The sequence below is a fragment of the Canis aureus genome, chromosome 22 (assembly GCF_053574225.1).
Source record: "Canis aureus isolate CA01 chromosome 22, VMU_Caureus_v.1.0, whole genome shotgun sequence".
Classification (NCBI taxonomy): domain Eukaryota; kingdom Metazoa; phylum Chordata; class Mammalia; order Carnivora; family Canidae; genus Canis; species Canis aureus.
The window spans coordinates 50,342,028-50,897,139 of NC_135632.1; the positions used below are offsets into that span (position 1 = coordinate 50,342,028).

Sequence of the window (555,112 nt, forward strand, 5' to 3'; positions counted from 1 at the left end):
GAGAAGAGAAAAAAGGGGAGTACAGAATGTTTATTAAAAGTAATAATGAATAAAAACTTCCCAAATCTGTGGAGGGAAATAGCCAGATTCATGAAGTCCAAATGACCTCCAAAATATTGACTCTAAAGAGGTATATACCAAGACACATTATACTTAAGTTATCAGAAGTCAAAGGCAAAGATAGTATAGTACACAGGGAGTTCCCAAAACTATTGGCTGGGAAAATGAGAATGCCTTATTATTATGAGTTTTTACAACCAGAGAAGTTCAAAGATTGAAGTTTTAGAAGTTTGTGCAGTGACTGGGTGGAGCCTGGCACACAGAGCTATGCTCCTGTGGAGGGTGGCAAAGGCCCAGAAGCAGACAGCATGCTCTTGAGGACCCCCTGGGTCAAACGGAGAAAAATAGTTCCCCTTCTTGGAGTGCATTTGGGAGAGGTGGTACTGTGTCTCAGAGGACAAAAGAGTTGGCAGTGCCATTGTGCTGCCCTGTTCATTAGCATAGGGGCAGAGACAACTGCTGAGGGCAGCAAACCTGGATGCGGGCTTTTGCTGTGTTTTACTCTAAACACCAAGTGCCTGTGCATTCATGCAACTACCTTTCTGGGACAAACCAGCCCTAGCCCCAGGATGGTGAGACCCTCCCTTAGAGGATCTGTGTGGGTCCATGCCACACCAGGTCCCTAAAATTTTGAAACTCAGCTAAGGTGCTTGAGATAAAGCACAGGTACACTACACTGTGCTGCCTGGTGGGCAGATGGCTTAGACTAACAGGGTGAGAGCCGTGATCTAAGGGATGCCTGGAACACATGGAAGGAGATTGTTTGCTCTTCTATGAAGGCTTCCTGGAGAACAGTGTAAGGAAACTCCCCTCAATGGGGATGAGAGAGTGGGTTAGCACTATGTTAATGCTCTCTGTCCATCAGCATGGTCAGACGTAAGTGTGCAGCACAGCCACCCACAGCAGAGGCTTGAGCAACTTACACCAAGCCCTGTCCCCCTGTGCCCGGCACATACTTTTTTTACTAGGGCAAGTGTGCCTGAGAGCCAAATCAGCAGCAGGCCTCTCCCCGAGAAGACCACCAGAGTGCCCCCTCCAACAACCCTCATGTGCACCAAGTCATAGACCATAGACTTCAGCAAAGTTTCAGCTCTAGTGGAAATAGCATCAGGTCTGTTTTAACAAGCAGGCCAGAGCATACCTACTTAAAACTTGCCACACTCTGGACAAGGATCAAACACCCGCCACTGCAGGCAAGGAGAAACTCTGCAGAGGACTAGCCTGAGGGAAAGACTAGCCAAAACACAGCAGAGTGCACACAGCATATGCAAGAAATACTTTCTGAAGAGATAGGCACTGGACAGTATATGACCACTTCTTAATAAAGCCATTACTCTCAGCAGCAGGAAACATAACGGGCTTTCCTAACACAGAGAAGAAGACAGAGACCTAGAAAATGCCAAGACAAAGGAATTCATCCCAAAGAAAGAACAAGAAAAGGTCACAGCCAGTGATCTAATTGAAACAGATATAAGTAATATGCTTGATCCAGAATATAAAACAACAATCATAAGGATATTAGCTGGGCCTGAGAAAAGCATAGAAGATACCAGGGAGTCCCTTACCACAGAGATAAAAGACCTAAAAACTAATCAGGCTGAAATAAGAAATGTTATAACCAAGATGTGAAACTGACTGGATATAATGACCACAAAATGGAAGAAGCAGAGAAATGAATAAATGATATAGAAGATAAACTTATGGAAAATAGTGAAGCTAAAAAGAAGAGGGAAAGAAAACTATTGGATCATGAATGTAGACTTAGAGAATTCAGCAAATACATGAAGTGTAATAACATTTATATCATAGAAGGCCTGAAAGAAGAAGAATGAGAAAAGGGGACAGAAGGTTTATTTGAGAAATTACAGCTGAAAATTTCCCTAATCTGGAGAGGGAAACAGACATCCAAATCCAGGGGGCACAGAGAACTCCCATCAAATTCAACATAAGCAGGACAGCACCAAGACATATTGTGGTAAAATTTGCAAAATACAGAGATAAGGAAAAAAATCCTAAAAACAGCAAGGGAAGAGAAATTTCTAACTTACAAGAGAAGACAAATAAGGTTAGCAGCAGACATCCACAAAAACTTGGCAGACCAGAAGACAGTGGCATGATTTATTCAACATGCTGAATGGGAAAAATATGCAGCCAAGAATATTTTATCCGTCAAGGCTGCCATTCAGAATAGAAGGAGATATTAAGAGTTTCCCAAACAAAGAAAAATTAAAGGAGTTCATGGGGGATCCCTGGGTGGCGCAGCGGTTTAGCGCCTGCCTTTGGCCCAGGGCGCGATCCTGGAGACTCAGGATCGAATCCCACATCGGGCTCCCGGTGCATGGAGCCTGCTTCTCCCTCTGCCTGTGTCTCTGCCTCTCTCGCTCTCTCTCTCTCTCTCTCTGTGACTACCATAAATAAATAAAAATTAAAAAAAAAAAAAGGAGTTCATGACCACTAAATCAGCCCTGCAAGAAATAATAAAGGGGATTCTTTAAGTGGGAAAGAAAGACCAAAAGCAGCAAAGACTAGAAAGGAACAGAATAAATCTCCAGAAACACCAACTTTACAATGAATACAATGGAATTAAATCCATATCTATCAATAATCCTTCTGACTGTAATGGACTAAATGCTCCAATCAAGACATAGGATATCAGAATGTCTGATAAAAACAAGATCTATCTCTATACTGCCTATAAGAGACTCATTTCAGACCTAAAGATACCTACAGATTGAAAGTGAGGGGATGGAGAACCATCTATTATGCTAATGGATGTGAAAGAAAGCCAGAGTAGCCATAGTTTTATCAAACAAACTAGATTATAAACCAGAGACTGTAACAAGAGATGAAGAAGGGCACTATGTCATAATTAAGGGGTCTATCCAACAAGAAGATCTAACAATTGTAAATACTTATGCCACAAACTTGGGAGTACCTAAATATATAAATCAATAACAAACATAAAGAAACTCATTGATAATTATACAATAATATTAGGGGATTTTCACATGCCACTTACAGCAATGGACAGGTCATCTAAACAAACAAACTAAATCAACAAAGAAACAATGGCTTTGAATGACACACTAGACCAGATGGACTTAACAGATATATTCAGAACATTTCATCCTGAAGCTGAAGAATATACATTTTTTTTTAGTACAGATGGAACATTCTCCAGAATAGATCATATACTGGGTCACAAATCATCCCTCAGCAAGTACAGAAAGATTGAGATCAGACATACCATCCATATTTTCAGAACACAATGCTATCAAACTTGAAGTCAACTACAAGAAAAATTTTGGAAAGACCACAAATACATGGAAATTAAAGAACATCTAACTAAATAATGAATGGGCTAACCAGGAAATTAAAGAAGAAATTTAAAAAGTACACAGAAGCAAATTAAAATGAAAACAGGACAGTCCAAAACCTTTGGGATGCAGCAAAAGCTGTCCTGAGAGGGAAATATATTGCAAAACAGGCCTACCACAAAAAAGCAAGAAAATCCCAAATACACACCTAAACTTACCCCTAAAGGATCAGAAAAGGAATAGCAAATAAAGCCTAAAGCCAGCAGAAGAAGGGAAATAATAAAGATAAGAGCAAAAATAAATGATTTAGAAACCAAAAAAACTAAGTAAGAACAGATCAATGAAATCAGGAGCAGGTTCTTTGAAAGAATTAATAAATTGGTAACGCCCTAGCCAGACTTATCAAGAAGAAAAGAAAAAGGACCCAAATAAATAAATCATGAGTGAAAGAAGAGAGATAACAATGAATACCACAGAAATACAAGCAATTATAAGAGAATATTATGAAAAATTATGTGCCAAACAAAGTGTGCAGTCTGGAAGAAATTATATCCTGGGAAGATATAATCTACCAAAACTGAAACAAGAAGAAATAGAAAATTTGGACAGATATATAACCAGCAAAGAAATTGAATCAGTAATCAAAAATCTCCCAACAAACAAAAATATTGGGCCAGATGGCTTCCGAGGGGAATTCTATCAGAAATTTAAAGAAGAATTAATACCTATTCTCAAACCATTCAAAAAAAAAAAAAATAGAAATGGAAGGAAAATTTCCAAACTCCTTCTATGAGGCCCATATTACCTTGATTCCAAAACCAAACAAAGACCCCTAAAAAAAAATTACAGGCCAATATCCCTAAAGAACATGGATGCAAAAATTCTCAACAAGATACTAGCACACTGAATCCAGTAGTACTTTAAAAGAATCATTCACCACAATGAAGTGCGACTTATTCCTGGATTGCAGGAGTGGTTCAACATCCACAAATCTAACAACATGATATACCATATTAATAAAAGAAAAGATAAGAACCATATAATCCTCTCAACAGATGCAGAAAAAGCATTTGAAAAAGTACAGCATCCATGATAAAAACCCTCAACAAAGTAGAGATAGAGGGAACATTTTATCATAAAGGAAGGCCACATATGAAAGACCCACAGCTCATGTCATTCTCAATGGGGAAAAACTGGGAGCTTTTTCTCTATGGTCAGGAACAAGACAAGGATATCCACTTTCACCCCTGTTGTTCAACATAGTACTCAGCAATAAGACAACAAAAAGAAATAAAAGGCATCCAAGTCAGCAAGTAAGAAGTTGAACTTTCACTATTCACAGATGGAATGACACTCTACGTAGAAAAACCAAAAGACTCCACCATTGCCTGAACTGATGCATGAATTTAGCAAAGTTGCAGGATATAAAAGCAACATGTAGAAATCTGTTGCATTTCTATACACTAGTAATGAAGGAGCAGAAAGAGAAATCAAAGAATTGATCCTATTTACAATTGCACCAAAACCCATAAGATACCTAGGAATAAACCTAACCAAAAGGGCAAAAGATCTGTACTCTGAAAACTATAGAACATTTATGAAAGAAATTGAAGAGGACACAAAGAAATGGAAAAACATTCTGTGCTCATGGGTTGGAAGAACCACTATTGTTAAAATGTCTATACTAAAAATGAAAAGAACAAACAAACAAAAGAAAATGTCTATACTATATTACTATAAAGTAATCTACACATTTAATGCAACCCCGATCAAAATACCACCAGCATTTTCCACAGAGGTAGAATGAAGAATCCTACAATTTGCATGGAACCACCAAAGACCCCGACTAGGCAAAGCAATCTGAAAAAGAAAGGAAAAACTGGAGGTCTCATGATTCTGGACCTCAAGCTATATTACCTAGCTATAATCATCAAGACAGTATGGTACTGACACAAAGAAAGACATAGATCAATGGAACAGAACAGAGAACCCATAAATGGACACTCAACTATATGGTCAACTAATCTTTGACAAAGCAGGAAAGAATATTCAATAGAAAAAAGACAGTCTCTTCGACAAATGGTGTTGGGAAAATTGGACAACCACATACAGAATGAAACTGGACTACTTTCCTATACCATACACAAAAATAAACTTTTATAATAGATGAAAGACCTAAATGTGAGATAGGAAACCATAAAAATCTTAGAGGAAAACACAGGCAGCAACCTCTTTGACATCAGCTGCAGCAACTTCTTGCTAGACATGTCTCCCAAGGCAAGAGAAACAAAAGCAAAAATGAATTATTGGGACTTCATCAGAATAAAAATCTTTTGCACAGCAAAGGAAATAGTCAACAAAACTAAAAGGCAACCAATGGAATGGGAGAAGACATTTGCAAATGACATATCTGATAAGAGATTAGTATCCAAAATCTATTATGAACCTATCAAACTCAACACAAAAAAAACCCAAATAATCCAGCAAAATAAAGGGCTGAAGACATGAATAAACAGTTTTCCAAAACAGACATCCAGATGGCTAAAAGACACATTAAAAGATGCTCAACATCACTCACATCAGGGAAATACAAATCAAAAGTATGATGAGATACCACCTCACACCTGTCAGATTGGCTAAAATCAACAACACAGTGAACAACGATGTTGGTGGGGATACTGAGAGAACTGTCTTACACTGTTGGTGGAATGCAAACTTGTGCAGCCACTCTGGAAAACACTATGTACATTCCTCAAAAAGTTAAAAACAGAACTATCCTATGATCCAGCAATTGCAATACTAGTTATTTATCCAAAGGATACTGATTTGAAGAGGCACATGCACCCCAACGTTTATAGCAACATAATCAAAATCACCTAATTATGGAAAGAGTCCAATGTCTATCAGTTGATGAATAGATAAAGAAGATTGATGAATATAAATAGTCCAATTATCAATTGATTAATGGATAAAGAAGATGGATAAAGAATATATATATATGATGACATATGATATTAAGAATATATGATGCTATCTAAAGAATATATATATATATATATGATAGAATATTCCTCAGGCATCAAAAAAATATAATCTTACCATTTGCAAGGACATGGATAAAACTAGAGTATATTATGCTAAGCAAAATAAGTCAGTCAGAGAAAGACAAAAACTATATGATTTCACTCATGTGGAATTTAAGAAAAGAAAGCAGGTGAACATAAGGGAAGAGAAAAAAAGAGAGGGAAGCAAACCATAAGAGACTCTTAATGGTAGGGTAGAAACTCAGGATTGATGGGGAGGAGGTGGGTAGGAGTTGGCCTAAATGGGTAATGAATATTAAGGAGGTGACTTGTGATGAGCACTGGGTGTCACATGTTATTAATGAATCACTAAATTCTACTCCTGAAACCAATATTCCACTATTTGTTAATTAGCTAGAAATTAAAAACTTGAAACAAAAAGAAATTAAAAACAAAAAATAAAAATGAAGGAGAGATAAAGACTTTCTCAGATTAATAAAACTGAAAGAATTCATCACTAGACAAACTGAAATAAAAGAATGCTAAACAGCAACATGAAATCTTATGAAAGTATAAACTTTGCTGGTAAAGATAAATATATACAAAAATAGAGTAATGTGATAATGATGGTGTATGAGTCACTTTTAATCTTAGTACGAATGTTAAAAGACAAAAGCCATAAGAATAACTATAACCACAAAAATTTGTAAATGGATATACAATGTAAAAATAAGTAAATTTTGATATAAATAAAATAAAGAAGGGGCTAATAAAAGTGTAGTTTTAATGTAGTTGAATTTAAGTTGTTACCTAGATAGATTTGTATAATAAGAAATTTTATTCAATCCTCATGGTAATTACAAAGGAAAACCCTAGGGGTATTAAAAACATATAAAAGAATCAAAGTATGTCATTAAAAAAAAAAGCCAAACACATGTCAAATCACAAAGACAGCAAGAATGGAAGAGAGGAACAATGGATTACAAACTAGAAAAAAATGAACAAAATGACAAATGACAATATAAGTCTTTACCTATAAGTAATTACTTTAAATGTAAATGGATTAAACTCACCAATCAAAAGAGATAGAGTGGCTGAATGGATAAAACACAAAATCCAACTATATGCTATTTATATAGATTTGCTTTAGATTTAAGGACATACATAGACCAAAAGTGAAGTGATGGAAAGACATTCTGTGCAAATGATAATCAAAAGAGAGCAAGAGTGTCTATATTTATATCAGATAGAAAATGACTTTACATCAAAACCTGTCATAAGAGACAAGGAAGTTCATTACATAATGATACAAGGATAAATTTTATAGTATTATATAACGATTATAAGTATGTATGCACCCAACAACAGAGCACTTTAAATATATAAAGCAAATATTGACAGAACTGAAGGAAAGATTAGACAACAATATAACAGTATTAGGAAACTCCAATTTCCCACTTTCAATAATGGATAGGTCATCCAGACAAAATCAATAAGGAAACAGCCAACCTGAACAAAATATATTCTGAAGAACCTAACATCCATATACAGAACAGTTTTTCCAAAAGCAGCAGGATATACATTCTTTTCAAATGCACACAGAACATTCTTCAGGATAGGTCACATGGTAGGTCATAAAACAAGTCTTAACAAATTTAAGAAAACTGAAATAATTCTAAGTACTGTTTCTGAGCACAATGGAATAAAACTAGAAATCAATAACAGAAAACAGAAAAGTCATATTTGAATGGAAATTAAACACACTATTGAACAAAGAGGAAATCAAAAGGGAATTTTAAAAACATCTCAGACAAATGAAATGAGAACACAACATACCCAAACCTATAGGATACCGCAAAAGCAGCACAAAGATGGAAAATTTATAGAAATAAATGCTTACATTAAAAAAGAAGAAAGATTTAAAAAAATAGAAGATCTCAAACAACCCAACTTTGTTTCAATGAACTAGATAAAGAACAAATTAAGCCCAAAGTTAGCAGAAGGAAGAAAATAACAAAGGTTAAAACAAAAATAAATGTAATAGAGAATAGAAAAAAAATCAACAAAGCTAAGAATTGGTTTTTGAAAAGATAAACATAATTGACAAACTCTTAGCTAGACTAAGAAAAAAGACCCACATAATTAAAGTCAGAAGTTAAAGAGGAGATGTTGCAACTCACCCACAAAAATAAAAAAGATTATAAAGGACTATTATGAACAAGTATATGGCAATGAATTGGACAATATCGAAGAAATGTATAAATTCCTAGAAACATACAGCCTATCATGATGGTATCTAGAAGAAATAGAAAGCCTGAAGAGACCAATAATAAATAAAGAGATTGAATCAGTAATCAAAAATTTCCCAAAAAGAAAAGGCCAGGACAAGATCATTTCACAGGTTGACTCTACCAAACATTTAAGGAGAATTACCAATCTTAAAAATTCTTCCAAAAATAAAAAAGGAACACTTCCAAACTCATTTTATGAGGACAGCATCACCTTGATATCAAGGTCAGTTAAAGACACCACAAGAAAAGAAAACTACAGGCCAATATCCCAGATAAAAAAAGAAGCAAAAATCCTCAAGAGAATATTAGCAAACCAAATTAAACAGTGCATTGAAATGATCATACATGATCAAGTGGATTTGTCCCCGGGATACAAGGATAATGCAACATATACAAATCAGTCAATGTGATACACCATACTACCAGCACGGAGAATAAAAGTCATATGATTATCTCAATAAATGCCTAAAAAGCATTTGACAAAATTCAACACCTTCTCATGATGAAAACTCTCAACAAATTAGGTAGAGAAGGACATACTTCAACATGATAAAGGCCATATATGAAAAGTCCACAGCAAATACCATATCTAATGGTGAAAAACTGAAAGGTTTCCCTCTCAGATCTGGAACAAGGCAAAGATCTTACCACTTTCACTTACCAGAGTACTGAAAGTCCTAGCCAGAGATATTAGGGAAAAGAAAAGAAAAGAAAAGAAAAGAAAAGAAAAGAAAAGAAAAGAAAAGAAAAGAAAAGAAAAGAAAAGAAAAGAAAAGAAAAGAAAAGGTATCCAGATCAGAAGGGAAGAAGTAAAATTATGTCTGTTTGCAGATGGCATGATCTCAAACATAGAAATCCCTAAAGATTTCCTCTTCCCCCAAAAAACTGTTAGAACTAATAAACACATTTAGTCAAGTTTCACAATACAAAATCAGCATGCAAAAATGGGTTGCATTTCTACACTAAAAACAAACTATTCAAAATGAAAAATTTAAAAATTATCCCACTTACAATAGTATAAAATACTTAGCAATAGACTTAACTAGGTAGTTAAAGATTTTTACATGGAAAATTTAAAAATACTGCTGTAAGAAATTGAAGCAGACACAAATAAATGGAAAGGTATCACATGTTCAGGATTGGAAGAATTTATATTGTTAAAATGGCCATACTACCCAAAGCAACTATAGATTCAATGCAATCTCTATCAAAATTCTAATGCTATTCTTTATAGAAAAGAAAAAAAAGTCCTAAAGTCAGTAAGGAACCACAAAAAAATCCTGACTAGCCAAAGAAATTTGAGCAAGAAGAACAAAGCCAGAGACATCAAATTTCCTGACTTCAAAATATATTACAAATTTACAATAATCAAACTAGTATGGTACTGACATAAAAACAGATGTACAGACCAATAGAACAGAACAAAGAGACAAGAAATAAGCCAAACATATATGGTTAACTGATGTTTGACAAAGGTGCCAAGAATAAACAATGGAGGAAGAATAGTCTCTTCAATAAATGGTGTTAGGAAAACTGGATATTCAAATGCAAAGAATGATATTGGACCGTTTTCTTACACCATACACTAAATTTAACTCAAAAAGGATTACAAATTTGGAGTGCCAGGTGGAGAAATTGGTTAAACATCCAATTCTTGATTTTGGCTCAGGTCATGATGTCCAGGTCCTGGGATCAAGCCCTGTGCCTCCTGTGTCTGGCTCCACATTCAGTGGGGGGGGGGGGGGGTCCACTTGTCCCTCTCCCTTTGCCCCTCTCCTTCAACCTGTGCTTTCTCTCTCTCTCAAATGAATAAAATTCTTTTTCAAAAAAGGATTAAAAATTTAAACACAAGGTCAGAAACCATTAAAGTCCTAAAAGAAAAGATAGGAGGTAAGTTTCTTGACACTGGTGTTGGCAATGATTTCTTGGATGTGGTAAAAAGAAAAAAAAGCAAAAACAGACAAACTAAAGATCTGCACAATAAAGGAAACAATCAACAAAATGAAAGGCCACTGCAGAATGGGAGATATATGTGGAAAATATATTTATGCAAAGGGTTAATATCCAAAATATGTAAGGAACTTCTACACTAAATAGCAAAACAGCAGCAACAACAACTAACCCTGTTAAATATGGGCACAGGAACCGAACAGACATTCTCAAAAGAAGACATATAAATGGGGAACAGGAACATGAAAAGGTGCTTAACATCATTAATCATCAGGGAAATGCAAATCAAGTTTGCAAAAAAGATCATCTCACAAATGTTAGGATAGCTATTCTTATTAAAAAGAAAAAAAGAGATAAGAAGCATTGACCAGGATGTGGAGAAAACGGAACCCTTGTGCACTATTCATGGGAATGTAAACTGGAGCAGCCACTGTGGAAAACAGTACAGTGGGGTATTAAAAAACCCTAAAAATAGAACTACCGCATTGAACCAAACATCCCACTTTTGGGTATATACCCAAAGGAACTGAAATCAGGGTCTTGAAGAGTTACCTACAATCCTATATTCATTGCAGCATTTTTCAAAATACCTACATACTGAAGCAACTTAAATGTCCACAGATGGATGAGTTGATAAAAATATGAGGTATATACACATGTGTATGTAAATATATATATATAATTTATAGTATATATGGTATACATATGTATATGTATGTATGTAGATTATATTTGTGTGTATACATAGACAGATGAATATTTGTGTGGAATATATTCCATTACACACATAATGGAATATTATTCAGCCTTAAAGAAGAAAACTCTGGTATTTGTGACAACATGGATGAACCTGAAGACCATTATGCTGAATGAAATAAGCCAGACACAGAATGACAAATACAACTTGACACCACTTACTGAGTCAAACTCATAGACATGGAGAGTATAATGGTAGTTGTTAAGGTCTGGAGGGAGAAGGAAACAGGGAAATATTAGTCAAAGGGTATGAAGTCTCACTTCTGCAAGATGGATAAGTCCTGGAGACCTACCCTATAGCATATCACCTGTAGTTAACAATACTGCATTTTATACTTAAAATTGTGCCAAGAGGGTCAATCTTATGTTGTGTTTTCATTGTACATAATAAAAACAATAGAGTAGGAGGAAACTTTTGGAGGTGATGGATGTATTTACGGCACAGCTTGTGATGATAGTTTCACAAATGTATACTTATCTCCAACTTATTAAGTTGTGTACATTAAATACGTACTGTGTCTTATATATCAATCATACCTCAATAAGGGGCTTTTAAAAAAGAGCTCTCAAAGCTAAAAGTAAAATTCGAAACAACAACCTCTAATTAGAAAATAGGCAAAATATGTAAAGAAACATTTCATTAAAAGGTTATAAAGATGGCAAATCAGCATATGGAAAGATGTTCAGTATCATTAGCTATCACGGAAATACAAATTAAAACCACAATAATATATTGCTGCACCTATCAAAATCACTAAAATAAAAAGCAGTGACAATACCAAATGCTGTGGAGGAGAGAAGCTGGATGTAAAATTGCACAAGCACTCTGGGACAGAGTATGGCAGATAACTAAAAACGTGCTTACCACATGACTCTGCAATTGCCCTCTTAGGCACTTATTCCAGAGAAATGAAGAGTTACATTTACACAAAAACTTGCACACAAATGTTCATGGCAGCTTTATTTGTAACAGCCAAAATCTGAAGACAGCCCAAATGTCCTTCCACAGTGAATGGTGAAACAAACTGTATACACTTGTGGAACCTTCATAGCATGGCATAGTATCCAGCAATAAAAGGAATAAACTATTGATACACCTAAGGACATGGATGAATTTCAAAGGAATTTTGCTGAGTGAATAAAGCCAGTTCAGGGGTGCCTGGGTGGCTCAGTGGGTTTAGGGACTGACTTCAGCTCAGATCACCATCTTAAAGTCCTGGGATTGAGTCCCAGGTAGGGCTCCTAGCTCGGCCAGGAGTCTGCTCTCCCCCTCCCTCTGCTTCTACCCCTCCTCCTACTCTTGCTCTCTCTCTCTCAAATAAATGAACTCTTAAAAAAAATAAAATAAAGCTAATCTAAGGAGACTACATTACTTTATAATTCCATTCATATAATGTTCTTGAAATGACAAAATTATAGCAAAACAAGTTAATGGCTTGTCAGCTTGTCCCTTCCCTCCAAGCATGGTGGTTTATAAAAGGCAACAGGAGGAATTGTGTGGTAATGGAGCAGTTCTGTATCTTGAGGGTGGTGGTGAATACCTACACATTTGATGAAATTCTATGGAACTAAATATATGTGCATAGAGGTAAAGCTGGGGAAATCTAAATAATATTGATGGGTCAAGGCCAATACCCTGGTTGTGATATTGTGCTGTAGTTTTGGGAACTGTTACCATGAATGGAAAACTGGGTAAAGGGTGGACAAGATCTCTGTGCACTGTTTCTGAACAGCTGCACGTGAGTCATCTTAACATACTTTAATATTATATTAAACGTGCGTTCCTGCTGCAGCATCCACTATTAGGGTTCTTTATTTTTATATTAAAAATGTACAGTCCTTTTAAAATGCATTGTCCAAGGCCAGAAAGCTATTTCGTAAATTTTAAGAAAGCACCTAGCTCGCAAGCGACACTCCCGCACCTTGCTGTCAGCTCGGTGGTGTGCGCAGCATGGGGTTGGAATCGGGAGCTCCGGAGGGAGACCCGGCCGTGGCCTCGCGGTATTCAGGTGTGCGTGCGCGTCTGTGTGTGTAGGTGGGCGCTGGTACGAACGTGAGAAAGAACGGAGAGGGGGAGCTGCTGTTACTGTCAAGGAAGGTGGCCGGCTGCTGAAGGTTTCCGAAGGGTGCTGGCGCCTCGGGAACGCCCTCCCGCTGCATCCCGGGGAGGCGGTGGGCGGCGGCCCAACAGCCGGGGCGCAGGGACCGAACCCCCGTCCGCAGGGAAAGGTGAGCGCGGGACGGCGGCGGGGGGCGCGGTCTCGGAAGCGGCCGCAGGCTGGCGGAGCAGCCCGGCCCGGACGCTGCAGCGGACACGCCGAGGAGACTCGGACGCCAGGAGCTCGGCGTAGAGGCCGGGGAGGGCGGGGCCGCCCGGAAATCCCGGCGGCGCAGGCCGGGGGCGCGCACACGAGGGGCACGTGGGTGTGGGTGTGGGTGTGGGTGTGGGTGTGGGGGAGCCGCCGCCGCAGAGGAGCGGCGGGCGGGGAGGCTGCAGCGCCCCCGCGGCCCCCGCGGCCCCCGCAGGCGGGGAGAGCACCGGGCCCTGCGCCTGGAGGCGCTCTCCGCGCGGGTCTCCTCCCGCCGCCGGGGCGGGGCGCCCCCCACCCCCACCCCCACCCCCACCCCCACCGCCCCGGCTCCGGTGCGGGAAACCCCGCGGCTTTGTCCAGGGATGGCCGAGGGTGAGGGCGGAGGGCCCAGGGGCTTCCAAAGCCGGCGCGGGGCAAAGACACGGATAGACAGAGACCGGCGGGCGCGCCGCGGGCTTCGAGGGAGCCGCGTCCGCAGCCGAGCTCCGGAGGCTGGCGCCGGGGGCCGGCGGGACCGGCGGCTCCACGTGGGCGGGCCCGAGCCGCGGGCCTCGGTGCGGTCGCAGGCGGCCGTCGTGTGCGCTGCCTTCCCCCGCGCGCCCACGCGGGCCCACGGAGCCGGCCCTCCCCCGCCGCGGGCGCGGTTGGCGCCGGGAGCGCGCGGCGCGGAGGGGGCGGCCCCGCGGGGAGGGTGGGGTGGCGCGCGGCTGAGGCGGGGCTGGGCGCGGGGGCGGGGGGAGCCGCGAGGTCCTGGCGCCCCGCGCGGAGGAGGCGCGGGGGGCGGCGAGGTCCCCGCCGCTGGCCGCACTGCGGTCCTCGCCCGCGTCAGTGTCCTCGGGCTGAAAGGGAAGGGAGGACCATTTAAAGGGACCGGGCGCGCAGAGACTTTTGCTGGCTCCAACCCGTGCGAGGGCTGTGGCCGCGGGGCCGTGGGAGTTGCAGGGCGAGGGCAGGTGTCATAATGCGGGAAGGCGACCGCGAGCGCAGGCGCCTCCGCCGGGCTGACCTCCCGGGAGCGCAGCGGGAGAGCGGGCGATCCTTTGAACTGGGCATTTCCCACAGTGGTCCTAAACCCAGCATTCACCCCTTCCCAAATCCTACCCCCAACACCTCCAAATTCCTAGTAGTCTAAGTCGGTTCTACCAGCTTCATGTTATGTTAAAAAAAAAAAAAAAAAGACAAGATTTTCGCTTTGTTCACCTCTCCGTCCCCAAGTCCCCCGTGAGGCAGCTTTTCACAGTCCGAAGACGTGGTAACTCCAAACCCACATCAAGTTGCTCTGCGCCCGGCTTTCGCTCCGCAAACCCGGACGGTGCCACCGGGGGACGCTGAAGGCGAAGTCGCGGCGGCCGCCGGCGCCCTTGACGCCGCCGCCGAGCGCAGTGCAGACAAGCTCGCGTGGCTCCCGAGGCGGGCGGCTCGGCCCTGCACCGACACTTGCTGTGCGCGTCTGTCTCCCGGTCGGGCAGCGTTCATTTCCTCAACAGAGCTGACCCGGTAGACGATGGACTCGGAATCCCGAGAACCCTCTCGCCCGCGGGCAGCGTCCTCCTCCGGACACCCTGCACTCGGCTGCGGCCGGCGCCGCTGCTCCTGCCCCCCGCCGTGCTCCTGCCCCCCCTCCCCCCCCCGGGCTCGGTCCGCAGCTCCCCACTGCCTACTTCCCAGCAGCCCAGAGGGGGCTTTTCCGAGTTTCCTGTCTCAAGGCAGCAGCTACGCGGTGGCCATCCCCCTTTTCTGGTTGTCAAGGGCAGAGCCCATGAAAGTTCCAGGCACCTGTGCACTCACCTTCCCCCCAAACCCACCGTTTGGGGCGACCTCTCGGGGTGGTGTGTGTGTGTGTGAGAGAGAGAGAGAGAGAGAGAGAGAGAGACGCATGTGCCACATAGTAATTCCCGGAAGACAAAGCATTGGTCTGTACAAAGATGGTCCAGAGTTCAAGTTAAAAAAAAAGAAAAAGAAATCTCCTCGAGGCTCTGAGAAAGTGCTTGTCGCCTGCCTCTGCTTCTGTGGCATCTGCATGGCGGAGAAGGGATTTTAACTCTGAATCTCCTCCAGATCCGCTTGGCAGTTACCTCCTCTGGCAGTGCCGCATCAAGGGGCCCCGCCGCCACCCCGGACTACAGCCCCCCGGTCCCCAGTCCTTGCTGGGGGAGGCGACTGGGGTGCGTGCAGGGGCGGGAGGGGGAGACTATTTTTAATTGTGAAAATTCTGAGCTCTGTGTGCTGGTATTCTCTTGTCACAATCAACCCCTATTTTTAAAGCGGCGGCATCATCAAGATTAACACCTGGAAATGGAAAACTTAACCACCTTCCTATTAAAGAGGTGCTGTTTTTATAACCGAGCATTTTTCTTTCCGATGGATTTAACACTTTATTGATAAGACTTCCTCAACCTTTGCGGCTGGAGGAATTGGAGGCGGGGACTTAGGGAGAACACGTTTCTTTTTACATCTGATGTTTCTCTCCACCCCCCCACCCCCACCCCCACCCCCACCCCCACCCCCACCCCCAGTTTACATTGGTCAGATTCTCAGCTTCCTCAGAGGTTCCCTATGCAGCGTTTGTGCCAGAAGCTTTGTGGCTAGACCCCCTTTTCGGGTAAACCTGCTCGGTGCTTGTCCCGCGCCCAGCGAAACCTAGTACCTATGGGTCAGGGGCCCCTGACTTCCATACTGAGTCACAGTCTAGTCGGAAAGGCTCTCGGGGGCGGCAGCCGTGTGGCCCAGCTGATGGAGTGGGGGACGGGCCGGGGCACCCAGGGACCCGTCTTCCTCCCCGAGGTCCCCTTGGCTCAGCACAGTTCCGCGGCGACCTCACTCGCGTCCTCGCCCAAACCGAGTACAAAAGTACCTTGCACAAAAGTTTGAGAGAATCTAGTGTAGAAACAGAGTTTTCCTTTCAATTTGGTTATAATAAATAGTCATCTAAGTGTATCCACATAGCCACCCAAGTGGAGAGCAGATGCCCAGATTCGCGGTCCCCACGTGTTGCTGGAGCTGGAGCTGGCGCAGACGCGTCCGCGGGCACAGTGGCGAACGTGACACCGCATTTTCTCCGAATTCCTGCCTTCCGGGGTGGTGCAGGGCCCCGGGGGTGGGGGAAGAGGCTGCGGAATCCGTCCGTACTGCAGGACCACAGCTCGGGGACGGGGGTCTCGTACGGCTCCGCTCTCCCACGTGAGGGAAGCAGTGCTCGCTACGGTTGGTTCATAGCCGGGCTTTCCACGACCAGAGGAACGTCCCTGCCCGCACCACTAGCTTAATAGTTTTTATTTGACCTTTGTCGTCAGTAACACGCTCCCGGAGACGGGGAACAGGACGCGCACCCCGAGGGCTGCCTCTCCCTCCTCCACCCGGCGGCGTGCTTCCAGGGGAGGGTCGGAACCTTGCAGCTCCCGAGGCGCCCCCCCGTCCCCCGGGATCCCGGAGCCGTCAGACCTCCCCGGGCGTGGTCCGGGCCCTCCAGGGCCTCGGAATTGGGCGGGGTCTGCAATGCTTCGCTTTGGGTTCCCTCTGGCACAAGGTGCCGGTGTGCAGAGAGAAAAACCGAACCGAACCGAACCAAACCAAACCCAGAAACACACTCCTGAAGTGCCACTGGCATTTGTGGCGGCGGTGGTCTACACCGAGTGCCCGCGCCCGGAGCCGTGGGGGAGGGAACCGCGGCCGAGCGCAGGCAGGGCAGGGGGACCGCGAAGGCCCGCGCGCTCTCCGGGTTCAGCGGTCGGGAGCGCCCAGAGACCGGGCTGAAGGGGCTGGAGGCTCTCCCGCACCCCGCCAGCTCCCCCGCCCTCCCTGTGTCCCCCGGCTTTTCCAGCAGGAAGATGGGGTGCCCAGCGGGGGTGGGGCGCTCGGGGCCGCGGGGCCGGGCTGTCACGTGCCCCCTTCCCCCGCCACTGCTGCGGGAGTTCCAATCAGAGCGCGCCAGGGGGCTCCTCCTGGGCAGGAACCACCCGGCTCGGCGGCGCAGGGTGGGCCGCCGTCACCTGACCGCCCGCCCCCGCCCCCCGCGAGTAAGGGGCGGTGGTAGCGTCTGCTCGGTTACAAATGGCCCCTCCCGCCCCGCTCGCCCGCTCGCTCGAGCTCGGCGCGGACCCGCCCGGGCGCGCTCCTCCCGCGGCTCCCGGCGTCCCGCCGCCCAGCCCGGAGCCGGCCCGCGGGCCCCGCCACCCTGGAGGGCGCCGCCGGCGGAGGTCGCTGCGGGGGGCTAGACCCCGGCGGCGCGCCGCTCTCCCCCCGCAGGTGAGTGTGCAGGACGGGCGTGGGATGCTGCGGGCACGGTGCGGGGGCACTTACGGGTCCTCGGACGCAGACGCGGATCCCGGCGATGCGCAGGTTAAGTTTGCAGAGGGGGCCCGAGGTTTCTCTCCCTCTCGGCCTCCTCTTGCTGCTCCAGCGGGCTGGGGTCTCCCGGGAAAGCCTGGGTTTGGGGGAAGGGCTTTGGGAAATTCTTGTCTTGAGATACTTGACAAAGGTTGAAAAGACCTATCAGGTGGAGCGTGGAGCTGCAACTGAAGGGTTAGACAGGTGCATTCGAGTGTGCCTGTGTGTGTGTGTGTTTGAGAGAGAGAGAGAGAGAGACTGACTCTTGGCTAGAAGGATGAGCCCAAGATAGGGCGAAGTCTCTGCGGTGGGTCATTCCATCCCCAGAAGCCACTTAGATGCCAGAGAGGGAAATTGCGCTGCTCTGAGGTGGTCACTGGATAGATGATATGGCAGCAAACCATTGACTTCCTCCCACCCCACACTGGATCTCTGATATGCCCTTATAATAGCAGAAGTGCAGGTGCTTATGAAGAATGTGTGAGATTTTCAGGCACCCAGAAAATATTCCTTTTACATTTTAACTTCTTGGCAGAAATTAATATTAAAAGTGCTGAATCATGCAAAAAGATGTGAAAAATAATGTACTTTATTTTTTTGGTAAAGTTTTTCAAAGCTACTAATATCTGCCTTTCTGGATGAATGCTTTAAATTTAAGGTATAGGCACTGGGTGTTTAAAATGCACATTTTTAGACTCTGCCCTTGGCTTTATGAGTATCAGCTGCTTTTCTTTCTTTAGTGTGAGTTGCATCCATTCATTATCTCCTACCACCCCCCCCCGGGGGGGGGGAAGAAAAGAAAACCCAAGCCTTTTTTTTTTTTTTTTTTTTTGATGTGTCCATGATTGTGAATGGAGTGGAGGAAACAGTCCTCGGAAATAGAAAACATCCTCCTTTGATGAGTGCAATGATGGGCAATTTGATTTGTCATATGCCACTGAAGGGAATGTCAAGCTGATAACATGCAGACTAGAGAGAAAAAGGAACAGGAGTTGCCCATGGAGGGATAAGCCCTAATCCAATTGTGCTAGTCAGTAAAAGGGCTGAAGGAGAGTGCTTCCACATTGGGGCCTGAGTCTTTGGTGGAGGTGAACGGCTGCAGTTTTTGATGCAAGTTCTGAGGTCAGACACCAAGTAACATAAAGATAATTAAAAAAAAAAAATCAGAGTCAGGATTAGTAAAATGGGTGTGTCCAAAGACAGCTCTTGTCCATTTACTCTAGGCTGCACTGTCTGAACTGCTCAGTGGCCTGCTGACTCATAAGGGAACCAGAATGGCTTACAGGGTTGGATTTTACTTGTAGACTCTGAAAGAACTGTACCTGCTGGCCCCCCCTCAATAAAAAAACAATAATAGTAATAAAAGAAAGAGAAAGCTCCTGCAGCCATCCATAAACAGAAGTCCATTTCCTCTTCCCTTCTTTTCTTCAGGGAGGTTTTTCCCGATTCCTTGACTTGTCACCTTCATTTCAATACCTGTCATCCATGCTCATGCAGTTAACATTTAGTTTGATATAAATATTTTAATCTAAATCTTAACATGAGAAATAATGGCACTCCTAAATATGATTATTTCCAAGGTATTTGTGAAAGATACTGAAAAACGGGAATATGAACGATTAATTGAGTTTTCTTTGCAGCATAGACTCCCTTAACATTGCATGCAAGACTAGGAGCCCCACCCTGTTTCTGAGCATCTGCATGAAAGGCCAGGAAAGGATTTCAAGAATTGCAGTGGTGCAGAGAGAGGCAGTTTCTAGGCTTGGGTGTTACATTTACTTAAATGATTACTAAAATTGTGAAGGGTAGCCTTTAATCCGTAGGTGGGTCTTGAAAAGCACAGTGTTATTCTGTTTCACCTGACAGCTTGTTAAATATCCATTTAACTTTCAGGGGTTGATTTTGATAGAAAAGCGATATGAGGTGGGAGCTGCTTCCAAATTTTAAGATCCTGGAGCTAAAAGACATGATTGGAAGGACAAATGTCAAAGCATTTGGTAAAGCCAAAAAGTTATTTTTTTATTTTTTTTTGCTCTGATATTTTTAATACAATTTATTTACAAAAGTAAGTTTTTCAGAAAGAGGGAGCTCATTTTCAGGCAATAAACCTGCTTGCAGAATAGACAAACACCTGGCATCTCACAACAGACATGCATAAGTGGAGCAAGAAAGATGTGAATGAGCTTACCTTCTACTGCTTGGTCCTTCAATCAGAACCCAGTCATGTCACGTCAGATTAGGAGAAGGCAAGGCATTTCTGCAACAAGACAAGGAGATTTCAAATCTTATTTTAAATACTATGGGAAAGAAAATGTTTTGAGTTGCTCTGAAGAAAGAGACAAATCTGTATAAATTCACAAATCATCATTATTATTATAGCCATGCTTATCTGCATTGTCTATTGCAGATAGCGGGTCTGACCATGACGAAGAGAGATACCAAGACTTTTTTCTTTCCTTTTTTTAAAAACAACTCAAAAGGATGCCTACTTGATGTCACCATTCATTTTTTAAGACAAATAAATTATTTAAAAAATAGAAAATAATACTTTTCCCCTGATGGCTAGAGTGAAGTAATGTACTACTAGTGTAGAAGCAGTAACCAGTTAACAGTATTTTAACAGTTATTCCAGAACGAAGTGAGACTCTAGGTAAAAATTGTATGTTCTCTTGAGAACCAATATAGGTTCAAATCTGCTAACACTACCTCCTGTTTTTTATTTTTCCTTTTTTCTTATACTATCTCTCCTGTCTTTAAAATCCACAAACCACACCTACAAATCCTAGCACCTAGAAGGCTTTGGGGTTTCACTTGGAACACACAATCAGATAAACTGCCTATGATTGTGGGTCATTCTGAAATCAAAATAGATCTCAGCTTCAGCCTCAAGAATCAAATTGGTAGGATGCCTCCAGAGCTTTGCTTAGACACCAGTATCCTGGCATCCTGTTTTCAAAAAGGGTCTTTTCCTAAGATTTGCAGTGATTATTTTGTGGAAGTTAACTCTGCCCACTTGCACAGTTAATTGCATTGTGAGAAGGTTCCAGAACAGTATTTCCTTGAGTTCTGACAGTAAATATGTACACAGCATTGCATGAAGAGCATTCCAGAACACCCACCTCCCAGTGAAGTGAATGCGCTGGCTGAATAAACACCTGGGCTGCTTTAGCCTGCCAACAAATCTCATTTTTTACTGTAGGAGATGGTATTTCATCTAAGCTTTTGTCGGACCCTAGAGAGCTTTGCAGGATGAAGAAGAACATCTGATGTCTGACTTCCTTTAGAGTTGGCCTCCAGGAATCTACCTATTTTCCATTTGACAATGTCAGGTTACACATATTTGCAAGGAAATTGAAGAAAACTCACAATGCTAATCTTATTATAGTGAGTTGTAAGATTAGTAATATCAGTAATATCAGCAGATTTATGTATTTTAAAGTTAATTAATATATTGATATATTTCTCAGTGTGGGAGTATTGGGTTGGGTTAAGTGTTAGTAGGAAGTTGCCTTTTAAAAACCATTTGGGAACAGCCCAGGTAGCTCAGAGGTTTAGCACCGCCTTCAGCCCAGGGTGTGATCCTGGAGACCTGGGATCGAGTCCCATGTCAGGCTCCCGGCACGGAGCCTGCTTCTCCTTCTGCCTGTGTCTCTGCCTCTCTCTCTCTCTCTCTCTCTCTCTCTCTTTCTCTCTCTCTCTCTCTCTGTGTGTGTGTGTGTCTGTGTGTCTCTCATGAATAAATAAATAAAATCTTAAAAAAAAAATTAAAAACCATTTGAGGAGCACCTGCGGTGGCTCAGTTGGTTAAGCATCTGCCTTTGGTTCAGCTCATGATCTTGGGGTCCTGGAATGGAGCCCAGGGTCAGGCTTTCTGCTCAGCAGAGAGTCTGCTTCTCCCTCTCCCTCTGTGATCTCTCTCATGCTTTCTCAAATAAATAAATAAAAATCTTTTTTAAAAAAGTAAAATAAATCATTTGGAAATTGCTACTTCTTAAAAATCATGTGACATTACATACTTGCACCATATATCTCTGCAAAATTAAAGAACACACATTTTGCCACCTATGCATGCATCCTACACAAATTAGAATTGCTATTTAGGATCATTCAGTTATTTATTTTGAGTAGACTTGGGGTAGTGGGGAGCGTCTTTATTTCTTTTCTGGTGGATGTTGGGTTTTGATCCTTCTGTGTTTAATCCTTCTGTTGGGTATCTTCGTACTTACAAGCCTCAAGAAGAGGCAGTGAACAAATGCAGTAGTTTATATTATATGTAAAGTATAATTTTTGCAATGTGTCTTTTAGGTTGCTGATTTAAAAGTATTCATGCTCTAGGTTTTAGAACTAAAAATACCATGAGAAATAACTTTTGTCCCAGTGTAGCTCAGGATACATCTCTTTTGGTCAAATTTCTATAAATCTTCTTTGCTACTTATGGAATTTGGAAACTATCCAGACTGCTACTGATCTAAATATTTTCATCTTACAGGTCTTCCTTTGAAATAGTGGATGGTGACTCGGCTCTTCTGCCTGAGAGTGGTTCAAAATGTAAGTTAAACAACCCAATAATGAAATATCAGTAATTCTGGAGCTCCATGCAAAACAGTTTCTTATTTTTGTCCCTTCTGCCCAAGACATTAGCCTCGTAAGTAAGATACCACTTCCTTGGGTTGGGGGAAGGGGTGCCTAGCTTAGACCGGTTGTTCACCATGCAGCAAGGTAGCGACGTTAGTTACCACATTGCCATCACAGCCATGGAATGCCATTCTCCCCTACCCTCCCCAACCTTATAATTTTTCTGGTAATAGAATATGAATCTTTGGTGTCTGGATGATGCTTGAATTGACACTTCCCCAGATGTCACATCTTTCTGGGTGGCCCTGCCTATTCTAATCTCCCAGCTCAAGCAGACGGATTCCAGTATGGACACGCATCTAGCCTCAGGACTAGAGTTCTTTTGTGGCCAGATGAAATTCTATGGCTACTGTCAAGCTCCCTTTCCTACCATATACATTGACTCATATACACTTCTTTAGCTCTGCTGGTAAGGTCATACTATAGGAATTTGGTAAATTTCATTTATAAAACAGGAAGAGTCAAAATCTGTAGGAGGCCATTGCTGTTTCACACGGAGACACTGGATGGTGCAGGATTTTGCAGATTTCCCAGGGTCAGTCTACCTTTTCCACTTTGCGGATATCAAGTACTTCCAAGTACAGCTCTTTACAGAGGGAGCTATATGTTCTCAGAAAAGGACTCCGTGCTGGGATAGACCCTTCCCTGCTTTCTTAGAGACCTCAACATGAAATTTAAGATATTTTTTCAGGCCCTAGAAAGCTAATTTTTATTAGGAAACCCATCTGCCCTACCTTTTCTTCCCCTTGCTTTTTTGCCTTCCTGTCTCTGTCCCTTTGCCCAGAACATGGATTTCCATGTAATTCCATTCACTAAATATCTCTCCATTTTTGTTTCACTGCAGAGTTTATTGCTAGAGCTGCTAATAGACTTTTCAGCACAAATAGTATATTGATCACTTGAAATCTTGTTTGAGCTTGACTGAATATACATAATGGGGTGTCAATTGGGGAAAAAAATCTTAAATGGCAGGCGACTTATATTCATGAGAAAAAATGTCTTGGGCAGCACACGAAATATCATGTTTACTGTAGCATGACAGACTATACCGTTCTCCATCACATTCAACGGGTAGATTTTTAATAGCAGAGGCAAGGTTAGAATACCAAGATCTTGGAAGCTTTCTTTCTTTGTTTATATGGGGAAGCATTTTTGTACACTCTATAGAGTATAAACATCTTCTAGAACCACAGCCAGCAAGAAAGATCTTTTCTACCTGAGGAATTCAGAAATTGCAAACAAATCTGTTTAAGTTGGTGTATATTTAAAATCAGCAACTGATTTATGCAGTCCATATTTTTTAAGTTTTTACCATGTGTGTATCAGTGCATACACTCACTGTATGCAAATATCATTTTCAATGTGTATATGGGAGAGCACAGTATATTTAGAGAAAAGCCTGCTTTACATAAATTATTCTTAAGAACAACCAAGCAGAGAAGTTACCCGTGCGTTAGGAAAACTAAATCTTTTTTTTCCCTTTAAAATTTTCCAGTGAATAATGATAAGTAAAGAAATCTCAATTTTATTGTTTTATGTGCAATTCACTAAAATCTATTTCATGATAGAGCAGTGATTATGATGGTATGTAGTTCCGAGAAAGTGATATTTTTGGTTACTTTCTGTAGTTGACATAGAGCTAACTTCCTGACTGCTTGCTGTCTGGGTGGAATCTGGCCACAGAGGGAACGCGGAGTTTTGTAGCAGCTGTAATCCTGCTTTATCCCAGGATAGTGGGATCCATTATACTCTTCCACTGGCTGGGGTGAACCTAGCTTCCATCAGGAGTTCTTTGTCTCCTATAAGTGAATAAAGTCAATGGGCTCTTTGCTTATCGGGTTTTAATTATTGGGTGGTTTTTTTTTTTAATTTTTTTTTTTTTATGGCAAAAATCAAATCACTCTCTACACAAATGTCTCTTCCAGTCCTGAGCAGTTTTCAAGAATTTTAAAAGTGTGCTGTGACAGAGTTTTTAAAAAAAATCTCAGGTCATATCAGATAACCAGAAGAATCTACTACTTATCACAAAAAATGGGTGAAACAGGACAAGTGAGGCTATCAAAGCATAAAAGACATGACATCAGGCCCTGATCATGTCTACTCTTCCGTAGTGTTTCAAGAACTTTTGCTTGGTCTTATCTATTTCATTAAAGTGCTTTTGATTTATTTTTTAAGGTTTCCAGTTAGCAGTTAAGACAATGCAAATTTTGCTGAGAAAATGGGGTTATCTGAGACCTAGCCAGTTGCAGAGGCTTAATAGTATGTGAATATAGGAGACCTATGCATTTTAGTTCTATTTTTTTAGAAGTAAAATCTTTTATCTATATATTCCCTTATGTATATACTAGTTTTGTAACGATTCGGAACTATTTGTCATACGTGTTTTTTTGCACAAAAAGAGGCAATCAAATTTGATAGTTTAAGCTTGGGGAATTATGCATTGAGATTTTAGCAAAATTGAGGTTATATGAGAACCTTAAACTCGGGAATTAACTATTTGCATAAACTTCATTACTTTTAACCTACAGAGAAATGTATGTCTGCAAATGTCAAAACTGGGACTTATTGGATGTCACCAAATTAAATCCTGGGGAGAAGAAAACTGGAAAGAAAACATTTCCCAGAGAAATTTGAGTCTGAAAACTGCATTTACAGGCCTTGCTGTTGTCTTAAGTTTGGACAGTTTTACAAATTTATTTTAATTAAATGAAGGGAGAAAAATTAATAGGACCTAAGGTAGAAGTTCTATGAACTATTTTCTGGTGAAGAGACACTAAAGATTATATGTTGGTAATATAATACTCAGTTTGGTGATATAAATATCTAGTTTCAATAGATTGCTTTCTAACCAGTCCTTAACATCCTACAGTGAGAATATTTAAAGGCAGAACAAATGTAAGCACATATAGATCTCTTCAGTAGAATTAAAAATAACTTCAGTATACTCACCTGGTTCTCAGTAAAGCTTTTGAATTGTTTCAAATCTTTATTTACTATAAATTTCCAAAACACAGTCACATTTGCAGCTGTTTTGCAGAAATGGACATTATGATTTCTGAGGTTTAATATTTTATATATGCTAAATGGAAATTTGGAAGTAGCTTTAACTCCTGTATTTTTTTTTTTTTCTTGTAACTGCTATATTTTCAGAAACCGGAGTCTAAGCTCTTTTCCCTTTGATGCAGCATAAAGTTACATTCATTTAATAGAAGAACAGCAGTGGGACTATTTTTTCTTCCAACAATGATTTCAGTAATAGGTAATGGATTAAGGGTAATAATATGCTTTTTAAAAATTGATTTTTTTCACTTTAATAAAAACACATTCAGGCAAAATAAAGAAAAATTACCATGTACTAATTCAGTTATCGGTGAAATAGTTTGACATATACTACTTTTAGTAGATCTAGCTTCACATTTAATAAAAAGTTTATTTTCAGGTGTAACTGCTCATGCCAACAGAAAATCAACAGGCAGTTTGCTTAGGGCATGTACCTTCCAAGCTCTATGTAAGTTAGTGTCACTAAAAGAAACTCTGTGACACAGAGCAAACCTTTATTAAACTCCCATGTGCCTCTTAAGAATTCGTATTCTTAAGGGGATTAGCTGGGGTCACAGTCAGCCAATGACTTTTTGTGCTTATTGATATATTAATAATATATGTACATTGTATGAATTTATAACATATGCATATTGTTATATTTATTAATAGTTAAGTGCTTATGCCATTTCAAGGAGCCTAAACCATTCCAGTTTAATTCAAACCTAATACTGAGAAATAGGCATAAGCAAATGTCCTAACATTAAAGGAAATAGACTTGACGATTTCCAAGCTTAGTTTTTGTTTGAAATACAACGTGGTGAGAGAAATCATCTATTGATAGGCAGACCCACCATGGTCATATAGAAGTTTGGTGAAAATACTATGTGGTAGACTTTTTGGTTTGTTCTGGTTTTGGAGAGCGTCTGTGTGTGTGTTGGGGATAGGAGCTTTAAGTCTCATTTTTAAAAATAAAAAAATCAAGTGAAACCAGTTAGCCTATTTTCAGGTTAAATCTCTTCATCTTGCTGCACTTTGTTCCGCTGGTGACCATGCTTTGCTCACACAGACAACTGTGAACATGCAGATCCATTGTCCGATGGACTTGACTTTGTCTCAGCCAAGCAGAGGGCATACCCCAGTCTGTGAATTATGTACCTACATCAAGAATTTGAAAACCCAGTGTCCTAGCAGTGTTATTCTCCAGCAAGGTAACCATACCCTTTCAGAATCTTCATTTTGTTGCTGTGCTCTTCCGTAAATCCCTGCAAACACCCAGATCTTCCCATAAGTTCTTCGAGATCATTTTTCTCCCTTGTTAAAATAAAAGCTAACATTCAAGGTAAAACTTTAAAATATGAAACCTGTGATAGACCCATATTGTTAAGCTCTAAAAGTGATTTGGGGGAGCATGAATTTTCAGCCTAGACAAAGTTCTAACTCAGGCCTTCATGAACACCCTTTAGGAGATGTGTCTTAGCCAAGTGTTTGCAGAACTGGGGTGCTGGTTATAGCAGGCAGACAAACATTTTCTAGGCAAGGACTTAAATTGAAAAATTTAGATAAAAGCTAAAACAGCACAAGGTGAACATTTAGAGAGATAACAATTTCTGCTGTTTCTTTGGATATGTTAGTAAATGTAGGAAAACTGGCCAGATTCCAGGTTTTCTTCTTCTTTTTTTTTTTTTCTTGTGTAGTAGTCTAGGGATGCTGCTAGTGGTGGCCACGATGACTAAACAATCTTAGTTTTCCTAGATCCAAACATGAGGCTGACCAGGTTTCTCCTAGAGCCTACATCTTGAGCAGCATTGTCCAGTGACACCTAGCTCTGCAATGACAGAAATGCTCTGTATCTGCGCTGTCCAATATAGCACCGCTAGCCACGTGCAGCAGCCGAGCACTTGAAATGTAGCTAGTGTGACTGAAAAACTGAATTTCTGAAATCTTATTTAATTTTAACTAAGAGTTTAAAAAGCCACATGAAGCTGGTGACTATGTGCGAGATGGCATTGCCTCAAAGCATCAGGGAAGTGAGTCAGGCTTGCCATGAAGTCCCCTTCATGGATAACGTGAGCTAAAGAAAGGCAGCACACGCTACAGAAACCAGAGATGGGTCGGCACCAACCATGGTGTTCTCTGCATGGTGGGCCCTGCAACTCATGGTGGCTCCTGGTGCATTCTTGTTTTTACAGTTTTAAATAGAACCAAATGCTTTCAATCAGGACACAGTGTATGATATTGTCATTGCTCTCTCTCTCTCTTTAAATTTTAATGTGGTAGGAACACTTAGAATGAGGCCTACCCTCTTAAAAGATTTTTAAGTATACAATCTAGTCTTGTTATCTATAGGCATAATGTTGTACAGCACATCTATAGAATGTATTCGTCTTGCATAACTGAAATTTTATACCCGTTGATTAGCAACTCTCCATACCCCCTCCCCCAGCCCCTGGCAACCACCATTCTATTCTTTGCTTCCATGAGTTTGACTATTGTTGCTGCTCCGAGACTCAGTCCCCAACTGGGCACTTAGCTTCAGTTGTCAGAACCTACCCAGATCCTGGCTCATTTGTTTGGGTTTGGGTGTCCACCTGAGGGGCTCTCAGGGAGAATTCTGGCTTTGAAAGAAGGGGCTTAGGGACAAAAGTCTGGATTTGCCCTTTCACAAGGTCCTTCTGTCACTTCTTTGTGGTCACTCTACCCTGCTGCACATGGTTAGGGCTTCACCATCTGACTGACATGTGGACTCCTGGGTCTGAAGAACTTACCTCAAGTGTGCTTAAAAAGGAAGCTTAGACCCCTTCCATCAAGGTAGGACTGACTGAGAAATGAGGACAACTCGTTGATCCCACAGGCACAGGCCTCTTACTGAAACCAGCTAAAGCTTCCGCCATCAATGTAGAGGGTGTTCTGACTGAATTGACTGACATTTTCAGAGTCTGTTCCAGGATGTAAGAGTCACTGGGCTAGTAGAGTTTTTCTTGATGGAGCTTGGGGTCTTCAACTCCCACCATCCTAAGACTTTACCAATAGATATGTGGGGGATGAGAGAGGGGTAAAGGCTGCTTTGCAGTTGTGACCATTCCCTTTGTGTCTGCCCAGGGTGACTCTGTGCAGCCCAGTACCACGGGAAGCTTTTATGGGGAGAGACAGACACCAGGGTGGGGGCAGGTGGGTAAGGCAGCAATGTCCTCAGAAGTTCACAGCCTAGAGCTCATCATCTCCCCCTTGGTCAAAGATCTTCCAAACTGGCCCTACCTCACAATCACCTAGGAGATTGTTTACAAAAATACTGAATTAGAACATTTCTTTCAGTTCTCTCAATTCTGTCTTCGTGGTTAGGGGATTTTCAAAACCTGCTTATGCCAGGCCCCGACTCAGACTGAATCAGAATCTCTTGGGGTGGGGTTTGGACGCTGCATCTGCGACAGCCTGCATCTGGCTACGTCAATAGGAGTTTGCTCTGGGAGGCCGCCACCCCATTTCCCCACTTAGCTTGTGCACACTTGTTGGGTACCTGCTGTGAGTCAGGCCCTCCTAGGCCAGTGTCCTTGGCCTCATCCTCTTGGCTGCCTCTTGGCAGCCTCCTCACTTCTGCTCTGCCGAATGAGCCCTGGGGCTATGTCTAGGCAATGACTGCTCTAGACAGTCTTCTAGCACCTGTGGGACGTGTCCTTGGGTGTAGGTGAAGTGGTGTGCCCTTCCCACCCTGCTCTCCAGGAATTTGGGGTCGTGTATAATCTCAGCAGCTCCTCCTCCCAGGGTCCAGTGTGGTCCCTGAGCCCTGCCACCTCCACTGCCATGGTCCCTTGCAGTGTTCTGTCTCTCCAGCCACTCTGATGCTGACGTCATTCAGGCCTATCTCCTGCCCAGGCTGAGTTAAAGGGCTCCTTGGATTGCTCTTCCCTCCAGTCATCCTTCCAGGCTTGGGGACAGGCCGGTTGTGTCTCCATCATCTGCCCAGCCCTGCCTTCACTGCCCCCTGTCCTTCTGGGCCACTGACAGGGCTTCTGTACCCGGCAGCCCCTGTACATCATCTGCTCTTCTGCCCTCCCCTCTGTGTTTGCTGATCTGATGACCCTCAAGGCCTGCTTCACTGGGTGCCCGCAAGCTTCTCTTGATGCCTGTGGCTAAACTGCTCATTCCTAAGATCGCCACCCCGCATCTTCTCCCACCTCTCTAGTCCTTAGCTCTGTTTCCTCATCTGCCCTGGCTCATATTTGAGTGCCCCCAGGGCCTGCTTCCACCCTGTAGCTCCATCCTGTAGGCAGGAGCCACAGCCCGTCACTACCTGTCCCTCAGCTCCCAGGACAAGGCCTTTGCAAGGGCTCTCTCTGTATCACACACCCCTACTGAGGTGCCTGTGACATTTTTAGTGCCCTTGACTGGATGCTCTTGGCAGTGACCCAGGCTTTTGCTTTTCCCCTGACTGTGGATGTGCTGGGCGTTCATCTTAGGCCTCCTAGCCTGCAGCCTCTGCTCTTCTCACTGCTTCCACCCAACATGCTGCACACACACGCACACATGTGTGCACACATGCACACAGATGCACATGTGCGCTGTTTTCCCCCTGGTGAACTGTGTTCCTTCCTGCCAGTCCCTCATCCTTCCCTCCCTCCCCATCAAGCTGCTCACCCATACTTGCCTTCTCCGAGCAGCCTCCTAGCACTTTGCTGATACTTTTGGAAATTCTTCCACGTCCTTCTTCTTTGAAAGAACAAGAATGTTGAGGCATAGCTGGCAAGTCTTTGTAGCGTGGGGTGGAAGTAACCCCCTGCTCTTGCCCTCTCTCACTGTGTGCCCCAGTCCCCAGCTTTGTTGACCTGCCAGAACAAGTTGTGAAGTATGGTTCAGCATGCACAGCAGCTCTGTTTTGTGCAACTCCTGGCTATACCTAGTAAGCCCCTTTCTGGGGCTGCTGCTTTGGGGGTAGCCTCAAGGGGCACTGAGCCTTCCTTTCCTGGAGATCCCTCAGAGACTGTGGGGACAGCCAGGCCCCTCCTCTGGACAAGTGCATGTTGATGAAGGATGCTGGCTCTGCACCCATTCCCATAGGGAGAAGGGCACATCAAGGAAGAGAGAAATTGTGAGAGGGAGCTGGTCCAGGGCACAGAGGACCTTGCCCATGGGTGTTGGTGGTGGGGAGGTTGAAGAAGCTTCCAGAACCCAGTCTTAGTGGAGGAGGAAGAAGGTATGAGACCCTGAGGGACTCTCTGTGGACCTGTGAGGAGGCAGACGGGCTGAGGGAGCAAGACTGGCTGGAGGAACTGCACTTGTGGAGGGTATGTTAGCGTGGGGTAGGAGGAGAAGAGGGAGGGGCAGAGGTAAGTACCTGCCTTGCCTGCCTAGACTGATCAGTTGGGGGTATTGCAAATGCCTAGGAGGGCCACCGGCCGCCATCTGCTTTCCTCATTCCAACGCTGTCGTGAATTTTCCCATCTTAGTGCTGCCACACTGCTGCTAGGCAGGTTGAACTGGGGCATGTCCACCCTGGGCTGTGTCATCGTCCTATCATCCCATGCCTGAGCCATGCTGCCCAGCATGTGGAGAGCCTTTACTGCAGTGACCATAGTCAGGTGGGAGGGCTGATGTGGGCACTGTCTCCACCTGCTGTAGATAGTAGCTGACCTACCAATAACCTCATGTGGAAGAGAACTAATCCTAGAGGAGAAATGGCCGCAAAGCCCCAGTGGACTGTGGCCCTGAAGATGGCATTACATTCCAAACTTGTCCCTCAGCTAAGAGGCCCTTTGGCAACTTCTGGGGAAAAGCCTGGTCAGTCTCCTGTGCCCTTCTTAGGTCTTCCTGCCGCAGCCCCACCTAGTGCCAGAAGCCGGCCGGGCTCTGGACTGTGGCATGCCTCATATAAAAGCCCCATCCCTTGGCCACCCCAGAGCTCCACAGCCTGAAATGTGTGGATGGCTCTGGGTGGTCCCCTCCATGAGCACCTCCCACCAGCACCTCTCCTCTGCTGTCCATCTCTGGCTGACAATTAAACCAATGATAAAGTACAAATCACAACAAGCCTACACAGAAAAGTCCTTCTAGGCACAAGAATGGCTCAATTCTCCAGATTAGCACCATTTATATCTTTATTTATAGGCGTTACTGTACTTGAGAATGATCAAACAGCATTGCTTCAAGAAGGTTGTTTGGTCATTGGATTTAAAGTACACAGAGAGGGTTCATTGTCCACAGTCCGAGCTGTAGCCCAGGCCAACAGCAGAGATTTGATCAGAGTTTGCTGAGTAGGTGGCAGAGTGCATGCTGACACAGAGTCAAGGGTCGCATTGGCAGAGCCTTTGTCATGGGGTCTGTGAGCTAGGGGAGGAGGGAATGTAGGCCTGTGACAGGCCCTCTGCAGAATGACACAGCAGCTTGTGTGGGCGGGGGGGGGGGGGGGGGGGGGGGGGGGGGGGAGCTGTTCTCTCGGACTCCCACAAATTGAGAGACGCTTGGGTTCATCAATAATTTAAAGTTACAGGGCAGCCTGGGTGGCTCAATGGTTTAGCGCCGCCTTCAGCTCAGGGCCTGATCCTGGAGACCCGGGATCCAGTCCCACGTCAGACTCCCTGCATGGAGCCTACTTCTCCCTCTGCCTGTGTCTCTGCTTCTCTCTCTCTCTTTGTGTCTCAAATAAATAAATAAATAAATAAATAAACAAACAAACAAATAAATAAATAAAATCTTTAAATAATAATAATAATTTAAAGTTACAGTATTGGGAACTAATCTCGTGTGGAAAGGACGATGGTTATTTCTAACTCCCAATTGTCGGCACCAATGCGCCACTAACTAGTAAGGATGTCCCCACAGACTCCTCTACCCTCCTCTCACAGATAGGTTGACCCGAAGCAGTTGTCTTGACAGAAGCTGAGCGCACATTTGGAGATGGTCTGGAGTGCTTGAGGAAGACTTCCCTGGTTCCATCACCACCTGTCCTCCCAGTGTGATGCCTCTTCTTTGTCTCCCAGCACCCACTATGCCTCGAGGGGCTGGGGAGAGTCAGGATCATATGCTTCAATTGGCTCAAGCTCTGAGGGCATCAGTTGAATTGGGGATACCCAGGCGTGTGCTCTTTCTCCCCCAAGTTTGGACCTGAATTCGCTGCCTGGGCCCAAGCAGCAGGACCTACGGCCTAAGGAAGTTGCCTCCTCACCCTCATGACGTATTATTACCGCTGTTGTTAACTATCAGTCTGTAGTGTTTCCTCAGCACTTGATGTGGATATTTTCATTTTATTTTCACAACCACCCGAGTAGTAGGTACTGTGATCACCAATTTGCAAGTGAAGACATTGGCTTAGAGAGGGTAGGCTAGTGGCTCTAGATCTTCTAGATCACGCAACTAGAAGAGGTAGAGGCCAGCCACGTCTTGTCCTTCCCCTTCAAGGCCCAGACACCGAGTTCCCTCAGGCAAGGCTTTTAGACCAGCTCACCACCTACCCCAGGAATCGAGAGCCTGGCAAAACAAAAAAAGAAGGAACAAACCAGAAGCTCCAATGTGCCTCAGGGGCCTCATTTCCCAGCCTCCTCTTCCCAGCCAGGCCTCAAGCCTCTGCAGTCCATCCATGTGATTCCCCAGGACCCACTTTCCCTCGCCTCCATGCATACCATCCTCAACTTTGTTTTCTTAGAGTTTTATTCCTATTAGAAGAAAAGTTTTCTTCATACTGATTTATGTCTGCCTCTGGAGATCATTGGTTGAAGTGTTCCAAAGACTTCAGAACTACTTTTTGTTTCACCATTAGATTTCTGTCTCTGCAAGGTACCTGACCATATGCTATCCATTCTGGATGTTGGCTTCAGTGGAGTGTCTACTCTGAAATTTTTCTTATTCCAGATACCAATGAAACATTCTGTCTCATGGCAATCTAAACCTCAGTTGGAGAAATGCTAAGAGAAGGGGGAATGGGTTCATGCTCAGTGACACATGGTACCTATCATTCCTGATTCCCCCATCTACCCACATTAGCAGGAAGAGAAACCAAGGCAGATGCAACCAACTTCAGGGGCAGAGGGAGAAAGCAGGATGAGAAACCCTCAACACAGGGCCAGGCACCCAAGTTCATGAGAGTGACCAAGCACTGGCTTGGATTCAGACGGCCTGGGTTCATATTCTGGCCATTCTGGCCATTCCAGCATTCAACTGCTGGTTGCCTTTGACCAAGTTCCTTAATCTCTCTGTGTATCAGTTTCTAAATATGTATGATAACAGCCCTCCCTCCAAGCGTGGTTATTAGGACCAATGAGTGTGTGTGTGTGTGTGTAAGCACCCAGAGAAAGTGCCTCGCACATAATAGTGCTTCGTGTTAGCAATAAGAAGAGACTCATGCCCACAAATGACTATGCAGAATGATGGCTGTGGATATTGTCACCCACAAAAACCAGTAATAATTCCTGTTTTCTATGGGCAGAAATGGTTGACAGCTCTAGGGAGGTACCCACTTAAAATCAGAAGAGGCCCTGCTGGCCACATTACAGGATTCAGGGAGATTATGTGATTTATTGTTTGTTTAATTTATTTAGGCCATGCTGAGTTCCACACAGTGTCTGAGCTATATCCCGTCTGCTTTCTCTCCATGTGCTGTTGCTTCTTGGTGACTAGACTGTATTGTCATCTGGAGTACCCTCATCTCCCTCGTGCCCACATGTCCCCACCCCAGAGTCATCACCCAAGCAAAGGCCACCATCACCACCTTTGAGCCCATACCCTTGGCCTCTATCTGACCCACTTACATCTGCTCTACCCATCTCCAGCCTCTGCTCTCCTCTTCCCCCCTCTACCCCTTGTCCCTGGCCATACAGCATCCACGGTGGTCTTTAGAAACACAAATCTGAAAAAAAAAAAAAAAAAAGAAAAAAAAGAAAAGAAACACAAATCTGATCACTTTATGCTTCTCATTCCCCTCTCTCTGCCATGGGCTGTAGCTTCTTCTATGTTTCTTCATAATACTCTGCAGTTTCACTTTGTACTTGGTGGGGTCTGCTTTGTTCCTTTGGCCCACATTAGCTGGTAAGGGCCACAAGCACAGGACTGTGTCTGTATTGGTCACCTCTGTACCCCAGCACCAATGGCCTCATGGTCATTGCTTGGGGGCAGAAAGAGAGAGAAAGAAGTCTGAGAGCAGCTAAAGATAGAAATGTCTGGAAGTCTACCTGCTAAGAAGCTAGGAGGACCCATTGGAGGTCACTGGGCTGGTACAGACGAGGTGGGGAGAAGAAAGCCCCAGCACCCCACCCACCTGCCATCTCTGCCTCTGAGAGCCAGGCAGGGCTTTCAGGTCTAGGAAGTGCACATGCTCATGGGGGGCTGGGAAAACAGGTCCTTCTCTCACCAGGATAAAGGTGGCTAGCTCTTGGGGAATGCAATACTGGGTGGGTTAGAGAGGAGTGGTAAAGATTTGTTGAGTACCTTTGGTGCCGTCTTTCTCACACATCATCTCAGTTCAGCTCCACCAAAACTTTTTGGGCTTAGTCATGTGGTTCCCAGGTACCTGATTAGAAAACGGAGATTCAGAGAAGCTCCATGCCGGCCTCTCCTCTTCACTCTTGGTCTCAGAGCCAATCCTGAACTAAACAAATCTACCACAAAGCAGCAAGGGCTCAAGCTCTCACAGTGAGGAACGTTCAGATATGATGATGGTCTGTTAAGCAAGGTGGACAGTTTTTATTTTTTATTTTTTATTTTTTTGGTGGACAGTTTTTACCTGAAGAATCTGGCAACTGTCTGAACCTGTCCAGGAAAGTGTTGCTTAGCTTCAGCACTGTGTAACTGGCTTGACTCCCCTCATCTGGAGCTCTTGAGGTCTGATGATAAGGTCAGGTGTTGGCATTCTCCAGATGAAGCACTGACCGGCCAGGAAAACAAGTAACAGTGGAGGTGGGTGGGAAAGCAGGACCAAATCTCCCCCTCTGGGTATGGCTCTGCCTGCGTCTCTGTCAGCAGCTGAGGGTTGTGAGATGAGAGCTTCACAGAGCTGTCACAGATGACAGACAATAAATGTGTAAAATAGGCTTTGGTAACCAAGCCATGATAGAAAGATCGTGTGATGGTGGTAGGAGGCGAGTTATAGGCAAAGGAGAAAGATCAAAGGACTCCGAATACAACACTTAGTGGTGGTTCCTGACCTTTTTCTCGGCAGAGGACACAGTCACACCCTCATGGCTCCACTCTTGCTCATGAGCAGGCCCCACTTCTAGATGCTGGTGTTGGTCAGACAGACCCAAGCTCCTGCTCTCCACACAGATGGACTCCTAGGGAGTAGACAGCATCACACAGAGTCCCCTTAATCTGCTCTTATGTAAAAGAGTCTTCAGCTATAGCACCCCTCATGTTGACAGTGCTAGCCCAAGCAAGGAATGGTGGTAGCCTTTAGGGTGAGGGTAGGTAGAGATCAGGTTTAAAAGATGTTGAGAAATAACAAGAGGGCACAGCCTTGCCTTCCGAAAGGAGCCACAAGGCAATCCCATCCCCTTATTAGCTAAACATTCAGAGATCCAGATTCCCAAGGGAGAATACCCTGAAATCAGTAGGCACACTCCTGGCCCGGGACTTAGCTTCCCATGTCACCTCATTCCTGTCCCTTTCCCTCTTCTACAAAAGGGCAGTGCCATTGCATGCTGTAGTACTGCACATGTCAGGTTTGTATAAATGCAAACTAGATTCAGGTCTACAGTATTTTCCTTTCAAACACTGATACTTTAATGGCTTAAGCCACACTGACCCTGTAACTTTATCCGGTAATGTTGGTTTTTAAACTGTCTTGTGATCCACATGAGTAATTCACTTGTGGTCCAGGTGGACCACCTCTATGGAAAGAGGATGATTGCACACAGCCAATAATGTTTTGTGCCAAGGCCAGGAAAGTAGACCATGGAAAACTAGACCAGGAGGAGAGCACAGGGCACTGGTGGTTAAGAGGAGCTGTCCCAAGTGGCTGTCCACACTTCCCTAGGGATGCCCCCAGTGATAGGCAGTCACAGGCCTCCCCCAATAGTATCAACTGCCCTGGCTCTTAATTCTGACATAACTTAGCCATAAAGCAAAGCAGCTGGCTCTTCTGTGGGCTGGGGTGGTCCTACTTTAGTCCATTTGTTTTAGGGGTATGGACCAGTGCTCCAATAACTTGACACCTGAAAGTATTGGGTTAAAAATACAAAGGGGAACTCAGGCTCAGAGACCATTAATAGGCCCCAAAAGGAAAATGGAGCTTGTTTTGTAATCAGGTGAACAAAACAGTGATTTCAGTCTGAGTTGAGCCCAATGCAGTTAAGACAAAAAAGCTCAAAGTTTAAACAGCTGTAAATCCTATGAGCACTGGAAGTGTCCTCAACATCCTAAGAGGGTTTTTTGTCTTTGTTTTTGTTTTTAAAGAACTCTAATCACTACAATAAACATTTTTATACGGAAGATAAAAAAATTTTAAATTGAACACTGTAGTCTATAGTCTGTGATGGCTGTAAGAATAAGGAGTTTATTTCCATTTAGAATTGCAGGGAAATTGCTTGACATTCCAGTAAAAATAAATTTAAAAAAAATTTTTTTTCAATACCAGAGAGAAAATTGTTTATAATCAATATGTGTTCTCCAAATGAAAAATAATTTAATATAAATTCCTCTTTTTTTCTTCTAAAATGATTTGTTAACATGAGATGTGATGAAGTTTTTCTCTCTTTGCTCCTGTTTTAAATGGCTTTAGAAGATAGTTGGGCAGTGGCTTTTTTCTACTGGAAAGGAGTGCCCCATTGTCTCCCTCTTGTTGAATTTATACCTTGTTCAAAACTCTATTATTTCTTCTATTGATACTTCATTCTGTGGAATACTTGAGGTGCTTCTATGGTGTCTCAGAAGAAGCTCAAGATAGACTTAACAAACCCAAACTAGTTCCTTTCTAAATAATGAATGTATTGGGTCCCTTCTTTTAAATGAGATGCTACAATATGGATGCAAGTGTTTCATTACAGAAATGGGATGAATGTATTACAAATACTTTCAGTAAAAAGAAGTACGTTGGCCCTTGAACAGCATAGGCTTAAATGACGCATGTCTCCTTTTAAAATAAATTTATGGGTAAATGTTTTGGAGATTTACAACAGTTTGAGGAAAACAGATGAACTGCATAACAGGAATACTGAAAAAATTAGAAAAAGGCATTATTGTAAAAATACAGTATGTAGTGCATGTAAAATACAAAATACGTGTTAATAAGACTGTTTATGTTATTGGTAAGACTTCCAGTCAACAGTAGACTGTTAGTAGTCAAATTCTGGGGGAGTAAAGAGTTATGTGGGATTTTGGACTGCACGGGAGTCATGCTCTTAACCCTCACATCGTTCCAAGGTCAGCTCTGGTTTGGTTAGTATTGAACACAGGAATAAAATTCCACTGCTTCTCAAGCTCAAGTTAGAATGTCAGTTGCCCCCCAAAAGAGTGATTTTTGCAAAGAGAAATCTGTTTTTAAAAATCAGCAAGCTAATGGACCACAGCAGATTTTGAATTCCAGTCCTGACCAGGAAGCAGGAAAAAGAATCCTCAAATGTACTATTAAGAGATGGCTGTGTATGTAGAGAATACAAGTGGATTTTAATGTTAGAATAAACACAGCATAAATTTGAAATGCCAATCAGAACACGTGCATTGTCTCCCCTAAGCTGTCCTACGTTGTTGGATGAACCCTGTCATTGCGCCTTCCGAAGGGTGTAGGTAAATGAGTAGTGGTAATGTGTGTGCCAGGCCCACACGTTCATGTTCACGACAGCTCCTCGCTGGCAGCCATGTTCGTCTGTGAGTGGTGAAAAATAAAGGAAATCTGAAGGTGATTCGTCCCATCGTGGGCCTGATAAATTAAAAATTTGTGTGTGTATGACAAGAGTTGTATAGTCCTAGGAAAGCGAAGAAGAAAGTGAAAACCATTAAAATTAAATGTTGCTTCTAACAAAGCTTTTAGAAATAGACAAATATAAATGATATTGATTGATTTAAATTGATTTTTTTCTTCTTTTTATCTTTTATTCTGGAGAGTCAAGGGAGAGTGACCCAAAGCTTTGGAGGAGCGCGTGAGCTGACAGAGTGCTAGTGGCTTTCTGTTTTTATAAGAGCCTGAGCAAATTAGGACATAAATGTTGCCTGAACATTTTCTGTTTTCAGACCTGCAAGAGAAAACAGCACCCGTAAGTGGGAACAATGCCGCAATCTGCTTTGTCTGCATATAGGGACTTTGAATGGACGCTCCAGCTATAAAATACTAAACAATCTCAGCATGCCCCCTTTCCTCATCTCACAAAATTAATTTTAGGAACAGTGTCTTCTAGGGGCTCAATCTTTGTGCATTTCAGCACCACAGATATGCTCTTTGTACCTAATTTTCTTAAACTGACCAATACTTTCATGGGAAGAAATGAGGAAGATGGTGTGTGCTGGGTATTTATTTTGTGACACTGCCCACAAGGGCGCACTGGCCTGTAGGCTGGATGCCAGCCACCAGCCCATCACTTCTCAGTGAAAAGAACCTTTCAGCTCGGTTACCTCCTAGAGAGAGCTGATTTTCCAGCAGTCAGGCTTGATCTGGGTAAATAATTAGAGAGCTAGAGAGCGAACACATCACCCTAGTGCTGTCTGTGATTCTGCTAATATAGCCAGACCCTGTGATTCCATCACTGCAACAATCTTATGGCTGCTTTTCTCTAAAGCTGCACAGAGAGAGAGAGAGAAGGAGGGAGGGAGGGAGGGAGGGGAGGGAGGGATAGAGGGAGGGAGGGAGGAAAGGCAACAAAGCCAGTTGCTTGCGTTTGTCTTAAAAGAATTAATGACATTTCTCATTCTTTCCGCGGAACCAAGAAAACAGCTGCAGCTCTTTATCTGCTCATAAGAAGGTAACGCTCAGTGTGCCTTCGTCTCCCCAGCACCCTCACCTACCAGGATATGCATGCCCAGTTCAATTACTTCAGCACATTGATTTATTTTTAAAAATGGTATTGCCCCTAGTTTACTGGAATTTGCAGGGCTCTGGGTTGTGCCGGAGGATCACATTTCTCATAAAGCAGACCCTGAAGTGGTTAATAGCTTGTCGTTGAACTTTTGCAGCTGCTCATTAAAAGCCAACTTAACAAAAGAAACACTGGCTGTTGTAAAGCACAGTGTGGCTCTCAACAAATATCCAGTACCCTGAAACTTTGTCACATTTTGTCCTGTCCTTCTAGAGTTAGGAATTGGAAAGATGATAATAAGGTCGTAATGAAATTCCCAATTTTTCTCTGTGACTTCAGTTGCAACATCTATAATTATTGTACTGTTAATTCTTGTTCATGGAGAATCGTGGTAAGGCCAGTCTGATTTATTGAAAAATAGTAATTGTACTAATGGAGTTTTTATTACTTTTGGGAAGATAAATAGTTATGAATGAATTCTAAGAAATAGAAAAAGGTAACTTAATTAAAATAGTTAAAATTCACAACAGTTATGTATAATGTGCTGTGTTAACTACAGAGTTTCCTTAAACAATTTCTGGACCAAGAACTGGAAGACACAGTGAAGAAACAGGCTGTTAGATGACACCCCCCCCCCCAACACATACACAGTGTGGAAGATCCTGAATATCAAGGAAGTTGGAAGTCAGCTATTCCCCCACTCAGGGCTCACCTCCACAGATTTATTTATTGCAAATTTCACAATTACTGAGTTCTTAATAGAGTTGAACTACATAATTTTCCAGCAAACGCTGGCTGAATTGTGACATTCAGTCACCAACATGTCAGGCCTTGCTGGCATGTGACAAACTAAGATGGTCTGGCCTATCTAAAGGGTTAAGTACCAGCCAAAGGACCTACTTTGTTTCTCTTCTGCCAGAATGCATTCAGACTAAATCTCCAGACCCAAGGTTTTAATTTATTTTTTAAAGTTTTCCACCCATTTAAATAAACCAGTTTGTCTTGGAGTTCAGAGCATCAATAGTTGACTACTATTAACCATGGTATCTCTTAATAGATTAGAGTAAGCTCTCCCTCCCTTCCTTCCACCCCAAACCTAAGGCGGCTTTGAGGGCTTGCTCCCTGGCAAGACTGAGGGAGGTTTTTGGGACTGGACCCCAGCAGGGTCAGTGTGTCGGGTGTTTTCTGGCCTTGCATGAGGGGGATCAGGAATGTCCTTTGGAGAATCTTGGGACATGATGGTCCCTCCTTCATGGGGGAAGTGTCAGGACTTTGGCATTTTAGGGTGTCATGAAAGAATCTTCTGGGGGAAAACAACGTGTAGGACCCCTCTCAGTAATGCTCTTTGCAGGTTGCCGCCTTCAAAGCAGAGCCAGACTCGGGCCCTGCCCCGGTGAAGTCTTTGTCTGCCTGCGCAGGATCTCCCAGCTCCGGATTGATTTTTGGCCTCTGCCGCATCAAGTTGGGGGCTGGCGCGGAGTGTGGGGGCGGCTGGGGGCGGAGTGTGAACTCGCATCCACTGCACCAGGGAGCCCAGTGCCGCTCCACGATTTTTTTTAACTTGGAATTTCCATTTGACAAAAAGGCAAGAGGCTTCTCCTGGATGTAGCGGAACCATTAACATCTATTAATAAGGCGGCCGGGGTAAGTAGCGGCGCGGCAGTGCGCGGGCGGGCTGCGCGGTCCCGCGGTCCCGGGCTGGGCTGGGCTGGGCTGGGCCGGGCGCCCCCCCCCCCCCCCCCCCCCCCCCCCCGCCCCGGCCGGCCGCGGCCCGTGCACCACGCACCCTGCGCTGCGGTCTGCGCCCGCCCGCCCGCCAGCCCCAGCCCCAGCCCCAGCCCCGGCCCCGGCCCCCGCTCCAGGTGCCCGGCCCTCCGCACGCTCGCCCCCGACCCTGACTGCTCCTGCCCGGTACCGCGTGTCGTTTCTCACGGGCACTGCCTGCCGCCTTCCCGGAACCGTCCTTTCAGATTTCGTGATCCTGCCCCGGCACAGCAGCTCTCCTAGGAGGTGGTGCTTATGCATATTCATTTTGTCTAGTAACTGGCTGCCCGTCTTGCCATTGCAGGCTGATTTATTGATTTATGTATAAAGTGTGTTTTATTTTAGTAATTAGGCAGTCCTCAGTTCATGGAGCCGTCTGCACTTCCCAGGCATGTTCACTGCGAGGATTGAGAGACAAAGGTTGTCGCGGCACCGCCCCCCCCCCCCCTACATTTCCTACCTAGTGACCACAGACTTCGTTGTTTTATGGAAAGCTAGTTAGGAATGGCTTTTTCTCCCCCGGAGGCATCAGTGGATTAAATATTAGTGTTTACAAAGAAAGGACACAGTTATCTTGGCAAGCCCAGCATTTGACAAGTAACTCCTGGGGGGTGTCATGCAGCTTGGACTGGGTGGCATGTTTCAGTTTGAGAATGATTGTAGGATTGATGTTACTTCTGTGAAACCGTCACTGGCACATACATTCCTATCAAGGCACATGAAAATAAATGTTGCCTTTCATTACAAAGATGGTGCAGTGAAAAGGGAGACCTCACTTCAACTGTGTTTTCTAGTATCCTTGTTTTATTCTCAACTTTGACTTTCATCTTTCTATGTTCCCACCCCTTGATTCACCCGTCGTCCATCCACGTCCCCATTGTTAAAAAAAAAAATTGTCTGCCCAGGCATGCTTATATTTTTCAGGAACTCTATTATGCCTATAAACTTGACCTGGATTGTGTTACTAATTTGGTAGGTTATCCTGTCATGCAGGAAATCACAGCCTATGAGTCGATATGTCCATATGAACCCCTCAGCCAAATTAGCTAAATTGTTTTTAAAGGATATTTTTAGGCCAGTGAACACTTAGTAAAAATGTCTTTACAGATCTTGATAGACCTATTTTTAGATTCAGTACTTTAAAAACCTGTTCAACCCAACCAGTTCTCAGTTCTAATCAATGTAAAATGTGCTTCTAACAAAAGATGTTTATTTTGTTAATGATTAAGTCATTATACATTTCCTTTATGGAAATAGCTGATCTAATGGCGATAGAAATTTCACCACCTAAACTATTACTCTGATTTTAAACTCAAGAAAAAAGTACGCATTTCTTATATGGGACGAGGAAGGAGCCATGTAAGCATGAATAACTAAAGTACAGTTACATTTGTTTGGGTTTATATTTTTTGTGAACTTGTATATTCTATCTGGCATGCCTCTTTTCCTTTTTAAAAGTGATTTAAAAAATAAATAAAAATAAAAGTGATCTAAATTTTCAATATACTGCCAATTTATATTGTATGTAAGGTAGATGAACATGTTACATGTATGTATGTATATGATTTAACCCACGGGTAGAAACGACAGCCACTAGTGTGGGAATAAAGAAGCGTCTGCCTCTATGAGAAAGAGCAAGAGAGAAAACCATCCTAGATCAATAACTCATAAGTAACTAGCACAGAAAGGGGCCCGAAGCTTTTCTTTTGCTTCGATTCTTAAATAAGCCTTTTTCTGGTGGCATCATATTCATATTGGAGTGGTTAAGCAAAAAGAAGAAAACAGGACATTTACCAGGCAATATGTTGTTTTTATTTTATATATTTACTACAAACATTTTTGAAATGCCCTTATCGTCTACTGAAAGGTAATCATAGGATTGATATTCTCAAGATGGCATGAGAAATAGATGTTTAAGAGTAACAGCAGATATGAGTTGGGATGTGATTAAGCTTGTGGGAAAGAATCTGGCATATAGACATGCAGTGTGTTTGGTGTGTCTTTGTGCCTGTTTTATAGGAGGCACATTAGCATTGTCTGTGAACCACAGCACTACGTACACACAGAATGAATGTAGGGACTTAACACAGCAATAATACATTTAGTGCGGTAAGCAGTACATAGATCTTTCTAAAGTCTCGGGTATAGCAGAAACTTACCACAGCGGACGTAATGATGGAAAGAATTACAGTGAGCAGGGCTGATTCCCCCTGAGCAAAGAGATATTATGCCTTGAAATGTGGTTGTTTGAGTAAGCAGACGGTACAACTCCCCCTACCCTCTTTAGTGGCACTGTCTCTGCGTGGCCTTTTGTTTATTGTAGGTGGAGTTGGCACTAAATCCCTGGGGAGGCTTATGGTATATATATATATATATATATATATATATATATATATATATATATATATATATATATATAGTCTTTTACTGATGGTCTGAATTCTATTGCACTCGTACAAACACACAGTTATTAGAAAGCAACCAATGTGAACATGTGCTTGTGCAGGCTTCTTTAAATCTATTTAAAAGAGTATAAGGGAATTTTTAAAAACTCTACCCCAGATCATTGCCCTACAGATTACTACTTGTGCATTTTTTTTTTAACCTAGAAAGCAACCTTTTCTCTACTGGAGACTCTTGATCATTAAAAAAAGGAGGGGGGGGGGTGTTTGTTAGGCTTCTGTTCTAAGAAAGAATAGCAACTGTGGACTGTTTTCAGTATCAGAAAAATTGGGGAGAAATATCCTATTTGGTTCAAGGATTCACAAAAAAATATGTATTTTCTTCATTTTGATAAATAAGTGAAAGGGAACAGTTTAATGTAAAAGCCTATACCAAGGCAACATGATATGGTATCATGGTCTTTTGTGGCTGAATCCAGAAGCAAGGGGAAAGTCATTTCCACTTTGCAGATGTTATCGATCATCCCTTGTTTATCAAGGCTGGTGTTGAGAATGAAATTACTGGGAAGTATTAGAGACTATTTGTATAGATGTTTACTGATGCAGAAATGTATTCTGAGGGATCCCTGGGTGGCTCAGCAGTTTAGCGCCTGCCATTGGCCCAGGGCGTGATCCTGGAGTTTCGGGATTGAGTCCTGAGTCGGGCTCCCTGCAGGGAGCCTGCTTCTCCCTCTGCCTGTGTCTCTGCCTCTCTCTCTCTCTCTCTCTCTCTCTGTGTGTGTCTCTCATGAATAAATAAGTAAAATCTTTTTTAAAAAAAAATGTATTCTGAGTGCAACTCAGAGTAGGATGGAGTTCTTTGAGTGGCTGTGGGCATAGGTCTGTAGCAGTCTAGGGGCTGAGGGCATTCCAGTTACCCCACTAGGATGTCTTAAATTACCCTGAGAAATTAGGTAGCATCCAAAACCCCACTCATACTGGCCTACCTTGGTAGCCTTTGACTTCTGGCCACCTTTTAGGCAAAACTGTTTCTAGGCTCACTTTAATACTGTCTGTCATTTGGGGATCAGGATATTTTCCCCACCCAAAAAACTGCATCTTCTGTGTACTTGAAAAAGAGTTGATTTTGGTGTAGTTTTACAGAACTCAGTTCCAGGGAGATAGTAAAATACCTTAGTGGTTTCATCTTTATGTAATTAACATATTTTAAGCTCTTTATTTCAGGTCAGTGGCCTATTTTTCTACTTTAGATGATTGACCAGCATTAACATATCCAACATATCCTAGAAAAAGTAAATTAGGAATGACTGAGCAGCCCCAGCGGCCCTCCATAACTAGTTTGTAATAGATTCAAAGAGAAAAGCTCTTGCCCTTTCTTCAAACTTTATCCCAAATACAGTGCTCCACTGGCTGATAATCAATAATGATTCATGTGGGGTTTGACTTCCAATGAAATTTTGTTGTCTTTTGCCCCACAGGATTTCTCTGTAACAGTCTCCAGGTGGCCTAGGTGCTAAACAGGCACTTCCCCTTTGCTTCAAGGATTAACAACATGAAAATCAAAGTGTACAATAGCATCAAGGTATTGTTTAATTATTAGATAACTTATAGTTTTTGAAATTAAAGATGGTAATATTAGTCTCATAAAATATCTAAAAGTGCAGGGCAGATACTGGATATGGAATTGAATATGGAAGATGAATTTTTGTGCTGCACTCACATTTTTTTTTTTTTTTTTTTGCACTCACATTTTTAAAAGCATAACCTTCACACCACTGTGGAACTGAGTGTCATATGCGCCTAAGAAAAATGTGGATGGGTAGAAAAATAGGAATGTGTGCTTATCTGCTCCGAGTGCTAATCCAGGCTTGGTGACTCACCAATCAATGTTGTGCTTAACCACAAAATGCTTAAGACAGGAACCTGTCAGGGTGCAGATGGAGGCTTGTCACTGCATGGAACCTATAATGCTGATCAAACGTTGTGGCACCTCTTACACAGACCCCTCTCTCCCCTCTGAAGAATTTCCCTTCTACTAAGGAGGTGAGTGGCAATAGAAGAAACAGGAGCAAGAGAGCAAAGCAGTCCCAGAGGTCCTCCTTTCACTGCATGGGTCTGTGATAAAGCAGATTAAGTGTATGTAGTCGGGGGCACTGGCGGGGAGTTGGCTGTATGTTAGCAGAGTGTGTGTAACCTAGCACCCAGGAGGACGGTGGAAGGGAAGCTCTGAGAAGTCCTTTCCTGTGTGCTGTGTGGGCTGCAGAGACACGGTGAGACCCCATTGCTCTGCTTCCACCAGCAGCCACCTGAGAGGCTCCTCCTTGTTCAGCAGCAGTCTCCTGGAATATGCTCCGGTGGTTGCAGGCACCACAGCCTTATTAAAGCATTGTTCTTGTTCCCAGTGACCATCTAATAGGGCAGGGAATCAGGTTGAACCACAGGAATTCGGCTATTTCTGACCTACAAAAACAGCAGTTCCTCATTCCCTATTTCTAATCTTGCTCTACTTCTCACAGCAACCAGATCACGTAATTCCCCTGACTAAAAATGTTCCACTGGCTTCTCAGTGCACTCAAGAAAATCCAGGCTCTTCACCTTGGCCTCCTCCCAGTTCCTTCAGGACCTGGCCCCTGCCTGCCTCTCCCCGTTTCCCTGCTCTCCTGCAGCTCACTCTGGTTCTCCTGAGCTGGCCTCCCTGCTGCTCCAGAGCTCACCTCAAGGTTTTTGCATTTGTCCCTCGAATCCTATGTCTGGCTCCTTCTTGTAATTCATGTCTCAACTCCAATGTAACCTCAGATGGGCCATTCCTGGTGCTTCTGTCTGAAGGAGCTCTTCCTCCTGACTCCATTAGCTCGTTTTATTTTCTTCTGAGTACTTTATCCTTATCTGATATTTCCACTTTTACTTCTCAATTGCCCTCTCCTTCACAACAGTGGAAGAGGAAGCAAGCACCTTGCCTGTCTTGTTCTCTGCTGTGGCCTCATTGCCTGGTGCATAGCAGGTGCTTGGCGGGGATTTGTTTAGTGAACGTATTGGACGCCTTGTGCACCGCTGGGACTCCTCTCAGCTTGTAGCCACTGCAGAGCCTGATTACAAGCAGTGTGGGGCAGCTTTCTATAGGTACCACCAGGGGTGCTCTGCCCAGAGCTGTCTGCCTCCGCTTCCACCCTCTGCTGGCCATCACCCTCATAGTGCCTCCTCCAGGGGTGGAGCACCTGTGGTGGTACCACGGCCAGCCAACCCAGCATGGCAGCCCCTACTTCCTTGATGACCTCCTCCATCTCATCTGCCTGTCCCCACTCCTGCTAAACTATCTGCCTGCACTCAGCCTAATAAAGGTGCAGTATGTTTTATGATCTTGTTCTAAAAAATAATAATAACCCAGTAAGTTTCTATACTACCCAGTTGATTTGGTAATAGCTAATGGTTAATGAGGATGTACAGTTTTAAGTCTAAACATTTAATCCTCCCAGGAGCCCTAGGAGGTATTCTCCCCACTGAATCGATGAGGAAATGGAGGTACAGTGACATTGATTCAGTGGCTCAAGGTCACATGCCATCAGCTGCAGGGCTAAGAGCCACATCCTGGACTGGCTCTCTCAGCCTCTCCCTTATGACCACCATCTCCTGGCTTTTGACTCAGGCCTTTGTCAATAGCCGCAGACCTTCCTTCCGAGTCCCTCTATCCCTGTTGTTCCTCTCTGTGAATTCTTCTCCCAAAGTGGCCTGGGTGCCCAAGGTCACTAGGAGACCATGATCAGGTGTTAGCAGTTCATTTGCCTGGTTGACCACAGGTGTGAACTTGTGCAGGGGTGAGCAGGAGCCCACCCCAAACCGGCCCTAGCATTTACACCTGCTCTGTGGGCTTGCTTCTGTCCTGGGGATTCCACATCTGTGGTTCAGTGCATGGTAGCTGGACCTCCTGTACCTCTTCCACCCCCCATCCAGCCCTTGGAGTTGGCCCAACACCACTATGCCTCTCCAACCCTATTTCTTCTTTACCACAGTGCCCACCTGCCAGGTTATTCTAAGGATTAAATGAATGGCATCTATAAAGTGCTGAGAATACCCAACTCCCAGTAAGCACTATAAAAACTACAATAGAGGTTGTTGGGAGATAAGGATGGGACCTGAGGAGAGGCAAATCCTGGGGAGGGCCCACCTTCTCTGCTGTACATTGGAACAGAGGAGAACACAGTTTTGTCTTCTTTTTGCCTCTATCAAGTCAGAGAAGATGGGCGCACAGGAAGGAGTGAGACCAAGAGTGCTGTGGACACGTGTCCTTTTGTCCTGGGTATCTAGAACCCTGGACATGAGCCCACTTACTGTACATCGGCAGAACAGGTTGTCTTGAGGGTGGGGAGAAGCATGGACGGAGAAGCTGTCTGTCATGAGGCCCGCTTGGGTGGCCAGGGCATCATTTCACGTCCCTAAAGGCAGAGTCTCAGAAGCAGTTCCAGGGCACATTCTTTAGCTACCCAGAGGAAGGGAAGAGGTAGGTTGGGGTCAGATTCATCATCTCCAAGACACTGGATTCTTCTGCAGGGACTGCCACCCACCACCTCCCCTGTCTGTGAAGGTATGAATATCAGTGCACTTACCTGTCTCCTTCCCAGTGCATGTGGGTGCAGTTGGAATGTTTCCTGCACACTTCCTAATCAGAAGTGACACAGTCTTAGAGGTTGCTTTTGTTTAAAGATTTTATTTGAGTTAGAGAGCATGAGAGAGAGAGAGAGAGAAAGAGAGAGAGATAAGCAGACTCCTCACTGAGCAGGAAGCCTGATGTGGAGCTCAATTCCAGAACCCTGGGATCATAACCTGAGCTGAAGGCAGGTACTTAATCAACTAAGCCACCTAGGTGCCCCAGTATTAGACTTTTTTTTTTAATTTTTATTTATTTATGATAGAGAGAGAGAGAGATGCAGAGACACAGGCAGAGGGAGAAACAGGCTCCATGCACCGGGAGCCTGATGTGGGATTCGATCCCGGGTCTCCAGGATCGCGCCCTGGGCCAAAGACAGGCGCTAAACCGCTGCGCCACCCAGGGATCCCAGTATTAGACTTTTTAATTGGTTTTTAGCTGAGGGTGTTGCCCACCCAGGGACATATTAGGAACCAGAGGGTACACGTTAACTTTGAGAAATGTTTAAGTGGCTACTCTTACCCTAGGCCCTCTGAGTAGTAGGCGAGCAACCTAGAGGCCAGTGGTCATGATGGATTGGCACACCTCATACTTCCTGTTTCAGCATTCATGTATGGGGACTGGCAGGGTTGTTCAGTGCAGAAGACTCTCAACTTAATAGTGCTTTTCCTGTCCACACAAGGCCCACATGCATCTGAGCAAAGAACATTTCAGGTACAGCTTTAAATTGTAGGTCATTGCTGGTATTTACAAATCCAAAGAATAAAACATCAGGCAAAACAGCTGATACCGAAAAGAAATAATCTTTTCTGGCCAGGAAGACCCTTCCTATGGAAAAGGTAGAACCCTTGAATCAGCAAGGGATCAAAACACTTTGGTATCTCTTATTACTTGGTATTTCTGATGCAAAACAGAGTCACACTCTGAGAAGCTAGTCTTCCAGTGTTGATCTTTAACTCTGTTGGAACGTACCAGGGTCTTATTGACCGTAAGTGGCGAGAACAGTCATTTTTGCTCTTCTAGGTATACCACCATGCCCAGAAAAGAGATAACAGATAATGTAAGATAACATTCTGTTTTGCCATTGTGGCCTCCTTAAATCCTATGGATCTGAATAGCCCATTTCATAGAGGAATTTGTTGACTCTTTTATGAGGGTTTTTTTTTTTTTAATGCACAATACCATCTTTAAGTTCTTGCTCATGAGTATGTTATTCTCTCGCTTATTGGCACATCCAGTCATGTTTTTCAAAGTCAAGCTTTCTTTTAATTGACGTATAGTTGACACATGATGTCAAAGGCAAGTCTTCATCTTCCTCTTTCTTCTGCTCAAGTGTGTATGTCCTTTACAGTCCTGTGTTTCTGCCGACAACACAGGGCAAGGTGATCAACATCATCAAAGGAAAAGTCTGCACGTAGTCTAAAGGCCTTTGCAGATCAGACCAACTCCTTATCTTTTCTGGACTTAGTACCTCCAGTTTGTGATTCCATCCTCCATCTTACTTGAGGAAATGTCCCTCTGTTTTCACATCCCACAAGAGAATTCTGTTAAACGTTTTAATATTTTGCTTTGCTTTTTGAACCATATTTTCATGTTTCTAAAAATGTGTGAGGAGGAACAGGAATGTGGAGAGGTGAAACCATTACCTGGTCATCAACAATAACAACACATAAGTGCAAATATATGGAACTGTCACCACCATACATAATTTATTCAGATGCTTTCTTCAGTGTTTCCTGTTCACTTTCAACAGAAGGAGGTGGATTGGCCCTGTGAACTGTTGAGAGGCACTTTGCATGTCAAACGGCTGATTTCCTTGCCCTTCTTTTGGTTGACTCTTTATCCATGCATAGTACTGTTCTAAAATCCATCACTTGCTCTCGTTATGATTTTAAAATTCATACTGATATCAGTTTAATGCAAATGGAATACCTTACACATTTGCATTACAATGGGAAGATATGAAGTAGGCTGGCTTGGGTTGCCTCTTATAGACTCCATGAATATACCTGCTGGCTTGGTTCCCAGGATGGTGGTTTAAATCTAGCCTGCCCAAGTAAGTTACCAGATGAGAGTAGTTTATGGCCAATCAAGGGACAGAGCACTGCGAGGCAGGGGGGAGGGACACAAGGGGAGGTAATCAGGTGGGGCTGCCAGCATTGTGATCACCCAGGGATCTAGTGGCTCCTAAGTGAAGGTGATTATTGAAAACAATCACTTGGGGATGATTAAAAAAATAATTCCCAGGAAACCCCCTCCCCAAACCTGAGTTCTGATCCAGTAGGTCTGAAGCTGAGGCTTGGGATGCTGTCGTTTGAACAACCACTCTGGTATCTGTGATGAGCAGCTTAGCTTGGGCACTTCTCTTAGCTTTGGTTTCTATATCCCTAAAAGAGGATAATATCTGTTTCACAGAGTTGTTGGCAGGAACTGAAAGAATGTGTGGAAAGGGCCCTGGGAACTGTGAAATGAGACAGACGAGGACCTACTGAGTTAGTGGGTTTATCTCCCAGCCTCCTCCTAAAGGAGTTTCTGCTCTCTGCTCCAGATTGAGGTTGGCCCTGCCCGCAGGTCTCGGGATTCAGAAAAGTACTGTGTTCCAGGTAGGAGCCTATCTTCAGTCTTCATCTTCCCACATCCAGATGCTGAGAAAAGCTGTCTAGTACCTTAACTCTTTCTTCCCTATACTGAGCACCCATTGTTCTAGGTGCTTGGAATACACCTGAGACCGGGTTTCCCATCTTTCTTCATCTGGACGTGTAGGAACACACTGTGGTTTGCTCCACTGAGAAAGTAGTGTCTATGTGAGTTCTCCCACTTTTCAGATAACCCTCAAGATGGTATTGGTCAGAAATGTCTACAGTTACTCCTGTAAACACTTCCTAAGAGATAACTGGTAGCTCTGAGCCCATCTATTCCAGCCAGTAGCAAGGATGGGTCTTTCGTGGTCATGTCATGTAGCACTGGCCTCTGCTGGCTTTCATACAGCTGCAAGAGATGCTCCTGTCCTGTGCTGCCCATAACTGAGCCCAGAGGTGGAGATTTCCCCATACCTTCCTTGTCCAGAGTGCCCAGAAAACTTCAAGACCAACAGCAGTCCCTAGAAAAAAATCCCAAATTATCTTCACTTCCTAGAGTTAATTAGGATAAGGTAACAATTCTGTTTTGTTTGTTAGCTAGAATAGGAGAACAAGGACTTTGAACTAAAGATAAGGTTTTTTTAAAAAAAATTTTTAAAGATTTTTTTATTGGAGAGAGAGTGAGGGGGGGAGAGAGATTGAGAGAGAGAGAGAGAGATTGAGAAAGCATGAGCGAAGGAGGGATGGAAGGAGAAGCCGACTTCCCTCAGAGCAGGGAGCCCAACGTGGGACCTGATCCCAGGATTCTGGGATCATGACCTGAGCTGAAGGCAGAAACTTAATAGACTGAGCCACCCAGGTGCCCCTTAAAGATATGTTTTAATGAAGTCACTTGTCAGCCATTGTGGAAGATAATCTGGTTCCAGCTCTCACATGCCATTATTATTAAATACACTGATATATAGTAGTAGTCAATATAGTAGTCAATGGAAAAAAATGTATGCCAGACTCCTTTTAGGAGTTATCTCATTTAGTTTGTTGGAAGAAGTTATGGAAATAAGTGTTGAAGGAGCTGAAACATAGAGGCTAAGTAGCTTGCCTGAGGTAGTACAGCTTGTGGATGATAGATTTGGGATTTTAACCTGAGTGTATATGACCACTAGGCTGTTCTACCTCCCCCAAGATTGATGGCCGAGCTTTGTATAAAGCAGATTCACCCTGAGATCCCTTGAATGAGGAATATAATTACTGAAATAACAAAAAGAGTTTGTTGAAATACAGTCAGTAGTTCTTAGTTTCTTGAAAGTATTAAGCCCTAAGGCATCTATCATGTAAAGAATTAACTATTCTGTGGCATATCTAGGAGGATACCAGTTATGAACTATCTTTGGGAGACTTGGGAAAACAGTCTCTTCAAAGCTCTCCATTACCTTTAAAAGGAAGACCAGAGTCCCCTACGCTGCTCTTAGGGCCTTGCACCATTGGGCCCCTGCCCACTTTATTTCATTTCCTTTAAATGCACCATGCTTTCTCCCAGCTTGGAGCTGAAATCCTCCTTTCTCTGTTTTCATTTATCAGATCACAACTTAAAAGACACTTCTTTTCTTCTTTTGTTCTTCCAACTTCATTAAGATATATTATTGACATATGACATATGTAAGTTTATGATGTACAATGTGATGATTCCATACACATATATAATTTTTTTAATTTATTTATGATAGTCACAGAGAGAGAGAGAGAGAGAGAGAGGCAGAGACACAGGCAGAGGGAGAGGGAGAAGCAGGCTCCATGCACTGGGAGCCCGATGTGGGATTCGATCCCGGGTCTCCAGGATCGAGCCCTGGGCCAAAGGCAGGCGCCAAACCACTGCGCCACCCAGGGATCCCCATACACATATATATTGTGAAAAAAATTATCAGTGTTTTAAGTTAACACCTCCATTCCTTCACAAAATCGATGTGGTGATAATATTTAAGATCTACTGTCTTAACAACTTTCAAGTACATAATACAGTATTTTTAATTATAGTCACCACACTGTACATTAGATTCCCCAGAACTTATCCAGCATCTAACTGGAAGTTTGTACCCTTGACCAACATTTCCCCTTTTCCCCGTCACCCCCATCCCTGGCAACCAGCATCCTATTCTCTGTTTCTATGAGTTCAGCTTTTTTATTTTCCACGTGTAAGTGAGAACATAAACTGTTTGTCTTTTTTTTTTGTCTGACATATTTTGCTTACCATCGTCCCCTCAAGTCTCTCCGTGTTGTCACAAATGCCGAGATTTCCTTCCTTTTTATGGCTGGATAATATTCCACTATGTATATATACCACATCTTCTCTATCCATTCATCCATCAGTGGACATGTAGATTGTTTCCATATCTTGGCAATTGTGCATAGTACCACAATGAAATGGAGGTACAGATATCTCTTTGAGTTGGTGATTTCATTACCGGTGGGATTGCTGGATCTTATGGTAGCTCTGTTTTTTATTTTTTGAGGAACTTCCATACTGGTTATACCAGTTTATATTCCCACCAACGGTATACAGGTGTTCCCTTTTCTTTACATCCTTATGAATACTTGCTCTTATCTTTTTGGTAGTTAAAAAAAGAAAGGCACTTCCTCAAGGGAGCCTTCTTTGTATGATTATTTTAAAAAGTCCAGTGAGAGAGTAAAAGTTCCATGAAGGTCAAGATGTTGTCTCTTCACTCTTGGATCCCCATCACCCTGACCATGCTTGGCACACATGAATGTGCACCACATGCACAATATGGAATGGATGGATGCGTGGATGCATGCATGCATGGGTAGGTAGATGGATGGACAGATAGAAGGAAGGAGAAGAAAGATGGGTAAAAGTGTGGAAGGAAGAGTAAACACAGTTAGGAGCCCTAACAAGATTCAAATGTCTCTTATGTGATTTATCAATAATCCCCAAATAAGGGACCAGGGAGGCTGGACCGTGTATTTCATTTTGTGTTTCCCATCAAAGCTTTTGCCATTCTGGCACTGAACTCGTTAACTTTCTTGCCAGGTCCAGTCCTCCTGGCTTCTCTATCTCTGTTAATGGTACAACTAGTCATCAGGCTATCCAAGTCATAACTCTTGGCATTTTTGCCCAAGGCCCATCCATTCTGTTTCCCTTCTCTAGCATCTCCCACTCAAGCCATGCCCAGCCCTGCCCGGGGTCAGCCTGTCATCTCATCCCTCATCTCTTGCCTGGTCTTACCTGCAGCCTCAGATCTGATGATCTTCACCCTATGTTGTGTCCTTCCAATGTAATTCTCAGAGGTGGGGGAGGGGGAAACCTGGTTTTTGAGAATTATAAATGACCCAGGGGGGTTTAGTTTGAAGTAGAATTTTTAATATTGCCTTTTTATATGTGGAAATGGGAGAAGAACATAGAGGAGGTGGCAAGACAAATTTTGGCTTATGCGCTTGTGCAACATATGCCCAAGGACACCTCCCCAACTCCACTGGGGTGTATGGGGGTAGAAGGGACATTTCAGAATCTTTCAGGGGGGTGGAGTGTGAATTTATTTTTTGTTACTCAAAGGGGTATGAATGAAAAATGGCTGAACAATGCCACATTAATGATTCTCTGTTGCCCCTGCAAGGGTTTGTCACTCCCAGGAGAAGGAAAATCTGTGTGGCACAGCCCTCATACCTCTAGACCAGCGTACTTTGGTGGCACCCCAGGAGCCAGCTAGTACCATTGGGCATGCACCTTGGAGGCCCATTCTCCAGTTGTCAGCAAAGCCAAAATACTGCCCTCCAGTGTTCCAGGGCATGGCAGCCTAGCTCTGCAGCATGGTGCTCCTAGCTGAAGTCAGTGGGCCCCTACTCTGTCTTTGTTGTCAAATTTCCCTCCACTCGAAGACCTTCAGCCTCTCCAGAATGCTTACCCCTCTTAAAGAGGATTTCATTGAAGATGGGGTTTGTCAGGGGTGGGAAGGATTTTGCTGAGATAAATCTGCTGGCCTTCCCATCTCTAACCTTTGGACCAAGATCCTCTTCATTATCCGTAACTTCTTTCCCTGGGTGTCACCAAGCCTTGCAGCTCTTCATCATGGGGTGTCTAGTGTCGTGGGTCACTTCTGTTCCACATCCCTGTCTTCCCCACCTCAAATCTCATGTCCTTATAGACAGGAATCCTGGCAGATCCAACTTTCTTTGTGTCCTTAGCACCCAGCACAATGAGTGGTACACTAAGTAACGACCAGGTGGGTAGACAAACGGACAGATGGATAGATGGCGAATGGATGGATGATGGCTAGATGGGTGGATGGATGGATAGACAGATGAACAGAAGGATGGTGGATAGATGGAAGTGTGCCTGGATTTCATAAGATGAACAAATGAAAACATTTGTAGTTTTTTGAAAGACAGGGGCCCAGTATAGTCCCATCCTGAAGAACTCCTCATGAATATAAACTTAACTACCACAGTCCAGATTGTTAGTTATGGGAAGATCAAAAGCCTTTGGCTGAAACTCATATTCTGTTATCTGTGCAGCTGCTTCCTGGGAAATCTCACACAGCTGGCCCTTTCTACCTGGTGCCCCTTTGTCACCCCATCCATGGACTTTCATGGTGCCCCTCTTATCTTTTGCCAAATTGTTCTCACTTTCCCACCCTTATCTTGAGATCCCTGCCCTTGTTCTTGGGCAGGTATGGAGTCTGCTGCGGGCTGATCTGGTGCCTGAGTGCAGGCAGGGCCAGCATGGCCTTGGCGGTGCCCTCTGAAGAGAGCTGGTGGACACTGGGCAGCTGCAGGCTGCGGGTAAGCCTTGTCCCCCAGGCCTAGGGGGCTTGGGGGCTCTGTGGTGCCTTCCTGGTGGCAGCTGTGGTTCTAATCTCAACCCACTCTCACCTAAAACTGCTCTGCCCTCCGTAATTAAACAGTGCTTCTCCGTGGCTGTGTCCCTATGGCACAGCTGCTGGGTTAAGAGGAAATTCTCTTTCTGGCCTTTTTAATGTTATCCCTTCCAGAACATTAGACATTTTGAGATAAAGACCAAAAATCAAAGATGATATTCTGTTTCAGATCTTTTTAAAAAAAAAAAAAAAAAAAGATGTGAGTGTAAAATCCCACACAGTAAAAATACTCATTGCTGCAGCAATTTAATATTCTCTTTCTTTGATGATAAACTCCAATTTCTCATTTAAATTCAGAAATCTAGGGCGATCCTCACATCTCAGATAACTCACTGTTTTACAAAATGGTGTTATGATAATAGTGATAATGACAATAGAGCAACAGTAAGATGATCCCTGAACTAGTCCTTAGCTGTATGTCACCGAAAAATAATTGTTTACGAGCAAGGTCTTTCTTACTGAGAAACTTCTCTTGTCTCTCTAGGATCAAAATTCTCAAATAATTCAGAAGGCTTTTGTCTCTTTCACTGTTGTTCCTCATTTCCCAGAGTGCTTAAGTGATCCCTTGGATTTTTAGCCAATGATTTCTATAGTCTTAAAACTCAGTTCCCAGATTCTCTGTCTTGGGGTTGGGCAAAGGCTCTATTTTCTCTGGTGATGAGAGGCAAGATGTTTTTCTGTTCTACAACAACCCACATGCCTGTTTGGGGGTGTTAGTACCTTAGCATATGCCTTATTTCCGTAATTTCATCCTGTCTTATAAGTACTATGTGGCATGCACTTATTTCTTACTATGTTTTTTTTTCTCTGACTCTAGAAATAATATATGTTCATTTGAGACAATTTAGAAAATACAGGAAAGTATAAAGAAAACATTAACGCCACCCACAGTCATACCCCCAGGGATAACAACTGATTAGACCATCTTCTGATTCCTCTCGTCTTTCTCTGTGCAGATATGAGCCATAAATTGGAACTCTGCTCTACACACAGTTTCATATCCTGTTCTCTCCCCACCTTTCATTTTCTTTTGAGCATGTTCTCCTGGCATTAAACATTCTCTGAAAACATAATTTTAATAGACAATTATCTACCACGTGGAAGTACCTGAATGTATTCGCTGTTCACCTACTGCTGAATGTTCATATTGTTTCTCTTTTTTTGCTAGAATGAATAGTGTTTCTGGAGATGTCATTGTTAATAAACCTTCACTGGTGTCTCTGGCCCTGGGCTTCTGTAACTTTTTAAACTGAGGTATATCATACATAAAATAAAACAGACTGTTAGCATACATTTTTACATTTGTAAACACCTGTGTGTTATGCCACCTTTAAAGGCTCCTTTTTATATTTCTCTCAAAATTGTTTGCTGTGGGTTGTTTCAAGTCTTCAAACACCAGCAGTTACCATGGACTTTTTTTTTTTTTTTAAGATTTTATTTATTCATTCATGAGAGACACAGAGAGAGAGAGAGAGAGAGAGAGAGAGAGAGAGACAGAGGCAGAGACATAGGCAGAAGGAGAAGCAGGCTCCATGCAGGGAGCCTGACGTGGGACTCGACCCCGGGACTCCAGGATCACGCCCTGGGCTGAAGGCAGGGGATAAACCACTGAGCCACCCAGGGATCTCCACCATGGACTTTTCTTGTAGAATTTTATATAATGCTGTTGGGCACCCCGTGGTAGAGAGGCTGCTATTTTGACTTTCGAGTTGAAGAAATGGAGTCTCCACTCGCTAAGTAGATGCCCTAGTCATACAGTGAGTAAGGGTGGAGATAGACTCGGATCCCTGGCTCACTGGCACCCAGAGCTTTAGCTCTACGTGATGTTCTCTCCCCGATAATTAAAAGTAAAAGCTACCAACAGTCCTTGATAGAATAGGAAACCATTAGGTTTTGTTTTTTCCCTTTCAAACAGGCTGCACTGACTCACCTGCTCATAGCTTGCATTTAAAATCAGTAGAGAACTGTCATTGCTACTTTCTCATTTGGGTAGTATTTTGCTCACCGGTATTGCTCAGGACTAGAAAGCAGTATCGGCTGTCATTGAGTTACAAGTCACCCACTCATGCCCCTCCCACAGACTCAGGCTTTCCCCATTTATGTTCCCAAGGAAAGGAGCAGTTCTGAGGATGGCAGCTTTTGAAAACCAGTTAACAAGTTGTCTCTGGTCAGCAAAGCATGTAGAGAGGAGCCCTTAGTTAAGGTGCACAATTTAGATTTGGGACATGAGAGAAACTTCAGGCTGTCTGGTCCAGCCTTCCCAGTTTACAAAGGTGACACTGAGCCCAGCATCATCAGCCTGGGGAGACAGCCTATTGGGGGTAGGCCTAAGACACTACCTAGGACATCTGCCTCAAGCACAGGGTGTGTCTCATCAAGTCAGTGGATGGCCTGGAGCTGAGCTACTACTTCCTCTGGAGGATGCAGTCAGATTGCAGGCAGTCAGGTTGGACACCGCCCAAGTGCATCCCACCTTAGAGAAATCCAACACAATGGAGAAAATTGTCTTTCCCAAGTTCCTCAGTGTATGTGGTTAAAAGGAATGCCAGGATAAGCTACTTGGGTAAGATGGGTGAGGACCCCCCAACTCCCCCAGAGAGCAAGCTGCCACCCAAAGTGTGTGAGCCCAGTTAATGCCAGGGCTCTGGTTCGCTGTGTGGGGTGTGGAGGTTTGGGGCCAGACCTGCATGGGGATGGGAGCATCTACACCTAGTAGTTCAGGCACAGTAGCTGGGTGAGTTGCCTTTACCTTTCAGGCCTCATGAGCAGAATGGGAATGATAAAAGTACTGGCATCCAAGGTCGATAAGCAGGCAAATGTGAAATGCTTAGAACAGCACTTGATGTGATGGAAACACTGCCAGGACAAGGATTGCTGCCACTCCTGCTGGTACTGCTGATGAAGTGGAAGGTGTGGACTCCCTGCCCCTTGGCACCCTGGAAGACACTGTGATCTCTGGCACCACTACCCTCTGCACAGTTCCCTTGGGGCAATAGGAATCCTTGCCTGGAAGAAATGCTGGAGAGTATTTAAACAAGTGGCAAATTATCAACTTGTCCATGGCCCCTCCTTAGTCTACCCCTTGGATGTTTAGACACCCCTTCCTATGTCTCTTAATAGACCAGGTCCCTCAGCCCAGCCCAGGGCCCCATGTGTCTCCAGGAAGATGTCGTTTTCTTAAGGTTCATTTTGGGGAAGTAGACCTTGGGGGTTAAGAGGCTGGTCACCAAACCCCTTGTGCCTCTCAGCTAATTCCTGTCTTTTTGGGGGGGCTTATGGGAAAACAATAACACCACCTCAGAGAGGTTAAGAACTACATAAGTGAGTGGATGCAAAGCATTTACACTGGTGCCCAACCCACTATCAATATCAATAGTTATCATCTATTGCATATTATTTTCCTCTTCCTGTTTCAAACCCGTAATTCTTCTATATTCCATTTATTCCTTCTTTCTTTCTCTCTGACATTTTCCACAGTATTAGACTTCTATGCCCATGTTCTTGACAGAAGACTTCAGCTGTGTTGTTCTGTGAATGTTGTACTGATTTCTTTTAGAGATAAGCTCTTTTGTGTGTGTGGTCTTCTATGACACTCTACATTTTCTAGTATAGGCCTTTAACCCTTGGTTTAAATATTGGAGTATCTCAGGCAGACTCTGCTCCTGGAAGGCCGGGACAGTCAGATCCCCAGTGCTTAGCCAAGATTCTGGCGCAGAGCATGTGCTGACAAATTTTTGCTGAGTCACTGATTTTCCTTACAAAGAAGCCATAGAGAAGGTCGTTGGTGGCTGATGTATGGCCTCAGGTAATCCACGGAGACATCTGTTGGCAGCATCATATTCTTAGTCAAAGCAGCCACCCCTGCCATCTTTTTCCTGTTTTGCCTTACTTCCAAAGTTCTTGTCTTAGAACAACTGGCTTTCTGTTGGGGCAGATAATATTCTTTTATTTTGTTCTTCCATCCCCTCTGTTCCTCTGCTGTAAAAGCAAGAAGAGAAGTTGCCAGGAGCAAAGCACTCCATTGAGGACATCTGTTTTCTGTTTCCTGTCTGGGGCTCGGAGGTTTAGTGAGCATAGGTTCTGATGTGCAAGTGTCATTTTCAGACAAAATCAAGTAAAGGCATTTTCCCCGGGGTCTCTCTTGTAAAAATGTACAGTGAGAGTTTTTCTAAACTTTTTCTCTTTGTGTAAGTAATATTTGCCATAAAAATCTCTGGCTCTGCTGAAGACTTTAAGGTAATTTACATGAAGAGGAAGTATACACACACACACACATATATATACTCCCCTCTTCATATATATATATATATATATATAGTTATTTTTCAGGGGACATAATTTTTTAAATCAACTCTTCTCCCCGCATCTCCACCATTCACACTAAGGTGGTCAATATTAATAGCCAGTGAGTTTCACATACGTATAACATAAGTGTGAAGTGGTCATTATTTTGTACAAGTATAATCATAGTCTGTGTGCTTCTCTGCATTTCACTTTTGTCACTTAAGAAACTGGGCCAATCCCTACAGTCAGTTGTTGGAGTTAGCCCTAATTCATCCAGGATGAAGCAGGATGGCAGCAGGATGGATGTACCACTGTGCAACCACATAACTAAAATGAATCCAGCAACTTGTTAGTGAAGAATACATCAATACAAGGAAATGCAAGGATGACTTTACATCTGAAAATCTATTAGTAGAATTGATCATAATCACAGATTAAAGGAGAAAACGTGTTCAGTCGTTGCAATACATGCATGAGTAGTTCTTGATAAAAATTTTATTTTCATTCCCAAATTTTAAATGTGTTTGACCACTATGGGTCAAGGGCAGATTAAGAGCACCTACCAAACCTACAGTAAACACTCAGCTTTACTGGCCAATTGTTACATGCGGAGATGCCGCAGAAATGCCTCATTCCACCACTTTAACATTTTACTGGCAGTCCTGAGGGGTATAATGATTGAAAAGAGAAGAAATTTATCATTTTCTGAACCTCATATTGTAATCTGCATAGAAAATTCAAAAGAATCTATATGATCAGAACTGTTTGGTGAAGGGGCACCTGGGTGGTTCAGTGGTTGAGTGCCTTTGGCTCAAGTTGTGAACCCAAGGTCCCAGTATTGAGTCCTGCATCCAACTCCCTCACAGGGAGCCTTCATCTCCCTCTGCCTGTGTTTCTGCCTCTCTCTGAGTCTCTCTCATGAATAAATAAATCAAATCTTTTTTTTTAAAAAAAGACCACTGTTCAGTGAATCCAGAAAGTTTGCTGGATAAGAAGTTTGCAACTTCTAAGAAGGAGGTGAAATTTAAGAGATTCTGTTAACTATAGGAAACTCAGAAATAATTCTTGTAACAGCAGCATGAGGTGTATATGGAAGTAATTTTAAAGCCTTATTATTGAAGGACAAGAGAATACATGGAGACATAAGCCAGTAGTTTCCCCAAATTAATATATTAGTTCAATACAATTTCAATAAGAGCTTCAATAAAAATTTCCACAAAATTTAATGAGCTGATCCTAAAATTCATGTGGAGGAGTAAAGGTCCAAGAAAACCCAAGATAAGAAAGGATATAACCTTCACCATGAGAGAAATTTTTCATAAAGACATAGTTATTAAAATAATGTGGTATTTGCAGAGATGTAATATTTGGGTTCTCTAGTCCGTTTGGTCTAAGTGTTTATCGGAGTTATACTTCACAAGTGGTGTTATTAATCAGTGGAAGAAGGGAGCCAAGTCAATATACTGTGCTAGCATGACTGATTTTTTCATACAAGGAAATATAAACTTAGATAGCTTTCTCACATCTCACACAAAAATAAATTCCAGATGGTTCTAAGACCTAAATGTGAAAGACAAAGTTTTTAAATGTTTAGAAGAAAAACAAGCAAATATCTTTATGACCTCAGGAAGGGGAGGATTTCTTTTCTTTTTTTTTTTTTTCCAGTTTCCTCAATAATGACTGAGAACCAACTCTAGTAAAATGTATTGAAGTATTATCCTTAAAGGCATGAACCCATGAGCCTTGAAAGCTGAATGAATCTTAAAGTCAACCTCATTCCACATTCTTTTTTTTAATTGAGATCTAATTGATGTACCACATTATATTAGTTTTGGGTGTACAATTTAAGGATTTAGCATGTGTTGTATATATTGTGAAATGATTGCCACAGTAAGTCTAACATCAGCCATCATACCTAGTTACACACTTTCTTTTTCTTATGAGAAGGACCTTTAAGATCTACTTTCTCATCAGCTTTCAAATATGCAGTACAGTATTATTAACTGTAGTCACCATGCTGTACAGTATATCCACATGATTTATTTATTTTACTATTAGAAATTTGTACCTTTTGGCACCCATTTCTCCCAACCCCCACTCCTGCCTCTGGCAACAACCAGTCTGTCCTCTGTATCTATGAATTCAATTTTTTTTTGTTTTTGTTTTTTTAGATTCTACATACAAAAGAAATCATACAATATTTGTCTCTCTCTTCCTGACTTATTTCACTTAGCATAATGTTCTCAATACCATACGTGTTGTATATGTAAATGTATAGACCACTTTTTTAAAAAATCTACTCATCTGTCATGGACGCCTAGGTTGTTTCTATGTCTTGGCTATTGTAAATAATGTTGCAGTGAACATGGGAGTGCAGAAATTTTTTTCAGGTTAGTGTTTTCACTCTCTTAAGGTAAACACCCAAAAGTGGAATCACTAGACCATACAGTAGTTACGTTTTTAATTTTTTGAGGAACCGCCATACTGTTTTCCATAGTGGTTGCACCAACAATGCACAAGAGTTCTCTTTTTCCACAATCTCACCAACACTTGTTATTTCTATAATAATCCATCCAACAGTTGTGAGATGATCTCTAATTGTGGTTTCGATTTGCATTTTGCTGATGAATAGTGATGTTGAGTACCTTTTCATGTACCTGTTGGGCATCTGTATGTCTTTTTTGGAAAAATATCTGTTTAGATCCTCCACCTATTTTTAACTGAAACTTTTGTTTCTCTTTGTTTTTTGTTTTTATTTTTTATTTTTTATTTTTTTGCTATTGAATTGAGTTCTTTATGTTTATTGGATATTAATCCTTTATAAGTATTGGATATTAATCCTTTGTAAGATATATGATTAGCAGTTATTTTTTCCTGTTTTGTAGGTTGTCTTTTCCTTTTGTTGATGTTTTCCTTTGTGCATAAGCTTTTTAGTTTGAGGTACTCCCACTTATTTGTCTTTACTTTTGTTGCCTTTGCTTTTGATGATCCAAAATAATCATTGCCATACCAATATTAAAGAATGTACTGCCTATATTTTCTTCTAGGAGTTTTATGACTTCAGGTCTTATTCAAATCTCTGATCTTAAACACTCTCCTTTCTTGGCTCCTTTTGTTGTAAATTAATTGACCTTATATCCTTGGGTTTATTTCTAGATTCTCTATTTTGTTTCATTGATCTACATTTCTGTTGTTATGGCAATACTGCATTGTGTTATTTACTATAGTTTTGTAATGTAGCTTGAAATCAGCACATGTCCAGTTTTCCTGTGGTTTCTCAAGATTACTTCATATCTTTTTTGGTTACATGAAATTTTAGGACTGTTTGCTCCACTTCTGTGAAAAATGTTGGTGGAATTTTTTTTTTTTTTCATCATGATAAGTGTACTGTTTAATCCCATCATCTATTTCACCCAGCTCCCTTCCCAACTCCCATCTGGTAATCACCAGTTTGTTCTCTATAGTTAAGAGTTTGTTCTTGTTCTTGGTTTGTCTCCCTCTATTTTTCTTACTTTTGCTCATTTATTTTTTAAATTCCGCATAAGAGCAAGGTCATATGGTATTTGTCTTCCTTGGACTTACTTCCCTTAGCTTAATACTCTCTAGCTCCATCCATGTTGTTGGAAATGACAAGATTTCATTCCTCTTTATGGATGAATAATATTCCATAATATATATATAATAATACATATATTATATATATATATTCCCATCTTCTTGTTAAAGAAGATCCCATCTTCTTCCCATCTTCCTTTGTGCATAAGCTTTCCCATCTTCTTGTTCCATTCATCAGTTGATGTTCATGTGTGGTGCTTTCATATCTTGGCTATTATAAATGATGCTGCTATAAACATAGGGGTGCATGTATCCCTTTGAATTAGTGTTTTTGCATTTGGGGGGTAAATACCCAGTAGTGCAATTGCTGGACTGTAGGGTAGTTCTATTTTTAAGTTTTTGAGTACCTCCATACTGTTTTTTTCAGTGGCTACACCAGTTTGCATTCCCACCAATAGTACAAGAAGGTTCCTTTTTCTCCACATCTTTGCCAACCTTTATTGTTTCTAGCGTTTTTGATTTTAAACTTCTAACAGTGAGGCACTATCTCATTGTAGTTTTGATTTGCATTTCCCTGATGAGTAATGTTGAGCATCTTTTCATGTGTCTGTTGGCCACCTGCATGTCTTCTTTGGAGAAATGTCTTCATGTCTTCTCATTTTTAAATTGGATTTTTTTTCGGTGTTGAATTCTATAAGTTACCTGTATATTTTGGATACTAACCCTTTATTAGTTATGTTATTTGCTAATACCTTCTCCCATTCGGTAGGTTGCCTTTTAGTTTTGTTGATTGTTTCCTTCACTGTGCAGAAGATTTATACTAATGTAGTCCCAATAGCTTATTTGATGTGATATATCACGTTGATTATTTTGTGAATATTGAACAACCCTTGCATCCTGGGAATAAATCCCACTTGATTGTGTATATGATTTTTCAAATGTATTCTTGGATTTGGTTTGCTAAGGATTTATGCATCTATATTCCTGAGAGATATTGGCCTGTAGTAGTTGTTGTTGTTTCTTCTTCTTCTTCTCCTCCTCCTCCTCCTTCTTCTTCTTTTCTTTTCTTTTCTTTTCTTTTCTTTTTTCTTTCTTTCTTTCTTTCTTTTTTCTTTTCTTTTCTTTTCTTTTCTTTTCTTTTCTTTTCTTTCTTTCTTTCTTTCTTTCTTTCTTTCTTTCTTTCTTTCTTTCTTTCTTTCTTTCTTCTTTCTTCTTCTTCCTTTATCTGATTTGGGAATCAGTGATATTGGCCTCATAGAATGAATTTGGAAATTTTCCTTTCTCTTCAATTTTTTGGAATAGTTTGAGAAGAACAAGTATTAACTCTTCTTTAAATGTTTGGTAGAATTTGCCAGTGAAGCTGTCTGGTCCTGGGCTTCTGTATTTGGGAACCACTGGAACTTTGATAGGAATTGCTTGAATCTTTAGATTGCTTTGGGTAGTATGGACATTTCCACAATATTAAGTCTCCCAGTCCGTGAGCACAGAATACCTTTCCATTTATTTGCCTTACTCTATTTCTTTCATGAATGTCTTACAGTTTTCAGTGCAGGTCTTTCACCTCCTTGGTTAAACTTACTCTTTTTGATGCATTTGTAAATGAAATTGTTTTCTTAATTTGTATCTCTGCTGGTTCATTATTAATGTATAGGAAGGCAAGAGTGTTTTGCATATTGGGCTTGTAACCTACAACTTTAATAAATTTGTTTATTCTAACAGTTTTTTGGTGAAATTCTAGGCTTTTTTATATATATAATGTCATAACTGTCATCTGCAAATAGTGACAGCTTTACTTCTTTTCCAGTTTGGATGCCTTTTGTTTATTCTTGCCTAATTGCTCTGGCTAGGACTTCCAATACCATGTTGAATAGAAGTGGTGAGAGTGGAAATCCTTGTCTCATTTCTGATCTTAGGGGAAAAGCTTTCAGCTTTTCACCATCGAGTATGATGTTAGCTATGATCTTGTCATATATGGCCTTTATTATGTTGAAGGGAAGGATTTCTTTTTTTTTTTTAGTTACATTTTTTTAAATAATAAACTTATTTTTTATTGGTGTTCAAGTTGCCAACATACAGAATAACACCCAGTGCTCATCCCGTCAAGTGCCCCCCTCAGTGCCCGTCACCCATTCACCCCCACCCCCTGCCCTCCTCCCCTTTCACCACCCCTAGTTCGTTTCCCAGAGTTAGGAGTCTTTATGTTCTGTCTCCCTTTCTGATATTTCCTACCCATTTCTTCTCTCTTCCTGAAGGGGGGAAGGATTTCTTAAGACACAAAAAAACAATAAAAGGAAAAATTTATAAATTTTGGAACATAAAAATTCAAGCTTATGAATGACAATAGAAACCGTTTTTTAAATGTGGATGAATAAGACCCTCACCAGGAGATGTTTGAAACATGTAAACAAAGAACTAATTCAGACTACCTAGAGATTTACTAGCATTCAATGAGAAAACCACAAACAAGCATTAGAGAGATGGTCAAAGTATAGTGGAGAAGAAGCTGTTTGCAGAAGGGGAAAGTTGATAGTTCATAAATATATGGAAAGATGCTCAATTAATAATGAGGGAAATGCACATTAAAACCTCAAAAGGCAACCATTCCACAGCCAGCAGATTAGTTCAAGTGTTGAAGTCTGACAAAAATGAGCCAGGTAGGAGAGGAAGCATTGAAGAAGAACTTGTCATACTGCATGGTGGGATTATAAATGCAGACAACAACTAGTAAATTTCAAGATCCAGCCTCTCCCCAGCAACTGTACTTTGTTGGTCTATCCTAGTGACCTCCTCCATGTGCTCTAGGAGATGCAGACCTATGACAGAATGGAAAACAAGTTAAACACCCATCTGTGGGAGATGAAAAAGTACTTTTTTGGTACACATAGTCAGTGCAGTTCTAAGTGGCAGCAAAAATGACAAGGATCAACGTGGATAAAACTCAAAGGTATATTGGTGACCAGACTCATTAAATTGTATATATAGTGATGCCATTTATGAAACTATTGGCATATATATATATACATATATATACACACACTCATGTATCTATATCAGATGGACTATACAAAAAATATATACATATGTATATATAAAATGGATAATAGAGGTAAAATATAGGTAAAAAAATGGCTGATATTGACCAATTCATATAGTCCTTTCTAATACACATATAATATAAAATATTAAAAGGTGAAAAGAAAGACACTTGCCAACTCCAAGATAGTGATTGTTTTTGGGGAGGGTGAAAGAGTTACTGAGTTAGGAAAACCTACAAAAGAGCTTCAGATGTGTCTATAAAGTTTGTTTTAACATGCAGAACATGCATAGGGCATAATGTGAACATTTGTGAAACCTGAGTTATGGGTACTTAGATATTTTCTACCTTCTTCTCTGTACCTTTCTCTGTGTTTAAAGTACTTCACAAATTAGAAAGAAAACCTTTCCTTGGCAAGAAAGGTCAGTGGCAGATGTGGTTCTAGTAGGCCCTGGTCCTCATCTGTGTTTGTGCTTTATTCCTAGACTGAAAGCAATGATGGCTGCTGTCATCTGTGGCCTGGCCACTGCATTCAACAACAGCCAGAGGAAGAGCGAGACTTCTGCTGTCTCTCCTTAGAGTGAGGAACCATCTTTCTCAGAAGCCCCTGGGAACTTCTGCTTCAGTCTCATTGGTCTAGAACAGGTCACATGTCTAGTCTTGAACCAAACCTTGAAGCCAGGAAAAGGCCAGCAGTTAATTGGCTTATTAGGCCTGTATCCCTGAGCCAATCATGGGCAAGGGAGGTGAGATCACTCTTAGACATACTAAGTCTTTGAAAGAAGCTGTGGGTGAAGATCAGGTGAGTTATACCAGGGCAAAGGTGGGTACCTGAGGAAACTTAGCCTTCCGTTACAAAGAGGAAGGGGAAATAATGCAAAGTAGAAAACCAACCCAATAGTGTCTACCATAGAAAAGATTGCCAGGGGTAAGATTTAAGTATGAGGGAATGTGCCCTTTAAGTTGTAATCTATGTTGTCAGATTGCTTTCTAAAAAGATTGAATTAATTTACATTTCCACTGGTGATGTTGAGCCTGACCCCTCAGCAGTGGGATTTCTCACCTTTCAGATTGATAAAAATTAAGAAGTGATAAGTGATAGCTAATTGTTGCTGTGATTGCGGTTCCCTGACAACTCCTCAGGTTGGGCATCTTCCCTTTGTGTATTGGCCATTTGAACGTGCTCTTCTATGAACCGTCTATTCATACTGCTTGCCAAAATAAGAGTTCTTGTCATCAAGCTTTTAGACTGCATAAGATTCGAATATGTTTTAAAAACATTTTCTGGGCTCAGAGGAGAAAAGAAGTGATATACATTTCTAGAAGCAGCTTGATGGGTTGGTAATAGGAATTACACAACAAGCAGGATACCCAAGACTCTTGTCCCCATTACTCTACCCCAGTTGTGTGTTTGTGGTGCCACATTAGGGACAGTGAGGCCCAGAGAAGGAGGCAATGTAATTTGTATATAAAATGCAAGAGTTGCATGGTTGTTTATGAGGAGCTTCCCAGTTATAGTACTTTGTGCTGCTCTTATGGACAGAGTTGGAGAAGGTTGGTCTGCCTTTGACTCTCCAGAGGTCCCAAGTCTCCACCCCTACCCTGTGCTGCCCCTCACCAGACAAGACGATCTCTGGGGCTAGAGTCTACCTCTCTGGGCAGATCAGGATCTTCAGTTCCCCTTCCTGGATTCCTCAGCTGGGAGACAGAGCCTTTGCTCTTTCACCCTTCCCTCGCTGCTCTGAGTTGCTCCATATGGGACACAGGTGTGAGCATCCAGTTCTGGAGATCGATCAGACTTTATTTCTTTCCAAAGCAGCCCTATAAAAGCAAAGCCTGACCTCAGCGCCAGTGTTTGCTGTATAACAGCTAGGCACCAGTTACACATATCATAAGCAGGTGAGGTGAAGAAGGCCAGAAGATGTCAAACAGGAAGGAGTTAAGAGCTTGTTCTCAGTCATGGGTCTCTCTGCTCATTCAGACCAAAATTGTTTACCTACAGATCACCTTTTACCAGTGAACGCAGACATGGCAGCATCAATGACAGTGTTAGTGATCCAAGCCATATAGTTACAAGTCTGCCTCAGGACTTCAGTGTGGGGGAGGGTGGCCCCAAGATGCATGCAACGAAGAGGGGCTGGGCTATGTGTCCTTCCTGCCTGCCTCCAGTACCGGAGTGTTCCTCTGGTGAGCAAAGAATGGGGTGCAGTGATCTTCTGGCCTTGCCAAGGTGGCTTCTCAGCCACGTATAGAGGCACCACACTGCATTCCACAAATGCCACTACCATCTCTCATTCAGTGATACCAATGTGAGCTTTGCCACCAAGGCAACCAGGGTTAGTTGTTTTTTTTTTTTTAACTTTTAATCCCCATCACTCCCCAGATTTTGAATTTGAAAGAGTTGTCCCATGGCATTCAGAACTTGTTTAGAGGAAATAGAAAACCATGCAGATTCTCAGCATTTCTTACCAACTATTTTAGGGACAGATCTGAATGCAGTGTTGTACCAAGGTATCTTTTCTTTTTTTTTTTTTTTTTTAATTATTTATTTATTTATGATAGAGAGAGAGAGAGGCAGAGACATAGGCAGAGGGAGAAGCAGGCTCCATGCACCAGGACCCCGACGTGGGATTTGATCCCGGGTCTCCAGGATCGCGCCCTGGGCCAAAGGCAGGCGCTAAACCGCTGCGCCACCCAGGGATCCCCTGTCTTAACTTTTCTTAATGTCCTAATTGACATCAGATTTTTATAAAAATTTCAAAAGCCTCTGATATTATTATTCTGACAGCTGACTGTATTTATAGATTTCCAAGCAGAAAAAGAATCACTAAAGCTTTTCTAATTTAATCATCTTCTAGAAAGCCATCTGAAAAAAAAAATAGGGAAGTGCTTCATTCTCAGAGGTTCCCTGGACCTCAGCCAGCTATGCCCAGGTCCCCAGTCAGAGCTGCTATGAACTTCACTGTGGGAAGGGACTTTCAGCTCAGGGAAAAGTAAGTTCCTGCTGTGACCAGCCAGGTGCAGTTGGTTGAGGCCACTCTGCTCATCTAGTTGGGGGTTTCCAGGGTGTGCCTGGCAGGTCCCCAGTGCATGTGCACAGGGTGAATGGTAGGAGGGTCTGGAGCTCCTGTGCTGGGGGCAGGAAATTAACATCAGCCATGACCACTTTCTTCTCTCAGTTGTCCAAACTTGAGATCTCCTAAGTGGTGTACCACCAGAGAACCCACTGTGGTGTGGGAAAAAATGCACATTAGACTAGAAAAGTTTATCCTCTTGCATTTGAAAATGGACCTAATATGTTAGTATAGTGATGTATACACCTAATTTGTAAATAAATATGCATATAACAGCAGGCAGAACCATAATTTGTCTTTCACTAATGGGGTCCTGTGCTCAGAAAAGTTTGGAGGCTACTGTGTTAGATGATTGCCATTAATCTAGAACAGAGAGAGTCAATTTTCAGTTGAATAGATGAAAATGCTAACAGACTTCAAACTAAGCGTCAATTGTGTAGATCAAGTCTGATAATTTTCCTCACAGCATCATATGGTATGTTGGTGTGCACTTAATAGCATTGGGTTATTTCCTGCAGAAACCTTAAAGTGTGAGATGTCGTATTTTACATACATTGTTAGCCTCTGTATGTGCATAACAGAATGAAGAGCTTTCTAAAGGGCCTACAGCACAGTCAATGCTGTCATTCTGTATGATAGAAAAACTGCAGAAGTGGATGGTAGAGGGGACCACTACTGATATTTTGCTGTATATTTTAGCATCTTTTCTCTAAATATTTGCATTTTTGGTTAACCAAAGTATGATTATGTTGAACAGTGTTTCATAACCCCAATTTTTTCATGTAATATGTATTTTTTCTTGTCAAAAGGTGAGAATAAAAAAAAAGGTGAGAATAGATCACAGAGACAGGGTCATGATCATGAAGGTCATTTGTGTCAATTTGGCTTCTTGGTTCTAAGATTCAGACCTTGGAAGATCTATCCTTGTTGCTTACACTTTCTTTGTAAATCCAAGAACTCATCAAGGGCTTTCCAGTGAGAAGTACATCTCCATGCACACCATGATTCAGGTAGAGTGGGGAGTGCCTTCTCTTCTCAGCACTGAACATACGTTTGAGAACCATATTGCAGTGAGAAGCCTTTGGAAGATGCATAGACTTGACCTAAACCTGGAATTCCTCCCAGCAAGGTGGGACCTGAGACTCCCCTGTCTGAGCAGTAACCAGCTGCTCCAAGCAGCTGCCTCCTTTGCCCCATTCTCGGTTCTCCATCATAAGATTTCCCACTTGGGATGCCTGGGTGGCTCAGCGGTTGAGCATCTGCCTTCGGCCCAGGGCATGATCCTGGAGTCCCGGGATCGAGTCCCACATCAGGCTTCCTGTGTGGAGCCTGCTTCTCCCTCTGCCTGTGTCTCTGCCTTTCTCTCTCTCTCTCTCTCTGTGTCTCTCATGAATAAATAAATAAAATCTTTAAAAAAAAAAAAAAAAAGATTTCCCACTGCTTCTGAGAAAATCTTGTCCCTCTCCCCACCCGAAACATGGGCATTAGGTAATAGTGACACATGAAATATACTTCAAGGGGTGTCCTTAGATTCCAACAAAACTAACAGCCACCCAATCTCAGGCAGGGGAGCAAAGCACAAAGGTACTTAGTAATTGCCATCACCCTAGACAGGATGAGATGATTAATGGGTCCTCACTGAGGCCAGTGGCCCAGACAAAGCAGGCTGACACCTATAAGCAGTTCCCTGGTAGTTGCCTAAAGTCACTACCTTCTCCCATTCCAGCAGCTCATCTGAATGCAAGGGATGTGATTATATGGATAGACCTGACAATGCTATTTTTAAAAGCAGATCTTATTCTTAAATTTTTAACGTTTGATTAACTCTTAGTTTTGAGTTACTGCACAGGACAGTACCAGGCCTCAGACATTTGCCTATGGTCGTCCCTTCCAGGTCACCAGGCCCTGCTTCTGATTATCTTGAAGCAGCAAGACCTCCCCCTCCACAGGGAGGGCACAGAAATTCAGGAACCTCCTTGGATTTATGTAACCCAGTCAGGGTCCCAAAATGTCTTTGGCATCCTTTCCTTTCCTTTTCTTTTCTTTTCTTTTCTTTTCTTTTCTTTTCTTTTCTTTTCTTTTCTTTCTTTTTTCTTTTTTTCTTTTCTTCTTTTCTTTTCTTTTCTCTTTTCTCTTTTCTTGTCTTTTCTTTTCTTTCCTCCCTCCTATCCTCTCTCCTCTCCTTCCTTCCTTCCTTCCTTCCTTCCTTCCTTCCTTCCTTCCTTCCTTCCTTTCCTTCCTTTCTTTCCTTCCTTTCTTTCATGAGAGACATAGAGAGGCAGAGACACAGCAGAGAGAGAAGCAGGCTCCATGCAGGGAGCCCGATGTAGGACACAATCCCACATGTCCCTGGCATCCACATTTCTTGTACACCATTAAGTTAATGGCACAAGCGTGTTTGTAGAAGGCCCTTGATTCCTATCCCTCTGTTAAACATCATGTTCCCAGGATGAAGGGGCAGGAGGGTTTTCTGCAATCCTCAGAGTGGTCTCTGGGTTCTACCTTTATGAACCAGCAGAGTCTGGAGGTCTGGTGATGGAGGTCAAGCAGGTGATCCATCCAATACAGAAGCAGTTTGACAGCCTGTGTGACTTCCTTTGTTATCTTGGGAATGAAGTTTGACAGGAAGGTTCTGGCTTCCAGATAATTCATGTCCTCTCTAGAGGCCTGCCCTCCATTGCTAGTCAGTTCAGAGCAACCCTGAGGTCTTTGGTGAATGGTCATTTCAGCTCTTTGTAAATACTTTTGAATTGGGACATTTCTCTGTGAACAGCCCAGATAAACAAAGGGCCCAGTGTATTGGGTTTTGTTGGTATTTCGACCAAGTTAGTTGAGCCAGCCTTCTTCATACCAGTCCATTCTTGGAATTCTAAACATGACTGTGGTAGACATCTGAATGCTATCTTTAAGCACAAAGCTCTTATAATCCATTTCCTTAGTAATGTCCCTAGGCTTGTTGTCTGAAAACTATAGATGAGGAAATGCTATCTGCGTTTGGAAGAGGGGATTTCCTTGTTATAGCTGGGGGGAGGGTACTGGGGACTGCAGTCAGTGTTAGAAGGTATGAAGTTGCATGTGACTAATTAATAATGTCTCCCACGGACAGCGGCAGAGAGTGATAACCAGCTGGCAAACTGTCACCCCAGAGCTACCCAGCAGCCTGAGATCCCTCCCTGCCAACACTTAAAGCCAGCCGCTGGGGGTTTTACTACACCTGTGTAAGGGGTCTTATTTGTGAAGGACTTACCTGGGATCACCAGGAGTCAGCCTCCAAACTCTGAGCTTTGTCTGACCAGAGCATTTCTTCTCACCTACATGGAAAGTGACTGTTCCACTGTGGAGTCTGTTCATCTGTTTTTAAGGTCTTTCCAGCAGTGCAAGGACTCTGGTTCTGCAGAGTATCTTCCAGATACAGATGTGAATTGATTGTTTTTCTATAGGCAGGACTGTCTAGTTTGATCAGGGCTTCCTCCACAAACCTCTCTATCAGATATAACAACAACTAATACAGCTTAAACCCCATAGCACCAAACGCCAGAAGACTGTCTGGGTTTGGTGCTTATACTAGAACATGATGGCATATAAATACTGACTGGGGCTTAGCAGTGTTAAACAGAGATCTTCTGGTAATCAAGTTTATTAATAAGAAGATTTCATTTGGGGATAAAATTTCATTTATGATTTTGGCCCACTCATGCCTTTGCATTAAAATTTTGAAAAAACACTAGAGTAAATAAGTACAGATTTTTATTTTCTTTGCTGTGGATATTCTTATATATCATTGTATAAAAGCCCTTTTGGCTCATGGCAGAAAGATTTTTCCTACTTTTAAAGGAATTTTATCTACAGACTCATTAGATACCATTTTGCAGTCTTCACATTTCAAGAGCGATTTAACGCTCAAGTGTCAGAATGCTTAATCCAATTTCAAAAATCAACTTTAGTTCCGTTGACATCAACATGTTAAACTGCTGAGATGCACGTGTGACAGCGTGAGGGCAGATGAAAGGGTGCCACACGGCGTATACTGTAACCCCTACTAGGTGGAGACCCAGGAGTGTGGAGGAGAAAGCCATTTGGTGGAGACATCGGCACCCTCTGGGTGTCTTTGTATCTCTGTGATGTCCACGCTGCCACCTGCAGATTGGCAGTTAGTCACCTTATGATGCTGCAGAATAGTCCATAGAATAGTCCATCTGAAGGAGAAAGCCAGAGTGTGTTCCCTTGTTTCTGGGTCATGCTCAGTGTGTGCACAGCTCTCCCAACTCAGGGTGAATTATGCAAGGACAATGGGAGCAAAGATTCCCACTGTTCATTGGTGCAGCATGATGCCAGGGGCTCGGCTGACAGACACTGGTGAGCTGCAGGCCTGACACCACTATCTGTCTGCTGTCCCTCTCTGCTGGCCTCTCCGGGGCTGAGCCCAGTGCCTTGCACCTGGTGGGACCTCAATACATCCTTGTTGACTTGAAATGGGTCCTTCATGGCTGATCCTTATGTCCTTCCCCCTGGGGCTGGGCCCATCACAAAGGGCTTTCCATGGAGCCGTTGCCACTGCTCTGAATCAGTCCTTAGCATGTCCTCAGTCTCAGAACATCGATGAGGCTGCTCACCCCGCCCCTTGCTGGTCAGCACATCTGCACTGTCACTGGCACAAAGGACAGAGCCAGGCAGGGGGCAGGGGCCTGGCTGAGTCTCATATAACTGACCCCAACAAACCCCCACTGTCCGTGTGGCGCTGCTGGCACCCCAAGCTTAAGGTTGCTTTCGTATATATCCTTCCACAAGCCTCTGTACCGTATGCTGTATGAAATCAGATTTAGAATCACAGGGCATCTTAGAGACTTGCCTGGATCTTACTTTATAGGGAAGCAAACAGAAGCATGATTCTAAATGAGATTAGATTCTTTTAAAGGGTAAAGAGGTGATTTCTGAATTTCAGGGGAACCACACAGACGTAGCCTGGTGTCCTCAGTAACACGCTCCCTCGGGAACTGTTTATTGGGCTCTTCCTTGCACTGGGGCTTCAGGAGGAAGAGGGGCAGCCTTTGGGTTCTGGGGAGATGCCAGACTGCATGCAGGAAACTGCGTGTGTCGGGTCAGAAGAGTCCTCGTGGGTGAAGACAGCAGGAGAGGCAGAAGCAGGAGAGAAGCCCACACAGGAAAATGGTACACCCTCCCCTCACCCTGGACTCAGCTCTGAGCTCCCCTGATAGGAATTCTGGGGGCTCATTTGTCACCAGATTCCTTTTTTTAAAAAAAGATTTTATTTATTTATTATTCATGATAGAAAGAGAGAGACAGAGACGCAAGCGAGTGAGAAGCAGGCTCCATGCCGGGAGCCTGACGCAGGACTCGATCCCGGGACTCCAGGATCGCGCCCTGGGCCAAAGGCAGGCGCTAAACCGCTGAGCCACCCAGGGATCCCCGTCACCGGATTCCTAATCTCCCAGGGACAGCAGAGGAAACGGTGACCACAGAACACCCACAGACAGAGAAATTGGAGATCTCTGTTTATCCAAATGAGCTTTATCTGTGATGAAGTACTCATGGGCCAAGACGTTTGTATTTGTGGCTCGGGAGGCCTGGGGTCCAGGGAGTGCTCCCTGTATTGGGTGGCGTCCACACAGTTGCCCTTCCTCCTGCTCACCCCTCGAGCCACCATTCACGTGTCCAGAGCAGTGTCTGCTGGGCCAGAAAGCATATTGTCCCTGCCCAGAGGTCCTGAGACCACAGGAGAAGCGGCTCTGCCCAGCGTCAGCCTAGGGGAAACCCACACCACATTTCCTCTCACACTGGCCCCCTGGCCTGCCTGAGCAGCTTCCCCAGGGGTGAGGCTCTGGGGTGTATTTAGACATTTTGCAGACCCATCCTGGGCCTGGTACTGATTCTCTGCCCTGACTCCCACCTGCCAAGGCTCCCTGCCTATCCCCAGCTCATCTCCTTGGAGGGCCAGGACTACCGGCCTCCCTAGCACTGGGGTTGCTGCCACCACGTGGCCCAGGGGTACAGGGATCTCCTTCCACTCAGGCACCATTCCCCGAGCCCAGTAGAAGTTCACCTGCCACATTTAAACCTAGCCCAGCAGTCAGCAACGTGTAATAGAGAAAAGGAGAAGTGCCCACCAGAAAGGCCTGTCTTTCCGCAAGCATCCCCACTGAGCACTTCTCCCAGCCCCTGTGCTCCCGAGAGGTGGAGGATGTGTCTGCCTTCCCCCCACCTGCATCTGCAGAGATGACTGGCCTCTGGAGACGCAAGCCTCCCTGCCCCAAGGGCCCACTCTCCCTGCACTTCATTTTTGGCGTCCCATTCTGGCAGTAAGAAGTTACAGTCCCCTCCAAGGAACACCCCGCTAACTCTACCAGGCTGGCCTCGTCCTCTTGCCCTGCCCAGGACAGTGCTGCCAACACTCTGCCTATTGCTATGCTAAGGACCTTGTAGCACAATGATGCTCCCACCGACCTCATCGACTGTCACATCCTCCGCTGCTCAGGATGACTTGGCTCTCAGGCAGCCAGCAAATTCCCCCAGTCCAGTTCGTTTGGTCTAGGAGAGCAATAGATGTGCTGCCAGGAGTCCAGGCCTCCTGGGAGGAGCCTCAGCCAGTGCAGGCCTTGGTTCACTTTCCTTCCAGGGGCCCTTCCCAGGGTTCACAGCTCAGAACAACTGTCTGAACAAGAAGACACACCTTTAGGACACAAAACAGAAACACAACTCCACTTACAATACGGATCTTAAGTCAACTACAGCCAGCTGTGGTGATAGGCTATTATCTTAATTACATAGATGCAAATACTCCTGATTCCCGTAGCTTTTCTTTAGACTTTTTCATTATGACCTTGTTCTAGAGCTGGGCTTGGGACTCTTCCTCATCACATCCTTCTTAGAGGACTTGTCAGAATATTTTCATTCAACTTAATCAGTATTTTTATGTGAGCAAAAGCATACAAAGCTGGTAAGTCATGGTTAAGGGAAGCACCCTGCAGCCCTGGGGAGGGTAGCCCCCCAGAACTCTGTCTCCAGCTCCCAGGTTCCTCCCTCAGTGTGGAAACAGAGCCCACAGCCCTTCCAATTGCAGAGCCCTTCCCCCTCAGGCTCCACTGGGCCTGTTCAGGTCTTGGAGGGACTTACTGCTCTCTCCATCTAGCTTTTCCCCATTTGATTTCAAAAAACTAGTAATCAAAACCTCTTTCTCCAGATGCCAAAGAAGCCTCAGACCTTCTGCTTTCCAGCTTTCTCCTGTGAGAGGGGAATAGGAAACCCACCCCTCTCGTGCTTTTGTGATCTTTCAGCTGGCAAGACAAAGTGGCCGTGTTTGTGTTTTAGCCTGGTCTGCTACATGGGTCTCATCTGCTCCATGGGATCATGAGCCTCCCGAGGGCAAGGACAAGATCTTATTTTCTTTCCTTCATATTAACTGAACACACCTCCTAACAGGCCTCACTTCATCATTGACAGCTTCTGTGTCTGCATCCCTCTCATGCGCAGGAACCTTCAGGTGTGTCCCTGTAAGAACCATTCCCAATTGCTTGTTGAGTCCTCCCACCCCTCCGGAGAAAGGCAGACAGTTGGAGCAGGCAGGGGGTGACCTCAGAAATAGTGATGGCCCAAGGGTCCAGTGGGAGCCATGTCGCTCCCCCAAACCCTAGTACATAAAGCAGATCCTCTGTGCTGAGGATCAAACTTGAGGTGGTGTTCTCTAAGGAGAATTTTAAGAACAAATTGGAATATTTGTAAGTGGAAGAAAATGACCCAGTGTTCCTCACTGTAACCTCTAGTTCCCTACTGTTAGGGGTGCAGGCAGGTGTGTGATGATGTAGTGAAATCCACTTGGAGGAGGGTCCTAGGCACCAGGCAGGAGCAAAGAGCAACCATAAAGAAAGTCAACTGGATTATCAGACAAAGTTCTGTTTAAATAGATTGAGGCAGAATGCACACACACAAATCAGCACAGGAAAGAAGGGGTTTAAAAATAAAAATGAAAAACTTTTTAATAAACTAGAGAAATAACCCTGTAATCTGTTTGTTTTTGTTTTGGTTTTTTAATTTTTAGTAAAGTGTTGCTTTTAAAAATCTGGACCTAACACAAAGAAGGCAAATAGAGCTTTCTCTACACTTGACTACTGCCAATTGATTGGGCTTGGTATCTAAGATGAAATCTGAGACCTAATCACCATTCAACAAGAGTCCCATAAGTGATTATTAATGTCTGCCAAGGGCACACAAAGGAGGTCTGGTTTGGGTGTTGTGGATTTGCCACCTTCCCTGACCAGTCCTTTCCAAATCCTCTTATCAACTGCCTTCAACCCCCCCAACTGGAGAAGATTTTCGTTAATGTAAAAAAAGGACAGCATAGCTGATCCTACCAAAGCTACAGTAAAGTGATGGTCATTCATTCAATTGTTTCTTGTTCATTGAAAAAGGTATTGCATATACAAAGGCATCAGGCAGATATGTTGGAGAATACTAGAAAGAATCACTCATTTGCTGCTTCAGATACCTAACTTTCTAATCCCAGAGATAGACTACGAGACATAATTGGTGAGAATGCAAGTCGTCCCTAATTATAATACCAGACAAAATAAAACAAGCAGGGCCTGAGATTCTCTGTGTTGGAGATAACTTGTTCAGTGCCTCATGAGCACTCTGAGTGTTGTTTCCTTTTGCATTTTGTTTTGTAAGCGGTGAGACTTCTTCAAAAACCACAAAAGTAACTGTTTTGGTGAAGGAGGAATGTAGACAAAAGTCCTTGATGGGTCACCAAGTTAAGTCTGTAGACCTTTGGCGAAGGCTTCCAGTAGACCCAGAGAATATGGGGCTGTTCTTTCCTGAAACTGCAGGATTGTTCTGAGATACCAGTGCTCTGTAAACTATAACTTTGGGGGAAGAATCTCAGCACCCTGTGCTGTTCGTTTCTTGCCTGAACACAGATCGTATTTAGCTAATTGCAGTAACCTAAGACAGAACACCGTGTGGTTGTGTGGTTGTGTGGTTGATGAGATGGGTTCAGGTTTCCATGAAAAGTATGTGTTTATGTGAGAGGGCAGCCCTGGTGGCTCAGCGGTTTAGCACCGCCTTCAGCCCAGGGTGTGGTCCTAGAGACCCTGGATCGAGCCCCATGTCGGGCTCCCTGCATGGAGCCTGCTTCTCCCTCTGCCTGTGTCTCTGCCTCTCTCTCCCTCTGTGTCCCTCATGAATAAATAAATTAAAAATCTTAAAAAAAAAAATACGTGTTTATGTGAGAAAACCAAGTCCCTTTATGAAGTGAAATTGTGATCTTTCCTCACTTTTCCTCCCTTGCCCTCTGTGGAAAAGAAGATAAGCAGAATGAGTCAGGCCAAAGCTCAGCCATGCCAGGAAGAGCATGTTTGGAATATTTCTTGTATTTTTCCCCTTTTGAAGTGCAGTTTGTAATGTAAGGTAAATAGGCTGGTCATTTTATTTTGTCTCATCACCTAATGCATGGCCATGAGGTTCCTTTAAGAAGGTGTGTGCCTTAGGGCACACCCTGGGGGTTCCTAGGTGTCGTGGCAGGTAGGGGGCCAGCCTAGGGCAGCCAGCCAGAACCCCTGCAGGATACCTCCCGGAGCCGAGGCTTTAAGATGGAGGAGTGAGTTGGCCATCTGGATGTCTTTGGAAAAATGTCTATACAGGTCGTCTGCCCATTTCTTAATTGGATTATTTTTTGTGTGTTGAGTTGTATAAGCAAGCTCTTTATTTATTTTGGATACTAACCCTTTATTGGATATGTCATTTGCAAATCTTTTCCCATTCGGTGAGTTGCCTTTTTCTTTCATGATGGCTCCCTTTGCTGTACAGAATCATTTTATTTTGGTGTAGTACCAATAGTTTAATCTTGCTTTTGTTTTCTTTGCCTCAGGAGATCTAGAAAAATGATTCTGTGGCCTGAAACTAATGTAACACTGTATGTTCATTATACTTGAATTAAAAAAATAAATTTTGAAAAAAAATATTAAAAAAATTTTAATAAAATAAAATGGAGGAGTGAGGACCATCTGTGAGGGGTAGCAAGGGTGAAAGTTTTGTGGCTGAAGTGATGGAACAGACGGCGAACACGCCTGCTTCCCTAGCCCCTTCCTGCTGGGAATCCAGTGCTAGTAATAGCATCAGCACATTAATCTAAAAATAAGGCTGGGAAAGTGCTTGATACTTCCTGCAGACAGACCCTGTTCCCCTCATCCTCCTTGCTTTCTCCAAGGCAGAACAGCACGGCAGCTCTTCTTGCTGAAGCTGACCAGAGCACGGCCCTGCTGGACTTCCCAGCTGTCCTTCCACCTGCGGTGGCGAAATGTCAGCCTTTGGAGTCAGGGTGATGCTGCGTCGCTTGTCCGGGCTGGATGGCAGCTTCTCCCTTAGCCCTTACCTGACCTGCACATCGGTGCTGAGGTGTGCAGGGCCCTGGGAAGAGGCCAGTGCCTGCTCCTGGGGGCCCAGAAACAGGAAGACACAGCCCTGCATCAAGATGCAGCTCCTGCCCTGTTTCCACCCCTCCCCACCACCCTAATCTGTGGTACCCTGGATTCCAGCTACCTACCCTTGACCTCTTGCTTGGCAGACACATCTTTGTGCCTCCTTCATGTGAGCCCGTCTCGTGAATTCTGTCTTCAGTGTTCTCTGCTCTGGCCATTCCCTTCTACTTGCTCTCACCCTAGTCGTCCCCTGACCACCCCCAGCCAGCCCCCCACACTAGAGCCAGTCACCTCCCCACAGGAAGCACCGATGACAGTCTTCTCCGAGGGGGTTCCCGGGGGACGGGGAGGCTGCCGGCCCCTCCACACTGTGCCAACAGCTCCCTTCCCAGCCTCAGGCCTGTGTGGGCCTCCGATGGTGCCCAGCTACCCTTCACCACAGCCCACGCCCTGCCTGTGCCCCCACTGCCCTGCAGACTGCCCCCCTGCCAGCTTCTCCTCTGCGTTCCACAGCATTTGCTGGGCCCCGCTCACATTTGGGTCACCTGCTTCTGCAGCATCATACACTTTATCTGTCTGCCTGTTTCCCGGAGCCATCAGCTACTTGGGGGGCAGTGCCATTCCTTCTTCCCTGGCTGTTTGTGGCATGGAGTTGAATCCCTTTTTAGGGGTTGGAGCCCCACCTTTGTGGGAAGATGGATGACTTCACGGAGTATTTGAACTGGGACGTGAAGATTTAGGAAACAACCTTACGTCAGCAGCCGTTAACGGAAAGGTAGAGAAAAGAGTGCTGTTGACTGTTACACTTCGTTTCCCTTACCATTCTGTCCCTTTAACTTTGCCATCTCGGAAGAGTGCCTGTTGCCATCCCTCCCACCTCCTGCCTGTGGTCCTGTTCATCCCTGAGCCTGGGCTGGGGTGGCCCGCAGTGGCAACTCCAGCTTGCCTACTGCCCCGGCCTGATTTCTCCGCACACCACCCCAGCAGGACACAGGTCCGGGTCCGAGGGGCTGCTCTCCCTTCCAGCAGAAGCCCCTCATCCACTTAGAGCTATAGTGAACGGGGAGCTCAGAAGTCAGAGGCAGGCCATTCATTCCCAGAGAAGTACTTTAAGGCAGGCAGGTATGTTGTTGTGTTTGTTTCTAAGCGAGACAAATGTGCTTTTCAAAAGACTGTGTGTGTGTGCTCACACCCCTGAGTCTGCTTGAACATCTAACACCTACCAGCTCCCTGACAGGAACATTTGTGGCAGATAAAAGGCATTAAGAAGTCCTGAGAGTGAAACTGGATGAGTCACGGAGAGAGCGAGCTTGCCAGCCTTTGAGAGCAGCGGGTTGCAAAGCTCCCCTCCCGGTTCCTCATTTGCTCACACCTCGTGCGAAGCAGGGACTCGTGGGTGGGTGTTATCATCCCCTTCCCTCAGCCCCACGGCTTCCCATGCGCCTCTGAGCACAGGCAGGATGCCCAGCCCACTGCATGCCCCGCTGGGCTCCTCTCAGTCCTGAAGGGTCTGTTTGCCAGGGGGGCTGCAGGATCCAGCCTGGGGCTGCTTTTGCCCCAGACACAGAGACCCGAGTCAAGTGACTGCCGCCACTTTGTGCATCATGGCAGCACAGGGAAGCAGCGGGAGGATATGGCCCTGCCTGGCAAGGCTGGAGAGATTAAAAAAGTGCCTGGAAAATGGCCGAGAACATTTGCAACTGAAGATGACAGGGAAAGGGGGCTTACAGTGCCAGCCTGCAGGCAGCACCGATGATCATTATTGGACACATGCAGCCCTGTCTGGTCCCTGGGGCCAGGCAGCACCCCATCCTGCCACACCTCCCTCATTGTCAGTGTTGGATGTCTCCCTGCACCTGGGAGAGTGATGAGGGGACTCCTGTGCAGTCCTTTGTGGAACCAGGGGTCACAGGGGGCATCACGGTGGCAAAAGCAAAGGTATTTTGCAGGGCTTGCCGCTTTTTGAGGTCTTTCAGTAATGCTTAGAGCTGATTTAGGAAATATGGGATTTGGCAGTGAGATTGGAATGAAAAGGGGGAATGTCAGCTGTGGGAGGGGAGAGTGCTTAGACATTGGGTGGAGGTATGTTGGAGGGTAATGAAAACGAGTGACTTGACGGGGACCCTGGGGGTGGAGCATCTGGAAAGAGTTCTTGGAACCCCCAAGAGGTACCTGGGGGAGCTGCTGTCCAGGCCTATTGTCTGTGCCTCCGTGTCTTTTTAGAACCCATGGCCAGTTCTTCGAGGGCCTAACCTGGAAAGGGATTCTGAGCCAAAGGCTTGCCTTTCCCCAGAGGCTGATGAGAACCCGTGATCACAGACACGCCTGTGGCCATCAGTAGCTCTGGGAAGATGGCGCTGGCTTGAGTAGGACAGAAACTTCCAGACCTTCCACTCAGCATACCCCACTTCTGTTACTGAAGCCATAGTCATTGAGCTAAGATGCTAGGACCTGCTGGTGCCTTAATAAGAAGCTGTTTTTGAGGTGCCAGGTGCAACCATGCTCCACATGCTATTTTGTATCCTGAGGTCAAGCTCATCTAGAGAAGCAACTGATGCCTTTGGGCGGGGTTGAGGAAATTTCGTCATGGGGAAATGGTTGACCTCCTGTGGTTACGGGAACTCCAGGGCTCTAAGCCATCCTGGCAGGAATCAGTCTGTGGCTTAGAAATTCATTCAAATATGGTTAAGCAGGTCCCTTCACCCTCTGAGTCACAACATGACCATCTAAAGAACTGTGCAAATAAAAATGTGTTTTCATTTTCACTTATGCAGAGGTGGGAGACGACAAATTTTCAAGCACAATTTTAATCAAACCTGGAAGAAAACTGTTGAGACTTGAACAACTAGTTGGAGCCTTGCCTCTGTCTTTTTGTTTCTGCATAGGTCTATTCCTCTATAATTACTGGACTCACTAGCAGAATGCAGTGCGTTCAGTCAGGGCCTGCCGGGCCCATTGTGTGCTAGGCCGTAATAGCCCCACTGGAAACTCAGAAATGGAGCTTGTTTTATTAGAAAACTTGAAGGACAGTATCAAAAAGGAAAAGGAAAAAAAGCAAAGAAACTAGCCACAAATCGGCCTCATCAAACAGCCAATCAGTGTATCCAGCAGCATAGAAACAGTGCATTCTCGTAGCCAGCTGGCAACAGAGGGAAGGCAAGCGCTCTCCTCCACCTTGCTCATTTGACAGGAGCCTCAGGAGCTGCATTCATCATTTTGGCTTTAAACAAGGGATGTCGTTTGTGGAATAGGTTTTCTTTTTTAACCACTTTTTTCAGCGTGGTTGAATTTACCCAGGAAGTTAATTGCCTCCTCCTTTTACATTGACCATGAGAGGGTTTCATGTCTGAGAAAAGTGACATTTGGGTTTAGGTTTTCTAATTTAGAAACACAAAGGAAGGTGACAGAGTGTGTGAGAACGTAGTTCACACTTCGGGGGGAAAGTGCTCAGGTTAAATTCTACCCTCCTGGAAGTGGCACACATGTGCCAATTGAAGGAGGTGAGTGCACACCCACTGGAGGTGGAGGTCTGCGCTCACCCAGAATCTCGACTTCCCCAGCAGTAACAAGCAACACCAGCAAGACTTTGCTGTAGTTTCATAGGATGCTGCTTTAGCAAAGCGGGACACCTTCCCCAAGAAACACTTGTAAAAATGCCAGCCTTTTGGAGGAAGGTCATTGTGAAATGAATTACTAGAAAGAAAAGAAAGAATACCAAAAACTGGTGGCCTGGGGGCTGGGGAGCTGACACTTACCTGAACCAATTATCCCCTATTTGACATTTTGGGAAGGATGGCTGGTTTTGTGAGGTGAAGGGGCTGGTTCCTACTAGATCCCGCTCACCCAGGCCAGGACAAGGACTGCTAACTGCTTCTGGAACACATTTTGGTGACGTTTTGGGGAGCCTTATCTCTCAGTGGGAAGAATCTGAGTTCTTGAAAGCCAAACTTAAGATGCAGCATTTTGGAATGATAATGATGGAGGGGCTAAGGGCAAAATGCAGCTGTCCTCTTCTCCTCCTCTGGGGAATATGTGATGTCTTAGTCTCCTCCAAGAAGGATAAAAGCAAAGGCGAGGGCGAGACTTTCCCAGCTGTGTGGGGGCATGTGGAACCCACATATGATGCAGGGGCTAATGTAACAACCAGAACCAAACCAGACTTGGAAACGATTGGTCATCTTCTCCACATCAGGATCCAGGTTTTGTACGCTTGAAATAAAAATTAGAATAGTAAGAAATTAATCCTATTTGGGAGAATTTTAATTATTTTTTTTAAAAAGTGCTTTCTTTACCCTCCTCTTTGGAAGGCACCTCAAACAGGTATTTAGTTTGACACTGACCTAGATTCTAGTTTATCTTCTAACCGTTAAAACAGGAATATAGATATAGTCATCTGATTTTTGAAAGTTAAATTCACTGATGTAAACTTTTTTCTTTTGTATTGTCATCATCATCACTGCCAGCATCCATTGCCCACTGATGGTGGCGTAGGAAGCAACATTGAAAATGAGTATTGCTCTCCATACCCAGACCTACTATCTCTACCCGCTGGTTCCGTCCACTTCAGCACTCTGGGTGGCCCTTGTTTGTTTCTCTTTCAGATTGCTGGTTCCTGCCCAGTAACTCCCACGCTGGCTCTCAGGTTGCTTGTTGGCCCAAACAGGCTGAGTGCATCTCTGAAAACTGATGGTGTGTTAAGAACTGCCAAGGGGCTCTGCCGTGCCTGGGGCCATATCCTCACAGTCCCCGTCTCAGCGGGCTGCCACCTGGATGGTGGCACCTGAGCGCTGCTCATGGAGTCCTGTCTGTCTGGACAAAACAAGCCCAGAGGACTGAGGCGGGGCAGGTGTGTGGAGGAGGCAGTAAGAGGATGGGAAGGAACAGAGGAAGGACACCAGGAAATGTGAGCCGTGAGGACACACAGGACATGAATTTTGGAATTGTAGAAAACAGGAATCAATCAGCCAAGAAAATGGTTGATAGGATGCTGACAAGCAGGAATGCTTTTAGAAGCCTGTTTTCCCAAACCCGAGCCGAGAGGAAGGAGAGGTAGGGCTACCAGACAAGGGCTACCAGAGGTCAGGAGAGGTTGGCGGACACACACAAGGCAGTCCCTGTCATCTGTTCTAGGAGGCAGCAGAGCTGATGGCTCCGAGGGGGCTCAGCCAGGCCCCCATATGGCACTGGCAGCCCGTCTTGTGAGGGCTTACCCTGCACCTCGCCTTGGGCCCCCGACATGAGGGCGCCACGGCTGCCAGGGGCCCACTGGAAGGGACAGCTGCCTCAGGGCCGCAGGGGGCAGAGTGGGGGCCGCCAGCAGCCTCCAGGCCCAGGGGAGCAGGGAGCTGCCGCGGAAGCCCTGTGCTGACCCCACAGACCCCGCCGTCATGCTTGTCGAGAACTGGAAGACTCGCTGCAGAAGCTCAGGATTTAGAAAATCAGAAGTGAGGAAGAGCCCATCGCTCCTGAATGACATAGTCTGCTTTAAAGAAACAAATGTCAGCATTTTAGCGTGTCCCAGGCATATCAGACCTTCCCTCACCAAGAGACAGCCGATGGAAGTGAGAGGAATCATGGAACTGGTTTTGTTCTAGCACCTCTTGGGCCCTGACTGTTCAGCCCCCGCTGCCTCGGGCTGCAGTTGCCCCTGGCGTCTGAGCATCCGACTTGGCTCAAGGGGGCCCGGGCGTGGCCCCTCAGGCAAGCCACTAGTTTCTCTGGCAGTCCCTTCCTCTCACTCTAAAATAGAAGGGCTGCCCAGGGCCATTGGGTGGCTCAGTGGTTGAGCGTCTGCCTTCAGCTCAGGTCATGGTCCCGGGATCCTGGGATCAAGTCCCACATCGGGCTCCCCTCTGCCTGTGTCTCTGCCCCTCTCTCTGAGTCTCTCATGAATAAAATAAAATAGGGGTTGTCAAATCCCCGGTAGCAGTAGGATAAAGTGAATGCACCGTGAAACACGGGAGGCCCTTGCCAATGCATGGGGACTCCAGGAATCAGTGCAGCCTGGGGGTGCAGCTCAAAGGAGCCCAGCCAGTGTGAGCCACTGTTGTCAGTCCTGCCACACCCCCATGGTGACAAGAGGGGCCACATATCCAGCACTGGCTCATGCTTCTCATTAGTTATCCTACCCCAGCTTTACAGTGCTGTCAGAAATCTGAAGGCATGTTTTCATGGCTGCCACCAAAGAGAAAGAATGAAGGGTGGGGTAGAAGGAGGAATAAAAAAGAAAGATGGGTGGATAGGTGGATGGATGGCAGGGAGGAAAATGTGTCCACAGTCCAACTTCTAGCTTGGCCTTTGCTCCTCCCATAGCAGTATAAAGAATCAGTAAGACATTGTTACTTTTTTTTTCTTAATTCAACAAAAACTTGTTGAGCACCTGCTACTACATCCCGGTCCATGCTCTTACCCTTCAGGGGCTTGCTGCTGAAAAGGGACAGTGAGAATAGTCCATTGGTCACTTGAATGCTCAGCACGAGTGGTAAGGGCCCCACACAGGGGGCATGTGAAGGACACTGGCCCTCCTGAGGAAGGTTCCAGGGCCTGCCCTTCAAGGATGGGGAGAGCTGATGGTACGGAGAGCTCTCCATTGAAATGCTGCCCTTCCCTTGTGAGAAACTGCAAATGGTTCCTCTGGTTTGGTTGGTTTCCTTTGAAGTGGAGAGGGGGACCTGTGGAAAATAGAGAATATTGGGGTCATACTGTGAGCAGCCCTAAATATCAGAGAAGGTTGGGATCTTACTGTGAACAGCCCTAAATATCAACCTAAGAAACTTGGACCTTTTTTCAAAATGTTGAATGTGAAGTAATTGTATCCATATTTTGGAATATTATGCCATGGTTAGCATATGTACCAATGTGAATTAAATTCCAAAACCTGTCATTGAATGGAAAATGTGAGGTGTGGAAAAATATGTCCTGTGTGATGACACCAGTAGAAGGATACTACACAGAACGATTCTGTGTGTTTGTGCTCTCTGAGGGTCAGAGAGAGCCCACACCAGACTTGAGGCAAAAGGAAGGAAGGAAGGAGGAAAGAAAGAAATTAGGGTTTGAGGCTATGCAGAGTGTCGAAGGCAGCTTTTTTGATAATCTTTTAGTTTTAACAAGGAACATGTTATCTTGCCATTAAAATATAATTTTAAAATTCAAAAGGTAACAGAGCCATTGGCTTATTTCCTACTTCTTAAATTTTCAGTTAGAGTTTGCACACTCTGAGAATTGGGAAGATATTCTCTAAAAGCAAACAAAATCTAGGGGTTAAAAAAATAAAGCCTCCATCCCCCCCAAGCTTCAAGGACACCTTCATCACAGATTTGTGCAGTGTCACTTGTTTGGGTCCTCAGTGATCAGTTTCAGGTGGTAAAGGATGCGCTTGACCCACACTGACCTAGCAGAAGCATTCCCTTTCCTGCCCGTGACTGGATCCCACCCCATGGCTGTGGCTGGCTCCAGGCAGCAGTGGTGAGTATGTTTTTCTCTTTCCTGGCACCAGGATCATTTTCTTGGAGAGTCTCTGTGGACGTTGGCAAATAGTTTTGGCCTTCCTCCAAGAGATTGGGTTTATACCAGTCTAAATGAGGCAGGCATTTAATCAGTCACCCAGGGAACATGCTCGAGGCCCTCTGGTGTCTTCTTTATAATTAATTTTTAACATTTGTTTTCAGTATAAAATTTGGGCCTTTATCCTCTTTGAAATAAAAACATAGCATGTATATTAGACCGTATTGGCACTAAACTTCACACACCATTCTTTTATTCCCTTCCAACTATTAACTCCTATTAAGCAAGACAGAGAGATAATAAGATCCCCCTGCACTCCCCTGACTCGCTGGCGTGCGCAGTGTCTCATCCTCTGTAATTGCCTTCGGTGGCCAAGCTCTTTCCTATCATTAGTGTACATCAGAGGCTACTTGTCAGAGACCCGGCCGCCTTCCAACTGCCCCTCTGCCACGTGCCCCCTCTGCGCCTGGCCTCCCCCTGCCCCAAGCGCTCTGGGAGGCCCTGCTGACTGAAGCTCTTGTTAACAAGACACAGCGGGTATTTCTGGATTTTTAACCCTGGGATTTAAACTTGAACTGGTGTAGATTATTTCCTGTTTGTTTGTTCGACCTGCTGTTATCTCTCAAGAGCCCAGGCCTGAGCCAAGGAGACCAGAAACATCACAGTGGTTCATGAGGCTCGGTGTGGACAGACATTCCCAGACATTGAGTTTGAGTACAGATTCCAAGGTGTCTCCCCAGATGTGCTCAATCAAAAAAAAAGCTGAATGACTATTTGCAGGCTACTCGAGTGATGGGTTTTCACTTTCTTTCAGAGACATTTCAACACAAAAGTGATTTTGACTCTCAGGGTGCTGGGCCATCAGGTCTGCCTTATACCCTGTGTGCAAGTGCAAGTTAGGAACAGGGACCCTTTTTTCTGGACAGCTACAAGCCACAGAGGAGACAAGGATTGGACTTCAGCCCTGTTTGCCTCCTTGGCTAGGCGTCTTTTGCAGTTAACAACGTATACATTCACACACGACAACCCTCCTTCCTGTGTGCTCTGATAAAGAAAACAGCTAGCCTTAAGAACCTACACATGTAAGCATAAGACCAGAAGTTTTTTTCTTATGTAGTTCTTATCTAGAACCCTGACAGCAACTCTTAAGGTTTTATGTTGAGGGAGCAGAGGGTCAGAAAAGTTCATTTCCCTAAGGTCACAACAGTCAGGAAGAAGCTGAACCAGATTAAAATCCAAGTCAGGCACTGAGATGGTGAGCAGTTGCATGGATAGGAAATTATTTAGAGTCAGTGTTCTCCAACAAGACCATAGGTAATTCCTTGTCCTCCGTCCCTCGGAGAATCCTATTAACTCAGGACCCCAGGAAAGGTCCCCCAGGCCAGGAGTTAGCTGCCTCTCTTCGCCATGGGAGTGAGCAGAAACCTCAGGCCTCCAAATGATGAATGAGGACGTGTTTATGAAGTACCAGGAGACCTGAGCCAAAGGCATGTGATGTGGTAAAGCATTAACGATCGCATGTTTATTATTAGCAAAAGTGTCACTTTTTGCAGCCAACCACCGTGATTAAAAGTCTGGTTTTTCTTTTCATTATGTGTAGGAATGAGAGCAAAGGTCTGAAATGCAGAAGGGATCACGAAATTGGGAGTCCGTGATGACCGGTTACTAAAGTTGTCCTGTCCTCTCAATTAGCGGCTCAGCTGTTAGTCTTCTGGAACAGCTGGTGGCCCCGAGCAGAGCGCTGACTGGGCCCTGGGAGTGCACTCCTGCCCAGTGCCGGTCTCCTCGCTCCTGTGCCAAAGGTGCAGCTATATCATGGAGTGCCCCGGCCTCAGGACTTCAACAGTTCTGTGTTGCCCACCTCTGCAGGGCCACTGGGCTTCTGCTGGCCCAAGGTCGGCTTGGTGACGCCTCTGTGCTTCAGGTGGTGGCCACTGGTGGCTGCACTCTTCACACCGCCAACCAGTAACACAGTAGTCAGTCTGTTCAGGGTGATGGCGGAGGGGCGATGGAGCAAGTAAAAATGCATCAGGTCCCTGGTGATCTGGCCAAACTGAGTTATGCAGCCAACCCGAAGTCAAGGGGCAGGCTCCCCTCCCCTCCTTAGTGGGAAGAATTGCAAATCCGTGTGGCAAACAAAGGGGAAGGAGGGTCAGAATCTGGCTCAGTAGTGCCCGCACCACAGCCCCACACTCCCTGGAGGCTCATTTAGTGGAACCTTCTTTCTGTGTCCTTCCTTCCTTATAAGCAGGAGGAAACCCTAAACCCCAAACCCCACCCCACCCCCAAATCCACCATCCTCATAACCATGCTCTTGCACAGCACAGAAGCCACCCAGCAGGCCACTCACAATTTCAGAGAAAAACTGTCCCACATCAGATATTTTTCATTTGATTCTCAAAAGCTCTTCAAAGGGATATTTTTTTCTAGACGTGTCTCCCTTCACAGTGAGACCACAGCCTCAGTTTTCCTTACTTTCTCTGATAGATACTGAGACATCCAGATCATCCTCCTCACAATGACAGTAGCTCATTGGTGTCCCTTCCTCATCATGGTGGCTTTGATTCTCTTCAAAGTGAGATGGAGGGTGGGGATCCCCTGCTACTCTCATAACCCCTTTGTTAACTCTGGGAAGCGGCCCTGGTTTCACCCTCCTGCAACATACCCGTAATCCCCCTTGCTACCAGGTGGTACAACGAGCAACCTGGTCTCCAGCCTTGCCTCAAGTGGTGACACCATCCCAGGCTGAAAGGTAGTTTGAGAGGTCAGCTCATCTGTTGGCCTCTAAAACTGGTTGAGCAAAAAAATAAAAATTAAAAATAAAAAAAATAAAAATAAAAATAAATAAAACTGGTTGAGCATTAGAATCAGCTGGGGAAGTGGAGCTCCTATCTCAGATTCCTGGTGGGCTTGGATGACTAAGGGCAGAGCTGGTGGGAAGGCTCCTTTGGGAACTATTGGCCAGGAATCACAGACATAGATTTTAGACTCATTTCTCACTCTGAGTTCCTTCCCCAAGTTACTCATTCACTCTGGACCCGTGTCTTCATCTGAAAATGAGATGGTTGAATTAGGTTATCTGGAATCTTGCCATGCAAACTGTGTTCCATGGGGGCTTGTTATAAACAGAATTTGAGACTCCACCCCCCAGACCTGCAGGTAATTCACGTACACATTAAATTTTGAGAAGGAACTAGGGCAAAGCCGAAGCAGGACCTTCACTTACCCCAAAAAGCTGGAAAAGCTAGTTCAATCTGCTCTTCCTTTCCTAGAGAGGGGAGCTCTTTGTAGCTTGGAAGTTCTCTCTTGGTGATGATCAATGCTGTCTTGAGGGATGGGCTGATGCATGCAAAATGAAACTTCCTTCTCTCTTATGCAGGTTTTCTCAGGTTTTTTCCACTGTGTTGCTAAAATTTCTCAAGTAGACTCTAGAGCTCTCCCAGAGTGGTCTTGTTTGTGGATAGCAGCCTGATTGGTGATCTTTGTTGGGGGACAGAGAGGCTGGTGTGTCCCATCACATCACCATTTTCTGTAGATTTTATTAAGGTAGCTTCTAGAAGCCTCTAATTTAGTCCCTTTAAAACGATTCTTATTCTACTGTACCTTCTCTGTTATTCTCCCCCAGTTCCTTTTGTGAAGCCTGTCTTGAAGATGGTTCTGGTCCCTGGTCCTGCCATAGTCAATATGGCAGCTCACTCATAGTGCTGTGTTCTAGGTTCTCTCTTGCCAAGGACCAAGGGCCAGGAAAATTGAAGAAACATATAAACCATGAAAAGTCCAGAAGAGAACTGTAGTTAAAATTCTGTGCAAGGCTCATACAAGTCTGGGTCACTAGACTTGTCGGGATCACAAAATAAATTTAATGTTACCAGAGCAGAGAGGAGCAGAAATCAAGTTCAAGAACCAAGAGCAAGGAGAATAGAAGCATGCAGGAAATCTGCTTTCTGTTACTGCCTGTCAAAAATATAGGCTGATGCATGCCTAGGAAAAGAGATTATAAATTTCCCTGGCCCCTTTCCTTTGCTATCTTGAAGGGGAATTTGTGGTGGACTTAGGGCTGTATTGATTGGCAATTTATTTGTGAGTTGTTTTCTGAAAGGGGGACTTTGCTTCTCGGTTCTCTGCAATTTACCACAGTTAACTGTCAGTTTGGGGAAAATTCCCTTTACCCTAAGCCAAGCCTCCATACCCCACTCCACCCCACCATACCTTCTGCAAAGGGTATGACCGTTTAAATGGCAGGCAGGAGGCTTGCCTAAAGGTACTAAACAGAAGATATATTTTCCTGTTCCCTCCTGGAGCCTGTTGACAATCCCCTGCCTCTTCAGGGTAGCATATTGGCAATTCTGTATTTTCCAACATTATTCTGTGAGGAAGCGTGGGCAGTTCATAAATAAAAACCAAAAGACCCTCTTTTATTCATGTTTCAAGGTCTAATCCAGGAGCCAAGGACCCTGCAGAACTCTGAGACACTGGATTGGGGGCACTTCCCCATCTTGAGACCAAAGTGACATGGTCATAGTAGAAAACAAGCCAAGTATTGACTCTATCCATGAACCATTTTAATAAGCAGTTGGTTGAACAGATGCTGAGTAGGCTAAGCTCTTGGTATTGAGGTTTACATGAGACAGTGCAGTCCCCATTCAACAGGCAAGGAGACATGTGAAGCAATAAATGGCTCAAGGTCTCAGGCCCAGCAAGAAGGCAAGGGTCTAAATCTAGGCTTTCTGCCTCTCCAGCTCATACCCAAAGCCTGTCTCCACAGTTCTGACCAGGAAGTGTCTCTTCCTCATCACACCATTGCCTTGCTTAGTTTTTTGTAGAACTGTAAGTGATTCTTACTTTGTATTTGAGATTCAGCCATACGTCGCCTCTCCTGAGAAGCCTTCCCTGGCTCCCAGGTGCCCCACACCACTCCTGGCAGAGTCTGTGTAACCAGTGCTGTTATCATAGTGTCTTGAAGCAAGCTCTTCAGGTCTGTTTTTCTCATTAGACTCCGAGAGCCTTGAGTCGTTCCCAGCACAGTGCTAGGCACGAATGTCCCTGTCTTTACCACCATAGGGATGTGCAGACTCTGTGTTAAAACAACCCAGATGGAAAGCGTGTGTGTCTGCATGTCTGCATGCAAAAATGTCTCTGCGTACATGCCGTATTCTGTTGAGATCGTCGCACCTTGGAGTATCTGTACCACAGCAGAGCAGACGGGGCTAAGGTGGTTTCAGTGACTCCTGGGAGCAGGATGGCAAAGCCTCATGAGAGGCTGCCCTCTGCAGTAGGGGAAACCTCTGTCACAACTCAGAGCCCTCACCACCCTGATTAACATTTCATAAGACATCGTGGTTTGTTTCTCTCCATCAAAACCCTGACTTTAGCTATTATTCATGCAAAACTGCTCTGCACAAGGGTCAGCAGAGCTTGGCATGTTCAGAAAGGTGAATTGATACTTGTTTTTCCTTGTGGATTCCCTGTGACAGTGAGACAACTGCTCTGAGGCTCAGAAAGGGTGACAGCTGATGTAGTGATTATGGGAAATGTAAAGATCACCCTCGTTTGTGCTTCTGGGGAGTTGATGTGGCACAGTGGTTAAGAGTGTGGGAGCTGGGGCGCCTGCGTGGCTTGGCCGGTTGAGCATCTGCCTTCAGCTCAGGTCATGATCCTGGGGTCCTGGGATGGAGCCCCACATCAGGCTCCCTGCTGCTCCCTCTCCCTTTCCCTGCTCATGTTTGTTTGTTCTCTCTCTCTCTCTCTTTCTCTCACTCTCTCAAATAAATAGAATCTTTTAAAAAATAAATGTGGGTGCTGGGGCCTGCTATCCTGGCTTGCTGCTTGATAGCCTGGTGACTTTGGGTGAATTGAGGCAGGGAAGTTCCATTGTTTCCTCATTCCGTGACATGCAGATGATAATACCTTCCTCAAAGGGCTGCCGCAAGATTGAAAAGTTAATGGACACAAGGCACTTGAAATAGTTGCAGACAGCGCTCACTGTTGGGGCTTGGCTAGCCTGGACGCACCCAGAGGGCAGCCCCTCCCTGGCTCAGGGCTCTCTGTGTTGCCACAGACCCCAGTGCCACAGGTCAGGGAGAGGGGAACAATCAGTCTCTACTTGTTGAACATACAGGTATTACTCCCAGCCTTGGTGGGCAGATCAGAACACGCTCTGAGCAGAGGAAGAAGAAGTTGGCCTAGTGGAATTGGAGAGCTCCATTTTATAATCAGCAGCTCTTTCTTAACACTTCAGAGCCCTGCATCCACAGCAGGTCCAATCCAGCTGAGGACTTCCAACTGCATTGCTGAAAAGCAGTCATCCTCTGGTCACCTGGCACTGAATCAGGGTGGAGGGTAAGATGACCTGTGACCTCATTAACCACATGAAGTCCACTTAGATGACACAGTGACAGCAGATGGTGTGGAGGATGCCTGCTCCAGTAACGTCTCACACTCTGGCTCTCACCTTTCTGATGTTACCAGAGCCGTGTGGCTAAGTTATGAAATCTTCTACAATTTGCAGGAAAGGGTCATTTTGGCAGAACAAGTGTCACGACAGAAAAGAGATGGGAAGGCAGCCGGGAGGCTCTGGTGACTCCAAGAAACACTTGGTGCTCTGCTCCCATGGTAGGGGAGGCGGGTGCCCATGTGGCCTGGGTATTTAGTCCGAATGCATAACTCTTCAAGGTGTGCCTCTACCCTGGCTGCCTAAGCATGATGAGACATGATACACCCTTGCATTTGCACTGAGGGGCTGACTGAGCCACCAAAAGTAGGCAGGTGTTATGTCTGTAGGAGTGAGATTTGCATGGGACCTGACTGTCCCTGAGGTCTCTGCCTGGGACATTAGCCTTGGAATAGTTGTGGCATCACCATGTATGGGGAGATACTACTTGGTACAGTGGGCAGGGGAGGCCGCCACAATCCAGATGGGTGACTTGGCCTGTTTTAGCAGGAGCATATAGCTGCCATCGTAAGCCTGGAGCAGTCAGAAAAGATCCTCCTCATTCATTTTCCAAGAGTCTTTCCAGGACAATTTAGGGCAGGATCCCCCAGCTGATCTACCCATCTTCCCTGGGTACCCCTGGACTACAGGTGGGGACCATTGCCCCTGTGAGTGAATAATGGGCTTCTCAGTCAGCAGAGTACACATTATGTGCCTGTCTGCTCCTCCTCCATCAATGCCTCTGTGCAGGGGTGAGCTTGGTGTGGGCATTAATTTGGATTCCTCCAGAAGCCCGCACTGAGAGGATTCAGGTGCAAATAATGTATCTGGAAGGTGAGCCCAGGCAACAATAGTTAGGCCAGAGGGGAAGGCAGGATAGCAGGCATTCATTCAAAAGTTCGTGACTACAGCCACCGAGGGGTGAAGGAGCTCAGTGAAACATTCACCCACCACCTCTCATGGTTACTGGTTGAGGGCTGCTCCTGGGCTGTTAATGTACCAGCACTTCTAGCCTTCCCTCTGTAGCTTCAGGCAGAGAGAATCCAAGCTTGGAGCAAGAAACCTTGGGTGGCACCAACTGGTACCCAGGAATATGGGCGGGGCATCAGCACCCATGCTACAGTTGTCTAGAGAAGGGGTGCTTGGCTTTGTCTTTTCAGGCAGACCAAAACTATAATTGTACTTTTACAGGAAGGAAGACCAAAAGGTAGAAGCAACCCAACTGTCCGTGGACAGATGGAAGGATGGGCAGACAAGCAAAATGTGGTCTATCCACACAATGGATTATTATTCAGCCTTAAAAAAGGTAGGACATTCTGACACATGCTACAATATGTATGAACTTTGAGGATACTATGCTAAGTGAATAAGCCAATGACAGAAAGACAAATACTGTATGGTTCCTCTTCTATTCAATTCATAGAGTAGCCAAAATCATAGAAATCATATGGTGGTTGCCAGGGGTACTAGAAGGAGGAGTTAGTATTTATACTTTGGGGAGATGAAAATGTTCTGGGGATAGATGGTGGTGCTGGTTGCCCAGCAATATGAATGTCCTTAATGCCACAGAACTATGCGCTTAAAAATGATTAGTAAATTTTATGTATATTTTACTACAATAAAAAATAAAGAAGGAAAACCAAGCACCAACACCTGAGTAACTTCTCCAAGACCACTCAGTGGTTAGCTGTCTCCAGTGAGGCCAGTGGAGAGTAGGAGACGCATCTGTTGCTACTGCAGGCACAGGGGACCTCACTCAGCCTGTCACCTCCATACCACCTGAGGACTCCACAGCAAGGATGGAACAAGCCTCTCTGAGTATTATAGCCCAGATTAATTTGAGACAAGAATGACACTTTTTGGGCTATTAGGGAGTAACTCCTTGGGATGACTGGCATCCCTGAATCCCACGCTGTTACAGTTTCATCTTGCAGAAAGTGAAACTGACATTTTGATGACCTACTGTGCTCAGGAGGCAGAGGGCATCAGACCAGACTTGCTGCCTGTTAGTTTATGTCTTAGGGGCAGGAGGGAGAGCGAACAGATATTAAGTGACATTAGGCACAAAGCCGAAGGATGGGTTAACGAAGCTGCCAGGGGGAGGGGGCTGCGCAGAAGCTGGGGGAAGGGCAAGGTATCCTGATGGGCAGCAGGGACAGCAGGCAGGGACGGCCTTGGGGAACTGGAAGGTCGAGGTGGTAGAGAATGACATGATCAGCTTTGTTTCATTCTCTTGCTGCTGTGGGAAGAATGGATTAGACAGGGTGAGGGTCAGGAGCTGCGGTTTGTACCTGAGTAGGGGTGGGGTCAGCAGTCACACGAGGGTCTCACATGAGGGTCAGGATGCAGAAACATCTCAGCACCTTTGGGGAAAAACATCTGTAAGTCATAACCTAAATTAAAATAGAATTCTGTGATATATTTAATCAGTTGTAATGAGAACAGACATACATAGAAGACAGAAACCAGAAATTGGAAACCTCATTTTAGGTGGCTTGGAGCACAACCATGATTAAAGTGATTGTCCCTGCACTTTCACTGCTTCACAGGGCACTCGGAGAACCCAAAACAGCCTCTACCATCTTTTCAGATATCCCTTGCCATAAAATGGAGGGTTGTACTCTGTTTTTCCAGCACCTTCTGTTCGCATCGCATTTTGCTAGATGCTGAGACATCAAGATACACAAAATAAGTAGTCACATCTCCAGAGTGCTTCAGGTCTGGTTGGAGCAGTTAGGCAGGTGCAGCTGAAGAGTTAAACATGTGTCTTTTGTAGCAGATCAAGGCAGCCAGAAGTAGGACGTGATTAATTGTTTAATGATAAATGGGACAGAAAATAAGGGACTGTAGGAAATGAGAGAAAAGGAGAGCCCCTTAGGGTTTCCTGAGCCAGATCTGAACTAGAATGATGCCTGGGGTTGGAACTGATCCTCAACATGAGAGCAGCATGAATAAGAGCAAGGGGTAGAAAGGGCGTGGTGTCTGAGTGGCAGTGTGCATCGCACTGGAGCTCTGCTAGAGGATTCATTTCCACAGGTGAGAGTAGGCTGCAGGGTGTCCTCAGGTGGAGAGGTGGTGAGACACCAGATTGTATGCAGGGGCACGGGGCCTGTGCAGTCTGGGAGGCCATCCCTCATCCCTCACTCTGGAAGTGAAAGCAGGATAGAAGCCTGGATGGAGGGGGCAGTGGTGATGTCCTTGGAAGAGGGTGGGGGAGCAAATTTGGAGAGTGAAAGGAGTTACTGTAGACATGCTGAACATGAGGTGTTTGGGGAACTATCAGACGTAGTGCAAAGAGGCTGAAGGTGAAAGAAACCACCCTTGGGTTTATTTTTCATAAGGCTGTGGGGATGTTCAGGAATGTGAGGTATACGGGATAGTAGAGCCATGTGTCAGTGGCCAGGGGTGAGGAGGAGACAGATGGCCACTCAGGTTGGGTCATTTGAGGAGAGTTTGACTAAGAGGCAGAGTACAGAAATATGGGCAGGGGGTGGGGAGACACGGAGAGGTGCAGTCTAGGGACTGGGAGCTGTGGCAGCCAGCCTACGGGGGACTGGAGGAGGGTTGTAACCTGAGAGGCCACATGGAGAGGGACTAGCCAAAGGTGAACCCAGGGACAGCCGCATCCCAGCCTCACTTGCCTCTCCCCACCAGAGAGATGGGTACCATTGCCAAAGTGTCTGCTGAAGGCCAACCTCCCCCACTGCAGGGTGAGGGAGACAAGAAATGATGCAGACACCACAACAGACTGACGGAGATGGTGCAGGGAGGTGGGCGCTGGGCAGCCTGAGTGGTGACAGGTGGCTGTGCTTATGCAGGGGAGGGCATGGAAGATTATGCGGAGGAACCCGATGGGAAGGGGCAGGTTTGAGTCCAATAACCAGGCATAGGTATACATCTCTGGTCAGTCCTCCCTCCAGAAAAAGCATAATAGTAAAAAAGAAAAAATATTTTAGTAATCCATGAAAACTGAGTAATGATGATGATGATTACAGAGTGAACACCCACCAATTGATGAGCCTTTGTATCCTATGATTTGTTTTTACAAAACTAGCAGAAACCAGAATTTCCAAATTCTACTTCCCCTTAATTTTTGTCCTCAGAAAATCTGACCTACATGGTGCTTGAGAATAATATTCTCGAACTAGTAGCCTGGTAAGAATCAGCCCTTCCCCTTCCTTTTCAATTCACCAGAATCGACATGTTAGCAAAATCTGCTTGAGAGCAGGTTTCTTCAGCTTGTTCAGCACAGGCTCCCCATCCAGTAGGTCCAGGGTGGGCCCGAGGGTCTGCATTCCCACCAGCTCCCCAGCCAGGTGCTGGCGGTCTCTGGAGCCACTGGGCACAGCCAGGCCATGGAAGGCCTCTTCTAATGACCTGAGTGGGGATTCAGGGGAAGAAGCAGCAGTTAGGTGATCACAAGTATAAGAACTGGGTGAGAAACATCTATACAAACCCCCCTCCCCTTCCCAAAAAAAAAAAGGAAAGAAAGAAAAAGGAAATGCAGCTCAAAGCAGTGAGATCACTTGCTCCTCTTAGTGCATCACTCTCTGAATATGTCTTCAGATGTTCTCTGCTGGTAGACAGAGTGTGCTGTTCAAAAACAGATGCTTCTGGACACAAAACCTGTCATGCACATTTTAAGTTAACTTAGTAATCAGTGTGCCACAGATTAGCCCTGGGCTTGCTGATCTTCCTGAGATGGTTCTCCTATGCTCCTATGCTATGGTATGCTAGAGGTGTTTCACCACCACTCCCCTCTTCCTGCCCCCCTGTGCTCCCTAAAAGTGGGCTCCCTCAACTTCTTGGGGTGATTTGAGTCATAGATGAAGGCAGATAGTTCACAAGCCCCTTTAAAGGCCCCCTTAACCTTGCTGTCTGCAAGGCTGGCCTCCCTGTCACTCTGGCTGTCCTGGTACATGTCAGAAAGGCAGTCCCCCAGTGTCTTTTTCACTCATTGCCTGAAGAGGGCTGTCAGAGTTCTTCTGGATCTGAAAAGCACAGACTGTTTGAGGAGGGGGACTTCTCAGACCCCCACTTAGGCCTCTCCCTGGCTAAGAGTGAGCCAAGCAGTGTCCTGGCTTCTCCACCTCCAAAGGTTCTCAGCTGGGACCTGCCTTTCCCTTGTTACCTGTTATGTACCTGTAATCTTTGGGTGGTGAGCTGAGACCTAGGGATGTAGTTGTCATGAGACAGTTTACTCTGAAAATTAAGGTCACTGAGGTGGAAAAACCCAATCAACCTACTCCAGCCCCACCCCATTCCACTGCCTCTTCTTGAACTGGATTTTTCAGAAGCAGAGTGAGGCATTTATCAGCATACACGGTCTGAATATCCCTGGTTCTAGTCATCTTCTTTTCTTTTTCTGGATTGTTTTCTCTCCACTCAAGCTCACCAAGCAGTACAGTTTCATCCATAATCCCTGGCTCACTATGGAGACTTGATTCACTCCTTATGAGATGACAGGCTCACCTCAGAGAGGTCCAAATGTATCTATCCGCAGCGCATTCCAGTGAGAATGAGCATTACTGAGCACATACTGTATTCCAAGGACTGGACCAGACTACATGCGGCAGCTCACTGCCATGCTGGATGCCTGTGAAGTGGGGGGTTGGTCAATTCCCACTTCAGAAAGGAGACTGGCACATATACAGATCAGTTACTCTTGATGAGGGGCACTCAGATGAAAATGGTGGTGTCAGACCCATCCAGCTAAGCACCTAATTCCTAACTGTGCCATCTAGTGTGAGCACCAGCTCAAGCTGTTTCCACCCTAACCAGAACTGCTCAGGAGCAGTTCAGAGGACCCCAATTCAAGCCGTCCCTACATTAAAACACTACAGACTAACAATGTCAGTGTGCCAGTGTAGGACGAGGTACTGTGTGCCCTCCCCTGTGTGCTTCACAACACCCAGATCCAGGATTTGGGTCAAGGCATTTTCCTTCAATGACAAGTGCCACCTCTGGCATTTTCAGGCATGCTGAGGGATTCTGGGTTATGCAATCCTTCCCCAGTGCCCTCAGCAACAGAGTAGGTCCTCATGATGGTTGACCCCCATCATGGGGAATCAAAACTGGTCTCAAAACTCTCAAAACCAAAGGCTGAATAGCCAAAGAGCTGCCCCTAATAATGTGTGATTGAGATGTCTTCAGGCCGGATCAGGCTCCGAGCGCACATCGCATCCCAGGTGGTTTGGTTTTGGAACTAGAGGTGCCTTTGGACCTACACACCCTTGTCTGAGTGGCACAGACCCCCAAGGGGGTGTCTCTCCCTGCTGGCTGGCTGTGTGAATGTGCAGAGCCCCTTGAGGCAGAGGGAGACAAGGCATAGCAAATTAAAACAATTGAAGTCACATCACTTGTGCCTCTTTGAGGCAAGCCATAAATACATAAATACTTGAACCTGCTATTCTGACTCCAGTTAATATGTTTTAACCACAGTCTGTGGGCTCTGGAAAGCAGCTGTGAGGAGCAGGGCGATAAATTGGATCGTAAAAGCACAGGATAGAAAAATGATTGCAGCATTTTTACAATTACCTGGTTTGCCTCTGTCTATAGAGGAAAGAGTGCTTTCTCTTTGTACTTCTGTGGTAAAAATGTATCCAGCCTAAGTCTGTTTCATTATTATATCCTCATAGTCCAGCGTGTATTGATTGCTCACCACTCACCAAGACTCACACCTGCCCTGCCCACAGGCTCTCTTGGCACTTCTGCTTTTCAGAGGAGTGGCCTGTGGGCACCGAGGCCAAGTGTTTCCCAAGCCAAAGGGCCGGTCCCCAGGGACTCAGGCCTGCCACCCAAGTGCCCATCTCCAGAGCCTGCTCCTCGCAAAGGTGCAAGTTTTACTTACCCGCTACCTTATGACAAGGGGAAGGGAAATAGGTCAATTTTCTTTTTTCAGACTGCATGTTCTTTTCACTTCTGAGGGATTGGAACCATCTCTGGGCCTCTGCAACTCTGACCAGAGTGGCCAGGTCACCTCAGTGTCCAAGCATTTTGCTGTTTCTCTGTCTCCCTGCATATTCTCAAGAATCTCACAAAAGTGAACTTAGATCCATTGTACCAAGTACAAGCTGCTTTCTATTTTTTGCTCTCCTACTTAAATTTTCAAAGAATCTAAAATAGCAGTTGCCATTTTTTACCATGTTCTCTTCTGAAATATTTAATTCTTCCTCAGGCGGTTTAACATCGCATTGCCCAAGGATTAACTTCCATTTTTGAAGAGAGTCTATTAGCTGAGAGAGAGGCAGAAAATGCATTTCAGCGAGTGGCAGGGACAGAGGCTGGGAGTGTGCACAGAGGAGCAGGGAGGCCAGGGCTTTGCCTTTATGAAGCTGCTTGCCCATCAGCAGAGCCCAGACCAGCTCCCTCTATTAAACACTTACTGATTTTTAAAAAGCAAAGTTTCCCTGCAAAGACCAATTTTAAGGGGATTAATGCTCAATGAATAATGTATCACAGAAAGAACTACAACAGAAATACTTAATTGGAAGAGGTAAAACCAACTGTGGTGAAGTGCAACAAGTCATCTTCCAGACGCAAAGCAAGTTGTGAAGGGCTCTATGTGTCTCAAACTGATCAAACGTGAGGGCTGCTCCCAAATCACCCACCAGCCAGAATGGGGATGGCTAGGATCTCTGGCTGCCACCAATTCTCGAGTTGTCTGTTTTTTTAATGACCCCCAGAGAAGACAGGAGGGAGAAAAGTGTGAGAGATTTCTGCCTCTGTATCTAAGGTCCTTGTCAACAGTTTAATTCTCCCTCTTAGGTAATAAGTCAGGTGGAGCCAATCTCAGGTGACTCCTGAGCTTGTGCCTGTGTCTCTCCCTGACCTTCATCTGCTCCTCTTGGGCGAGGCCTGAAAAGTTTGAAGGTTATCTGCACCCAGAGGCAGCCTTTTCCAGCAGCCACAGTGGAGAGCTGTGATGCTTTTACCACCTTCTTCCACATCTCGTCCCTTTCTGCCCTCTTCATTTAGTTTTCAAGGTGTGTAGCTTTTGGCTTCTTTAACCAAAAGTGTCTGAATTCCCTCACCATGTGGTGATAGGAGGGAAGAAAGATTTCCTCCCTTCATCCAAATTTACTTGGTTTTGAAAAGAAAGGTGTCTAAGCTGTGATATTGGAGATGTTCTCTCCAGGCCACCATGGGAAAATGTAATTCTTGGCCAATTAACTATAAAGGCTGATTTCCCCAAATCCAGATTGGGTAGTGATAAGTTGCTAATACTTATCAACTATAATTTTCTTTCTTTTTTTCTTGATAAAGAACATGAACGGGGCCATCAAAAAATCACAAAGAGACCAAAAGGCTCCCATTTTTGGCACAGTTGGCCCCCTTAAGACACAGAGAAAAGCTCCTGGTCCCTCTTCCTCAGGCCTGCTGAGATAGAACCGAGAGGCACAAGAGGACCCTGAACCCCTGGGGCGCAGCAGGTGCGCAGGGTGCCCCACAGTACTGCATGGCACGTCTCAGTCGTCCCAGGAAAGCTGACCCTCGAGCTCCCGTGGCCTCACATCCCTGCAGTCACCGGGCACAGGAGGAAAGGTGTGTGAACAGCCCTGGAGCCACAGGATCTCAAGCTCAGGGAGAGCTCACACCTCACTGCCAGTTAGAATTACATGGTGGGGGAGCTTTTAGAGCCCCTCTTCTCCAATGAGCCCCACATCAGTTAAATTGTGTCTCTGGGGGAGAGACACCGACATTGGTGCTTTTCCCTAAACAGTGCACAAGAATCCGTTGTGCAGTCAAGTTTGAGAAGCACCAATCTCAGAGAACTTCCCAAGACAGCTTTGGGGAAGGTTTCATTCAGAATGATACCTGCCCCCATCCTAGTCCCCACTTATTTAGTAGACTCTCCAGGTTTTCCATACTTTTCCCATTGATTTTTTTTTTGACACGTTTCGTTTTGCAGCTGCATTTCCCCTCCACAGCTGATATGATCTTTGATAGTCTTGTTTCTTGCCAAGAAAATGGCTTAAAGCTTTAAGCACTGTATGACCTTACACCCTTCCAACTTCATAAATCTGCTGGCTTTTAAGGATGCCTTTGGGACCAGAAGATTCCTTTATTCTAGAATTCTCCCAGCAGAATTTCTTTAGAAAGTTAGTTCAGCTCTTCAGGTCTTAATTAATATATGCCAATGTTTTAAATTTACATTTAAGGAGAACATGTGTAGAGTTGAGGAATTATGTGAAGCAGGAAGAACGAAGTGAAATAGCCATCATTGCAAATAGGCATTCTTTTTATAAAACTATAACAAATAGTGTGTTTATTTCTCCACCAGTATGCCTTCCAGAACACATAAAAGTATGGTATAATGGGAGGCAGAAATCTCTGGTCTAAATTCTGACTCATCTACTGTCTAAACATGAAATGTTAGGTATAATATTTCATTTCTTGAGAATTTTTTAATGCTGCCTACCTCACAGGGCTATTACATGCTTTTAAAGAGATCTAGGTGGAGGTACCCTGAGAAGGCCAAAGCACTATATGATATAATGTAAGACTAAAGTGTTATTAAGGTTTCACTATCTGCTGTGGACTTTTTGTACATGGGTATGATGGCTGCACTAAAATAGGCACATTCAAGCCATGATCTAGCAAAAGATCAGAAGTTTAAAGAGAAGTTAATAATAAAATGGATAACTTTGCAGTGCTTCTTCCCTGTGATGGCATCGCCTGCAGAGGGCAATTAATTGGTTGAAACACCACTGTTGTTCATGATGATGTTTTAAACATGTCTTGCACTGTGCTTCATGACAGAAAGGGAATAGAAGTTGGGAAAAGGATTCTTAAATAGGTAGGAATTACTGACATAATATAATTTTTATAAGTTATTTTAAGAACTGAAGAATTGTGAAAGCCCCTTGGACTTATTTCCTACATAACATGCATTTTCCATCCTGTGGTTGATCAGCAGGTCTGTGCAGAGACAACCTGGGGAGTGTGTGGCACAACTGTGCAGTGGTCGCCAGCTTACTTACTCACTGTCATCGGGTATTTATGCTACGAGCCTCCTCCACTCGCTGTCTTCCAGTACAGTAGAATCAAGACACAGGCGGATTCCCTTATCTACATGTATATTTGCTCTTTTCTCATGACTAAGCACGTATTACAGTTTTTAAAAATCATTAAGATGAGGAAAATCCTCCTTTGGAATGATGGAGAGGGAAATGAATGAAAATTTTCACCCTTTACTCTGTATTTCTGCAGTATTCATAAGATCTCCCTTTTGTCACCACCTCCCAACTTTGTCTCTTCCCATCTTGTCGCATCTCTGGAAGTAACTACCATTTACCATGTGGTGTTTATGTTTCCAGATGTTCACCATTTATAATCATGGTCCTTAGAAAACAGAAATGGGACTCTATTACAGAAGTATTCATCTAGCTGCCAAATGTTAATTGAGCACCTACTATGGGTAAGTCACTTTTTCGGTGCTAAGGATAAAACACCCAGGAATCAGTAAGGTCCCTGGTCTCAGATAGTTTGTATTCTAACCTTTAGTAACTTAAAAAAAAAAAAAAAAAAAAAAACTTTTTATTTAGGAATAATTATAAACTAACTGAGAGCTGCAAAGATAATACAGAGAGGTCCTGTGCATCCTTTCCTCAGTCTCCCTCCTGTGGTTGCATCTTGCATAACCATAGTACATTATCAAGAGCAGCCATACAAAATCACATATAGTGGATTTGTGTAACCATCACCAGTCAAGATCAGGAGCTATGTGTCACCCCAAGGATCTCCGTACTCTTCCTCTGTAGTCACACACACCCCAGGTCCCCTTAACCATCTTTAACCCCTGGCAACTACTAGTCTGTTCTCCACCTCTGTAATTTTGTCACTTTGAGAATGTTATATAAATGGTATCATTCATTATGTGAACTTTCTAACTGCTTTTTTACTCAGTATAATGCCCTTGAGATCCATCCACATTGTTGCTTCAAAAGCTTGTTCCTTTTTATTGCTGAGTAGTATTCCATGGGATAGATGTGCCACAGTTTGTTTCACCATGTGCTTTTAGAGGGATATTTTGGTTGTTTCCAGTTGAGGCTATTACAAGGAAGATTGCTATAACAATTTATGTGCAGGTTTTTGCGTGAACATAATTTTTAATAATTTTTCTGGGACAGATGCCTGGGAGTACAATTGCTAAGCTGTATAGCAAATATGTGTTTATTTTTTGAAGAAACTGCCAGACTGTGTTCCAGAGTGGCTGCACCATTTGTACATTCTCATAGGCAATGTATGAAAGATTTCTCCACATCCTCTCTAGCATTTTGTGCTGTCACTATTCCTATTTTATCTGCACTAATAGGGTGATATCTTGTCATGGTCTCAATGTGAATTTCCCCAATGAATAGTTACGTTGAACATTTTTTCATGTGCTTATTTGCTCTCCATGTATCTTCTTCAGTGAAATGTCTGTTCATTCTTTTTGCCCATTTTTTTTACCTGGATTGCTTGTTGTTTTAATATTGAGCTTAGAGAGTTCCTTGTATAGTCTGGATAATAATCCTTTGTAGGATGTGTGGCTTCCAAGTATTTTCTCCCAGCCTGTATAATAGAAGGATTTTATTTTGTTAAAGTGCAATTATTAACTTGTTTTCTTTTATGGTGTCATGCCACATCTAAGGATTCTTTGCCTAGCCCCACATCTCAAAGGTTTTCTCTTAGGTTTTTTTCCTAAGTTTTATGGCTTTACGTTTTGTAATTAGGCCCATCATCCATTTTGAGTTAATTTTTGTACAAGGTATGAGGTTTAAGTTAAGGCTTATTTTGGTTTTGTCTATTGGTGTCCAATAACTCCAGCACCATTTGCTGAAAAGGCCGTCCTTCCTCCACTGATTAACTGTTGCACCTTTGTCAAAAATCAGCTGGGCAATAATATGGAATTAGTTGAGTTCTCTATTCTTTCCAATGATCTGTTCCTCCACCAGTACCACACAGTGTTGGATTACTGTGGCTATACCAAATCTTGAAACAGGTAGATTGATTTTTCTCATTTGATTCATTTTGAGAATTGTTTTGGCTATTTTAATACCTTTGCCTTTACAGAAGAATTTTAGAATAACTTTGTCTATACCTACAAAATTCAGGGATTTTTTTTAAAGAATTGCATTAAACTAGTATATACTTGGGCAGAATTGACATCTTCACTGTGTTGAGTTTTCAAATCCATGAACACAAGTATGTCTCTTATTTATTTAGATCTTTGATTTCTTTTATTAGCATTTTGTGCTTTTCAGCATCCAAGTTCTGTACAAGTTTTATTAGATTTTCAAGTAGTTGTAAATGGTATTGTATTTTAAATTTAGCATTCACTAATGTTCGTTGCTAGCATACCAACAAATACAATTGATTTTTGAATGTTTGTTTATCTAATATTCAGTGACCTTGCTGAGCTTTCTTACAGGTTTTAGTTGTTTGTTCATTTTTGTTTCTGTTTTTAGATTTGTTGGGATTTTCTATGCAATCTCATGATATCTAGAAATAGAGGCAGTTTTATTTCTTCCTTTTTGTTCTTTAAAAATTTTTTTTCTTGCCTTATTTCTCTGGCTAGAACTTCCAGCACTGTGTTGAACAGGAGTGGTTAAAGCAGCCATCCTTGCCTTTCCCATTTTATGGGGGAAAGCATTCAGTCTTTCACCATGAAGTATATTATCTGTATAATAGTTTATAGATGCTTTTCATCAAGTTAAGGAAGTTCCCTTATTTTTCTGAGTGTTTATATCATGATGGGTATTGAAGGTTGTCAGAGACTTTTTATGCATTGATATGGTCATGTAATTTTCTTCTTTAGCCTGTTAATATGGTGAATTACATTGACTGATAATTGAATATTTACCAGCTAGACCCCTAGAATAAACCCCACTTGGTCATGGTGTGTAATTCCTTTTATGTATTGCTGAGTTCTGTTTGCTAATATTTGTTAAGGAGTTTTGCATCTATTTTTATGAAGGATGATATTTTCTAGTTTTCTTTCTTATACTCTCCCTGCCTGGTTTTGTTATTAGGATAATGTTGGCTTCATAAGATAAATTAAGAAATGTTTCCTCCTCTTCTGCTTGCTGGAAGAGAAAGTATACAATTGGTATTAATTCTTGTTTAGCAGACTTCTTCTAAGAAGTTGCGTGGGCCAGGAAATTCCTTTTTTGATAAATTTAAAATTACAAATTCAATTTACTTAATATTTATAGGACTATATAAATTGTCTCTTTCATATTGGGTGAGTTTGTGGTAGTAGGTGTTTCTTGAGGAATTGGTCCATTTTGTCTGAGTTGTCATATTTATGTGTATATAGTTATTTGTAGTAATACCTTATTATCCCTTTGAAGTTTTCAGATTATATAGTAATATTCTCTGTTTTAATTCATGATACTGGTAATTTGTGGTTTTTTTGTTTTTGTTTTTGTTTTTTTTGCTTTGTCGGCCTTCCTAAGAGACTTATCCGTTTTCCTGCTGTGTTTATTTTTTTTCCTGCTGTTTTTAAAGAACCAGATTTTTGTTTCTTACTTCTTTTATTTTTCTGTTTTCAATTTCACTGGTTTCTCTTATTTATTATAGCCTTTCTTCTGCTTGTTTTGCGTTTATTTTGTCCCTCTCAATTCTTGGGGTAGAAGCTTAGGTGATTATTATTTAGGACTTCTCCTTTCTAAAATAAGCATTTTAGTGCTATAAATTTCCCTCCTGGCACTGCATTAGCTGTTTTTTCTTTTTTAAGATTTTATTTATTTATTCATGAGAGACAGAGAGAGAGAGAGGCAGAGACACAAGCAGAAAGAGAAGCACGCTCCGTGCAGAGAGCCCGATGTGGGACTTGATCCTGGGACTCCACAGGACCATGCCCTGGGCCAAAGGCAGATGCTCAACCGCTGAGCCATCCAGGGATCCCCATGTTTTTTTCATCTTAATTCAGTACAGCATGTTTTATTTCCCTTGAGACTTCCTCTTTCAACCATGTATCACTCGGGAGCCTTTTGTTTAGTTACAGGTGTTTAGAGTTATCCTTCTGTTATTTATATCTGGTTTCCTCTGTGTGTGTGTGTGTGTGCGCGCGCGCGTGTGTGTGTGCATGTGTTGTATGGTTTGGCTCTGCGTATTGTTTTTCCTTGAATATGTTCCACAGACATTTGAAAATAGTGTATATTCTGCTATTGTCGGGTAGAGTGTACTATAAATGTTGATTCAGACCTGTTGGGGGATGATGCTGAGGTCCCTCTCTCCTTGCTGCTTTTCTGCCTGTTTTCTCTATCAACTTTTGAGTAAGAGATGTTTAAGTCTCCAACTATAATTATGGATTTCTCTGTTTCTCCTTTTAGTTCTATCAGTTTTTGATTCTCATATTCGCAGCTCTATTGTTTGGTATATACCCATTCAGGATTTGCTGTGTTTTCTTGATATATTGACTCTCCTATCATTATGTAATATCCATCTCTGTCTCTGGTAATTTTCTTTGCTAAGAAGCTTACTTCATCTGATATCAATATAGTCATTCCCACTAGCTTTTGATTGTATGATATATCTTTTTCTATCCTTGTACTTTTAATCTATCTGTATTATTATATTTGAAGTGAATTTCCTATAGACAGTATATAGCTGGGTCATGCTTCTTTATTTACTCAGCCAACTTATTTTAATTGGTATATTTAATTTAAGTATTGGTATGCCAGGGCTTAACTTAGCCATTTTATTTTTCTTTTCTGTTTGCACTCTCTCTCTTTTTCATTTCCCTGTTTTCTTTTTCCTGTCTACCTCTGGGTTACATAAACATTTCTTAGAATTCCATTTTTTTAATCTGTATGTTTTTGAAGTGTTTGTCTAGATATTACAGGTATGCATGTGTGTATGTGTGTACATGTAAGCATGTATCATTTATCATGGTCTGTTGGTATCAGTATTGCACCAGCTTGATGCATAAAAAACCTTACTTTTGCAACCTTTTCTCCTTCCCTGTCTTAAATATTTCCTCTACCAAACTTACAACTACATCATACAGTGTTAGAATTTTGTTTCAACCATTAAACATAATTTAGAAAATTCAAGAACTCCAGAGGGGCTATATATTGTATTAACTTGGTCATCTTTCTTCTCTCTGCTTTTCATATCTGTATCTTTATGATGTGGAGGTATAGAACAGATAAAAAGATATTTTTTTTAATTAAGGCACCTTACCAATTTTAGTAGTTTTAGCCATTTTTAAGCTGATGATTTTGGATTTTGGATGACAACAGCCATGTACTTTGAAAAGAACTATATTTGCTCTTCCTTCCTGATATTTATGCCTCACTTTATTTTCACATCACTGCCTTGCCCAAGGTGTAATATGGAGTAGCAATGATGATGATGTGCAAGCATCCCTCTCTTGCTTCTAATTGTTTAGTGTTAATAGATGGTTTTGTAGGCTTCTGTTTATATCCTTTATCAATATTTTCTCTGAACTTAGCTTATTAAGAATTTTTATTAGGAATGGATATGCAATTTTATTAAATGCCTTTACTGAGTTTATCAAGACAATCATGTGTTTTTTCTCCTCTGATATATTAACAAGTTGAAGTATAATGATAGATTTTTCTAGCATTGAGTCCACCTTGCATTGGTCAGAACACTCCTCCTGGTTATGGTGTATTATTCTTTTAAGAAACTACTAATTTTGATTTGTTATTATATTTAGAATTTCTGCTTATGTGTGCATTAATAAAATTGTACTTCTAATCCCTGCCGTACACCAAACTGATGATCTCTTTTATATGGCATATATGTTCTCCACACTGCCATGGACCACTCCGTATGGTCACTCTATCAGATTTCCTAGTAAATATTAAATTTCGTACTATTAAATATCTTGGCTTTAATAGGCATTTTTAGTTATTGAACTCTGATCTGCACTTTGCTATTTTAGCATCATCTTACCCATCTTTCAGTATTTAGGTTATACTAACTTTATAGGATAAATTGAGAATCATTACATATTTTCTATGTTCTATAGAAATCTAGCACAGGAATTAGTATGTACTTTAAGTTTTAAAGGTTGTTAAAAGTTAAAAAAAAAAAAGTAGCAAAAACATCTGGGCCTGGGACCTGGTTGCTAGGAGTTAGAGGTGGAGGCTTTGACTACATTTTCCATTTTTCTTTTCCAGTAGTTACTAGTCTTTTCAGATTTTTTGCCTTTTGTTGAGTCATTCTAATAGTTTATATGTTCCTAGAAAATTATTTCTACTTTCAATTTTGTTTCAAAATGTTTTCAAATTTATTGGAATTCATGTATACTCTAATAATTTTGAAATAAAATCTGTGTCTATAGTTATATCCCCTATTATTCCTAATTTTGTTCTGCTTACCTTTTTTTATCAGACTTATCTCTCTTCTTTGGTCTTTAAACATCTTTCGGTTTTTTTTTTTAATTTTTATTTATTTATGATAGTCATACAGAGAGAAAGAGAGAGAGAGAGAGAGGCAGAGGGAGAAGCAGGCTCCATGCACCGGGAGCCCGATGTGGGATTCGATCCCGGGTCTCCAGGATCCCACCCTGGGCCAAAGGCAGGCGCCAAACCGCTGCGCCACCCAGGGATCCCCATCTTTTGGTTTTAATAATAAACCTGACTTGCTTGTTTTCTATTTCATCAGTTCTTGTTTTTGTCTTTATTGATTCTCTGTATTCTTTGTTTAGCTCTTTTAAAAAAAAAATTACTGAGATGATTATTTGATGCATTTTCAATCTTTGATTTCCAAATGCATTTTAAACTTGGAGTCCCTCTTTGATGCACCTTGTAGATTTTGAGCTGAGTGCTCTCATTATGATTCATTGCTATAGGCTAATTTCAGCTTTGATTTTCTTTTATAAATTACTCTTTGGTCAGAGTTCCAAGAGACCTGTAGTATTTATCTTTTAAAGGTTTTATTGAGATTTTATTTGTGGTCAGATACTTGGTCAGATTTTTTAAGTGTTCCCTGGAAATTTAAACATGTATTCTGTTGGTTGAGAACGGAGTTTAATATGAAATTCATTAGTTTGATGATTGTGTATTCAAATCGTCTATACCCTTACCTATATTTTTGTCTACTCAACCTGTTAATTTTTGAGAAAGAGGTGTGAAAGTTTCCCACTATGACCATGAATTTAATAGTTTCTAGCTTGCATTTCTAACACTTACTACATAGATCCGTGCTGTGTTGTTCAGTAAAAAAGGTTTATGACTATTATAATCCTCTGGTTTGTATCCTTAATGCATATAAAATATTCCTTGCTTTTGGCCTTGTATTCTATTTTTGTCTGATATTAATACAGAATTTTTTGCTTTTTTATTATTAAAGAATAATTGACACACAATGTTGTATTAGTTGGAGATGTACAACATACTGATTCAGTAATTCTATACATTACTCAGTGCTCACCATGAGTAGTGTAGTCACGATCTATCACCACACAACATAATTGCATTATATATTGACTATATTCCCTATGTCATACTTTTCATCCCTGTGACTTATAACAGGAAGCTTGTACTTCTTAATTCCTTCACCTGTGTCACCTGCTCCCACATCATCCTCGCCTCTGGCAGTCACCAGTGTGCACTTTGTTATTTGGTTGTTTGTTTTGTCTTTTTGGATTCCACATATGAGTGAAGCCATATGGTATTTGCTTTTCTCTGTCTGACTTATTTCAGTTAGCATAGTACTTTGTGGGTCCACCCGTGTTGTCACAAATGGAAAGATCCCCTTTTTTCTGGCTTAATAACGTTCCATTATAAATACACACATGCACGCAAACACACACACACACACCACATCTTTATCCATTACCTATCAGTGGACACCTAGGTGCTTCCATATCTTGGCTATTGTAAATAATGCTGCAGTAAACATAGAGGTGCATATATCTGTTCGAATTAGCGTTTTCATTTTCTTTGGGTAAATACTACGTAGTAGAATTACTGGATCAAAAAAAAAAAAAAGAATTACTGGATCATATGGTAGTTCTATTTTTAACTTTTTGAAGAACCTCCATCTTGTTTTCCAGAGTGGCTGCACCAGTTTACATCCCCACCATAAAGGTTCCCTTTTCTCTACATCTTCGCCAACACTTGTCTTTTCTTGTCTTTTTGATAGTAGCCATTCTGACAAGTGTGAAGTGATAGCTCATTGTGGTTTTGGTTTGCATTTCTTCTTGCTTTCTTTCTGGTAACATTTACTACGTTTATCTCCATTCTCTTTTGTGCCTTTCAAGATATTTTTTAACTAACATACAGCTCAGTTCTATATATTTCCCATCTGAAAGTTTATCTTTTAAAAGAATTAAACTGCTCATATTTATTATAATTATCTATACATTTAGGCTCATTCCTGTCATTTATTTTCATTGTGTACTTCACATGCTTCTCGTCATTTCTCTCCCTATCTCCTTTTTCTTTATTGTTTTTTTCTTTTAAGATTTTATTTATTTATTCATGAGAGACATGAGAGAGAGAGAGAGAGAGGCAGAGACACAGGCAGAGGGAGAAGCAGGCTCCATGCCTGGAGCCCGACGTGGGACTCAATCCCAGGTCTCCAGGATCATGCCCTGGGCTGAAGGCGGCGCTAAACCGCTGAGCCCCCCTCCCCCGCCCCGGGCTGCCCCATTTTCTTTATTGTTATAACATTTTCTTTTTTCCCTTTTGTGCTTTGAAAGTTCTAAATCCTATTCTTGTTGGGTGTTTAAAGCAGAGCATTTAATTCTCATCATTGACAGGGAAATATAATTTTAATCTGAATTTGTAACCTCCTCTCCTCACAGGACAAAATCTGTAGCACATTTTTACCTCTGTTTAACTTCCAAGGACTCTCTCTTGCTCTCTGATAGCCCTGTTTTCACAGTACCCTAGTCTTGTGTCATCATTGCAATGTCTCTGGTAGCCAGAGCGCGTGCGTGTGTGTGTGTGTGTGTGTGTGTGTGTGTGTGTGTTTCTCTGTACATTCCATTCTCTGCATTGGAGTCCAGTTCAGGTTATTTTCATCTTTCTCTGTTTCCTCAAAGGTCGCATAATTCTTACTTGTCTGCTCACATTTTAAATGCAGAAATATGTGGATTGGTGTTTCCTCAGCAATCATATGCATGGTTTCTACTGTAGATCTCTCCTCTGAAGGAAAAGATGGCTAAGAAGCACATGTCCATTAATGGTGTGACAATATATTTACCTTCGGGGTGCCTGGGGAAGAAGGCAGCCAGGCCAGCTGGGGACCCACATGGGGGCCACACCGAGAAGTTTTGCCCTGAGATGGAACAGCTTCCCATAGCCCACATCTGGGCAGAGTTGTGTTTCTCTTTTCCCCTCCTTTCCCACAGCTCTTGGCTGTTGAGATACCTGTGCTGTCCTCTGGCTAATGTTCCAGACTCAGTAGCCAAGAAAACAGCTCCTCACCCCATCTTAGACCAACTTCCAGCAGTCTTTCGGAGGCATTCCCATAGCAAACCATATCCAGCCTTCTACATACAGGGGTAAGATTGGTCTGAGTATGTGGAGACTATCTTGTAAATAATTTCCCTCATAAGTGCTCCCAACAGTCTGCCCTCTCTCCAAACTCAGATTTTTTCCAGCTTGTCATTGGGAAGACTCTCTTGTCTTTCTGTTTTTTTAAGATGTCATTTATTTATTTGACAGAGCGAGTGAGCAAAAGCAGGGAGAGGTGCAGAGGAAGAAGCAGGCTCCCCACTGAGCAGGAAGCTAGACATGAGGCTCTATCCCAGGACCCTGAGCCAAAGGCAGACACTTAACTGACTGGACGACCTGGGCACCCCTGGGAAGATTCTCTTACCTCTGCCAAGCCTACTGCTACATTTGTTTTGGGTAGCAGCTTTCACTATTTTCATTTTTTCTATTGACCTGCCCCACCTATCAATATATCTGGGGCACTGACGGTGCCCTTTGAGTGCTATTAAGGATTTATTTTCCTTCTTGGTGGTGGGAAGACCTAAGTGCTTGGTCTGCCATTGTGAACCACAAGTTTAAAGACAGTTTAGCATGCCACAAACCGGTAGCTTTTGAAGTGAGGAAAACAAATAACCAAAATACTTTAATATAAATAATTCCAAAAGAGACATCCCCTTTCCCTGTATGTGAAAGTCAAATAAACAAAATATAAGAGTATGAACAGTGTTTGCAACAAGAATGAAGTAGTAGTAAACCCTACTGCCCAGCAGAGATTGGGTGTTGGGCTGTGTTTGTATTGGCAGCATTGGTCATGTACACTAGCTGCCTCTATTAAAATGTAACTATTAGCAAATGAAATTAAATACTTCAGTTGCCTAGTAACTAATCCAATCTGAATATGAAGCAAAAATAGAATAGATAAATTTAGAACTTTTAGGCCACGTGCCAAGCAAAATATTCTTGCTTGTATCCTTTTGATCATCTGCCATTTGAATGGAAGGAAGAATATTTTAGTGTCAAATAAGCCACATTTTTGTTGGCCTTGCTTGCTAAAAATGAGTACCCTTTAATGACTAAACATGTATGAGAGATGAGGCTTCCCAAGGACCTCTAGCCACACTGGCTAAGGAGGGGCCGGGGCAGAAAGAAGCTCTGATCAACTACTAGGAATTTATTTGTTCTGACTTAGATGAAAAGCCAAAGGGCATGATGTGATTTAAGCCACATTATACTATTAGAAGAAAAGTATAAACCATCTGTTTTACCCATTTCCATAAAAAAACAAAAATTTCATTTTTCCTCCCAAAGCAGCTTTTGAGCAAGACACAGCAAATTAAGAAACAATTTAAGCTTATGTTGTACATGAAGTAATTATTGGGATCATATAATGGTGGAACTTAAAGACATACGATGACAGATAAATTGACACTGAATAAGATGTCAGTTCCTTTAAATACGACTTTTTACTGCCTCTTCAAAAAAACAAAAACGAAAAAACATCACAAGTGAAAATAAATAAATAAAAATGTCTTCTTTCCAAAATAATTTAAAATTTAAAGCAGAGTTGTAAGAATGGTTCAATGAAGTCCTCTGTACTCTGAACCCAGACTGATTGCTTTACCACTTCTCTCCCCCTTCTTCTCTCCCATATATACATATATGCTTGCATACGTTCTCCCAAACCATTTGAGAGTTAGTTTATCTTTAAATATTTTAATTTGTGGGCAGCCCCAGTGGCACAGTGGTTTGGTGCCGCCTGCGGCCCGGGGCATGATCCTGGAGACCCGGATCGAGTACCACGTCAGGCTCCCTGCGTGGAGCCCGCTTCTCCCTCTGCCTGAAAACATAACCAAATACAGTTCTCCAATTCAGGAGATTTAACATTGTGTCAATACAACTATTGTATTGATACAGGGTCATAGTCCATACTCAAATTGTGCCATCTGCCTCAGTGATACGATACCCTTGAAGTAGTGTCTCTCCCCTCCATCCAGGATCCAGTCCAGTAGTCCTTGTTGTGTCTGGCTGTTACATCTCTTTGATCTTCTGTATTCTGAAAGAGTTCCTCAGTCTGGTTGTCTTCCCTGGCATTGGCAGTTTTAAGAGAACAGAGAAGATTCCCCATTTGAGGTTTTGTCATGATTAAAATGAAGACACATTTTTCAATCAATAATTGCAATCTTCTTTTAGTAATCTAAGTCCTTAAGGCGATTGTCCAGTAGCTAATGGCTAGCAGACCTCACGGCCTTGGCTGCCCAGACAGCACATGCCAAGGGCTCTGGCCTCCGCTATCTCGTGTCACTGCTCAACACACAGTAGGCATTTGCTAACAGTATCCAGGGTCTCATTCCAAAATAGGAAGTAGCCATTTCAGCTGAAACCTATATTTTCCCTCCCCTTTATAAGTGTTTCAGAGATATAAAAACAAAAGGCCACATACATTCGTGAAAAACATTGAGGCTATCCCAAATGTTCTTCCGTTGCTGGTAGTTAGCAAGTTACATTTTAAACAGAAAGGGTGGCTGAAAAATTAAAGATCTGAGAATTAGGAGTGAACATCCCTGGTAGTGTGAAGAAATTTGTAAACAAGGTTAAAAGAAACGTCCCCCTTCAGGCCCCGTTGAATTCAGCATGTTGGCTGCCCGCCTTCAGGTCGACACTTGCGCACTCAGGTTGTTGCTGGTAGGTTAGGTCAGGAAAAAAGGCCTTTGTGGGAACTGTGGCACATGTGTGTCAGAGTTTATGTCTACACACGGATGGATCTGGAAGAAGAGACAGTCAAAGCACTGCTTCTCGTCCTTGGAACCAAAGAGGTTTGTGTCTGTCTTCCACAGCTGCCCCATGTCTGCTGCCATGGTCCATTTTCACCCAGGCCCACAGACACATTATAAATTCTGAACAGGATCATACAGTTGTTCTCAGCCTCTTTCTGTGAGCTCTTTGCTTAGTGCCTGACTTCCCTCCTTTCTGCCTCTCCTTTCTTCTTTTCCTCTCCTTCCTGTCTTTCTATAGTTATTTCCGGTCTTAAAAAATAAAGACCTGGGACACCATCATGGCAGTTGTCTCTAGGCTGTAATGCCAGGTTCTTGGGGTTTCTAACCATGAACCTTGGTGCATCCTTCTGATTTTATAACTCTTAGCCCCACTTCTGAGCTTAGGTTCTCACCTGTTCTTTTTCAGCTTTAATGAGAATCTCCTAAACTGCTTCCTCACACCTACTCTGTGCAAAGCCAGGAATACTACAGAGGTGAAGGGGAGATTGGGCAGCTCTGTAGATTGTTGCTTCCCATTCACTCATTTATTCAACATCAAGTCTTGAGTATCTATTATCTGTCAGGCACTGTTCTTGGAGCTAGACACATAGAGGTGAACAGCTCAGACCTGAGTCCCTACTCACAGAGCTTGTGTCCAGTGAAGAGCCATGCATCATCTTAGTAAATAAAGCCAGGAGAACATCATTACAGCTGGTGACAAGTGCTGTAATGCTCATCAAACAGGCTAATGTGAAAGAGTGTGGGAAATGGTTAGGGCACTCACCCAGCTCCTCCTGTGGAATGTCCTCTCTGACTGTGGGTTGTACCCTAGTGCTTGTCTGCCCAGACTGCCTTCCTACTCCATCTTTTCCCTTGGGCTAGATCCAAGATGAGTATGTGGGGAGATGCCAGCAGGGCCCCAAGAGCTCCTGGCTGATGATCTATAGGAGATGCTAAGTCATTTGGAGTTTCTAGGAAACAAAACAGAGTTGTGTACATCTTACACAGAACTAGGTCAAGGAACTGAGAAAGAGTTCATTTGATAATCTGACCAATTATTTCCTGAAAAAAAAATTTATTTTAGTTTGTTCAAGGGGAAGCTAATAGGGCATTATTATTTGTTTAACCTAATTTTTATATGGAAAAGAATCAGAACTACATACAACAAATTTAGAATAGGTATTTGTCTTGCTTATGCTTTCTAGCCATGATGTGACTGTACCTCGGAGTTCATTCAAATGATGTTCTGCAATTCTTAGCAAGTAATTACCATTCAGTTCACAGCTGCCCCGAAAATTGGGCCATATTGCAAGTCTCTCTTATAGTATTTATCTTGCAAATCAAAAGGTTACAGACTGAAATTACAACTGGAAACCAGGTAGGTGATATTTTTTTCAGATCTTGTGAAAAAGGTCATGCCTTTGGGCTACTAAGGTGTGAATTTTTAAAGTAGGGTAGCCTGTATCGGCAATGAGGAGCAGGAAGAGCTGCATCTGTTCAAGGCTTGATTGGTAATAAGCCTCCAGGCCAGCTTGATGGGTTCTTCTCCTCTGGTGTCAGCCTGAGATGGTCATGTCACAAATGTAGCTGTGAGCGGTGCTGGGGTGTGTATTAAGGAAAAACACATGAACCATTCCTCACATACGTTCTGTGCAAAGCCAGGGGTATTTCAGAGAGCAAGCGGAGAGTGAGCAGCTCAGTGGAACAAAGATGTCACTTCCCATTCATTCATTCACCCTTTCATTCAACAAGCATGTCTTGGGTATCTGTGCTTCCATCAAGCTTGACCTCAGCCACTCATTTGGTAATTTGTTTGGGGGGGGGGGGGCGCAGCGGGGAGGTGAGAAAGCAAGGCCTGTCTAATGCTCGTGATGAGACCAAACAATCAGAGCCAGCCGGGCCACCAACCCACATGCTTTCACCAAAGGTGGAGGCGTCCCCATTCCCCCCAGCATGAACCTCAGGATTTCTGTGGCCTTGCCCTCTCATAAGAGCTGTGGCTAGAAGCCCCTGGACTTTCAGTTTTAAGTTTATTTCCCCTCAGGGAAACAGCAGCTGAAGATACAAGGGGGGATGTGAAGTGCTCTCCTTTCCTTTCCTCTGCTCTCAACTCCTGATTCCAAAGTCCTGGAAATGCCAGAGGCCAATAGAAGGGCTGAAATGAACACCAGCCAAGGTGGGAGACAACAGAGGCCTCCCTAGAAAGCCTGTGGTCCACCTAACCCTCACCAGGGTCAGCAAAGCCAAGCCAGATGGTCAGGCGTGGAAACAAAGTTCATCAAGAAGCAGAACTCTGAAATTGCCCAGGGTGCAAGCTGAGTCACAGGAGCACACAACAGAATACACAGATAGGGCTTCTCTGCCCTGCCTACACTCAGCCCACTTTGCAGCATCAGGTTTCTCAGCAAAGCCAAGTGTCCCTCTGGTTCCCTGCTGACCTGGATCTGCCTCCAAACCTCCATCTCCTAGGTCTGCGCCTATTTGTTTCTCCTCCTCCTGGACCCCAGTGCCTCACCTGGGCCAGCCGCAGCACAGAGAATATGGACCACTCACGTTGTGCCTCACCCCAAAGCAGCCTCCTAGCTAATCCAGAGAGAGACCAAAAACCAAAAAAAAAAAAAAAAAGAAGAAGAAGAAGAAATAAACAATCTTCCATCTCCGAGAGCTTTATTTTTATTTTTTTGATGCAATGTGTAAGTCTCCTGAAAGATTAAAGTGTTAACCTGAGGCTCCAAAGCAAATGGACCGTGGTCTGGCCACGGCAGGCACTGTGCATGCACTGTTGTGGCACTGGGACCACAGAACCTGGCAGGGAGAATCATTGTCCCTTGGTAATTATGCGCATCCATTAGCACAGCATCCTTTCTTTGTCAGAAGCATTTGGTGACAGCCTCCCTCCAGAGCAGCACACAGCTCACATGGTCTGCAGTTAGATAGACCTCCCCAAGGGAGATGCTGCCGACAATGCGACAGTGCCGTATTAAAGGCAAGGTTGCCTGGGTTTTGGTGGTGGTGGCGGGTTTTTTTGTTATTAATCTCAGACAGCAGCGCAGAGTGTTTATTATAATTTTATAGACACTGCTAACAAAAGCTTCACTCACAAAGGAAAATTAAACGTTAAGGTTTCACAGATGGTGGGGCTGTGGTGGGGGCTGGCAAGCTGCACAAGGTTGGGAAGGACAGGGGAAGTGTCATTTCCCTTCCTTTAGGAAAGAAAAATATGGGTATGCCATAAACATAGCTTCATTCCCCAGCCAGCAATGCTTACACTTAATATGTTTTGTCAGGCAAATCTTCAATACAGATTAAAATGAAATGCCAAGTAATTTCCACCTCTTGGTCGCTTGTGTCTGTGAACAATGAAGAGTGTTTTGATGAACGTCAGTTAATGGCACTTGTACGCTTATAGATTTAGTCACAGCAGCAAGCACTAAGAATTGGGGGATGGGGTAGGGGCTATCTGGGTGTGGAGAGAAGGGACAGGGAAGATCGTTCCATAATCCCTTTCTGACTACTTTGGTTCATGACAACCCAAATTGAAAGTGAACCAAAAACAAAATCAGGCCAAGATAAGGTGACCCTTTGTTGTTAATGAGGCTCAAAGCATCAAAGATGATTTCCAAGAGCTGAGTCTGCTCAGAGGAGTTCTGTGCATTTAGGATGTTTTGTCAGGCGGATTCTATTTCTGTGGGAAGAAAGGGGGCAGCTCCTATCTTCCCCACAAATCTTAACAGTTGCACCTGAGTCTGTCCCCTTCCTCCTTGGTTACATCTTGACAGAAACCAGACACTGCAAAACCCACAGGCTGAGTCATATTTACCTCCTTTCCCCACATGTTACTGCCCTTGCAACTTTGCATCCTGAATCCCCCAGTGTGGGGTGAACTTGAAGAGCAAGAGGAAAACAAGTGCCAGCAAAATCCTGTCACCCAAGGATTTAAATAAAACCTCACCTTCCTCCTGACTGGCATATGCAGCGGGCTTATTTCTCTCATCCTGTTCTTCAGCTGGATTGGGAGGATTTGGTTTTCACTTACCCCCTTATTGTTCAGAATACGAGCTTTAGCTGGAGGTTGCTGACTAATTTTACGGTTGTGTAGGTAACTGTTAGCACTTCGGTCAGTCCTGCATTCTTTTTGAAGGAAGTCTCTGTGTTCCAAGTCTAGTAGGTTAAATTGGTTTTCCCTTCAAGAGAAAAGGCTAGCAAAGGCCAGCTGATTAACTTGACTTTGGTGCTTACATGTTCTGTGTTCATTCTTTGAATCACTGGTGACCAAATCTGGTAGTGTCCAACCCAGTCTTTTTAGAATTGGAAAGGAACTCTCGAAGGAATGCTTGGGACATATGGAAACACTCTCTTCCTGAGACCTGAATGCATCCCAAGGGCCAGGAGAGTAAAAACATGTGTTCGGCTCCACTGTTCTCACCGGGAGCTGATAGCATTTACACCCCGTACTCAACTGGATCAGTCCCCACTGCAATCCTCCGAGGGTCCACCATCCCGTTTTACTCTGAGGAGGCTGAGCCCACATGGCTTCCCCCGACCCCAGAGAGAGGGGTCGGGCCTCTGGGTCTGTCTGACCCCAGGTCCCAGCTCTCCCACCAAAGCCTCATTTTTAAAAAAATTTTCCACTATAACTCAGAATTCAGCTTACTTGCTTAAAAAAAAAAAAAAAAAAAAAAAAGTTGAGAAAAGAAGTAGCTCTCATTTGTTTATGTATTGGTGCTGAATTGTTTTAAAAGTTTTAACCTTGTTTCCTTTGGGTCGATGTCAAGCACGGTGTCCGCAAGCTGACTGTTAGACGGAGGATTGTTTTGCCTGTAGGAAATCTGTGCCTTCCCAAGTGCAGCATCAGTGTTTACATTCTTAGATAATCCAAAAGGCCCATTTTACTGCCAATTCCAGGCTTTCCAAAACTCCAGTTTAAGGAGGTGTGTCTAAAGCACGAATAAATGGAATGGCTTGAGTTGGTCTCCCTTCTGCATCCAGAGAATTTGGGAAACAGCGGAGAGTAGGTATACTGCCAACCTTCGAGAAGAGGAAAGACCACACCTCCTGACAACACCAGGGGGCTGGAGGACTGTGGCCAGGACCCAGGTTCTCCCCCATGACTGACCCGGAGTCCCTTCCTCCTTCCCTCCCTCCCCTCTGAGCTCCAGAGCATGCATTGTTTTCTCCTCATTTGGGGAGTGAAAACAATACTCTCTTGTCACTGGGGGCACATATAGAGGTGGGGGGAGCACAGGGGTGAGGCCATGTCTCCATTTCATCACACATAACGTGGGGGCAATGTTATATCTCCCTCTCTGGGAGCCTTGGAGAGGTGTGGAGGGCACCTGGACCACCCAGCACACTTGGGAATTCCAGAAGCTGCCACCTTGTCCCACACATCACTGTCCCTTCTCGGCAAACCTAAAATCCGTCTGTCTTTGATAACCGTTCAAGATCTTTTGACATTTGGAGGGAATAGAGAGAGAGGAATGTCTCGTGCTGGGAGGTAAATACTGGGGCCCAGCCTGCAAAGACTGTTTGAGAGGCAATTCTGAACAGCAATGCCATCAGGTCAGAGAACTCCAGGGCATTGCCTCAGGCTCATGCCTCTGGAACCCTTTCATGATCAGAAGGACTCTTTAATTTCAAAATCAAAATCTCTGGCAAGGGCAGCCCAGGTGGCTCAGTGGTTTAGCACCGCCTTCAGCCAGGGCGTGATCCTGGAGACCCAGGATCGAGTCCCATGTCAGGCTCTCTGCATGGAGCCTGCTTCTCCCTCTAACCTGTATCTCTGCCTCTCTCTTTCTGTGTCTCTCATGAATAAATAAATAAAATCTTAAAAAAAAACAAAAATGATCTCTGGCAAAACACCAAAATAGAACTGAGCACCTCAGTCAGCAAATTTTGCTTCCTAAGGAACTGTCTCCACAAGTGGAAACACTGATGGTAACTAGGAGCAGAAAGAGTTGGGGCCCAGGAGCCCTGCCTCCACCAAGGCCTGACCCCCATGGGGTGGCCAGAGTAACGTCTGGTCCCCAGGGCAGTGTAACAGGGTGAGCCCAGGAGGGACATTCCTCCAAAAGGATTGCAAGGTTTTGCTAAATTATACTGGTGAAAGCCTGAGAAATGTTCAGGAATGGATTCTAAGGGTGTTTGACTAAGGAAGATGGAATAGAGAGATTCTGAATTCATGTGTTAGCTCAAGCAGTTGGAAGTGGCTCTAAAGATTGCTTTGCTGATTGGCTATAAGTTAAACTCAGTGGTTCTACATTCAGTAGCAAGGTTCTAGAACTTTCCTGGGATAATGCAGAAGGAAGGACGCAAAAGCCTAGGATGGCTGGGAGGTTGGAGTAGGTTTATCACCTGCAGTCTGCACACCTACTTCCTCACCGTCCCCAGAGAGGGCTCAGAGGATGCTCTGCTAAGGCTCTGAGAAATGTAGTGAGGTGGCACCAACTGCCTTGACGAGCTCTGTGGTGGTCGGGCTCTGTAGGCTGGGCAGGCTGGTGGGGATGATGGGGTCACCGTGTGGCAGAAGCCAATGATAGAACTTAGTCTCCAGAGACAAGGTTGTAGTTACCAAATGGGCATCAAAATGTTTTCTCAATATTGCTAGCCAGCTCTCCTACTGACAATTGTATGTTTCCTTTTTCCATTATTTTTCTGTGATTTCATTATATAAACACCTGAACACTCTGTAGCCCACGTTGGCTGTGAATCATCTGAGTCCCTCTACTTTGATCCTTTTTTTCTTCCTAATATTTGATATTGGAGGAAAACACTTCCAAGAACATAATAGGTTCTACCAACATGTTACGCTTTGGCATAAAGAACTCTGAGCATTATTTAGAAGGAATGTTCCAAAGTGTGTACCACTCCTCAGGGATCCCCAACACAGAGCTTTTTAAGACCTCCCCAATGTGACATTTGGGTTATTTCTGTAACGAGCTGCCGGTGACAATGATGATGATGGTGGTGATGGTGGTGGTGGCTGTGAGTATTTACTGAGCCTGTGGATTATCTCTTTTATTCCCTCTGACAGCCTAGGAGGAAAAGTGTTGTTATAGTCCTTATTTTACAGATAAAGAAACTGTCAGCTCATCATTGGCAGTCTGTCTCACTGACCTTTACCCTTTACCTTTCCACCCCAGGTACCAGGCTCTGTGGGAGTCTTCTCTGAACTCCAGCCACACAGCCCTCTACTTGATGAGTACTAGGTGGTCAGACCCTCAGAAGCAACCACAAAAGGTGGGCAGTGTTTTACAGTTAAATGTGCTGAAGCATCAGCCCCGGGAAGGTGGATTTCATAAATGGCAAAGCCTCACGTGGACATGTTGTCTAGTTCAATTATGATAATGCAATCCCCTGTTCTACATGATGCAGATGAGGCTTGAGATAGAGGAGTCAGTGCCTCAGGGTCATTCAGGGGTAAGTGATGGTAAGTCTCATTTTCTGACTACAGAGCTTCCCCAGAAGAAGCAAGGTCATAATCTCAGACACCTCCAGAAGCCGCCCATGGTCCTATCAACAAATCGTTCAAACTGGAGGAGGCAATAGAAGTGGTGTTTGGAAATGTCTCCCCATGCCCTTCTGGCAGTCAACCTGCTCCCCTGAGCTTCCCACCAGTTCAGTGTGAGTCAGTGTTGTGGATAAGCTGCCTCACTCTTCATTACCATTTCCTTGCAGACTGGTCTGAAGCCATTGTGGAGTAAAGGAAATAAAAAGCATTAACTATGAAGCAAAATTTGCTCCAAAGGAAAGTTAAAAATGTTTACAAAGTACATCTAGCCCCTCACAAATTTTTATAAAGATTAAATTGGCTGCTCTCAGAAAAGTTTACTGTGAGACCCACTGCCTTGGTTTTCCCCATCTACAAAATGGGAACAACACCGTGATCTTTTTTGGTGCCTCTTGAGGACAAGGGGGATGGAAGTCAGGTCTATCTTCGGCTGAGAAGACAAGCTTTGCAGAGAGTCTTCTCCTTATAGCCCTTTCTCTTCAGCTTCCTTTGAAAGCCCTGCCCACTTCTCCTGAGCCCGCAGATCTGCAGCTGTTGCCTGAGAGTGAGAGGACAAAGCAATAACATCAGCTAGGTGGTGTGCTTGCTGCTTTGTCTAAAGAGCACTGTATCGCCAGCCAGCCTGGGTTTTGTTTTCTTTCTAAGAATGAAGAATGGAAGGAGGATGGAAGGAACAGAACTCCTGGACCCTGAAACAGGAAACTCTTCATCCTCTTGCCATCTGTGCTTAAAAGACCCATGAAAGCATGTCTGTAGAAGCATTGCGTGAAACGAGAGCTAAGAGGTACTTACAGGTTCTGTGACGTCAGCTGTGCCTTATCGGTATGTCTTTAAAAAATACACAAGTGCAGGAGAGAATTCCCCAGCAATCATGCCCACCACCCATCCCAAGTTTTTTCAGCCCAGACTTAAAACAGCAGGTCAGTGATTAGGTGGGCTTCCTTTGGTGAAGAGAAAGCACGCCCCCATGACATTCAGCTGAGTTCCAAGGTTGCTTTGGCTGAGTCTGATGTTGAGTGACTAGAAGAGTGACCAGTTTCTGGAATTTTTTGTAGAATGAAGGAGGCTGGACATCCTGTGTTGTGTCCAGAAAATGGATGGAGAAGCTCAGTGTGGTACCTGCCGGTCAGTAGGGCTTTGTGCCTTATGACGAGGTATTCTGAGTTGGTTGCAGCCTGGCTATGGACAAAGACACACATTGTCTGATTTTGAGGCTCCCATATTAGCAGTAAGGAAACTGAGGCATGGGGTGAATGGAAGCATGTGGACATATTCTAAGGCTGTTGAATGCAGGAGCCACATCTTCATATCCGTGCTGATGTCCACCTTCCACCACATTGACATTCATATGGGGAAGGGGTCCTTGGTCTTTCTATGTCCTAGATGGACCTCTTCTCATAATATCATCTTTAAATACTTATGTTAAGATACCTAGGATCCTAAAAGTGCTTTATCTGAAGTGTCAGGGATATTTGTCTAAGTATTACTTATTCCATTTCATCCGTAAGTTACTACACATAGAATTTTTTTAAACAGTGTTACCAAGGAAGGTGCATGGACCCCCTGAATTCTCCCCTCTGCCTTGGTCCATCCCACCTTCCTGTTCCTCTGAATAACTCCCTACCCCAAGCATGTGAGCCCATTCATTTGCAGGAAAGCTGCTCCTGCCCCCAGGACTCAGAGGCATTTTTTGAAGTGTGCTGCAAATGGCCAGAGTCCCAGAGGAATTCACTAGCTCCAGTTGATCTTGGGCTTGTTTAGGAGCTAACAGAGGTGGGTCCTTGAGCTCCTCCAATAATGACATTCTGCAAAAGTCATGTCAATGGTTTGCCTAGGTCTAGAGTCTGGGGAGCGCACCTTCCAGGAGACAACTACTCCCAGCCACCAGAAACTGTCAGAAAGATTTAGACTTGTGATTTGTCCTTCACTTTTGCTAGTGATCTCTAAATAATGGCTGAGTAATCTCCTAACAGACTGTGAACATGACATTGCAGCGAGCCATCGCAGGTGGGTGAGCACAGGTGTGAGTGTGTGCACCAGTATTTCCCCCAACTCAGGGCTGTGAGTGCAGGAGGGGTGGTGACTCATTCTCAGAAGCCTGTTCCCATTATCTTTTCTGGAGTGTTTTGTGCTGTTGTAGAGGTAGTTCATTCTGTTCAACAGAACCTCCCCTTGCTCCTGTGTTAAATCACATTTCATTAAAAGATTTTTTTTTTTCAAGTTGCTGCATTTTGTAAGAGATCATTTCTTGGGCGAAGTCCTGGAAAGAAGAGAATGCAAACCTGGTGTGATAGAGGCCAGGAATTGTGAGAGGGAACAGGACTTCCCTGTACAAAAAAAAATAGATCTGTGCTGAGAACCAGAACTGCCCAGCAAGGCTTTTGAAGTCACAATGCCAGTCAAGGTCTTCAAACAACAACTTCTGTTCTTCCCTAAGAGGAGCTGCTTGATCAAGCTTCTCCAATGTATGTTTTGTCTGCAATGGAAGTGCCAGGGGTCAAGATAGGAGGGGCACACAGGAGCAGAGAGCAGCCCACCTGACTGGGGTGGAGGGGCTTGCTCTCAGCACAGCCACCTCCATCTGGGCTGGGGATGCTCAGGCGAGTTGGGAGGGCCTCTCCCCAGTCCTAAGCAGGCAGCAGGAGAGGAGAGGAGAGGAGCGGAGAACAGAGGAAAGGAGAAAGAGGAGAGGAGAGGACAGCAACCCCGTGGCTGCCTCAGCTCCAGTCGTTGGGCGATGGGGCTTTGTGTTGGAGAGAAAATGGAGACAGGACTGGCTTGTTCATTTATTAATAGGCGTTTGTCACACACCAGGTTAGGAAATAATCCCCCTATTGTCATTATGTCTTAATCCTCCGGTTGTCAATATGTCTTCCAGGGCTTGCAGAGGAGGGAGGTGCTTTTTCAAAAGAAATCTCTTTTCAGAGATAAATGCAGATGAGCTTCTCTTTATACAATGGGGCATGGCCCTAAAATAAAATGTGTCTCAAACATGATACTTAAGATATGGAAGAAACTTCCTTTTCAGTAGCGTTGTAGATCTGTTGAAGAAGTCACTCCTTAGGAGGTTTTTGTATCAATAGAGGTTTCTGTATGTTGGGTTTCTTTAAAGCAAGGTTTTTCTGTATTTTGCTTGGATCCTAAAATAGTAATAAACAGCATCATTTAGGAAAGCCAAGGAGCTGACAGCCCTTTTGGAAGCTCTTAGTACCTCAACTAAGTCTAATCCACCTCTGATAAATGCATGTGGGACTTCCGCCTCCCTGGATCATTCCCTCCCACACCCACTGAGATGACCCTAGTTTTTGAAAACTGCAACAGCTTTTGAGCAGTTTCGAACTCAGTGAAGAATTACAAAAGCAGAGTCTCAGGAGCAAAGTAAAAACAGGCCTCTTTCAATCATATGATTATCAGTTAAATCTTTCAGAGTAGAGAAACCTAAGCACTTTCTATCCCTCTGACTGCATGTGAATGCTGAGTATATCCCTAGAACAACCAAAGGGACAGGATGTAGCCAACTTTCATTTAGCTGAAAACAGGAAAACACACACACACACACACACACACACACACACACAACTAACTAAGGCACCACATTCACTGTAGAAAAGAAGAAATCCATGATGCTAGGTAGCATTCATGGCAAAAATGAATTTTCTGGCGGTGAATCAACCACTAAAAAAAGCTTCCTGGAGCACATGGCACAGAGCAGCTTCTCAAACATGTCATGTGCTTATTATTTTGCTCCCAGCCTTTATTCCCCACACCACCCCAAGGCTGCATTCAGATACAGCAATTCAGTGCAAGGAGGAGCTTCTCTGTGAGATTAATCACCAGCAGGGGCCACGAGTGTCTGGCTGGGATGTGTGATTGATCCTGCCAGAGGATATGCAATGGGAAGCTAAAGCTGCCTTTTATTCAGTAAGCAAGGTTCAGAGACGTTTGCATTCTGCTAGGTAAGCACGACTCTCTCAAGACCCAAGTTAGATGGACTGCCCACTCAGCAGGAATTCTTGCCAAGGTAACACACAGTTGTGCCTCAGTGGACATGCCTGAGCCATGGAGGCCAGAGATTCAGAACTCATTTTGCAAATAGCATGATTCCATCATGTTTTAATTACATGAAGTGTAACAAACCCATTCTATTCAAGAGACTGGCAGGTGAAAAATGGATTAAGATCCCTGCTGTAGACTTGAGGTATATAGGATTTTTCTAATCGCTGGAGGGTGCTAGATGCTGGAATTTCCTAATTTTTGCAGAAAAAAAGAGTCTTGGGGTTTTGTAGACATTTTTGTCACATTCTCCTTTCTCCACACCCCTTAAAACTTAAGTGTAGGATTTATGAACAACCAAAATGAAAAGGAAAATACTGCATTTGGTATCACTGTAACTGGGAACAAATAAATGCTAAAGAGAGTTAGTAATTCAGGAGGTCTATCTGGATTCAGATGCCAGCAAAAGAAATGTTATCATGCCACCAATGTGTTTTGTAGCCTTGAGGCCTGGAGAGCCAGTAGGTCTGGGCTCAAAGCATGGCTGTGTGGCGACTTTCTAGCTACAACTCTGGGTAAGTTAGTTGTAATTTCCAAGTTTCCATTTTATTTTATTTTAATTATTTAGTACTTTTATTTCTCCATTTTCTTAAGGTGGGAAATGGATAAAACAGTACTATCTCACCTCATTCAGAATTCAACCAGATAATGTGAAGCATCAAGTCTGGAAATAATAAGTACATAGACCTCCACTAATGATTGGGATTAATTTATCAGAAGACCTAGCAAGATCTGGAAGAAATAGGTGGTAGTTGCTTCCCAGGTTGCCAAGGGAGGCATATAGCTCTTCCCAGGAGCAAAATACCCTCCTTGAATCAAGAGCAAAATCCTGTCTTGAAATATTAGTACCAAGCAGGTTTAATACTCTGCCCTCAAGGTTATCCTACAAGTGTCTAAATGCTCACATCAGAATGCACATTCAGCTCTGCCCACACATAGGGGCCATCTGAAACCTACGCATGTACACCATCACTCAGAAACCGCTCTTTCCTATATACAGGATGGTCTGTACATATATAACTACTTTTTCCCTGCTCACTATGATATACACATCCTTTTGTCATTTTAAATTACTGCATAGTTATTTAACCAGTAAATTCTGGACATTTAGATTATTTCTCCTTTCCTTTTGCTATCAGTAACTGCAGTTAACATACTTAAACAAACTTCTTGGCATATTTCTTTCTTAGAATCCTATGAAAGGAAGTGTCAAGCCGGTTATACTGGTTTTAAGGACTTTTGTTTCATTTTGCTAAATTATTTTCAAGAAAGAGGACAGTTAACACTCTATAAACAGTAAGTGAAAGTGCCAGTCTCCTCATATGCACACTGACTGGACTTAGTAAATGTTTGATCTTCCAATAGCATTTTGAACACCCTGGAGCAGTTGAATTTGGATCATTAGAGAAGGCAAAACACCTGAGGGGGGGGGGAACCACCTGAGGAAATTCATGTATTTTCCTGTAATGGCCTTAAACTAAATAGGGGAATTCTTTTTTTTTTTTGCTCTCTCTCCCTTCCTCCCTTATTTCCTACTTGCCTGCCTGCCTTTTCTTTTGAATCATAGCTGCATTGACATATTTTTCATAAAGCTCAGTAAGAAATTCAAACAGCGCTACTTAGAATAACAGCCTGGTGCTATCTTAGAAAGTTAAACAGTCACAAGTCTATGAACTAAGCATACAGGTTGGAAAGACACTTGCATAAGAGCTTGAGAGTACCCAAGAATGCACACAACAGCCCTAATCACCAAGCTAAGAAACTGACCTAGCTGTACATCCTCAGGAAAATTGATGAGGAAACTGTGCCATATTCCCACAGTGGACTGTCATGTGGCAGGGAAATGGGTGAACCACCACTAAATGCAACCACATGGATGAATCTCGGAAACAACTCTGAGTGAAAATAGCAAGTTGCAGAAGATTAAGTCCAGTATGATACAATTTGTATCAAGCTCAAAAGCAAACCAACTTAAATAACATACTGCTTTAGGGGGGTACATACATATGTGATAAAAACATTTTTTCATCAGATAAAAAACTAAAGAAAACCCACCTAGCGGTCTCAGACTAAAGATCGAAGCGAACTCTGCAAAAGGTACTCTAGGGGTCCTTTGGGGTAAGAGATAAGCCAGGCTGGTCTATCACTTAACAGCAGTGAGTAGGGCTCCATGCCCTGAGCTCCTGTTGAGCAGCATGCCAGCTGCCTCCTCCAGCTTTTGCACATAACCCTCAATCACCCTGTAGTGTAGAATCAAGTCCCCCATTTCTTTTTCTTTTTCTTTTTCTTTTTTTTTAAGATTTTTATTTATTCATGAGAGACAGAGAGAGAGAGAGGCAGAGACACAGGCAGAGGGAGAAGCAGGCTCCATGCAGGGAACCTGATGTGGGACTTGATCCTAGGACCCCGGGATCACGCCCTGGGCCAAAGGTAGGCACTAAACTGCAGAGCCACCCAGGGATCCCCCAAGTCTCCCATTTCTAACATCAGGTCTGTAGGAGTCTAAGAGGTTGAGTACCTTGTCCAAGATCAGGAGGTGGCAGACCCAGGACTCGGTTCCCATGAATCTCAGCACAGATACTTGTTTTCTACCCTGGAATGCCTCTTCTCACCCACCAGAGCTACCAGGGACAACACAGAGGCCCGTGGTAGAGATGCTAGAAATGTCTCCTTATACCCAGATTTCTGTAATTAGCAGGTGACAGAGTGGAGTATATGTCTGAAGACCTTAAAAGACATGCCCGTGGGGAATTGTACCACAGACTTTGCATCTGGACTACAGTAAGCTGTAAATGATCGTGAGTTTTGACAAATTCTACAATCTATGCTAAGATTAATTTGTCTCTACCCAGTGCCTGCCTCATTCAGAGTGATTAACATGTATTAACTCACTGAATCTTCACAGCAATGCCATGCATTGGGTGCTGTGGCTATGCCCTTCTTACAGATGAGGAAACTGAGTCCAGAGAGGTAAAGCAATGTGCCTTAGATGTTACAGAGGTAGAAAACAGTCCTAGGATTTGAACCTGGGCAAATCATAAGGCCCATGTTCCTAACTCCTCTGGGTCATGGACAGGAGGTACTTTCCCCCTTGTCAGGTGCATACCAGATAAAGGTGCTTACAGGAAGGGGTACACCTCTTCCAATAATTCACATTAATGATCCCACAAAGCCGTAAGGAGGTTGGCATCAAAAATAGTGGGTGATATATGTTCACTCCATTCTGCCATCTTCAGGCCTCTGAGAGCCTAGGAGAAAGACATGCTTAGCAGATTTTGGAAAGAGTCTGGAGGCCTGCTGAGAGTCTTGACATTCTTGTCTGAATGACATTGGCAGTGGCAGCTGTCCAAACACTGTGGTTGACTTTTAAGCCATTTAATTGAAACCATATTTAAAATACAAAAAAAAAAAAAAAAAAAGAGGAAGAGGAAGGAGTAGATGCCAGAATAGGAGAAAGATCTTGGCAAAAAACTTCCTATGCACTTTTTTTCCACCATTGGATTGACCAGACAGGGCCACAAAGCTGATACAACAGGATTAGCAAAATTGCATTGTTGGACATAGGCACAGCATGACACGTGCTACAGCAAAGGCATTTGGCAGGATTAACCTGCCAAGGATAAAGATGTAGCAGACAAGGGACTGAATTAATAGACTGGCATGACGGAAGCGGGGAAATCTATTTGCATGCAATATTAACTGTGCTAATAAACTCTGGGCTGTGCTCGGTAGGCCAAGCCATCCTCCTTGAACCAGGAGTTTTTATTTTGAAGCCCACCTGGAAGGCATCAGCCAAGATGCACTAAAGAAAGCAGCATTCACAGCTTGCATTTGAGTTTATTTTTGCCATTATCCTAGAGTAGACATCCTGTCTTACATGCCTGAAACAGTTATTTGTGACTACTGGCTGTGCAGGGTGATTGTGGTACCTCGGAGTTTTGATGCCAAGGGGTCCTCCATCTAGAGGGTTATTGTCTATGAAAAAGCAAGGAAGAAATGTAAGTACAAAAACACTCTAGAAAACACCTCCTTGGAGTGGATTCTTTTGCCTGATTTGTGTATTCTGATTCTCTTGAACATCAGGATGGGAGCAAGGTGAACAAACGAGACCGTCGATGACACAAATTTTAGGAGGTGCTCACCATCCTGCCCCTGCGAGTGGAGTCAGCATCTGAGAGCAAGTGACTCACAACCCTCACCCAGGCCTTGCCCTGCTGAAAGCACACATAGAAACAACATAAGCTACACCTGTTCAAAACATGGGTGCACTTAAATCCACTGACCAGAGACACCAATGCACCACTGGGTTTAGGGAGGTGCAAAGGGAGGGGGCCACCCGACACAACAAGATTGTGTTGTCCACCAGGTTACTGCTATGAGAGGGTGGAGACCTCTGCTCCTCGAGGGGCAGGTGCAGGCGTCATCCATAAGCTCCAGTGTGTCACTGGTGGGGGCTGCTTGAGGATGTTAACTCCCTGACATCCTGCTGACACACTCCGGCTCTCCTTCCTGATCCAAGTAGCCCCCAGGCCTACCACATCCTGTATGTGGGAATGGTGATGCTGGACACCAACCGTGTCTGCCACATGCAAGATTTAATTTGCTTCTGAAGATGCTGGAGCTGTATCCAATTCCTCCTGCTCTGAGGCTTATTAGGAATGTCAGTTTTTCAGAGAGTCCTAGATTTAAACCTGGTTTATCAGATTGGAGTCCCTGGGATGGGGAGTGGATTCCTGAGCTTCAGTTCCAAACCAGCTGAAGCAGGATCTAGAGCGGGAGTGGAACCCTGAGCCAGCCAGACTGGGGCTGGTGTCTGTGGTGACCCTTGTTCAACATGTTGGGGCGGGGGGGTGGCTGATGAGGAAACACCATGCATTTCTGTCACTGCCATCTTTTTCCAGAAGTAGCAGGCAGGAAAACAGTTGACTTGAGACCTCTGATGTTATAAAGCTTAGATAAGTGCCATGTACTTGGGATTGCCAAGGCAAGTAAGTGGTCATCATGTTCCTAAAAACAAAACAAAACCGAATTAGTGGCCTTGACCCCACCAAGTGTGTAGTGAAGGAATGACACCAGCAAGGCCAGAGTAGAGAATCATGCGGTAAAAGGCTTGGGTTAAAATCGGTGCAGAAGTTTAGAACACCAGAAATCTTACATTCTCTTAAAATGCCCCTGTGTGGTTCAGGTCCTCAGGAGGGCAGAAGCAGCTAAGAAGGCCCCACAGTGGGAGAGGACAGGGTACTCCACAGGGATGAACAATACAGGAGCCCCCAGCCCTGGGGCAGGTGGGGGCTCTAGCCAAGCCCAAGGCCACCAGCCAGGTCAAACACCCTGTTATAGGGAGAGGGCTAGCTTCTTGAGCTCACAGAAGGCTCCATCCACAGGAAAGGCCCAATCATTGACATTGCAGAGGACATTAATGGTCTAGACCTGTGTTCCAAGATCCAAAAGAAAGGGCATGCAGCCAAGTCCACAGGGAGAGGTGGTGATGGTGGACAGTATAGGGAGCTGAGCCCCCAGGACCTGTGGGATCTCACAAGGAATTTGGATTGCATTCTGGGTGTGATGGGAAGGGAATAAGGGCCTAACATAGCAGAGTGACATGCTCTGATTTTATGTTTTAAAAGGATCACTCAAGCTGCAGAGTAAAGAATGACTCACAAAGGGACAAACTGGGTGTGTATTGTGTTATCCTGATATGAGGGTGAGAGTCTCCTGGGGGTGCAGGGTGGCCATGGAGATGAAGAATGTACTTCAATGCCAGTGACCCAATGGCAAGCTTAGAACTGAGCAGAAGAGACGTCATGGACACTGTATAACAAGTGCCTTGAAGGAAGAGTACCAGATGCCTGGAGAGCATGTCATGGAGGAGTCCGATCTGGTCTGGGCGATGGGAGTCAGTCCAGGAAGTGACTTTGGTGCTCGCTTCGGCAGCACATATACTAAAAAAAAAAAACAGGAAGTGACTTTGGAGTGGAAGTCTGAAGGAGGAGTTGGTACTAAACTATGCAAAGTGGGGAGGGAGGATTTCAGGTGAAGAGGCTTATGCAAAGGCCCTGTGGCAGGAAAGAGAAGTTAGAAGAGTACAGAGAGGAAGAGGACTGTGAAGAATAAGGAGAAAAAGAGGGCCAGGCTGCCCTTGCACAGTGCCAACTGCTTCCAAGCATTTGAGGTTAAACCATGGTCACTTGTGGCTTTTGAGACAATCATTTCTTCATTTCTCTTTGACACTCTGAGCACTGATAGGTTCTAGATAGAACCAAGAAGAGGTAGCCGTAGATAGCTCTATCCATGGCCCCAGCTTCTCACTTATTCCCAAGTCCCCTTTTGGCCCTCGGTTATAGGAGTGGGACAGTGTGAGTCCCTAGGTATGGTGTTGTGGCTTCATAGGAGTCTGTACAGGTGTCACTTGGCACCACTACAGCCTTCCCATGTGCATGGTGTTAGCCAAAATGCATTAACTTTGCTAAAGGCTCTGGCCACTCAACAGTAGCAGTTAATAGTCCCCCCTTGCTTTTTTTTTTTTTTTTTTTTTTTTTTTTACAAGGAGCTAAGCTCACTTTCTAGGACTTGCTCATTCTCAGAGTAGGTGATTGTTAGTCCACAAGACAATCTACCAGACAGTCCAGCACCAACGGAAAGAAAAATTTCGAGGTCTCTCCCTACCCAAAGCTCAGAAAGCTAGCCACATAACTCAGCACCAGTACTTACTGAATACACACATGTATCAAGCATTTGCTGTAGGCAGGGTTTTCTAATCTTACTACACTGTTCTGCAGATATTAGAACTGAGGTCTAGAGAGTTCTACAACAGGCCCTAGGAACACAGGAAGAGACAGGGTCAACCTGGGGCCCAACATAGGCAACACACATGTTGTAGACACCTCAGGTTAGCAGCGCTGTGGACCACAGAGGCCTCAGTATAGACATTATGGCCTGATGTCCCAGCAGGATTCTTTGATTGTAGGCATAAAAATCCAATTGTTTCTGAACTCAAAAGCAATGGTGATTTACATGGCACAGCTATGGTTGATCAGTTACTCAAACTTTCTGCCTCCCCCAATTCTGGCAAGAACTTTGGTGGAACTTCTGTGTCACATCCAGTGCTAGGAACCTGCCAACTTGGTGTCCTTAAAATAAAGCAGGTTCTAAGATGGATGGCAGAAAGTGGAAAATATTTCTCTTGATTGGGTAGCTAAGAGCTACACGGCCAGGCAGGAGCCACTTTTAGCCAAAGAAGCTATTCATTTAAGTATTTATCGACACCTGGAAGTGGGGATTCAACTTCAAATGCTATTTTCATGTCAGTTTATGTTACAGAATTTCATAATGGTGATAAAACATAAGCAAATACTGAAATGAGAACTGCTAAGTTCTCATATATCTCACATCTCTCACATATCTCTCATATATCTCACATATCTGCCAGCTGAATCTGAGTGCTGGATCAGGTCACCTGCTGATGGAAAGGCAGAGCATGGTGATGACTCGTTTTCACACTGACCCCCTGATTTCCTTTCAGGCATCCTCGGCTTCTGTTGGTTTGCATGACAGCCCCAGATCCTCAGTGATGGCCCTGATTTTGTGCTTTGGATGTGTTTCCACCCTCTGGAGGATGAGTCCAGAAATACTCTCCATCCCCTGGAGGATTCCACTCGGACTCTGGCTGTCCTCAGTAGGTGTGGGAACCTCTCCGTGCAGCCTTCAGGGTCTGAGGACAGATGGAAAGAGAGGAGGTGGGGGGGGGGGTTCTTGGCAGTTACTCCTCAGAACATGAAGTGAGAATGGTCTCTGGTTTCTGTGTGTGGCAATGGAGTGATGGGAGTCCCCACATCTCTGCCATGTAAATTTCAGTGAAGAAAAAACTTTTTCTTAGAAAGATTTGGTTACCATTGCACCTCCCAGGGCAGAGATGTGCAAGCTGGGGCGGGGGGGGGGGTATGTTTCCCTTTGAGGATTTGTTGAAGGCAGTAGAGCCCCTTCCCAGAAAGGCACCAGTACACAGATAGGTTTGTGTCGCGGGGCCTGGGCTCCTTGGAGCTACTAATACCACCCATGAGTCTGGAGGATGGCAAGGCTGGCAAAGGACACGACAAACAAGAAAAGTGTGGGATAAAGATAGGGAGATGACATGTCGATTCTGCTTGCATTCCGTTCTAACCCACAGCTGTCTCTGTCCCCCCTCCACAGGCCAGCAGCAGCAAGGTGGTGACCGCATGCCTGCCAGCCACCCAAGACCTCCAGGCATGGTGTGGTGGGGCAGCTGGTGTTGTGAATCAGGCCGTTGCCAATCAGAGAACGGCTACTTCACAACACCAGGGTCACACCCCATCACAGGCACCGGCTGCCGTCAAGGCTGTGCAGCGGCTCATCTCAGGGACACAGCCATGCCCTCTGGAAGCCCAGCATGCATGCAGCTGTGGCTCCTCCTGCACAAACAGCTCTACTCATAAAAGAAAAACCACTCCTGGCTATGGCCTTCCCACTGTGAAACGGAGCTTTCACCCCTGTAAGGGTTAAGTGCCACTAAACTGAGTGTTTCCTCCCAGATGCCAGAAACCCAAAGGGTGGACTTGGGTCTTGGTTTTGATATGTGGCGGTGGTAGCTTTGGAAAGGGCAAGGTGGCAGGAAGGGAAGCCCTAGTTACAGGTGGTGGCCTCAGGGGACACCCCTGGAGAGATGGAGGCCTTTGGTAGCCACACAGACAGGGGACAGGTTCCCTGGAGAGTAAAGGCCTTTCTTTGAGTGTGAGAGTGCCACAGCTCTCCGGGAGGCCTGTGTCCCAGCGTGGCTGGATGAGAGCCAACAAAGGGACCCTCCCTAGAGGGTTGACTTCTCTGGCAGGCCCATCCTGGTAATATGTCACCTGTGCTGACAGGTGGGCTTTCTTCTACAGGACCTCACAGCCAGGGGCCCGGCAGCATTGAAATCTAACAAAGGTCCCCAGAGCTCATGCCTGACTTAAATCTTACACAGGACACCATCGTATTTCAGAGCCAAGCAGGGAGTTGAGAGATGGAGTGGCTGTGCCGGCCAGTGTCCTTTCTGAGGCTCTAAGGAAAAGAAAGAGGCCTACCTCTGGCTGTCTGTGGGGCACAGAGAGCACCCAGAGCCACTCTGATTAGCCAGGCTCTGTGTCACCTCCATGCTGTGCCACTGTCCCATAGGAAGCAGCGGGACGGAGGAAGACAGCCTGGTGGAAACGCACCGAGCAAGGTTGCACAGAGCCTGAGAGAAGCAGAACAGCCCTGGGTCCCTGTCCCCTTGGGGTTCCGGGAGGGGAGTCTGCCGCCCCTCACCCACCCCAAACCACGGCATGTCTGACGTTTGTACCAAGTTATGCCTGGGACAGGTATCTTAGAGTTGAGAGTCCTAGTTTCTCGGAAGTTCCTGCTGCCTTTTCCTGGAAACACCTGCGCCGCCCGCCTCGGAGAATCCATGCCCTCAGCAGCGCCCTGACCACAGCACGGTGAAGCCAGTGCGGCTTGCGTGGCCCCCAGGGCGGCCGGGGGCAGAGGGGGGATCCGGCCGCACAGCACACCCCGGTGCAGCGGTCTCAGCCCGGGGCGGGCGAGGCTGGGGCCTTCCGCAGCGCCCGCAGGTGCAGGCCCTCGTGCGGCTCCGCGGCCTGCACGCCCCCGGCCCTCGCCATCCTCCCCGTGCTGTCCAGCCGGTTCCCGAGCCCAGGCTCCCCACCCCGGAGGCCCGGTGAGGTGCCCGGTGAGGTGCCCGGCGCAGTGAGCGCTGCAAGCTGGACTCTGCCTTCCCATTTAGCCACTGCGCATCCAGCCACAGGCCTCTCCCTGAGGGTGCGTCTGCCCCTGGCCGTTTCTAGGCTCCCTGAGGGCAGGGGCGTTCAGCTGCATTCACTGTGCGCCTTCCAGCCCAGCTCCACGTCCGGCCTTGGGTAGAAGCTCAGTATGTCGTTCAAGACACGAAAGAGGACAGCCCGGACTGTGAGGGCCTTTCAGGGTCACGCTCTAGTCCTCTTGCCCATTGGAGCCCCAGGTTTATTTTCCTTTCAGTGACATGATAATAAGAGCGGGCACTTACAGCATGCAGACGGTAGGCCAGGCACTGCTCTGGGCACATGGTATCCATTTAGCCACTTATAGCCTCGGTTTCCCCATAATGGGCAGGTCACGTGACCATCTTATCAGCTAAGTACTGAGGTTGCGCCATCCACACTGTTGTTACTCAAACCCAGGTAGCCTGGCCCCAGGGTCCCCGCCGTGAGCCGCTGCTGCACACCCCGAGGAGCTAAAGTGCAGGGGACAAGGCTGGCATGGGAGGCCCCCGGGGCTTGCTCCCAGGAACCCAACAAAGCCTCCTCCATTCTCGGAAGCTTCCACTCTGGTTTCCTTAGCCAGATAGACCAGGCACTATTCTGTTTGTGCCTTCCTGAAAGGTTAGTTTCTAACCTTGTTAAAAGCACTTCATAGGGAAACCTGATTAAAAAACCTAATAAAATAAAAAATGGGGTCAAGTCCAGAGAGAGAGAACTGTTTAAGAAGCAGAGGAAGCTCTACTTAATTTTGTTGTTAAGCCAGTGAAGTCATCCGGAGGTTTGCACAGTTCCCGTCAGAGGTGGGAGGTTGCAAAGGCAAGTGTGTGCACTCAGAGAACCACGTGCTTTTGAGAGCGAGCCCCGGAGGCACAACCCTGGGCCTCTCTGCACAGTGCTTAGCCCCAGGCAATGCCCCATGCCTGGGCCACCCTCCTCTGCCCACAGAATGATTTCCAAAATGCATCCTGCCTCACTGAGAAGGGCCTGCCCTCATTCAGGACACCCCAGACCCTCCACTTAGGTAGACTTGATGTCACCTGAGCAGAAAGAAATTCAAGTGTCTACCCCCCACCCTCTTCTGAAACCCTGGCTTAGCGATCTGTACCACACACCTAATCTTGGGGATCCTGCATTTGCAGCTACCACATTTCCAAGTACAAGATTCTCTCAAGGGGTCCCACTGCAGACAACCGAAAGCCTTGGTGGTGCATGGAGCTTATCGAAGACATACTTTTCCACCCACCATCTTATCTTTCAAGCTGGTCACCATCTGCTGACCCTTGGTCAGTGCTTTTGGGGGAAGCTAGGTTTACAAAGGACTTTTGTTGAGTAAATACTTAACAAGAAAAGCAGTGGTTCTAAGTGTGAGCAGCATCAGCTCTGCCTGGGAACTTGACATGCCTGGATGGAGCCTCCAATCCAGACTGAGTACTTCCACTCGGGGAGAGCAATAATCTTGATCTTCATGGTGCTGGGGGCCAGGGCTGTGATCTCCTTCTGCATCCTGTCAGCAATGCCATACAGAGAGTCACCCTCCAGCCCTGCTGAATCAGAAACTCCGGACTGAGGCCTGGCAGTCTGTGTGTGAACCAGCCCTCCAGGCATTCTGAAGTGCCCCAAATTTGAGGACGATTAAAGTAGAGTGAAAGATGGGGGAAAAACCCCTCTCGGTGCCATGTGATAAAAGGGCACAATAAGGGAATGCCCGTGCCTGCGGTCAGCAACAGTGTGAGGAATAGGGGATCTACTATATGTTGAATAATAACGTTTTTAAACTCACTTGATTTTTAAAAATCAAGTAAAATCCTCAGGTGTTTACTTTTTTTTTTGTTTATTTTTAAAAATCAAGTAAATCCTCAGGTGTTCTGAACTATGGAAACCTGACCCTTCCCTTCTTCACCTGAATAAACATGCCCAGAACATTTTTTTCTCACAACAAGGACGTTGGAAGGTGTATTATTTTCCACCAATCTACAGACTTCAGTTTTGCTTTGTTTTGTTTTTCACAATTACTGAAAATGTATTGAATTCTTAACACAGTATCTGGCATATTTTAAAGGCTTTATATTTCTTTAACCTGCACTCACGACCACCCATTTTAAGAAGTGAAACTAGAAGCAAGAGAGGTTAAGTGGCCTGTCCCGCCATCCCCACCCCCACCCCCCAGGAGGGTAGAGCCACGGACATGCTCAAGCAGAGCAAGGGCGCAGACTGGAGCCCCATGGTGTCCTCAGGCCTGCGCTGAGACCTGCTTTTGATTTGCTACCTGGATACAGAACAACTGGGGACCAGGAAAGCTAGTGGTGTCAGGTCAGAGCACCCTGAGTCTGAGCACGTGAGAGCTATTTATGATTGGCAGCTTACTTGGGGAAATCTTGACTCTAAATGCCATAAAGACAAAACATACCAGGCAGTCATGGAAGGTAAATTATTTTACCTTGAGGTGGGTTTTTTTTGGTTGGTTGGTTTGCTTTTGGTTTTTGTAGATGTTTTTGATGAGTAGATTCTCTTGTTTTGTTTTGCTGTTGGTTCTCACTAGGCCCCGTGGATGGGCTTTTACGTTTTCCTTGTGCAACCACAGCCAAAGACACTTCCAGCTCCATGCATCAGTCTCTCGGTAGGTCCGACCCCAGAGAAGAGGCTTAAAAAAAGGTAATTTGAGGGTTTCTGTTCATTGTGTAACAAGATAAAAGTTTCCACATACTACAGTGAGATGGTCTGTAGGAAAGCTGTGCACAGACCCTTTGCTGGAATTGAAGAGTCCACAGGCCTCCCAAACAGAGTCGAAGTGGAACATTTTAACCATCACAGCTCCATTTTTTTTAGTTGGAAAAGTGGAGGTTCAGGAAAGTCAGGTAACCAGCATTAGGCTATACAGCCTCACCCTCTCTTTCCAGAACCATGATGGCCAGAGCTTTCTGCTCCAGAACAAACACAGTGACCCAGCTCCCCAGCTGGTGTTGACTGCCTGCAGGCACTGGCTGTGTCATCTCATTTAGGTACAGGACAGCTTTGGGAAGGGAAGCAGTGCTGTCAATCCCATTCTTCCGGTGAGGAACAGTCTCAGAAGAGTGAAGAAATTTGCTCAAGGTCTCCCAGCTGGTGAATGGACTGTCAGACTGTCGGACTTCTTCCGACCCTGCTGATGGGCTTCATCCTTCTCCTTCCTGGGCAGCTCTCCCCCTGCCCCACCAACAGACCGCACCTTACCCTGGGACTGCTTGCTTTCAGAATGTTCCAGCTGGGGGCACCCAGGTGGCTCAGTTGGTTAAGCCGCTGCCTTTGGTTCAGGTCCTGATCCCAGGGTCCTGGGATCCATCCCCACATTGGGACCCTTGCTCAACAGGGAGCCTGCTTCTCCCTCTCCTCCCGCCCCTGCCGCTATGCACACACACGTGTACTCTATCAAATAAATAAAATCTTTTTTAAAAATGTTCCAGCTGACAGCTTAAAACACTGGAGCTTGGGGAGAGAAAGCACTGCCCTCCTGTAGCGAACCTCCTGTATGCAGATTTTCTCAGGCCTCACTCAAGTGGACAAGAGTGTGTGTGTGTAATTGGCTTTTTGACTGTGAAACTCACCTTCTCTTCTGTCTTTGCCTGTACCGTCTCTTTCTGTGCATTGCCTGCAGGAATACCCTTCAGTGTTTTAGAGGCACAAAACAAATAACAAAAAACAAAACATTGTTCCAGCACCAAACCATTCGAAATCAAAAGTATTATAGATTTATAGGATAGGATGTGAAAGTTCCTTATAATCCTATCCCCAGAGAAAACCACTTAGTTTTTAATGGTTTTTTGTTTCGTTTGTTTGTTTTTTATAATGATTACCAAAGCCATACCCTTTTAACAATACATCAAAATGAATTAAAGGTAAATACAGGGCAGCCCGGGTGGCTCAGCGGTTTGGCCCCTGCCTTCAGCGCAGGGTGTGATCCTGGAAACCCAGGATCGAGTCCCACATCGGGCTCCCTGGGTGGAGCCTGCTTCTCCCTCTGCCTGTGTCTCTGCCTCTGTGTGTGTGTGTCTCTCTCATGAATAAATAAAGAAAATATTTTTAAATAAATAAATAAATAAATAAAATAAATAATAAATGTAAATACATGCTTCATTGCTCAGTCATCCTTGGCAGGCACAGGACCACATCCATGTGTACAGCTTGCCACATGAGTTACCAGGTCTCCCCACCATTGAGCCCTTGATTTTTGACCCAGAGTAAATAGAATAGGCAAGGGCTGACTTGTAGTGGTTTTGAAACACTCAGTCTTGAGGTTCTGACCTTCACTGCCCAGGGTCCCCTGGGATCCGCCACCACCCCCACAACCTCACTCCACCTTCCTGCTAGTCCTCAGACTCCCTGCCCCTAAGGCCTTCTCACCCACCTTTCCCTGCAGAGACTTCTTTCCTCCAGGTGTCAGGTTGACTCCCTTCCTCCCCTGAGGGCCACCCTGAACTTTCCTTTGAATGTGTGCCACTGGCCACAGCACAACCCTTCCCTCCCATCTCCCTACCTTGCTCCGCCTTGTCTCCAAGGCGTATGTATCACCTTTAGACTCTGATATAATTCACCTGTGATCTGGTCTCCTCCCACTAGATGTAACCCCCTGAAGGCAGGGATTATTGTCAGCTCTGTTCATTGATAACAGCTCCAGCGCGGTGCAGGATACACGCTAGGTGTTCAGCGCATGTCTGTCGGATGAGCAAATGTGGGACCCATCTTTGCCAAGGCCGAGGAGTAACAGCCCTTCTCCTGCTGGCCCCCAGCTTCTCCATCCCAGCCCCTCCCATAAATGGCTCCCTCTCCGCTGCATTCACATGGCATTTAAGCTCTGGGAAGCTCAAGTTTCCAGTGCCCTCATTTTATTGATAAGGATGATAAAGCCCACAGGAGAGGGTTCTTGACAAAGGCAAGAATGACTTTCGTGGGGCATTGTGACCAGAGGCTGTCATAGACAAGCCCAGGAATTTTGGATGCATCTTGCCAAGTTTAAGGACACAGAATACAGCTTCCCTGAGCTCCAGACTAGGTCAAGTTCCCCCATTACTCACATGGCACCCTGTACTTTAAAACCCTTTACACTCTTAAAGAACTGGTTTTGCAGTATCCTTTCTCCACCAAGCAGCAAGCTTCAGAAGTGGAGAAGTAAGGCTCCCCAAGACCTGACGATACCCGGCACATAGTAGGTGTTTTGACGGACTCTGTCTCCTGTAGTGCCTTGCTCTGTTCTGGCACACAGGGATACTTGACACTTTCCCCATTCTGCAAAAGACATTCAGTGCCTATTCCCAGAGCCACAAAACAAATTCAGAGACGACTGCCAAATGGATGGTACTACCAGCTTGGGAAGAGAGTGACCTGGTAAAGATGCTCCTATTTCTCTCCATGGAGTGGTAGGAGTGACCTAGGACCTAGAGGACAGACCTAAACTGTGACTTGCAGCCAAAAGCATTCATAATTTGTCTAACCAGAACTGTTCTATCAGAATTATCACCCATAACAAGAAGCCTGGAGGTAGGGAGTCCAGGACTGATGCTGTGATTTAAGGATGCCATCGAAAACCCAGGCTTCACCTTTCTGTTTTACCACCTTGTGGTCACAAGAAGGCTGCTACTGTTCAAGGCATCACCTCCACATTCCTCGAAGAAAAAAGGAGAGGCAGAATGGCCAGAAATATCCCTCTATTTATCAGGACACATAGCTTTCCCAGAAACCTCCACACAGCCACCTCCCACTTACATCTCACTGGCTAGAACTCCATCACATGGCCACCTGGAGCCCCTAGAAAGGTGAGGATTCACCTACTGAGAGCGGACAAGATGCAGCAGTGAGGGAGGAGTGGGTCTAAGAGCTGTAGAGTTAGCCAATAGCATCTGCCAAAACTATGAAAGTTATTTTTTATAGAACTGCTTTCTTACTACAAAAGCAATGTGTTCCAGTTGGTTGCATCTTTTTGACATGGATAAAACCATACTATAGGTTGCTTTATAATGACCTTTTCACTTGAAATGGTGAAAAATCTTTCCAAATTATTAAATAGTCTTTACAGAATCACATTTTATGTCTCTGTGTTCCATTGAATTAGAGACCATGGTTTATGCAGCCCCTTCATGTTGGGCCTTTCGAGGTTTATAAGGGTACAGTGTGACAAACCAACACCGGTGACTCTCCTCGTAGCTAAACTTTGCTCAGCATGCCCCTTTCTCAGAATGTATCATAAGGGAATAACCTTGGACATGCACAGTATTGAGAGCTTCAAGATGGCCTACCAAATAGCCTTCCTGGATGGATTATTCCAATGTACCATCCCCCCAGCAGATACCAGTGCCCTTTTCTCCCCCAGTTTTTCACCAACACTGACAAAAAGACTGGGGAAACAGAGACAGTAGCCTGACCCATTCCCCTCTTTCTTCAGATGAGGGGACAGAGGCAGCACTTGCACGAGAGTCTCAGCTCAGCCAGCCCTGGAGCCCGAGCTTCCACACTGCGTTGGGCCACATCCTGGAGCACCCTTGGGGTAGAGAGAAGCACCAGGATGTGGGAGTCTGAGGGGCCTCGGGAGGCAGGAGGAGGTGCCAAGCATTCTCAAGAAGAGAGGGCCAAGCCTGAAGGCCTTGAGGGCACAATGCCTAGAAGGTCATGGGTATTGGGAGTTCTGGGTCAGGGAGTCACCCTGGCAAGACAGATTTGCTTCTGACTCAGCACTGCAGTGCCACTCAAGCTGCAGGACCATAAATTGTTCACTTCCTTGTCTCTGGGACCAGTAAGATGGGGAAGTACGGCTCAGATCCAGGTCCTCTTGCTAGCTGTTCATGCCTTGGTATGAACTGAATTGTCTCCCTGAAAGTTTATATGTTAAAGTCCTAACCTCCGGTATCTTAGAATGGGATGATATTTGGAGATAGGTCCTTTAAGGAGGTAATTACAGTGAAATGAGGTCATAAGGGTGGAGCCTTGATCTGATATGACTAGTCTCCTTACAAGAAGAGGAAGAGATACTGGATCTCTCCCTCCCTGAGTATGCACTAGAAGAAAGGTGATGTGAGGACACAGCAAAAAGCTGGCCCCCTATAAGCCAAGTAGAAGGGCCCCAGAAGAAACCAAACATATCATCCCCTTGATCTTGGCCTTCCAGGCTACAGAACTGCAAGAAATACAATTGTGTGGTCTAAGGCCCCCAGTGTGTGCCACTTGGCTGTGGCAGCCCGAGCCTACTAATGTGCTGCTCCCACAGGTGTGGGGATTGATGCTGTTTCTCTGGCGTTCTGAGCCACAGGTATCAGATACCCTGCAACCGGAGGCTGATTGTTTCCAAGCCTTGAATACTTGGTGTGGCAGATGCTGTGGACACCCACACATTATCCAGGTGGACTCTGGTTCCCTGGCCATAATCAGCAGTTCCCGGCCTGCATTCCTTCTCAAGTTCTGTACCTGAGGCTCTTTCTGGTGTCCCCAGAGCCTGCTCAGCCTCTATGCAGGCCACATCTGCCAGCACATGGCAGGGAGCCAGCACCCCGGGGCTGTCTTCCACCAATGAGGAATAGAAGTCAAAATGGTCCCTGTATTCTGCATAGTTCCTCTGCATAGTCCCCAGCAGGTTCAAGCACATGTAGACTGGCTCACTGATGCCCCTTTACTGGCTCATACTCCTCCTCTCTGTAACACCGCCTGTCAGCTCCTGCTTCCTGGGATCTCCTCTCAAAGAAACTGCTCATCTCAGCATCTGCCTTTGAGGGGACTCAAACTAGGCACATAAGATAAACAACTGTGTTTTGAACCCAAGACAGACTTAGGTGCATATATATATATATGTGTGTGTGTGTGTGTGTGTGTGTATACACACACACACACACACACACACACACCAAATAGAATGTATTCTTTGGGGACAATGAGCAGTCCCTGAAGCTGCAGAGCCCGAGTCCTTATCACAGGGATGACAGCAGCTGAAGCAATGGCCACCCCCCCTCAGAACATGGAACCAGGAGTGTTCAAGCCACACGGACCTGGTCAGATCCCAGTTCTGTCTGCCTCTCCCTAGCAGGGCCATCTCAGGGTAGATAACTGGCTAGGTCTCCATGTCATCAACTGTGGGACTAGAAATATCACCAGCCTCACAGACTGGTGAGAGGCCCGAGGAAGATCAGGTGAGAAAAGCACCTGGCCCACAGTGGGCACTCAGCAGAAGGCAGCCGGCTTTTCTTTTTGAGGCAGCTGTGGAGATGTACTCCTCAGCTCTGGCTTCCAGAAAGAACTTGCTGCTCTGTGGCAAGGAGTAGAGTGGGTCGACAGCACGTTTAGCTGTGCCTGAGTCTCTGAGCAGACTTCCGCTCAGGCAGCCCCCAGCCTATGACTGAGCACAGCAGAGTCCTAAGGCCAGCCCCTTACTTGCAACATGGACCTTCTTTGAGGGGAAGTCTTTGCTCAGGAGCCCCCCACTAGACCAGCTGAGACTCCATCAGACACACATGGCAGCTGGAAGTTCTGCTGCCCAATTCTACTTCCTCCCCTTTGTACCCTTCACTGGCATTGTCTCTCCATTCCCCACCCACACCCCCAAAACCTCTCTTATTCCTACTTCCCTCTCAGGTGAATCCTCCCAAAAGATGGTGCTAAGGCATCTTTCCCTTCCTGTCTTATTTCTGAATTTACACAAAATAGCAACAGAGACACATTTTCACAGGGTTCCATCTGAGGGTCTCAAGTCTTTTAACCCAGTGGGATCCCTCCAAAAAAATTAGGATCACTCAGGCTCTTCCATTGAAAGCCATAGAAACAACCTTAGTTAATAGGAAAAAGAACAAGAATTTATTGAAATGCTATGGAATACTCAGTTATTTAAGGAAAAGCTATAAAGAACCATGCTCCAAAAGGATGGGGACCCAACAGCTCACAATCTCCTAGAATTATGAGCTTTTTTTTTTTTCAGGACACTATTATTGATATCAATAGCTCCAGTCAAATTTTAGTTCTTATAACATCCTACTTAGAGTACAAACTCCAGGGGTTTGTAATTGGTGCAGGAGGTGATGGGGTACCTTGCAAAGCAACTATTTTTTTACTGATGGACAGAACCACTGACACTGCATCCAAAGTAAGATCAAGGTGTCACTAGGGTCTGCCAGATGGCTGTCAGTTTTGATAGAACCAAATAGAAGAAGCAATGCCCATCCTGTCCCAAATCATGCCAAGAGCTCAAAAGCAATGCGTTGCTAATATATCTCTACCTGTTCACTCCTGCCCAACCACTATCCATTCCTTCCCTAAGTGTTTTGAGGTTCTTGGTTTCATATTATTGCACCTAATCTTAACATTTTCATCTCCCCAAAGTATCAGATAAGCAGTCAAGTAGGTGTTATTTCAAAAGAAATATTTTGGTTGCCTCCAAAAGAAAAATGTGGAGGCCGAGAAAATTAAGACCATTCCACCTTAAGTTCAGCGTTAGCACAAGTACAGCCATCCCAGGCCCCTGTGAATAAGAGCTGAAATTTACAGTACTTCAGTTACAGGAAAAAAAAAAAAACCAGCTTACAGCTTAACGTCCTAGAAAGCCCCATATTAGAATGAGAACAGAGCCCAGCCAGTGGCAGGAAGCCCCATATCAGAATGAGAACAGAGCTCAATGCCCTTGAAAGCCCCATATCAGAATGTAAACAGAACTTGAGGAATTCCTCCACCCCTTCTGAAAATCCCCTAGACCAGCCCATAAAAATCCAGCTGAATCCAAGTCCCTGCTCCACTGTGTCGGGTGTACTTGGACCCAAGCTCGAGCTTGCAAATAAACCCTCGTGCGCTTGAATCAGTGTCTGCTCCTTGGTGGTTTCAGCTCCTTGGTGGTTTCTTGGATTCGCAATCTTGGGCACAAAACAAAAAACATCCTTTCCCCATGCAATTCTTTCCTCCACTCTCCATTCTGATGAAAGACATTCTTGGTAGCACCAACTGCATCCTCTCTGGAATTTTGGCAACCTTTCAAAGGTCTCAAGATTTATTAAGATCTTTAAAGGCTATTTCACATTGTTCTAACTTTTCAGATTAAGCTCCTTATCCCAACCCTAGAACACTTTTGAGAGCTCAGGAAATCCATTAACGTGCAAGAGCCTGACAGCTGGGCCAGGAGACCCACAGCAGGAGATGTGGCACCCTAGGGATTCATATCCTCTAGGTAGGGATTCACCTTCAAACACTCAAGGCTGCTGCCTGCCAACACCTGTGATTCTCAGCCTAAGGACTTGTGGGGTTTTGCTTGTTTTTGTTCTGAATGTTTAGAGGTCAAGCGGAGAATGTTAATGTCCCTGGGAGGAGCACTCACCCAAGGACAGAGGAGGCTTTGCTAGACAAATCCACCATCCTCCTTGCCCCTTGGGAGGGTAACACAGTCTCCAAAGTTCCTCAGGGTACAACCCTTTGTAGCAGTCATTTCTGAACCCACACCTTTCCCAGCTGCTTCTCCTTCCCTACCTCACTTCCCCATTCTACTGATGATTCCATGGATCACCAAGTTACTTGCACATAAATCCTTGTCTCAGTGTGGTTCCCCTAGAAGTACACCTCAAGACAAAGCCCATCTTTGCATCTGTTAGTTTCTTTCCAGAAAGACTTGGAGAACAGCAGCACCCCTCCGCTGCTGGCAGAGGTGTGGGAAGGAAGCACCAGGCAGAGCCCCGGGCCAGCTGGGGAAATCCAAGTGGGAAGGCTGCAGCTTTCTCCCCTCAACCACCAGGAGACCCGCCTCTGTGTACCGAGCTGCAGTTCTGCCCCTGGGCCTGGGGGAACCAGGAGGCTGCTTCTGGGAATAGAAGGGATGCAGATGCCAACAGCCTTTCACTGCCTATAGGCGTATTTCACACTGACAGACTACCGGGGGTGTAGAACTATTTTTATTTAAAACACTGGTTGCCATGGTAACGTCCACATGACCCAATACTTATTCTAAGTCACACAGAAAATACCCTTGGGAAGGGAGAGAGAGAAACCCTGTGAGAATGCAGTGCAGCTAGCGGCAGCTCCTGGGAAAGAAGGCCACCCCAGCTCATGGTCTGAGCTCCTGCTCCTACACCTGCCCGAGTCCTCCAGGACTTTCACTTTGCAGTCAATGAAGAGGTTTAAAGGTGTGTGAGGAGTGCCACGATCTACCAACCTGCTATAGCTCCTCCTGGAAGGTCAGAAGTTTCCTCTGGAGTGACCTATTTCACCTCAAGATGGGTGCTCAGAATGGGCCCGGGGCACAGGGTGGGGATGCCGGCCCGGGGACCGATGCCCAGCCCCATTCAGCTTTCCAGAGTCTGCTTGGGCTGCAGGGAGGTCACAGGGCCACACACAGGCCCTGTGGCAGAAGAATGGGGGCTGGGAAGGCAGGGCCCACTGTGCCGCCTGGAGAGTACCTCCAAGGAGAAAAGGAAACCATGGGAAAGGAGTTGGCTTTTAAGAGCCAGAGGAAGAGCTCATACTACAGCAGCCTCCACCTGCATGCCTCCCTGACCCCGGTGCATTTCAGCTTCTGCACATCTTTAGAGGTTTCTTTACCTACCGGTTAGCATAAATCCCAGATTGGCAATGTTAACATCTGAGACCCTCAGAGACATGGAGGACCCAGGTGTCCTGGCCGGACCTGCTAGGGATTGGTCAGAGGCCGTGCAGCTATTGGTGGTTCAGTGTAGTAATTAGCATAATTCATAACTGTTCACATGAGTATGAGGGGGTGGATGTGGGCCATCCTTGAGTGCCAACTGGACAAAGGACACCAGGCCTTTCCCTTCCCCCGGCAATTCAATAGTGATTACAATAATAACAACAGCTCACACTGATTGAACACTCAATATATGAGAATGCCTGGCTCATGTGACCTGCGAGGCACCACTGTACCATACACATGATAAACTCCAGTTTCCCATCACTGAGCTTAAGTAACTGTCCAAGCAGCTGCTATGCCATGAAGCTTCAACCTGAACCCAGATCTGTGTGACTCCTCAGTAAGTGCTTTTTTATCCACATAATGCTGTGAAAGTAACCATGTAGGACTGCCTTGCCCAGGAAGATGGAGGCAGAAGAGCAGATGGAAGTATACGTGGAAGCAGGGAGGAGCCAGCTCTGCCTTGTGGATGATGATAGAGCTGGAGGGTGATAGGTGCTGGCCACGTGTCTGTAGTTTCAGTTCTTTGTCCACTTTTGTTATGATCTCTTCACTGCCCAGGCCTGGTTTGGCTGCCGTAACAACCCCTCCACACTGTCAGTGGTCTACCATTTCTGTTTTGAGACCCAGAGGAGGGAGGAGTGGCCCAGGAGGTACAGTTGAAAAGGTACTGCTGTATTTTGAGGCATGTGAGACATTTGTCCTAGATCAAAAGTGTGGGGATGCTGAAGTTAATTCCCTTCTAGGCTCCAGCTCTGTGGGGCAGACACAAGCTATTGTGGGATGGCCCCTGCTAGTGGGTGCTGCCACCAGGAATGCCACAGAGGTGCAAGGTTTAGGACCAGAGCAGGCCCATGGCTTCCTTAAAGTCTCTGTTTTCTCACCTTTTAAATGGAAGTATGGCTGATGCTGTAAGTATCCCACTCATAGCCATGTGGCATCCTCAGGAGGCTGCGTAGGGATGATTTCACAAAGTCCAGCGCAGTGTCCTCCAGCCACAACAGTGAACTCAACTGAACACGTGGGATGGGCCGCAAGCACCCAAGAGTTAAGTCTTCAAAAGCAGTGAAGATGGGGCTGGCAGAGATTCCTTCAAAGGGTCCCCATAGGGCTAGAGCCCTAGGTGCCGACTATGTAACCTGCACATTCACGTCCACCATGTCCATTGTCCTCCCTTCTCTGTCTCACTTCCCCACACTATCATCATGCTTCCTGGGATTACCTCCTAAGTAAAACACCTGAGTCTTTGTTTCTGTATCTGCTTTGGAGAGAACCTGATGTAAGACACAACTTCAAATGGTCCAGGGAGTATTGAATGAGGATGCATGCCAAGTTCCAAGTAAGGGAATACTTTAATGACATCTAATATCTTTTTACATATAATACATATCTGGGAATGGAGTGGTGTTTGGCTATGGGTTTAGTTTTGTACATTTTGTGGCTTGTACATTCCCTAAACTAGAAAGCCCCTAATCTGGGATTCAGTTTGGCTATGGTGATCATCCACCAAATTCTTAATCCTCACATGGATCACTAAGATTCTATCTTCTATATTAGTTTTTCTAATAAAATTCCCCTAAAACCCAAAGAAGTTGCATGGAGTAGATAAGGCATCAAACAAAACCTGCAGTTGGCGATCTCGTCTGTCACCCTGCAGGCTCATGGTGTCTTCTTGCTGCCCAAAGAGAAACCTGCCCACATACATGAGAGCCACTATGCTTCCTCAATCTAACCTGCCTCAGCTACCAAAACTAAAGCTGCACCATGAACAAACCTGTACTGTTGTTCTTTATTGCAGCAGGCACCTCAGATTGAGGAGCAGAGTGGGCATACCCCTGGCTGTACAGTGGAAAGCTGGAAATGGGTCGTTCCTTCCCCTCACACTTGCACCAGGCTTCAAGTTTCTTTTGAATACTCTGCTTTCAGCTGCAACTTTCATATGCTTTTTTAATTCTACTCCATAATGTATCCATATCTTAGAAAAATAGAATTGAGGCCACACCCCTGCCAACATGTTGAATAGGAGTCACATTTCCTGACCTCCAATATAAAACCCCTTGATTTTATTTAAGCTGTTGGCTTTTGTGTCCTCTAATTCCACAGGCTGCTTTGTGTTTTCAGAAAAGAAAAAAAAAAAAGAAGAAATCAGAACACATGTGACAGGATATTTGAATCAGAAAATTAAAAAGAGGTTTTCTCGTCCACCCACAGCACCCTCTCCTATTTAGAGCAGTAAGCCTCAAACTTTCCTTTAGATGAGAGCCACGGGGAAGGGAGGAGCTTTTTAAATGCAGCTCCTTAGTCCCACTCCAGGAGGCTGATTTTAGGCTTTGAGATTCTTTTTTAAGCTGGGACGCTGGTCATTCCAATAAAGGTCATATTTGGACTCTCACTTTGTTCCTTTAAATCATAGTTTCTCAAAGAGAGGTTTCCCTAGGACACCCCTCTGCCTACCTCTGCCCTAAGCTCCCAGAGACATTCAGAGGATCAGAGAATGCTGCCTCTTTGCCTGTCAAAGGCAAAAAAACAGCTTGAAAATCTGATGCTTCACAAAGAATGATGTACCTCAAGGATTAAAGCCCTCAAATGAACCATACTGCATAAATTTGATTTTTTAAATCCATGATTATTTATAAATATTCTAGGACTATGAGCTACCCATCATGCACAGTCCCTAAAGATGAAATTTATTACATCAAATAGTAACGGAAAAAAAACACACAAGCTGCCCCTTGGAGATGTTTGGCATGGATATGTCCTGCAGAGAGAAGTCCTTTGGAGTTTCTTGACATCAGAAGGGGAACATCTCCACCTCCATCCAATATTCTTGGTTAATTCTGTTCAGAAATATTCCACCTGCACATTTCTTAGGCTTCTTGTTTCACACACAATTGTCTCCATTTGGATCAAAACTCAGGGAAATAAAAAATATACATACCAGCATCAAAATAGCTAATAATGAAAGAAATTTAATCTATTCATTCCCTACAGGCACCTAAGCAAAAGCTTGCTCCTTTGCAGTAGATCTCAGGAGAGACTTTAGGGAACAAGAACTTATGCTTGTTTTCGACTATGTTGCAGATTTAACTAACAGAAAGGGAAGGAAATTAGGAAGCCCTGAAATTCCAGTTAGAAAGAGATCTCCAATACATTTCTGTCGTCATCAACCAACTCTGTCACAGATATGGAGGGAGCTATAAATCCACACATAGACATGGGGGATAACTTCTCTTTAGACATAGGTCCAGTCCACTTCCAGGAAGGAGTCATTCTTATAATTAGAAGATTTGAATACAGTACTTTAAGTTTTCCACTATGTCTCCATCAGTTTCCGTGAGATATGTGTCCAGGAATACTGCATCACTGTTTCCAGTGGCTAGGAGAATGAAGAAGTAGGACATGGAAGTGTTCTTTATCTAGCTTGTTTACCCCTGGAGGCCACCAGAGCTTAATGCCACCCCCAAATATACTCAGAGCTGGTGTAGAACGAACACTTGAAAGAATTGGAGTTATTTGTACTTGAAGCCTACTCCCAGGGTCTGTTAATTCCCTGGAGCCTCTGGTGAGTCCATGGTTAGGAAAATGTCTTCTGCCACCAGACTAAGTCCTCAGGTGACAAAATGTAGATGCTGGAAGCTGGAAGTCTGATGGCAGGGTGGTAAGAGCAGGGGGACCTGGACACTAACAGAAAGAGTTACAGGATTCTTAGGCTAATAGAATTATTTGCCTCTTCACTATTTTATCAAAGACTGCTTTCTATTGGCAGTAAGACCAAGGGAAGGAAGGAAGGGGATGAAGGGGGAAAAATCCACACTTGTCACCATATTTCTAATGTAGCATTTCTCAAGTGTAGGAAGTGGAAGAATGATCTCCAGGGGGAAGACAACTGGTATGGAAACATTGTGATATAATATCACATGGAGCTAGAGCATACTGCTTTTTTAGAATATGAGTATAGAAAGAAAAACTTAGGGAAATGTGTTTGCCATACACAGAAAACAAAGCAGTGATTCCCAAGTTGATAACTCTTAAGTAACAAAGTCTTGGGACAGGTGGCAGATTCTGAGAAGTTTGGTGGTTAATAAATAGTTTGGAGTTTTAAAAGGTTGGAAAACACTGCCAGTGTGAGTAAGGCCAAGAGGCTAACCACTATGTGGCCAGAGACCTGGGAATAAATGAGAGCTTCCTGTGATTAAAAAGAGAGAGAGAGAGACTTTACAATAGAATGTGTTGAGCAACCCAGCCTCTCTTATGAAAAATCTGGCACCATCTGAGTTTTACCCTGAAAGGAATTTTAATCCTGTACCCTGGAGTGTCACCCTATTTTAGGGTGCTCTCACTCTGATCCCCAAGAAGTACTGACCACCAAGAGCACTCAGCTTTTCAGATGTATTCTGAGCTCCTCAAGAAGCAAACTCTGAGGCAAGGTCTGTTTGAGAATAGTTTATTTGTAGAGTGCTAAGAAGCAGGAGTGAAGTAGTAGGAAACAGAAATTGGCAATAAAGAGTGCATTAATGAGGAGGTTACTACTGTGGATGGGTGGTTTCAGTCCTACTTGGGACCTTCTGGGGAACCATATGGAATCTGCCTTCTGTGAAAAGCTGCACAATTGTTCCTAAGTCCCTGTCCTCCAGAGGCATTAGCCCCCTTGCACTTTTGGGTGACTGCAAGTAGAGTTCCATGGACCTCGTCAGGTTTGGAGAAAGCTCAAGAGCAAAAAAGCCAAAATAAATAAAAGCTATGGGGACCATTCATAGTGTACATAGATATCTGCTCAGATATCTTTCAGTTCATCTGATGCAAGGCATCTCCTACTATTGCACCCTCATATCTGCCACAAGACTCACCCCAAGGCCATGCTTCCATCTAACAGAATTACAGCAGAAGCACTGGAACTAAGTCATTCCTATCCAGTGCAGGACTCCTCTAAAGGGCAATCTCTGCACATGGATTCCCCATTGCCTTGGCCAAGATTGTCTCAGAGTTATACTGAGGTCTGAGGAACTCCCTGCCTACTTTTGCTTCCTCCCCTTTATGCTTCACAGAAGTTTCCCCTTATAAATCTTTTGTTCATCTAATTCAGCTTTGGGATCAGCCTCTGGGAGTACCTGAAGTGACACAAAGCTTTCAGAACACTATTAGTTTGGCGGGAGCTGTCCACCACCGTGGTGCTGAAATCAGAAGTAGGCCAAGGAGATGTAATACAGAAACAAAATATATCTGTGTTTTCCCTTCCTAGTTGTGCACCATTAAATGGTGCAACATATTCCCTTGGTTCTCCTCAGCCTGAGGGAAGTAGCTGGTACTTTCAAAAGACTTCTTTATGGGACGCCTGGGTGGCTCAGCAGTTGAGCGTCTACCTTCCACTCAGGGTGTGATCTGGTCCAGGGATCAAGTCCTGCATCAGGCTTCCTGCAAGGAGTCTGCTTCTCCCTCTCTCTCTCTCTGCTGTGTCTCTAATGAGTAAATAAATAAATAAATAAAATCTTAACAAACAAAAAAACAAAAGACTTCTTTAAATGCCATGAAGTATAAAATGAAATTTCCACAAGACCACATAAAGTAGTTTCCACTGCTGTTCCTAGGAACGTGAATGCTGCTGAAATCTGGAGTCACTCTCAGATGTTCACAGCTCCAAGCCAGAAGTAGAGTGGCTTCTGCCTTTTCTGAATTCCAGATTCTTACAAATGTCTTACATCAGCAAAGCATGACAGGAACCCAGTTGGCAAGATTAATTAGAAATGAAGCTCCATATTCTCAAGCTTCAAAGTGCAACCTGGAAAGGAGAGCACTGGGGAATGTGAATTAAGTTGAAGTCCCATAGATGATTCCTGGGATAGAAGGCAACCTTTTATTCTCATCAGATGGGACAGTCTCATGAGGGATCAGGAGTCTGCAAAGAGATGGTGAAGTAGAAAGGAGAGAGCACTAAGTTTGAATTCTGGCAACAAAGCTTAAGTCTCACCCCTGCTAGAGACCAGCTGTGTGACCTTGGGCAAGTAATATAATCTCCCTGAGTCCCAGCAACCTAATTTGTAAAGGAGAGGTGGGGCTGAACCAGAGATTCTCAAACAGTGTTCCAAGGAACCCTAGATTACTGAGAAGTTTGAAAGGAGAGAGGAAGCCAAGACCACCTGAGCCACAGTAACCTCACCTTTATCTGAGTCAAATTCTAGTGTTTTCCAGGATTTTCTCTGAAACTTAAAATAAAAATTTGAAAAACTTATACCCAGATGATCTTTAAGGCATTTTCTATCCTTATCTTTTTTTTAAGATTTTATTTATTATTTATGATTTATTTATTTATGATTTTATTTATTTATGATTTTATTTATTATTTATGTGAGGCCCTGCACAGGGAGCCCAATGTGGGACTCAATCCTGGAACTCCAGGATCATGTCCTGGGTCGAAGGCAGGCGCTAAACCACTGAGCCACCCAAGGATCCCCTATCCTTATCTTTCAAAAGTCTATGGGACTTGAACAAAATATGGTGCCTGCCTCACAGAAGTATATGAACTTTGGAAGCTACCTAACATCTCTGACTCACTCTTCTCATTGTAAAATAATGACATCATCACTAAATAAATCCCTGTAATGATATTTTCAGGTGATTTTCACACATACCAATGCCACATTCATCCCTTTAAGGGACTTGCTATCAGTATCTCCATTTTATATTTGAGGAAGCTGAGGCTCAGAGAGCTTGAGTAACAAATCCCATTATTCAGCAAGCAAATATCCCAATATCCATCAGGCTCCAACATCTATGTTTTCTCAACTCTACCGTCTATCTGTTTTGGAGTGGTATGAGGAAGAAATAAAATTATAAATGCCATGATGTTTTAAAAATCATGATATAAGCATAAAGAACTACTATTCTGTGGATAAGAAAAATAAGATCCATCTATATACTGCTTAGAAGAGACTCATTTTAGATGTAAGGACACACACAGACTGAAAGTTAAGGGATGGGAAAAAATACTCCATGAAAATGGAAATGAAAAGAAGGCTGAAGTGGCTATACTTATTTTAGACAAAATGGAGTTTATTTTTTTTTTTAATTTTTTTTTAACTTTTTTTTATTTATTTATGATAGTCACAGAGAGAGAGAGAGAGAGAGAGGCAGAGACACAGGCAGAGGGAGAAGCAGGCTCCATGCACTGGGAGCCTGATGTGGGATTCGATCCCGGGTCTCCAGGATCACGCCCTGGGCCAAAGGCAGACGCCAAACCGCTGCGCCACCCAGGGATCCCCAAAATGGAGTTTAAGACAAAGACTGTAATAAGAGACAAAGAAGGACATTATAAAATGATAAAAGGGTCAATCCATCAAGACATAAAATTTGTAAATATTTATGCACCCAACTTAGGAGCACCTAAATATATAAAGCAAATATTAATAGAACTAAAGGGAGAGATAGCATTACAATAATAGTAGGGGACTTTAATACCCCACTTACATCAATGGATAGATTATTCAGAGAGAAAATCAATAAGGAAATATTAGCCTTAAATGACACATTAGACAAGATGGACTTAACAGATATATACAGAACATCCCAATTAAAAAACAATAGAACACATATTCTTCTCAAGTGTACATAAAACATTCTCTAAGATAGACCATATGTTAGGCCATAAAACAGCTCAATAAATTTAAGAAGATTGGAATCCTATCAAACATCTTTCATCTTTTCATCTTTCTTGTAATTAGAAATCAATTACAAGAAGAAAATTGAAAAATTCACAAATATGTGAAGATTAAACAATATCCCTGTAAGCAACTAATAGATCAAAGAAATCAAAAGAGAAATTAAAAAAATATCTTGAGACAAATGAAAATGGAAACACAATATAACATAACTCATGGTATACAGCAAAAGAAGTTCTTTTTTTAAGATTTTATTTATTTATTCATGAGAGACACAGAGAGAGAGGCAGAGACATAGGCAGAGGGAGAAGCAGGCTCCCATGGGGAGCCCCACACAGGACTCAATCCCAGGACCCTGGGATCATGACCTGAGTTCAAGGCAAACGCTTAACCACTGAGCTACCCAGTGCCCCAGCAAAAGAAGTTCTATGAGGGAAGTTCATAGTGATAAATACTTACCTCAAGAAACAAAGTCTCAAATAAACAATCTAACTTTATATCTTAAGGAACTAGAAGAAGAAGAAAAAACAAAGCTCAAAGTTAGTAGAAGGAAAGAAAAAAGATCAGATTGGAAATAAATGAAATAGAGATTAAAAAGAAAATAGGAAATATTAATGAAACTAAGAGCTGGTTCTTTGAAAAAATAAATAAAATTGAAAAAAAATTTTGCTAGACTAACCAAGAAAAAGGAAAGAAGAGTCAAATAAATAAAAATCATCAATGAAAGAAGAGACATTATAACTGATAGCATAAAAATGCAAAGGATCAGAAGAGGCTACTACAAAAAAATTATGTGCCAAAATTTGATAATCTAGAAGTAGACAAATTCCTAAAACTAATATTCCCAGACTGAATCAGGAAGAAATACCAAAATGAACAGATGGATTACTAGTAGTAAGGAGATTGACTCAAAACTCAAAAATCTCCAAACAATCAAAAATTTAGGTCCAGACGGCTTCACTGGAGAATTCTACCAAACATGTAAAGAATTAGTACCAAACATTTTCAAAGTCTCCCAAAAAATAGTAGAGGAGGGAACACTTCCAAACTCACTTTATGAGGCCAGCATTATCTTGATACCAAAACAAACAGGTATACCTATACCACAAGAAACCTATAAGTTAATATTCTTAATGAATATTCTTAATGAACATAGATGCAAAAATCCTCAGCCAAATATTAGGAAAATGAATTTAACAATACATTAAAAGGATCATAAATCATGATCCTGTGATATTATTCCATGCAAGGATGCAAAGATGGTTCAACACTTGTAACTCAATCAATGTGATACACATTAATAAAATGACAGATAAAAATCGTGTGATCATCTTATTAAATGCAAAAAAAGCATTTGACAAAACTCAACATCCATTTATGACAAAAACTCTCAACAAAGTGCTTACAGAGAGAATGTTCTTCAGCATGATAACAGTCACTATGACAAACCCACAGCTAACAACATATCTACTGGTGAAAAGCTAAAAGCTTTATTTCTAAGGTCAGGAATAAGACGAAGATGCCCACTCTTGCCACTTTTATTCAACATAGTATTGGAAGTTTTATCCAGAGCAATTAGGCAAGAAGAAGACAAAAAAGGCATCCAGATTAGAAAGGAAGGAGTAAAAAGGTCACCATTTGCAGATGCCATTATATTTAGAAAACCCTCAAGACTCCACCAAAAAACTGTTAGAGCTAATCAATAAATTCAGTAAAGTTGCAGGAAACAAAATCAGTAGACAAAAATTTGTTGTGTTTTCATATACTAATAATGAACTATCAGAAAGAAATATTAAGAAAACAATCCCATTTACAAATGTATCAAAAACAATCCCATTTACAAATGTATCAAAATTTATCTAAAAATAAATTTAACCAAGGAGGTAAAAGATCTGTATACTAAAAAGTATAAGACATTGATGAAAGAAAAAAAATTTTTTAAGATTTTATTTATTTATTCATGAGAAACAGAAAGAGAGAGGCAGAGACACAGGCAGAGGGAGAAGCAGGCTCCATGCAGGGAGCCTGACATAGGACTCAATGCCAGGTCTCCAGGATCACAGCCTGGGCTGAAGATGGCGCTAAATTGCTGAGCCACCCAGGCTGCCCAATGAAAGAAATTGAAGAAAACATGTATCAATAGAAAGATATTCCATGTTCATGGATTGGAACAATCAATCTTGTGAAAAGGTCTGCACTACAAAACAACCTACAGATTCAATACAGCCCTTTTCAAAATTCCAATAGCTTTGTTCAGAAATAGAATAAACAATTCTAAAACTTGAATGGAACTACAAGAGACCCTGAACAGCTAAAGCAATCTTAAGAAAGAGTAACAAAAGTCTCATGCTTACTGATTTCAAATTATACTACAAAGCTATAGTAATTAAAATAGTATGCTATTGGCATAAAAACAGACAACATAAATCAATGGAAAAGAATAGAAAGCCCAGAAATAAATCCACACACATAAGGTCAATTAATTTACAACAAAGAGGCCAAGAATATACAATGGAGAAAGGACAGTCTCTTCAATAAATGGTGTTTGGAAAACTGGACAGCCACATGCAAAAGAATGAAACTGAACTACTATCTTACACCATACACAAAAAATTAATTGAAAATGTATTAAAAACTTGAATGCAAGACCTGAAACCATAAAACTCCCAGAGAAAACATAGACGCCGTAAATTCCTTGACAAGGTCTTATCAATGACTTTTTGGGATTTGACACTAAAAGCAAAGGCAACACAAATATAGGCAACAACAAAAATAAACAAGTGGGACTACATCAAGCTAAAAAGCTTTTACACAGCAAAGGAAACCATCAACAAAATGAAAAGCAACCTACCAAATGGGATAAAATATTTGCAAGTCATATATCTAATAAGAGGTTACTATTTCAACTATATTAAGAACTCATACAATACAATAGCAAAACACACAAACATTCCAATTAAAAATGGGTGATAGATCTAAATAGACATTTTCCAAAGGAACCATTCAGATGGCCAACAGACACAAGAAAAGATCCTCAACATCACTGGTTTCCAGGAAATTACAAATAAAAATGAGATATCACCTCATACCAATCAAAATGCCTAATGTCAAAAAAAAAGAAGAAATAATAAATATTGGTGAGGACATGAAGAAAAGGAAACCTCGGTAGGAGGTGTGCAAGATGGCGGAAGAGTAGGGTCCCCAAGTCACCTGTCCCCACCAAATTACCTAGATAACCTTCAAATCATCCTGAAAATCTACGAATTTGGCCTGAGATTTAAAGAGAGACCAGCTGGAATGCTACAGTGAGAAGAGTTCACGTTTATATCAAGGTAGGAAGACGGGGAAAAAGAAATAAAGCAGCAAAAGGCCTCCAAGGGGGAGGGGCCCCGCGAGGAGTCGGGCTGAGGCCGGGGCGAGTGTCCCCAGGACAGGAGAGCCCCGTCCCGGAGGAGCAGGAGCTGCACCGACCTTCCCGGGCGGAAAGGGGCTCGCAGGGGGTTGGAGCAGGACCCCAGGAGGGCGGGGATGCCCTCGGGCTCCCCGGGACACTAACAGACACCTGCGCCCCGGGAGAGTGCGCCGAGCTCCCTAAGGGCTGCAGCGCGCACGGGGGACCCGGAGCAGCTCGGGGGGCTCGGGGGCGGCTCCCCGGAGGGGGCTGCGGGGCGGGAGCAGCTCGGGGGGCTCGGGGGCGGCTCCGCGGAGGGGGCTGCGGGGCGGGAGCAGCTCGGGGGGCTCGGGGGCGGCTCCCGGGAGGGGGCTGCGGGGCGGGAGCGCGAATCCAACAGCACAGACCGGAGGCACAGGGCGCCGGGACACAGCCCAGGAGCCGGCCTCCCCCGGGACAGGCAGAGGCCGGGAGGGCCCAGGACAGCAAGGACGCTCTTGCCCCGAGCTGAGCAGATCAGCGGCCCTGCCCTGGAGCCTCCAGGCCCTGCAGACGGAGAGCTCTGGAGCTACTGCGGGAGCTGACTCCAGGGCTCCAGAGCTGGCCCCGCTACTGCGGTTGTTCCTCCTGGGGCCTCACGGGGTAAACAACCCCCACTGAGCCCTGCACCAGGCAGGGGAAGAGCAGCTCCCCCAACTGCTAACACCTGAAAATCAGCACAACAGGCCCCTCCCCCAGAAGACCAGCTAGACGGACAAGTTCTAGGGGAAGTCAAGGGACTTAAAGTATACAGAATCAGAAGATACTCCCCCGTGTTTTTGTTGTTGTTGTTTCTTTTTGATTTCTGTTTGCTTTCCCCACCCTTTTTTCCCTTTCTTTCTTTTTCTTCTCTTTCTTTTTTGTCTTCCTTTTTTCTTTTTTCTTTTTCTCTTTTCTTTCCTTCTTTATCTCCTCTCTTTTTCTCCTTTTCCCAATACAACTTGTTTTTGGCCACTCTGCACTGAACAAAATGACTAGAAGGAAAACCTCACCTCAAAAGAAAGAATCAGAAACAGTCGTCTCTCCCAAAGAGTTACAAAATCTGGATTACAATTCAATGTCAGAGAGCCAATTCAGAAGCACTATTATACAGCTACTGCTGGCTCTAGAAAAAAGCATAAAGGACTCAAGAGACTTCATGACTGCAGAACTTAGATCTAATCAGGCAGAAATTAAAAATCAATTGAATGAGATGCAATCCAAACTAGAAGTCCTAACGATGAGGCTTAAGGAGGTGGAAGAACGAGTGAGTGACATAGAAGACAAGTTGATGGCAAAGAGGGAAACTGAGGAAAAAAGAGACAAAAGACCATGATGATAGATTAAGGGAAATAAATGACAGCCTGAGGAAGAAAAACCTACATTTAATTGGGGTTCCCGAGGGCGCCGAAAGGGCCAGAGGGCCAGAATATGTATTTGAACAAATCATAGCTGAAAACTTTCCTAATCTGGGAAGGGAAACAGGCATTCAGATCCAGGAAATAGAGAGATCCCCCCCTAAAATCAATAAAAACCGTTCAACACCTCGACATTTAATAGTGAAGCTTGCAAATTCCAAAGATAAAGAGAAGATCCTTAAAGCAGCAAGAGACAAGAAATCCCTGACTTTTATGGGGAGGAGTATTAGGGTAACAGCAGACGTCTCCACAGAGACCTGGCAGGCCAGAAAGGGCTGGCAGGATATATTCAGGGTCCTAAATGAGAAGAACATGCAACCAAGAATACTTTATCCAGCAGGGCTCTCATTCAGAATGGAAGGAGAGATAAAGAGCTTCCAAGACAGGCAGGAACTGAAAGAATATGTGACCTCCAAACCAGCTCTGCAAGAAATTTTAAGGGGGACTCTTAAAATTCCCCTTTAAGAAGAAGTCCAGTGGAACAATCCACAAAAACAAGGACTGAATAGATATCATGATGACCCTAAACTCATATCTGTCAATAGTAACTCTGAACGTGAACGGGCTTAATGACCCCATCAAAAGGCGCAGGGTTTCAGACTGGATAAAAAAGCAGGACCCATCTATTTGCTGTCTACAAGAGACTCATTTTAGACAGAAGGACACCTACAGCCTGAAAATAAAAGGTTGGAGAACCATTTACCATTCGAATGGTCCTCAAAAGAAAGCAGGGGTAGCCATCCTTATATCAGATAAACTAAAATTTACCCCGAAGACTGTAATGAGAGATGAAGAGGGACACTATATCATACTTAAAGGATCTATCCAAGAAGAGGACTTAACAATCCTCAACATATACGCCCCGAATGTGGGAGCTGCCAAATATATCAATCAATAACCAAAGTTAAGATATACTTAGATAATAATACACTTATACTTGGTGACTTCAATCTAGCACTTTCTACACTCGATAGGTCTTCTAAACACAACATCTCCAAAGAAACGAGAGCTTTAAATGATACACTGGACCAGATGGATTTCACAGATATCTACAGAACTTTACATCCAAACTCAACTGAATACACATTCTTCTCAAGTGCACATGGAACTTTCTCCAGAATAGACCACATACTGGGTCACAAATCAGGTCTGAACCGATATCTAAAGATTGGGATCATCCCCTGCATATTCTCAGACCATAATGCCTTGAAATTAGAACTAAATGACAGCAAGAAGTTTGGAAGCACTTCAAACACGTGGAGGTTAAGGACCATCCTGCTAAAAGATGAAAGGGTCAACAAGGAAATTAAGGAAGAATTAAAAAGATTCATGGAAACTAATGAGAATGAAGATACAACCGTTCAAAATCTTTGGGATGCAGCAAAAGCAGTCCTGAGGGGGAAATACATCGCAATACAAGCATCCATTCAAAAACTGGAAAGAACTCAAATACAAAAGCTAACCTTGCACCTAAAGGAGCTAGAGAAAAAACAGCAAATAGATCCTACACCCAGCAGAAGAAAAGAGTTAATAAAGATTCGAGCAGAACTCAACGAAATCAAGACCAGAAGAACTGTGGAACAGATCAACAGAACCAGGAGTTGGTTCTTTGAAAGAATTAATAAGATAGGTAAACCATTAGCCAGCCTTATTAAAAAGAAGAGAGAGAAGACTCAAATTAATAAAATCATGAATGAGAAAGGAGAGATCACTACCAACACCAAGGAAATACAAATGATTTTAAAAACATATTATGAGCAGCTATACGCCAATAAATTAGGCAATCTAGAAGAAATGGATGCATTCCTGGGAAGCCACAAACTACCAAAACTGGAACAGGAAGAAATAGAAAACCTGAACAGGCCAATAACCAGGAAGGAAATTGAAGCAGTCATCAAAAACCTCCCAAGACACAAAAGTCCAGGGCCAGATGGCTTCCCAGGGGAATTCTATCAAACGTTTAAAGAAGAAACCATACCTATTCTACTAAAGCTGTTTGGAAAGATAGAAAGAGATGGAGTACTTCCAAATTCGTTCCATGAGGCCAGCATCACCTTAATTCCAAAACCAAAGACCCCACCAAAAAGGAGAATTACAGACCAATATCCCTGATGAACATGGATGCAAAAATTCTCAACAAGATACTAGCCAATAGGATCCAACAATACATTAAGAAAATTATTCACCATGACCAAGTAGGATTTATCCCCAGGATGCAAGGCTGGTTCAACACTCATAAAACAATCAATGTGATTCATCATATCAGCAAGAGAAAAACCAAGAACCATATGATCCTCTCATTAGATGAAGAGAAAGCATTTGAAAAAATACAGCATCCATTCCTGATCAAAACTCTTCAGAGTGTAGGGATAGAGGGAACATTCCTCGACATCTTAAAAGCCATCTAGGAAAAGCCCACAGCAAATATCATTCTCAATGGGGAAGCACTGGGAGCCTTTCCCCTAAGATCAAGAACAAGACAGGGATGTCCACTCTCACCACAGCTATTCAACATAGTACTGGAAGTCCTAGCCTCAGCAATCAGACAACAAAGACATTAAAGGCATTCAAGTTGGCAAAGAAGTCAAGCTCTCCCTCTTTGCCGATGACATGATACTCTACATAGAAAACCCAAAAGCCTCCACCCCAAGATTGCTAGAACTCATACAGCAATTTGGCAGCATGGCAGGATACAAAATCAATGCCCAGAAGTCAGTGGTATTTCTATAGAAATGTTCTACTAACAATGAGACTGAAGAAAGAGAAATTAAGGAGTTAATCCCATTTACAATTGCACCCAAAAGCATAAGATACCTAGGAATAAACCTAACCAAAGAGGTAAAGGATCTGTACCCTAAAAACTATAGAACACTTCTGAAAGAAATTGAGGAAGAAACAAAGAGATGGAAAAATATTCCATGCTCATGGATTGGCACAATTAATATTGTGAAAATGTCAATGTTACCCAGGGCAATGTACACGTGTAATGCAATCCCTATCAAAATACCATGGACTTTCTTCAGAGAGTTAGAACAAATTATTTTAAGATTTGTGTGGAATCAGAAAAGACCCTGAATAGCCAGGGGAATTTTAAAAAAGAAAACCATAGCTGGGGGCATCAGAATGCCAGATTTCAGGTTGTGCTACAAAGCTGTGGTCATCAAGACAGTGTGGTCCTGGCACAAAAACAGACACAGAGATCAATAGAACAGAATAGAGAACCCAGAAGTGGACCCTCAACTTTATGGTCAACTAATATTCGATAAAGGAGGAAAGACTATCCATTGGAAGAAAGACAGTCTCTTCCATAAATGGTGCTGGGAAAATGGGACATCCACATGCAGAAGAATGAAACTAGACCACTCTCTTTCACCATACACAAAGATAAACTCAAAATGGATAAAGATCTAAATGTGAGACAAGATTCCATCAAAATCCTAGAGAAGAATACAGGCAACACCCTTTTTGAACTCGGCCATAGTAACTTCTTGCAAGATACATCCACCAAGGCAAAAGAAACAAAAGCAAAAATGAACTATTGGGACTTCATCAAGATAAGAAGCTTTTGCACAGCAAAGGATACAGTCAACAAAACTCAAAGACAACCTACAGAATGGGAGAAGATATTTGCAAATGACATATCAGATAAAGAGCTAGTTTCCAAGATCTATAAAGAACTTATGAAACTCAACACCAAAGAAACAAACAATCCAATCATGAAATGGGCAAAAGACATGAACAGAAATCTCACAGAGGAAGACATAGACATGGCCAACATGCATATGAGAAAATGCTCTGCATCACTTGCCATCAGGGAAATACAAATCAAAACCACAATGAGATACCACCTCACACCAGTGAGAATGGGGAAAATTTACAAGGCAGGAAACCACAAATGTTGGAGAGGATGCGGAGAAAAGGGAAACCTCTTACACTGTTGGTGGGAATGTGATCTGGTGCAGCCACTCTGGAAAACTGTGTGGAGGTTCCTCAAAGAGTTAAAAATAGACCTGCCCTACGACCCAGCAATTGCACTGTTGGGGATTTACCCCAAATATAGATGCAATGAAACGCCGGGACACCTGCACCCCGATGTTTCTAGCAGCAATGTCCACAATAGCCAAACTGTGGAAGGAGCCTCGGTGTCCATCGAAAGATGAATGGATAAAGATGTGGTCTATGTATACAATGGAATATTCCTCAGCCATTAGAAACGACAAATACCCACCATTTGCTTCGACGTGGATGGAACTGGAGGGTATTATGCTGAGTGAAGTAAGTCAATCGAAGAAGGACAAACATTGTATGTTCTCATTCATTTGGGGAGTATAAATAATAGTGAAAGGGAATAGAAGGGAAGGGAGAAGAAATGGGTAGGAAATATCAGAAAGGGAGACAGAACATAAAGACTCCTAACTCTGGGAAATGAACTAGGGGTGGTGGAAGGGGAGGAGGGCGGGGGGTGGGGTGACTAGGGGATGGGCACTGAGGGAGGCACTTGATGGGATGAGCACTGGGTGTTATTCTGTATGTTGGCAAATTAAACATCAATAAAAAATACATTTATTATTTAAAAAAAAAGGGGGAAACCTCTGTGCTCCATTAGTAAGAATGTAAACTGGTGCAGCCATAACGGAAAACAGTATGGAATTTCCTTAAAAATTTCAAAATAGAACTACTATATGATCCAGTGATCTCACTTCTGGGTATTTATCTGAAGGAAACAAACACATTAACTCAACAAGATATGCACCCTCATGTTCATTATATATATATATATATAATATTCATTATTATATATATTCATTATATATATTATTCAGCCATTAAAAAGATAAGGAAATCTTGCTGTATATGATAACATGGATGGCACTTTAGGGTATTATGCTAAGTAAAATAAATCAGAGAAAGACAAATACTGTATGATCCTATTTATATGTGGAATCTAAACAAAGAAAATAAGCTTATAGATACAGAGAACATATTGGTGGTTGCCAGAGATGGGTGAAATGGGTGAAATGGGTCAACAGTACAAGAAGAAAGAAAAAAAAGAAAGAAAGAATTGCTATTCTATTTTAGAGTCAGAATTACTTTTGCACAAGTGAACCTAACTCCTTTCCATAGTACAATATCATGTTAAAAGTCTCTCTGGTTTATAACTCACTTTCAACAGAATTTACAATACTTTCCCATTATACATTCTGGACTCAGTCCGTGCACCACTCCTGACAAGCTGGGCCCTGCCTCCCCCTTCCACCGTGGATCTCAGCCACTTTCTTTGTATAAGTGTCACATGTTTGTTAAGGACTAGTTTGGCTCTGGAGCTAGATGGCCTAGGTTTGAGGTGGCTTCTGCATTTACAAGTCTTATGGCCTGGCGTAAGTTACTTACCTTCTTTGCCTCAGTTTTCTCACCTGGCAAATGGGGGTGCCGTGAGCTTAACTAGCTGTTCAGTTTGAGGGAACAATCCTCCATAAAAGTGAAGGATTCTCACTTCTGACTCCAATTGCAAGCTGGAGAAGTTCCCAAAACTACCCACAGGTTCAATAATTTGCTGGTAAGACTCACAGAACTCACTGAAAGCAATTATACTCAGAGTTTATTACAGTGAAAAGATGCAGGTTAAAATTAGCCTCAGGAAGCGACTCACAGGGCTGAGTCTAGGAAGGGTCCAAATACAGAGCTTCCAGTTGTCCTCTTCCTATGGAGTCCTGGATGGCATTACCTTTTCTAGCCACACTGTAACAATACACACAGGATATTGCCAGCCAGGGAAGGTCACTGAGTGTCTACTGGTGATTGACCAAATACTGCTTAGGTGTCTAACCTTTAGTCCTCTCTTCCTCCAGAAGTCAGAACTGATAAAGCATGGCCTAAAGTCTCTATCATAAATAACGTTGTTGGAATATCTGGTGGCTGAAGCCCCCAGGCACCTATCAGGCAAGACATACCAGGGTCTAAAGATCAACCAGACCTAGGGTCAAGTTCATTCTTCAATACAGCAGTTCAATAACAGCTCTGATTTCATGGGCTCATTATGAGGAGTAAATGAGTTAACACAAGTCTACCCAATGCAAATCCAAGGTCCCAAATACTCTGAAAACTGGAATTTTCTCACAAATCAGTTAGTGGCAAAATTTACAGCGCAATTAGTGGGAATTTTCATTTTCCCACAAATATCCTGCATTTTCCTACAGAAATATCACTTGGGTGTGATTTAGGAGAGAGTGCTACAAACCCCTCCAGGGGGTACAACAGTATAATCAGCATCTACCACACATTGCCCTTCTAAAACCCAAAAGTCTACCTGGCCCCAGGGACTTGGATAAGGAGTTGTGGGGGATAAATGCAGGTACTAATAAGCTTCTAGCATATAGTAACCATTCAATAAATGACAACTATTATTATTATTTTTTAAGTTAGTGGCTTTATTTTTTTAATTTATTTTTATTTATTTTTGATAGACATAGAGAGAGAGGGAGAGGCAGCGACACAGGCAGAGGGAGAAGCAGGCTCCATGCTAGGAGTCCCACAAGGGACCCGATCCCGGGACTCCAGGATCGCGCCCTGGGCCAAAGGCAGGCGCGAAACCACTGAGCCACCCAGGGATCCCCATGACAACTATTATTATTATCTAGTAACATAAATAAAAATGTAGTAAAAGAAGAAAACACCTCTGGAAGTGATCAAGACCACTGACTGAATATTCCTCTGGCAAAATTTTACCCCAACAAATTTTCACAAGAAAATTCCAGCAGAATATACAGTAAAAATAAACTTTGTAGAATATTGCCCTTGTTAGCTTTAGTATCATAAGTATTACATATTATATATTTTTACATAATAAATACAAATTAAACATTGCCATAACAAAGTTAAGCAGGGTTTGCTGAGAATTGGGGGAACAGAGACTGTATCATGGTAGTTTTGAGGGTTTGCCACAGGCTTTCAGCCCTTTGTGTTTATTGACAAACTTAATGTATATTTAGTTCTGAACTGCCTGAAACTTGTCACCTGGTGAATTTCTTAGCACTTCCTACCAATGTTTAGACAATTCCATTTGTTGCTCCCTGAGGCTACTAATTAAGCGTTTACATTATTGTTTTTCCCTCTCTAAAAAAAAATTCTTTAAAACCGTCCTTATGCGATTGTGTCAAAGGAGTAGAGGCATGCCTGAAACCAGACCACTGGGAAAGGCAAATTAGGATAGCAATGTCACAGAAGAAAGGGAAATTCACAAGAGCCTACTCACATTACAAGCGGAGGAAAACAGAGCTATCCGGGAGCTAGCCTTTCCACTTGTTTCCACATGGTCCTTTCGGGAAGCAGTAGGAAAATGGATAGGTGGACAGAGAGACTGATCAGAAGACAACTACCTGGGGCAGCCCCAGTGGTGCAGCGGTTTGGCGCCGCTTGCAGCCCAGGGCGTGGGCCTGGAGACCCGGGATGGCCGGCGTCCGGCTCCCTGCATGGAGCCTGCCTCTCCCTCTGCCTGTGTCTCTGCCTCTCTCTCTCTCTCTCTGTCGCTCATGAATAAATAAATAAAATCTTTTAAAAAAGAAAAAAAAAAAAAAAGAAGACAACTACCTCTAATTTCCAATCCCCAAATCCAAAGAGCTCTGAAAACAGAAAGATTTATCTGTCACTTAGTTACAAACATGCCCTGGACTGATGAGGGGCTATTTTTAGTCTTTATGCTGCTCAATGTGAAATATTCATAGTTTTGGCTACAGAAATATTAATGTCTTTGATTACAGGGTACTTCCCCAGTCTCCACTGGGGGTGTTAAATAATATATGTGCTGAATTACCTTTCTAAAAATCCCCAAAATTCTGAATTTAGAAATACATCAAGGTTTTTGGATAAGGGATTACAGTCTTACAATTGCATGAAACCCCAAGGAGTAGATGTTATCTTTTATCTTAAGGATTATAAAACATATGTAGAGATGTTAAGTAACTTGCTCAAGGTCACACAATAAGCAGCAAAATATTATAAGCTTTGATAGAACAACTATGTCAGTTGCAACTTCCAATGAACAAGACTTTGAATGACACAACTAGGAAACTGATGGTTCCTGAAGGTACACTGAAAATTATGAAGAGAGCTTTTGCCACTGGCAAAGTTATGCTACTGAGATTTCAGACCAGGTCCCAGAGAGGCCTTCTATCCCCAATTTCAAGGAAACCATGCCCTCTGACTTTAAGAAAATAAATTTCTTCTCATCCCTGAAAAGTAGAGGAATTTGATAAAGAAGTTGCCTGGCAAAGAAAAAAAACTCACCAGACTGAAATCAAAACAAATCATTTTTTGCATATTAATCAGGCTTTTGATTGAAACTGTGATGGTTGCTTCGAGAGAGGAATATTAACAGTAAAGTGCTGCTAATTTAAGCACAACCAATTTAAAAAGATGTACCTAGAAATGGCCACATGGGAGAATCACTTAAGCTGCATCAACCACCCACTTCATTTGGTGGGATATGCCTGGTTTGGGAGCTCCAATGTCACGACATTTGCTCGTCCCTGAGGGGGACGTAATCCACAGATCTCTGGTTTTTAAGAATCCATCCCAATTTACTCCTTCCAAGTAAGCAAGAAAGGTCTGGAGGAAGGAGCCTGATCTTGGGCTAAAAAAACTATCGAGGAACTGCCACAAAGTTTGAGCTCCATTCCCATGATACTAGAAGGCCACCCCTTCCAAGAAGGCAGTAACATAAAATCAGCATTGGGCTCAATGGTAAACTTCATCTGTTAGAGCTCTTCCCAGATCCCCTCTCACTGGTTCTGTTTGTCCCTCTATGAGCTTCTTAATGCTTGTAGCCATAAGTCTCTTGGAAAGACTACTGGAGCTACTGGTGCAGCTTTGCCTGCAAGCACCATGCTTTCATCCTTGGGGTGACTGTAGACAAAGCCTGACTAATGCAAGAGTGTGGAAGCTTTGCTACCTTGCCTCCAGTCCAAGCAAAATTTAGGCCCCGGAGCTCCTTTGAGGGATCAAGTCAAAGCTGTGACTTTGCCTGAAATTGCCTTTCTGGACTGCTTCTCCCTCTTTCCCCACAGTCCCTTACTGATATTCTAAGAGCTTATCCTTTTAAAAAATCATCCCTTGAGTGTTATCCCACCCAAAACCATTATATCCAAGGTTTTGAGATCTCCATATAGAAAGTACATGTTACACGTTGAGGTGAATCATGAACCTCAAGTAAATCCTCTAGATTTCTGGAAAGGACCTACTTATTTAAAGATTATTTCATGGGTGAGCTCATCATTTGCCACCTGGGTCTGCATGGGGATGAGGCAAAAGAGAATAAGCTAGAACCAGAACAGAAAACATGACCCACTCAGATGCTCATCTTTCCTCTCTCCAGAGCTATGGATAACACAAAAGTATATCTGTTGTGGAGGCTTGTAGCTATCCCAAGGACTACCCTCCCTTCTCTCTCATAACCATGGAACCACAGTTATAAACTGGACAGATACCTACCCAGTCAGCTACCATTCTAGTTAGATGTGGCCATGTGGCTAGATTCAAGCCAATAGGGTGTGAACTTCAGTGATTTGCACTTCTGAGGCATGCTTCCCTTCTCCATCACCCTATGTGGACATGGTGGGAGCCATTACAGACTATTTGGATGAAGGATACACGGATGTAAGTCAATTATTTCTCAATAAAACTAGGCGCGCGCGCACGCGCACACACACACACACACACACACACACACACACACACACACACACCGTCACAGACCCCTGATAATCTCTTTCTATTACTACCAGGCTCACTAAGCACCAGAACAAGTAGATTCGATTTTAAAGGTTCTAATCATTTTGTTGGTAAATACAATTTTTTTTTTGTTCCCAGAAATAAAAATTCCCTGGCACTACCAGCTATCTATGTGCAGAGCAGGTCCAGCAGCCTATAGGTGGGTGCTAGCCATTGGAAGTGAAAACACACTGGGGGCCACATGCATAAAAATGATACTTGAATCCAAGGGAACATGAATAAAGTGCTGACAAGGCCTGCTTAAAAAGGTCCTTTCTAAAATTTTTGCCTGGAGATCCCAAGTGATTACTTGTGGCACTTATTCATGTAATCCTTTTTATAGGAAACAAGTCCGACTTTCACCTGGACATTTCTATTAGTTATGTTTTCAAGGGCCTAACATGGCATTTTTGTGGTAGCCACAATGAGAGACAGTTACATTTCATAGGTCTCTGCAAGTTCTAGAGAAAGGATAACAAATTTTAGGAGTTCCTGAGAGGGTCCTTTATTCCCCACTGATAGCTCAAAATATTCAGCAGCAGAAGGGATCCCTGGGTGGCTCAGCAGTTTAGCACCTGCCTTTGGCCCAGGGCGTGATCCTGGAGTCTCAGGATCGAGTCCCACATCAGGCTCCCTGTATGGAGCCTGCTTTTCCCTCTGCCTGTGTCTCTGCTTCTCTCTCTCTCTCTCCTCTCTCTCTGTGTGTGTCTCATGAATAAATAAATAAAGTCTTTAAAAAAATATTCAGCAGCAGAAGTCATCTGTCTGATTCCTGAATATAGAATAACAGTGACCAGATTTATTCCATACCTATTTAGGAACAATCACAGGCAGTTCATTATATAAAAAGGCACTTGACAATATGGCCTGAGATGGATACATGTAATTCAAAACAAACTAGGGCTGAATGACTGAAAGCTGTACACACACACACACACACACACACACAGAGGCACTCACACACACGCACATGCACACTCCCTCTCCTCCGTCTCTCTCTCTCTTTTAAAAAGCTCATCTAACATCATTTATACATATTAAATTGGAAAATATGATAAAGAGTGATAAGTCTTGGTGATGGTGAGTGAGGGTGCAGGAGCATAGGCACTCTTAGGTGCTGTTGATTGGGAGGCAAATTATCGCAACACTTCTGAAAGCCAATATGATTCAAAAGACTAAATATATGCATATACTTTGACCCTCAAAAGATCTGTGTTTAGGAAATTTGAGGGGTGTATAGTTCAATGAATTTTATACATATGTAGATTCAGGAAACCACCAACAATAAGCATACATTAAAAACCTCAAAAAATAAATAAAAAATAAAAACCTCTGGTGTGGGACACCTGGGGGGGCTCAGCAGTTGAGAGTCTGCCTTTGGCTCAGGTCTTGATCCCAGGGTTCTGGGATCCAGTTCCGCATTGGGCTCCCTGCAGGGAGCCTGCTTCTTCCACTGCCTGTGTTTCTTCCTCTCTCTGTGTGTCTCTCATGAATAAATAAATAAAATCTTTAAAAAATAAAAATAAAAACCTCTGGTGCTGTTCCCTTGAAGTCATTCTCTTCCTACCATAATTACTGGGAACCAGTGATTTGTTTTTCAATCCCTTCAGTTTATTTTTTCAAGAATGTCCTATAACTAGAATAATATTATGTAACCTTCTTTCACTCGATACAATGTGTTTTAGGCTCATCTAGGTTGTTGCATTATCAATAATTTGTTTCTTTTTATTGTTGGCAGTGTATTCCATTGTATACATGTACTGTAGTTTATCCATTTGCTAATTAAATGATATTTGGGGGATGCCTGGATGGCTCAGCGGTTAAGCCTCTGCCTTTGGCTCAGGGCGTGATCCTGGAGTCCCCAGATCGAGTCCCACATCGCGGGACTCCCTGCATGGAGCCTGCTTCTATCTCTCTCCGTGTCTCTGCCTCTCTCTCTCATGAATAAATAAATAAAATCTTTAAAAAAAAATAAATAAAAAATAAATGATATTTGGGTTATTTGCAGTTTTGGGCAGTTATGAATACAGCTGCTACAAATATTTGTGTACAGGTTTTTAATAAACATAGGACTTCAATTCTCTGGATAACCAGTAGTGGATTGCTGCGTTATACTGTAAATAATTGGTTAACTATTAAAGAAACTATATTTTTACAAACAGCTGAACTATTTTCAAAATTTACATTCCTACCAACAACATAAGAGTTTCAATTATTCCACATCCTTTTAACACTCAGAATTGTATTACTTGTTTTCATCTTCTGCTAGATGTATAGTGTTATCTCATCACAGTTTTAAAGTACACTTACCTAATGATTGTGTTGAATATCTTTTTGTGTGCTTATTTGCCATCTGTATATTATCACCAATGAAATGTCTGTTCATGTCTTTTGCTAATTTTTTTTAATTGTTGAGTTTGAGAGTTCTTTATATTTTGGATATAATTCCTTTGTCAGGTATATGATTTCTAAATATTTTCTACCAGTCTGTAGCTTCTGTTTCATTCTTTCAAAAGTGTTATTTGCAGACCAAATTTTTAAATTTTAGTGAGGTCCAGTATATTAGTATTTTTCCCTTACAGATTGTCTAAGAGCTCTTTATCTAAATTTAAGTCCTGAAAACTGTGTCCTATGTTTTATTATAAAAGTTTTATAGTTTAATGTTTTACATTTGGATCTTTATTATTTCAGTTAACTTTCGTATAAAGTATAAGGTGTAGATTGAGGTTTATTTTTTTTGCCTGAGGATGCTCAATTCTTCCAACACTATTGAAAAAGCTATCCTTTCCCCCATTGAATTACTTTGAGTCCTTGTAAAAAAAACAGTTGGGCATATTCAAGTGAATCTATTTTTGTAGTCTCTAACCTATGTTTATTTGATTGTTATGCCTATCTCTTCATCAATATCATACTCTCTTGGTTACTGTAAGTATTAAAATCAAGTAGTCTAGTTTTTCCAACTATATTCTTCGTTTTCAAAATTGTTTTAGCTGTTCCAATTTATCTGTTTTCCGTAAAATTTAGGATAGTTTTATCTACATTTACCAAAAAACCTTTCTGGGAATTTGACTGATACTAAATAATCACTGTACATTATTAGTATATAGAAATATGACTAGTTTTTATATATTGATCTTGTATCCTGCAAACTTGCTTACCTCACTTATTAGTTCTAGGAGATTTTTTTGATGATTCATTGAGATTTTCTACATAGAAAGTCATGTTGTCTATGAAAGGGTATCATTTTATTTCTTCCGTTGCAACTTATATTTTTTTTAGTTGTTGTTCTTTTGTTTCATTTTGTTATTTGTTTCTTTTTTCCCAATTCCATTAGCTAAGACTTCCAGTGTCATGTTGAATAGCGGTGGTGAGAAGACATCTTTGCCTTGTTCCTAGTGTTCTAATGTTAGAAGGAAATTATTCTACCTTTTACTAACAAGCATGTTAGCTGTAGATTTTTTTTTTTTGTAGGCATCCTATATCAGGCTGAGGAGATTCTCTTCTACAATTCTGCACCCACTTCTGATATGTGTGTTTTCTACACCACTAAGCAATTCTGACACCAGCTCAGCATCTTACATTTCAATTCAATTCTGACACTATCTGGAAATAGCATCACATTCCATGGGCTCAGTCCCACGAGACCACTCCCCTTCCCACTTCAGACAGCAATCACAAGACCAGGTTGTCACCTGTGCTTCTGACCTGCTGGCTACAGATTGGAAGTTGCAACAAACATCTCCTCTGATTTGACTAATTTGCTAGAGCAGCTCAGGACTCAGAGAAACATTTTACTAGATTATCAGTTTGTTATAAAAGGATCTAACTCAGGAACAGCCAGATGGAAGAGATGTGTAGGGCAGGGTATGTGGGAAGGGATGTGGAGCTTCCATGTCCTTTCCAGGCATACCACTCTCTCAGAACCCACCACATATTAACCAACTCAGAAGTTCTCTAAACCCATCCCTTTTGAGGGTTTTTGGGAAACTTCATTACATAAGCATGTTAATTAAATCATTGATGATAAAATTCAATCTCTGGCCTTTCTCCCTTCCCAGGAGGTATGTGTGTTGGAAAGTAGTGGCTGAAAGTTCCAACCATTTTTTTTAAAGATTTTTATTTGTTTGAGAGAGAGAAAGAGAGTACATATGGGGGGAAGGGCAGAGAGTGGAGGAGAAGCAGACTCCCTGCTGAGCTGGAGCCCTAGGCAGCCCCACTGTGGAGATCACTCTGAATCAAGGCGGGGATCACCAAGGGTTTCAACCCTAGGACTCTGACATCAGGATCTGAGCCGAAGTCAGGCACTTAACAGACTGAACCACTAAGGCATCCCTAAAAGTTACAACTTGCAAATCACACTGTTGATTCTCCTGGCAACCACCCCTATACTTAGGTGCTTTGTAAAAGTCATCTATTAACACAGTAAGAGACACTTTTATTGCTCTTATCACAGGAAATTCCAAGGGTTTTAGGAGCTCTGCCAGGAACAAGGACCTAATATATACATTTTATTATAAATCCCAATAATGCCTTAAATTCTTAGTTTGTTAAGAATTTTTATCAGGAATGTGATGTGGGGCCACATAGCAAATGGTCAAGAAAGAATTTTTGAGACATTTTTGATGCAAAAAATGTGCTTTTTTTTATGCAACAGGGAGAGGATCTATGGGCAGAAAGAGCTGCCCTGTGATTGTGTGGAGCAACTGATTATATACTTTTTAAGTTGGGTAGGGTAAGGATAACAGAAGTCTCTAAAGGGATTTCCATATGTTAAAGAAGACACAGAATCCTGGAGATGGTGCTATATTGTCAACCTAAGGTTGCTTTTACTCTTTAGTAAAACATCAACATTAAGGCGGCCTTGAGTTCCTTAAGGAATGTCACACTCTGCATGTCTCAGATACCTTTCACTGGGTTACAAATTGTCAGGAAATTTAATTTTATCTACATTTCTCTTCCCTTTGTTCTCATCAGAATGGCTGTTGGAATTTGTCAAATGTCTTTTCTGCATCTATTGATTTGATCATATGGGGTCTTTTTTCTTTGGACTACCAATGGTCAATTACATGGATCAATTTCTGAATATCGAATCAGCTTGCATTCCCAAACTAAACCCCACTTGGTCACGTGTATTATCCTTTTTATATATTGCCTCTTATAATTTGCTAATATTTTCTTGAGCACTTTTATATCTACTTTCATGAACAATGTTGGTATGTACTTTCATTTTTGTACTATCTCTGTTTTGGTATCAGGGTAATGCCAGACTCATAAAATGAATTGAGAAGTATTTCCTTCTCTTGGTATCAACTACTATCCCCACTTGACAGGATTACCTGGGGACTGGGATATAAGACAAAATAAATCCAGGAGGATTTCTGCCTTTCTTTTTCTTTCTCCCACCGCACCCAACCCCTCCCCACCCCCCTGTGTGTGTGTGTGTGTGTGTGTGTGTGTGTGTGTATATAAGTGTTAGCTTTCAGGGATCCCTGAGTGGCTCAGCGGTTTAGCGCCCCCTTCCGCCCAGAGCCTGATCCTGGAGTCCTGGGATAGAGTCATGTCGGGCTCCCTGCATAGAGCCTGCTTCTCCCTCTGCCTGTGTCTCTGCCTCTCTCTCTCTCTGTCTCTGATAAATAAATGAATAAAATCTTTAAAAAAAAAAAAAAGAGTTAGCTATCCAACTCTTCAAGCAAGAAAGACTAAGGGATTCTCCTGGAGCTTTTCTGTGCCACAGTGCTCACTTCTGAGTCTCTGATTACATGGAGTTTGACTACTGTAGGGGGAAAAAAAACAGTAAACTCCCTACCAAATTGGTGGTACCTTTGTATCTGGGTTCTTCCTCAGTCAGCCTCTACTATTTATTTTTCAAAGTCCTCAAATAGCTATTTCTACCACGTTTCCTAGTCACATAAGGTAGAAGTGATGGACGGGTGCTTATTCTATCTTATTCAGAAAAAGAAAAGCAAGTTTAGGAATGTATCCTAAGGAAATAATCAAGTCATGTACTGATAATTGTTGCAGTAGCCCTCCCCCCACCCCCCTTATCCACAGTTTAGCTTTCTATAGTTGCATTTACTCAGTAAACCAGGGCCAAGAAGCTGATGATGATCCTTCTTGTGATAGGTTTTCTTTCTTTCTTTTTTTAAAAGATTTTCTTTATTTATGTGTCTCATGAGAGACACACAGAGAGAGGCAGAGACACAGGCAGAGGAGAAGCAGGGGAGCCTGATGTGGGACTCTATCCCAAGACCCTGGAATCATGACCTGAGCCAAAGGTAGATGCTCAACCACTGAGCAACCTGGATGCCCCTTATGACATATTTCCAGAAAGTCAATAGTAGCCTAACATTGTATCACAATGCCCACATCATTTGCCTCATTCCATCTCATCATGTAGGCATTTTATCATCTCACATCATCACAAGAAGTAGAAGGGTGAGTACAGTGCAATAAGATATTTTGAGAGAGAGAGAAACTAGATTACATAATTATAATTACAGTATATTGTTATAATTGTTCTTTTATTATGTTGATCTCCTACTGTTCTGAATTTATAAATTAAATTTTATAATAGGTATATATGTATAGAAAAAGCATAATAAAAGTCTAGGTACTATTTGCAGTTTCAGGCATCCACTAGGAGTTTTGGGATGTATCACAAGAAGATAAGGGGGTCAGCTATATCCTTAAAGGATTTTCATCACAGCCATGTTTAAAATAATTGTATAGTCTGTGTTATTCTTTAAGCAATAAAATCTGTTTATTTTAACTTAAATCTAGCAGATTTAAGCAGGATATGTATTTTTAAAGGGATATTGAATGGCTTAAAGAATGCCAAGAAGGATAAAGAAGAATTAATACCTATTTTTCTGAAAATGTTCCAAAAAATAGAAATGGAAGGCAAACTTCCAAACTCATTCTATGAGGCCAGCATTATCTGATCCAAAACCAGACAAAGGCCCTACTAAAATGGAGAATTACAGACCAATATCCCTGATGAACATGGATGCAAAAATTCTCAACAAAATACTAGCACATCGTATCCAACAGTACACCAAAAGAATTATTCATCACGACTAAGTAGGATTTATTCCTGGGCTGCAGGGGTGGTTCAACATCTGCAAATCAATCAACATGATACACTACATTAATAAAAGAAAGGATAAGAACTATATGATCCTCTCAATAGATGTGGAAAAAGCATTTGACAAAATACAGCATCCTTTCTTGATAAAACCTCCACAGTGTAGGGATAGAGAGAATATACCTCAATATCATAAAAGCTATCTATGAAAGACCCACAGCAAATGTCATCCTCAACAGGGAAAAATTTAGAGCTTTTTCCCTAAGATCAGGAACAAGACAGGGATCTCACCACTGCTGTTCAACATAGTACTGGAAGTCCTAGCCTCAGCAATCAGACAACAAAAAGAAATAAAGGCATCCAAATCAGCAAAGAAGTCAAACTTTTGGGTAACCACGCGGGGAGCAGAAGCGGTGTCCTGCTTTCGCTTTGTTTCCTAGCTGTACTTCCTTCCCTGCTCTCCAGACTTCCTCCTGGAAGGAAGATCCGCATCCCCGAGCAGCTCGTTAAGCCTGCTTTAGGGTAGATGATTTGGAGAAACCCGGGGCTGAAGTTAACCTTTTCCCCCTTCTTTCCGCTCTACCTCGGCACCTCTCTCCATGGCAGTTCCCGAGACCCGCCCCAACCACACTATTTATATCAACAACTCAACGAGAAGATCAAGAAGGATGAGCTGAAGAAGTCCCTCTACGCCATCTTCTCCCAGTTTGGCCAGATCCTGGATATCCTGGTATCTCGAAGCTTGAAGATGAGGGGCCAGGCCTTTGTCATCTTCAAGGAAGCCAGCAGCGCCACCAATGCCCTGCCTCCATGCAGGGTTTCCCCTTCTACGACAAGCGCATGAGCATTCAGTATGCCAAGACTGACTCAGATATTATTGCCAAGATAAAGGGTACCTTCGTGGAGCGGGACCGCAAGCGGGAGAAGAGGAAGCCCAAAAGCCAGGAGACCCCAGCAGCCAAGAAGACTGTGCAGGGTGGGGCCGCCGCCCCTGTGGTGGAGGCTCTCCAGGGCCCTGTCCCGGGTATGCCCCCAATGACTCAAGCCCCCCGCATCATGCATCACATGCCAGGCCAGCCTCCCTACATGCTGCCTCCTGGCATGATCCCGCCTCCAGACCTGGCACCTAGACAAATCCCACCAGGAGCCATGCCCCCACAGCAGCTTATGCCGGGGCAGATGCCACCAGCCCAGCCTCTTTCAGAAAATCCACCAAATCACATCTTATTCCTCACCAACCTGCCCGAGGAGACCAATGAGCTCATGCCGTCCATGCTTTTCAACCAGTTCCCTGGCTTCAAGGAGGTACGACTGGTCCCCGGGCGGCACGACATTGCCTTTGTGGAGTTTGACAATGAGGTACAGGCAGGGGCCACTCGCGATGCACTGCAGGGCTTCAAGATCACCCAGAACAATGCCATGAAGATCTCTTTTGCCAAGAAGTAGCACCTTTTACCCCTGCCTGCTCCTGCCCCCTGCTCTGGGGCCACCCCTTCCCCCCTTGGCTCAGCCCCCTGAAGGTAAGTCCCCCTCAGGGGCCTTCTCAGAGCCGTGTGTGAGTGAGTGGTCCCCACACAGCATTGTACCCAGAGTCTGTCCCCAGACATTGCACCTGGCGCTGTTAGGCCGGAATTAACGTGTTTTTTTTGAGGTTTGGTTTTTCACAAAAAAAAAAAAAAAAAAGAAGAAGTCAAACTTTCACTCTTTGCAGGTGACATGATATTCTATGAAAAAAACCCAAAATACTCCACCAAAAAATTACTAGAACTAATACACAATGTCAGCAAAGTTGCAGGATTTAAAATCAACACACAAAAGCAAGTTGCATTTCTAGACACTAACAATGAAGCAGCAGAAAGAGAAATCAAAGAATTGATCCCATTTACAATTGCACCAAAAGCCATAAGATACCTAGGAATTAACCTAACCAAAGAGGTAAAAGATCTGTACTTTGAAAACTATAGAACACTTATGAAAGAAATTGAGGAAGACACAATATGGAAAATCCACACCCATGGATTAGAAGAACAAATATTGTTAAAATGTCTACACTAAAAAAAATAAAATAAAATAAAATAAAATAAAATAAAATGTCTACACTACACAAAGCATTCTACACATTCATTGCAATCCCTATCAGCATTTTTCACAGAGCTAGAACAAACAATCCTAAAATTTGTATGGAACCAGAAAAGATTCCGAATAACCAAAAGAATGTTGAGGGGGAGAATAAAGGCTGGAGGCATCACAGTTCCTGACTTCGAGCTCTATTACACTGCTGTAGCCATCAAGTCAGTGTGGTACTGGCACAAAACAGACACATACATCAATGGAACAGAAGAGAAAACCCACAAATGGGCCCTCACCTCTATGGTCAATTAATATTTGACAAAGCAGGAGAGACTATCCAGTAGAAAAAAGAATCTCTTCAACAAATGGTGCTGGGAAAATTGAACAGCCACATGTAGAAGAATGAAACTGGACCACTTTCTTACACCATACACAAAATAAATTCAAAATGGATGAAATACCTTAATGTGAGACAGGAAACCATCAAAATCCTGGAGGGGAACACAGCTTTTTGTTAGACACATTTCCAGAGGCTAGGGAAACAGAAGCAAACGAACTAGGGACTTCATCAGGACAAAAAGCATCTACACAGCAAAGGAAACAGTCAACAAAACTAAAAGGCACCTATAGAAAGGGATATTCTCAAATGACATAGCAGATTATGGGCTAGTATCTAAAATCTATAAAGAACTTAATAAATTCAGCACCTGAAAAACAAAAAATCTGGTCAAGAAGTGGGCAGAAGACATGAACAGACATTTTTCCAAAGAAGAAAGACAAATAGCTAATAGACACAAGAAAAATTATCACTTGTCATGAGGGAAATACAAATCAAAACCACAATGAGATACCACCTCACACCTGTCAGAATGGCTAAAATTAACCACTCAGGAAACAGCAGATGTTGGCAAGGTTGTAGAGAAAGGAGAACCCTCGTACTCTGTTGGTAGGAATGCAAACTTGTATAACCACTCTGGAAAACAGTATGGAGGTTTCTCAAAAAGTTAAAAACAGAACTACCCTACAATGCAGCCATTTCACTACTAGGTATTCATCCAAAGGATATAAAAATAGTGATTTGAAGGGGCACCTGCACCCCAGTGTTTATAGCAGCAATGCCCACAGTAGCCAGATTATGGAAAGAGCCTAGATGTCCATTGACAGATGAATGGATAAAGAAAATATGGCACATATATTTAATGGAATATTACTCAGCCATCAGAAAGAATGAAATCTTGCTATTTGCAATCATTTGCTAAGCAAAATAAGTGAGTCAGAGAATGACAAATAACTTATGATTTCACTCATATGTGGAACTTAAGAAACAAAACAGATGAACATAGGGGAAGGGAAGGAAAAATAAAATAAGCAGAAAACAGAGAGGGAGGCAAACCATGAGACTAGAGAACAAACTGAGTGTTGCTGGGGGGGAAATGGTTGGGAGGATAGGGTAATTGGGTGATGGGCATTAAGGAGGGCACATGATATAATGAGCACTGAGTGTTATATGCAACTGATGAATCACTAAATTCTACCCCTGAAACTAATATGTTTCACTATATATTAACTAAAATGAATTAAAATTTAAAAAAATAAAAAGAATGCCAAGGAGGATGAGAAACTAGCTTAAGAGATTGTGTAACCTCAAACAATGCCCAAATTCAAGCCACTAGTGACTACCTCACAACATCATTATCCAGCTTTGGCTACTGTGAATTACACTGGACTCTGATCACCATTAATCATACTGTAGCCATTGCTGTCCTCAGATGCCACCATCAACAAAGACAATAAGCTGTTGTTCTCTCTTGCATCCCTTGAGCCACTCATAGTGTCTCTTCTCTATAACACTTCCAGAAGGCCAGTGAAGGCTTTGTGTTTTTTAATTTATTTTTACTAACACAAGATACTAACTTTAAGCACTAAACTATGTACCAAAGGTGATAAAGGTAGAATTTTAGAGGGCAGGACACCACTGAGAACGAGTCATAGGAAAAAAGATTTTTTGTAGAGTAGGGGCAGAGCTGGGTCATGAAGTATGATATCAGAAGGAGGGTTGTACAAGTCAGCTATTGTACAGACTGAAGTGTAACTATTTTTAAACAGTATTTCCCACTAATGGACTTAGAGCCAACCAGGGAAGTTCTAATTCTGGTATTAATTTTGTTTTCTACAGTTCTATGGACATTTGTGGTTTACATCTTCATATATCTCATAGCTTTCAACCTGGCAGCGTTAAGTTGTCCCAAGTTTGCATTGCAACAACCTGGCCTCACCAGTTCCTATAAGAATTTACTCATGTCAAATATTTTGTGGTTTTGTTATACTTCATCAAGGATTTGAGGGATCATGTGAAAGGGTACCATCTTGAAATACATGGCCTTCATCCACCTTGCTGGCTATTTTCTCTCTCTGTTTCTCCTCCTCCCCCTCCTTCTCCTTTTTTCATTCATTTCCACATCCCCCTCCTCTCTCAACCACAAATATCTTCTCTTTGCTTTCACTAACCATTTTACTTTCACCCTGTCCCCTCAGGGTCTCACCTGCTTCCCAGTGGCTTAACAAAGTACTTCTTTCAAACATATCCAGTACTCTACTCAAGAGAACACCTGGTAAAGAATATTCTCTCTCAAAGCAATCCCAGTTATGTGTTTTCTTCTATTGTGAATCAGTTATTCTTACTTAAGTTTTTATTCAATAATAACTAGACATGCAATAAGCAAATGATCTGTAGATTTAACCAATTTAAAAGGGGAAGAAATGAGATGTAGCTACCTATGTACTATCCCTTGAAGAAGCTTATAAAAGTACAGCCCCAGTAGCTGGGATGCTCTGAGGAGAACCCCATTGGGGAGAACAATGGCTAAAAATAGCACTTGACCTTGGGTATCTGAAAGGAAAATGATCAGAAGTGTTGACCAAAGAGTTTAAAGTATCTTTGAAGAAAAAAGAAAAATAAAAGCACACGCACTTTTTTTTTTTTTTTTTTTTTTAAGTGCATGGAAGTCACCTTCTGCACTTTCTGGAAAGGAAAAGCTATTCAGCCAAGATGTAGGCTTTCGGGCATGACCTTCAATAGGCAAGGGGCAGCACTCCATGTACAAGAAGATGGTGGAGGCAACAGGGCAGCAAAGGAGAGTGATAGATGCCCCCCAAATACTGGAGAGATCACAAAGTAAGTTGCCAGATCAGGAGGCAGAGCTATCATGGAATCGAAACTAAAAAGGGCTGCTTTCACTCTCAGCAAAGAGATACATGTCAGATGGGCTGCAGGTTCTGGGACTGATGGCATTCATGGGGACTGAATGTTCCCACAGAGCAATGAGGGAGGAAGAATCTGATTCTAACATCTTACTACAAATGTGTTCACCAATGCCAGCACCCTAGCCACTTTGCAATGGAGATTCTTCTTAATGGGAGGAAACGAAAGAGTAAAAGAGGTTTCTTTTTGACTCTCACACTCCCCAGTTGCTGTCTTGCTCTGATCTTTCCCTTGTGTTATTCCCCTTACTCTTAACTACAAAAGAGCTCACCATGTGCTACCAACTGTGAAGAGCTCAGAAAAGAATGAGACCATCAGGATCCAGGCTGTAGAGAACCTAGTAAAATTAACAGGATAATGAAACATATGTAAAATAATAATAATAATAATAGTGCCCTTAGAAATAAGGAGGAAGACTTTGGTTCATGTAAGAAGTAGCTTTAAGCAAAGCCATGAAGAACATACAATACTGGGTAGAGCTGGGCTGGGAAAAAAGATCTTTAGTGGGTAGAGGTAAGTGTATCTGCCACGTGCTAGTTAGTTAAATTTGTAATAACAATTTATTGACTGATACTAGATGTCAGGCTCCAGGGAACCGGCTATGAACAGAGGAATCAGTTTCTTCACTGACAACTTTGTTGTCTGATGGTATGACAGGCAGAATAATGGCCTCCCAACGTGTCTACATCCTAATCCTGAGAACCTATGAATATGTTATGTGGCAAAGAAGGATTAAGGTAGTGGGTGGTTAACTGATAGACATCTTAAATAGCTGGATGATCTTCATTGTAATGACAAAGATTCCCTAAATGTGGAATAGAGAGGCAGAAGACAAAGTGTCAGTGATTGATGTGAAAGACTTGACCAGCCATTGCTGGCTTTGAAGATGGGAGAGGCCTTCAGCAAAGACCATAGGCTGCCTCTAGAATCTGGAAAAGGCAATAAAATAGAGCCTTGAGAAAGGAACACAGTCCTACTGACATATGGATTTTAGCCCAGTAGCATTCATTTTGGACTGCTGACCTCCATAGTTATAAGATAATAAGTTTGTGCTGTTTCAAGTCACTAACTTTTGGGGAACTACATGTTGCTGCCAATGCTTTTCTCTGATAAGGAGTAAGGCAGAAAGGGCTATAGAAGGTGTGTTGCAGTGAGAGATGGCAAAATGCTTTATAAGAGAGGACTGGACAATGAAGGCATCCCCTCATTTGCTCATTTTGTGAGACTTGGTGCTTTGGGAGAGATAAGGATATGACTTCCTTTGACAGCATATCCTGATTAGGGAGACACCTATATGATGCAGTTGGAAGTGGTGGGGTTCAGAGCCAATGGCCAAGAAAGAATTTGAGATGTCTTTGGTGCAAAAAGGGGGTTTTATTAAAGGATGGAGATAGAACCCATGGACAGAAAGAGCTGCACTGAGGTTGTGAGGAGAGAGATTTTCTATCCTAAGACAGGGAGGGTGATGTTAGAGCTCCAGAAAATTGAGTCTATAGGTTTCTGGAGATTACCTTTTTTCTTGTAAATCATGAAGATAGTTGCAAACTGATGAAGACTCATATCCTGTGTGACTGTGATGTCTATCAGTTAACCATTTGTTTTTCCCTTTCCTTTGTTCTAGGGCAGTCGGGAGTACCAGAGGAATGTTACACATATCCCACCTTGGGGGTAGGGGGGAGGGAGGCAGTTGCAAGGTGTTAGCTTGTGCTTTGCCCTCAGCTTGCCTTCTGCTCCCTCATCATATAGAGCACCTCTCTTACTAGGCTCTTTGACCAGGCATTATGATAAATCTCCGCAAGTCAATGGATTAATAACAGTCACAAAACAAAGCATTTTGTTTGATTGGAAAGGCTAATCAGGGGGATCCCTGGGTGGCGCAGCGGTTTGGCGCCTGCCTTTGGCCCGGGGCGCGATCCTGGAGACCCGGGATCGAATCCCACATCAGGCTCCCGGTGCATGGAGCCTGCTTCTCCCTCTGCCTGTGTCTCTGCCTCTCTCTCTCTCTGTGTGACTATCATAAATAAATAAAAATTAAAAAAAAAAAAAAAAAAAAAAGGAAAGGCTAATCAGATTCTCTCAAAGCTATGTGAGCCCAGCCACTCCTGATTCCATACCATAGCTCAAAGGCTGGAACTTCCAACTTCCCCTGTCATGCCCAAGGTTTCTTTTTTCCATACTTTTTACCAACTTCAAATGTAATAAACATGATAAATAGGTAAATCTGATTATGCTTATTTGTCCTCAACTAGAATATTAACTCCCAGTTCGAGATTCCCAAAAGCTTAGACATGTGGCCAGCATTAATAGATGTTCTAACATTTGTTAACAAATTTTGAAATAATGTAAATTACTTCTGTTAGGTTTTTTCCAAAATGAACGGCAGAGAAATAAAAACAAAAACAAACAAACAAAAAAAAAAAAAAAAAAAAAAAACCAGCAGAGCCAGGCAGTAGGTCCGAGAGTGCTTTCGGGCGAGGTTCCGTGACTGGAGAGGAAGCACCGGGCGAGGTTCCGTGACTGGAGAGGAAGCACCGGCGTTGGGGAGTGTGGGGGTTCCAGGTCCGGATCCGGGTAGGTCCCTTGCCTAATTTGGAACACCGTGTCCCTAGGTGATTGGCTGGGGGTGGGAATAGTACAGACGATGGGGGGTGGTCCCTGGCTGGAAAGTCCTGGATGGAAAATTTCAGTTTCCCGTCTAGGCTCTGATTTACTGGAGATGATGTGGTGGTCACGACTGCTTTGGAGGGAAGATCAGCCATTTTGACCCAATTTGAGATGTCCGCCATTTTGGGTACCCCTGTCTCTCAGCCAGCCCAACAACTTCCAAATTTTAAGTTCAAAGATCATGGTCCAAAGCTGGTGGGCTGAGTGTCAGTGGTGTTTGTTATTAGAGAAGCCATTTGAGTATTACTGTTTATGAAAAGAAGAGTCCTGAATTATGCAAAGCTTAAATTATGCAAGATTGTCATAAATGTCTCCTCATGTAAAATATAACCAGTTTGTAATTTATTACATATTCATGCAATAAATTAGTGTGCAATCATTAAGATTTAAAATATATTTAATGATATATGAAAAATATATGTTACAGTTATGTTACTTACAGTTTTGAGTTCAGATAATGGGACATAAAACTACACATAGAGGGGTTGGTGGATGGCTCAGTCAGTTAAGTGTCTGACTCTGGATTTCAGCTCAGGTTATAATCTTTGGGTTGTGAGATTGAGCTCCATGCTCAGTAGGAAGCTGCTTTTCTCCTCCCTTTCCTTTCACTCCTCCCCCTGCTGTCTCTCTCACACATGCTCTCTTTTTAAAGGATGTAAATAAATAAATCTTAAAACTACATATAGGGACGCCTGGGTGGCTCAGTGGTTGAGTGTCTGCCTTCTGCCCAGAGCATGATCCCGGAGTCCCGGGATCGAGTCCAACATCGGGGTCCCTGCATGGAGCCTGCTTCTCTCTCTGCCTGTGTCTCTCTGTGTCTTTCATGAATAAGTAAATAAAATCTTAAAAAAAAAAAAATAACAACCCACTACATATAGAATATGAGAAGCACATTTCTGAAATGGGAATAAAAATGAATCAGAAACACACATTAAACCAGAGTATATACCAAAACAGTTTTCTTTGCATCCTTTTGGTTTTCTGCTATTAACATGTAAAACTTGTACAATAAGAAAACACAAACCATCAATAAATTGAGAGTCCCTGGATGACAATTTTCTCTCAGAACAGAAGGCACTTTTAGGAACACCAAAGAAAGCATCATTGAACTAACCGTCCTATGGCCTCCTAGAAATCAGCCATGAAAGCAAAGAGGGGCCAGCAGCCATGGGAATGCATTAGTTTTGTCTGAGAGTATTTCTCAGCTGGATTGGGCCCTCTTCATATTAAAGTTTTGTGGTTGCCCCTGGGCCTTTCCAAAATGCCAGATATTCACCCTCACCTACCTTTCCAAATAACAACACCTAAAGCTGTAGGTAACAGAAAACCAATTTATCTGGTCTCAACTACAAGAACACTATTTCACATAAAAGAATCCAAAATGGGCAGGGCTTGGATTAGGCTTATAAAAGCCAGGTTATGGTTTCCCTTTCAATCACTCCAGTGCTTCAGTCTACCTCTAATTCTGATGCTGCAACAGCTATGGACATTTCTGGCCTCACTTGCAGGCAGATGGACAGGCAGAAGAGTTCTGCCTCTTTCTTACACATAGAGAATGAGACTATCTTTCAAGAAAGACTCTAGCTGGAGAAAGCTCGGGAGAATAGCAAAGTAAGAGGATCCTGAGCTCACCTTCTTCCATGGACACATTGAGGCAACAACTACATATAATGCAATTTACTCTGAAAACAATCTGAAGACTCCCTGAACAGATCATCCGCAGCTAAAGACATAAAGGAAAAGCTATATAAGAAGGGCAGGAGGGGCAGAAACATAATCAGAAAACAAACTCCCAGTGTGGTGACCCACAAGCAGGAGGGGTATCACAGGTGCAGAAGTCCTCCCTGAGTAGTGAAGGGATCAAGATCCACATCAGGCACCCTTAGCCCTAGAGACCTGAACCAGGAAGATAAGCCCCCATAATGTCTGCTTTTGAAAATTGGTAGCCATTAACTCGGGGAGAACCAGAGGGCTACAGGAAACCAAGTCTTCATTCCTAAAGGAGTAGCATTCTATATAACTCCAGCACTGAGGTTTGAAAAGAGCCTGGGTTGCACCTGAAGATTTACTTCAGAGTAAATCAGAGGGGCAAGGATCTGAAGGAGCTTTCTCTGGAGACAGAAGTGTTGGTAATTGCCATTTTTCTTGTTTTCCTTCAGCTTAGCTATCTGGATGCTTGTGAGAATCAGTTCTGACAATCTCTTCAATAAATGGTGCTGGGAAAATTGGACATCCACATGCAGAAGAATGAAACTGGACTATTCTCTTACATCAGACACAAAGATAAACTCAAAATGGACGAAAGATCTAACTGTGAGACAAGATTCCATCAAAATCCTAGAGAAGAACACAGGCAACACCCTTTATGAACTTGGCCACAGTAACTTCTTGCAAGATACATCCATGAAAGCAAGAGAAACAAAAGCAAAAATGAACTATTGGGACTTCATCAAGAAAAAAAGCTTTTGCACAGCAAACAGTCAACAAAAGTAAAAGACAACCTACAGAATGGGAGAAGATATTTGCCAATGACCTATCAGATAAAGGACTAGTATCCAAGATATATAAAGAACTTCTTAAACTCAACAGCAAAGAAACAAACAATCCAATCATGAAATGGGCAAAAGACATGAACAGAAATTTCATCAAAGAAGACATACACATGGCCAACAAGCACATGAGAAAATGCTCTGCATCACTTGCTATCAGGGAAATACAAATCAAAACCACAATGAGATACCACCTCACACCAGTGAGAATGGGGAAAATTAACAAGGCAGGAAACAACAAATGTTGGAGAGGCTGTGGAGAAAGGGGAACCCTCTTACACTGTTGGTGGGAATGTGAACTGGTGCAGCCACTCTGGAAAACTGTGTGGAGGTTCCTCAAAGAGTTAAAAATAGATCTGCCCTAGGACCCAGCAATAGCACTGCTGGGGATTTACCCCAAAGATACAGTTGCAATGAAACACCGGGACACCTGCACCCTGATGTTTCTAGCAGCAATGTCCACAATAGCCGAACTGTGGAAGGAGCCTCGGTGTCCATCGAAAGATGAATGGATAAAGATGTGGTTTATGTATACAATGGAATATTACTCAGCCATTAGAAATGACAAATACCCACCATTTGCTTCAACGTGGATGGAACTGGAGGGTATTATGCTGAGTGAAATAAGTCAATCGGAGAAGACCAAACATATATGGGAATATAAAAAATAGTGGATGGGAATAAAGGGGAAAGGAAAAAATTGAGTGGGAAATATCAGAAAGGGAGACAGAACATGAGAAACTCCTAACTCTGGGAAACGAACAAGGGGTGGTGGAAAGGGAGGTGGGCGGGGGGTGGGGGTGACTGGGTGATGGGCACTGAGGGGGGCATTTGATGGGATGAGCACTGGGTGTTATGCTATATGTTGGCAAATTGAACTCCAATAATAAAAAAAAAAGAACCAGTTCTGAAACTTTCCATTTACTTTACTAGTACTGCTCACCCTGCATTATTATTCCCTTGTACAGCTGCCCCACCTAACACAACTGCTCCAGAAGGTACCCCTCCAATGTAGCTTCTTCCCTGCCATGCTCAGCTGGTAGTCTCAGTTGGGACCAGTGTTCCCTCAAAGTGACTACTGCCCTGCCAAACCCAAAAGACAGCCTAGGCACTCTTATGCTCTTTTTAGAGGGATTCCTGCCCCATTGAGGTGACCGCACCACCCACCCATGCATCTGCAGCCACTACAGTGGTATATAAGCCAGCCACACCCATCAACATACTCACAGCAGTCATAGCCCAGTTACAACAGGAGGGCACATACAGCCCACACAGAAGATTAGCAATCTACCTGATAGAGTTCAAAGTAATGGTCCTGAAGATGCTCATCAGACCTGAGAGAAGTATGGCTGAATTCAGAGAAAACCTCAACAGAGAGAGAGAAAATATAAAAAGGAACCAATCAGAGCTGAAGAACACAAGAACTAAAATGAACTAGAGGGATTCAACAGCAGATTTGAAGATACAGAAGAATGGCTCAATAATCTAAAAGACAGAGCAGTGGGGGCACCTGGCTGGCTCTGTTGGAGGATGTGACTCTTGATCTCAGGTTGTGAGTTCAAGCACATTGGGTATAAAAATTACTTAAATAAAGCTTTAAAAATAAACAAATTTTTAAAAGATTGGGCAGTGGAAAGCAACAAGCAGAAAATAAAAAAATTTAAAAAAAAAAAAAAGAATTTTTTTAAAAAGCAGGCTCCATACCTAGCACTGAGCCCAACACGGGGCTTGAACACACAACCCTGTGATCAAGAACTGGCTGACATCAAAAGTCAAACATTTAACTGACTGAGCCACCCCAGGTAACCCCCCCAATATTTTTTCCTGAGAAAAAGGACCGAAGGGACTTCTGGGACAACATTGAGTACACTAGCATTCATATTTTAAGGGCTTCAGAAGGAGAAGAGAAAAAAAGAGGTACAGAAAAATTATTTGAAGAACTAATAGTTGGAAACTTTCCTAACCTGGTGAAGAAAAAGATACCCAGGTCCAGAAAGCAAAGAGAGCTCCAAAGAAGATGAGCCTAAGGAGGTCCACACCAAGACACATAATAATTAAAATATCAGGTCCCCCCAGCCAGTGGTGACTGGTAGGTATGTGTGGGTGTGGGTAGCTACCTGCGCCATGGAGGTTGCTGGCTGCAGCAGCAGTGGGAGCAGCAGCAGGGCACAAAGGATGGTGCCAAGATGCAGGGAATGCAATGAAGTGGATGAGAAGGCAAGTATCCCCAGCTTTTCCAGGAATAATACCAGGAGTTTAAGATTGTGCCTAAGGATGAGTAGGACCATGTCATGGAAGCACTTCATTATTTTCTATAATTTTATCTTCTATATCACTGATTTCTCTACTTTGTCCATCCTCATTGTCATTACATCCATTCAGTTTTGCATCTTGGTTTTAGAATTTGTATTTCAGCCTGACCAGTCTTTAGTTCTTTTATCTCTGCAGTAAGGGATTCTCTAGTGTCTGCTATGCTTTTCTGAAGACTGACTAGTATCCTTATGATTGTTGCTTTAAATTCTGGTTCAAACATATTACTTAACCTCTTCATGTTCTTTCTTTTGGGGCAAATTTCTCTGTCTTGGCATTTTGTCTAGGTCATTGTTTTGTTTTTATGGTGTGTTAGGAAAGCCTATTAAATTTCCTGCTCCTGAGAGTAATGGCCAAATGAAGAGGTCCTATACAGTCAAGAGCTGGCACTTCAGGAAGTGTATCAGAATGAGCATTCTGCTATTGTATTTTGGCTTTCAATCTGCATGGGTCTTTAGGTCTAAAATCTGTCTCTTAGGCTGCATATAGATGGCTCTTGTTTTTTAATGCATTCTTTCACCTTATGTGACTGGTTTTGAGTGTTTAGTCCATTTATATTCAAAGTAATTACTGATAGATATGTATATATTGCCATTTTATTACTTTTTTTGGTGGTTGTTTAGAGAGGTTTTCTCTGATCCTTTCTTGTGTTTCTCTCTTTCATGGTTTTTTTTTTTTTTAATTTTTTTTATTTATTTATGATAGTCACAGAGAGAGAGAGAGAGAGAGGCAGAGACACAGGCAGAGGGAGAAGCAGGCTCCATGCACTGGGAGCCCGATGTGGGATTCGATCCCGGGTCTCCAGGATAGTGCCCTAGGCCGAAGGCAGGCGCCAAACCGCTGCGCCACCTAGGGATCCCTCTTTCATGGTTTTTTAAAATTTTCTTTAGTGATATATCTGGATTTCTTTCTTTTTTTCTTTCTTTTTTTTTAATTTATTTTTTATTGGTGTTCAATTTACTAACATACAGAATAACCCCCAGTAACCGTCACCCATTCACCCCCACCCCCCGCCCTCCTCCCCTTCTACCACCCCTAGTTCGTTTCCCAGAGTTAGGAGTCTTTACGTTCTGTCTCCCTTTCTGATATTTCCCACACATTTCTTCTCCCTTCCCTTACATTCCCTTTCACTATTATTTATATTCCCCAAATGAATGAGAACATATAATGTTTGTCCTTCTCCGACTGACTTACTTCAGTCAGCTCCTTCTTTTTTTCTTTACATATTTATTAGTGGTTTTTGATATTTGGTTTGTATATAACACCTTCTGCATATAGCAGTCTATATTAAGTTGATGGTCATTGAAATTTGAACCCATTCTTTTCTCTCCTCCCCCATGTGTTAGGCATATGTTATTATATTTTATATCCTTTTTTTAATGAATTCCTTGATGAATTTTTTTACAGAATATTTATTTTTACTGCTTTTGTGTTTCCTACCCCTACACTGTCATTTTGGTCTCTCCACTCCACTCAGAGTCCCTTTTAATAGTTCTTGCAAGGCCGGCCCAGTTGTCATAAACTCCTTTGGTTTTTGTTTGTCTGAGACACTTTTTCTCTTCTTCTATTCCCAATGATAGCCTTGCTAGATAAAGTATTCTTGACTACAGATTTTTCCCCTTCAGCACCTTGAATATATTATGCCATTTTCTTCTGGCTTGCAAAATTTCTGTTGAAAAATCTTCAGGCCTTTATGGGTTTTCTTTTGTAAGTTACCAACTTCTTTTGTCCTCCTGCTTTTAAGATTTTTTATTTATCATTATATTTTGCAAGTTAATTATAATATATCTTGGTGTGGGTCTGCTTTTGTTGGGGGTTTTCTTTTTTTTATATAAATTTATTTTTTATTAGTGTTCAATTTGCCAACATATAGAATAACACCCAGTGCTCATCCAATCAAGTGCCCCCCTCAGTGCCCGTCACCCAGTCACCCCCACCCCCCACCCACCACCCCTTCTACCCCCCCTAGTTCATTTCTGTTGGAGGTTTTCTATGCCTCCTGGATATGGATATCTGTTTCTTTTCCTAGATTAAGGAAATTTTCAGCTATTATTTCTTTTTTTTTAAATTTTTATTTATTTATGATAGTCACACAGAGAGAGAGAGATTGAGAGAGAGAGAGGCAGAGACACAGGCAGAGGGAGAAGCAGGCTCCATGCACCGGGAGCCCGACGTGGGATTCGATCCCGGGTCTCCAGGATTGTGCCCTGGGCCAAAGGCAGGCGCCAAACCACTGCGCCACCCAGGAATCCCCTCAGCTATTATTTCTTAAAAAAATTTTCTGCCACCTTTTCTTTCTCTTCTTTTTCAGGATCTCCTGTAATATGTTATTACATTTGATGGGGTCATAAATCTATTCTCATTTTGAAAATTCTTTTCTCTCTTTTGTTTGGCTTGAATACTTCCCATTACTCAGTTTTCTAGGTCAATAATTTGTTCCTCTGCTTCTTCTATCCTGCTATTCATTTCATTAAGTTTATTTATCTCTGCAATGTTATTCCTTATCTCTGTGTTAAGGATCTTGCTCATGTCTTCCACTCTTTCCTCAAATCCAGTGAGTATTCTCATGATCATTGCTTTAAATTCTCTTTATGTGTATTACTTAGATGTTTGGCTGTGGCCTTGTCCTGTTTTCATTTGGGAGAAATTTCTGTCTCCTTTTGTCTGCCTCTCTGTGTCTGTTTCTGTGTGTTAAGAATGTCACCCGTGTTTTCTGCTCTTGAAAGTAGTGACTTTATGAAGAAGAGTTCCTGGAGTGTCCTGGAGTACAATGTTCCCTGTTTATCAGAACCTGGTACTTTAGGACACTGTCCTATGTGTGCTGCTTACACCCAGCTGTTGAGTTTTCACTTTTCCTTTCAGTGCAGTCATCTGAACTCCTGTTGTGGGCTGTGTTTGCTCTTTGTTAGTGGGACCCAGGAAGGCCAGCTGTGAGGGGGTGTACTCACTGAGGAATTTGGAAGTGGGACAGTGGTGTTAGTAAAATTTGTGCTGGACTGCTAATTCTATGTGATATTCCTCCAATCACTGTGGTGGTTGGGGGCTGTGTGCCAGGATTGTCAGGGACACAAGGCTGGGCAGGGCTGGACCTAGTGTGTGATGGTGGCTTAGAGTGTGTAGCCAGCTGCAGTGTAGTAGCTAGGCCCTGAGTGGTAGGTGAGCCAAGCATGGCAGTTCTGCATGGTGCATAGCAGCTATGTACCCAGTGGCTTTTAGGGATCATGTGTGGCTTTAACAAAATTTTTCCTTAGCCCAGGGCCAAGGCTATCAGGTTTGAAGCAGACTAGTCTTCAGGAGAACTCATACTAGTGTGTTAAGCAGCGAGTGTCTGTGTAGTCCCACCTCTCACAGGTGACTCTGTGTTTATGCTGGGCAACAGGGGAGGAAAATGGCACCTGTCACCTCCCTCATTTTTGGAGAAGTACCCCAACACACTCCAAAACAAGATGTCTCCCATTTGCCCATGGCTTTGTGTAAATTGCCATTTTTATGTTGCCTCTCCATGTAGGCAGCTGTCTCCCTAAAGGTGGTGAGGATAGAGCTATTACTCATCCTCCCCTCCTTACCCACTGCTGAGTCAGCAGAATTTTAAAGCTCTAGGGTGTAAGTACCATTGGTTGTATAAATTCATAGAATTCAGCCCCTCTGGTTTTTAAAGCCAAACATTATCAGCATTAGTCTTCCCCATGTGAGCTCCCTGGTACAAGGGCCCATTTCTCTACCCCCTCTAGGTGCACAGCTCTCTCCCTCCTGCAGGCAGCCTCACTCTACCTTTCTGACCTTCCTAACCTTTCAGAAGCAGCAGCTTCTCCACATTTAATGTGGAGTTTCTTCTGCCAGTCTTCAGGTTGCCCAGTTTATTGAGTTGGATATGCACAATATCCAGTTGAAAAAGTGGAATGGGGATCTCATGGTCCTCCTACTCTGCCATCTTTCCAAACTCCTCTAAATTTCCCTCTTAAAAACTGTTTTTATTGCATCTCAAGGTACTTTTTGATTTCCCCTTTAATTTCTTCATCGACTCATTGGTAGTTTAGTAGCATACTGTTTAATCTCCATGTGTTTGTGTTTTTTCCAGGTTTTTCCCTTGTAATTAATTGCTAGTTTCATACCATGGGGTTAAAAAAAAAGGCTGGATATAATTTCAGTATTCTTAAATTTACTGAGACTTATTTTGTGGCCCAATAAGTGATCTGTCCAGAAGAATGTTCCCTAGGCACTTGAAAAAAAGTGTGTATTCCGCTGTTTATGGATGGAATGTTCTATATATATCCGTTAAGTCCATCTGATCTAATATGTTGCTCAAAGCCAAGTTTCCTTACTGATTTTCCATCTGGGTGATTTATCCATTGAAATAAGTGGGGTGTTAAAGTCCTCTATTATTATATTGTTGTCAGTTTCTTTCCCTTTAGTTCTGTTAATATTTGCTTTAGACATTTAGATGCTCCAGTGTTGGATGCATAGATATTTATAATTGTTATATCTTCTCATTGGATTGATTCTTGATCATTATGTAATGCTCTTATTTGTCTCTTGTTACAGTCTTTGTTGTCTATTTTGTCTGATATAAGTATTACTACAGCAGCCTCTTATTGTTTCCATTTACGTGGAATTTCTTTTTTCCATCCCTTCACCTTCAGTCTGTATATGTCTACAAGTCTGAGTGAATCACTTTTAGATAGCATAAAGATAGGTCTTGTATTTTTCTTTATGCTGTCACCCTATGTCTCTTGATTGGAGCACTTAGTCCATTTACAAAGTAACTATTGATAGATATGTGCTTAGTGCCATTTTAATTGTTTTCAGTTGTTTTTGTAGTTATTCTCTGTTTCTTTCTGCTCTTTCTGTCTTTCCTTGTGATTTGATGACTTTTGTTAGTGTTATGCTTGGATTCCTTTCTTTTTATATTTTGTGTATCTGTTACAGGTTTTTGGTTTGTGGTTACCATAAAGTTTACAAGAGATAGAGAAAGACACTTAATTATATCATAATTAAGGGGTATATCCAACAAGAAGATCTAACAATTGTAAATATCTATGCACCCAACTTGGGACCCTCCCAAATATGCAAATCAATTAATAACAAACATAAAAAAACTCATTGATAATAATACAATAATAGTATGGGACTTTGGGGGGCCTGGGTGGCTCAGTCACTTGAGCATCTGCCTTTGGCTCAGGTCATGATCCCGGAGTCCTGGGACAGAGCCCTGCATCAGGTTCCCTGCTTAGCAGGGAGTCTGTTTCTCCCTCTCCCTCTGCTCTTTCCCCTCATTTGTGCTCTCTTACTCTATTTCTGAAATAAATGAATTAAAGCTTTAAAAAAAATAGCAGAGGACTTTAACAATCCACTTAAAGCAATGGACAGACCATCTAAACAGAAAATCAACAAGGAAAAAATGGCTTTGACACTGGACCAGATGAACCTAACAGATATATTCAGAACATTTCATCTTAAAGCAGTAGAATACACATTCTTTTCAAGGGCACATGGTACATTCTCCAGAACAGATGACATACAGGGTCACAAATCAGACCTCAACAAGTAAAAGAGATCATACCATACATATTTTCAGACCACAACACTATGAAACTTGAAGTCAACCATAAAAAGAATTTGGAAAGATCCAAATACATGGAGGTTAAAGAACATCCTACTAACAAAATGAATGGATAAACCAGGAAATTAAAGAAGAAATTAAAAAGTACACAGGGCTCAGCGGTTTGGCGCTGCCTTCAGCCCAGGGTGTGATCCCTGGAGCCCCAGGATCTAGTCCCACATCGGGCTCCCCGCGTGGAGGTTGCTTCTCCCTCTGCGCGTGTCTCTGCCTCTCTCTCTGTGTGTGTCTCTCACGAATAAATACATAAATAAATAGTACATGGAAGCAAATAAAAATGAAAACGTGACAGTCCAGAACTTTTGGGATACAGCAAAGGCAGTCCTAAGAGGAAAGTATATTGCATTACATGCCTTGTTTCTCAAGAAACAAGAAAAGTCTCAGATACACAACCTAATCTTACACCTAGAGGACCTAGAAAATGAACAGCAAATAACATCTAAAGCCAGCAAAAGAAGAGAAATAATAAAGATGAGAGCAGAAATAAACTATCGAATCAAAACAAAACAAAAACCTCCAGAACAGATCAATGATACTAAGAGCTAGTTCTTTGAAAGAATTAATAAGATCTATAAACCTCTAGCCAAAAACAAAATCACAAATGAAAGGGGAGAGATCACAACCAACACCATAGAAATATTAACAATTATAAAAAATATTATGAAAATTTATATGCCAACAAACTGGGCAGTCTGGAAGAAATGGACAAATTCCTAGAAACATACAAACTACCAAATATGAAACAGGAAGAAATAGAAAACCTGTATATAGACCAATACCAGCAAAGAAATTGAATCAGTAATCAAAAATCTCCCAACAAACAAAAGTCCAAGGCCAGATGGCTTCCCAGGGGAATTCTACTAGACATTTAATGAAGAGTTAACTCCTATTCTTCTCAAACTGTTAAAAAAAAAAAAAACAGAGGGAAAACTTCCAAACTCCTTCTATGAGGCCAGCATTACTTTGATTCTAAAACCAGAGATCCCCCTAAAAAGGAGAATTATAGGCCAACACCCTGATGAACATGCATCCAAAAATTATCAACAAGATACTAGCACATCAAATCTAATACCACATTAAAAGAATTATTCACCACAATCAAGTGGGATTTACTCCTGGGCTACAAGTGTTCAATATTCACAAATCAATCAATGTAAGATACCACATTAATAAAGGAAAGAATCAGAACCATATGATGCTCAGTAGATGCGTAAAAAAAGCATTTGACAAAATACAGCATCTATTCTTGATAAAAACCCTCAGCAAAGTAGGGATTGATGGAACATACATACCTCAACTTCATAAAAGCCATATACAAAAGACCCATAGCTAATATTTTCAATGGGGGAAAAACTGACGGCCTTTCTTCTATGATCAGGAACAAGACAGGGATGTCCAACCTCACCATTACTATTTAACATAGTACTGGTAGTCTTAGCCTTAGCAATCAAACAACAAAAAGAAATAAAAAGTATCCAAATCAGCAAAGAAGAAGTCAAACTTTCACTATTCACAGACAATATGATACTTTATGTAGAAAACCCAAAAGACTCCACAAAAAAAATTATTTGAACGAATACACAAATTCAGCAAAGTCACAGTATTTAAAATCAACATAAGAAATCTGTTGTATTTCCATACATCAATAATGTGTGGAGGCTGAGAAAAATTAAGGCCATTCCATCTCAAGTTTAGCATTAGCACAAGTACAGCCATCTTGTGCCCCTGTGAATAAGAGTTGAACTTTACAGGAAAAACTGCAGAATGCCCTCAGGACATCCCATATCAGAAAGACGACAAAGCTCAGAATTGCCCTCAGCAGAGAATCCCATATCAGATCTTAAGAAACTCACCCACCCTTTCCCCCATATTGGAATGGGAAAAAAAATCATCCACCCCTTCTGAAAATCCCCTACACCAGCCCATAAAAAACCCAGCTGTAACCCACTTCAGGGTCCAAGCGCCTGCTCTGCTGTGTGGAGTATACTTGGACCCAAGCTTGAGCTTGTAAATAAACCCTCATGTACTTGCATCGGTGTCAGCTCCTTGGTGGTTTCTTGGATTCTCAATCTTGGGCACAACAAATGAAGCAGCAGAAAAAGAAATCAAGGAATCAATCCCACCTACAATTGCTCCAAAAACCATAAGAAACCTAGGAACAGATCTAACCAAAGAGATAAAAGATCTGTACTCTGAAAACTATAGAACACTTGTGAAAGAAATAGAAGAGGACACAAGGAAATCAGAAAAAGTTCCATGCTCATGTAAGAAAAAATATTGTTTAAATGTCCATACTACTTAAAGCAATCTACACATTCAGTGCAATCCCTATCAAAATACCACCAGCATTTTTCACAGAGCTAGAATAAACAATCCTAAAATTTGTATGGAACCACAAAACCCCAAATAACCAAAGCAACCCTGAAAAAAAGCAAAGTTGGAGGCATCACAATTCCAGAATTTAAGCTACACTACCAAGCTATAGTCATCAAGACAGTGTGGTACTGATACAATAACAGATACATAGATAGATCAATGGAGGAGAAGAGAGAACCAAAAATGGCCCTAAAACTAATTTCAACAAAGTAAGAAAGAATACTCAATGGGAAAAAAAAAAAGCAGTCTCCTCAGATGGTATTGGGAAAACTGGACAGCCACATGCAGAAGAATGAAATGGACCACTTCCTTATACCATACAAAAAAATAAATTCAAAATGGTGAAAGATCTAAATGTGAGACTGGAAACCATCAACATCCTGGAGTTGAACACAGGTAGCAACCTCTTTGACATTGGCTAGCAATTTCTTACTAGTTGTCATAGGAAGCAAGGGAAACAAAAAGCAAAAATGAACTATTGGGACACCATCAAGATAAAAAGCTTCTAGATAGCAAAGGAAACAAATCTAAAAAGCAGCCTACAGGGCAGCCCTGGTGGCTCAGTGGTTTAACGCTGCCTTCAGCCTAGGGCCTGATCCTGGAGACCCGGGATCAAGTCCCACATGGGGCTCCCCGCATGGAGCCTGCTTCTCCTTCTGCCTGTGTCTCTCATGAATAAATAAATAAAATCTTTTTAAAAAAAATAAAAATAAAAATAAAAAGCAGCCTACAGAATGAGAGAGGATATTTGCAGGTGACATCTGATAAAGGGATAATATCCAGGGGCACCTGGGTAGCTCTGTTGGTTAAGTGTCTGACTCCTGATCTCAACTTAGGTCTTGATCTCAGGATTGTGAGTTCAAGTTCCCCACTGGGCTCCACACTGGGTGCAGAGCCTACTTTTAAAAAAAGGGTTAGTATCCAAAATGTATAAAGAACTTATCAAATCAACACCCAAAAAACAAATAATCCAGTTAAGAAATGGGCAGAAGACATGAATAGACATTTTCTTTTTTAAAGATTTTATTTATTTATTCATGAGAGACAGAGAGAGAGAGAGAGAGAGAGAGGCAGAGACACAGGCAGAGGGAGAAGCAGGCTCCATGCAGGGAGCCCGGTGTGGGACTCGATCCCGGGTCTCCGGGATCAGGCCCTGAGCTGAAAGCAGCACTAAACTGCTGAGCCACCTGGGCTGCCCATGAATAGATATTTTCATGAATAGCCACTTACAAGTGGCTAAGAGACACATGAAAAGATGTTCAATATCAGTCATCATCAGAGAAATACAAATCAAAACCACAATGAGATATCACCTCACACCCATCAGAATGGCTAAAATTAACAATACGGGAAACAACAGATGTGGTGAGGATGCAGAGAAAGGAGAACCCTCATACACTGTTGGTGCAAATGGAAACAGCATGGAGGTTCCTCAAAAAATTAAAAATAGAGCTACCCTACAATGCAGCCATTGCACTACTAGGTATTCATCCAAAGGATATAAAAATAAGGATTTGAAGGGGCACCTGCACCCCAGTGTTTATAGCAGCAATGTCCACAATAGCCAGATTATGGAAAGAGACTAGACATCCACTGACAGATGAATGGATAAAGAAAATATGGCATATATATATAATGGAATATTATTCAGCCATCAGAAAGAATGAAATCTTGCTATTTGCAATCATTTGCTAAGCAAAATAAGTGAGTCAGAGAAAGACAAATAACTTATGATTTCACTCATATGTGGAATTTAAGATACGATACAGATGAATATAAAGGAAGGGGGGAAAATGAGAGAGAGGAACAAACCATAAGAGACTCTAATGATAGAGAACAAACTGAGGTTTGATGGCGGGAGGTAGATGGGCAGAATGGGTAATAAGGAGGACACTTGTTATGAATAAACACTGGGTATTATATGTAGATGATGAATCACTAAATTCTACTCTTGAAACAAATATTGCACTATATGTCAACTAACTAAAATTTAAATAAAACTTCTGGGGGGAAAAAAAGAAAAGAGAACACTCCTACACTATTTATGGGAAGGTAAATTGGTACAGCCAGTATGGAAAACAGTAGGAAGGTTCCTCAAAAAATTAAAAATAGAAATACCAAATGATCCAGTAATTCCACTTCTGGGTATTTACCCAAAGAAAATGAAAAAACTAATTCAAAAAGATATATGCAACACTATATGTATTGCAGCATTATTTACAATGGCCAAGATAGGGAAGCAACTTAAGTGTACATTTATAGAAGAATGGATAAAGAAGATGTGAAACATATATATAATGGAACATTACTCAGCCATATAAAAGAATGAGATCTTTCCATTTGTGACAACACGGATGGACCTAGAGAGTATTATGGTAAGTGAAATAAGTCAGATGGAGAAAGACAAATACCACATGATCTCACTTGTATGTCCAATGTAAAAAACAAAGAGAAAAAAAGAAATAGAGTCATAAATAAAGTCATAAATACAGAGAACAAACTAGGGGTTGTCAGTGGGGAAGTGGATTGGGGGATGGGTGACATAGATGGAAGGTATTAAGAAGTACAAACTTCCAGTAATAAAATAAAGAAGTCACCAGGATAAAAAGTACAGCATTGGGAATATAGTCAATAATATTGTAATAAATTAATATGCAAAAGATGATAAGTATTTTGTAATGTATATAATTGTCAAATCATTATGTTGTGCAGCTGAAACTAATACAATGTATTGTATATCAACTGTATTTCAATTAAAAAAGAACCTTCAGCACCTATTTCTAATATTCTTTGTGTCATCCAACTTTGCCAATCCAATTACCTACAAGACAATAGTTCTCTGAATGCACCAATCAAACCCACCCCTGGGGGTCAGCGTCCTCTGAAACCGAAATGTGTGAATACCAGGAGTTATTTGGGAACACAGGAAGAGTGTGTGGTTGCCAAACTGGCAGTCAACAGCATCTGCTATGACTACTGGATTCTCCCTACCAGCCAACAGGTTTTCTCGTTCCTAACTGGAGGAAGGAAGCCACATGAGGTTTCTCTTTGGACCAGCCTGGCCTCAAAACATGAGGCCTTCCTAGAGATCCATAGAAATTCCTTCAAAACACACTTGGAAATAAGATTTACAATATGGAGGACTTGCATCTCTGTTCCATAATGTCTGGTTAACCTGCATTTCCTCCTTCTGGTAGTACTTTTTATTTAACTGAGCTAAGTTATGGATTATCAAATTTGTCAGTTGCTCAGAGGTAGACCACAGCAACATCTCCCAGGAAGTCACAACCTACATCTCTGCTTTGAAGAGCAGAAGTGCTCATACAGTTGGTTGTGGATTGCAGCAAGGCAGCATAGGATGGAGTGAAAAAAAACCATGGGTTTTTGTCAAAAAAATCTGGATTTGAATCCTGCGTTTGTTAGTTAATTACTGAGTGATTTTAGGCAAGATATTTAGCCTCTCTGAAACTACTTTCTCATCACAAAATGGAAATACTATACCCACCCAGAGGGCTGTTGGTGTGATTAAATCTTTTCTCTCTCTTTTCTTAGAGAAGTCTGTATAGGGATTAATCAGATCATATAAGTGCAACCAATGCACAGGTTCACCTTTATGTTCGTAGTTTTCAACATTTGGCTTAAATTCTCTTTGGCCTGAACCAGAATAACACAAAACAAGTTGACTGGCTTTTAGCAATTGTACTATAGAGAGTGGTGCTTCATTGCACACATAGCTGAGATCAGAAGGCAATCTGTAATTCAGAGAAGTCATGAAATGCTTGCCTGGCATTTGATTTTTCTATAGAGGAAGTCATGATGTTTTCCAATATATTTGGAGGCATTTGTGAAATTCAAAATGGTGTAAGCAGTCACTCTGAGCACTGTCAAAACTGAACATTGTTAGTGGGGTGGATAATTTATGTTAGTGCTACTTAAATTATTGCATACTAAACACAGAATTGCTACAAACCAAGTTTTCTAAAATATGTAGGATGAGAATAAATGTTTCCATCAAGAGCATTAATTTTCAGCAAAATTCTCTTTATCTCCATTGAAGTCCCAATGGGGAATTTCTAGGCGCTCACTTCGGCAGCACATATACTGAGTGGGAATTTCTAAAAGTTCCTAATGTCTTAGAGTTTATTTCTCCTTCAAGATTAAAAAAGAAAAGCACTTTAGTTGTAGTTTTCCAAGTAGGTTTGTGTACGTGAGTTTTGTTTTTTACAGTTCTTACCTGATGTCAGCTATGGCAAGTTGCCTATGGCTCTAATGACTTACACCGTGAGTAGGATGAAGGGCTTCATCAATCCTCCATTTGCGCAAACCCTGTGTTATCACAAGGAAAGGGGGTAATTCCCTCAAGTTAGCCTCCTTTCCCACACTTGTCAGCGGACGGCCGTCCAGAGCCCAGAGCCGGGTGTGTTAGTCCTCAGCCTCACTGCGCGGATCGTGGCACACTTGCCGCTGACGACAAATCAAGCTGGTTCCAAAGAGGCCAGGACAGCTGCGAAGCAACCCGCAGCCAAGGACGCAGGGTGGTGGCGGGACGGTGGCGGGAGTGTTGAGGATGGAATGATGGCTCCCAAGTTCCTGGAATGATAAGTGCCATTTTCTCCTTTTCGAAAGACAGCTTTAAAACTGTTGGGCTGGCGAGACTGGGGACCTCAAGACGCGGAGCCGAGGCCAGCAACCTCCCAATACCTCCCAATAGGCCGCCTCGCCGCCCTGCCAACTTGGCCTGCGAAGACCCGGGACCCTTGCCCCAACCGGAGCGCCGCCCTGCCCCCCCCTTCCCGCGGGAAACTCTTTACAGACCCCCTGCGGCTTGCCTGGGCGACTTCCCGGGCTCCCCCCCTCCCCGGCTCCGAGGCCCCAGGCCCGGGAGCCGCCGGGAGCATCCCCGTAAAGCACTCTCCAACCTACCGCCTGGCCCTGCTGTCTCTAATTTTCCCTGCCGCTCATTAAAAGAAAACAAAAACATCTTTAGAGTTCTGCAATTCACCTTCTGAAATGCTGGTACCATGCTCCAATCCTTCACTATGTGGTGAGCGCACAGATTTTTACTCTTTCCATCAGGTAAACAAGGACACCCCGCGCTGTGCCTGAAGAAGGGAACCGAATGCTCTCTGTGGCAATTCTCACACAGATGCAGGCACAGGAGCTTTCAGGCTTGCAGCTTATCTAACCCTGAGGCAAATGCTGGCCATATCATTCTCCTCAATTTACTTCCACTTCCTGTATCTTTTTCTTTTCACTAGTCACATAGTCATCTATTTTCAACAAAGACTATAGGACCTTTCATTTACGTTTATTGGTCATAGAAACAGCAAGGCTGAAGACAATTGGAAAGGACTAACTTTGATGGGAATCCCTTTAACTGACAAAAGAGTGGCGCAAATTTAAGTGCAGGGTGGTCATGTTTGTGCTATGTCCAATCTTGCCTTGTGTCTGTGTTTCTATGTCACTGAGAGAAATGATGAAAAATGGAGAGTAATGAGTACTCAGTGTTCCAACATCTGCTTTGGAGACCACACTCTGAAAGAAGAGTTCAGAAGCTCCAATAGCTGATAATAGCAGCTATCATTTATGGAGTGTGCTGTATATACTAAATACTGTGCATCAGTTTTCATGTATTGCATCCTTACTTTCTCCAACAGTCCTCTCTGTGAGCTGCTGTTTTCTCTACTTTAGAAGAGGGATAGGAAAGCTGTGAGGAAGAGAGGTTGAGTGCCTTGCTCAATGTTCAAGAGTAATGCCATAGGATTATATCGTGGCTTCCTATGAAGCAGTGAAGGAATATCTTGTTAGAAGATCTCCACTCAATGCATAGGCTTCCAGCAGTCCCAGCCAGACTCTGTAGGCAGCTTTCCAAGCTCATAGGCCAGGCAGCTTTCCAAGCTCATAGGCCAGATTTCTCTCTTCCAGAGCCTGAAAATCTTTACCCAAGGTCATTCATTGGCCACCAGAGCCCCTCTGTCAATGTGTTCAGCAGGTTGTGCTAGGAAATTAATGCCCAATGATTGATCAGGACAACTCTGAGGTGTGTGTTTAGAATAGGATTCTCCAGAGAAACAGAAGTAATGAGATGTGTGTGTGTGTGTGTGTGTGTGTGCATGCGTGTGTATGTGTGTGTGTGTGTGTGGAGAGAGAGAGAGAGACAGAGAGAAAGAGAGAGTTTAAGGAATTGGGTCACATGACTGTGTAGACTGGCAAGTCCAAAATTTGTAGGTTCAGCTGGCATGCTGGAGACCCAGAGAAAAGTTGATGTAATAGCCCAAATCCAAAGGAAGACTGCGGCAGAATTCCTTTCTTGTTTGGGAGAGGTTAGTCTCTTTCTACTCAGGCCCTCAACAGTAAGGAGGGAATATCTGCTTTACTCCAAGTCAGCTGATTTAAATGTTAATCATCTAAAAAATCAGACAGGGATCCCTGGGTGGCGCAGTGGTTTGGTGCCTGCCTTTGGCCCAGGGCGCGATCCTGGAGACCCGGGATCGAATCCCACATCGGGCTCCCTGCATGGAGCCTGCTTCTCCCTCTGCCTGTGTCTCTGCCTCCCTCTCTCTCTCTCTCTGTAACTATCATAAAAAAAAAAAAATTAAAAAAATAAAAAAAAATTATAAAAAATCAGACAGCCCAGGTGGCTCAGCGGTTTAGCACTGCCTTCAGCCCAGGTGTGATCCTGGAGACCCGGGATCGAGTCCCATGTCAGGCTCCCTGCATAGAGCCTGCTTCTGTCTCTGCCTCTCTGTCTCTGTCTCTCTCTCTGTGTCTCTCATGAATAAATAAATAACATCTTTTTAAAAAATAAAATATTAAAAAAAATACCTTGACAGAAACATCCTAAATAATGTTTAATCAAGTATCTGGATATGGTGGCCTAGCCAAATTAACACATAAAATCAGCCATCACAATGTTCTGCAGTATCCTCCAAGTTTCCCAGCAGAACTAAACTCCAGGTACTCACAGTGATCTCTGCCTTGAGGATGCACTGTACTGACCCGTTCCTCTCCTCTCTCACTTCTCCAGATTTCTATCTAGTGCCTCCTGGGCTCACTTCCCAAATGTACAATGTGGCTAACTCCACATCTCCCAAAGAGAAGTCTGATCGGCTGTATTGATGCTATCAAATCAGGCCCCTTGGCCATTGACTAGTGTATATTTGGACTTCCTTTGGGTCACTTTACTCAATGTCCAGATAACCAGGGTTAGAGAAGTGGGGTCAGATGGAACAGATGTGGCAAATGCTCAATTGTCCCTCAAAAGATTATGCTGAGAGTCTTCCCATCAGTAGGAGGAAGGGCAGAAAGACCCAAAACCCATGTGGACGGAAATCACTGTATAAATATTAGGCAGATTCCCTAAAGAAAGACTAGATTGGCTAGGATTCATTTTCACGGTCACATTATGAACTCGGTGAGGCAAAATAAAAAATAATTAACTTGTTTTCATCCAAAGTACTTCCTTGCATTTTCTCTTTTTGAAGAGCTGTTAACATGATATGAGAGGTATTTGAAGCTGATACAGCCTTCAGCACCCAGGAGTGATTACTTGATCTTTGTAAAGTCACAGAAATTAAACCAGACAGAGTCAAGACTAAGCCTACAGACACCTGAATTCACATTTCAAAGCAGAAATCAAAATATCCCAAACTTAGTCATTTCACAATAGATATGTGTATAAAGTAATCATATTGAACATTTTATTTTTTGCATGTCTATAAAAATTATTTTTAATTTATATTTTGTTGTTGATATATAATTACATACAATATTATATTTGTTTCAGGTGTACAACATAATGACTCAGTATTTGTATACATTGTGAAATGATCACCACAGTAATTCATTTACGTAAACTATACAGACAAAACTAAAGTGATAGAAGTTAGAAAGGGCTGAGGAGAGATAAGGGAGTTCCTGAGATATTCTTAAGTGATGGAAACATCTGTACCTTGCTTTGAGTGCTGGTTATCTGGGTCTGTACAATTTTTAAAACAGTAAACTGCACACTTAAGATGTTATATTTTAATTAAAAGAAGGATGGGTCCAATATAAATAGTTGAATCAGGAAAGAAACATCAATGGACACTGAAACAATTAAGAAAAAAGGGGCAGCCCCGGTGGCACAGTGCTTTAGCGCTGCCTGCAGCCTAGGGTGTGATCCTGGAGACCTGGTATCGAGCCCCACGTGGGGCTCCCTGCATGGAGCCTGATTCTCCCTCTGCCTGTGTCTCTGCCTCTCTCTCTCTCTCTCTCTCTGAACAAATAAATTTTTTAAATTGTTGGAGAATAGGATATTTGCTTGATTGCAAAGTATCATGCCTCAAGCAAAAACCTATCTGTTCCATGGCAGTTACCACCTTGGGATCAGGCATAGCAGCAGGACAATTGTTGTATGATTTGTGATACAGTGCAATGGGAATTAGCACCACCTACGAAATATCTTTGCCAAAATGTATGACTTGAATCTAATCAAGCCTTTATTTTTTTTTTAAATATTTTATTTATTTATGACAGATACAGAGAGAGAGAGAGAGAGAGGCAGAGACACAGGCAGAGGGAGAAGCAGGCTCCATGCACCGGGAGCCCGATGTGGGATTCGATCCCGGGTCTCCAGGATCACGCCCTGGGCCAAAGGCAGGCGCCAAACCGCTGCGCCACCCAGGGATCCCTAATCAAGCCTTTAGACTAAATTTCCAGGATACAGAAAATACAGGAAATAAAACAGTTAAGTGACGCCATGAAGAAACAATCAGAAAAATCCAGAATGTAGGATACTCTACAAGTAGCTTGGATGCAAAGTCAGTATTACTGGGGGGGGGGGGGGGGGGGGAAGGAGAGGGATGGGAGGACAGGGGGAAGAAGTAGGAAGACTATTCTAGATTAAAAGAAACTAAGCACAGATAAAAATAATGTGTCAGCCTAGCTGGCTCAGGCAGTAGAGCATGCAACTCTTGATCTTGGGATTATGAGTTCAAGCCCTATGTTGAGTGTAGAGCCTGCTCAATAAAAAATAAGATAGGGAGATTACTCTTTTAAAAAATTGGGTGCAGGGGCAGCCTGGGTGGCTCAGTGGTTTAGCGCTGCCTTCGGCCCAGGGCCTGATCCTGGGGACCCGGGATCAAGTCCCACATTGGGCTCCCTGCATGGAGCCTGCTTCTCCCTCTGCCTGTGTCTCTGCCTCTCTCTCTCTCTCTCTCTCTGTGTGTCTCTCATGAATAAATAAGTTTATTTTAATTTTAATAAAATTTTAATAAAAAATGAAATAGGGAGATTATTTTTTTAATGTAAAGCACAGACTTTAATTAAATCCTGATTTTTAAAAAAGGCTATAAAAGCTTTTTGGGGACAAATGGGAAAATTCAAATCAGGGAACTAGATATTAAATATTATAGAATGATTATTAATTTTTAAGGTGTGATAACGGATCATAATTATATAGGAGAATGTTCCCATTCATAGGAGACGAATGCTAAAGGCTAAAGCATTTAAAAGTGGGATGTCATGAACTCTATAACTTCCTTTCATGGTTGAGAAAGAAATTGTAGTCACACAAATATATGGTACAACTTAAGAAATGGCAGAATATTAACAACTGATGCAGAATATAGAGGTGTGCATGGTACTCATCATTCAAATTTTCTATATATTTAAAATGTTTCATAATAAAAACACTGGAATGTGATTTGGTTAAAAGGAGGCTAAATGCAATATGGTACCCAGATAGTTCCTGAAATAGAGCAACAACATTAGCAGAAAACCTAGTAAAATAGGAATTATATCTATCATATAGTTAATATTATTGTACCAATGCTAATGTCTTAATAAAGATACTATAGTTATATAAGATTTTAACATTAGAGAAAGCTGGATAAAGGGAACTCCTTGTGCTATCTTTGGGAATTTTCTATAGATCTAAAATTATTTCAAAAAAAGTCTTAAAAAGTGGCAACCAGTAATGTAAAACCTAGAAATTTTTATTATATTTTAATATGTATATAATCAAACAGCTTCAAGATCCAGTATCTACAACAATGACCTCCCACAAATCCCTAGTTTGGCATAAAGAGAGTCCAAACATGAAAAACATTTCCACAGGACCATGTATGAGACAGAAAGGAAACATGTTGGTACCCACAGCCTGGACATTAGTCCTGCAGGTCTAACAGCAGCCTTGATCCTTGAAGAGGGTGAAGTCACCATCTGGGCAGCTGCCACCTGTTCTCCTGGCTCAGTGGAGCTTTCCTTAGTTCAGCAAAGACTAGGGTTGAGCTGTCTGCTTGTGCAACACTGACTGAAGAACTGACAGTGGGTGCTAGGAGGTCTGGTTTCTCCCCCAAATAGTGAATGATTGGCACAGTTGGGGGCATCCCAAAGGAACATCTCTCTTGGAGGGCACTGCTAGAAGCAGGGGAGGGAAAATAGACCTTTGAGATTGACCAATCCTGTTGTGGAAGGAGAGCTCCTCCTGGTCTGTCTCCTAACAATGGGAACATGGCAGGAAGGGGGGAATGAAGACCTTAGAAGAATCACTTTCCAGAGGTTGGAAGAAGTGGAGGTGGCTTGCCCACAATGGGTGTATTCCTGCCTTGAAATGAGGAGTGATCATTGCTAGTCAAAGACTCCAGGGTCTCCAAGCCTTCTAGTTACCCTTTCCTGGTCTTCTGGTGGTCAATGAGAAGTTCAAATCACTCCTGTACAAATGCTTTCTCTCAGTCAACAGGAAGAGAAGGTACTGAATGCCAGAAGGCACAGAATAACTGATGAGGCCCAAGCCAAGCCACTCCCAAGCCAAGAAGTCCTCCACCAGATCTCATGGCTAAAGAGCAATTCAGCACATTGCTGCTGCTCCTGTTTAGAGAAAAATCTTCTGTATTCTTTAGCTAAGGCATTGTCCAGGGGAATATAAGATGCATTTTGATAGACCCATGAAGCATAATTGTGGTACAAGAAGAAAGTTTTACATTAGACTGTTCAACAAGAATGCAAAATGGGGACCCATCATCTTTAACTTTCTAGGGTGCTTGTGCAAGACTCAACTTGGCAGGGAGGTGAGCCATTTCCACCACAAAGCCATGATCCTGCCACTGATGACCTATGAGTGCTGCATATTCCCCGTGTCCTTTGTTGATAGAAACTATAACACTATCCGAAGGCCTCTCTCAATCACCTTCTTTCTGAACCACTTGATAAAAGTGCCCTGCTTTCTGAGTGTCCCTGCTGCTGGCATCACCTGAGTATATTGGTATCACTCATGGTTCTCTTCATTCACTTTTGAATAATCAGCCACATTCTGCTGTAATATGGCTGATTATTTAATGCTTAGCATGTCTTCACTCTCCTTTAAGTAGTTCTCTTTGGGAGAATAAGTTGGAAGAAAAGGTTTCTATGGCTTACTACCAAAACCTTGAGGACAAGGCATAGAATTCTCTCCTGAGCATGAAGCTGGCTCTGGGGGCTGCTCCTGAAGCTGCCTTTTGCATTGATAATCATTCTTCTCTTCCTTTTAGCTACTGAAGATCTCCCATATTGTCTTCTGAGAAGCCTGACTGATGAAGACATCCTAAGTCCTGAATGTGAACGTTGCAAACACCTCTGGGCAGGAGGTTCCAGAGGCCTTAGAGGAATATGCTGTTTCCTCGTTGAGAATCTAAAATTGCCAGGGAGGTATCTCAGTTGGCTTTTGGTAGAACCTCCAGATTTATTGAATGTCAGCTCCTGAGATCACACAGCTGGTAAGTGGCACAGTACTGATAAGCTGCGAAAATTTTATCCATGGAAGAATGACAAAGTCCATGTGTAAAGCTCAGCTGCTGAGCACTCCCCAAAAGTACTACCTATGTTGTAAGCTTTAAACTTACATATGTTGTATGTTAATAGTGTCACAATAAGGCTGGAAAAATAAATAAAAATCAGTGCAGTAAAAAAAGAAAAAAATATATATATACCATATATACCACACACACACATACATAAATACATAAATCTTGGCCAAGTAGAGCTCTAATAAAACTTGGAAAGTCTTCATTGGCTTTATCCCTCCACTGATTACATTGAAGCTTTTGTTTTTAAACATTCTGCAACTAATTGTGAGGATGTCTATATTTCAAGTAATGAGAAACAAAAGACAAGAAGTATACTGCAGCATTTCTAAAGGTAATAATGATGATTCATTGTATTTCACCAGCATTAAATATGTAGTTAAAATGGAAACCTGGTTTTCTTTCTGCTCATTGCCCACCATGTGCATTGGAAGTCCATTCTGACAACATGTGTCCCCAGGTTCTCAGTCAATGAATACTTCCCAAGTGACTGCAGCCATCTGGTGCTCTGTGAGGGCAGAAGCAAGTCCATCACATACAGTGTTAGGTCACCAATGCCCATCAACATTTGATGAATGAATTAGCAAAATGCCCACTAATGTACCAGGCTCTATGAAAAATGAAGAGGAACCCACCACACCCAACAATAAGAACTCATAGAGAAATTAATCATTCTGTCACAGAATTAATCATTCTGGATTTGTCAGTTTCTCTCTATATTTCTGCCCTTTAGCTATCTCTCCCTACCATCCCCATGTTCCTCAGTATAAGCAACTTCTAGTCTACTTTATGTATCTATAGATTTGCCTGTTCTGAACATTTCATATAAATGGAATCACATAATATGTGGTCTTTTGTGACTGTCTTCTTTCACTTATGTTTTTATGATTCATCCATACAAAGTGACATATAAGCACTTTATTCTTTGCTATGGATCAATAATATTCCAGTGAATAGATATACTATATTTTGTTTATACATTCATCTATCAATGGACATTAGGATTATTTCCACCTCTTGGCTACTATGAATAATGCTGCCATAAACATTTGTGTGCAGTTTTGTATAGATAGGTGTTTTCAGTTATCTCAGGTGGATATCTAGGAGCGGATTACTGGGTCAAATGGTAACTCTATGCCGAACATATTTTTGCTATCTAATTTTGCTTTTTCTTTTCCAAGGTATCAGTTTCTTAAACCAGTACTACCACCTACATACCTTTTTTCTGATTTGTTGAATTAAGTCTCCTAAATTCCAGTTTTTTCTTCTACTAGTTAGAAACTTATATATTCTATATTCTTTTAGTAATTTATCCTTTAACTTTTACCCTTTAATTTTAAGCTTTAAATGTTTAAGCCAGGGCAGCCCAGGTGGCTCAGCGGTTTAGCGCCACCATCAGCCCAGGGCCTGATCCTGGAGACCTGGGATCGAGTTCCACGTCGGGCTCCCTGAATGGAGCCTGCTTCCCCCTCTGCCTGTGTCTCTGCCTCTCTCTCTCTGTGTCTCTCATGAATAAATAAATAAAATCTTTAAAAAATGTTTAAGTCACAAACATTTTTTTCTAATCAGGTCCTTTTCTATATCTCTCCCTGCCAAGACTGGGCAAGAAGCATAAAGTTTTTTATACCTCTCTACTCCCCCCACCACCTGCTGCCCCACTTCCATATTGAAATCATCTGGAATTCTAATTCCAGATAATTCTTTTAAAACACTTCCTCAGGGGATCCCTGGGTGGCGCAGCGGTTTGGCGCCTGCCTTTGGCCCAGGGCGCGATCCTGGAGACCCGGAATCGAATCCCACGTCGGGCTCCCGGTGCATGGAGCCTGCTTCTCCCTCTGCCTGTGTCTCTGCCTCTCTCTCTCTCTCTCTCTCTCTCTCTCTCTCTCTGTGACTATCATAAATAAATAAAAAATTTAAAAAAAATAAATAAATAAAACACTTCCTCAATTAGTACTAATTTAGTTCTAGATTTTATTCACCATTGCATCTCGCCCCTTTCTGCTGAACTAATTTTTCTTCTTGCTGAATTATAACATCTAGTATTTTTTTCAGAGTCCACGAATGGTATGTTTTAAATCCAACCTTTGAAAAAACCTGTATATAAATCACATATTCAAATGTCCCTTCTTGATTAAACCATGCAATGGGCCCTGATTTTACTCACAGCAAAAGCCACACTTCCTAAGTGCTAGTATGACCTGGCTCCCATTCCTCTCAGGCTACATCATTGGCCACTCAGATTCTTTCATTGTGCTCTAGTAACCCTCCTCACTATTCCTCTAATATGAGCTGGCAGGCAGATGCCATCTCACGTTATGCATTTGTTCTAGCTCTTTTCTCTTTGGAATATAATATCCTTACCCCAGACAATTATTTAGCCAACTCCCTCACCTCAATTCTTTGCTCACATGTCACCTTCTCAGTGTGGTCTCCTCCATACTCATTGCCTCCTTCTAACCTAGAACACTCAGTTCCCTTTATTTCACTCTATAGCTTTTTTTTCCATAAGAAAAACAAAAACAAAAAAACTTTAACCTCCCAAGAAACAAAAGTCTAGGACCAGATGGCTTCACTATTGAATTCTACCAAACATTCAGGATTAATACCAATCCTTCTCAAATTCTTCCAAAAAATAGAAAAGGAAGGAACATTCCAAAATTATTTTATAAGGCCAGCATTACCCTGTTAGCAAAATCAAACAAGGACATCACACACAAAAAAAGAAAATTACAGGCCAATATCCCTGATGAATATAGATGCAAAAATCCTCAACAAAATATTAGTAAACTAAATTCAACAAATATTAAGGGAATTATACACCATGATTAGGTGGGATGTATTACACAGATGCAAGGTGGTTCAACATTCACAAATCATAGATACAGAGAATGGCAGTTGTCAGAGGTGGGGCATAGGTCATGTACAAAATGGGTGAAGGGAGTCAAAGGGTATAAACTTCTATTATAAAATGAATAAATCCTGAGGATATAATGTACAGTAGAGTGACTATAGCCAATAATACTATATTGCATATTTGAAAGTTGCTAATAGAGTAGATCTTAAAAGTTGACATCCCAAGGGAAAAATATTTTGTAACCATATATGGTGATGGATGTTAACTAGACTTATTGTGGTGGTAGTTGTACAATGTATACAGATATCCAATCATTATATTGTAGACCTAAAATTAATATGTTGTAGGTCAATTATACTTAAGGTTTTTAAAGGTGATTTAAAGTCTGATAAAATGTATATCTAATGCATTTGCTTTAAATAATTTAATGAATTCTTTTAGTACATATATGTTAGTAATATATTTTATTGGTATATTACTTGCCCAGTGCTAAGATTGATGTCTAATTGATGTCTAATTTATATTAAGAGCTCAGTGTATTTTCAATGAATAAAGAATGAATGAGATGTCTAGAAATTATGTATTTCTGAGTCGTAAAAAAAAAACTTTGAAAACGTTTTGTCTTGCAAGCATACTATATTGTTCAATGGTGGTTTGCTCTCAGATGGGTCCCCACTGTTCTGCCCTTTTCTATCCCAGGGATCTAGGTTTGCCAGGCTCACATTCCCCCTGGCTTCTGGGAGCTTCCGTCAATGGAAGGCTCTGGCAGAAGACTGAAGAATGGGAAGAAGAGACAGCCTCCAGTACTTCTCCTCTCTCTGCTTCCTGAGCACATCCAACAGTATCTATGTCTTCTCCGTGGCTCCATCTATCTCCACATACGCCCTTTTACTGCGGTCCAGTGCATTCCAAGCTAATCCCCCACCAATAGCCTCAACTTCTAGATTCTTGTAAAACTGCCTCTTTGTTTTGACCTTCTGGCCCTAGAAGTGGCAACAATTTTCTACTGTTTCTAACTCTGGGTAACTTAGATCCTCTTTCGTTTCCCTACTGTCCCAACACCTAGAGTAACCTTATGCACAAAATCCCTTCCATATTAAAATTCTAACATGGTTTACTTATACATTTTTTATTGAAGTATAGTTGACACACAATGTTACATTAATTTCAGGCATACACATAGTAATTCAACAACTTTACACATTATGCTATGCTCACCACAAGTATAGCTACCATCTGTCACCATAGAACACTATTGTAATCCCATTGACTACATTACTTGACTTTCATCCCCATGACTTATCATTCCATAACAAAAACCTATACCTCCCACTCCCCTTTACCCGTTTTGCCCATCTCCCCCCACCCTTTTCACTCTGGCAACCACCAGTTTGTTCTATGTGTTTATGGGTCTGTTTCTGTTTTTTGGTTTGTTTATTTATTCATTTTTTTGTTTTTTAGATTCCACATGTAAGTGAAATCACATGGTATTTGTCTTTCTCTGTTTGACTTATTTCACTTAGCATAATACCCCTTAGGTCCAACCATGTTGCCACAAATGGCAAGATCTCATTCTTTGTTACGGCTGAGTAATATTCCAGTGTGTGTGTGTGTGTGTGTGTGTGTGTGTGTGTGTGTGTGTAAAGAAGATGTGACATATATATGTGACGTATATAAAGAAGAGGTCACATCTTCTTTACCCATTCATCTATCAATGTACACTTAGGCTGCTTCCCTATGTTGGCTACTGTAAATAATGCTGAAATAAATATAGGTTGCATATATCTTTTTGAATTAGTGTTTTCATTTTCTTTGGGTAAATACCCAGTTGTACAATACTGAATTATATTATATTTCTATTTTTACTTTTTTGAGAGATTTCTATACTGTTTCCCCAGCGGTAGCACCGATCTACATTCCCACCAACAGTGTAGGAGGGTTTCCTTTTCTCCATATCCTTGCCAATACTTGTTGTTTCTTGTCTTTTTTATATTAGCAATTCTGACAGATGATATCTCCTGATGGTTTTGATTTACATTTTTATGATAATTAGTGTTTTTGAACATCTTTTTCATGTCTGTTGGCAATCTGTAGATCTTCTTTGGAAAAATGCCTATTTAGGTTCTCTGCCTATTTTTAATTGGATTATTTGGTTTTTTGGTGTTGAGTTATGTAAGTTCTTTATATATTTTTGATATTAACCCCTTATTGGATATATCATTTGCAAACATGTTCTCTTACTCAGTAAATTGTCTTTTCATTTTTTAAATGGTTTCCTTCACTGTACAAAAAATTTTTATTTTGATGTAGCCCCAACAGAACCACAAAAGACCCCATATTGCCAAAACAATCTTCAGAAAGAAGAACAAAACTGGAGGTATCATAATCTCAGACTTCAATATATACTACAAAGCTATAATAATCAAATCAGTATAGTATGGACACAAAAATGGGCACATTGATCAATAGGAAAGGATAGAGAATCCAGATACAAATTAATGCTTATATGGTCAATTAATCTACAACAATGGAGGAAAGAATATACAATGGGAAAAAGACAGTCTCTTCAATAAGTGGTGCTAGGAAAACTGGGAAGCTACACGTAAAAGAATGAAACTAGGCCATTTCTTATACTATACACAAAAATAAACTCAAAATGGATTAAAGACTTAAATATAAGACCTGAAACCATAAAACACCTAAAAGAAAACATCAGCAGTAATTTGTTGAACATCAGCCTTAATAAAATCTTTCTAGATACATCTCTTCAGACAAGGGAAATAAAAGCAAAAGTAAATTATTGGGTCTAACAGGATTTTGATACTGATTGATACCCAACTATATAATTTACTTATTTATTACATTTTAAGTTTGTATTCCCATAAGCTCCACAGAGGCAGGGATATTTGGAGTTACTTTATTTACTTGATATGTGGCAAATGCCTAGAATAGTATCTGGCACTTAGTAGGTGCTAAATAAATATTTGTTGGATAAATGTTAATTTCTGTGCTGGATGCTGGGATGTGACTCCCCAGATCCCCCTGTCAAGACTGAAGAGCTTACTGCCAGTGCTGCAGGCAGGCAGGCATATATCAGTTTTCAGGCCACTCCAGAAATGGCCCTCAGCTAGAGAGAGCTGCTTATCCCTTTCCTGGGGGCATCCTATGCCCAATAACTGACCTATATAAAAGCAGAAAGACCCAATTCCTCACTATAATGTGGGACAACTGTGAAGTCCATCTCACCTTAGAGCTCCTCTTGGGTTCAGCAGAAGCCTTTTCCAGGGCTTCACTGCAGCCCAACTTTTCTCTTTGCCTAATCCGGCCTCCTTCTCTTCCCCTAGAAGTGCTGATCCCTCATAAAACTGTATGCAAATCATCTCAGTGTCTGCTTTCTAGTGAGCCCAATCTAAAGCAATTTAGTTGGGTATAAAGCTCTAGATAAGGTTCTTTTCCTTCACTACTTCGAAGCACTAGTTCTGTTGCCTTGTTTCTAGAGATACTGACTAGTATTTTAATTCCTTCTGAATCTAGATCTTTTACAGTTGTGACAGTCAGTTGCCTTCCTCTCTTCCCTGCTGACAGAACCAGAGCATTCTGGTTTCTGAAATGGCCAGTATTCCTTGGTCTTCTTATCTAGCCTCAGGAACAAAGATGAATTACTCTTAGCCATTGCCTCCCATCCTTCTTCATATCCAGTCCCACACAGGATATGATTCTTATATGTCACCTTTTAAGTGCTTCCATATATCTTGAAAGGTGACTAGCCTGGGAGGCTCTAGATACCACAAGTTCCACGTAGGTTGCCCTAAGCACCAATGGAATCAAAGTCTCAGAACTGTCACCCACTTTCAGCACTGGCCCACTAGCTAAGACTCTGTTCCAAGTCAGTCATTTGGTCACAATAACATTCTTTGTCTTGGTCATGCTTTTGTTATGGAAGACAGGGTTGCCTTTTCTAGCCTTTCGTTATTGTTGGGTTGATAAATGATATGTGCAGATTTGCCCATCTTGTAACCATGGGGGTAACTAAAAACAAAAAGCAAATGCTCTATGGGAGGCAAAGGCAAAAAAAAGGAAATATTCTGGATATCTGATGACATTGAGCCACTGAATTAATACTGGAAACTTCCTCTCTCAGGACGTGCAAGTAAAGAATTTTCCTTGTTTTTAAAATCTTCTTTTGAGTCTGCCATTGTTTGGACTGAAAAGCATCCTATCCAGTGCAATGATTAATCTTGTTTGTTTCTAGTAATTTTTTGAATAGCACGTAAAAATAGCAAACCCCTTTTTGTCCTTTTCCTGCTGTTTCCTTCCTGAGGTTAAGAATGTACACTTCTTGTTTGAAGCTCTAGAAGCCATTTCTAGTTTTAAAAGAAAAGCCAAGCAAATGAAGACACCTCAGTCTTTAACCAGTGGCAGCAACATCCTCCCTCTGAATGAATTACAAAAGCAAACAAATCCTCAAGTCTTTAAGCTAGTACAGATGGGTCTCTGTCAAATGCAGTCAAACATAACTCCTTACTGATTCAATATCCTTTGCATATTCATCTAGCAGATTATCTATTTCTTGTCAAATTTTATGAGCTCTTTATGTATTATAAAGATTCACCCTTACCTGCACTACATTTTTTCAAGCAGTCTCTTGTCTATTAACTTTTATAGTATTTTGCCATGCAAATGATTTATATTTTCATATAAGCAGATTTTTTAAAGCTTCTGAGAGTCTCTTGGTTACTGTGGTAGTGTTAAAGATAAACCCATATATTCTTTTTTTTAATAAATTAATTTTTTATTGGTGTTTTATTGGTGTTCATGTTGGTGTTTACCAACATACAGAATAACACCCAGTGCTCATCCTGTCAAGTGTCCCCCTCAGTGCCCGTCACCCACTCACCCCCACCCCCTGCCCTCCTCCCCTTCCACCACCCCTACCTAGTTCGTTTCCCAGAGTTAGGAGTCTTTATGTTCTGTCTCCCTTTCTGATATTTCCCACACATTTCTTCTCCCTTCCCTTATATTCCCTTTCACTATTATTTATATTTGCCAAATGAATGAGAACATACACTGTTTGTCCTTCTCCGATTGACTTACTTCACTCAGCATAATACCCTCCAGTTCCAACCACATTGAAGCAAATGGAAACCCATATATTCTGACCTTGAATCAGAACCACCCAGCTAGCTAAGTGACTCCAAGATTCCTAGAAAGCCTGTGAGATGATAAATGTTTGCTGGAGTGCTGGAGTAATCTATTACACAACAATAGATAAAGGAATTCAGTTACAAACTATGTCCATTTTCCCAGATTATAACTGTACTGTCTTGCATTTTCTTGTAAGATTTTAACTTTTTAAAAATAAATATTTTAAGATCTTGACTCTGTTAGATTTGATTAATTATATGGCATAAATTAAGTTCACATACTTTTCCAGTATGAGTATAATGTATTATATAATCTATTATAAATCTCTTAATTCCTCAAAATACTACATTTTTATAGAAATCAGGATTCTTTCTAAATTCCCTCCTAGAACAGAGACATAACTTATCTATTTGCTAATCCCTAGGCCAATAGAAATCACTTGATTACAGAGACCACCGGGTGAGTCTAGAGGTTCAGTGGGGGCAGTGTGGAGGGATTGGACCATAGAGGCCAAGGGTATGTTACATGGACAGAGATGCAGATGTGAGAGAAACATAGGGAGATATCTCTGGAGGTGCCATAGGAAGCAAAGAGAGGAGGAGAAGGACCCTGTCTTTTCCTCTCCTTCCATTTTCCAATCTTCTGCCAATGACTAACTTTGGCTGGACCTCCCAGAAAGAAAGAAGGAGGAGACAAGGTAGAGTAGGAAAAGTCTAAGATTGCAATATAGTTCCAAAAAAGTTTCAACCCAGCCAACTGGGAGTCCTCAAGCAAAAACTGTTAGAGGGGTCCAACATTCCACTAGAATGCCCACCATACTTGGTCACTAGTTGTGAGTAGCCCAGGAAAGCATGATTTCAATGCAAACATGGTAAGGAATCCAGAAGAGCAGCAGCTAGAGCTGTCAGTCAACTATATTCCCCTTGGCAGGAGATCTGATCAGTGCATTTCCACAGTCACCACCTTTGGTTTTAAATTCAATATATATTTAAATTACTGAAATAGAACCACCAGTGATTTCTAACTGCAAGGCCAAAGTTATATACTTTCTGACTATATATAAACACTTGCCATTGTGCATTTTGATAAAATACTATTTTATAAGAAAATGCATGCCATATTCTACTTTCATCAACTGTCACAAAATAACTATCTTTTATACTTGAGGGAAAATCAAAATATATTTGTTATGTTCAAATTGAATGGCTATCATGTTCCAAGCAATGTTTTTAGGCCTGGGGTGGGGGTAAGAAGAGACAAAAGGGTTAAAAAAAAAAAAAGACAAATAGCCTCTGCCCATGCAGAGCTTACATTCTAGGGAACATGGCAGAATGCAAAATAAAAGAGGGTAATATAATGAAAACCCCTTATTTATAGGGTGGAGGATACCCAAAGGAAAGGAGAGAGGGGAAGACATTAGATAAAGTAACTCAGGCCTCTAAAGAGGTGACAACGGAGCCAGTACTTGAATGAAATCACTTTTGCTGTCTCAAAATGTTTCATAAATTATGTTCAATGCTTTAAGTGCTTTTGGATAGTCTTGATCAGTGATAAATAGCAGTCAATATATTCGATATTTAGAATTCTTATATTTTGAGACAAAATCAAATGGCTTCTTTTTATAATCTTTATGATTTTCTGTTAAATGACAAATTTAGAGAGACAGTTTTAGGTTATTTGCAAGCATTTATTTACAAATAAGACATTACAGATGTGGATTGTATTAATTCACAATAAAAAGAAAGCCAAATTGAAGTAATTCTCTCTTAGCACCACATGCCTAAGTAAGAGAGACATATTAACCTGCTGTATAAAGATCTCAACCAAAAAAATGCAACTTCTAGATCTAAGAAGAACATCTTGAGGAAAATTTGAGGAATTATCACTTATCTTCTGGAACATATATTTCAATGTTCGTCATGTCTTCTATGTTCCATCAAGTGTTCATTACAGCTATGAATTAAATACTATGACTAAGAAAAACAATTTGAAACATACAGTGGTTAAGGTAATTGCAATGTCCACCCTGCTCTACTTTCTACAGTAAACTTGGTTTAGATAGACAAACTCTTAAGACACAATAGGCTCCACCTAGCATCAAATTTATTTAGCTTTACTAAAGGATAGAGGACATGTTAGTATCCTGACATCCATCACATGAGAGCCCATGACTCTTAGGCACAAGCATTTTGAATGTGATGAGACTTGTGTGCTCACACGAGACAAGAGTGAGTGCAGATGGCCCTAGTTGAGGGAAGCCATGGGCTCTGAGCCCTCCTCAGCTTTATGCCAGCTGGCCATGGAGCCCCTGAAGCATGCGAATACCCCCTCATTCTTTAGGGCAGCATCTCATCCATGTCAATGACTCAGGACTAAAGAACCGATTTTGACAGTGTGTATGCACAGACTAAGCACCTGTGCATAATCCTCAACCTGATTCTATTTAATCAGTAGTATATCATCCCAACATTTCCTTAAGTTTAATATTGCAAAGAGAAAATATCAGGATTCAAATCCTCAGATATTCCTAAGCCTACAGGAAAACCACAGAACCAGTTGTTAACCTTTTCCTTCATTTACCTCCTGGTCCCCATTCAAACCTCCTGGATACATATTTTAGGCATTTTCTTATTCTTAGTACAGCAATTTCTATAATAGTGGTACAAAAAATATATATACTACAATATAGACAATCTCCAAGACTTGTATCCTCCAATGAGGATTTGCAATTCTTCAAATTCTCTTTACAAAACAAGTTAATAAGACTCTGCTCCATTTACAAGTTTTCCAATATATATTCCTTTACCAGTTGCTCCATTCCTCTCTCCTCCCTCTTCCTCCCCTGCATTGTTTGCCCTTTTCTATAGGTATTGATAGAAGCATTCAACTTCATAGTGTCTTTTGGCAAGTTTCCATGGGTAGTACATCAATTGGGGATCTTAAGTCAACTCCCCAAAACATCTATTCATCCTGGAGATGATTTTCCACATTGCCTAGATTTTCATTTAGCTCTATATGTAAAACTAAAAACCTTTTATTATACTCTGTAACTATAACAGAGATTAAAATAATGCTTAATACATCATATGTTAGTTAATATTATGGTGTCATTTTTCCAATTTTCCAAGCAAAAATACCTTTTTACAGACACTACTTATTTCCCTTAACTAAGGTGGTCACTATAGGTCACTGCTTGGTAAACTCTAGGTTCCATCTGGTCTGGGGCATGACCATGTCCCAGCTACCAGGAAGCAAGTTTTCATTATGCCAGGCTTTCAGTTTCCACTCTGCAGCACCACCCTTTGCTTTCCCAAATTCCAGGGGTATCAATGGGACATGGCCATCATATCACACAGATGGTCACCCTCTGGTCATTCTGATTCCACAAATGCTTGCTTGTATAGTTTTTATAGTCAAAGTCACGTCTGACATGGTCAAAGGCAAAGTAGATTCTGAGATACTGTGTAAATAGCAGGATGCAGCTTTTTTTATGTCCTTAAATAGAGGCCTTATTGGCTCTCAACAATACAAAGTATCAGCTTCTAGGCAAAATAAGACAATGTGTCCATCTCAGTTCAAAGATAGAATTTTTCTCAAGGCTAAAAAAGAACCAATATTATAATATAAACAAAGCAAATAAAATTAAATAAGAACTACCCAAATTAAGCCTGCTATTATTCAGGTTGCTCATCAGGGGATACTGAGTGATGTCATTTCTCTAAATCAACCAACTAGAATTCTAAAGTATAGCTTATATTCCAGCTTCATTCATTTAAATCTCATTCTCAAGGGAAAGCAAATCCAGAGGTTTCTCCCACATTTGCCGTGGTTTGGCACAACAAACAACTAAGAGCATTTTTCTCTTGCTCCAAGATGCAGCATAGGGAAATATCACTTTATCCCCCTTACCTGCATCATTATCCATTTGTGTCCTCCATTTCCATCTACCACAATTTCCCATAATGAATGGACAACATTCATTATCTGTCTCAAACAAAATAATGAACCTGGATTTCTGGATTCAGCCATAATGTCTACCCATAGGGTAGAGAGCTGGATTAGCCTTGCTATAACTTCCCCTTTTGTCCATTTTCAGGAAGAAGAAGAAGAAATCAAATTAGAAAAGCAAAGGATGAGGGAACTGGGCAGGCAACTGGGTAACATTTAGAGACAGTCCTAGTGTAGACATGAGGTGAAGCCACTAGCTTGCCTTTTTGCCTTTGGAAAAAATCACAGTTAAATTCCAAGATAATGAAATTGTATCCTGAGTGGCAAAGTCTCTCGTCTCTATAGTCTCAACCCAAGTTATTCCCAAGAACTGAACTGATTAAGCCTTGCCTTTTAGACAATCAATTGACCATCTTTAGCTGTGCTGTATATGCTGTTGGAGTTCTCCAATTTTCCCTTGTTGCTTCTTCTGAAAAGAGCATCATAATATCATCAATGTGGAAAAAAAAAAAAACAACAACTTAATTTTGATGGTTGTGAGCATATACTGGAGACCTCAGTTACTGCTGTGGGAAGATTGAATGCATACTGCATTCCTTCCATAAGAAAACAAATTGTGCCTGGCCTCCTTCCAAAAATTCATACAGAAATGTAGGCATTAATCTAATCTGTCAACCTTTAACTTGCTATACTTCCTAAACACCTTTCACTATGTCTATAGCTTGCTGAAAAGACCAAAAAGACCAACATGTGGTCTCCAGGAGCCACCTGCTTTACTCTTAGACCAAATGAGACTACTAATATGAAAGTGGAGAGATTATCAGTCCTGCTTCTTGCATTTAGTCTTCCCACAATGCAGTATTATTTAATATTCAGTTGAGAGTGTGTATGGTGGAGAAAGGAGGGACTATTATATTTGGGAACTGAATTCCACATACAAATAGCAGCATATTCTTTTTTTAAGATTTTATTTTATTATTTATTAATGAGAGACACACACAGAGAGAGAGGCAGAGACACAAGCAGAGGGAGAAGCAGGCTCTATGCAGGGAGCCCAAAGTGGGACTCGATCCCGGGTCTCCAGGATCACACCCTGGGCGGAAGGCAGCACTAAACCGCTGAGCCACCGGGGCTGCCCCCAATAGCAGCCTATTCAATACTCAGACAAGCACGTTTGATCTTCCCTGTGGTGGGTTTTCTTCTCAATCACATTGGAATGGTGTCAATAACTACAGAGGGTCTGAGATTTTACCCTACTTGCAAGCTAAAAAATTTAGTCTGCTGCAGTGTCATAGTAGAAGGTCAAAATACTTTATTACGGGATCCCTGGGTGGCGCAGCGGTTTGGCGCCTGCCTTTGGCCCAGGGCGCGATCCTGAAGACCCAGGATCGAATCCCACGTCGGGCTCCCGGTGCATGGAGCCTGCTTCTCCCTCTGCCTATGTCTCTGCCTCTCTCTCTTTCTCTCTCTGTGACTATCATAAATAAAAAAAAAAAATCATAGAAAGTTTAAAAAAAACAAAATACTTTATTACTTATGGAACAGGAAACATATGGTTCTTTTTAGCATGGTTCCCCTGGCACCAGGTAAATGTAGCACTGCAGATATCAAAGTCCCAAGATGGGAAAGGCATCATCATGATTAAGAGTAGAAAGAGTAGGGGATCCCTGGGTGGTGCAGCGGTTTGGCACCTGCCTTTGGCCCAGGGCGCGATCCTGGAGACCCGGGATCGAGTCCCACGTCGGGCTCCCGGTGCATGGAGCCTGCTTCTCCCTCTGCCTGTGTCTCTGCTTCTCTCTCTCTCTCTCTCTGTGACTATCATAAATAAATTTTAAAAATTAAAAAAAAAAAAAGAGAAGGAAGAGTACTAGGGTGCCTGGGTGGCTCAGTTGGTTGAGCATTGAATGCTTGATTTCGGTTCAGGTCATTATCTTAGGGTCATGAGATTGAGCCCTGCATCAGCTCTGGGTTCAGTGTGGACCCTGCTTGAGATTCTCTCACTCCCCCTCACCCTGCTCATGCTCTCTACCTCTCCCTCTCTACAATAAATAAATATTTAAAAATAAAATAAAATAAAAATTTTAAAAAAGAACAGGAAGAGTCAAGTGTGCCTGAAGGCTGATCATCAAAGGGAGAAGCAGAATGAAGAGATTAGCAAGGTAAGTAGGGGCCAGATTTTCAGAACCTATGGATCATGGTAAGAAGTCTTGAATTTTATTTTTATTTTTTTAAAGATTTTATTTTATTTATTCATGAGACACACACACAGAGAGAGAGAGAGAGAAAGAGAGAGAGAGAGAGAGGCAGAGACACAGGCAGAGGGAAAAGCAGGCTCCACACAGGGAGCCTGATGTGGGACTCAATCCTGGGACTTCAGGATCATGCCCTGAGCGGAAGGCAGGCACCAAACTGCTGAGCCACCCAGGGATCCCCCTAAGTCTTGAATTTTATTCTTGTAGAGAGGGACCCATGCAACTCTTCAAAGTAGGAAATGCCATAATGTGATTTATGCCTGAAGAAGATCATTCTGGTTGCAATGTGGAGAGAAGATAGAAGGTCAAGAGTGAAACGTTTAGTCCAAGTGAGAGGTAAGGATAGTTTGATTAGGAGGTGGTAGAAATATGGAAAGACATAGATTTCAGGCCATATGGGGCTCAAATCAACATGTCTTGCCAATGGATTGGTGAGGAGAGGCTCTGTGCTAGAGGTAAAGGAAGAATTAAGGATGAGTTCTATGTTTTTTGGCTTGAAGAAAAACTAAGCATACAAGAGGTGAGAAGCTAGGAAACAAGATTTGGGCAACCAGAGGGGCATCATAAGCTCTCCTTTTGAACAAAAGTGCCTTGAATACATATAAACTTTGGACTGTTAGTATGTTGGATATAAGTAAAGGAATGGAAGTAGACAATGTGGCCCAGTGAAGGAGTATAGAGAAAAGACCAGATCAATATCACAGATGTGGGTAAAGATTCAGCTACAAGTGTGGACAACATGGTGTTTATCATAACAGAACAAAACAGTAGCCCCAAATCCATCAATAGGAGAGTGATTAAACAATACTACTCCATCACTTAAAATTGTGTTCTATAATGTATTTGCTCACATAGAAGAGGTTCATATTAAAAGAGTTATGCAGCTACATATTCCATTTTTATTCAAGGACTCTCTGTAGGCAGGCATAAAAGTAAGAATAAAAGAAACAAATATACATAAAAATATTAATGATAGTCTGAATGGCTAGATTACTTTTTTTTTTTTTTACATTTCTACAGCTTCCTCAATGAACATGTATCATTTGTATAATAGGAGAACAGCTATGAAAAAATGAATTGACTTCTCAAAGCTCATCTTTCTAGGGATTTGTGTGTAGGCATTAAGCTAACCCCAGGAAATCAGAACAGTCCAATTTGTCTTATTTCTTTGCATCATTGGTGTAGCCAGCGGTTCTGAATCTTCATTGCACATTAGAATCGGCTGGGAAACTTGCATTTCTATGCCAGGGCCCTCCCCCTAGAGATTCTGACTGAAATGGTCTGGACTGGGCCCAGGCATACCTATTTGGAGGCCCAGGTGATTCTGATGGGCAGGTAGAGATGAGAACCATTGGCAAGCCCTGGCTTGGTCTCCAAATCATGGTCTGTGAAAAGTGGGAGAAGTGAGGAGGGTAGAAAAGGTAGAGAAGGAGGAATTGTGAAAGAAAGAAGACTTAGAATAAAGCATTAAAGAGAAATTAATCAGGACACAAAATGCAAGGAGGAAAAGGTTGAGAACTCCTCCCACCTTAAAATAGCTTTTATTTCACACCAGGCACTAGTTAGTTGCAAAAATCTGATCCTTGCACAGAAGCTGATAATAAGAGGCCGTTCCCAAAGCTGCTGGAGCAGGTGTTTCCTCCCAAAAGAGGGTGGGCCAGAACTGTAAATCTCATTTTGGAAGTTTCAAGCCCTGGGGATACTATTCTGTGTTGCTGCCACTCTTGCTGCCATCTGTACTGAATCTCAGCTCCCGTTTCTGGGGCAGCCCTCCATCCAACTGGCAGCCCTACCATTTGCATTCTTGCACAGTGTGTGAATGAAGGGGGAGAACCTTTGGCAAGGCAGCCCTGGGGTCTCCTTCCCTCAAAAGATTTGCCAGTGATCCTTGCCCTGCTGGCGTCTTTAATTGCTCCACTATGGGGAGCAATTGAGATTAAATGGCTGCTTGCTGGGTGGCTGTGTAATGCAGGGCCTATGCGGCCCTATTTGGAGCATTTGTTGTATCCCAGGATTGAATGAAGCAACTGCTGCTGTTGCTGAAGCTCCCGGAGTGTTCCTTGAAGCCATGTCAAAGCAGGCTCTTAATTTTGCAAAACAGCCTCCAAAGTCAAACCAGCTCTGTACTGGAGTCATTACAGATAGAAGGATGTCACAAACAGAAGCCAGAAAGCACAGAAAGAACTGGGCAGAAGGAAATTTAGGGCTATGAGCCAAGAAAATGGGTTCTCATAGAAGTTCAGGTTGCTCTGAATAGCCAGCAGGGGAGAAAAAGACCCCACACTCCTAGAAGTTCCACACTTCTCTAATAAAGCTGGGCAGCCTCTGGGGCAAAGGTCATCCCAAGAGAGTCCAGAAGTTCAGTGTTTTGGATGCTCAGGCCCAGAGTAAGGTACTACTACTGACTACTTGGACAAGTTGCCAAGCTTCCTAAAACCTCAAGTCACTAAACTTGCAAGATGGTAAAAGGAAAACATAGGAAATCAAGGTGTGTTTACATCTTCTCTTGGAAGTGTTTTCAAAGATGAGCTTTGATGGGACACCTGGGTGGCTCAGTGGTTGACTGTCTACCTCCAGCTCAGGGTGTGATCCCAGAGTCCCAGGATGGAGTCCTGCATCAGGCTCCCCACAGGAAGCCTGCTTCTCCCTCTGCCTATGTCTCTGCCTTTCTCTTTGGGTCTCTCATGAATAAAAAAAAAATTGAGCCCTGTTCAACATCATCATACAGAATGGACTGGGGACCTCATTTAGATTGATCCAATACAAATACCAAATCTCTTGGCAACCCCAGAAATTGACCAGTTCCTATCACATATTAGAGAGTAAATTAAACTTCTAGTAGAAAGGACAAGCATTTCCATTTAGGAAAGATCTCTTCAGGCAACTACTGCAAATGAATCACAAAATGTATATATCAAGGCAGACTAACCAGGGAAATTGATGCTTGATTATTATCAACTATTAGCTATACTAATTATAAACTGGCAGTTGTCTACCCCACAGAAAACTTTGCTTACTCGGGCCTTGGATCTGGGCAAAATCAGTTGACAGGGCCTATTATTTACTAAGGCTTTTCCTAATTTTTAATATTTAAATGACCTAGTTCTAACTTTATTCTGCTTACATCTAGTTCAGCCCAATGTGTTAGGCAATCATTAAATGCAGGAGAAAAACATCTCAATCAGCCTATGAGATGTGAGGGAACAACCCAAGAAACCAGAGCAACAGTCAGACAAGTTTATCAGGTGATAAGCAAGGATAAAGGGGGCAGATGCAGACAGGAGGGGCAGGTTTCATGTAGGGGGGCAACTCCTGCTCAGCACTAGCCAATTACTACTCCTTGGAAATGTGGATGTGGTGCTACCAGATATGATTTTTCAGTGTAAGCCAAAAACCCAAATTTAAGAGAAATTCCTGTTTTTAAATATCGACAACTAATTCAAATTGCAAACAAAAAGTGTCATGGGTCAAACTATATCTTTGGGACAGATTCAGCAAACAGACTGCCAATTTATGAGATCTAGATTGACACAGAGAAGGATGCAGTAAATAAGGAATGAAACCAACAGAGCTCTATAAATGAGTGAAGAGTGGTGACCCCTAAACTTGGGGTCAGGAAAGATGTCAGAAAGAAAACAAGTCTTACAACAGTGCCCAAAGAACATAATTTGGGGTTGCAGGCAAGTGTGTATACATCTGCCAGACTTCAGAACAGTCAGCAAAGGAATGAAAACAAGATGGAAAATGCAGAGCCCAGTGAACTGAAGTACAGCAAGTATGCTAGTGCAAAAAAAAAAAAAAAAAAAAAAAAAGTATGCTAGTGCAGTAGGATATTTAACCTTTCCTTTTATTTCCCATATTTTCACCTTTTAAGAATATAGGCAGCGCTGTGCTCATTGCTTCAGGGAAGAAGTCATAGCAGCTGGGACTACAGAGCTTGTTTCCAGAACTCCCTGGGTCTAGGGTACAATTCCCAAGAAAGGTGGTCACAAAATGAAGTGAATAGCCTAGAAAGAACTTTCCCTTGATTGTGGAAGTGAAATCAAACAGAGAAGCTGAGAAGTATAGTGGCAGAAGTAACCTGCTCCCTATTTGCCAGGAAGAACCATGTGGGAAGGTGCCAGAAAGAAAAGGGATGTAGTATACCCAGGCAGATGAATTTCTATATGGCTGCCCAGATAGATTCCCAGATACAGTCTGGAAGTAGCAGAGAGTCCCAGGAAAATGCATATCCCATTTTACCAACACATAAGCATGTGTTGACAAATGCTTCAAAACCAAGAAGATCCCGCCCCATACCTTGGCTACCCTGAAAAAGAATGAAGTTCACATTTCTAAGGACCCAGTAAAATGAAAGCTTAAAATAAAAGCTTTGCTTTGTTTTTCATATACCTGGGTTTGTAGACTGAGATTCAAACTGGCTCCCTCATAGGATTTAAAAGTGAAGGCGGATAGGTCAGAAGCAGTATCTGAACTTGAATCTAAGCTCCTCTGCCAATGATCAGAGGCAATTTCCAATATGGCCCCCAAAGAACCCCATGCCCTTGTGTAGTCCCCTTCTACATTATACCAGGATTGGTCTGTGTGTGACCAATAGCATACAGCAGAAGTGATTGCATACAACTTTCAGGACTAGGTTATAAAAAGACTAACTCTATCTCACTTTTGTGCCCTCTCTCTTTCTCTCTCTCTCTCTCTCTCTCTCATCACTCTCTCTGGGAGAAGTAAGCTGTCATGTTGTGAACAGCTTTAGGAGAAGCTCACATGGCAAAGAACTAAAGCCTCTGGAAAATAGCCAGTGAGGTGCTGAGGCCAATCACTGACTATGAGTAAAATGAGAAGCAGATTCTATGTCCTCACTCAAGCCTTGAGATGACTACAACATCACAAGAGAGACTGAACCAGAACACCCTAGCTACGCCACTCATGGATTCCTGACCCTTATAAATTCTGAAATAATAAATGTTTGGTGTTTTTACCTGTTAAGTAATTTGTTATACAGCAATAGGTGAACTAATACATTCTCACTTCAAAAGACACAGCAGATGTTGAACCTAATAAATAGGAATTAGATGACTGGCCAGTAGCAAAGTGCAGAAGTTTTGTCCTTTCTCTGCTAAGATGGTGTCACTAACCTTCTGCCAGAGGAGTGGATTCAGGAGAGAGACATAAATAAGGTGAGTAGTCTGGGATAGATCATAACCTTGAGTTTATTCAAAAGAGAGGATTCAGGTAGACAGTCAGGTATGGGTGCTAAGCCGTGCTAAGCATTAGAGGCACTTCTGGGTGTTACAGGACAAATCTTTACAGAAATTATGTCAGCAGAGGCAAATTTGCCATCATGGTTTACAACAGTTGAGAAACTAAGAGCTAGTTCCCAAGTATTCTGGAAACTTCAAGCCAAAGCCCCACAGGCTGGGCAACATAGTCAGTTGCATTGGGTGATTTAAGGTAAAGACTAATTTTCAAGAGCAGCAAATCTTTGCAAGTCACTTCTTCCCTCCCACTCATTTTTTTACACAGAAGGGGAACATTTGCTGTTTTTTTAGTGCCTAGAGCCTTAGCATCTGCCCCCTTGTCATTTGGGAATTGAGTATTTCAGCACTTGCTGATTTTCAAAGTAGCCACTAATCACCTATGACAAACCAGAAGCAGTTATAAACTGGTGCACTGAAGGGTTAACCCAGGGCTTCTTTATCTCTGATGTGTCTGACATTTATTTTTCATGGTCTATGAAGCTGGTGGGTGTAAACTGGGTACCCCAGAACCCAGGAGAGAGCCTGGGCTGGGAAGGCCTGGAATCCAGCTCTCTCTGGAGAGGTTTCCTGAAGTCTTTCTTCCAGTGCTAAGGCTTTGCCCACAGGTATCCTTCTGTCTTAGCAGAGCCACAAAAGGGTGCTTCCAAAATGGTGCCAGTGACTTCCCTATAGCATGCGTTAGCTCCACTGCTAACTATTCCCACTAGAAACATTTATAATCCTAAATGAATCTATTTTGGATCCTGATGTAAAATGTAAGGGACTTCTCTAAACTAGTACAGAGTTTTTTTCTCAAGGATAGTCATTCCTATCACCTCATCCTGGTGATTCTTCCCTTTAACCTTGTGACAAAGTATCCATTCACAAAGGACTGAGTTTGATTTTAAACTCTCTTATCTGGAAGCAGGGAAGAACTGAACGTAAGCTTGTGGTATCAGGGGAAGGGCAACTCATGATGAGTAGCCTCTGTCAAATGTTAAGAAAATGTTGAAGTGAATGACAGTGGTCTTCTGGGTGTTTGGATGGACCAGAGGTCACTGGGTGTTTGGATGGACTGAGCTGGGCTCTGGGTGGCCAGAGCCAAATCCTCTGTTACCTTCAGTCTCTCTTTGCAAGCAGAGCTTTTGCTTCCTAACTGTAGGAAGAAGAGGAGGTTTGGGCTGGCAAAGGAGGAGTAGAAAGAAAGCTGACCGGGGCAAGAACTAGGGGTAGTATGGAGACAGCTCTTTTCCTGGCCCCTTGGATGGCTTTGAATACCTATGGGTAGGAGCATAAAGAAGAGTGAGAATAATAGTTCATGAGAATCTTGAAGACACTCTGGAAACAGGCAGAGCTGCTTCTGGGCCTAGGGATAGAGTTGGACACAGCTGTTGGAGAAGGTCTATCTCAGCAGAGCTTAACATGCCTCTGGTCCCTCAAAGAAGGGGAATTCCTAAAACCATTCACATCCCTAACTCCATCTGCTTTCCATAGAATCCAATCTGTGATTTGTACACATTGGCCTTGTCAGAACCTTGTTCCACTCAGAATTAGAATCATTATAAAAGATTTGAGAAAAATTAATACACAGGGGCTTTTCCAGAAGGCTCTCCACAGCCAGACACATGGAAAAATGTTTTCAGGAGCCTCTTCTAGCTTCCCATTCCCAGGCCTCCTGATACTTAAAGATGTTTACATCTCCAGGACAGTGTCTAAAGATAAAATTACAAGAACCCCAATGTATAAGGGAAAATGAAACTTCTGATTAAATGAAGGAAAATGGAATCCAAAGTTTCACCAAACCTAGTTAGAAACCATGTGGTAACATTAAATGGTATCTTGGGATGTGACCAAAAGGGCCCCCTTCATTTTGTTTCCCACATGCAGGTCTGTTTTGTTTTTGTAAAACGATAGCCAATTATATGGGGCTCTATGGCTCTGTCAGGGCAAGCTGATACCTGAGGGCCCAGCTAAAATGCCACTGGGAAATGCCAGCAGGTACACAACAGGATCTATTCTGATGCTGGTGATGGCAGTAGTTTAAGTGGCTGTAAAATTTAGGGTCTGGCACAGTGGTTGTAAAAATGTCACTTGTATGTCCTTCATGACTATAAAGGCTCCAAAGCTGATTTTCATCTTTCCTGCAAACTACTTTCTTTTCTGCTTAAGTTAGCCAGAGTCAGTATTTTTTTTTCAGAGTCAGTATTTTTAAAGCAAAATCTGACTTTCAACAGCCTTCAAGAGATGGATAGACAAGGGAAGAAAGCTTACTTCAATAGGAAAAGACTCAAATGTCTCTCCAAAGAGAACCATACACTGTCTGATGCACTCTTCCCCCTGTTGGATACACTCTATTTCTGGTAGCTTAGGGTACACATTTGATGTGTTGTTCTTTCAGTTTGAACCATGACAACTGTCTCAAAGATATGGCACAGGCTCGGACCAGGTGCTCTGACAGACACAGAAGAGCCATGGTCCTAAGGGACCAGCTGAAAGGCTGAGTGTGAGCTTCTACTGCTAATTAATGAAACTTAAAGAACGATACAAAATAGCCATTTTCCCTCCACAGAAACAGACTTCTGCATAAAGTGCTTCAGATGGCACTCTGCTTCACTGCTGCTCCTAGAGGAGTAGAACTGAGACAAAACTTGCTTGCAGGTAGTTGGCTTGTCAACGCATCCCAAGGATCAGCAGTGAGGAGAAAGGAAGCATAAGATGGGGGAGGAGTGAAAGCTATCACCAGATGTGTCATCATCACTGATTGTCACCACTGTAGACCAGTGGAGATCAGCTTTCTGAGAAGGCCAGGAAAAGTTTACCCCAGAATTGTCTACCTTGGGGACAAAAGGGAAAAGCACTAATAATGGGCTATTTGTCCACTGGCCAAGGGTTACCCCATGGTGCCCTAATCCCACGCATCCAGATTACATATGCAGCTGTGTGAGGTAGACTCTCACAGCTCCAACTTGCCTGTCACCCCAAGCTTTAAGAGTAGTTTCAGGGCAGGTGTGGCCCTGCCAGCAAAAGGCGATGACACCAGGGAACCGTGTATTCTAGCTGTGCCTGGAATCAGATGCTAGCCCACAGAGATGTGAGATGTTGTGCAAAGTATCTCATTGTATCCCATCTCACTCCCAGTGGTGCTTTCTCATAGTCTGTCATGTTTTCAGAAGATTAGTACCATGTTACATATCTACTAAGAAAGATTGTTGCCCAGGTTTGGTCATTTTCAAGGGTTTTCTTTTAATATTTTATTTTTTTTAAGTACTTTCTATATCTAATGTGGGACTCAAACTCAGAACCCCTAGATTGAGAGTTACTTGCTCTACCAACTGAGCCAACCAGGTGCCCCAGTCATTTTCAATGTTATTTTTGGAAAAAGCCCCACATCATCATGGGAGCAAAACAGATCCCACAAGGTCTTGGCCTCTTTTCCTTGGGCACACTCTTTAGCTTATGCATCATTACTTTGGATTCATTACCATGGGCTGGGCACAGAGAATGGGGTTCTAAGATTTGGGTTTTGGGCTTAGGAAAAGAAATCCTAGGGACGCCTGGGTGGCTCAGTGGTTGAACATCTGCCTTGGCTGGGGGGTGATCCTAGAGTCTCGGGATCAAGTCCCACATCAAGCTTCCTGGAGTCTGCTTCTCCCTCTGCCTGTGTCTCTGCCTCTCTCTCTCTCTGTCTCTCTCTCTCTCTGTCTCTCATGAATAAATAAATAAATAAAATGTGTTTTAAAAAAGGAAAAGAAATCTATTTAGGTCTAAAGCATGAGCCTCAGGCTCCAGCCCAGCTTCTTCAGACTCTGTATAGGGTCCTGGGGAGTATATGTCACAGACTCAGCTAAAGTGACTGTTGGTCTTCCATGAACTATTGTTCCTTGAGTGTGGAGCTTCCCTGAGGACCTCCCAGGAAAAGTATTACTGAACCAAGATATGATACAGGGTCTATCACCACTTTGAAGGCAACAGAGCACCTGTCTTTACCCATGGCATTTACCTGGGCAAAGGTGTGAATGATATAATCCAGCAATAACCTGAAGCTCTTCTTTATAGGTTTCAGTTTTAGTTACCAGAACTGTTTACCTTAAGTTATTATTTCCAAATAGATTTGGAAACTAATTCCTCTTTGCCTTTTGGGGAATATCCTTTATCAAAATTGTCAGCATGTAAAGCAGAAGTAAAATAAAGCTTAGGGTTGGAATTCTGGCCATAATTATGTAACAATCTCAATACATTATCACTGGCAAAGTATCAAAGTAAATTATGAATTAAGTAAAGAGTTCAGAGTTCATTAGTTTCTTCTAAGCTTAAGTTTCTATTAATTTCATTCTTCATTCCTCTTATTACTATAGCACTAACATTTGCAGCCACTAAACACTTTTCTCAGCAAAGAATTTCTCTGTAAGTCTAAAAAACTTTTCTCAGTTAACCAATTTCTTTTTCAAACCCACTAAGTGGAAGAGAGCTCTTATAATAGTTTTTTCTACAAGGAAAGAATAGTGATCCAAACAGCATTAATGGGTGTGAAGACATTAAAGATGATAGCTATTAAAGTATAATATCTGTGTCCTATACCATTATATAGGCAAAAGCTATAAGGTGAACTGTCATTGACAAATAGGGGTGCTAACTCAGGGAAGAGACAGCCTATTTCAGTACTACAGTCAGAAACTGCCATCATGCTTGCTCTCACTTTTAGCCCAAACTCTCTCTTCCCTTCCAATTGCTCTTTTGGCCAGAGAAAGCTCTTCAAGCAGCCATACTACAACACATTGAAGCATCTTGCATCTGACTTTAGCTTTGATATAAGTGTTAGCAAACCTCCATGTTCATATCCTTGCCAGGATTTGGTATTCAACACTTAAAACCTCTGTTTATTCAGCGCTTAAAGTTTAGAGAGATTAAGATTATCCCATGTCATAATTTAAAGAACACAGACATGTTCTCTATAATAGCCCAACATATGATGTAAAAAAGTATTATGGGAAGCATACACAGGCCAGTGCAGTGGTCATGGCAATTGCCAAAGAAGAAACAATGACTGTGTATTGACATCTTGTCACAGATAGATGCCTCTCTCCTCCCCTTTTGGAGAAACGCTCCCCTACACTCTCTAGTCATATAGCTCTGGTCACTCTGCCAATCACAGGCTGAGCTGATCAGTGATTTGCCACATGTCCTTGTCCCAGCCAAATTCAGGCCAATCTAAGTCCCTCCTTGGAATTTTTCTTATTGAAGTTGTTGTGGGAATGCTTTTTTCTCTCTGATCATGTAGAATTGTGTTCATCTGCTGACTTTTATTTTAGTGGTTGCTTTATGGATTATAATATATATCCTTACCTTAGTCTATTTTGGGTTAATATCATATTATTTCACCTAAACTATCCTTACAGTCATATACTTCCATTTACTTACCTTATCCTTTGTAAGATAGCTAATATACATATACATGTATATGTGTATATATATATATATATATATATATATATATATATAGCATCCATATATATTATAAGGCTCACAATTTAGTGTATTTGTCAATATTTGTCAAAATTATTTGCTATTTAATGTTTGCATATATATGTTCTATTTCTGGTGTTCTTAATCTTCATTGAAGAGTCAGGTTTTCATCTGGTGTTATTTTCTTTCAGTGTGTAGAACATCCTTTTATTTATTTATTTTTTTGTGGAACAAATCTGCTGGTGATTAATTTTCTTAGGTATTGCTTATCAGAAAATGTTTTTATTTTGTCCTTTATTCTTGAAGGATATTTTGGCTGGATGTACAATTCTGAGTCGACAGTTTTCTTTCAGCACAAAATTCTTTTTTTATTTTTTATTTTTATTTTTTTTTAATATTTTTTAAAATTTTTATTTATTTATGATAGTCACAGAGAGAGAGAGAGGCAGAGACACAGGCAGAGGGAGAAGCAGGCTCCATGCGCCGGGAGCCCGACGTGGGATTCGATCCCGGGTCTCCAGGATCGCGCCCTGGGCCAAAGGCAGGCGCCAAACAGCTGCGCCACCCAGGGATCCCACAAAATTCTTTTTTTAAAAAAGGTTTTATTTATCTGAGAAAGAGAGCAAGCAAGAGAGAGAGAGCACAAGTGGTGGAAAGGGGCAGAAGGAGAGGGAGAAACAGACTCCCCACTGAGCAGGGAGCCTAACTCGGACCTGGATCTCAGGATTCAGAGATAATGACCTGAGCTGAAGACAGATGCTTAGCCAACTAAGCCACCCAGGTGCCCCAAAAATAAATTTCTTTAAAAAACCACACACACACACACACACACACAAAGAAGATAGGAAAGAAAGAACAAAGGAGCAAGTAAGACAAGCAGAACCCAAATAGCAAAATGGCAACCCTAAATCTAACCATAATTACACTAAATGTAAGTAGATTAAACACTCAAAATAAAAGGCAGAGATTGTCAATCTGATTGAGGAAAAAAAGACATACCTAACATGCTATCTACAATAGATATTAACTTTTTATTTAAATTCAATTTACTTAGCATACAATGTAATATTAGTTTCAGGTGTACATTATAGCGATTCATCACTTACAACACTGGATGCTCATTATAGCAAGCACACTCCTCAATCCACATCACTTATTTCACCCATCCCCCTCACCCACTTCCCCTCTGGTACTCATCAGTCTTTGATTATTTGTTTTGTTTCTTAAATTCCAGATATGAGTAGAAATCATATGGTATTTGTCTTTATTTGACTGACTTATTTAGCCTAGCAAAATACTCTCTAGCTCCATCCATGTTGTTGCAAATGAAAATATTTCATTCTTTTTTATGACTGAGTAATAGTATTCATATATGTAATACTAATATTCATTCATATATATGACATTTTCTTTATCAGTCATCTATCAATGAATACTTGGACTGTTTCCATACTTTGGCCTTTGTAGACAATGCTACTATAAACATTAGGGTGCATGTGTCCCTTTGAATTATGATTTTTGTAGATGAGATATTTTAAATACAAAGATATAGACACCTTTAAGTAAACCTATAAAAGGGAATATATGGTGCAAAAAGGAAGCATAAGAAAATTAAATTTGCCACATTAAGATTGTATGTGGTACTTTGTAAGACAAAGAATTGCCATCAATAAAGAGACATTTCAAATTATAGAAGAATAAATTCTCCAGGAAGATAAAATAGTCAAATTTTAAATGTATAGGTCAACTAACAGAACTTGCAACTACACGAAGCAAAAATGGATAGAATAAAGATGAGAAAAAAAATCTATAATTATACTTGGAGATCTAACATTTCTCTCTCAGTTACTGATAGAAAAACTAGACGTCCCCCAAAATCAGTAAGGACAGAGAGACTTGAAAAATACGTTGACCAACTTGACCTAAATGACATCTGTAGAACACTTTACCAATTGTGGAATATATATGGTACATTCATCAAGATAGATCATGTGCTGAACCAGAAATTGTCAATAAATTCAAAAGATAAAATTCATACAACATATGTTCTCTGTCTACAGTGGACTTAGAAATCAATGACAGTGAGTTATTTAGGAAAAAAATAAACTGCAAATATTTGGAAATTAAACATACTTCTAATAAGTCAAAGAAGAAATAAAAGGAAATTATAAAATATTTTGAACTGATTAATAATTAATAAAGCATATTAAAATGTGTGAGATGCAGCTGAAAGATGCTTAGAGTCTCAGAGGAAAATTGTATCTATAAATATTTATTTTAGAAAGGAAATTCTTAAATCAATAATTTAAGGTTCTGTGTTAAATAGATATGATAAAGAGCAAAGTAAACCCAAAGCAAGCCCAATATAAATAAGAGAATTGATAAAATAAAGAAAATTTGTAGCCCATAAAAGATACAAGTACAGAAAATACAAAAATGGAGCATATTAGGAATATGAGAGGTTGGTTCTAAGATTAACAAATTGATGAGCCTCTAGTTACACTAATCAAGAAAATAAAAAGAACATGAATTACCATTACTATGGATGAAAAGACATTAAAAGGATAAGCAAACATTATGAACAATTTTATGACATTAAATAATTTAGGCAAAATGAATGAAGTCCATGAAAAATAAAAATTATTAAAGCTTCAAGGAGAAGTAAGTAATCTCAATGCCTATACCTATTAAAGATACTATTATCAAAATTCTTCTCATAAGACTTTAGGCCCAGATGGTTTCATTAGCACATTCTTTCAATAATTTAAGGAAAAAACACCAGTCTTACACAAACTCTTCCAGAAAAAGGAGTAGAAAACATTTCCTAATTTATTTTATGAAGCCAGCGTTTTCTTAATACCAACACCCGACAAAGGCTATACGAGGGTACTGTAGACCAGTATCTCTCATGTACATATATATGGTACTTAGCAGAAGTATTAATAAATCAATGCATTTGAACAAATGAATTTTATGCTTGGAATTGGTTTAAGTTTTGAAAACTAATCAGTAAAATTCCCCATGTTAACATAATAAAAGGGAAAAAAAAACATGATTTCAATAGATGCAGAAAAAGCATTTAACAAAGTTCCACACGAATTTAGGATAAAAATCATTTAGTATACTAGGAGTAGAAGGAAATTTCCTCAATCTGGTAAAAGTCATCAACAAAAGACTTGCAGCAAACATCATACTCAACTGATGAAATGCTGAATACTTTCCACCTACAATCAGTGACAAAGCAAGGATATCCATGCTCACCATTTCTATTCAACTGTGTACTAGAAATTGTAGCCACTGCAACAAAGTAAGAAAAAGGAAAGCCATAAAGATTAGAGTAAGAAGTTAAACTTTTTCTATTCATAGATGACATGGTTGTTTATGTAGAAAGTTTTTAAAAATCTATGTATTGGGATGCCTGAGTGGCTCAGTGGTTGAGTATCTGCCTTCAGCTCAGGGCATGATCCCAGAGTTCTGGGATCAAGTCCCACATTGGGAGCCCTGCATGGAGCCTGCTACTCTCTCTGCCTACGTCTCTGCCTCTCTCTGTGTGTCTTTAATGAATAAATAAATAAAATCTTTTTAAAAATCTATGTATCAATTACTAGAACTAACGAGTGAATGTGTAAGGTCACAAGATACAAGGTCAACATTGGAAAAAAATTAATTTTATCTCTTATATACCAATTTAAAAACCAACCCCTTCTATAATAGCTTTCCAGCCTCCTTGGCATTTGGTATGGCCTGTCACCAAGCTCTAGTCAATGGAACATGATGAGAAGTGTTCTGCACCCCTCTTGACATGGCCCAAGAATTCCTCAATCATCAGTCCTCCCTATCCTTATCATTATCAGAAACCTTGGCAGCCTTGCCTTGGATACCATAGTTTGAAGATGACAGAGCTACAAGATAGATGCCTGGGTACCTGAAGTCCTATTTTAGAAGAGAGATGCCTGCTGTCAGGAATAAGTGTTTTGATACTTCTCATAACAAATTTATCATGTTTTATCCATTAGCTGATATGACCTTAACTGATGTAGTGGCTATCACTTGAGGATCAGATAAGGAATGAGTGGTGGGTGAATAGTCTAGAACTCCATGCTGCAGTTAAATGCCATGGTATGATATATCCATATGGCTGTGCATACTTCTAAGAATTGAGTTGACAGAGGCCATAGCAGCATTTTTCTAGATATGTCTCCTGAGGCAAGGAAAATAAAAGCAAAAATAAACTACTGATACTACACCAAAATAAAAAGCACAGTGAAGGAAACAATCAATAAGGCAACCTACTGAAAGGGAGAAGATATTTACAAATGACATATCCAATAAAGTGTTAGTGTCCAAAATTTATAAAGAACTTATACAGGGCAGCTCTGGTGGCTCAGCGGTTTAGCATCTCCAGCATGATCCTGGAGACCCGGGATCGAGTCCCGGATCGAGTCCCACATCGAGTCCCACATCGAGTCCCACATCGAGTCCCACATCGGGCCCCCTGCATGGATCCTGCTTCTTCCTCTGCCTGTGTCTCTGCCTCTCTCTCTGTGTCTCTCATGAATAAATAAAATCTTTAAAAAAAAAAAAAAAAGAACTTATACAACTCAATACCCAAAAACCAAATAATCCAATTTAAAAACGGGCAGAAGACATGAATAGACATTTCTCTAAGGAAGACATCCTGATGACCAAAAGACCCATGAAAAGATGCTCAACATCACTAATCATCAGGGAAATGTAAATCAAAACTAAAATGAGATATCTCACACCTGTCAGAATGGCAAAAATCAAAATCACAAAAAATAGCAGGTGTTGGCAAGGATATGGAGAAAAGGGAACCCTCTTGCACTACTGGGGAGACTACAAACTGGTGTGGCCACTGTGGAAAACAGAATGGTGTTTGGAAAACAGTATCCAAAAAAGTTAAAAGTAAAGGGGGTGCCTGGATAGCTCTGTCAGTTGGGAGCCAACTCTTGATTTCTACTTAGGTTGTGATCTCAGAGTTGTGGGATCAGGCCCAAATTGGGCTCTGCACTCAGTGGGAAGTCTGCTTGAGATTCCTTCTCTCCCTCTCCCCCTGTCCTTACCACAACTCCCTCCTGCTTTTTCTGGCTCTCTCTAAAATGACAAATGGATAAAAATCTTTAAAAATTTTTTAAGTTAAAAATAGAACTACCCTACAATCCAGTAATTGCACTGCTTTATATTTACCAAATATATATATATATATATATATATATATATATATATATATATAAACACTAATTCAAAAGGATATAAACATGCACCTCAATGTTTATAGTAGCTTTATCTACAATAGCCAAAGTATGGAAACAGCCCAAGTGTCCGTCAATAGATGAATGGATAAAGAAGATGTGTGTGTGTGTGTGTATTCCACTAATACATAAACAATATTATATATATACATATATATAATATATAATTCAGCCATAAAAAAGAATGGAATCTTGCCACTTGCAACAACATAGATGGAGCTAGACAAAATAAGTCAGTCAGAGAAAGACAAATACCATATGATTGCACTTGTATGTGGAATTTAAGAAATAAAGCAAACAAGCAAAGGGAAAAATTTAAAAGAGAGACAAATCAAGAGACAGACTCTTAATTACAGAGAACAAACTGATAGTTATCAGAGTGGTGGAGCTTGAGGGATGGGTGAAATAGGTGATAGGGATTAAGGAGCGCACTTGTCATGGTGAGTAATGAGTGATGATGTACAGACTGTTGAATCACTATATTGTACATCCAAAAATAATATAACACTGTATGATATATATATCATATATTGGATTTAAAATTTTTCAAAGATCCATAAAAGAATTAGAACAAAAAAAGAGTTGAGTAGACAGTACAGCTCGCGCGGAAGCACCGCGGCTGGGTGGCGGTGGTGTGCTCCAGCACCCAGAACCGGAGTATGGAGGTGCACAAAATCCTCAACAAACGTGGATTCAGTGTCCGGTCCTTTGGAACAGGAACTCATGTGAAGCTCCCAGGACCAGCACCTGACAGGCCAAATGTTTATGATTTCAAAACTACATATGATCTCCTTAGGACGGATAAAGAACTCTATACGCAGAATGGCATCTTACATATGTTGGACAAAAATAAGAGGATCAAGCCTCGGCCAGAAAGGTTCCAGAACTGCAGAGACCTGTTCGATCTGATCCTCACCTGTGAAGAGAGAGTGTACGATCAGGTGGTAGAAGATCTGAATTCCAGAGAGCAGGAGACCTGCCAGCCGGTGCATGTGATCAATGTGGACATTCAGGACAACCACGAGGAGGCCACCCTGGGGGCATTCCTCATCTGTGGGCTCTGCCAGTGTATTCAGCACACGGAGGACATGGAGAACGAGATCGACGAGCTGCTTCAGGAGTTCGAGGAGAAGAGTGGCAGAGCCTTCCTGCACTCGGTGGGCTTCTACTGAGCCGCCTGGCCTGGCGCGCCGCCCCCTCCTGAAGCGCCTTGTTGAGCTTCCTTTTGTTAATACTTTTTCCCTCCTGATATTTGTTTTTACCTTTAGGTATTCTGCCGGCCGACGGTAGCAGTACCCAATAAATTGTACATATGAAACGCAAAGCTACACATAAATGCCAGATTAAAAACAATCAAGTTTTTCTGTCCGCTTTGACTTAACGAGTGGGATGTTGATTATAAAGTTTTTTTTCTTTAACCAAAACAGTAAACAACGGTTTCTAGTACCTTTCCCCCATGCATTTGTGGCTTCATTGTGGCTCCTTCGTTCCACCCTCAAACTTGCTGTAATGTACAAATAATCTGAATAAAGCAATGGGCTTGGTCTTACTAGGAAAGAGCTTTAAAAAAAAAAAAAAGAATTGAGTAGACAGAAAGATTAGACCCATAATGTGGATCCATTTAAATAACTTGAAATACTGTCTAAACTGAAGGAATTATACACATACAAAGACATATTATTAAGTGCATTAGAAAGGCTTGAGTGGAATGCAAGTGGATTTTAGGGACAAGGAGAAAAAACATGTGACCACAAAATGATGCTGAACTCAGCAGGCACAAGGAGATAACACAAAGAGACAACAGGTTGGAAGATGGGGAGTCTAAAAGTAGATGCTATTAGGAGTCTATGTGAGATCAGCACACAAAGACAATGTTAAGGATTGTTTAGGAAGAAGTCTGGTGGCACAGTTTACAGAAATAGCAAATAATAGTATATTTAGTTTTTAAAAACCCATTTGATATTCATTGTCACATTTGCAAGACAGGATGGTATATTTTTTTCTGGCAGATGCAAAAATATCATTAAGTCATAATAGTGCTTATCTACGCATTCACTCAGGAGTTTAATAATGGCCATGTAGACTGCACTTGTCTGAATGAATCCTTATCTAATAGTGCTTATCTATGTTTCAAAGGAAAGGTTATTGGAAACAGTAATCTGATAACCCAGGGGGCTATTGATGGGAGCCTAAAAACAGGAATGTTAAAATTGAGACTATCATTTAACCAAAAGTTCTGCTATGGATCTATAAAGAACTTCAAAGACCTTGAACATATCTTGCATGCAACGATTCATATTTGGCCTTATTTCTCTTCTAGAAAAAATAGCTCAAGACTGTTAGACATTTCATCAGACACACATGAGAAGGAAAAGATCTGACTGCATAATAATCCTATTGTTTAAATTCCTATGTAAGGGAGAAGAGACATAGTTCCAGTCTGGCCATTTGGTATGTGAATTATATATGATGTTTGAAAGGGTTCTTTAGACACTCAACTCAGTCTCTGCTGAAAAGGGTGCAATAAAAATATATTTAAGGCCCTATGGAAATAGCAACAGCCATTAAAGTTGTACCCCTTAAAGAAAAAATTGTAATTGAATGACATTGCTATAGTATTCACATATAGCTTGAGAAGAGACAGCACCTAGAGATGCAAAATACATTTTGAATATTTGCCTATATTTGGGTAAGTTTCTGAAAGCTCACCAATAACAGCAGAGAGTATCAAAGTAGAATTCTATTTAAGAGGACAAAGTATAGGGAAAGGTAGAGAGTCAAAATGTTCATGTCTCATTACTGATTTCAGCAATAAAATATTTCAACACACACTTGTGGCTTCTGTGTTACTGTGGTTCTCAAAACTTCAATGCTTTAGAATCTGTGCACTATAAGAACTTTGTAAAGATGTCAAGATAAAATGCCTTTCCTTCACAGCTTTATACTATAGAGTGAAGCTTAAGATATATCCCTTGGTGGCTAGCATTCTGATAGGAAATAGCCTTTGGCACACCACCATCTAGTGGCATCCAAGAAGAACTCAAAAGCTTTTTTTTTTTTTTCCTTTAAATTCACTGGAACAGAGGAAGTGGAGTCTATCCAACCTGATAACCTCCTTTCTTTGCACTTTAAGCCCTCTGTAATTATAGAGGACGCATTCACTCAGGAGTTTAATAATGGCCATGTAGACTGCACTTGTCTGAATGAATCCTGTCACCTTCCATCATGACTTTTTTTTTTAGGGGTTGGTGAGGAGCAGAGGGAGAGAGAGAGATAATCTCAAGTGGGCTCCATGCTGGGCTGGATCTCACAACCCTGAGATCATGACCTGGGTTGAAATCAAGAGTCAGACACTTAACCTACTGAGCCACCCAGATACCCCAGTCTTTCATCATCTTGAGTGAGGATCATAGTATGTATCCCTAAATCTATTGTGAGACTAAAAAGGACTCACATGTGTAGTGTTCACAACTATGCCTGGTATAGAGTAAGCACTCAAATATCCTCACCAGTAACCAGTTAGAGTTAATGAGATTCCATGCTTAAAAATTTAACTCACCAGTCGTTAGAGTTAAATCAAGCCATCTAGGTTTGTCAGGTTGCCCTACCACCATCATTCACAAACATAGGTGGGCAGAGGCAGCAGCACTTCCACTGAGTAAGAGCAAAAAAGAAATGAAGGAAAAGCACCCTTTCCCCTCCTATTTTTAGGACATTATTCTTTCCATTACCTCCAAATAATATTAGAATTAATCAATATGCATTTCACAAACACATCTGGGAATCTGGTAAAACGTGGATTTACCTGAAAAAAAAAAATGCACACAAATCTTACATTTGGTTTTGGGCAGTTCACTGAGCTCCAAAGTTTATTCCCATCAACAGCAAGGTCAATACTACCTCATCGAGACGCTGCAGGGCTATCAGAATGATAGGAGGAGATGACTTTCCTCCAATCCCTTTTTAAGCTCCTTACTTCTAATTCCATGGAGAAGAGTTATTAGTAAACAGAGGGCTACATTTTTATGTGTCCTCATCTGTGCCCTGGGGTAAATGGGTTTGCCATTCACTCATTCACTGAGAAGAAGCTAACAGAATTTCTTTATGGCTGCAGTTGCTTTTTATTCTCAAGCTTTATTCTCTTCTTCCTCCAAACCAGGAATAAGGGTTTAGGGGCTGTTCTAATGCAATATGACAGCTGTAAGAAGAGGATGAAGGGTCTACAAAATACACTGACATTAAGAACCCAGACATCTGTCGGGTAATTTAGGATTTTAAACAATAAATAGAACAGGTGTTCAGGATTGCCAGCAGGCCTGGATAGTCATATCTTCATGAAAGCCACATCTTTTATGAGAGAAGTGCCCAAGAAGGGGTGACCTAAGTTGTTCACTGAGAACCACAGGATTTTCCTCAGCCCTATCACCAAACACTCCTGGATCATGGTAGATATTTGTTGGATCACAGTAGACATTCTCAAGTTCAAAAGTTATACAAGGTTCATTGTGATTTTAGGGATGTCAATGTAGTTTTATATAGCTGAATATTATCTGGTTTATATGGGGAGGGTATGCATAGTTGAACATTCTGTCCTTGCCAGGTCAAATATATCAGAAACCCAAGTGGACTGCAGGATAAAGCAGGAAGAAGAAAATTGGTGTTAGTGGCAATCTTTTGATTTTTTTTTTCCCTGCCTCCCTGCCCCATGAGAAGTTAACACTCTATTTTGTAATTTTGGTTGCAATTTTCCTAAATTGTATGCAAGCCAAATAGTGCCTCTGTGGACAATCATGCCACACTAAACCTAGCCACCTTTCTGATGAGCCATGGTCCCCATCTTTCTTTTTGGTCTCCCAAACATTGGAGCTATCCTTCATATATTACAGTTTCTTTTATCCTTTCTTAATGATTTTATATTCCTTTTCATCTGATCTTTCATCTTAGCAATTCATTCTTTGGCTGTATCTACTACTGTTTATCCTATATACATGCTCTTTATCGTACTTTTCTCATATTTCTTCTTGGTTCTTTGATTTCTAGCTCTTGCTTCATGCTCCTAACACCATTATTGATCATCCCTATTTTAGGTTCTTGACCTATCTGTTCCAAAGTTCTGTTTCAGAGAGTTTGTATTATTCAATTTGTGGTCTTTTATATAGTTATGGTGACTCCAGGCTATTTCCTTGAGTGTATCTGCCACCCTACCTGGTCATGAGGAAAGCTAAAAGGCAGGTTCTCTTCTTTTTCAGTGCTGGTGAGCCTGAAGAATAAACAGGAGAGGAATCCTGGGTACCACAGAGCTGCCTTTGAAATTTCTTCGAGGCAATTCTCATCTTTAAATACTATATATAATATTTAAAGATATATATTCATATTATTTATACTCTATAGTGCATATATATATTTTCCTATTACTTGGTAATTGAGTAATTAATATATTTAGTATACTAATATGTATATACTACTAAGAAAAACACTGTTCCCAGAATGATACATGAAAAGAATGTGACTCTGGAGGTTTAAACCTCTATGAGCCTTAACGTAAGCCTCTATGAGCCTACACTTCAGACAGGATTGTAAGGATTAAAGAAAATGTGTCTAGGCTAACACAATCCTGGCAGAGTAGACACTACTCTGTGTTAGCAAAGAGTTCCCTTCTACAAACTACCTCATAGTCTTCTTACTCTTGACATTCAGAATATCTTTCAGATATCAAGATAAAAAATACTAAGGAATCAATCCAATAATGAAAGTAAGGGTTGGGACTCTGTCATTAGCAGTTCTATACTACAAAAATAAATAGATGAGGAAAATCATACATCTCATACATGGTGTCTATCATTTTCATAGATGCATAATTCATAAATTTACAATTAAAAAGTGGTGAAAGCAGATTGAAGCTCTCTATGGAGGTTACATTCAAAGCTCTAGCTTTAAGGGTAACATTGACTCTTGGGAGCCAAGGCCAAAAACATGGTTGAATGCTTTCTGCCAAAAGCAATGATAATTTAATCCAAATGAAAGGAAAGACTGACTGAGCTCCTTCACTAACATAGTCTTTGGGATTGCAAAAGAGTCTTTTAGGGTTTTTGGAACCTGTGTCAGATGGAGACAAGAGAGATAGATGGAGCCACAGCTGGAGAGTGGCCAGAAGGAAATGACTACTTCTGAAAGAGGAAAGACTATATGGTGAAGTAAACCAGCCATTTGGGCCCCTGAAAGCTATATTTGTTCAGGAACCAACTGACTGTAAAAGCACATGGGTACGCACACTAAGAATTGGAAATAAAATCTGAAGAGGACTGTTCCCAGAGTCCAGGCTGGCAAACTTCTGAAGGCAAGTGTTAAGTAGATAAGCTGAACAGTTCTGTAAACCCACCATAGCTATCTGCCATAGGCAAGTGGATGAGATGTGATGGGCAATGTATTCAGTATCAGGCCAGACCCCTAATACCAATACCCTAATGGCACCCTACCATTAACGAGTTATAGAAAAATCTAATATCTGAGTTTTAATTGTAGAGTTGTAAAGGAAGAGTATTCTTGTCATTTTATGAAAGAAAAAGAGTGATAGAATAGACTAGATTATCACTAAGCCCCCTTTAGCTGAATTTCTCAGTGTCTCAAGCACTGGAACCTTAGGCATATAATAGTTTCCTTTCAATCAAGATCATGCATGGTTTACATATTTGCTGTAGAACTCATCTTAGATTAGGGTCCTCTCACAAGCATACCTGGGATTTTCTTAAGACTTTCAAATGCCAGAGAACCTGCATTCATTTTTAAATCAGCACTTTGAGTAGCTACTTCACACTAGGCATTGAGTTAACCCAATATAAGTAATGGGAATGTAGGAACTGTTCCCTATTGTCAGGGTATTTGGTCATCTGAAAGGGAAGAAGTCACAGTGAAGAAATTATTGTGGCTTAAAAACTAGTAAAAAAATTCCCTTTATTAGAAATCAAGCTCAACATTAGAAACTTTTGATCCATATCCCAAGCAGACAAGGGAAAAGCCAAGTTCTTTGGCTGCTTCATTCCATTCACTCACCTTTCCTGGGTTGGGCATAGCCATATAAGCCAATATAATACAACACTGGGGAAGAAGGACCAGGACATCTCCAGGTTCAAAATTGATGGGCTTCTCTCATTAACTTATTTATTCAGAGTAGCACGGCTTACCATGGAAGTGAATGGGAAAAAGCTGGTAAGGTCTTGATGTGTAGATGGGGCTTGTAAGGCAGGACTTAGACTAGATACAGTGCCATTTTGGTTTTGGTGATTTGGCAGGCTGTACTGGTGACCTAGGCTGGGTGGCCAAGGACAGAGGTGTTCCAGGCTAATAAACACTTAGACATTTAACAAAAACAATAGTTGGCTTAGGACCCTGCTATTCCCCTTCACTACATAAAAAACTAACTCTTCAGAGCAAAGTTTGGATGGATGGCATGACTGGAGGCTATATTCTTCAGAAGAGCAGATTAAATGCACAGAGTAGTTAATATCTATGAAGATAGGGAGACACATAGCTGACCTTCCAGCTCTCTTCCAGCTGACTTCCCCAGGAGTGGAAGTGGCTCTCTTCCACTCCTAGGGACTCAGCTTTTTCTATAAGCCCCTTTGTTCAACCTGGGCTTATCTTTCAAAGATCATAAACTTCTCATCACAGTGACCCAAGCAGTAGGTTTCAAAATAGGACTCTAGGCCTTTTGACTGGATTCCCCCACCACCCATGAAGACAGAAGCTGTTGGGCTAGAGAAATTTACAGCTTGTGACTAGATTTAATGCTCAGGGAAACATGAGAGGGAGGGGAGCTCATAAGACCACTCAGTTGCCTTGCACAAAGGATGCTTCATTTGAGCAACAGTACACTGTTTCTAACCAGCAATAAACATTTCTTATGATTACAAGGAATATGTTAGGTAAGTTCTTAAGAAAATTTGGAGAGGCAATATAAGAAACAGCATAAAGGATCATAGCAGAAGGGAGGGAAAACTGAATGGGAAGTCATCAGAGAGGGAGAAAACCCTCCCAATGAGAATTATGAGAGACTCATAACTATGGAAAATAAACTGAAGGTTGTTGGAAGGAAGGTGGGTGAGGGGATGGGGTAATTGGGTGGTGGGTATTAAGGAGGGCACATGATGTGATGAGCACTGGGTGTTAATACGCAACTGATAAATTACTGAACACTACATCTGGAACTAATGATGTACTTATATGTTGGCTTAATGAGTTTAAAGAAAAAAAAAACTTGGAGTGGCTATATTTTTGAGGGAAGTACAAAATCATTCCCCAGAGTCTAATGTGCCATTGGGGAAAAACTATTGCCCAAACAGCACTTGGAAGCATGGGTTAAGTAAGTGGTCCTCAGACCTCATTGAAAGTGGGTGATACCTTGGGAGCTTATTAAGGTACAAGTTCCTGAGTCCCACCACAAGAGATTTGGAGTCAGTGGTCTGTGACTCTTCATTTGTATCAAACACCCAGATAATAACAATGTAATTGTTCCATGATTTACACACCTGAAGGAACAAACCTTTAGTTGGGACCAAGATCCACACAGCCCAGCTGGACCTTACACTTTTAGGAATACACCTATGACTCCATAACATGGGTGGTCTGCTCCAAGATTTGTTTGGGATACCACCATACACTGAAACTGACTCCACACCTGTGTCTGTGTTATGAACAGAAGTGGCGTGGCTCCGGGACTTCTCCATAGGTCAGGGATTTGGGGTGCTGGACAGAGGAACTGGGAAGTAATGCTTGAACTTAAATAATGAGCTTCTTTGGGGTAGCTTGGGAAGGACTTAGTGCTGATTGTTGGGCAAGTGACCCTGATTTTATTGTTAGAATGACAGTAGCCTACAAAAATGGCTGATTCATACAGTGGTTGCAGGTGTCAAATTTTCCATCTTACACTGGATTCTAAGCTCATTGAAGATGAGAACTGCGTGTTACACATTTAGTGCCCCAGAAGAGCATTCCAAATAGTAGGTGTTAAAGTTAATTGCCCTAACTGCACATCCCCTAAACCTTGCCCTAATGCCTATAGACAAGTATAGTTCCTTGCACATTAAAAGGCATACCACAAGTAATTACAGATATGACTTAACACTAGAGTCTCCTAAGTCAGAGCTGCCACACAGGGCTACACAGGATGTGCACTGAAAAAAATCTATCACGTGGAAGAGGCCATCATTTACACTGCAGTCATCAAAGGTCTAAGTGTAAGAGCTACAAACACAAAACTCAGAAGAAAACACAGATGTGAATCTTCATGACCTGGGATTATATACGCCATGAAAAGCACAAAGAACAAAACAAAAAATAGAATAATTGGTCTTCATAAAAATTAAAACTTTGGTGCTTCAATAGACACCATCAGAAAGTGAAAAGACAATCCACAGAATGGGAGAAAATTTGTGTAAATCACCTATCTGATAAGAGACTTGTGTCTAGAATATGTAAAGAACTTCTATGCCTCAGTAGTAACATGACAACTCAATTTTTAAAAAATATATTATTTAATTAATTAATTAATTTAGAGAAAGCACAAGTGGGGGGAGAAGCAGAGGTAGAGGGAGAGAGAGAACCCCAAGCACAATCCACACTGAGCATGGAGCCCAACATATGGGCTTACTCCCATGATCCTGAGATCATGACCTGAGCCAAAATCAAGAGTCTGACACCAACTGACTGAGCCACTCAGGTGCTCCAAAATAACTCAGTTTTTTAAATGAGCAAAGTATTTGAACAGACATTTCTCCAAAGAAGATATGCAAATGGTCAATATGCACATGAAAAGCTCAATATGTTTAATCATTAGGGAAATGACATAAAAATCATAATGAGATATCATGTCATACTTACTAATATGGATGGAACCAGAAAGATGGATAAATCTTTATGATGATGTGGAAAAATTAGAATTTTCATACACTGCTGATGGAAATGCAAAAAGCAGTCTGGCAGGGCAGCCTGGGTGGCTCAGCAGTTTGGCGCCGCCTTCAGCCCAGGGCCTGATCCTGGAGACCCGAGATTGAGTCCCATGTCAGGCATGGGGCCTGCTTCTCCCTCTGCCTGTGTCTCTGCCTCTGTGTGTGTCTCTCATGAATAAATAAATAAAATCTTTTAAAAAAAACAGTCTGGTAGTTTCTTTAATGGTTTAATATATAGATATATACCTAAGAGAAATGTAAAAAATAATTCCACACAAAAACATGTACACAAGTATTCAAAGCATTGTTGTTTATAATAGCCAAAAAGTGGACACAACCCAATTGCCCATCAACTAATGAATAGGTAAACAAAATGTGGTATATCCATGCAATGGAATATTATTTGGCAATAAAGAGGAATAAAGTATTAATACACACTACAACATGGATGGATCTTAAAACAGGCAAAGTGAAAGAAGCCAGATACAAAAGATCACATATGATTCTATTAATATGAAATTCCCAAAATAGGCAAATTCATACAGATAAAAAGTATATTGGTGGTCACCAAGGGCTGGGATGGTTGGAAGGAAATGGGGAGTGACTGCTACTGAGAATGGAGTTTCTTTTGGGCATGTGAAATGTTCTAAAATTAATTGTGAGGATAGTTTCACATTCCTGAATGTTTTAAAAACCATTGAGTTGTATACTTTAAATGGATTAAATGTAAGGTATGTGAATTATATTTTAATAAAGCTGTTATTTCATTTAAAAAAAACATTACAATAAAACTGACAAGAAAACATCTAGAGGAACAAAGGTGTTCAATATTTTGAAAATCTTTGATAAATTTGTATAATATTAGATTTATACAATAAGAAATTCTTCTAAGTGTGTTTCATACCAGCTGAGCCACTGTGTATGGTTGGGCAAACTGTACACTCAACAATGTACTCAGCAGTTTGTAAGAACCTTGCCCAAGGTAAACTCCATCTCAGACTGTATGCTTTTCTAGCCTGGGAGGTAGAGGTGACCTGTGCCATGACTCTACATTGTATCAACACTCAAACAGTTATTCTTCATTTCCACTCATTCCTCCCCACTTCAAATGACCTAGTTCACCTATATTCCCTAACCAATTACCTTGAAATGCATAGCACATGAAAAAAGGCCAGGGTTGAGCAGAATGGATATGAAACCCCAGCCTTCTTCCAGGTTGGGTTTCAAGCATTTCCATTTACTTCCTGAGTCTGTACTGACCAACTGGGGACTCCATGTATCTCCTTCAAGGCACTGAAACCCTGGATTGTGATTCTTGCTAACAATTTATTTCTGTGACTTTATTTTAGCAAAATGATTTGGAGTTTTACCTTGAGTGCTGAAGAACTCTTAATTATTTCCTAATGGCCTAAAATGGATAACATCTTTTAACTGCTAAAGGAAATTGAACACTGACTAACTGAACAGTTTGGTACACTAATATTTTGAGAATAAAATAAGATGATACATATGAAAAAAACTTGAATGCATATAGAGAATAAATGGTCTGTAGCTAGAAATAGGAAGACACTATTTAAAGGACTTCAAGGCACGTGTCCTTAGGTTAATTATTTTGCTTCTTTGGGCCTCATTTTATCCATTAGTGAAGTGGGGAGGGAAATAGCAGTACCCTTTTTATAAGGTTGTTAGGAAGATTAAATGAATTAATATATATTAAGAACTTTAGGAAAATATCCATTTCAGGCTCTTCTATTGTTACAATGTTTGCTATTCTATTTCATAGCATATTCCAGATTTTCCTTTGATTGAATTTTTTAAAGATCTGCTCCAATGTATTGGCCAGCAGCTTGTGAGCTTCCTCTTACCTTGATCTTAATTTTTCTAAATATATGACAATTAAACAGCATAATTTATATCAACATATAACACTAAGAACTTGGTTCTGGAGCTGGACATCTTGATATTAAACCTGATTCTGTTATTTCCCTATAACCTCTTGGAGCCTCAGTTTCACCATCTGTTAAATATATAGTTGTTGTATAATAAATGAATTATTACATGCAAAGTCTTAGAACATAGTAAGCACTGCATAAGCATTTGCTATTATTAAGTTAGATTCAAAATATGAAAATATTATTGTTGGTTTTATGATCAGAATTACTTATTCTTCTGGATTGCTGCTTAAAAGAAAACCCTCAGGTACACAATCAGGTACAATCTAAGTCTATTATCTCTAGACCTCATTACTGGAGAAGAATCTTAGGGCAACCATTATGAGTTTAAAGCCCAGAATTTATATCAGTCTAAACAAATACAAAGGAAAACAACTAATAGGAACCAATCAAGGTGGTTGTTTTTTCATGCAAATTCATATTTCAGGAGCAATATAAAAGTACAATTGAAAGCAAGATTTTTAAAAATCTTCATGGTATTAGGCTGACCAGTCCTAGGAATAATTTCTGGCGTTAAAAATTAAAGACAGCAGTCCATATTAAAGCTTAAGTCAGTGTAGGAACCCCAACCTACATGAATATGATCATAAATCCTGGACTTCAGGTCTTAAAAAGAGGCAATATTCTCTTGTAAATATTGATTAACTAATTAATAATTCACGGGAAAGTCATTACACAAAACCTCTTTAGTGGCTACTGACTGCAGTGCTCCCTCCATGCGCTCAGTGCTGTTCTTTGATTGTCCTGCAAATGTGGCTTGAAATCGCTCTGGTCCTCTCACTCCCCTGGTATCCAAACCAGTAAATTCCAGACGAATTCGTTACAGCCCCTCACAGGGTCCTGCCCGCGCATTCACAAATTGCAGTACGTGCATTAAGATGTTACTTTTTTTTTTTTTTTTTTGAGATTAAACAGGCGGGTTTTTATTATCAAATGTAATAATTCTACGAAAACTCAGTGGTATTGTGGTTAAGTATTACTTCCTATCTTAAAGTCTTTCAGAGCTTTGAGCAGACAGCATCTTAAAGCATCCGGTATAAACAACTCTTTTTCTGATCTTAAGTGCCAGTTGTCACCAATCTTCACGCAAAATGTTTTTTTGTTTTTTTTGTTTGTTTGTTTGTTTTTCCCTACTGCAGTTAAAGGGCCATTCCTGGTCAAGTGAAGAGGGAACGTTTGGCTCTCCATTCAAGATGTTAATCAAAGTAATGCAAAGTAAATAAAAATAGCAGCCACATAAATCTGCAGGGCATTGCATCCAAACACTAAGGACAGCAGGAGGAACTTAAGAAACACATGTACACTTAATCAAATCCTATTTTCTTCTTTGGAGTTACTCAAGGCAGCAGTACTAGCTAGCCAGTGTCTAATATTTGCACTTTTGTAGCTAAACACATAGTGCTAAACACTGACAGCATCAATAGCCGTTCTAGAGTAGAAGTTGGCTGGGTTAGAAGTTGAAGGGTCAGAAGGAATTTGATAGAATACGCACACTGAAAGAGTTACCTCTGAAGAGTTTCTTATGATCCCCACAGAAATTATTGAACCATCTAAAAAATTCAGTGAATCACAAAACTAAATGATGAATGCTAATGTCACCCAATGATGAAGAAAATGTACATAAACATGAGCATTAATTTTGATATGCTATTATATATCCACAGCATACATATGAGAATATGGGCCTCCAAATTAAAATGCATGGGAAGATTCATTGCTTTCCTACTTAAGGGTATCTTATTAGACATAAAATAGCTATCTCTCAGAAAGGAGGCCTCCTTCCTCAAGAGCTCTCTTCTCTTAGAGGTTTATATTAAAACCAAGTGTGGAGAGGAAATCACTGGCAGATTGAACACATGCAAATTCAGATCTTTTATTTAACAAAAGATATCATAGAATCAAAAGACAAGCTACCAATGGGAGAAAATGCCAGTGATATACATAATCAGGCAGGTAGTGATATCTGTAATATAGACAGAGAATATGTAAATCCACAGGAAAAAACCCTCCATAATTGGCAAAGGATATGAATACAAATTCACAGAAGAAACAATAACTGACACCTCATAAAAATATGTTGAGCCTCAATAATGTTCAATGAAGTGCAAATTAGAAATAGAAGATGCCATTCTAGTCCATCACAAGGTAAAAAATTAAAATATCAACATATAACACTAAGAATATATTTTACATTGTAATTTCCATTTCCATTAAAATAAAAAGAATTTGAAAATCTCTTCATGACTAACTTCATTTATTCAACCAGTATTTATTGACTGTTACTAAAGCTGATCACAGGGCTAGACCATGTAGTAGTTACTATATGAATAAAAAGACATCTGCAAGTAAACTATAGTTTAGAGAGAAAGAAACCAGTATCCAAGCAACCTACTGCATATAAGACAGAGTGAAATAGGTACATGATAGATATGGAAGATCAGAGGATTCCCAGGGGGAGACATTCTCAAGAATAGCTGGCATTTGAACAGATCCGATAATGTTGAGCTGAAATAATATGGGCAGAAGAAAGAGGAAAAATAGCCAGCTACAGTTTTTTTTTTAAGTAAAATCACAGAATTAAGAAAAGCCATGAATAATTAGAACATTGAAGCTAGTGTGAACATGGTAGCCAGATTGCAGGTGGTAAGACCAGTAAATAGAAGATGATTTGATGGTTTTCAGCCTAGAATCTATAAACTCCCAACCAAATATCCTCATGTCTGTGAAGGCATTTGCTTCCAAAACTTCTTACTAAACCATGATATAAGTGGGCTTTATCCTCAGGGCAAGAATGATTCAGCCATCACCTGGGTATGTTGCCCAGGTTCTTATCACCTGGATTAAATGGACAAATTGCTAGAAAAAAATAAATTACCTTCCCAACAATAAATAGAAAACTTGAATAGTTCCATGACCACTAAAGAAATTGACTCAATGGTAAAAAAGAAAACAAAACAACCACAAACCCTGCCTCTTTCCCCACAAAAAATTCCAGATTCAGAAATGTCCAGCATTATGAAAGATATAACTATAATCTAGCCCTAACTATTCCAGAGTATAGATAAAAGAAAAAAATGCCCAAATCATCTTATGAGGCAAGAGTAACCTTGACATCAAAACTTGGCAAAAACTATATAAGAAAAAGGAGCACCTGCATGGCTCAGCTGGCTAAGCATCTGCCTTCAGCTGGGTCATGATCCTAGAGTTCAGGATTAAGCCCAGTGTTGGGCTCCCTGCTCAGTGGGGAGCCTGCTTCTCCTTCTCCTTCTCCCTGTGCCCCTCCCCCTGCCCATGCTTGCTTGCTTTCTCTCTCTGAAATAAATGAATATAATCTTTTTTTAAAAAAGAACTATGTAAGACAGAAAAAGTATAAGGCAACCTCATTCTTGAACATAAATACAAAAATCTAAAAAAAAAAAAAAAAAAAAATTCCAGGTGGGGCTCCTGGCTGGCTCAGTTGGTTAAGGGTCTGCCTTCTGATCATAATCTCCAGGTCCTGGAATCAAGCCCTGCATCAGGCTCCTTGCTCAGCAGGGAGCCTGATTCTCCCTCTCCCTTTGCCTGCCACTCCCCCTCCTGTGTTCACTCTCTCTTTCTGTCAAATAAATAAATAAACACCTTAAAAAATACAGGCAACAAAAATTAATGAATAAATGAAAATGATATTATACCATGACCAAGGTGAGTTTATTCCAGGAATGCAAGTATGTTTTAATATTTGAAAACAAATTAACTCATCACATTAACAGATTAAAGGAGAAAAATGATATGATCATTTCAACATAGAGTAAGCATTTTATAAATGACCTTGTAAAATACACAAAATTGTAAAAGCCAGGAAGATCCAAACAGGCTTAAGCAGAAGCATATGATTAGAGGATTTGTTCCATCAGATACCAATTCTTTTTATAAAACTATAGTAATGGAGAAAGTGATATTGATATAGGACTAGACAAATGAGCCATTGAGAAAAAAAATAACCTAGAAATAGAGTCTCAAATATGAAGACACTCTTTAAAATGAAAGTGCATTGCATAATACTGGGGAAAAGATTTTTTTTTTGCAATAAATGGTACTAAGACAACTGAGTATTCATATAGGAAAAATAACTTTGAAACCCATATCTCATGTGGGAGGCAAATCTAAGCTTTCAGCAAATAATGTAGAATATTGTCTGGACGTGTGAGCAGGAAAATATTTTATAAACAAAGAACAATGACTTTAGAGAAAAGCTTAATAAATTCACATTAAATTTTAAAATTTCTGTTTAACAAAAGACATCATAAAGTGAAAAGGCAAGCCAGCCATAAAACTCAAATCCAGAATATGTAAAGAACTCCTACAAATAATTAGCAATAATCGAGCCTCGGATAAACCTCATTGGCTACGATACTGCTACTGCACAAAGCTTCTTACAAATAATTAAAACTAAAATGGCTACATGTCATTATAAATTTATCCAAATCCAAGGAATATACGAAAGTAAACCGTAATGTAAACTATGCATTTGAGGTAATGCTGATGTCAGTGTAGGTTCATCAACTATAACAAATGTACCACTGTGAGGGGAGTGTTTATAATGGAGGAGACTATGCATGTGTGAGGGTAGAGGGTATATGGGAAATAGCTATACCTCCTGCTCAATGTTGCTATGGGCCTAAAACTGCTCTAAAAATAAAAATTTATTTTTAAAAAAGTTATGAGTCAAGAGAACTTTTTTAAGAACCAAAAAATTTGGATAAACACAGCACAAAAGAGGATATCCAAATAGTCAATAATTAAGGAAGAATGGTTCATAGACTAAAATCTCAATAAGTTACCATTGTAGACGCACCAGAGTAGCAAAAAGTGGAAAGTCTTAAAAAATAAAAATAAAAATAAAAAATCTTAAAAATGTAGGAAGTCTTATAATTCTAAATGTTGTTGAACATATTATGGTGGAAATTCTCATATTCTCCAGGTGTGAATGAAAACTGGAATAACCACTTTGTATGTTTACAACTATTGGAATCCAGATTTATCTAATAATGTAGAAAGAGCTATACCCTGAGCCAGCCACTTTACTCTTGGATCCTAAAGAAATTTGTTTACATATGCATCAGGATACACATAAAAGAATATTCATGGCAACATTTTTATGATAGACAAAACCCATATGCAAACCAAATGCACATCAACAATAAAAATAGGTACATTGAGATACATTAATATAATGAAATATTATGCAGCAATGAGAATGACCAAACTGGAGCAATGGATGAATATTGGCCACAAAAAACAAACAAACAAACAAACAAAAAAAAAAAAAAACAGGAGGGAAGGAGGAAGGCAAAAAAATTCATACAATATGACCCATTTAAATAAAGTTCAAAAAGAGCCAAACTCTACTAGGCCATTTAAAGAAGAGGTATATATGGGACAAAACTATAAAGGAAACAACAAATCATTGTCACAAGAAGCAAGAAAGATAGAAGTGGCCAAGCATCTCATAATCAGGCAATGTTCCCTTTATTGGTCCCTGGTGGTAGTTACACAGGTGTTTGCTTTACTATTGTGGATTAAAATATTCATCTATCAATGCTACATTTCAGAAATAAAAGCACAATTTCGTTATGTTTTTAAATGTATGTTTGGTTCTCCTTTGTGTTCTAAAGTATTTGATAAGATTTGTTTTTAGATGTTTACATGAAATAGTTTATAACAAGTAGAAATCAGTCCTTCTGCCTTTATGAGAATTTTAATATTAAACTATGAAGTACAATTCAATATTATGAATATCAACACTGAAGGGAGGAGAAGAGGGATGATGAACTCAGAATTCACTCAGCATCACATTATTAACAAGCTCTGTGCTGCCACACATTCAGCTGAACTGACTCAGCTAATAAGCAGGAAGGTGGTATAAGAGGAAGGATGGGCCAGAACCTGCTAGTCTTGAGTCAGTTAGGCATGATGGGTGGAGATGTCAAGAAAATAGTTTTTTGAGCAGGTCAAACCTGGCAGGGAGAGGGAGCACAAAGCTTGAATCCAGAAATGGAAAGACTCCTCAGCAACTGCACAGGAAAGGGCTGCAGCCTCACAAAGGGTTTTGTTATGGTGTATGAGGTGAAATACACTGGCTCTACAGAGACTCTAGCTGACAAGGCTTTTTGTGCATGGGTGGGGGGAGATTGAGTACAGAACCCACATCCCCCTTTTCTTTAGTCACTTCAATCAATGCTCACAATGCCCAGCTGCTTTCTTGAGTTGGAAAATATCTTTTTTGTTTGTTTGATGGGCTTTGCTCTTTATGAGTGAGGTATTTTGAGGCTTCTCTTATTCCCCAAAGAGTGGTCAGTGACCAAGAGAATATCAAAGAGCCTGGAAAATGGTAAAAATTTGTGACCAAAAACAAAACACAATTTTCATCTGCGTATTGGCAATATACCATGATTAAGAACTTGTTATCTCTATGCTGAATTGTCTTGACTGGAGAGCTAACACTAGTGTGAAAACTTGCCTTTCAAACATCTCTAATGATCTATGCACTAAAGTGAATCACTTCTCTGGTCTACCTTCCACCCAAATCTTCTCCCGCTACTGGTGTGCTCTTGCTCTGCTTGCATTGATTCTTCCTTTTGACTTAGGAATCCCTAGCTTTTTGCAAAGGGGCACCTGGACGGTGAAGGGTGTAGATGGGTAACATCTAGCTTACCTATCCATAAACACATCCCGTTTATACCGTTCTGTGCTTACTGCCTCCATGTAATATTCTTACTTCAACAAAGGAGGGGTCATTATCAACAGTGGTACAGGATGGGGTGAAAGGGCATTATGGAGGCTTGGGGCTCACCAGATTTTTGGAAGCAAGACCTGACACACTTATAAAAAATCTTAGCATCTAATATTGAAAATTAGATCTCTTCCCAAAAAGTATTCCTTCACAAAATCTTGTTCAAAGGAACCAAAGGCCAGAACTCTTTATTTCCTTTTTCTGAGATAGAGAAGGTCATTCTTAGGGAGGTGATGTCTGTCTTGGTTTAAAGATTTGCATGGAAAAAGAAGCAAAGGGCTACCTAAAATGCCTAAGTCTCTAAGCTGTACTGAATTGGAGGTTCACTAAGAAACTTAGCAGTTTGGGATCAGCGTTCAGGTTGACAGGTGGAAGCAATGAACCAACATTAATTCCCTTCTCCCTTAAGGAGCTAGCAGTTCCCCCAGTGACCTTTAGTCAAGTACACCAATATGGGAACAAAATCTGGCAATAAGGAAGATAGCACTTCTCAAGCTTTCTAAGAAGTTGAAGGGAGATATAACAAGTAAGCACCTCAATATTTGAATTGAATTTGTTTGAATCTCAATTCTTCATTCCTTTGGAGGTGCTAAGAGGAGACTAGGAAAAGGTAGATTATCAAGGAAAGGACAAAGAGCAAGGGCAGGATGGAGGGTTGGAATATAGAGGGTAACATTACTTTATAGGAGGAAGTGCCTGAGCTGTGTCCATGTCACAAGTTCCCAGTTGCCTGAGTCTCTGCCATTTCCCAAATTCCTACTATTCTCGAATTCGTAAGATAAAAGGGTCAATAAATAACTTCAAGATAACTGCTTGGAAGTTACAGGAGATAGGAAGAAAAGTACACACTTTATGACAACCTTGGAGTTGTCTCCCTGTTGTATCTGCTTCCCACTTGAGGGAACCCAGTAGAAGAATTGGTTAGGGAAAATGCACAGCGGGTACTCAAGGACGGTACCTGACTTATTGAAGAGGGCTTGAAAAGCAAAGACAGGTGCCCCCTGTTGGTTTCCTGCTGCACTGGCCTCTCTGGCAGTTGAGTGAGCCCATTTCCCCCCCAAACTTAGAAGTCTCTATGCCTTACTACTTGAAACCACAGGCTTGGATACATGCTGGAACAAATGGCAGAGAGTTATTGGGGATGTGACTGGCTGCAGTGCCTGGGGGAGGGGGGCGGGGAACCAGGTCACACTGCATAGGAGAAGTCTTCTACCTCCATGGGTAAGCCATGCAAAGGGGAAAAAAACTGCTAAATGATGTAGGGTTGGTTTGTACTTTCCTATAGTGATTCCAGTAGACTTTAAGGTGAATTATAGGGTGGGTAGGCAGTAGTGACTGCGGTCCAAGCCAATCTCAGGAAAAAAACCATAGACCCACACAATGTGAATGTAGCTTATCACAATGACAGTGCGGTACATAAACTCTCTCTGGATTCTGCTGAAGTGAACAAATGCTTCTAGAGTACACTTATGCCAGGCGTCTTACAGAATCTTCATTTAGGAGCACAAGGCATGCAGCAAGTGATTTATCACCCAGGTCTCTTAGATCAGCGTTCTCAAACCAGAGCTTGCATCAGGATCCCCTGCAGGGCTTGTTAAAACACAGATTGCAGGGCTCCACCCCAGAGTTTCTTATTCAGAAGATCTGCAGTAGGGCCTGAGAATTTGCACTTCTAACAAGTTTCCAGGTGAAGCTGATGTGTTGCTTAGGGATGTTTCTAGATGTTTCTTACTAGCAGAAGTACTATTCATAGGAAAGGGCAGTATTAACAGGAGACTTATGTAGGGCTGCAAGGAAATTTTATTATCTATGAAGACTGTAACATTAACATTGCCTGAAACCACTGACTTCATAGCTGTGTACCTCCCATCGTATGCCCCCATCGTGAATACACCAGATGAAGTTGGGGTTGTGACTGCCTGAAGTCAGAAGTTTTCCATTAACCTTCAGCTGGAACTGATGACCTTTTAGGTAAACAGTCGTTTGGGAAAATCAATGCAGGTACCAAAGACTCTACAGAAAGTGTTTACAAGTGTGAAGCATTGAGCTGGTGTTTGCTTTGTCTAATTGATGTGATAATGATATGAAGAAAGTATGCATATCAGCAACCCATAGCCAAATACATCTGGGGTAAATACAGGGTTTTTGTATGATTAATTGATCTCATTTCCTGAACCTGATTTCCTGTTTCCCTGCCACTTCCACCTGTAAAACCAAGTACACTTGTTGAATCTTGTCATGTCAAAAAAGCAGGGAAGCTATCAAACTACCAAAAAGTAACAGGATTATATTTCTAAGCACTTGATAAAACTCCCAAAGGCCAGAGATGAGAGAATTGACACAACAACAACAAAAAAAGACAGTGGTAATAGAAATACTCAAATACGTAAGTCATCAGTAAATCCAAGAAAAATATCACCTCTGGAGCATGATAGAGAACAAACTCTTTTTAAAAGGTAGTTAACTGCTTTTTCCATATAGGCAGAACCACTATGTAACCCCTAGCAAGTGAGGGGAAACTTCTCTGTATAGAAGCAGCTACCCAGCTAATAGATGACAGAATAGATTTAGAATGTCAGCATTTTGCACTCCACAATGAATTAAGGCATGTAGGCATTGAGCATCAGGGGCTCAGTATCAGACACCGAGGGGTGACCAGATATCATGAGCCTCCTACTGAAAAAAAACACATTGTCATTTATGAAGATATCTTGGGGGGGGGGGAAAGTATAGGATCAGGTCTCAGAAAACTCAAGAGGACAGAAAAATGACAAATTATGTTCTAAAAGTGCAATTATCAACATTTAGCTAGCTTCTGGGAAACTTTAACAAATGACTCCGTTTCTTCAAAATGCAAAAGGAAGAAGGGAGAACCCTGAAGATCAAAAGATGCCAGAACAATGGGCGGTTGGGCCGGCGCTGCGGGCCCCAGCTGAGGCCGGCGCTTCCAGAGAAGGCTGGTGGCCGACCCGCACGCCGGGGCTGTGGGGCCGCGGTTCCGGACTGAGCTTGCTGCGTCTGGCAGGCTCGCCGCGCGGTCCCCTGGAGCTGGAGGGAAAGTAGTGGCGGGGACGTCCATCAACCGCTTCGATGCAAGGAGCTGAAGTTGCCTTCCTACAAAGGCCAGTCCCCTCAACTAAGTCTCAGAAGCTAGTTTGCTGACCCGATTGCCATTGTGAGCAATCGCTTCACCCTCTGCCATTCTGCTCGACATCTTGCTATTTGCTGGACTTATTTATGGATCCGTATGACCTCTCTATCCAGCAGCTGCATTTAGTTCCACCTTCCTGTCTGCTTTTAGGAAGGAAATTTGAAGGGAAAGAAGATAGCGTGCCTAAGCTGGAACAGCTCAACAGCCTAGGTTGTATAATTAATATGAATCTAGTATTAACAAAGCAAAATTTGCTACATATGGAACTGTTATTAGAAACCTTTCAGTGGGGGATCGCCTGCCTTTGGCCCAGGGCGCAATCCTGGAGACTCGGGATCGAATCCCACGTCGGGCTCCCGGTGCATGGAGCCTGCTTCTCCCTCTCCCTCTGCCTGTGTCTCTGCCTCTCTCTCCCTCTCTCTCTCTCTCTCTCTCTCTCTCCCTCTCTCTCTCTCTCTGTGTGTGTGTGACTATCGAAAGAAAGAAAGAAAGAAAGAAAGAAAGAAAGAAAGAAAGAAAGAAAGAAAGAAAGAAAGAAAGAAAGAAACCTTTCAGTGGAACCTCTGCCTTCCAGCAGCTGCCCATTTCATTATTATCTCTCCGAAGCAGTACACGAAACAGATCTTGATGATGGCTGGTCAATGATTTGCTTGGAAAAAAACGAAACTCTACAAGACCAAGTATGCAGATTTCCTGGAAGTATCTTTGCAAGATTATGCCTTTTTAAATTATGCACCTTCTTTAGTAGCTGCTGCATGTGGGCTTCTTCAAGGATTATACTTTGTCTTTCTCCAACGTGGCCCACAAGACTGCATCGTCTTACTGCTTACTCCTGGGATTTTTTTTTAGTGCAATGCATTGAACAGCTATTGATCGCACATGATAACGATGTGAACGATGCCAACAGAGGACAGGCAGGGTCCCAGCCGGCGCAGCTGAGTGTGCTGCAGTCAGCCTCCCAGCCCACAAGGCCGGTTCACTTTCAGCAGCCCCACTATCTCCATGAGACGCACCACACCTCGCTGCAGTACCGCCATCCTGTAGCGGAACAGCCGAGCTGCCAGCAGATGGGATCTACCACACACAGCTCCTCTGACACACTACAGACGTGACCTGCTGGCTTCCAAGCCAGTGTTCAGGGCCTCAGGCATGTGCAGACCGGTGTTGGGATGTCACTGGCAATACCAGAAGTGAAGCCCTGTCCGAATGTTTCTTATAACCAGAGTTCCCAGAAAAATGAATATTACCCTTGCATTACTCCTTGCTTTGAAAAGTGATTTTATGTGAAGGTAATTCCTGACTCAGACTGTTCTGTGACTTGAAGCTCTGGGTATTTTCATGGCTTGCTTCATCTTCTTTCATGCTACTTTTGCAGTGAGGTTCTCTGAGCACCCTATTTTGAATTGCAACATCTCCAATAGCATTCCCTGGTACTCTTCCCTTACTTCCTATCCATCACCTTATCACCTATCCCTACACCTTTTTATTATCACTTTATGTACTGCCTATTTTGCTTATTCTTTGCCCACAGGAATGCAGTCCATGAAAGCAGGTAATTTTTTCTGCTCTACTCTCAGAGCCTAAAACAGTGCCTGGAATGCAGTTTGCACTTAAATATTTCAATTGTTGTTTAACTGTCTTTACACTTAGGCATGAAATGCAGAATTATTTTTCCTTTTAAATAGTTTAATTTTCCCTTGCTTGGGGTGTTTCCACTCATAGAAGAGATTGCTTCTTGAGAATAAGTATCCAACAGTAATATAATTAGAATTATTCTATTAATGTGAGATATTGCCTTTGATGTTTATCACATTTGCCTTAGCAGTGGATATTAGAAATTGTGGAATGAGTGTAGACAGAAAGGGAAAAGCCTGGAGATGTTGAGTTACACATCCAGTAATAGTGGACCAGATAGGTCAACAGAACTCTCCAAAGGAAGATAACTAGAAAAGCCATGTTAAATATAAAAATTAAGTTCCTAGAGGCATCGAAGATCTACCAACCTAGTGAAGGATTACAGAGGTCAAGTTTTACAAAAAGATATGACTCTGAGAAGGTGAGCCCAGTAATTGGAGGACTGCTAATGCAGTAGAGGTAACATCACCAGTTATATACAACCAAATTTGATTTCAGATGAATAGCAAACAGTTTTAGGGTCAGCATATCCCAAATATTATGTGGGATATACTTTTATTTAAAAAAGTATTTGTTATTTATCTAAAAGTTAAATTTACTGAATGTTCTTCAACATAAGAATGGACAAAAACCCTTCCCAAATCTCCCTTGAATATCCATGGAATGACCATAAATGTTCAATGACTGTTCTTTCTAAGGACTGATCGGTGCCAGGCCTCACACTCAGTGCTTGGAGAAGAGAGATCAGTAAGACACTCTCTGGCTCTCAAAGAGGAATTTTTCTACCTTGGGGTCTCTTGAATCTGTTACTTGATTTTTTTTTTCCAATGTTTTCCTATAACCTAGGGACTATGGAGAGAGCTCTCTAGTTAGCCTCCTCCTTCCTGCAGTCCTGCACAGCCCTTCTTGCAGATCAGCCTTCCTGAACTTCAACTTACCATCTGCTTTTCCACAGTCCCTCAAAAAAGAGAATTTCAGGTTCCTTGTATCCAACAAATGTGTACTCAGCATTTGCTCTGTGCCAGGGACTCCTTTCAGTGGTAGAGGCCCAGAAGGGCCCTGCTGGGAAAGACAATGAACAAGTATACTATGTGGCAACAATAAAAGTGCCATGAGGAGGAATCTTCTGTCTTCAAGTGGTGACAACATTGAATGTTACCTGAGTCCTGTGATCCTGGAAAACAGAAGGTTAAGAAATTCCTGGGCAGCCCTGGTGGCTTAGTGGTTTAGCACTGCCTTCAGCCCAGAGTGTGACCCTGGAGACCCGGGATCAAGTCCCACGTCAGGCTCCCTGCTTCTCCCTCTGCCTATCTCTGTGTCTCTCAAATCTCTGTGTCTCTCGTGTCTCTGTGTCTCTCATGAATAAATAAATAAAATCTTTTAAAAAATTCCTCCACATTTTATGTTCCAGGAAACTGCTTACTGCAAAGAACCACCTTTTATCATATAACTGAGATAAGACTCATAGATGCCTCTCTTATTTACCTATGACAAGGTGAGACCCAGATCCTCAAAATTCCCTTTCTTGCTTCATAAATGATTAGCTGAACTGCCTGTCCCCATTGATCAATTGGAACAGCATGCTTGTTAACCAAACTTTGGTTAATCTTCTCTCCTTCCTCCACATTCCTGAACTTTGGCCCATCCTCACCCTAAGTCAGCATGGAAACTCCTCAGGGTCAAACAGTCTCTATTCTACTTTCAATTATAATTACCCTATCATCCTACTACCCCACACCTGGTTCATTCAAGCTTTATTTTTTTCCTTCCTGTAAAATAAAAATTATTTTTGCCTTACTCTGGAGATGCTTATAGATCCCATAGCCATGGCACTCTCCTACGGCAATAGTCTCCTTCCCATCACCCTTGCCATAACCCTTTGAACAGAAGTCTCTTCTAAGTCCAGATTTCCTTTTTATTTACATTGGTCAGTGAAGATCTCTTTTTATAGCAGCATTTGAGTAGAACCCTGAAGCAAGTTGGGGAATTGAGCATATCAGTTCTAGTGGGAAGAAACATTCCAGGTAAGGGAACAACAAATGCAAAAGACACAAGGAGAGATCGTGCTTATCATGTTCAAGTGACAAGTGAGAAGGCTGGAACACCATAAGGGGGAAAGTGATAGAATGTTAGGACAAAGGGATACTGGGGACATGATTGATTATACTGGGCCTAAAACCATCAGGACCTGGATTTTATTTTATTTTTTTTCTGGATTTTATTTTAAATGGGATAGGTAGCCATTGAAGGCTCTCTGGGCAGAGGCAACTGTTTTATTTTTTAAATTTAATTTCAATTAATGAGCATATAATGTATTGTTAGTTTCAGAGGTAGAGGTCAGTGATTCATTAGTCTTATATAACAACCAGTGCTCATTATATCACATACCCTACTTGATATTGATCACCTAGTTACCCTATTTCCCCATCACCTTCCCCTCCAGCAACCCTCAGTTTGTTTCCTATGATTAAGAGTCTCTTATGGTTTATCTCCCTTTCTGATTTTGTCTTGTTTTATTTTTTCCTCTCTTCCCCTATTATCCTTTGTTTTTTTAAATTCTACTTATAAGTAGGATCATATAATTGTCTTTCTCTGATTGACTTATTTCACTTAGCACAATACCCTTTAGTTCCATCCATGTCATTGCAAATGGCAAGACTTCATTTTTCTGATGGCCAAGTAGTATTCCATATTCCAGTGTGTGTGTACATTGTGTGTGTGTGTGTGTGTGTGTGTGTATATAACCATATTTAGCCATTCATCTATCAATGGATATCTGGGCTCTTTCTATAGTTTAGCTATTGTGGACATCACTGTTATAAACATTGGGGTGCTGGTGCCCCCTTTGAATCGCTACATTTGTATATTTAGGGTAGTGCAATTGCTGGGTCATAGGGTCAAAGGGTGGCTCTATTTTAAACTTTTTGAGGAGCTTCCATACGAAGAGGCAACTTGATTTTAATGAAGCAACTTGACTCTTGTGTGGGTAAAGTTAGAAATAGGGAAATCATGTTTCTCTAATAGTTCAGGCAAGAAAGGATAGTGCTCTGACTAGGGGACAGAAGTGATGCACATGATGAGAAATGGTGGTATTTTGATTTATTTTTTATTTCTTTAAAGATTTTTATTTATTTATTTGACAAAGAGAGAGTACAAGCAGGGGGAGCAGACAGATTGAGAGGGAGAAACAGGCTCCCTGCCGAGCAAGGGCTTAATCCCAGGACCCTGGGATCATGACCTGAGCTGAAGGCAGATGCTTAATGGACTGAGTTACCCAGGTGCCCATGGATTTATTTTTAAGGTAGAGCAGAGTTTGCTGAATGGGAGTGGAAGACCAGGCCAGTGAGAGAGAGGATTCCAGGATGAATCTAAGGTTTTTGACCTAAGTAACTGGAATTATGGAGTTAAAGCTAACTGACCTGAGAAAACTATGGGAGAAAAAACTATGGAAGGATCAAGAGTTCTCTTTGGGGCATATAAATTTAAAATGTCAAGTAGATATTGTCTTAGCTTGAGCAGAGCCCAAAGCCTATGTGTAAGTAATAGTAAATAGGAGGTACAGGCCCAGCAATAAGAAAAGGGACCAGGAAGGAAGAAAGGCCAATTAAAAAGTGTGTTATTAAGGTTGCTGCTATGTGCAATGAAAACTTAAATCCTCAAAAGTACCTGAGAGAATATACAAAATGCCTCCAAAATTGTCTGTCTGAAGGGCAGGGTACAAGCACACTTATTCATTAGCTCTCCACCCCTGCTGGTTGTCGGTTTCTCCAGGTTTGCTAACAACATCTTTCAACCCTCTTGTTGCCCACGCCCAAAACAAACCCAGCTGTCTGCTCTGGAACACTGGGGGAAATCCTAGGGGCAGAAAATGAAAATTCTTGGTGAATGCTCTCTGCTAAGTGAGTCAAAGCCTGAAATAAACTATTTGTCCCAGCCACTTGGATCAGAAGCATGGGTAGAATGTGGTGCTGGAAATATAAATCAGGAAGTCATAAATGTATATAAAAACATATATAATGTCCTTTTGAGTGGGAAACTGACTAAATAGAAGGAAATTTTCTCTGTCACACTTCACTCTACCCATTGGTAAGCTTAATTCTAGTATAGTAGCCACTGTCATAATTCCCTTCTATCTAAGGTTATCCCATATTGGACAGTAAAATGAGGATTCCCTCCTCCACAAACAAGATAATAGACTGCAATAATGACCCTAATTCAAATGGAAAATTTGAGAGGCATAAATATAAGATCCCTAACAGATGTTAGAGTATGGGCACCTGCACCATAGTCATTCATAGAACAGGTATGTAGCCATATGCAGAAGCAGCAGAATAAATTTGTGCTTGCTTCAATCTCACTCAGACCAGAGTTGGTTGTCTCCTGAAGAATCCTCACTTGGAAGTACAGGAGACTAAGCAGCAAACAGAATAAACACTTAGAAATGATTCATTTACAGCACTTTTAAATTAGCTTCCTATGCCTCTCAATGGTAAAATGAAGAGTTTAGACAGTTTCTGATTCACAGATTTCCATTGTGTTCCATTTTGGACTTATTACACTGAGTAATTGAGTTCTTTTTACTCAATGACACAATCAAACGCTCTTATGATCAAACAGCGTGGAATGGGAGGAAAGAGTGATGACTCATCCTTGGTTGCTCTGGATCTGAAGCCCTCTAGCGGATAGAGAGTTAATTGAGATTCCCAAATCTGGACTTTAATCTGAAGTAAAATATTTGGTCTTTGATTTTTTTTTTTCCCCCTAGAGGTAAAAAAGGATCACTGATTAAAAAAAAAAAAAAAAACATTTAAAATATTCCAACATGTTATTCTTTGTGGATCTCAGATTGATTATGTGATATTCCTGGACAGAAGATTTATAACCTAAAACAGAATAAAAAGCTAACCCTAGAGAAAGTATTGGAAATACTTAGGAGGAAGAACAGTAACCATATTTTATGTTATTTAGACATTCATTTTAAGATAGATGGTGAAAAAAACATTTCCTGATACTGTGTCAAAACAGAAGTCTTTCCTTTCATTCTCTTTGCTCCTTCTACCCTTACCCTTAGTTACTAGGGGTGTGTGTGGGGGGGTTTCTTATCAGAAAAAAGAAATTAAGTATTTTATTTTTTATTTTTTTAAGATTTTATTCATGTATTCATGAGAGAGACACATACACACAGAGAGAGAGGCAGAGACATAGGCAAAGGGAGAAACAGGCTCCATGCAGGCAGCCCAATGTGGGACTTGATCCCAGACCCTAGGATCACAACCTGAGCCAAAGGCAGATGCACAACCACTAAGCCACCTTGGCGTCCCAGAAATTAAGTATTTTAAACAGTAGAATGTAATTCAGGAGATGGGCTGAATGAATGGAGAAAACCAACAGGGTTTCATGATTCTCAGAGATTTGTAACAACAGAAAGCCACTGCCACCCCATGAAGCAAAGAGATCTCTAGGTACCTGGTGGAAGCTGCACCACAGTGAGCCTGACAAGCAAGAGATTGGGTCTCAAAGGAAATGCAGCTAGTGTCTGATAGGCAGCCTAAGGACTAGAAAAGTATCCCTTCTCCTACAACAATGTTTTCCATTAGTCAGATCTCACCCAAAGCCAAATGACCCAGGAGAATGGAAAACACAGACTGCAGGGGCTGGCCCTGTGATTCAGAGCAGGCAGAGAAAGGGCATGGAATTGCTTTGAGTACAAACTGGCCAGGGACAGGCATGATAACAGAGTATAAGTCATACTGTCAAAGCTGATAAATATCTCAATAAGTTTGATAGTTTTCTAGATGTTTGGAGAAGTAGACCATGGATCTATAGGACTGGCTTCATGGGCACATGATCTGTGTAGTTGCACAGGCCCCACAAATTATGTAGCCAGTCCTGTACATTAATAATCTACAGCTACAGTTGTGGAATATAGAGAATGTGCCTGTGCTGTCATCTTTCCAGGATACACAAAGGATATTGGAGAAACAGTGACCCTCTAGCTGACTTTGAGGGCTGATCAGTAGTGTTGTTCAGGATCCAGGGGCAAGGGAAAAGGGTTAATAGAAAAAGGGAAGGGACCAGAAGGGACCCCCAGACTCTCACAGAGGGCCAACTCTGTGGACTGAGATGCAACCCAAAAGGTATGGTAAATATTCTGCTCCCAATCCCAAATCTTCTGAACTACCAAGTGTGTAAGATCTGCGCTAGGAAGATTGAATCCTGTTGGTAAACAACTGTGTTGGTGGCCCTTTCCAGAAATTATCAAGCTCAATAGAAGACTTATGATAATCGTGTCACAGAAGAGAGCAGAAGATCCATGAAAACTTGTATAAACATACCTAATCTCAGGTTTTCTGTGAAAGTAGTTTGGTATGACGAATTTGAAATCTGTAACAAAGATTAGAATTTTCTTATTCAGAACATTCAGTGCTTGATTTTGCAGCTACCTATGCTACTAATCTTTCTTTTATGCATTGCTCAATAGTTATGGGACACAAAAGTGTTTAAATTCCTGGGTCTATAGCTATATTTAGGATCATCTGTTTTTATTCAGACCAAATAAGCTGGGCTCCTGAATTTTTATTTTATTTTATTAAGATCTTAGTAGCAATGTTTATTTTGTAGGTAGTAAATGTGAGAATTTATATAGAGTCTCTCTTTTGATATATTGAGGTTTTTATTTAACAAATCTACTTAGGGATCCCTGGGTGGCGCAGCGGTTTGGCGCCTGCCTTTGGCCCAGGGCGCGATCCTGGAGACCCGGGATCGAATCCCACGTCGGGTTCCCGGTGCATGGAGCCTGCTTCTCCCTCTGCCTGTGTCTCTGCCTCTCTCTCTCTCTCTCTCTCTCTCTCTCTCTCTGTGACTATCATAAGTAAATAAATAAAAATTTAAAAAAAAATCTACTTAATATTTACAATCTGCTAGGTTCTAAGTGCTTTACAAACATTTGCACACAAAATTCTACCCATCTTAGGTTCTCCATTTGTTAAAGTGCCCTTTGTTAAAGGGGCTTTAACAAAAAGATTAACAAGAGAAATCAGTTTAATGAATACAGTGTACATCATGCAGGAGAAACCTCAACAAAAAGTAACTCAAAGTGATGGCTTAGAGCTCTGGCCTATGCGGTGCTATCATCAATGAACAATAAATTTGTTTAGAAGTGGCAGGACAAAGGAAAGCAAATTTAGGCTTCCTAAGGTGGCAAACTGTAGGAAGATCAAAATATGAGAAGAAACTAATAGAGTAAGATTTATAGATTCCTCTAGTGACATCTCTATGCTGATAAAAGTCTAGAGTCATCTCCAGTAAAGCAGAATTAATATCCTGCCTTTAGGCAGAAAGGGTGGAGAGGTAGAGTGGGTTATCATGTATTTGCTGCTTCCTAATTGTCATCAGCTCAAAATAATGTATATGTCAAAGAGTCCTATTTGGGGGTGACATATTTGGATTCCTTCACAAGACCCTATTATTTCATTTTGCAGATGAGAAACTGAGACAGAAGTGAATGAAAATGTAGCCTGAAATCCCTAAAATAGATTTTTCTATTCTGTAATTCTTAAACTGGTATCCCTTTGCTGGGGATTTTCATAAGCAGAAAGAGCCAGGGGGAAGTTTCTAGATCCTCTAAAAAACCTCCCCTACCTAAGTTGTATTTTATAGAACCTCCTAAGAACAGTCCTCTTAAATTGCTCATCCAAACTGCCATAGTAATCTGTGCATCACACCTACCATCCTTTAATATCCACACACATTGGGTTTAAAAAAATCACATTTCTTTTAAAACATACCTTCTGTTAGTCTTTGCATTTTTGTATCTGTCCAGGAAGAGATACACAAGAGCTTAAGGCAATGTGTTAGCAGATAGGCAGGAATATCTGACACTCCTTGCTCCCAACACACACATGCAGACAAATGCATACATATGTAAGAAGAAACGTAGCAGGGAAGCTTCCTTGAGAGGTGATTCTCACACTGAATCTTGAAGGGGAATATGCAGTTCACCAGGTAGAAAAGCATTAAAAAAAAAAATCTCCACGACTAGCATGTAGAGATGCACAGGCATGATGACACTGCATACAAAGTGCAGGATATGTGTGGTGTTAAAATATAGTTCCTCCCCAAAAAAGATAGAAGTCATAACTTTCACAGAGATGTAAAGATGAACATGTGTTAACGACTTTCTCTCATGAGACAGATTTTATAAATACCAGTTGAAATGGTAAGTCCAAAGAATAGACACATTTATAGATCAGGAATATTGAAAAGAATGTGCAAATTGAGGCAAAACTGGCTTCTTCCATTAGTGAGAGTGGAAGTCAACTGAACATCTATAAGACAGAATTTGCATGTCTACAAACAATTCTTTTGTATTGCTACCACTTATTTAAAACTTAGAGTTGTAAGATAGCTCCCAAAGAATCAGCAGATAATGCAGAAGGGTGACTCCTTCAGTTTTCCACTGAAGCACAACTTTTCCCCTACAGTGAGTGTAAGAGACAAAATTTGTTAAATATTCAGTGGCCACATCAAAAAAAGCCACAAATACCACACTGAAGAGTTTGGACTTCTTTCTGCTAGCTTTAGTTTCTGAGTAACGGAGGTTCGTGAAGGGCCAAGCTTTATGATCTCGCCAGATCGCTTTTCATGCGAGGCCAGTGGGGCAAAGCCCAGCAGCAGGTGGAAGCTTCCCCGGAATAGTGCAACTGTCACGGGCTATACCCCAAGACCTGACCTTTACCGCCCACATGCTTGTACTCACTGACCTCTGTTTCGCATTTTTCCTTAAGCTCTTCTTTCCAGCTTATCTCTTACCTCAGGCAAATGAAAGCGAAAGCTCCCCCAGAGGGATAAGAGCTGCCCAGATGATGACCTCCAGCCACACCAGTCTGAGCCTAAGCCCGGACTCCTGCTTGCGCAGACGGATCACGCAGTGACCTGCAGAATGATCGGGACAACTTTTACCTCATTGTGATACTAAGACCTCCGCCCAGCGAGGAGCTGGAGCCTCATTTACGTAACCTCTTGCGGTTGGAGGACGTGAGCCAGCGCCGCGGCCTGCTCCCCTTGGCTGCACGCTCGTGCTCGTGCCTGAGCACGCTCCCATGCCCAGGCCCACCTACGCTGACAGGGCTTCCCTAAGTATTCATCCTCCCCCTAAGTCACCCAGCCACCGCTGCCAGGAGTCACAGCTCTGGAAGCCATTCCCAGTGGTCTCCGTGTTGCTGAAAACGAAGTTTTCCTTCGTTTCCTTCGGCTCAACCCTGACTCACCAAGGAGCGAACCCCTGCGGGTTCGGTTACACAAGCACAGAGGCACGAATGCAGTCTAGAAGGCGGATGCTCTAGATAGGTCAGATTCTGAGAGGCTGAGCCAAAATCCTAGCAAAGCGGCGAGAGTGGCCAAGCCCAGAAAGCAGAACCGAGCCGCTGGACTGACTGTGGCTGAGGTGGATGAAGTGCAAAGCTGCGTGGGGTGGTTTCTGGATTCCTGGCTCAGACAGCCGGGGGGCTGGTGGCACGCCCCCTACACAGGGAGGGCGAGCCTGGCAGGAAAGGTGGGCTCCGGTTTGCACCTCGAGACTTGCGGCGTCTCTACGGTACGCGGGTAAATATGCGGAGAAGGCTGAGAGGCAGGAACCGCAGAGACGGGACGGTTAGAAACCACTGGACGTGGTTGTCCCGGCGAGCAGCAGGCTGGTGGGACCGCAGGCCACAGCAGGCCCTGCGCGGTTCCACCGAGCTGTCGCCTAAGACGGCGCCCGGGCCGCAGCCCCAACGGGCCGTCCACAGACCAGCAGCGCAGCGGCCCAGCCCCTCGCCCATTGGGCCCCGCCCAGCCGGTCCAGCCGGCGGCGGCGGCGCGGCGGCGCGGCGGCGGCGGCGGCGGCGGCGGCACGCAGACCCACTTCCGCTTCCGGCCTGGGCCAGCCGGCGGCTGCGGGCGACAGGCCGCGTGCTGTGGGGCCGAGGCCGGCTGGCGCTTGGCACCGGGCACCAGGAGCCTTCGCGCGGCGGGTGGGCTCCTGTGAGCGGGTGCGGCGGGCAGGGCAGGCTGCCCGGGGCGGATGCGGCGGCCACTGCCCTCGGGCCCCGCGGCGGCCCCCAGGCGTGAAGGCGAAGCGCGAGGTCCGAGGAAGCGAGGCCGGCGGCCGGGGCCGAGCGAAGCGGGAGGCTGCGGCCCTGAGGCTGGGGGATGCGAGGATAGCAGGCAAAAGAGGAGGATGGTGGCCCGGGCGCCCGGGAGAGAAGAGGTGGAAAGTGACAAGTCGGGTGAGCGCGGGGCCGGAAGGCTGCCGTGAGGCGGCGAGAGGAGGGCTGGGGGCTCGGCGTCCTTCGGACCCGGCAGAGCCGCGGGGCTTAGCGGCCGCCAGGGCGGCGGAGCTCCTCTTGCGGTTGGGGGGCCCGAGCAAGCGCCGCGGCCTGCTCCCCTTCGCTCCGCGCTCGTGCCTGACCTGAATTGCGAGGGCCTTTCCGCTGCACGTGGTGGACCGGGAGGGTGCCCAGGAGCTCTCTGGGAAGGTGTTCGCCCTCGGAGGAGCCCGTGGCTAGAATTACTGAGAGGGTTCCTGCTAGTACTCGTTGGGCTAGTGTTGGGGTGAGGCTGCTGCGGGTTTCTGTGTAGCTCCTTAACAGGAATTAGGTCCTTTATATAAAAACAGTTGTGTATTCTCATATAGCTATTAAGGGAAATAAAAGTGGATGGTTTCAGTTTTTTATTTTAAGTGGGACTGCTTTTTTCTTCTCAATATAAAGTCTTTTCTGGTTTTTATGTTTTTATCAGCCAAGGAAAAAAAAGTTACTGAAGCCTCAAGTGATGATCCACAGCCAGGGATTGACCTGGTAAGAAAGGAATCATTAACCAGTTCGGAATCTTTCCAAACAGTGGAGTGCAGTGAATTTCAAAGTATGGCTTTCTTGCAGTCTTTGGGTCAGGAAGGTTTGGTAGAAAGTATTAGAAGAAGAATTCGAATTAAAAATCTTAAAAGCTTAGAAAGCCCACCTCTCAAAATAACTGAAAGTAAGGCTACACAAAATATTAAGGTTGAATTCCAAGATGAACTGTGCAAGAATACTTCAAAATATTCTTGTAACAGCTTGTCACCTGGAGTGGAAAATAATTCCACTTTAAAATTACGTGATTGCAGTTGTTTCCCCCATTCCAAGGGTTGTAGTGATGAAAATAACCTTTCATATAAACCTGATGGTGGATATATGCAAGTATCAGAAAATTCCTCGAAGTTAAAGAAAGAAAACCTTAGGAGTCTTGCAGATAAGAGTGACACAAGTAGTGCTCCTCAGCTTTTACAAACTGAAGAAAACTTAATGGGAATAAATAAATTTTTGCTTGAAGAAACTGATTTATACCAAAGTAAAAGTAATGGCTTACTTTCCTGCCTTCAAAATGAAAAAAATAAATACTTAATAGAGGAGAGCAATGTTGATAGAAAACCCAGGAAAATGATGAAGGTGTCTGGAAAAGGAGATGAAATGATTATTGAGATGAACTTCTCTAATGTGTATAACAAGTCTGAGTTGGTGTTACAAGAAAACCAAACAGGTGCTGAGGGTAAAGAAACAGAGACTTTAGAAGCTAAAAAAAGTCCTTTAAAGGTTTTGAGAAAAATAAACCATAATACATTCTCCCCAATGGATCATTTAGTAAGTCTTCCAGAAACAGCAGAAAAAAAAACAAGTCCTGAACATGATGTAAATGCTATGTTTCAGAAAACCATTGAGCCACTTTTGGAAGAAGAAACAAAGACTGCTTCAGAGCCCTTAGGATTTAAACGCATGGAACCAGAGGAGTACTTTAAGTTGATGCAAAGCTCAATAGTGAAATTACCTAGTTATTGCCATCTTACTGAAAAGGGATCTTCACGGGAAGACTTGAGAAATGAAGCTGAAGAATCGAAGTTAGGCTGTCACAGAACAATACCGATGACTGGTAAAAGAACTTGGCCTTGTTTTTCATGTGCTAGAATATCTCCCCAGTGTTGGAAAAAGTCTTCCTTGTCAGATTCAAATAACTTTCTTCCTGAGTCTCAGGAAAGTTTTAGGCAAGATGATTTTTCTAAACACCAAACAAATCAAGCTCACTTAACTGATTCTAAATTATCATTACAAAGTACCATAACAGAAACAAACAGTGAATCTTCAAGTAAAGAAAAATTGGATTCTAATTGTTTGTCTTTAGTCTCTACAGTAGAACCTACTTTAATGATTATAAAGGAACCCATAATCGATGATAAAAAGATAAAGTCAGAGGAACCAAGAAGTGGGTCAGAGGTAGTTGCTAATACTACGGAAGATACTCAGCTAATTAATGTGTCTCAAAACTTAACAGGAAGTAAAAAAAAAGATAGAGGGAATTTAACAAAATTTAATTTGACAGTGGCTTCCCAGGATGGCCAGGAAGCAAATAACTCTATAGGCAAAACTATTCATCGAAAAGCATGCATTGCTAAACAAACCCTTGTGGTTCCAGACTTGGTTAAAATACTGAACACAGGACGGCTGACTAATTTTAAAATTCCGTTACTTAAGAATAAAACAGGAAAAAAAAAAATAAATGCCAGATCATCAGAGAGAGAAGCATGTAGTCCCCTAGAACTTCTTGACAACTTCTCTGGAGCAGAGGTAAGACAAAATAGGAATAAAGAAAATGTCTCTACAGTAACTTCAGGACCTCAATCTTTGAGAATACAAAATAGTGTAACTCCAGTGCAAGCTAATTCTGACTCCTGTGGCTGCAAGAATTCCTGTAGTATTTCTTCAAGCTTTTTAAAGCAAGGTGATGATAATAAACCATCCAACTACATCTCTGAACCAGGCAATATTATTTCAAATAAGGAAGCTATTTCTCTGAGAGTTGAAAGAAATACTTTTTCTTGTGATCGTGGGTATATAGAGAAAGGTCCTGCTTTCTGCTCTAATGAACAAGAATCTTTCAAATCAGTTTCCTCTGAAATAAGTGGTAGAGATATGACTAAGAACTTTTCAGAAATTAAAATGGGGTTTCCAGATATTCTTAAAGCATATGAAGATGATGTCCTCTTAATTGATGTCATTCAAGATGACCCAGATCTCTTTGGGGTCTCCAATGAAGGGGAGCTCTCATTTACTTCAGAGTTCCCTATGATAAACCAGGAACCCAGTGTTGCTGAAGAGCACCAATCAACAGACTCTAAGCACATGGAACTTCCAGAAAAAAAAGAACCAAGCGATGACTTGAGGTATGCATGTTCAAGTATGCCTTTTGGTGCAGATTATTGTTGGGGGTTTCAAAAGCACTTTCTGCTCTTACATATCGCTAATTTATTCAGTGATCATTGAAGCTCCATTATTTTTTTTAAACCCAGTTATTTACTAAATGCAGTACAGCACATTACTCCTGAGACCTGGAAATGTCATTATGCTAAAACTTAGAGTCAAAAACAATTCTGTATATCTTGGAAATTATAATGGGGCAGATTAGCTGTTCAGAACTTTATGGTTTAAGTAGCTTTTTAAATTACTAATATTGCTTTCAAAGTAAATTTATTTTCCTGTTTAATTATTACAAATATGTGGGTATACTTTTATTTCAGCCATGTTACTTATTAAGAACTATGTATTTTAACTCATTTTCTGTGGCTTCCTTCTTAGATAAAAAAAAAAAAATTCATTTTTTAAGGAACATAGAAGCCTGAGAAAAGTTGGACCTGTTTAGGACTTGAGAGTAGAATCAGAAGATAAACCAGTTTTCTTTTTTTTTTTTTTTTTTGTTAAACCAGTTTTCAAAGGAAAATAGCATTTTCTAATGGTTCTCCTTTTTAAGGTGATGGTTTTATATGATGATTTAGCCTGAGGCAATTTTAAATGGAACCATAATAACCTTCATGCTCAGGAATTTGATCTTTTCTGGTTGGTCCAAATTGTATATTATGTCATATTTTACTAAATTTTTATGATTCTTTAAGATCTAATTTATATAATATTTGAATAATAGAATGTTTTGTAAACAGACTCAAAGAAACATGAAAACATTTTCTGCTAAGATTCAGTGCTACATGACTTAAATCTCTCTGGTATTTATAAAACTCAGTTACTTTTGTGATATCGTAGTCTTCTTGATGTTCTTAGTGTTTCAGGAACTTGTAACTTATCACCAAATAGAAATAAAGAGTTTTATTATTTACTTTTAGTGATGTAAAAATGAGGTAGAATTGATAACCTGCCCACTCTGAAGACAGAAAAAATAAGATGACAGGTTGTCAACTTGTACAGGGTCACACTGCTAATAACATAATCTGGATTTGATCCTAGGCCTGTCTTGTGAATTAGTCCTTTGGGGGAAAAAATAGTGGTTCTTACTTGACCTTTATGGTTTTTATGGTTTTTTTTTAATTTTCTTGCCACCTATCAGCTATGAGACCTTTAAAGGCAAATCACTTTGCCTTATCTATAAAAAAGGGAAGATACTTGCTTCCTCTTCATGCAAGTTAAATCAAAGAATGAATTTTGGTTTTAGCATGGCACTGGGTGAGGAGTAAGGGTTCAGTAGAAGGTAGTTTTTGAAGGTGATTTTAACTCTTGTTATACCATGCCTCCTTTGAGGAATACAAATTAGAGCAAATCATGTATTCAAGAGCAACATCTGTTAGCTAAGAAGATGCTGACAATGAGCTACCATCAAAGGTAGCGAGAACTGTGGGCAGGAAGTTTGTTTTCTGTCCTTTTTTCTTTTTTCTTTTTTTTTTTTTAGTATAATGGCTGATTTTGAAAAAGTGATACATGTTCATTGCATTAAAAGTGTAAAAGTAGGAATCCTACCACCCCAAATAACAAATTAATTGCTAACAATTTGTATTCATCTGGGCATGTAGTTAAATACTGTTTCAGAAAGATTGTATCATGCCATTTTTTTTAGTAAAAACATTTACTTTTATTAACTCTTAACGTGGTAGGGGGAACTAAAGCAAAACTAAAGGGGATTGCTAAAACAATACACTCTGTATCACAAGAAATTAGTTTCTAGGGGTGCCTGGGTGGCTCAGTTGTTTAAATGTCTGCCTTTGGCTCAGGTCATGACCCCAAAGTCCTGGGATTGAGCCCCAAGTTGGGCTCACTGTTCAATGGGAAGTCTGCTTCTCCCTCTCCTGCTCCCCTGCTTGTGCTCTCTCTCTCTGTCAAATAAATAAATAAAATCTTTTTTTAAGAAAAGGAATTAGTTTTTAAATGTTTGTTAAGTTAATAAGATTATTTAAAAGTTTGAATTTTATCATGACTTTTAAAAATTGTATTCTAACTTCAGACAACAGCATTTGCTTTTCTGAGGTGAAAGATGAATGTAACAAAGTACACTTTGCTTTTTCTCCCAGTCTTGCCTCCAACTTTTTTGTTTAAAAAAAAAAAAAAAAAAGTTAAGCCTTGTGTCATTGACATTCTCTTCAATAATCTGAATTCCCAAAGACTTATTCTTAATTATGTGTTTAAATTGATTCATTCCCTACTACCAGTCCTTTTACTTTCCTCTAATATTGACTAGTTGGCTAGATTTCAGAGCATTTTTTTTTTTTCCAAAAAGAGTTCATAATTGCTCTGTTCTTTTAGATCTTGGAAACCTAAGAATGACCTAAGAAAAAATTTGGTATCAAATTTTCAGTTTATATATTTCCTCTTTACAATTATATAATTCCTACCTGCTCTCTGGCTTTGAATGTTGTGGAAAAGTCTGAAGCCAAACTAATTCTCCATCACCTCTCTCTAAACTGCTGCCACCACTTCTGCCACCACTGTTGTCATCTTCTTTCTCCTTCTCTTCTGTGCTGTCAGTTGTTTCTCCTATTTTCTATCTTGGGATTGGTAATTACATGTCAGTTTTTCCCAGTCGGGATGAACCATTTTGATTTGCAGTATCACATTTACTTAAGATAATTTTTCTGATTGTCTTTGAACTTCATTCCTCTTTATTTCAAGTGCACCAGTTATACTTTTATTGGATTTTTTCTTTCATACTGCTTCTGAAATTTTGGAAATTGAATATTTCCTCAGTAGTTAAATTTTTTCTGCAATAGAAATACCAGTTTTATAATCATGCACAATGCTACCACAAACTTAACGGGGAAGAATGGAGGTGTGGTAACCAGAGGGTCTGCTGATAGTTGTGCAAAGAGTTGTTAATGGTTCCAGAATTAAATGAAGGTTAAAATATAATTTCAGATTTATCCCTTTTGTCAACCAGTTGCTAGTTCATATACTATTTTTTTTCCTCACTCTAAGACAGTAAGAGGTTGAAGCCTGTTAGACTTGAGTTTGCATTTAACACGAACAGAAATTAAAGATGGGAGGCTTAGGCTCAGAAGCTCTGGACTGCCTTATTGTTAAAACAGGTGGACAAAGCTAAGTTGATTCAGTTGTTGGGGGAAGTGTTCTCATACCTGGTTAGGGAGATTTTGTAAGATGTTTAAGTTATGTTAGAATGTCTGTTCATTGTTCTCTACAGTGGGTGAAGCCCGTATTAAAATCCAAATAATTAGAAACATATTAGAGCTAACTAACACTTGAACTGATAAGCTTGGCAATGTATATTTTGTGAAATTGATAAAACTTTTGAATTAGCCTATAAACATGGTTGGAGATTTGAGAATGTCTGTAATAGCAAGTGGACTTAGAAAATAGGATTAACTTCCATCACAATTTTATTATATCCTAAAATTTCTGTTGAGTGATCTACAATGGATCATTGAGATTTTAAGAATCTGCCAAATATTCAAGGGAATTATTATGTAGCCACAGAGGAAAAATCAATGTATCTGAAACAAAAATATACAAACTGAAGTACTAAGAATACTAGTAGTTTAGAAAAGAGGGATGAAAAGGCATCTTAGAAAAGTCAAAATTTCTACTGATCGTTGAAATTTGGATTGATTTATATTTAACAAAAGGGAAGAAGGAAGAAGGTTTGGTGGGGGAAGAAAAATAAGAAAAGGTGGGCAGAAGATAATGGTAGATATGAATATGGTTGTGTAGGACAAATTATGAAGCATTTTCCCGACTTTCAGAGTTAGGAGCCCTTTCTGTTCTCATAGCACCTTTTGCTACCTCACTTACGGCACTGATTTTATGATAGTATAATTTACATCTCTCTTACCTGTTAAATTGTTGGACTTCCTGAGGCTAGGAAATGTCCATGTGTTATTTACCTCTACAAGCGCAGTCCCTCATACTCTGAGGGAATTAAACTTTTAATTTTAATTTCTACTATAAAAAGCTATTCCTCAGGCATCTAGATTTAAATATATATAAGTGGAGTCAGTAAATCCATTCTTTGTAAAGCAAATAGATGTTGATGAATAGTAAGGTGATGCCAGATACACCAGTAGAATTGATTCTGGTGATCAGTGAGAATCAGTTATACCACATAAAGAGCCTTGTACATTCTGGAGCTGGTAATAATAAACACAAACTTCTAACACAAACACAAAAATACCTGGGACCAAGGTCATTCAAGTGACTCACAGGTCATTCTTTCTCACCCTTGTATGTTTGGACTCTAGAGTAGGCTATCTTTCAGGATGCTTAACTTGCTCCATTCTCCTTTTCCACTGCATGTCTGAGATACTCTACAGTGTAAAATTTTACACTCAATTGTCAAAACTGATATTTAGTGTCTACCCTGTGCTAGATACGCCATTTATTTCACTTAGTTTCAACCTCAGAAGTATTTTACTATTTTAATTTTTTATAGTTGACATATAATGTTATACGTATGTTATATAAATTTCAGGTATACAGCATAGTGACTTAACATCTCCATACCTTAAGCTGTGCTTACCACAAATATAGCAACCATCTGTCACCATACAACACTATTACAGTATCACTATTTCCTATGCTGTGCCTTTTAATCCCATGATTTATTCATTCCATAGCCAGAAGCCTGTATCTTCTACTCTCTTTCACCTACTTGTCCCATTCCCCTACCCCCCCTTCCTTCTGGCAACCATCAATTTATTCTCTATAGATTTGATTCTGCTTTTTTTTTTTTTTTTAAGATTTAATTTATTTATTCATGAGAGAGAGGCACAGACACAGGCAGAGGGAGAAGCAGGCTCCATTCCATGCAGGGAGCCTGACGTGGGACTCAATCCCGGGTCCCCAGGACCACACCCCGGGCCGAAGGCAGCGCCAAACCGCTGAGCCACCCGGGCTGCCCCTGATTCTGCTTTTTGTTTATTTGTTTGTTTTTTAGATTCCACATACGAGTGAAATCATATAGTATTTGTCTTTCTCAGTCTGATTTCACTTAACATGATACCCTGTAAATCCATCCATGTTGTTGCAAATAGCATGTTCATCCTTTTTTAATGCTGTGTAATATTTGTGTGTGTGTGTGTACCACGTCTTCTTTATCCATTAATCTATCAACGAATACTTAGTTTGCTTCCGTATTTTGGCTAATGTAAATAATGCTGCAGTAAACATAGAGGTGCATATATTAGTGTTTTCATTTTCTTTCAGCACTAGCATTACTGGATCATATGGTAGTTCTATTTTTAATTTTTTGAGGAACTTCCATACTGTTTTCCACAGTGGCTGCACCAATTTGTGTTCCTACCAACAGCACACAAGCGTTCCTTTTTCTCCACATCCTTACCAACACTTGTTATTTCTTGTGTTTTTTATTTTAACCATTCTGATAGTTGTAAAGTGATCTTTCATTGTGATTTTGATTTGCATTTTTCTGATAATCAGTGATATTGAGCATCTTTTCATGTGTCCATTGGCCATCTGTGTGTCTCCTTTGGAAAAATGTTCAGTTCCTCTAAAACTAGCCATCTTTAAAATTAAATCAAAGTGTTTAACATTCCAAAGGACACAAAGCTATTAACTTAGTAAGGGCTAAGATCTGAACCCAGGGTAATATGCTCTAAAGTTTGTCTCCCCAGCCCAAAACAGACTGCTGGGAGAGTGGCATTTTGGTTATTTCTTTGGCTTTAATTCGATTATAGATTGCCAAAGAATAGTAATTTACTTTTGATCTCTTTTCTCTCCTATCTCTTCCCCTTTAAAGTGGCAGGTGTTGATGCTAGAGGGGTTCCTGGGTGGCTTCAGCCCGGGTCATTATCTCAGGGTCCTAGGATTGAGCCCCACATGGGGCTTGCTACTCAGTGGGGAGTCTGCTTCTTCTCCCCCTGCCCTCCTCTTCACTTATGTTTTCTCTCTCTCTTAAATAAATGATAAAATCCTTTTAAAAAGTAATAAAATGACAGGTGGGGCAGTATGAAGAAGTGCCATTCTGATTTTTACTTTTTTCTCTTTTGGACCACATAAACCATTGTTATTGTCTTTGCCAGAATATATGGTATTGTATGTGATGGAGTGATCGTTTGTAGTATCAGGAGACCTACTACTTCACACCATGGCATCAGGTTAGGCAACCTCTGGCCAGTGAATTATCCGGATGTGTTTCTCTGCTTTTGGCCACTAATATTTGCAGAATAATTGTAGTACTTTCAAATTAAAGCAATATACTTGCTATACCTATTTATGGTTTTGTTTTACTTGCAAGAATAACCTATGTGTATGGAGCTATACCTATTTGAGGATGTAACTTTCAGGTTAATTAGAAACTGCAAAGCACCCCTGTTCTTCTCTGTTTGAGTCACTTAATTATATTCATGCTATTACTTTAATATCTCACAATTTTTCCTTCCTCTCAATTCTCACTGCTACTGTCTTATTCATCTTTCTCTTAGAGTATTGTAATGAGCTTCTGATTAATCTTCCTGAATTCTTAGTTTATCCTCCTTCATAGTGATATTCCGAAATAGAAATTGATCTGCCAGTGACAACTACATTGCTTCAGTGGCTTTCAGCCACCTGAAGATAGTCTAAATTGCTTGGCATGTCTTTTTAAGGCTCTTTAGGGGATTACATCTACTTTCTCTTTGACAACTATGGTTTTAGGAAGGAGGAAAGGGGAGCAAAAAAGCTAATGAAAGATAAGCACAACAAGCAGTTCACTGTTTTCACAATATGTCATGTACTTGAATTCTTTTGCATATGTTTCTTTCTTTTTTTTTTTTTTTTTTTTAAGGTTTTATTTATCCGAGGGAGAGAAAGAGGACAAACAGGGCTAGGGCAGAGAGAGAGGGAGAAGCAGATTCCCCACTGAGCAGGGAGCCCAATGGAGAGCTCAATCCCAGGCCCTCAGGATCATGACCTGAGCCAAAGGTGGATGCTTAACTGACTGAGCCACCGAGGTACCCCTGCATGGGTTTCTTTATCTGGAAGTCCCTTTTTATTCAGTTATCTTTCAAACCTCCTCTGAGCTGTTATTCTAGTAATTTGTTCCAGTAGTTCCCTTGGCATATATCTCAGTATATCCTTTCTACTTGTATGTAAGGCTTCTTTATACTAGGAGTTCCTAGATAGAAGAGAGGCATCTTCATTTGGGTCTCCCTAGTGTCTGGCCAGGAAAATGTCAGGTGCTGAGTATATGGAGAGCAACTAGACATACAGAGGCTTTGTCCTCACTGAGCTTTTGATTTACCAAGAGAGGCAGATAGTTAAGCAAGTACAGTCAGATATGATTGCATGTTGCATATTGAGAAGTACAAGATATTTAAGACTTCCTGGTCAAAATGACTTTAAGATGAATATTAAAGGAATTAGCCAATTGGTGAAGAAAAGTAAATAGAATTTTTTAAAAGATTTTATTTATATATTCATGACGTGGATGGAACTGGAGGGTATTATACCGAGTGAAATAAGTCAATCGGAGAAGGACAAACATTATATGTTCTCATTTATTTGGGGAATATAAATAATAGTGAAAGCGAATAGAAGGGAAGGGAGAAGAAATGGGTAGGAAATATCAAAAAGGGAGACAGAACATAAAGACTCCTAACTCTGGGAAACGAACTAGGGGTGGTGGAAGGGGAGGAGAGTGGGGGGTGGGGGTGAATGGGTGACGGGCACTGATGGGGGCACTTGACGGGATGAGCACTGGGTGTTATTCTGTATGTTGGCAAATTGAACACCAATAAAAAATAAATGTATTATTTTTTAAAAAAGATTTTATTTATATATTCATGAAAGACACAGAGAGAGAGGCAGAGACATGGGCAGAGGGAGAAGCAGGCTCCTCACAGGGAGCCCAATGCGGGACTCAGTCTGGGAAACCCGGGATCACGCCCTGAGCCGAAGACAGATGCACAACTGCTGAGCCATCCAGGCGTCCCTAGAATTTTGTCACAGATGGAAGAAATAGCCAATATAAAAACCCACAGGGAAAGACATGTCACAACTGAGAAACAGAAATAGTGTCTGGTGGCTTAGAGTTCCTATGGCAAGAAATAAAGCTACAAAACGTGTGGAAAGCTCAGTCATTAAGGGCTTTTCAAATAGGATGACCATAGAATTTATCTTCTGAGCCGCAACTTTTGAGAATGAAAAGAGGAATTTTTAATAATATATGCCAGGACAACAGGCATAAACTGACCATCCTAGATAAACTGGAAGTCATCGTGAATTTGAACTTTATCCTAAGAGCATATGGAGATTTGCCAAAGGACATGATGATTTCAGACAGAGATGGGAGTGTATTTGAGAGAGATTTAGGACTTGAAAAATTGATTAATCTGATTGGTTAATCAGAGGTAGGAGTTAAGGATGATACCTGGTTCCTCTTATTTCAAAGAAAGGCATTACAACTCTCTGATATGAAGGAGAAGGATTGGGGATGTGTTCTGGTCATGATGTAAACATGTTGAGTTGCAGAGACCTTTGAAATACTAAAATGGAGACAAGTCTAAATAAAAGAGGAAAAGAATTAGGGGAGGAGATTTGTACATTAGGAGTCTTCTGTTTGTATTATTATCTTCTCATTCTTTAAACTGTATATTTCTGATTGTTTCTAGATCTTATGTCAGGGAGCAAATACTTCATATTTTCCAAAGACTGTAAAGAATGATGTTTATAAAATGTTTTATTTGGTTTTTCTCTTTCATGAGAAGGAAGTAATCCTGAACCAATTGGCATTTGTAGAGCTGTAGGATAGGTTTAATAAAGCTAACTTATTAAATGAAAAAAAAATGGTAGGATTATGGTGTTTATTATATTTTATTCTGTGTACATTTATGTATTTCTTTTTTTTTTTTAAATGGAATAATGTTTGGCCATTTGTTTTTGAATTGGCTCCTATGGATGTAGTTTTCATTTGTTGAGCCTATGCTGTTGGTTTTAAAAACATTTTATCTTATTTAATCCTCATAATAACCTCATAGATAGGTGATAATTCCCATTTTACAGATACGGTTAGGTTAGACTCAAAGGAATTACATAATATTGCCATAGTTGACACAGTTAAGTGGCAGAACAATATCTGAAACCAGGTTGGTCAAGCTCTGATCTTCATACCCTTGACCTTTAGACCACATGTTGTCTTCAGAGATTAAGAGATTACAAAAAAAAAAAAAAAAAAAAGATGATTCAAACTGTTCTCAAACTATCTTCCTTTTACACTGGCAGTAAAAAATATATATACACATACTTTAGAATAGAAGTTAAACATCAGCTCGTATTGGTGTAATAGTTTAAAATTGTTTTGAATGCTTGGTATATGTCATCAGGTTCTCTCTGAGTAACAGTTTGATATGGCAGCACTCCCTAACAATTGTGGTATATGTGTGTGATTAAAGAACCAAATGAGTAATCTATTTAGGTGTGCTGGATTCTGAGCTCCGTGCAGAAGACCTCTATCCTTGGAGGACTTAAGCTGATGTTCACCAGCTATTAAAGCTGGTAATATATAATGTTTAGAGAAGTAGATCTGTGTAGAATCTGTTATAATGTTCAAGCTCTGTTTGCTTTATAGTAGAAAACTTCCTATACTGGATCCTGGATTGATGAAGTCAGAGATCTGTGCTTCTTTATCAGCAGGTAAAATTTGACTTTTTTGAAATATGCAATATTGAAGTATCTTTTTGTATCTCTATTCAGGCCTAATCAAATGAATTAAATAGGAAGCTCTTCATTTTAGAGTCTGTTAACTATATGTTTTACAGTTTGTCAGTTTTCCTCAGTTTTAGTTGCTTGGTTGGCAGATAAGATTTTGAGAAATTTTCCATTTGATTAGTTAGTAAATAACTTTGTTAGGTTTTATCTACAAAAGAGATCATTGACCTTAGAAACTTTTGTGACTGTATTTTGAAATGGAAATACATGTTAAAGCTTTGTCACATTTTAAATCTGAATCTTTTTAAGAGTTTTTATAATTAACAGTTAATCGTAAGTTTAAATACCTGGATCTTTACTTCACAGGAAATATTTTCAAAGTTAATTGTATTTTGATTTTCAGGTTTTAAAAATATATTGAACATAGCTGGGCATAAGAAACATTCTTACATTTATCTTGGTATATCTCAATTTTGTCCTAGTGCCAATTCTTTTTATACTGTATAATGGAGTTACTTTGAAAGAGAAAGAGGAATAATTATATAGTTTGCTGAAAACTACTTATGTTTGTCACATTGGACTTTAAAAGAGTCTGAATTTTAACTCATTTTTAGAACAGTCTTTGAACAATTTAGTCGTTGCACTGTGTAAAGCTTCTACAGTTAAATATTATTTCTTTTCAGCAAATGAAATTAAACATGATTCCCAAGGAGAAAACATTTCCTTAGGGAAAGTTACTAATGAGACCTATGGAAGTGAAAAGCTAGGAGACTTCAGTGAAAATGTAAAAGGTTCAGACTTGGATGAAAAGGTACTAGGAAATCTTGCATTTTCTTATTTCCTAATCTAAATGGTGGTGATGCTAAAATTCATCTTAATAGTGCTGTCAGTAGTTCAGACTTGGATGAAAAGGTGCTGTGGAGAATCTTTTGCATTTTCTTATTTTTTGGTCTAAATAGTCGTAATAGAGATTCATCATAACAGCATGGTCAGGTGATAAGTGTCACTACTTTTTATTGAGTAAAAGAATCACATCATTCTGCCCATAGGATATATTGTTTGATCCTTTGTACAAGCACACTGTGAACAGGTATCCTTTGTCTGGGAAAGTGCGATGTTTAATTATGTATTTAGCCTTTTTTTTTTTTTTTTTTTTTTTTTGTATCCTGCAGTGGGTCTCAAACCTATGTAAATCTAAATTGTTAATATTTTCCTGCCTCATTAAACACAAAGTACGGAGTATCATTTGATCTTTGAAGCTTAAGAATATCTTAGTGCCCCAGGACTGTGATGTACACATCAGTTAACCACAGATATGGAAGGCATAGAAATTGGAGCTAAACCAAACTTGATGGTGGAACATACCACTGGCATATGATCTGGGGAAAAATTAGATTATCGAGTTTATTCTTGTTTCCTGCCAGAAAATGTGTGTGATTGTCTTAACCTTTTGCATAATTTAACTGACTCATATGCAACTATTTCATATTTTCTTCTTTCTCATTATTCCTCCTTATTTATCCTCACAGCTACCAATCTAGTTTTCTACTTCACCAAGAAAATTGAAGTAACTGGAAAAGAACTTCCTAATTCCCTACCAATACATTAGCCCCCTTAACCTGCATCTGCTCCCAAAATTCCACCTTCTCTTCAATTACAATAGATGATCTAGCCAAGGTTATTCCTTCCACCTGTGTGTTAAAGTCCATATCTTAAAATACTACTCCAGTAATTCTTCTTTTACTATTGGATCATTCTCATCAATATATAAACATGCTGTTTATATATTGATAAATATCTAAAACATATATATATCAAACAAAACAACAAAAGTTTCCATAGTCCTATTTTTCTTTTCAGCTGTCATCCTGTTTCTCAAAAGGCTTATCTATATCCACTATCTCTAGTTTCTTTCCTCTGGTTCTCTTGAACCCATTCCAAAGATATTTGCCTTCATTGCAACCAAAACTATCCTTAAACTCTCCAGTGACCTCCTTGTTGCTGGAGCTAATGGACATTATCTCAATCTTAATCTTACTTAACCTATCATCATTTTTTGTCACAGTGATCACACTTTCCTTGAAACCCTGACTTCCAGGGTAAACATATTGCCTGGTTTATTTTCTGCCTTTCTGTCTGCAACTTCCCAGTTGATTTTGCTGGTCTCTCCTGATCTCCCTGACCTCTGTCTATTGCAGTGACCCAGAACCTAGACCACAATGTGTTCTTTCCTATCTAGATTTGCTCCTTAGATGGTCTCATCCAACCTCATTGCATTAAATGCCATCTCTGTACTAAGACTCTCAAATTTGTAACTGCAGCCTGAACTACTTCTCTGAACTACTTACCTTTATGTCTAGTTGCCTACTGGATCCACTTAGATTTCCAATTAGACATCTCAAATTTAACTGTTCAGACTGAATTTCTGGAACATCTATATACAGCTTACCAGCTTACCTTATTTCAGTTGAGGACACATACAGAGTGAAAGCAAAGGGATGGAATGGCTGTTAACCAAAAGACGAGAAATAACATGCCAGTAAAGATGTGGAGAAAAAGGAACTTTCTTTATAGGAGTATAAATTGGTACAACTACTATGGAAGAAAAATATAACAGTTCCTTAAAATATTAAAAATAGAACTACCACACAATTTAGCATTTCAACTACCAAGTATACAAAGAAAACAAATTTTAATCAGAAAGATACATGCATCTCTGTATTCACCGCAGTATTACTTACCAGCATTACACTGAGTAAAATAAATTGGACAGAGAAAAACATACCGTATGATCTCACTTTTAAGTGGAATCAAGACAAAACCTAGAATCAAAGATACAGAAAACAGATTCATGGTTGCCAGAAAGGAGGGGGGAGGTTGTGATGGGGCAAAATCCATAAAAGGAGTCAAAAAATACAAACTTCCAGTTATAGAATAAATATATGGCATAAGGGATACAGTGATTCACTTTGTATATGACAGATGGTAATTAGACCTACTGTGATCATTTTGTAGTATATACAAATGTCAAAGCACTATGTTGTATACTTGAAACTAAGGTGATATTTGTGTGTCAGTTTTACCTCAATAAAAAATTAAATAATTTGTAAAAAATTTTTTAAAAACTGAACCTCTGTTATACATCCCCTCCTTATAACAGACCGGTTTTTCCTGTAATAATCCCTTTTTCTGTTAATGACAACTCCATCCTTTTATAATTACTCAGGTTCAAAACCTTAGATCTCCTTACTTTTTCTCTCAGTCCATATCCAGACTGTAAAGGAAGCCTGCAGGTTTTATCTCAGATAATGTCTAGAAACTCTACTTTTCATCACCCCCAATGACCACACAGGCCCAAGATAATGTAATCTCTTGCCTGAATTATTGCAATCACCTTCTAATAGGTTTGCTTCTAATTTTGTCCTCTTATAGTTTATTCTCAATGCAGCATAAGTTAGATAATGTTATTCTTCTGCTTCAGACTGTCCATTGGTTTGTAATGACATTTAGATTCAAAGCCAGACAGAGCCTTTACTACCACGTGCGGTACTCTTTCTCATCTCTTGTACTACTGTCCATATTCTTTTCACTCTCACCATCGGAGCCTCCTTGCTGTTCTTGGAACATACCAAGGCTTTCTCCCACTTCAGGGCCTTGCCCTTGCCATTATCTGCCTGTAATGTTCTTCTAAAAATAGTATAGTTCTCTTACTTCCATCACATCTTTACTCAGATTTCATGTTCTCAGAGATAACTTACCTGGCCATCCAACCTAAAACTTCAGTGTTCTCCTTTCTCCTAGCATTTCTTTTTTCTTTTATTTTTTTTTTAAGATTTTATTTATTTATTCATGAGAGAGAAAGAGAGAGAGAGAGAGAGGCAGAGACACAGGCAGAGGGAGAAGCAGGCTCCCCACAAAGAGCCCGATGCAGGACTTGATAGACCCCGGGATCACGCCCTGAGCTGAAGGCAGATGCTCAACCACTGAGCCATCCAGGTGTCCCACTCCTAGAATTTCTTAATTCCCCCTCTCACATTCACTATGATTTAACATTGTAAATATTTACTTATTTATGTTTATATCCTCTTGCTAGAGTGAAACTCCATGAAAGCAAGGATTTTTGTTCATTTTGCTTACTACTTCATCTCTAGCACCTAGAGTAGTAGCTGGTACAGAGTAGTGACACAAATAATTGTTGAATGCATACTGTTTGTGAACTCCATTTAAAAATAGTCTTTAAGTGCTAGAAGTGTCCTGTAACACAGATAATCTCACAAGGTACTTGCTTAATGGTTTGGTGATGATAACAACCAGTATGTACTGAGCCTTTGTTATATGTCAGCCAGCCACTGTTAAATATCTAGCAAAGGTTATCATGTTTTATCCACATAATATAACAAGGTGCTGTTCAGGAGTCCCCAAGGCCACCCTCAGATTTAGTGATTTGCTAGAATTTGCAGAGGTTAGCAAAGCTGTTTATACTCAAGATTATATTTTATTAGGGTGAAGAAATGCACATTAAAATCCACGAATAAAAAAAAATAATAAAATAAAATCCACGAATAAATCACTCTGTCCATGAGAAACCAGGCACAAGTTTCCAGTTGTCCTCTTCCATGTGGACTCTGCTTACTTCTCCCAGCAAAGATGCATGACAATAACAGTATTGCTAACCAAGGGAACTTACTTGAGGCCTGGTCAGAGTCTTTATTGGGGTCAGTCACATTGGTATGACTGGCTGCCTGCATGGCTGACCTTAGTCACTTGGTTTCTCCAGACCCTTCAGAGGTCAAGCTGTTGTCACAAGGCCCCCACTGTAAATCACATTGTTTTAGATCATCTGGAGTGACTGAAGGCCCCTACATGAATTGCATTGTCAGCATACACTGCCTGGTCCCAGGCCCCTAGTTAAACAAAGACGCATTTATCAGGCAGCATATTCCAAAGGCTTAAGTTACCTCCAAGGAGTAGGTCAAAGGCTAAACCTTCATTGCACACAGTATAGACAACTCTGACTTGCTGAGATAGTCCTTTGCTGGACGTGGGGTGCGTACTGTTATTTTCTTTTGTAGATAAAAGAAACCTGAGATTTGAGTCAGTTTCTTGTCCATAGTCACATAGCAGAGTTCCTTGACACTATAGGTAGGCAAAGTTTTCTTTAAAGGGCTAAATGGCAAATACCTATATGGCTCTGTGGGCTATATAGTTGTGGTTGCAATTACTCAACTCTGCCATTGTAGCAAGAAGCCATAGACCATATATAAACAAATAGTAGTTGCTATGTTCAGATAAATCTTTATTTACAAAAACAGGCAGCCTGCAGGCTGTAGCTTTCCAACCCTTGCTCTTAAGTATTAAAAAAAAGAAGAAGAAAAGAAAAGAAACAGTTTGTACTTTATTTAAAGCTGAGGAAAAGATTTAATCCATTCACTCCTGCAAGCATAGATTTAGGAGATGTCTGCCAGAATTCACTGAATTTTTAACACTGTAAATATTTTAAAGATGTAGACTATTTTTGGCATTGGCTCTTTTAAAAATAATCTGCAGAATCATTCAGTTGCTTCCTGGTATAGTAAGATTTCTTGGTTTTGCTTAAAAGAAAGGGATGATGCATTTATCTTTCTAATACCATGGTAAGCTTCAAAGTACCAACTCCTTAAAAAAATACATGACCAGGTAATAATATTTATCTTTAAGATATTTGGCCCCCAAGTTTCAGAATTAAACTTTATTCGTATCTCTCACCTTCATTTTAGTAGTTTATTTTTTTTTTTTTAGGAGTTTATTAGGTTAACTTCAGGACATATGTATGGCCTAGCACTTCCCTGCATTTATATACAGTTTTCTGTGCATTTTCAGATATACTTCATGATCTTTTATGTATCTGTTAATTTATATAATAAATATGGAATATATATATGCTCTGTTTTTCAGAGAGCTTGTTTTTATTTTGTCTTATATGTCCATTAAACCCAGAATCCATATGTAACAATTTTTAAGTTTACCATGGTAGTAGTAATTGCTTAATGAGTCTAGTTTTGAACCCCAGATAGTTAAAATGCTAGTATACTCTTCTGTTAGCTTTTAATTTTGAGATAATTGTAGATTCCCAGGAAATGGCAAAAGTAGTATACAGAGGACCCATGGACCCTTCACCTAGTTTTTCCCTGTGATTACATTTTTAAGTACAGTATCAAAACCAAGAATCTGATATTAAATGTAAGTATATATACTTCTGTGTATTTTAGTAAGTGGGCAGATTTTTGTAGCCACTACTGCAATCAAGATAAAGAATTATTCCATCACTACAATGATCTCCCTTATATTATTCCTCGGTTACACCTTTCTCCTTACCTCTGACATTCCTAACCTTAGCAACCATTAATCTGTTTCCCATCTCTGTAATTTTGAAATAGATGTAGATTTACTGGAGGTTGTCTAGAAGATTATTAATTTTATTACTATTCCAAAAGAACTAGCTTTGGTTTTATTGATTTTTTTTTTCTCTATTGCTTTGTTTCTATTTCACTGATTTCAGCTGATCATTATTTTCTCCTTTTTTTTGCTTACTTTGGATTTAATTTGCCCTTCTTAACCTCTTAAGGTTGCAACTAAGGTCATTGATTTAAAATTTATTTCCCGAGACAATTTAGTGCTATAAATTTATCCATGAATAGGGCCTTAGCAGCATCCCATATTCTTTTAACTTTGAAATGGTTATAGATTCACATGTGGTGGTAAGAAATAACAGGGAAAGATCTCGTGTACCCTTTACCAGTTTTCCCCAATGTAACATTACAAAACCATAGTACAATATCACACCAGAGTATTGACTTTTTTTTTTTTTTTTTTAGTATTGACGTTAATTTAGTCAGAGGTATAAAGCATTTCCATCACCACAAGGAACTCTCCTGTTGCCCTTATAGCCATGCCTACTTTCTTCCTGCCTACTCCTAAACTCTCCTGAACCCATGACAACCACTAATCTGTTCTCCATTTCTATAATTTTGTCATTTTAAGAAAGTTACATAAATGGAATCATTCAGTATGTAACCTCTTCAGATTTTTTTTTTTTTTACCCAGCATAATCCTCTGGATATTCATCAAGTTTGTTTCATGCATCAATAGTTGATTCATTTTTATTGCTTAGCAGTACTCCATGGGATGGGTTACCACAGTTTATCTGAAAGCTCTTTCTTCATTGAAGGACATCCACATTGTTTACAGTTTTCGGCTATTACAAATAAAGCTACTATAAACATTTGTTTACCAGTTTTTGGTGAACATAATTTTAAACTTCTCTGGGATAAATCCCCGTCTGCAGTTGCTAGCTGTATGGTAATTGCATGCTAAGGTTTTAATTTAGGTGAACTCAGATTCCTTTTCAAATCTTTGTTCAGTTCTTTTAGCCTTAGCTGGGCTGTTTGGAGTCTACCAGTTCAAAGATACAGTTCAAGGGTCAGTAAGAAATTAGGACAGAATTTATAAGCAGATTTCAGGATTTCCTTTCTTAGGCTCTCTCTTTCCCTGGATTCCCAGCCCTACTTCCCAGTTTATGACCTTGTCCTAAACTTAGCCTTCTGGTTTGTTTCCATAAGGCAAGTTTTTGGCCTTCCCAAGTAGCTCAACCAGGATCTGCCTTCAAGAATAAAGCTATGAAAGCAAAAGAGTTAGCTAGTGCTTGCTATTCCTTCTTTCCAAGTGGAGAATTCCCTCCAGGTTCTGCCAGCTTTTCATATGTTTCCAGTGGTTTCAAGCAGAGATTTTTATATTTTACCTAGTTTTTACCTACAGGAGGATTAGCCCAATAAGACATACTCTGCCATTTCTCAAAGTATATTGTATATCCTTTTTAATTTTATGTAAATGGTAGCATACCATTCTTTACCTTGCTTTTTAAACTTAGTATATAATGGAGTATTTCTTTTCAATGTATGTAATTATGCCTTATTTTTATAATTACATAATTATCTACTGCATGGATATACTCTATTCAACAAGTTCCACTATTAGTGGACATGTGGTTGTTCCCATTTTTTGCTATTTAAATATTGCTGCATTATGTATCCTTGAACATAAGGCATTTTGTGTATGTGCAGGCATTTTTAGATTCTTAGAAGTAGAATTGTCAGATTGGCCTACATAGAGATGGCTGTGATTTATACTTTCAATAACATTGGGTGAGAATGCCAGTTTTCTCCCCACACAACTAACGAACTTAGTATTAAAATTTTTGTCCCATCTGTCTATTTTTACAAGTGACTTTTAGTTTCAATTTGCTTTTCTCTTAGGAGACTAAGCATCTTTTAGTATGTTTAAAGGCCATTTTTAAATGAACTTTCTTTTTATGTGTTTTGCCCATTTTTCTTCTGAGATTTTGATCTTTTTTTACTTGTAGGAACTTTTCATATATTAAACATCCTTACGTCACTCACAGGGAAATACAAATCAAAACTACAATGAAATATCACCTCATACCTATCAGAAGGGCTGAAATTAACAACACAAGACCAACAGATGTTGGCAAGGATGCAGAGAAAAGGGAACCCTGCTACACTGTTGGTGGGAATGCAAACTGGTGCAGCCACTCTGGAGAACAGTATGGAGGGTCCCAAAAAAGTTAATAGAAACTACCCTATGATGTAGCAATTGCACTACTAGGTATTTACCCAAAGGATACAAAAATACTGGTTTGAAGGGATATGTCCACCTTGATGTTCATAGCATTATCAACAATAGCCAAATCTGGAAAGAGCCCAGATGTTCATTAACTGATGAATGGATAAACAGAATGCTGAATATATATTATATACAGAACAGAATATTATTTAGTCATTTAAAAAGAATGAAATCTTGCCATTTGCAATGACATGATGGAGCTAGAGAATATTATGCCAAGCAAAATAGGTCATATAGATAAATACTCTGATTTCACTCATATGTAGAATTTAAGAAACAAAACAGATGAACATGGGATGGGGGAAGAGAGGCAAACCATAAAACAGACTTTTAGCTATAGAGAACAAACAGGGTTGTTGGAGGAGAGATGGGCAGGGGTATGGGTTAAATTGGTGATGGGTATTAAGGAAGGCATTTGTTGTGATGAGCTCTGGATATTGTATTTAAGTGATGAATCACAAAATTCTACATCTTAAACTAATATTACACTGTATGTTAACTAACTGGAATCTTAAATAAAACTTGAAACTACAAAACACAAAAAATATATTCTTTGTCCTATGTTCCCACACTTTTTCCTATTTTTTGTCTGTTCTGACTTGATTTAGGAGTTTGGCTTTTTTTTTTTTTTTAACCTTAAAGGAGGTTTTTGGTCAAATCTACTAGTTTTCTCTTCTGATATTTGAGTTATGAGTAATAGAGAAGCCCTTTCCCATTTCAAGATTTAAAGTTTTCTCTTGTATATTTTTCTGGTGTTTTTTTTCTGTTTTTTTATTATGTTTGAATTTTTTTTTGAGATTTTATTTATTCATGAGAGACAGAGAGAAAGGTGGGGGGGGGGGGGCAGAGACACAGATATACAGGCAGAGGGAGAAGCAGACTCTATGCAGGGAGCCTGATGTGGGACTCCATCCCAGGACTTCAGGATCACACCCTGGGCCAAAGGCAGGCACTAAACCCCTGAGTCCCCCAGGGATCCCTTATGTTTGAATTTTTATCTTTCTGAATCTAAAATCTATCTTGAGAGAAAGAATGTAGAAACAATGTAACCTTTAAAAAATTTTTTTGATGGATGGCTTTTGTGTACTTTGTAGTCTAGTATAAGAAAATACCAAAAATATTTATATTCACACCTGTTGGTGTGATAATTTATGGTTTCTGCTTTTGGTATCATGCTTAAGTTTTTTCCACTCTTAAAATTATACAAATACCCACCTTTATTTTTTTTGCTATTTTTGTATATTTAAATCTTTACCTAAAAAGTATTTTAACATATGGTGAGTTGGTACCAAACTTATTTTCTACCCAGTTAACTAGCCCATTTTTCTGCTGCCATTTATTGAATCATTTCCTCACAGATTTCAAATGTTATCTTTAATATTCTCAAATTTGTGGGATCCTTGGGTGGCTCAGTGGTTTAGTGCCTGCCTTTGGCCCAGGGCATAATTCTGGAGTCCCCGATCAAGTCCCATGTCGGGCTCCCTGCATGGAGCCTGCTTCTCCCTCTGCCTGTGTCTCTACCTCTGTGTGTGTGTGTGTGTGTGTGTGTGTGTGTGTGCGTGTGTGTGTGTCTCTCATGAATAAATAAATAAAATCTTTTAAAAAAATTTCAAATTTGTATGTGTGGAACTGTTCCTTTTGTTTCATTGATTGCTCAGGTCCTTGTACTAATATCAATCATATTGTCAATTATTTGAAAAATAAAAATAGCAAGCAAAATAAAAATAAGGCTTGCTTTAAAAGACCCTAAGATGTATAATAAATTTAAAATATTTTTTTTGGCCATTCTTATATTCTCTTAAGAGTACTTTAAACTCACATGATCAGGGGCATCTGTGTGGCTCAGTAGTTGAGCATCTGCCTTCAGCTCAGGTCATGATCTTCAGGTCCTGGAGTCTTGCATTGGGCTTCCAGCAGGGAGACTGCTTCTCCCTCTGCCTATGTCTCTGCCTCTCTGTCTCTTGAATAAATAAGTAAAGTCTTAAAAAATATATAAACTCACATGATAAAGTAGTTTTTAAAATATATGCATTAATTTGGGGAGAATTAACATCTTTACCTTTAATAGTCTCGTGTAGAACATGGTATATTTTTTTTAATATTTTATGTTTCTCAGTTGATTTTTGTAATTTTCTTTGCAAGGGTTAAAAGTATATGCAGTGTGTATCATTATATCATTACACATATTACAGTAATATGTGTTATGTACTTTTAAAAAAAGAATAGTTGTTGGGGTACCTGGGTAGTTCAGTTGGTTAAGCGTCAGACTCTTGATTTTTGGCTCAGGTCATGATCTCTCAGAGGATTGTGATATCGAGATGAGTTGAGCTCTGTGGTGGGTATGGAACCTGCTTAAAATTTTCTCTCTCCTCCATCCACCCCTCCCTTTATACCTGCACATGCATACTTTGTCTCTCAAAGAAAAAAAAAGGTTAAAAGAGTACATTTTCAGTGCTCTCATCACAAGGAGAAATTTCTTTTTCTCTTGTTCTTTTTGTTGTAGCTCTATGAGAAAATAGGTGTTAGCTGCAGCTATTGTAATGATTTCACAATGTATGTAAATCCAGCCATCATGCTGTATGCATTAAACTTATACAGTAATATATATCAATTCTCAGCAAGGCTGGAAAAAATTTTTAGTAATTAAAAAATTTAATTTTTCATATAAAGTAAGAATTTAAATGGTTATCTCTGCTCATAATAGGTAATTTGGGGATTTATTTTCTTGTTCCCTGCCTGTTTTTTAAAAGTTTAATATTAGCATGTATAACTTCCTTATAATTAGGCACAATTCCAGAACACTAATGTGAAATGTTTTGAGTATAGTGATAAATGAAATACATTTAATACTTCCAATGAGAAAAATGAATTTGTTCATAAATACCACCTGAAAATAAAAGTCACTTAATGCTTTTTATCTGAATGAAAACAAATGTAACTTTAATTGTTCATAATAATTTTAAATGCCAGTTTATGTAACTATGGTGTCAAAAGCTGAGAAAATTTATGATTTCTATGAGTTTTTCTCTTAAGCAACAGTGGAATTTTTAAGTCAATATTAGTATTTCAAATACTGTAGAGTTGTTTTGTCAGTTGGCCATAAGCTAGTGGTTTAATTAACATCTAATATATCCCAGTAAACCTTATAGATATGGAATACAAAAATATTCACTTGTACTTTTAACCATAATTTTTTCACAGAGTAGATTTTCAGAAAAGGTGACTATTAAAGAAGAAAAAGAAAATATCTTTGAAGTTTACAAAAGGTTTGTACCATTTTTAATTATGTAATTTTAAAATAGTTACATAATTTGTATTTCGAGTGTGTTTTTCATTCTCTGCTCTATGTGCTTGGGCTACCATGCTGTGAGCCATACATAGAGATTATTAATCAGTGTATCAGGTATACCCAGATGTCAGGGATACTTTCAGTTAGTATAAAGCTGTGACAAAGATTTTTGAGCCATTAAAATATTTTTTGAGGAAGGAATAAGGAATAATGATAAAAGAAAAAAGAATGTGTACATGACCTTTGGGAAGGTAGAAAAGTGTCAGAAATCAGATGAATATTGCAGTTTGCAGGTATCTGACATGTTTGCAGTGATTAGTACTAAGAGTTACAGTACACTCACTTGAACATATGCCGATACCAAACTTAAAGGATACCTTGGAGATCACGATCCATCCTGCATGCCTGTTTTGCTGTTGGGGCAAGGTACACTGAGATCAGGTGACAAATGTGTTCAAGTCCTTTTGTGTTAAGGCAGTAGTTTTCAGTGTGATCCTTTATAGCAGCAGCATCAAGTGGGAACATGTTAGAAATGCAAATTACTTGGTTCCATTCCTGACCTGCTGAATCAGAAACTCTGGAGATGGGGCCCATCAGTCTGTGGTTCAGCAAGGCCACCAGCTGATCCTAATATGTGCTCAAGTTTGAGAACCACTGAATGAAGGAAAAGCCTAGGTGAGAATTAGATTGGCACAGAAATCCAGTATGATCCATGACCATTTGAAATTTTAAAAGGGAAAAAATGACAAAAGTTCCCTTTTTTTCCCTCTTATAGGCATTTTGCTTACAACGAAGTAGTGTCATTGCAGTCTGCAGAGTTTTATCATCAGTTTGGCTCTACCACAATGATCAGGAATGTGACATTGGAAAAGTCACTACATTACTCCAGGCTTTAGTCATTCAATCAAAAAGAAAATAATTTTACTAGATAATCTCTTCCATCTGTAAAATTCCATAATTCTTGTTTGTTCTATATTATTGTTCTTGTTTTGTTTTGAGGAATGTGGTGTTGATTGCATATATTAATGATGTCCCAAGTTGGAAAAAGAAGTGATAATCTCTTTCCTGTGTAATTTTTTAAAAAGATTTTATTTATTTATTTGAGAGAGAGCATGAGCAGAGGGAGGGACAGAGGGAGAAGCAGACTCCCTGCTGAGCCACCCAGGCACCCCTTGTGTAATTTTTAAGCTTTTTCAATGCTAACTAAGTTTCAGCTGTTGTAAGTGTGGCACCTTCTTTCTGTTTTTTTTTTTTTTTTTCTCCTCTCTGGCCCAGGGAACTCCAGCTGAAAAAGCTTAATAGAATTATTTTTAAGGTAAAATATTGTAGTATCTGAGTGATTTTCGCCTAAAAACTAAGTTCATTCATAACTATCAGTCAGCTTTGAGATACTTTCCACTTTCTCCTTTGCTTCTTTCTTTTTCTAAGTAAGTGAAGCTCCAGAAAACTCCTAAGTTTTTCTGAAACAGGTTATATAGGATCTCACATATTAAAATATAGTCAGAGCTGGTTAAATCTAAGCAACCAAGAACAGCACATTTTTTATACCTTCTTCCCCAAGGAAGCTCTCAGGTACCTGTATAAATTTATTAAATATGCTTGTTCTAAAGAATAATTCATAATTTATTTATTTTACTCTACTATCAATAGAATAATTGGATGATCTTTTCTGGATTAGAATGCTAGCCTAGTTCCTCCTCAGACTTTTTGTCTGGTGTGATCAAAAATACTCTGCTCTAGTTTTAACCCAACAACCTTTCTCCTACCCCTACCCTGGCCATTTAACAAGCACTGAAGAAGGCAAGAACACCTACTGAAGATACTGAAGAATCATAATATGGTAATAGTATACAGCATGGTGTATAACATATACATAGTGTGTTAGGTTGTGTTTCTACTTATTTGATTCTCATTACTTTAATGTTTCTAGAATTTTAAAATCTGATTTTGGCTTTTGTGCTCACACAGTGAAGATTCTAAAAATGCAGCGATCATGGTTGGTGAATGTCATTTGGCAGCACTGGTCCCAAAACCTCTGTGCTTATCAGTGCCACCTTTGAATCTGAGTGCTCATCAAGAAGACCTATTTCTAAAGCCCTGGATGAATGGTACTGTTATCTTAATAAAATTTTGTTGGCTTTTGATAACATAGAAACTGTATAGGAGATTTTTTTCATCAAAAACAAAAAAGTAAAAAAATATCAAAACACACTTAGAATATGTTAAAATTGGAAAGTTAGTATACCTTTACTTAGAACTTTAGATGGAATAATTTCTTAAATATCTGTGTTTGTGTGATAGCGGTAAAATATAGGATATACCTAAAATATTCATATCTTAGTTGAATATTTTAAAATTTTATAATGTATTTAGAATTTGTGTCAGGTTTTTTTGACAATCCATAATGCTTGAACAAAATAGGCTAGATTGAAGAATGAATTTAGAAGCAATAAAATTTCTTTGTGTAGCCCACACCTAATTCTTCTGTACTTTCCTATTACAGACTTTGTGCTGCCTGGTGTCTTGTGCTACAGCAGCATGCCCAGATGATTGTGTGTTTTATCTTAAAAAGCCTTAATGGTTCTTATAATGAAAATTACAGCAAAACTATGCAGCAGAAACTTGAGCTTGTTCCAAATTCACCTGATGCTACCAAGTGAAAAATGCAATTATTTAAAATAAAAAGTTTTTAAATTATTTTATCTTTAGAGAAAAACATTTCTAAATGTCCTAATTCTCATTTTGAAAGACCAACATTAAGGGATAGGATGCCTAGTGTATCAGTAGCTCAGGTGACCAAAACACAATACCATAGACTGGGTGGCCTAAATGACAGAAATTTATTTCCCACAGTTCTGGAGGCTAAGATCAAGGTTCTGGCAGGGTTCAGTTTCTGGCTCTTCCTGGTTTATGGATGGCTGCCTCCTTGCTAAGGCCTCACGTGGCCTTGCCTTGATACATGTGCATGGAGAAAGAGCAAGCTCTCTCATGTCTCTTCTTATAAAGACATTAATTCCATCTGATCAGTGTCTCACCCTTATGACCCCATTTCATTCTGTAAAAGGCCCGATCTTCAAATAAAGGGTTAGAGCTTGAACATATGAATTTGTAGGGGGTACATAGTTCATTTTGGTAATACCTAGGTTTGTCAGTTTCCTTAGAAATTTTAATTGTGTATCATATATGTGCGTTTAACATAAAGACTATTATTTAAATGCTGTGTTCAGTACTGCTATATAAAGCTTTTAAGAAAGTATCTTCAGCTTAAAATTAGTTTAAGATTTTACATTTAGGCCTAGAAATACTTAAGGAGCATTTTTTATTTCACAGGCACACACTGTAGCATCATAGTCTGTGAACAGAGTATGAGTAGTCCAAAGTAAAACTTTAAAGCAGATAGTAGTGGTAATATTTCATTGTTATGAAGGGAAGAAACTAACATAATGATGTGTGATGTCATTCTTAATCACTTCTAGATTTCAAATTTCCAGGAAAACATTCTTTCCTAAAGCTGCAGAGTCCTGAAACTTGTGAAATTTTTAAGAGGGAAAAAAATGTAGGGGTAAGTCCCCCATTAAAAAAAATAATAATCCTATAAAAGCACATATTTTGGTTGTATTTCCCTATCATTTTTTTTAAGCACTTCTGGCCATTTACAGATTTTGAATGGCAGTTGGTGGTAAAAAGCAGAAAATGAGTAGTGACTCCGAGGATATTCACAAATAATGTTAAGAAGTTGAAAGAAGGCTGGGTGGGTAGGGTGGAGAGTGAATATACAAAACAAAATATAGGATGGATAGTTCCCTGTGATGGAAGAGAAAGCTAATGATTTAATTAAAGCAGTTTATAGAGAAAGTTTGTTGTAAATATTTTTATTCCGTCATATCTTTGTTACTCAGAAAAGCTGTGGAAAATTTGGATTCTAAGTAAATGCATCTGAAATATGCATATTATAATAGAATAGCTTCTTATAAAAGCAAAAGGGGCCAGGTATATGAGAAAGGGGAGGGAATGCATAAACTTTTAAAAACATGTAACGTAAAACAGTAGTAACTGGAATATTTTACACTGAAGGAAATTGCAAAAATTCGACATCATTTAAAATTTTTGTTTTCATCATTTTAAAAATATCAATTGTTTGGAGTTTTACTTTATCAAGTCAGCAATTTGTCTTGATACTCTTTTGGGTGTATATATTTCTGGTTCCTTCAAATGCTTTCTCACTTGATTATGGTGTTTTGTAATTAACATAAAAAGAAAATATATCTAATTTTCTAGGTGTTCCAGAAGCCCCTAGGGTTGATGCTACCCCATAGATATTGCAAATTTCATTTTAATACATTACGTGGCTGTGAACGATCACAATGCAAGTTTGCTCATGTGCCTGAGCAAGGGGATGAAAAGGTAAAATATGTAATGTCTGTGAAGTAGAGATTGTTTTAATAATCATCTGTTATATGTTTAATTCAGATTTTCTTTGACTCCTGCTAGCATAGATGAGCTTTGCCTAGTTTTGTACTTTATATAAATGAAATCATACAATCTGTATTCTTATTTTTAGTTTCTTTTTGTTCAATATTTTTGAGATTCATCTATATTTTTTAGTTATAAACATTTCTTTCTCATTGCTGTATAATAAATATTCCAGTGTGCGAGTATATCAAAATTATTTTATTGATAAATATTACTTTTGATTCATTTGGGTGGTTTCTAAACCTGCCTGTCTTTTGGTGGATATATATGTGTGTGTGTATATATATATGTATGTATATACATATATATAAACACACACTTTCTGATGGGTTATACTTAAAACTGGAATTGCTGGTTCATAGGATCTGCATATGTACAACTTTAGTCAATATTGCCAAGCAGATTTCTGAAGTGGTCTGCCAAATTACACTCTCACCAGCAATGTTGAAGTGTTCTGGTTGATTCATAGCCTTACCAGCTCTTGGTATTTATCAGCCTTTTAATTTTAACCATTCTGGTGGGTGGGGAGTGATGCCTTCCCTGATGATGATTGATGAAGCTGAGCATCTTTCAAAATCATTAGATGCTTGGATACCCTCTTTTTGGAAATATCTAAGTATTTTGCCTATATTCTATGGGATTGTCTTTTTCTTTCTTTTTTTTTTTTTTTTTAAGATTTTATTTATTTATGAGAGACAGAGAGAGAAAGAGAGAGAGAGGCAGAGGGAGAAGCAGGCTCCATGCAGGGAGCCCGACGTGGGACTCGATCCCAGGACTCCAGGATCAGGCCCTGGGCTGAAGGCGGTGCTAAACCGCTGAGCTACCCAGGCTGCCCGGATTGCCTTTTTCTTATCTGTCTTAAGAATTCTTTATATTTTCTGGGTGTAAGTTCTCTGTTGGATATGTGTATGGCAGGTAACTCTTACTAGTGTACTGGTTGCCTTTTCACCCTCTTTAAAAGTGTCTTTTGGTAAACAGAATTTCTTAATTTTTATATAGCCCAGTTTTGTTGATTTTCTTAACCTTTTTTTTTTTTTTTTTTGTCCTGTTGAAGAAATAGTTGCCAAGATCTTGTTTTTTTGTTTTTTTTTTGTTTGTTTGTTTGTTTGTTTGTTTTTAAGGTCCAATGTTTTATCTTTGTATTTAGAATACTAAGCCATCATTAAGGAGGGCACATGATGTGGTAAGCACTGGGTGTTACATGCTACTGATGAATTATTGAACTCTACATCTGAAACTAATGTACTATATATTGGCTAACTGAATTTAAGTTTAAAAAAAAAAAACACTAAGCCACCTGGAATTGATTTTTTTTGTTTATTATGTGAAGAAAAGGTCAAGATAAATATTTTTTCCTGTGTGGATCCCTAGATGACCCAACACCATTTACTAAAAAAAGACCATTTTTCCCCCCACTGCACTGCAGGGTCACCATGTCACAAACCAGCTGATTCTATATGAGCGTGTCTATTTCTAGGCTCTCTATTCTAATCCATTGGTAAATGGATTTATCCTTGCATGAGTAAAGTTATTTTTTTAAATGACCTAAATAAGATTTTTTAAAAATTTCAGATACTCAAGGATTTCTTCCTTTCCCCCATTGCTTGCTAATCTAGGCTATTTCCTTGACCTTTTCTTTTTCAGAGCATCTCTAGAATAAGGTTTTTGTAGTGAGTTCAATATGCATTTCAAATCTGTGAGTTAACCTAACTTCAACTTTTTATGCCATTGCTTTAAGTTTACTTAAAAAAATAGAATAAAAAAAGGAATAAAAAAATAGAATAAACAGAAAGATAGGATAGAAATTTGTCTTTTATGAAATATAAAAAGAATATAAAAAGGTAATATGTTTTTCATTACTTGTAGGTTTGTATGGATGTGTTTAAGAAATATATAAGTATCAACGAGCTGTGTTTGCTACAACGTGCAGGTATGAGACAATGGAATGATTACTATAAATTCATGAATGTGAGTGTTTCAAACAATGTGCTATTGTATTTTATAGTTTGAAAGTAACTTCAGTACTTTAAAGTATGAAAACTGAATGCCTTAGAGTGGCTCTGCTGGTCTTAGAAAGGATTAAAAATAAGTGTGCCATTTTGGTTACTAAAAAAATTAGAATCCACCTAACACTATAGTTCTCTTACGTACTAATATTTGCATGGATGTATAGGTATAAGAAAAAATAATACTGTTAATTGGCTTAAAATCTTTCTGAAGGGATGTTTCAGAAACTGAAATCTTTCCTACTTCTTATCCTCTTAACACTTACCTCTTTGAGGCCAGTACACTTCCATACTGAATTCTGTGTAAGTCCCTAAACAGGCCAGGCTCTGTTATAATATCACAGCCACTGTACCTGCTCTCTATCTGGGATGCCTTTCTTCCATCCCTCTTCCCTATAGCAAAGACCTATTTATCTTTCAAATCTTAGTCCTAGGAAATAGCAGATTGCTGATTGCTACTTCTGATCACAGAGGTGCAAAGAGATGGGCAGCTATTATTATTCTACTTTTTCCCATTGTCTTAAGCCTCTCTTCTTCCTGCTAAAGTGACTTCCAAACAATTTAAAGAGCTAGCACTCTTTTTTTTACCTTGTCTTTCATTTTTCTTTTTCCCCATTTCGGAGCCAAGTCTTAGAGACTAGGATATTCAAAAACAACTGCATGCATATATTGGGGAAACTAAAAAGTGACTGCATGAGAAAGGCTCACTAAAGAAATGATAAGACCTTAAATTTACTTCAGACTGATCCTCCCCACAGAACATACAACAATAAAAAAACAAAAGCAGGGATCTCTGGGTGGCGCAGCGGTTTGGCGCCTGCCTTTGGCCCAGGGCGCAATCCTGGAGACCCGGGATCGAATCCCACATTGGGCTCCCGGTGCATGGAGCCTGCTTTCCCTCTGCCTGTGTCTCTGCCTCTCTCTCTCTGTGTGACTATCATAAATAAATAAAAAAATAAAAAATAAATAAAAACAAAAGCAGTAAACAGAAACAATAACAAAACAACAGGCCCTGGGGGAAGGGAGAGAATCTGAGCTCTTGCAGTTACCAGTTATTAGATTAAAATGCCCACTTTCAACAAAAAAGTCACAAGGTATACAAAGAAATAGGAAAAAGTACAGCCCACTCAAAGGAAAAAATGTATCAATAGAAACTATCCCTGTAAAAGATCTAATGGCAGATAGTTGAGATAGTGACTTCAAAACAACTGTCTTAAAGATGTTTAACATACTTACAAAGATATAGAGGAAGTAAAGAAAATGATGTATGAACAAAGTGGAAATATTAATAAAGAGAGGTTAAGAAAACTCAAAAAAAAAAACTGGAGCTGAAAAAGTACAATAACAAGTAAAAAGTTTACTACAAGGATTCAAAGGCAGATTTAAGCAGGCAAAAAATCAGCAAACTTGAAGATAAGACAATAGAAATTACTGAGTTCAAAGAAGAGAGAAAAGAAAGATTGAAGAAAAGTGAACAACAGCCTAAGGGACCTGTGGGATTCTGTTAAATAGATAAATATATACATTGTGTGAATCCCAGAAGGAGAAGAAAAAGAGGGAGGCAGAAAGAGTATGTAAACAGACTGGCTGAAAACTTCCCAAATTTGATGAAAGTCATGAATATAAATGTCCAAAAAGCTTAACAAACTCCAAGTAAGATGATGAACTCAAAGAAACTCACACCAAAACACATTATAATCAAAGTTTCAAAAGCCAAAGACAGTCTTGAAGGCAGCTGGAGAGAAGCAAATCATCACATCCAAGGGATCCTCAATAAGATTATAAGCAAATTTCTCATTAGAAACTAGAGGTCAAAAGATAGCCAATATTTTCAACATGCTTCAGGAAATTTTCTGTCGACCAGGAACCCTATATCTAGCAAAACTACCCTTCAAAAATAAAGGAGAAATTAAGACCTTTTCAGATAAGTAGAAGCTGGGAGAGTTCATTTCCCGTAGACCTGCCCTGCATGAAATGATCAAGGGAGTCCCACATGGTGAAATGAAAGAACACATAGTCACTCAAGGTCATGTGGAGAAATAATGGTCTCAATAGAGGTAGTAAATACATGGACAATAGTAAAAGTTAGTAATTATTTAAACAATAGTTTGTAACTGCTATTCTGTTTTCTTCTCTATGATTAAAGAGACTAAAACAGTTAAAGAAAAAAAAAATAAAAATAAAAAAAAAAATAAAAAAATAAATAAATAAATAAATAAAAAAAACAGTTAAAGAAAAAAATTATTAGTGTAAAAAGTAGTAGTATTGCAAATTTGATAACTACAAATCTTCTCTTCTATATAATTTAAGAGCCTCATGCATTTTAAAAAACTGTTAATGTTTGGGACACACAGTATGTAAAAATGTAATTTTATGACTTAACTGAAAAGGGTAGGGATGGAGTTTTGTAAAAAAAAAAAGCAGTTTTTGTATGTTACTGAAGTTAAGCTGGTATTAGTTCATATTAGAGTGTTACGACTTTAGGATGTTAAATGTAATCCTCATGGTAATCACAAAGAAAATAGCTATAGAATAAACACAAAAAGGAATTTAAACATTTAATTAAAAACATCAACTAAACAAAGACAATAGTAATGCAGAAAATAAAGAACAAAAAAGCTACAAGTATGCAAATAGGAAACAACAAAATACAGAAGTCCTTCCTTACTGTATGCTAACTAACAAAATTTAAATTTAAAAAGTTATATTTGTTTATATCATACTATAGTCTGTTAAGTATACAATAATTTTTTAAAAAGTGTATATACCTTAACCTTCATTGCTAAAAAACTCTAGCCATCATCCAAAGCCCTCAGTGAGTCCCAGTCACTGATCACAGATGACTACAACAGATGTAATAATGAAAAAGTTTGAAATATTTCGAGAATTACCAAAATGTGACACAGAGACATACAGTGAGCAGTACTGTTGGGAAAATGGTGCCAGTAGACTTACTTTATTTAGGGTTCCTGCAATCCTTTAATTTGTAAAAGATGCAAAATCTGCAAAGTGCAATAAAATGAAGTACAATAAAACAAGGTAGGCCTGTACCAAGGTAGGTCTTTCATAAAAGTGAAGTGGGTGGTATAAAGCATACTCTAGAAAGTGAGGGAAACCTGTATATGAAAACCTATTGCAGAAAGCATACTCAGTGGTGAAAGACCAAAACTCTTCCCCTTAAGATCAGGAACAAAGGCAAGGGTACCCATTTTCATCATTTCTGTTCAAACTAAAACTGGAAGATTTATAATCCAGAATGATCAGACGAGGCAAAGAAATAAAATGCATCCATTTCGGAAAAGAAGTAAAATTAACTCTGCACATTATCAACAATAGCCAAATTATGGAAAGAGCCCAAGATAAAGAAGATGTGGTGTGTGTATACACATACATATATATAACAGAATATTTGTTTTTAAGATTTTACTTATTTATTCATGAGAGACATAGGCAGAGGGAGAAGCAAGCTCCATGCAGGGAGCCCGACATGGGACTTGATCCTGGGTCTCCAGGATCACACCCTGAGCTGAAGGTAGCACTAAACTGCTGAGCCACCCAGACTGCCCTATATAACAGAATATTCAGCCATCAAAAAGAATAAAATCTTGCCATTTGCAACAACAAGGATGGAGCTAGAGTGTATTGTACTAAGTGAAATAAGTCAGTCAGAGAAATATAAATACCATATGATTTCACTCATTTGTGGAATTTAAGAAAACATGACCATAGGGGAAGGGAGGAAAAAAAGAGGGAAGCAAATAATTAGATACTCTTAACTACAGAGAATAAACTGAGGGTTGGTGAAGGAGAGATGGGTGGGGGGATAGGCTAAATGGGTGATGGGTATAAGGAGGGCACTTGTGATGAACACTGGCTGTTCTATGTAAGTGATAAATCACTAAGTTTTACACTTGAAACCAATTTTACTATGTTAACTAACTAGAATTTAAATAAAAACTTGAAATAAAAAAAATTACCTGTTTGCAAATAATATGATCTTACATGTAGAAACTCTAAAGATTCCACCAAAAAACCCGTTAGAACTAAAATATAAATTCAGCAAAGTAGCAGTATATGGATTGAACATGCAAAAATCACTTGCATTTCTATATATTCAGAAAACAATCTGAAAAAGAAATAAAAGCATTTCAATTTATAGTAGCACCAAAAATAATAAAATATTTAGGAATTAACTAAGGAAATGAAAGATATGTCATTGCTGAAAGAAATTAGACAGAAACTAGTAGAAACAAATCTCATGTTCACGGATTGGAAGACTTCATACTATTTTTTTTTTTTTAAAGAATTTATTTGTTCATGAGAGACAGAAAGAGGCAGAGACACAGGTAGAGGGAGAAGCAGGCTCCATGCAGGGATCCTGACATGGGACTCGATCCCTGGTCTCCACCAGGATCACACCCTGGGCTGAAGGCGGCGCTAAACCCCTGAGCCACCCAGGCTGCCCATGACTTCATATTGTTAAAATGTCCATACTACATAAGTGATCTACTGGAAATTCAGTGCAATCCCTATCAAAATACCAATGACTTTTTTTTTCCAGAATTAGAAAAACTAAAAATTCATATTTTATTGCAAGGAACCCCAAAATGAGTATAAAAAACAATCTTGAAAATAAAACTGGAGGACTTGAAAACTTCCTACAAAAGCTTCCTACAAAGCTAGAGTAATAAACAAGACTGCAGTATTGGCATAAAGACAGACATATAAACCAATTGGATAGAATAGAGAGCCCAGACAAAACCCCTCATATCAAATGATTCTAGGCAATGGTTCCAAGACAACTCAATGGGGAAAAGGATAGTTTCTTCGACAAGTGGTGCTGGGAATACTGGATAGCTACATGCTAAAGAATAAAATTAAACCCTTACCTGACACTCTATACAAAAACCAATTCAAAATGGATCAAAGATCCTAATATAAGACCTACAACAATAAACCCCTTAAAAGAAGTCATAAGGACAGAAGCTTAACAACACTGGTTTGGCAGTAATTTCTCAGATATGACACCAGAAACACAGACAACAAAAGAAAAAGACAAATTGGACTTCATGAAAATTTTAAAATTTTGTCCATTAAAAGACAGTATCTGACAGAATGGGAGAAAATATTTGCAAATCATATATCTAACAATGGATTAACATCCAAAATATATAGAGAATTCCTAAAAACTCAACAGCAAAAAAGCAAGCTGATTCGGAAATAGGCAGGGGTGCCTGGTTGGCTCAGTCAGTTAAGCCTCTGCATTTAGCTCAGATCATGAATCTGGAGTCCTGGGATTGAGCCCCATGTCAGGCTCCCTGCTCGGCGAGGAGTCTGCTTCTCCCTCTCTCTGCTCCTATCCCTCCGCTTCTCCCCCTGCTCATGCTTACATGCTCTCTCTTTCTGTGACTCTCTCAAATAAAATCTTTTAAAAAGCAGCAGCGGGGATCCCTGGGTGGCGCAGCGGTTTGGTGCCTGCCTTTGGCCCAGGGCGCGATCCTGGAGACCCGGGATCGAATCCCACGTCGGGCTCCCGGTGCATGGAGCCTGCTTCTCCCTCTGCCTGTGTCTCTGCCTCATTCTCTCTCTCTCTCTGTGACTATCACAAATAAATAAAAATTTAAAAAAAAATTAAATAAATAAATAAATAAATAGCAGCACCAAGTAATCCAGATGGTAGTAAGTATTTTGGGCAGAAATAACTACACTAAAATAAAACCCAAGGTAATTTTTATTAAGGCAGTTTCAGCTAGGGTATAGAGATTCTGACCTGTAAAAGTTTGCAATGGGGAAAAAAATAATCCATGAGTGATCCCTTAAAATAATTTTACCAAAATAATGGGAAAAAATTAGAAATGGTTTAAGTGTTGTTATAGAAAGTAAATTAAGTTGGATTAACATTAAGAAATTACTTTCTGAGAGGAAATTAGTATACTTTTTAGTAGAATGTTCATAATCATAACTGGAATAAAAAATATCTCTAGGATCAACATGTTGGTGGGGTTAAAAACAAGAAGGGGTATGTATACAAATAGTCTGTATCCATCCCCAAATTATACAGTTTCTCATACATGACCAAGCCTGGCCTGAAGAATCCCTGAGAGTGTGGCTCCCTCAGAGTTCCAAGGATACCATGTTGTATGAGGCAGCTAACCTATTTCTTGTGGTTAGCACATAAGTTAGCTCCCACTCTAGTGCCTACTATGCTTGGTTGACTTCAAATGTTACTGTCATTAACTTTTATTTTAATTTACTTTCATCAAATATTGCTGATACAGAAGTGTACCTTTCAAGAAGATAAATTTACACTGCTTGATTTTTAAATATAGAAAATTTGTCTAATTTAGGAAAGATAAGTATCTTGATATCAGCAAATGATTTTTATATTTTTTTTATTTTTAGTCAACACATTTATGGATTACTACAGAAAGTTTCCGCCGGGTATACACTTTGATTTGCAAGTGCTAAATGACCTTCTAAATTCTTTACTCAAACATTGTTTATTGAAAGAAGTATTTCAGGTAGTGAACCTCAGCATAATGGTTAAAATGCTGGTAAGTAACCTGAAAATCTATGCTTTTTAGTATTGTAAGTAAATTTGTTATATTTCTTGTTTGTATAATTTATCAATTAAATCTTTGGGTTTATTGAATAATTCCTAGAGAACGCTTTTATTTTCAGCTTAAATGAAAGAAGACATGAAAATGAGTATAATTTTTTGTTTTATCCAGCCTGCTTTGAAAATATTGCTAAAAATATTTGAACATGTGGCAACTATGAAATTAAGGAATGCTGTACCTGCTTTAATAGATATATTTTGCAAGGTATGCTTTATCACTTTTATTCTCTGATACTGAATAACCAAGAAAATAATTCTTTCCACTTACACTCTTAAACTGCCTTTTACTTACATTCTTGATGCCAAAGAATTCTGTTTTCAGAAATGTTCTTTTTCTCTTGAAAGAGGATTTATAAACAGACTCCAGTGACTGATGGGCCTTCCCCTTAAATAGTAAATCGTTCTAAGCACTCCAGGTGACTTCTTTCTGATTTGTAAAGTCATCTCTACACCTTAAAGATGATTAAAGAAAACTCTTTATCAAAAGATATGAGGTCATTTATAACAAAAATCAATACACAGATCAATATATACATAGAAAATCATGACCCAAACAAAGTAAGAAAAACAAAGAAACATGGAGGTTAGGAATTAATTTTATAGTTGGCACCAAAAAAAAAAAAAAAAAAAAAAAAGAAAAAGAAAAAAGAATTTTATGGCTTTCTAAAATTATATTAAAATATGTACTTTTGGCTGCTTACTGGTATTTAGCACTGCCCAGCCATCCATTTCAGAACAGGCTGATAACAAGAACCACCCCTCTCGCCCACCCTTTCTATAAGGAGCAGCATTGGAACCACTCTAGCAGAATATACAAGTATTTCGGTGAATACCTCTAGATCCACATTACAAAACTTGACAGAAGTATCTGCCTGGAAATTTTTTAAGCTAGAAATTACTTATCACCACTAGTAGTTTTAGAAAACCTCAGTTTGATATGTCTCAGGAAGTTTACAATCTGGGATAACTTACAAAAACAAGTGCTAGGCTAAAGACTAAATGTCTACCAAACAGGAGGTGTGGATGATAAATTCATTGAGATAACTTGGAAAACAAAGAATATTCAAGTTTTGAATTCAAACATTATTTTCATTTTCACTTTAAATTCTTAAGGTATCTAACTGTGGTTTTCAGATATTGGAAGAAAATATACTTCAGGGGGTTTTTTTGTTTTGTTTTTTTGTTTTTGTTTTTTTACTTCAAGTTTTTTTTTTTTTTAAGATTTTATTTATTTATTCATCAGAGAGAGAGAGAGAGAGGCAGAGACACAGGCAGAGGGAGAAGCAGGCTCCATGCAGGGAGCCCGATGTGGGACTTGATCCCGGGTCTCCAGGATCATGCCCTGGGGTGAAGGTGGCGCTAAACCACGGAGCCACCCGGGCTTCCCTACTTCAAGTTTTTTAAGTGAATTTTAGTTCTACTTGTTTTAGTTTTTCCACCAATCCCCTAGTTGTTACATACTGGTTTTCAACTCTTCCATATTTGTATAAGAATAAATACCTTTTTTTTTTTTTTTTTGGTCTTCTACAGTTTGTTGAAGCTGGGATGGTGTTTGACCCAGAGCACTTTAACTATATAGTCAAGCTCTTATACCAACTACAGGCTTCCCAACAAGAAATAACTGCAGTTCTGGAGATGAAATCCAGGTAAGAAAAGTGATTATAACTAAAGTTAAACTTAACATACACATTTTTTTGTGATATATATATATTTTTTACAGACTTGGAAAGGGTGAAAGCAAAGCACTTATTTATCACTGTATTCCAAACATCGAGCTAGCGACCCATCATAAGCCTTTCTTTCATCTCTTGGCTATGTCCTAGTCACATTGTCATTAGTCAGGCTGCTTCTAGACAGCCTTCCTAGCCAGCCTCACCAAATCTTTCCAGTACCTGATCCACCTCAGTGTTTGGCACATCAACTGTAAAAAGAACCTCTTATCCTGTTTCAGAACTTAATGCACCTTCTTTTATGTGTATAAAGTACCTCAATTCTTTTTTTTTTTCTTTCACTTCTTTTCATGTTAGCTATGTAAAATACTTTAATTCCTCTTTTTCATTCTTTTTTCTCACTTGTTCACTTTCTCTCTTATGGGCTTCCCAATTGATTTATTTGGAAACCTATGATATTATGAGTAGTACCATAATATACCTGTATTAACGAAAAGGAAAGCCACAACTTTTACAAAAACTGTAATTAGGGACGCCTGGGTGGCTCAGCAGTTGAGCATCTGCCTTTGGCTCAGGGTGTAATCCCAGGGTCCAGAATCGAGTCCCACATCGGGCTCCTTACAGGGAGTCTGCTTCTTCCTCTGAGTCTCTGCCTCTCTCTCTGTGTGTCTCATGAATAAATAAATAAAATCACTCCTCATTATCCTCTAATATAGGGTTTTTCAGACTTTCTTGGTTCATAGTGTCCATAGGCCCAAAAAAGTACATTAACAGTCATATATACTAAGTAGTTAGATCCAAACAAGTTAATAGTAGTAATTTGATGGTATCTGACAGAAGATGCTTTGAAAAATTAAAGTAACCTATGGGGCTCCTGCGAATTTTCTGTAGTGCCCTGGATGTCATTGTACACAGTTAAGAAATAGCAGTGATTCCACTAAGTGATACTACTTCTCTTGAAGCACCAGCATTGAAGATACGTTTAACTTTTTCAAGTTCTGAGTTTTTTTCTTTCTTTAACTAATAATGATTAATATTTCTGTTTATAAAAATTATAATACTATTTTAGGTTAAATAGATTATTGGGACTACCTAGGAAATAAGTTTTTGTAAGAAAAATGCTGTTTGTCTAGCACAGAGTTCTGGGATATAATCTATTTATAATGACTAGAGTACATCAATATTTTCTTCCAAATATTAAGTCATTCTTCTCCTGATCCATCCGCTAACAAGTTGGCATTTCGGACAGTGGCAGCTATGATAGAGAGCTCAAATGGCTAGCAGATCTTCATCTCCTGTGAGATTGAATAGCATCTGGCACCTCTAGGTGCAAGAGGAGCAGTACTACCCTTGTTTCCAGGAGAGCTATACAGCTTCACCTTTCAGGCAGTGATCTCTTGGTATAGAAAAAGGATCTCTTGGTACAAGAAGATTCCAGAACAAACCAGCCTTAGTTTTCAATTTTTCAACAATCACACATACATGTTTATAGTTTATTTTATAACCCCTAATTTTGATAATTGTATCCTTATACACTCTGCTCCTTCCTGTGCTCCCACTTCAAAAGAATTATCTAGTATTTTTAAGAGGAATTAACGTTGGCCTATTTGATGAAAGACAAAGTAGGATGATAACTGTGGATAGTAAGGGGTATGGGTTATGGTTAGGGATGTAGACCTGGCCTCAATGCAGAAGGAAAAAATTTAGTATTTATCATTTTATGTTTGAACTTTCCAGACACCCTTTGAAATAATTACCCTTTTCTGGGCTAGGGAAATGAATTTTAATGAACACTCATACTTGATTTTGATTATAGTTTTAAATTAGGTAGTTTATAGTTCATTGGAAAGGCTTTCACATTCACACAAAGAATTCCAACATATTCAGGATATCAGTGAGAATTTAGATGTGTCTGTAATTTAGTACATTTAACATACACTTAATGAGTTTACAATTGTTTTATTTTGAAATAATTATAGATTTACAGAAATGTTGCAAAAATTAGTATAGAGACTTTCCCTTTATCTAGCTACCTTTTATGTTAACATCCTACATAGTAATAGTGCAGTTATCAAACCAAGAAATCAGCAGTCATAAAATCCAATTAACTACAATCTTAGAGCATCCTAGTAGGAGGTACATGGTGCCAACATATCTTATTGATTAACTTAACCTTGGTAACTTAGTTAAAAATGTTATCCGCTAGGTTTCTACACTGTAGTTACTGTTTGTCCCTTTGTAATTAATATTTTGGGCAAGAGACCTTAACATACTTCACCCTGTTTCTCCTCAAGCCTTCATATGTTAATTACAGTATTCATCAGGGAATCTTTCTGCAAGTTACTACTATGGTATTTGCTCAATGGTGATTTTACATTTTCCCTATTTCTTCTACATATATTAATTGGAATTTTGAGTAAGGAAGAACTTTCTCTTCTCCATTTATTTATCCATTTATTACAGTATGAACTCATGAGTATTTATTTTATCTTACGGTTTATATATAATTTAATACTATTATTATTAATTTTTTTGCTCAAATTCTTCCAGATTTGTCCCTTGGGAGGTCCTTCAGGGTGGTTCCTATAGCCTTTGATCATATTCTGTTCATTTTCCCCTCCATTTTCTTATTTTTTGGAGCCACAGAGTTGTTTTAAGTTTCATCTTCTGTTTACCCTGCCTGAGCACTGGCAACAACCAAGGAGTTTCTCCAAGGAGTTCCGGTTCCTTTCATTGGAGAGTGGTATTTGAAAACCAAGATCTGAATGAGCTTATTGCTGCAGGAGTGTCATTGCAGCTAGATCCTCTCAGTGTACAGGGCTAGGAAATATATTCATTATATATGTATATAAAAATATATAAACAAAACATACATATAGAAAATATATGCACATATATATGCACACAAAACACACCTACACAAAAACATATTTTTCTATTTGTATGTATATTAAAAAACATGAGTTCATACTGACTGCTTAATTCTAATCCAGCACCACATACTCATTTTAGCTTTCCATTTTCTTATATATAAATTCTTTTTCTGACAGCGAGAAATGTGACTTTCATTGTCTACAATGTGTTTACTCATTTATCAATCCTTCTATCCAAAAGTGGTGTCAGAACTGCTAACCCATACCCCTGTGAAAAAAATTTAGAATGTAGTATTAATATAAAGTTATTTTTTTCTTTAGCCTTACAGTTTTCAGCCAAAATATTATTTCCTGTTTCTTAGGTTAGTTCTTTTCTTTTCCCCACTGCTGTTGAGTGTGGATATTCATTTGTAGAAAATTGAGGTTTATTCGCTACATTTTTTGCATTATATTTTTGAGTTCTTCCAAATCCTACTTTTAAATATTTATTTAGGGAGGTATATGAAACATTATTGTTTATTCTAAGAGTCAAAGCAATATTAAAACATATGCAATGAGAAGTGTTGTCCCCCTTATCCCTACCGTCTCATTTCCATTTCCTCCTCTTTTACCTCTTTACCACCTACTAGAGGTAGCTAGTGTTTTAGTTTCTGGTTTGTCCCTTTTATAATGAGCAGATATATACATATTTTGTTAATCTTTGTTTCTTACAAGGATATCATACAATAAATATTCTTTTCAACTTTTCTTTTTTCACTTAAAACAGTATATCCTGGAAGTCAATTTGAATTAGTTCATGAAGGAGTTTGTCATTCTTTTTTATAACTGCGTGGATATACTATAAGTTTTTCAGTCAATGTATAGGTATTTAAGTTTTCCCCAATATTTGGCAGTAAAAATAATGCTTCAGTGAATAACCTTGGATATATGTATTTTTTAACATTGTTGGAGGTATATTTTTAGGGTACATTTCTAGAATTGGGAATTAGGGTCAGTGCACTAGAGCAACCACTAAACAATTATACAAAGTACTCAAAAACCTGTAGATAACCAAAATGAAATTCTAAAAATATTAAAAGTAATCCCAAAGGAAGATAAGGAAGGGGAAACAGAAAACAGATAATAATAAAATGGCAGACTTAAGCTCTAGCATATCAATAATTACTTTAGATATTCCAATTACGATAATTAAAGGATGGTGATTGGCAGAGTAGATATAAAAGCATGACCCAACTATATGCTATCTATAAGAAATTCACTTTCATTAGTAAGATATAGGTAGGTTGAAAGTCAAAGGATGGAAAACAATATACCATGCAAAGGTTAATTTAATTTTATTAAAAAAAAACCTTTTTTTAGATTTTATTTATTTATATATTCATGAGAGACACAGAAAGAGAGAGAGAGGCAGAGACACAGGCAGAGGGAGAAGCAGGCTCTATGCAGGGAGCCCGATGCGGAACTTGATCCCGGGTCTCCAGGATCAGGCCCTGGGCTGAAAGCAGGCGCTAAACCGCTGAGCCACCCAGGCTGCCCCGCAAAGGTTAATTTTAAAAACAATGTGAATGGCTATATTAATGGCAGATAAGATACACTTCAGAGCAAAGAAAACTGCAAAGGGGAACACTATATAATGATAAAACAGTCAATACACCAGAGACTTAACAATCTTAAATGTGTATGCAGCAGGCAATAGAGCTTCAAAATACATGACACAAAAGTGACAGAACTGAATGGATAAAATTGACAAATCTATAACTTTCATTGGAAACTATATAAAATCAAATTACCAAAGAAGATAGCAAGAAAGGAATAAAGGAACTACAAAATAGCTGGAAAACAATTTAACAAAATACCAATACTGAGTCCTTGCATATCAATTATTAATTTAATTTGACTATATTAAGTTATCCAATTAAAAGAATATCTAAATGGATTAAAAAATAAGATTCAGCTATATATTGCCTTCAAGAGACTTCCTTGAGCTTTAAAAACACACTTATGCTGAAAGTGAAGGGATGAAAAGAGCTATTCCATGCAAATGGAAGCCAAAAGACGGCAGGCAATACTTTTATCAGAAAAACTACACTTTAAGTAACAAGAGACAAGGTCATTATATAATGATAAAGAAGTCAGTTCATAAAGAGGATGCATGTGTGTGTACCCAATATCAGAGCAGCCACATCTATATAGGAAATATTAACAGATCAAATGGGATAAATAGACACCAGTGTAATAAAAGTAGATGTGAATACCCACCTTCAACAATGGGGATATCATCCAGCAGAAAATCGGTAAAGAAACATGTGACTTGAACTACACTTTAGACTAAATGTACTAACACATATATACAAAACAATCCAACAGCAGCAGAGTACACTTCTCTTGAGCATATTCTGACCATTCTCAGGAATAGATCATTGTTAATTCACAAAACAAGTAATAAAATATAAGAACACTGAATCAGGCATCTTTCCTAATCAGTATGATACTAGAAATCAATAACATGAGGAAAACTGGAAAATCCACAAATATGTGGAAATTAAACAGCATACTCCTGAACAGCCAGTGAGTCAAAGAAGAAATCAAAAGAGAAGTAAAAAAAATCTTGGACAAATGAAAATGGAACCACAACATACCAAAATCTTTGGGATACAGCAAAAGCAGTTCTAAGAGGGACATTCATAATGATAAATGCCTACATTAAGAAGAAAGGATGTTCTCAAACTTAACTATATGTATACCTCAAAGAACTAGAAAAAGAACAAACTAAGGCCAAGGTTAATAGAAGGAAGGAAATAAAGGTCAGAACAGAAATAAGTAGAGACTAGAAAACAGAAAAGGACAAACTGTCAAACAGAAGTCAAACTGACTTTTGGTTTTCAAAAAGATAAAACTGACAAGCCTTTTAGCTACCCTAAGGAAAAAAAGACAACTAACATAAATCAGAAATGTAAGAGGAGACATTACAACTGATAGCATGATAGCACAGAAATACAAAGGCTATTAACAGACTACCATGAACAATTACACACTGATGGGACAACCTAGATGAATAAATTCCTAGAAACATACAACTTACCAAGTTTCAATCATGAAGAAATGGAAAAAGTAAGATTTTGAGTAAGGAGATTGAATCAGTAAAACAAACCAAAACAAACAAAAAACAACTCTCCATAAAGAAAATCCCAGGGCTAGATAGTGTCACTGATGAATTTTACCAAACAGTTAAGGAAGAATTAATATCAATCCTTCTCAAAGCCTTCCCAAAAAAATGAAGATGAAGGGACACTTCCAGACTCATTTACAAGTCAAGCATTACTCTGATACCAAAGTCAGACAAGTATATTACAAATACTGAAAATCACAAGACCGTATTCCTCATGAACATAGATACAAAAATCCTCAACAAAATATTAGCAAAGCAAATTCAACTGCACATGATACACCAGGATAAAGTGAGATTTATCCCTGGGATACGATAATAGTTCAACATGTGCGTATCAATATGATAATACTACATTAACAGAATGAAGGATAGATATCAAATGATTCAATAGATGCAGATGACAAAATTTAACATCCTTTTGTGATAAAAACTCTAAACACATTAGGTATAGAAAGAATGTACCTCACTATATCAGTGCCCATATATGACAAGCTCACAGCTAACATCATACTCAATGGTAAAAAGGCTGAAATCTTTTCCTCTAAGGTCTGGAACAAGGAAATGATGCTTACTGTCACCGCTTTTATTTAGCATAGTGCTGGAAGTCCTCGCCAGAGTGATTAGGCAAGAAAAAGAAATAAAAGACTTTAAAATTATAAATAGTTAAAATAGTCTGTTTGCAGATAACATGATCCAACATACAGAAAACCTTAAAGACTCCACCAAAACCTGTTAGAACTAATAAATGAAGTAAAGTTGCAGGATACAGTATTGACATACAAAAATCAGTTGCATCTTAAAAAAGCATTTGGCAAAGTACAACATACATTCATTATAAAAACTCTCAACAAAATAGGACTAGAGGGAATGTACCTCAACATAAAAGCTGTATACAAAAACCCCACACCTAATGTTATCCTCAGTGGGGAAAAACAGAGCTTTTCCTCTACTGCCAGGAATAAGACAGGATGTCCACTCTCATCATCATTTACCATAGTACTGGAAGTCCTAGCCACAGCAATCCGAATAGAAAAAGAAATGAAAGGCACTCAAATTGGCAAGGAAGAAGTCAAGTGATAGTGTGTGTAGAAAACCCAAAAGACTCCAACAAAAAACTGCTAGAACTGATAATAAATTCAGCAAAGTCACAGGTTACAAAATCAATGTACAGTAATCTGCCATGTTTCTATACACCAATAATGAAGCAGCAGAAAGAGAAATCAAGGAATAGATCCCATTTATAATTGCAACAAAAACCATGAGATACCTAGAAATAAACCTAAACAACGAGGTGAAAGACCTATACTCTATAAAAACACTGATGAAAGAAATTGAAGAAATTAAATTCCACAAGAAATGAAAAGACATTCCATGCTCAGAGATTGGAAGAACCAATATTGTTACAATGTCTATACTACCCAAAGCAATCTACATGTTTAATGATCCCTATCAAAATGCCAACAGCAGGGGATCCCTGGGTAGTTCAGCCGTTTAGCCCCTGCCTTCAGCCCGGGGCTTGATTCTGGAGACCTGGGATCGAGTCCCACATTGGGCTCCCTGCATGGAGCCTGCTTCTCCCTCTGCCTGTGTCTCTGCCTCTCTCTCTGTCTCTATGTCTCTCATGAATAAAAAAATCTTTTTTAAAAAATGCCAACAGCATTTTTCACAGAGCTAGAACAATCCTAAAATTTTTATGGAACCACAGAATGTGTCTAATAGCTAAAGCAGCCTGGAAAAAGCAAAGAAAAGCAGGAAATATCACAATTCCAGACTTCAAATTATATTACAAAGCTGTCCTGATCAAAACCGTATGGTATTGGCACAAAAATAGATACATAGATCAATGGAACAGAACAGAAACCCCAGAAATGGATTCACAACTCTGTGGTCAACTAATCTTCGATGAACCAGGAAAGAATATCCAATGCAAAAAAGACTTCAGCAAATGGTGTTGGGAAAACTGGACAGCAACATCCAAAGAATGCAATTGGACCACTTCCTTACATCCTACACAAATATAAATCCAAATGGATGAAAGACCTAAATGTGAGACAGGAGGGGTTCCTGGGTGGCTCGGTCGGTTAAGTATCTGCCTTCAGCCCAGGTCATGATCTCAGGGTTCTGGGATTGAGCATCGCCTCAGGCTCCATGCTCATTAGAGAGTCTGCTTCTTCCTCTTCTTCCCCCTCTTCTTGTGCACACTCTCTCTCACAAATAACAACATAACAGACAGAAAATCATTAAAATCTTAGATGAAAAAAAAATCTTAATGAGAACAAAGGCAGTAACCTCTTTGACATTGGCCATGTAGCAGCTTCTTACTAAATATATCTACTGAGGCAAGGGAAACAGAAGCAAAAATGAACTATTGGGACTTCATCAAGTTAAAAAGTTTCTGCACAATGAAGGAAACTATGAGTAAAACTAAAGGCAACCTATGGAATGGGAGAAGATATTTGCAAAGGACATCCGATAAAGGGTTAGTTTCCAAAATCTATAAAGAACTTCTCAAACTCAACACCCCAAAAATGAATAATCCAGTTAAGAAATTGGCAGAAGACATGAATAGACATTTTTCCAAAGAAGATGGAAAACAGACACATGAAGAGATGCTTAACATCACTTACCATCTGAGAAATGCAAATCAAAATTACAATGAGATATCACTTCACACCTGTCAGAATGGCTAAAATTAACAATACAAGAAACAATAGTTGTTGGGGAGGATATAGAGAAACAGGAACCCTCTTGCACAGCAGGGATGCAAACTGGTGCAGCCACTCTGAAAAACAGTATGGAAGTTCCTCAAAAAGTTAAAAATAGAATTACCCTATGATCCAGCAATTGCTAGGTATTAACACAAAGGATACATAAATACTATTTCACAGGTATACATGCACCCTGATGTAGCAGCATTATAAATAATAGCCAAATTATGGAAAGAGCCCAAATGTCCATTGACTGATGAATGAATGAAGAAGATGTGGTATAGAATAGATATACAATGGTATATTACTCAGCCATAAAAAAGAATGAAATATCACCATTTGCAAGTGTGGATGGAGCTAGAATATATTATGCCAGGTAAAATAAGTCATTCAGAGAAAGACAAATGCCATATGATTTAACTCATGGAATTTAAGAAATAAAACAGAATAGGGAAAAGAAGAAAGAGAAGCAAACCAAGAAACAGACTCTTAACTATAGAGAACAAACTGGTAGCTATTAGAGGGGAGGTAGGTGGAGGGACGGGTTAAATAGGTGATGGGGATGAAGGATCATTTGTTGTGAAGAGCACCAGGTATTTGTGGAAGTGTTGAATCACTAAATTGTACTCCTGAAACTAATATTACAGTGTATGTTAACTGGAATGTAAATAAAAACTTAAAAATTAAAATAAAAAATAAATCAGTTGCATTTCCATATACTAACAATGATGTATTAAAAAGACCTGAAGAAAACAACCTCATTTATAATAACATCAAAAATATACTTAAGAAAAAAATTTACTGAGGAGATAAAAGACTTGTACACTGAAAACCATAAAACATCAGTATAAGAAATAAAAACAAATAGTTTGAAAAATATTCTATGTTCGTGGAATGGAATAATTAATATTGTAAAAATGTCTATGTACCCAAAACTCACTATAGATTCAACTCAACTCCTATCAAAATTTTTTTACAGAAATAGAAAAAATTTTAAAATGCATATGGAACTATGACCTATGACTTTGAATGGCTAAAGGAATCGAGTAAAAAGAAAAGTAGGATGTGATGTATATATACAATGGAGTATATATTATTCAGCCTTTAAAAACATGGATTAACCTGGTATATATAATGCTAAGTGAAATAAGGCAGACAGAGACAAATCTGCATGATCTTACATGTGGAATCTAAAAAAGGCTAATTCAGCAACAAATGAGAATAGTGTTTGTTACCAGGAGATGGGGAGTGGGACAAATGAGATGTTGGCCAAAGGGTATAAACTTGCAGTTATAAGATTATTAAGTTCTGGAGACCTATTTTATAGCATGGTGACTATAGTGAGTAATAAGGAATTGTGTACTTGAAATTTGCTGAGAGTAGATTTTGTGTTCTTTGTACACACACACATACTAGGTGACATGATAGATGCATTAATTATGTTGACGGTGACCATTATTTCACAATGTATATGTCTAGTAAAACATGTTGTATACGTTAACATTCCTCGGTGTAACTGGGGGGAAAGAATCAATACCAGTGCTAGCAAGGATGTGGAAAAAGTGTCTCATATGTTATTGGTGGGAATATAAAATCGTGTAATCATTCTGGAAAATAGTGTAGCAGTTTCTTTAAAAACTGAACATATAAAAATCAAGGACTGCTATTGACTTGCTGGGCATTTATGCTAATTAAATGAAAACTTGTACTCAAAAACTTGTATACAAATGTTCATAGCAGCTTAAATTGTAATAGCCAAAAACTGGGGAGAGAGAACAGATGTTCTTCCGCAGGTGAATGAACAGTTCAGTTGTGGTACATCCATACCAAGGAATACTACTGAGCAGTAAAAATCAGCAAACTGTTGAAAGATGAAGCAAGCTGAATTGATCTCAGAGGAATTGTGCTGATTTTAAAAAGCTAGTCTCAAAGGCCATATGCTACATGGCTCCAATTATTTTTTTTTAAGATTTATTCATAAACAGAGAGAGAGAAGGAGAGAGAGGCAGAGACACGGGCAGAAGGAGAAGCAGGCTCCATGCAGGGAGCCTGATGGAGAACTTGATCCCAGGACCCCAGTATCACGCCCTAGGCTGAAGGCGGCACTAAACCGCTGAGCCACCTGGGCTACATGGCTCCATTTATATAATGACAAAGTTATAGATATGAAGAACCGATTAATGGTTGACAGAATATCCTGAGAACAGGGCTTGGGAGATAAATATAAATGGATAGCATGAGGAAATTTCTTTGTGGCGATGGAACAGTTCTGTATCTGTATTGTGGTGATGGTTACATGAATCTGTACATGGGATAAAATTGCATAGAACTATACACACACAGATGAATGCATGTAGAAAGTGGTGAAAACTGAATAATGTCTAATTAACAGTATTGTAACAATGTCAGTTTCCTAGTTTTTATGTTGTTTTACAATTATATAAGAAATCATCATTGGAAGAAGCTGGACGAAGGGTACCAGGACTGTGTACTATTTTGAAAATTCCTGTGAGTCTATAATTATTTCAAAATAAGTTTTTTAAAGGTAAGTACATAGATACTGCCAAATTTCCCTCCAGAAGGGCTGTACCAATTTGTGTATACAGTATGTATGTATATATATGTGATGTTTGTATATATGGTATATGTGTGTGTGTGTATGTGAATTCTGGTATATGTGCATATGTAAACATATAAATACATGCACAAATAAAAAAGACTATTCAGCAAAGCTTTGCTAACAGTGTATTGTCATTTTTTATCTTTTCTAATCTGTTAAGTAACAAATGCTGTTTCAGTGTTGTTTGAATTTACATTTCTTTTATTATAAATGAGTTTGAACATTTTCTTTTAATATACTTGAGGGCCATTTTTATACTTTGTGTTGTGAATTGTCTTTTCCCATTTTTGTTAGACTCTAGTTCTTTGTTCCTTAAATGTCAGGAGTTCTTAATATATTGTACTAGACCTTGATGCTATATAATTACAAATATTTTTTTCCAGTTTGTCAGTTGTCTTTTGGTGCTTTTTGCCATGCAAAAATTTTTATTTTTATTCAACCTAAATTACCAGTGTTTTTTAATTGCCTCAGTTTTGATTCATAGTTATTTTTTTATTGCATCTGAATTTTGAGTCATAATTTCCTTGCATCAAAGTTTTGGAGGAATTCACTCATGTTTTCTTCTATTACTTGTATGGTTTCATTTTTATATTTAGGTTTCTAATCTATTTGGAGTTTATTCTTATGTGTGGTGTAAGATAGAGATCTATTTTTTTCCCAAGAGTTTTCCAGTTTCCCCAGCACTATTTATTTAATTTGAGTGATTTGAAATGCTACCTTTATCACATACTAAATTTCATTTGTGCTTGGGTCTGTGTCTGAACTTTGTATTTTATTCCACTGAACTATTTGTTTATTCCTGCACCAGTTCTACAGTTTTTTAATTATAGAGGCTTTAAAGTATACATTAACATTTTGTAGAGATAATCTTTTTTTTAAAGATTTTATTTATTTATTCATGATAGACATAGAGAGAGAGAGAGAGAGGCAGAGACACAGGCAGAGGGAGAAGCAGGCTCCATGCAGGGAGCCTGACGTGGGACTCGATCCCGGGACTCCAGGATCACGCCCTGGGCCAAAGGCAGGCGCTAAACCGCTGAGCCACCCAGGGATCCCCTTGTAGAGATAATCTCCTGGAAAATTTTTCTTTTCAATGTCTTTCTTGTTCTTATTGCATATATGTTTTTACTACATGAACGTCAGTATCAACTTCCTAACCCCATGTAGTAGCTTGTTGGTATGTTTGTTGGAATTATGTTAAATCTATGAATTAACTTAGCGAGAACTAACAACTTTATAACATTGAGTTCATTTAAAGAATATGAAATGTTTTCTGTTGTTCAAACTTATGTGTTTTTCAGGAATATTTAGGGTTTCTCCCAATAAGTATTTAATCTTTGTTGCTATTGAATGTGAGTTTTTCTGTATCATCATATACTGAATTTCTTTATTTTTTGTATACATAAAGGGCATTTGTTTTGTTTGTAAATTTTATGTTCTAGAAATTTGAAGTCTTTAATGTTTGAGTTAGTTTTGTCTTTGAATCTGTGAGCATTTCCAGGTATACTATCATATCATATATGTGAACAGAGTTTTAATTCTTCTTTATCATTGTTATGCCTGTAAGTAATTTGTTTTATCTAATTGCTTTGGCTCATACCTCTAGTACAGTACTGAATAATAATAGATATAGTGGGTATCCTGATCTTAGTGGAAATCTCTCTAGATTTTCTCATTAAATATAGTCATAGGTTTAGGACTACAGTGTATATATTTAATTGCTTTAAGAAAGTATCTCTCAATTCTTATAGTTGTAGGTGAATTGACGTTGAATTTTATCACTTTTTTAATATCTATGAAAATAATCATGATTTTTTTCTCTTAGATTTATTAATTATGGTGTATGATACTGGTGGATTTTTTTTTAATATTGAAGTTACCTTACATTTGTGAAGTAAATGCCACTTTGTCATGGTGTGTCATTTTAAGGTGATCTTGTATTCTGTCAATGTTTTTTTAAATTATGAGGTAAAATACATATAAAATTTACCATCTTAACCATTTTTAAGTGTAGAGTCAGTGGTATTAAATACATTCACATCACAACTGTTATCCCCATAACTCTTTTCAATTTGAAAACTGATTTGCTTGTTAATATTTTCTTTAGCTTTTTGCATCATCATTATAAGTAATATTCTACGCTTTTCCTTCTTTGTTCTGCCTTTATCTAGTTTAGGTATCAGTGTTATTTATACTTGATTCATGAAAGGAATTAGTAAATTATCCTTTCTCTTTAATACTCTGGAATAATTTTTAGAGGACTGGGACTAATGATCAAAATTGACCCCAAAGTTGGCTGTTATGTGGTACTCTTAGCTTAATGGCACCCTGTTCTTTCTCCTTTTTCTTCTTTTTTTTTCTTTTTTCTGTTTCCAGTTGGCAAAGGATGCTTCTTCTTTCATTTTTGTCTTATTTTTTCTTTCCCAGAAGCTATGCATTTTATAGATTGTGTTCTTTAAATCACATATATCTTTTAAGTTCCTGCTGTGTGGGTTGTGTTCTAATTTACCCTTTTTTTTTTTTTTAAGCATTTTTCAAACTTAGTGTGGACTTTGTCTTTGTGGTGGGATTTTTTTTAGTCAACGTTACAGCTGCCTGTTCAGTTTTTCCATGGGTTTTTTTGTGTTGTTTTGGTTTGTTTCTGCTTATCACAAATCCTTGTGGGATCAGCAAGGGTGGAGTGGAAGCAGGAAAGATCAAGTGCTGTCTTTAATGTTTTTTTCTCCTTTAATTCACAATTATTTTGAAGTTTGTCACTCTCTTAAAATTACCTAAAGGTTGAAAGTATGGTTTCATGTGGATTTTGCTTTTTCCTTTTTGTTGCCTATGGTTTTGGAAGGAAATAGTGTGAGGTAGGTATCTTTGTGTTTGCTGTTTTCTTCATCTCTCAAGAATTTTTATAGTATGTTACTCCATTCCTTTTTTTTTCTCCACTCTCTTAGGTATAAACTATAGAACAAGTGAATTAGGGACAATAGTGACTTTTGAAGGGTGAACATAATTAACCTTTTTCTATTATTAAAGGTTACGGATGAGGCAATTTAAAAAGAACTGGAAATGTGATTTAGATTCAGCCTTGAACGAAATAGAGGTATGACACTTATTTTTTTTAAATAAATTGCTGAGATCTCTGAAAACCAATAACAAAGAAACTTTGAATAATAACTCCATTTTATGAAAAGTTTTTTAAACACTGTTGTTATACAGAGAAAATGCTCACATAAAAGAAGTCTAATATTTTTTTAATACTTTGAAATACAAACAATTTCTAGAGTTATAGACTGTTCTAAAAATAATTCTAGAAATAGTTTTTCAGCTTCAAAATTAACATACTAAGGTATAATCTAAGGCTTAGCCTTTATTTCTTGTCACTGGACAGTCTCAGTGCACAAGAAAGTTGACCTTCTTGTCACAATCCCTAAATGTCTGCAGTGTGTGAAATGATAGCAGAAAGCCAAGGTCAGTTTGCCCTCTCCAGGCATTTGGAGTATAAGAGAACTTTCCAGAAAAGAAAAGAAAAGAAAAGAAAGAGAACGAACTTTCAAGATGATTTTACTGTTTAGTTTAAGATCATTTTGTACTCCCCTAGTAATTGTTGGTTTAGTCTTAACTTAATTAGTATTTATATCCTTGAAAAAAAATATTTTTTTGGTGTGGAAAATTATTACTTTGTAATAGAAAATAATGGGAAGATGGTAAGTTTACAAAACTTACTTTGTAGTCCCTTTCATAGAAGAAATGTTAATACCCAAAAGGATGGGGCCCAAAATTATAAATGGGGCCAAATAATAGAAAAATGCAATCTCTAAAAGTAGTAAAATAATTTATTTCTGTAGAGACAGCTCAAATCATATAGTTAATCATCTGTTTTCCATAAAATCTGTGTCCACTGTCTAGTTCAGGTTTGGGGGTGACATCATTAAGTACATTGGGCAAAGATTATTAAAACAAATGTACATTGCCCATCTGGAACTCCTAGATACTATGGTATAGTCAGAAACACAAATTGTACAATAGCAAGTTATTGATGGAGTATAACAGTGTTAAGTTTATAAGATCTACAGATTCTGTTATTAATTTATATATATCTAATGCCTGCATGTGCCTATTCCGTAATATGTTTGTATAAATGACAGCTTTCTTTTTTTGTTTTGTTTTGTTTCTAATAACTCTGATAGCATTGTAAAGAAAAAGGTGACTGGACCAAACTGGGAAATTTATACATTAACATAAAAATGGGCTGTGAAAACTTTGCAGATTTCCAGAGATTTTGTGCTTGTATTGCTGAAACACTAACAAAAGACTGTAAAGAAGAGAGACCAGGTGTTCCATTTTGTGAATTTGCTGAAACAGGTAAAATGTCACTGTTTGGGTCTGAGTATTGTACGTGTTAGGGTGTTGCAGTGTTCTTAACACAAAGGTAGAGTTCTTACTATTTTCCATAATTTTCCATGTTGGAGATAATATTGCAGATTTCAGATACTTCTTCGCTTTATAAATGTTTCATCTTTTTATTATTAAGTTAGATTATAATGATATAAAATTAAGAATTGATGTTTTATGTTATTTTTCTCATGTTTTATGTTATTTTTCTTTGCAGTCAGATTGGTAAAACTGTTCCTAGCAAATTAGCACCTGAAGTTTTGAATCATTAAAGTTGTTACTATATTCAGTACTATCAGTCAACAAAATTCATGTTTTTGAGACTCTTTTTTTTGTTTGTTTGTTTGTTTGTTTGTTTGTTTTTGGCATGAGCTCTTCACTGCTATATTCTCTATCAGAAGTCAGCAAACCTTTTCTGCAAAGGGTCAGGAGTAAATATTTGAAACTCCACATGTTCACATATGACCACACAATCATATAGTTTTCTTTTCCTTTCAAATAACCCTTTAAAAATAGGGAAACCATTCTTAGCTCACAAGCTGTACAAAAACAGGACACAGGCCAGATTTGTCCTTATAGGCTGTGGTTTGTCAACACACTTATTAATCTTTGTTCTAGTATCAGTAATTTCATATTAATTTGCCTTTGCTGCAATTTTAAATTACTTTTTCACTTTTTTCCACATGCCTACTTTGTGTTTCAGTTAGCAAAGATCCACAAATTAGTGAAGTCGATAAAACCTTGCTGGGAAGAATTGGAATCAGTGCTATGTACTTCTATCACAAGCTGTTGCTGTGGTCCAAGGTATGTCATTAAATTTTCGTTTTGGCTTGGTACAGAGAGTGTTAATCTTACATTTTTTAACAGGATATAGTTAACCCTGCAAGTAAGAAATTTGCTAATAATTGTTACAAGTGACAAAATTAGTCCCAAACTAGTAAGTGAATTATTAGGTAGTGTATTAGGCAGATGTGGAAAGGTAGTAGCATGAGGCCAGCTACCCTGAAGAATCTCAGTTTGGGAGCACTTAGGAAGCTATGCTAAGTATCGTTTATTTGAAGCAACTTTCAACAGAGAATTTTGCTACCTCCTATATATTGATAACGTTATAATTTTGCAAAAGTTCAAGACACCTTTTTTAAGATGAACCCAGGGAATTCACAATTAACATAACTCATTAAAAATCATCTCCTAGAATGGTCTTGAACACTATATACCATGTATCTTGATATCTACCTTTGAGGTTTAGCTCACCATAGAAGTGGTCTAGTTATTCTGGACCATCCTGAACTACCATTTTTTAGATTTCCCTGATGTAGCAGGTGGTTATAGATTCAATAAAGTGAAATAAAGTAGAGAACAGGAAACTCTAAAATAGAATTAAGTGCTGAGGGATGGATGGAGCAGTTGAGAGTCAGTACTGAATCAGCTATTATAATGTATCTTTCGTTACTTCCTTCTTCTTATAAAAAGGTTATTTCATAACTGAATACGTTCAATAACATTTAAGTCCATGGTCATTCATACTATACAAATTCATTGATTTTTTTTTTTAATTAAACAAAACAGCAACAGAATCCTTATACATAAGGTCTCCAGTCTCCAAGGTCAAGAGGTTAGCACTCACTGTGTGGTAGGCCTGGGATAAGCAGAATGTACCTTGTCCCTGGTCTCACAGTTTAGCTTAAGGTTCATCATAGCATTAATTTCTTGGATATTTAGTGCTTGAGAAATTGAGGACAACATAACAAATTCTTTTCGACAAAGATTTGCTGAAATTTTTATTTCTATTATTATTATTTTTAAAGATTTTATTTATTCATGAAAGACAGAGAGAGAGAGAGAGGCAGAGACACAGGCAGAGGGAGAAGCAGGCTCCATGCAGGGACCCCGATGCGGGACTCAATCCCAGGACTCCAGGATCACGCCCTGGGCTGAAGGCAGGTGCTAAACCTCTGAGCCACCCAGGGATCCCTGAAAATTTAGAGTATGTGTTAATTTTATTATTATTTCTTAAGAGGCTGGTAAGTTTGTACCTGTATTATAATTTAAATTTTTCACTGTCTTATTTTATTTAGTATGATGTTTTTTAGTTAACCTTTTGAACACAAAAATAAAACCATTAAAATTAAGCTAGAGCTATGTCTTTAAAAATGCACTCATTTCTGTAATCAACTTGAAAGTACCTTGATATCGCAATATGCATCTGACTCAATTATCATAGAATATAATGTAGGACAAGGATCTACAGACTAAAGACCTAATCTGACCTCTAGCCTGTTTTTGTGCATCTCAAGAGCTAAGAATGTTTCTTACATTTCTAAAGAGTTAGAAAATAAAAACAGCAACAACCAAAAAAGAATGTATAGCTTGACCACATGTGACCTGTGGAGTCAAACTAGAAAAAGTTTGCTGACCCTTGATATGAAATAATAATATATATCTAATTTCTGATGTCTAGACTAGAGATAATCTTTATGTAGACTATGTGAAATAATTAGTCTATTGAATCAAAAAAAAATTTTCAGCCAGCAGTTTTATTCTTTTTCCCCCCACTATCCTTCTTTATGTAAATTTAATAAGATATCATCTTGATTTTCACTCTCTCTCACTCTTGGCTCTTAGGGTGATTAACAGAAGTGCAAAACTTAAAATCAATAGTTTTCCATATTACGGCACGAAATTCCTTTTTCAAATGAAATCTTTAGGGCAAGTACAGGTATAAAAACCTTTGAAAAGGGGCTCAGCAGGGTGAGGATTAGTAAGAGGCAAAGCCCTGCTTTCTCCCCTTCCCTGTCTTCTGTGTGGCTAATCAGGAGGGGGCTTAAGGAAAGAGTCTTTTGAGAACCATTTTCTAGAAGGATGATTCAAATTGGATAATTGAGTTCTGTATAATTAATGATTTTACATCTCTTTGATACTTTAAATGCATGATACTAAATTAGTGTTCTTTATTTTTACTCCAGGGAAGGAAAGTCTTAGATAAACTATATGAATTAAAAATACATTTTACAAGTTTAAAAGGACTTACAGGGCCTGAGAAGTTAGCACCAAGATGTCAAATTGTGAATATTGCAGCAGAAATTTTTCTAAAAAGTGGAAGCCTAGATGGTGCCATTTGGGTATTGAGGGGTAAGTTATGATGTATGCAAGCATAACATAATTTGTTATAATTCTTGATTGTGTAATTACCTTATGTTGATGTTGAATTCTGGGTGGTAGTTTGCCCTACTAAACCCTAGTGATCATGTGGGTAGGAAAGATGGTTGTTGTTTGTATAAAATGAAAAGAGAAGGTTAACTTCATTTTAAAGAAAAAATTTTGTGACCTTTGGTTGAGAAGCTAGATCTTACTTTGACCCAGGCACCATGCAAAATGCTTTACCTGGATTATCTCAGTTCATCTTTATAGAAACCCTATGAGTTTAGAATTAGTATAACTCGCTCCTTTTTTTTTTTTTTTTAAATAAAAAATGTCAAAGACATCAAGCAACTTGCCCAGTTGCTTATATAACAAGTAAGAAATGAAGGCTGGATTCAAACCCAAACAGTCCAGCTTCAGAGCCCAGGCTTTAGCTGCTGAGACAGGGAGATCCATATTATACTTGGCATAAACTCTTGTCTTTGTACATACAGGCAAACATGACTTTAAAGCAAGATAAGTAAAGCTTACTTCCCTAGTAAGTCAATCCATCTAGCAGAAATTACAATGAAATTAAGCCAGCAGAAGCAATTATGGTTATTAGTTTTCTATAAATAAACTTACAGAAGTAAATAAAAATTTAGCACACTGGTAACAGCATGCAGTATTGTGGTGGCTCTGGCTACTTGAAACATCAGGCAGATTTTATTTGATAAAATGAGATAACAGTGAAGAAACCTCAAGAATCTCTGGATTTAGGTGGGAAGATGGAATATATGACCTTTACACTAACACACACATATACCAGCACCCATATATATTCATATATATGTATGAATACATAATTTATATCTAGTATTTATATAGAATCATTACATATATAATACTTTGTTCAGGGATGAGAGTTTATGGAATACAGAGGTTGTGAGTGGACTTGAGGATCAAGCCTGGTGAGAAAGTTTTTCTTCAATTTAACAAACATAGCAAGTGAAGTTTGCTAAATAAGGAAGAATAAATGAAATACAAAAATAGAAATTAGCAAAATGTAAGCCAACCTTTGTTATTAGGAGATGTGGCAAGAAATGGAAAGGATAAAATTGTTGGTAAAACTTAGTTGGGGCACTTTGTGACAGGAAACTATAGCCTAAAATTTCTGGCAAAACTAGTCTTTCTCAAACTAGAACTTTTTTTTTTTTAAGATTTTATATATTTATTCATGAGAGACACGGAGAGAGGCACAGACATAGGCAGAGAGAGAAGCAGGCTCCATGCAGGGAGCCTGACATGGGACTGGGTCCCCAGTCTCCAGGATCACACCCTGGGCTGAAGGTGGTACTAAATCGCTGAGCCACCCAGGGTGCCCTCAGACTAGAACTTGAAGGAGAGTTTGTGGGAGGGGTATGGGATGGTCTAGGGAGATTTTAAAGTTTTACAATTTCAGTGTTATCTTTAAAAATTATATAAGTTATAAACACAGGGTTCTCTTTTGCAAGGACTATTTCAATTAAAGGTCACTTGCATAAATAAAAATTTACTTCTTCAAGAGAAGGGCACACAGAAGTATGCTAACTTCTCTCCGGAATTGCAGTAAATGGACCTTTCTCAAGAAAGGAAATACAGAGGTCTTCATCTCACTTGTAATAATCTAGAGTAATACTCATAATAAGAGAAATACATATTAAAATTACAAAACACCTGTCAGACTAGCAAAGTAAGAGTTTAGTGATACACTTTTCATGAGAGTATAGAAAAATAGGCATTCATATACATTGTCTTTAGGGGCTTTTGGCTAAATATCTGTCAAAATTTAAGAGTGTATATTTCCTTTTATATATCATCTCTATTCCTAAGAATTTCTCCTACAAACACAGGGGTAGGAACTATAAGTTACCTAGAATCTTTTATTTACCATCAACAGTGATCAAAAAGGATTCCACATAACTTAAATATCCATTAAAAGAGTATCAGTCAACTAACTGTGCCCTAGTCATATGATGGAGTAGAATGAAGCAGATCTACAGATACTGGAGTGATCTGTTGCCAGGTGACAAAACGAATGTGCAGAACAGTGTGCACTGTAACAAAAATAAGTAATATGGATACATACCCTTAAAATATTTGTAAAAGTATGCACAAGAAACAAATTATAGTGGTTGCTTCTGAGAAGAGGAATCGGTCTTGGAGGACTTTTACATATGTTTTTTCTATATTTTTCCTTTTGAAAAAGTGTATACTTCTTATCTTCTAGACTTTTTTATGGGAGGGGGTTATACATTAGCCATGCTTGAGAAATGCAGAATATTTTACACATTTTAGTGAGTGGCAGACTTATGATGAGAATAAATCTATTGTTTTGGCTTTTTAGTTTGACATTTAAAACACTTTCTCAGCACTTGTATCTTGTATCTTGGCAAATGAACAAGAGATTCCTGCCTTCTCCCCTTACCAGCATAAAAAAGAGCCTTAAAACCATAATTTATATAATGATCATTTGGAGACTGAAGAGTGTCTTAACTCTTTAGAATATACATTTTCTAAAAAGTTCTGCCATTTATTGAGAAGCTGCTCTTGTACTTTAAATTTTATTGCCTTAATATAAGTAATATATATTCATTATCAAGAAATAAGAAAAGTTACAGAAGAAAAACTGATGATAGAAATTCCTTATTCAGTCTACCCAGAAATGACTGTTAATCACTTTCATGTTACTATACATACCTGTACCTTGCATTCTTTTTCAGGAACAGTCTTTTTATGGACATCTTTCTGTGAAAAGAAGTATTTTTCTACAACATCACTTAATAGAATGCAAGGTTTCCTATCTTGTGAATTAATATTTATTTATATAAATATAAATACATAAATATTTCTATGGATACATAAATATTTCTTGGTCTACTTTGTTTTCAGATGTCTATGATAAACAGTAATCCCTGCTAAACATCTCTGGTAATATTACATCCTGAGGATAAATTCTGATGGAATTACTGTGTTACAGAATAGGGATAAAGGCTAAAGCTTTTTGGTAAATGTTGGTAGATTTGCTCTTATTCCCATTCAGATTTGTGTCACATTATTTTGAGTTTATTAGCCTCCCTTTGTAAGAAAATCCTAAAGAACTATTACAGACATTGTCCTCTTAGGGGGTCTCAGTTACATATGAACAGTCCACATGTTAGTGCCCAAAGTTATGGTTTTTAGTTATCAAACAGACTAGTACATTCCAGTTATGCAATCCCTAATTTAGCTACCAATACATTCCATTCCAGGTCTCACCTCTTTGAGTCCACTCAGCACTCTACACCTTTAGAAAAGTTAGAAAAGCACTCTACACCTTTAGAAAAGTTACAATAATTATAGTCTTACAGTGTGTGAAGATGCATGTTATGAAATACCCTCACCAGTATTATTTTTCAAATATTAGTTTTCTTATCTCCTTGCTAGTCTTATAGAGAAAAGTAATGTTTGCCGCTTTACTTTACATTGTAAATTACTAGTTCATGTTCTTGGTCTTTTTCAAATTTTAATCTTTCTCTTCATTATTGATTTAATAATAATATGAGTATTTGCTATATACCAAGCATTGTGCTAAGTGTGTTACTTGTGTCATCTCATCTTACCAATACTAACCTTAGGAGGTGAGTGACGGTATCCCAAAATGGAGACATAGGTTCAGAGAGGATCACACTGCAAATAAAGATGAAGGAAGAATTCCAATCTAGTTCTGATTGTAGAGTCCATATTTCTAAGCCCTATAACAGTGCTATTGTTTCCCTAGCCTTTCCTCTAAACGGACTTCATAAAATTGCAACTAGAGCAGAAGTACAAACAGACCCAGATCTAACCTGGTCAGCCACCTGAGCAAGATGGTGATTCTGATCTTGTTTTTGTAAGTCTAAGACAATGGTTCTCAAAGCTGACCATCAGAACACACCGGAAGGAAGATTGTTAAAACACAAATGGCTTGGCCTATCCCCATCTGAATCCTTGTCTGCGATGAGTCCTGAGAATTTGCATTTCTTATAAGTTCTCAGATGTTGCTGATGCTCTTGCTGGTCTGGGGACCTCACTTTGAAGATCACTGCCCTACAACTCATTGGGACTTCTCACACCTCCCCTTATGTCTGTAAACTACACTCCCTCACGTCACTCCCCTAGTTTGTTAACCAGTGCTATAAGCATCACCATTTTTTTAATGCATTACTTACGGATTTTCTTCCTTTAACTATCTTTGTACCTTCCTAGGGAGGAAATGTCCAGAGTTTTGGTTTTAGATTTTTTCCTAGTTTTATTGAGATATAATTGACATAGAGCACTGTATAAGTTTAAGGAGTATAGAATAGTAACATATATATTGTGATTTGATTAGTACAATAATTTTAGTTAATAACCATTATCTCCTATAGATAGAAAAAAAGAAAAATCTAACCTGAGATGAGAACTCTGAGGATCTACTCTCAACAACTTTCCTAGATGTCATACAGCAGTTAACGATAATTACCATGTTGTGCATTACATCTCCTATATTATAATTGGAAGTTTGTACCTTTTGACCACTTTTGTCCATTTCTCTACCTCCAACCCCTATTCTAGTAACCACAAATTCAATCACTTTTTCTAGAGTTTGTGTTTAAGATTCCACATATAAGTGAGATCATACAGTATTTGTCTTTCTCTTTTTCACTTATTTCACTTAGTATAATGCTCTCAAGGTCCATCTTTATTGTAGGCTGTAATTGTTTAAAGCATATATGTTTGTATGTGGTTTTTTTGGGGGGGGCGGTTGGTTGGTTGTTTAGAAAAATGTTAATCTTTTTATAATAGGAAATTTAGTATAAAGGTTAGCCTGATAACCTAGACCAGTGACTGACTGTCACTGCAGTACTAATATAAGTATATAAACAATGTTAATATTTAAGAAAAACTGTATTATCTTCATTTGCAACCAGTAGATGGCTCTGTTCAGCACCGTGTTGTGATAGACCAGGCCATCATCTTCAGTCTGTTTTCATATAACTGTTTCACTTATACCTACCTATGTAGGCATAGACAATATTATAGGTCATTACCACCTCTTTCCCAAATAATTTTCATCAAATGTGAGCACTGTGCATTTTCAGTGATGGAATGTTAGATTTTTGTTAATTTCATCTTTGTACATTTCTGTTTTGCTTTAGTTTTTTATAGTGATCGTTTATATTGTTTAAATATTTTTTTAAAGATTTATTTTAGAGAGACAGTGCACATGACCAGGGGAAGGGGCAGAGGGAGAAGAAGAGAGAAATCTCAAGAAGACTCCCTGCTGAGCATAGAGCCCAATGTGGGGCTTGATCCCAGGACCCTGAGATCACAATCAAGCCAAAATCAAGAGTCAGATTGCTCAACCAACTGAGCTACCCAGGTGCCCCAAAATATAAACATTACTTTAAAAGTAATCAACCAATTTGGCCTTATCCTGAACAATAATATCTATGAAGTCACCAGTTTAATGTGGTTTTTATGCTTAATGAGCTCTTCTATTTTTATAATACACAAATAATCATTAAAATTATAATGTAACCTAAAAATCAGTGCAGGTACTTACCATCAATAATGTGTGTGTGTATATATATATATATATATATGATGTGTATATATGTTATATATATATATCACACTTAGGAAATATCATACTATAAATTATGCCCTTTAATATTATGATAGTTCTACATATTAAAGATAGTAGTCCTTGATCCGCTGGATATTTGCAAATATTCTTCTTAGCTTTCATTTTCCATTAACTTTGATATTTTTGCATTTTCGTTTTTCTTTTGCCTGCCTGACATTTTTTTCTACTTAAACGTGAACTACTTTTTGTTTAAGTATTCTTTTTTGTATAACTTTTTATTGATTTAATATTCTTTTTTTTTGTAATGCTGACACCCTATATTACATTAGTTTCAAGTGTACAACATAGTGACTCAACATTTCTGTACTTTATGCTTATGTTCACTACAAGCATAGCTACCATCTGTCACCATACAACGTATTAAAATACTTATTGACTATATTCCCAGTGCTTTACCTTTTATTCCCACGACTTATTCATTCCATCTTGAGAAGACTGTATCTCCCCCTCTCCTTCACTGTTTTGTCTATCTTCTCCCCATAAACAGTTTATTTTCAGTATTTATGGGTCTGTTTCTGCTTTTTAAATTATTGTTAATTTTTGTTTTGTATCATGCTTTGGGGCTTTGGGCAGTCTTTAGTGATCTCAGAATTATATATTTATCCATATGTTTTTCAAAAATTTTGGTTAATTACCAGCTTTAAATTTTGATATGATGTGGGAATGTAATTTTATTTATTTCCCCAAAATGTCCCAACTCACCCTTCACTCACTTATTTGAAATAACACTTTTATTATAGGTTAGAATCTTGTATCTGCTTAGGTCTGTTTCTGTACTTGCCTCCTCTCCCAGGGATCTCTGTTTCTGTGTAATGCCAAACTCTTTTAAGGTATTATAGCTTTAGAATATGTGATAATACCTATTTAGGCAAGACCACCTTCACTCCTCTTCCAAAACTGTTATTTACATTTTCAAGTGGTTATTCTTTTGGATTAATTTCAGAGTTATTGAGTCAGTTTTTCATAGAGTGCTATAGGAAATTGATGGGATTATATTAAATATATATTAAAGGGAGAAAGGTATCCTTTAGATTTTCCTTATGATATATGCAGTACTCACTATGGTAAAGGATAATTATTTAATAGTCTCACTAGCCTGGAAGTTCATTCACTGCAGGCCATCTTAATAGTCTTTATATTCTTAGTGCCCTATATTCAAAATCTTGCATCAGTAAAGACTGAATAAGCATATGTGGGAGGTAAGTAAAGAATTGATATTACAGAAAATTTGCTTGTACTTGGAGATTTTTTTTAGACAAATGGAAAATACTCCCAACCTTGGAACAGAGAAAAACATGAGAATTAATGGGGATGAGAACTTTTATATAACAGTAAAACTAGGTATCAAGTACATGTATAAACTGGTTTTTGCTTTTGAAAGTTTAATTCTCATAAGAATTCTTACTAAATTTTCATGAAAGTGATGGAATTGTGAATGGGGTGGATGAGTTAAAAGCTATTAATTCCAAATGACTTCCCAATGACCAGTTTCAGTCAAACTTTGGTTCATAAAATGGCCAACGTACTCAGGTTTTGTAAAAATAGCCACACAATTTGGTAAGATTTCAAAATGAATCTCCTGAAATACCATCTTTCAAAAAATATTACCATTATTCCCACCTTAATAATTTAAAAAATGAGTACTAAATAAAGAAGAATAATGCAATTGTTATTAAAAAAGGCCACATAGTCTACTTTTTATATATATGACATATTTACCAGATAGATGTTTAACCAAAAATAATTGAACTTACTTGATAAAAATAAAATTCCGTTTATAAGGAATAGTGATTTTACTTTTGGGAATTATGGGGGCAAATGGAATTATGTTTAACAGATGATTTATATAGCCTTTCAGAGGATAGCAAGTTCATTTAAATTCCTCTGTATAGTAAAATTTAAGCAAATTTGGGAGTAAATTAGAGTATCTGTTTAAATGAGCTAATAATCATAAAGCACTAATATTTGTAAAACATTGCATAGCACATACTCTAAGGCAAGTCAGTCAGTCAATCAAGTGGACTCTAGTAATTTAAAAGCAAGCTCCTGTTTTAAAGTTATATGGGATAGTTAAGGCTTTATTTTGGCATTATATATGTGAATTACCAAATCTTTCCTTAATACTTATTATGTTCACTGTGCTGGGAAGGCCACAAAATAAAAAGAATACGTGACTCCTTCACTTAGCCCACTTAAAAAGGAATATAATTTAAGTGTCATATAGCAACGTTTCATTTATGTGCCTTATGTATGATGATTGAGGGAATTAAGTAAATGATAAAATATTAACATCTCTAATATTTTAGCACCTCAGTGTTCTGTATTATAGTCTCTTATTGCTTTTCTCAATGTGAAAATCAGGGCAGAAATTAAGGAACTTCAACATTATAGGGAATATTCTTTTTTTTAAGTTGAGTGAAGGGTACATAGAAGTTCATTATTATGTTTTTATAACTTATGTACATTAGGTATTCTGTACATATCAAATATTTCATAATAAAAATTGTTTAAGAAATTGGGAGGAAAGCTGTTCCCCAAAATACCAAACCTAATTGAATTGTGTATTTTTTAAGATTTTATTTATTATTTTATTTTTTAGAGATTATCTATTTTAGAGGGAGAGAGAAAGAATATGAGTGTGGGAAGGGGCAGAGGGAGAAAGAAACTTTAGCAGACTCCACGCCAAGCATGGAGCCCAATACCAAGCTCAGTCTCATGATCCTGATATCACAACCTGAGCCAAAACCAGAATTTGGATGATTAACCAACTGCATCACCCAAGCACCCCTTTATTTATTTGAGAGAGAGAGAGAGAGTACAAGCAGGGGGAGCAGCAGATAGAGGAGGAAAGACTCTGAAGCTGACTCTGTACTGGGCACAGAGCCCAATGCAGGTCTCCATCCCAGGACCCTGATATCATAATGTGAGCTGAAATGAAGAGTTAGATGCTTAACTTACTGAGCCACCCAGACACCCTAAATTATGTATTATTTGTTTTGTAAAATGTTGAACTTGTCCACACAAAAAATATTTTACATTATAACAAATAATATGAGAACATTGTTTTCATGCAAAAATAAACATTAACTTAATCAATAACTAATTAGTATACTTAGAAAAATGAATTAATTTAAAAATGAGTGCTCATTGGTTTGCGTCTCCTTAGGATGGTGATCATCATTATATAAGCTGTTTCTAATAAATTTGAGTCATTGTTAGCTTTTCTGAACACATACTCAAGTCTTGATACTTAACATATTTGAAAACAAGTGTGATTATATTTTTAAGTGTAATTTACATAGGTAAAGTATTAGTACTTTATTCTTTTTGGAAGAGTCTGAATGGATCATCAGTACACCACTGTGGCCTTGTGATAGACTGGATGTACTCAATCGACATAATCTGCTCTGTACAATTGCACATGAAATCTTAGCCAAGAGCCTTTACAGACAGACATTTGAAGTTTTGCAAAATCTACCAGGTTTTCAAAATTCTCAAGGTATGTTTTTTAAAGATCTCAATTTCTTGTCCACCCGGTGTTTAAATAAGAAACAATTCTGCACGTATTTTGGTTGAGCATATATTTTTTAATGAAATTGTGTTCCGCAAAATGTGTTCTCTGTAAATTGAATATGCTTTTCTGGTTTTTGTTTTGTTTTGTTTTGTTTTGCTTTATTTTGTTTTGTTTAAAGCAGAGGTGCTTAATTTTGGGTTGTCAGCAGTTCCCCAGTGCTTTCATCAGTCCCCTTTCCCTATCAGTCAGGTCAGCAGCAAACAGTAATGCCCCCAGCAAGCTTCATGTGGTAAAAGAATTCATGCTTTAGAATAATGCAAAAAACTTTTTTCTTTTATTATTTAATATATATACAAATATAGAGCTTAGTTTCCATTACCCTGGAACTAGGGAAACATGAAATAAATGGAAGAATTAGCAAATGAGAAGTTCAAGAAAAGGGAATGTTAATGTGGAAAGTAGTAGGTAGTGCTCTTCAATCCTTATGCTGCGGTCTTGTATGAGCAGGAAGAGAATCCATGTTAGGGGAAATGTGAGCAATAGCGCTTGGATCAAAATGAGCTGAGTAATGGGTTCAGAGTGGCAGGTTACCACTTTATCAGAATGTTTTATCAGTCAGTGTTCTAGGAAAAATTCCATTGGTGGAGACTTTTAGGAAGAGACTAAAAGGTAAGGAGATTAATTTCCTACTAAAGTCTGGATCACTAAAGGATGCTAACAGATAAGGTGATAAAGACCAAAGTGTAGGTCATAGATTGAATTGATTGAATATAGGGAATAAAAGATTTGGCAGTCTCCAAAGTGACTTCTAAATGAGGAATTGAGAGAACTAGAAATACCCAATAAAAGATTTGTTTTTAATTTGAAAGAGAATATTATGAAGGGATGATTCATTTTTAGTCATGGAAAATTAAATCTGAGGCCTGAACTGTGGACAACACAAGTAGAACTATGCAAGTCATCCATTTTGAAATCCTGCAGATGCAGACACAGGTGGGATTACAAATGGGTGTTAATGCAGCTTCTGGAATATTTGGTCAGGCTTCTTATATTTTGTTAACAAGTAAATGAATGAGTTTGTTTTTGTTGAATGCTTACTTGTTTCTTAGAGAATATGTAAGATGAATGCATTTTAGTGACTGTGACTCCCATAGTAGGTAGCAAAGTGCCAAGGGGAGCAGAGGGAAAAGTAGTGAGAGAGAAAAGATGGAGAATCTAAAATCGATCGATTTCATTATATCTGTTTTTTTTCCAGAAACTGTGGAGGTCTCACAATATAGCCTTCTTTTTAATAAACTTCTAGACGCCTGTATAGAAAGCAACAGTCTTGGTATGTCATCTTCTGTAGCAGAATTCATGATTTCACAGAACATACCTATTGATTTCTCCTTTCTCAGAAGATTAATTACTTCTTTGGGAAGGAGTTGTTTATGGCTCAAAGCTAGAGCCCACTACAAAAGTAAGTTATATTTTAAAAATACATATTTGATATTTTAGTTTTGACTTTGATTTTCTAACCCTGAAGCCTTATAATTTTATGACTAGGCATTTAAATATGTTTCAAAAGTTGATACACATTCAAATATAGTGGTCTACGCAGATTTGTGCTCTCTTGAAACCTGGGGATGCCTGGGTGACTTGGCAGTTTAGCGCCTGCCTTCGGCCTGGGGCGTAATCCTGGAGACCCGGGATAAAGTCCCGCATCAGCTCCCTGCATGGAGCCTGCTTCTTCCTCTGCCTGTGTCTCTGCTTCTCTCTCTGTGTGTGTCTCTCATGAATAAATAGATTAAAAAATCTTAAAAAAAAAATATTTAAAAGAAACCTGTCCTTTCTCTTGTTTCTAATTACTGTATCTTCATTTCTTTGCACATTAGTATGCCCACTGGAAGGTGCACAAAAGAAATAAATGATAGCATTTGAACCAGTTTGGCATAGCTTAGAAATATATAGGAGTAAAATTGGGTAGAATGAAGTTTAAGGAATATTTAGATATTTTATTCATCCCTGCTATATGCCTGATCTTTGTAAGTTAGAATATTTATGTAGCAGGCCACATGGGAAGTACAGAGGCTGCCATTCCTGAACATGATACACAAGTTTTTTGCATGGTTCCTAGTAATAGAATTTTGTTAATCTATTTACAGTTGTTTCTCTCTAATCAGTAAGCCTAGAAAACTAATGCTTTCTCTAGTCCCAGCCACCTTGTAGGTATTTGAATTGGAAAATAATTTTGTGTAGAATCTAGATCCAGAAAAAAAATCCTTTCTACCTTACTATAGTAATTTGTCTTAAATTTCCAATTCTTTTTATTTTTTTTATTTTTTTTATTTTTTTTATTTTTTTTTGAGAGAGAGAGAGTAGGGGGAGGGGCAGATGAAGAGAGAGAAAGAATCCTCCTTGCTCTGGACATGGAGCCCAGCACAGAGCCCAACTCGGAGCTCCATCTCATAACCCTGAGATCATGACCTGAACCACCCAGGTGCCCATTTCAACTGCCATGTGTATGACAAACATTTGAGTGCCTACTATGTGTTAGTACCGTGCCAGATTTGCCAAATATCCTAGCCATCCCTACCAGCACAAAAACCTTTCTGAACCTGGAAGTGTTTTTCACACTACCAGCTGTGATTAGTTTAGCAGGTAGTAACTTTTTTTCCCAATGAAATAAAGAAAATATTAGCCTACATTACAGGTAGTAAGGTTAAGTATTATTTGGTAAAATTTTCATTTTAGTTACATATATACATATTATATACTGGGTCTATCAAAAGAAGTTTTGAAAGCATAGTTGTTTAAAAAAACAACTTAAAGGATCCTTTTAAAGGATGATCAAATTTAGAGGAAAGGTAGAATTGTTTTTTCATAAACACCTCACTTCAATTTTGTGGTTATGTTTCAACCCTTATATTATTTCCCTGCAAATTACTAGAAATTACGCGCAAAGTATATATGTACTGTTTGATATTACTTCTTAATTTTACTTTTTAGAATCCATGTTAATGGGATTCTTTATTTTCCAAATAATTGTGCAGTTTGGGGAACATGCCATTAGAAGGTGTTTTTATATGCCACAGGAACAAAACCTAAACTTGGAAACATTTAAATGAGATTTCTATGAATCTCGATTTGTTAGTTGAAAATAAGATTCTATATTAAAGCAGCTAAGCTTAATCATTTGTAAAAATTTTTTTGAAGATTTTACTTATTTATTCATGAGAGACACACAGAGAGAGACATAAGGAGAGAGAGAAAGTAGGCTCCATGCAGCGAGCCCGATGTGGGACTCAATCCCAGGACTCCAGGATCACACCCTGGGCCAAAGGCAGACGTTTAACCTCTGAGCCACCCAGGCATCCCCGTAAAATTTTTTATTAACAGCTTTTTTTGAGATATAACTAAAAACCATGATAGTTCACCCATTTACAGTGGTGGTAAGATATTCATAGTTAGAACATTTTCATGCCAAAAAGAAACCTCATATAAATTAGTAGTCATTCCCTGTTCTTCCACCAAATTCTTCCAGCCCTAATCATAATTTATTTTGAGAGTTTTTCTTTTTCAGTAGTGTTAAAACAATTCATGCCAAGGTACAATTCAGTACCTTTTTTACTAGCACTTTTTCTTTTATCTAAACTCATCTGTGCCTAGTTTCATATGCAGTGAACTTCTGAGAGTTATGCAGGTGAAATATAGGACAGTATTTTCATTTTTTTTAATCTACCTGAGTTATAGAATGAAATGAATAATTTACAATCACTGATCAGTCTTTAGAACATCTTATTTCCTGATGATGTTGACATTTAAAATATCATTGGTATCTCTTTAGATTTATCTACACACATAGTTAACACTCTAGGAAAGCCTTTGAGTGCCTTATAATCACCCTAGTAGTACCTGATTCTGGGGATATGGCTTTTTCATGAAGGCACTGTTAAGACTGTGGTGCCAATGCCTTTGTTTTGGTTTTTTTTTAAATATATTTTATGTAGCTTTATTGAAATAACTTCACATGCCATAAAATTCACCCATTTAAAGTAGATTAGTGTATTAGTTTTTATTATATTCACAGAATTGTGCAGCCATCACCACAATCTAATTTTAGGGACCAGGTGAGTTGAGGACCTGTACTCTTCTGCCATCTTGCCCCTCCCCCACAATCTAATTTTAGAACATCTTCAGCACCTCCAGAAGAAATCCTAAACATATTAGCATTCCCCAGATGCCTCTTACTGACCCAGCCCAAGGCAACAATTAATCTACTTTATTTGTGTGGATTTGCATATTCTGAGCATTTCATGTAAACGAAATAATTCAGTATGTAGTTTTTTATGACTAGGTTCTTAGCATAATATGTTGTAACATGTATCAATACTTCATTCCGGGATCCCTGGGTGGCGCAGCGGTTTGGCGCCTGCCTTTGGCCCAGGGCGCGATCCTGGAGACCTGAGATCGAATCCCACATCGGGCTCCCGGTGCATGGAGCCTGCTTCTCCCTCTGCCTATGTCTCTGCCCCTCTCTCTCTCTCTCTCTCTCTCTCTGTGACTATCATAAATAAATAAAAAATTTAAAAAAAATACTTCATTCCTTTTTATTGAGGAGTAATACTCCATTGTATAGAATTTATGTATCCATCCATTCTTTGATGGACATTTGAGTTGTTTCCACTTTTTGGTTATTATGAGTAACACTGCTGCAAACATTCACATATAAGTTTTTGTGTGGACATCTATTTTTATTTCTTTTGGGAGCAGAATTATTGGCTCATATGATAACTCTGTTTTTAGCATTTTGAGAAACTGCCAATTTGTTTTCTCAAAGAAGCTACATCATTTTATATTTATATACCCACCTCCCAAATTTGAGATTTTCAGTTTCTTCACATCCTCACCAACACTTACTACACTATGTTTTTTATTTTAGCTTTCTTGGTAGATATACAGTGAATCATTGTGGTTTTGATTTTGCATGATTCTAATGACTAATGATGTTGAACACCTTTTCATGTGCTTATTGGCCGTTTGTGTATCTTCTGTGGAGAAATGCCTGTTAAATCTTTACCCATTTTTTTTCTTTGTACATTTTTTAATTGGGTTTCTTTGAGCTGTAAGATTACACATATATATACATATACACATAATACACATATAGATACATATATACTCTCCTTGCAAGTCTCATGTCACATACATGAATTTCAGGGGTGGTTTTCCATTCTGTGAACTGTCTTTCACTTTCTTTATGGCTTTGCTTTGCTTTTTGTTTTCAAACTAATCAGAAGGAAACTGTCCACAGACAGTAAAGTTCCCTTCCTGATGCTCCTGATTTGTTTTCCCTAGACCTAAAAATTCTCTCAGAGCTGAAAAGTGAGGAAGGGAGATATTAGTGTGTCTTTCTGTTAATGTTTTTTCCCCTAAAACCAAACGGGAATATTTTTCTTTTCATATTTGCTTTTAGGGGAAAAAAGTAATGTTGCTAAATTTCTATTCAGTTTCTTATTTTTTGTTTTCCTCTTCTGATCAGCAATTAAAAGAAGAGTGTATGTAAATTCTATCTATCAATAGCTAGTAGGAAAGTTAATGAGTCGATAGGTGTGTTAGTCCTTGGAAGTGACCTAGGGAGGTGGGGCTGACTACCTAGTATTTAGGAATCCAAAATCTGGAGTCACAAGGCTGGGGTAATCCCCGAAGCCCCGTCACCTATAATATGGGAGTCACTGTACCTTATTTCAGAGGTAGTAGTAAGCTGTCAGTTAAAATTAGGTAAAACCTATGTGTTTATGTTTAACACAGGTTCCTGGCACTGAATAGGTCCTCAGAGATTAACCATCAACATCCACATTAGATTAATTCTTAAAGAAACTAAAAACTTTTTAAACAAAGTTTACATACAGATTTTAATTGGTTTCAGTAAAACATGACAGTATAATATTGTCTATATACAGCTTGGAGGTCTTAGGACTTAAGGGGATTTCCCTATAAATCATTTGTAATCATCTAAACAGTTGAAAAATTATATCTCTTTCCTTGAAAGTAAAATTTTTAGAACATGATTTGGTAAGCACCTACAACAGTAAGCACCTACAATAGTGAGCACCTATAAGAAAGATATGTATTTTATTTATTTTTATATTTAAATATTGCTTAGCTCAATGCCGGACAGAGTAGGAACAGTAAATGTTTATTACACAAACTGTAACAGGACTATAAATAAGTGCTCAAAAATAGTAAAATATCTGTGTGACAGAAAAGTCTGCAAATTATAATTTCTATTTTTTCCTACATTTTGGATTCATAATTCAGGATAGGCAATAATTACAAATCTATGTAGTTGCTTTTAGACCAGATCCCATTAAAACAAAATCCAAGTTGCTATTCTGGTTTTTTAGTTATTCTGAAATTATGTTGTGTTGACTGTGGCTTGAAATAAATGGGCAGTTATTACAATGAGGCTTAAAAGTCATTTTTAGGAGAGTTTTAAAAATGTATTTCTTCATATTTAATTGACAAGTATTTCACAAAGAATAATATCAAATATACTTGGATAAGCTCACCACCATATAATTTATATAATAAACGTGCTGATGTGAAGAATCATTCTGTAATGTAAGTAATTATCATGTGTGACTATTTTGGAAGTCTAGCTTTTTACCTGTTGAGGTTTTAGTAAAGTTTGATCTATTATTTGATTTCCAGGTGCTCTTTCATTGGGTTGCTACCCACCGTTGGAGGGAAATTTATATAGAAAAATTCTGCTGATTCCTTCTTATTTATCTGAGATTGAAATGCTTTTAGCTATTGAAATCTTCCTGGTATCTAATGCTAGTAGTATTCAGAGTCCTGGAACTTCTACACAGATACTGCAGATAGTTTTGAAAAGGTTGGTTGATCATAACTTCTAAGCGCATACTAAAAGCAGATCATGGTTCCCTACACCGGCCCTAGAATGTAAATGTTTATATATATTTTATAATATATGTTGTATATATTTTATGCATATTATATATATACAAACATTTATGTGTGTGTGTGTGTGTGTACTTGTGTATATATGTATTTACAAACTTTGGTAACATTTAAATTGAGAAAGGATTTGACTTGAGACTTAAAACCAGACAAGCTCATAGCATTTAATAAAAACACGTTTGTTTACAACCTCAAAGATGCTGTCAGATGTTCAAAGAGATGGATCCTCTTTAAGTATCAGTCTTTTCATGTGTACAGATAGTTTTTAGATAGTTATCTAAAAGTTATGTATCTTTTTGATCAACACAAAAGATCTAAGAATCAGGTCTGAAAGGGAAACATGTGATAGTTTATTTGGTTCCATAAAGTATTTTGTTGAAAAATAAAGCCATCAGCTGAGTTTCTAACATTTGTATGTTTTACATAACAGTTTAAATGAGATTTTAACATTTTAAATTTAACATTTAACATTTTAACATTTTAAAATGTTACAAATGCATAATACTATAATGGAGCTGTTGGACCAGACTGGTATCTCTTCAAATAATTTTGTTCAAAGTCCCAGAATTTAGGTTGATACTACTCCAATTTCTTATCATCCTATCCAGGAAACTAATACAGATCTCATGGGTCTCCTGTTTTAGAGTTTCTTAACAAGAATTTTGCTTCAGTTTACTGGTGTCTGACATAGTTACCTGGATCCCAGCATAAGATGCAAGACTCTTGCATTAGAAACAGAAGATGTTATCAATTATGGTACAGCAAGCAGCATGATTATCTGCATATTTGTATCTCTTGTTTTGCTCCCAAGTCCCAGATGGGCCCAGTTGGATACCTGCACATGCACTGGGTTCTGTTATAGAAGAGTAATCTTGAACTTTAGGGGACCTAAATCTATTATGATGAATGATAAGCTTGCCTGCCCTGTTGCTCTGCAGGGAAACACCATCTCCATCTTATAAGGCTATAAGCAAACCTGCCCTTTGCTCCAAGAGAACCTATCTTTGTCTTTCAAGGTGGTTCACTATCTAAACATCTTTGAAATGCAGAATAAGAGATTGTGTCTCTGCTCTCAAAACTTCTAGAAATGCAGAGACCCAGGAAGAATTATCATCTAATAACCTAGTCTAAGCTTATACATTGTCATTTCTGCTTAATTCCATATGTGATAACAAGTCATTTGTATCTAGCCCATACTTAAGGGGAGGAAAATTAGAAAATAATTTTTAAGTAGATACCACACTGGGCTTGAACTCAACAAACCTGAGATCAAGACCTGAGATCAAGACCTGAGCTGAGATCAAGAGTTGGACACTTAATCGACTGGGCCACCCCAGGCACCTCAGGATATAATGTATTTTAGGTCCACAATTTTTTAAACTGACTAAAATGAGCTTTTTTGTTATAGCTCTATTCTTTGCTGAGGGCTTCCATGTTTACTACTGTACACTATAAGTGGCATGAGGCATTTGGGCTCCCCAACCCAAGAAGGGTTTGGTTTTCTTTTAGCTTCCCATTACCCCATATATCAACCTTTTTATTCATTTTGAATTTGGTGGGTGTTTGTGACTTCAGTGCATAACTAGTGAAATGCCTAAATCTTTAACTTTGTCACAAACAATATGATTTTCTCTATTATTATCATCATACTGAGACCTGCCTTGTTACGCTCACCTCTCTCAGAATTTTATTCCTCTTTATACTGAAAAACCTGCACCTAGTTGGCATAAGCCCAATCTACTAGCTTCTAGGCACTACTCTCTTAAGCCAGAATGTAGTAGAAGGCACCTGACCAATCCTTCTTCTCTGTAACCATTTGTTCAACTTGGTGTGACCAAGTTGGAAGTCCTCACTGCCACCACTCCATGTACCACACTAAGGTATTAATGCAAGTAGGCTCATTCTTGCGCCTTGCTCTTGGGCCCTACAGGTGCCAAGAGCAGGATGCAGTGAATACAAAACAACTGATGCCTAATATAACAGCGACATCTCTATCTTAAATACTTCTCACTCCCTATCCCTTAGGATAAACAGTCATAAGAATTTTATGAATTTTATGAAATTTGGAGACTGGTAGAAGAGTTATTAGAAAAGTAAATTCTAGCACTTAGTGAAGAATCTTAAATCAAGACTAAAGAAAATAACTGGAAATTTGGTAAAGATATATAACTACAATTCTGTTACCAAATGTTAGCTGTTAAGTATATGCTTATAATTAAAAATAGCAAATATCAAGGTAAAACATATGACCGTTAGTAACTCCAAATTAAATTTTGTATTCTTGGTGTACATTACAATGAAGAGTTATGCAATTATCAACTTTCAAGATACAGAGAGAGGCTATTAGCCGTGTTCTAGATCAGTGTTTTTCAAACTATGGGTTGTAGTGCATTTGTGTGGTGAAATCAGTTTAGGGTATTAACAACCACATTATTTTTTTTTAAGACGTATGTATTTATTTTAAAGAGAGGAAAAAAGCATGCATGGGGGAAGGGCAAAGGGAGAGGGAGAGAAAGTTTTAAGTAGACTCATTGCTGAAAGTTTTAAGTAGACTCCTTGCCTCAATCTCATGACCCTGAGATCAGGGCCTGAAACAGAAACTAAGAGTTGGAACCTTAACCAACTGTGCCATGGAGGCACCTCTGCAACCATATTATTAAAATAAGTAAATAAAAGAGAGTAGAAAATAGAGTACATTGTCATATGGGTAAGTGTTTTCTGAAACTTTTCCATCTATGTATGAGGGTATATACTGGGTCACAGTATAAACTGTGTGTCATGTTCAAAAAAATTTGAAAGCCACTATTAGAATACAGTAAAAAAAAAACTCAAATCTTAGTACCAGTAAATGTAAATGACTGTCTTTTGAAGAAACTATAGTTTCTGACTTTGTAAGGTGTTCACTTTGTAGATGTGAAGAAAACAAATCTTGGAGCAAGGATGATTATCATGCTGCAGTGGAAAGGTTAATTATGGCTGCTCGAATATCGGATCCAAAGCTCTTCATTAAGCATATGACTGTCAATGTTAATAAGGAACAGGTTTATAGTTTGGAACATTGTTCTGCCCTGAAATGGTTGAAGGAGAATATGAAGTGGGCTGGAAAGGTTTGGCTTTTCAGTAACCATTAGTTAATAAAGGCTTTTTTTTTCTTTTTTTAAGTTCAAGTAATCATTGTTGAAAATAAAAGGCAATAAAGACAGTTTTCACTATATTCACCTTTCGCCCTTTATTGTTTTATACTAAGTTAATAGTTTCCAAACTAAAAATTGGGGTTAAAGGATGCAGATGGTTATCCATACTGGATAACCATTCAAATTGAATACAAATTACTTTTTGACTTCTCTTTAACTTACATAAACCTAAGTATGGTAAACCCCTATTTATTCTGAAATCCAAACAGTGGAAAATCACAATGTTTTGCAGCATTTAATAAGAGGGAGACATAAAAGGGAAAGTAACTGGAGTTTTTAGATAAACCTTTAGGGGTATGAAATAAGTTTAGTGTATACACAGTACAGAGGCTAAATCCTATTCTGCATATGTAATCTAGAATAGTAAATACTATTCAAAAATGATTCAAACACCAAGATTTGAGAGCAACCTGAGTTATACCAAAAAATTTTAAATTACTCTCTGAATAACTGTATCTTAGAATGTACGTATTTTGAAAATTTGTAGTTTGTTACATTAAGTATGACTAAAGAAAACAGTATTTTAAACATACACCACAACCTAAATACTCTAACAAGGACTGTTCCTAACTACCTTTAGAAAGTTAAAACTCCTTTTCTGAAGTCTTCCTCCAGATCTTTAGCACAGTCATTTTCCAAGGTGATCATTCTCAATCCTTGATTTGATATTTTAAACCATAATCTTAAATCATTTAGAGAAAAACCCTGAATAAGGTGAGTAATAAAAGAATAAGTCATGACTAGGAGAACTAAAGTATTTCTTAAAGTTCTCAAAACAGGATAATAGCATCACTGGATTAAGTCCATACACTCTCAAGACTAAAAAAAGTTAATTCCTAGCACGTAGCAAAATGCCAATTACCATATGATGAGACGTGAAACGAACACTATTGGGAATGGGATATGGGAAGTAAGGCAACGACTTAAACATGCTCAATTCTCTAGTATGAAAAACCGGGTAACTCTTAACTGCCATAACTTAAGTAGCACCTAGAAAATAAATTAAGTTTGGAGATTACTACCATCAGTTTGAGGGCCTTTGAGGACAAGTGAAAAATGTAAGTGGACACTTATAAGTTAGTCCTTCCTAAAGATGGAAATTTGAAAACCAAAGAAAGGAATTCGAAAAAGATGAGACTGTTTAGTGCTGGTGGCCAGGATGCATTTGAAAAGATTAAAATGGAAAAAGAAAAAAGATTAAAATGCTAAAGATGGTAAGTTAAGCTTTTAGTAAAAAAATGGGATCGAATGGAATGGATTACAAGTGACCAAGTTGTTTTAAGTCAAGAGTAAGAGTCCTTAGGGATGGAGCAAATAGAAGAGGTTTTTTGTTTTTTTGTTTTGTTTTGTTTTTGTTTTTCTCTGTCAGCAGTACCAAAAGGTAGGGAAAAGAGCGGTTGTTGCATTTGCCTCATTTCATTTGTGGCTGTTCCTAGGCTTAAAGCTACAAAAGCAAAAATAAAGCCAAAACCCGAGATGAATCGTTGTTTTAAAAGGGGTGGGGGCAATGCTCGTTTGATGATAGCCAGATACTGAAGGGACCAAAGTCAAAAAGTAAACTGGCGAAAATGTCTAAGAATTAGCTACAGCTCTGTAAGGAATGCCCTGAGGCCCTGTGGTATCCGGCGCTCTCCACTGAAAGCTCTCGGGCCCGCTCGCCCCCTCCCCGGGCGCCCGGCGCATGCGCGCTCCCCCCACCCCCCGCCCCAGCTCCCGCGCCAGCGCGCGTTCGGCCGCCCTCCTCCCCGGCCTGTCCACTCGGTTCCGGGCAGGCCGCGCCACCTGCCGCCTGGTCATTGCCGACGCCCGCCGGCCTAGCCCGCCCCGTCTCGGAGTGCGTGTCCGTATCTCCCGAAGCTTTCCGCGGAACGCCCGGAGCCCCCTCCCGGCCGGGCGGTAAGCGGGCGACCGAGGACGGCAGCCCGGCCACCTGGCCCCAGCTGTGGGCGCGGGCCCGGGGCCGCCGGGGGCTTCCCCCACGTCCGGCTGCGCGCAGGCGCGCGGGGAGCAGGGCCGGGCCCGCGTCGGCCAATGAGGGCGCAAGTTCTGTAGCCGCCGCGGCCGGCGCGCGACCGGGGGGGGCCTCGGGGGCGGGGGCCCGGCGACCACTCCCCGTAGGACGCTGGGAGCCCGTGGAGCGGGACGAGGGCGGGTGGGAGCGCCGGGCCCTGCGGGGGAGGTGGGGCGGCGGGGACCGCGCTGCGCATGCGCGTCCGCAAGGCCCGGCCGGCGGCGCCCTTTCCCCGGGCCGGGGCGGGTCCTGCGTCGGGTCCCGGGCCGGCGGTGACGTAGGGCCTCGGCCGATGCGCCGGGCGGATCCGCCTGGGACGGCGGGCGGGCGTGGGGGCGGGCGTGGGGGCGGCCGCGCCGCTTCTGCTGCCCCTGGTGTTGAAACGAGAAACCGGGAGACGACTTACGGGTGTTGCCGACTGTGCTGTTTCCCCGAAGCCCTTACCGTATCGCTGTGATTCAAACCTCATAGCAAAAGATTTAGGAAGGAATCTAATGAACTAGGGACTTTGCTCTTGCTATAATTTGTTGATTTATTTGTAGGACTTCATGCTTTGCCTTTTTCGCTTCCCTGAGAAGTAGTCAAAAGCAATGAAAAATAGTCTGCTTTTATTTCTCCTTGAGCAAACTGCTCTTAAAAACCGCAATATAGTTACTAAGATAAGTCACAGTTTAAATGAGAGTAACCTGAGAATATTAAACTTTGTTCAGTTACTTTCAAGTAAAAATTGTGCCAAATGGCCAAAGACCAATCCTAGGACCTTTATTTAACATACACTTACTGCTTCTGTATCAGAGTAAACAAAACTTTAAAAAAAATAAATAAACCAACCCATAGTTTGGCTTTTCCACCAAATTAGATATCTCTTTCTACTAGATTTGACCTCAAACTGCATAGATTTAATACCTCAGTACGGAGTTTAGGCTAAAAGCAGAATTTTTCATTTTAACAAAATAAAAGCTAACATCACTATTAAATGGATGACAGTGGGCAGCCCGGGTAGCTCAGCGGTTTAGCGCCGCCTTCAGCCCAGGGCCGCATCCTGGAGTCCCACGTCCGGCTCCCTGCATGGAGCCAGCTTCTTCCTCTGTCCATCTCTCTCTCTCTCTCTCTCTCACAAATAAATAAAATCTTTTTTTAAAAAATTAATAGATGACAGTGGCCATTTGCAATGGTTTGCAAATGAATTGTGACTTTCCATATCTAACCCCTTCATCCGGAGTGTTCTCCATCTCCTTGGAAGACCTTCCAAACTACCCGCCCTTCAGTCTAGGAGTACCAGAGAATTTCCCCATAATACACAGTGCATGGCTGTATTATTTCATTTACTATGTTTTATAATTATCTTTCTTTGGTTATTTTTCCTAGTCTTAATGGTTTTTTTTTTATTCCCAATACTTTGCATAGAGCCTGGTACATAAGAACTTGGTAAATGCCTGTTAATAAATTAAGTATATTAAGGATCCAGAGTGCCTCACAAGTTTGAAGAGTTAGATATTTTACAGCATGCCCAAGCCAAGCCTTTTCCAAATGGAAGAATAGTAGGCTACATGGAATATGTGCAAAAACCACCTGTGGAAAAATTTAGAGACAAGAACCCTGCAATTTGACCTGGTGCCCCAGGCTTTCAGGCTATTTCTCACTAGCAAATGAGAGCACCCAACTGTACTCTGAAGCAGATTTTCTATCTACTAAAACTCATTTGACTTTCATGGGTAGTTCAGTCCTATTAGGGAAAGAATCATAGATCTAAATCTTCTTGTTAGCAATCACATTTCTCATAGTAAATTAAAAAGTTGACATTGTAGTTATCAGTCAAAATCAGTTATGATTTTATTTTCCTTTCCCTGGGGCCTGTTTATTTCTGGCTAGAATGATGAAATTGGATTCTTGGTCTCGCAGAGAGATAAGGACTGACCCAAAAACTGTACCACATGAAGAGGCAAGCAGCCATGCCTGCCTGTGGGCTGAAGTGTAACTTTGTTTCCACTTATAATTTTTTTTTAAGCTCAGAAGTAGATAAACCATACAGAAAAGAAGGAACTATTAAAGGAAAACTTAAAAATTATTTGATTTTTCCACGTACAATCGAGTATCTAGAGAGATTTCCTAAGTTTGTTAAAGAAGTATTTTTAATCCTGTAAAAACTTAAGTGTGCATCAGAATCCCAAAATCATGTTAAAACAGATTGCTGGACTGCACCCAGTTTCTGATTCTGCAGGACTGGGGCAAGGCCTGATAATTTGCATTTCTAACAAGTTCCCAGATATGATGTTCCATCTTTGACAACTAATGCCCTAAAGGTTATTTCCTGTTTCTTCTTTTGTTTCTTCTCCCCACCTTTCCAAAACTGGATCCTGATCTCATCATGCTTTCCCTGTCACTAGTGGTCACAGCCCACTCTTCAAGGAGATCATACTGGAAATACTTTAAAAACTCATCGGACTCCAGAGGGAAACCACACATTTCCTGTCTGGTTCTTCAGCAGAACCAGAAAAAAATACTTTTAATTTTTTCCAATGATTTTAAATAGGAAACAATCATCTTATTTTTTTTTTTTTTACAATCATCTTAGAATAATAATTTCATTGACTGTATATCAGAATTAAATGAATATCTTTTATATATACAGGCATTTTCCTGTAGAGATATGAGTTGGCCACCATTGGCAGGAAGGAGAGATTGTTCGCAAAAGGCAAAGAAGCTCTCTTTCCTCTCATGTTATCCACCTCTCAGTTGAGAAAACCGCTTTATTAATTCTTTAAAAGTGCAGTTCCAAAAAATAAAAATGCAGTTCCCACAGCACAATATAATTTTATTATACTCACTTAAGTTTTTTTGTTTGAAGAGAAATACCACCATGAAAACGTTTTTATTACTTAGCAAGTGCTAATTTGTCTTTGAATAATAAGAATAAACAGCCGTATTTATTTGTTCTGATAGATTTTTTCCCTAAAGTTTATTAAATTAAATCATTCATTTGTAATTTTTGACTTGTTGTAGCCTTGCACTGTATTTTTTTTAAGACTTTCACACACTCTTATGATAATTCTGAGTTTTCAAATTATGAAATTTGTTTTTAGATGTCTAAATACCTGTTCTACCTATATGTAAGGCCTTATTAGGAGGGGGAAAAGGAATTCTGCACAAGTTTGTATACCCTGAATAATATAATGATAATAGTTGCCACTTACATGAACTTTCTATTTGCCAGATGTTGCTGAATCCCTTATGTGCATTATTATATCTAAGTTTCACAAAAATCCTGAGGCAGGTAGCCCCTACATTTACACATCATATACTCCTTAAAACATGTACAAAAGTCTAATGTGGTATTCCATATCCAGAGAGCTAAAAAATAATTACAATATTCTAGAGTACATTTTAACTTTTAGAAATAGTCTGTAATGGATATTTCCAGGATTTTATATGCATCTTTCAAGATTTTTTTCTTAAACACACAGTGCATATAACTTCCTGTCTAGTCCAGTGAGCACCAGATCAAGGACAAACAATGATATCTGTATTTATTATTGTTTCATTTGTATTAAATTTGTTAGTCTTTACTGCTAGTATTAGAATTGCAATTCTTCCCTTTTGATAAAAACAAAAGTCAATAAACTGGCATTTTCTACAATAAAGTTTCTGACTAAACTACTTCTATCTCTAGCAGACCATACCACAGTATTAGTTGCAAGTATGCTCTCAGCTAATGAACATTTTTAAATCTTGAATTAAAGGGCAATTGGGGTGACAGTACATATTATATAGGTGTTTCTACTGTAATCACACACACATTCCTGGAAATCCTGATATCTTATAGGACAGGACACTAAAATAACAGGGTTCATGAAGAAAAAATCCACACTACTTAAAACAAGACATGTGGAAGTCTCCAGCTTTTTCATCTGCACTAACAGCTTTTCATAGTGCTTGATGTTGTGAAAAATGCAAGGGATACTTGAAGCTACTGGCCATCAGTTTGTAAGCCAAAAGAAGGAACTTTTGCATATTACTGAGGCCTTTGTAATTGTAGAAAGACCACCTCTGATCACTCCAAACCTTTAACGTGTTGGGATAAACTGCATAGGATATAGCATCTTTTCCCTATTCACCAATTGCACATATGCTAATACACATTAAAGAAACTTATTTTATAGCAGAACAGACAGCTTTTGAACTATCTGTATTATTTACTAGATGAGGAAAGGTAAAATAACTTTACTGAATAATAGTAATAATAATCCCACTCAGGAAGGTGAAATAACTTGCCCCACTGTTCACACAGGTAAGTGCCAGAATCAAGATTTGAATACAGATCTCAGGGCAACCTTGCTTTCCACAGACTGCCGTCTCTGGCAGTGTCATGTTAACTTAAAATATTTTTGCCTTGAACTGGCTTAGAACAGCACAGTCCAGTAGGAATATAATATGAACCACAGATGTAATTTTACATTTTGTAGTAGTAAACAGCAGAAGACAATTAAAATCAGATTGTGTTTTACTTTTAAAAAAGGAAAAAGATGGGCAGCCTGGGTGGCTCAGAGGTTTAGCGCCGCCTTCGGCCCTGGGTGTGATCCTGGAGACCCGGGATCAAGTCCCACGTCAGGCTCCTGCATGGAGCCTGCTTCTCCCTCTACCTGTGTCTCTGCCTCTCTCTCTCTCTCTCTCTCTCTCTTTTTCTCCTCTCCCTCTGTCTCTCATGAATAAAGTCTTTAAAAAAAAAAAGCAAAAAGAAACTAAGATTAATTTTAATACATTGAATCAACATTTAATCAATATAAAAAAGTATTAATGAGAGATACTTTGCATTCTCTGTACTAAATCTTTAAAATGCAAAGCATACTTTACACTTAAAACAGGTCTCAATTTGGAGTAGTCACATGTGGCTAGTGGCTGCCTCATCAGGTAGCTATCATGGGCCTACGTGCTAATTCTTTTTATTCTACTGCCATGTGAACTCTTTTTTTTCCCTTTTTTTTTTTTTTAAAGGATTTTACTTATTTATTAGAGAGAGAGGGAGTTAGGGGAGAAGCAGAAAGGGGGACAAGCAGACTTAGCGCTGCACACAGAGACTGATGTAGGGCTGGATCCCAGGACCCCAAGATCATGACCTGAGCCTAAATCAAGAGTCAGACACTTAAGGAACTGAGCCACTGAGGTGTCCCCCATGGGAATCTTTTTAGGAAATCACCTACTCACCAGAAAAGCAAGCAGAAAAACACCTAACTCTTAACTTGTAATAGCCTTTTTCAATTTTAAGTTCTCTCTAAATCTAGAAAACATGGTTTACTGTTCAGACTTGTATTTAAAAATATTTCATTTTCATTGGGAGAATCCACTGTCACATTTCTGAGTATTAATGTCCTTTATTAGTCAATCACTGCACAATAGTAATTTTACCTTATGATTACAAAGTGGACAGCGGGGGATCCCTGGGTGGCTCAGCGGTTTAGCGCCTGCCTTTGGCCAGGGCACGATCCTGGAGTCCCACATCGGGCTTCCGGCATGGAGCTTGCTTCTCCCTCCTCCTGTGTCTCTGCCTCTCTCTCTCTCTATCATAAATAAATGAATAAATAAATCTTTAAAAAAAAAGTGGACAGTGAATATATAATTTTTCTGTACAGCTGAAAACCAGTACTTTAAGTACAGAAACTTGTTTATTTATTTAAATTCAAGTTAGTACAGAAACTTTTTTTTGCTTTGATTATTTTTTACAGAAATGGTTCTGAAACAAGCTGCATAAGTTCTCTGCACACGCACACACAATTCTCTGCACAACATACTTTGTGCTCCATGTTTGAAAATCATTAAGGATGCATTCTCTATAATTTTTGCAATTTTGCTCTTGGTGATTCTTTGGAGACTAATTCTGAGCTAACTCTGAAGTTACAAAGCTGCTTTTTATGATAAACGAGCTTCTTTTCCTAGCAATTCTTATTCATAAATGTTTAGATATATAAGTTTAGTGTAATTTGGCTCTCTGCCTGTAAAACTCTTTATGAATCAAATTTGAAACAGTCTTTCCTAAATTCTTTTCAAATTTTTTGATTGTCTTTATAGTGTACCTTAATTTTCAAACTTCAAAACATATTTTTCAAATCAGTTATAACAGTTTCTTTTCAGCGTTGTATTTGTTTTGATGTCTTGCTTTTGACAGTGTATAGTAGAGCATGTTGTTTGGATCACCTACCTTATTCATCAGATGGAGACATTTTGATTTTATGTCTTTCTAAGATACTGCTGCAAAAGACAAAACAGGTTGCATTGTGGTATTGTAGGCCAAGGTGTTTTGCATTGTTCGGTAATTCTGGCTTTCAAGGGTGCTTTTAGGATCACTTTATGCTGAATAATGGATGTTGGGTAGAACATGGCTGTGTATTTCATGTTTCCCACCCATATTTTTGGACGGTCATATACCTCTCAAGTATTTCTCATTTTTTATGCAGTTTTAGCTCATTTATTAGTATCTTTGCCATTAAATGGCATACATTTTCTAAATAATATGAAAAATAAGGGGTGCCTGGCTGGCTCAGCCAGAAGAGCGAGTGACTCTTGATCTCGGGGTTATGAATTTGAGCCCCACGTTGGATACAGAGATTCCTAAAAAAATAAATAAGTAAACTTTAATATAAAAAATGAAATTTCATTATGTGTTGAGCTATATCTTCTTGAGCTAAATTGGGACTACAGCCTAGGACTGTCTTTGGACAGATGCTCCAGGGTTAGGGTCTTATTTATTTATTTTTAGATTTATTTATTTATTTATTCATGATAGACATAGAGTGAGAGAGAGAGAGAGAGAGGCAGAGACACAAACAGAGGGAGAAGCAGGCTCCATGCTGGGAGCTGGACGTGGGACTTGATCCTGGGACCCCAGGATCGTGCTCTGGGCTAAACTGCCGAGCCACCCAGGGATCCCAGGGTCTTATTTTAAATACCAAGTGAACCACACCCTTTCATGTTATATTCAGGTTCTTCATTTAATTTGAATGCTAAAAGCATTGAATTAAAAAAGAATTTTAAGAACAGATGTCACATGTTCATTGTAAATAAACTAGGAAATTAAAAAAAATGAAAGCACTTAATATCCTATTACCTGGAAATAGCCAGTTACAGATCGCATATGTATATCCCTCTAGGTTTTTTTTTTTTTTTTTTTTTTTTGCAAGCTTTGAGCCTTGTATCTGTGCTGTCTTAACTAAGATTAGATTATTTGGTTATTTCTTGAGAAATAATTTGGTGAGAATTTAGTCCATCACAGATTGCATTGAATCTTTAGATAGTCTAAATGGTTCTTTTTCCTCATTGCATCTCCATTTGGTCTCAGAAATCTTCAGAATGGTAGGAGTATTTCTTGTATCTGTGTATTTGTCTCAAACAAAATTAAAGATGAATGGTTAAATAAAATCACCTTTTTTTTTTTTTTTAAGATTTTATTTATTCATGACAGAGAGAGAGAGGCAGAGACACAGGCAGAGGGAGAAGCAGGCTCCACACAAGAAGCCCAATGTGGGACTCGATCCCAGGACCCCGGGATCATGTCCTGAGGCGAAGGCAGGTGCTCAACCACTGAGCCACTCAGGCGTCCCTAAAATCACCTTTTTAAACATTTAAATAGATACCTCTAAACACGTTCTGCATCCCAGAGACTCTTGCCACATCAGTCAACCAGAAAATAAAGTATCCATTGTTGTTTGAATATGTACATTTTTAAAGGCTATTTTTGATTGGCCTTAAAAAACATAATTCTATCATTCTATTAATGGCAGTTATGCTTCATTACATTATCTTGGTTCAGGTATATTAATACATCATAAAAATATTTTTTGTGGAGGAATTGGGGTATGGGGAAAGGGAGAGAGAGAGAGACTCTTAAGCAGTCTCCACACCCAGCACAGAGCCTGACATGGGGCTCGATCTCATGATCCTGGGATCATGACCTGAGCTGAAATCAAGAGTTGGACCCTTAACCAACTAAGCCACCCAGGCACCCCTCATGTGAAGATTTTTTTAAGCATACTTAATGCTCAAGATTTGACAGAATATGATTTTAGAAACTAGTGGTTTAAGAGACTGTTGCTCAGTAGATCTCTGGAAGAATGGAATAATGGAGAGTGAGAAAGCTAACAGCTTGATAATAGAGGGAAAGAGTTTTTTACCAGGTGATTATTGTGTGAATAATGTGGCATTTCAAGGCTTATTTAGGAACTACTTATAGGATTTTTTTCTCATAGGATTCTTTAAATCATTATGTCAGTTGACATGGATACCATACTGTAGTTGAAGATTTTCCTAAAATCTAAATTATTGGAAAAGATCATGTAATTAAAATTTTCTTCCCCCTTTTATCTGCTTGACTTCTTTTTTTAATTTTTGTAAGCTTGAATTTTTTTAAAAAATAAACTTTTTAGAACACTTTTAGGTTCACAGCAAAATATAGAGTTCCCAATATACTCCTTGTTCCTGATACACACAGTCTTCCATACCTGCATGCTACATTTGTTAGAATTCATGAACCTAACTGACACATCATTATCACCCAAAGTCCACAGCTTATATTAGGGTTCACTCTTGATGTTGTATATCCCTCTATTAGGGTTTTGATAAAAGTATTTTATGTATCCACCGTGGTAGTATAGAGAATAGTTTCACTGCCCTAAAAATCCTCTGCTCCACCTATTCATCCCTCTCTCCCCCAACCCCTGGCAACTACTGAACTTTTTACTGTTTCCATAGCTTTGCCTTTTCCAGAATATTATATAGTTGGAATCATATATTATATAATCTTTGCAAATTGGCTTCTGTCACTTAGTAATTTTTTTTAAAGATTTTATTCATTTATTCATGAGAGACACCGAGAGAGAGAGGCAGAGACACAGGTAGAGGGAGAAGCAGGTTCCCTGCAGGGAGCCTGATATGGGACTCAATCCCAGGACCCCGGGATCATGCCCTGGCAGATGCTCAACCACTGAGCCACCCAGGTGACCCTGTCACTTAGTAATTTGCATTTAAGTTTCCTCTATGTCTTTTTGTGGCTTGATGACTAATTTCTTTATCTTTTTTAAACTTTTAAAAAATCTATATTGAGTTTATTTAAACTAAAAAAAGACAGTTCACCCATTTCTTCTCTACTCACACCCCTCCTTTAGCAGCCACCAATCTGTTCTCTATATTTATAAGTTTGGTGGGTTTTTTCATTCTGTTTTTGTTTTTTGTTTTGTTTTGTTTTTAGATCCCACATTTAAGAGAGATTGTGCAGTATTTGTCTTTCTTTGTCTGACTTATTTCACTTAGCATACTGTCCCTGAGATCCATCTATATTGTTGCAAATGGAAGATTTCATTCTTTTTTATGGCTGAAAAATATTTGATTGTGTGTGTGTATCACATTTTCTGTATTCATTCATCAATGGATACTTTGGTTGTGTCCATATCTTGGCTATTGTGAATAATGCTGCAAGAACATGAGGATGCATACATCTTTTTGAATTAGTGGTTTTGTTTTCTTTGGATAAATAACCCAGAAGGAATTGTTGGATCATATGGTTCAATCTTTAATTTTTTGAGGAACCTCCATACTGTTTTCCATAGTGGCTGCACCAATTTACATTCCCACCAACAGTGTACAAGGGTTTCCTTTTCTCCACATCCTCACCAACCCTTGTTATTTCTTTTGTCTTTTTGGTAGTAACCATTCTAACAGATATGAAGTATTATCTTATTGTAGTTTTCATTTGCATTTCCCTGATAATGAGGTTGAGCATCTTTTCATATGTCTGTTGGCCATTCTGTATGTCTTCTTTAGGAAAATGTCCATTCAAATCTTCTATTTTTTTTAAGATTTTATTTATTTATTCATGAGAGACACAGAGAGAGTGAGAGAGAGGCAGAGACACAGGCAGAGGCAGAAGCAGGCTCCAGGCAGGGAGCCTGCCATGGGACTCAATTCCAGGTCTCCAGGATCAGACCCTGGGCTGAAGGCTGCGCTAAACCTCTGAGCCAATAGCCTTCTGCCTATTTTTTAATCAGATTGTTTGCTATTGAGTTGAGTTCTTTATGTATTTTGGATATTGGCCCCTTATTGGATTTTGCAGTTATTTTCTCCCAATAAATAGGTTGCTTTTTCATTTTGTTGATGGTTTCCTTTGCTGTGCAAAAGCTTTTTAGTTTGATGTAGTCCTAATTGTTTCTTTTTGCTTAGTTACTTTTGCTTTTGGTTTCTGATTCAAAAAAGCATTGCCAAGACCTGTGTTAAAGAACTGGCCACCTTTTTCTTTTTCTAGGAGTTTTATGCTTTTAGGTCTTGTGTTCAAGTCTTTAATCCATTTTGAATTAGTTTTTGTGTGTGGTATATGAGGTTCAGTTTCATTCTTTTGTATATGGCTGTCCAGTTTTCCCAACACCATTTCTTGAAGAGACTATCTTTTCCCCATGGTATACTCTTGGCTCCTTTGTCATAAATTAACCATATATGCATAGATTTATTGGGGGCTCTCTATTCTGTCCTGTTAATCTAAATGTCTGTTTTTATGTCAATATCATACTGTTCTAATTACTATCACTTTGGAAGCTTCTTCCACATCTTTTCTGACATGGCTTGATGACCTTTTCTTTTTAGTGCTAAATAATATTCCATTGTCTGGATGTACTACAGTTTATTTATCCATTCACCTACTGAAAAAATCCTGACTGCTCCCAAGTTTTGGCAGTTATGAATAAAGCTACTATAAACATTGGTGTGCAGGTTTCTATGTAAACATAGTTTTTAGTTCATTTGAGTAAATACCAAGGAGTGTGATTGTGTGAGAGTGATCATGTGGTGAAAGTATGTTTGGTTTTGTAAGAAACTACCATACTGTCCTCCAAAGTGGCTGTGCCATTTTGCATTCCCACCAGCAGTAAGAATTCATTTTGCTCTACATCTTCATCAGCATTTAGTGTTGTCAATGCTCTGGACTTTGGATATTCTAATAGATGTGTAGTAGTATTTCGTTGTTTTAATTTGCAGTTTGCTAATGATATATCATGTTGAACATCTTTTCCTTTGATTATTTACCATCGATATATCTTACTTGATGAGGTGTCCAAGTCTTTGGCCCATTTTTTTCTTTGTTCAGAAAATTTTATTTACTATAAAGACAAACCACCAAAATGGAAATAACAATCTCTTTTTCAAATATGTATATCTTTTGCAAATATTTCCTCCAGTCTGTGGTTTGTCTTCTCATTGTCTTTTGCAGAGCACAAGTTTTTACTTTTAAGAAAGTTCACTTTATCAATTCTTTTTTCATGGATCATGCCTCTGGTGTTATATCTAAAAGTCATCAACATACCCAAGGTCATCTAGGTTTTTTTTCCTATATTATTTTCTAGGAGTTTTATAGTTTTGTGATTTATGTTTAAGTTTGTGACCCGTTTTGAGTAAATTTTTGTGAAGGGTATAAGGTCTGTACCTGGATTAATTTATTTGCATGTCGATGTCCAGTTGTTTTAGCACCATTTGTTGAAAAGATTATCTTTGCTCTAAAGATCAGTTGGCTGTATTTGTGTGGATCTATTTCTGGGTTCTTTATTCTGTTCCATTGATCCATTTGTCTATTCTTTTACCAGTACCACACTGTCTTGATAACTATAGCTGTATAGTGAGTCTTGAAGTCAGGTAGTGTCATTCTTCCAACTTTGTTCTTCAATATTGAGTTGGCTATTCTGCGTCTTTTACTCGAGTTTGTCAGTATCCATAAAATAACTTACTGGAGTTTTGATTGGGATTGTACTGAATCTGTAGATTCAATTTGTTGTCCTATAGATTAAGTTGGAAAGTACTGACATCTTGACAATATTGAGTCATCCTATCCATGGGCATGTGATATCTATTTATTTAATTCTTCTTTGATTTCATTCATCATTTTTGTAATTTTACTCATTTAGATCTTGTACATATTTTGTCAGATTTATAGATAAGCATTTCACTTGGGGGGTGCTAATATAAACGGTAATGTTTTCATTTCAAATTCTCTTTGTTCATCACTTGTATCTGCTTAACTTTTTAAGTGATTAATGGATGCCTGGGAGTTGATATACATATATATTCAGAAATGTTTTGCCACCTGAGACCTGTGAGAAGGTAAGCTTTGTGGTCCAATCTGTAATTAATACGGAAGGGGGATTCTGTTATGCATTTGGCTAATTTTAATTTATTGTAATTTTTCAAATTCTAAAATTATATAATGGTGGTGGAGGGCAGGAACAAAAAGAGAAAAAGAAAATTCATATGAATATCCAGGTCCTCCAAGAGTTCCTATTCAGGGCAGAAGGTGAAAAGAATACTATCTTTCAGAATAATTCAGTCTGAAAAGTTTAAGAGGAGGAAAGATAGAGTTTGTCCTTAGCACAGTTTTTGTCATGTTGCCCTCAACTCTATTGCTATCAGATGGAAAACCACTTTACATTTAAATTGTATAGTAAGATCATTTGACTACTGTGTTTGTTATTTATGACATATAATCTAAATCCTATTTCAAGAAAGGATTTAAGGAGTTCAACTATACAAATTTAATTGGCATTTTATAATAGGCATAATGAGCTAATTGAAAGACATCAGAAGCCCTGTAAAGAAAAAGATTATTGTGTTGAAAGGCAGAACTGATTAAACAATTACTCAGATGTCAAATTTAGTTCGGTTTCTTGGTAGCTAAGCCAAAAAAGGGAATAATAGTGTACATCTGGCTCCAAATATAAAACTAAAATACAATTTGACCTGTTTCATAAAAATAATATGTGATGTTTCAGGTTCCTAAAACATATTTGGCAGTAATTAGTACTTTTAAATAACTATCCTGTGCAAGTAAATAGTCACTGTCAATGGGGGTTATTTAGGGGAAACAGACTTTTTCCACCAACTTGTATATGACAAAGATTATCAAAGAAAGGAAAACTTTCTCTAATTGAATTTATGACACAATTCTTAGGAGGTAGAGAGGGGAGAAGTAGAGGCAGGGAAACAAACAAACTGAGATACCGTGCCCTGAAAACTTGTTCTTCTGCAGATGTGGAGACATTCTTCAAAAAAAAAAAAAGACATTATTCATGTTGTGGTATCTTAATAATGTTCAACCACAGAAAAATAGACTAATATATTGTATTTTCATGCTCCAATACAAGGAGACGCCATAGGAGCCTAGAGGAATGCTTGCCTCTTCACTCCATGGTGTTGATAGGCAGTGAATAGTAGTGATTGCATTATAGAACCACCACTTTTCGAGCTTGTTTTATTCTAGTCTTCAGAAAACTATATTTTAATCATAATGCATACAGTACAAGTTCCATAACAGGAGTTGCCCTTGCCACACACAATATCCAGTGATATTTTCTGTTGCATGTCTTCTCTTTTTTAATACTGGTCATGACCCTGTAGGTTAATTTTATCACACCATGGATCATGAAAAACACTGCTGTAGAGTAATTGCAGCGCAAATTCTTTGCTGTTAATTAGCAATCAAGTCATATGCTTTAAATATAAAATAGATACCAGTAGTGACATTCTGTTACTCCAGTCTGTAAATTCGCCAATCTCCTAAAGTGTCCTTAATGGCTCTCCATTTGATTTGACTCAAGGCAATGTTGCTCTTACCAGTTGAATAACTTTCTTTTTTGGAAAAATCCATATGATTTGACAAATTTCTCACCCTACATAGTCTGTGGTCTACAAAAATTAGAAGTAAATTGTACATGTATTTTTAAATGTACTTGAGATACTTATATTTAAAGAAATCCTCTAGTGCAGAGGTCAGCAAAGTATAGTCTATGGGTCAGATGGGCCCACTACCTATTTATGTAAGTAAAGATCTATTTGACCATGGGCACACTCATTCATGTGCTTATTGTGGCTGCTTTCCCGCTACAATGGCTAAGTAGAATAAGTCTAACACAGGCCATGTGGTCCACAAAGCCTAAAGTGTTTACTGTAAGACCCTTTTTCAGAAAAGGTTTGCTGTCCTCTCTTCTAGCAATTCGTCTTTCAAAAATATAATCCTTTCCTAATGTCTTATAACTCAGATTTTCCTGTGCCAAATTTGCTCAATTTCAAGCAACATGATATTGCTTTTGATTTAGTTTTCCTTGATTCTGTTGAGTTTCCTTTCATTAACTACCTACTAGATACTCATTTAACATACATTAATAACACTTGTGCCAAACCCTATGCTGTGGCAGCATAAGATATCCACTGAGCTCTCCTATCTCTCTGGGTCCACCAAATGGATTTGCCTCAATGCCACACTTTCTTGGCTGTCACTGACCAAGCAAAGCAGGAATACTAAGTCAGGTTCATTCCAGCAAGACACAGGACTCCTCCAGTGGTTGCCTTTGGTCCAGTTCCTCATTAGCCTGGCTGAGCCCTTGAAACTGCTACAATCTAAGACTTCCTATCCAGTCCTCCTGCCTCTCCTCTACCCTGCAGGTGTCAGGCCTAAATCATGGTCTGAAAGTTCTCCCTATCTTCTCCTTCCTTTCCCAGTTCTTCTCTCACATGTCTAAGTGTGTTTTGATCTCTGCCTTTAGACAGATGCCAACTAACATAGCCAACAACAGCATGTATACATAAAACATGTTTACTGCCTTCAAGGGCGCATAGTAGCTGAGGAGGACGGGTGGGTGGAGGAAGAGAAGAACAAATGGATCTTTTTCTATGGTATTTTTCATACATAATAATTTTAATGTTATTATAGTGTCACTTTATGCATTGGAGAATCTGTGTGTGTGTGTGTGTGTCAGTGCTTTGGTGAATAATAAATTCACATCTTTTTAAAAGGTTATGTCTAGAGAAGATATTTCCACCCTGGTTTCGAAACTCCTCAAGAGCTTTATCAGGAGCTGAAGCAGTCAATGCCTTGAGGCCATTCTATTTTGCAGTACATCCAGATTTCTTTGGACAGCACCCCAGAGAAAGGGTAAACATATATTTATTTAACCATTAGTCCACATTTCATAAACTGAAATTTTGCTTTTTTGACTCAATATAATAGAGTTCTATAAATTTGGATTGTGTTGTCATAGTAATAAAGTCAGTGTTTTTAATTACTTTGAAATATACATATTGAAAATTGAAACTGTAACTATTGTTTTATGAAATCTGAGGGAATGGAAAGACATACATTGATCTTTTCCCCCAGTTCCTGCCACCTAGTTCCTAAAACCCTGTGGCTTCCTAAGTGAGAAGAACACTGGAAACATCTCTTGTTCTGTTCTTTGGTCTTTGACCCCATCCCTGACACCTGACTCCTAAAACCCTGGTGAATCCGTAAGTGATAGCAACACCAGGAGCATCTTCTGTTCTAATGTTGTGACCCTGGGCTCCTGGATGGGGGCTGGCCACCAGAAACACCAAAGCATGATTAGAAGCTTGGAATTTTCAGCCCCAACCCTCAACCTCTGAGAGGAGAGAAGGGCTGGAAATAGAGTTAATAACTGATCATGCCTACATGAGGAAGCCTCCATATAATTCTAGTAGTAATGGCATTCAGCCAGCTTCCAGGTGGGCAAACACGTCTACACTGAAGGGTCGTGATCACAAACTCCATGGGGACCAAAGCTCCTGCACTTGGGACACTGTGTCTCTGTTTACCTGGCTAGTTAGTTGCATTCTTTATTGTATCCTTTATAAGGTAAACATAAGTAAGTTTTTCCCTGAGTTCTGTAAGCTGCTCTAGCAAGTTAATAGAATCTAAGGAGGGGGTTGCTGCAAATTACTGGTTGATTAAAAGCACAGGTGGTAACAGGAGTGATTGGCATCTGAAGTGTGTGTATGTGGAAGGGGCAGTGGAGGGAGAGCAGTCTTGGGGAACAGAGCCCTTAACCTGTGGGATCTGACACGGTCTCTGGGCACATAATGTCAGAATTGAGTTAAATTGTAGGACATCCAGCTGGTGTTACAGAAAATTGTTCATTGTGGGGAAAAACATTTGGTGACCAGAAGTATCAGAAGTGAAGTGTTTTGTGTGACTATAAAGGAGGTACACAGGAGATAGGCTGGGTTTTTCCTTTATATGAAAGCAGTCATTTTTTTATGAAGACAATAAAGCTATCATGGGAACTCTTTTTTTTTTAAGATTTTATTTATTTATTCATGAGAGACACAGAGAAAGAGGCAGAGACATAGGCAGAGGGAGAAGCAGGCTCCCTCCAGGGAGCCTGATGTGGGACTCGGGACTCGATCCCAGGAACCTGGGATCATGCCCTGAGCTGAAGGCTCAATGGCTGAGAGCCACCCAGGTATCCCGTGGAGACTCTTTAAAGTATTAGTAATCATGTTTTCTGAGCCAATTTTTAGAATAAAATTTAGTGTTTGAAAGAAAATTTCAGGCTTCTGTTGCATGGTCAATTTTTTTTTTAAGGATAGTTATAAGGAAAGTTTTTCAGTGGGCTAAGTGGTTTTCCCTTCTGTTGCATGCTGCTGGTTCACTTCGCTACAACTTCAGTTATTATGTGCTCAAGGAGTACAAACAGAGATAAAAAGTAACTTAAATAAACTTGGTGAGGAAGGTCAAGATTATTTCATTGGTTCTATTTATCTTCCTTAACATTAATACCTGGTTTAACATGAAAAGGAATTTAGAACTCTAGAAAATTTAGAACATTATTATATAATATTTTTCTACTTGCAGTGGAAAAAAATTAATTTTGCTTCTTTGCTCTAGGAAAATATTCTGATTGTAATATTTGATATATATATTGGCTTTTAAAAGTCAGATCCTTTCTAATAATTAGTAAAATGAATCAACAGAAAAATATCCATTACTTTGGAGATGGATATTTATTTATTTAAAGTTTTTAAACCCAACATGTGTGGAAGAATTATGCCTGGTAGTAGGTGAATGTTTTCCCTCCTCTACCAATGTATTTTTTTTTTTTTTAATTAAACCTTCTATGTGTTCTAAAAAGTGAACTCAGACACAGGTTACTTAAACTCTACATTCCAAAGAAATGTCTGGCTTTGGTGTTGGCCCTTGACTGCCTCCTGGGATATTAGCTCTGAGCCATTAGAATATCCTACCTTATGGGCATCTTTTGTATGTGTGAGGTCTCAAGCCATGCCAGGTTTCTTATGGTAAAAATGTGAGTTTCGGTGAATGCCAGTTTTCATATGTCTGAGGCCCTTTGAGTATACTGGAGACCATTTGAATAAAGTCAGTCACATAGGCACTACATGCCTGCATGAGTGAGCCCAGTAAAATGCTGAACACCAAGGCTTAGATGAGCTTCCTTGGTTGGCAGCACTTCTCATGCTTTGTCATGCATTGTTGGTGGGGAATTAAGGACTAGCTTTATAAATCCCCTGGGAGAGGAGAACTGGAATCTTTCACCTGGCCTCTTCTGGACTCTACCCTACATGCCTTTTACCTTTTCTGATTTTAATCTGTATCCTTTGCTATAATAAATCATAATCATGAGTATAACAGCTTTTCTGAGTTCTATAAATTCTTCTACTAAATTGAAGAGTGGTCATGGAGAGCTCCAACACAGTATACCTGAAATGTAATTGTTCTGGTAAGTTAATAAAACTGAACCTTGAACAATGCAGGGGTTGGGGCACTAACCCCCTACGCATTCAAAAATCTATGTATAACCTTTGACTTCCCAAAAACTTAACTACTAATAGCCTACTATTGACCAGGAGCCTTACCAATAATATATTCAGTTAACACATATTCTGCATGGTATATTTATAATATCCTATATTCTTGCAATAAAATAGCTAGAGAAAAGAAAATGTTACTAAGAAATCATAAGGAAGAGAAAAATACATTTACAGTGCTGTATTTATCCAACAAATCTACTTTTAAGTGGGCCCATGCAGTTCTAACCCATGTTGTTCTGGAGTCAACTGTATTTACATTTACTTTTGAACTCGTATTAGAGTGCCTACCCTGTTTCAAGCCTTGGTTTCTGGGTTTTTATTTGGGGTCAGTCACATAGATGTGGCTTCTTTCTTTTCTTGTTTAGGTGTGGCCTTTCATGAGGCTCTCCCAGATTGCCGTATTGGAGACTGTCAGCCCACCTTCCTTTCCAGCACACTTTGTCCCCCATATCCTGCCATTCTATTGCTATCTTTGTCCCTTTCCTACTGTTGTGCCCAAGATTGCGAATCCGAGAAACCACCAAGGAGCCTACACCGATGCAAAAACATGAGGGTTTATTTACAAGCTCAAGCTTGGGTCCAAGTATACCCGACACAGCGACACAGCAGAGCAGGGAATTGGACCCCGAGGCTAAGAAGCATAGCAGTTTTATAGGGGCCCGTGGCCCTGAGATTGTAACACACACAGAAAGTTGCACAGTCATGTCGGTCCATACGCAGGTGGCCAATTGAATTACATTTTACCCTATATTATCTATTTGAACTGGCCCATCACTCTGGTCAGAATTGGCACGCAGTTTTGGCGGGCACAAGACAGGGTTACATTTTTATGAGCCAATTTCCCGTAAGGGTGTGCTCAATGGCTTGACTAGGGTGGGGCAGTGCCTTAAGCAATAAGCAGGTCATGTGGGGGTAATACAGGAGGTGGCGGGTGTAGCACAAAATGGAGTTAGTCCTGCTCTGCTTGTCCAGGGGTAGGGGATTTTTGTTAAATTTCCTGGGTCCCACACTAACATTCTGTTGCGTCTTTGTCCCCTTCTCTCTCATTTTAAGCATACCATCACCAAAATGCAGTCTGCGAAGGCAGTTCACCCTTTTTGGCACTTCATGTGCAGTCCTGTCTTCTCTGCATTTGTACGGGACACTCTTGTCCCTTTTCTAGAGGAAACAGTCTCAAAGTAAAGCACAGCTATTGTTGTTAATCCTCTTCATTTTAACTCAGTTATAAAATACACAAAACAAGCAGGAGAAAGGCAAGTAAGCGGAAGAGTAGGGGACCTCGTTTCATCTGTTCCCCTGAATTTAGCTAGATAACTATCAAATCATTTTGAACACCTATGAATTAAACCTAAGATGTAAGAAAAGAATTGCTGGGGGATCCCTGGGTGGCTCAGCGGTTTAGCACCTGCCTTTGGCCCAGGGCGTGATCCTGGAGTCCTGGGATCAAGTCCCACGTCGGGCTCCCTATATGGAGCCTGCTTCTGCCTGTGTCTCTGCCCACCCCCCCTGTCAATCTATGAATAAAAATAAAATCTTTAAAAAAAAAAAAAAAAGAATTGCTGGAATTCTGCAAATAGAAAAGTGACCACTTTTTTTGCAAGGTAGGGAGATAGGGTGAAGTGAATCTTACACAGTATATCAGTGATAAATGGTGGGGGGAGGGAGCCGCTAAGCCAGCAACCAGAAAGTGAGATAGCCCTGGAGTGCAAAATCAGAACCTTTAGAAATCTGCTCCAGTGAGAGACGTCCCTGCCTGAAAGGTGCTCAGGTGGTGAAGCAGGACAGAATCCTGGGTGGCACAGGGTAGTCTCAGGATTCACTGGGTCACAGAAAGAACAAGGGTGCCTGAGTGCAAGAGTTCCCAAGCATTGGAGTGGGGAAATCAGTTTGGTCAGAGAGCCTAGAAGTGAGCTTGGTTCACTATAAGCCATGAATCATGGTACAGTCCAGCAACAACTCTGTGTGGGGGTTCTGCAAAGGGCAAAAATGCGATGCCCCTCCACCTTCCCCCCTGGAGGATTAGTGCGGGTGTGCACCACAGGACACTACAGAGTTTGGCACACAAAAAAGTGAAGACTACTTATCCCTGAGGGTTTACTGTGGAGAGAGGACTATGATCTTTCACCTCTGTGGGTGAAGATGGTGCATAGCCATTTTTATTTTCATCCTCTAAAGAGGTTCAGAAAGCCTTCAGGGAACAAAAGCCACATAGAGTAACCAAAAGCAGTTTACACTGAGCCTGGCCCCCTGACAAGGGGCGGTGCTACCCCACCCAGGCAGACACCTGAGAATCAGCATGGAAGTCTCCTCCCCCAGAAGAACACTTGGAAGTATAGAGAACACCAAGTTTATGGAGCACACAGGACTGCAAAACTCCAGCTCTAGGGGAAAATAGTATATAGAATTCACGATTTGTTTCTGTTTAAAATTTTCCTTTTCTTTTTTCCCTTTTCAACCACTTCCTTATTTTATCAGCTCCTTCTTTTTAATTCTTTTTTTAACCTTCATTTTTTTACGCCTACATTGTATAGAGTAGAGATAGAGTCTTCATTTTTGGCTTCCTTTCACTATAATTCAATTATATATATAAAGTTTTGCTTTCTTTACAATTTTGTGATTCAGTGTCTTCTAACAAACAGACCAAAATACACCCAGGACCAACTAGATCACCCTGTTTTGTCCACCTGGGAGATTATATTCTCTCTCCCTCCCCTATATTTTTCTTATTCTTTTCTTCTTTGGTTTCTGACCTCTTTGGATTTGTCTAGTGTGTATTTTGCTTGTGTTATCACTATTTTTTATTTTGTTCTCTTATTCATCCATTTTTCTCTGGGCAAAATGACTAGAAGGAGGAATTCAGAGCAAAGAACCACTCTTTGCTAATATGTGGTAATACTCTCTGCCACATATATAATCAATATGGTTATAAGCAAAATGTCAGAGCTGGAATTCAGGATAATGATTATAAAGTTACTTATTGGGCTTGAAAAAGGCATAAAAGACACTAGAGAATCTCTTAGTGTAGAAATAAAATCTAATGAAGCCAAATTAAAAATGATTTAACTGAGCTGCAATCTAAATTGGATGCTCTAACAGCTAGGGTAAATGAGGAAGAAGAGAGTCGGTGACATAAAGACAAGTTGATGGAAAGGAAAGAAGCTAAGAAAAGAGACAAAATCAACATGGACCATGAGGAGAGGCTTGGAGAAATCAGTGATACTATAAAACAAAACAATATTAGAATTATTGTAGTCTCTGAGGAAGAAGAGAGAGGGCCAGAAGGCATATGTGACCAAATCATAGCTGAGAACTTCCCTAATCTGGAGAGGAAACAGGTGTTCAAGTCCAAGAGATAGAGAGGACCCCTTTCAAAATGAAGGTAGGTCAACACCCAGACATATGTTAGTGATGCTTGCAAATTTCAGAGATAAAGAGAAAATCCTGAAAGCAGCTCAAGACGAGAGGTTCCTAATCTACAGAAGTAGAAACATTAGGCTGCCAGAAGACATATCCACAGAGACCCTGGCAGGCCAGAAAGGACCTGCATGATACATTCAGGATACTAAATGAGAAAAATATGCAATGAAGAATACTTTACCCAGCAGGGCTGTCATGCAGAATGGAAGGAGAGATAAAGAGCTTCCAGAACAAACAGAAAATAAAAGAATTTGTGATCACTAAACCAGCCCTGCAAGAAATATTAAAGCAAATTTTAAGAATGTATCATGAGCAACTGTATGCCAGCGAATTAGGCAATCTGGAAGAATTGGGTGCATTCCTGGAAAGTTATAAACTACCAAACTGAAACAGGAAGAAGTAGAAAACCTGAACAGACCAATAACCAGCAAGGAAACTGAAGCAGTCATCAAAAAACTCCGAATAAGCAAGTGTCTAGGGTCACATGGCTTCCCAGAGAAATTCTAGCAAATATTTAAAGAAGAATTAATACCTGTTCTACTGAAAGATCTATACTCTTAAAAACTACAGAACACTATGAAAGAAATTGAGGAAGACACAAAGAAGTGGAAAACATTCCATGCTCATGGATTGGAAGAATAAATATTGTGAAAATGTGTATGCTACACAGAGCGATCTACATATCCAATACAATCCCTATAAAATACCATCAACATTTTTCACAGAGATGAAACAAATAATCATAAAATTTGTATGGAACAAGAAAAGACCTCAAATAGCAGAGGAATGTTGAAAAAGAAAACCAAAGCTGGGGGCATCACAATGCCTGACTTTAAGCCATATTATAGAGCTGTGATCATCAAGACAGTAGGAGTATGATACGGGCACAAAAAAGCATAGATCAATGGAATAGAATAGAGAACCCAGAAATGGGCTCTCAACTCTATGGTCAATAACCCTTAGAACAGGAAAGAATACCAACTGGAAAAAAGACAGTCACTTCAACAAATGGTGCTAGAAAAATTGGACAGCCACATGTAAGAGAATGAAATTGGAACACTTCTTGCTGGACCAGGGGCAACCTCTTCGACCTAGACAAATCTCCAAAGGCAAGGGAAATAAAAGCAAAAATGAACTATTGGGACTTCATCAAGATTAAAAGCTTCTGCTGCATGGCATGGTGTACCCTGCCGTGGACAGGAAATGGGCACGGGAAACGGGCACAGTCGGAAAGGGGGCCGCCCCGTCACCCATCTTGAAACGCAGGTTCGTGGGGAACCCAGTGCTAAACCATTCGTAGATGACCTGCTTCTGGGTCGGAATTTCGTCCGTAGCGAAGTAGCTCCCTCGCTGCGATCTATTGAAAGTCAGCCCTCCATACAAGGGTTTGTAAAACAAACAAACAACAAAGAACTTATCAAACTTAACACACACACACACACACACACACACACAAAATAATAATAATCCAGTCAAGAAATGGGCAGAAGACATGAACAGACATTTCTCCAAACAAATGGCCAATGGACATATGAAAAAATGTTCCACATCACTTGATATCAGGGAAATATAAATCAAAACCGCAATGAGACACCACCCCACACCAGTCAGAATGGCTAAAATTAACAAGACAGGAAACAACAAATGTTGGAGAGGATGTGGAGAAAGGGGAACCTTCTTACACTGTTGGTGGGAATGTGAACTGATATAACCACTCTGGAAAACTGTGTGGAGGTTCCTCAAAGTTAAAAATAGAGATACCCTATGATCCAGCAATTGCACTACTGGGGATTTACCCCAAAAATACAAGTGTAGTGATCTGCAGGAGCACCTGCCCCCCATGTTCATAGGAGCAATGTCCACAATAACTAAATGATGGAAAGACTTAAGATGTTCATTGACAGATGAATGGATAAAGAAGATGTGGTCTATATACACGGTGTAATATTACTGTATTAGCCATCAGAAAGGATGAATACCCACTATTTACATTGACATGGATGGAACTGATGGTATTATGCTGAGTGAAATAAATCAATCAGAGAAAGACAATTATTATATGATTTCACTCATATGTGGAATATAAGAAACAACACAGAGGAACATAAGAGAAGGGAGGGAAAGTCATCAAAGTGGGAGAAAAAAACCATGAGACTCCTAACTATAGGAAACAAGCTGAGGATTACTGGAGGGGGGATAGGTGGGAAGATAGGATGATTTGGTAATGGGCACATGAATTGATGAGCACTTGGTGTTATTTACAAATGATAAAATTATTGAATACTGCACCTGAAACTTATGATGTTGGCTACTCATATATTTGCTAATTGAATATAAGAAAATAAAATACACAAAACATTTCTAGGTTTCAAAAATTAAAACTAAATACAAAGTTTATTTAGAAGTCTAACTCCTCCTGTCCCCATTGCTTTACCCCATTCCTGTAACTTCCTGTAGATAACCATTTTTATTCATTTCTGGGTTGTTCTGCCTATTTCTTTTTTGCAAAAATAGGAACTTGTAGCAAAACATAATTATGAAGATTTAGTCTTAACACTAGCAGGAAATGTACATCAGCTGCCCGCTGAATTCTAGTAGCTAAGAACAGCATACTATAATCATTTAACAGACAAACAAAAATAAACTGATTGTTCCTAATTTCAAGTCACACAATGTGTTTGAGAAGAAACCTAAAATGATAGGAAACATGGTTACTATTTATGCCCTTTTGTAGAGCTATTCTTTCATGAAAGGGCATTTCTTTCTTTCACTTAACAACCTTGAAAATAACTCCATGTCAATTCCTAGACACCTACACCACATTCTCTATTTGGTTGTATAGTATTCTATTGAATGAATGTACCATAATTCAACCAGTCACTGGACAGTCACTTTAAGAGCCTATATATAGAGAGAAATAACTTGCAAATATTTTCTCCCAGTAGCTTATTTGCCTGTGAACTGCTTAGTGTGTGTGTGTGGTGGGAAGAGGGGTTGTGTGCTTTTTTTTTGAGTTTTTAATTTTTTTATGTAAGTGGATTTATCGATGTATTGTCAATCATATATTAGAGATATTTAGTCATAGTTAGGCTTTTTCCACACCAAAATTATAATGGAGTCAACCATGTTTTCTTCTAGTACTTATACAGTTAACATTTTTTCACATGGTAACCTTAGTTTTGTTTCGTGTTGTAAGATGTGGATCCAATTTTATTCTTCACCAAAGAGCTACGAAATCCCAACATATTTAATACTAAATTGTTTAATACCCTCATTAATGTGTTTAAAGGTCAGGATATAATTTCTGTTTTCTTGTTCTGTTTTGTGTGTAAATGCCCCTTGATTTTTTTTTCAGGAAGTAAATGAAAATTCTCTTAAGAGATTAAGTGTCTACTTAGAAAACCTCCAGAAACCAGGCTTCAAGTCTTTGAAACCAACTCAGCTTACATTTTATGTAAGAGAAACAGAGCAGAATTCCTCTGAAGGCCAGGAACCTTTTAGCACATCTGGTATGTTTTCTTATTTCTAGTGTTTCCCTTGTGAGCTTTGTGATAAATCTGTTCACTAAGTCTGCTGTTGCCAGGGTACCTTTGGATTGAAGCCTTGTTTGTTAAAAAAAAAAAAAAAAAAAAAAAAAAAGTAATGTCATTTAATTAATTGCTTTCCTAGAATTAGCTTCTATTCTGGCTACCTGTGTTTGAATAAGCCATTTTTTTGTGTGTTTAAACTCTTGTCTGTAAAACTGAAATGTTCTTAGTTGTCCACTTCCTATTTCATGTTTTAAGTGTTAACCATGTATGTAACAATTTACATTTTTAAGAAGTACAGCCTATATTCCCTTATTTAGTTATCAAAATACCATGTGAAATAGGTAGTATTTGCCAAGTAAATTAGTAATGTGCAGGGATTTTGCCAGGACTACAGAGATGGAATGTGGATCTTAAACCCAAGTCTTTCAACTCCAGCTGTAGGCTCTTTTTATTTTTATTTTTTTAAGATTTTTTTATTTATTCATGAGACACAGAGAGAGAGAGGCAGAGACACAGGCAGAGGGAGAAGCAGGCTCCATGCAGGGAGGCTGATGTGGGATTCGATCCCGGGACTTGAGGATCATGCCCTGGGCTGAAGGCAGGCACTAAACTGCTGAGCCACCCAGGGATCCCTGTAGGCTCTTTTTAATCAGTCTTAATAGGTAGCCTTTTTGACCCTTTGTTACTGCTTTACCCCTGATCCAGAATTACTTAAAGTTAAAGGCAAATACAGGTCTATCAACTCTCTAAATATCTAAATAAAAGGATCATTCAGCTTTCTGTGAAATAAGGCTAAAACAGAAAATGCAGTATAATCTTTTTAAAAGATTTTATTTATTCATGAGAGACACAAAGGGAAAGGCTTTTCTCCCTCTATGTAGAGGGAGAAGCAGACTCCCTGCGGGGAATCCAGTGTGGGACTCCATCCAAGGACCCTGGGATCATGACCTGAGCTGAAGGCAGATTCTTAACCCACTGGGCTACCAAGGTGCCCCGCACTATTATTTTTTTGAAACAAACTGTTAGACAACTCAGAATCTGATAGGTTTTTGGGACCTAGAATCTATTTCTAGCTCTTCCAGTGACTGGCTATGTGACCTTAACTTCTGGTTCTTCATTATTAAAATGAAAGAGGTGAAGTACTGTGTTAAAGTTCTAAAGCCCTCACAGTAAAGACCCCCTGCCTCATACCTAGGCCTCTCAAGGTTCTCATGTGCTTGCATGGGGTGAAGAGGAGCTTAATCTAAAAAGTGCTGAAACAGGATCTTTCTGTTGAAAACAACTTCGTACCCAGTCTCTGCAGGGATGAGCATTTAATAATACATTTTCTCTTTGTTTTCTTACTCTCTCATGTTTGAATGTGAGAGATCAGGAATCAGAAATTCTTTTCCTTGAGTGTTTCTCCATCTACCTCTGATTGGAAGTTTTATTAAAAATAGACACTATTCTTCATTATCCAAAGACAAAAAGTCAACTCATAGTCCTATTGTGAAGGAACCCGCTCTATTGAATAATGCTTAAATGATAGTAGTAATAACAACAATTATATTTATCACTCTAATTGACAAAATTATATTTAAAATTGTAAGTAATCATAAATGTGCTGTTCTTAAGCAGCTGAGATATATTTCTGCTAGTCCAAGACCAAATATTCACAAATACTCTTCAATAGATACACAGTCAAGATTAGGCTAGGAATTGAAAAACATCATATACTTAGGTATAGTGGTGTACTTAGATTTCATGATTTCTCCATGACAGATGGAATGTATGAAGGCAAATTATATCCTTTACAGTTTTTTTAAAGATTTTATTTATTTATTCATGAGAGACACAGAAAGAGAGGCAGAGACACAGGCAGAGGGAGAAGCAGGCTCCATGCAGGGAGGCTGATGTGGGACTCGATCCCGGGACTCTAGGATCACGCCCTGGGCTGAAGGCAGGTGCTAAACCACTGAGCCACCCAGGGATCCCCTCCTTTACAGTTTTTAAAACAAGAATATTATCACTATTTTTATTTGGTTGTGTTTCGAAGAGTCAGGCTCATTTATAGTATCTACAATTGCCACTTTCATGACCACCATCTACTGGGTTTGTCTTGAATGCTGACTACATGTGGAATTAAAGAATAAACCAGGTCTGTTTGTCAGGGAAGGAGCAAACAGAGGGAAACTCAGAAACTTAGGAGATTTCATGCAGCAGGTTAGGGGTAGAGCTGTTACTAGAACTAATGTCTCCTTATTCCTAGTCTAATGTAATTTATATATACTACATTATCAATTCTTCTTTTAAAATATTGTTAGTCATCATTTTTGCCTTTACCTTTATGACAGAGGTTGGCACTCTGACTTAAATACTTATTTAAAACATTTTTAGGTCTTTAACCTTTTTATCTGATTATAAAATTAAGATAATTGATAATTAACATGGTAATCAGGTAAAATGTTTAGTACTGATTTTCATTCCTGAAATTCAAGATCTAAATCACTTCTACAAAAATAAAAAATAAAAATAAATAAATCACTTCTACAGCTCTACTCTTTTTGGTACCCTGTGAGGAAATAAATTTCCTTAAAACAAGTAGAAAATTCACTAGGAGTTTTCTATGAGTTAATGCTAGAACAAGTAGTTGTAGGCATCTGTGACTGAGTAAAGACAGAAGTCCTCTACTTTCATTAATGGTAAACTTTGAGCCATTCATTAAACAAAAATAGATTACAGAAAAAAAAATTAGAAATGGGAGATAATATAAGCAAAAATGACAAAAAGATAATGTTAATGTATGAAGATCTCTTAGAAACCAAAAGGAAAACAGAGTAGCTCCCTTACAAAAATGGGTAAAGACAATGACTAGACAGCTCAGGAAATAATATACACAAATAGCTAACAAACATTAAAATGTTTGGCTTCAGTAGTCAAGTCCAAACTAAACTAATTAGGTACTGTTTTCCAATAAAGCATATGTGCAATTTGGTATGGCATTCCTTAGCCCTTACATTGGGTTAAATAATTAATAGAGCTGATAAGATAGAAACAGATTTGTTCCTTGACTGAGCTCTTCCTAACCTCAAACACAGGAATTCTTTCACCAACTAGAATAGCTCTCCTGCCAGTATTTCTCACTTTATCATCAAATGAGTCAACAAATTCAACTAAAAAAACTTTGTTTGCATGTTCTAGATTCCTTAAGTCTGTGTGGCAAACATAGTATGTTATCTCTTGAGAATGATTCAAATTGTAGTATCTGATCATCAGTCGTAAAGACAAGAAAATACATTTCAGCCTTGTATGTAAAGCGATAAATTAAAAACTTTCATGTTCATCAGTTTCAGAAGTGTCAAATAACTTAAGTGTCAAATAAATTATGCTACCTTCGTTATATGGACCGGGATATATAGCTGCTATAAAGAGTGGATTGATCTATACACACAGACATGAAAGAGTCACCAAGTTTAATAACAAAAGAAAGTTCAAAGTAATATGTCTACAATGATAGTATTTATATATTAAAAGGAAACGATTTGGGGCAGCCCGGGTGGCTCAGCGGTTTAGTGCCGGCTTCAGCCCAGGGCCTGATCCTGGAGACCCAGGATCGAGTCCTACATCGGGCTTCCTGCATGGAGCCTGCTTCTCCCTCTGCCCATGTCTCTGCCTCTGTCTCTCTCTCTCTCTGTCTCTCATAAATAAATAAATAAATAAATAAATAAATAAATAAATAAATAAATAAATAAAAAAGAAAGAAAAGGAAAGGAAATAATTCAAACTGTAGATGTGTGTTTGTGTAAACAAATAGGGGTATATATCCTATGTAATATACATACATAAGCACAAAGAAAAGGTCTAGAGCAGTTCTATGAGAAAGTTCCAAGTTCCAAGAGAACTTTCTGTGATGATATAAATGTTCTGTATTTGCACTAATACAGCAGGCACAAGCCCCATGTGACTGTTCAGCACTTGAAATGTTAGTGTGACCAGGAACTGAATTTTAATTTTGTTTAATTTTAATTAATCTAATTATAAACCACCACATAGGACTAGTAGCTACCATATGAGACAGTGCAGGTCAAAAAGCATAGGTATCATCTTACTGTTAATGATGGTTATATCTAGTAAAGATGTGAGGTTGTATGCTGGTTAACAGAAGATTTTTATTTTTACTATATGTATCTCTAATTTCACAGTGAGGATATACTTCTATAATAATGGTATAATTTTCAAAACCAAGAAGAAAGAGTCAGCATTCTGTTCTGGAGAAAATACTGGGCTTGGAGTCAACTCAGACTTAAGCCCTTGCTCTGCATTCTTCCTAATCTCCTTGAGCCAGATTTCTTCATATTTGCAGAGATAAGAATCACAAAGTTGATGGGGGTGTTGAGAAGCTACATAAATTCAGCTAGAACCAAGCCTAACACCCAGTAATGAAGAGAAAAAAGAGAGAGAACTCTAGACCTCCTGTTGAGGATGTAACAAGTTAGATTACTAACCTTAGCCCACTGACTACTCAAAATCAAAATCAGATTGTGAAGTGTTAACTTTTAAACAGGGAATTTCACATCACTTCCAAAAATATTGAGTTACCTAGTAGGTAATATCCTGTAATCATAGAGAAAATTTGAGATGGATTTCTGTCACCCCTGAGACTAGACTGTCTGGCTGCTCCATCTGAACCACTATCACAGTACAACCTCCCCGTGCCCCTCTTTTCCCCTCTTTGTCTTAGTGCTAGATACCATCTTTCATGGACACTCGCTCATAGGAGAGCTTTTCCATCTCTTAGACTGAAGAGACCAAATTTATGGGCAGCATTGAAAATATTCTGAACCCCCCGACCCTTGGGCTGAAATGTATTTGGTCTCTAGTGCCAAACTAGAAAGGGAACTGACTGAGGAATTCATGAAGGTAAAGATACTGTGGTATGGTTTTGGAGAACAGAAGTAGTTTTCCATTTACAGATTATTTGCCAGTTGGATAGATTTTAATCAGTAATCAAATGTTTTAAAAGATTTTGATTTTACTTATGTTGCATGAAAAATTATTTTGAATAAAGCAAATAATCATCTGTATTAATTGTTTGGGGGAATTATATTCTCTAGGATTTCGAGCAGTCAAATTTACTTTGCACACCAGAGATCTGCTAAGCACAGTATTATATATTCTCAACTCCTGCAGTTTATCTGTTGAACATATCCAAAGCTTGAATAATAATGTGCACTCCCAGCCTCTCAAGGAGGCTAAAAGGATGTCTGACAGGCCCATCAAGTGGGACAAATCTTATTACTACTTTACTGGATTCAAGGACCCTCATGAAGACCTCGAACAAGTCTCAAGAATGGAAACAACCCTAACGTATGTAAAAAAGTTCTTATTTAACTAAGTTTGTTTGTGGTTCATATTTAAAATTAAAGTCTAATTTTCCAGGAAATGTACTTCTATCAATATAGTTAATCCAGTAACCATTATGAAAAAGATATTTCATGTTTCTTAAAGTTGCCAGAATACTTCTAGCTGTATTTAATTTGTGCTCTTTTGATACCAAACACATGCAGGAGACTTATAATTTTTAAAAATTCTGTAAATGGAGAAAGGATATACCTAAGACTATTAAAAAATTAGGCTTCTTCATGTGTTAAGCATTTCTGATTTCTTCAGATAGTTCACTAGTAATGTTCTTTAGTGTAATAATCCATACATGATAAAAATGCATGGAGACAACATTTTAAAATATCATCTAAGGGGTTATAAAGTATAAACTGTCAGCTATAAAATAAACTAGTCCTAGTGATGTAATGGACAGTCTGGGGATTGTGGTTAATAATAGTGTATTTTGTACTTGAAAGTTGGTGGGAGAATAGATCTTCACAGTTTTCATCACAAGAAAAAAAAATTTATATCTATGTATAGTGATGGCTGTTAACAGGATGTACTATGGTGATCATTTTGTAGTATATATCAATAACAAATCATGTTATGTACATGAAACTAATGTTATATGTCAATTATGTCTAAATTTCTAAAAATATCATTTGGAATCTCTTGAGAAAGAATAATTTTTACTTATAAAATCCATGTATGAAATATTTCTCTTTCATTTGTCTTGTTTGTAAAGTCATCATTAATGTTTTTTTGAGTAAGTCCTTTTTGGACTTCGTATTCTGTTCCTTTGGTTGTTTCTTGAGAGTCCATGGCTCACCAGAAGATTCTCACTTATTACAACATGGTAAATTATCCTTCATTCTTTACTGGCAGAGCATTTGCTTTGTAGATTACCTATACTAATTTAGGAATCCCTGCCCTTGTTGTCTAGCCAGATCCCAAATAAAGCTGTAGCAGAGTCTAGCACAGAAAGAGAGGCAGTTATCTCTCTGAAGGCATGGGTATACATGCCTGTGTTGATGATCTATCTCTGATCTATTTGTGTAACTAGTGGGTAGATCACCTCCCAAAATATGTGGATTTTAGTTCGAATTTTCTTTGTAAACTAAAACAAAATAAAAATGTGACTTTGGAAGATGGCGGAAGAGTAGGGGTCCTCAACTCACCTGGCCCCACAAACTTACCTAGATAACTTTCAAAACATCCTGAACACCTATGAATTCAACCTAAGATTTAAAGAGAGAACAGGGATCCCTGGGTGGCGCAGCGGTTTGGCGCCTGCCTTTGGCCCAGGGCGCTATCCTGGAGATCCGGGATCGAATCCCACATCGGGCTCCCGGTGCATGGAGCCTGCTTCTCCCTCTGCCTGTGTCTCTGCCTCTCTCTCTCTCTCTCTCTCTCTCTCTCTGTGTGTGACTATCATAAAAAAAATAAAAAAATAATAAAGAGAGAACAGCTGGAATGCTACAGAGAGAAAAGTTATTGCTTTTAACAAGGTAGGAAGACCAAAAATGAAAATAATAAAGAATAAAGTGGGGGAGGGGAACTGCGACTAGCAGGGCTAAGGTGGAGTGGCAAGAGACTCCAGGGCAGGAAAGCCAGCCCCGGAGAAGCAGGAACTTTAAAAATCCGCACCGGAGTTTTACCTGATGGAAAAATGCTTAGCAGGGAAATTGGGCAAAATTCCAGGAGGGGCAGTGAAGCCTCAAGATTTCTGGAGTCACTATAAGAGGAGGGTCGCCCAGAGGGAAGGCTCACCGTAAACCGCGGGCCAATATTGGTAAAGGGCTGGAGCTCCGCAGGGCATTTGGGAGAACCCAGGTGGCTAGGTGGCCAGCTCTAGAGCTCCCTTTACCCTAGAGCCTGGCAATGGAAGGAGGTGGCTGCACCCTGTTCCCTTCAGGAGAAGCGGCCCCCCGGGAGTGCAGGTCAAGCCACACAGGGACCTGGATCCCAGGATGCTCAAGAGAACAAAGCTGGCAATCCTGCATTTCCCCTGGGACAGGAGGAAGCAAGGAGGGCACAGGACAGTGAGAACTCTCCTACCGCTGAGTGCCCCCAAGCTGTGGAGATCAGTGCACCTGCGCCTGCCCCCCAGGAGCATCTAGGCCAGTGTGGACTGGGAGCTGTGGTTAGCTACTCACAGGGAGCTCGACTCCAGAGCTGGAGACCTGACCTCCGCCATCATTGTTGTTCCTCTTTGTTTCACTTTGTGCCTGGGAGAGGCAGGGCCTCTAGGGAACAAAGGCCTTACTGGATAAACAGCTCACACTGAGCCGGGCACCCGGCACGGGGCGGGGCATCTCCCCCAGGTGCACACACCTGAGAATCAGTGCAGCAGGCCCCTCCCCCAGAAGACCATCTGGAAGAACAAGGGAAGAGCAAGTTTATTGACCAAGCAGCACCGGAAAGCTGAGAGAAAATGATATATAGAACTAGAAAGTCCTTTTTTTTTTTCCTTTTTCCATTACAACTCATTTTTATATCAGACTAAAAATCTCCAATATTTTTTCTCTTTTCCCACCTTAACTACAATATTTTACGAGCTCTTCATTTTTAAGTATTTTCTTTTTTAACTTTCATATTTCTACAATTACATGTCTTAGATATATTTTTCACTTCTGGATTCCCTTCAATGTATTCAATTTAATTATGGTAGATATACAATATATGAGTATTTGTTTTTTGTTTTTTCTGCCTTGTTTTGTTTTACAATGGTGGAAGTTAGTATTATCTTCTAAGACACGACCAGTATACACTCAGAACCATGTGGAGCACTGTGTTGGTCCATTCTGTGAGATTATATTCTCTCTTCCTTCCCATTCTGCCCCCCTCTTTTATCTTGTTTGTTTTTGTGGTCAATGTTGGGGCTTTCTATAAGTATTGCTGGTTTATATAAATTTGGGATTGAGGATCTTCTAACATACAGAACAAAATACACTCAGAACCAAGAGGTTCACCCTCTAGGACCCCTCAGGTAGATTATATTCTCTCTCCACTACCATTTACTCACTACCACCATCCCCCCATTTTAATTTTCTTTCTTTTTCCTCTTTACTTTGTTTTTTTGCTTTGTCTTTTTTCTTCTTTGTTTGTGGTTTTTGGCTTTTTACTTTTACTGCCTTGTTTTAAAATTTATTTTTCACCGTAGTGTTCCTTTTTTATTTTGTTGTTCTGTTCTTTTTCTTTTATTTTCTAGTTTCTTATCTCTTCAGAATAATGTAGGGTGTGTTTTACTTAGGTTGTGGTTCATATTTTTGACTCAGCCTGCTCATAGAGCCACTCTGTACTGGACAAAATGACTAGAAGGAAGAATTCACCACAAAAGAAAGAACCAGAAACAATACTCTCTGCCACAAAGTTGCAGATTTTGGATTTCAATATGACGTAATTCAATTCAGAAGTACAATTATAAACCCACTGGTGGCTCTGGAAAAAAGCATAAAGGACTCTAGAAACTTCCCTACTGTACAATTGAGATCTAATCAGGCCAAAATTAAAAATAGATTAACCTAGATGCAATCCAAACTGGATGCTATAACTGCTAGGATTAATGAAGTGGAAGAGAGTGAGTGGCATAGAAGACAAGTTGATGGAATGAAAGGAAGCTGGGGTAAAAAGAGAAAAACAACTAAGAGCCCACGAGGAAAGGCTGAAGGAAATAAATAATGGCTTGAGAAGGAAGAATATACATCTAATTGGGATTCCAGAAGAGGCTGAGAGAGAGACAGGATCACAAATTATATTTGAACAAATCATAGCTGAGAACTTCCCTAATCTGGGGAAGGAAACAGGCAATCTGATCCAAGAGATAGAAAGATCCCCCCCAAAAAAATCAATAAAAACCATTCAACACCTAGATATTTAATAGTGAAATTTTCAAATTTCAAAGAGAAAAAGAAAATTCTTAAAGCAGCTCCAGACAAGAGATTCTTAACTTATATGGGGAGAAATATCAGAATAACAGCAGACCTCTCCACAGAGACCTGCCAGGTCAGAAGGGCTGGCATGATATATACAGGGTACTAAATGAGAAGGACATGCAGCCAAGAATACCTTATCCAGCAAGGCCCTCATTCAGAATAGAAGGAGAGATAAAGAGCTCCCAGGAGAGGTGGAAACTGAAAGAATATGTGACCACCAAACCGGCTCTGCAAGAAATATTAAGGGGGACCCTGTAAAAGAAAAAGGGAGCCCAAAGAAACAATCCACAAAAACAGGGACTCAATAGGTAATACAATGACACTAAATTCATATCTTTCAATAGTTATTCTGAACATGAATGGGCTAAATGATCCCATCAAAACACACAGGGTATCAGACTGAATAAAAAAGTGAGACCCATCTATATGCTGTCTACAAGATACTCATTTTAGATCTAAAGACACTTCCAGCCTGAAAATGAAGGGGTAGAGAACCATTTACCATTCACATGGTCCTCAAAAGAGCTGGGGTAGCAATCCTCATATCAGATAAATTAAAGTTTATACCAAATACTGTAGTAAGAGATGAAGAAGGACACTATATTATACTTAAAGGGTCTATCCAACAAGAAGACCTAACAATCATGAATATTTATGCCCCTAATGTGGGAGCAGCCAAGTATATCAATTAATAAAAAGTAAAGAGATACTTAGATAATAATACACTAGGAGACTTCAACATGGCACTTTCAGCAAATGACAGGTATTTTAAGCAGAACATCAACAAAGAAACAAGGGCCTTAAATGATACACTGGACCAAATAGATTTCACAGATATATACAGTACTTTCCATCTGAATGCAACTCAATACACAGTCTTCTCAAGTGCACATGGAACTTTCTCTAGAGTAGTCCACATACTGGGTCACAAATCAGGTCTCAACTAAACTATTGAGATTTTCAGATTACAATGCTTTGAAACTAGAACTCAATCACAAAAAGAAATTTGGAAGAAACTGAAATACATGGAGGTTAGAGAGCATCCTACTAAAAGATAAATGGGTCAACCAGGAAATAAGAGAATAATTTTAAAAATTCATGGAAACAAATGGAAATACAACATTCAAAACCTTTGGGATACAGCAAAAGCAGCCCTAACAGGGAAATACATTGCAATACAAGCCTCCCTCAAAAAATTGGAAAAAACGCAAATACACAAGCTAACCTCTCACTTAAAGGAATTGGAGAAAGAACAGCAAATAAAGCCTACACCAAACAGAAGAGAGATAATAAAGATTAGAGCAGAACTCAATGAAATATAGACCAGAAGAACTGTAGAACAGATCAACAAAGCCAGGAGCTGGTTCTTTGAAAGAATTAATAAGATAGATAAACCACTAGCCAACTTTATTAAAAATAAAAGCAAAAAGACTAAAATTAATAAAAACGTGAACAAAAGAGTAAAGATCACAACCAATACCAAGGAAATACAAACGATTTTTAAAATGTACTATGAGCAGCTATATGCCAACAAATTAGTCAATCTAGAAATGGATGCATTTCTGGAAAATCACAATTTACTAAAACTGGAACAGAAAGGAAAAAAAATAAAAACCTGAACTGGCCAATAACCAGTGACGAAATTGAAGCAGCCATCAAAAACCTCCCAAGACACAAAAGTCCAGGGCCTGAAGGCTTCCCAGGAGAATTCTACGAATGGTTTAAAGAAGAAATAATACCTATTCTACTAAAGGTGTTACATAGAAAGGGAGGGAATTCTTCCAAACTGGTTCTATGAGACCAGCATTACCTTGATTCCAAAACCAGACAAAGACCCCACCAAAAAGGAGAATTATAGTCCAATATCCCTGATGAGCACAGATGCCAAAATTCTCAACAAGATACTAGCCAGTAGGATCCAACAGTACATTAAGAGGGTTATTCACCATGACCCACTGGGATTTATCCCCAGGATACAAGGGGGGGTTCAACATTTGCAAAACAATCATGATAGATCACATCAATAAAAGAAAAAACAAGAACCATATGATCCTCTCAGTAGATGTAGAGAAAGCATTTGACAAGATACAACATCCATTCCTGATTAAAACTCTTCAAAGTGTAGGGATAAAGGGAATAGTCCTTAATATCTTAAAAGTCATTTATGAAAAGCCCACAGCAAATATCATTCTCAATGGGGAAACACTGGGAGCCTTTCCCCTAAAGTCGGGAACACAACAGGGATGCCCACTCTCACCAGTGTTATTCAGCATAGTACTAGAAGTCTTAGCCTCAACAATTAGACAACAAAAAGAAATAAAAGGCATTCAAATTGGCAAGAAGTCAAACTCTTCCTCTTAGCAGATGACATGATACTGCATATAGAAAACCCACAAGACTCCACCCCAAGATTACTAGAACTTATACAGCAATTCAGCAATGTGGCAGGATACAAAATCAATGCCCAGAAATCAGTGGCATTTCTATACACTAACAATGAGACTGAAGAAAGAGAAATTAAGAAGTCAATCCCATTTACAATTGTACCCAAAAGCATAAGATACCTAGGAATAAACCTAACCAAAGAGGTAAAGGATCTATATGCTAAAAACTACAGAAGACTTCTGAAAGAAATTGAGGAAGACACAAAGAGATGGAAAAACATTCCATGCTCATGGATTGGAAGAATAAATATTGTGAAAATTTCTATACTCCCCAGGGCAATTTACATGTTCATTGCAATTCCTATCAAAATACCATGGACTTTCTTCACAAAGTTGGAACAAATATTTTTTTAAGATTTGTATGGAATCAGAAAAGACCCCAAATAGCCAGAGTAATATTGAAAAGGAAAACCAATGCGGGGAGGTGGGCATCACAATGTACTACAAAGCTGTACTACAAAGCTGTGATCATCAAGACAGTGTGGTCCTGGCACAAAAACAGACACATAGATCAGTAGTACAGAATAGAGAACCTGGAAATGGGCCCCCAACCCTATGGTCAACTAATATTCAACAAAGCAGGAAAGACCATATCCACTGGAAAAAGGACAGTCTCTTCAATAAATGGTGCTGGGAAAATTGGACAGCCACGTGAAGAAGAATGAAACTAGACTATTCTCTTACACCATACACAAAGATAAACTCAAAATGGATGCCTTTTAGTTTTGTTGACTGTTTTCTTCACTGTGCAGAAGCTTTTTATCTTGAAGAAGTCCCAGTAGTTCACTTTTGCTTTTGTTTCCCTTGCCTCAGGAGACACCCCTAGTAAAAAGTTGCTATAGCCTATGTCAGAGAGGTTGCTGCCTGTGTTCTCTCGGATTTTAGTAGTTTCCTATCTCACATGTAGGTCTTTCATCCATTTTGAATTTATGTTGTTTATGATGTAAGGAAGTGGTCCAGTTTTATTCTTTTGCACGTTGCTGTCCAGTTTTCCCACCATGATTTGTTGAAGAGACTGTATTTTTCCCACTGCATAGTCTTTCCTGCTTTGTTGGAGATTAATTGACCACATAGTCATGGGTCCATTTCTAGGGTTTCTGTTCTGTTCCATTGATTGATGCTTATTTTTATGCCAGTAAAAATATTTTGATGCCATACTGTTTTGATCACTACAGCTTTATATAACTTGAAGTCTAGAATTGTGATGCCTCCTGCTTTGCTTTGCTTTTTCCAGGCTGCTTTGGATATTTGGAATCTTTTGTGATTCCATACAAATTTTAGGATTGTTCTAGTTCTATGAAAAGTGCTACTGGTATTTTGATAGGGATTGCTTTAAATATGTAGATTGTTTTAAGTAGTATAGACATTTAAACAATATTTGTTCTTCCAGTCCATAAGCATGGAATGTTTTTTCCATTTCTTTGTGTCATCTTCAGTTTCTTTCATCAGTGTTTTACAGTTTACATCTTCAGTTTCTTTCATCAGTGTTTTACAAAGAGTACAGGTCTTTCACCTCTTTGGTTAGGCTTATTTCTAGGTGTCTTATGGTTTTTGGTACATCAACAGAGCTTTAAAAAAAACTAATACTACTTTAAAAATATATATATCTGTGATTACTAAGCACTATTTGGATGATTTTATTTTTTATAAATTTTCCAAATAAGAAATTCAACATTTCTTAAAGTTCTTGATGAGTGAAGGTTAAAACGTATGGTGTAACTATTTTATTATAAAATGAAAATAAGATGACTCCTAAATCTCAATAGTAATTTGAATGGACTTCTCCCCATTAAAAATAAAGGGTTCAGATTTTACAAATGACTACGATTGCAAAATTAAGAATTTAAATTATTTTTGTGGCAAAATCAGGCATTAATGTCCTTTCAAAATCCAATAGAGAATTCTCATTTAAAGAGTAATGCAGGGATCCCTGGGTGGCGCAGCGGGTTTAGCGCTTGCCTTTGGCCCAGGGCGCGATCCTGGAGACCCGGGATCGAATCCCACGTCGGGCTCCCGGTGCATGGAGCCTGCTTCTCCCTCTGCCTGTGTCTCTGCCTCTCTCTCTCTCTCTCTCTCTCTGTGATTATCATAAATAAATAAAAAAAAAAATTAAAAAAAAATTAAAAAAAAAAAATAAATAAAGAGTAATGCAGATCTCTGTCTCCTAGTTCTAGAGTATGGACAGTCAGGATAACCATGTATTTCCATATTGGACAAGAAGGTATACTTTTCTCTTTGCCTTATGACTTAATTTGCATAGTTAAACTATAGGTTGTCTAGTGATCTCCTGAGATCAGATTTAAAAATCAAATTATATAATAAAAGACATTAGATAACAACATTAGATAATAAAAGACTCATCTTTCCCTAGTGGAGGTAATAGGGTCATGGAGGAAATAAGACAAGTACAGAAATTATTGTAGAAATTATACAAACGGACTGTGATTGTGTCTCTCAAAAAGAGATCCTAAAAAAGTCCCTGGCCAGTCATAGGACAGAAGTTAGGGGGAGAGTATGTCCAGAAAGATTTTAAAGTAAATGCTGCTCTTGCCTTACTTCCAGTTTGTCTTCATAGTTTTTTCTTAGAGAAGAATAGGATCATTCAAAAATGCTTAATGGGAATCTGCATTACTACTTACTGCATTATAGCTTACTAAGGATCTGTTACTACTGGTTTCTCTTCCCTGCATCCTAGAGTCTATATTCCCCCTAATATTAAATATTCAGTTTTACAAAAATATTTTGTCATGTCATTCCCCTTAATAACTTGTGCATTATCCAGAGAAGCATTTCCCAGTTGGTACCCTACAGATCCCCAGGGACTTATGGGAGGTTCATGGAGGTGGCTGAGGGAAAACAAAGGAATGTCAGTGGGAGATGTGCTTTTTGGAATTTTTGAAAGATGGAAAGCAGATGGGAGGAGAAACAAGTCTTACCTCCCCTCTACAACTTAACTTGTCTTGGAAGGTCCAACCAATGTCATAAGGAAAAGAAATGATTAAGATGATGACCCCTATTTTTTTCCATAGTAAATACTTTACCAGTTTTCCTTTCAGTTAGTTTATTTTGAAGAGATACTTAGAGCTGTGTAAACATCATTTTACGTGAACTCCCTAGCCTGAAGCTTCATTGGTGATTCTTTTTTTTTTTTTTTCCATTGGTGATTCTTGCCTGAATCATATATTACTATGATGGTTTCCAGATAGTAATTTTCTGATTTTACCATCCCTTCAAGCTGGCTCCTCTGTTCCTGTCATTCCTTGGGAAATCTCACTTTCTGATTCATTAAATCATTCCAAGCTCTTCTGGACCATTCTGCCCTAGTGTTTGAGTCAGCCATTTTGCCAGGAAGCTCTGGTTCTTTTTAGTAAGGAATGGTTTTTAGAAACCAAGACCTGGGGGCTACATGTGTTCAGTAGCTCCTGAACCTCTCTTGGCTGAAGCCAGGAAACCTGTATCTTTATCTATATTAAATGCTGTGTTTAGAAGCTTCATTTTTATCTCACTGTTTAGGAAAAAACAAAAAAACAAAAAAATTGTTAAACTAGACCAGTTGATTTTTTTTTTAAGGTTTTATTTATTTATTCATGAGAGACACACAGAGAGTGGCAGAGACACAAGCAGAGGGAGAAGCAGGTTCCCTGCGGAGTCCCAGGGATCCCAGGACCCCAGGATTACGACCTGAGCCGAAGGCAGATGCTCAACCATTGAGCCACCCAGGCATCCCTAGACCAGTTGATTTTTATATACTAAATGTAAGAATTCCAGAAATCAAGTCATAAGTGTATAATCTTAAGATTGTATTTGTCTACACTTAAAGACATTTTTTGTCACCAAACCAAAGACAGTATGTTGTTTGAGAATTCATTTGTCAGCAAGTCATGCTTTCTCTTCTATGATTTAAGGTAAATTGAATAACATATATTAATAAATGAGAAAAATGTTGAAAAACTATAATGTGATAGTTAATAATAGTGATGTAAAGTGGATATTTTTATTTATTTTCTTACTACATTATGCAGAGATGACAAAGTTTTTACCAGTACCCTTGAAAAGGGAATAGGAAGAGTTATTAATTACAGCACAAAGTTAGTGAATTAAAAATATCGAATACCAGGACGCCTGGGTGGCTCAGCAATTCAAGACCTGCTTTTGGCTCAGGGCATGATCCCAGGACATGGAATCGAGTCTCACATCAGGCTCCTGCGAGGAGCCTGCTTCTCCCTCTGCCTATGTCTCTGCCTCTCTCTGTGTGTCTCTATGAATGAATAAATAAAATCTTTTTTTTTTAAATGTCGAATACCTTTTCTTAGAGGGTAAGGTCCCGACTCTTCCTTCATGGTCTGTTCCCCCACCTCCCCCCGCTCTTCTTCGCTCGTCTAATTTTGTACATCCCTCCATCTGGGCACAGTGGTTCACCTTAGGGTTTCTTGTGCACTAGTGTGATTGGCAAGCCCTTCTTCCTCACTAATCTGCCTGGAAACATCTGATACATCTCTCAGGTTACAAGTCACATATCACCTATTCTGTAGAATCTTACAGACAGAATTAATTCTTCCTTTGTTCCCATAGAGGTTCATCTATCCTATTCTTTATAAAAAAAAAAATTTATTTAATTATTTGAGAAAAAGAACATGAGCAAAGGGAGGGGCAGAGGGAGATGGAGAAGCAGACTCCCCACTGAACAGGGAGCCCACCACAGGGCTCTATCCCAGGACCCCAGGATCATGATCTAACCACCCAGGTGCCCCTCATATATCTATATTCCTTAATAGATGTGTCTTCCTTTGCACAGTGATTTTATCTTCCTTAAATCCCAACACAACACAGTATCAGGCATTTCAAACAAATACTTGATAAATGCATAAAGATTTTATTGGTTCCAAGGTTATCAATTTGATAATTTTTAAAATGTTTATTGTGTCAGCACCTGTTTAATCATATTCTAGTTATGATGATTTCCTTTGCATATATAATAAAATTAAATTCTTTTTAAATTAAATTAATTATGCTAAACCTATTGCTGTATTTCCAGAGATGGGATAAAGGTTTAAAAATTCAAGATACTTCAAAACCTCTCCCTTATGTGTATTACAACTTTCAGTAGGCTGTACCACACATCACTCATGTACAGGTGAGAGGATAAAACCACTACTTCCACCAGAGCAAATGGGTAAATAATGTTATGGTACAACTAATAAAGTAAAAAAGTCAAATTCAGAAGACCCATCTAATGGTGCTGGGGACATTTAAAGGGTATTGAATATGTCCTAATGAAGGAACTTACAAGGATTACCTTGTGGGTTCTAGCTGGGTAGACTCCGACTTCTTACTTTAATTAAATCTTGGTCATTAGTGCCTGAGCTCTCAATGCTTACTCCCTCATAGTCCCTCTGGTGGCCAGATAACCACTCCAGTCTCTCTTACCATAGAGCCTCTCAAAACACCTGTCTTTCAGGCCGCTCTGTTTACTTCCCTGGTGCTCACTGCCACCCTTCCGCATGCCCCACTGAATTTAGTGCTCCTACTTCAGGCTGTACTCAACATTCCCCACCTTGTGTTTTGCTTCTACTTTGGTAAAGGTTTGGTTGGAAACTGAGTTTAACACTGGGGCTGTTTTACTGTAGTGCCTATGTCTTTTAATACTAGAAATATTTGCATTATACTCAGTAATAAAAGCGTATATCTCTGTTTTTTTTCTTTCTAGATCTTGGTTAGATAACAATGGGAAAAGTGCAGTTAAAAAACTGAAGAATAGTTTGCCACTTAGAAAAGAACTAGACCGTTTAAAAGATGATCTGTCTCATCAGCTTCAGCTCTCAGACATCAGGTAACAAAGACAGAACCTAATTTAGAGGCTAAAATAAGCATATATTATCTACTGGTAAAGCTTTCCAGGAGTTAGATATTTGCATTTTTAACTTTAATTATTCTGATAACTATAAGTAGTCTTCTGTTATCTTTTTCTGAAAGTAATCAAATGTTCGTCTATGTAAGAAAATTATTAATTTCTTGTTTAAAATAGTGAAGTAAGGTTTAGATACTGACATTTTTACCATAACAGTTTAATTTTTAAAGTAATGTTTATAAGAAAAATATCCTTTCCATATGCACATAATATATAAAAAGTAATTATTCCTCCCTCCTATGTATTCTTGATTCTGTGTTGTATAGCATGACTTTTCAAAGACGTTTTCATTAACCTGGAAATCGCAGTTACATAACGATAACAGGCATTTATTATAAATACAGATTTAACAGCTGTTAAAACAGTAAGGGAGGGGAAAGGGGCCCTGATGTGATGCAGCTGTGGAAGTTCCTGTTATAAGAACTCTGAGAAGCTGTTGTCCAGTCTCGTGCTTCAACATTCCATTTATTGTTCGTTGTGACCTGTTTTGTTGTTTTCAATAATTATCAGGATTCTTTTTCTTCTTTTGAACTAAGTGACTACTTGGGTATCTAATAGCACCTTTTCTGGTGCCTACGGAGTACTGATAATACATGTATTGTTCTTATATATTCAATTCATAGTTTGGGGTTTTTTTTATCATGGTATTTTATAAAAGATAATTCAGATTTCAAGAAAAGCGTGTAGGCTTGGGGTGTGTGGAATGTTTGGCTTTGTGCTGATAGGTGCTGTTTTATCATCACATCAGTATTTTTAGGCCCTGCTTTGATTAATAAGGGCTTCTTCCAATTCCACAGTCTAGTAGCATGGGCTTTTCTAGCTAACACCCAAATAATAAGATCCTTTTTAAAAGTTTGTCAAATAAATTTATGTACATAAAATTACCTTTTTCTACTACAAATTCTAAATGATCTGACAAAGAGGCTGGGATTAGGAAAATAAAAGGATTTTTTTTTTTTTTTTTAGGATTTCTTAAACATGAAAAGAAACAAGCATTATATTACAAATATGTTGTAGAAATATCTCAGTTTTGATTTCTGCCATGGTAAATATCAATAAATGTAGAACACATAAACAAAAGCTCTTTGGGTTCTCCATTTTTAAGAGTGCAAAAGCTTTCTGAGACCAAAACAATTGAGGATTATGGATACAACAGCTTTCCACTATTGGAAGATTAGCCAGTGCTTCCAAAAGATGTAGAAACATTGTGACCTGTGACATTGTTTCTAACTCTAAGCTGCCTGCATGAGCGACCATTTATTAATGAGAACTGTATTTAGGGGATCCCTGGGTGGCTCAGCGGTTTAGCGCCTGCCTTCAGCCCAGGGCGTGATCCTGGAGTCCCGGGATTGAGTCCCGCATCGGGTTCCCTGCATGGAGCCTGCTTCTCCCTCTGCCTGTGTCTTGCTTCTCTCTCTCTTTGTGTCTCTCATGAATAAATAAATAAAATCTTTTAAAAAATTACTAGTAGCTTATTTAGTAGTATACATTCTTTTAAATTATATCATTTTCAACTATGGGTTAAAGGAAAATTTTTGAAAATCGACTTTATCAGAAATTAAATTCACTAGAATCAATGATAGGATGAAGAAGGAACCTAAGTTTTTTGAGAGCTTGTTTTAAGTGCCTTATACCTTCACATATATTCCCTTCGATTTGTGCTACCTGTGCTAAACGAAGTGATCCCACTTTGTATGTATGAAATGGAAACATTAGGAAAGCTAGCAGCAACTTGTTAAGGTCACAGAGCTAATAAATCACAGCATTAGAATTCAAAGGTGATGTTCTGAGACTACTAACAACCAGTGCTCTTTACCTTTGCACACCAGTGCCTCTGTGACACCATGTGAGTATCAGGTTCCATTTCATCACTAATATTCGGTGTTCATTTATAGGATAAGTAGGTTACATGTCATAAAAATCACCTCCCCTAGAATAAGACAAAAAGAATCAGATCTAGAACTAGTATTCCTAATTAGGACTTAAATCTAAAACAAAATCATCATCATTGAATGATGTGGAGATGAAAAAGATGATAAGTGTTCTCCATTTAATTCCCTTGTTTTAAAATAGAAACAGCATAGTGTATTTGCTTATTTGAAATGTTTGGGTATCTGAACATAGTAGTAATATTTTTACCCTCTAGCATACCATTCATTTTCAATTTGGTTGCTTCATAACAAAATGAGCTAGTTGGAAAACATATGCCTACTTGAGAAAGAAACTCACAGGAATCAAGCAGCTGGGGGTGAATGCATGCTTCTTCCCTCAGGGAGGCCTCGTGTTAATGTGCCTGTGTACTCTGTTGTACTAGGTGGCAGAGGAGCTGGGGCATTGCCCATCGCTGTAGCCAGCTTCATAGTTTAGGCCGCTTAGTGCAGCAGAACTTGGAAATTCTTAAAAATGCAAAAGGTAAGCAATTTCCATTTTCTTTTAAAATATCACTCAGCCGCTATACACATCTGTAAATTGTGGAGTAAAACTAAGTGTTAAAAGACCTCTACAGGGGGCAGCCCTGGTGGCGCAGCGGTTTAGCGCCGCCTGCAGCCCAGAGCGTGATCCTGGAGACCCTGGATCGAGTCCCACGTCAGGCTCCCTGCATGGAGCCTGCTTCTCCCTCTGCCTGTGTCTCTGCCTCTCTCTCTCTCTCTCTCTCTCTCTGTCTCTATGAATAAATAAATAAAATCTTAAAAAAAAAAAAAAAAAAGACCTCTACAGGGATGCCTGGGTGGCTCAGCGGTTGAGCGTCTGCCTTCGCTCAGGTCATGATCCCGGAGTCTGGGATCGAGTCCAGCATCGGGCTCTCTGCGAGGAGCCTGCTTCTCCCTCTGCCTGTCTCTGCCTCTCTCTCTCTCTCTCTCTCTCTCTTTCTCTCGTCCCTCATGAATAAACAAATAAAATCTTTTAAAAAATAAAATAAAAGACCTTACAGATGTGACTTCATCACAGCTGAACTTTTAAATCTGTTTCTTTGAATAAAACAGCAACATAAATTAGACTTTTAGGGGTGCGTGAGTGGCTCAGTCAATTGAGTGACTGACTTGATTTCAGCTCAGGTCATGAGACCTAGCCAGTATCATTGGGCTCCACTCTCAGCAAGGAGTCTGCTTGAGATTCCCCCCCATTCATGTGCACATGCATGTGCACTCTTCCTCTCTCTAAAATAAATAAATCTTAAAAAATTTTTAATTAGCCTTTAAGCTTCTACTGAATTTAAGCCTGAATTTGTATGCTTAAAAAAAAAAAAAAGTGTATCTCTGGATAGTAACCAAAGGGTTTGTGTTTTATCATCAGGATGTACAATAATATTTACAGACCGATCCGGGATGAGTGCAGTGGGCCATGTGATGCTAGGAACAATGGATGTCCATCATCACTGGACAAAAGTAAGGAAGAGTTTCAAAGCAAAAAAACTCTGATTTGTCATAGACCTACTTTTGTTTCAAACTCTATTATGTCAGTGAACTAAAAAACTCGAATCACAGTTTCAGCTGTTTTCAGGATCGATGTTTATTGTCATGTAGTTAAAATACTTCCGGGCCTCATTTTTAAGTCAATTTTTATTTGGAAATTTTATAGTCTTTTCTGAAGTGCAGCCTAAAAAGCCTGCATTCTATTGTTTTTGGTTTTAACAAATTTACTGTGTTATAATGAACATACAATAAACTGCACATATTTAGTTGTATAATTCAATGAAATTTAACATGTGTAAATATCCATGAAGCCATTAACACAATCAAGATGGTGAATATATCCATCACCCACAAAAGTATGCTTGTGTCCCTTTGTAAACTCTCTCCTCCATCCCACCACCCTTCCCCAAGCAACCAATAGGCTGCTCTCTGTCACATAAATCATTTTATATTACTTGAATTTCATATAAGTGGAATCACAAAGTATGTATTTCTTTGGGGGAGAGGGTTCTGTTTTCTTTATTCAACATAATTATTTTCAGATTCATCCATGCTATTGCACTTTTCAAGAACTTATTCCTTTTTATTCCCATGTAGTGTTTCATCATATAAATATACCAATTAGTTTATCCATTTATCTATTGATGGACATTGAATTATGTCAGTTTTGGCAATTAGAAATAAAGCTATTAGGAACATGATGTCCATATGCACATATATTTCCTTTTCTCCTAAAGGTGGAATAGTTAGAACATATGTTAGGGTATTTTACCTCTTAAGAAACTGCTAATGCTTGCAATGGTGGTCTTTTTAATTTTAGCCATTCTAATAGGTGTGTGGTGCTATTACATGGGGACTTAATTTGCATTTCCTTAACGAAAAATGATGGAAGTATCTTTGTGTATGCTTATTTGCTGTCCACATACTCTCTTTTGTGAAGTGTCTATTCAAATCAAATATTTGATAGAAGATATTTGGAAACCTTATCTGACAATGTCTGGTACCTAATGTATAAAGGACTCTCAAAACTCAGTAGTCAGAAAAACCCAAACAATCCAAAAAGCCAAAAGACATGAACAGCTACATCACAGAAGACCTACAAATGACAAATTTTTTTGAATGGCTAAAATGAAAGATAATGACATCACCAAATTCTGGCAGAAATACTGGATCACTCATCCATCACTGATGGGAATCTGTAGAATGGTACAAGGACTCCAGAAAAAAGCATGACAGTACAGAACTAAACGTGTTTAACATATGACCCAGCAATCACACCTTTGGGCCTTTATTTTAGAAAAGTAAAAATTATGTTCACACAAAAACCTGTACACAAATGCACATAAGAGCCAACAACTAGAAAAACTCTAATGTCAAACTCTGAAGGATATTAAAGTTTTATAACAGGTTAGCAGGTTGTATCAATGTCAGTTTCCCAGTTGTGATGTTATACTACTGTTTTGTAAGATGTTACCATTGGGAAAACTGGGTGAAATATGTATGTATTTACAGTTATCTGAAAATAAAAAGTGTTTTAAAGGTAGTTACCATTTATACATAGATAACTCATTGATAGGAAAATGGAGAAAGTAGGTAGGGAAATTATTTTCACAGTGTTAGAAATATATTATAAATTACTTGTAGAATTTGTGTACTATTGTTGCTTTTATTCTAGCAGAGGTTTGTGATACCTTTCCAGTCCTCTGTAAGTTGTACATCGCCAGCTCTCTATATAAAGTCTCAGTCCTTAGCACAGCACCAGGGCCTTCCCCACCCCAGCCGTACCAGACTCCGGGGTTGGCCATGTGCTGCCTTTTCATGCTTCCATCTTTGCATATGCTTGTCTCTCTTCCCCCAACACACACCCGCGTCCCTCTTGCTAAATACTGTATCTCTTCAGACAGATCACATTAGACTTCCTTAGAAACCTTTACTTGAGGAATGCCTGGGTGGCTCAGAGGTTTAGCACCTGCTTTCTGGCCAGGCTGTGATCCTGGAGTTCTGGAATTGAGTCCCACATCGGGCTCCCTGCATGGAGCCTGCTTCTCCCTCTGCCTGTGTCTCTCATGAATAAATAAATAAAATCTTAAAAAAATAAAAAAGAAAGAAACCTTTACATGAATGTCCTCTCTGTGGCACGTAGGACAAAGAATCCTGATTCTTGTTTTGTTTACTTGCACCCCACCTGAAAAGCAGGGCGCAGCTCCTCCCCACCCCACCCCCGACTAGGAGACCTAATTTCATGCTTAAGTACATGGTAGATGCTCAGTGATGTTTATTGCATGGAATTGAGTTTTGCTGAAATTCTGAAAAAGTAGACTTGGAGCCGAAATACATGTCCTGTATTTCTCACACCCTTCTTTATTAGACCATGTAATCATTCTAAAATAATTTGAGATTTAAATGTTAGTACTTAAGACTTATTTTCATTGGAACATATTTCTTTTTTTCTGCAGTCTCTTCAGTCCTATCTAAAACTCCCTAGGATTTATAGTGGTTTGTTTTGAATATTAATATTTCCAGTGTTACATTAAGTCTTTTTCTTTCACTTATTAGAACTTTCCTTTTAGGAAAACAATTTTCTTATTAAAATTTCTGAATACAATTTTTGGAATCCTAAAATTGAGCTATTGTAAAAACATTAAACTAAGTATTTCTTTTATTTTTTAAAAAATACTGTAGCTTTTTGAACGGTTACCAAGTTATTTTGACCTTCAGAGGAGGCTGATGCTTTTAGAAGACCAAATAAGCTACCTTCTCGGCGGCATACAAGTGGTTTATATTGAGGAATTGCAACCAGTATTGACGCTTGAAGAATATTACTCTCTTCTTGATGTGTTCTATAACAGACTGTTGAAAAACAGAATACCCTTTCACCCTAGAAGTCTGCGTGGTTTACAAATGATCCTTAACAGGTAAATATCTAAAACAAGAACTACTTTTATTCTTTTACTTAGATGTGTTGTGTGTGTAAGTGGATTAAATTGTTTTGTGTTTCAGTGTGTGATTCTTAGGAACTAAAGAAAAGAATGTCACTCCTGTTAGCAACACTCTTACACATTAAAAAAGTCAATATGAAGGGATTGAAGGATTGACTCTCCAGAACATTCTTGAAATACAATGCTACTTACAGGGCAAAGTTAATCCTATAGAAAACTGTCTAGGATTAAACTAATGTTGAATCAATAGCCCACATTTTTTGTCCATGTACTATTTTCATAGCCCGTGCTTGGTGCTAAATGCACACCTTACCTCATACCTCACTGTGAAGTGAGCTACTGCCTCCATTTTACAGATGAGGGTGGCCACAGAGTGAGGAAGTATGTGGTTACTCTGAAAGTGTGTCTCTTTGGGGAACAGCAGAACTTAAAGCATAATTTTACTATACTTTTAAAGTGGATTTTCTTGATGAATTCCTTCATTGCTCATCAGACTAATATTTTATTTGGGCGTAGAGTGGGGAACGAGGGATGAGTGATTTTTCCTTTTATGTGTATTTTGTTACAGTGACAGATATGCTCCAAGCTTGCATGAACTCGGGCACTTTAACATCCCAACCCTCTGTGACCCAGCAAACCTCCAGTGGTTTATTCTCACCAAAGCCCAGCAGGCAAGAGACAACATGAAAAGAAAAGAAGAGTAAGTGCCATGAGCCTTTTGTAATGTCCTGCCAGTCTGTTAAAAATCCAGGTATTCAGAATTCATAAATATGGGACATAAAAACTGCATGAAACTTAGGAAATTGACTGATTTGTGTACATTCCATGTTTATTTATCCCCTACCCCATTCTGCCAGGCATTGCATGTGGTGTTTAGGTCTGATGATAACAGCCTAAATTATATTACCACCATGTACCTCCATTTGACAAGCCAGGCTTGTTAGTATAAAAGTCAACTCAGGAGCAGAACAAAAGATAAGAATATCAGAAGGAAATTCCCCAGATGGAAAAAGGTGGCAACAAGGAAAAATTCAGTTACTACTTGAATAACAGGAATCTTTATTGTTTAAAACTTTGAGAACTACTGATGTAAAGCAAGCTTCGTCTGCATTTTAAGTAAATGAGAGGTACCCAGGGAGGGAAAGCCTGTTCCCCACTGTTTCCCTAGTGGAGGGGCCAGCCCTGGAGAGGGCCTCAGCAAAGGTTGCCCTCTCTGGCTTGATCCTCCTCCAAAATTGCGCCCCAGAAGGACTGATGGGCACTCCTGATTATAAAGGTTGTGGCCTAAGGGTCAGGGCAACCCCCTGGGAGGAGGCCAGAGGCTTCTCCGAGTAGGAATGGGAATGCATGGCCCTGCCCAGAGATGTGTATAAAGATGTGTCATTGGAGAACTACACAGTAACTTGGCCATGATATGAGGCTCTCCGTTTCTAAGCCAGACTGTTAATATCTGTCTTTTTTTTTTTTTTTTTTCCGAGCCAGTGAGAAAAGTCCTTTATAAAAAAAAAGTTTGTCAGTCCCTGACAAAGGTGGTACCATAGGTGGTACCTATGGTTCTTCCTGTCTGATCCTGGGAAAAGCAGGTACAGGTCCAGCTGGGACATTCTGAGAGCCCCATCATCCCTAACTGCTGTCTGCCTTCTCTAAGCAGCCTTGTCTAGAAGGAGTTATCTTACAGAAAAGACTAGCAGCACCTGAGAAAGTGTTCTGTGTGTTGCTGAAGGGAGTGAGTCAGCAACTACACACTCCTGCTACTAACCGCCAGCTCACTGCAATGACCGTTTCTGTTTCCAAATCTTTTTCTGGCTTATGGATATTTCATGGTATTCTTCTCCTTTATGCAGAGATTAAGTAAATAGGGACACCTGGGTGGTCGAGCATCTGCCTTCAGCTCAGGTCATGATCTCGGGGTCCTGGGATCCAGCCCCACGTCAGGAGTCTGCTTCTCTCTCTCCCTCTGCCCCCTGCTTGTGCTCTCTCTCTCTCTCTCAAATAAATGGATAACATCTTTAAAAAAAAAAAAAGGAGTGGGTAAATAGAGGTTATTTGGGTATTTTTAACCAGTGCAATACTTTAACTTCTCTGGCAGTTTTGCTTTGCTCCCCTTATTGTGTGGGCTTCCCAAGTGATGTCCATGCTGGTCTGCACACCCCTCAAGGGTGTGACAAGGTGGAGGCCTCTTTCATACATCCCAAGATTCAGAAGATTGAAACTATTTACCCAAACATACCTCTAATCATTGGCCACCTGTGGGAGAATGCATTTAAGACACTGAGTTCTGCCCTGATTTGTCTGCTTTGTAGGCCTTCACTCAAGCCCTTGATGGAACAAGAGGCATTGCAGCCCACAGGCCAGGGATGGGCATAGAAGAAAATGGAGGGGAAGTGCCTCCTCCCCAGCTCCCTGGTCTTGTTGTGAGCCTGCTGAGTGTTTGGAAGTCTCTAGAAGTCATTACTGCCCAAGGGTCAGATTGGAGGTGGTTTCTAAAACCAGGGCTTTTACACTCATCTTTCTGCTTTCTTTGGTTACTAACAGCTGCTCAGTGAGGCAGGATAAGAACATTTTAAATTATGTATTAATTACCTTTACCTATTGCTGCTAAAAGATTTAACAAATTCTTTCAGAGATAATGCTTAGGAACTATTGGCATGTCTTCTAAGCATGTTATTTACCCTTTGTGGATACCATTTTCATTGTTGAGAGTAGAAGGACCTGCGGATGGCACTAGAGGGTATTATGCTAAGTGAGATAATTCAGTCTGAGAAAGACAAATACCACATGATTTCACTCATATGTGGAATTTCAGAAACAAAACAGATGAATATAGGGGAAGGAAAAATAAGATACAGAGAGGGAAGCAAACAATATGAGACTCTTAAGTCTAGGAAACAAACAGAGTCGATGGAGGGGAGGTGGGTGAGGGGTTGGGGCACTGGGTGATGGGCATTAAGGAGGTACGTGATGCGATGACATTGGGTGTTATATGCAACTGATTAATCAAATCACTAAACTCCACCTCTGAAACTAATACTACACTGTATGTGAACTAGCTTGGGCTTAAATAAAATCTTGAAAGAAATTTAGAGCTTCAGTATATAACATTAATCTATTTTATGTTCTTTTATTTGGTGATAGCTTGTAGCAATATTATGTTTATTTTCAATATAACAGGTTAAAGGTTATTGAAAATGAATTGATACAGGCTTCAACGAAGAAATTTTCCCTGGAAAAGTTTTATAAGGAGCCCAGCGTTTCTAGTAAGCAAATGGTGGACTGTTGTAAGAGACTTCTAGAACAGTCACTGCCTTACCTGCAGGGGATGCACCTCTGCATTTCACATTTTTATTCTGTTATGCAAGATGGAGACCTTTGTATTCCTTGGAACTGGAAGGATGGAGAAGCCATTAAGTAACACAGAAATCTGTATTCTTTTTGAAGAGATAAGAAACTGTTAAATTTATTTAAATCCACAACTTGATATAGCAGTATTATTTACATATTACAAGTAGGAAGTCTCTAACTGCTGCTCTAAAAGTAAACCTTTTTTAAAAATTAATTTCTGCTACATAACTTGTTTTAAAAGGTTTTATCTCCCAGTCTTATGGTGTTTCTTATCTGATTGGCATGATTGGGTAAAAAGATGTCAAAATGAAAGAACCTATTTTTAGCGGTATGTAAAAGAGGTACATAGGTAAAGAAATTGTAAAAGAGGTACAGAGGTAAGGAAATTGTATATTTTTATATGAGTGAATGTGGCTACTGTTTGAAACAGGTCTCATTCAGCATAGCTCTGGAGCAGTGGAACTCATTCAGCGTGCAGCTGTAGAATTCATCTGTGTCCATATGAACATGTGTTTTGCAGCCAGTAAGGGACAGTTGCACCAAAGTAGGAGAGCAGCAAAACTTAGATAACCAGGCTTTTCCCTAAAGAAAGAGTAGAAGGAAAAAAAAAAAGCAACTGGGTGTATAAATACTATTGACATTGTCACAAGCAGTCTGATACTAGTTTGTTAAAACATCTTAGTGACAGAAAATGTAGGTTTAAATTTGTAAGTTTTCCGACCCATTAAAATATTACAGCTGTTGGTAGCATGACACTGACACACAGTAGAGGTCTTTGAATCAGTGAGGTGATGCCTTTGTCTTTGTGGACAAACTATCCAGTAAATAGGGGCAGGAATGACTCGGGCCATTCAGGATTTCTGGCACCCCCTCAGTGGGTCCTCCTGCCTCTGCCAGCCCCTGTGAGCACCCCCATGCCCACATCGGCCCCCGGGGCCACAGGGGGCCCTCTCTGCAGACACAGGACTCCTCTCCACAGGCGCTTCCCTTGGATAATATTATTTCACCAGATCCAGAACCTCTTCGGCTCGTTTCTCAAGAGGACCAGGTGAATCCCGAGGTGGGATGCCGTGTTTGTAGCCCCTCCTGCTGAAGAAAAGGGAAAGGAATTTTTTTCCACCGTGCGCCAGAAAGAAAAGGAGCTGTTAACAGCCATTCTTGAGGCACATTTTAGATTCATCAAAACACTATTATTTAAACTGATAAATTCAAATATGTGTTCAATAGAAATACTGATTTGTAGTTTTTCTGGTTTGTGCATATCATCTCTTTGAAGCTTCAGTAACAACTCTACTGATTTTTTTTTCCTAATGTAAGAATGTTGCCCTTAAAGATTTTCCAGAGCCAGATGATGAGAGTAAAAATCCCTTCCTTAGAGATTACATAAGGAAATTTATTGAAAAATTGGTTTGGATTATGCCATTTCTAATGGCAACTAATAACAGAATCCTTAGTGATATGTTTTGAATTGGACTTTGTCCCAGAACTGATTGTTAATAATAACATAATAAATAGTACATTAAACAGATTGTTTTTATTGTCATTCAGTTATTAATAGTTTTACAACTATTGCAACATAATAGGAAGTTATAAGAAATTGCTGGCCTCCATGACTGCCTCTCCCCATCTAACACAAAGGGGGAAACCTCCGTCCCCCCACTGAAAACTGGGACAGGGACAGGCCCTTCCGACTGAAGCCATGGGTGGGAAATGGTCTCCAGAGGGACCTGGGCTCCAAACCCAGGCCGACCTCTCCCGAGGAAGCAGCAGGCCCTACCTCCTCCTTTATTTCTTAAAAGACCTAAGGTCCAGGCAGCGTGCCTGAGCTAATGAGAGGCGGTGGGCATTGGGAACTGGACAGGTGAACAGGAGGGGGCAGGGCTGTGTCAGAAGTCACCTCACTTGTGGAACCTCTAAGACTGTGTGTGCATCCCAGGCAGCGGTCCCTGAAGTGGACCCCTGCAGCTCAGACCACTGTCCCAGCACCCTGGGACTAACCCAGCCTCAGCACCCCACCCCACCTGTGGACCTGCCTGAGCTTCGCTGGAGCAAGCCAGTAAAGACCACATCAGTCCTGCGGAGACTCATGGCTCCAAGACTCTGGGCTCTTCTGCAGGAGGCCATGGTCCTGGCAGCCTTCTGCCACAGGCCCCAGAGCTGGGAACCCAAACTCCCAGGAGGCTAGCTCCCGGACCCAGGGTGCAGGAGCCACTGATGCATTGGGTGAGGCCTGGCAGCTGGCTGACCGCAAACCGCCTCCCTGTTTCAAGAGTGCCTCTGATCTCTGCCACCTGGCCACAACTCCAGCCATGAGCTCCCTGACCTGGCAGGGCCACCCAAGTGCCTGTCCCAGGAGTAGGAATTGACACAATCCCCAGGGCACCTAAGTAGGACTCCTCGTGGCTCCCGGCACTGAGTGACCCTCGACAAGGCCTCACTTGGCCTCAGTCTCCCCATCCGTAAAAGGAGACACTGGGTCGTGTTCTTGGAAGTTCTTCCCACCCTAAGTGAGTCTGCCCCAGGAATGCAGACCCCTCCCTTGGATGGTCCTGGCTGCCAGCCCGGGCACCCCTCACTCCTGAGCAGTTGAGACAAGGAAGAGGAGGTGAAACAGCCCGTGGCCACACAAATCAGAGTTGGTGTCATGGGACCCTCTTCTAACCCCACTCCCCTGCTACTACAACATGTCTACTGGTCACTCGAAACCCTTCCCTCATGAATGCATACCTGTTATGGGGCATTATAGGAATATTTCCCCCTAAGGTGACAAATGTTGCACATGGGGAAACTGACACCGAAAACTAAGGGGAGACTTGGCCAAGGCCACACTGCCTCCTGGAGGCAGGAGAGGTGGGACTAGAACCCAGGTGTCCCAAGGGGTATGAGGGGAGGGGTCTGAGCCGGCAGCAGCACCCCCAGCCCTGCAGGGCCCATCACCAGATTCACGCTGGGTGTAGGTGGACCATGTCAAGATCAGATGTGCCCTGGAGCAGTCCTTGTCCTGGCAGGTGTGAGGGCATAGCAGACACAGAGACCTTACGTGGTGAGGGATGTGAGGCCCTGCCACTGTGGTGTGGGTGGGTCAGCAGGCAGCAGGGCCTTCCTGGCACCTATGGGACTTGTAAGAGCAGGGAGGCCTGGCAGCCACTCAACCAGATTGCTCCACAGCCTTCGTTCTCCCCATTCCAGTCAGGCCTGGGTGCACTCTGGCACCCCACAAGTGCCTATGGGCATCATTCGTGCAGCATTTGCACACATCTGCCCCAAAGTCCATCACAGCAGCTAATGTGAAGGAAACCGATTCAGCACAGGGTATGGCCCACCATGGAGGAGGCCATCAGACTTCACCCTCCGAATCTTTTGGAGGTTGTCCATTTTTCATTTTCCCTGTCATTACCACAGGCATTGGCCTAGACCTAGTGTCAGCACCCATGAGTCAGAGACTTCCAGGTCAGCAGAACTGGCAGTGTAATCCGCCAGAGGGACGATCTATATAGACACCGGCTCCAGACCCCGCTTCCACCCCCACCCCAAAAAGCAGGATGTTTAAACTTTGGAGCAAAATCTTGGCTGAATGATTTCCTGATCTTTTTCCTATTCATTTCCTAGTCATTGAGCAAACACTTAGGAAGCACCTACTGTATGCAGGCAGTGGGAACACAGCAGGGACCAAGCAGACAAGAGCCTGCATTTGGTTTATGCTTCTTGGGGCTGACACAAATTACAAACCGGGTAACAAGTGCATTCCCTCACAGTCTTGAAACCAGAAGTCCAAAATCAAGGTGTCAGCGAGACCATGCTCCTTCCAGAGGCCTGGGAAGACAGTCCTTTCTTGGCCTCTTCTGGGCTCTAGGGCTGCCAGTGTTTCTGGCTTGTGGCCACATGACTCCAATCTCTGCCTCTGTGTGTCGGTCTCAAAACTCACCCCGTGTCTCTCCTCGAAGAATGCAGGTGAATGGGTGTAGGGCCTACTGGATAATTTAGGTTAAGCCTCTCCTCTCAAGACCCATAACTTAACCACATTTGTTAGAGAAGGTCGTATTCACAAGATTGCAGTGGTTAGGACATGAACACATCCTTTGAGGCCACCATTCAATCCATTGTCCTGGTGACTGGGGGTCACCATTGCAAGCCCCATTTATTTTAATCTTCCCTTGAATGATGTTGCAGAGGGAACCCACCATCTGTGAGCAACATGCCAAGTCCACCTGAGACCCTGGTAAGGTGCACACTCTCCTTCCTACTCGAGCATTATTTCACATCCACTAGCCTTCCCAAAGTTAGAGTTTCCTGGGATTCCAGGCTCCACCTAGCCTGCCCTATTTACTGGGTATTTGAATTGGTTCCAGCCTCTCACTTTTCTAATTTGTCTGCAGTGAACTTGTCTGTGCACATGCTTCTCTTTTCTCCTTGGGATGCTGAGTTCCAAGTTAGAGCTGTGTTGTAGGCGCTCTGTGCCACTGACCTACTTGCTGCTGCTCAGCATGAAGCCATACTTCCTACATGCTCTGCAGAACCAGAGGGAATTCCTTTAAGCTTCTCTACTTCAGACTGAGCACCATAGTAAATTTTTTCAGTAGAGTGCCCTGGAGGTGCATTGCAGGAGGCAGGGGCCCCTCCTGCTGATCCTGGAGGCTGCACAATTGGTCAGAAGTATGAGTGTGGTGGCAACCCGTGGAGATTTGCCCAGAACACATGGCCCCAGCTGGGCCTGGTGGCCCTTTTGACACTGTGAGTGCCTGGCCTCCTGCCATTTGGTGTTCCCAGGGCCTCACCCATCCCTGGTTCCTGCTGACATAGTGATAGACAGTGAAGTTGAGAAGGCCTAGCAGACAGGCTTGCTCACCCCTACATTGTACAGGGGGGATACTAAGACCAGGAGAGGCAGGATTCTGACTGGGTCACAGGACACATCGACTGCAGAATCAAGGCTGGACCATAGGCTTTTGCTCCCCAGGCCTGAGAACTGGGGCTTCCTGGGGTCCTCATTCTGAGCCCCTGCTCACTGTCTCATACCCCAGCATAACTGGACCAATCACTCCATTCCTGGAGGGTCAAGCAGCTGCCCATTGTCCCACCAAAGCATCATCCAGAGCCTATCCACCAGGGGAGGCAGAGCTAGAAGGGCTGCCCCGCCCAAAGGCTCTGTCCACCTCAGAATGCCTCAAGGAGAGCTCCTGGCAAGGCTCTAGCCACTTTGTACTCATGGCCCAGGGTAGCCCTGAGTTCCACCCCCTGGGCTGTACCCAGAAACACAGGGCCGACAGGTCCTACACATCCTGGCTTGTTCCTATCTCAACCAAAGAGGTATCCTTCTGGCTCTGGCTGGGACCAAACATACTGCTCTGATACCAACATCAGAACCAAAGTATTAAACACCAAAAACTTATGAGCAAAATACTAAGGTGGCTTGAGAGGTAAAAGAATGTCTAGAAAACATTATGTGTCAAAATCTAAGTTAAATTTATATGGGGTTTGAAAGCACTTGGTGTGTTCTTCTAAGAAGTCCTGTGCACAGTCCTGTGCGCTTCCAGGGGAGGCAGAAGCATCCTCAAGGTGAGCATGATGGCAGGCTGTTCTGACCATGAGTGTCTCAGAAAGGTGTGGCCCCGCAAATACTCATAAATTCAAAAGGAAAATCGGTTATTCCCAGTAAGGACATTTTTCAGCTTGCAGGTGAAGGCCCAGGGGGCAGAAGGGCTGGGAAGAAGGGAAGAGGATGGAAGTAGAGGGGTTGGTCCAAGGGGGCCACATGTTGGCAGAGCACCTCCTGGTGGTGAGATGGTAACAGGAACTGCTGAGAATGGTGGGGCGCTCCTTGCTCCAGCCTTAGCCAGGCCGTGGGTTGGTAGAGATGGGAGGGAGTGCCTGGAGCCAGTGTCTTTCAGTGAAGCCTTAGGAGGCAGTGGAAAGGCCACCTTCTGCGCAGGTGTGCTGGATGGGCCCTGGTCATTGAGAGGAGCCCCCTGCATGCTCCCATGCTGAGACCTGGGCCTCTCTTGGGGCTTCTCCACAGAAGCTGGAGAAGCTTCAGGTACATCTGCCTTCAGTGGTGGGTAGGTGAGTTCTCCACTTACCTCATTTACCCAGAAAAACGTATCTAGAGGTTTCTTCCCTTGTCCAAATGGACTCTTAGACATAGCTACAAAGGAGAAAATTGAGACAACACAGGTGTACCTTTAGCTGTCCATAGTGGGGGCAGAGGGCTCCCTCTACACAGTCAGGGTCAAAGGGAGCCACCAACCCTTGGGCGAGGATCAGATAACCTGTGCCAGGATTCGGTCAGGGAGACAGATGCTTTCCCAGATGCTTCAGAAATCCTCCCAGGGCCAGGAGCAGGCCTTGCTGGAGGCTCTAGATGAATTCTAGTGTCTTTTTAAAACATGTCTTTTCAAATTTTTAAATTTTAACCAAGTATACTGAGAAATATACTTTAAATCCTGACCTACTTCAGAAGTGTGTTTGTGTATGTTGTATGATGGATACTAACAATTTCATAGAACTTAAATGGTTATATGCAACAGTCTTGGTATTTTCTATGCAATTCAATCCTACATTCCTTATGAAAATCCTAGTTGCTCCTCCTTAAAGTCATTTTCTAAAGAAAGTAATAATGATTAATAAACTATAGTTTGAAAAACACTGAGGATAAGAGAAAAATGGAGAATGCTGGGTCTTCTACAAAAGAGGACCAAAAAAATCACTCTGCAAATTTTACAAAAACATGACCATGTGTGGTCTGCAGAATGGTCCCCCAGAGAAGGCCATGCCCTAGTCCTTGGAACTTGTGACTGTTTCATTACACGGCAAAAGGAAATTTGCAGATGGAATAAAAATTACAGACTTTACCTTAAATTAGGGATTATCCTGTATTATCTGGGAGCCCCAATCCAATCATTTGATCTCGAAAAAGCAGAGAGCTTTATCTGACTGGGGTCAAGAGATACAGCAGGAGGAGCCGTACGACAGAATCTAAGTAAGAGAAAGACTCGCCTACCACTGGTGGCCTGATGGTGGCCAGCCAAGTGGAAACCATGAGAAGGAAATAAATTCTATCAAATGAATGAGTCTGGAAGTGGATTTTCCTCTAGAGTCTCCAAATAAGGGCCAGGGTAGACAGACCTTGATGTGGGTCTTATGAGAGAGTACCAAGCCACACTTAACCAGACTCAGGACCTACCACTGTGGGAGAGAATAAATGGCTCTTGTTCCAAGTCGCTAGATTTGTGGTCACTTGTTACAGCAACAACAGGAACTCATACACCATGTGGACACTTTTCTAGGACCAGTGGGAGAGATGGGCTGCAAAGCTGAGGACTCCTGTGCTCAGGGTAAGCCCACCTTTGGTGTGGGCGTATGAGCCAGTCTGGGGGACTCTTCCTACTTTCTTTCTGTCAAGCTTGATAATTGCTTCACCTTCTTTAGAGTAGACAGTGACTGTCACTCCTGAGAAATGTCAAGGTACATTACCTAGCAGGTCAACCAGCCTTCAAGGTCCTGACACCTATATCCTGTGAAGCTGTGATTAGCCAACAAGCAGAAAGGATTTCCCCAGCCTCCCCCTGGTGTCCACAAGGCCACAAGGCCATGGATAAGTCAGCACATTCCACATTGATTTTCACAATTGTGGTAGCTGATAACAAGGGCATGGTGGATTGAATAGCTAGGGCCTGACCAGGAACTGGGGGACTGGAAAGGTGTAAAGGATTTGAAGCTCACCTATAGAAAAGTGCTAGAGTGGAGGTGTCTATGGAGGGAGCTTCAGAAAGAAGAAGCGGTGTTAGAAGACTGGGGGCTCCTAGCAACCTGGTCTTTGTTGGGTGAAGCGCTTCCCACTCTATCCCAGCCTAGATTCCGCCTGATGACCCCAGGCCCCTCCAATGCTGCCACACACATACACTTCACCCTCCTGAACTATGGCATCCAGCCCTCCTCCTTTTCCCAGTCAATGGGAAGAGTTTTTTTCTCTTCCTCTCCAAAACTCTTTTTTTTAAAGTTATTTATTTATTTATTTATTTATTTATTTATTTATTTATTCATTCATTCATGGGTTGGGAGGCAGAGGGGGGAAGCAGACTCCATGTAGGGAGCCAGATAAAGCAGAGAAACAAATCAGTAATAAAGAAGTTAAAATTATAAAAAACAATAAAGGTGAAAAGAAGAGAGAAAGAAAAGTATTGGATCATGAAAGTAGACTTAGGTAACTCAGTGAATCCTTAAAGCATACTAACATGGATATCATAGGAGTCCCAGAAGAAGAAGAGAGGGAAAAGGAGGCAGGTTTCTTTGAGCAAATTCTAGCTGAAAACTTCCCTAATCTGGGGAAAGAAACATATATCAAAATCCAAGAGGCACGGAGAACTCCCATCAAATTCAATAAAAGCTGGTCTGTATCAAGACATATTGTAATCAAATTCATAAAATACACAGGCAAGAAAAGAATCCTGAAAGCAGCAAGGGAAGAAGTGTTCCTTAAGCTATAAGGGAAGACAGATTGAATTCACAGCAGATCTGTCCACAGAAACTTGGAAGGCCAGAAGACAGTGGCAGGTACTGAATGGAGAAAATACACAGCCAAGAATATTTTATCCGGGCAGCCCCTGTGGCGCAGCGGTTTAGCACCGCCTGCAGCCCACAGCGTGATCTTGGAGACCCTGGATCTAGTCCTGTGTCAGGCTCTCTGCATGGAGCCTGCTTCTCCCTCTGCCTGTGTCTCTGCTACTCTCTCTCTCTGCATCTCTATGAATGAATAAATAAATAAAATCTTTAAAAAAATAAAAAAAGAATATTTTATCCATCAAAGCTGCCATTCAGAATAAAAGAAGAGATAAAGAATTTCCCAAACAAAAACTAAAAGAGGTGGTGACCACTAAACCAGCCCTGCTAGAAATATTAAAGCAGACTTTTTGAGTGGGAAAGAAAGATCAAAAGCAACAAAGACTAGAAAGGAACATAGAACACCACCAGAAACATCAGCTTTACAGATAACACAAGGCACTAAGTTCATATATTTCAATAATACTATGAATGTAAATGGACTAAATGCTCCAGTCAAAAGACATAGGGTATAAGAATGGATAAAAAACATGACTCATCTATATGCTCCCTAAAGGAGACTCATTTTAGACCTACCAACACCTGCAGATTGAAAGTGAAGAGATGAAGAACCATCTATCATGCTAATGGAAGTCAAAGGAAAGCCATATCATACAAACAAGATTTTAAACCAAAGACTGTAATAGGAGATGAAGAAGGACCTATTTCAAAATTAAGGGGTCTATCCATCAAGAAGATCTAACAATTGTAAATATTTATCCTCCCAATTTGTGAGCACCCAAATAAATAAATAAATAAATAACATAAAGTCATTGATATAATACGATAATAGCAGGTGACTTTAACACCTCATTTAGGGGATCCCTGGATGGCGCAGCGGTTTGGCGCCTGCCTTTGGCCCAGGGCGCGATCCTGGAGACCCGGGATTGAATCCCACATCGGGCTCCCGGTGCATGGAGCCTGCTTCTCCCTCTGCCTGTGTCTCTGCCTCTCTCTCTCTCTGTGACTATCATAAATAAATAAATACCTTAAAAAAATTTTAACACCTCATTTACAATAATGGAAAGATCATCTAAGCAGAAAATCAACACAGAAACAATGGCTTTGAATGGCACACTGGACCAGGTGGACTTAATAGGCATATTGAGAACATTTCATCATAATGCAGCAGAATACACATTCTTTTCAATTGCACGTGGAATATTCTCCAGAATAGATCACACACTGGATCATAAATCAGCCCTCAACAAGTACAAAAGGACTGAGATAATACCATGTATATTTTCTGACCACAACGCTATGAAGTAATGAAGCCAATCAAAAGAAAAAAATTTGAAAGAGCACAAATACATGGAGGTTAAGGAACATCTTACTAAAGAATGAATGGGTAAATCAGGAAGTTAAAGGATAAAAAATAAATACACGGAAACAAATGAAAATGAAAACAGACCAGGGCACCTGGGTGGCTCAGACAGTTAAGCATCTGCCTTTGGCTCAAGTCATGATCCCAGGGTCCTGGGATTGAGACCCACATTGGGCTCCTTGCTCATCAGGGAGCTGCTTCTCCCTCTCCCCCATACTCCTCTCTCTTTCTCTCTCTCACTCTCTCTCTCCCTCCCTCCCTCTCAAATAAATGAATAAAAGAGAAAGAAAGAAAGAAAGAAAGAAAGAAAGAAAGAAAGAAAGAAAGAAAGAAAGAAAGAAAGGACACAATAGTCCAAAACCTTTGGAATACAGGCATACCTCAAGAAGCAAGGGAAATCTCAAATACACAACCCAACTTTACACCTAAAGGAGCTAGGAAAGGAAAGCAAATAAGCCTAAAGCTACCAAAGAAGGGAAATGATGAAGATGAGAGCAGAAATAAAATATATAGAAACAAACAAACAAAATCCGGTAGAACAGATCAATGAAAATAAGAGCTGGTTCTTTGAAAGAATTAATAAAATTGATAAACCCTTAGCCAGTCTTATCAAAAGGAAAATAAAAAGGATAAAAAAAAGACCCAAATAGATAAAATCATGAATAAAAGATCACAACCAAGACCCCAGAGAAATACAAAAAAAATATAAAAAAGTATTATGAGAAACTATACACCAACAAAATGGATGATCTAGAGAACTGGATGCATTCCTAGACACATACAAACTATCAAAACTAAAACAGGAAGAAATAGATCCATAACCAGCAAAGAAACTGAAGCAGTCCAAAAACCCCCCCAACAAACAAAAGTCCTGGGCCAGATGGCTCCCCAGGGGAATTCTACCAGACATTTAAAAAATTAATGCCTATTCTCACACTGTTCCAAAAAATAGAAATGGAAGGAAAACTTCCAAGCTTCTCCTATGAGGCCAGCATTACTTTGATTCCAAAACCAAAGATCCCACTAGAAAGGAAAATTGCAGGCCAATATCCCTGATGAACATAGATGCAAAAATTCTCACCAAGATACTAATCCATAGGATCCAACAGTACATTAAAAGGATTATTCACCACGACCACTTGGGATTTATTCCTGGGCTGCAAGGGCGCTTCAACATCCACAAATCAATGTGACATACCACGTTAATAAAAGAAAGGACAAGAACCATATGATCCTCTCAATAGATGCAGAGAAAACATTTGACAAAATACAGCATCCATTCTTAATAAAAATCCTCAACAAAGTAGGGGTGGATGGAACATACTTCAACATCATAAAGGCCATATATAAAAGACCCACAGCTTGTATCATCCTCAATGAGGAAAAACTGAGAGCTTTTCCTCTACGGTCAGGAACCAGACAGGGATGCCCACTCTTGCCATTACTATTTAAGGTGGTACTAGAAGTCCTAGCCTCAGCAATCAGACAAGAAGAAGAAATAAAAGGCATCCAGGGTGGCTCAGTCAGTTAAATGTCTTCTGCCTCTTGATTTTGGCCCAGGTCATGATCTCAGAAATGTGAGATAGTAACCCATGTTGCCCCTACCATCTGCTCATGCACACACATGTTCTCACTCTCTCTCAAAAAAGAGGGAAGGGAAGGGAAGGGAAGAAAGGACATTCAAATTGGCAAGGAAGGAGTGAAACTTTCACCATGTGCAAATGACATGATACTCTATGTAGAAAACCCAAAAGACTCCATGAAAAAATTGCTAGATACATGAATTCAGCAAAATCACAGGATATAAAACCAAAATACAGAAATCTGTTGCTCCAATAATGAATCAGCAGAAAAGGAAATGAAGGAATCAATCCCATCTACAGGTGCACCAAAAATAGTATGATACCTAGGAATAAACCTACCCGAAGAGATAAAAGATCTATATTCTATATTCTAAACTATAGAACACTTATGAAAGAAATTGAAGAGGACACAAAGAAATTGAAAAGCATTCCATGCTCATGGATTGGAAAAACAAACATTAAAATGTCTATATTAGGGGCAGCCCGGGTGGCTCAGCGGTTTAGCACCACCTTCAGCCCATGGCCTGATCCTGGTGACCCGGGATTGAGTCCCACGTCAGCCTCCCTGCATGGAGCCTGCTTCTCCCTCTGCCTGTGTCTCTGCCCCCCCACCCCGTGTTGCTCATGAATAAATAAAATCTTTTAAAAAAATAAATATCTATATTACCCAAAGCAATTCTACACATTCAGTGCAATCCCTATCAAAATACCAACAGCATTTTTCATAGACCTATAACAAACAATCCTAAATTTGTATGGAACCACATAAGACTCCAAATAGTCAAATCATCCTGAAAAAGAAAAGCAAAGCTGGAGGTAGTGATTCCACATTTCAAGCTATATTACAAAGTTGTAGTCATCAAGACAGTATGGTACTGGCACACACACACAGATCAATAGAAAAAAATAGAAAACCTAGAAATGGACCCACAACTCTATGGTCAATTAATCTTTGACAAAGCAGGAAAGAAGAATATCCAATGGAGGGACTCCTGGGTGGCTCAGCGGTTGAGTGTCTGTCTTCCGCTCAGGGCGTGATCCTGGAGTCCCGGGATCGAGTCCCATATTGGGCTCCCTGCATGGAGCCTGCTTCTCCCTCTGCCTGTGTCTCTGCCTGCCTCTCATGTCTCTGATGAATAAATAAAATCCTTTAAAAATATTTTTAAATAGAATATCCAATAGAGAGAAGGTAGTGTGTTTAACAAATGGTGTTGAGAAAACTGGACAGCCACATGCAGAAGAATGAAATTGGACCACTTTCTTACACTGCACACAAAAACAAATTCAAAATGAATGAAAGACCTCAGTGTAAGGCAGGAATCCATTAAAATCCTAGAAGAGGACTCAGGCAGCAATGATGAAGTCCCAACAGTTCATGTTTGCTTTTGTTTCCCTTGCCTCTAGAGACGTGTCTAGCAAGAAGTTGCTGTGGCCAAGGTCAAAGAGGTTGTGCCTATGTTCTCCTCTAGGATTTTGATGGATTCCTGTCACACATATAGATCTTTCATTCATTTTGAGCTTATCTTTGTGTACAATGTAAGAAAATGGTCCAGTTTCATTGTTCTGCATGTGTCTGTCCAACTTTCCTAGCACCATTTGTTGAAGAGACTGTTCTTTTTCCAGTGGATGTTCTTCTCTGTTTTGTCGAATATTAGTTAACCACAGAGTTGAGGGCCCATTTCTGAGTTTCTTATTCTGTTCCATTGATCTATGTGTCTGTTTTTGTGCCAGTACCACACTGTCTTGATGACCACAGCTTTGTAAGACAGCTTGATGTCTGGTGTTGTGATGCCACCAGCTTAGGTTTCCTTTTTAAACATTCCTCTGGCTGTTTAGGGTCTTGTCTGGTTCCATAAATTTTTAGGATTGTTTGTTCCAGCTGTGTGAAAAATGCCAATGTTATTTTGATAGGGATTGCATTGAATGTGTAGATTGCTCTGGGTAGCATAGACATTTTCACAATATCTTTTCTTCCAGTCGATGAGCATGGACTATTTTTCCATTTCTTTGTCTTCCTCAATTTCTTTCATAGGTGTTCTGTAGCTTTTTAGAGTACAGATACTTTACCTCTTTGGTTAGGTTTATTCCTAGGTATCTTACTATTTTTGACACAATTGCAAATGAAATTAATTCCTTAATTTCTTTCTTCTGTCTCATTGTTAGTGTCTAGAAATGCAACTGATTTCTGTGCATTGATTTTATATCCTGCAATATTACTGAATTCTTGTATGAGTTCTAGCAATTCTGGAGTGGAGGTTTTGGGTTTTCTGCATAAAGTATCATGTCACCTGCAAGGAGTGAGAGTTTGGCTTCTTCTTTGCCAATTTGAATGCCTTTTATTTCCTTTTTGTTGTCTGATTGCTGAGGCTAGGGCTTCTAGTACTATGTAGAACAACAATGGTGAGAGTGGACATCCCTGTTGTGTTCCTGATCTTAGGGGAAAGGCTCTCAGTTTTTCCCTATTGAGGATGATATTCGTTATGGGCTTTTCATACATGGCTTTTATGATATTGAGGTATGTTCCCTCTATCCCTACCCTGTGGACAGTTTTAATCAAGAAAGGATGTTGTATTTGGGCAAATGCTTTTTCTGCATCAATTGGGAGGATCATATGGTTCTTGTCCTTTTTTAAATTAATGTGATGTATCATGTTGATTGATTTGGGGATGCTGAAGCACCTTGCAGCCCAGGAATAAATCCTACTTGGTTGTGGTGAATAATCCTTTTAATGTACTGTTGTATCCTACTGACTAGTATCTTGGTGAGAATTTTGCATCCATGTTCTTCAGGGATATTGGTCTGTAATTCTTTTTGGTGGGATCTTTGTCTGGCTTTGGGATCAAGGTAATGCTAGCCTCATAGAAACAGTTTGGAATTTTTCCTTCCATTTCAATTTTTTGAAACAACTTCAGAAGAATAGGTATTAGTTCTTTAAATATTTGGTAGAATTTTCCCTGGGAGTCCATCTGGCCTAGGACTTTTGTTTTTTGGGAGGTTTTTGATGACTGTTTTGGTTTCCTTGCTGGTTATTGGTCTTTTCAGGTTTTCTATTTCTTCCTGTTTCAATTTTGGTAGTTTACATGTTTCTAGGGATGCACCCATTTCTTCCAGATTGCCTAATTTGTTGCCATATAGTTGCTCATACTATGTTCTTAAAATCCTTTGTATTTCCTTGGTGTTGGTCGTATCTCTCCTCTTTCATTCATGATTTTATTAATTTGAGTTCTTCCTCTTCTTGATAAATCTGGGTAGGTGTTTATCGATCTTATTCTTTCAAAAACAAGTTTCTAGTTTTGTTATTCTATTCTACTATTCTTCTGCTATTTCACTGAGTACTGTTCTAATCTTTAGTTATCTCTCTTCTCCTGCTGGGTTTAGGCTTTATATGCTGTTCTTTTTCTGGCTCCTTTAGGTGTAAGTTTAGGTTGTGCATTTGAGACTTTCCTTGTTTCTTGAGAAAGGCCTGTATTGCTATATACTTCCCTTCTTAGGACCACCTTTGCTATATCCTAATGGTTTTGAACAGTTGTGTTTTCATTTTCATTAGTCTTCGTGAATTTTTAAAGTTCCTCTTTAATTTCCTGGTTGACTCATTTCATTCTTTAGTAGGATACTCTTTAGCCTCCATGTATTTGAGTTCTTTCCAAATGTCCTGTTTTGAACAGCTGTTTTCATTTTCATTTGTTTCCATGAGTTAAGTTCTTCTTTAATTTCCTTTTCAAAAAGTGTTATATTGTTTCCCTCTGAGTATGATTCATGTGTGTAACTAATATGTGGAATGTTTCCATGAATCCAAAAGTACACTTCCCTTTGATTGCTGACTTCAATATTTTGTATTGGTTTATATACATAAGGACTCTTTAGCCTTCTCACTAAGGAGGAATCTTCTATGGCCATTCTATGTAGAGGTGTGATCAATGTCCCACCACCCCAATATTTCGTATTGGTTTTTTTTTTTTTAATTTTTATTTATTCATGATAGTCACAGAGAGAGAGAGAGAGGCAGAGACACAGGCAGAGGGAGAAGCAGGCTCCATGCACCGGGAGCCCGATGTGGGATCCCATCCCGGGTCTCCAGGATCGCGCCCCGGGCCAAAGGCAGGCGCCAAACCGCTGCGCCACCCAGGGATCCCCGTATTGGTTTATGTACATAAGGACTCTTTAGCCTTCTCACCAAGGAAGAATCTTCTATGGCCATTTCAAGTAAACTTCAATGACACGTCCAAGGGCAGTTGTTTTCTGCTCTCATTCAAACCAGTCACAAAGGGAAAACATACACCAATTTTCTCTACTTCTATCCAGTATAATCAGATTCTTAGATCCATACCAATAGTAGCCATCTGTTGAAACCACTTTACATCCTATGAAACTTAATCAGCAGATGTGCACATTTTACTTGCCTTAACTAGCTTAAATAGATTTCATAGTAAGAGGCTTGAACTAATGTATGCCCACAGTTGGACAGTTGGACAACAAAGACAAATGGCTTAACTATGGGATATAAATGGAGGCATCCTTGCCTTTTGAATTGATTAATTTATAATTCAGGGCTATAGGAGTCTACTCTCTGCTTTTCCCAATGTTCTGTTGGGCTCTTATCACCCATTGGGAGGCAAATCAGACAAGCTGTCAATTTGTTAAAGTATAAATTTATTTTGTCAAATTTATTAAACATACTTATTAAATATATTAATTTTGTTGTAAAATAAATGTCTTTAAGCAGAAATACCTTTATACATTCCCCATTTTGAGACATTCAAGTTTCAGTTCAATACAATGAGTAAGGTGAAATAGCTAATTACTATGGTCCACAGGTAAAATCAACTGCTTATGACATAATTTATGTCATAATTTTAAGTGACCAGCTGTCCATTACGTAACAATATTTTTAAGTTTTTTTTAATATTTTATTTATTTATGATAGACATAGAGAGAGAGAGAGAGAGGCAGAGACACAGGCAGAGGGAGAGGCAGGCTCCATGCCAGGAGCCTGATGTGGGACTCGATCCCGGGACTCCAGGATCGCGCCCGGGGCCAAAGGCAGGCGCTAAACCACTGAGCCACCCAGGGATCCCAATATTTTTAAGTTTTATTTAAATAATATCCACACCCAATGTGGGGCTTGAACTCACGACCCTATGAAGGGTCGCGTGCTCTTCCGACTGAGCCAGCCAAGTGCTCCTACACATAATTTCTTTAACAAACATTCTTGGTCTCAAAGTTTTAAGTCAAACATCCTAGGGATTTTTAAGATAATTTAGGATGCTTTGAGAATGGGGTTGGAACTCTGTGACCCACATCTATTTTGCCAGCTATTTCCCCATCAGGTTCTGGTATCAGGAAATGTTAAAATCTGCAGTGTTGAAGAACTGTGATTGTGTGTCAACTTGGCTGGATACAGGGTGCTCAGATATTTGGTCCAACAGTATTTTGAATATGTGAGTATTTCTGGGTAAGATTTAAATTGATGAGCTTTGAGTAAAGAAGATAGTTTCCATTATGTGGATGTGTCTCATCAAATCAGTTGAAGGCCTGCATAGAACAGAAAGACTGCCCCCTCTCCCCGCCGGGGCAAGAAAGAATTCTCCAGGAGGCTGCCTTTGGACTTCATCTGCAACACTGGCTCTTCCTGGTTCTACAACAGTCAGCTCGCAGATCAGAACAGGAATATTAACTCTCCTGGGTCTCCAGTCTGCTGGCCCATCCTGCAGATTTTTGACTTGCCTGCCTCTGGAATCACATGAAACAATTCCATGTATCTCTTTCCATATGTATACACACATATTAGGTCTGTTCCTCTGAAGAACCCTAATACAAAGAGGAGGGTTTTTGTGTGTATGTGGGCACTGCCTCCTGTTCCCAATGCTTCTTTACTCTAGCAGTGGCAATTCCCTCTGGTAGCAGCAACTGGGTCCAGCTTGCAGTTCTGTCACCATAGGGCCCTCCTTCTGATTCAGCCCAGCTCCAGCCCAGCAGTGCTCTCCTCCATGTAGGTCTGAGTTCAGCTCTACAGGTAGTCTCTTCCAACGTCCTACCTTTAACAATTCTTTGTTCCTGCTTTGTAGTTTGCTCCGTGGAGGTGTGATCAGTGTCCCACCACCCCAAACTGATTCAGATGTCAAGACAAATGACAGTACACACATCAATAAGGTCATGAGAAAATTTTATTATTCACATGTGGCTCTCTGGGAAGAGCAAAACAGACATCCAAGCCAGTCAGTTTACACTGATTGCAAGGAGGGGCAAATGGCTCTGATTTTTATTGTGGTTAGGGGTTTGGGCTTCCAGGGTAATAGAAAAAGCCAGGGTTTGCATAAACTTCACCTCAAGTGCTGAGGGAGTGCCTGGGCTTTATCAGCTTGCTCAGGTATCAGGCAAAAGTGGGGAGGGAGAGGGATTGAAAACTGTCAGTGGTTAAACATCAGAAATGGGGTGAGTCTCCATTAAAGTTCCCCCAGCCTTGGGGTGGTACCAGGTCTCAAGTCACTACACCTCCATGATATATACTAGGATTTTTTTTGCGTTTTTAGTTATTTAGATATATCTCCTAAACAATTCTAAATTCTTTTTCTTAAATTAATTGGTATGGTTTCTGGCTCCCGACTATAACCTGGGTGATAGAAGTCCTCTTTGCTATTCTACAGAGTTAGCATTAACTAAATAGGTGTGCCAGTTGGGCATATAAGCGATTTAGTCACCTTTCTTCACTTGCCTAATAAAATGGAATAGCTGACTAAACATCTCCATCCACAGGATCCCATTACCTAAGCTTTTCCCCCCATTTCTTAAACTTTTGAGTCTAAAGCTTCACTTCCTACTTTTAGGCAAAAAGGTTAAAGAAAATAGAGCGCATACTTTCCTATAAACTGTATGTCTTGGACAACATGGACCAATACACAGAAAATATTTTCAATCATTTTCACGGATGCATGGTATTCCATCATAGATACATCAGAACTGTTGAACCATTCCTTTACTAATAGCCATTTATTTATTGCTGATTTTTGTAGGTGAGGAAACTAAAGCCTTGAGAGATTATTAAATGGCTCACTCTAAGTAACAGTATATAAATGGCAGAACCAGGAATTCTATAAAATCGTAAGATGCCAGAGTCCATGCTTATAAACATTTTTATTCTTAAGTATTTTAAACAGTGAAAAAAAACCACACTATCCTGTTAAGCAACGTATGACTCACCTACAACAATTTTTAAAGTGAAATAAAACACAACTGCAGCTTCCACATATCCTCCCTTATTCCATCAGCAGCTCCCGCCCTGAAAAGGCAGAACACGACTTTCACACAACATTCCAATACATGACTTTATACTCTTCATCATATAATTGAATCCACAGGAATATATTATTGTGCAAAACAGTAATAACATTACTTACTATATGCCAACAATGCTTACATGCCAGCCACTAATTAAAACACTTTATTACATGCATTATTTCATGAACCATTCTCCACCCCCAATTATCTTGTGAGGTTGGCAAATACTATCCCATTTCATTAAAAAAGTGAAACACAAATTAAGTTTAAATAATGTGCCCACAGATACACAGTATGTTTAATTTTACATAAATGACATATTTACATAACTTCTGCAACTTTCTCAGCAGTTTTTATTTATCTATGTTTAAAGATGTAATTCTAGCTCTTTCATATTCTCTTGCCAAAGTACCAAAAACACCATGGACCAATACACAGAGAATATTTTCAATCATTTTCCTGTTTTTTCTTTTTCCTGTTGATGGACATTTAGGCTTTTCCCCTTCTTGTTACCTAAAACAATACTGCAACGAACAATACAGCAATGAACAGTTTTATACAAATGTCCCTCTACACATGAAGTTCCTCTAGGGTTTATACAGGAGTAGGACTGCTGGTGGTACGCACACCATTATAAGATTTTGCAGACTACCTGGCACAGGAGCTATCACAACTTCCACTCCCACTCCCACTTGCACAGGGAATTCCCACTGTTCCACACAGGTACCCATGCTAGGGCTTGTAAAGCTTGTCATCTTGAGGAGTGTGAGATGGTCCATATTAACCCCTATTTCCCGTGCTTTCTTCTATGTACATGTCTCTGTGTGGGCTGATGGTCTGTCAGCGAGGTGGTGGTCAACCACACTGAACAACTGATTCAAAGACTTTCCAATACTTACTCATCTCTGGGGGAGTCCCAGCCCTCTGGTTCTCCCTGCTCCAACTTCGGTTCTTCCTAGGCAGCAAAAGCAAGCAAGGCAGGGTTCAAAGAAGCCTGCATGTTCTCCAGGCCAGAATGGGGCACAACATGAGAATTGGTGGCTAGGGCAGTCAGAAATTGTCAATTGAAGCCACATGGCTTGGGACCACCCAGAGCTGAACTGTGGTGGTGCACCTATGGGTGACCTCCAGTCATCACTGTTCTCAAGGCCCCCTCAGAGCACGCCAATCCTGACTCAGCTGAACTAGTTCAGGTAATTTTTTTTACAAAGTCTCTGTACAGCAAACAGATAAATAAGCACCCAAGCCTGGCCTCCAGAGTGGAGGCTGGCTGCAGAGGCAGGCCTAGCTCTTGAAAACCTGGACACCTAGCAGAATAAGATACAGGCATCAAAAGAGGTGGGGCCAGGAGAGAGGTCTTTGACAGATGAAGATTAGGGACGACGAGGATTATTAGCTTGAAGGATGAGGACCTGGGCCAGCATGGATAGGGTCTACACTCCTAGTGAAGATAGACAGCACAGGACAGCCAGTCCAGGGGTGTTCAGGGGCAAGCAAGGAGTTAAATCCAACACCGATTACACCAAAATGTTAAGTAGTTAGCTAAAGTAGTGAGACCTCTTCCTTTAGCTAATCTGTATTTACTAGTATTTCTATAATAATCATATATGACTCATAAAATTATTTAAAAATTCAGGTTCTTGAACAGACCCCATCAGTACAATCCCAAAATATTAAAGGCTTACCTCAGTATAGAGGCATTTCTGTTGATTTTTACTTCTTTGTACACTTGAAAATTTGATTTGAATGTTTAAAAATAAGTATATCCCACTTTATAAAAATGGCAGTAGAAAACCGCTATTGGCGCAGGAAGTCTGTGGGGTGACAGTGGCACAAGGAGTTGGGCAGGAGGGTGGGAGGAATATGGACAGAAAAGGGGTATTTCCGTGGTTGTAGCACAAACTCACTTGAAGCTCAAGCTGACTCAGAGCTGCAGCTCTGTGAGGACTGTGGTCCTAAAGATCAGCTACTTCACCCTGAACCTTTGCACACCAAGCCCTCCTTTGCCAATCCTAAGAATCAGGGAACAATTTAATTACTCGTTTTACATGCGAGAAAATAGATGCAGATGCTCAGTGACCTGTCCAAGATCATGCCAAGAAAAGGCACACTGAGCCTTGCCATCCCATGACCCTGGACTCAGCACATGGGACTCTGGTGCCTGCCCAGCCACTTCTAGAGCCAGTTTTTGGTACTAGACCAGTGATGGGACACCCAATTTCCATGGACAGCTGCTGTAGGAAAATGATGCAGAGCCAGGATTACCGAACTCCCCTGAATACAAAGCTGAATGGGGACCAGACACGAACACCATGTCTGCCCCTAGTCCCCACCTCTGGCTATTCCATGTGATATCACCACAAAGTATCAGAGTCTTCATTTTCACCTGCCCACAACAATCCAAGAAGGATAAGATTACTTGCACTCTACTGAAAGGACATTTTCCAGGTTGGTTTCTTCTCACTACAAAAAATGACCTGCTGCACCAGTCTGCCCCAACTCACGCAGTAAAATGTAGTCTGAGATGGTGCTCTACTATCAAGTGAGATATTTTATCCTTATATTCATAATGTGAGCTCTTCAATAACCAGAAGCAATGACTACTTACACGAATTTTAGAAAAATCACTCCTTTACCCTGCCACTGAGCTAATTCTTTTTGCTTCAAGTTGGCAAATGAGATGGGGCCAACCCCACCAGGCCACCTTTTCTCCAGAGGGCACCAATCATGTGAACTGGTACCATTGGGTTGAACCCGATATCAGCACCGGATCCAATGTGCGAAGAAAGCTACATGAGGGTTAGAAGGTCCCTGCAGTGTGCAGAAATTAGAGATGCAAGCACAATAGTTAAATGTTCACAACTATTGAGAACTGGAGGTCTTATAGAAAATTCAGACCCTTTGAGGGGAGAGAAGAGGGTCCCATTCATGGAAACTGGCAGCAGAGATAACTGCATAAAAATCTCTAAGCTATTTAATCTCACTGAGCCCTTGGGTCTGTGGTTAACCTCATAAAAATGTAATTCAGATTCAGACTACATCACTCCTCAACTCAAAACTGTCCCAAAGCTCCCTCCCTCCCTTTGAGGCAGCTCCAGACCCAGTGGGCACCCATGATGCTCACATGGCTTGGCCCACTACCTCTCTGGGGCCTGCTCTTCTGCAAGTTCACTCCACTCTAGCCCAGGGACCTGCCTGCCATTCTCCAAGGACTACAGATAAGATTCCACCTCCTGTGCCTTGATCTAGAGACCCACAGGGTTCATGCCCTAACCTCCAGGTATTTGCTCAAGTTTCACCTTCTCTGCTGAAGCACTCCTTAACCAGCCTACTTAAAATCGCAACCCTCCTCCTAATCCAGTACTGCCTCTCACTCTTCTCTCATTTTGTCCAAAACATACATCACCTTCTCAACTACTATTTGTCTCATTTGTTTATTGTCTGTAAAGATCCAAGACAGCAGATCTTTTGTCTGTTCTGGTCACTCCTAGGTCTCTGGAACACACAACAGTGCCTGGCATATGGGAGGTACTCAGCACATTTCTGATGAATAGATGGCCTGTTGCTGCCCATGCAGTGGGGTAGGGTAGAGACAGCAATGGGGCAATGTGAGAGCCCCACCCTTCCAGGTGATTGAGTCCAACTCTGCTCTCCTCCATGGGCTGCTGAGATTACTCTATGCCCGTGGCAGATACCAAAGCAAGATATGAAGTCCAAAGCTGCAGCCAGAACTCCCAGGAGGCATCTGAGGAGACTAGTAGGAGTTTTTGCTGCTGCTGCTGCTGCTGCTGCTTGTAAGATCAAACAGAATATGCACCACCACAGGATCCAATTGGCCCCTCCCCAGCAGCAAAGCCCATTACATTATAGGCATTTTGTCAAACCACAAAGGGCAACGCTATCTGCTTTTAGACTTATACCTGGCTAGGGGCTCCATGCCACTCTGCAAAGGCCGCTCCTGGGGCCCGAGCCTCCAGAAGGGCCCCAAAAAAGAGGCTGCTGTTCTTCCCCAGCATCACGTGGCCCAGCAGGTAGGAAAGCGGGTGCCCTGAGTTTTTGAATCCTCAGAATTCTCTGCCACCAGCTTTGAAAATAGAAAAGGCTAGATCCTTTGTGAAGGTTTTCCCCACACTGCCCACAATTAAGGGTTCTTTAGCAGTGCTGCTAGGAACCCCTTTTCCCCACTGTCAGATCCCAAGCTAATCTCTAATGTGGTTTTTCATATGCCGAGCCAAATTTGAAGACCACCTGAAGGTCTTCCCACACTCTCTGCATTTGAAGGGCCTCTCTCGAGTATGAAATCTCTTGTGGCTAATAAGTTGTGAGCTTTTGCTAAAAATTTTTCCACAGGTGCTACACTTGTGGCATTTTTTCCCAATGGGTATGCTCTGGTCACAAGCTTCCTCAGAATCTTCAAGGGGCTTCTCCTCACTTGGTTCTAATTCCTGTAAACTCACCTTTGTATCCTGGCTGGAAGACAACCCAGCCAGGCTGCATTCAGACTGTGCCACTCTGGTGTGTTTTCTCTGATGAATGCAGAGGGTATGTCTTCCAATGAAATCTTTCCCACACCACTGACATTTAAAAGGTCTCTCTTTAGTGTGGATTCTCTGATGATTAACAAGGCGATGTTTTCTATCATAAGATTTCCCACACAGATTACATTTATAGCGCTTCTCTCCACTGTGTATTCCGTTATGATCTAAAAGACTTCTTTTACGTGTAAAAGTTTTTCCACATTCTTGGCACCAAAAAGGTTTCTCACCAGGGAGGATTTGTGGCTGCAGATTTGGTGTGTTTCCATTTTCACGATACTCATACTGTTTTTCCAGAGAGTGAATTCTCTGATGACGGGAGAGGTTAGAACTCCATCTGAAAGCTTTCCCACATTCCTTGCACTTGTAAGGCTTCTCTCTGGTGTGAATTCTCTGATGGATGAGGAGGAACGAGTGATTACGGAAGGCTTTGCCACACTGGCTACATTTGTAGGCTTCCTCTGTGCTGTGACTACTCTGAGGAACCTGGAACACGCTGTCCTGACTATAAGATGGCCCATCCTCAGGTTTTCTCTGAATGATATGCTGCTTCTTATGAGCAATAAAGGCCGACCGATGGGTAAACTCTTTTGCACATTCACTACATCTGTATGGCTTCTCACCTGTGTGAATTCTCTGATGATTAATGAGGGATTTTTTTCGAGTAAAAGTTTTCCCACACTGCTGACAAGGAAAAGATTTCTCTGTAGCAGGAGCACTCTGGGGCTGACTGCAACTGGAGGTTGGTCTGAAGTCTTCTCTACATTTGTCTTGATCATAGAAATTTTCTTCCTGGTGCATTCTCATATGACGAGTAAAGTTTGATCTCCACCTAAAGGTTTTCCTACATTTGGTACATTTATAAGGTTTCTCCTGAGTGTGGATCCTCTGATGTTCAACAACATACGATTTACAGTGGAAGGATTTCCTACACTGGCTGCAGTCAAAGGGTTTCCCTCTACTTTGGTCTCTCAAATGATGATCAAATCCTGGGCCATAGATGAGAGCTTCCTCAAACTGATTAGGCTCGAGAAATTTCTGCTTAGCATGAGTTTCCTGGTGTAGACGGTAGGCAGACATGCGTCGGAAAGCCTTGTCACATAAACTACATTTATAAGGTTTCACTCCAGTGTGAATCTTTTCATGTCGCACACAGTTTGAGCTCCACCTAAAGGCTTTCCCACAAACTCTGCAATGAAATGGTTTCTCCTGAGTGTGAAGTCTCTGATGACAGGCAAGATGGGAGCTATGACTGAAGGTCCTCCCACAGTCACTGCACTTATACAATGTCCCCACCATGTGAAGATTCTGCCCATGTGAGCTAATGCTGAAGTCTTTCCCATGTGAATCCTTTGTATTTCCTTTTAGTCCAGGATAAATTCGCTGATGCAGGCTAAATCCACCAACTATGTGCCTGAGCCCTTTCCCATATTCCTTGTAATCATAGTGGTATGAACTCCCTTTGAAGTGTCTGCCACAGCCATGTTTAAGGGATCGCTTTCTTCTGGGAACTCTCAAATATGTAGTATGTTTTAAATTACAACTAGTACTTCTTCCCGATTCTTCAGATTCTTTTCCTGTCCTGTGACTGAAATTGGTCTCTTCTTTCTTAACTCTTATTTGTATGGGGTTTCCACATTGTTCCTTTAGTCTGGTCTTCTGTTCAAAAGAGTCTCTGAGGCCCATTCCCTCAAAAACACTCATCACACAACAGTCTGACGGCACAGCTAAGGTTTCTGCTTCTTCCAAAGGTTCATGTTTTAAGACGAACTTGTTTGTTTTTATCTGAAGCTCACCTCCTGACACAAAATAAAACACAAGACAATGTTCTCTTTTCCATACTCAGGAATGCAGAAAGCAGCAAAGGACGGATGGATGGACGGACAGACAAACAAGTACACACACAAACAAATAAATAATAAAGAGCCACAATCTTGGGCAGTGAGGCTTTTGCTTGATTGTCAGTATCTTTACCAAATAGTCTGGGAAGGCAAAACATGGAAGAATGTTCCAGATGACAGGGAAGGGAGAAGGAAAAGGTGGGCACAGCAGCTGAACATAATCACATTTAGAAATCACATTTAGCTGAATAACACAGCCAATAAATGAATGTTAAACAGTAAGAGAGGGGAGAGGAATCATGGTATATGAGGATAAGAAGACCAACGCACTCAAGAGCTCTAGGGAGGAGGACCATGGAAGACTGGCAGAAAGAACTGGAAGTCAAGCTTCTCATAGGGGCGAAGAAGAAGAGCAGTAGTGGGATTAGGGCTCTTTAGAGCTCAAAGGGGTGGGCATGAGCCAAGGCCAGCAGGAATACAGCAGAGGGATGAGGAGTAGCATCACTAAATAGAAAACAGTGCAACAGTGAAGCCCCAATGGGCAAGAACAATTACTGAAAAGGCTTCTGGGGAAGGGGCAGGGCCAGAAACAAACGTCTAATAGGTCAGTCCAGAGGGGAGAGACCCAGAAGCCCAGCACTCCTTAGCAATACTTGTTAAGGATCTTCCTTCTAGCAAACAACAAAGTATGTTCTCTGTGACTTAGTTAGTGTAAAAGACTTAAGAAAGAGAAGAGTAGATGTGAGAGGAGTAGGATACAGAGGTTCTCTGGAACTCACCTGCAAGGGCAACACCTGGATTCCCCTTAGGCTGAGCTCCCTGGACATCCAGGCCCCATGGCTCCCTTGCCTCCAGCCAGGAAATCAGAATAGGTTTGGCGAATGGTCCCACTGCAGAAGAGAAGGACATGGGATGAGATGGAAGGGTAGATAAATCATACAGATCTATTCTCCAGGACCTTCTCAGGCCTGAGGTCCTGGCAAGGACAAGGGCAAGGCCAGGGAGGCTGGTGGAGGAAGCCAGGACAGGAGGCCCAGACAGCTATTTCCAACAGCTCTGAGCAGAGACAAAAGAGGCTGAAAGAAGTCACAGCCAAAAGGATCACTAGGATTCTTTGAAGGTGGGAGCCACAAGACAACTCAATCAGTTCAATCAACATTTTTGGGATATCTAACTATGAATTTGACATATATGATTTTTAACCTTTACAATAATCCAGCAAACAGGTATCATTATCATCATATTTCAAGAGAGGAGACTAGGTGATAGAGCCAGGGTCAAAGCCAGGCCAGGTCCATGTCTAGACACCATAATAATAATAAGATAGAAGTAAAAGTAGGTAGAAGCATGGGTATCAATGCCTTACCCAGAGAAACCATGTTCCTGTAATTCTCCAGCATCACATCCCTGTACAAGTTTCTCTCAGCAGGGTCCAGCCATCCCCACTCATCCTGTGAGAAGGTCACTTCCACGTCCTTGAAAGTCACAGCCTCCTGAAAAACGCAGTCTTATGTCTGAGAGTCAGTCTATAACTCCTGGCAATTAGGAGGGGGCAGGGGAAGGGAGCAGGTCCTGAGTGAGCACATATGGACCTGGTAAGGGTAATAGAGAAGACCACCACCCAGCAAAAGAGCTCTGGGCTCAAGGGGGATAATCTGGTCTCCAGGATCTGAGTCTTTGGATATGAGGTTACTGGACACACAGACTCAAGATGAGGAGAAGCCTCAATGATTCCATTAGGCAGCAATGCTGAGATGTCATGAAGGCCCAAGGTCTTGTGGCTCACCTGAGGCTGAGCTGTCAACAGGTCTCCTGGGCACCCTTCTCTCTGGGAAAGGGCAGGCACCTGGGCAACAGGGGGCTCTAAGGGAGAAGAAAGAGCCATGAGAGAAGGTAGCCCAGCTCTTGGCACCCCACTGAGGAGGTCCACTCTTCCCCCCCAGAGGATTCCTGGGCCTACAAGCAGGTATGGACAACTGTTAAACACCCATTCCACATTTCCCCAGTGTTTGCTGAGGGCTGGGGAGTGAGGTGTAGGGGGTGCAAAGGGAGGAGGAGCTAGGTAGACATGGGTCACAGAAAGGTAGAAAGGACACAGGGCTAAGTGCCAAAACTGAAAGGGATTCCCAAGAGAGGACAGATGGTGAAATGACAATACTATTTTGGGATGTGTGGCATACAGCTGGGGTCTTAGAGCTAGATGTCAAGTACCGGATTGCCTAGCCAGGAAGTGACACACTCCTGTTTCATAGGGAGGCTCCAGGTAGTCCCCAAGAGTAGAGTCGCTCCTGAGAGGTGAAGCAGGGGGCCATATCTGTGAGGCTTGCAAGGCTCCTGTACCCATCCAACGCACGTCTGGGCTCTGAGCAAGGGCTGGGTCCTGGTAAGAAGAAAATGATGTGAGAGGATCCCCATGGGTATCATGGGGGATCTAGTCTTGAGGATCCCTCTGAGCAAACCCAGACAAGAGGCCACATGGCCAATCTTTAAAAGCAGGGAGCCAGAGGAAGGCAAACCAGGCCTTTTGTTACCTACAGGCAGAGGGAAAGGAGGAAGAGAAAGCCCAGGGGGGAACCCCTCAGCCCTCAGCTTCCCTGGGCTCTCGTGTGGGCCATGAAGGACATAGGTGGAGCCAGATTCTGGCTACAACACAGGGAGGCATCCAGCAAGGCAGTGCTGTAAGGCCTGAGGGGCTGCAGTGACACCTCCCCATTAGCCCCTCAGCTCCCACCTCTGGTCTGGAACTTAGAAATGAGAGAGAAGAAATTTACCCCTGAGTTAAATGATAATGGTTCACAGCAGAGATGCAGATAGATAACATCTATAAGTATCAGGCCCTGCTCCAGGCACTGTTAAGCAAAGTAACCTCAAAGAAGTGGCACAGGTCCCAGACGTAAATCTGACTAAGACAGTAACACTGCCAGAGAGGCAATGCTACTTGTGAGGGTCAGCCATGGAACCACAGAAGAGAAAGTCTCAGGTACAAAAACTGGCAGTGCCCCTCCAGGCAGAGACTTGGAAAGAGGCACTCTTTGCCCTGGGACTTCAAATGGTTCCAGTCTCTGAGGCAAGGCTATCCCTGATGTGGAAATGAGTATAAGAAGCTTACAGCCAATGAACTTTCAAGTTTTTTCTGGTCCCGTGGCCAAGACATTGATTCCACTGATTGGATGATTCTTGGCCAGAGGCTGTAAACATGTGATACCGAGCTACAGCCTAAAGATGATGACCTGGTTCCTCTCATTCCCTACCAAAAAGATAATACAGAAACAATACAAAGGTGGAAGCAGACAGCCCAATGAGTCTAAGAACAAAATTTCTTGGGTCCTAGTTGCTCAATTCATATGAACCAAAGGGTGATTATGATATTTATGTGTATCTTGAGCCATTCCGTTCATTTTCAGAATTTGGGAGATGTCCTCCCAGTCCATTTTGTTTTCTAATTTCTGACTAGCTTTCAACCAGGTAGGCCTTGTATGAACATTTGGCAATGTTTTCAGGGATTTTCAAACCTTACATGTAGCTCTAAAAGAATTAAATGTAACCAAGCCACAATTCTGTACCTACTATGTACCTAATTTGCTTTAATCAGTTATTTTTCAATCATTTAGAACATCTTGGTATTTTGGTAAAAATCATAAATGTTCTTTTAGATTTTTTTTAAATTGTAACCAATGGTAAGCACAAAGGTTTTCTTTTTAAATAGTCATACCTTGCACTGATTTATTATCATTTACTGATGGCAGATATTCAGTCAGATGTGTTACTTGATTGACTTAATTTGAGATTATATTTGGGAGAAGAGTATGTCAAATATGTTTCAGAAATCGTAAAGGTAATTTTCACTTATGCATAGATTATATATATGTGGAATTACATATATTTTTATTGAAAAAAAATTTTAAAGAAGTCTATAAAAATGATAAATGCTCTTAAAAAAAAAAAAAAAAAAACAACTCCAAAGCTACAGGAAGCATTGAGAAGCTCGCCTGTGTGGGGCAGTCACAGCTCTTTCCCAGTGCTAAGGCCGGGGCTGGGCAGATGGTGGACATTCAAATATACACTGTTCTCATTGTTAGATCAGTTTTGCATATTCTTTTCAATAAACTGATGTTCTGAAAGAATGTGAGCAAGAGGAGTGAAGCTGTGAAATAAAGTCTTCCAATTTCTAGGCCCTGGATTGACCCTCGATACTCTTTTTTTACTCCTGATTCCTGCACAGAACAAATTCTCAAAAGCTTACTAAAAAAGAAAGAATATGTTATGAGTGCACTGAATTTATAGGTCTTACCATGTACTCAGAAGCCAAGAGTCCTGACTCTAACAAGCAAGAGACACATCACTCCCACTTCACAGGTCACCATCAAGTCAACTTAGATACATGGAAATGGACTTGCATGTAAGTCACTGCATCCAAAAGCTCATTACTGTTATCTACAGACCCTCTTCCTGGAGCTGACTGTCCTCCAGGAAGTTGCCTGCTAAAACGTCCTTGGCTCAGGGTCCATCTCTCAGCTGTTCAGGTGTTGTGGGAATGAAAAGGGAAGACATTTCCTGCCTTCCTCAATGCTGAGGGTTCGGAGGCCCAACAGACCCACTCTAGACAAGCTGGCTGACTGACAGGCAGAGTTCTCTGGGCATCACACACTTGCTCACACTCACCCTCCATGGTGTCCCATCAAGGTCCCTCAGCAGCTCTTCCAGCAGGGCCACAGCCTCCTCACCACTCTCAGGGTGATGCAGCTGTACCCAGGTCCGGAGTTCCCCAGGCAAGATGCTCAGGAACTGCTCCAGCACCAGCAGCTCCAGGATCTGGGCCTTGGAGAGAATGTCAGGCCTCAGCCACCAGCGGCAGAGCTCCCGGAGCCGGCTGAAAGTCTCTAGGGGCCCAGAAGATTCATAGTAGCGAAGCTGCCTGAAGAGCTGGCGAAACAGCTCCTGGCCAGAACGGTTGAGTGTCTGTGGCCTGGCAGCCTGCACTGAAGTATAGCCTTCATCCTCTTCTTCCTTCTTTACCATCTGAAGACGCCCTCGTTCCCTTGAAGCCTGGGCCTGAGCTGGATGAACTGCATACCACCTACCTGGAGGCATCACTCCTGCTCAGAGTCTACCCAGCAGAGTGCACACCAATTCTATGTTAGCCGTGTCGCTGCTGGGACCTCAGGAGTAGTTATTCAGCACTTTGCTGGGACATCAGATGTCACTGGCAAGAGACTAAAATAAACAATATTATTGTTCAGGAGGGATGTGAGAATGATGGTACAGTTAGATCACGGTAGCCAGAATCACCCTTGGATGTATGAAAAGAGAGCATATGAAGATTTGCACAGTCGTGCCTGCCAATATGAAGCAGGTGAGGGCTAGATTGTCACATATGCCATAAACTAAGAAAATATTCCGGAATACACAAAAATGTGTACAGGGCTTATATGCTAAAAATTACAAATGGCTGATGAAAGAAACCAAAGAAGATCTAAATAATGGATACATACCATATCACATACTGGAAGATGACATAGAAAGGAGGCAATATTCCCCCAGATCCACGGAATTAATGCTATTCCTATCAATATCTCAGCAAAGTTTTTTGTATATGTAGACAAGATTATCCTAAAATTTACGTGGAAAAGCAAAGGAATTACAATAGCTAAAACAGTTTCTAAAAATTAGAATAAAGTGTGAAGAAATCTATTTAATTTCAAGACTTAGAGATACAATAATCAAGACTACAGATCTACCAAGTGCAATAGTAGGTATTTACCCCAAGAATACAAGAACGTGGGGCTCTGGGTGGCTCAGCAGCCAAGTACCTGCTTCAGCTCAGGGTGTGATCCTGAGGTCCTGGGATCAAGTCCTGCCATCAGGCTCCCTGAGGGGAGTGTGCTTCTCCCTCTACCTATGTCTCTGCCTCTCTCTTTCTCATGAATAAATAAATAAAATCTTGAAAAAAAAATACAAGAACACTAATTCAAAGTGATACATGCACCCCAATATTTATGGTAGCATTATCTACAATACCCAAATTATGGAAACAGACCAAGTGTCCAATGACTGGTGAACAGATAAAGAAGATGTGGTATAGATATACAATGGAGTATTACTCAGCCATCAAAAAGAATGAAATCTTGCCATTGGCAACAACGTGGATGGAGCCAGAGAGTATTATGTTAAGTGAACTAAGTCAGAGAAAGGCAAATACCATTATTTCATTCATATGTGGAATTTAAGAAACAAAACAAATGAGCAAAAAGGGGGGGAGAGAGAAAGTACACATGCACATGTGCACCAAACCAAGAAACAGTCTTTAACAAACTGATGGTCACCAGAGGAGAGATGTTGGGGGGGGGGGGGGGCGGGGGAAATAGGTGATATGCATTATTTTGTGTACTTGTACTGGGTACAGGGTGTTGTGTGGAAGTGCTGAATCACTATATTGTACATCTGAAACTAATATAACACTGTATGTTAACTAACTGGAATTTCAATAAAAACTTAAAAGAGACTGTGGTATTGGTGGAAGAAGAGACACAAACCAGCGGAAAAGAAAAACCTGCAATACAAATATGCCCAACTGGTCTGTAATATCAAATGTGACTTTACTAATATATTTAAAATATCTCAAATAAGCAATTCAAAAACAAAACAAATGCTGATTAGGAATCCCTTAAATGACTATGGCCCCAACAATGGGTTAAGAAGTGTAATTTGGAAACTACTAACCCAGCCCTCTACTAAACTCCTTATTTCCTTTAGTAATTCATGCTAATGGAGGCTATCCAAAGGTTAAGCCACACTCAGGAGCCACTAGAGCTTAGTAACAGAGTAGAGGACATGAACTAAGACTGACCTGGGTTCAAATCAACCTCATTTATCAACTAACTATGGAGACATCACTTTACCTCTTAAAATATCTGTGGCCTCACTGTATAATACGGGTATGGCTGTGGGGTCTAAGTGAAAAAACAACCTGGGCACATTTTGGGCTCTCAGTGAATGTTTGTTTCTTCAGATCTAGGCAAAGAGCTTATGCTGCAGGCCACACCGCTGTGCAGGAGTCTACCCTACTGATGTGCCCAACTGATTTTTTTTATAAAAGTGCAAAAACCAATTCAAAGGAGGAAGGATACTTAAATACTGATGGAGAAACTGGACACTGATAGACAAAATCATGAGGGCCAATGTAAACCTTAGAGCTTACACAAAAATCAATTCAAAATGAATCCTGGACTTAAATATAAAACATGAAACTATGCAACTTTTAGAAAAAAGCACAGGAGAAAATCTTTAGGCTCTAAGATTAGGCAGTCATTAGAATTGACACTAAAAGCATGATCCATAAAAAGGAAAACTGATAAACTGAACCTCATCAAAATTTAAAACCTGCTCTAGGAAGACCTTTGTTGAGAGCATGAGAAGACAAGCTACAGATTGGAAGATAATATTTACAAGCCACATATCTGACAAAGAACTAATATCTGACTAGAATAAGAATTCTCAGCAGTAAAAAGGGCAAACAATCCCATAAGAAAATGGGCAAAAGACATGAAGATATATTTCACCAATGAGGACACACAAATAAGCATATGAGAAAATGTTCAACATGATTAGCCATCAGGGAAATGCATATTAAAACAACAACAAAAAAATAAAAATAAAAAAAATAAAACAACAATAACATAATCACTATACATCTACCAGAATGGCTAAAATAAAACGTGGCAACACCAAATGCTGTTGAGGATACAAAGAAACCAGACCACTCAGGATGCCTGGGTGGCTCAGTGGTTGAGCATCTGTCTTCCGCTCAGGTCATGATCCCAGGGTCTTGGGATCGAGTCCCAAATTGGGCTCCCCGCAGGGAGCCTTGCTTCTCTCTCTCCCTCTGCCTCTGCCTCTGCCTCTGCCTCTCTGTGTCTCTCATGAATAAATAAATAAAATCGTAAAAAAAAAAAAAACACCAGAAAGAACCAAATCACTCATCCATTACTAGCTGGAATGTAAAATTGTACAGCTACTTTGGGAAGCAGTGTAGCGGTTTCTTAAAAACTCAACTAGTGTGGCTCAGCAGTTAAGCGCCTGCCTTTAAGGCATGATCCTGGGGTCCTGGGGATCGACTCCCACATCAGGCTCCCTGCAAGCCTGCTTCTCCCTCTGCCTAGGTCTCTGTGTCTCTCTGTGTCTCTCATGAATAAATAAAATCTTAAAAAAAAAACAAAAAATTCAACAGGTTCCTACCATACAATCTAGTAGTTGCACACCTAGACATATATCCCAGAAAAATGAAAACTTATGTCCACAGAAAAACTTGTATACAATTGTTCACTGTAGCCTATTCATAATAGCCCAAATCTGGAAACCACCCAGATGTCCTGCAATGGATGAATAGTTAAGCTAAGGTACAACCATACTATGGAACACTACTTGCAATAAAAAGAATGAGTATTTGCAACAACTTGGATACATCTCCAGAGAATGATGATGAATGAAAAGAGCCAACCTGAAAAGGTTACACAGTATATGATTCTATTTATACAATATTCTTGAAAAAGATAGAAATGGACAGCAGATTAGTGGTTGCCAGGGTAGTTAAGGACTGCAAAGCAGAGTTGGAGGATATTATGGTTTTACTTAATTAAGAACTGACTTCATTTTTGATATTTGACTGCTGACAGCTTTTAAGCCCACCACTCTTACTTCTCCTTCCTGCTAACATCTGGACAGGGAAATAAGAAAGTCCAGCTGCTCCCTTAGCACTGGCAGGAAGTTCAAAGTTCAAAGCACACAAGCCCTGGCCCGTGTATAAAAATCCTCACCCCAGCTTCACTCTAACCATAATAAAAGCCAAAGCCAGGGGATCCCTGGGTGGTGCAGCAGTTTAGCGCCTGCCTTTGGCCCAGGGCGTGATCCTGGAGACCCAGGATCGAATCCCACGTCGGGCTCCCGGTGCATGGAGCCTGCTTCTCCCTCTGCCTGTGTCTCTGCCTCTGCTCTCTCTCTCTCTCTCTGTGCGACTATCATAAAAAAAAAAAAAAGAAGCCAAAGCCAGTCACCTTTCCTTGCTCTCTGAAGCGATTTTTTTTTACATTTAAAACTACTTTAGGGATCCCTGGGTGGCGCAGCGGTTTGGCGCCTGCCTTTGGCCCAGGGCGCGATCCTGGAGACCCGGGATCGAATCCCACATCAGGCTCCCGGTGCATGGAGCCTGTTTCTCCCTCTGCCTGTGTCTCTGCCTCTCTCTCTCTCTCTCTGTGACTATCATAAATAAAAATAAATAAATAAAAAAATAAAAATAAAAATAAAAAAATAAAACTACTTTAACATAAGGATATCAATTCAAATCATGTTTTACATTTCTACTTAAGTTTATATTACACTAAAACTATTTTACACTGAAAAACAAGTTGATATATCATGACATAATGTCTTAACAAACATTCTTTGACATTCATATTTATATTTTTGGATATTTCAAAGTCCACTTGAATAAATTTTCTATTATATACCAAATCACCTAACAAAAACAAATCTATAATGCTAATCTGCTTTGGTATTGAGATATATTGAATATCTGCTTTGATATATCAAGTGAGGATATTCAGTATTTATTATTACTTCCTTTGAGAAACCCATTGATTTTGGGATACCTGGGTGGCTCAGTTGGTTAAGCACCTACCTTCGACTCAGGTCAGTATCCCAGGGTCCTGAAATCAAGCCCTGTGTTGGGCTTCCTGCTCAGTGAGAAGCCTGCTTCTCCCTCTACCCATCCCTCCCTGCTTGTGCTTATTCTCTCTCTCTCAAATAAATAAAATCTTTAAAGAAAAATGAGAGAGAAATAACACTGATTTTTAGAACACATTTAAATCAGTCTTGGTCTGGGTGATGGGCACTTAGGGGAGCATTTGATGGGATGAGCACTGCGTGTTATTCCATATGTTGGCAAATTGAACACCAATAAAAAATAAATTAAAATAAAAAAATAAAATAAGTCTTGGTATCTAGTAATAACATTTGAACAATACCCAAAAATTCTTCATTTATTGTTGAATTTCCACAAGACTAATTTTTAAATATTTATTTAAAAATGAAGAGAAAAAGTGTTAGTCCTGTCTAGTGGAACAGAATTATGAGAAGAAAGTAAGAATGATCTTCAACGTTGGCTTCTAAGCTATGTTTTGTATAACTTAAACATTCAGTTCTCATCATTCTGCTGCAATAAAACCAAGCCTGTTTATTGTAATAATAATAACCAATATTAGAGGCTTTGAAAATCATGATCATAATTAATGCTTGGATTTAAAGCATGATGAAATGAATGGCAACCTCCTGGATCCCATTTTAAATTAGTTCTACTTCCAAATAACATTTTAAAACAGTTTTAAGGGCAGCCAGGTGGCTCAGCGGTTTAGCGCCACCTGCGGCCCAGGGTGTGATCCTGGAGACCCTGGATCGAGTCCCATGTCAGGCTCTCTGTATGATGCCTGCTTCTCCCTCTACCTGTGTCTCTGCCTCTCTCTCTCTCTGTCTCTATGAATAAATAAATAAAATCTTAAAAAAAAAAAGTTTTAAGTAACCTAACTGATTAGCCAGCATCAGCTTAGGAATTTTTTCAGTGCTCTAAGGTATAACTTTTGCCATCAAAAAGCACAAAGACTTTTGATTACTTATGAATAAAACAAATCAAGAACTAAAATACCAGTGCTTCCTATGACAAGGCTTTCAAGTAACATTCCCTCTAAATTTTTTTTTTTTAAGATTTTATTTATTTATTCATGACAGACACAGAGAGAGAGAGGCACAGACATAGCCAGAGGGTGAAGCAGGCTCCATGCAGGGAGCCCAACGTGGGACTCGGGACTGGATCCTAGAATTCTAGGATCTTGCCCTGGGCTGAAGGCAGGCGCTCAACCGCTGAGCCACCCAGGTGTCCCTCCCCCCAAAATTAAAGTATCATTTTATTTCTCCCTCTAAGAGCTTATTAAGGAAAAGAAATCACTTTTTTTTTTTAGTTGAGGTAACAAAAACCTGCTTCCTAGTCATATGCTGTAAAAGCCACTGTTTGAGATGGAATATAGCAAATGTAATTAAGAAATAAACTACAATATAATCCTTCTCAAATTCCATGGTGTCCATGGACATACTTCATAGTCTCCCGCATGATAAGATACTCTTCAGATTCTGGAAGAATAGTTCCTAATTATCTTTGCCAATGAATTACATCAAATGGATAGGATATGATCTGTGCTATTGCTCCAGCAACATCACCACAAAGTAAATTTATATCAGTTTTTAAAAAATAAGACATTAGGATTATCTGATGAAGGTCTGCCAAAAAGAGTAGGAGCACAGGAAAGCCTAATACTCTTTAAAGTAACAAAAGATAAAAATGAAACACTTGCATTTGGAGCCATTCCTAGCATAGTAGGCATCAGGCCTCTGTAAAATCCAAGAAAACCACCTTCATTTGCATAAATTGTTTTGAATGCATGAATAATTCTTGCATAATTATGTTCCTCTTTCACCTGGGATGCTAGGCATACTCTAACCATGTTAAGAGGATTGGTACAGATAACTGCTGTCATACTTGCCATGGATGCAGCAATTTATCTGTGCACATGGCCATAAACCCCTAACTTTATAATAATTAACATTTTATAATGCTCAAATGCCATAAACTATATTGCACTGTAGAAAAAGATCCAAATCATCACTGCACATTCACTTTATACAATCAAAGGTATCCCTCCTTTTGAGGAATAGCACACAAAGCAGAAAATACTCCTAAATACATATAATGGTGGTTGTGAGTTTGTAATAAAACTTACTCAATCCAAAAGAGCAACTGTTGTTTTGGCATAGCATCTGGCAATACCTCTAGCCGGAAAGGAGTACAACCAGAAGTCCTAGTGAGCAGTGGGCCCTCTGGGTCCTGCCACCTGTGGTACATTGGGAGAGGGAGTTGGCTGTTGCCAGGACTGCAGTCACCACCATGAGGATCAGGGCCATGTGGGGAGCTTTGGTCAACACTTCACAAAACACAGCCATGGTCAAAGCAGGTAGTGACAGGGCACCGACCTCCACACAAGTGGGACAGAATATCTCTTAAGACATTTTAGACCAGCTTGGAGCCTGCCTTCCTTTTTCCAGAAGCCTCATTTGAGTAGTAAATCTCTTCATATCCATATTCATATATTCAATATATATTCATATTCATATTCATGAGTGCACCTCTGTCATCAGTCTTAATGTCCAACCAAATATTTTGTAAAGAGGTCTATTCCACCAACAAGGGGTGACAAAAATACTATAAAAAAAAAAAAAGGGAAACGTGAAAGATCTGTATGGTGATGAAAATGCTCTGTATCTTGATTACATCAATGTCAATATCAGGTTGTATCACTGTACTACAGTTTCACAAGATGTTATTACTGAGACCATGGTTGGGGGAGGGTAAAGAATACATGGCGTTTTTCTTGTGACTACATGTAAATATACAATTATTTCTTTTTTTTTTATATACAATTATTTCAAAATGAGTTTTGTTTTGTTTTTTAAAGAAATGCTCCTGTTGGAATAATATAGTCCTAAATATTCAATAAGTAAAAGAAGAAATAGCAAGGAAATTAGAAGACGTTTTGAAATAAGCAAAAATGAACACAAAACATCCCAAAACTAATAGGATGAAATTAACTTCGGGGAGTGCTTAGGGGGAATTTTATTCTGTGAATGAATATATTAATAAATTAATGCATAATTAATTTTTGCATATCCAAAAAAGAAAGATCTGAAATCAACCAATCCTTTTACCTTAAAAAACTGGAAAAAAGGGATCCCTGGGTGGCGCAGCGGTTTGGCGCCTGCCTTTGGCCCAGGGCGCGATCCTGGAGACCCAGGATCGAATCCCACATCAGGCTCCCGGTGCATGGAGCCTGCTTCTCCCTCTGCCTGTGTCTCTGCCTCTCTCTCTCTCTCTCTGTGACTATCATAAATAAATAAAAATTAAAAAAAAAAATTAAAAAAAAAAAAAAAAACTGGAAAAAAGGGGATCCCTGGGTGGCGCAGTGGTTTGGTGCCTGACTTCGGCCCAGGCCGTGATCCTGGAGTTCTGGGATCGAGTGCTACATCAGGCTTCCTGCATGAAGCCTGCTTTTCCTCTGTCTGTGTCTCTGCCTCTCTGTGTGTGTGTCTCTCATGAATAAATAAAATCTTTAAAAGTAAATAAATAAATAAGTAAGTAAGTGAGTCTCTAGTAGATGGGCATATACATAGGTCTTGCTTTTTTATTGCTTTAGGATTCTTTGGGATTCCTCTTTCTTTTACAGGTCCCCCTTAATATTTCTTGCAGATCCGGTTTAGTTGTCACATATTCTTTAAGTTTCTGCCTACACTAAAAGCTCTTTATCTCTCCTTCTATCTTGAATGACATCTTGCTGGATAAAGTATTCTTGGCTGCATGTCCTTCTCATTTAGTACCCTGTATATATCATGCTAGCCTTTTCTGGCCTGCCAGGGTTCTGTGGAGAGGTCTGCTGTTAATCTGATATTTCTCCCCATGTAAGTTAAGGATCTCTTCTCTCAAACTGCTTTAAGAATTTTCTTTGAAATTTGCAAGTTTCACTATTAGATATCGAAGTGTTGAATGGTTTTTATTTCTTTGGGGCGGGGGTCCTTTCTATCTCTTGTATTTCAATGCCTGTTTCCTTCCCCCAGATTAGTGAAGTTCTCAGCTATGATTTGTTCAAATATACTTTGTGGTCCTGTCTCTCTCTTTCTCTCTCAGCCTCTTCTGAAATCCCAATTAAACATATATTCTTCCCTCTCAAGCTATCATTTATTTCCTTCTGCCTGTCCTCATGGGCTCTTAGTGGTTTTTCTCTTTTTTTCCTCAGCTTCCTTCCTTTCCATCAACTTGTCTTCTATGCCACTCACTCTCTTCCACCTCATTAACCCTAGCACTTAGAGCATCCAGTTTGGACTGCATCTCGGTTAATCTATTTTTAATTTCAGCCTGATTAGGTGTCAATTCTGCAGTATGGCAGTATCTAGAATCCTTTATGCTTTTTTCCAGAGCCACCAGTAATTTTATAATTGTACTTCAGAATTGAATTTCTAACCATATTGAAATCCAAATTCTGTACATTTGTGACATAGAGTATTGCTTCCAGTTCTTTGTTTCGTGGTGAATTCTTCCTTCCAGTTATTTTGTGCAGTGCAGAGTGGCTGAATGAGTGACCTGAGTCAAAAGTATCAACCTCAACCTAAGGAAAATACATCCTTTATGATTCTGAAGAGCTCAGAGACCAGAAAATTAAAGGAAAAGAAGAACAGAATGAAATAAAAGGACCACTAATGTGAAAAACAAATTTTAAAACAAAGAAGTAAAAATAAAAAACAAAAAACAAAGAAGGAGAAAAAAAAAAAAAAGAAGAGAGGAGAGGGAAAAAAGTGGCAGATGGTGGTGCTGAAGAAGTGGTAGTGGAGAGAATGTAGTCTCCCTGAGGGGTCCTAAAAAGAGATCCTCTTGTTCTGAGTGTATTTTGTTCTGTATGCTAGAAGACACTCAACCTAAAATTTATATAAACCAGCAAAACTTATATAAAGATCCAATATTGACCACAAATCATGAACAAGATAAAAGAGGGCCGTAGAATGGGAAGAGAGAATATAATTTCACAGAATGAATCAACATGTTGTGCCACTTGGATCTGGGTGTATTTTGGTCATGTGTTAGAAAGTACTAACTTCCTCCATTGCAAAAAACAAAAATTAGAAAAAGCAAAAAACAGAAACCGTATCTCATATATCTACCAAAATTAAATTGAATACTTTGAAGGGAATCCAGGAGTGAAAAATATATCTAAGACAGGTAATTGTAGAAATATGAAAGTAAAAAAGGAAAAAACTTAAAAACGAAAAGTTGGTAAAATATTGTAGTTAATGTAGGAAAAGAGAATAAATATTGGAAATTTTTAGCCTGATATAAAAATGAGCTGTAATGAAAAAATAAAAACAAAAATAAAAGGACTCTCTAGTTCTATATACTATTTTCCCTCAGTTCTGGAGTGTTCCAGTGCCGCTCGTTTTGTAAATTTGCTTATCCTTTGTTCTTCCAGCGGATCTTCTGGGGGAGGGGTCTACTACACTGATTTTCAGGTCTACTACCCAGGTGTGTGCCTGGGTAGAGATCCCCCGCCCCCTGCTGGGTGCCGGGCTGAGTGTTAGCTGCTTATCCTGTGAGGCCTTTTTTTCCCTAGAGGCCCCACATCCCCCAGGCACAAGGGGAAACAAAGAGAAAAGGAAAACTAAAATGGCAGTGGCTAGATCTCCAGCTCTGGAGTCCAGCTCCCCACGTGTAACTAACCACAGTCTCCCAGTCCACACTGGCCTAGATTGCTCCTGGGGGCAGGTGCAGGTGCACTGATCTGCACAGCTAGCAGGGTGCCTAGCGGCAGGAGAGTTCTTGCTCTCCTGTGCCCTCCGCGCTTCTCTCTGTCCCAGGGGGAACGGAGGATAGCCAACTTTGTCCACTTCTGCACCCTTGGATCCAGGGCCCTGTGCCATTGGACCTGCGCTCCTGGGAACCACCTCCTCCAAAGAGAATGGAGGACAGCTGCCTTCATCCGTTTTCAGGCTCTACGGTAAAGGCAGTTCCAGAGCTGGTACGCATAACCAGCGGGCTTCTCTCAAATGTCTGGAGGGCTGTGGCACTCCAGCCTTTTACCGAGATCAGACCACGATTTGTGGTGAACTTTCCCCTGGGCAACCCTCCTGTTACAGTGACTCTGGGAATCTTGATGCTTCACTGCCCCTCCTGCAATTCTGCCTGATTTCCCTGCCAAGTACTTTTCTGTCAGGGAAAACTCAGGCTTGGATTTTTAAGGTTCCCACTTCTCCAGGCCTGGGCTTTCAGGCCTCAGAGGCTTACACCATCCCTCTTTAGCCCTGCTATTCACAGTTCCCCTCCTCCACTTTATTCTTTTTTATTTTTTTATTTTTTTTTGCCTTCCTACCTTGTTAGAGGCAAAAACTTTTCTCTGTAGCATTCTAGCTGCTCTCTCCTTACGTTGCAGGTCAAATTCGTAGGTGTTCAGGATGTTTTGAAAGTCATTTAGGTTAAGTTTGTGGGACCAGATGAGTTGAGGACCCCTACTCTTCTGCCATCTTGTCCGGTTTCTGTCCAAACCCATTCTATGAGGTCAGCATTACCTTGATCCCAAAACCAGACAAAGACCCCACAAAAAAGGAAAATTACAGACCAATATCCCTGATGGACACGGATGCAAAAATTCTCACCAAGATACTAGCTAATTGGATCCAAATAGGACACTTAAACAATTAAACACTATGACCAAGTAGGATTCATTCCTGGTCTTCAGGGGTGGTTACATAGCCACAAATCAACCAATGCGATACACCACATCAATAAAAGAAAGGAGAAGAACCATATGATCCTCTCAATTAATGCAAAAAAAGCATTTGACAAAATTCTGCATTGTTTCTTAATTTAAAAAATTCTCCACCAAGTAGAAATAAAGGTAACATACCTCAATATCATAAAAGCCATATATGAAAAAACCACAGAGAGTATCACCTTCAGGGGGAAGATGATACCCTTTCCCCCTAAGGTCAAGAAGATGAATAGATGTCCACTCTCACCACTGTTATTCAACAGAGTATTAAAAGTCCTAGCCTCAGCCGTCAGACAACAAAAAGAAATAAAAGCAATCCAAATTGGCAAAGAAGAAATAGAACTCTCACTCTTCACAGATGAGATGATACTATATGCTGAAATCCCAAAGACTCCATTCAAACACTGCTATATTCAGCCAAGTTGAAGGATATAAAATCAATGCACAGAAGTAGGTTGCACTTCTATACACTAACAATGAGACAAAAGATTGTGAAATCAAGAATCAATTCCATTTACAACTGCATCAAAAACCATAAGATAGGGATCCCTGGGTGGCGCAGCGGTTTGGCGCCTGCCTTTGGCCCAGGGCGCGATCCTGGAGACCCGGGATCGAATCCCACGTCGGGCTCCCGGTGCATGGAGCCTGCTTCTCCCGCTGCCTGTGTCTCTGCCTCTCTCTCTCTCTCTCTGTGACTATGACTATCATAAATAAAAATAAATAAATAAATAAATAAATAAAAAAATAAAAAAATAAAAAAAAAAAACATAAGATACCTAGGAATAAACCTAACCAAAGAGGTAAAGGATCTGTACTCTGAAAACTATAGACATTTATGAAAGAAATTGAGGAAGACACAAAGAAATGAAAAAATATTCCATGCTCATCAACTGGAAGATAAACATTGTGAAAATGGATATGCTACCCAGAGCAATCTACACATTCAATGCAATCTCTATTAAAATACTGTTGACATTTTTCACAGAGTTGGAACAAACAATCCTAAATTTTGTATGGAACTAGACAAGACCCTGAATAGCCAATGGAATGTTGAAAAAGAAAACCAAAGCTGTGGGCATAACCATGCCTGATATCAAGCTGTATTACAAAGCTGAGATAATTAAGATAGTGTGGTACTGGCACAAAAACATTTAGATCAATGGAACAAAATAGAGAACCCAGAAATGGACCCTCAACTCTATGGTCAACCTTTAACAAAGCAGGGAACATATCCAATGGAAAAAGGACAGTTCTTCAACAAATGGTGTTGGGAATACTGGATAGCCATATACAGAAGTAAGAAATTGGACCATTTTCACCATACACAAAAATAAACTCAAAATGGATGAAAGACCTCAATGTGAGATTGAAATCCATCAAAACCCTAAGAGAGAACACAAGCTGCAGCCCCTTTGACTTTGACCACGGCAACGTCTTCCTAGGCACGTCTCTAAAGGCAAGGGAACAAAACCAAATATGAACTACTGGAACTTCATCAAGATAAAAAGCTTCTGCACAGCAAAGGAAACAGTCAACAAAACTAAAAGACAAAGAATGGGAAATGATATTTGCAAATGCGTATCAGATAAAAGGCTAGTTATCTAAGATCTCTATAGGACTTATAAAACTCAACACACAAAAAACAATCCAGGAAAGAAATGGGCAGAAGACACGAACAGACATCTTTCCAAAGAAGACACACAAATGCCCAATAAGCACATGAAAAAAAAAAGCTCCAAATCACTTGTCATCAGGGAAATACAAATCAAAACCATAATAAGATGCCACTTTACACCAGTTCAAATGGCTAAAATGAACAACGCAGGAAACAAAAGATGTTGGCATGGATGTGAAGGGGGAACCCTGTTCCCACTGCTGGTGGGAATGCAAGCTGGTGCAGCCACTCTGGAAAACAGTGTGGAGGTTCCTCAAGAAGTTTAAAATAGAGCTACTCCTACAACCCAGCAATTGCACTACTGGATATTTACCGCAAAGATACAGATGCAGTGAATCGACTGGATACCTGCACTCCAATGTTTATACCACCAATGTCTGCAATACCCAAATTGTGGAAGGAGCCAGATGTCCTGTGACAGATGAATGGAAAACGATGTGGTATATGTATATATAATGGAATATTACTCAGCCATCAGAAAGGAGGAATACCTACCATTTACACTGACATGGATAAAACTGGAGGGTGCTATGCTAAGTAAAATAAGTCAATCAGAGAAAGACAATTATCATATGGTTTCACTCATATGGGGCATATAAGAAATAGTGCAAGGGATGCTAAGGGAAGGGACGGAAACGGAGTGGAGAAATCCGAGAGGAAGACCAACCATGAGAGACTCTTAACTCTGGAAACAAACTGAGGATTGCTGAAGGGGACAAGGGTAGAGGGAATGGGGTAACTGGGTGACAGGCATTAAGGAGGGCGTGAGACGTGATGAGCATGCAACTGATGAAATACTGAACTCTACATCTGAAACTAATAATGTAGTATATGTTGGCTTATTGAATGTAAAAGAAAAAAAGAGTAAGCAGAAAATGATGACGGAAAAAAGGCCAAATGTCAGAAAGGTTACTCTGGTGTGGTAGAATATGTATGCCTGTTACTATCCACCTTGTATCTTTTGTCTTTCCCCAATTTCCTACAATAATAATTAAATGCTTTAAAGATCATAGTTATTAACTCATTTAAGTCTTAAAGTAAAAAATACAGTTGGCATATGCATAAAAAACTTCTTCAGCCTTACTCAGCCATTATATTCTCCAGCAGGTGGTATAAGACTCACCCTTCCTAATTATCAATGTTCCATGAAATGTTACATATCACATTTATACTCAAAGAAGTGATAAATATTGCACTTTAAACAACACAGCAACAAACCATCTCAGTTCCCAAGACAGAAGAGGCAGGCAGAGAGGGGAAAATGCAGCACATTCTGGAAGAGGTCCTGGGTGCAATGTGGCTGCAACTCAAGAAACTGAAGAAGGAAAAACAAACCCACACAATCTTAGTTCTCTTTAGCCACCAAATAAGCAAACCAATTCGAGAAATCTGAATGAAAAAGAGAAGAATGTAGGATGCAACCAGGCAAATGAGGAAACAAAATGCTACCCAAAACACAATGTGCAAAGAAAAACAGCTGAGAAAGCTTAAACAAATATGAAAAAAAAAGGTGAGATAACAGCACACATAGGCACCTGTTGTACATGACCTCACAACTCAGTGCACCATGTCACAGATGATGCTTATCTTCCCCAGAGACCACCCCGCATTTCCCACCACCATTTAGTACATTTAAAAAAATCACTACCTTCACTCAGAAGCCATCCCCTACTTCGTCAGAAGCCAATACATACTCAACATCCTCCAGATTCAGCCGATGGCATCAGGACAGACAAAAAAAAAAAGAATGACTAAACACAGATGGAAAGAGGCTCCCAGGAGAAAGCATGCTGCCATCCAGGTAACAGAAAGAAACTACACTCTTGTTCTCAGGGCATGAAGAGTCAAGCAAAGGACTACATTAACGATCACACAGGCTGAGGAGTCTGCTAAAGTTCTGGCAGAGAAATGAAGCCTTGCTGTAAAAAACTAGGGGAGAAAAAGAAGAAGTAGTATTTGAGAAAACAAAACAAAGGAAAAGGATGGAATGATAAAGTAGGTGGCCCAAGGCCCACAGACAGACTTGAAGATCAGCAACAATAAAAGATGGCTGAAAGGAAAGGGTGCCTCAGGATCAAGAGGAAGGCTCAGGGGCAGCCCCGGTGGCTCAGCAGTCTAGCGCTGCCTTCAGTCTAGGGTGTGATCCTGGAGACCCGGGATCGGGATCGAGTCCCATGTCGGGCTTCCTGCATGGAGGCTGCTTCTCCCTCTGCCTGTGTCTCTGCCTCTCTCTCTCTCTCTCTCTCTCTCTGTCGCGAATGAATGAATGAATGAATAAATAAGTAAAATCTTAAAAAAAAAAAAAAAAAAAAAAAGAGGGGCAGGTTCCAACCGTGTAAGCCCCAGCAGCACAAACGGATAGCAGAAACAACAGTTCAGAAGGAAGCTAGAAGTCAGAAGGAGGGACAGAGCTGTAGAACAGACTGGAGAAGAGCATGAAACTGAAGTGTGGAAGAACAAGAAAGCTGCTCAGGGTAACCAGAGATCAGGCAGTGAGGCTAAAGAGAATGAACTTGAGGCCAGAGACAAATATTCTGAAGAAATGCACCAAGCAGGAAATCTAAATGACAAGACCTATCTCAGGAAATGGAGGCCCACAGTGCAATTAGCACCAGAAACAAGCCTCCAAGCAGACCTGTTCTGAAGCAGCTGTTACGGAAATGTCTGAAGAGGTCAGTGAGGCATCTGGACAGAGGTGATGAGAAGACTGACAGACAGGAAAATGAGGGCAAAAGCCAGGAATTTGGCAAAGGATTTCAGGTTTCCAACCAAAGAAAGCACCACAAATACGGAGAGACATGCCCGCCCCCAGGGCCTTTCTGAATCCGGATGAAAGAGCCAGGGCACAGGAAAGACATGGGGACCAGTGAGCTGAACCTGCCCAGTTCAGGTATCCCAATGCCTCAAGGTTTCTCCATGTCCCAACTAGTTTTTGAGAAAGAAGAAAAACTTCACTCACCCCAGGCCCAGGAGGAAACCTGAGCTGATCAGGCCTCTTCTCCCACAGCTTCATACTTTGACCCCAGTCTCAACCCCACAATTGAAAATGGCTTTGTGAAGCACAGGGAAAAACCCAAGCAGTTATCCAGGGCATTTTTCAGAAATATTTTTTTTTCTTTTCTTTGCTTTGCTTTGCTTTGCTTTGCTTTGCTTTCTTGTCATTTTGCTTCAATTCATACACAATGTGAATTTGTTTTCTTTTAAAATCCTCATTAAGCACTTTCTTATTCTTGTGTTTTTCCTATCAGTGTAAGGATACATACGCTTTATTTTATACGCTGATAAGGAAACAAAAAGACTGCTTCCAGTACATAATTAAAATGTTACATTACGCTTAAATACATCGCTTAAGAAATGAGCTCAAACCTAGCACCCAAAACTTGGTTTCTCCACACCATTCTCCAATAAATAGAACTAGGGATCCTTGGAGAAGTGGTGGTGGTTTCCAGGCTGGGGAAGGGAAGAAACAACATGAGTATTCTGTGGTGCCAGGAAGGCGGGGAAAGACACCAAAAAGGATGTGGGCTCTGCAAGGGGAAACAGAAGCCAACCTCAAGGCGCTCCCCATGGCCAAAGCTGGAATACTTTAAGCAATAAAATAAGTAATATTAGCACTGCATCATAGCCCAAAGAATACATACCCAACATCACACACTGATATAACTAACCGAATAAATAAAACAAAGGGAAACAAGGCACAACTCTTCCTCTGACAGTATTCCAATTAACAGAAAAGAGGGAATAACAGAAAGTCACCATTAGACCATTACACTAATAAGATCCACCAGGAGGGCTAATTAGTGGGTGAAAGTTAAGGAAAAACAGGATATTGCTATGCAAGGTCTCAAAGTATCTTCCCCGAAATAATCACCAGTTACAAAGGGAGAGACAGTAGGTTTACAGTAGTGACACATGGCAGATACCAGCAGGTCAAAACCAATAGCAACAACAACAACAAAAAAACAAACAAAAACCAAAAAAACGACAGTAACAAGACATATGGACACCATCCTCAATGGAAGCAGAAGAAAACATCTGACAAAACCAAAGTAAGAGTCACTCTAAAAATCCCAGCACGACATACTTCAAAGTGTCGAGGTCACAAAACACACGAAAAGATGGAGAGACTGTCACATACTGAAGGGAACAAGGAGACATGACAACTAAATGGAATGAGGGATTCTAGATTGGTTCCCTGAACAGAAAAAGGTCACTAGTGAGAAACTGATGAACTCTAAGTAAAGTCAGCAGTTTAATTAATAGTACCACACTACTGTAAATGTCTTCAGTTTGCTGACTGTACTATGGTTATGCAAGATGTTAACGTTAGGCAAAGTAAGTAAAGAATATCAGGGAACTCTGTACAGTTTCTGCAACCTCCTGTAAGTTTACAATCATTCAAAAAGACGGCAGCCCAGGTGGCCCAGAGGTTTAGCGCCGCCTTCAGCCCAGGGCCCGATCCTGGAGACACAGGATTGAGTCCCACGTCAGGCTCCCTTGCAAGGAGCCTGATTCTCCCTCTGCCTGTGTCTCTGCTGTGCTTTCTCTCTCTCTCTGTCTCTCATTAATAAATAAATAAAATCTTAAAAAGAAGAGAAAGCTTTTTTGAATTGAGGAAGCGTGTTATCTTTTTTCTCTGATTTATTTTTATCTTAGGTTACAAATTAACTTGGCAGTCAAAGATATTAAACACTGTCACTCTCCTCTCTTAACAATATCTACTGAGCACCTACTATGCCCCAAGCACTAAGGTCTCTGTAGGGAATAGAGACAAACAAACAAAAACCTGCCTTAAAAAAAAAACAAAAACAAAAACAAAAAAAACACCTGCCTTGCACAGCTTATAGGAAGACAGACAACGAAGTGAAGGAAATATACAGTATGTTAGTGCCCGGCACCATGCAGTATAATAAAACAAGGAAGGAGGCTACGAGGTTTGAGATCAGGGAAGGAAATGTTTAAGCTCAAAAATTCAACCTTGTAGAGCACATCATGGTTCACCTGACGGAGCTGTTTCAGATTTTTTTCTGATACAAAAATACTGCAGACTGCCAAATAAAGTAAGTTATGGTTACTATACACTATGTATATTTACCCCCAAGCAACTCTCCAATATCACGGAAGGCTTATACACCAAGACCTCTTGGACACGAGGACCTCAGAAAACTTAAAGTGGCATAGCTACCATTTTTGATGCTGTTGTCGGTTTCCTTTCTGGGTACAAATTGAGGTTTCCCTTCAAAACATTCCCATCGGGATCCGTGGGTGGCACAGCGGTTTGGCGCCTGCCTTTGGCCCAGGGCGCGATCCTGGACACCCGGGATCGAATCCCACATCGGGCTCCCGGTGCATGGAGCCTGCTTCTCCCTCTGCCTGTGTCTCTGCCTCTCTCTCTCTCTGTGACTATCATAAATAAATAAAAATTAAAAAAATAAAATCTTTAAAAAAAGAAAAAACATTCCCATCATTTCGGCCTACAGGAAGGATTATGGCTTTTAACCAAAGTCTGTCTGCCTTTCTCCAGCATTAACATTGACATGTAAGAACACCCTCCTTCATCAGGCCCTCAACACACACACATACACACACACCCGTGTAAACAGATGCGAGTTCTCCGACATTCCTTCAGCAAATTACCACCAAAGCCACTCGCTGACATTTCCCTGCAAATAATGTACCTACCACTACCGAGTTTTCACTCTTGAACTAGTTTCAAACAGGATGGTGGTGTTCTTTCCTGGCCACCACTTTAACCCAGAAGGAGACCATCCTCTGACTTCTGAGGCCTGTGCCAGTCAGATACAGTGCAGTGGTTTCGGGTTGGAGCTGCACCGCCTGTTTAAAAACTCCCTTTTATTAAAATAAAATCTTTTAAGAATATATCACCGAAAATAAAAACTCTTTTATATATTTCGCTTTCATTTTGAAAGGAGACAAGATTGTGCTATTTTTCTGCACAAACGTCACTTGTTGAGCCTTGAGAGCTTCATGCAATGTGTACTATGGAAAATAAACTAAACTGCAAGCAACACGTTCTCATCACACTCACGGAAGTGTGTCTTAGCGAAGTGTGCCACGACGCCGGCACCAAGTGTGACCACCACGTGAGCAAGTGCATTCCGCCGGCTCAAGGTAGTGTGATTTTCAAGGAGCAAGAGTATAAATGTACTTAATGCCGCTGAGTGATGCCACACTTCAGTAAACAGATAGCACCGTGTACGTGTGTGCGCGTGTAGGAGCCTGCATCGCCAGCGCATTTTACAGCTCCCCGCAGCACCCGGACGGAGCTCTGCGGACTGCGGCTACTCTTCCTCTGCGGGCACTCCCCGCGGCACCTAATCGTCCAGAACGAGCCCGCTTTGTTTGCGCAATTGGGAGAAAGGACGCGGCGCCGAAGCCAGGACCCCCGGCTGCGTGCCCGCGGCTGCGAGGCGCTTCCAGGTCCGCACCGGAGCCCCCGCCACACCGCCCGCCCCGGCGCAGCCTCCAGGCCCGGCCCCGGCCGCCCCCTCCCGCAGCCCGCGCGGCCCCGGCCCCGGCCCCGGCCCCGGAGCGCCCGCCCGGCGGCCCCCGCCCCCCCGCGCCCCCGCGCCCCGCCCCGCGCCGCCGCTCACCGACTCCGTGGGCCCCCGACGCTCGGTCCTCCGGCCACGCCACCTGCCCAGGGCCCCGCGCCCCGCGCCCCGCGCCCCCGCCCCGCGCCCGGCGCCCGCCCCTCCGTCGGCTCCGCTCGCGCACGCGCGCCGCCGCCCGGGGCCTCTCTAGGAAGCTGGGAGGGCCAACGTCTCGGCTTCTCCCAGCGCCCGCGGGAGGCAGGCGGGCCTGCGAGCGCGAGGCTTGGCCCCCGGCGCCCCCCGCCCCGGGGCCCTGCCCCTCCGCGCCGCCGCGCCCCGCCCTCCGGGTCCGCCCCCCGCCCTCCGACGCCAGGGTAGCCCCGGAGCCCAGGAGCCCACACCCCTTCCAACAGGTGGTTGGAAGGCCCGACTGCCCCCCACCCCGCCCCGGGGAAGAACAGGATCCCAAACCAGGGGGCAAAGCACGGAGCACGAGCTTGTGGCTGACCGGTTCTGGCCGAAGGGAGAGCTGGTAAGGGGCCGCGCATCACTCCAGGAGGACCTCTTCCCTCCCTCGTCACCACCACAGCTGGGGGCACTTGCTGGCCTCCAGCCGCGCACACACAACTGCACCTCCCATGACCTCCAGTTGTTTACTTTTGAACAAACGTCCACTGCGGGACCCAAGAAATTCAGAGAATGTCCCCCACCTCTGGCCCCTAGATGAGTAACAACTGCGGCCTCTAGCCCAAGTCAGTTCCAAGAAAAATCTGCAGAGCACGCCCTTAATGCAGAGCACGTCCCATATTGGAATGAGGAACTAAGAGCTTGAGAAACTCCTCCACCCTTACTGGAAATCCCCTAGACCAGCCCATAAAAATCCAGCTGTAACCCACCTCGGGGTCCAAGTCCCTGCTCCGCTGTGTCGGGTGTACTTGGACCAGGCTCGAGCTTGCAAATAAACCCTCGTGTGCTTGCATCGGTGTCGGCTCCTCGGTGGTTTCTCGGATTCGCGATCTTGGGCGCAACAAACTGACTCAGCAATTCACCAATGGGGCAGCCTCTAGTCTAGCAGACGGAAAGGACGGAGCTGCAAGAGCTATACAAGGCTAGGGATTTCACAGGCAGAAAGAAGGGAATAGGAGAAAAAATCTATTGGGTGAAAGGGTAGACTGGTTATTGCAGTGTGACTTTCCTTACAGGGGCTGCCAAGGTTTTATCAGGTAGATTACCTAACTAATGATCCTCAGGAAAGTCTTGATTGACTTGCTAAAGACAACAGACCCAAAATAGAGTCGCTTATGCTAAAGAGGGAAAAAAAACAAACAAACAAAAAAACTGGAGGAGTGAGCCTTATGAGGAAGAACAAAAGACACAAATCTTTCTTTGGGTTTGCAAATCAGGAAGGGCAACCCAACTCAGTCGTGTGCCCATCTGAAGAGGACCGGAGTAGGTAGTATTTTTTTTTTTTTTTTTTATGATAGTCACGCAGAGAGAGGGGGGGGGGGGCAGAGACACAGGCAGAGGGAGAAGCAGGCTCCATGCACCGGGAGCCCGACGTGGGATTCGATCTCGGGTCTCCAGGATCACACCCTGGGCCAAAGGCAGGCGCCAAACCGCTGCGCCACCCAGGGATCCCTAGGTAGTATTTTTATTTTTTATTTTTTTTTTAAATTTTTTTATTTATTTATGATAGTCACAGAGAGAGAGAGAGAGAGAGAGAGAGAGAGAGGCAGAGGGAGAAGCAGGCTCCATGCACCGGGAGCCTGACGTGGGATTCGATCCCGGGTCTCCAGGATCGCGCCCTGGGCCAAAGGCAGGCGCTAAACCGCTGCGCCACCCAGGGATCCCCTAGGTAGTATTTTTAAAGCTGAAAACCACCCTGGAGGGAAATTTCAGTTGCCATGGATTACTCGGTGATTGGTTAACCTTTTTTTGCTCAGCACTGTGGGACAGGGGAACTTTTTAGGTGTCTAAACCTTAAGATGCTTATCATGACTCCAAGGAATGTCTGCTCTTCTAAGGACTCCACAAACACTGGCTATTGCAAGATCGTCAGATTTTGTCAACCCTTCCCTGGCTCCCCTTCTTCCACCCCCATCACCAAACTGAAACTTAGTACAGTTTTGGCTATCCCAGAAATGGAATCTTTTTTTTTTTTTTAAGATTTTATTTATTTATTCATGAGAGAGAGAGAGAGAGGCAGAGACACAGGCAGAGGGCCAAGCAGGCTCCATGCAGGGAGCCTGACGTGGGACTCGATCCTGCGTCTCCAGGATCAGGCCCCGGGGGTGAAGGCGGAGCTAAACCGTTGAGCCACCAGGGCTGCCCCAGAAATGGAATCTTAAACCAATCAATCAGGAATTTCCTGAGCAGCATTGGTTAGGTAATCTGCTGATAAAAGCCCCTGCCGTCCCCTGTAAAGAAAGTAGCCTTGTAATAAACAATTCACCTTTTTGTCTAGCGTAACATCCGTGTTTTCGTTGCCTTCTGGCTATAAAATGTATTGCCTGGTATAACTCTCGGAAGCTTCTTTCTATCTGCTCGACTGGATGCTGCCTGATTTATGAATCACTGAATAAAGCCAGTAAGACCTTTCAAATTTGAATTTTGTTTTTTTTAACTGGTTTCAAATTCCATGTCTGGGAGACCAAAATATAAGTAAATCACCGAAACTATAAGTAAGTTAAGTCCATTTTGGTGAAATGGGACTTAGCATTAGCAACTCCATTTTGGTCTTCTTGTCTTAACAGCTAACCGATTTACATCAGAATCTCAGCCTAATTGAGAGATGTGAACAAAAGCTTAAGACATTAGCACAACTCCCAGCTACTACCCTAGAATTCTCATGGTTTTTGCTGAATCTCTGTGTGGTAATCACAGGCACAATGTCAGGTTCACATTCTTTAAGTTGGTTATTCTCTTTGTAACTTTTCTGACATTATAATAATAGGGAGATTATCCCCTTGGTGATTAGTGGGTGCAAGTATGCATTTAAAGCTTTTGAGTGAACAGAGTGTGCCAGGGGGACTACCATGATTACAATAGGTAGAACGATTCCCAATGTCTGGAGTGCACCGTGGAGTTGTCATGGTCCTCAAGACCCAAACCGATCAGGGTCAAATAAATCAGAGAAAGACTCCACTGAAGGAGTCACTCTCTAAAACCAATTGGCTGGGTCAGTGATCTTATATAGCTGAGAGTCAACTTTCCCTAGAAGCATTCATCCAAGTGCAACAGGTGGTGTTGGCCACAGCACAAACACCTCCTTGCTCAGCCACAAGATAGTGAAGGGCTAACCCTAGTATCAGGAACAAATTTGACCAGAGAGTTTAGGGATTTTTGTTGGGCGGTTACTGCTTTAACAGTCAATTCCGCAATATCTTTGAGAGGTAAATAGAGGTTCATGATCACAGCCTCACTTGTACTTGCTCCTAACCATGGGAGTGAGATCTGCAAAGAAGCAAAATCTGAATCATGAATGCCTCTGGCAGTTCCCATTTGTTTCAGTAATGCAGATTGAGGGGAATTGGCCAGTGAGATGTCTCAGTTTGACTGTGGGCAGTTAGGGATACATTTAGATAACCCATAAGGCACGGTCTGATTGAGTGTCAGCCATCTAGGCATTCATGAGCCCAAAAATATGTTTTCCCTCAAACCTCCACAGACAAAAATCTGCTAGGGCACACACTACTCCCGTGAAAGTATTGTTACTAATGAATTTATTCACTGGGATTTTATTTGCCCAGCTAAACCCTAGGATCATCAGCTAGGCTTTCATTGTACTTTGGAAGGTAATTTCCTGTTCTAAAATAAAAGATGGTTCTAAACTCTTTGCAGAGATTGATGCATGCGGAGAAATTTTTAGTTCTAAAAGGGGCAGTTTGTCCTCAGAGAATCATAAGACCATGGTGTTGAGAATGTAGTAATTTTTTTTTAATTTTTTTAAAATTTATTTATTTATGATAGTCACAGAGAGAGAGAGAGAGACAGAGACACAGGCAGAGGGAGAAGCAGGCTCCATGCACCGGGAGCCCGATGTGGGACTCGATCCCGGGTCTCCAGGACCGTGCCCTGGGCCAAAGGCAGGCGCCAAACCACTGCGCCACCCAGGGATCCCTGTAGTAATGTTTTTATAAGCATTCCTCCCTGCCAGAGTGTACAGTGATTGTAGAAGAAAGGTTAAAGTAAAGGTTCTCGATGTTTTGGTAGTAAAAGTCGGACTCTGTAGGTAACTTCAGTTGTAGTATGGTGTCATGGGGAATGGAAGAAAAATGGTCACAAGGAAGACCAAGTGGCATCTGACATCGTGGACAAATGGGAGGGTTTTGACAAATACAGCATGTTGAAAGTTATCCCCTTTAGCAATGGCTTGGGAATATGGATGCTGGCAGTATCTTTCCAAAACAGTTCCCTAGTAAAGAAAGAGAAAAGAAAGGGTTTCATGTTTTATGTTAGTGAAAGAATGAATTCTTGCTCTCGTGTCTTAAATGGAACTGGTCTACCACATGAAGTCGTTGGCTTCCTAGTTAACTTGGTTTTAAGGTCACCCGTTCAAGAGGAGAAACAAGTGTCAGGAAGATCCTTTTCAGCTGGGAGACATATGCCCACAGTTTAATGCCTTCTGGTTTTGCAGTAGTGTCAGTTATCAGGAGCACCTTGTAATGTCCCTTCCAGTGGGGTTCTAGGGCCATGTTCCTCTGGTGGTATTTCCAATATACCAAATCATGCATAACAGCGTCTTTTGTATTGGGATCTGGATCAATTTTTTTTCTCACCTGCTGATGATGGATTTTAGAATAAGACACTAAAGACTTGCAGTGCAAACAAGAGATCAACAGAAGGTTGTATACCAAAATATATAGGTCTATGGGTGACTATCTCACAAAGAGGGTACTACAAATAGTCAACAAGGCCAAAGGCAATACCTTAGGCCAAGGGAGTCCAGTAGTTTCAGTGAGTTTAAAGCTTTTGAACCAAAAAAAAAAAAAAAAAGCTTTTGAGTTTGAGGATTCCTTTAGTTCTTCAACTTTGCCTGATGATTGAGAGTGATAAAAACAGTGATAATTCTAAGAAGTTTGCAAAGTTTTAGTTAAACCTTATTATGTTCCCAGTAAAGTGGGTGCCTCAGTCACTAGTTTTCTTTTTCTATAAACTCCAAGTAGGAAATATGTTTTTCCAACAGTTTCTTTGCCACTGTGAGGGTGTCAGCCTTTTAGCAAGGAAAGGGTTCAACCCATCCAGAAAACATAAACAATAACAAGAATATATTGATAACCCATACTGAGTGGCATTTGAATAAAGTCTAGGTGTTCAAATGGTCCAGAGGGAGGATGTTCAAACACTTAGAAACAAAAATAATTTTTCCAGGTTATGAACCTGACAGGTCAGACATTGGTGATACATAGTTTTTGCAATTTTTTACAAGTCTTTTCATCAATATTTATTTATAATTTGAGTCATCTTAGCTGCACCTTGGTGGTTGAATGAATGCAATAATAAGAAGATGGGGTTTGCCAGGGAGTCAGTATAGGGGCCAAGGATAGGCTCCCAAAATGTGCCACTTTCGCATATTTGATTATTTTAAATAAAGGTTACTTAGGAAACAAGCAGTTCAAAGACAGACCCTTCTCTGCTCTCTTGAAAGCAGGAAGCAAATCTCCCATATGAAAAATAGCCTCCCTATATGAAGGAGAAAGACATCTTTATCACCAGAGATACAGACTTTAAAAGTCAAGAAAGCTGTAGAAATAAACCTTGTTACTTTTCTACTAATCTACCTCAGCCCAAATTCTGCTTAGAATTCCTTAATAATTAAAGCATCCAAACACCTGTTTTCCTTATCCTATCCATTACTCACAAATTTATCATCTCTTTGTCTAAAATGTATAAAAACTATCTGCCTTGGTCATGTCTTTAGGTCTCAATTTCATTACTGGACCTCCATGCACAAATAATTTTTGGTTTTTTCTCCTGTTAACCTTTTCATGTAAATTTAATACTTAGTCCAGCTGAGAGACTTTTGAGGGTAGGAGAAAAATTCTCCCTCTCTTACACCAGGAAGAATCAAGCAGCAATCTTAAGTCTCCCAAGACCCCAACTATTGAATGTAAATTTGAGTTTACAGACATTGTTTGCCCATTATGATTTCTCTGATTCAAGAGCAGACTGCTGCCATGTTACAAGACCCTCGAGATGACAAGAGGCCAAGTCTGGCAACCAAGAGTCATTTTTTTGCAGAAGCAAGAATGGACTTCAGCCACATGTTCTGAAACCTTTGTAGTTTTTGTTGCTGCTACATGAAAAACAGTTGGGCATTTTTCTGATGCTCATTTTCAGTCCTTTTGGACAGTAATTTCAGGAAGTAAGAGAATAGCAGCAAATAATCATTTACTTACTGTCCATTTTTCATTGGAATTCCAGTGTATGTGAGAAAACCTTGTTTCCATACATCCAAAAATCAGGGATGACCCCAAAGGCATACCAGCTGTCATTATAAATATTAATAATTTCTTCTCATGATTGGTGTGCACTGGTAAGGGCATAGAGCTCTGCTTATTGGGCTGATTTAGCTTGTGGTAGGTTTACCCTCTCAAGTAGTTCACATTGCATATTAACCAAATAGCCAGTTTGGAAATTCCCTTTTCATTTTTATAGGATAACCCATCAACAAACAAAACTAGATCAGGATTAGCCAAATGAGTGTGTCATGAATCCAGACATGGTATCACAAAACGGGTCGTGTTTATCTCTCAGTCATGGGGTTCACTTTCATCAGGCAATGGCAGGACTGAGAAAGCAGAAGGATTTCATAGAAGGTTGGTCTGCTTGCAGAGAAATGCTCAGTCAACTCAGAATTAAGAAGACTTAAGACAACAGGTGGAGTTCGCAAATAATTGTCATCCCCTAGGGTTAAATCCACTGAAATGTTTACTAACTTTGCAACTACAGTAAAGCCTTAAGAAAGTTGGGATAGGCAGGAACAACTGAATCAAACTGTATGCTATAATAGGTAATATGCCTGTTCTTATCAGCATGCTCCTTTGTGAGCATTCCCAGGGCTTGATTATCTCTCTCCTGCACAGTAAGGTGTAGGGCTTTGAAGAGGTTAGGTAGCCCTAGGAAAGGCAGTTTTTGTAGTGCCTATTTTAATCTTATGATGGCCTGTTCATGTTTATCTTCCCAAGGAAGGAGTTCAGGGAACTGCATTTTCATAAGTTCATAGAGTGGGGAAGTTGATAGAGAAAAGTAAGGAACCCAGAGTCTACAATATCCAGCCAGGGTAGAAATCCACAAAGCTGTCACTCACAGTGAGCCTAGAGAATTCCTGAATAAGCTTAAAATAATTTTTGCAGACAACTGGATTTCTACAGCACCTACACTATGACTTACACAATCAATACTGTGTAAAGATAATTGCAATTTCTCCTTAGAGATTTCATGTCCTTTCTCAGCTGCTTGCAGCAAATAAATGGAATCTTATACAGAGGCTTCTTTGGTAACTGAGGATAGCAGGAGGTGGTCTACATATCATAAAAACATTGATTTCCCAAGGAGCTGGAGGAAACTTAAATCTTGATGGAGCACTTGGGAGAAATAAGAAGGAGCCTCAGTGAACCCTTGAGGCATGACTGTAAAGGTAAACTGCTGGTTATTGTAGGTAAAGGCAAACAAGTATTGGCTGCTGAGGTCTACAGAAATGCTGAAGAAGGTAAAACATAGATCTACATCTGTGAATCATTTGAAGTCTGCTAGGACTTGTGACAAAAGGGTGTTAAGGTTTGGAACAACTGGGAAATGGAATATATATACATGAAGAAATAGATATATATTTCTTCTTCTTCCTAAATAAGCTCTACACTCAACATGGGTCTTGAACTCATGACCATGAAGTCAAGAGTTGTATGCTCTACCAATTGAGCCAGCTAGGCACTCTGGGAGAACTATCTTGTTAATAGCTTTCAAGTCTTTGACAAATCTCCATCCCTACCCATAAGGTTTCTAGACTGGCAAAACTGGTATGTTACAAGGATTGGTGCAGGGAATGATCAGCCCCTGGGCAATTAGGTATTCTACTCTTAGTGTGAAGTGTTGTGTGGCCTCAGATTTTAATAGATATGGAGATAACTTGGGAATAGTTTTAGTTATGTCTGTCTGAAATTTTTATAGGTTCTGCACTTTTTATTCCCTCAATGTCAGTATTTTTTTATTTTTATTTATTTATTTATTTTTTAAATTTTATTTTTCCTCCTCCTCCTCCTCCTCCTCCTGTCAGTATTTTTTAAAGATTTTATTTATTCGGGGATCCCTGGGTGGCGCAGCGGTGTGGCGCCTGCCTTTGGCCCAGGGCGCGATTCTGGAGACCCAGGATCGAATCCCACGTCGGGCTCCCGGTGCATGGAGCCTGCTTCTCCCTCTGCCTATGTCTCTGCCTCTCTCTCTCTCTCTGTGTGTGACTATCATAAATAAATAAAAGTTAAAAAAACAATTAAAAAAAAAGATTTTATTTATTCATGAGAGACACAGAGAGAGAGAGAGGCAGAGACACAGGCAGAGGGAGAAGCAGGCTCCATGCAGGGAGCCTGACATGGGACTCAATCCCAGGTCTCCAGGATCACGCCCTGGGCTGAATGTGGTGCTAAACCGCTGAGCCACCCAGGCTGCCCTCTCAATGTCAGTATTAGAGGTAGCCCACAGATATTTGGGCACCTCAATTAAATTAAGGATCTTTTTCTGGAAATTCTTCCTCTCCTTATCAAGGAGAGATTGTAAGGAATATTAAAACATCAGGTTTAGGTAGTCTGTATATTCTAAGGTAAGATCTATAAGAGGGGTGAAAAGATCTCTGCCTTATAGATTGGTGGGAGCTGTATCACATAGCAAAACGCAATGATTTCAGTGAAAGTGAAAGTTCTCAGTCATTTGTACTAATTGACATACAAACTCCCTGATGAAGATATTTGCAAATGTCTTATCAGATAAAGGACCAGTATCCAAGACCTATAAAGAACTCGTCAAATTCAAAACCCAAAAAAATAATCCAGTTAAGAAATAGGCAGAAGACATGAACAGACATCTCTCCAAAGAAGACATACAGATGGCCAACAGGCACATGACAAAGTGCTCAACATCACTCAGGATCAGGGAAAAACAAAACCACAATGAGATACCACCTCACATGTCAGAAAGGCTGAAATTAACAAGTCAGATGTTGGAGAGGATGTGAGAAAGGGGAGCTCTCTTACACTGTTGATGGGAATGCAAGCTGGTGCAGCCACTCTGGAAAACAGTATGGATGTTATGCAAGAAGTTAAAAATAGAGCGACCCTATGACCCAGCAATTGCACTACTGGGTTTACCCCAAAGATACAAATGTAGTGGCTCAAAGGAGCACCTGCCCCCAATGTTTATAGCAGCGATGTCCACAATAGCCAAACTATGGAAAGACCCCAGATGTTCATCAAGAGATGAATGGATAAAGAAGATGTGGTATATATCAACAATAGAATACCAGTCAGCTATCAAAAAAATTGAAATCTTAACATTTGCAAAAACATAGGTAGAGATAGAGGGTATTACGCTAAGCAAAATAAAACAATCAGAGAAAGACAAATACCATATGACTTCATTCATATGTGGAATTTAAGAAAACAGGATCATGGGGAAGGGAGGAGAACATAAAATAAGATGAATTCAGACAGGGAGATAAATCATAAGAAACTCTTAACTATAGGAAACAAATTAAGGGTTGCTGAAGGGGAGGTAGGTGGATAAATAGTAACTGGGTGATGGGCATTGGGGAGGCCACTTGATGTAATGAGCACTGGGTGTTACATGCAACTGATGAATCACTGAACTCCACCTCTAAAGCTAATGATATGTTAATTAGTTGAATTTAAATAAAAAATAAAAAATAAATCTCAAAAAAGAAAAAAAAAAACCTCTCCGTGAATTTAATTAGATACCATTCTATGGAGTTTTTTTTTTTTTTTTTTTTTTTTTTTTACCTCAGAAGAATTTGTTGCCTTATAAGAGTTAGGGTTTCAAGTAGAGTACAGGTCTGGTATCTATCAGAATTTGTCAAGGTTTTCTATTGATATTTATTTTAGTTTACCCTTGACTGCTTATGAAAATAACTAGCAGTAGTTTACTGGAGAATCCTTCAGAGTCCTGTCACCCCTGGGAGGGGCCCATAGAGGGGCCTTCAAAGGCATTTGAGTTGGTTTTGAAAGATTTGCATATAACCTTTGAAAACAATCTTTTCCAGTGTTCCAGTTGATTATAAATGAGAAACAATGTCTGGGTGTTTTTTGTTTTTGTGTGTGTGTGTGTGTGTCTGGGTGTTTTGATGATGGACCCCAAAGAGGAGGCAATGGGGGATGCCCAGGTATTCCTTTAGGTTCCTGGCCTTAAACCTATTACAACTGTAAGGACACTAACTTGGCAGACTTTTGTTTACAGTCTTACTGCAAGATCCTTTCAAAGTACTCAGCTATGGTCACAAGTTCAGCCAGACCTGTGGCTTCCCATCCTATTTTCTGCCTTATAATCAATCCACTAATCTCAGGAGATAATATGTTCACAAATAAGGCGGCTAGAGCAAGTTGGGTAGCATCATCTATTATATAAAAACCAGAATGCTTTGGAAGAGAGCTTTAGACAGGCTTTAAAGTCTGTCACAGATACAACTTTCTTTTGCTCACAGGTTTGAATAATAGACCAATCAGCGCAGGCAGGGAAGATGCTATGAGTAACTTTTATATATTTTAATTTTTATTTATTTATGATAGTCACAGAGAGAGAGAGAGAGAGAGAGAGAGAGGCAGAGACACAGGCAGAGGGAGAAGCAGGCTCCATGCACCGGGAGCCCGACGTGGGATTCGATCCCGGGTCTCCAGGATCGTGCCCTGGGCCAAAGGCAGGCGCCAAACCGCTGCGCCACCCAGGGATCCTATGAGTAACTTTTAAAACATCTACAGCTAGGGCAGCCTGGGGGCTCAGCGGTTTAGTGCCTGCCTTCGCCCCAGGGCGTGATCCTGAAGTCTTGGGATCGAGTCCCACATCGGGCTCCCCGCATGGAGCCTGCTTCTCCCTCTGCCTCTCTCTCTGTCTCTCATAGATAAATAAATATACTTTTTTAAGATTTCATTTATTTATTCATGGAAGACACAGAGAGAGAGAGGCAGAGACACAGGCAGAGGGAGAAGCAGGCTCCATGCAGGGAGCCCAATGTGAGACTCGATCCCAGGACTTCCGGATCACGCCCTGGGCCGAAGGCAGGCACTAAACCGCTGAGCCACCCAAGGATCCCCTAAATAAATAATTTTTAAAAATTATTTATTTAATAAATATAAAAGCTCTTTCACAAGCTTTTTCTGATTCATAAGGACATTACATTGGAGATTGAGGATCTTGAATATCATTTTTAGATTTATACTATTCTACTTCTGGCCTCCATTTTTGGGCTTCACAATGTACACAAGTAGGTAAAAATATGGCAACCCAGGATCATAGGCCCTAATAGGGACTCTAAATTTTTCAGAAAACCTTTGGGGATCCTGTCTGGATTTAGGAAATTCCTTATGACCTTTAGTTCAGTCTTTGTCCAAGGAGGGAAGGTACCTGAAAAGGATCACCAGTAATCACAGTGGTGTTATTTTAAAAGACAACTGGTTTAGTAGTCTCCTCAAAGTGGAATAGCAATTCAGATAGAGAGGATTAATAGATTGTAAGTGCTCAGTACGAGTCACCTCTGTTTTTTAGTTTCAGGTACTTCTTGTGTCTTTAATTTTTCATCAACCTTTTTCAAAGAAGCTATTTAAATATCTTGAAGCCTTTTGGAGGCTTCTACATGCCAATTAAAATAGATACTCCATCTTGTTTGATTTGGGAACCCTTGCTTTCAAACACTTCTTAAATGAATAACCTAACTGAAATGTTCACCATAATGGCCATTACAATTCTAGGTTGTCTTTAGTAAGATTTTGCCATTTTTGTAGAAATCTATAGCTTGCAGGACCACAGGAAAAAAGGAAAGAAAGAAAGAAAGAAAGAAAGAAAGAAAGAAAGAAAGAAAGAAAGAAAGAAAGAGAAAAAGAGTGCCAGAAAATGGAGCACTCATTTGTGGATCCATCCTCAAGAATTTGAGGATCCATTTCTTTAGTTAACCTTTGGGTCTCTCAGATCCAAATTAATACCAAAGTAATCCAAATTAATTTGGATGGGTAGGGGATTTTTTGGTGGTACCTTGTAAAACACAGACATTTTCTTGAGGTTGGCAGATGACCTAGTGTCAATCTAACCCATTCAATGACAAACTTATCCAGCACAGAAGTCTCACATTTAGATGGCCAGTGCACTAAGTGCTCAACCTGTGCCTATCAATTTTGTAGTTCTGGTTCCAAAATTCCCATTAACAATAGATCTATTATTTCTTTACCTATGGTCACATTAGTTGAAATCAACAATAAACAAGGAAATAAAACTGTGGATGCCAGCAGTAACCAAAGTACTGTAGACTAACCTAGGGCTAAGGACTAGTGAGTGCATTGTTGGAGCCTCCTGTCAATATAGACCAACCCATTAACCCCAGACTGGGAACTGGGTTAATGGGAAAGCCAGTAAAAGTAGAAAGGTCCAACACAAGAGGAGCAAAACTCAGATCTGGGAGAAAATTACCCATGCCTTTGGAAACAGGAGGAAAGATGGAGAAATAAAAGGTTCAGCAGGCACCAAAGCCTCTGCTTCCCATTGTCCACATGGCCATTAGAGGATCCCATCCTCATTGCCAAAACTGTAAAAGAGCAAACCTCGAGGAGGAGGGAAGAGGCAAGATGGTGCAAGAGTAGGAGTCCTCAACTCCTCTGGTCGCACAAATTTTAGCTTTCAAAACATCCTGAACACCAATGATTTCGACCTGAGATGTAAAGAGAAAATAGCTGGGATGCCACAATAGCTTTGAAGGCTCTTGGTCTTGTTTAACCTAAACCTCTAGTCCAGGATTGACAGTATGGGTGTTAGTGGGAGTAGTAGGTTGAGAAAAGTTTTCCCTTCTGACAAGGTAGGAAGGTGAAGAAAAAATGGTGGGGGAGGGGAGCTGCAACAAGCTGGCTGCAAAGCTCAGTTGCGGAAACCCTGGGCAGGAAAGCCAAGCCACGAAAGCTGCCAGAGGACGAAAGCCCAGCCCTGGACAAGTGGGAACTTTAAAAATCCGCACCTGAGTTTTCCCTGACTGAAAAGTGCTTAGCAGGGAAATAGGGCAGAATTGCTGGAGGGGCAGTGAAGCCTCAGGATTCCCAGAGACACAATATGAGTAGGGGCGCCCAGGAGAGCAAGCCGTAGTCCAATCTCAGTAAAGGGCTGGAGGGCAGCAACCCTCCAGGGCATTTGGGAGAAGGCAGCTTAGTACACGGGCTGGCTCTGGAGCTCCCCTTACCCTAAAGCCTGGCAACGGACAGAAGAAGCTGTCCTCCATTTCCTTCAGGAGAGGCAGACCCCAAGAGGGGAAAGAACAATAAGAACTCTCCTGCCAGTGGGATCCCTTCAATTTATTCAGATCAGTGCACCCATGCCTGCCCCCAGGAGCATTTAGGCCACGGCAGACTGGAGACTGCAGTTTGGTACTGCGGGAAGCTCTTGACTGGAGCAGGAGATCTGGCTGCCACCATTTTTGTTTTTCCTTTTTCTCCTCTTTTCACCATTCATCTAGGAGAGGCAGGGCCTCTAGGGAACAAAGGCCTCACAGGATAAACAGCTCACACTGAGCCCAACACCCAGCAGGGGGCAGGGCATCTCCGCAGGTACACACACCTGACAATCAGCACAGCAGGCCCCTCCCCTGGAAGACCAGCTAGAAGGACAGGGGAAGAGAAAGTTTACTGAACAACCAGCATTGGAAAGCTCCAGGACCGAGGGGAAATAGTATATAGAACTAGAGGGTTGGGTTTTTTGGTTTTTTTGTTTGTTTGTTTGTTTGTTTGTGGCTGTTGTTATGATTCGTCTTTATTTCAGGTTAAAAATTGCCAATATTTTTTCTCTCTTTTCCTGACTTAATTACAATATTTAACCAACTCTTGATTTTTAAGCTTTTTCCTTTTTGACTTTCATATTTCTACACTTAAATGTCTTAGATATATTTTTCATTTTTGGATTCCCTCCAATGTATTCAATTTAATTTTGGTAGATATGAGTTATGGGTTTTTGTTCTTTCTGTCTCATTTTGTTTTCTAATGGTGGAAGTTAATACCTTCTAATACACGAAACAAAATACACCCAGAACCAAGTGGAATGCAGTGTTGGTTCATTCTGTGAGACTATATTCTCTCTTCCTTGCCATTTTGCCCCCCTCTTTTATCTTCTTTATGTTTTTGTGGTCAAGTTGGGTCCTTACATAAGTTTTGCTGGTTTATATAAATTTGGGATTGAGCATCTTATAACATACAGAACAAAATACACTCAGAACAAAGAGGATCACCCTCTGGGTCCCTTCGGGGAGACTCTATTCTCTCTCCACCACCACTTCCTCACCACCTCCCCCTTCCTTTCTTCATCTTTGTTTTTGTTTCTTTATTCTTACTATTTTGTTTTAAAATTTCCTTTTCACTTTAGTGCTCCTTTTGTCTTATTTTGTTCTTCTTTCTCTTTTATTTTCTGGTTTCTGACCTCTTCACAATTAGCTATGGTGTATTTTACTTAGGTTGTGGTTGATATTTTTAGCTCATCCTGCTCATAGAGCCACTCTGCACTGGACAAAATAACTGGAAGGAAGAATTCACTACAAAAGAAAAAACCTGAAGCAATACTCCATGCCACAGATGTACAGAATTGGGATTTCAATATGATGGCAGAAATTCAATACAGAAGTACAATTATAAAGTTACTGGTGGCTCTGGAAAGAAAGCTAAAGGACTCTAGAGACTCAGTTACTGCATAATTGAGATCTAATCAGGCCAAAATTAAAAATAGATTAACCAAGATGCAGTCCAAACTGGATACTGTAATTACTAGGGTTAATGAGGTAGAAGAGAGAGTGAGTGACATAGAAGACAAGTTGGTGGAAAGGAAGGAATCTGAGGAAAAAAGAGAAAAACAACTAAGAGCCCTCGAGAGAAGGCAGTGGAAAATAAATGATAGCTTGAGAAGGAAGACTATATGTCTAATTGGGATTACAAAAGAGACTGAGAGAGACAGGACCACAAAGTATATTTGAACAAATCATAGCTGAGAACTTCCCTAATGTGGGGAAGGAAACAGGCATTGAAATACAAAAGATAGAAAGGACTCCCCCAAAAAATCAATAAAAACTGCTGAACACCTCGATACTTAATCGTGAATCTTGCAAATTTCAAGAGAAAGAGAAAATTCTTAGAGCAGCATGAGACAAGAGATTCTTAACTTATATGGGGAGAAATATCAGATTAACAGCAGACCTCTCCACAGAACCCTGGCAGGCCAGACAGGGCTAGCATGATATATACAGGGTACTAAATTAGAAGGGCATGAAGCCAAGAATACTTTATCCAGAAAGATGTCATTCAAAATAGAAGGAGAGATAAAGAGCTTTCAGGATAGGCAAAAACTAAAAGAATATGTAACAACTAAACCGGATCTGCAAAACATATTAAGGGGAACCCTGTAAAAGAAAGAGGAAGCCCAAAGAAACAATCCACAAAAACAGGGACTGTAGAGGTAATATGATATACCTCTAGAATTAAGAGAAGATATAACGCAGGAGTAGAGAACTCTAAAACACATAAGTAGTAAAGTATACACTATGCCTTGAACTTTTAATATCCTAAAATATAGGGTGGTCACAAATAATCTATATACAGCATGACTTCTATTTTAATGAAGACCAACAATCAAAATGACACTTCACACATTTAATGGACTGGGAGGCAGAGTATGTTAATAAGCTATGTAGCAATAGAATCACCCTGGTTAGTGATGTGATTTTCCTAGAAAGAGGGAGTCTTAGCAACCTAGTGGCTGTTTTTGATCTGTTTTGCTGAGTAAGTTCAGATCTGCTCAATCAACAAAAGGAAGAAGATATATATCATCAGTTCACCCTGCAACTTTTGAGGACTCTATATGTATAGGTATCTCCATCTATTTTAATTGACCACCAGGTTGGGTTGTAAAATGGTTTCTGTTTCAGAGAAATTTCTGTAATTTGCCTGAAAGTTGAATATAATAAGATCCCTAATGTTTGGCCAGAGGAGAAGTGGTATAGCTATCAGCTTTAATAGATTTACCTACCCAGGGCAATTTACATTTTCAACTCAATCCCTACCAAAATACCATGGACTTTCTTCACAGAGTTGGAACAAATAATCTTAAGATTTGTATGCAATGAGAAAAGACCCAGAATAGCCAGGGGAATATTGTAAAAGAAAACCAATGCCAGGGGCATCACTGTGCCGGATTTCAAGCTGTATTACAAAGCTGTGATCATCAAGATGGTGTGGTCCTGGCACAAGAACAGACACATAGATCAATGGAACAGAATAGAGAACCCAGAAATGGTCCCTCAACTCTATGGTCAACTTGTATTTGACAAAGCAGGAAAGAGTATCCACTGGAAAAAGGACAGCCTCTTCAATAAATGGTGCTGGGAAAATTGGACAGCCACATGCAGAAGAATGAAACTGGACCATTCTCTTATACCAGATACAAAGATAAACTCAAAATGGTTGAAAGATCTAAATGTGAGACAGAATCCATCAAAATCCTAGAGGAGAGCACAGGCAACACTCTTTTTTAACTTGGCCACAGCAACTTCTTGCAAGATACATCTATGAAATCAAGGGAAACAAAGCAAAAATGGACTATTGGGACTTAATCGAGATAAAAAGTTTCTGCGCAGTGAAGGAAACAGTCAACAAAACTAAAAGACAACCTACAGAATGGGAGAAGATATTTGCAAATGACCTATCAGATAAAGGGCTAGAATCCAAGATCTATAAAGAACTTATTAAGCTCAACAGCAAAGAAACAAATAATCCAATCATGAAATGGGCAAAAGACATGAACAGATATTTCTCCATAGAAGATCTATATGGCCAACAAACATATGAGAAAATGCTCCACATCACTTGCCATCAGGGAAATACAAATCAAAATCACAATACAATATGATGAAATATAATACAATACAATACAATACAATACAATACAATCACCACCTCATACCAGTGAGAATGGTGAAAATTAAGACAGGAAACAACAAATGTTGGAGAGGATGTGGAGAAGGGGTACCCTCTTGCACTATTGGCGGGAATGTGAACTGGTGCAGCCACTCTGGAAAACTGTGGGGAGGTTCCTCAAAGCATTAAAAATAGGGCTACCCTACGACCCAGAAATTGCATTATTGGGGATTTACTCCAAAGATACAGATGTAGTAAAATGCTGGAACACCCATACCCCAATGTTTATAGCAGCAATGTCCACAGTAGCCAAACTGTGGAAGGAGCCTCAGTGTCCTTCGACAGATGATGGATAACGAAGATGTGGTCTAGGTATACAATGGAATATTACTCAGCCATTAGAAAGGACAAATACCCACCATTTGCTTCGACGTGGATGGAACTGGAGGGTATTATGCTGAGTGAAGTAAGTCAGTTGGAGAAGGACAATCATCATATGATTTCACTCACATGAGGAATATAAGAAATGGCGAAAGGGATTATAAGGGAATGGAGGGGAACTGAATAGGAAAAATTAGAGAGGGAGACAAACCATGAGAGACTCCTAATTCTGGGAAACAAACAAAGGGTTGGGGAAGAGGAGATGGGTGGTGGGATGGGGTAACTGGGTGAAGGGCACTAAGGAGGCCACTTGATAGGATGAGCACTGGGTGTTATGCTATATGTTGGAAAATTGAATTTAAAGTTTTAAAAACAAATTTCGGAATGCCTGGCTGGCTCAGTTAGAAAGGCATGTGATTCTTGATCTTGGTGTCATGAGTTTGAGACCCACATTCGGTGTAGAGAACTAAAATAGCATAATAGTTTAATAAGCTTTAGAAGAACAAAATTCAACTGAGTGAATTTTAAAAATCGTATTGGCATTTGTTCAGCAGTTCATGAATTGGACAGCATCCAATCTAGCAGATAGAAAAGATCTCTGAAAAGTTATATAAGGCAAAAGATTTTGTAGACAGAAAGGAGCAGGAAAAAGTAAGTTACCCTAGGCATTAAGGGAAATTTGGTTATCCCAAGATTACTTTACTTTTAGGGGATTTGGGGAATTTAACAATCAGATTACCTAACTAATGCTAATCAGGAAATTCCTCATTGACTGATTTAAAATTCTATTTCTGGGACAGCTAAAGCTGTAATTAAGTTGTTTTTGTGAGTGGGGCTTAGCATAAGCAACTCCATTTGGGGCCTGTTGTCTTGTTTTTAACACTTCCATAGGTGACTTGTAGCAAGGCTCACCTAATGGATGAACAATGCCATCATTCGACAATCCTGGGAGAATAGGTACGGGGGTGGAGTGGCCACTTGAGGAAGAACTGAAGCAACATCAGTCTACTGCCCAACCTCTGCTGGAGCAAATGCCTTCTATCAACAGCATGAGAGAACCTGAAGGGTATGAAGCCAATGTCATAAAGACCACCTGCTGCAATTGGAGGGCATGCTAGAAGCTCCTATGCCAAGAGGCCCAGCAGCTGTCCTGTTTATCCTCTGGTATATACTTTCTAGTGGCAGGCCTCAGCATGTTGTCACTTGATCTTTCGGTAGGAGGGATATACTGCATGCCAAGGTTCTACTCCACCCATCTGAACCACCCCCGGTTTCTTTTCAATGTCTTAGTCACTAAGGATGGCAACAGAGAATGGATTCTGGTATCAGAGAAAGGGTGATGAAGCAGAAGAGAAACAGATGGCATATTCAAATGGTAAATAAGGAGAGTTCAAAGGTGATGTACAAAAGGTGGATGGGTTAAGCAAAGTTGACATGGGTGGTACAGAACTCCAGGGCTAGCAATATTTGAAAGCCATTACCACTTCTAGGAGCAGGCTAACTGACAGAAGCTGTGGCCTTCAGTTGAGGGGCACTGCCAAGCCATGGTTGAGTAGAGTACATGGTTCCCCACAGAGGGAAGTGGGAGAATAAGTATCCTGGACCCTACTCTCCTTCTGATCTCCTGCCAGAGCCTGCCACTGGTTTATTTCAACTGGAAACTAGAGGGCATTCCAAGGTCAGCCTCCCATGTCTTGGGACAGAGTTGAGAAGGACTGAGTATGAATATGGAGGGACAACTGGAAAATATCTGTGCACTAAAACTGCAGTAGGTGACTGACGTCAGCCTCCTGTGACCATGTCAAGTGACCTCAAGGAAAAATTAAGAACAAGAAGCTAACCAGAAAACCAGTTAAGCAGAGGCATACAAGCAATATTTTGAAACAATCAGATATGATAGAAACCTAATGTATTAAGATGACCTAAGGGTCAGTAAATCCCAATACTTAAAACTGCAGTAAGTCACAACTCATGAAGCACAAGTATTTGGAGGACTGTTTGCAAACATGTATATCCCTTTCTCTTTCTCTTTCTTAATCCCTTTCTCTTTTTTTGTATGTCCCCCATAGCTAGCAAGCTTTGGAGCAGTTCTCCGAAGCAGTCTGAAAGACCCTTTCCCAGGTTATAGTTCTCAGTAAAACAATGAATGAAGCCTTTACTTCCTAACCAACTTTGAGGTTGGCTTTCTTTCAGCCATATTCAACACAACCAAAAAGGAAAATGGGAACCACTCACCACTTGTCAATGTCTAATCACTTCATTACTTTCCTTTTTTTTTTTTTTTTAATTTTTTTAATTTCTTTTTTTTTTAATTTATTTATGATAGGCACACAGTGAGAGAGAGAGGCAGAGACACAGGCAGAGGGAGAAGCAGGCTCCATGCACCGGGAGCCCGATGTGGGATTCGATCCCGGGTCTCCAGGATCGCGCCCTGGGCCAAAGGCAGGCGCCAAACCGCTGCGCCACCCAGGGATCCCCATTACTTTCCTTTTAAAATAATGATCTTAGATAACTTGACTCCATGACGTGGGTGGTATGAGGTGGGGGCAGAGTAAACATTTATAACCATCCATGGGAAAGAGTTTTGAGTTCTGTCTCTTTAAGAATGAAATGTTCCCATTATAAAGGAGCTTGAGCAGGTTCTCTGTGTTTGGGGTGTGCTTACTGGATGTTTTTCAACATGACTAGGCAGTCAGCATGGTAGCACCCAGACTGATGTGAGAGAACAGATCCATCAGACCAGCCCTACCAGCACTGCAAAGCTGACAGCAGCCAGTAGGAGAGTAGCTCTGTTTTGAGGTCCTGCACAGCTTTTGAAGCTCGGCCCACCTCTGCCAATACCCAATTTCTCTGAGAGCCATGGCACAGAGCCTATAGCAATGAGGTTTCTGCCCTCCTCTGAGCATAGGCTTATTCTTGTGAGCTCTATTTCCCCTGAGTGCTTTGCCTCCTCACAGAGTGGGCCAGTGTGATTGGTATGAGCTCTAGACAGAATTCTTCAATTTTAATGTGCATATGAATACAAATCACTTGGAGTTTAAATGGTTAAACTGTAGATTCTAACACAGGAGATCTGAGAGGGGCCAAAGGGTATTTCTGACAAAGTCAGTTGCAGGTGTGCCCATGTTGTGTTCCTGTATGAGGCTTTGAGTAACAAAGTACTGTGAATGTCCATTACTGGCACCTAACTTGCTGCACATCATATACCCCTGCAGAGCTTTTAAAGAAACTGCATCCCATGTCAATTAAACCCACAACATGTGGATGGGACCCAGGGATTCCTAGTGGCTGCAATATATAGCCATGGTTGAGAACCTAGGAGTTTAGGACTCTTCATTTTACCCTGATTCCCTGCTGCATACAAAAGCTACATGATGGTGTTTATTGGTTTGCTTATTTTCAAGTTAAATGTATTCATTTTTTGCATCTGAAAAGAAGAGGGGAATTTCACCCCTCAATTTTTTTCTCGTATTTTGGAATGTGGAAGAAAGATTTGGAGATGGGGGTGCGGTGTGGATGGGGGTCTGCAATGTGACCAGAGAAAAAAGGAAAGAATATAAAACTGAGAATCAGTGCTCACTTTGGCAGCACATATACTAAAACTGAGAATCAGCTGTGGTTAAGTGACAGAAAGTAAATTGTCCTGGTGAGATTTTTATTCCTTTTCTGTCCACAAACTCTGAGCTCCTTCTTTTTTGGGGGAAAATAGGAAGTAGAAATTTCCTGTTTTAGAATGTTATCTTTTTAAATGAATTTTTAAGTTAGTTTTTAATTTATACTGGGGCACCTGGGTGGTTCAGTTGGTTAAGTGTCTATCTTCAGCTCAGGTCATAATTTCAGGGTTCTGGGTTCGAGCCCCACATTGGGCTCCCTGTTCGATAGGCAGCTGGCTTCTCCCTCTCCACTGCTGGTGCTCTCTTGCACCCCCTTTCTCTCTCAGGTAAATAAATAGATTCTTTAAATTAGTTTTAAATTTATACTTAAAAAATACTGATACTTTAAGCAGTAAGAAAAGGATTTAAAATGGAATTCAGCTTCTCCTTCCATTGGACACACCCCAACTCCAACCTGTCTAAGCCCTCTCCCATAGCTTTGTAAAAAAAAAAAAATAGTATTCTTTGCCTAGCAGGAGTGGAAAGAAAGGATAAAGAAGCCAAGAAGGGTCTCATGGGAGTTTAAATTTTATTGGTAACGAGTGGAGGATCTGTCTATCCTTGAGTCAGGCCATAATCATACGGAAAAGAGATTAAGGAAACTGTTTATTGTTGTATCCCAAATATTCAGAACAGGACATAATATATAGCAGGTGCTTAGCTAATATTATTGAATAAGTAAATGAATATTTTCTAAATCTAAGTCAAGTTGTTGGGTTTTTTCTCTTGTGACACTTTATATTCAGCTTATACCATAGTTATGGACTTTTAAAACCCTCTTGAGGTTAGGAAGCCAAGCCAAGTATTTGCAAGATGTAACCTGAAACACCTATAGATTTGGGTGAATTTTTCAATTCCTGAAGTTCTGAAATATCTTGATGCTCCTGGGGCTGCCAGGAAATGACCTTTCTTACTCACCTGATAAGACTGAGAACGCTGTAAGCAAGGTACATGGAGAGTCTTCCCAAGGGCCTTTATTGGCTCCATAAATCCAACCTTAGTTTCTTAAAAACATCTGGATATACTGAATTTTATGTACATCATTTAAAACTATGACATTCCAATCAATGGTGTAGTTATATAATATGTCCAATTGTATCCTGTTATAAGGAAAATGGATTTTTAATTGAATTTATGCAAGTCATTATATTCCACAAAAATAAAAATACTTCATAAAGGTTCATAATTCTGGAGGGATTAGGTAGATGGAAAAGATAAAGTTTTAATTCTGTTTACAAAGGTATAATTTGCCAAATTGCTGTAAGTTACATGTAGCTTAAGAGGAAAAAGAAAAAGATTTCCTTAAATCTGGAAAATAAAACATTAAAGCACTTAGCAACATTTCTAACAAAAATCATAAAAATTATAATCATCTTTATCAGTTCACATAATGATCTAATTCTTGTTCTGCTCAAATCTAATTTTTCCATTAATGTCCTGGAAATTCTTACCTAGTTTAGTGATATAATCTTAAAGATATCAGAAACCTGTATTTTAGAGTACTTGTCGGAGTGTCAGAGTCCTTTTCATCAATCTCTCTGAAGATGAAGCACATTTACAAAAGCATCAGAATAAATCAGTAACTGTATTTATATTTTAAATTCAGCTATCAAACATAGCTAAGTTTTAAAATTTAATTTGCCAATATATAGTATAACATCATGTGCCCTCCTTAGTGCCTGTCACCCAGTTACCTCATCCCCCCACCCCCTCCCCTTCAACAACCCTCAGTTTCTTTCCCAGAGTCAAGAATCTCTTATGGTTTGTCTTCCTCTCTAATTTTTCCCCATTCAGTTTGCCTCCCTCCCTTATGGTCCCTTTCATTATTTCTTATATTCCACATATGAGTGAGACCATAAATTGTCTTTATCCAATTACTTATTTCACTCATCATAATACCCTCTAGTTCCATCCATGTCAATGTAAATGGTAGGTATCTATCCTTTCTAATGGCTGAGTAATATTCCATTGATCACATCTTCTTTATCCATTTATCTGTGAAGGACATCTAGCTCCTTCCACAGTTTGGCTATTGTGGACATTGCTTCTATGAACATTGGGGTGCATCTATCCAGTCAATTCACTGCATTTGTATCTTTGGGATAAATATCCAGTAGTACAATTGTTGGGCTGTATGGGTAGCTCTGTTTTTAACTACTTGAGGAACCTCCATACTGTTTTCAAGAATGGCTGCCCCAGCTTGCATTCCCACCAACAGTGGGACAGGGTTTCCCCTTATCCCCATCCTCTCCAACATCTGTTTTTTGCTATATTATTAACTTCAGCCATTCTAACTGGTGTAAAGAGGTATCTTATTGTAGTTTTGATTGTATTTCCTGGATGACAAGTGATATGGAGCATTTTTTCATATGCCTGTTGGCCATGTGTATGTCTTCTTTAAGGAAATGTCTGTTCATGTCTTCTGCCCATTCCTTGACTGGATTCTTTGTTTTTGGATGTTGAGTTTGATAAGTGCTTTAAGATAGATCATGGATACTAGCCCTTTATCTTATATGTCATTTGCAAATATCTTCTCCCATTCTGTAGGTTGTCTTTTAGTTTTGTTGACTGTTTCCTTCACTGTGCAGAAGCTTTTTATCTTGATTAAGTCCCAATAGTCCATTTTTGCTTTTGTTTCCCTTGATTTCATAGATGTATCTTGAAGAAGTTGCCATAGCCAAGTTCAAAAAGGGTGTTGCCTGTGCTCTCTAGGATTTTGATGGATTCTGTCTCACATTTAGATCTTTCAACCATTTTGAGTTTATCTTTGTGTCTGGTGTAAGACAACAGTCCAGTTTCATTCTTCTGCATGTGGCTGTCCAATTTTCCCAGCATCAATTATTGAAGAGGCTGTCCTTTTTCCAGTGGATACTCTTTCCTGCTTTGTCGAATACAAGTTGACCATAGAGTTGAGGTCCCATTTCTGAGTTCTCTATTCTGTTCCATTGATCTATGTGTCTGTTTTTGTGCCAGTACCATACTGTCTTGATCATCACAGCTTTGTAATATAACTTGAGGTCAGGCATTGTGATGCCCCCAGCTTTGGTTTTCTTTGTCAACATTCCTCTGGCTGCTCAGGGTCTTTTCTGATTCCACACAAATCTTATTTGTTCCAACTCTGTGAAAGAAAGACCATAGTATTTTGATAGAGATTACATTGAATGTGTAGATTGCTCTGGATAGCATAGATATTTTCACAATATTTATTCTTCCAATTGATGAGTTTGGAATGATTTTCCATTTCTTTGTGCCTTCCTCAATTTCTTTCAAAAGTGTTCTGTAGTTTTTAGAGTACAGATCCTTAACCTCTTTGGACACATTTATTCCTAGGTATCTTACAGTGTTTGGTGCAATTGTTAATGGGATCGATTCCTTAATTTCTCTTTCTTCTGTCTCATTGTTAGTGTCTAGAAATGCAACTGATTTCTGTGCATTGATTTTGTATCCTGCAATGTTGCTGAATTCCTGTATGGGTTTTAGCAATTTTGGGGTGGAGGCTTTTGGATTTTCCCTATAAAGTATCATGTCATCTGCAAAAAGTGAGAATTTGCCAATTTGAATGCCTTTTAATTTCTCTTTGTTGTCTGACTGCTGAGGCTAAGAATTCTAGTACTATGTTGAATAACAGTGGTGAGAGTGAGCATTCCTGTCATTTTCCTGACCTTAAGGGAAAGGATCTCAGTTTTTCCCCATTGAGAATGATATTCACTGTGGGCTTTTTGTAGATGGCTTTTATGAATTGAGGTATGTTCCCTCTATCCCTACACTGTGGAGAGTATTTTATTTAATCATGAGAGACACAGAGAGAGAAGCAGAGACATAAAAAGAGGGAGAAACAGGATCCCCGCAGGGAGCCTGATGCAGAACTCGACCACAGGACCTTGGGATCGTGACACAAGCCAAAGGCAGACGCTCAACCACTGAGCCACTGGATACCCTTGTGGAGAGTTTTAATCAAGAAAGGATGCTATATTTTGTGAAATGCTTTTTCTGCATCAATTGAGAAGATCCTATAGTTCTTGTCCTTTCTTTAATTAATATGATCTATCATATTGATTGATTTGTGAATGTTGAATTACCCTTGTAGCCCAGGAATACTTCCACTTTGTTGTGGTGAGTAATCCATGAATAATCCATGAATAATCCTTTTAACGTACTGTTGGATCCCATTGGCTAGTATCGTGGTTAGAATTTTGGCATCCATGTTCATCAGGGATATTGGTCTGTAATTCTTCTTTTTGGTGGGTTTTTTATCTGGATTGGGGATAATGGTAATGCTGGTCTCATAGAAAGAATTTGGAAGTTTTCCTTCCATTTCAATTTTTTGAAACAGCTTCAGAAAAATAGGTAGTATTTTTTCTTTAAATATTTGGCAGAACTCCCCTGGGAAGCCATCTGGTCCTGGACTCTTGTTTGTTGGGAAGTTTTGATTAAAGCCTCAATTTCCTGTGGTTATAGGTCTGTTAGATTTTCTAGTTCTTCCTGTTTTCACTTTTGGTAGTTTTTAAGTTTCCAGGAATGCATCCATTCTTTCAGATTGCCTAATTTGTTGGCATATAGTTGCTCATACTATGTTCTTAAAATCCCTTGTATTTCCTTGGTGTTGGTCATGTCTCTCCTCTTTCATTCATGATCTTATTAATTCGGGTCCCTTTTCTTTTCTTTTCTTTTCTTTTTGATAAGCCTGGCTAGGGGCTTGTTGATCTTATTAGTTCTTTCAAAGAACCAGCTCCTAGTTTTGTTGATCTGTTCTACAGTTCTTCTGATCTCTATTTCATTGAGTTCTGCTCTAATCTTTATTATTTTTCTTCTCCTGCTTGGTTTAGGCTTATTTGATGTTCATTCTCTAGCTCTTTTAGGTGTAAGGTTAGCTTGTGTATGAGATTTTTCTAATTCTTGAGAGAGATTTGTATTACAATGTACTTCCCTCTTAGGACCACCTCTGCTGTATCCCAAAGGTATTGAACAGTTGTGTTTTCATTTGTCTCCATGAATTTTTTAAAAGTTCTTTAATTTCCTGTTTGACGTGTTCACTCTACACTAGGATGCTCTTTAACCTTCAAGTGTTTGAGTTCCTTCCAAATTTCCTCTGTTGTTTGAATTTAAATTTCAATGCATTGCGGTCTGAAAATAGGCAGGGAGTAATCTCATTCTCTTGGTATCAGTTGAGACCTGATTTGTGACCCAGTATGTGATCTGTTCTGGAGAATGTACCATGTGCAGTTGAGAAGACTGTGTATTCTGTTGCGTTAGGGCAGAGTGCTCTGTATATATCTGTGAAGTCCATGTGGCCCAGTGTGTCATTCAAAGCCCTTGATCCTTATTCATCTTCTACTTTAGATGATCTGTCCATTACTGTGAGTGGGGTGGGGAGGTCTCCTACTATTAAAGTATTATCGGTGTGTTTCTTTACTTTGGTTATCAATTGGTTGATATAATTGGCTGCTCCCAAGTTAGGAGCAGAAATTTTTACAATTGTTAGGTCATGTTGGATAGACCTTTTATGTATGATATGGCATCTTACATGTCTTATTACAGTCTGTGATTTAAATGTAACTTGCCTGATAAAAAGATTTGTACCCCAGCTTTCTTTTGAGGTCCATTTGCATGATAAGTGGTTCTCCACCCCCTCACCCTCAGTCTGGAGTCTAAAATGAGTCTCTTGTAGACAGCATATGGATGAGTCTTGCTCCCCTCTCCCCCACTCTGGTATTCTTTGTCTTTTGTTTGGAGCGTTTAGCTGATTTACATTCAGAGGAACTATTGAAAGACATGAATTTAGTGCCATTGTATTACCTGTAAAGCCCCTGTTTCTGTACATTGTCTCTATTTCTGGTCTGTCTTATTCTTGGGCTCTCTCTTCGCTTACAAGATCCCCCTTAATATTTCTTGCAGGACTGGCTCGGTGGTCACATATTCTTTCAGTTCCTGTCTGTCCTGGAACTTCTTTATCTCTCTTTCCATTCTGAATGACAGCCTTGCTGGATAAAATATTCTCAGCTGCATGCTATTCTCATTTAGTACCCTGAATATATCATGCCAGCCCTCTCTGGCCTGCCAGGTCTGTGGATCAGTCTGTTGTCGTCTAGGTCTTATACCACTGTAGATTAAGAACGTGTCTCAAACTGCTTTAAGAATTTTTCTTTTCTCCGAAATTTGCAAGCTTCACTACTATATGTAGCAGCACTGATCTATTTTTATTGATTTTTGGAACATTCCTCCCTACCTCTTTGACTTGAATGCCTGTTTCTTTCCTCAGATTAGGGAATTTATCAGCTATGATTTGCTCAAATATACCTTCTGCCTCCCCCTCATCTTCACACACCTCAATAATTCTGGTGTTAGTTCTTTTTATGACATCATAAAAAGATTTCTCAAAGCCTCTCTCCATGGGTATTGTTTTTCTCTCTTTTCTTCACCTTAATTTCTATCAACCCTTCTTCAATGTCACTTTCTCTCTTCTGCCTCATTTACCCTGGCTGTTGGAGCACCTAGTTTAGACTGTATCTCAGAGTATTTTTAATTTTGGCCTGATTAGATCTTACTTCTGCGCTAAAAAAAGTCTCTAGTATCTTTTATGTTTTTTTCAAGCCCAGCTAGTGACTTCATCATTGTAATCCTGAATTCCAGCTCTGCCATCTTACTTATATCCATATCAATTAGATCTGTGGTAGAGAGTAGTATCTCTGATTCTTTCTTTTGTTGTGATTTCCTCCTTCTAGTCATTTTGCCCAAGAAGAATGGATGAATGAGTGAACAAATAAAAAATATCAACCATGATCCAAGGGAAATACACACTAGACAAAGCCAAAGAGGTCAGAAAGCAAAAAACGAAAAAAAGGAGGGAGGGGATTGTGGAAGAAAGGATATAATTTCACAGGGTGAACAAAACAAGGTGATTTATTTGTTCCTGAGTGTATTTTGGTCTCTGTGTTAGAAGACACTGAATCTAAAAATTGTAAAGGAAGTTTATATGTTATAAACTTATGTATGAACATATATATATCTTATTTATATATATGTTTTGCTTTTTTGTATATCTATACATATATATACAAAATATATAGATGTATATATGCATATGTGTATATATATACAAATATATACAAAAATAAAATTGATTCCAGTTAAAGGAAGCCAAAATGAAGAATATATCTTTAAAAAAGTTCATGTAGGGACACCTGGATGGCTCAGCAGTTAAGCATCTGCCTTTGGCTCAGGGCGTGATCCCACCATCCTGGGATCGAATCCCACATCAGGCTCCCTGCATGGAGCCTGCTTCTCCCTCTACCTACATCTCTGCCTCTCTCTGTCTCTCATGAATAATAAAATCTTTTTTAAAAAATTTAAAAATTTTAAAAAGTACATATAAAAATGAAAGTTAAACAAAGACTTAAAGAATTGATAAAATAAGAAGCTAGTTCAAAAGGGGAAAAAAAGAAAGGGAAAATTATAAACTGAAATTTGAACAAATCATGAGAAATCAACTAAAGTTCTATATACAATTTTCTTCTAGTGCTGGAGTTTTGCAATCCTGTGTGCTTCATAAACTTGGTGTTCCCTGCTCTTCCAGTTTGTCTTCTGATGGAGGAGCCTGCTGTGCTGATTCTCAGGTGTCTTTGCCAGGGTGAAGTCGCACTACTTCTTGCCAGGGGGCTGGGCTCAGTGTAAGCTGTTTCTGGTTGCTCTGTGTGGCTTTTGTTCCCTGAAGACTCTATGCCTCTCCAGAAGATGAAAATAAAAATGGTCACCACCACCCCACCAATCTCCAACCCTGGAGCTGAAAGATTTTGGTCCCCTGTCTTCAGTAAACCCTTAGGGATAAGCTGGTCTTTACTTTTGAGTGTGCCATACTCTGTAGACTCCTGTAGTGTGTGTCCACACTGATCCTCCTTGGGGAAGGCAGGTTTGCCGTTCTTCTCCTTTATAGAGCCCCCACAGTTAGAGCTGTCACCTGGTCATCTGTGTAGTCACATCACTCTGCAGGTGTCTTTAGGTCTAAAATGAGTCTCTTATAGGCAGCATATAGATGGGTCTTCTATCCATTCTAATGCCCTATGTCTTTTGTTTGGGGCATTTAGTTCATTTACATTAAGAGTGATTATTGATATGAATTTAGTGACGTTGTGTTACCTATAGAATTGATGTTTCTGGTGATGTTCTCTGTTCCCTTCTAGTCTTTGTTGCTTCCCCCTCCACCCCCCACTCAAAGTGTCTCCTTTAATATTTATGAGACTCGTTTAGCAGCTATGAACTACTTTAGATTTTGTTTGTATGGGAAACTTTTTTTTTTTTTAAAGATATTTATTTACTTTAGAAAGGAGTAGAGGGGTAAAGGGAGAGAGAGACACACACAATCTCCAGCAGACTTTTGAGGAGCCTCATGAGGGGCTTTATCACAGGTCAGACATCAGCCAAAATCAAGAGCTGGATGCTCAACCAACTAAGCCACCAAGGCATCTTGGAAATATCTCTCCTTCTATTCTGAATTATCTTGCTGGATAAAAGTATTCCTGGCTGCATATTTCCCTCCTTCAGCACATTGAATATATTGTGACTTCTTTTTGGCCTTCCCTGTTTCTGTGAATAGATCTGCTGCACACCTGATCTGTCTTCCCTTGTAGGTTAAGGACTTTTCCCCTTGTGACTTTCAGGATTCTTTCCTTACCTGTGTAATTTGTGAATTTGACTTTAATGTCTTGGTGATGTCTGGCTTTTGTTGAATTTAATGGGTGTTTTCTGTGCTTCTTGGATTTTGATATGCGTTTCCTTCCTTAAGTTAGGGATGTTTTCAGCTGTAATTTGGTCAAATAAAACTTCTGTTCCTTTTTCTCTCTTTTCATCTTGTGGGACTCCTATGATTCGAATGTTATTACACTTTAAGGAGTTGAAGTTCCCTAAGTCTACATTCATGATCCAATGCCTTTCTTTCCCTCTTCTTTTCACCTTCATTTTTTCCATAATTTTATGTTCTATATCACTGATTCATTACTGTGCTTCAACCATTGTCATTGTCATGGCATCCATTTGGGTTTGTATCTCAGTTGTAACACTTTTAATTTTGGCTTGAATAGTTATTAGTCTTTATCTTTGCAGTAAGGGATTCTCTAGTGTCTTCTATGGTGTTTTCAAGTCCAGCCAGTATTCTAATAATTGCTGTTATTAGTTTTAGTTCAGACATCTTATTTATATCTGTATCAATTAAAAATCTGGCTGTCAGTACTTGTTTTTTACTTTTTGAGTGGATTCTGGTCTTATTTTCTAGGTCAAAGAAAATTAAAAAAAAAAAAATTAAGATCCTAGGTGTGTTTTAGTCTGTTTACTAAGAGAAGCTTGATCCAAAAAATTTTTAAATAAGATTTTGAGGTTTAAAAAATTAAAAACAAATAATAACAAAGAAATTGCTTTTTCTATATTAAAAATATTAAAAAAAAAAAGAGGCTAGATCCTGTTTTCCCTACAGCTAAAGCTTTGCAGCATACCACGATCAGTAGATTTGGTTGTGCAAGTTTTGTGTTGGTCTTCTGGGGGAGGGGCCTGCTGTTGAGTCTCAGGTGGACTTAATCTTAATGGAGATGCACCAGTAAGGGGGCAGGGCTTGGTGTAAGCATCTCTGGCCTCCACTTCATGGTGCTGTTTTTCTCACTGAGGTTGGTCTGTGCTGGTGGGTTAAAATGGCTTCACCCCTCTCTTATCCATGAGGGGAGCTTGTGTCCATCATTCCTCAATAAGCCCTTAGAGAGGAGCAATCACCCTTCCTATGTCCCTAGCTTCTGTCAGATCCTGCCTTCTCCCTGTGTCTGAGTTGTCTGCCTGCCAGGTGGCACAGCACTCCTGTGTTTTATCTCAGGTGTGACTGGGTTTCAAAACTCCAAACGTCAGAGATCGCGATAGCACAGACCCATGTTGATCCTTTAGGGGTGGGTTTTGCTGCACTGTGTCTGGTGCTGGCTTGTCCAAGAGAATGGTCGCACAACTGTGCAGTGCTTCAGTTTATGGTAAATCAAAGCACAAAGCTGATGCCAAGGTTTGCTGCCCTCAGCCTGAATCTTTGTTCCTATGCTACTGAATGGGTAGCTCATGGCATCTGTTGGGTCTTTTACCCCAGAGAAGCACTATCACCTCTACCACATGCATTCCAAGCAGGGGAACGATTTCTCCTCAGACAACTCAGGGGATCCTTAGACCATGCTGCCCTCTCCAGGTCTCCACTCTTCTTCCCCACCAGAGCTCTGCTCAACTCACCAGGCATGACTCTGGTGATGACGTTGACTTCTGAAATTTTAGACTGTGCTCTGCTGTTTATAAAAACATCAGGTAATTATTTTATTATTTTGTTTTTTTAAAGTTTATTTGACACACACACAGAGAAACCGTGCACACAAGCAGGAGTGCCAGGCAGAGGGAGAGGGAGAAACAGATTTCCTGCTGAGCTGGAAGTACAAAGCGGGCCCAGGACCCTGGGATCATGACCTGATCCAAAGGCAGACAACCAACTGGGCCACCCAGGCACCCCTATTTTTTATTTTATTTTTAAACTTGTGGTATTTAAATCCTCTTTTTCCCAGTCAATGGTTTTGAGAATTTTTTCTTGTGTAATCTCCTGCCCATGTTTTCACTCTTTCTCTCTTGCTTCTCTTTCTGCAGTCAGGCCTCCCTCCCCTCCGCAATGTCTGTGGCTCTTTTCTACCCCAAACCAACTCTCTGCAGTTCCTACCTCCCACAAGGTGGCCCCTTTTTTTCTGCTTATCGACATGCAGCTTTGTTCCCTCAGTCTACATTTCAATTTCCTGGGTGTCCAAAATGATTTGATATTTTTCTAGCTGTGTTCAAGGGAGGCGGCAAGTTAGGGTTGCCCTACTTCTCCACCATCTTAACCCTCCCCCTGGTCTCTCCTTTCCACTTAAAGTCCCTTTTACGAATTCTTGCAGAGCTGGTTTAGTGGTCAGGAACTCCTTTAGTTTTTGTTTGGGAAACTCTTTAGCTTTCCTTCTGTTCCGAATGACCTTGCTGGATAGAGTATCTTGGCTGCAGGTTTTTTCTCATTCAGCGCTTTGAATATATCATGGTATTCCCTTTTGGCTTGCAGAATTCCTGTTGAAAAATCTCTTGCTAGCCTTATGGGCTTTCCCTTGTCAGTTACTGATTTATTTTGTCTTGCTGCTTTTAACATTTTTTATCACTATTTTTTGCAAAGTTAATTACAATATGTCTTGGTGTTGGTCTGCTTTTGTTGATTCTGCTGGGGGTTCTCCATGCCTCCTGGATCTGGATATGTTTCCTTCCCAGATTAGGGTATTTTTTAGCTATTATTTCTTCAAGTCAATTTTCTGCCCCCTTTTCTTTCTTCCTTAGGACTCCTATAGTACAAATGTTATTTTGATGGAATCACTGAGTTCCCTGAGTCTATTCATGTTTTGCATAATTCTTTTCTCTCTCTTGTTCAGCTAATTTTCCATTACTCTGTCTTCCAGGTCACTAATTTGTTCCTCTTCTTCTCCATCCTGCTGTTCATTCCATCAAGTGTTTCTCATTTGATTTATTGTGCTCTTCATCTCGACTATGTTGTTATTCCTGTCTTAATAGCCTCACTCATGTCTTAAACTCTTTTCTCAAGTCCAGGGAATTTACTTATGATTATTGCTTTAAATTCTTTATTATTAGGCATGTTACTTTTGCCTAGATTTCTGGTTGTGACCTTGTCCTTTCATTTGGGACAAATTTTTCTTTCATTTTGCCTGCCTCTCTGTATCTCTTTTTCTGTGTTAAGAAGGTCAACTGTGTCTTCTGTTCTTCAAAGTAGTGACTTTATGAAAAAGAGTTCCTGGAGTGTCCTGGAAGGCAGTGTCCCCTGTTCACCAGAACCTGGCACCTCAGGAGAGTATCCTTGTCTATTGCTTACACCCTGCTGTTGTATCTAAGTCACTTTTCCTTTTCATTCATCTGAACTGACCCTGTTGTGGGCTGTGCTTGCTCTGCAGGGTTAGTGGAACCCAAGCAGGCCAGCTCTGGTGGGAGGCAGGGTCCCACTTGGCTTCTCCCAAGTTCCCACTTGGGAACTTGGGAGAAGGATGATAATGTTAGCAAAACTTGCAATGGGCTACTAGTCCTTTGCAGGATCCCCTGAGGCACTGCTGTGGATGGGAATGTACAGCTGGGTGTGGTGTGGTGGTTGGCCTTGATGCAGTAGTTGGGCTAGGCAGAAGGTGTGTGACTGCGCAAGGTGTGTGACTGCAACTAGGGAACATAATATGCAACATAATTGCATAATTGCAGCCGTAATTGCAACTAGGGAACATAATTGCAGAGATGCACCTAGGTGTGGTATACGATGGTGCCTAGTGGCACTAGGCCAGGGAGTGCACAGCCAGTCATGCCGGCACAGCATGCAATTGTGGCTGGGGGTGTGTCACTAGGTGAGACACACGAGGATGCCTGGAGGCAGACAGCTGGTCAGGCATGGCAGATATGCATGCCACAAGGTGGCAGCCGTGCACCTGGTGGCTGGGTACCCATACAGTTTAACAAAATTTGCCCTGATTCTGTGACCAAGGCTAGCAGGCTTGGAGTGGGCAAATCCTCAGAACTTGGGCATAGCATACTAGGTTAGGTAGTCTAAGTGTCTATGCGATCCTACCTCCCCTAGGTGTCCCCGTGCTTATACTGGGGGTAGTGGAGGAAAATGGCCCTTTCCAGGTCCTTTGTTTTCAGTCTCCCAAACACTCCGAAGTCAATATGAACTGATGTCTCCTGTTTGCCCCTGGTGTTGTGTAAACTGCTTTTACATTCCTCTCTGCACAGGCTGCTGTCTTTCTAAGGATAGCACTCAGCTATCACTTGGCCTCCCAGCTTGTCCAGTGTTTAATTAGCTTGCTTCAAAAGCTCATTACAAGTCCCACTAGTTTTACAAACACACAATTCAGCTCCCCTGGTTTTTAAAGCCAAATGCTATGGGGATCAGTCTTCCCCTTGTGAACTCCCAGGTACAAGTGCCCATTTCTCTGCCCTCTTTGTGTGTGCAGCTCCATCCCTCCTGCCAGGCAGCCTTCCTTCACCTTTCTGACCATCCTAACCTTTCAGATGCAGCTTATTCTCTATGTTTAGTTATGGAGTTTGTTCCACCACCCTTAAGATCACTCTAGGTTTATTGACTTGGATGTGGATAATATCTAGTTGAAAACATGGCAGTCCAGGGTCCTCTTACTCCACCACCTTCCCAAGCTCCCTGATTATTATATTAACATCATATGATTGATTGCCTAATTACATCTTTGCCTGTTTCAGAAACTATGTAGACAGATATGAGTCAGTTATCATTACTAGATATCCTCCTGTCTTCCCAGATTTACTTTGATTTCCTAGTTCTTCCTATCTTATGGTGCCAGTACCATCCAGACCTAAACTCCTCTCAAGAATTCCAACAGCCTACAATGTCCTGGTGGCCCCAGTCATACCTGCTCCCTCAAGCCTTCACAAAGGAGCCCAGGTGGAGAAGCCCAGCACATGCCAGAGCACCTTCCCCAGTTTTCATTAACAGAGATATACCCATTTTTATAAAATTCTAGAAAATGAAAACAAATCTACAGTGACAAAAAAGCAGATCAGTAGTTACCTGGGGCTGGGGCTGGGGCCAGGGCAGGAATGCACTATAAAAGGGACTCTTCTGGGAATGATGCAAATGTTCTGTATATTGATTGTGGAAATGATTTTCAACATGGAGTCACCTATCAAAACTCATTCAATTGCATACTTTAAATAGATGCAGTTTGTTATACTTTACGACTAAATAAATTTGATTTTTAGAATGAAAAAAAAAAAACCAACAAACAACTAACCTTGATAGAACTTAACCACCAACCTAATAAAAACTCTAAGTATAGTAATTTTAGTGGATACTAACAAGCACTATTTTAAGTGCCTTATAGTTATGAACTAGTTTTATCGTCACAACCTTATGAGGTAGCTCCACTTTACAGATGGAAGAACTGAGACACAGGGAAGCTAAGTAACTTGCCCAGAGCCACACACCTAAGAAAGTGGTGGAGCCAGGAACTGAGCTAGGGTACAAGCAAAAAAATCTGTGCTCTTAACTACTATATTTCTTTTTAAAGCAATAATACAAGACTATTTCCTAAACACAAGAGCATTTAACAGCAACCAACGAGAGTGAACACTATATGCAATTGCAAAATGCCAAAACATTTCCCTCGAAAGTTAGAAGACATGGAACATCTGCTGTTCAATATTCAAAATGTTTGTTTAAAACAGTTTTGTTGGGCAGCCCTGGTGGCTCAGCGGTTTAGCGCTTCAGCCCAGGGCCTGATCCTGGAGACCCGGGATCGAGTCCCACGTCTGGCTCCCTGCGTGGAGCCTGATTCTCCCTCTGCCTGTGTCTCTGCCCCTCTCTCTCTTTCTCTCTCTCTGTGTTTCTCATGAATAAATAAAATCTTAAAAAAATAAAATAAAAAGTTTTGTTATCACACAACTTAAATGACATACAGAATGGAAATGAAGAAAGTACTATTATTTGTTGTATACTAAGAAAAGTTAGGAAATGAAACTAAAAAAAAAAACTATTAAAACTAAAAATAATTTAGCAAGGCAATTGGATCCAGATAAAATTTTTAGAACTCAGTAATTTTTTTTAATACTAGCAATAACCAATAGAAATTGAGCTGTGGCTTTCATATATAGACCATTTTCCTCCATATATGATCCTGAATACTTTTCCAGGAAGTAAGGACATTCATTTTTTTTTTTTTTTTAGGACATTCATTCTTAATGAAAACCTACACCAGACTGGTGGTGAGGGGTAACATACTTATGAATAGAGCTGGCTTTCCCCCTCCAGACACAGAATGGTAGGACAATGAGCAAAGAACAAACAGAAGGTAAAATTATAGCATCCAATAGGCAAGGGGTTCTGACCAGTAAGGTGCAAATCACAGTGGAAGCATGGGTCCATGTGCTAATATGGGGTTGGGCTCCTTCTCAGAATACAGGTGCTCCCAAGATAAAACATTTTTAAGTAAGTCCTATCTGTAGATCTTATAAATATATCTGAAAACAGAAATTTAAAACATTTATTTACAAATGGCAAATTTCTAGTTGTGTCCTTGTTTCAGTAGTTTTTATAGACCTCCCCAATACACATTCTTCCTAATCTTTTCTGAGGTGCCTCCCCCCAAATCACATCTAATTCTTATTTTCTTGAGCCTCAATTATCTTCTCTTTCTTCTCCACTATCTCAGACATAAATTGGAGCTCACAATCATCTCTCCCCTGACGTTTACATATCTGACATTGCACCTCTAACCTTCTCCTCTGCTACACTGTCAATCCTACTGTCCTGCTAAGAGAAAAGGGGCAGATATCAGAGGCAAAGGCTCCCAACAATGGGGCGCTCCTGCAAGGATTGGAAGAGAGGTGTTTAAGCTAATGTCTCATACATGACTATAGGATTCTGAAAAGACTTCCTGTTTCTTAACTTTATGGGGAATGAAAGATGGCCTGGAAGATAATTATAATAATAAACTGTACTCCTCTCAACTTGGTATTAGATGGCAGTTACAGGAAGATTGAACTACTTGATATGGAAATCAGAGTCTCTGTGAATCAAACCACAGAAAGCAGGTAAAAGTACTTATCAGTGGAACAACTGCTGACTCTAAATCCTGGATATACAGGTTCACACACAGATGCATGCTCAAGCACAAATATTAGTTGAGGCTGAGGTACCAGAATTAATATTCCCAGAGGCATATGTAGAAGACATGAACAAGGCCTTTGTATGTGGTATCCTATGGTGTCCATTTTTAAAAGTTTTAGGTCTAGTGGCAAAAGGGAGTACATGCCCAGATTAAGAATGGTTGGAGAGTGAGTTTGAAAAACTTAAACAACTAGTCTATGAAAATTATTAGCTATATGCTAAAAGACATAGATACCATACCAAAACTCAAAGAGCTTACATTAAGTTGGGATGAAGTATACACATATGCCTTGACAACTGTTCTCAATGCAATTTAATAACAACTACTAATTGTAACAGACTAATTTGAAGCATTGAGGTCAAGTCAACGGAAGTTTAAGAGGAAGGAAAAAGCATTTTAAGAAAAAAGTCTTTCTGAGATGAGCTGGATCTTAAACAGTCTGAGGGACAAAAATTAGCAAAGAAGAAGAAAAGGTTCTCTAGATAGGAAATACAAGTGATGAGGATCCAGATTATAATGAAACTTTTTAAAAGGCCATTCACAAGATAGGAACCAGAGCATTGGAGAATGACTTTATGCAACTGAGAAAAGAATTACCTGGAAAAATTTTAAAAAAAGCATATAACCACTGTCCTTGAGAAGTATACAATTTGATTATGGGATTCATAACTAAAACCAGAGACACATTTTAAACAAAAAAAGAGAGGAGAGGAGAGAGGGAGAAAAGGGGGGAGAGAGGAGGGAGAAAAGAATGTAGGGGGGGAAGGACCTATAAGCACATGAAATGTGTAGTCCTTACTTCTCTCATAGTAGGGAAAAATGGCACTATGACTCTCCTACCTTCATAACCCAGCAGAAAGAATACAAGGAATAAACCTCCTTGATTAATGATTCCAAGAGAAGATCAGAGTATCTTTCTTACAATGAAAGTTTAACTCAAGTTTCTTGCTCTGTCTTAGAAAATCATGTCTTAACAAACTGTGTGGGCCAGAGCTGAGTGCCTCTCACCATTATGAGTTCGCTGATGGTGATTAAAAGTGGAACGCTGACTGAAGGCTTTCCCACACTCAATACATTCATAGGGCTTCTCTCCAGTGTGAACCCTTTGGTGCACAGTGAGCTGAGAGCTGTCACTAAAGGCCTTCACACAATTGTTGCATTTATACGGTTTCTCCCCAGTATGGGTTCTTTGATGAACCATAAGGCTAGAATTATGACTGAAGACCTTCCCACATGCATTACATTCATATGGCTTCTCACCAGTGTGGATTCTTTGGTGTATAATGAGGTAGGAGTTTTGGTTGAAGGATTTTCCACACTCCTTGCATTTATATGGCTTTTCACCTGTGTGAAGTCTCTGGTGTCGAATAAGACATTTACTCAGACTGAATGCCTTACCACACTCATTACATTCAAAAGGTTTTTCTCCAGTATGAATTCGCTCATGGTCAGCAAGTTGAGAGATCTGACTGAAGGCTTTCCCACACTCACTACATTTGTATGGTTTTTCTCCAGTGTGGAGGCTCTGATGTCGAATAAGACATTTACTCCGACTGAAGGCCTTGCCACATTCATTACACTCATAAGGTTTCTCCCCAGTGTGGATCCTCTGATGGTCAATAAGATTTCTATTAGAACAGAAAGCTTTCCCACATTCATTACACTTGTAAGGTTTTTTACCAGTGTGAAGTACCTGATGACGGACAAGATTTTTACTCCGACTGAAGGCAGCCCCACATTCACTGCATTCATAAGGTTTCTCCCCAGTATGGGTTCTCTGATGGTCAAAAAGTTTGGAACTTTCATTGAAAGCTTTTGCACATTCATTACATTTATATGGTTTCTCACCATTATGGAGTCTCTGGTGTTGAATAAGATGGGAGCTATGCCGGTAAGTCTTTCCACACACTCTGCACTCATAGGGCTTTTCCCCCGTGTGGGTTCTGAGATGAACGATGAGCTGAGAGGTCTGCCTGAAGGTCTTACCACATTCATTACATGCATAGGGTTTCTCTCCTGTGTGGATTCTCTGATGCCCAATGAGGTGTGAACTCCGATTGAAAGCTTTACCACATTCATCACATTGATATAATTTCTGTCCCTTCAGTACTCTTTGATGTGCTGCAGCACTAGGGGACAGGTGTGGATGCTTCCCAAGTTCTTTATATTCATTACATCCACCTTTTGTGGATTTATCTTTGGCCTCATGTGTTATTTTGAAGAAAGCATTTTCCAGTCTGCTCCCTTCTTCATCTGAGGGTTGCCCTTCCAGCTTCTCTGAAGTACCTTCACAGGCAGCTCCTGCCTCTGGTTCCCCAGAAACTACTGCACAGAGCCCTCTTGACGTCCCATCAGATGACTCTGGTCCCTTAGAAACTGCCAGCTTCACAGGCAACTCTGAACACCGCATCCTAGTGTCACCTGCGGCCAAAAGAGAAGAAAACAACTTTTACACATTTCTTGTCCTACTGAGGAAACAGAGTCATCAGGAGTCTACGTACCTGAAAAAAACCTTCACATCAGGAGATGACACATTTTGAACAGGAGAAAAATGGGAAATAGCTCAAGCTTCTCTTCATGGACAGAAAGATGAAGAGGGGAAAGACGGTCAGTAGGGGAGGGTGGAAGAAGGGCTGTCAGGACACAGCCCATTAATTGTTCTAGTTAATTATCCAGTTAAAAGACAACCAGAAGGCAAGAGAGCAGACTGTAAAGGTGGTGTGACCTCACAGGAGTCACCTAGTAAAATGATGAACTATATAACGTCCTTTCCAACAAGATGCTGTAAGTTTCCATGGTTCCCAGTAAAAATATTGAGGAGAGGAGTGGCAAATACCTCAAATCAAAGATGACAAACAGTATGGGCAAACACATTCAGGGAAAAAAAACGTATCAAAAGAAGTGATTCTCACATGTGAGAAGATTCAGGTGACAAGATTCAGAGAAGCCACAGGCTCAGAAATGCTGGGGGAAAGTACTGGAAGGGACAGCAGAGCTCTAAAGGGGGGATCCTCTGGTCTCTGGAGCAATGGACTGGTAGAAGTCATACTGCAAGGACTGCATTCCTATAAAAATTAAGAAAGGGACTGATAATTTGAAATATGAATCAAAACATGTCTTTGGTATCTTGATAATGTGGAATCATAGAAAACTGAACAGCTAAATATTTCCTTTAGAATTTGGAAATGGTGGAAGAAGCAAGCGATCAGTCACGTCTAAACACAAAACTGTTGGTTCCTTTTAATCGTATCTTAACCAGGGCAAGCCGTCGTGGCATTTCAGCACACAGAAAGTCACAGGTATCACTGCCTCTCTGACTCCTGAGCCCACCACCCTCTGCCATGTTGGCTACTGTCCTAGACCTGCCAACCAGAGAACCTGTCCTGAAAACACTCCCTTCCAGGAAGCTGTCCTTGCTCTGTGCCAAGTAACTGGTCTCAATACCAGTCAGTCAATACCACGACTGACTAGACCAGGGCACGAGGCCCAAGTGTAGCTTCTCTAATATGTTACACCTCAGCCTCTGCTGCGGCCAGGAGCAAAGTTCTGCCCAAACAGAGATGACACTTAGTGGCTGAACCACCCTTAGAGTCCCTCTCTAAGTAAATTCTGAGCTGGAAATAGGGCAAAAGAAAGAAAACTAAAACAAGTAGGAGATCTAAGCTGAAATGACGCATGGAGAGAAGCCCAGCCATCAGGAGCCATTGCATGCAGAAACTGTGGCAGCAGAAAGTCTAATAATGCAGCGGCTATGAGGGGACAAAAGATTCAGAGTGAAGAAAATGAGTAGCAGTGGGAGGACAAAAGAGATACGCAGGGAGCAACTGCCTGACATTCCCTGGCATAAAAATTATTTGCTGTTGCTGCTGAGGGCCCTGTTTCCCAAAGGATGCTCTAGCTGGTGGGTTTTGTTTGATCAGGGTTTCCATTCCTTCAGCCTTACTGGAAGTAACACAGTACTTACAATAATGTGAGCGGCTCCCTATTCCTTACAACTACAACTTCTAAATAAACCACCTTAGGCCAATTAATAATGAAGTAAAGACAATGCTGATAACTTAAGGCTGAGCGATGGGCACAGAGAGGTTCATTACACTATCTTCTCCGCTCTGTCTCATGTTGGCAACTTTTCACAATAAAAATTTAACAAGCAAACAAACAAACAAAAAAGAATGTAGCAAAGAAAATGTAAAGAAAGGAATGCAGACTACACTATTGGGGAACAGAAATCATTACCCAATGAGGCCACGCTGCAATAATTTCCCGGCATGATGCTCCGGTACACGGCTCTCCGACCGACTGCCGGACCTTTCCACTTCCTCTCAGTATAGTCCACAGACAGGAACTCGTACGCTGCAGACACCTGGAATGACAAGCTTCTATCGCTCAGGGATATTATATTCCCAGCCTGAAGACAGACACATCAGGGTATCAAGAGCCCAGGGTGGGGGCCTGGTGGGTAAAGGGTTGATAGGGGACAGAAGCTGGGATGACATATCTAAAAGGACAAGTCCAGGCCCAGACAGAGTCCATGAACTCAGCAGGCAGGACCTAATTCCAGAGGAAGTCATTAGGCAGGGAAACCGCAGGAGTAGTCTCAGAATTGGCCAGAGCCCTGAAGATGAGCGCTAGCTATGCCCAGGCCACAGACTTGGGAACTCATGGAAGACAGAGTCCAGCTCACCTGGGGCCTGACCATCTGAAGCACAGCTGCTGCTGCCTGGTCTCCTGACTTCCCAGCTTGGGAAAGGGCAGGCACCTGCGAAGCACACGGACCTGAGGGAGGAAAGAGAGCTGTGAGAACAAGCCCTGCCTCGGCTCCAATAGGGTCTGTGTCCCAGTGAGTGGGTTCAAGAGAACCCAGGCAGCTCCACACACTGCCTCTCATCCCTCTTCCATACAGGCGTTATTCTGAGTGTGCTGTGAATTTTCCATGCAGGTGTTATTCTCAGGGTGCAGAGGGTCCCTGGTCAAACAGAAATGGCCATTCCTCCCAGCCCTCCCTCACTTCAAATTCTCTGAAGGAAGCTATACTTCTGCCCACTTTCTCTCCCTGTGGCTTCCCTGGTGTCAGGCCAGCCTGATGTGCCCCTCACGTTTCTGGCCCCTCATTACTGATTTCTTTCCCTTCCTTCTCATTATGGACATTGCAGGCACTCAGGCCTCACAGCATCCCTTTTTGCTCTGTCACAGATCTCATTGACTCGCAATGCCCTAATGCTGCCTGCCTTCCCAGTTCCTAGCTCTCTTCTAGACCCCTATTACAGGCTTCCAGCTACCTACCGGACATCTCATTTGGGTGTCCCTCATCACCTGAAATTCAGAGTCAAATATGGATGTTCTTTCCACGTTCTCTTCCTGACCTCCCAATTTCTTTTAATGATTCTCATTCATTTTCTTCCCTTAAACTTGCATCCATAGATAGTCCTCTAATTAGGGCAGCCCTGGTGGCTCAGCGGTTTGGCACTGCTTTCAATCCAGGGTGTGATCCTGGAGACCCGGGATCGAGTCCCACATCAGGCTCCCTGCATGGAGCCTGCTTCTCCCTCTGCCTGTGTCTCTGCCTCTCTCTCTCTGTGTCTCTCATCAATAAATGAATAAAATCTTTAAAAAAAAAAAAAAAAAAGATAGTCCTCTAATTAGCTTTAGTTTCATCATGATTTGTATCAGATTTCCATCTGGCTTCTTTTAGGCAACTGACCACATCATAATAAAATTCATTTGGAAAAATCAAAGTCTTCTACCCAAGATAATTTGGGAAAAAATAAGTTAAGGACTCATAATTCCAACATCAGAATTACATTACTAAGCAGCAGTCATCAAAGTAGAGTAGTATTGACATGAGGACAATTTTATAACAGGATAAGGGTTGAGAGATATACCCATACATCCATAGTGACTTATTTTTGACAAAAGTCCCAAAAGTACTGAAAAGAGAATGGACTTTTCAAAAAATGGTGCTGGTACACCAGATGTTCCAAAAAAAAATAGTGTTAGACCTCTTCTGCAGAATACATATTAAAATTATAAGGATTGCACACAAAGGCACCTGTTGTACATGACCTCATAACTCAGTGCACCATGTCACAGATGATGCTTATCTTCCCCAGAGACCACCCCGCATTTCCCACCACCATTTAGTACATTTAAAAAAATCACTACCTTCACTCAGAAGCCATCCCCTACTTCGTCAGAAGCCAATACATACTCAACATCCTCCAGATTCAGCCGGTGGCATCAGGACAGACAAAAAAAAAAAGACTAAACACAGATGGAAAGAGGCTCCCAGGAGAAAGCATGCTGCCATCCAGGTAACAGAAAGAAACTACACTCTTGTTCTCAGGGCATGAAGAGTCAAGCAAAGGACTACATTAACGATCACACAGGCTGAGGAGTCTGCTAAAGTTCTGGCAGAGAAATGAAGCCTTGCTGTAAAAAACTAGGGGAGAAAAAGAAGAAGTAGTATTTGAGAAAACAAAACAAAGGAAAAGGATGGAATGATAAAGTAGGTGGCCCAAGGCCCACAGACAGACTTGAAGATCAGCAACAATAAAAGATGGCTGAAAGGAAAGGGTGCCTCAGGATCAAGAGGAAGGCTCAGGGGCAGCCCCGGTGGCTCAGCAGTTTAGCGCTGCCTTCAGTCTAGGGTGTGATCCTGGAGACCCGGAATCGGGATCGAGTCCCATGTCGGGCTTCCTGCATGGAGGCTGCTTCTCCCTCTGCCTGTGTCTCTGCCTCTCTCTCTCTCTCTCTCTGTCGCGAATGAATGAATGAATGAATAAATAAGTAAAATCTTAAAAAAAAAAAAAAAAAAAAAAAGAGGGGCAGGTTCCAACCGTGTAAGCCCCAGCAGCACAAACGGATAGCAGAAACAACAGTTCAGAAGGAAGCTAGAAGTCAGAAGGAGGGACAGAGCTGTAGAACAGACTGGAGAAGAGCATGAAACTGAAGTGTGGAAGAACAAGAAAGCTGCTCAGGGTAACCAGAGATCAGGCAGTGAGGCTAAAGAGAATGAACTTGAGGCCAGAGACAAATATTCTGAAGAAATGCACCAAGCAGGAAATCTAAATGACAAGACCTATCTCAGGAAATGGAGGCCCACAGTGCAATTAGCACCAGAAACAAGCCTCCAAGCAGACCTGTTCTGAAGCAGCTGTTACTGAAATGTCTGAAGAGGTCAGTGAGGCATCTGGACAGAGGTGATGAGAAGACTGACAGACAGGAAAATGAGGGCAAAAGCCAGGAATTTGGCAAAGGATTTCAGGTTTCCAACCAAAGAAAGCACCACAAATACGGAGAGACATGCCCGCCCCCAGGGCCTTTCTGAATCCGGATGAAAGAGCCAGGGCACAGGAAAGACATGGGGACCAGTGAGCTGAACCTGCCCAGTTCAGGTATCCCAATGCCTCAAGGTTTCTCCATGTCCCAACTAGTTTTTGAGAAAGAAGAAAAACTTCACTCACCCCAGGCCCAGGAGGAAACCTGAGCTGATCAGGCCTCTTCTCCCACAGCTTCATACTTTGACCCCAGTCTCAACCCCACAATTGAAAATGGCTTTGTGAAGCACAGGGAAAAACCCAAGCAGTTATCCAGGGCATTTTTCAGAAATATTTTTTTTTCTTTTCTTTGCTTTGCTTTGCTTTGCTTTTCTTTGCTTTCTTGTCATTTTGCTTCAATTCATACACAATGTGAATTTGTTTTCTTTTAAAATCCTCATTAAGCACTTTCTTATTCTTGTGTTTTTCCTATCAGTGTAAGGATACATACGCTTTATTTTATACGCTGATAAGGAAACAAAAAGACTGCTTCCAGTACATAATTAAAATGTTACATTACGCTTAAATACATCGCTTAAGAAATGAGCTCAAACCTAGCACCCAAAACTTGGTTTCTCCACACCATTCTCCAATAAATAGAACTAGGGATCCTTGGAGAAGTGGTGGTGGTTTCCAGGCTGGGGAAGGGAAGAAACAACATGAGTATTCTGTGGTGCCAGGAAGGCGGGGAAAGACACCAAAAAGGATGTGGGCTCTGCAAGGGGAAACAGAAGCCAACCTCAAGGCGCTCCCCATGGCCAAAGCTGGAATACTTTAAGCAATAAAATAAGTAATATTAGCACTGCATCATAGCCCAAAGAATACATACCCAACATCACACACTGATATAACTAACCGAATAAATAAAACAAAGGGAAACAAGGCACAACTCTTCCTCTGACAGTATTCCAATTAACAGAAAAGAGGGAATAACAGAAAGTCACCATTAGACCATTACACTAATAAGATCCACCAGGAGGGCTAATTAGTGGGTGAAAGTTAAGGAAAAACAGGATATTGCTATGCAAGGTCTCAAAGTATCTTCCCCGAAATAATCACCAGTTACAAAGGGAGAGACAGTAGGTTTACAGTAGTGACACATGGCAGATACCAGCAGGTCAAAACCAATAGCAACAACAACAACAAAAAAACAAACAAAAACCAAAAAAACGACAGTAACAAGACATATGGACACCATCCTCAATGGAAGCAGAAGAAAACATCTGACAAAACCAAAGTAAGAGTCACTCTAAAAATCCCAGCACGACATACTTCAAAGTGTCGAGGTCACAAAACACACGAAAAGATGGAGAGACTGTCACATACTGAAGGGAACAAGGAGACATGACAACTAAATGGAATGAGGGATTCTAGATTGGTTCCCTGAACAGAAAAAGGTCACTAGTGAGAAACTGATGAACTCTAAGTAAAGTCAGCAGTTTAATTAATAGTACCACACTACTGTAAATGTCTTCAGTTTGCTGACTGTACTATGGTTATGCAAGATGTTAACGTTAGGCAAAGTAAGTAAAGAATATCAGGGAACTCTGTACAGTTTCTGCAACCTCCTGTAAGTTTACAATCATTCAAAAAGACGGCAGCCCAGGTGGCCCAGAGGTTTAGCGCCGCCTTCAGCCCAGGGCCCGATCCTGGAGACACAGGATTGAGTCCCACGTCAGGCTCCCTTGCAAGGAGCCTGATTCTCCCTCTGCCTGTGTCTCTGCTGTGCTTTCTCTCTCTCTCTGTCTCTCATTAATAAATAAATAAAATCTTAAAAAGAAGAGAAAGCTTTTTTGAATTGAGGAAGCGTGTTATCTTTTTTCTCTGATTTATTTTTATCTTAGGTTACAAATTAACTTGGCAGTCAAAGATATTAAACACTGTCACTCTCCTCTCTTAACAATATCTACTGAGCACCTACTATGCCCCAAGCACTAAGGTCTCTGTAGGGAATAGAGACAAACAAACAAAAACCTGCCTTAAAAAAAAAACAAAAACAAAAACAAAAAAAACACCTGCCTTGCACAGCTTATAGGAAGACAGACAACGAAGTGAAGGAAATATACAGTATGTTAGTGCCCGGCACCATGCAGTATAATAAAACAAGGAAGGAGGCTACGAGGTTTGAGATCAGGGAAGGAAATGTTTAAGCTCAAAAATTCAACCTTGTAGAGCACATCATGGTTCACCTGACGGAGCTGTTTCAGATTTTTTTCTGATACAAAAATACTGCAGACTGCCAAATAAAGTAAGTTATGGTTACTATACACTATGTATATTTACCCCCAAGCAACTCTCCAATATCACGGAAGGCTTATACACCAAGACCTCTTGGACACGAGGACCTCAGAAAACTTAAAGTGGCATAGCTACCATTTTTGATGCTGTTGTCGGTTTCCTTTCTGGGTACAAATTGAGGTTTCCCTTCAAAACATTCCCATCGGGATCCGTGGGTGGCACAGCGGTTTGGCGCCTGCCTTTGGCCCAGGGCGCGATCCTGGACACCCGGGATCGAATCCCACATCGGGCTCCCGGTGCATGGAGCCTGCTTCTCCCTCTGCCTGTGTCTCTGCCTCTCTCTCTCTCTGTGACTATCATAAATAAATAAAAATTAAAAAAATAAAATCTTTAAAAAAAGAAAAAACATTCCCATCATTTCGGCCTACAGGAAGGATTATGGCTTTTAACCAAAGTCTGTCTGCCTTTCTCCAGCATTAACATTGACATGTAAGAACACCCTCCTTCATCAGGCCCTCAACACACACACATACACACACACCCGTGTAAACAGATGCGAGTTCTCCGACATTCCTTCAGCAAATTACCACCAAAGCCACTCGCTGACATTTCCCTGCAAATAATGTACCTACCACTACCGAGTTTTCACTCTTGAACTAGTTTCAAACAGGATGGTGGTGTTCTTTCCTGGCCACCACTTTAACCCAGAAGGAGACCATCCTCTGACTTCTGAGGCCTGTGCCAGTCAGATACAGTGCAGTGGTTTCGGGTTGGAGCTGCACCGCCTGTTTAAAAACTCCCTTTTATTAAAATAAAATCTTTTAAGAATATATCACCGAAAATAAAAACTCTTTTATATATTTCGCTTTCATTTTGAAAGGAGACAAGATTGTGCTATTTTTCTGCACAAACGTCACTTGTTGAGCCTTGAGAGCTTCATGCAATGTGTACTATGGAAAATAAACTAAACTGCAAGCAACACGTTCTCATCACACTCACGGAAGTGTGTCTTAGCGAAGTGTGCCACGACGCCGGCACCAAGTGTGACCACCACGTGAGCAAGTGCATTCCGCCGGCTCAAGGTAGTGTGATTTTCAAGGAGCAAGAGTATAAATGTACTTAATGCCGCTGAGTGATGCCACACTTCAGTAAACAGATAGCACCGTGTACGTGTGTGCGCGTGTAGGAGCCTGCATCGCCAGCGCATTTTACAGCTCCCCGCAGCACCCGGACGGAGCTCTGCGGACTGCGGCTACTCTTCCTCTGCGGGCACTCCCCGCGGCACCTAATCGTCCAGAACGAGCCCGCTTTGTTTGCGCAATTGGGAGAAAGGACGCGGCGCCGAAGCCAGGACCCCCGGCTGCGTGCCCGCGGCTGCGAGGCGCTTCCAGGTCCGCACCGGAGCCCCCGCCACACCGCCCGCCCCGGCGCAGCCTCCAGGCCCGGCCCCGGCCGCCCCCTCCCGCAGCCCGCGCGGCCCCGGCCCCGGCCCCGGCCCCGGAGCGCCCGCCCGGCGGCCCCCGCCCCCCCGCGCCCCCGCGCCCCGCCCCGCGCCGCCGCTCACCGACTCCGTGGGCCCCCGACGCTCGGTCCTCCGGCCACGCCACCTGCCCAGGGCCCCGCGCCCCGCGCCCCGCGCCCCCGCCCCGCGCCCGGCGCCCGCCCCTCCGTCGGCTCCGCTCGCGCACGCGCGCCGCCGCCCGGGGCCTCTCTAGGAAGCTGGGAGGGCCAACGTCTCGGCTTCTCCCAGCGCCCGCGGGAGGCAGGCGGGCCTGCGAGCGCGAGGCTTGGCCCCCGGCGCCCCCCGCCCCGGGGCCCTGCCCCTCCGCGCCGCCGCGCCCCGCCCTCCGGGTCCGCCCCCCGCCCTCCGACGCCAGGGTAGCCCCGGAGCCCAGGAGCCCACACCCCTTCCAACAGGTGGTTGGAAGGCCCGACTGCCCCCCACCCCGCCCCGGGGAAGAACAGGATCCCAAACCAGGGGGCAAAGCACGGAGCACGAGCTTGTGGCTGACCGGTTCTGGCCGAAGGGAGAGCTGGTAAGGGGCCGCGCATCACTCCAGGAGGACCTCTTCCCTCCCTCGTCACCACCACAGCTGGGGGCACTTGCTGGCCTCCAGCCGCGCACACACAACTGCACCTCCCATGACCTCCAGTTGTTTACTTTTGAACAAACGTCCACTGCGGGACCCAAGAAATTCAGAGAATGTCCCCCACCTCTGGCCCCTAGATGAGTAACAACTGCGGCCTCTAGCCCAAGTCAGTTCCAAGAAAAATCTGCAGAGCACGCCCTTAATGCAGAGCACGTCCCATATTGGAATGAGGAACTAAGAGCTTGAGAAACTCCTCCACCCTTACTGGAAATCCCCTAGACCAGCCCATAAAAATCCAGCTGTAACCCACCTCGGGGTCCAAGTCCCTGCTCCGCTGTGTCGGGTGTACTTGGACCAGGCTCGAGCTTGCAAATAAACCCTCGTGTGCTTGCATCGGTGTCGGCTCCTCGGTGGTTTCTCGGATTCGCGATCTTGGGCGCAACAAACTGACTCAGCAATTCACCAATGGGGCAGCCTCTAGTCTAGCAGACGGAAAGGACGGAGCTGCAAGAGCTATACAAGGCTAGGGATTTCACAGGCAGAAAGAAGGGAATAGGAGAAAAAATCTATTGGGTGAAAGGGTAGACTGGTTATTGCAGTGTGACTTTCCTTACAGGGGCTGCCAAGGTTTTATCAGGTAGATTACCTAACTAATGATCCTCAGGAAAGTCTTGATTGACTTGCTAAAGACAACAGACCCAAAATAGAGTCGCTTATGCTAAAGAGGGAAAAAAAACAAACAAACAAAAAAACTGGAGGAGTGAGCCTTATGAGGAAGAACAAAAGACACAAATCTTTCTTTGGGTTTGCAAATCAGGAAGGGCAACCCAACTCAGTCGTGTGCCCATCTGAAGAGGACCGGAGTAGGTAGTATTTTTTTTTTTTTTTTTTATGATAGTCACGCAGAGAGAGGGGGGGGGGGGCAGAGACACAGGCAGAGGGAGAAGCAGGCTCCATGCACCGGGAGCCCGACGTGGGATTCGATCTCGGGTCTCCAGGATCACACCCTGGGCCAAAGGCAGGCGCCAAACCGCTGCGCCACCCAGGGATCCCTAGGTAGTATTTTTATTTTTTATTTTTTTTTTAAATTTTTTTATTTATTTATGATAGTCACAGAGAGAGAGAGAGAGAGAGAGAGAGAGAGAGGCAGAGGGAGAAGCAGGCTCCATGCACCGGGAGCCTGACGTGGGATTCGATCCCGGGTCTCCAGGATCGCGCCCTGGGCCAAAGGCAGGCGCTAAACCGCTGCGCCACCCAGGGATCCCCTAGGTAGTATTTTTAAAGCTGAAAACCACCCTGGAGGGAAATTTCAGTTGCCATGGATTACTCGGTGATTGGTTAACCTTTTTTTGCTCAGCACTGTGGGACAGGGGAACTTTTTAGGTGTCTAAACCTTAAGATGCTTATCATGACTCCAAGGAATGTCTGCTCTTCTAAGGACTCCACAAACACTGGCTATTGCAAGATCCAGTCAGACTTTGTCAACCCTTCCCTGGCTCCCCTTCTTCCACCCCCATCACCAAACTGAAACTTAGTACAGTTTTGGCTATCCCAGAAATGGAATCTTTTTTTTTTTTTTAAGATTTTATTTATTTATTCATGAGAGAGAGAGAGAGAGGCAGAGACACAGGCAGAGGGCCAAGCAGGCTCCATGCAGGGAGCCTGACGTGGGACTCGATCCTGCGTCTCCAGGATCAGGCCCCGGGGGTGAAGGCGGAGCTAAACCGTTGAGCCACCAGGGCTGCCCCAGAAATGGAATCTTAAACCAATCAATCAGGAATTTCCTGAGCAGCATTGGTTAGGTAATCTGCTGATAAAAGCCCCTGCCGTCCCCTGTAAAGAAAGTAGCCTTGTAATAAACAATTCACCTTTTTGTCTAGCGTAACATCCGTGTTTTCGTTGCCTTCTGGCTATAAAATGTATTGCCTGGTATAACTCTCGGAAGCTTCTTTCTATCTGCTCGACTGGATGCTGCCTGATTTATGAATCACTGAATAAAGCCAGTAAGACCTTTCAAATTTGAATTTTGTTTTTTTTAACTGGTTTCAAATTCCATGTCTGGGAGACCAAAATATAAGTAAATCACCGAAACTATAAGTAAGTTAAGTCCATTTTGGTGAAATGGGACTTAGCATTAGCAACTCCATTTTGGTCTTCTTGTCTTAACAGCTAACCGATTTACATCAGAATCTCAGCCTAATTGAGAGATGTGAACAAAAGCTTAAGACATTAGCACAACTCCCAGCTACTACCCTAGAATTCTCATGGTTTTTGCTGAATCTCTGTGTGGTAATCACAGGCACAATGTCAGGTTCACATTCTTTAAGTTGGTTATTCTCTTTGTAACTTTTCTGACATTATAATAATAGGGAGATTATCCCCTTGGTGATTAGTGGGTGCAAGTATGCATTTAAAGCTTTTGAGTGAACAGAGTGTGCCAGGGGGACTACCATGATTACAATAGGTAGAACGATTCCCAATGTCTGGAGTGCACCGTGGAGTTGTCATGGTCCTCAAGACCCAAACCGATCAGGGTCAAATAAATCAGAGAAAGACTCCACTGAAGGAGTCACTCTCTAAAACCAATTGGCTGGGTCAGTGATCTTATATAGCTGAGAGTCAACTTTCCCTAGAAGCATTCATCCAAGTGCAACAGGTGGTGTTGGCCACAGCACAAACACCTCCTTGCTCAGCCACAAGATAGTGAAGGGCTAACCCTAGTATCAGGAACAAATTTGACCAGAGAGTTTAGGGATTTTTGTTGGGCGGTTACTGCTTTAACAGTCAATTCCGCAATATCTTTGAGAGGTAAATAGAGGTTCATGATCACAGCCTCACTTGTACTTGCTCCTAACCATGGGAGTGAGATCTGCAAAGAAGCAAAATCTGAATCATGAATGCCTCTGGCAGTTCCCATTTGTTTCAGTAATGCAGATTGAGGGGAATTGGCCAGTGAGATGTCTCAGTTTGACTGTGGGCAGTTAGGGATACATTTAGATAACCCATAAGGCACGGTCTGATTGAGTGTCAGCCATCTAGGCATTCATGAGCCCAAAAATATGTTTTCCCTCAAACCTCCACAGACAAAAATCTGCTAGGGCACACACTACTCCCGTGAAAGTATTGTTACTAATGAATTTATTCACTGGGATTTTATTTGCCCAGCTAAACCCTAGGATCATCAGCTAGGCTTTCATTGTACTTTGGAAGGTAATTTCCTGTTCTAAAATAAAAGATGGTTCTAAACTCTTTGCAGAGATTGATGCATGCGGAGAAATTTTTAGTTCTAAAAGGGGCAGTTTGTCCTCAGAGAATCATAAGGGTGCCTGGGTGCCTCGTCATTTAAGGGGCTGGCTGCCTTTGGCCCAGGTAGTCACCCCGATGTCCTGGGTGGGGTTCATATTGGTCTCCCTGATGATGAGTGCCTGCTTCTTCCTCTGCCTCTGCCCTTCCCTCTCTGTCTCTCATGACTGAATAAATAAAATATTTTTTAAAAAGAAAAATCAGGGGGCACCTGATTGGTTGGGTGGTTGGGCCTCTGCCTTTGGCTCAGGGCATGATCCTGGAGTCCTGGGATTGAGTCCCACATCAGGCTCCCTGCATGGATCCTGCTTCTCCCTCTGCCTGTGTCTCTGCCTCTCTCTTTGTGTCTCTCATGAATAAATAAATCAAATCTATTTTTAAAAAAGAAAAATCGGAAGAACATCATGGTATGTAGTGATTTTTTTCTTTTATCATTTTTAAAATTTAAATTCATTTAATTAACATACATTGTATTATTAGTTTCAGAGTTAGAGTTGAGTGATTCATCAGTTCCATATAACGCCCAGTGTTCATTACATCGAATACCCTCCCCAATACCCATCACCAATTAACCCATCCTCCACCCACCTTCCCTACAGCAACCCTCAGTTTGTTTCCTAGAGTTAGAAATCTCTTATGGTTAGTCTTTCTCTCTGGTTTCATCTTATTTTATTTTTCTCTTTCTTCCCTATGTTCATCTGGTTAATGTCTTAAATTTCACATATGAGTGAAGTCAGCCTTTCTCTGACTGACACATTTCACTTAGTATAATATCCTCTATGTCCATCCATGTTCTTGCAAATGGTAAGATTTCATTCTTTTTGATGGCTGAGTAATATGACATTGTATATATGTACCATATTTTCTTTATCCATTCTTCTGTCCATGGACATTTGATCTGTATTGTGGACTTTGCTACTAGAAACATTGGGGTGCACGTGCTGCTTTGAATCACTATGTTTGTATCCTTTGGATAAATACCCAGTAGTGCAATTTCTGTGTCATAAGGTAACTTTATTTTTAACTTTTTGAGGAATCTCTCTACTGTTTTTCCAGAGTGGCTGCACCAGCTTGCATTCCCACCAACAGTGTAAGAAGGTTCCCCTCTCTCCCCATTGTTGCCACATTTATTGTTTCATGACTTGTTAAGTTAGGCCATTCTGACTGGTGTGAGGTGCTCTTTGTGGTTTTGATTTGTATTTCCCTGATGTCAAGTGATGTGGAACAGCTTTTCCTATGTCTGTTGGCCATTTATATATCTTCATGGAGAGATATCTGTTCACGTCTTCTGCCCATTTCTTGACTGGATTTTTTGTTGTTAGGGGGTGAGTTTGAGAAGCTCTTCATAGATTTTGGATACCAGTCCATTATCTTTGTTTTTAAAGATTTTATTTATTTATTCATGAGAGACATAGAGGCAGAGGCAATAGGCAGAGGAAGAAGCAGGCTCCCTGTGGGGAGCCCAATGTGGGACTCCATCCTGGGACTCAATCCCAGGACTCTGGGATGATGCCCTGAGCCAAAGACAGACACTCAATGGCAGAGCCACCCAGGAGTGCCCCTTATCTTTTTTTTTATTATTATTTAAATTCAATTAGCCACCATAAAGTAGACCATTAGTTTCAGATGTAGCGTTTCGTAATTCTACGTATAACACTCAGAGCTCATCATATCATGTACCCTCCTTAATGCCCATCATGCAGTTACCCCACCCCCCACCTCCCCTCCAGCAACCCTCAGTTTGTTTCCCATAGCTAAGAGTCTCTCATTGTTTGTCTCCCTCTCTGATTACTTCCCATTCTTTTTCTCTCCCTTCCCCTATGATCTTCTGCACTTTTTCTTATATCCCACACATGAATGAAATCATGTAATTGTCTTCCCCTGATTGAACTTATTTCGCTCAGCATAATACCTTCCAGTTCCATCCATCTTGGTGTAAATGGTAAGATTTTAATTTTTCTGATGGCTGAAAATATTCTACTGTATATATAAACCCTGCCTCTTTTATTCATTCATCTCTTGATGGACAACTGGGCTCTTTCCACATTTTGGCTATTATGGACATTGAACATATATACATTGGGGTTCAGGTGCCCCTTCAGATCACTACCTTTGTATCCTTGGGATAAATATCTAATAGCACAATTGCTGGGTCATAGGGTAGCTCTATTTTTAACTTCTTGAGGAACCTCCACACTTTTTTCCAGAAAGGATGCAGCAGCTTGCATCCCCACCAAGAGTGGAAGAGGGTTCCTCTTTCTCTGCAACCTCATCAATATTTGTTTTTTCCTGACTTGTTAATTTTAGCCATTCTGACTGGTGTGACATGGTATCTCATTGTGGTTTTGATTCATATTTTCCTGATGCTGAGTAATGTTGGGCATTTTTTTCATGTGTCTTTTGGCCCTTTGTGTGTCTTCTTTGGAGAGATGTCTGTTCATGTCCTCTGCCCATTTCTTGATTGGATTCTTTGTTTTTCAGGTGTTGAGTTTGATAAAGTTCTTTATAGATCTTGGATACTAGCCCTTTATCTGATACATCATTTGCAAATATCTTCTCCCATTTTGTAGTTTTGTTGTTTGTCTTTTAGTTTTGTTGACTGTTTCCTTTGCTGTGCAGAAGCTTATGATCTTGATGAAGTCCCAATAGTTCATTTTTGCCTTTGTTTCTCTTGCCTTTGGAGATGTCTCTAGCAAGAAGTTGCTGTGGCCTAAGTCAAAGAAGTTGCTGCCTGTGTCCCTCTCTAGGATTTTGATTTAGGATTCTTGTCTCACACTTAATCTTTCATCCATTTTTTAGTTCATCTTTGTCTTTGTGTATGGTGTAAAAAAGTGGTCTACTTTCATTCATTTATATGTGGCTGTCCAATTTTCCTAACACCATTTGTTGAAGAGACTGTCTTTTTTTCCATTGGATATTCTTCCCTGCTTCTTTGAGGATTAGTTGACCACAGGGGAGAGGGCCCATTTCTGGGTTCTCTATTCATTACATTGAGCTATATATCTGTTTTTTTGTGTGTGTTTGTTTTTTAAGATTTTCTTTATTTATTCATGAGAGACAGAGAGAGAGGCAGAGACACAGGCAGAGGGAGAAGCAGGCTCCATGCTGGGAGTGCAATGTAGGACTCGATCCTGGGACTCCAGGATCACACCCTGAGCCGAAAGCAGATGCTTAACTGCTGAGCCACCCAAGTGTCCCTATGTATCTGTTTTTGTGCCAGTATCATACTGTCTTGATGATTACAGCTTTGTATTATAGCTTGACATCCAGCATTGTGAAGTCACCAATTTGATTTTTCTTTTTCAACACTCCTCTGGCCATTATGGGTCTTTTCTGGTTCTATAAAAATTTTAAGATTATTTGTTCCAGCTCTCTGAAAAATGTCGATGGTATCTGAATAGGGATTGCATTGTATGTGTAGATTGCTTTGAGTAGCATACACATTTTCACAATATTTGTTCTGCCAAGCCATGATCATAGAATGTTTTTCCATTTCGTTTTGTCTTCCTTAATTGCTCTCATACGTCTTCTATAGTTTTCAGAGTACAGATTCTTTACATCTTTCATCACGCTTAGTCCTAGGTATCTTACTGTTTTTGTTGCAATCATAAATCATAAATGGGATCAATTCCTTGGTTTCTCTTTCTTCTGCCTCACTGCTAATATATAGAAATGCAACTGACTTTTGTGCATTGACTTTATATCACACCACATTGCTGAATTCCTGAACCAGTTCTAGCAGTTTTTTTTTGAGGGGGGGGTCTTTTGGGTTTTTTTTCCTGGTGATATCATGTCGCCTGCAAAGAGTGAAAGTGACTACTTCCTTGCCGATCTGGAGGCCTTTTATTTCTTTTTGTTGTCTGATTGCTGAGGCTATATTGAACAACTATGTTATATTGAACAACAGTGGTGAGAGTGGGCATCCCTGTCATTTTCCTGACCTTAGGGGAAAGGCTCTCAGTTTTGAGGATGATATTCATTGTGGGTTTTTTTGTAGATGGCTTTTATGATTGAGGTATGTTCTCTCAATCCCTACCCAGAGGAGAGTTTTAATCAAGAAAGGATGCTGTATTTTTATCAAAAGCTTTTTCTGTGTTAATTGAGAGGATCATATGGTTCTTGTCCTTTCTTTTATTAATGTAGTATATTACATTGATTGATTTGTGGATGTTGAGCCACCCTTTTACCCAGGAATAAATCCCACTTGGTCATGGTATAAAGTCCTTTTAAAATGTTGTTGGATTCTATTAGCTGGTATCTTGGTGAGAATTTTGCATCCATGTTCATTAGGGATATTCATTTGTAATTTTCCTTTTTGGTGGGGTCTTTGTTTTGGGGATCAAGGTAATGCTGGCCTCATAGATGAGTTTGGAAGTTTGCCTTTCTTTTCAATTTTTTGAAACAGCTTCAGAATAGGTATTAATTTTTCTTTAAATGTTTGCTAGAATTCTGCAGGGAGGACAAATGGCCCTGGACTCTTGTTTTTTGGGAGATTTTTGATTTGTTCTTCAATGTCTTTTTTTTTTTTTACTTATTTTATTTAAATTCAATTAGTTAAATATAGTTTATCATTCATTTCAGATGTCGAGATCACTCATTCATCAGTTATATATAACATCCATTGCTCATTACATCACATGAATTAAGGATATTGCTCCAATTCTTTGCTGGTTACGGATCTGTCCAGGTTTTCTCTTTCCTCCTGCTTCAGTTTTGGTAGTTTATATGTTTCTAAGAATGTATCCACTTTTGCAGAGTGTCTAATTTGTTGGCATATAATTGCTATTAATATTCTAATTGTTTGTATTAGTTCAGTGTTGTTTGTGACATCTCCTTTTTCACTTGTGATTTTATTTATTTGATAAATTAAATCTCTTTCTCTCTTCTTTTTGATAAGTCTGGCTAGGGGCTTATCGATTTTATTAATTTTTTCAAAAAACAAGCTCCTAGATTTGTTGATCTGTTCTAATATGTGTTCTTTTGGTTTCTATTTCACTGATTTCTGTTCTAATCATTATTATTTCTCTTGTCCTGCTTGGTTTAGGCCTTATTTGCTGCTCTTTTTCCAGCTCCATTAGGTCTAAAATTAAGCTGGTATTTGAGAATTTTCTTGTTTCTGGAGAAAGGCCTGTTTTCCATATAATTCCCTCTTAGGACCATCTATGCTGCATCCCAAAGGTTCTAAACTGTTCTGTATTCATTTTCATTTGCTTCCATGTATTTTTTTAAATTCTTCTTAATTTCCTGGTTGACCCATTCATTCTTTTTTCTTTTTTTTTTAGATTTTATTTATTTATTCATGAGAGACACACAGAGAGAGAGGCAGAGACATAGGCAAAGAGAGAAGCAGGCACCCTGTCAGAGCTTGATGCAGGACTCAGTCTCAGGACCCTGGGATCATGCCCTGAGCCAAAGGCAGACACTAAACCACTGAGCCGGGGATCCCTGGGTGGCGCAGTGGTTTGGCGCCTGCCTTTGGCCCAGGATCGAATCCCACGTCGGGCTCCCGGTGCATGGAGCCTGCTTCTCCCTCTGCCTGTGTCTCTGCCTCTCTCTCTCTGTGACTATCATGAATAAATAAATAAAATCTTTAAAAAAAATAATAAACCACTGAGCCACTCAGGTATCCCTGACCCATTCATTCTTTAGTATTATGTCATTTTAACCTCCATGTGTTTGTCTTCCTTCCAAACTTTTTCTTGTGGTTGGCTTCAAGGTTTATGGCATTGTGGTCTAAAATATGCATGCTTAATTTCAATCTTTTTGTATCAGTTGAGATCTGATTTGTGACCCAATATGTGTTCTATTCTGGAGAATGTTCCACGTGCACTTGAAAAGAATGTGTATTCTGCTGCCTTAGGATGAAATGCTCTGAAAATTCGTAAAGTCCATCTGATCCAAGGTGTCACTCAAGGCTCTTGATTCTTTGTTGATCTTCTGTTAGATGATCTGTCCATTGCTGTGAGTGAGGTGCTAAAGTCCCCTACTTTTATTTTATTACCAGTGAGTTTCTTTAATTTTGTTATTAATTGGTTTATAGAATTGGTTGCTCCCAAGTTAGGGGCATGAATATTTATAATTATTAGATCTTCTTATTGGATAGACCCTTTTATTATGATAGAGTGTCCTTCTTCATCTCTTATTATACTCCTTGGCTTAAAATCTAATTTTTCTGATATACAGATGGATACTCCAGCTTTCTTTTGATATCCATTATCATGATAAATTGTTCTCCATCCCCTCACTTTCAATCTTTTGGTCTAAAATGAGTCTCTTATAGATAGCACATCAATTGGTCTTGTTTTTTTTATCCATTCTGATAGCGTGTGAATTGGTCTTATTTTTTTATCCACTCTGATACTCTGTCTTTTGATTGATCAGTTAGTCCATTTACATTTAGAGTAATTATTGAAAGATTTAGTGCCATTGTATTATCTGTAAAGATGCTGTTTCTGTAGATTGTCTCTGTTCCTTTCTGGTCTTTCTTACTTTTGGGCTGTCTCTTTGCTCAAGTGATCCCCTTTAATATTTCTCGTAGGGCTGTGTTCCCAAACTCTTTTAGCTTTTTTTTTTTTTTTTTTTGTATTGGAAACTCTTTCTCTCTTCTTCTATTCTGAATGACCGACCACCTTGCTCGATAATGTATTCTTGGCTGCATATTTTTTCTATTTAGTATGTTGAATATATCATACCTGTCCTTTTTGGCAGCCAGGTCTCTGTGGACAGGTCTACTGCCAGCCTTATGTTTCTACCTTTGTAGGTTAAGCTCTCCCCCCCCACCCCCGCAGGTGCTTTCAGCATTTTCTCTTTATCTTTGAAATTTGCAAGCTTCAGTATTATTGTCAAGATGTTAACCTAGTTTTATTGATTTCAAGGGGGTTTCTCCGTGTCTCCTGGACTTGAATGCCTGTTACTTTCCCCAAATTTGGGAAGTTCTCAGCTACATTTTGTTCAAATAAACCTTCTGCTTCTTTCTCTCTTTCCTCAACTTATGGGACCCTATATCTGGATATTATTTCACTTTATAGATTTGCTGAGTTCTCTAAGTCTCCTTTCATGATCCACTATTTGTCTTTCTCTTTTCTTTTCAGCTCCCTTATTTTTCATCATTTTATCTTCTATATCACTGACTCTCTCTTCTGCTTCATTTATTCTTGCTGTTAGAGCCTCCATTTGGAACTGCATCTCTGTAATAGCATTTTTTTCTTTTGGCCTGATTAGATTTTAGTTCTTTCACTTCTAAATAAGGGATTCTAGGGATCCCGGGGGTGGCTCAGCAGTTTGGCACCGCCTTTGGCTCAGGGCACGATCCTGGAGACCTGGGATCAAATCCCATGTTGGGCTCCCGGTGCATGGAGCCTGCTTCTCCCTCTGCCTGTGTCTCTGCCTCCCTCTCTCTCTCTCTCTGTGATGACTATCATAAATAACTAAAAAATTTTTTTAAAAATAAGTAAATAAATAAGGGATTCTTTAGTGTCTTCTGTACTTTTTTCAACTCCTGATAGTATCTTTTTTTAAAAGATTTTATTTATTTATTTATTCATGATAGACATGGGGGTGGGCAGAGACACAGGCAGAGGGAGAAGCAGGCTCCATGACAGGAGCCCGATGTGGGACTCGATCCCAGGACTCCAGGATCACGCCCTGGGTCAAAGGCAGGCACTAAACCACTGAGCCACCCAGGGATCCCCATCCTGCTAGTATCTTTATAATCATTATTTTAAAATCTACTCTTAGATTTTAAAGATGTCTTTAAAATCTACAGACATCTTACTTATATCTTACTTATATCTGTATTGATTAAATCCCTGGCAGTGAGTACTACCTCCTGTTCTTTCTTTTGGAGTGAATTTCTCCATTTCTTCATTTTGTACAGAAAGGAAAGAAGAAAGAGAGAGAATAGACAACAATAACAACAATAAAAACAGAAAAAAAAAACAGAAGAAAACAGAAACAAAACAAAATAAGAAAGAAATGAAACAAGAAACAAAATAAAAAACTAGATCCCTGGGTGTATTTTCGTCTGGTTGGTAAAAGAAACTAGATCCCTAAATATGAAAGAAAGAAAAACTTATATACAAAAATAAAAGGAAAGGAAAGGAAACCAAAAATAAATGTGTATGTGTATATATGTATATATATATACACACATATATATTTATAACATATATATAAAGATTAAAAAAGAATTGAAAAAGTAAAAAAAAAAAAAAAAGCTGAAAAATAAAACTGAAAGACCTAAAGACAATAAAAACCACAAATGCTACTATTTGTTTTTCCGGAGAGCTGAAGTTTGCAGTCATTTTTGATCAGTAAACTTGGTGCTAGCCAGTTCCTTCTGGTCTTCTGGGGCAGAGGCTTGTTGTGCTGATTCTCTGATGCCCCTCCCCTTGTGGAAATAAATGCACCTCCTTTGCCAGGGGGCCCGGATCAGTGTAAATGGCTTTGGATTCCACTATGTGGCACTGTTTTACTCCCTGAAGGCTTTTGACACTGATGAGCAGAATGAAAATGGCCATGCTCCACTCTCTAGCCTTGGAGCTGAAAGTTCACACCACACACTCTTCAATGAGCCCTCACAGAAAAGTAGTCAATCACTCTTGTTTCCTTGGCATCAGTCCAAACTCTGTGTTCACCCAGCCTGTGACTGAGCATTTTTATCTCAGGCATATGACTGAGTTTCAAGTCTCAAATTTTACAAACTCCTGTGGTGCAGTCTTGTAGCACCCTTCCCAGAGAAGGAGAGGGGTGTCTCACCATGCTTTTGCCTTTTGCTGGGCCCCTGCCAGGAGAGCAGTTGTGTGACCATGAAGTGGTTCACAGTTTATTGCAAACAGAGCAGAAAGCAGGCACCTAGATTCATTGTTTTCAGCTGGCTTCCTTGTTCCTATGCCGCACTTCTTGTGACCCCGGAGATCCTGAGACCACATCAGGACGTGCCTCCTTAAGCTGGCTCCCTCCCCTCAGCCATATCCTCCAATATATTACCCTGGATTCAAGTCTCCATACCTCCTACCTTCCAAAAAGTGGTCACTTTTCTATTAGTATAATTGCAACATTTCTTTTCTCAGCTCTCTGATTGATTTCTCAGGTGTTCAGAATGATTTTATAACCGTATAGCTGAATTCCAGAGACCAGATGAATTTAGGGTTCCCTATTCCTCTGCCATAGTAACTCCTCCTTCTTTATGTTACCTTTATAAACTTCTGAAGATTCAGGTACTACTAATTCCCAGCCAGTGAAATATTGAGATCTGATGAGAACGGAGAACTGAAGATTGGAAACGTTATGCATGAAAAATAAACAGAAATAGTTCTTTTAACCATTTCAATTTTATTCCATAAGGATTTATTTCACATGCCCATTATAAATGGTCAGAGATAAACAGACACCCTGTTCTGGAAGTGTTTGGTTGTAAAATGACTATTTGTATACAAAATACAATAATGTAAAAAATGGCAAATTCAGGGGTACCTGGGTAGCTCAGTAGATTAAGTGTCTGACTCTTAATTTCAGCTCAGGTCATGATCTCAGGGTCAAAACTGAGTCCTGAGTCAGGCTCTGTCCTGGGCATGGGGTCTGGTTAAGATTTTCTCTCCCTCTCCTGCCCTCTCCCACCTCTCTCTTTCTTTCTCCCCCTCTAAAAATAATAATAAACAATCAATAATAAAAAATGGCAAATTCACAGCATGGATGCCATCCCTTGCTCATCCTATGATTGGGGCCCATAGTGGCAATTTATCACATGTTCTTTGTTTTCACTTGGTACAGGGCCTTAGCTGCTCCTGCATCTATTTTCCGCAAATATTTTTGATTTTTAACTTGACTATATAAAAATATTTTTGCTGGCCAATATCATTTTTGGTGGATTTGGTATATGGGAAAGTAAGATATTGGCTTCTACATATACTCCCATAGGTCCCTGAAAAATGGAAGCCCATTTTTAAGCCTCCCCCATACTTTTCCTTACTTTCTGAACATTTCCTTGCATATCCCTCAGCACCCTAAGGTCAATGTCTAATATTCATCTTCTTTTCCCATAAAACCAACTTTCTTTCCTCACACCACAGTTCCAATGTTAGCATTCTCACAGCTACCTCTCACAACTTTGATTCCCCCTCTCCTTCCCACAGATTACTCCTTGAGAATGTCTCTTACATCCTCCCTTCCTTTGCTTCACACCACTCCAGTCTAGGCAGTAATTGTCTTGTATTTAATCTACTGCACTAATTTCCTACTAAGCTTACCTATTTTTAGTTTTCCCACTCAATCTTTACTACATCAAAAAGTAGGAAAGGAGGAATGTAGGAGAAAGTATAGGGTATAAAAGACACGAATGTGGTAGCACAAGTCCAAACAGATCAGCTGATCTTAATATATGTAAGCACATTATTTCCCATTTCTTAAAAAAAATTTTATTTAATAATTTGAGAGGAGAGACAGAGAGAGAAGGGGACAGGACAGAGGGAGACAGAGAATCTCCAGCAGACTCCCTGTTGATCAATAAGCCTGATGTAGGATTGAGCCCCATGACCCTGAAATTATGACCTGAGCCAAAATCAAGAGTAGGACACACAATTGACTGAGCCACCCACATGCTGCATTATGTTCCCTTTATTAAAAGGCAGAAAGGGGAAGAGAGGGAGAAGGAGAGAGACTTAAAAGAGACCCACATAAAACCAAATCAATAGAAAACGTTAAAAAGAATAATAGAAAAAGATACACCAAGCAAATTCTAACCAAAAAAGCTGGTTGTGAAAATATGGATATGACAAAATAAACTCCAAGGTTAAGCATATACAAGGTACAAAATAAAACATTTCACATTGATAAAAAGGAACAACCAAGTCAGGAAACCTAGAAGTTATCCTCAATTCCTCCTTTTTTCTCTACTCCCCTCAAATCTCAGTCTAAACCATTTCCAAAATATATCTCAAACCCACCCACTTCCTTCTGACTCCAAAGCACCTTGCCCCTGGTCCCGGTCTGTCTTCTCTGAAATGCACTCCTGCAATCGTGCCCTACTTGACCTCCCCGATTTTCCACCTGACCCCATAATCGATATTCCCCCAGCACACACATGCCTTAACCTGGCCCCTGTCCACTTCTGACAATGTCCCTGATACTGTCACTTTTAGCCAGTTATAATGGCCTCCCTTCTGTTTATTACCCGATCAACCAAATCAGTTATACTTCACCTTGGAGCCTTTGTAGCAACTCTTCCCTCTGGCTGGAATGCTCCCCTTCCACATCTTGAAGGATATAACAGCCTTTTTTCATCTAATTTTCAGTTTACACGGTACCTTCTCAGAAAGGAGGATGAATTTTTTAATGTCTGTTGATATATGAGTATAAGAATTACTGTAATTGCCTTCCAACCTGTATGTTACCTACAGAAATAAACTGCTGAAGATTCTATACTACTAAGTTTAGTCAGTGAAATATTGAAATATGATGCAAACAGAGAGCTGTGGATTTTCCTTCAATCATCCTATTTATTTCTCTGCATAGCACTTAGAAAATATTTTCTGAGATTTTCTTATATAATTATGTCTTTTTCTGTCCACCAAGAGGCTTATATTGCCCCTGATCATGTTCTCAGTATCCTAGACGGTGTCTGGCATAGAGTAAATACTCAATAAATATATGAATTATTGTCATAAATTTACAAGCACCTCTGCACCTACCAGCACAGCTTTAAAACATATAAGGCATAAAACACTGCCTTCAGCCCAGGGCATGATCCTGGAGTCCCGGATCAAGTCCCACGTCGGACTCCTTATATGGAACCTGCTTCTCCCTTTTCCTGTGTCTCTGCCTCTCTCTCTCTATCTCTGTGTCTCTCATGAATAAATAAATAAAATCTTTTTTAAAAAATAAAGAAAAAAACATATAAAGCATAAAACAGATGAAAATTGAGAGAGAGGCAAACCATAAGAGATGCTGAACTCAAGAAAGCAAACTTAGGGTTGCTGGAGGGGAAGTGGGTAGATGGAAGGGATAATTGGGTGATGGGCATTAAGGAGGGCACATGATATAATGAGCACTGGGTGTTATATGCAACTGATAAATCACTAAATTCTATCTCTGAAACTAATAAAAAATATGTATATATAAGGAAAATACTGATGGATCTACAAACAGAAATAAATAATCAGAGGAGGACACCAACGTAGCTCCCTTAGAAAGATATCAAGCAAACATCAAAACAACAAAAAAACTTTTTATTTTTTTATTTTTTATTGTTGTACAAAAAAGCGTTTTAACCCAAATTTAGGTTAATGGGAGCTTTACAATCTATGTTTCTGAATTTAAAAAAAATTAACACATATTACTTTTACAAAAGGGATTATATATTTCTTCATTTCCCCCCAAAACCAAAAAATCTTTTAGTATTTTTCTTTTTTAAAATTTTTATTATTATTATTTTATTTATGATAGTCACACAGAGAGAGAGAGAGAGAGAGGCAGAGACACAGGCAGAGGGAGAAGCAGGCTCCATGCACCGGGAGCCCGACGTGGGATTCGATCCCGGGTCTCCAGGATCGTGCCCTGGGCCAAAGACAGGCGCCAAACCGCTGCGCCACCCAGGGATCCCAGTATTTTTCTTTTTTAAAAAAAGATTTTTTTAATTTATTCATGAGAGACACACAGAGAGAGGCAGAGATACAGGCAGAGGGAGAAGCAGTTTCCCCGTGGGGAGCCCTATGCGGAACTCGATCCCAGGATCCCGGGATCACGACCTGAGCCAAAGGCAGACACTCAGCCACTGAGCTACCCAGGTGCCCCTTTTAGTATATTTCTGAGGATTTAGACAATCTATTCAAAGGGATTAAATATGTACAAGATAGAAGGATGACTGGAAGTTTCATAGCATCAGGATTAGATATAGCGTTATTCCAAGAAACATAGCTGCTTGGCCCTAAAAAAATAAAGTCCTGGGGCACCTGGGTGGCTCAATGGTTGAGCGTCTGCCTTTGGCTCAGGTTGTGATCCCGGGGTCTGGGGTCCTGGGATCAGATCCCGTGTTGGGCTCCCTGCCAGGAGCCTGCTTCTCCCTCTGCCTGTGTCTCTGCCTCTCTCTCTGTGTCTCTCATGAATAAATACATAACATCTTAAAAGAAATAAACTGCTATACATAGCCAATCACCTTCTACAGCTAAAACTGCCTGCCAGCCTTTTTCTGTCACACAGAATGACAAGATCTGTGATCTGTGCAGGGCCGGGTTCACTGGATGGCATGGGATAACACGCCAGGCTGAATTCTCTCCCTGTAACAGGGGCTACTATACAATCAAGGGGTTGGAAAATCTGACCTAAATTCACTTGCACAGCTCTATTTTCTCTACCATTGGTTTTGTAAGGAAAAAAAAATTGTGTGTTTCTGTCTATGCATTAACAACAACAACAACAAAAACATAAGAAAGAAGGGTACCTAGCCCGCTCAGTTGGTAGAGCATGTGACTCTTAATCTCAGGGGTCATGAGTTCAAGCCCCACATTGAGGATAGAGTTTAAGAAAAAAAAACTATAAGAAGTAGACGAAAAGATTGGCAGATTATCTTTTTAATTTCTTATTTTATTTACATTTTCTTATATTTCTACAATGAATAAGCACTATTTGGGTAGCAAAGAAAATGATGTAAAAGAAATGCAGTAACTGCCAAATCAAATTCTCTGGAGGAACCAATGCCCACCCAAGGGGTAGGCCATGGCAGTGAGGGTGCTGCTGACCCCGGTTCGCTTCCCATTCTTCCTGAGAAATGGCAACCCTGGGGCTGGACAGTGGGCTATTAGAACTCTTGTCCTCGGCCAATGTACATGATGTTCCTATCGGAGAGTAGGTGGTGGCTGGTCCCCTTTCCACAGTATCTCTAAGGCAGCTATGCTGATCACTGCAATAGACAGGTAACATAAGTCAGCATCCTATCCTTGTCACTTGCACTAAATTCAGCAGCAGCAGCAGCAGTTCTGCATGCCCTCCAGATTGGAGCAGGTTGGCTTTAAGCACTTCTACAAACTCCAAACTTCATTTTCCTTTGTTTTCTCTCTTGACTCCAACAAGGGGTACCTCTGTCTGCGAACTTACAAAGCAGCTAAAAAAAAGGCATCAATGGACCCAACACTTTGAGTTATTTTCCTTATGGTATCATTGCAATTGGAGACCATCTTCCCTAGGGATAATCCAAAATGTTCACTGCTTTTCCTCTGAGGGTAGGCTATATTTTTGTGATTAAGACCAGGGATTTGGTCTTTTTTTTTTTTTTTTTAATAAAGAACAGCTATTTATATAAACACAATTTTGAAGAATGACACAAACTCAGAAAATGTAATCAGAGTATTCCTTCTCACATAGGCTATTAAAGCCCTAGTATTTCAAAATCCTTTACAAAAGGAGATAGCTTAATGAGTTCTCGTTCAGGGACTTTTTTTTAATGTTACTTTTTCTTCTTTTTTTCATCTGTTTCCATTTTAAGCTTAACTTCTTCAGCTGAAAGAGCTCCCAGTTTCTTATTCTTTGCTTCCTTAATCTTTTCCTTGATGGCAGCCACATCAATTTTATTTTCAGTAGAAGCTTCCTTTGGTTTCACAACTAGTTTTTCCTTAGGTGGAATAAAAGCTTTGTTTCTTTCCTCTTTTCTCTTACTGAGAGCTTCTGCTTGTTTAGCCTTCCATTTTCTAACGCTACTTTTGACTTGCCTTCAGAAAATATTCACCACTAGCCAATTCTTTATCAATTTGACTCTCTGGCTGTGGTGGTGGGAATGGTGTGTACTCTTTCTTTTCTTTTTTTTTTTTTTAATTTATTTATTTATTTTTAATTTTTATTTATTTATGATAGTCACAGAGAGAGAGAGAAGCAGAGACACAGGCAGGGGGAGAAGCAGGCTCCATGCACCGGGAGCCCGACGTGGGATTCGATCCCGGGTCTCCAGGATCGCGCCCTGGGCCAAAGGCAGGTGCCAAACCGCTGCGCCACCCAGGGATCCCTGTGTACTCTTTCTTGACAGTTTTCTTCTTTAGTTCCTTGCGTTTATTCACATTTTTGTGCTTGAACTGTGGCAAGAATCTTTCCCAACTTTGTGATCTTAATTCAGAATCTTTTGCCAACTCTCGTTTAGTCATTAAGGTTTTAATGTTATAAATTGGATGAATATTCTTCATAGTATCTAGGACTACTTTTCAAACCTCTTTTAAGCCACTAAAAGGTCCAATGACTGAAACCGTGTTTCCCTGAACCATAATATAACAATTTGTTAAGAGTTCCAAAGCCTTTAATCTAGATCCTTTGGGACCAATGAGATATTGTCTTCTTTTTACAAATCTTTCTTTATTTGTTACTAAAGAACCTATTTTCATGATGTCACATGCAATATCATCCTGAAGAATTCGTACTGCCTATTCAAATGAAACACTTCTTGCCAAAAGTTTTATTAGGTCTCTGGCCCTAATGATGATATATGGATCGAAAGCCTTCTTTGTTGTACAAACAGTCATACTGCCCTCGATCAGGTCCAGGGTTGCATTAATGTGATGTTCATTCAAGGCTTTCTGTACCAAAGGCCAGCACTCTTCCAAGTAAGACTCTATATTTTGGGAACAAATTTGCAAAACTGCTCTCTTCCAAGAATCCTCTGGGATTGTCCTCTTTAGAAAAAGCCGGTTCCTTCCAACCATCAGGAACAGTGAGGAGTTCTGATTCATCTCTGTTCTCTGGCTTTGGCTGCTTGGGACGAAATTCACTTCTCCCATTGGCCCTGGCTAGCCTGTTGATGGAGGAGGACACCATCTTCCAGGATTTGGTCTTAATAGACATTCTCTTCCAATAGGCCTGGTAGATACCAATTAATGTCTAATTGACCAACCTGGCCATTCCCCCACCCCAAATGATCAGCTGCAAATGTGTTCCAAAAGGAGATCTTCCTCCCTCTCCCCCTCACTCTGAGCTCTTACCTGACCCTCCCTCTGCAGCTTTCTCAGTTGGGCTTGAACCATTCACCCCCAAGCCACCACAACAATGCCTCAGCCCCCCGAACCACCACCAGGCCAACTTCTCCAGATTTAGTGGCAGCCCAACCACCACTCATACATATCATCATGACAGCCTATTAATAACATTGCTCTCCCTCTCTAGGAAGCTGGGAGATCTTCGGGGCTCTCTGGTCTTCGAGCTCCAAGATTTTATCAGCTTGTTCCTGAGCTAAGGTGTCATGGTTTCTACATTCATCCTAATACCTGAGGAAAGTTAGCATGGAATTCATCTCCCTGAAGATACAAGGGAAAGTGAAGAGATCTGCCATATAATCTTACTATGCATTGTGTTGAGTTTCTTAGGGCTGTTATCCCCCCCCTTTTTTTTTCCCACAGAGCCACCTAGAGATAGCTACCACCATTTTATAGATAGAAGTAACTGAGGCTCAGATAGGTAAAGCCACATGCTCCAGACCGCACAATTAGGAACTGTTACAGTTAGGAGCTATAGAGCTGAGAAATGGTCCCCCAAAGATGCATCACGGTTCCCCCTCAGGAAGAAAGCACTCTGGGGATATAACATCAGTGCTACATTCCTGGCAACCTCCAAGTCCAGCTTGTGCCCTGTCAGTGTAGGCTGGACAGCCTTGTTGACTGTCCTTGTTTACTAGAATCATTTCAGAGTTGGTGACATTATCATATAGTCTGAACACTGCCATTTGTGCGCAAAGTGCTATGGTTCAGAGAGCATGATGGAAAGATCTAACTTATTCCTTAAGTGCCAGCATCAGATTGAGGTGGTAATTTTTCTCATGACCTTGGAACTAGAGAAATTTTCCCAGAAAGAGGGTTTAACACCAAACCTCCTCTTCTTCCACCTATCCAGAGCATCTAGATTCCCCTCTTATTCCACCTACATGGAAACCATCAGGAACCTTCAGTGAGTGACCTTTGGCCACATATTTTCAAAAATCCCACATGGACAGTGGTAGATTAGTTCCCAAAAGTCAACAAGGTCTTACCTTTTCACCACTCCTGGACTCAGGAGTATTGTTCCAGACTCCAGAGTCATAAACCCTTTCCTTTCTATAGTTTTGAAAATCATGTATACCTTTAAGTTTGGAAGCCCATTCAAGACACCTGGAGGTTTCTGTGGATGGGAAGTCAGAAAAGAAAAAGCTTTTGCAGAGGTGAAGAAGTGAAGAAGGGAAAAAAACTTTAGCCTAAGAGATCCATGCACTAAGCCTTGCTTAGAGGAAGTAATCTGTCTTTTTTGTTCTTTCATTCCACACATGACCACGGGTACCAAGCAACATTCCAGGGACTACAGGAAGCTGTAGGGTATACTAGAGAACACTCCAACAACGCCATCACATCCTCAATCTCATAATCTGTTCATTCTTTTTGAAGCATTTTTAATAACTTAGATTAGCGTTTGTTTCTTTCACTAAAAGGTAAGTTATAAAAGAACAAAGCCTGCATTTTTCTCACCACCACTCTCTCCAACATATAGTAAGTGCTCTCATGCTAAATGAGAATATGAATGAATGATTGAGAATTTAACTTCCATTCTCATCATTGCCACTGTTCAACAGTAAGGCTGTTTATTAGACTGGGGAATCCAAGAGAAGCCTGTTTATGAGGACAGGGATGTGAGGTTTGCAACTCCCTGTCTGGTAAGATAATCACTTGATGTCAATTTTTTAAAATATTTTATTTATTTATTCATAAGAGACACACAGAGAGAAAGGCAGAGACACAGGCAGAGGGAGAAGCAGGCTCCATGCATGGAGCCTGATGCAGTACTCGATCCCAGGACTCCAGGGTCACATCCTGGGCTGAAGGCAGGTGCCAAACACTGAGCCACTCAGGGATCCCCTCACTTGATGTCAGTTGACATGATTTTTATACCACACCCCCCAAAGTGACCATTTTACCCCCATTTATATATCTCTCCCCTTGGCAGTCAGAGGCAATTTGGGGAAAATATAGAATTGTTACAACAGGGATGCAAAGAGAATGAAATGAAATTTAGTTTTGACATCTGAATAAGATACTTGAAACTGCACATCAGAGATGGTAGTCTTGAAAATCAAGATGTTGATTAACAAAACCCAGTCAAAGAGCAAAGGTTAATGGTTTTCCATACATGTCATATTAAAAGAAAGGGGGGGGTAATATAAAATTATTTTAGGGCTGGGACAGGGAAGAAACATAGGGTCGCAAGTGAAATGAAGAAGCATAAAGCAGGAGGAGTTTGATGTGTCCTTCTGGAACTGGAGAGACCATAAGGAGAGGAGGGAAGCACATATGTGGAGTGTACCAGCTTCTAATTGTGCATATATCATTGTTACCAGTGACTCAAGACCACTCCCTCGAAATTCAAGTCCCCACTGCTGTGGCCAGGAGCCATCTGTCAAGGGTCTTTTTTCAACAGCTGCCTACAGATTAACCTTGTTCAAACAGTAGGAGAGACATGATCTATGACCTGAGGCATGCACAGCCTATCCAAACCACCTTTTCACATAGGTCATTTGTAAGCATCCTAAGACAAGACAATGGTCCTGGTGGTCTAAAGAACAAGCACTTCTCAGAGTATGGTCTGGGGATTCCTGGGATTCCTAGGACACCTTCAAGAGGTCCACAAAGTCCAAATTATCTTTATAACAATAATAATAACAACAACAATAATAATGTCACTCTCCTCCTTTACTCTCTTTTTTTTTTGTATATTTTTTATTGGAGTTCGATTTGCCAACATATACCTCCTTTACTCTCATTTTGAGTATACAGTGGAGTGTGCAGAAGATATATACATATCTGTCATAGTCCAACAGACTGAATGTAGGAACATATATGAAAACCTAGACATCTTCTATTAAATCAGTCTTTAAAGAGTTAGAAAAATGTATAACAATGCCATTCTTCTATTTTGTTTTATTTTTTATTTATTTATTTTTTTAAATTTTTTATTTATTTATGATAGTCACACACAGAGAGAGAGAGAGAGAGGCAGAGACATAGGCAGAGGGAGAAGCAGGCTCCATGCACCGGGAGCCCGACGTGGGTTTCGATCCCGGGTCTCCAGGATCGCGCCCTGGGCCAAAGGCAGGTGCTAAACCACTGCGCCACCCAGGGATCCCCTATTTTGTTTTAGAAAGTAGTTATTTTTCATAAAAAATATGTTGTAAGTAATGTAAATATTAACATGTGATAGGTTTATATAATCACTAAATAAATGAATAAATATTTTTAAGTGTCTCACTTTTACATCTAATAAGTAAACCTCAAGAGATAAAACCCCACAAACACAGCTCTTTAGGGTCCTGAACATTTTCAGAGTGTCAAAGATTTCTAAGACTAATGAGTTTGAAAACCACTAATCTAGAAGAATGACATTGTGAAATGGGAAAAAACTCTGCACTTGGGTGAGAATGAATAGAACCAAATGAAGAGTAGAAGCCAGTTCAGTAGAGAAAACCTACCTATTATGCCTGCTAACCTCTAAGCATCAAAAGGACTCAAGTCTAGACTATTTGTATCTTTATTCCTCACAGCTAACCCACTGACTGGCATGGTGCAAAAGAAATATTTGTGCCATCAGTAATCACTCAAGATAGGCTGAGTTTGAGATGCCATGAGACATCTAGGTAGAAACAAGTAGGGAGACAGATGTATGAAGTTGGAGTTCACTGTAGTAGATATTTAGATTTGGAAGTCATCGGTTTGTGGGAGGTGGGTGAAACAATGAGCTAATTCAAAGAAGGAAAGCGTGAAAAGTGACACGAAAAGAGGGTCAGGAAAACTCCAGGGAACACTGACATTTATGGAGTGGATGAAGGAAGAGTTTGGTCCATATTGAGAGCCCAGTAATTGTTTGATGCTATATACTAGGCAGGGTGTGTCAAAGAAGGTGAACTGAGAGTATGTTATCACTGACGTCTAGGTTGAGGGGATGCTCAAGGAAGTAAGAGTAGCCCTGGGGCAGATATTCTAGGTTGGCTTACTTTTCTTACCTATTCATCCTTTTCTTCTTGACTACTTTGAGTTGTAGCTGTCCAATTGGGTAGCCACTAGCCATATACACCTATTTAAAGTAATTTAAATCAAAGAAAATTTGAAATTTCCTCATACTACCTAGCTACATTTCAAATGTTCAGTTACCACAAATGGTTGGTGTCTATCATATTCTTAGAACAAATATAGAAAATTTCCATCATCATAGTACATTTTATTGGACAGAGCTGCTGATGTAGAGGCAAGAAACTGAAAATATTCAGCCTTCTAAGCGAACTAAGGGTGGCCATATGTTTAGTTCTAATATGTAAGAGAAAGTTTTGGGCGAAATTGTCTCTTTTTTTAAAAAAAATATTTTATTTATTTATTCATGAGAGACACAGATAGAGACCTAGGCAGAGGGAGAAGCAGGCTCCCTGCAGGGAGCCTGATGTGGGTCTCGATCCCTGGAACTGGGATCATGCCCTGAGCCGAAGGTGACGCTCAACCGCTGAGCTATCCAGGGGTCCCTGAAGTTGACTTTTATCACAAAACTTTTTAAAAGCCTTCTGGGGAGATAATTTGACCTTTCCCTTCAGTCCTACTTGGAATGTAGATGCAATGTTCTTGGTATCGAGAAAAATATACTAATTTGCTAAAGCTGCTGTTTTTGAGGTTTCCATTACTGCTCAAAGCATTATTCACTGATACAGAATTTGGAACTTGTAGTATTCCCCAGAGGACATCTGTAGACATTTTTTATTGTCACAACTGGATGGGATGCTACTGACATCTAAATGGGTAGAGGCCAGGAATTCTACTAAAATCCTACATGGCTAAGACAGCTCCCTACAACAAAGAGTTATCTGATTCAAAAAGATTAGGATTGAGAAACCCCATTATAGTAGAACACTGCTGGTGACCCTGGTTATACAGTGGAAAAGCATTCATTCAGTCACGTGTAGTCCACTGCACTGCAGACCACATGCTGACTAAAGCTATAACATTAGAGGAAAAAAACAAAAAACAAAAAAAACAAAAACAAACAAAACAAAACAAAACAAAACATTAGAGGAAATTACAGGAAAGACTCAGAATTTTGGTATTTGCTCTTCTTATTGCCTTCAGCAGAGTCCTATGAGAGAACGATTAGAGATTTAAGAATATACATCTTTCCTAAGTGGGTATTATCTGCCTGGGATTATATGAGAACCCTATAAATTGGATCCAAAAAATATACAGGCTAATTTTAGATTGGACTGAATTTACTGCTCTAGGTGCACTTATCAGAGATTTTGGACTTAAGTAAACTAAAGTGGTAACTGCTGGATTAGTTGACTAAAGACTGTTTAATAGAAGATGGCAAGAATCTTATATCTGCTTCTGCATCAATCTATTGGGATATAATAGATATGTATATGTAATAATAGCTTGACTTCAATGAAGTTGACATTTCAGAAATTGCTTGAAGTAATGTAGACTAGAGGAAAAAAATCCAAAGACATAGGTGGGGAAGCCAGCTATAAGTTCATTTTTTAGACAGTGTTTCCAGAGATGTTTAGTGGTTAGCATCTGCTATGAGTTTTGAAATTAGAAGACATCACAGCAGTGTGAAATTGCTTGGAACTCAAGTATGTGATCAGGATTAATGAGATGAAACAAAATTCTGAAAAGCGGTCTAGAAAAATCCAAACTTGTTTCTCTTCTAGAGAGAGAATATCTACATTTATTTTATTTTTTTAACATTTATTTTAGTCCTAGAAGCAAAGAGCAAACATAAGCCAAATTCCAAAATATAACTGACATTTTGAAATTGAGAAATTTCTACTAGAGCTTTACTCTCCAAACTTTATTGTGCATCCCTATGACTGGAAATGACTGGAAAACAAGCCCCTTCTAACCCTAAAAAGTTCTTAGAGAGGTATCAGATTTCTTCATGGAGAACCTTCCTCTCAGGCTCTATCCATTTCTGGAGAGTGGAAGGAACTAGAAATGACAGAGAATTGGTGCAGGCTTAACTCATTATAGGTGAGAAACCCCTAAGGACAGGATTGTTTCAGACCCTACTATGAAAGAGAGGAGGAAAATATACTCCTGTAAATGGGGGAGAAACAGCTTGGCCCTTCCATAATGTCTCCTCTAAGAGGAAACATCTACTCATTTAGGGCATTCTGCATGCTTAATCTGTAGAAACACTAGTGTGCAGAACATTGATGTTATTGGGGTATAGGGTAATGCACTAGCTACTCTTAGAAAAGATGTATGCTTAGCTAAGAAAGAGCTACAAAGTCAGATGGAGGCATCCTAGAGGCCTCAGATGTGGAGGGAATTTACAAATTCCCTAGAATATCAGGGTTCAGCTTCTTCCTGGCTCTCTTTCCATTTTTTAAGTAGCAATAAGGAATGTTAAGTATCACCTGTTCTCTAAAGTGGTGTCACAACAGGATCATCAGGAGGTATGGTGGTTTGGGGGCACAGAGATTTTATACATCAAAACTAGAAATCACATCACTGTTTTTTATTTCCTACAGCTTACAAAAGGAAATAACTTGAACTGAAATGATTACCCCTTCCCAAAAATACATATATCTTGATATTTGACCATATTGTCCTCTCTTCCCCAAAACCTGTCCAAGTCCTACTTCAAGGCTCAATTCAATGCTATTCCCTTTGAGGCTATGATCTCTTTCAAAATCAATCCCTCCCTTGGCTCTCTGAATTTTATGTTGGCTATAAAATACTGCATTTTGCCAGTCACCCATATCTGCCGTGACATTTTCAAGGTCTACTCTTACTCTCTTATCTCCCTTCTAAAATGCAAAGTTTTTACTTAGTTGTCTTCCTTATGTTTATATAGTGCTTATTAGGACATGTCAAAGCTCCCGACTTACCTCACTTAATCCTCCCAACTGGGAGGTGTCAACAGGCATGGTGTTTTTTTTTGTTTTTTTTTCCATTTCACAAATGAAGAGACTTAAGACTCACTGGATACATAACTTGTCCAAGATAACAAATTCTATGCAGTTAAGTACAGAGCTCAGGTCTGTCATACTTACAAGGCTGGAAAGAAATCTAGTCTATGTTTGAGACGCTTTTAGAAGAACTTGGATTTCAAATCTGAGATCCAACAAACCCAGAAACTGAAAGATTACAACCATCAGTGTCAAGTTTATTCTTTCCAAGACCAAAATGGTGCTTCCAGAGAATCAAAGTCATGGAAATTGGCTCAGAAAGAGGTCTCTGGAATGAAAGGCAGATCTTGGCTTCTATCGTCCTGTGGCCCCATTTCCCCACCTGTAAAATAAGAAGATGGTGGCTAGACTAACGAGTCTAAGGATCCTTCGTGCAGTCCGTGAGTCCTCACTAACAACTATGGTGGCTGGGACTTGTGCGTCGGACGGCCTGGAAATGCTCTTTCCAGTTTGCAAATTTGCAGCCGGAAGGGCCAGAGGCAGAGCTGGAGATCGGGTGAGAGGGTTGGGGTCTCAACGACAGGCCCAGAGCGGGGATTTAGCCAAACGGAGTACAGGGGGTATGGTACCTGCTCTCCTAAAACTCCTAGGGTAGAAGCCCCGGGAAGGAAGCGTGGCAAGTCGGGAGGGTACTAGGTGTGGAGGCGGACGCCAGCGTTCCAACCAAGCAGGGTCGCGCTGATGCACTGAGATCAGCGTTAGGTCCCCACCGCTCTCTGGGCTGGTCTCAACTACGTCACCAGTGAAGGTCAATACAAGCTCCAACTACGGGCGGAGGCAGCCGCAGACAGCAGCTCCCCTCTGCAGGGGAACGAGGCACACACAGCAACACAGCCCACCCCTGCCCAGCTGCCCCGCCACCAGCAGGGGCTTGGGAAGGTTCGTGAACTAGAGATGCGCCGGGAGCGATTCCTTCGTGGTCTTCGGGCCTTGGAGCGACTTCCAGTTCTGTTCAGGAAGCTCGGAGGCCTGCTGGTCTCGCTGGTCTCCACGCCTGACATGGGCTTCCAGGCAGCAGGACTGTGAGGGTCCCTGAGGCCCCCCCACGTCTAACTCCAAGAACTGCTTCTGTGTGCAAACCATTCTTCCAGGTGGAGAGCACCTGGGTGACTCCTGCCACCCAGATACTAGACAAGTGCAACAAGGTTATGTTGTCCGTATACTTTTGCAGTTTTTATCTGCACCTCGGCACTCCGTCGGGGCCTTTCCTTGGCCAGATGTCCAGGGCTTACCTCTAGGAAACAACAGCCACATCCATTGGCCAAAGGAGCAGTCCCGGGCCTGTGTCTTCCTTAGTAAGACGGAGATGCCCCTTGCTTACTCAGGTCGGGAGAAACTGCCCTGGGCATCACACGCACAGCAACAACACGGGAAGCCTCCGGATTTCCCAGGCCCTTGCCCTGTGGGGTCTTGTCTGCAGGTTACCCCCGCCAGCGTTCACAGCCCGTGAAGCGGTTTTCAGACGACAGAAACGTCTCTGAAGTCGGGCGGCAGCGGCAGGGCCGGGGGCGCGGGGGCGGCGCAGGCCGGGACGCCGTCCGCGAGGGGCACGTGCGCGGCGGGCGAGCTCACCGGAGACTCCGCCCCCTCGTACTGCGCGGCGCCCGCCGGGAGCCGGGAGCCGGGAGCCGGGAGCCGGGTGTGGGGTGTGGGGTGGAGGCGGCGGTCCCGGCGCCCGCGGTCCCGCCCGCCCGCAGGGAAGCGCGCACCGCCCTTCGCCGCAGGGATTTCCGGGATCCTGGAGGGGCCGGAAGTGCGCCCTGCTCACGCTTCCGGCCCGGCCATTGTTTTGGCGTCTGCGGGCTCCGACTGCGTTCCGCGCCCAGGCCCGAGGCGACTGCACCCGGGTGAGCGGACCGGGGTGGGAGGGAGGTGCCGCCCGGGCCGGGGACGCGCCACAGCCGCCGCTCCGTCCCGCGCCCCGGACCCGGTGCCTGGCCGGGAGCCTGCACCTGCCGGTACAGCGGGGAAAAGGCACACGTGGCCAGGTGAGCGGCGCCGCAGAAGCCCTGGTTTAACGCAAAATGTAGATGGGGATTTTCCCCACCTTGCCCTGAGAGACCATACGAAGCATCAGAAGGGGGTCAGGCAGAGTCTTGAAATGTCAGACGTGTGAAGTGTCACTTGGAGACCCGAAAGTGCAGGTGGTGAGAGTAGCCCTGAGCGTTCCGAACTGTTACCGAAGTAGGAAAATGATCAAACTTTGTACAGGTGTGGGATCTCAGAGCACAATTAACAGTTATTTTAGTTTTGTTTTGTTTTTACAGAAATTGAAACCTAGAGAGAAGTAGCTTACCAAGGTTACTGAAGTGCGTGGTGACTAGCATAGATGCCCCGGCTACCGCCAAGGTGCTGATTCTCAGAGTTCAGTATGTAAACTGGAAGAAAGTTTTCTCCCACTTCGGTGTCAGCCAAATGAACCACATTCATTCGTTTACCAGACGTGTACCTCTGTGTGCCCTGTACACACACTTACAGAAAAAGATGGGGAATCAGGCCTGCACTTTGAGTCCTTCTACAAAATGGAGATGCAGTGTGAACCACAAAAACAGTGTGAGAGGTGTTCTAGTAGAGGTTTGGATGAGAAAGGTACTGTGGGCTCACTGAGGCAATAACTGCAGGCAGCGGGGAGAGATCAGGAAGGTTTTCTGTGGGAGGTGGTTGAGTAGAAAAGGTCTGGCATTTATTTGCTCCATTGGGTTCCTTTCCTTCAGTGGCTGTCTACCATGAGGGTGTGAGTGGTACGTTCTGCATAAACTAGTTAAAACAACGATGTTTTAGTGAGAAGTACAGAGAGGGAGGTTACTAGATTTCTTCCTACACGGGGCAATCGGGAAAGCAAACATTCAGGAGAAAATGGTATTTGTTTTGGGTCTTGACAGGTGAGTAGAAGCTTGTCAAAAATTGAAAAAGAAATATCCAAACAGGGCTAGAGTATGAGTGGCTTCTAGCTGTGTCTCCAGAGCTTTAGTCCCAAACTCGGTTGTGCATCTCTGTCACAATGGAGAAGAGTAGAAGAGCTTTCAGCGTTAACTTCCATCATAGGTGTACTTGTAAATTAAATATAGGTACTGTTTTACAAATTTCAATACCCTTTATAAAACATAAACTAAATATGAGTTAAGTAACAATTTCATGTGTTCTTATATACCCTTTGGATCATCTTGCATATTGCTCATTTGGAGATCATTGCAGCCTCTCTGGCCTGGGTACCTGGGGAGAGTGGTAACGTATGTGTCTAGAACAGAGCCCAAGGCCCAACTGGTAAAGGGCTATGAATGCTAGGTATAGACATTTAGGTTTTATCATTTTGGGTTATGAAAGACACTGAAGGTTTAAGGAGGGACATCCCTTAGAGAGATGCTTAGAGACTGCCCTGATTGTGCCTCATTTTTTCCCCCTGGAGCTTTGGGTTTTTTTGATTTTGGGTTTTTTAAAAGATTTATTTCTTTGAGAAAGAGCAAGCGTGTGCACACATGTGAGTGGGGGGAGGGGCAGTGGGAGAGAGAAAGGATCCTAAGCAGACTATGCTAATTGCCAAGCCCCACGTGGGGCTCAACTCATGACCCTGACATCATCACCTGAGTGGAAACCAAGAGTCAGATGCTTAACTGACTGAGCCACCCAGACATTACTGGAGCTTTGGTTTTTAACTGTGGATGGTCTGTCATTAGTCTAGGACTCCACACTCTGGGATTCTAATTTCTGTCTTGATATTTCTGTAGGTGACACCCCCATCGCCCTGTGCCCCCAACTCTGAAAACAGTTCCTGAGACCTGAAGTACAAAGCATCATTTTAATTGGACAAACTGCAGCTGAAACAAGTTTCCCTTTGAGGTCCCAATGGCCACCCAAGGCAAGGGAACTTTAGGCCTCATCCCTAGGGGTGCTGTTTTCCAGAAACAGGAGGGCCGCCAGACCATGAAGCAAGAGCCAGGGAGCCAGACCTGGGGTCAGGGCTGTAGTCTCCAAAAGAACCACCCACCTGTCTGTGAAATTTTCCGGCTGCACTTTAGACAGCTATGTTACCATGAGATGTCTGGGCCACAGGAGGCACTGAGCCGGCTCCGGGAGCTCTGCCGCTGGTGGCTGATGCCAGAGGTACACACCAAGGAGCAGATCCTGGAGCTGCTCGTGCTGGAGCAGTTCCTGAGCATCCTACCTGGAGAGTTACGGACCTGGGTGCAGCTACATCACCCTGAGAGTGGTGAAGAGGCTGTGGCTGTGGTGGAGGATTTTCAGAGACACCTCAGTGGACCAAGAGAGGTGAGCAGATGAGTCTAGAATGCCATCTGGAACCATTCTCTAGTGCTTGGATTAGCCTGAGAATAGTCATTCTCCATTCCCTAGGCTCTAGGCTGGTTTGCCCTTAGGATTCCTGAGCCAGTTACATGGGTAGAGAGGAAATAGTTTTGTGCTTCAGGCCGTAAACAAAAATACAGATCCCAAACAAGCTCTGTGCATCATGTTGTGAAATACTGTGTCATGAGCCTCCCTTCAACCTGGAGATCTACACAGTACTCCCAGCAGATAGAAGATCTACATACTGGTTAGAATGGGGGAGTGTGGTAGGGAGAAGTAGATTTCTGGGTATGTTGATAACATGGGCCTTCATTTGAAAAGTTCTCATTACTTCCTCGGACTTTGCAGAGTCTGTTATTTCTCTTCCTGCATTTTAGGTTCTTTTTAAGAGGGGACATTTCAGGGCCTCATAATCATTTGTTTCTTTTCTAACTCAACTGGGGTCTCTCTCACTCTCTCTCTCTCTTTTCTTTAATCTTAATTTTAGTTTACCCTGTTTCATAGAGTTTTCTCAAATTTAAAGCCAAGGTAATTCAAATTAGAGGAAAAGTTGGAAAGTCAGCCGTAAGATAAAGGGGAAATCTGGCTTCTAGGACCACAGGGTTAACTAGTTCTATGGCCAGACGTATCAGTCAGGGATTAGCCAAAGAAGCAAAACCTGTAGGAAATTATATGTTATATATTTATATTTGTGTATATATTTATATTGTTACTACAGAGTGGCTTATGTGGTTATGAGAGCTGGTGGCGCAGCTCTGTAGAGCAGGCCATCGGGAAAGGTCAACCAGAATGCAGGCATAGGCTGAAGGTGCTGTCAACGTGCAGAATTACTTTTTCGTGAAACTTTCAGCTCTGATTTCAACGTTTTATAACTGATTGAGTCAGGCTTATCCAGATGATCTAGGATAATCTTTACTTAGAGTAAACTAAATATGGATTTTGATCACTTGTACAAAATACGGTCATAACACCCAGATTAGTGCTAAATTGACCATCACACATGGATAAGTCATTTCTATCTGAGGAGTCTAAAATTGCTTTCTTGTAATTAACCAAGCAGAGTGGATTAGGGTCCCCTCTTCTTTTACTCCTTTGAACTTTACCAGGGAAAACTAGTATATTACATTTCCCAAGTACCCAGCATATCATTTTATCCATAGCTTAAGAAACATAGTTAAAATATTTATGCCTAGGGAATCAGTTCCAGTTGATTGGAGTCTGAGGGCTACTCCATTTTCCAAGAGTACCAGCTTATTTGGCATTAAATCCATTGTCAACCATTATTTCTTCATATACAAAAGTAAATACAGGAATAAATCAGCCATCACCAGGGTCTAGAGAGCGATTAGATTTAACAAGTAGCTGAAGAAATTGTTTTGAGTGCCGTTTACTGAGGAGGGTGGAAGAAAAATTTCTTTGTTTCCCACCTTTGTTTGCTTTAGCTGAAGAGAATGCCCCCTCCATTAAAACTTAATCTTTTGTCCAGGGAGCCTCAGAAACAGGTGACTAAGTCACAGACTTAAGAAAGTGACTAATAGTTGACAGGGCAGCTGAACACTCTTGGCTCCTGCTTAGGAGTAGGGTCTTGGGACTTCCATTTCTTATTCTGCCATTATTGCGAGCTTAAGTTTTCTGATGTGGAAGACATGAGATGGGACTGAGCACAGGCAAGGAAAATGTATTTATGGCTAAATGAATAAACAATCTTTTACATGGCAGTTTGCCAGAGGAGATTAGGGAGTATCACTGCAGATCAGAGTCATTCCGCTCAGCAGGAGTGAGGCTGGAAAGGACTGTAGAGTAATCCCTGCTGGGCTGCAGAATCATGCAATGTGTATTAAATGCTTTTATTTTCTGTATCTTATTTCAGCTTCTAGCAGGGCTGAAATATGGCTTACAGATTATGCAGAGTAATCATACCTCCATTTGACAAGTGATACAAGCGCAGAGAGGTTGATTCATCTAAGATGGCAGAATTAGTGAATGTTCTCTCTGTCCCTGAGCTCTAACTGAATTACGGTTTTTGTTGATTCCTACCAAGTGTAGGAATCAGAATTTTCCAGCTCCCTAGGTTCTAAGCCACTAGTTTTTCCCTACTATCTTGCTGTGGAATGCCATATAGGAATGAAAATTGGAATGGGGTTTTCTTGCCTACAAAGAAAAGAAAGGCAGCTCTGGTGGCTCAGCGGTTTAGCGCTGCCTTCAGCCCGGTGTGATCCTGGAGACCCCGGATTGAGTCCCATATCAGGCTCTCTGCATGCAGCCTGCTTCTCCTGCTTGTGTCTCTGCCTCTGTGTGTGTGTGTGTGTGTGTGTGTGTCTCATGAATAAATAAATCTTTTTTTTTTTTTTTAAATAAATCTTAAAAAAAAAAAAAAAAAAACCTAGGAGTCTGAGTCCTAGGTAATGAACAGAACTGAACCTGCATTTAATTGTTGGTGAATTTCAAGTTTGTATTATCATGATGTAGTTAAGATCTATCTTCCAGTACCCACAGAGCTGTATTTAAGAGCTGTAACTCCCATTTATAGAAACTGTCCAGTGGAGACTCCAGGGAGACTTCTGGTTCTAGGACTATGCTGGAGAGATATACAGTAAAGAAGAGAATCTCCTCACATCTCAGCAGATGTAACCCAACGGGGCAAATCCATTAGGGTTTGGGAAGAACTTCCTTTCATTTTATGCTGTATTATGTATGTGCCGGTGCAAGCAAATAAGCCGATAAACGTGATTCATTTAGATGGTATTTTAGGTTTTCAGCTCCGAATGCTGGTGAAAAAGTAACTATGAGATTGTGAGGAGCTGGTTTGATGACAACAAGCAAGGATTAGAAATGCCTGTGCTTTGAGGTATTCTCAACGTCTCTGAAGATTGGTGTTACCTGATTTTATTTATTTATTTATTTATTTTTTTGGTGTTACCTGATTTTAATTGACTTTTTTATATAATTTTGGAGGGATAGTACATATTGAAAACTGGATTTGCAGATAACTCTAAAACCTAGTAGTAAGTATCAAGAGGGTAAAAAATTATCAAGAGAAAATCAGTCAGCGAATATTAACTGAACACCAGCATTGGGCCAAGCATTGTTCTAGGAGTGAGTGATCAAGACAAAGGTCTTACCCTCAGAAAAGTTTATATTTTCACTGGGGAGAGAAATAGACAATAAAGGTATAAATAGATAATTTAAGGGTTAAAGCATATAGAATATGTAATCAGGTAATTTGAGAGCGAGACTACCCTTTGTCAGCGTGGTTAGGAATGGCTTCTCTGAAGAGGAAACACATTCACTGAGAAAAATTAGAAAAGCTCTCTTGAGGTTTGTCAGCCACTATTCTGGGTTCTTCTGCTTTCAGCCTCAGTAGTATCATATGTGCATGTATAGGTATGTATACCTTTCATTTATTTCCTACGTACTTCTGATTGGTCTGTTCTATAGGCTAAGGTCACAGGGAGTGCATAGAATGCTCTCTTGGCTCCTTTTTCTAGATTGTTCTCCATAAGTAAATTTGTGTCTAAAGAATTGACAAAATGGAAATGGTTATATAATCTGGTCTTCAGGTTCCTACCAAGAGGTTCAACAGAGGGATAGCAAGCAAGATTGCAAGCTATAGATTCTGCTTTAACTATTTTTTCCCTAGTAGGCTATACTGGTGGGGCTAGGACATTGGCTGTTCTTTTCCCTGGCTTCTTTTTGGGGGTGTTTTTTTTAGAGGTTTTGGGTTCCAAACCTTGAAGGATACTCTTTTGAATCCAATTGTGATTCCTATCTTTAGGATTCAGCTCCTGCACAGGAACAGGAAATGCATTTGGAGGAGACAACAGCCCTGGGTACAACAGAAGAATCTCTTCCTACCTCACCCTTCAGTGAGGGTTCAGCCTCTAGAGCCCGCCTGGAGCCTCCTCATGACCCAGGGTCACATCTCTTCCCCAGTGGGCACTCTGGTACTCAACTCCCCAGCTCTGGCCTCAAGTCTTATTCTCCTCAAGTCACCTTTCCTTTATCCCTGACCTACCCTTTTGCAATCCCTCATTGCCCCGCCCTCTGTCTTCCGTTCCTGGTGACTTTGTCTGTTCCTTTTGCTTATTCTCTAATCATTCATGTATTTAGCAAGTTTTTGTCAAACACATGTCATGGATAAGGCACTTTGGGGACCAGAGATATATTGTACACAGTCACTGCTTTCAAAGAGCTTATTACCTAGTTCACAGAGAGTCACTCATACCTGCAAGAGGCGTCATTGTAAGATACAGTGAGCGATATCTGTCCCCAGATATCAGATGCCATGAAAATGATGTCCAATATGGACATCGTAAACATTATTATGGGCTGGTTGGGTAGCAGAGACTTCATGGATGAGGTAGCATGACAGTGAAAAATTGGGGAGCAAATTGAAGCGGGGTGGGGAGAACTGGTAGGCACCAGGGCAGAGGATACAAACAAAGACTCTAGGGTTCCTTGGAACCCGCTAAGGTGGATGAGGAGGAAGTGTTTTGGGAAGTGCAGGGTCTGCTTCTACAGGCCTTTGTGGTTAAAGCTAGAAAATTTTGCTGGAGAGGGGCTCATGTGTTAGAAACAATATTTTGGGAGAATTGATGTGACTCATGGGACCACTGTGGATTGAATGGTGAGACAAGAGGCTGGGAGCCTCAGTAAGAAGGTAGTGTGCCAAAACAGATGTGAGGTCATCATTGCCTGAGCAATGCTGAATGGAATAGAAATGGACAGACGTGAAACATGTTGTGGAGAAAGAATCCATGGAACAATGAAGAGGATTGAAAATTACAGAGTTTGGCCAATATTTGGATTCAGGAAGGGAGAGTGGCAAGAATATCCATATTTGACTCTGAATTTCAGGTGATGAGGGACACCCAAATGAGATGTCCGGTAGGTAGCTGGAAGCCTGTAATAGGGGTCTAGAAGAGAGCTAGGAACTGGGAAGGCAGGCAGCATTAGGGCATTGCGAGTCAATGAGATCTGTGACAGCAAAAAGGGATGCTGTGAGGCCTGAGTGCCTGCAATGTCCATAATGAGAAGGAAGGGAAAGAAATCAGTAATGAGGGGCCAGAAATGTGAGGGGCACATCAGGCTGGCCTGACACCAGGGAAGCCACAGGGAGAGAAAGTGGGCAGAAGTATAGCTTCCTTCAGAGAATTTGAAGTGAGGGAGGGCTGGGAGGAATGGCCATTTCTGTTTGACCAGGGACCCTCTGCACCCTGAGAATAACACCTGCATGGAAAATTCACAGCACACTCAGAATAACGCCTGTATGGAAGAGGGATGAGAGGCAGTGTGTGGAGCTGCCTGGGTTCTCTTGAACCCACTCACTGGGACACAGACCCTATTGGAGCCGAGGCAGGGCTTGTTCTCACAGCTCTCTTTCCTCCCTCAGGTCCGTGTGCTTCGCAGGTGCCTGCCCTTTCCCAAGCTGGGAAGTCAGGAGACCAGGCAGCAGCAGCTGTGCTTCAGATGGTCAGGCCCCAGGTGAGCTGGACTCTGTCTTCCATGAGTTCCCAAGTCTGTGGCCTGGGCATAGCTAGCGCTCATCTTCAGGGCTCTGGCCAATTCTGAGACTACTCCTGCGGTTTCCCTGCCTAATGACTTCCTCTGGAATTAGGTCCTGCCTGCTGAGTTCATGGACTCTGTCTGGGCCTGGACTTGTCCTTTTAGATATGTCATCCCAGCTTCTGTCCCCTATCAACCCTTTACCCACCAGGCCCCCACCCTGGGCTCTTGATACCCTGATGTGTCTGTCTTCAGGCTGGGAATATAATATCCCTGAGCGATAGAAGCTTGTCATTCCAGGTGTCTGCAGCGTACGAGTTCCTGTCTGTGGACTATACTGAGAGGAAGTGGAAAGGTCCGGCAGTCGGTCAGAGAGCCGTGTACCGGAGCATCATGCCGGGAAATTATTGCAGCGTGGCCTCATTGGGTAATGATTTCTGTTCCCCAGTAGTGTAGTCTGCATTCCTTTCTTTACATTTTCTTTGCTACATTCTTTTTTGTTTGTTTGTTTACTTGTTAAATTTTTATTGTGAAAAGTTGCCAACATGAGACAGAGCGGAGAGGATAGTGTAATGAACCTCTCTGTGCCCATCGCTCAGCCTTAAGTTATCAGCATTGTCTTTACTTCATTATTAATTGGCCTAAGGTGGTTTATTTAGAAGTTGTAGTTGTAAGGAATAGGGAGCCGCTCACATTATTGTAAGTACTGTGTTACTTCCAGTAAGGCTGAAGGAATGGAAACCCTGATCAAACAAAACCCACCAGCTAGAGCATCCTTTGGGAAACAGGGCCCTCAGCAGCAACAGCAAATAATTTTTATGCCAGGGAATGTCAGGCAGTTGCTCCCTGCGTATCTCTTTTGTCCTCCCACTGCTACTCATTTTCTTCACTCTGAATCTTTTGTCCCCTCATAGCCGCTGCATTATTAGACTTTCCGCTGCCACAGTTTCTGCATGCAATGGCTCCTGATGGCTGGGCTTCTCTCCATGCGTCATTTCAGCTTAGATCTCCTACTTGTTTTAGTTTTCTTTCTTTTGCCCTATTTCCAGCTCAGAATTTACTTAGAGAGGGACTCTAAGGGTGGTTCAGCCACTAAGTGTCATCTCTGTTTGGGCAGAACTTTGCTCCTGGCCGCAGCAGAGGCTGAGGTGTAACATATTAGAGAAGCTACACTTGGGCCTCGTGCCCTGGTCTAGTCAGTCATGGTATTGACTGACTGGTATTGAGACCAGTTACTTGGCACAGAGCAAGGACAGCTTCCTGGAAGGGAGTGTTTTCAGGACAGGTTCTCTGGTTGGCAGGTCTAGGACAGTAGCCAACATGACAGAGGGTGGTGGGCTCAGGAGTCAGAGAGGCAGTGATACCTGTGACTTTCTGTGTGCTGAAATGCCACGATGGCTTGCCCTGGTTAAGATACGATTAAAAGGAACCAACAGTTTTGTGTTTAGACGTGACTGATCGCTTGCTTCTTCCACCATTTCCAAATTCTAAAGGAAATATTTAGCTGTTCAGTTTTCTATGATTCCACATTATCAAGATACCAAAGACATGTTTTGATTCATATTTCAAATTATCAGTCCCAAAAAAAAAAAAAAAAATTATCAGTCCCTTTCTTAATTTTTATAGGAATGCAGTCCTTGCAGTATGACTTCTACCAGTCCATTGCTCCAGAGACTAGAGGATCCCCCCTTTAGAGCTCTGCTGTCCCTTCCAGTACTTTCCTCCAGCTTTCTGAGCCTGTGGCTTCTCTGAATCTTGTCACCTGAATCTTCTCACATGTGAGAATCACTTCTTTTGATACGTTTTTTTTCCCTGAATGTGTTTGCCCATACTGTTTGTCATCTTTGATTTGAGGTATTTGCCACTCCTCTCCTCAATATTTTTACTGGGAACCATGGAAACTTACAGCATCTTGTTGGAAAGGACGTTATATAGTTCATCATTTTACTAGGTGACTCCTGTGAGGTCACACCACCTTTACAGTCTGCTCTCTTGCCTTCTGGTTGTCTTTTAACTGGATAATTAACTAGAACAATTAATGGGCTGTGTCCTGACAGCCCTTCTTCCACCCTCCCCTACTGACCGTCTTTCCCCTCTTCATCTTTCTGTCCATGAAGAGAAGCTTGAGCTATTTCCCATTTTTCTCCTGTTCAAAATGTGTCATCTCCTGATGTGAAGGTTTTTTTCAGGTACGTAGACTCCTGATGACTCTGTTTCCTCAGTAGGACAAGAAATGTGTAAAAGTTGTTTTCTTCTCTTTTGGCCGCAGGTGACACTAGGATGCGGTGTTCAGAGTTGCCTGTGAAGCTGGCAGTTTCTAAGGGACCAGAGTCATCTGATGGGACGTCAAGAGGGCTCTGTGCAGTAGTTTCTGGGGAACCAGAGGCAGGAGCTGCCTGTGAAGGTACTTCAGAGAAGCTGGAAGGGCAACCCTCAGATGAAGAAGGGAGCAGACTGGAAAATGCTTTCTTCAAAATAACACATGAGGACAAAGATAAATCCACAAAAGGTGGATGTGATGAATATAAAGAACTTGGGAAGCATCCACACCTGTCCCCTAGTGCTGCAGCACATCAAAGAGTACTGAAGGGACAGAAATTATATCAATGTGATGAATGTGGTAAAGCTTTCAATCGGAGTTCACACCTCATTGGGCATCAGAGAATCCACACAGGAGAGAAACCCTATGCATGTAGTGAATGTGGTAAGACCTTCAGGCAGACCTCTCAGCTCATTGTTCATCTCAGAACCCACACGGGTGAAAAGCCCTATGAGTGCAGAGAATGTGGAAATACTTACCGGCATAGCTCCCATCTTATTCAACACCAGAGACTCCATAATGGTGAGAAACCATATAAATGTAATGAATGTGCAAAAGCTTTCACTCAGAGTTCCCAACTGATTGACCATCAGAGAACCCATACTGGGGAGAAACCTTATGAATGCAGTGAGTGTGGTGAGGCCTTCATTCGGAGTAAAAATCTTGTCCGTCATCAGGTACTTCACACTGGTAAAAAACCTTACAGGTGTAGTGAGTGTGGGAAAGCTTTCTGTTCTAACAGAAATCTTATTGACCATCAGAGGATCCACACTGGGGAGAAACCTTATGAGTGTAATGAATGTGGCAAGGCCTTCAGTCGGAGTAAATGTCTTATTCGACATCAGAGCCTCCACACTGGAGAAAAACCATACAAATGTAGTGAGTGTGGGAAAGCTTTTAATCAGAATTCTCAACTTGTTGACCATGAGCGAATTCATACTGGAGAAAAACCTTTTGAATGTAATGAGTGTGGTAAGGCATTCAGTCTGAGTAAATGTCTTATTCGACATCAGAGACTTCACACAGGCGAAAAGCCATATAAATGCAAGGAGTGTGGAAAATCCTTCAACCAAAACTCACACCTCATTATCCACCAGAGAATCCACACTGGTGAGAAGCCGTATGAATGTAATGCGTGTGGGAAGGTCTTCAGTTATAGCTCTAGCCTCATGGTACATCAGAGAACCCATACTGGTGAGAAACCGTATAAATGTAGTGATTGTGGGAAAGCCTTCAGTGACAGCTCACAACTTATTGTGCATCAGAGAGTTCACACTGGAGAGAAGCCCTATGAATGTATTGAGTGTGGGAAAGCTTTCAGTCAGCGTTCCACTTTTAATCACCACCAGCGAACTCACACTGGAGAGAAGCACTCAGGTCTGGCTCGCTCAGTTTCTTAAGATGTAATTTTCCAAGGGACTTTGAGTTAAGCTTTTTTTATAAGAAGGATGTTTACTGTGATCTCTTAAAACTGCTCATCAGAATGTACCATTCTTTACATGCTTTCTGGTGAGCCATGAAGGTGGGAGGGTGGGAATCCTCATGTGTAATTGTTTCCACTGTTAGGGAAGTAAACATTACACATTTCATGTACTGGAAGTTTTTTTAAATTATTTTGCCCCACTCTTTCTCCCCCACCCCCATTCTTTTAATTTGTGAAAAATCTAACCTATTGCTGATTGTGCATCCTATCATCAGATTGTGTGCTTTCAAGGACAGAAATTAGTTTCTTATTCTCCTCCACCCCCTCTGTTTTATCACTTACACAAGTCATATTGCAAGATGGATCCTTTCCTTTTTCTTGGCTGAGGCCCTCCCCTATATAGTTTTTACACTTCCATTCTAATCCAGACCAACCTCATTTGTGTTCCCTACCTTAAAAAAAGGTGGGATCTAATGTTTGTTAGATTCTTCCAGATCCCTCTCATCTCTGAAAGACCGTCTTGACATGCTTCTTCATCCCTGTTAAACTTCTGTTCATTTGATCTCAGTCCCTCCAAATAGTTGTTGCTACAGTATGCAACTATTATCAAATTACCTTGTCAGTTATTCTGAACTTAATGTGTATGTGTGTATTTTCATATCAACCTGTCGTAGGCTTTTTCAGGTTAGTTATGGTATCTGTTCTCTTAGTACATAAATAATAATTTTCATATAGTAGTTGTTTAATAAATAAATTTTTAAAACTCTGGTCTCCAGTTGGACCATCCTTAAACTGGGTTTGATATCCCCTTCCCCACCCTAGTCAGACTAGACTAGAGGCTTCTAAAGACAGAAGTGGTGTCTCATCATAGGATATCACAGAGAGGGTCCTCGTTGATATCTTCTACATGTATTCTTAGACATCTCACAACTGGTACTTCATTGTTGGTTTTTGATAAATACTCTATTGTGTTTAGGAAGTTTCCTTCTATTCTTGTTTTTATTTGTTTGTTTGTTTATTTATTATTTTTTAAGTAGGCTCCATGCATATGTGGGGCTTGAACTCATGACCTCAGGAATGAGAATGACATGCTTTACTGAGTGAGCCAACCAGACACCCCTCTATTCCTGTTTTTAGAAAAAGCAAGATAATACAGTAGTTAAGAACACTGACTTTGTGCCTAGTACCCTAATTCAAATCTTGGCTCCAACTACTTTTCTAGTTGTATGGCCCTAGGCAAGTTATTTAGCTCCCTTGTGTGTCAGTTCTTCCATCTGTAAAGTAGAGCTATGCCTGTTAGGATAAAATTAGTACCTAAGTGTTAGGTATTTAGAACAGTACTTGGCCCATAGTACCCACTATAGCAATTATCATTATACTTACAGTTGATAAGTTCTAATTAAGTTTTTTAAAAAATCTTGATATAATTTTATGGGTCACGTCCTTTATTTTTGTAATTCATAGTTTTTTGAGAAGTTTCCAGGTAATTGAAATTTCCTAGAAGTCCTGGAATAAAATCTATTTGTGTGTGGTGATTTTTTTTTTTTTAATTGGAGAACTAGATTGAATTTACTAAGGTTTTGCTGGCTTTCCAAAATGTATTTAGAGAGTGTATTTCTCTTTTATTTTCTGAAAGAGTTTGTATAACTTGGGAATTACTCATTAAAGGCTAAAAATAGTGGCCAGATCCTTTTTCGCATGGGAGGGAATTGGGTAAGATGTAGCTTTAGCAACACTTTGATTTATTCAATGGTTATACTCTTTAGGTTTCTCCCTCTGTGTAAATTTTGGTAATATATATCCAGAAATCATTTTTATTGGATTGTTAAACATTGGCATGAAGGACTCAACTTTATTTTTTAAACATCAGACTGAATTTATACCCCGGAGATAGTTCAAGTGGTCAAATATGATGGTAAAGGTAGTAGGAGCTGGACATTTACTCTCTTAGCTCTTATGGACAGAAAAAAAATATTCCACAGCTATACTCTATATCCCCAATCCTAATTATTCAGCTTTTAAATCTAGTAAGAAAGGTAAGAGATTATGGGTACTAAAAAGTTACTGAGTATTATTCTATGTTGGGAGACATTTCTGTCAAGGCATTGACCTCCTGGAGTACCACAAAGGATACATTCAGGAAAACCTCTAGGTGTTAGGGACAAATTGTGAGTAACCACAAGTTGCTTTTGCTTCATGGGGAAAAAAAATAACCTGACCCTAATATCAGGACATGTTCTAGCCTGGTAGGGCCTTGTGGAAGCACTTGTCCTAGCTGTGCAAAGGGGAAATGTCATGTCAAACTGGCTCCAAGTAACTAATGGTGCAAGTATTTGACTTAGGATAGGAAAATGTAGGTATTCCTTATGGAACCACAGCAATCTTCCCACTAATGTATGCACAGCACCAAGTAGGATGAGGTATAGACCTGCTTTTAAGGCATCTGAATGCTTTATATGAAACCACACATTATAAAGAATGGGGGAGAGGTAAAGGTGTACTTTACCAGCCCTGTCCCAAACAAGAAGATAAATATAGCATATCTTTATCCATTCATCTATCAATGAACACAGGTTGCTTCCATATCTTGGCTATTGTAAATAATGCTACAATAAACATAGGGGTACATATATCACCTGAAGTATCTTTTGATCCTTTCTAATAACCTTAGAGAAATGTCCTCAAAATACATTGTGAATTCCCAGAGGAAAGCATTGCATTACCGCCATTTTGACCAACAAGGTAAGACCTGAATAATTGGATATTGACTTCATTTACCCAAATATGAGTTGGAGTTTCTTTGGTTTTCAGATGTCATGATAAAGATGGAAATTGTTGAATATTTAGGTAATTGTGACCCTCAAAATATCCTGATTGTTTCATTTTGGATTGGATGAATAGATTTTTGTCAGAAAAAAAAATATGCTTGTAGATAAAGGCAACAAGTTGAATAAGGGACACTGGAATTTTATTTTTAAAATGGGTCCAAGTGCGTCTTCTGTTTTCTAAAATTTGAGAACTGTGCTAGAATACTAATGAATAATCATTATTTCCTGGGAGCAAATGTGGAGTTAACAGCTTGAATCACAATTAATGACCTCTCCCCAAAATAATACAGTAAAATCAAGAATAAGTTGGTCGTAACTGTCCTAATGTACACAAATATTTTTCTTAAGAGTTTCCTGATGTAGTGGCCAAAGCGTCATGGACTTCAATCCTACATCCAGCACCAGTGGGTACAAACTTGTGTAAGTCTTATTATTTCTCTGAATCTCTGTTTCTCAGTCTCCTCCTTAAAATGTGCAGTGTTAAAAAAAAAATGTGGCAGTGTTGTTGTGCTACCTATGTGAGCTAAGAGAAAGCTCCTGGTATGCTCTTATTCCATCTGTCTCTGACATTTCCTCTTGTCTAGTTGGCATCTTTCACTTAATACATTCAAAACAAAACTTGATCCTTCTCCTCAGAACCATTCCTCTTTCAGTCTACTCTCTTTCTAAAAGGCAAACTTTGGTTGCTCAGATCAGTGAATATAGAGTCATCTTTAACTAACAACCAATTTATTAGCAAATCATGTTGCCCGTGCCTTCAAAATACAGTTGACCCTTGAATAGCACCGGTTTGAATGGGTCCACTTTTATGTGGTTTTCTTTTTTCTTTCATTAAGTTTTACTGAAAGACTTTTAGAAATTTATGACCACTTGAAAAAACTCACAGAAAAAGAGTATAGCCGAGAAATACCAAAAAAAAAAGCATTAATGTAAGAATACAATACAGGTGTGCTGGTGCAGAGGCGCTAGAAGTGCCAGCAGCAATGATGGGCAGGCCGGTGTGGGGAGGGGCACTAGGATGAGGAATCTGCAAAGTAGTCTTCGAGGGGATATGGCAGTGACGATGTGGGGGTGGCCATGGGAAGGGAAACTGCAGAGTTAGTGGAGGTAAGAACCCAGCCCCTGCTGCTCCAGGGATGAGGTACCCTGAATTCTGAATGATTCGTCCTCAGCTCTGAGTCCTCCCCCAGGCTCCACTTCCTCATGTCTACAGGGGAGGGAGTGGGTCTTTGCTCTCTGACCTGCTTTTCCAGAGTCACATTCTCTCAATGACAGGGATGGATGCCTGTGCCCTTCTGTCCCTCCTGCAGGAGATCACTGTCTCCACGACAGTCTGTGACTGATATTACCTTCCTGCCTCCTGGCTCCTTTCCTGGTTCCACTTCCTCTTCTAAATATGCTTCATTTCCTTTCTACTGTCAACCTCCACAAATCACATTGCTGTGGAATATGGAAGCATCAGAGGAAAGACAATATGTGTGCTGGCACCCACCCACTAAATCCACGGGTTCCTCTTGTGTAGGGAGCAGCTGTCCTGGGTCAGGGATTGCTGAGGACCTTGAGGGAGAAAGTGCCAACCACCTCCACATAGCCAGTGTCTGTTCTGAGCCTGAGATGACCATACTCAGGAGACATTTTCACCTTAAGCAACCCCTTCAAATTCCTAGAACTGTTACAGAGGGTGAGGGAAAACTAGAGGATGGTAATTTGTCCAATTTCTCTTAGTGTCTCAGTGAGCCCCTGGTAAATGTACGGCCATGTGACCACATAAAGTACCTGCCAGGGTCAGTGCCCCGACCATGGGAATGAAAGGACTGGGCTTGCCTAAGGATCACAGGGTGGTCGTGACAAGAATGTGATGAGGGCAAGACCAACACCATATGGCTGAAGCACTTGGTTCTAAGAGAAGCAGTGACCCTTAGACCCACTGGCCAGAGTCTCTGCCCTGAGTCTGGTTAATGCCAGGTGACAGCTCAGTGAGGCTGTGAGTACAAGTGTCTGCAACAGGACCAGCAGTTCCTCACACAGTCCTCTAGAATTCCTGCTAGCCATGGAGCATCTGCAGTGCAGCTACACAGTCTTCCCTCGAATGGAAGCATATTTGCCCATCTGATGGGTGAGGTGTGGAGTCTGGGAAAGGACACTGGAGCATATGCAGAATGCCAGAGGGAATATTCTTTACATATCTAGGTGTGGGAGTGGTCTTTAAGGAGGAGCAAGCAGGACAGAAACATGATGTCACATGTCCTAGAAGTTGAATGGGAGGGAGTTACCTCTCATGTACCACATTAGAACTTAGTCTCTGGGTCAGGTGCCTGTAAGAGTTGTTGTGTCCCTCCCAGAATCCATTCATGATAAATCATTAAGAGAAATGTCCCCCAATCTCTCATGCACAATTTCCAAGAACCGCCAAGCAAAGAAAACCAAGACTTGACATTTGGCAATTGTAAAGGTGTGTGTGTGTGCAGGTTTCATGGGAACGATAGTTTAGAGAGCAAAGCAAGGATACACTTTTTCAAAGGCAGCACACTCAAAGCCTACAGGCGCAATTCCTTTTGATATGTCATTCAAATATGAAATGAGCAAATCCGACTTCTACACATATTTCCCTGTTCTGACTTCATGTGCATCTTCATAGTCTCCAGATCATCAGATACAACCGAACTGTTACCTGGAACCCTCTCCCATTGTTTCCCACCTGAGTGCTGTTCCCTACCTGGAAAGTCTTCTCCCTCACTCCTGGGATCCTGGAGGCTCTCCACAATAAAATCTATAGACACATAAACATGAGCAATCCTGTTATTGGAGAGAGAAGCCCATTCCTCCTACTCTAGTTGAGGTTGTGGTGGGTCATACAGCACCTCCCTGATTTTTTCTGTGTGTTTTCAGAAATTCGTTGGGCTTGGTGGAATTGGAGTCCTTCAATAAGACATTGATCACAGTTGCATATCTGAATTGTGATAAGAGCTGCCATGGGAATCACTGTTCACACTCTCAGTTTACAAGCCTATTATAGCTTTCACAACCAAACTTAGCAGCCCAATTCTAACTCTTATGCATACATGTGAAATGTGTCTAGTGTGACTGAGCAATTTGGTGTTTTCTTTCATTATAATTAATAGAGCTAATTATTTTTTTAATTTTTAAAATTTATTTATGATAGGCACACAGTGAGAGAGAGAGAGAGAGGCAGAGACACAGGCAGAGGGAGAAGCAGGCTCCATGCACCGGGAGCCCGACGTGGGATTCGATCCCGGGTCTCCAGGATCACGCCCTGGGCCAAAGGCAGGCGCTAAACCGCTGTGCCACCCAGGGATCCCCAATAGAGCTAATTAGTGATTGAATGAAGTTAGTTATACACAGAGAGATATAGGCTAGTGGCTAGCACCCTCGATAGTAGAGCTGTAGAATCCAAAGATGAAGAAGACATAATTACCCGTCCCTCGTTCCTTGCTGACTAGTATGCTGGCCTGATGGGATCATTCATTTGCAGGTATTTCCTGGGCCCATGCACATATGTCAGGTACTCTATGAGGTCCTGGGACACCAGGTCTTAGAAGCAGAAATGTACAGCTCAATACAACACCTACCAAAATCCCAATGTCATTTTATAGAAACAGAACAGATAATGCTAAAATACTTATGGACCTCACACAGCCAAAACAAACTCAAGCATGAGAAAAAAGTGGAAGCTCCACTCTTCCTGACTTCAAATGCAATTGAAGCTACAATACTCTAACAAATATGATACTGCCATAAAAACTGGCAGGGAGAACAATGGATCAGCATAAAGAACCCCCAAATAAACACACATGGGCACATTTTAAAAAATATTTAAATTCAATTTGCCAACATATAAAACCCAATGTTCATCCCACCACATGCCCTCCTTAGTGCCCATCACCCAGTTACCCCATCTCCCCACCTACCTGTCCTTCTACAACCATTTGTTTGTTTCCCAGTTAGGAGTCTCTCATGGTTTGTCTCCCTCTCTAATTTTTCCCCAGTCAGTTCCCCTCCTTTCCCTTATAATCCCTTTCACTATTTCTTATATTCCTCATATATAAGAAACCATATGTGAAACCATATGATTATTCTCCTTCTCCGATTGACTAGTTTCACTCAGCATAATGCCCTCCAGTTCCAGCCATGCTGAAACAAATGGTGGGTATTCGACCTTTATGGTGCCTGAGTGGTATTTCATTGTGTGTGTGTGTGTGTGTGTGTGTGTGTGTGTGTGTGTGTGTATATATATATATATATACACATATATATATCTCACATCTTCTTTATCCATTTATCTGTCGAAGGACGTCGTGGCTTCTTCTACATTTGGGCTATTGTGGACATTGCTGCCATGAACATTGGTGTGCAGGTGTCATAGTTTCTTACAGGAGAGTTTCTCTCATTACATCTCAATACCCATTCCCAGCAGAAACCCAGAATCATTGTGGTTCTGCAGACTGAAGCAGAGAAGAATTTCTCACCTTTCATTATTTACATTATCCCTGAGAAAGTGGGTGATGATTAAAAAAAAAAAAAAAGGAACATTGTCCTTCCTTGCTGCATCCACCTGCAATTAGAGAATAAATGTGAGGAATGTATCACAATATACAGTGTTTACACAGGTCTTTGGTTCTCTTTAGGAAGCCAAATGGGGGGGATCCGTGGGTGGCGCAGCGGTTTGGCGCCTGCCTTTGGCCCAGGGCGCGATCCTGGAGACCTGGGATCGAATCCCACGTCGGGCTCCCGGTGCATGGAGCCTGTGTCTCTGCCTCTCTCTCTCTCTATGTGTGTGTGACTATCATAAATAAATAAAATTAAAAAAAAAAAAAAGGAAGCCAAATGGGAACCAGTGGTTGAGTCAATGGCCCTGGAACAAAACATAGAGGACATGAAAAAAGCTCGAGCATTTCACGCAAGATGTTGCAAGTCCATTTTGATCAGGGAAAATTCACTTTCAAGGACAAACATTGGGGAAAATGCTCACTACCGTACAGTTTGTAACTGATCTTGTCATTCATCAAATACCCTATTGTACCAGGTATCAGGTATTAACACAGTCTTACTTGAAACTCTCTGCACTGAGATAATTCTATATATCATCTGAGATGTCCAGACTCATAATTTCATAGCTTAATTCTATTGAAGGAGAAAAAAAATGTCTCAGACAAATGAGTTTACCTTGGAGGGGGCTGGGGCTTCTACCTCTGCCGTCCAAAGAAGATCTTCTGTCAGGTCCTCAGTGGGAGCTAGGAGGATACATGGAACTGCCAGGGCCCCAGTGATGGTGCTCAGCAACTAGTCAGGGAGCTTTGCTGGATGTAGACACTGTGGGAGTGTGCACGTGGGATGAGTCAGTATGCACTGAACTGCCGCTGGGCCTTCCTCCCTGGTGGACAAAGGGAGGCAGAGTAGAGGAGGAGCAAAGAAATGAGAAAATGGACCTTGGCTTTCTTGCCAAGGGAAGCCTATTCAGTGTGAAAGCATTAGTCTAAAAAAGGGTAAACCGGGATCCCTGGGTGGCGCAGCAGTTTGGCGCCTGCCTTTGGCCCAGGGCACGATCCTGAAGATTCAGGATCAAATCCCACGTCAGGCTCCCGGTGCATGGAGCCTGCTTCTCCCTCTGCCTGTGTCTCTGCCTCTCTCTCTCACTGTGTGCCTATCATAAGTAAATAAAAATTTTAAAAAAATTAAAAAAATAATAAAAAAGGGTAAACCCTAAAATGTATGCTATGTTGTAATGACAGGGGTCCCGACCCCTCCTGTATCTTTGAGGTTCAGCTAAATTTCGACTCACTTCATTGAAAACCAGTTCTTCCCCAAGGATGCTCACAGTCTGCTACCGTACTGATCATATCTTCTGTAAGATTTTGTACTGTACTGGGAGACTGAAATCAATCGTAGGCAAATACCCCATTGTAGTTGTTCACTAATCAGTCATCCTAAAGAAAATCACATACGGAAGATTTGAAATATGGACATTCTAACATTTTAAAATAGTCATTTTTCCTTTTCGTCTTTGGATTCCCCCAAATTAAAGAGGACACCTATGGAAAAGGCTTGACATTGCATGGCAGTTCTCTCAAGTCCATTCAGCAAATACAAAGTTACTTTTCAGGGGAGAAAAGTTTCTGTGAATGAGAATGCTCCCTACTCTACATGTTGCAACTGGTGCTGTTTATTTTTATTTTTATTTTATTTTATTTTTATTACCTTTTGTTTCAAATGTCAGTTGATTATAGAATTTCACTCAACATGGCCCCAAACAAGGAAAATGCATATAGCATCGCTATTGTGCATTGTCAGATTCTATCTGCATAGGATAAAAGAGAGAGAGAGAGAGAGAGAGAGAGAGAGAGGCAAAGACACAGGCAGAGGGAGAAGCAGGCTCCATGCAGGGAGCCCGATGTGGGACTTGATCCCAGGACTCCAGGATCACGCCCTGGGCTGAAGGCAGGCGCTTAATCGCTGAGCCACCCAGGTATCCCAAGAAGATTCCTTCTTGATTTGAAACACCATCTCCACTCATTCTCCTATTACTGAGCTCCCAGACACTTCCAGAGCAAAGAAATAAAATTTCTTCCAGTTTGTATGCACTTAAAACCCTCAACAGACAGGTTTGTGTGAATTCCCTGAACATTTTGCCTTGTCTCTCTACATGTGAAAGAATGGATTATTCTAAGTAATGAAGAAAAAAGAATATGTTCACCAGTGGCCTGGGTAAAAACATAACCAATGCTTTTCTAAACATATTTTAGATAAGCAACACTCGGATTATATGTGTGCTCTGGCTCCTAATTCTACACCTAATCACACCCATTTTGATCCTGTGGCCATGAGAACTTGCCATGGAAGGTATGTGCCCAGCCTTCAACCCAAGCACAAGTGAACATGATAGTATAAAGAAGAGAGTGTTGCTGATTTAAAGCACGTTTCACAATGAGAGAGGAATGCTAAATAAATTGCAGCAAGGTTTTGAAATTTCCACATGCATATACCAGTTTAAAACATTGCCACTAGTAGAATTACTGCTCCAAAGTCTGTGATACAGGACATGCTGTCTTTCCACACAGGGCCAAGGGCAAGGTCAACATAGGCTGGACTCCTGCCTCCAGCACTATGTGCTGCCTGGAAAGTAAACACATTTAGCAGGCCTTACAGAATGATGATAAGACATTGAAGCCCAAGGTCTACCTTAAATGTTGCTCCATCAAGGAATCTTATCCTCCATTCATACATTAAGATGCATAACTTCTATGCCCCTAGAGACTTTTACACTTCTCCCATAAAGCAATGCAAATGCTTGTAATTACTGATGGATTATGTACAAAGCACCTGGT

The 555,112-nt window shown here is 40.9% G+C and overlaps 7 protein-coding genes, 2 long non-coding RNA genes and 6 pseudogenes across 25 annotated transcripts; 7 read left to right on the forward strand and 8 right to left on the reverse strand.

The window, feature by feature from the left end:
• Positions 1–13,328: 13,328 nt before the first annotated feature.
• LOC144294203 (uncharacterized) lies at positions 13,329–125,962 on the forward strand. Of its 3 annotated transcripts, XR_013361664.1 has the most exons (5): positions 17,895–17,954; positions 22,525–22,583; positions 95,412–95,526; positions 123,522–123,618; positions 123,833–125,962. It is a non-coding gene; the product is annotated as an uncharacterized LOC144294203 (long non-coding RNA). The 3 variants fall into 3 exon arrangements; XR_013361665.1 differs by lacking the exon at positions 17,895–17,954 and adding an exon at positions 13,329–13,626 and having other exon boundaries at positions 123,522–125,962; XR_013361663.1 differs by having other exon boundaries at positions 123,522–125,962.
• Positions 125,963–126,237: 275 nt separating this feature from the next.
• LOC144294201 (uncharacterized) lies at positions 126,238–273,904 on the reverse strand. Its single transcript, XM_077865998.1, has 6 exons — positions 273,795–273,904; positions 271,319–271,367; positions 265,922–266,045; positions 141,313–141,368; positions 140,168–140,376; positions 126,238–127,029 (listed from the first exon to the last, which is right to left on the reverse strand). Exons 4-6 carry the CDS (start codon positions 141,350–141,352, stop codon positions 126,943–126,945), a joined length of 336 nt encoding a protein of 111 aa, XP_077722124.1. The 5' UTR covers positions 141,353–141,368; positions 265,922–266,045; positions 271,319–271,367; positions 273,795–273,904; the 3' UTR covers positions 126,238–126,942.
• Positions 179,100–180,362, forward strand: LOC144294398 (U1 small nuclear ribonucleoprotein A pseudogene; annotated as a pseudogene).
• LOC144294399 (RNA polymerase II subunit A C-terminal domain phosphatase SSU72 pseudogene) lies at positions 242,174–242,882 on the forward strand (annotated as a pseudogene).
• LOC144293599 (cyclin-J pseudogene) lies at positions 257,098–264,625 on the forward strand (annotated as a pseudogene).
• On the reverse strand, positions 257,772–257,835 carry LOC144294424 (U4 spliceosomal RNA; annotated as a pseudogene).
• A 1,117-nt stretch (positions 273,905–275,021) lies between the features above and the next one.
• Positions 275,022–352,912, forward strand: TOPAZ1 (testis and ovary specific TOPAZ 1). 2 transcript variants are annotated; one of them, XM_077866000.1, is made up of 21 exons: positions 275,032–275,251; positions 275,763–275,821; positions 276,707–278,214; positions 287,844–287,908; positions 288,607–288,734; positions 299,804–299,868; positions 301,860–301,999; positions 303,368–303,453; positions 304,170–304,295; positions 306,231–306,294; positions 312,773–312,924; positions 313,102–313,194; positions 314,520–314,635; positions 329,054–329,120; positions 330,208–330,382; positions 331,116–331,216; positions 333,379–333,544; positions 342,556–342,720; positions 343,991–344,194; positions 349,429–349,612; positions 352,610–352,912. In XM_077866000.1, the coding sequence occupies exons 1-21, from the start codon at positions 275,047–275,049 to the stop codon at positions 352,827–352,829; spliced, it is 4,089 nt and encodes a 1,362-aa protein (XP_077722126.1). In that variant the 5' UTR covers positions 275,032–275,046; the 3' UTR covers positions 352,830–352,912. The 2 variants fall into 2 exon arrangements, with proteins under 2 accessions (XP_077722125.1, XP_077722126.1); XM_077865999.1 differs by having other exon boundaries at positions 275,022–275,251; positions 275,763–278,214; positions 287,847–287,908.
• LOC144294209 (uncharacterized) lies at positions 332,190–387,181 on the reverse strand. The gene is made up of 4 exons (XR_013361673.1): positions 387,005–387,181; positions 337,184–337,240; positions 336,272–336,319; positions 332,190–332,386 (listed from the first exon to the last, which is right to left on the reverse strand). It is a non-coding gene; the product is annotated as an uncharacterized LOC144294209 (long non-coding RNA).
• Positions 354,604–408,357, forward strand: TCAIM (T cell activation inhibitor, mitochondrial). Of its 4 annotated transcripts, none has more exons than XM_077866004.1 (11): positions 354,604–354,788; positions 366,957–367,029; positions 369,715–369,853; positions 379,313–379,466; positions 384,581–384,833; positions 396,935–397,057; positions 399,450–399,547; positions 400,430–400,521; positions 403,231–403,463; positions 404,056–404,187; positions 406,659–408,357. In XM_077866004.1, exons 2-11 carry the CDS (start codon positions 367,001–367,003, stop codon positions 406,897–406,899), a joined length of 1,494 nt encoding a protein of 497 aa, XP_077722130.1. In that variant the 5' UTR covers positions 354,604–354,788; positions 366,957–367,000; the 3' UTR covers positions 406,900–408,357. The 4 variants fall into 4 exon arrangements, with proteins under 4 accessions (XP_077722130.1, XP_077722128.1, XP_077722129.1 ...); XM_077866002.1 differs by lacking the exon at positions 406,659–408,357 and adding an exon at positions 405,791–406,566 and having other exon boundaries at positions 354,619–354,726; XM_077866003.1 differs by having other exon boundaries at positions 354,620–354,726; positions 404,056–404,238; positions 406,659–406,771.
• LOC144294208 (uncharacterized protein C3orf86-like) lies at positions 407,059–414,672 on the reverse strand. 5 transcript variants are annotated; one of them, XR_013361670.1, is made up of 4 exons: positions 414,549–414,634; positions 413,679–413,801; positions 407,752–412,971; positions 407,208–407,411 (listed from the first exon to the last, which is right to left on the reverse strand). XR_013361670.1 is itself a non-coding variant. In XM_077866005.1 (2 exons), the coding sequence occupies exon 2, from the start codon at positions 412,967–412,969 to the stop codon at positions 412,457–412,459; it is 513 nt and encodes a 170-aa protein (XP_077722131.1). In that variant the 5' UTR covers positions 412,970–412,971; positions 414,549–414,672; the 3' UTR covers positions 407,059–412,456. The 5 variants fall into 5 exon arrangements, 1 of the variants encoding a protein (XP_077722131.1); XR_013361669.1 differs by lacking the exon at positions 413,679–413,801 and adding an exon at positions 414,010–414,108 and having other exon boundaries at positions 414,549–414,581; XR_013361671.1 differs by having other exon boundaries at positions 413,679–413,732; positions 414,549–414,565.
• Positions 414,673–424,477: 9,805 nt separating this feature from the next.
• ZNF445 (zinc finger protein 445) lies at positions 424,478–457,666 on the reverse strand. 7 transcript variants are annotated; one of them, XM_077866012.1, is made up of 8 exons: positions 456,678–456,761; positions 437,064–437,196; positions 436,645–436,800; positions 434,194–434,362; positions 433,769–433,845; positions 433,349–433,475; positions 432,762–432,872; positions 424,478–431,940 (listed from the first exon to the last, which is right to left on the reverse strand). In XM_077866012.1, the coding sequence occupies exons 4-8, from the start codon at positions 434,324–434,326 to the stop codon at positions 429,806–429,808; spliced, it is 2,583 nt and encodes an 860-aa protein (XP_077722138.1). In that variant the 5' UTR covers positions 434,327–434,362; positions 436,645–436,800; positions 437,064–437,196; positions 456,678–456,761; the 3' UTR covers positions 424,478–429,805. The 7 variants fall into 7 exon arrangements, with proteins under 7 accessions (XP_077722138.1, XP_077722137.1, XP_077722136.1 ...); XM_077866011.1 differs by having other exon boundaries at positions 424,478–425,607; positions 430,064–431,940; positions 436,645–437,196; XM_077866010.1 differs by having other exon boundaries at positions 424,478–426,561; positions 430,064–431,940; positions 436,645–437,196.
• Positions 442,498–444,417, reverse strand: LOC144294269 (solute carrier family 25 member 16 pseudogene; annotated as a pseudogene).
• Positions 457,667–491,691: 34,025 nt separating the features above from the next.
• LOC144294213 (uncharacterized) lies at positions 491,692–505,604 on the reverse strand. The gene is given in 5 exon segments (XM_077866013.1): positions 491,692–494,586; positions 494,588–495,926; positions 497,742–497,868; positions 498,190–498,281; positions 505,460–505,604. Coding segments are annotated over 4 exon segments (1,599 nt in total). The 5' UTR covers positions 498,205–498,281; positions 505,460–505,604; the 3' UTR covers positions 491,692–494,468.
• A 15,657-nt stretch (positions 505,605–521,261) lies between these two features.
• Positions 521,262–533,061, reverse strand: LOC144294215 (KRR1 small subunit processome component homolog; annotated as a pseudogene).
• A 25-nt stretch (positions 533,062–533,086) lies between these two features.
• Positions 533,087–546,622, forward strand: ZKSCAN7 (zinc finger with KRAB and SCAN domains 7). The gene is made up of 6 exons (XM_077866015.1): positions 533,087–533,238; positions 535,117–535,657; positions 539,469–539,637; positions 541,086–541,177; positions 541,499–541,625; positions 543,468–546,622. Exons 2-6 carry the CDS (start codon positions 535,235–535,237, stop codon positions 544,916–544,918), a joined length of 2,262 nt encoding a protein of 753 aa, XP_077722141.1. The 5' UTR covers positions 533,087–533,238; positions 535,117–535,234; the 3' UTR covers positions 544,919–546,622.
• Positions 546,623–555,112: the final 8,490 nt, after the last annotated feature.

Coding starts and splice junctions, on each gene's coding strand:
- ZKSCAN7 (XM_077866015.1), top strand. CDS start 535,235: ATGGCCACCCAAGGCAAGGGAACTTTAGGCCTCATCCCTAGGGGTGCT. Junction 539,638..541,085: donor CTTCCCCAGTGGGCACTCTG/GTACTCAACTCC, acceptor TTCCTCCCTCAG/GTCCGTGTGCTTCGCAGGTG. Junction 541,626..543,467: donor TTGCAGCGTGGCCTCATTGG/GTAATGATTTCT, acceptor TTTTGGCCGCAG/GTGACACTAGGATGCGGTGT.
- LOC144294208 (XM_077866005.1), bottom strand. CDS start 412,969: ATGTCTAAGAGTCCATTTGGACAAGGGAAGAAACCTCTAGATACGTTT.
- TCAIM (XM_077866001.1), top strand. Junction 367,030..369,714: donor CACCTGAGACCTGTGAGAAG/GTAAGCTTTGTG, acceptor TCTTTTTAAAAG/GTTATGTCTAGAGAAGATAT. Junction 379,467..384,580: donor GGAACCTTTTAGCACATCTG/GTATGTTTTCTT, acceptor TATATTCTCTAG/GATTTCGAGCAGTCAAATTT.
- TOPAZ1 (XM_077865999.1), top strand. CDS start 275,047: ATGCGGCGGCCACTGCCCTCGGGCCCCGCGGCGGCCCCCAGGCGTGAA. Junction 314,636..329,053: donor GTTCTGGAGATGAAATCCAG/GTAAGAAAAGTG, acceptor CTATTATTAAAG/GTTACGGATGAGGCAATTTA. Junction 342,721..343,990: donor AGGTTTTCAAAATTCTCAAG/GTATGTTTTTTA, acceptor TTTTTTTTCCAG/AAACTGTGGAGGTCTCACAA.
- LOC144294201 (XM_077865998.1), bottom strand. CDS start 141,352: ATGCACAGAAAGAGACGGTACAGGCAAAGACAGAAGAGAA. Junction 140,377..141,312: donor CAGGCAAAGACAGAAGAGAA/GGTGAGTTTCAC, acceptor AATTACCTTTTT/TTAAGCCTCTTCTCTGGGGT. Junction 127,030..140,167: donor CAAAAAAAACCCACCTCAAG/GTAAAATAATTT, acceptor TTACTATTTTAG/GATCCAAGCAAAATACAGAA.
- ZNF445 (XM_077866007.1), bottom strand. CDS start 437,073: ATGCCTCCAGGTAGGTGGTATGCAGTTCATCCAGCTCAGGCCCAGGCT. Junction 432,873..433,348: donor CAGGAACATGGTTTCTCTGG/GTAAGGCATTGA, acceptor TCTCTTCTGCAG/TGGGACCATTCGCCAAACCT. Junction 431,941..432,761: donor TCCAGGTGTTGCCCTTGCAG/GTGAGTTCCAGA, acceptor ATTTTGTGTCAG/GAGGTGAGCTTCAGATAAAA.